The sequence below is a fragment of the Gallinula chloropus genome (genome assembly GCF_964237585.1).
Source record: "Gallinula chloropus genome assembly, chromosome: 1".
Lineage (NCBI taxonomy): Eukaryota > Metazoa > Chordata > Aves > Gruiformes > Rallidae > Gallinula > Gallinula chloropus.
Genome location: NC_140085.1, coordinates 10,320,111 through 10,896,826, shown reverse-complemented (window position 1 = coordinate 10,896,826; position 576,716 = coordinate 10,320,111). Strand labels below are relative to the sequence as shown.

The 576,716-nt window shown below is 37.7% G+C and overlaps 1 protein-coding gene across 1 annotated transcript; it reads right to left on the bottom strand.

Annotated features, from left to right (window-relative positions):
- Positions 1-121,951: 121,951 nt before the first annotated feature.
- PCLO (piccolo presynaptic cytomatrix protein) lies at positions 121,952-479,855 on the bottom strand (the record flags this gene model as incomplete). Its single annotated transcript, XM_084279271.1, has 26 exons — positions 121,952-122,092; positions 127,354-127,499; positions 128,047-128,181; positions 165,350-165,417; positions 168,804-168,945; positions 180,866-181,048; positions 182,296-182,490; positions 183,672-183,852; positions 186,454-186,525; positions 192,022-192,115; positions 193,922-193,948; positions 195,573-195,703; positions 196,560-196,610; positions 201,636-201,847; positions 205,087-205,154; positions 205,779-205,887; positions 240,134-240,259; positions 257,452-257,533; positions 264,607-264,755; positions 269,795-271,991; positions 297,942-299,956; positions 300,333-305,388; positions 312,122-313,342; positions 459,848-461,248; positions 472,542-473,784; positions 479,614-479,855. 26 exons carry the CDS (start codon positions 479,853-479,855, stop codon positions 121,952-121,954), a joined length of 15,687 nt encoding a protein of 5,228 aa, XP_084135397.1.
- Between the last annotated feature and the right edge of the window lie 96,861 nt (positions 479,856-576,716).

Genomic DNA, 576,716 nt, shown 5'->3' with positions numbered 1-576,716 from the left:
AATTAGGGAGATTACTGAAATAGGTGTCTTGCTTCCTGAGTTTTTCGTTCTTATGATGCTGCTATGTAGATGACAGAAATCATTACCACTGTGGCTGAATTAACGAGAAACTTCATTACCATCAGAGTGCATCAGTCCATATGTAAACACTCACTATATGGAACGTCAGATAGGCAGAACTGATTAATCTGCAACCACAATTGTGGCAGCAGTCCTACTGCAAAACTCAAAGTCCTACTGAAATTCAATTCCTAAGCTCTACAGAGAGCCAGACAGGAGACAGGATTGTCAGTGCTTCCCACTATGAAGTGCTCGAAAGTTTTCTGGGAAGAGAAGTGTCAAATATCCGTTTGGATATGACCAGTTTTGGTGTATTTTTCATGGAGCAAGGAGATTTAAGATTTCAGACACCCTGAACTGTACTTTGAAGACAAAGGCATCATTTGCACATAAACTACATGAGCTCAGCTTGGGATCTCCAAGAGAGTCTAGCAGGACAACATACCAGCCTGTTTAGGCATTACTGTTTCTAAATTAAATCAAAATTTACAGTGAAGAATACAGAAAACAGCTGTTAAAGCTGTTCAAAGAGAACTTCTGTACTATTTTGGAAGTGTAAATTTGCTTCCCATCACCATTAAGGCTCTGGGTAACATGCTCAGACCATAGGGAGATGCAAACTTAAGTATCAGGCTCTTTCATTAAATTTGGTATGGAGCGTTTTTTATGGCTAGTTGTGGGTTTGGTATAAGAGACATTAAGACAAATCCTCTACAGGTTACTAAATCTTCTCGGGTCAGGTAGCTTACTGGAAGGTTCCTGACATACATAAAATTATCTCACTTTTTTATATTTGTAAGAAAACATTTGAAGAAGACCAATAATAATCAGTTGTAACTTTCATCAATGAGAAAACATTGTTTATATTGAAGTAAAAATAAACAATACAAAAAGTAATTAAGATCACATTAGCTAATTAACTATTTAGTCTCAGTAACTGGAATGGTGCTTAAGCAAAAATAATTTATACAAAAATAAATCTTTATGAGTGCTGAAAAGAATAGTATTCATTTGATTATAAATCAAACTAAATTACTTTTCTTGTTAATTAGGCATTTTACCTAAACATTTTTAATTCTATTACTGAAGCTGTACTATTTCTTAATGACTAAATTGCTAATTAGAACCTTCTTTTTTAGACCTTTGTTTTTACCCAGTAGCTTTTTCCCCACTTCCTTGAACCAAGACACAGGTTTTAGAGGAGATAATTATCAATAAATGTCCCAGTTAACTTGTTCTCTGTTCAAAGCTATAGATGGTAGTTTAAAATATCTTGTAAAGAATATATTTTGATTTATACTTTAATGAACCTGCTGGAATCAGGGAATATATCTTTCATAACTTTCCCTGCAGTGGTTCTTAAAGTCACAGAAGGCAGCGCATAGCCATATTTTCACACCTTAAAATGAAAAGACTAAAGTGTCTCTTGGTTAGCAAGATAAAGAAGAAAACCTGGAATATAAAATATTGGGTATTTATGACATTTTCAAAATGTTTTCTGCTGTTACAGTTTCTCTGGGCACTAAAGAGAAGTTGTGCAAACAGAAATTAGCTTGTTTTCTTAACAGGTGTCTTCCATGGGCTGGAAAAGACTGGTGACGTTCCGGAATGGCAGCAATGAGTATGGGGGTTTTGGTTGTTTTTTTTTATTTGGTTTTGTTTTGGTTTAAGTTATTATTATTTTCTTTAGTGAGGACTTAGGGTTCTTGGTTTCAGATTGTTGTTTTAACTAAAAATAGATTCCTTCTTGGTCTTTGGTTTTGTAGTTCATAGACATTTATTTAAGTATGACATGATATTATTCTGCAAAGGTGTAAAGTCCTCTAAATGACATTAATTAGTGTTGTGTGTTTGAATCAGCATTAGTAAGCAACATTTTAAAGTTTTCTTTAAATCTGCAAGGTGCAAAAAAAATTAGGTTGCAATGTATGTACAAGGTCTTCGGTTAAATTGTCTCCCTAGTCTATGGAAAGGCAGAATAAACTAAACATAGCTTACTGGGGCAGGCCAGGAGAAGAGGGGAACTTTGTGGCAAGGATCTATTCTATCATTAAAAGATTAAAAATAGGTTTAACTTACTGACAAATTTCTTCGGCTTCAATTTTTTGTGGAATAATAAAACAGGTTCAAATGCAATCTGTAAAGCAAGCCTTTTTTTTCTGAAGTCTGTTTAATATAAACATTCCAGTTACATTGTAATCCTTGTTGGTATCAACAGAAAAGCAATTTTTCTGATTCTTGCCTTGTCAGCAATGAATCAGGTGGCCAATGTGCAGCGAGAATTCCCCATTTGAAATCTTTGCCTTGTTTTCTCCTGTTCAGGAGTAACAAATTGCTGGAACTGCCTACATAAATCCATACATATAATTTCTGTATACACTATGACAAACCAAAGAAATTTTTGAAATTTTCTTATGAGAAAAGAGTCCACATCACTTCTTTTAAAATGTAGATATTATAATAGATAAGACTAGAATAACTGAATTGTGCGAACAAGTCAGAAATTTTCAATTCAAAATTTTGTGAAGTTTATGAAACTATAAAGAATAAGAGGTTATGGGCCTGTTATGCAAAGTGAGACACAATTTTAGTTACATGTGGTTTAACTGGAAGTGTAGAATAGCAATATATAGAAAAAATATGTTTTAAAAGAATTATTGGTTCAGCTAGATGATAAAAATGCAGACTGTCATGCATTGCCAATGGCCAAATTACTGTGGCATGTGAGATGGCTGAAGTCATATATTACTTATGCTGACTTATGGATGTGAAATAAGAAAAGATGATTATTAGAAAATACCCAAATAGCTGAGAGAGGCAAAATAGACAGCTTGTCATATCAACAGAGCTTAATGAGTTTATAGTTGAATAGGATCACAATAATAATGAGAGGAGAATGCAGAGTGCATAAAACTAGGCAGAAAGATAATGACTGCTATAACAGCACATGGGCTTATACCATATATTGTCCATCTTCCACTTTGCAGATGTCTGCTGACAAAGCAGTTTGGCCTTAAAAGAAAAAACCTTTCTTGTTTTCCAATGCATTAGAGCTTGGAGTTAGGAACTGTATTCTTTTCATAAGAGACACAATTTTCCTATTTCAATGCATATAAATATAATTGTGTTACTGCAACTGAGTGAATTAAGATAGTTGTGCTGTAGTAGCTGACTGGCTGAGCACTTAGCCTCCTAGAAATGCAATGTCACACTCTACTTTAAACCACTTCCATGGCAGAAGAGTGTTCAAATAGTTATGCAGAAAGTTTAAAAGGTTCTTCCTTGCGCTTCATGTGCATTAAATTATCTTTCCAGACTGTCAGCATCATATATCCATATATTGCCATATGTTATAAAGTTATCAAGTCTTTATTATTTCCCCAGTTAATTTTTCATTTTCTATAGTTACTTAGTTACTTGTTGCTTACATAGGGATGTTCGGCTGCCTAAGGGGAACAAGCAGAATTTAGCAGCAGTATTTTAAGATAACCTATTTTAAAGGATGGGGGAATGCTAAAAGCAAGTTCTAGGTATCGTATGGCACACAAAAATGTTTCTCATCTCGATATATCTGTGTATATATCTGGTAACTACAGAAAGAGAAGACAAGAAAAATATCATCTCTTGAGGCTGAAATGCCAAAAAGTCTTTAATGAACAGTATGTTGGCCACATCAGGCTATATCATATGTAGGTAACTCAATTGGATAGAAAAATGGAAGTTATATAACTGATAAATGTCTGAATGGAATAGAAAAGATAAATGTCTTAGGTTTCTACCTAAAAAGGGAAATTAAGCACCCTTGAGCTTTCTGCCTTTTAGAAGACTACTGAATATCTCTGTCTTTTCAGATGGAATCAACTTTTCTGACTCCTATATCTGCATGTAAAATTCTTCATTCTCTCTCTTCTTTGCAGAGGATTTTCTGGAGGGGGTATTTCAGACAAAAGTAGTTGTAGCAGAAGTGATGGAATTAACTGTCAAAATGAAGAGCAACAACCTGCTAGGAGCTGAGAAGTTTATTTAGCGGTTCCAGAGAAAACCAGATCTGTCCTTTCATTTAAAACTGCTTTACTGAAGATGGGGGGTGGGGTGGGTGGGCAGGGCAATCATAACACCAGTTTAAAAAAAAATAAAAAAAATATATATATATATATGGGGAACATTTGCAGAGCTGCCAGCAGGTAAATCTGCTGCCTACAATGGGAAAATGAGGAGAAACTGTTATTAGGAATGGAATTTGTTTACATGTGGATAGATGTACTTTCCTTTGGAAAAGTCAACATGGCTTTTTCAAAGGGAGCTACTTTCCTGAAAATTTATTTGAGAACTTTGAAAGGGTCAGCAGTCATATGGATAAAGCTGATCTGATTACTATAATCTATTTGGATTTAGATATTAATCAGCCATTCATAAGAGATAAAAATGTCATAACTTAGATAAATGATTGGTTACAAGACAGGCAACAGAGAGTGGGAGTAAATAGTCAGTCGTCCTGGTGAAAGGAGGTCAGCAATAAGATTCTATATGGAAATGTGCAAGGGATTGTTCTGCTTAATATGTTTATCAGTGTTATGTATAATAGGGTGAGCAGTGATGTAAGAAGGCTGGATGATACTAAGCTATTTAGGGTTGCATGAGATCTGACCGCACAAAAATGTAGAAGGCTTTCATGAGATAAGTGAAAGAAAAAAAAAAAGAAAAAAAGGAGGCTAAATGGAAAATGTTGAGAAGAAGAAAAGACAATCCTAGTTTCATACACATAGGATATGCACTGAGATACCCATTGCCACTCATCAGAAAGTTTTTGTTGCTGAGAAAGATTTCCACTGAAATATCAGCTGGTGTTCAGTAGCCATCACAAAGTAAATGTTAGGAATTATTAAGTAATAGAGAGCAAAAGACAGATCACTGTTCCACTATATAAAGTTATGGGTTCACCTATATCCTAGAATATTCTATGCAGTCCTGAGTTTGTCATCTCAAATGTATGAAGTAGAACTAGAAAAAGTTCAGAGAAAAGTGACAAGAATAACCAAAGGTCTGCAACAGCTTTTGTACTGGGAACCCTTGTGTAAGTAGGAGTCATCTGTCTGGAAAAAAAGATGACATGGGGGAAGGATGTGCTAGAAATTTCAAAAAGTTTGATACGAAGACAGTAGGTGGAGATTAAATTGGTCATAGTGTCTTCCAGTTGAAAGTCGAATGAAACTCACACAAAGCACCTTTTTTTCTTCAAGACAAGTGAGAGACCATAGTTGCCTATACAAGACAGGAGACGTGATCAAGTTCTGGTTGAAGTCTATTTTGAATGCTGAAAATTTTCATGGTCTCAAAGGGAGACTGGCCAAGTTTGTGCAGAAGAAATCTATTGAGATTTACCAAACACATAAGTCCAACATCTGGCTCAACAGATACAGGTTCTTACCCTTCTAGTTTGTATTGTATTCTCCAAACACGTGCCTGTTGTTAGAATCAGGTTTTTGGAGTGCACCCCAGCTGGTCTGACCTAGCATGGATATTCTTACACCAATGCATTCCCTTTCAACCAAGTTTCCTTATCAGGATACCAATTGTCACATTCCAAAGCTGAATTTCAGTGCATGTCAAAATGCAGGCAGTGTCGTGAATTCGGGAGCCAGACCTAAGCATGAATTAAAGAATAGACTAATATACATCCAGTGTCATACCCACTGAAGCTGGATCAAATGCATACAGAGATGTAGAACATCTTTTTATTTCATCCCACACTTCTGTTCTCCTATTTATAAAAGCTTGCTATGGGCTTAAAAAAGGACAAACATGCACTTGAAGAGACAGTCCGCAGATGGAGGGAGGATGATCAGTGGTATGCAGCAAGAGTAAAACTATGTAGACACATATACAAAGAATTATCCATCTGCCTGTTTGGCTCCTGGTAAACCCCAAGCACTTGTGACTGTACGTAGGCAGTTATTATGAGCTGTGATGATGACAACTACATATGTGCTTTGGAGAACATGAATGTCAAACTTCATTGCAACTATGTTTTCCTGAGGTTTCACGTATTTAGACTCCTTACCATTACAACCCCCCAAATGAAAATAAGCCCCCCTAAATATGCATGGCTTAAAATATCTCAAGAAATGTCAAAATACCTTAAAACATAAAATGAACTTGGTGATATTTTTTCCTGTTTCATCCTTGGGCGATCTCTAACGGTTGGTATGTACTTTTGGCAGACTAGCACACGTGGTACTTTCTATACAAGATCAGCTTAGATTAAGTTACATTATCTAAAGGATATTGTGGAAAACATTCTTATTAATAATTTTTTACATTTCTTTATCACAGATTATTATTAATCACTGATATTGTCCTTCCCAGACAGTGCTCATATATCTATGTACCTTATAGAAGGTAGCTTGTAGTAAAAGCTGCAGTGTGACCTTAAACAAGAGAATTATTGCAACGTCAATTATTAAACACTCCAAGAATAGTCTTCAAGTTAAAGAATAGGGTTTAAGACACAAGTAGTGGGGTGTCTATTGCTAGATTTCCTACTGACATTGTAGCTATAAAATAAATTTTTTCCATTTATGTACAATCACGACAATAAAAATTTCTAAACCAAAGCAATGTAAGCAATTGTGGTTACTGATTTTTTGTGGATTCAAAAATCTTCTATGGAAGGAGATGTTCTTAACAAATTTCTTGATTAATGATGCATGGTTTCCTATCATAATTCATCCATATATTTTCAGCTAAAAGACTATGCATGAAAGTAGAGACTGTAATTTACGGCTGAAATTTTGGAATGTTGTGTAATATTTTTGTGTATGGAGCTGGTTTCTGCTAGTAGATTGACTGGGGACAAAGTGCACTATCCACGCCGTGGAGTTATCTTAAGAATAATAAGTACATAGAATAGGCAAAAGTTTTCATTCTGTTTGGTGTTGCAAGGAGGCACTTAAAGCAACCAGAAGAAAGGACTCCCTGAAGAAGAAAGTGCCACTGACAGCATGAAAGTGGTTTATGAGAGCTGTATCTAAGTAACTACCCAAGACTGTCCCCAAAGAAAGTTCAGAGAAGGTCTATGGTTGAAAAGAGTATTGAAGCTGATGCTTACAATAGAATGACTGAAATATGTCTAGCTCTAATTTATTTTTTAATATAGCCAGTGAATCAAACAGTAATATGAAGACAGAAGATTCCACTTCAGTTAACTGTACAGTAAGAACTTAGATGGTCAGGTTTCTAACCTGACCTTCAATGATAAAGTAGGATTCCAATGCTTTGGTTGATTTTTTTGTTTTGTATTATTTTCCTAATAAGAGGAATGGCTGTGCTGCCATTCAGCAATACCTGGTCAGAGAGGAGTGATTAGGACAGGTGAAGATGTACCTAATGAAATTCAACAAGGGCAATTGCAGACTCCTAGACCTAGGGATGAATAACCCTAAGCACTGTTACGGGTTAGGGGTTGACCTGCTGGGAAGCAGCTCTGCAGAACAAGTTACTCATGAGGCAGCAGTGTGCCCTTGTGGCCAAGAAGGCCAATGGTATCCTGGGATGCATTAAGAAGAGCATGGCCAGCAAGTCAGGGTAGCCTTGGTGACACAGAAAAAAAGAGACAAAGAAATGTCATGTTCTTTAAGATCTATAGTTATCTGTGTTTGGTGGTAATAGATAATTTGCAATGTCCATACTGTTACTGTAAACACAAGATGTAAAATTTATAGAGGATAACACACACACATCTATATCTTGCATATGTGCAAATACATACGCACATTTACTCACACAGCGAGGGCTCTCACCCTGCTGCGCAGAGATATGCTGGACACACCACAACACATTTGAAGTCTAGCAGGGATAAGCCAGGAGCTTCTGAGGTAGTAGAAACCAACAGGGAAATACTGGGAAAGTACATCAGAGGAATTCTAACCACTCCAGCCAGTCAGTTTCACTGGGGAGCAACTGAAATGCCCCTGTGGATTTATTGTGGGGAACAAACAGAGGAGTTAAAGATGTGTGCATACCTGCAGGGCTGTGAGCTTTTTGGCATCCTGGAGACATAGTGGGATGGCTCCTATGACTGGAGTGTTGGGATGGAAGGATAGAGGCTTTCTAGGAAGGACAGGCAGGGAAGAAAAGGAGGGGGACGTGTCTATGTCAGTGATCAGGTGGAGTGCATGGAGCTCCATCTGGGAATACATGAGGAATTCTCTGAGAGCTTATGGGTCAGGATTAAAGGAAGCACAGAGACACTACAGTGGGGGACTGCTACAGGCCTCCTGACCAGGGAGACCGAGGGGAGGAGACCCTCTAGAGAGAGATTGGAGTAGCCTCATGTTCACAAGCCCTAGTCCTCATGGTTTACTTCAACCACCTTGATATCTGTTGGAGGGACAACACAGCAGGGCACAATCCAGGAAGTTCCTGAAATGCATTGATGACAACTTCCTCCTCTAAGTGTTAGAGGAGCCACATGAAGTTCAACAAAGCCAAGGACAAGGTCATAGACATGGATTGGGATAATCCTAAATACAGCTACAGGCTGGGCAGAGAATGGATTGAGAGTAGCCCTGAGGAAAAGGACTTGAGCTTGCTGGGTAATGAAAGGCTCAATATGATCTGGCAACATGCGCTTGCATCCGAGAAAGCAAACTGTATCCTAGGCTGCATCAAAATCATTGTGCCCAGCAGGTGGAGGTAGGGGATTCTGCCCCTGAACTCTGCTCTGGTAAGACTCCACCTGTAATACTATGTGCAGCTCTGGGGTCCCAAGTACAAGAAGGACTTGCTGTTGGAGCAAGTTCACAGGAGGGCCACGAAGTTGATCAGAGGGCTAGAGCACCTCTGCTGTGAAGACAGGCAGAGAGAATTGGGCTTGTTCAGCCTGGAGAAGTTTTACTTGCAGGACGTACAGGGGCCTACAGGAAAGATGGAGAGGCACTCTTTATCGGGGATTGTAGAGATAGGACGGGAGGACTTGGATTTAAGATGAAGAAGGGAAGATTTGGATTAGATATTAGGAAGAAATTCCTTACTGTGAGGGTGTTGAGGTACTGGGAAAGGTTGCCCAGAGAAGCTATGGTTGCCTTCTCCCTGGAAGGAAGGCAGGTTGGATAGGGCTTTAGGCAATGTGGTCTAGTGAAGGTAGGTTGGAAATAGATGATCTTTGAGGTCCTTTCCAGCCCAAACCATTCTATGATTTTGTAATTATATATATTGCATTTATATATTTAGTTCATCATCCAAAGCTCCCTGGTGTGAATAGAAAAAAATATCTATACAGTTATTTATATGTTTGCATACATATATATATATTTGTTTGCTAATTAACATGCAAAAGGTAATGATGAGGAAAGAGAACTAAGAAAGCTTGGGAAAGTAAGAAGGAAAGGATTAAAATCTGTTCAACAATAACAACTAGAAATAGGATGGTTCAGTGGCTCTTGATTTAATACTTCTGGACATCTCCCCACTGGAGATCAAGAATTAGGAATCAGTGATATGTGCAATGTTCATCTCCTCATCAATGTGCTGAACATGAAAATCAGGTCTAATTTAATGAAACAAACTGCTCACCCTATGAGCCGATTATATGATGTGCATGCAGAGTACTTATTCTTATATTAACATAAGGGACTGAATATGAAAACAATGAAAACACATCTGTTACTTAACTTTGTCTTTTTAGTATGATTTTTACCTCCTTCTGGATTTCTGTCTTGTATTTTGTATTTCATAGTTGCAGCACGCATTTCCACTCAGTCCACAGCAGCACATAACAGTTCACTGCAATTTTTTCTAGTTCTATCACTCCAACTACAAAAGAGTTAGGTCCACTAAAGAGGGATATTTTTGCTCATTAGTTAAAAGACACATGAAAAAAATTTTTCTCATATGATGGAAGTAATATCGCAGAATGTATTCTATGATCATATATTTTAAACAATAACATTTCATCATGGGATAATAAAAATGGAGGGTATTTAATCAGATGGATTTCTTAGTTGACCATAAAGTAAGAATCAAGTGCCATTATAAAAGAAAATATCATAACTCTTGTTAAATAGTTGATATTTTTTAATTAGAAAAATTCTGTATGAAAAGGCAGTCAACAAGTAGATGGAAACTGTATGGAATGACAGTTGTGTGGCAATAAATGTTTTGTGTACCTGCCCAGTGCTAAGGTCAGGACTCCCTTATCTCTTCTCATCAGTGGTCCCCTTACATACTTTCACATCACGTGACAGCAGCAGATAAATAAAAAAATCCTAATAGCTTTTTACATAATTCTGCTACAGTTTTAGTGTCAGGGTCTAAAGTCATTATTTAAACTTATGTAGGCATCCTCTGGAGGGCAATGACAAAGAATAATGAGACAAGATATGCAGAATCAGCCTTCTGATGTGCTTTCATCATCACTTGGTCTAGCCTACTTTTTTTGTCATTGCAGGTTGGTGTAGGGTAGATGAAGTTCCATCTGTTCATCTAATGTGCATTTGTTCATCTAATTTCCCCTATACTTTCTATGGTATATTTTAGAAATCTTGAAAAGTTCATCAGTGTCACTTGAAAAAATGTGATGAATTCACCTGGCTAAGGATCTGGCCTGTGGAACACATGGGAGACACATCTATTTGCTGAAATTGCACACTGCCAGGTTGATCCAGCTCTTGGTATATTTATTTGCAAATGATGTAACTTATGTAATGCAACACTAAGCCTTGAGTGCTTGAGAGTGAGACTTTCTGTGGCTGGATATTAAACGTGTGTGTGTGTGTCTGCACTTAGATCCTGGCTATTTATACTTTGACAAAACATGTATTTTATAGATAAAGCCATCACCTATACAGAGTTAAACAACATGAAGACAACATACTTGCAGGTCCTCACTTTGCAAAACAGATAGCTCAGCTGGTTTAAAAATAGAGAGAAAGAGTCAGAAAAAGGGAAAGACTATTATAGCATGTGTGGGTAGATTGCTAACTTCATAGAAAAATCACTCCCCAATTTGATATGTTTGTTGTCATGCCCTTTAGATGACAAGTTCTCACTTGGCCTTGATGCTGTTCTGGAAAGCACAACACTAATTAAAAAACCCCACAAAACAAAACCCAAACCAATAACAAAGCAAACTCTCCCCAGAATCCCTATAAGGAAAAAAAAAGATGGGAAGGGGAAAGAGGTGATCTATCTTTCTTAGAATAAACCTCATCTTTATCAGTGAACCAAGAAATGCATGCACAGTTTCTTCTGTTTTCTGTTGCCTAGAAATAAAGAGCAGTGGTATAAAGCTTTAGATCCATTACAGTAAATTTACAATAGCCTGTTTACACCAGCTGAGGAACTGGCTCATAATGTTTAAATATGATGGCAGCCCAGAAAATTTTCAGATGAATGAGTCACCCAGTTGTGGAACCAAAATTCATTCTTGACCCACTATGGCTACTACATTTATATTATAAAGAAGGTCACGGTTGTTTTTATGTTGAATATGGTACCCTGAGGATTTAATTAAATGGGATTTAAAAATTATGAATACCAAAGCCAGACAGGTCATATTGGATAATCCAGTTTTATTTTACAGTAATTGGCTACACGAGTTATTATTATATTATTTAGAACATCCTGATTCTCAGTGGAAATCCTTGTGCATTTAGTTAACCAAATGACTTTAACAAACTGAAGCCATTAAGCCCTCCTTATATATTCTTTTCAAATGGAAAGATGAGATTTTCATTTAAATTCTTAGAATTCTGTAGTTTTTAAATGAAGCAGGAGAGTAAATACTGCTGACTTATTACTTATTTATTAGTTTTAATTACCAGTTTTAGGTGGATATTTAATATTTTGATTTTGATCTGAGGTTTTCATAACTTGTGTGTCACATGGTGACTTTATAGGTAACTTGTCCTTCACTTTGCAAAAATTTGCAGAGCTTTAAGTTTCTAATCACAAGAAATGCCTGCTTCTGTTTCCACGTCTTTGCTGAAGTCTACAGATTTTGATGCATTTATAAAAAAAATGTTAAAAAGGTGGAAGGCTGTGATAATGGTAAACTTTAAAGGAGAAGAGATTTAATCTTCACTTAACTGAAAGACCAGAAGATTATTAGTGTTTAGCTCGGGGAAGGACTCGGTAGCTTCTTCGGGACCAAGGCAATCTTTTTTCTTGCTTTTGCTTAGTTTTTTTGAGATGCTGCTGACTGGCTTGCAGTACCACTCCGGGAAAACAGGATATTCAGACTGTAGCATCAAGGCAGAGACCTGCCCAAGAGTACAGGATGGGTTAGTGACAAACCTGTGTCAAGAGTTCACTTCCCTGCCAGTCTGAGATCCTTATGGGTGTAGACAGCTGGTAGCAGTATCAGTAAGGAGTTTCTTTTCAGCAATTCTTTTCACTAGCTGTATTCTGCTTCAGCCTGTTTGATTTATCTGGGTTACCATCAAGAACGTGGTACAATGGAAGTGCTCTCTGGCACATCGTAATGCGCAATATTAACCAGTGTTTACTCACATGTTCATTCACGTTGCAGGTCTGAGCAATTGTGAAATACAAGCGTAGTCAAATCTAAATTCATTAGGGACCGTAAGAGACAGGTTGCTATTTGCACTGTTTGGTTAATTGTTCGATACGACTGAGAAATAGATGAAAATTTACCAGAGTCTTTTGATATTCAGTGTTGCTGTGTCAGAGTACATTGAGAGTAATGAATAGGACATTCTCTTTGGAGCGAAGAACATTCATTTTTGTACCCAGGAAACAGGGAAGCCAGCTGGAGAGGAGAAAATTGCCAGGTAGATTGTCGACATAAAGGCAAAGGTAACATGCTGATAATAACCAGGGGAAATATGAAGATAATAACAGAGGATGATAACAACCCAGCTGAGGAGAAGAGGGGGGTCTGGAAGATCAAGTGATCCCAAGCTGTGCACAGCTATTATGCAGATGGAGGGGCACCTCTGCGCATGCAGAAAGAAGCTGGTTTATTTCTCATGTAGCAGAATGTGTTAACTCCAGCCTTGTACAAAATAAGATCAGGTCTTGCTTTCTTCCTATTATCAGGAGTATGTATTTCTTGTCAGATTTCCACACTGCTGCCTTGTTATTGGGGATGTATCATTATTTATCCCACCTCATCCTCCTTCCCCCCTCCCCTTGGCTGTGGGGCTCTGCAAGTTGCAGGCAACTGTCATGTCAGGTTTATATGAATCTGTCAAGTGCTCAATGAGGAAAGATGGAGTGATCACTTCTCACTGCCGTGTTTATTCTGTTTTCTGTCTTCAGCAGGCCTGTTTGCAGAGAGATGCTTTCCAGAGCGCTTCTCATCAAGGACCCTGGGAGGAGTGAGGGTAGCTGCGGTAGCCGTACTGCTGCCCAGCAATGACAGAAACCTTGGATAAACTCCCTGCCTCCAGCAGCTCATCCTGGAATACCTTTCCTCGGTAACACACCTATTCCTCACAGCCTGTCCCAGCTCCTTGTAACCATCTGCCATCACCCGCAGGTGAGGAGCGAGGAAGAGGAACTGAGGAGGGGGAGGAGAGTAGGTTGGGGGGTGGCAGGGAAGAGCTCCCAGTGGTGATGAGATGGGGGAGAGCATTTTGTCCTGCCCTATTAAGCAGTTTGCTTTTAACAAGGGGTGTTTTCTATTTTTCTAATTCTTCAGCAGCAGTGGCTACACAAACATTTTTTGTCTGTATATTGTCCACAGTAATGTACTTAAACTCAGTTTTGAAATGGGAAATTTTCCAAACTGTATTATTTCTTCACCATCTTTTTTTTCTTTTTTTTTTTTCTTTTCCTGCTTTTACTCCTTTTCTTCCTTTCCTCCCTGTTTGTTTCTGCATTTTTTGAGGGTTTCTTTTTGTTTGGTTTGGTTTTTCATTACCTCACTGTGACTAGGGTTTTCACTCAAGGTATTTTCTGGGCGAGGTTTAGATCAGTGTCCTAACTTGAACTTGAGTGACTCATAACCTCTTGTGACTTATTAAAGCCTACCTTTTGATAGAGGAAAAAAATAGTAGTTCTTTGAAATGTGATAAAAGTCATTAGGGATTATACTGTATATTTATGAAGGTGACTCACACAATATTTTTAATTGCAGAAACAGCAGACGTATCATAGGATGCAGAAGCTGAAATAATCAAGTGCATTTACTTATTACTGCACTAAAAACCTGATGTCAGACCAGGGTCTTTTGTATGCACCATAAAGCTCATAAAGCTCTGCTTTTGCCAGCAACTACTCTGTTGTGTTTTTTTCCTCCAAACTGTAAGGAAGTCCTCCCAGACAAAATTTGCACTGGAGAAAGGATACAAGCATCCTCCCAGAGCAGTTTTCCATTGTTGGTTACTCACTAATGGTATAGAAAAGATGGTGAACTCTGAATAACTAGCCAAAGCTTTTCATTATCATGTTCTGTTTTTGCTAGAAGTCATGGGGAAATTCAGGTCATTGACTTTGTAATGGTAAGTCTATCTCCTCTCACACAACTCCTGCCTGTCAGGAAGGATGATTCAGGAGTGGTAGGCTCTGCTCAGAACCCCTGATATACTGAGAAAGATAACCAGGACTGCAGCAGCATGGAAATGCTCACAGAATAGAGACACTGTCAGTACTTTTGAACCAAACTCTTTGCTTATTCCCCTTCTAATAGTTTAACCACAGAAATTAAGGGTATGAAATAATTTTTTGACTGCTACAATGGATCCTTTAGCTCAGGTAATGCAAGTGCTTAATATTGAATGCAGAGTTCTGTCCACAGCTCTCCCCACCAACCCATGTTATTTATGTAATCTGGTTATAGAAATCCTGTCAGCACGATGCCTTTCTGTCACGTTAAGCTCTCTAACAGTGAGAGCTTATTAACTGGTGTTTTATTAGATTCTGTGCCTTTACAACCAAGTCATTAGACACAACCATTATCCTAGTCTCCTTTCGTTTCTGTCTTAAGATCCATCTTCACCATGATACCTATGGTTAATGAGAGTGCTTAAGTAGACAGGCTGCAAGTGATTCATTTGTATCTCCTGTCCACTTGCTTTGTGGAATAAAGAGAGAAAAAAAAAAATCTTTAAAGCTTCCAGCTGGATGCTCAGCCAATAGTTTTCACAATCTTGTGTTCCAATTAGTTGCCCTCCGGTTCAGCATCCTTCTTCCACACCGCTTTCTTCAAGCTCCAATGTGCCTTGCTGTTGTCTTGATCGTAGTGATTTCCAGGCAAGGAATATTTCCTGTTTATGTTCCTACAATAAGCAGAACAGTGAGATCTCCAAACTAATTGGGGCCTCTGGCTGCTACTTGCCAACTACTAATAGACATTATATATGCATCTAAACAGGTTGGAGAGGTTACTGAGCAGATTCTGTTTTTAGCATTGTTGCTCAGTTTTGTCAGTACTGCACGCTTGTTCTATATTACCTTCAGGCAACTGCAACGCTCAGTTTGGGTTTAAGATGTGGCTAGTACTTACTTTTAAAGAAGAATTCCATATCCAGAGAGAGATAGTTCAGATGTTACTTAGAAAAGGTGACACAAGTGGGGACTCTGTATACATTGAAATTTTCTTTAGCAAAATCAATGGAAGGATTTCCTGGAAAATGGATTTTCTTTTTCTATTTCTTCACCTCCCCCTTCCCCTCCCCCCCCCCCCCCCCCCCCCCTTCTTCACTGTAACCTTCAAATGTAAGAATTTAAACCTATTTGTGCTAATGCTCTGATCTCACTCTGACATCACACTGAAAAGTTCATTAACTTGAATAGCTTTACAGGGGCTGTATTCTGACACAAGTAAAAAGAGGCAGCCTTAAAAATAGTTCTTGAATCGTTCTTACTCTGTTTCTGTGCTGCCTGGCAGACTTCACTGAGGAACTTCAATGAAACCCTTTCAGAAGGCAACGGAAAAAGGGTCTAATGTATGTCTAACAGCATGCTTTTCTGGTGATTTTGTTCACTTGGTCCTGATGATCATAGCAATGCTTCTGAAAATTAGTAAAATCTATTGGTACATGAAATTCTACTTCAGAAGTTGTGCCTTACAGATATTAAAAATGAATCTTGTCATAGAACCATGAGTAGACCTTTTTGCAAAGCATTTGTTTGATGTATAGTTGCTCCCTAGAGAGAAGAATATCCAAGAATCAGCTGAGTAAATGAGTGCACTTGGCACATCCAAGAATAATGTCGAGACTTCACTAACTCCAAGGGGGAGTTTTGCTTTGACAATCCTGGTTCCAGTGACTTTTCCTTACAATAGATTCAGGGAATTTGGAAATATATGAAAAGAATATATCAGTGCAATGATACCTACAATGAGTAGAAGGCATTCGTTAGCAGGCAATGGAAAAAGAACAAACAAGCTCTTGTTACAATTTTCTTAGAAATTTGGATTTCTTTTTCACATGGATATATCTATGCATCAATCTCTCCAGCAAAAAAAAAAAAAAAGAAAAATACTCTGGTTTAACTTTGTCAATACAGAATGATCCTGAAGTGTATTTTCAGAGATAACCGTGTTATACTAGTTGTGTGGGTGCAGGATACTCTGCCTAAGGTGCACTCCTGATGGGGAGAGACAGCTCTGACAGCTCACTGTTGAGTCCTGTAACTTCCAAGAGGAATCAGTCCATATTTTCCTCGGAGATACCTTCCATTACGTTAACTCAAGCAAACAGTGCTAGGGAGGTGTGTGTTTCCAGCTCATTGAAATACTAAATGGAAGCACCTGGTGGGTGGATTGTTTAATGCAGGCATAATCGATCGCTGGGAGTGACACATGGTCAAGCCTCATTGTACCAGAGCTGGATGGTAATTAAGCAGCCAGCCCGGGGGCTGTGGGTAGGTGTACGTGTGTACCTGACCTGCCTGCGGATTTATTTCTCTGGAGTTGCCTAGCGATGCAACGCAGACGTCTGTACTCCTGTGGCAGTGCCAGCCTCCCCACACCTCACAAGAAGCCACTGGGAAAAACTGATGACACTCTCAGAGTACCATACAGATCCACAGGGAGATAAATCAACAAATAGCCCCAAGAAAATTAACCCATTGTATCTGGTAGGATGCAACCGAAAATGAGCATCTAACTAGGACCCATTTCATTACCAGAAATCCAGTATGGGAAGATTAGTTCCAGAACTAGGATCCAAACAATAGGGAAGTGATGGTAGTCTTCATAGAGAGACAGTCTGATAAGTAAAGGTGCATGTGTGTTCCTGTGATTGTCTACTTTTTGTTTAATAACTATTTCTTCAAATAAAAATATATAAGTTCTCCTAGAAGAAAGAGGAACAGTTTTCTTTGCCTGCACATTTTATTGCTCTTCCACTGTTTTACAGGACACTGGAATGGCCTGAAAATTTTCTTCATATTAGCTAGTATGGGGCTGTGTTTTGTATTTGTGCTGAAAACAGCGTTAATAATACAGAGATGCTTTTGTTACATAGAGATGTTTTTGTTGTTGGTGAGCAGTGCTTACACAGAGCCAAGGCCTTTTCTGCCTCTCACCTCACCCCACCAGCAAGTAGGCAGAGGGTACACAAGGAGTTGGGAGTGGACACAGCCAGGGAAGCTGACTCCAAGCAACCACAGGAATATCTCATACCATATGACATCATGCTCAGCTCATAAGGAGCTTGGGTAAAAGGAAAGATAGGGGGGAGGGTGGCATTCAGAGCAATGGCATTTATCTTCCTAAGTAACTGTCACATATGATGGAGCCCTGCTTTCCTGGAGATGGTCAAACACCTGCCTGCAATGGGAGGTGGTGAATAAATTACTTGTCTTGCTGTACTTGCACACATGGCTTTAGCTTTACCTATTAAACTGTCTTTATGTCAACCCATGAATTTTCCCACTTTCACTCCTCTGGGAGTGCATGGTGCCTAGTTACCAGCTGTGGCTAAACCACACAGGGAACCTATGCAGAGCCCTGTGGCTCTAACTTAGAGGATCAGTTCCTCCAAAAGGTTAGGGCAAGTCCCTGCTCTGCACTGGAGAAAGCTTTGAAATCTGAATAGTTTGAAGAAAATCTGTCATTGCAGCCTTGTGAGGCTGAGAAAGGTGCACATGTTAACATGCATAGTCCTGCAGTTAGCTACCTACCTCCAGCCAGGTTTCTTTGTGAACAGAATTTCTGAAATACCTTTTTCAGCTGCTTACATATTGAGGTGAGCAGCCACACAAAATATGTACATTAAAGTCCCAAAGCTTTTCCAGTGCTTTAATAAAGCCAGTTCATATGGGAGTGTTACTTCAGTCCTGGTGGAGCCATTGGGGAATTCAAGGTCCAGCTGAGTAGCTGGATATTGCAGAACATGTCATATTGATGGAATTTGTTTTTGTGGAAAGGTTACACAGGAACAGAATTAGCACATGGAGTTTGCTTATACTGCACCTAAGATTACAATGGAGGGATCCTAAATCTACCTGTGGCAGAAGCAGTCATAATATATTTTATTTTTTTGATCACTGCAAAAGCATCTGTGATTTTTTCAGAGCTAAAAAATATATCCACTCTTCTTTTTCAGCTATGGTGCTTAAAGAGGATAACACTTGTGTATTTTTTACTTTATTGCACTTAAGTGAACTACTCGACCAAATTAAAAACATTGGAAAGAGTAGCTGATTTCTGCCACTCAAAGATAAACCTCAAGTGGACTATTCAGAAGTGCATGATATGCAAAGTCCTAACACATATAGCTGAACTTCCTCCAATATTTTGTTTTGCAGAATCTATTTTATTTGCAGTATTAACACTTCAGAAACCATTTAGAAATAAGTTTGTATTTGCAAATTAGATGGGATTCCCCGTCCCTGGAGGTGTTCAAGGCCAGGTTGGATGGGGCCCTGGGCAGCCTTGTGTAGATCCAGGCCTGGAGGTTGGTGTCCCTGCCTGTGGCAGGGGGGTTGGAGTTCTATGAACCTTGGGGTCCCTTCCAACCCAGACCATTCTATGATTCTATGATTCGATGATACCGGTGTTATTCTGTAAAATACTTGGGTAGTATTCACAAGTGATTAAAGAATTGGAACTTGTGAAGAAAGAGCCTGCTTACTTTAAGGGAAGAAAACTGATCTTGTAAAACACCTTTTAAGAGAAAGTTGTTTTTCTTAGATGCAAAATGAATATAGGAATCTGCTATAAATGATAAACTGCAGATAATAAATACAGCAGATTTGTCCAGATGCCAAATTCTAAATTACAGCCCTTGGAGCCCTGCTAAGTAGCCACTTAGGTGCTGTGGACCTCTTACATTTTATTCTCAAAATTTTCATAAAAACAGGATGAAAATTTGGCATGAAAATGAGAGTTATACATCACTTGGGAGGTTGTCTGCTACAGAAGAAATCAGCATAATTACATTTACTAAAGATATCTGAGTTTCAATAGGTTTCTTTCTGCATGTTGTATCTACTTCTAAAATTATTCTTCACAAATATTTTATTACAGTATCTGTCTTTGCATGAGCACTTTCCCATTCTAACCTGCACGTAAACATGAGAAAGATGTTTATAATGCTCTACACTGATAATGTCACGTGATGTTAATTTATTCCTGAAACATTTCCGGTCAAAAAGCTTATGCACATATTTTCATCCTCACTCATCGTTATTAAGTTTAGTTTGCTTATTATGGTTGGGATAAGAAATGTACATTGTAATACCAAAATAAGCTTTTTCTGAGTGTCTGAAACAAAGTGTTCATTTCTGCATGAAGCCTCTGCACACATCACTTAAAGACTGCAATGTTGCTGAAGCACTGTATATATCTGTATTTCCTTGCTTCATTCTCCTTGAACCTGATATAAAGTTTGATGAATGCAGTGTTAGTTCTGACTTTGGATGAGGTCAATTTTTTCTTTTAGTTTTCTCTTTTTACTCCTTAAATTTTAAAGTTTTACCATTTTTCACCAGTTTCCCCTGGCTGAGCAGGTGCTGAAATGTTTGATTCCTGTAGCTGCTGCTATTCCTCCTGTTAATTAGAACACAGTGAAAGGTTTTTTATTTTTTTTTAATAGGAATGGGGCGGAATGATGCATTTGTTCCCATGGGATATGGCCATTTCCCCCTGCATCCCATACTCAAGATATCTATAAACATTAATAAGGTCCCCCCTTAGTCTTCTTTTCTCTAGGCTGAACAGTCCCAGCTCACTCAGCCTTTCCTCATAGGGGAGATGCTCCAGGCCCTTAATCATCTTCGTAGCCCTTCTCTGGACTCTCTCCAGGAGATCCCTGTCTTTTTTATCCCAGGGAGCCCAGAACTGGACACAATACTCCAGGTGGGGCCTGATCAGGGCAGAGTAGAGTGGGAGGATCACCTCCTTCGACCTGCTGGCTACACTCCTCCTGATGCACCCCAGGATCCCATTGGATCTCTTAGCCACCAGGGCACACTGCTGGCTCATGGCCAATCTGTCAACTCCAGCAAGTCATCCCCCAGCCTATACTGATACAAGCAGTTATTCCTTCCCAGGTGCAAGACTCTACACTTGCTTTTGTTGAATTTCATCTGGTTTCTCCCTGCCCAGCTTTCCAGCCTGTCCAGGTCTCGCTGAATGGCAAATATGTACAAAAGTATATATGTACAGAAGTTATATGTACAGAAGTATTTGCAGTATCAAGCCAATAGATTATGCAGTATTTTCACCTTTGGCAATCTGAAAATATAGTAGTAGTCGTTTCTGAAAACATTGAGAATATCACAGTGCATTTATCAATTAAAAAAAAAAAAATTATTCAATTCCAAGGTTCCTGGTCATCTTTTTATCTGTGGCATTTCCACTATGAAAAGCCATCTTTGCTGATAAATGGGGATTCATAATTTGGACGCATTGTTCTGTCAGTGGAGAATCCTAAGAGCAAAGTCTCCTTCCTCTAATGTTTGGTGGTTATTGCAATATTGTGCTGGGTTGATCTGGATTAGAGTCTAATATCTGGGAGAAAATATATAAAAGTCCTAAGAAAAGTTAGGTGCACCCAGTAATGCCATCACATCAAATTCATGTCCTTTTAGAAGTCTGAAATGTTAACGTAGAGAAGTGACTCTCCACCAATTTAATTCTGCTAGTACTAGGAAAATAGATATATATAAGTTCTCAAATTTGTAGGTAGCAGGGAGATTTTTACTTTAATGTTGCTTCAGGGAATAGTTATATATAAGCACCACATGATGTGTTCATGTTTGCTGCTGAAACTCAGATTGCTGACATCAGTAGTTGTTGGAATTGAAGCTTAGGCAGCAAAGGCTGCACTGCAACAGTGCAAAAGCACTGCAGCAGCAAGAAGGAGGGATGAAGCGAGGAAAATGTGAAGCACTCACTATGATACACTGACAAGAAGTGATCACAAGTGAGTGCTGGATCAGGGTCTGAGAAAAAGATTTCAGTATAAGGAGCGGGAGGTAAGAAGAGAGAGAAAGTGTCAAGCCACTGGGGTAAGGGTGTGAGCTCAGAACCCTCTTTGTTTCCAGTGGCTTACTTGTGTTGTTACGTGTGCGAGACTTAAAAAGTAGGGGTTTATTCAGTTTTATAAATATTAGCTGATATTTGCATGTTTGAGTACAGGCAGGATTTTTCACAGGTTGTATTTCGTATTCAGTACATTCACTGCACATGCAGACCTCTATATTTTGATTTCATTTGTCCATTCTTACTTTAGAATAAAAGTAATAATGTCTAACTTTTTATTAGCTTCTGATTATATTAGATAAGTAACAGATAGCTTCTTTTCTCTCAATGAACATTAGAAAAAGTAAAAACTCTGGATTCTAAGCCCAGGTTGGGGATAGCTGCTGAGCAGGATGGGTTCTTTTCTCCATAGGGGAAGCAGGCTAGTAAAGAATCTAATTCTGGGAGCTGTGTGAATTATTTATGTCCTCCAGCATATTTTATGCAGTTCCTGAAGTAGATGACTCAGTTTTAAGTCTGCTTGGAGACAGGGGTTTAATGTAGATGGCTCTTTGCTTCGTTAAGCAGCCTGTGATCCTACCTACCCTTGCACAGGGGAGAGCTGGGAGAGGGTCTTTGGTGTGTTTGCATCTGAGAAGCTGTGTGAGACTGGGATAATATACATAGAAGGCAGCTGGAGAGCTAGTTCCACATCTTGATGTTTCCACATGAATTGCACCCAAGAAAGCTTTGATGTTGAAGAAACCATGGGAAAAGATTATTTCCTAAAGGTTTAAGAACACTTAAATTCCTAGATTAGTGCACTGGAGGGTTAATAAGTCACTTAGACATTGGTAGCATAGCCTTAATTTTTTGCTGGGTGTTGTGTAGCATGTGGTGTATTCTAGGTGAAGCTGAAGAAACAGCTCTCTACAGAAGATCCTTGACCCCATAAGCAAAAATCTGGGAAAATTAGCTGTCAGTGCCCCTTGGGAATTCAAAAAAAAAACCAACAAAAAACTATGACAAGAGAAGAAGTCTCAGGAAAATATTAGTTTTCTCAAAAAAACAAACCCTGAGTACTGAAAAATGTTTTCTGGAAATGGTAATATTTTGATGCAATATGTCAGGTGTTCATTTATCTAAAGAAAAATAACATTCATTTGTGAAAAGTGTTTTTCACAGCTATGACAATAAAGCAGAAATCTCTCAGATAAGCATTAAAAATTGGGCTGATCAAAAGTTTTTACATATTCTATGCCCTTAAAAGAAAACCAAACAAGTGATTTTATTTCTGTTTGTAAAGGATTTTTATCTTCCTTTGAAACTGCCTAGCATACTGGTTTCAATTTGACTGTTTTGTTTGGTTTCCTAGAAAATACAGACGATGAAACATAAAAATAGTGAGTTTAACTTGAAAATTATGTTGAGTTCACTGGGGTTTTTTTATGCCTACCACACATTTGAGAAAATGTTTCCTTGTCTCTTTGGTTTACTAGGTTTTATCACATATTGCAGTTCAAGTTCCAATAAGCAAACCTTTAACTGTTTTGAAGTCAGAGAGACCTTCAATGTACTTTGAAGAGTTCATGATCAGTTGAGAGACGGCAAAGTGGTCTTGTTGCTGATACTTTGAGAACATAACCTCACTTTCCATTTTTTCTAGATGGAAAAAGATTGCTAGAGACACTGTAAGAAGGGTACATGCTGGTGATGAGCATTTGAGTATAAGTTGAGCCTTAATCTTTATTACTACAGTTATTAACATAGAATGACTACAATTATTATTTCTGAAAAGGTTCAGTTCACTTAATGAAATCCAGGAATAGGGTTCCCAGCAATGCTCTAGGAGTACTTTAAAATGATAGTTGTGCCACAAATGCATTATTCTTAAAGAAAAAATATCTCCAGGTATTTGTTTTATATTTGGTGCAAATGAAGCACTTACAGAATAAATTACAGCTGCTCATTTTTCCTAGCATAGTTAGGATTCCTTTCACCAATAAAGCTGAGTTCTAATAAATGTAGCTTCTGAAAAAACGATGAAAGGACACATGTTCAAAATGCAAAATGTTCTACTTTTTAATAATATTGTCCAAAAGCAGATCTTCAATTAAAGAACAAAAAACTTTGTTTTGTCAGAAGGCAAACGAAAAGCTTCAGAAACTTCAGCATGGTGTTCACTAAAACTGCTATTCAAATGGCTGGACCGTTAGACAAAGGATGCCATGGGAGGCTGCACCACTGTTATCTTTTAGCAGACTAAACTCATCTAGGAGCATCAGATATGAGGAAAGCAGAAGAAAGGCTGCTTATTCTGTTGACTCGGTCTAGGAATTAATTTAGTATTTAGGCTACCCAACACCATGAACACAGACACTGACAAATCTAGGCATCTTGGCTGATACGAATATACAAAGCTAGAGCAGTTAGGTTCCTCTCTCATTAGGGATCACCTAAATTAGAGGTTCATATAGAGTACCTTTATTTCCAGTCAGGCAGTGTTTAGATGTCCAAGAGGACTGGGACCAAAACAGAATAAAAACTTTTCTGATTAATAGTGTGCTTATAGAAAGATGAAGTACTAAAATCCAAGTTTTACAGCCTGAAGTCTTCTTTTGGTATTGTCTCTTGTGAAAGGTGAGGCAAGAGGGCTGAGAGGTGACATAACAAGATGCATCCACACCAAGGCAGGAGTTACATAGCATAAACCTTGTAATCTCTGCTCAAGTTGGCATGCCAGAAATGGGCAGAATGATAGCACTTTTTGTCTTACAGAGAGTAGTGTGAGAACTAAGAAAGTATATCTGCTGAAGATTAAAAGGAGCTCATATACTAAGTTAATAGAGAGAATTTATAGCTGCTCCAAAATAACAATTGCGTCTTTTGGCAGATATGAGCTGGTGAGGTGTCTGAGGGAGCAGCAGGACCAGATTATGCTCCCAGTGGCCAGGTCACATGGATAACACTAACTCTAAGGGTGGAATTAGGCATTTTATTTGTTAAAGTATAAACATCCATGGTTAACCTAAAATAACCTGAGTGGTTCCTCTCAGTTTTCTTTTTCTTAAACTCCAATGCCCTGTCCTCACTGCCATCCTGTATGGGTGGATTTAGATTTGATTTTGTTATAGAGGTTACATTTTGTTTTCCAGCATCTGATGGTCCTGAAAGGGAAAATGGAGAGTTGATCCAGAAGGAAGAACTGAAACACAAAAAAGAAAGTCAAAGAGAAATGCTCCTGCTGGAAAATAATATTTCTTGATTGTCTAGAGATGGTGATAATAAACTCCATATAAAGTCCCAGTGCAGTCAAGATTGGCCTTAGTAGTGAACCATACAAATACAAGCTTTGGGAAAGGGGCTGCCCAACCAAGCTTGTGCCTGTCTCTATGGCTAACATTCCTGTCACCTACTCTTAAAGTGTTTATGTGTGACCCCTCGTAGGCTATCTTTGCAATCAAAAGGGAAAAACTGAAGCCTTGAGATGGGATATAGCCAGTTGCTTATGACTAGAGGCATTATATTTTGGAGTGCAAATTTTTTGTAAAGGGAGTCAGGGTTCACTAAATCCATTTGGCCAGATGTGACCCATCACACGAGTGCTTAATTATCTTTGGCTTTTACATACAGGTAGCAAAAAATCAATCTCTGTCTGACAGAACTGTCTGTCTAATTAGATAAAGAAGGAAAAGAATAGTTTGGTTCCTTTCAATGTATTCAAAACTTTTGCTAAAAGAACAAGACTTGGAAGTATTGTGGGGTTTATTTCAATCACATTCTTCATAGACATTTTTTTCATCCAACATCTTCTGTTGATATTGTCATGGAGACCAAGGCTGTTAATGTTATGCAATCCTGTAATGTATACAGAATAAGTATTTCATCTCAGAACTCATAAAGCCAAGTTCATACAATGTCACAATCCTCACTTTAAAAAGCAGAATTAGAGCTCTACCTTTGTTGCCAGCTTTGAACTTTGGACATTTACTGGGTATGTCACTGAAAAAACTGAGCAAAAAGACTCAATGCTTAAGGTTACTAATGCATGTTCAATATTCATTTGTTCAGTAGAGGAAAAAACAATCCACTGCAGTGGGTCTATTTTAGTTGTAATAAAGAATACAGTCCAAATAATCTCTGCACAGAACAGCAATGCTAATTGACAGCTACACGATCAGTCTACAGTGTGCTTGCTGGGATGGGTCAGATTCCTTTGGGAATCCAGATTCTCCACTCAGTGTTTTACTACTTTGCATCGTAGAACCTGACATGGATGTTTTACAGGAAGAGGGAAATGACCTGTAGCTAGGGTCTGTCTGTGAAATGTAACACAGATTTATACTTTTAATTAAAGCAAGAAAACAGAGTTTTGCAAGTCCAGCACTCACAAGCACTTACACATATAGAAGAGGTTGCTTTTGTGAGTAGCCCCTGCAATTTCAATCAGACTGAACACAGCCAAATTCTAATAAGGGTGAGCAATAGATAGTTGTGTAACAGGAACTGGAGCTCTGGGCATGAATAGTGTGATCTTGCATGTCGTCTTGCAATGATTTATGGCAGCACTACCTCAAGCTGGTCACTTAAATTTGCAAAGTAAAGCCACATTTACTATTTCCTGGGAATATTGCTCATCTTCAATGAAATGTCCACTCATATTTTAAAAAAAGCCACCTTTGCTGGTGACTCAGACTAAGCCATATGACTTTGAACTGAAAATGCACTAACTCAAGCCGTTGGCTTGGCTCAGGTATAGAGCTGGTATTCTCGGGAAAGAGACGGTAAGACTGAATCTCAGACAAAAACCTAAACCACTATAACTACAGAAGACGTCATTTAGAGATTCTATGTCACACCATATGTATTTCAAGACTGTATTCTCTTTAGTAATGCAGATACAAGAGGAACACATTGCTTGATTTCCTCTTTTATCTAAGATGTACACATCAGGAAAAAAAATCCAGCAACCCCTTTGCTACTCTACCACAAAAAGAGAAGATCCAAATTTCCTATCACAGGATTTAAGACTTAGAGTACACTATACAGCTAGGAACACTGTCCAGCACTATTTTGATGCCTAGATACCTGATCTAGTTGAAGATGTCTCTGCTCATTACAGGGGAGGGTGGACTAGATGACCTTTAAAGGTCCCTTCCAACCTAACCTATTTTATTATTCTAAGGTTCTATAGGTATCACCTGAATGAAGTCATGCCTTAGAAAAGATGGAAAACAAACTACTCTCTCCCCGGAGAATGCAGGAACATTACTTAGGATGTGCCAGATAAACCCAGATGAGCAAGAAACAACCATTCACTGTCTCTAACCCTGCTTTTAATTCACTCAGCTGAAATACATTAAATATGTGAGTTAAAGGGCATGAGGTGTAAAGAGAATAAACAACGAGCATTTGCATTTGCAGACATGTCTATCATTAAAAAAGCGCAGATTGATTTTTCTTATATTGAAAAGACTCTGCCAAATGACGTAGGTTCTGTGGACAGAATGAACTGAAAATCTAAGGAGATAATTAATAATAGTATAAACATAAAAAAAATCACTGCTAATTCATTTCTGAAAAGGAGGTGCATATACTAGGGATGAATAGATGCAATTATATTAACACTTCCCAGACTTTTTTAAAACACTATCACTACTCACACTGTCAGAATGCCATTGTTATATTTCTAACTTGGCAGTCTTACAAACCTTGTGCAATAGTTTCACACAATATTTATCCTTTCTTAGTGATTCATCTTGATTCAACCTCAGCTAAATATCGTTCTTACCATACTTACACACTGGAGAGTGCATTTTCACTGCAAACAAATTAGGAATGCTCTCTCTCACTTTATGATTAAATTGCATAGGGTTCTCAAACTGTCATAGGGAAGTCCCAAACCCCATTTTTTTAACGGATTCTTTTATAGAAGGCATTAAAAACCAGTATACCAGCATTACCAGCTCCTTGGCTGATACTGACGTGTGAACTCTGATGGCTTTAATAGATCTCTGTACCCTAAAGCCAGCTGAGGCCTTGTTGAATACTTTTGCAAGTGGATGACTATCAATTAGAGTTAGGAGTGCTCGGCCCATTTACACAGGCTTTAAAACCTAGCTATTTCATTTAGTTGCCTAAAGGTAGGGATATTTATTTTGGCTGAGTGATCTAGGGTTATAAAAAAGGAGATTAAGTAAGATCATATTGTCCATACAGTGTTATGACCAAACTGAGAAAAATATACTTCACTCAGCAACATCAGAGAGAGTGTAAATTCCTATGTGAATTGCTGTGGTTTATGGTGTTCAATCCAAGTAACTCGCTGCAGTGTCAGAAAGATTGCTTTGGTGATGACAGCCCTATAAAGTTAATTCTGTAAACAAATATTAAGTAAAAACTACTGTCAGAAATCCATTAAGTGCTTTTTCCCCTCTACTTCTCCTGGAAAATCTGTCCTTTGGCAGGCAGCTATGCACATTGTACAATTCATCTGCCTGAAAGGACAGCTGATGTCACCTCCTGGCCAGCTGGCAAGGTGTTACTATGCACACAGACGCCAGCACATTCCTCTGAGAGGGAATAAATCAGACAACTGGCACCTGTGACACTGATGTCCGTTCAAACATTTCTCCGTTCATGTAATTTGAACTGTAGTGGAAGGGCAGAGTTAGGAGCTCCTTAGCTGCAACCCCTTTGCCTGAAGAAATTTCTTTTAAAAGCTGTGGCACATTGAGGCAACCTGGTGTGGAAAGTAGGTTCTTCCCATACATAATCAACAGGGACTAGAAACTCCTTCTTGGAAAAAGGAGGTAAATCGTGTCTTCCTTAGGAATTGACCTGCTTGAACATAGGAACTATATTAGGCAATAGGGTTTATGTATATCATGTAAGCTATGATATATTTTCTTCTTTCATCAGAGTATACTTGAAACACCTATATGAGGAGACACCTATATGAGGAGAGCCTTTCCTACCTTAACATAAAATTAATAGCACAGAGGGAAATAGGGTTGTCAGCATCAGTGGTTCAGTTTAAAATGCATTATCGCTCCATATTTTTTGACTTCTTCCAACTTTAATGTCCTCTGTACAGATGCATTAGACTTGAATGAAATAAATCCAAGTACACCTGTCTCCCAGAGCCCTTCATATATATCTCATACATAATAGCTTGAAGCTGGCAAATGAAAGACAGTGCCCGAGGCTTCTGAAGCTTGAACTAAGCCCAGTTTTCATTCCACTTATATGAGAAATCCTAATAATTATCACGTACAGGTTGAAAAGAGTTATACCAGGCAAAAAAACCCATGAGAGTGCCTAACAACTTCAACCAAGGACTGTAGCTTGAAATCACAACTACCTATAGCCTTTTATACCCATTATTGAGTATTTTAGATTACATAAATTTTAATATGGATAAAATATATCAATAGCTACTCTAAGTTTTTAAGGGATCATTTTATTTCTACAGAGACATACACAATTCATGACATCTGAAATCTGAAGTAGTTTTATGTTTTTGACAGACGTTCTAGAGGCTTCTGTGCACTTTTCTGTTAACCAAGGTAAGTTACTGTGGTAATACTAGTCTTTTACTGTGTGAACACTTGAATTAATGGCATTGTATCTTCGGCCATGATATACACTCTCCTGATGTTTCTCCTTCTCCTGTCCTTCTATTTTGCCGTAGACATGATATATTTCCAGTTATAAGCTAACAGAAATGGTAAGTCCTCTTTCAATTCATTCCATTTGCCTCACATTTTCTCAAGGCTAAGAACATGCACAGGGATGGTTAACAAAAGATGTGCCAATGTGTGTGAGCTGCCGCACTTTCTTCTAGAGGTGTAAGGATAAGAATGGTTGTGGGAAATTCTAGTTATTGCAGACAATCCTGGTCTCAGGTGGTAGCTCTGGTTTGAAAATGGGTTTGTCCTTTCCCACAGTGGTACTCTAAACATGACATTATGGTTATACACATTCTGTCTGGTCTAATGAATACTCAGTTATTCATCTCAAAGTTACCCTGCTAAGGGCGCAGGATATTCAAATGTAAGACACCTGCACAATGGGGAAATTGAGTTGGAGCCCCAATGCCCACATGGACTGGGTTGGTCATTACAGCCCTGAGAAATAAGAGAACACTGCCTCCTGGTCTGCTTGCTGCATGGGGCATTTTTAATGCATGACCCAATCTAACAAAAACATGCAGACATATCAATGTGAAATACAGATTATTTGCATGTAACATGATTTTTATTAGTGATTTGGTAAAGTTTAAGACATAGCACTGGTGTGTTATCAACACAAACCCAAAGCACAGCACTATCAAGGCTGCTATCATGGAAGTTAACTCCATCCCAGCCATGCCCAATACAGCCACAGAGATACCAGACATTTCTAGGGCACTTGGGAGTGACTGGCTGATTCACAACAGGTCTTCCAACATGCTTTGTCCTTCTGGATTCCATAGGTAGTATACAATTTTGCATTTTGTTTAAAAACCTCTTCCCTGATATACTGATCTGGCCTGGACCTCTGTGGCTTCAGCTCTTTTCAGGGCTGGCCTGGAACTCTGTGGCTTCATTAACAGTAACCTGACTTCAGCTTATTAGGGAAAGAAATATCACGACACCTAAATGGACTTTTAAATCTTATTCCTTGCTTCTTTGCCAACTTAGGGTGGCCCAGGTGTGCCCAGAAACAGATGATTTGTTTCCTAAGGAACTGTTCTGGAGGAAATTTAGGTTTAATGGGCAACAAGGTTTATTTTAAGTGTCATTCAAGTTTCATTGGGACCTACAAAGGCAGGTTTAATTCATAATTTGGTATGTCTAACTTTTCCCCACCTACAGGGACTAAAGGAACATTTTGGATTATATAGTCCTTTGTTTTTGTCAGTCTGACAATCCACAAATCTCTGTCTTAATACTGAAGATTAATTTTTTGGGGGGGTCCATTCCATGATTTCAGGACTTTGCCATTACAATTTTAAGAAGTTTTACCCTGAATTTATTCTTGGACAATGTATATGTTTATCCCTGTATAGGAATTGGTTAGAATGTGAAGCTTTTCTTCCTTGATGATATTTATTCTCCTTTTCTCACTTCTCTCGCTCTGCCTGTGTTTTTTTTTAGAAAACAATCAAAACTCCTCTCTGCTTTTTCTTCACTATACTAAATAAGCCATGCTTTCATTCTGTCCTCTCACATGGCAGTCTTTCCACCATAGTGTTGCTAACTGTAGCTGTTTTCTACTCTCATTTGATGAGGTTTTCTCTATCCCAATCTCATTTTTCATTCACCACTTTCCTAGGTCATTAAGGCTCAAGTGATGACCCATCACATTCTGCGCTGGACTTCTGCCTCCACGGGGTGGGCCTGCAAAACCAGTAATTAACAGTAATATTCTCTATTGCTGTAGAGTTTTCATTTGCTTTGAAAATCTATATTAAACAGAAAGGAATAGGATACAGGCACAATACAGACAAGGTTTTCAGTTCAGTAACCTGTACATGAGGATCAATAAGTAGGATTAATTTTACTAAGCACAGATAAAAGGCAGGAACAGAAAATACTGAAAAGATTTTGTATTCTTCTCCTTCTCTCCACACTCTCCTCCTCCCATCTAAATAATAATTTGAATTTCCAGCTTCTAGGAAGAAAGATTTTCAACGTGCTTATAAATATATATATAAGCTATTGCACATCTGGTTTATGTACTGGGTGAAAGGAAGGTTTCTACCTCTTTCCTCTTCTTGAGGTCCTTGAGTAAATTAAAAGGAATGATCTCCAACAGTCTCTTTTTCCTTCCACCTCTGGACAGCAGAGAGATGCACCATGTTCTTCTGCACTGTCCTAAAACTAGCCCCAAGGCTGATGCCAAGATGAAAATCATGTATTGTGCAGACAATGAATTTACAAATCCAGCCTTGTGAGAAACCAGGACACATCCTCCAGAGTGGAAAAAAAACATGGCTTTCAACAAGCTAATATATTCCTATACATGGAGTACACAATCTATAGGCATGCATCTATATGGATGGGCAAGGAGCTAGGAAAGAAAAATACACGGGCTCCTTTTTGGAGTCCCTCCACCTTTGGAGGGCATGAAGGTACAGCAACTGAGACATTTTGTGAATGTCTTCTTTGTCTGCCTGTGTTTCTGCTACACATTCCTTGAGAAGTAGCAGCAGTATATAACTCTCATAATTTTTGATTGTTTCTCTTCTGCCTACATGATCTGTAACTAACTGAAGTTGAAAAATCTTGCTAAATTCCTTTCTGGGGGTTCTCGGCAAAATGAGGAGCTCTGGGATTTCTGTGCAGAACCTTAAAACTACCATGAATTTGGTTTACACTGGTTCATATTGAGAATCATCAGTTAAAAACAACATTTTAACAAATTGCCAATGGAAGTTTAATATCTGGAAAAAAGATGGATGCTATTAGTCCTGGTGCTTGCCAAGGGAAATTTCTGAATTACCAATAGAAGAGAGTGTCAGGGATTTTTAAGTTCTGCCTTTGCTATATGAATACATATCAATTGATGCCTACAGGGTCTTCATGTAAACACCCACTAACCTGTTAAAAAAAGGAATATGGATGATCCTGCTCACTAAGAGGAATTTCCTCAGGGACTTCAATGAAAGTTGTATTAGGCAATAAATGCTTAGAGGTTCTTTAGTTAAACTGCAGCACAGACTTTTTTGTGGGGGATGGTACATTTCTACCAGTAATATCAAGTCAATGCCTTAGGTTTGATAAAGCTTTTCTTTTCCCAGTAAGTATCAAAACATAATGAGATTGTGGGAGGGTTGGTTTGTTTTGTTGTTGGGGTTTTTTTTTGCCAGATTTTCAAATGACTATTTCTATCCTCCTTCAATGTGAAATGTTGGCAGATTTCACAAGGTCTTTGCATGATCTTTCCTCACTAAAATCCATTAGGACTTCAGATATTTATTTCTATGTGCCTGTGCAGAAAAAGTTTTACAAGACCTCTGCTTTAAACATTCAGCAGTGAATTTTGACATTCTGAACCACATCAAGGTAGATCTCAAAAAGATTGACTTTAAAACCTCTGAATTGTAGGAATTTCTGCTTTCACATTTGTAGCTAGAATGTTGGAGTGTCATGGAGAAAAAGACCAGGACTGTGATTCTGGGGTCTGCTATTTTTTATTGGTTAAAAAGTGATTTTTGCATGCCTAGAAGTTGTGAGAAGTGTGAAGGCTTTTTTTCTTCTGAGGTGGATTTGAATAGCAAGCTGAAGTCTTGAACTCAATAGATTAGAGTGGCTACCAGGCTTGGGGGCTGAGAGGGTCTATGTGTTGTTTATGAAGTGAGTTGTCTTGGAACGTGTAACTGGGAATGTGAAGGCAAAAAATGTGATTAGGGTGAGCATGGATTTACTAAAGGTAAAAACTGCCTTACCAACCTGATTGCTTTCTACAGCGAAATTACCCAACCTGTGGATGAGGGAACAGCAGTGCGTGTGTCCTGATTTTGGCTAGGATAGTGTTAATTTTCACCAGGAGCTGGGATGAGACACAGCTGGGACAGGTGACACAAACTAGCCAAAGGGTTATCCCATACCATATGATGTCATGGTCATTATAAAAGGGGGCTAGTTGGGGCGGGGCAGCACTGCTCCAGTATGTGTGTCTCAGGGACCATCTGGCTGTGGGATAGGTCTGAGTCTGAGGTCTGAATTGTGCAGTCGATGGTGGAGAAACTGCATGTGATTAACCTGGACTTTAGCAATACTTTTGACACCATCTTCCAGAATGTACTTTTATGCAAGACAGGATATTAACAACTGTGTGGCAGGTAAAATATTGTTTGGATGATTGTGCTCAGAGGAGAGTAGCTAATGGTTCTTTCTCTACCTGGATGTTGGTAAGAAAGGGCGTACTACAGGCGTCTATTCTAAGACAAATCCTGTTCAAAATCTTTGTCAGCCACCTGACACCTCTGTGAGACAGCTCTGCCCTGCCCTGAAAACCTTCTACAAGCTGACCTCCTTGAGGTCTGAAGGTGTACTCAGCACCCTTGCACAAGGGCTGGTGACCCCCAGAGGTCCCTTCCAACCCATACTGTCAGATGATCCTACCCTACACACAATGTCAGATTTTTACATGGAAAGATGACAGTTGTTCCCATCTACCAGTGAGCTCTTCAGTGCCTATGCATGATGGGTATTCATAGTGGAAGCCATAAAGAACAGGGAGAGGAGACTGAGCAAGTTAAGAAGACACCTTCCTTGCTGACAAATAAAAAAATAAGTAAAAGAGTAACATTTTGAAAGAGAATGTTTGCACCCTGTGATTTTAAGGTACTTTCACAATATTAGTTGGTCTTACTCACAATGATCCCTCAAAGAAGTATTGCCATATCTCTTATAGGGATGGGAGAATACAGATGCAGGAATCGTGACGCAGACCTGTGAAGATGATATGGCAATATGGGGCTGGAACACAAAGCAAAAGGGCCCTCAACTTCCTGATCCCACTCAAATGCATCCTTTCTCCAGTAAGGCCCTACTGTTACATCAGGAGTTTAAAGTATGTGCAGAATTTCACTGCACCATGGGAAAAAAAAAGGGGAAAAATAAATAGCAACATGTTTTCTTCCAGTTTTACTGTTAACATGATGTAAGAAAAAATCAGTTGCCTTTATGTGAGATTAGAAAAAATAGGTAATTTGGAGAATTTAATCCTGTCAGCTACACTTTGTCAAAACACGTCTAAGTGACTCATGAAATCACTGCCTTGACCAAGAAGGAAATGAGGAAACCTGACCAGTGCATGAACAAAAGGAACAGTTGGTACTTGGCCTGTTCTGTTCTATTTTGCTATTTGCTGTGAGAGCAAGTTTAGAAAAAAAAACTGCCTGCCTTTCATTTAATCCATTTACCAGGACATATCTGCACAAAGCTTTCACTACCCGGACAGATTTTACATTTTTTTTCCAGACTCAGTCTTTATGGTGGCCTGGCTGGTTGGATATATTTAGCCCTGAACAGAGACTCTAAAAGGTAAATAATGATGCTATCCGACTTTGAGAGAATAGATTATTGAAACTCAGTGGTGAATAGAGCATTAATCTGAGGCTCTTGTATCAGCTCAAACGTACTCAGAAAACTCCACAGACAGACACCATTTAAAAAAAAAAAAGTTGAAAGGAGCATCTTTGGTTCTCAACTGTACATGAAACAAGAACAGAATAAAAAGAAGGTGGTCATCTTTCTCCAGTTCTGGGACCTGTGCAAATCCTGTATTGTGTTTTCATGGCAAGGTTTTGGTAGCAGAGGAGCTACAGTGGTACCTTTAGTGAGAAGCTGCCAGAAGCTTCCTCCATGTACAATAGTGCCAATATCAGACATCTCCAAGATAGACCTTCTGCTGGCCAAGGCTGAGCCCATCAGCTATGGTGTTAGTGCCTCTGGCATAACAGTTAAGAAGGAAGAGGGGAGGTAAACCATCTGTCACAGAGAGAGGAGTGAGAAGGTGAGAGGAACAACTCTGCAGACATCCAGGTCAGCATAGAAGGAGAGGCAGGAGGTGCTCCAGGCACCAGAGCACAGATTCCCCTGTAGCCCATGGAGAAAACTGTGATGAGGCAGGCTGCCCAACCTGCAACTTATGGAGGTCCATGGTGGAGCAGATATCCACCTGGAGCCTGTGGGAGACCCCGAGCAGGTGGATGCACCCAAGGAATGCTGTGACCCTGTGGGGGACCAACACTGAAGCAGTCTGCCCATGAAGGACTGCTCTCTGTGGAAAGGACCCATGCTGAAGCAGTTGGTGAGGAAGGACTCATCATGGGAAGGATGAATTAGATAAGTTCATGAAGGACTGTCTCCTGTGGGAGGGACTACATGCTGGAGAGGGGAAGAATGTGAGGATTTCTCCCCTGAAGAGGAAGGAGCAGCAGAAGCATATGATGAATTGACTACAACCCCATTTCCTGTCCCCTTGTGCCGCTTAGGGAGAGGAGGTAGAGACGTGTGGAGTAACAGTGAGCCTGGGAAGAAGGGAGTGGTGGGGGAGGTGTTCTAAGATTTTGTTTTATTTTGTATTACTCAACTCTGGTTTGCTTGGTAATAAATTAATTTCCCCATGTTGAGTCTGTTTTTTCCATGATGATAATTGGTGAATGATCTCTCCCTGTTCTTATGCTGACCCACAAGCCTTCTGTTATATATTTCCTGTTCCTTGTCCAGCTGAGGAGAGTGACAGAACGACTTAGGTGGGCATCTGGCCTCCAGCCAGGCTCAGCCCACCACAGATCACCACTACAATTTATGGTGAACATCTCTACTTCACACTTAAAATTTCACTTCCCAGAAAGAAGCCCAAATAATATTGAAAGTTTAAGGAATAAGACTATTCTTATTTTTGATGCATTAGATTGAGGAAATTAAATTTTTTTGGAGGTTGTGCTGTGCTGAGGAACTCCTCTATTAAGTTAGCTTTGTAACTGCTAACTTTGCTTGATTTTAGTTTTCAAAAAGCAAAGTTTACTCTCAAATTGTTTACTCTCAAATAAAAAAATTGTTTACTCTCAAATAAAAAAAATTAAATTTTTCCTACCAGAATTTTGAGGATGTGAGTCTGTATTGTTATCCAGAAGTTTAAATTTAAATTTAGAAAGTCTTTCCATGTTAGGTATAAATGCAGGATGAACTGGACCTTTGAGATGTGCAGATTCTAGGTCTAAAGTGCACTTTATTCCCTGGGCTCTCTTGCTCATATAACAGAAAACAGATGACTAACTGGAGCTCTATTTATAAGAGTATGGTATTGCTTTGAGCTACTCTCAAGGAATCAAGTCTTTAGATAAGAGTCTGGGGAGATCCAGTGCTCAGAGTGAAACAGCAAATAAGTAAAGCAGATGTTGAAGGTGCTTGGGAAGAAATGGGGGTGGGGGTGGTGTGGGGGAAGAAAGAGAAAAGCAGGAAATAATCTTTAAAGATAGACTGAAGAAAAAACACTTGAAATCCAGTGGAGAAGTCCAGACTGTCAGCAGATATTGTAGCACATGAACAGGGCAGTCTTGAAGTTAAGCCAGAGTAATGTCAGCAGTTATGATAAAAGGGCTGAAAGTACTTGACTTCCTCAAGTCAGCTGTGGGAACAGTTTTGCCAGAAGGGAAAAGATGTATCCACACAAGAAATGGCTGAAAAGCTGTTTTTGTACTTTATTCATACTTCTCTTATTGTAAGAAATGTTACCATCTACATTCTGAGGGTGACCTGGAAAAAGTGCTCAGTCTACAAATACCATGAAACCATGACAAAGTTCCATCTTTCTACTGGCCCTTTTCTTGCTTTCTGTGGCCTTTCTCTTTTGTATGCTTGCCTCTTGTAGCATCCCAACCAATTAAAAATTGTTCCATCTTTTACTCCTCAAAAGTGTGTTTAGCCCCATAATCAAGGTTTTCACTCCTGGATTAATCACTTGCATGCTTATATTAACTGCAATTGTAAATAGCAAGTAGCAAAGCAATAATGATTAAAGTAGTTTTATCAATGTTGTGTCTTCAATTCACGCATTCAAGCAAGTAATGCACTATGCCTGACTTGGATGTGTCCCATCTGCATGTGCTGTTGTGCTACTGCAAGTCAGACCACTGATTATGAGACTAGCTGCTAATTAGCGTTGTGTCGGCACACAGTCATCCTGTTGTGAATAGCCTGTGATCCCCTGACCACAGCCATCACCCACATAAATAACCATTACCTACTTACAAGCAGTTACCCAGACACATCAGGGCTCTTTTTTTGAGTGGCCTGTATCTAACTATTGGTTCAATCATAATTAGATCATGGCTGACTTAGACAGGCTTCCCATTTTTTTAAAAAAACCCTGTAGCTCATGTAATGTTTTACAAAGAGCTTTTACCTTCATAGTGTTGTTGCTCTCGGCCTCATATCATCATTTTTGCCTACAGCCAATTGCTGAGTTGTAAGAGGCTGACATATGTCATCCTGTACGTCCCTCACATATAAACTTTGGCAGTTGCCTTCAACAGTAAGAGCTGTACCTTTGCTGGAACTTAAAATCTTTCCTTGTTTTTCTGTTTTTTGGTGTTTTTCCCCCAGATAAACAGCCTTCTGTTTATGATTTGAACACTCTTTTAGCTTGCAAGCTGATATTTTACATTGCAAATGGAAGTATTAACAGAAATAAAGACATAAAAAGAGGAACAGACATACATGTTGAAATTGTCCAAGGAAAAACAAGACTAAATGTTTCAAGAGAAATTCGGTTTTCTTGAACAAACATGCAGTTCTTTCAGATCTTACATTTTCTTTGTACCAACATTCTTGATTCTTTCCATCCCTCTTAAATTACCAGGTGAAGAAAAATCCTGTGCATAATCTCAATGCTTTCATTACCTGGTTCACCTCCTACAGACATAGGATATTAAATCTCTTTTTTAGTATTGTCCCAATATTTGACATTTACCATTGCAGTATTTATCTTTCAGAAGCTACATCTTTGTTGACTTCCCTTCTAGACCAAATATTTATTGTACAGCCTTTACTGTACTTATATCTAATCCTGTCAACCTTTCCAACTACAGCAGCCAGATATTATTTTTCAAAAACCTATTAACCTAACAATAATAAATAAGGACCTAGTGAGTTCACTCTTTTCCTGCCACTGGTGCTATCCCTGAGAGTCCACACAGCTTTGATTAAAGCACCTTTATAAGCTATAAATGAGTAGCAGCTGTTCCTGACATCTCTAGGAAACTTGGCAAATTAGACCACCTCACATTTGTGGAAGCTGCAGGTGGGAGATGACAAGTTTCGTTTGTGGTCTTCAAATCAGTTCCCTCAAATTAATGTTCTGCACCAAAGCCAATCCTATTTTTAACTTTTTGATGAAGAGAGAAAAGGAGAGGAAAAGATGAATGCTTCTCAGATAACAGTTACCTGGATAACCAATATACCTGCAATGTTAAATATGATGCTGAACCACTATAAACAATGCTTGTGTATATACTGAACCTTCTGTTGCCTGGAACATATTGAATGATGGGCTGCATCAAAAGCTTGATGAAATATCAGTATATCACACACAGAGTAAGAGAAAATAAATCATGTTACGAGGAGCAATGAATGAATCAAAATGAGCAAGTGTTGAGTTATGGGGGAGAGGAACCATCCATACATTCTGCCCCCATCTCTGGGACAGATATCAGCAGAAACAACAGAGATTTATTTGAAATTTGAACATAAATTTGAAATTTTGACACTAAAAAAATGCATCTTATCATTTTTGCAAACCTACTTTTGCTTTATTTTTAATGTAATTCATGCAAACTCTGGATATTTGGAATTCTGTTTTGTTTTATTTTATGTTCTATATTAAAGTGATGTAATTTAAATGGCTTCATTTTGGTCATTTCTATACAGTGTATATATTTGCTTATGTTCTAATCTAAATCAGGCCTGCAGAAATATTCTCCACTGAATATTTTCCTGCTTAGAAACTAAGATTCAGATTATATTGGATGAAATTTATGTATTAAAACTTGAAAACTTGTATAAAATATTTTGAGATCCAGAAAACTTTGTCAAAAATTCAACCCAGGCTTCCAATTGTTATAGTTCAGAAAATCAGAATAGTTTATTCAATGACTATCGAGTAACATATCTGTGACTTTAAAAGGTAAATTAAGAAATAATTGGCAGTGATTGTAGCCCTCACTGGCAGTTCAAAATAAAATCTGAGAGCTGAATGTAAAAAAAATTACTTTTGAAACCCGAATGTGAAATTTAAACAAACTGATGCTATGGAATTACAATTATATTTCTAAAATGTGTTCTAACTACTTTTTGCTAGAAAGATTGGCAACTGAATTATCTTTGGTCACTTAACTAAAATCACAGAAAGATTAACATTTTGTTACTTATTATGAGACACCATACCTAATACTTTACAGAATGTTGTCATATCTCAGTGTCAGTGGGCATTTCTAACCCTGCAAATTAAAGGAGATAATAAAATATAGTCAAATTTTCAGTCCTAGTTTAAATGTTAGTCCAATCAATAGAAAAATTCCCGTTGACTGGAGTGGTTTGTTTTATCAAAGGAGACTCACACAGGCCTAAAACCGTAATCTTGTAGTTAATAGCACATGGGTTATCTTTGCCCCCACTTGACTCTCTGTGAGGGCCAGTGTTGCAAACCCTAAATTGCATAAGCCATTTGTTCCCTTGGAACATTCCCAAGGGGATCATATTGTGGTCTTTTAAAAATTGCTATTCATTTCTTTTTAAACAATCTGCCTTAAAATTTCATTTGTCTATTTTGTTGTGTATACTCCAACAGTCCCTTGTGAAGCATATTTCACAGGGAAGGACTGAAAAAATGGTACAGCAATGAGGCTTGGTAAACCCATTAAAAGAAATGTATTGTTTTGTGTTGATTTTGAGTGGTATTTTTTTTTTGTCTAGCTCTCCCTCTGGAGCCCTTTTGCCCTCCAATACACAGTACCCTTGCTACGTTCGCCCAACAGCAGAATGACTTTGAAAGTTTACTTTCTATGAGAGGCATTAAAATGGGAGTTGCAAGAAACCTCCAAGCTAGGGGAGCTGCTAACAGCTGCTTCTTAGTGCTACACAAGGCAGAGTGACTCCCTTTGCCCACAGTACTGTGGACCTTTTTTACATTTTACCTTTCGTTGGAAGAGCAAAAAATGGAAAGAATGAACAATGACACATTGTTTTAAAGTTTGCAACATCACAACAGCCAGTAGTATCCTGATGAAGGGTGGTCAAGCACTAAGCTCTTACAAAGCTTTTCAAACTAACCAGAATTTTGGCTTACTCTAAGTTTCCTCCATAATTTGCATTTCTTAGTGTTTTAAAATATTCATTTTTCCGAATAACTTGTGAGTTCTGTCTTGGGGTGACAAGAAGGACATCTTTTCCTTTATTAAGATGTTGTGCCCTGCCTCAGTGTGTTGCATCAACTAGTTGCTCTTAGAGAGAGTGGTCAGAAAGAGAGTACAATCGAAGGAGCTCAGCTGTATGTGTTAGGCAGGCATCTTGTCTAGATCATGTTTCCACCGAAATTAAAACCTGTGTGGAGAAAAACCTGGAAATCACTGTTTGTAAAATATACTTACATGGTGTCAAATCTTTTGCGGACACGATAGTAGTTTGTGTGTATAGCACAGTCTCTGTTGCAAATCCCTCTCTCCCACCCCCATTTGGAATGTCTTTGGCATTGGTAGCACAACATTACGAGTTCTTTTTAATGTATCTGATGGATATATTTTAATTGATTGATTCCACTTCCAAAGTATCCATGTCTCACAAGCATCACAGCAGAGCAATAGGAAAATGTGGTTTTCTCTATTTCAGCAAGGAGAAACTGCATGTCTGTGGCCAGGTTCTTCTGAGGGACCTGGGAACACTTAAGTGCTGTCCTCAACTGTAGGCATTTTTTCCCTGTATCAAGGAAATCTGGATATTTGAGTCCAAAGGGAGTTGTGGAACATTGTCTGGAAGATGGGATGCCAGGACATGTCATGGTGTACCACTGCCATGCCTAAGGAGTCTGAGAGACCAGCTTGTCTTGTCACAAATCAAATGAGAAAATGTGATCACAGAAAGGAACTTTGGGCTTACTTTTAACCACCAGAGTACAAACCAGGGCTCCTGCAACAGCATGGAGGTGGCTATAGTTATGACCTGAAATCAGTATGGGATTCTTTGTTCAAAGGAGATAGGAATAGGCTGCAAGTTCCAGTCTCTGAAATATCTGATTCAATTTTTTTAAAAATTTATTTTCCTATATTTGAAAAGTGCAACAGTAAATAGAAGTGGGGAAACCTACTTCTCTACTTACGAGAGTGTTAGGAGGCTGTTACCAGCTGTTGCAGTTACCAAACTTAATACTATCTTGCCCCACAAGCATGCCTCAGTTGTCAGCTTCCAGGAATTTCCATGTTTCCAGCAAAGGGGCTTATCCAGTTGGACTTCTGTCCCACACACCATAGTCCATCAGAAAAATGAACTGCGAAACCTGTTGAAAAAAACATTCAATAATGTTATTAATATATGACTGCTATCAACCTGGGGACAATCCAAATCCCAGCCATAAAGTTTTAGAGGTGGAAGACTTCATATAGCTCTTTCTGTAACATCTTATTTCTAAGCAAAAGAAGCAAAACCCATTAAGAATATAATCTAAAACAATTCACAAGTCTGACTTCAGAAAAACAAACAAGTCAAAGACCTCACACACAATTATGTAATTAGGATTCTGTCTGAAACTGGCATTATTCATTTCCATAAGAGAATTAGGCATTCATTACTTTCATTATGCTCCATTCGGCTAATATGATTCATCATATATATTTAAAAATGAAGTAATTTAACTACTATTGGCCATAAACCATACTTCTAATAAGTAAGAAGCCGTTTAACTACTGTTGGCCATGAACCATACTTCTAATTACTCACTTCACTAATGTTCATTTGTCATCGAATTCTTTGATTTTTCTGCATTGGTCTATAACAAGCATAAAAAAAGAGCCCTTACCCCTGTGCCAAAGGATATTTAGCTTTGATCACTATAATCCATCAAATGGCCTAGCGAGTCAAAAAGGAATCTGCAATCCACTTAACAATTGTTATTGATTTGAAAATGGTGATATTTTGGGTAAGCCTCTGAGAAATATCATTCTTCTCTTGTGTAAATACGGAGAATGATCAAATACATGCATCTGTACTCTCTCATAACGAATGATGTAACAGTGGGAATAGATAGAGCACACAATTAACCCAGGGCAGGCCATAACACAGGAAGATACAATGCTGTATGGAACACTTATCCCCTGTTAGCAAAAAACACGCTGATAAAATCATTGCCTTGAATCAAATCTTAGCTCTCCTGACCAATTACAACCCTGGCTGCAATGTGCAGTAAATGAATAGGACATAATAAATCTTTCAATGGTACCAAACATATCAAGATACAAATATGCTTGTCTGCGTACTATTATCTTACAGCTGAGTCTCATGACACTTCATATCTCATTCTGTAGAAAGATTTCAAGCAAGCATATGCTAAATGTTTTAATACAAGTTTAGGTGGTGACAAATAACCCCCTTTTGCCAAACACATTTCCAGTAAACTGCTGGTCACATGTGATGTGTTACTGGAGTCTGCAAAAGCAGAATAGAATGAGTAGACTCGTCAACTATCGCTGGAACCCACATCATGGACTGCACACTTTACTGTGCGATTTTATTTTGAAAACAAAGAGATAAACCTGATTATTTTGAGTTTCTCAGATAATAGCTAAGTGGTTTTTTGGCCAGTGAACAGTAACAGAGAAATCCAAATGAAATCTTTTAATTCTCTCTACTTTCATGCAACTACCATTCTCCAGTGACTATTCTGACAGCTTGAGCCAAAGCTATTGCCATTTGCTGTAATGAGTGATTTGTATTGGAAATGTGAAAATGTGACATATTTTCTAGTTTAGCAAAGTGATATAAACCTGTATAAATGTGTATTATCATATGCTGTCATTGCAGATACAGTATTAGGCACTGCTCTGAAGAGAAGCCTCAGTTAAAATTAACAGGCTGAATTTGTGGCTGTGGAAGTTGACACCATGTCATTGCCTTAAAACCAGCTTTATAATCATGACAGACTTTTTAATTAACTAGGACCAACAGTAAAAGGTCAATTATAGTCAAGAAGGTGCTTTTAATGTCCCTTAGAATTGTAGAATGCCCTCACTCCGTTGGAATATAGCCTCACCAGGATGCTCATATACAGCTATCAGCCATTTGTTTCTTGAGAAGTCCTTTTTAGGCTGAGTTAGTCTGATTTCTCCTGGTTTTGCCTCTTGGCAATACAGCAAGCAAATTTCTGCTTTCTCAGAGACTGTTAGCCAATTAAAGTGGTGGTCTGGCAAATGTACAGTGCAAAACTCAGAGCCACATTCTAATTATGTAGATCTTTCTAATATTGCTATAAATCCCCTATTATTTCAGGTTTCTTATCAGTTAGGTATACCTTGACACCATGGTTGCCTCAACATTGGCACCATCCCTTCTCTTTCTCCACTGGGTAACAGATGTTAAATAGATTTTAGTGGAAAAACAACTGGCATACAGACGTTAAGTGCACTACACCAGACGAAGTGGGAATGCAGGCAAAGTTGTCAGAAAAGCTGCATCATATCTGAGGTGCCAGCAATGGGAAGGGACAAAATTGCGATGTCTGTGTGGATATACTTTAATAGAAAAGGGGAGGATATGGCCAAATGCAACTGGAGCAAATTCAAGAAGCATCTGACTGATAAGAATTTGAGCATGTGTAATGTTATTTTTATGATAAACATTCTGGCCAAACAAGCTCTTGGCAGGTTTTCTCTGAGGCTGTTTTTTAATGTTGCTGTTGGCCTCAGTTTCATTAGCCTAAAACTAGTGTTGGTGGTTCTGTAAAAAAGCAATCGCTGTAAATTACTCTTGTATCATAGTTGTCACGATGATAAATGAAGAGAAATTAATTAAACGTATATTCAAATGAACTCCATTGACTTTAAAGGTTTTTGCTGGGCTGGGATTTCACTGAGGCTTGGAAGTGGATATGGTGAGAGGAAACTTTTGTCTGGAAACTTCTGAAGTTTGTGTCTGGAAATACAGGAGGGTGCTGGAGGATTATGATTTTAAACACAGCATCTGTGTGCCCCTTTGTGGGCTGTGGTGTTATTGCACTGCTGAGGACTCAAAAGGTACCTGCAGGGTTTCATTACCTATGATTGCTGGTATGTGTCTGATGTTTATACACTTTGCAAAAACATGTCATTTTGAAATTACGCTTTTGCTCCTTCAGTATCTTTGCTGTCTCATTATGTGGTATAAACTATCCACCCAATATTCCAGTGCAGCATAGTACTGTATTAAATTACAAGGCAGATTAATGTTATGAGTCATTTATTATCCACATTTGAGGCAAAACACAGCCACAAAAGTAGAAATATTACCATGAGTATGAGGAAATGCAAGCAGAGACTAGAGAAGCAAGTACAGTTATCAGCAGACATAAGAGGAGTAATTTTCCATCCAAGAAAAAAACCCTAAACCCCAAACAGAATCTTGGTGCTATTCATACCAGTATGAGAGAAATAATAGATCAGAAAAAGGTCTACCCAGTGAATCTGTGCTTATAAATACTTCTGAATTATAATGGCTACAAGAAATTTATTTATCACAGAATTACAGAGTGGATGAGCTTGCAAGAGACTTCTAGAGGTCATCTGGGCCAATCTAGAGTTTGACAGTAGATATTGCATAGAGGGGCATCTCTAAAACCCTTCTTACCTCCATAGTCCTGGTTCTGAATGCATGCATAGGAGACAAACGCCTTCCTTATGTTATTAAATAATTGTTCAGTGTGCAATACATAGAATCTATTGCAGAAATGAACCCCAAAATCTAAGACTAATTGTCCCAGATGAGTGCTGACACAGTACATCACAGATTCATTGAATCATAGAATCATTTAGGTTGGAAAAGACCTTTAAGATCATCAAATCCATTACATTTTCAACTGAGGAAGTGCAGATGCTTACAATACAACTTCTAGACTCAAAAGCCTAGATTAAAAATTCAACATTGCCAGTTCCACCAGGCAGAAAGGTACCTCGCATACTGAGCTACAGAAACTGTTTTCTGGAATCTGCCTGCAATAAACAAGAATAGGCACAAAAGACATCTGGAGATTGAGGCCAGTGAAATTATATCACACCTTTATGATGGTGGTGTCTGGACGTTGAAAGAAACTGCTTCAAATAAACTCCTGTTCTCCCATGCCCAACTCCAGACTACTCTTTGTCCTGTGTATGAATTCCCTTTATCTCAGATCCTGGCTGAATGTGGGCGTGCTGTACTGTGTCTTTCAGCTGGCTAGTCCTTGGCCTTGCTCTGAGCCTCCCTCTGTTAGACTAGTTCCACTGCCTGCTTCATTTCTTCCACTTAACTTTCTCAAGCAATGACGGAAATTCTTGCCAGGTCCCCACAGGTCCTTAATAGCAGTGTTATCTTTTGACTTGGTTCCCACTTTAAATGTTGCCGCAACAATAGCAGCAAGAATTGCTTATTTTTTAATGGAAACTGTATTTATGTGGACAATGCTGGTTTTCCTATAGTTCATGGCTGAGAGTGTAAATGAAATTTTCAAGTTTCTACGCATTGTGTAAAATTACTCAGAGCCTTGTTTATCCTCTTTCCACCGAAACAGATATAACTGAAAGAACAAGGGTTCAAAGTCAACGAGTTCCACTTGCACGAATCTCCAGCAGCACAGCTGTGTACTTAGCTTTATAGAGATCACTGTCAATGCAATTAGATAAAGAGGTCCATCATAAATCCGATTCTCAAAATGTTCTGGACACAATGTCCATTGGATATAACATCTCTAGAGAGAGCAGCATATTTGCCTTTATTACAGAATAAACCTTGGATCACAGTCATTACTGCAGTATACCTGAAACAACTTTCAAAAATAAAGTGGAATTTTTATCTGGAAGTAAAGTTGCCCATGGTGGACTGAGGAGAGATAGAACAGGAAAATGAATTCTTAGGCTGATTACTGACTCTATGCTTATCTTTAGTTCTCCCTTTATAAAAGGGGGATAACATTGATAAGTCCTGATCTAGTAGGAGTGCTAGTATTCTATATTCATAAAATGATAAAGAATAAAATTCCTAAGAAATATTTATTTGTTCCACCTTAATTCTTCCTTTATATAGTGTGACATATTTTAAGCTTGAGAGGTGGGCTCATGTGAACTTCATAAAGTTCAACAAAGACTACTGCAAGGTCCTACACAATGGTTGGAACAATCCCTGGTATCAATACAGGCTGGGGGATGAATGGATTGAGAGGATCCCTGCTGAGAAAGACTTGGGGTATTTGTGGATGAAAGGCTGGACGTGAGCTGGTAACATGCATTCGCAGCAGAGAATTTGGGCTTGTTCAGCCTGGAGAAAAGTTCTGAGGACACCATATTGTGGCCTTCTACTACTTAAAAGAGACTTATAAGAAAGATCACAGAATCACAGAATCAGAGGGGTTGGAAGGGACCTCGAGAGATCATCGAGTCCAACCCCCAAAAGACAGAGAAAAAGTTTTAAGTAGGGTCTGTTGCGATACAGCAAAGGGTAATGTTTTTTAACTAAAAGAAGGTAGATTCATACTAGACATAAGGAAGAAATTTTTCTAAGATGAGGGTGGTGAAGCACTGGAACAAGTTGCCCAGAGAGGTGGTAGATGCCCCATCCATTGAAATATTCGAAGTCAGGTTGGATGGAGCTCTGAGAAACCTGATCTAGTTGAAGATGTTTGTGGTCATTGAAAGGGGGTTGGATATGACCTTTATAGGTCTCTTCCAACACAAATTATTGCATAAATCAAAAGTTATATAACACTTTTTTTTTCTTTCTTTTTTTTTATTACATCTAGACTCTCAGAGCTTGAAACTCAGCAGAAGTCCTGCCTGTTTTTTATGACTAACTTAGGTGTTGCTTCATATAAGTGTTAGATATGGACTCTCAGGCAGCAAACCCCACTCAGATTAATGTATACAAACATCTGAATGCCCTACTCAGCTGTCTCAGCAGGAGATCTAGACCTCTTAATTTACTACCTCTCTCCTTCTTCACAAGAAGACCCAATTTAATTGGATTTTGGCAGTTCAGGAAAGTGCAGAAATGTCTGGCATCTCCACCCTCTTGGGAGAAAATATAGCTAACACTTATCAAGAGCATGTTTAATGGTGTGGTGGATGCCAATATTGCGTTGTGTTTACATAATTGTCCAGAAGCCAAATCACTCACGCGGGAAGTGTGACCATTCTACACACCCACAGGGACTGAGCTCAAGCTGTAAAAGGAGGATCCAGCCATGAATTGTTCTGATGAAAGCACTCCCCCCACATATGTTGAAGGAGATGCAAGATTTTAAACCTGTGTTTCAGCATTGTGTGTTTTTCATTAGAGCCTTGCTGGCTTTATTAAAATAACCCTCTAGGGAAGGGACCAGGAGCCTTTTGCTCTCTCCCTAACTGTTGAACACCTAACTCCACAGGGGCTGGCCTTCATCATGAGAGGTGAAGGAATGTTTACTTAGGGAAGTTCATGGTGCTTAGGGAGCTCCACTAGGATAGGGATAGAAAGGGTAACTTGCTCAGGATAGTAAGAATTGAAGAAGACCTGGGTGACTTGGTGCATATGCAAAAACTGAGCAAAGCTGCCACTTCATCAGATGCAGGTAATTGTAGCCTTGACCCTCTCTGTCTCTTTGCACATCTCCAGGGAACAGAAACAGCTGTCTTTCTAACCTTGATTGCATTAGATCTCCTGTCTTGGCAGAGCAGGTGATTTAGAACAGTCATGGGTGACTGAGCTGACAAGACCTATGGTTGCTGAGGTTGCGGGGATATTCAAGCAAAGTAGGAAAGCACACAAAAAGCAGACACCTATATGGTTAGGCAAGGTGAGATTGCTGTCTTGCAACTCTTTGGGTCTAGTCTTAATCGAGAAGATTCTTCTGCATTGCTTTGTGAAGTAATGCTGTATTTAGCCTGTATTTATTATATTTTTTTAAAAAAACAAGACTCTCTGCTCCCTATCATGACAACTACTTCAACTGTTCACTTACTTTATGCAACACGTGAACAATAATAAATACAGCTCTTGACGGTATATTGCTATCCAAAATCTGTTCTCATATTGTGGTGCCTTGACCTTGACTGGACACTAGGTGTTCAAGAAGCTGCTATATCACTGTTTCTCAGCAAGATGTGTCGTGAAACCCATAAAATGGAAAACCCCAGACGGATCAGGATAAAAGCAGTTTAAAAAAGCAAAAGCAAAGGCCATGCATGGAAGTAAAGGCAAAGAAAAGATTTCATCTCCACTTCCCATCAGCAGGCAATGTCTGGCCACTTCCTGGGAAGCAGGGCTTCAGTACCTGTAGCTGTTGCTCTAGAAGACAAATGTTGTAATAGTGAATCTCCCTCCTTCCTCTGGCTTTCTCTCAGGTTTTATTGCTGAGCAGATGTCATATGGTACAGAATATCCCTTCGTTCAGTTTAGGACAGGTGTCCTGGCTGTGACCCCTCCAAAGATCCTGCCTACCCCTAACCTGCTGCTGAGGGGGCGAATGTTGTAGAGAAAGCCCTGATGTGTGCCAGCACTGCTCAGTAACAGCCAAACCCCCATGTGTTATTAACACCTTGCTGGCTACCAATGCCCAGCACAGCACTGAGAGGCTGCTGTGGGGAACATTAACTGCATTCCAGTGCGAGCCAACACATACTGGCATTATTGAATCAGCTGAAGGTGCAGTTGAGAGCCAGACCCAGTTCATAAAAGATTTGTACACAAACTCTAGTTTGAGAATCTAGTTGGCTTTGTGTTTTGTTTTTTCCTCCTCAGTTTTGGTTTTTTCCTAATGTGCTAACGCTAACAAATTCCCAGGTGCTTAAAACTTAATCATCAGTAGAAGACTGAAGGACAATTGTAGCAGAGCTGTTTATCTGCTTGGATAGGATTCATTTCCTCAGCCATTATTTGACACAAAAACAGATGTACCTCTGTCATTCCTCTGACCTCTGTGGCAAGATGAACAGCTAGGCTGATACATTTATTGATCAGAGAAAGAAGCACTCCATGGGAAATAAGCTATAGATGCCTTGCTGTGAAATTGAAGATTTAACATCTGTCCCATGCAGATGGTAATTAATCTTGAATCTGTAATGCCCACAATTGGTTGGTTGACAACATTACTTTCTTAATCTGGGAGCACGGATAAACAAATGTATTGGATTGCTCTGTGGGTAACATTTTATGAATGTGTTATAATTGCATATGCAGCCCATAAATCAGATAGATTTCTCATCTACATTGCTAATTGTGTTTATTATTGGAAATGCTTCTCATGTTGCTTGGTATTCACTACTGGTTGATTTCCCAGTGTTGCAATCCCACACCCATGTAGGAATTGAAACCTTTACTGCTGCAAATATTTTAGGAACTATTAAATATTCTCCTAATTCTAATTACCTAGTAGCTAGGTGCATGCACGTAAAGGTAGCTTGAGTATTAATTTTTATTTTATTTTATAAGATCTCAAATTATGAAATAGATTTTCTTATCTAGATAATAGAGGGGTTATGTTAACAGCTGGTTTTATATCCCTTTCTGCTCCGATACAGCTTTACTCATTGTGCATCTACACTGCTACTTTACCTTCTGAAACTGAATTCCTTCCCTGTATCTTCCTCTAAGGATTTATTCAGTGGATTTCTGTAGATATATATACCTTCCAGATCTTAATTTCTTAGTTATGCTCGTGCATGTAGTTTACTGTAATTAGAACAGCTACTGTGGAACAAAATGTTGAAGTTGCTGAAATAAGCTGGTAGTCTGCAGTAAAAAAGTCTTCCAGAATCAAGGGTGTTTGCAGTTACTGAATTGTGTCCCAAAGTATTACCCCAAAAATGGAAATTTTGAATATATTACCTAAGCCTGGTTAGACTCAAAGGTTTCAAGACATAACTCTCTGATATGAATTACATGCCAGTTTAGTGATGTAATAATTCATGTGTGTATTTAGAATTTGTGGTTACTTCTCTGATATATGTCAGTAACCTAGGGGAAACGGATAGCTTGTGTGGAGTAAATGCTTAGAGTCATGATGGAACATCATGGTATTTGAATTAAATCACAACTGTCACACTCAAAGGTAGGCTGCTTGACATTGGTGTGTAAGGGGAAGAACTAAAGAAGGAGCTGTCTTTTGAGCTGTATAGGCAGTGGTTCTTCTTCCAGTGTTTTCTCCTCTGTACTGGCACTGGAAGAGCTTTACCTCATATTTCTGCCTGCATCACAAGCAGCATCAACACAGTCCAACAACAATAATTAATTTCATCTTGGCCTCTGCACAGACACTAGCAGATGTCTGAAGCTTTTGATTTTCAGTTCTAATCTAAAACTCTTTGAAGTCAACGGAAAGACTGCCATTTACTTTAATGGGCTCTGAATCAAGCTTTTAGTCACTTACCAATGAAGGCTTGATTTAAACTGGCTGCTTGTTAATGGAAGAGCTTGTATTTGTTACAGTACTTTGAATGAAGCTGTTCCCTGAAACGCTTGCCTCTGTTTTCTTAAGAGGAGATGTAGATTCTAGAAACTGATGTTAAATCTGGTTTGACACAGAATTTGCTGTGTCTCCACATTTGTATTATTCTTGATTTAAAGGGTAAGTTATTGATAGAAATTAGGAGCTTGTGGCTTTTGTTGTGAGCATTTCCAAGCATAAAGACTGTACTTAGATGGTTTTGAAACATTTTGAATTGAGTCATCAATCTTTTGAGTGAATCTTGAACTAAAGTTTGCCCTGGATTCTAATAGACTAGAACTTTCTTAATGTATGTTGCAGCTGTAGCAATCATCATTAAACTAATCTGTACATTTTCTAGATGACTTTTTTTTTTTGTAGAGTAGAAAAAACATCAGCATGAACTCTTAAATGAAATCAGCCCCATTATTCAGTGTTCTCTAGTCTTGTATTTCAACTCATGGAGAGCTTCTATAGGGTTTGTGGAAACAAGTCATGTCACTACCTAATTCTTATAACAAAAAGTCAGGAAAAAAATTCTAATACTATAAAAAAACCAAACCAAACCAAACCCCAAAAAAGAGAAGAAAAAAGCTACAACAGCTGGTAAATCACTGTAGCAACAGAAATAGTTATCATATTTGTAGAATTATTCTTAAGCAAAGAAGCTGAAATTCCTCAGTAGAAATTCCAGCTCTGTTACTTTCATAACAAAACTATTACTGTATTTTGGTTTTGATTACTCTGTATGTTGTTATTTCCTGTTAAAATTTATTGCATGAAAACCAAAGTGTTTTTCTTTCCCCAAGTTGCCTGAATATCCTTTTGAAAAGAGCTGAACACACAAAATTAAGCAAACAAAATCCCTTGATTTTTCATGGCAGGATCAGACTAATTTTTTTTGTTATTTACTATCTCTGAACATTTCTGCCATTAACACTCAATAGTGCAAAAGTTTGAAGGGTGTAAGCATGAAAAGAGGTATGCATATAACCAAAGTGATTTTTTTCTAGTGTTAGAATGAAAACTGCTGAGCCAGAAATCCTAGATGTATCGAGCTTTACAAAGTAAAACACCTGGAACTGCTATTTTAGAGGATGGCTGTTCAAATTGCTATGAGGAAGGCAGTGTGCAGATTTGAAGGTAATTAACTACTCTGCAACAGTTGTCTATGTGCAAAACTTTAATTAGGAAATTTAGTGGGTGTCGGTACATAGGGCCTTGGTTTCTTTGCAAAGGTTAAGATTTACCCTGGGCATTTTACTATGGAAAATGTAGCATCTTGGAAATCCAAAGCATCACTTGCTTGTGGCAAGTTGTTTCTGTGTCCATACTATCATAACCATTATCTACCTGCAAAAAGACACTGGAATTTATAATATTCATGTCTGGTCACGAGAATCGAATCATCAGTAAATATCCAAAGTATTAATATATTAATTATTTCACTAGTTTTACCTACAACTGTATGTCTCTCTGTCTTTTCCTTATTGCTATAGGTTGCTTATGGTAGCTAATTTAGAAACAAGATCCTTAGGGTAGAAATCTGTCTTTTTTTGTTTGTCTGTAAAGTGCTGTCAAGCCATGGTAATAATTTCACAGTAACTGACCAGGTCAGATGAATGTTAAAAACCTCCATAATATGCCAATGCCGGGATCCTAGACCTGACAATTACTAATTTAGAGGTTATTCATCTCCAGCAGCACAGTGAATTGGCTCGGAAACAAGCACAGAAGTTGGAAAACTCTAACTTCCTCATCTCTGTCCATATGTAAACTAGGATGGTAGTTCTGAAGACCAATGCCATTTTTCATTATGTGCAAACAGTGCAAGCCCTTCCCCAAAATCTGTATCAGTAATCCCACTGGTTTTTATTCTGTTTATTTATACAATATAATTTGATCATTCTGGATCCAGAGAGAGCTGGCCTATTAGTAAAACAGACCTTAGCTTTGTTTTCTCTGGCCACATCCAAACAATGTAAATATCACAGAAGCAGCCAGCATGATTTCTGGATAACAGAGGGAAAAATCAGCAGGACTGAGGAGAGAATGCTTTAGGGTATTAATTAAAGAATGGATATAGTCATGCTGCTTTGCTTCCCATTTTTTGGTGTATGTTTTCCAGTTTTAGAAATCTCAAAAATGCTGAGCTCCAGCTAGTCTGACGTATTTGCCTGGGTGTAGACACTGGATTCAATCTAGGCTTACCTACCAGGAACACAGTTCACCCTGTAGGACATCTTCAGACACTGGTTTCACCTGAGCTCTGGAGCACCTTTGATCACTGCTTTAGCATTAGCGCTGTCAGTCTTTTAGAGTCTAGAAAGATAGAAACTATAATATAGTTCACAAACAGTTTCCAAGCTAATGTGAACATTTGCACAACATTGATCTTTTCAGTAAAAAATGAAGTCAGACTGAAGGGCAGTAGTATGGCTATCCATGGCGAGAAGATATGGGGACAGCTGTTCCTGGAGCCCAGCTATTTCATCTATCAGAAAATGCAAAAATAGATTTAATTTCTGAAATATTGAAGGGAAGGTGATACATAAGGAACACTCCCATCTGTCTTTTCCAAATGTATATGTTCAAAGAGATCTAGGGTTTCTCTCTGGAGATTTCTGGGTTATAAAGAAAGTAGCAATACTCAAAGCATCATAGTATGTATTTTTTCCCTGAAGACAGAGTGAAAATGTACTTATTATCTACAACGTAAGCACCACAAGGAAGGGCCTTGATGAGGTTAAACGGTCATTATGACAGTGAGTCGAACAGAGTTTTTCAATTTACAACACTATGTCTTAAAATTGACAAGTCTCTGAAATACTTATTTCACCTATTACAGGAATAAACACTTACATAGTGTTTCCCATTTGTTCTGATTTTTCTTTCTGAGTCTGGACTATTCATGTATAGATTAGCAGAGGTATATAAGGTAATACAATTTATTCTAGAGAATTGATTTCCCTATTTCCTTTAAATTTGGTCTCATTATCTCATTGAGACGAGATTCTTCCTAGCATTTACTTGAACCAAGAAGAATCTATTGGCAGCGTTTTTGCCAACAGAATCCTCTTAACAATCATTTTACAGTTTTATGTGAAACTCACACTCTCCTCTGTGATCCTTTATGTAGAGAGTTTCTTCAGTGGCAAGATCAGTCCTTGCACATAGGAAAAACTGAGGCATAAGCCAGAAGCAGCAGAGTCTAGAAGAGTAGTTAATACTTCGTGAATCATGGAAATATGGACTACAATGACATTATCCTATGTATTTAACAAGCATAGACATTTATTTCGGGAACCAACAACATCCTAAATTTGATTTTACCTTCAATACAGATAAATAGGTACCTGTGAAATTAAGAGGTCCTGTTTGTTAAGGTTCCTAAAAATAGGTGGATTGGATCATAAGTAGCCTGCACTGAGATTCATCTTTTTGTATTTTTTTTTCATCCAAGAAATCTGCAACCACTGTGATGGCTATTTCAATGCATTAAAACAGTATGTGTAGGAATTTCCATTTATTGTCAGCACTTTGTGTTTTCATTGTTTGCTTGGTTGCTTGTATATATGTGTTTTGTTTTATAACCCTTAAGGAAAAAAATGCTTGTGGATTATAAAGCTCTGGTCTTGTATTACACTATTATTACTGGAACATATTGTTTCATATTATTCTTTCAAGATGAATCATGCGTGTTGGTTAATGAAAACAAGACTTTGCTGATGTTATTTAATCTTTAAGTGGGTGTTGATGAGAACTGACAAGAAGCACTTTGAAAAGTCTTGTGAAGACCGGTATTTATGCAGTTTTCCATTGTGTTCCTCTCATACTGTGTTCAAGCAATGATGCTTCGTACAGCAACCCTGATTAAATATTGTTACAGAAAGGTGGAGACAGGTTAGGATAAGTAGTGGAACAGGGTCACTAAAGCCTTGCAGAGTTAACCTCACTTTTATAATACAATTACTCTTTCTTGCAAAAATTCATAAACCAGGGAGACCAAGTTTCTATTTACTCCCTCTCCCTCCCACAGCAAAAAACCACCCACCTTTTTCTCCTGCTTCCAGAGTTGAGAGAATTCCACTGACCTCAATGTGCTGAACTGTGTATTTCATATTGCTGAAGTGCCCAGAAACAGAAGGCTCTTCTGTAAACAAATACAAAGCAACTTCCATGAGACCGCTGCCCTCCTCAGAAGGAAAGCAGATGTGCTCTAATGAGCACTCTTTCAGTGCATCTTTCTGTGTATTCTCAGTATTTCAGATGCTGATTTTCAAATGAGGCACCCAAGGCAATATGCTCAAAAATAAATCAGCATTACAATGTTTTTGCGTATTGAAGTTGTTATGGAAGATCCGATGGGTGTAAGTCTTGTACTGTAAATGGCTTGATTTAACAGTTGTGTTAATAATGCTAATAATACTGAATCATAACACTTCACCATATAAATAAGGCCTATACAACAATGCTCACAGTCATGGCAATTCCACCTCAGTCAACGAAAAAGATATCAAAATGAAATCTGAAGCTGGTCAGTGCATGGCCTATAATTCAGGAAACAAATGTGCAGGATGCATGAAGCTATTCATGGCAGAGTACTGCATGGGGTTTGACCAGAAGCAATAGAAATGCTTGCTGGAAGCCATTCCACATGAGAAAAGGTTCCATGACATGACAACCTGACATTACCAATATATCAGAAGCTCGGTGGAAGTAAAGGACTTTGCCCTGCAAGAAGTGCTAGGCTGTCCATTCGTGAAGTGTTTTGGTGTTTCAGGCAGTGTGAATAATATAAAAAAGCTTTGCTGTTTTGCATTAATGAGCAATTTGCTGCCAATGTTGAAGAATTCCATCTTGTTCTGGGAATGTACACTTAGAAGGAAAAAAGACCCAAAAAACAACTCTAGCAAAAAAAAGTGTCTATAAACATGGATCAGAGTGTAGCCTCTTTAAATGCACAGTCTGTATATAGTTGTGTGTAGGCCATTGTTTGTTTTGTCCACTTTTTTAAGACAAGTAAATATTTCATTAAGTGTCTAGTGAATACAACTGGCTTTATAAGCAAAGGAATACTCTCTTTTGCTCATTATAAAGGAAGAAGTGCAGTTGGAAGACTGGATAATTCAAATAAGAAATAGGAGCTGATTTCAATTCATCCCAGCACAGTGACTGGGAATGTTTACTGCTTGGTAGCTATTCAATTTATAAAGAGAAAAATATTCAATGGTTGTTTTGAGTGCATTTACTATATATATGCACATGCATGTGTAAAATGTACGTATCTCAATAATCATACAAAATTAAAATTCAGTGATCTAAGTGTGTCAGATCTGAGGCATAGTTGTGGATTAACTAAGGATGCCCAATGGACTGACATCATATTATATAGCATCACTTTCATATTCCAAGCTGGTGAAACACTTCTAGGAGGAACGAACAATGCTAAACGGATTGTGGGAAAACCATTTGAACTTGTCATCAGGACCAGAATGTCACAGAATTTAGGACTGGAGCTGCCACTGCACCACAGAAATAATTTGCCATAGCCAGGGTAATTAAATTTTACATATCTTACTCTCTGTACATTTCCAATAACCTTACTTCAAATCATATCAATAACCATAGAATAAACTTGTTTACAGTACTGTAAGAAGTTATTTTTGACGTATAAAAAATGTCCCTTCCTTTTAGATATTCCATTGCAGTTTCAACAAAAAGTATCTTAGCTCAGTACTTTCTGCTAGAATGAAAAAAGTCTAAAAATTAAATGATTATGGTCTACTGCAGAGCCCCTCAAAATCAGCAAAAAGATTCTTATTGATTGTAAGATTTTTGGATCAGGATTTTGTATGGTATCAAGAACTTAAATATATTTCTTTATCCATGTCTATTTGAACCAATATGAATGAGAACAGTTACTGTTTATTTCTGTCAATATAGCATTGATGTAAGGGTTTACTTCACAGAATCACAGAATCACAAGGTTGGAAAAGACCTTTGAAGATCATCACGTCCAACCATTCCCATCCTACGCTAAACCATATCCCTATGTACCTCATCTAACCTTTTTAAACACATCCAGGGAAGGTGACTCAACCACATCCCTGGGCAGCTGAGGCCCTGACAACTCTTTCAGTAAAAAATTTTTTTCTAATGTTATTGTTTTCTAATGTTTTTAATGTTTTTTCTACTTCTCACATAGAACAAGATTCTTGTCCATATTTGTGGCATATAAGCTGATTACATTGGGTTTTTTATATACGTGGATTTCTTCTTAAAGGTAGAATTGGTAGAAGAGAAAGATCTGATGTGATTTTGCTATTCTTAAAATGCAAGAAGGCGTTTAAGAGAGAGGTTTACCTGTAAAAGTTTGAATTATTCCATTTCAAACAAGTACTATAGAAGGGCAATGCACATCCAGTCCTGAAACTGAGATTATGGTCAAAATGAAATGGCTGGATAGAGATGAAATAACAAAATCACTATACCAAAGCCAAACTCAATTCTGGCATATGGGTTATATCAGGTAAAAAGGAGGTTTGGTAGAGGAGGTTGATGATTTAGTAATTTCTGGTCACTGGAATACTCTTCAAGCTTATTTGAATGCAATTTGGCACACAGCTAAAGATGACCTACCTTCCTTTAGTGACTACAGTGGCTTCCTGCTAAGCATAACAGCATGAAGTAGCAAAGATGAAACAAGGCAATTTTTTGGATCCTAATCAGAGCACAGCATGATGATCAGAGAACTGGCATCCAAGTCTTTTGCCCTGAATAATCTAATTTCTTCCTTTTTCTTGTTTTTTTCTGTCTAATTCAAAGTATACCTCTGCCATAAGTTTTCTTGTTTGTTTTAGCCAACAGTGCACTATCCAGTTCATTACAAGATGTTCTTTCTACTGCAATATACTTTATTGATCAAACAATTTAATTTCATTTTCTTTTGAAAAAAATTAGAACGAATACTTTTTGGTCCTTTGCCAATATAAGGTATGAATTGAATTAAGAAATTAACAGTTTTGAATATAGAACAAGTTGCATTCCAATTTTTCTGTGCATCAGACCAAACAAATAAAAAGCATATTAAAGATACATCATTTTTAGTTATTAAAACAGCTAGAAGAATTTAAGGACTAATGTTTTCTCAGATTAAGCTTTTCTGCTTGGTTTTCTTTTTATATATATAAGTGTATTTCTTTGATGTTAAGATATTACAATGTTGGGCTGATCCTGTATTGTTGGAGCAAGACAATTGTGAGAAACCCACAACAGTGCACTTTCAATCAGCCTGGGAATTTTACCTTTTCACTTTAAAGGAAGCATACTGGCAGGGCTTGAACAGCCCGTTTTGTGTTCATTCAGCCAAAAATAATTTTACAACATGCAGTGATGAGAAGATTAAGTCATTCGTCCTAGTTAGTGTGTGTTGCACTACATTCTAGAGGAGAAAAATCCTCAACAAGCAAAGCAACACGATTTCTTTAGCAAACTGCTTTTCTGCTCTTATCAGAGATTGTAAACATGTCAGGGCAGAAACATTCATGCTTCTACAAACATTTAGCTACATATTGGAATTTTTTGTATATTATTTGTTTAGTGAAACTGCTGGACATATACATAAATGCAAATCTGATGATTTTGTTACATACTCTGTTGCCACCAGTCAATATAAATGATGCATTCTTTGCTACCCTATATCCATTAAAGAAATACTAGTGGCAAAGATACAAACCTGGCTGGTAAAGCCAAGTTGTATGGATGGTATCTTTAAGTAAAATCCATTTCAATCTAAATGGGAGTCAAAATCCATGTCAGCCAAGATGGAAGATATTCTGTTCACAGAGGTAAATAGAGAGGTAGTTGGGGTGTTGAGGAAGAGGCTGTGTAGTAGTTGTAGAATGATTCAGTGATGTAGCTTAAGAGACAATAAATTAATACAGCTTTGAGTTTTGATTCCGGCTTCAAGAATTTCCCACTCAGTGACTTGCAATGCAAGCCCCTTGCCTCATGAGACATCCTGTGTATCACTCTCCAAACAGTATAGACTCCAAAAGTGCAATTTGGGAATTGAAGCCAACTAAAGAAAAGAAGAATTGAGAGATTGAATCTTTTTAGGTAGGGATGGAGCACAACCCTCTCTTGCGCATTTTCTGAGTTACAAAGCTGTTGTCATGGAACACTTCAGTTGTTAAAATAGAACTTAAATAACTGTTTGGATTTGTGCTGTCCAGGATCACAAGAAGGAGAGTGTTAATGGGTGATATAATTATAACAATTTAAAAATCCAAGTGTTCCCTTAGATTTCAGAAATACTTTAAAGTAGATTCGACTGAATGTACTTCTCAGCCTTCTCTGTTTTGTTTCTACCATGTTATTAAGGTTTTTAGGGGGGTTGGGGGGATATTTTTTTTCCCTTTTAAATTATTATTATCACATGGCCATGAGTCTAAACAGTAAGAAATTTTGGGAGTTATTGTGACACTGCTCTTGTGCACTGGTCAGGCTCCTTGGGCAGCGTGGATCTAAATATAACTGGGTTGGCAAGGTTTTAGCTATTGAAGCAGCTTGCAGATTCAGTGGCAGGGATAAACCAGTGCAGGATTTCTGAGTGTGGAAGTTCACAGGGGAGCCTGCGAGGTTACTAGCACAAGTCAGTCGGGGATGCAGTGTTTGCTCATGCCATCTTCTTCATGAAAGGGTGAATGCTTTTCAAGTCAACTTTGCAAATTACTTCCCTTGTCTGTCCATGTGGCTCCTGACTGCATGAAGTTTTTGACAAATAACTCTTAGAGGTCAGTGAGGCAGACCAGATATAGTGTACATGAGCAGTGTCCGCAACTCTTCCAGCTACGCTTTTTCCTCTTTTGTAAAATGTTGATAAATGAAAGACCATATATGGAATTTAAATTGCTATGACTCTTTCTGTTCCTCTTTAAAATTAACATTTAAAAACTCTTAGCCAATAAAATATTGGCAGGATGTTGGAGCCGTTTAGTTCCACAAACATCAGTAAAATATCGTTTTTAATAAACTCTGTATTTACTGCTAAAAGTCCTGTAAAAATTATCTGCAGATTTGTCTGCCTTCTACAGAATGCATTAACGTCTACCACTTTGTTTGTACCCATTAAAATTTTATAGAATAGCTAGTGCAAAAAGCTCTTTAAATCATTGCAAGATGTTGTCTGGTTATTTTATGTTGATACACTAAATATAATTGTAGTGAAGAAAGAATGCAACTCATGGTTGAATAATTAAGTCAAAGTAGCAGATCTATAAAACCCACTTCTTTGAGATAGCAAAAATTATCAATCTAATCAAATGTTCCTTTAAATATGAGTAATTGTTTGGTATATGCAGCAAATGCTGTTTTTTGTTGTGCATTAGAGGTCTTATCATAGTGGCTGTCTGGGTTCTGGCTGATGATAATGAACGAACTGTAAAATAATAGTAAATAGTCAAAAAGTATGAAAAAGACATAGAAAAAATTGTAGGATTCAACTACGTTGAGTTCTTAATTGCAAGCACTCATCTTTTATATCAATGATTAAATGTCACATAGTAAATTAGAGGTAAACCAAAAATTTCCTGCTAGAAATGGCCCAGCTCTCTTTGACTTTGAATCTGGCCACAGATTTTTGAATGTTTCACTAATTCACAGCTCATAGTTCAGAGTTTATTTGGTTCAGGTTTTATTCTTTCCCTTTATTTTGTTTCAGGTCTTGATTTTGTGTGGGTTACATAATTTCTAGAGAATAGTTTTTGTCTCAGAAAAGGGATTTGGTGATGAAGAAAATGAAATAAAAGTCTTGGAAATCTACACATTTTCCAATTCTACCCATTCTTCCATAAAATCCTCTCCTTTCTTCCTCACACTGCCCTCTCTTTGCCTTGTAACCTGGGTAGACTACATAGGTTGTTCTGGATGTGTTTCTTCACACACCTACAACACTACTACATGGGGAAAGAAATTTGAGCTAAATCTTCAAAAAAGACTTAGACTTCAGTGTTCCAGTACAGATGTTTTTGTTGCACTTTTTTTTCTGAGAATTTAATGATGAAGTGTTTGGTGCATTTAACATAAGAATAAATAGAGCTTCCTAAGAATTGTCCCATGAGTGAGAAGATACTTAAATTTGCCACAATTTAAAAGGGTAATACTGAAGATCTATCCCTCAAAATATATAATTACACTGGAGCCAGTTCCTCCTTCCTTTTAAATCTGACAATATGGACCCTTTCTGAACTGAGGCAATGATACCGGATCAGTCCTGGATGATAAATATATAATAAAAAATAAAAATGAAGGAATGGAACTGCTGGTAACAGTTATATCTGAGTCTTCAGGTGAGTTTCATGTACTTAGTCCTCTGCAGTAGATAGAGAAAATGAGGGTTTTTTTACACCCAGTGCGACCATTTTTTACACAACAAAATAAAATAGAAGGAATACTATGAATAGAAAGCATGTCACAATTCATGTATATGTGGTGCCATTAGGAAGCCTGCTTTCCTTACTTAGGTTAAAATGGCACTTCAAGCTGTGATCTGTTACCAAGGCACAGAAAATACAAATTGATAGCTCCCAAAAGCAGGGCATTCATATACACTGTGCATCCATCAATAACAAGAAATTTTTCCATTGCAGAGCCACTGACACTTGCTTTTTACTTTTGTTAGAAACACTGGTATTAGTTATCTCAACACTTACTAATACAGGATGTGGCACATTTTCACTCTGTAAATCTCTGCCTTAGCTTGTGTTTTGTATACTGCTTCAGTCTTGAAATATAAGTTCAAATATCTCATCTAAAAGTATAATATTTAGTTTCTACAAAAGGCATAGACTATATGCATCCCCTCTTCAGTACTGGTAGAAGAGCACTGGAGTGCAAGTTCGCAGAAAACTGCTCGGAAAGCCTAGCTTTGCTTTATCGCCTCCTCTCAAGCTTCCCAACAACCCACAATTATTTTTTCTCTATTAAAAGCCAAATCACACTTTCAGTCTAGTATGTTGGGACTGGTTCTAGGATAGTTTGCTTCTTATAAAGTTTTTCTATTGCCTGGCTGTGAATGAATGTGGCAGTTCAGAGATAACACTATTCCCTATCCCATTCCCATTGTGTATCTGTTGTATCTCAGACTGAGAAGTGTGAGTCTTATCTCTGTGACATGCTAGGGAAAAAGCCTTTTTTATCCTCTCTTTGCTTTAGTAGAATCAGTGTACAAAAAAACTGAAAAAAGTTTTGAAATTCTGTTTTTGTCTACTCCAAAAAAATTATTCCATTCCACTAAAAATGCTTAAACAGGTCACTACCCATAATCTAATGAGTCTAATCAATAATTTTTGACAAAGTAACAAAGAAAGTAGACTTCTACTACAGGGTTTCTATCCATACCTCAGAATCAGGTATGCATAACATTTTCAGACAGGTGTAAGAAGTAGAGATGTGGAGAGGTTTCTGAAAAGCAGTTTAGTTCTAGATATAAACCACTTCAATTCTTAGTGGATATTTCAAATTTTAACCCAGTTTTACATAGGTGAACATTAATTAGAAAATTAACAACACAATCCAAACTTCACCAGCTGTCAGCTAGGTCACATCTGAACTATTGATTAGATATCTTTCTCAATGTAAAATAAAATCAGATTTTCTCTGAGGACAGCAGAGCACATCAGACATATGTGTGAGCAACATCTTGTTTATTTGCATGATAATGGGAAATACCATTCATTATAATTAAGTTCCAAAATAAGAATATGCTAAAGAAATCTGTATGCAGTGCATTTCCTCTGTGAATTCTGTAGGGTGATGAATAATTATTCTTACATTTTTTCTCCCTCTCTTGAGATTTCTAATTCCTTTCTCTGAAACCATAGGAGGGTAGGATAAAATGCACAGCTCATTTTTCATGGCATTTTCCAATGGGAACATGATATTCATGGACTTTTGCTCTCTGACTTGGTATTCAATTCCCATTTTTAACTGCCAATGTTCAACTAAGGGAATAAAACCCCAATATCTTATTTTAGTATAACCCTAAGAGAAATGTCAAATGTTGCTACCATGAGACTTTAACAAGTATCTTAAAATTGACATAACAGTCAAATCATTATCATTATTTTATATAGAGGATGCCATACTGTACACACAGCAAAACACCTAGAAGTCAAAGAGTACCATGAAAGCAAGCTACCTTTTGAAGTTCATGGAGTTCATTATCCTTTCTAGATATGGCCAGTGCATATATATTGACTTAAGCTACTGGTATAAGAACTTGGCAATATTGGCATCACAGAAATCTTAACTCCTCAGCTAATTCTAGCCTTTAAAATGCAGGAGAAGATATGTCTGCTGCCCCTTGTGATCTGAATTAATCTGCATTAGGCACATGCTGATTAGCATCCTGAACATTTGGCATAACCAGCCAAATGTCATGCAATAAAGCTTTATCTGACTGTGGAATACTTAAATATTCTTAAATTAAATATAATGGAAAACTTCAAAAGTAAACAAGATCACTAATAAAGATCCAAATCCATGTGTTTGAAACACCACTGTTAAAATATTAAATACATTAAACACTATTAATAAATATAAATATATTAATATTAAATACATTTTAACTTTTTTATATTGAAGCCAGTCACATAAAGTTAAAAGGAGGAAGGGAACATCACAAGCTCTATGTCCTAACAGTTTGAAAAAGACTTATGAAACAGGAGGTCTGAGTTATGTTGCACAAATCATTTGCTAAGGAGCACATGAAGTAGAAGGACACAGCAGAAGGGAAACCCCTATCACAGAATCATAGAATAGTTTAAGTTGGAAGGGAACTTTAAAGGTTATATACTCCAACCTCCCTGCAATGACCACAAACATCTTCAACTAGGTTAGGTTGCTCAGAGCTCCATCCAACGTAGCCTTGAATATTTCTGGGTATGGGGCATCTACCACCTCTCTGAGCAACTTGTTCCAGTGCTTCAGCATCCTCATCTTAAAAAAATTTCTTCCTTATATCTAGTATGAATCTACCCTCTTTTAATTTAAAATGATTATGCCTTGTCCTATTACACAGACCCTACTTAAACTTTTATCCCCATCTTTCTGATAAGTCCCTTTTAAGCAGTGAAAGTCCATAATCAGGTCTCCAAAGAACCTTCCCTTCTCCAGGCTGAACAATTAAAAATCTCTCAGACTGCCTTTCTCAGCAAAGGTGCTCCAGCCCTCTGATAATTTTGTGGCCCTTCTCTGGACCCACTCCAAGAGGTCCATTTCTTTCTTGTGCTGGGGACTCCAGAGCAGGACATAGTACTCCAGGAAGGGTTTCACAAACGGGGAGAGTCATGTCCTGCTACCTGCTGTCCAAGCCAAATTTGGAAGAAACATATGTGTTTGGTATGCAGATATGACTATTAGTCAATCATCTTACCCCTATGAACAGTGAGCAGACCAAGCCCTTTGAGCAACATTCACAGGAGCAAGCTGCATACCAGGATTTCCCCTTGATCATGAACACCTCTCAAGGTTACTCCTTGATATTAAGAGAGTCTTTATAGTGTCAGATATTTGGTATGTGAATTGAGAATAAGCATGCTGAAACCTTGACAATCTTAGTTAAGTGATATGAAGAGTTGATTATGTGCATATAATACTTTAGACATGAACCATTGACCAAGTCTGAGACCAAGACTGGATCCAGAGATACCTAGACTTCTCTGAGAAGTTTAGAAATTAAGGGAGTCCTTTCTGAACCTCATGGCTCAATGAGAGAGTCTCCCTGAAAGTTTTATCTGGTCCTGTCCTCTGTGCCTAAATAATCAAGTTTATCTTGCCATTGAATTCTGTTAATCCACTGTCACATTAACCACTGCACTTTGTTAAATCAGTCTTATATCAATAAAATATATTGATGGTTCTCTCTTGTGGGTGAAGCGCATCACTCCACCAAGTTCTCCACAGATCTGCTCTCAATCCCTCATCTCTCAGCCTGTATTGATTCAAGGGCCTGTCCCGACCAAGAGGTTCACATGGGCTGGATTCTTGAGCTTATCTAGATCCTTCAGTCATGTCATGTGCACCAAACAGCTGGGTGTCATCTGCAAACTTGCTGGGGGTGCACTCAGTCCCACCATGTTACTGATAAATATAGTATATTGTATGGGTCCTAGTATAGACCCCTGAGAGACATCTCCTGTCAGCAATCTCCCTCCAGACATTAAGCCATTGACCATGACCCTCTGGATGTGTCCATCAAGCAAAAAGTCCATCCATCAAATCTCTCTCTCTCAAATTTAGAGATAAGAATGTTTTGGGGAACCATGTCAAAAGCCTTAGAAAAGTCCAGATAGATATCACCCATAGCTCTACCAATAATAATGTTTCAATATGAAGTAATACAGAAAAAAAAATCTGACTTTGGCCTATCAGTATAGGAAATAAAAATGCTCCTTCTTTCTGAATGCCTTCATTTGATGTTGCTCACAGTCTGTAGGTCCCTTTGTGGATGTTAATGGACAAGTAAATAATAAAAATTAATATTACACATGGTCTTCAGATATACCTGGACCACAGGAACATAGGCTTAAAGGAAGTCAAGCCAAATGAATCTGTGTTCAGTTTTCCTGGTTTCAGCTAGGACACAGTTAATTTTCTCTCTAGCAGATGACGGAATGCCGTGTTTGGGAGTTAGGATGAGAGCAGTGCTGATAACACACTGAAGCAGTCAAGGACTTTTCAGTTATTCATATTGTTCTGCCCAGGAAAATGGGAGGGGACACAGCCAGGTCAGGTGACCCAAACTGGCCAAAGATGGTATTCCATGCATTATACTCAGCATGAAAGGGGGCCTAGTACGGGGAAGGACACGTGCCTCCAGGGCGCACAGTTTTATGGGGATGGTCTGGTTTCGGGATGGCTCTGAGCTGTACAGCCTGAGTTGTGCGGTTTGGTGAGAAACTGCATTGTGTATCACCAGTTTTGTATATTTTTGCAATAAAGTCCTATTGTTAAATCTCTCTTTCTCTGTTGTCCCAGCAAACTATTCTTATCCCAGCCTGTGTGGTTTAAGGTTGTGTCTTTTTCAGCTTCATTTTCCTTCCCTTCCCCTTACCCCCTACTCTCCCTAGTTCCCCACACACCCCGTCTTAAAGAGCAAGTGGCTGCATGGTGCCCAGGTCTTGGCTGGGCAAAAACACGACACCAGTATCTCTATGTATTATGTATCTACACAAGCATCCAGAGCTGTGAAATCCCATTAGATCACACATTCTTTCAAGCCTGTATCTGATTCATGCCTAACTATCCTTTGATGGAGCGAGACCCACTAATTTATGACAAAATAATTTTATCTTGAAATAAATTATTCTAACAATGCTCCAGTTCAGTATTAGAAATACTGTAATTAGAAAAAATGTTTGAACTGTTCATTATTTTTGTAATATTGCATAAAAAAGAATATTTGAAATGGACTGTTATGTTTTTTTCAGCTGCTGTCTGTAAAGGAATAGCATCATAATATTATCTCAGCTAGTATAAGAGAGGTGAGGTTTTCATTCCTTTACCCATCAAATAGAAGAGATTCAATTTGACCTGAAGAACTTCTTTACCCTGCTGTCAGTTGTTGAGTTACTACTCTTTTTTTTTTCCTTTCTACCCCTTCTAAAGTTGCTTTTACTACTTTGATGAACCTTCGTTGTATTATGGAGGTGAGATGAAGGTCTCATGATTTCAAAAAAGTGACTTCTCATCCTTGTCAGTCTGAAATCCACCTGGGAAATACACAGAAGAGTAACCCTAGCATTCAATGTGACAGCTGTGAAGTTGTAGCTTGATAACTTATTTTTAGTTTGACCTGAAAAAATAAAATAGAGAGCAAAATAATATATGGAAATTTCAACAACGCCATTGGATTCATTCCCCTCTTGATTGAAAGATGTCATCTTGATTACAGAATTAATGTTTAGTTGTAAGTATGACAGTCTATGTGAGGTGTTTAAACAGTTTTTTTCAGTGGTTTAGAAAGAATTAGGTACCAGGGATTGTCATATTAAATCAGAAAACAGGAATATGGAATCTTAGGGTAAATATGCTAAATACCACCCCACACCCCCATGTTTCAGTTTTCAAAAATTCTAATGCATTGCTTTTTATTTATTGTAGTTGATGAGCTAATACTGAAACTTACTATTAATAATTACACTATCAGTTTCTGCTATTTCTTCTTTACAATATATATAACAAGTATTTAGTTTTGTCCACATCCATTCTATATTGGCAAATTCCATCCCATTAATTTATATTCTGATCTCCATTAAGGAGATTCTTCTGGGAAAAGAGCAAAACACAAACATAAGATAAAAGATCTCTGGTTTTTTCTAAGGCTCCCCTACCTCGTACAGCTGTCTGAGCTCCCTCCTGTAGCAATTTCTAGCTATTTGCTGCCAGTTTCAGGCTTGTGTTTTGTTTCTCGGCACTCACACTCCTCCCTGCTAATTCACCCAAGCAGACTCACTAGTATCAGTTGTGTTAGCACCAGCATACTCAGCAAAATGACCAGTTGCCCAAATCCAGACATTGCAGCATTCCACCACATCAGTTCACTTTTCAGCTGAACAAACAACTGAAGACACAGAAGCCAGGTATTTCATTCAGCTATGATAGTATTGGCTGCTCATTTGTCTGCTCTTCATATCAACTCATCACGCAAACCACCCAGAACAGACAGTTCTGGCAAGAATCTCCCCCAGATGCAGCTGAAAGCCAATTACTCAACCTCCCAGCAAAACTAGCATTTGCCTCTGGCAGGAAGCTGAACCAGTGTCTTTTTATCACGACTATTGTACCAAAATACATAAGTTCAGTGCACCTTCCTGTTTTACCTGGTTGACTACTTCTGGGTTGGCCAATTGTCTGTTGTTCTTTGTAAGAAAATTACATTTCAATTGCTCAGGAAAATGACCCATATGAGAGATAGTGGAGAGGCAACTGGAAGAAAACAGAAGGTGTTAACTGCAGGTGTGGGGAAATTATGGACTCTGGTTTCTGGAGGAAACTCTAAAGAAAGCCAACTGATAGGAGAAATGAGAAAAGCAGAATTTTCTCCAGAATGCCTCCTGATCTACATTTCTCCTTTAAGAAAATTTGTTTAATTAAACTGCACAAACTTCAATCTAGAAGCTCCTTGCAACTGGATGTTCATGATACAGACTTCCCTTTACTGCATTTTTGTCTGGTGTGTTATCCTCTAATGCAAACTCCAGGTAGACAGTAAATCTCTGGAGTAAAGGCTACTTCTTCTGTTCCATGGGTTTTTTTACCATAGATTCTCATTTCAGTGGGGATTTGGCACAGGGATAAGTTTGGGTTTGCAGTTAGGAGTTTATTAATTCATTCAAGAGACTAGAAATTTTTACTACCTCTGAATCATGTTTGGAGTGCTGGGTCTAGGGAGTGGACTGATGGACCTATTCTACTGTCATTGTTGACACCTGTGGGCTATTTGTGGGATCCTGTCCACACACCATAAAGGCAACTTCAATTGTTCGTCTGCATGCCCTTTCACCTTTTGGACAAGGGACATTAAGGCTCTTATAGAAAAATAAGAACTAAATTGCTTCTACCCTTAAATGTTGGATATTGAAAGGTGCATAGCTTTTTCTTGAAACACGTCACCTTTGAACCAGTCTAGCAGAATGAGTTTCATTGATTTACAGAATCCAAAAAGAATAAACAGGACTATTTGTTTGACTCCTACAAATCAATGGGGCCAGATGGGATCCACCTGAGGGTACTGAGAGAGCTGGCAGATGTGCTTGCCAAGCCCCTTTCCATGATCTATCAGCAATCCTGGCAGACTGGGGAAGTTCTACTAGACTGGAGGCTGGCAGATGTTACTCCCATATAGAAGAAGGATCGGAAGCAGGATCTGGGGAACTACAGGCCTGTCATTTTGACCTCAGTTTCAGGGAAGTTCATGGAAAAGGTCATCTTGGGTGCTATCATTCAGCATATGCATGATGGCCAGGGGATCAGGCCTAGTCAACATGGGTTTACAAAAGGTAGATCCTGTCAAACTAATCTGATCACCTTCTATGACAAGGTGACCCGCTTAATGGACAAGGGGAAGGCTGTGGATGTAGTCTACCTGGACTTCAGTAAAGCCTTTGACACAGTTTCTCACAGCATTCTGACTGAGAAACCGGCTGCCACTGGCCTAGACTGGTGGACCCTCAGCTGGGTCAAAAACTGGCTGGATGGCTGGGCTGAAAGGGTGGTGGTGAATGGAACCAAATCCAGCTGGAGGCCGGTCATGAGTGGCATCCGCCAGGGCTCAGTTCTGGGTCCAGTTTTGTTCAATATCTTTATCAATGACCTCGATGAAGGGATTGAATGCTCCCTCAGTAAGTTTGCAAATGACACTAAACTAGGAGGAAGTGTTGATCTTCCTGAGGGTAGGAAGGCTCTTCAGAGGGATCTGAACAGACTGGACCGATGGGCTGAGACCACTGGGTTGAAGTTTTACATGGCCAAGTGTAGAGTGCTGTACATGGGACATAACAACCCCATGCAGCGCCACAGGCTTGGGGGAGACTGTCTGGAGAGCTGTCAGGCAGAGAAGGACCTGGGGGTGTTGGTTGACTGCAGGCTGAATATGAGCCAGCAGTGTGCCCAGGCAGCCAAGAAGGCCAATGGCATCTTGGCTTGTATCAAACACATTGTGGCCAGTAGGTCTAGGGAGGTGATTGTGCCCCTGTATTCGATATAGGTGAGACCACACCTCGAGTACTGTGTCTACAAGTACCTGAAGGGAGGTTGTAGAGAGGTGGGCGATGGTCTCTTCAGCCAGATGACAGGAGACAGGACAAGGGGAAATGGCTCCAGGGCAGGTTTAGATTAGATGTTAGAAAAAAAAAAAAAAATACTGAAAGAGTTGTCGGGGCCTGGAACAGGCTGCCCAGGGAGGGGCTTGAGTCACCATCCCTGGATGTGTTTAAAAAAACTGTAGATGAGGTACTTAAGAATATGGTTTAAGAGGAACGATTGGACTTGATGATTGTAAAGGTCTTTTCCAACCTTGTGATTCTTTGATTTTGTGACTATGCCACCCTCTTTCTGTAAGTACAACATGCCTATTAGGGCCCACACTGGAAATAAGACATCTTAAGCATGGTCTAAGAGGTAGCGTGGACTTGATTTTTTTTCCCCTTTCAGGTATTTTAAAATTTGTCTCAAGTTGCCATCAGCTTCTATCTGTATAATGTAGATCATCATCAGTGCTAGACACGGGTCTTCACTCGAACCGCTGACCAACCAGTCCCTTGTGCACACACTGGATTGAACACTGCACAAGCAACAGAAACTTCTACATAAGAATTTAATGAGTTCCCAATTAAATCTAAATTTTAAGTTTTGTTTATCCTGGGTATGCTCAGAGACTTAACAAAGCAGTTAATATCATAATTCCTTAAGTAAACACATTATTTAATTTGTGTTGCTGCTCTCATGCTTTTGAATACTTAATTGAGCCCATTACACTTCAAAAACTCCTTTTTCACTTTCATCTCTTTCTCTCTCATTACATTTTTAACACTTCATTTGTCATCATTTTTTAATCACAAGGTGGGAACACGAAGTCATGGCTTATATATTTCTCAACAGTTGTGTTGATATCACCCCAAATGCTCCCAGACTCTCCTATGCTTTCAACTTGATATGTTTAAATAACTGATTACCAGTTTTGATTTTATACTGCTGGAACTCATCCACACTTAGTCCTCATCACAGTTTTCCCCAGTATGACACTGCAAATTTATTTAAGATTCAGACAGGATTCTTAAAACTCTTAAATTTACATAGCTATTTAGCTTGCAACTCAACCCCTACTTAGCTGTAAAATACCATATAAATAGATGGGTTTTCATGCTAGCTGGAAGTTCTACCTTGCTATTAAGGTAGCTACTGCTGAATACTAATAATCACAGAAATCACAGTGTTAATTTCCTCTTCACTTTGTTTGCAGACTTGGTTGGTATGGCAGATTTTTCTTCCAGTTTCTTTAACTGAATTTCTTAGGCAGAACAGCATTTATTAAGTAGAAATGCTCTGGATGCAATAGAGATTAGACCTTGTCCTTATACATAGAAAAGAGCCCAAGAGACTGGGTTTTTTTTCGTTTTTTTAAAAGCTCAGGTCTGCCACATCTGAGTTTAACCAAGCCACCTCAGGTCTGTATGCTTCATTGAACTACATGATTTTGTATCTAGCCACTGAACTATGATTCAGTTTACCTGAAATTATATTTATGAAACTTACATTGAGTATGACGTGACTTCTAATGCAATAATAAAAAATGCTACAAATCTTTAAGAATATATATAATGACATTAATTGGGTCAGAATTTTTGCTCAATTGTGTGTTTTCTGGTTTTATAGTTATTATTGCTTGAAAAGTCTGAAATAACATTGCACTATGCTTAGCTTCATAAGCAATTTTTTCTGCTGAAGATGGAAAGATGTTTCCTTTCCTCATTATCATAAGCTACTGGAAACAGTTCAGGAAAATTCTGATTGTGTCAAGAATTCAAGTCTATTTCCCACTGATATTGAAGCAGGCAGAGTACAGCAGACTGCCAACCTCCCTGCAACATCACAGTCAACTGTAATTTCAGCACGGCAGGTCTGGATTTGTCCTGTGTAATACAATCCCCTAATTGAGATCTCTAAATGAAACACCACTTTTCTCAGTGGTAAAAAGACAAACCTGGGTATTTCGACTATAGATGTAATGTGGCCTTTCTATGTCAGGCCCATGTAAATTCTTAATATTACCTAGAATTAATCTGGCTTAGTGTTGGGTTTTGGTTTTTTTTTTTTCTTTTTCCTGTTATTGCCATCAATAGGAATAAAGGATACCTAGCCATTCTCTGTAGAACTGGCAGTGCTAAGTGTAATAGGGGAATCACAGAACAAAGTTTTATCAGCAATGATCTTACATCAATTTAAAGTTGACAGCCTATTGATTTCAATAACTTGTTCCAATAGAGTTTGCTTGTTTAATGCTCTCTTTTTGCCAGTAATCACACTATTTAATATTTCATATAATTGTCTGTGAGTAATAGAGCAGAAAGCCACAAGGCACAGTTTTGCTTCCTCTCCCCTTTTTTCTTTTCTGCCTTTCCTTTCCTTGTGATTCCTTGTTCCATGTCAAACAACTGATTTATGAGCAGACTCTGAGTCATGTCTGGCCTGTTGATATATTACTGAGCAGTGCTGAAAGGAGGCCATCTATTTTGCATTTTCATCTTTCTGAATGACAAGCAGCTCCTGATTTCATATTACAAATTCTGATTTTCTGTAAGTCTACAGGTCACAATTATCTCCAAGTTCCTACCACAATTTCCATATCTCTACATCACATCACCTTTTCTTCTCAAATATAGTAAACATATCTTACATAATTTTCCTAAAGAGCTATGAGATCAGCAGTAAAAGTAAAGACTGAAAGAGTTATAACTGTTAAAAATCTTATTATGAAAACCCAGGTTTTAGCTGTATTCTCTTGGTGTCAGTCTGCAGACTGTGCCCTGTCCTGCTGCTACACCAGCACAAGACAACACTTGTGAACACACATAAGGTGTTCCCAGGTGGAGGAACTTCTCTGCTCCATAGCAGAGCTCAGGGGAAGGGGGTGGTTTGAGGAGTATCTGGGAGTGCAAGAGAGAGACAGACTACTGGAATCACACCCTAACTGCTCTGAGACAGCCAAACAGGCAGGCAGCATGTATGATATTGAGGATTCCCTATTCATTCTATGTTTTGATGAACATTATGACTTAGGAATGGGGGAAATAGTGATAAACTCCTGTCTGGCACATCAGACGTCTCCTTGGTGACTCCCCCACCTTGCCAGGTGTCCTTGCATAACAGGTATGAGATTTGTCAAGTAGAACAAACAATAGCCAGGATAATGGTATTGCTGAGGTCAAGTCAGCATATGCCCTGCATCAAAACAGCTTCCTTAAAGAAAGAAAGATGTTGTTATCATAGGAGACTGTCCCAAGTGGTACAGAAAGCCCAATGCACAGACCACATCTGCTTCTTTAGGAAGTCTTCTGCCTCCCTGGGTTCCAGTTTAAACATGTGAAAAGAAAACTTCCTACCCTGGTAATGGCCCTCAGATTACCATCCATTATTAATTTTTTTCAGGTAGCAAGAAGAATTCCAAGGGCAATGAAGATAGACTTCAGAGCCTTGGGACTGGTTAAAGGATCTGGAGCACAAGTAGTGTTGTCCACTGTCCTCCCAGTCATAGGGAAGAAAAGCCAAGGGAAGAAACAGGAAGAGCCAGCAGATCAATACTTGGCTCTGAGCCTGGAGTCATTGTTGGAATTTTGGGGTTTTTGATCATGGTCCAATTTATAGAACACCAGGTATGCTGGTGACAGACAGGATACACCTGTCTCAAAAGAGAAAAGGATCTTTGCACAGGAATTATCTGGGCTCACTGAAATAGCTTTAAACTAGATTTGACATGGGAAAGGGATAAAACCAGGCTTACTAGAGACAAACCTGGAGGGGACAAGCCAGTGTTTGAGAGACAGTGTGCTAGCAAGGACTTTCTGACTGCTGTCTCAGGTCGGGCATAGAGATACATATAGCAGAAAATACACAATGGTTGTCAATGTGTTAGAAAACAAGGAAGCACCCAAGAATGGTCTTCTAGGAATAAATGTTTCTTCCCAAAACCAGTGATCATCGTGCAGCAGGAAAACTGTGATATTGGTGCAATCATAAAACATGGGAAAAAACTTGCAAAATTAGGGGGCTGCAATGGATGCCTATAAACTCTGTAGAAAGGTTGAGCAAGGAAAGAAGGTGGAGTAACCCTATTAGGGACTGTTTTGGCTGTCTAGAACTTTATGATGGTGACAATAGCATTGAGTGTTTATGGGTAAGTATCAGGGGGAAGACCAACAAGGCAAATATCACGGTGGGAGTCTGTTGCAGACCAACCAATGACAATGAGGATAAAGAGGCAGAAGGAATAGTCTGTAAGTGGCTGTAAGAAGTCTCACAATTCTTAGCTCTTGTTCTCATGGGAGACTTTGACATGAGCTGTCAAAAGTGTTTTTCCCCTGGACTCAGTACTGGGGGCCAGTTTTGTTTAGTCAATGATGTGGATGAGACAACTGAGTGTACCCTCAGTAGGTTTGCAGATGAGACCAAACTGGGCAAGAGTGTTGATCTACTTGAGGATAGGGAAGCTGTACAGTGGGATCTAGACAGGCTAGACTGCTTGGCAGAGGCCAAAGCTATAACATTCAACAAGATTCAGACATGAATCTTATGAGGACCAGATGATGATGGAACTGGAGTTGTTTAGCCTGAAGAAAAGGAGGCTCAGGGTAGATCATATCTCTCTCTACAACTACCTAGAAGGAGCTTGTAGTGAGGTGGGTGTAAAAATCTATAGGAGGAAAGATACTCAAATTGCTCCAGGGCAGGTTTAGATTGGATATTAGGAAAAAAATTATTACTAAACGGGTTGTCAAGCGCTGGAACAGGCTGCCCAGACAAATGGCTGAGTAACCATCCCTGGAGGTATTTAAAAGGTGAACCGATACGGTGCTTAAGGACATGGTTAAGTGCTGGACTCAGCAGTGCTAGAGTAACAGTTGGAACTGATGATCTTAAAGGTCTTTTCTAACCCAAATGATTCTATGAATGAAAGTTGAGATGAAATGTGCTATTTCTGTTGTTATGTAAGCTTGTGTTACCTTTTATGCTTTTTATAGGTGCACATTGTATGTACACAGGCAATTTTAATTTAAGCTGATGCTCTGTGTTCCATGAACATTGAATTAGAGCAACAGGCATTTAAAAACAATTCTTGCAATGCAGTCATGAATGACAGGCCTTTTCCTAGCCTCAGAAACAAACAGATGCTACAATTTCTATGTTCAGATCAGTAAAACACCTTCAGACAGAAAAATGTCATGTAGGAAAGGGTTGTGATGTCTAAGTGTCCTTTGTATTGGCTGTGGTTCCAGTGTGGGTGTGGATCCATTCTCAGGAAGCATTACATATATGAAAAGATGTAACTTAACTCTTCCTCCTCACATTAATTTAGCAAAGCACTTAAATACTTACTCAACATTAAATGAAATCAAAATGTCTACACTGTGCATATAGACACATGGATCTGAGGGTGGATGGTTAGCTAAATTTTCTTTCTCCTTTCCATCTACAAGTTTGTAAGGACATGATGTATTCGTGAAGAAGAGGCAAGCTTAGGATGCCATCTCTGGACTGCCCAATGTTATATATTAATTATCAGGTCCAGTTTCTCTAGACTACATAATAAAGATCTGGAATTCCCAAGAAGCCACCAAACAAGCTTAGTCTTCCTGTCTTACTAGTACCTTACACTCTGGTTTAGTTTTATGCTTGATTTTTGTTAATAATACATAAAAATATGATTATTCACAACAAAATGAATCCTCCTATTCTGAATATTTGATTTTAATAATCTCTAGACATATTTTAAATTCCACTACCATAACCTTAAATTGTAAAAAAGAGTGCATAAAAATTAAAACTGTTTTCCCATGGAAGGGTGGGAAGTCTATGCTTGGATATATTCAAACCTTAACTGGAGAAAGATTCTGAGCAGTCTACCTGTGAAATAAACTCTACTTTTAACAAGCACTTGGACTAGATAATCTTCAGATATTTTTCCCAAGTTACTCTTCACTAGTCTCTTTCAATGTTCACCTTATGTACTGCTTTCTATCCTTTGTTTTTTCCTCACCAAGAAAAGATAAACACCCTACAGTTTGCATAAAATATATGCATGACTCCTCTATTAGGTCATGGAATCAGGATTGCTACTGACCTCACCACTTTTTTGACCCTTTCACTTGCTCCACAAAACTTGCCAGGGATGAAAGGGTATTCCAGAGGAGAAAGAATCATCATTTCATGTAAACTTGTAGCTTTCATGTTTACTGCATATTAATGTCCTGTAGCCTGATATGCCATCTGCCCCCCACACCATCTGGGATCAGTGTCTCCTTAATGATTTTATCAATGTGTCTAACCCCTCAGGAAAAAAGAAAGATAATAATAAAAAAGAAATTTCCACTCTATTTTCTATTCTTTTTTCTCCTCATTTTATAGAGATCTCAGGGACTTCTTAATGATAACATTACTTTCACAACATTACTTGTATTACCATAGTACCTTTGAAGTAGTTACTAGAGATTTTCAGGAATAAGGCCAAATTCAGATTACTAGACTGAATATAGTTTAATATTCTACTCAACATGAGTGAAATTTACAATTTACTGTTAAAGCTAGACAGTAAATCATAATTTTTCTTATTAGACTACACATTTTACTACTATTTCAGTAGTGAACTACCTAATAAACAGATGCATACAATTTGTGATAGCCTGTTAATGTATGTTATTTTCCCACTTTGCCTTGAAGATTTGTATATATGCAGAAGAAAGAGAATAACCACCAGGTCTTTAATATTTTTAGCTTACAGAAACTTCTCATGGTTGCTGTCCCTCAGACTCTACGAGTTATTACAAGCAGTTAAATGAACAGTTAGGTTACCTTCGTTCTTCACACAACTGACCACTGTTTTTAAATTTAAATTAAAAAGAAAATTTCAGTGCAACTGCTATTTTTCAATAAAGCTATTTCTATTTAACACTGTTTAACACTAATATGAAAGCAATACTGAATATTTGTTGGTCACTTTCATTATGTAGACAAAAGAATCCATGTGCATGATGCTTTACCTTGAACCTATACTAGGGTTTCCAAATTAATACAGAAAATAGAGTCACCACATAGGATCACAATCTAAAACATGCATAAAGTGGGGCAGAATTAGAGTACACCATTATGTGAAAAAGGTTGATTCTTTTTTATGGAGAAAAAAGGAAAGAACAAGATTGAGTGAAGAACAAAAAAGCAGATTGTCAATGTGATGAGACAGTAAAATACTGAAGATTAGGGGAAAATATTTTAATATTTTGATTTATGTAGCTTATACATGTATTATCAAATAATAGAACTGTGAGAAACGAAAAAGGAGAAATTATACTACAGAGAATTAGGAGGTTGGATGGGGGGCAGTTTTGCTTGTCAGCTTCAGAGGGAAACGAAGAATGTGTTTTGAGCCATTATAAGCCTCTCTGGGATTCTGCCTGTCCTTAGCAGGAGACTGAATGACTGAAAGGAAGTCACTTACTTATATAATACTGCATTCAAGACATATAATGAATAGACTAAACATATATGCATTAGATACAAGGATTGAACAAAAATTAGTGGAAATACCTACTGTGATATCCCACATGACAGAACTTTTACATATTAGAAATTGCCTAAAATTTTATGTACAAGACATTTCTATTTCTGATCTATGAAAGAGGAATTTTTATGTTTTTAATAGCTACAGCCTATTAAAAACATTGGGACCCTTTACACTAGAGTGTAAATATGGTTCTTAGGGTGCTTACCTTTCAGAATTATACCCATTGACACAGAATTCAGTAACATTGTTTTAGATCTGGACTACAGTAAGAGAGGAAGTGTTTCAGATTAATTTAATAAACGTGGTTCTATCTAGTCACACATTCTGTGAAATTTTCTTGATAAAGATGTAATTACTGTTTACTTCTTATGTGTTGTTCAGGTTTTTGCCTTCTATTTTTACTGCTGTAGGAACCCCTTGAATTTAGGAAAGAATTTTTTTTTTTTTTACAGATTTACTGGCAGAAAAAATAAAGCCAAAAGAATATTTTTTCTTAGTGCTCTTCTAGCTCTATTACCTGATTTGGTGCAATTGTATACAGTTTATAAATGTAATGAACAATAAAAACAACCAGTAAAAACAGCTGCTCATGGTTATTTCAAGCACCCCTTCTGATCAGGGTCAGCAGGACAAGATCAAGACAGGTGGTTCAAAATGCACCTGCCACTTGAGCTTTTTATAGATTGTTAATATATTTGGATACTGCACTTGCAACTTTATCAATATACATTTTCTCTGCAAACATGTACTTTTTAAACTAATTAGGTTTTTATGAAAGAAGCAGTCATTTTCTACAGGAAGTCAGTAACCGTAAATCACTGGAGCTGCATATTAAGCATCAGTTCTTCCCACTTGCTCAGTCACCATATGGCACCACACACTGTGCTGAAAGATAATCACTTTATTGTTGGCTGGGTTTTTAATCAGATACATCTCATACTGTTTTGTTAAACATTGCCTTGCAAATAAACCAGCCCTACAATACATTTTTTGCCTTGGAAGAAAACATAAATAAGACCTAGTGAAATACAGGAAGGTCTGGTCAAACTTGAAACTCGTAATTCAATAAAATGATCAGGCAGGAAAGAATCTATAGCATTATTTGGAGTACCACAAAGATGCACCAAGAGTAATGGGGTTGGGAGCTGGGGAATCCACTGTGCAAGGTGTCTGTTTCCTAGCAGTAGTTTGCTGGCTGCATTAGGCTTGACAGCTGTTGTGCTTGGTGGCTATCAGACTGTAATCTGCACTGCATCTAGCAGCTCGTGGGCTGCTGTGATCCACCCGCATTGGAAAGGCGCATGGGCAGGGATTTTATACAGTGATCAGTCCTGTGGTTCTCTCCTGCTTTGTCTCCACAAAAAGAAACTCCCGTGGAACGTTGTTCCTGGGTATTCCACACATATAGGTAATTGATTTTAATTTTACATTGTGCTGACCCCAGCAAAGGTTCTCAGACAACTCTGGGTCATGTGCTCTGTAAAGGAAAAGGAACAGAAAATTTGACAAATGAAGAAAGAAAAAATAAAAATATGCATAGCAAAGGAAAACAACAACAACAACAAAACCCACCCTACCTAAAACAAGGTTTCTCAGTTTATGGCAATGTTTCCTAGGAGAAAGAATCTGAAGATGAATCATAGAGTCATAGAATCATAGGGGTTGGAAGGGACCTCGAGAGATCATTGGATCCAACCCCCTGCCAAAGCAGCTCCCTAGCTTGTATTGCACAGATAGGCATTGAAACAGGTCTTGAATATCTCCAGAGATGGAGACTCCACAACCTCCCTCCAGTGCTCTTTCACCCTCACTGTGTAAAAGTCCTTCCGCATGTTGGTGTGGAGCTTCCTATTAACTTGCAGTCATTGCCCCAGGAAAATGTCTGAAAGCATCACAAATACATAACAGGATCAGCCTGAGCTGAAAAGGAGAAAACTTAGTAGTTCTCCATATTTCTGATTTACATGACATTGCATATAATTAACATAATGCTACTGTTATACAGTCAAATACGGAGGAGTGTCCAATACACCAGAAAGCTGCGCTGACATTCAGTGAGATCTGGACAGGCTAGAGGGTCAGGTGGAGAGGAACCTAAGGAAATTCAACAACGGCAACTGTAAGGTCCTGCACCTAGGAAGAAATGATCCCAAGCCCCAGTGCAGGTTAGGGGTTGGCCTACTAGGAAGCAGTTCTGTGAGGAAAGAGGAACCTGGGGCTCCTGGTGGACAAGTTATCTATTAGCCAATAATGTGCCCTTGTGGCCAAGGTGGCCAATAGTATCCTGCGATTCATTAAGAGGAATGTGTCCAGCAGGTCAGGGAAGGTTATCCTCCCCCTCTACTCTGCCCTGGTGAGACCAGTTTCAGAAGTACTGTGTTTAGTTATGGGCTCCCCGGTTCAAGCAAGACTGTAGAGAGTCCAGCAGAGGGCTACAAAGATGGTGAGGGGAATTGAGCATCTCTCCTATAAGGTCAATAGAGCAAAGTGTTTAGTCTGAAGAAGACCAGGAGGGGAATTTATCAATACTTCCATATCAAATCTTAGTAAATCTAAAGAATGGTTATCAAGAGGGTGAGGTCAGACTCTTTTCAGTGGTGCCCAGTGACAGGACAAGGAGCAATGGGTGCAGACAGGAATACGGGAGGTGTTTTTCTCTTTGAGGGTGACAGAGCACTGGGACAGGCTGCCCAGATAGGTTGCGGAATCTCCATCTCTGGAGATATTCAAAACCTACCTGGACACCATCCTGTGCAACCTGATGTAGGCAGTACTCTCCCATGTGTTTTGCTTGTTTCCCAGACATTGGAGGTGCATGAACTCTCAAAACTTTACATGTTTCTTCATATGACCAAAACCAATATCTTTGCTCATCTGCAGAAAGTTTGGACTGATTTTGCAGAAATATTCACTCTGAAATTTATTCTTATAGACTCAAGGAATTAAAAATTTTAGAATGAATACTTAATGGTAAACTAAGTTGTGAAGTACTAAAACTACAATCTGTATTTGTCATACAACCACAATCACTTTATGACTAACTTGTGTTTTTGGAGAAATGATCATAGACAGTGCTGAGAAATCTCAGGATATCAAAAATATGACACTGATATCATCTACCTCTTGAGTTCTTCTGACAAGATGACAGATGGAGGACAAAAAAGACTCAGGAGTTTTCTTTATAAAGCTTCCTTTCCAAGGCAATGCCAGAAAAATATCTCAGTAAATGCTTAAGTGTGCCTTTAAAAACCCCAAACTGATGTAAATTCCATTATCATTCTAGGTAGGGCTTACAGTATTGAAAAAGCTCCCACTGTTATCATTTGATGTTGATTCAGGTTTGTACCTCATAGTGATTTGAGGGGTTGGATATGAATTCAATCTCTGAGTGTTAGGTATCTTAAAAAAAGTGGTGTTCCTTATTTTTCTAGCTTATGGATAGTTCTCCATTTTAAGTCTTTTATTAATTAGTGTACTTAACTAACTTTTGTTTGCATGCTCTGTTATTACTTTACATCATCAGTTTATAAATAAAGAGGAAATGTGTCATCCTGATATAGTAATCCAGGTAGAAAGACAATTGCTAGAAAATGTTTTTTCTTCTTTGGATATTTGTTCTTAAGACTCACGATAACTGTAGAACAGAATAAAGCAGACTTCTTCAATTCATTATTCCCAAACATAACATTTACTGAAGGTTTGCTGCAATGTTGATATGTAAATAACAGTTCTAGTTCCATAAACATGTATGTTTTGATTTTGGGAGAGAATGTTCTTCTGTATCCTCTATTTGTTTATTTCATTGTTGGACAAATTTGTTTTACTCCATAATTTGTTTGAATATTTTTTTTCTGGGTAATCTATAAGGGAAAGAATAGCAGGGCAAGGCAGAAATTTGCACATTAATATTGATCTTTTTTCACTCATGGTTTCAGCTCCTGTCTAAAGCATTCTGGAGTCCTTGGATTTTGTACCAGTTATGTACCAGGGTTTATGATGTTGGCTTGAGTAGCTCTAGTTAATAAAGAAAAAACAACAATTTTCAAGTTCTATGTTAACAAACTTATTCAGTGTTTGTTTGGTACTTTTCTGTGGTCTTTCCATTTCTCTATGGTTTGATGGTCAGAAAAGGAGTTTCTATTCTTGTGGGGTTTTTTCATTCTACCAAGACATTTTATGTAGTTAAATTTCCAGTTGGTTTGTTCCTAGTTCCCTGGCCTGTAGCTAGGCCATCTATGAAATAATTCCTGATGTGCATATTATATAGACAATACAAATGCGTCTATTAGGAGCTGACATTTGTATGCTCATACACAGAAGATGGGGTAGCCCACAGTATGCTGGTGGCTGCCAAACCCATGGAATGGATGTGATGTGTTGTTTTGGTTTGACAAGCAGAGATTCTAGCATTATGGAATGGGTAGCATGCCTTAGAGTTTAAAGAGCCTGAGGAACATGTGGATTAAGAAATAGCATAGGAAAAGAGAGGAATATAAATACTCCCAAGCATGAGCATTTTGTCTCATAAGTCCTGAGGTTCTGGCACTGCTCATAGGCTTAACCGAAACTGCTTGTGATTATCACAGTGTTTTCTCTGACATCTAGATATGCCTGGTCATTATAAAATGTTTTCCCAAACAGATGTTTCTGTATACCAATTTGATTAGTCACTTATTCAAGAAAGTTCTGTGTCAGCTGCCAGGAGATAGGAACAAAGTTTCTCTTTGGAAAAGTTCTCTTGCCATCATCTCTATTTGAAAGGACTCCCAGGCAGATTGAACCTAACCATCACTGTTGCTAATAGCACTGGACAGAGGGGCTCCTGGTGATGCTCTGACCCATAAAAAATGTTGCTCTCAACCCTGTAGATGATGGAGGTTTATGGCTAGGTCTTCAGTTGTCTGCATTCTGTATGATGTATATGTTTGGGGGGAAAAAGTAGTGAGAGAACAGCTGATGAGAGTGATGTTTTTTTTAAGTATTCACTGATGCATTGCAAGCTTTAATTAAAATGATCAGAGCAATGTCTCTTCCTCATGCAAATTTTTGCTTCACAGGGAACTTAGTGAACAAAGGCAACACAAACTGATTCTTGCTCTTTAACTGTGCATCTCAAAAGTGTGCCTGCCTCACTGCAAAAATGCTGCCATGTTTCCAGCTGCTCATATAAAATATTATCTAAAATAACATTTTAAAAAAAAATCTGTCTTCTTTCTGTAGACTCTAACATGGGCCTGTTTATATCTGCACATACCTCATGCTGGGAAACTGTTTGGAATTGGTGTGGATTGAGAGCACCCCTGAGGAGAAGGACTTGGGGGTGCTGGATGATTGATGTAAAGCTCAAATTGATCTGGCAATGTGTTCTTGCAGCCCAGAAAGCCAACTGCATCCTAGGCTGCATCACAAGAAGCATGATCAGCAAGGTCAAGGTAGGAGATTCTGTCTTTCTGCTCTCATGAGACCCCACCCGCAGAACTGTGTCCATCTCTGTGTTCTTCAGCACAGGAAAGATGGGTAGCTGTTGGAGCAAATCCAGACAAGAACCATGAAGATGGGTGGAGGGCTGCACCATCTCTGCTATGAAAATAGACTGAGAAAGTTAAGCTTGCTCAGCCTAGAGAAATGAAGGCTCCAGAGGGACCTTATAGCAGCCTTCCAATAGCTAAAGGGATGTACAGGAAAGCTGGATAGGGAATGTTTACAAGGGCATGGAAGAACATTGCAAGCAGTAATGGCCTTAAAATAAAAGAGGGGAGATTTAGATTAGAGATTAGGAAGAAATTCTTCTTCTGTAGGAGTGATGAGGCACTGAAACAGGTTTCTCCATCCATGGAAGTGTTCAAGAACAGGTTGTACAGGGCTTTCGACAACCTGGTCTAGTGGTTCCCTGCCCATGGTGTAGGGGTTAGAACTGGGTGATTTTTAAGGTCCTTTCCAACCCAAAGCATTCTATGATCTATGGGGGTTTCTGTTTGTTTGTTTTAATTGAAAACTGGTGCTGAGAACTGTTTTGCATCTGTAAAATATATTTCTGTTTCCTCCTTGAATTCACCTCAGCAGTCCATCGACTCCTTGACTCCTTAACAATGCTCCCTGCATGGGAATTAATTGTTGGCAGTTAAGTACAGACACTGAAGCATAAACATGTTCTTTTGCAGCAGCAAAGAGCTCAGAAAGGCTGAAAGGAGAAGCAGGGAGAGAGTGGTGGGATGGCATGAGAAATGTGCCAGGGTGAGTGGGTCTTCCTGGGCTATAAAGTTTCAGTGAGCATCAGATTATAGGGTTGTTTTTATAAGGGGCAGATTTGCCCAGGAAAAAAGAATGACATTTCAAAAAAACAGTGAGAAGCACAAATAAATTTATACCACTGATCCTCATTGTCCAGGGTGGATTTACATAGTGTTAGTCATATAGAGGTGAGTAATTATGTGAGTAATGCCGTTGACTTCTGTGAATTTAGTCAGTGAGTAGGAGAATTACACTGTTGTCTGAATCATGAGCAGCTGCTCACAGTTCTCCCTACCTTTCCTTCTCTACTTCAGCACATAGAATGAAAAACTGATTTGCTGGACTCATCTCTTCCTCTTCTGTTTATTTTATTATGAGATTTTTGAAGGTGAAGTCCGCAATTTCCATTGGACACTTAACAGCAGTACATCCATCTTGTCTGGTGATATTTTCCATTTTCTGATTTCTGATTTTTTTTTTTTAATGTTTTGTTAAAAACATATCTCAGAGAGAATTGCCACTGAGTTACTATGTCCCAAATAACATTCTTATCACAGAAGAATAAAGTTAAGAATCTTCAGGAAAAGTGATTCATATCATTCTTCATAATTTTATTTTTGTTACTTTATACAAGAACATCCAAAATATTGCATCTGCTGTTCTTCTCTTTAGGAGTTTAGCTCATCTTTGAAACATTGTTGACGTTTTTGACTTACCAAGAGAGAACATCTGACTAAGTATTTAAGAAGTATTTATTGTAGCAGGATTATTGCCTTGTTGGTCTATGCCATAGTCCAAAACAGAAGTAGACAAAATCTCCATCAGGCATCTTGGTTGTATCTGGTTTCCTGTTCAGCTAAACTGAAGTTCACTTTAAAAGCTCTTCAGATTGACTAGTGAGAGTTTCTTTCCCAAGAAACACATCTGAGATCACAGGTAGTTGGTTGCAGATTCCCTCTCCTGTTTCATTTCTGAAATGCTAAGCACTTCACTTAGTGTAGTGCTTTCCTGTCTTTGCTTGATTCTACTTGATTTTTTAATTTCTTGTAGAAAAGGCAGGCTCTTTAAATTTCTTCCTTAGACTGGCTTCCATCTTTTCAGTAGACTTTTTGAGTATTAGAACACAAGACTTCTCTCCTTTTTGACCTGACCTTACCCCTACTGAACCTTGCTTCTAGCCCACCCTTGTATCAGTGGGCATAGCTAATGGCTAATATCTACTGGTTAATATCCCTTTACTAGATGCCTACAGGTAGCAGCCTATTCTGACAGATACAGGTCTTTTTTACAGTGATATATATGCTTTTCCTATCTTTGAGTTATCTTATTCATAGCTATGGAGTCATGTCCCCTTTTTGTTTGGGTTGGGTTTTTTGGTTGGGTTTTTAGTGTTTATATTTTTTGGGGCAGGGTGGTGGTGGTGGTGTTTGTTTGGGGTTTCTTTTCCCTTAAAGTTATGGCTATTTCTTGTTCTTCTACAGGTAAATTCTACTATAGAAGAACGGCAGATTTCTGTGCTGAGTTAAGCCTGTTTCTTTAAAGAGATTTATCTTTAACAGAAAATATGAGCTAAAATAAGAGGAATTGATTTGCTCAAGGGCACCTGTAACTCATGAACACAGCTGAAGTAGAAATTAAATCTCAGTTCTTCAGTGCCAGTTCTTTTACAGAAATGTTTGTTCAGACAACTTGAATAGAATCCATTTCTCCCGTCTTAAGCATCTAAGAATTATATTTAAAGCTCAGCTTCTTACTTGAAACTTTCTTAACAATCATTGAAGAGACTAACTCTGGAGTGGATGACTTGTCTTACCCAAAGAAAGCTTTTTTAGGGCAGATCAATGGCCTGTCCCTGTCAAGGAACATATTGCCTGTGTAGGGAGCCATTGGTATGGTAGACTAACTAGAAATGACTAACCTCTTGATACCTGTTGTTGATCAGAAGAATTCAATCCTTGGAGTGCAAAGCAGATGCCAAATGTAATTTTTTTTTTTTTTTTTTTTGTGAGTAGGAATCACTATACTGAACAAAAGTAAGAGAGCATCAGTTTCTCTCTGCCTGGTTTTAAACCATGAGATAAGCCACTGTATAGGATTGTCTCACAGTAAAGAAAGGCACATGCAATCTGTAGCCCCAAAGTAAAGAGAACTACCTTGAATTGAGACAATATTTGAGAATTCTCCATTGAGAATCAAAAAGGTAACCTGGTCTTTATGTGATGAACAAAGGGATGTAAAGAGAACATAGCAGCTAAACAGTAATAGTCTTATATCTCAGATGATAGAGTGCACTTAACAGCTCAGTGGTGGTAACACATGACTCCCTTTTACCTTAATGATTAATGAACAAATACTTTTACCCTGACTTTTTTACTTCATTTATCACATTTGGATGTGACATATCACCATGCAAAATGGGAAGAATCTTAAAGCTGCCACTTAGAAAATGAATAAAACATACATTGATATTAATATTTATAACTGATAGCACAAAGAAGACCAGTAGCAACTAATTAATGCTCAATGGTATGAAAAGGTCTGTATGTTATCCCCACTGGACAGCAGTCAATGAAGTCAGATTCTAAGCTGACTAATGTAACGTCTCTCAGATGTCATGTTGTTTACTCCTGTCATGCTGGCTTATCACCTGCATATGATATATACTCTCAATGTATCAGTTTTCAAAAGGTCTGATCTTTTCCTAGATGATAGCTGTCCTGATAGGCATCTGTGGTATGTTGAGACACGTGTATTTGAATGAATCAAGCCATGCTAATGTAAACTCTTAAGCACACTTGATCAGTCAATGGTATGTTACTTTTTGAAAAGAATTATGGTTGTCCTTTAAGTGCTTTTTGAAGAACTCTGACAGTCTACAAAGATCTGTATTTAATTTTAATTTGATATCATGCTGTGAATGCAAATATTCTGTGGAGACTAACACCACTTAGAAATTATGTTAACCATGGAAATATCTCATTCTTCCTTGCAAATTTCAGGTGAGAGAGGAATACAAAAGATATAGGTAGCAAAATTAACCTAGCTAATGATATATAACACTACAGTTATTAAATTTGTCCAGTTGTGAAATTGAAGTGATGTAATTCTTAAGAATACTGTGATTGGTAAAGTGCTTTGATTGACTCTATAACTGTTATTTAAAGAAATGAAGTCATTAGAAAAGACATAAAAGACAACACAATTTATAACCAGGAGGCTCCTTTCATTCCAAAAATGCCTGCTTGGCTAGGACATAAGGAAATGAAAATGGGACCACTACACATACTAAAAAAAAGAAACCACAAGAATGTGAAAGTTAGCTAACACCCTCTTTCCTATTATTAAATCTATCCTTTGTAATTCTTTTTTTTTCCCTTGCTCCTTGACATATAAGTTACTCTCACTCAACCTCCCACATTCATTATACAGCAGATCTGAGTAGGCTTAAGGGAATAATTTAAAATATGTTTCCAAAGATTCTTCAAAGTATTTTTATGGCCATTATGGAATAAAACAGCAAGGATTCAATTTATCATAGACATGAAGATCTGAAACCATCTCTGCTTTTATTCTATACTTAATTTCATTAAACCCTCATTTCAAATATGGGTAATTTATTAGAATACATTTATGGGTAGGAAAGAAAAAACTAGCACGTATTTTATGTTCAATTTAGGTTTCTGTGTGATGATCTGCTCATGAAAGTGTGAGGTGTGGAGTATCTTGCTGTAGGGCCAGAACGTTGTGCCTCTGGAAGTTCTGATTGCCATTGATATGATTACTCTTCTGAAGATTAAATGTATTTCAGTGGAGAGTTAAGGAGTGGAAATCAGAAACACAGAGTTCTTTCCTAACTCTGCCACTAACCAACTCAGTCATCTTGATCATATTAGCCTGAAATAAATAAAAAAGAAATACATATGAATGAAATAGAATTGAAATATTTATATTCCATGCAGTCCTGTAAATGCTTAAATTTTATACTTGGTTTTCTACCCTATCTTCCACATTTTTATATAGAAAGTGGAGCTCTGCTTTTTCACATGCTTAAATCTTAGCAGCGATCAAGGAATTGTGGTATTGCTGAAGTACATCTAGAGCCCTCTGATTAGGTAATCACATCCAGAACAGACAATATCCTGCTGGTTGAACTAAGTTCAAAGCAGTCAGACTTGGCTTTTCCCATCTTGAAATGGGAGGAAAATGAATTTCAATTAGCACTGAATAGTTTGGTAAAACATAAATGTAACAGGTTCACAGAGGGTTGCGAGGGCTGTTTTGATACTTGAAACCTTATGAGTTTAGCCCTACATTTTCTGTGATACTGTACTGAAATTCAAATTAGACTTTCAAGTCCCAGTATAATGTCTGTAAAAACTAATATTCTTTTTATTTTTATGTAATAGTGTTAAAGGGCCCTACATCCATTTTCATCTCATAATTTTCTGTGGTTTTCTCCTCACTTGTGTCTTTATAACCTGATTTTATTCATCTTAATTCTTTGTAAATTCAAAATGAATTATTGTGGGAAGTTTGTTAAACTGACAAGAAATTACAGTTCTTTATATATGGATTTTACCTTCTGTCTCCCAAAATACTAACTTGAGAAATTGAATAGCATGTTCTGAAATATCACTTCCCCAGTAGCATCATGCCCAGAAGTGTCATCCTACAGAGGCACTGCAATTGGGTGCAACATTAAGTGCAGCAGGCACAAAGAAAAAAGAAGACACTTCAATATGACTGGGATCAGAAAGAGGTCATTTAATTTATACAAGTCTGGGTAGGTAAAAAGAGGAAGACGTAGGAAAAGAATGTAAGAAGAATGGGTCACAGTGTTCAAACTGCTCGGTGAAAGCTCTGTCACTTCCAGAAGGAGGAATATATTGTATGCCTGCCCATCATTGTTTTTTCAGGGGGTGCCCTGAAGGACACAGAACTATTTTCTGGAGTCAGGAAGCCTCCTGTGCATCACTGCATGGTGTGTTAGAATGACACTGCTTTCTTAGCGCTGCCACAGCCCATGTTGTTGCATTGCACATATGTATCCCTTTTTTTTCTTCCCTCCCATTGTAAGCTATGATTCAGTTGCAGCCCCATATCTTTGCTTTTCCATTTTAAAGTTTAACTGGTTGCAAAGACTAGAGCAGTGTTATGTCTCTAAGAACATAAGAATTGTCATATTCTGTCAGACAAGTCCATCAAGCCCACTATCCTGTCTCAAGATGCTGCCAGCAGCTGGTGCTTAGAGAAAGGATGTAAGAAACGTTAAGGAAAATGCTTTGGTCTCCCCGCCTCATTTCATTCCATTATGACACTTAGATTCAAATATTAACAATAATATTCTGTCATATTTACATGTATGACAATTCATAGACACGCAATGCCAAAAGAAATCTGCTATGATGCAAAAGGTTTCTATTAATAATTTGTAGTGACAGCAAATTAAGGAAAGAAAATGCTTGCACTGCCTTTCGAACCTTAGAATGATCAGGCTTTAATGTTTTCTATGGGATAGTGTATCACAGATCTCATGGGTTCTCTGATATGTATAAACAAATACAGGTTTATTATTTGATTTGTTTGTTACAGAAACTGCAACCTTCATCACACTTTCATGTGTATGCGCTGCAAAAAATTCCTTTATGGAGAAATACGTTGGGAATGTATACCAAGGTTACTTTTGAAATAGGAAGTGGGAATAAAAAACACATGTAGATGAATTTAAAAGCTATTTGAAATCTAAATAAAATAGTGCAAATAGTTCCTGGCATTCAGTGTTTTAAGTAACTTCTTTTAGATGTTTTTGCTTTTGATTTTGGTATGGATGGATTCATATAATTAAATGTAAATAAGTGTATAAATTCTCTTGATGAGTGCACTTGGTGTCTGTCAAAGGAGGTTTTGCATTGAATATGAACACAGCAAGCTGAAGTTAAATGAACTTTCTCTTCTATTGAATTCTTTCACTCATTTATTTTTTTTCCCCTTTCTGCTTTTACAGTTGCCACTGGATATTTGTAATTGTCAATGACATTCAGTAGTTTTCATGAACAAAGAACATTGTAATGGGGCTTGAACTGTTGTGTCAGTGCTGCAATTTTCTTTCTCAATTTTTAACAAAACAGAGAAAGTAAAACCTTAGTCACTAACAGTCACTAGTAAACTAGCACCACAGCTCAGTCAGGATGTTTTACTCATACCTTGCATAACATGTATAATATTTAAAGCTAAAAAAGCCCTATTGCTTTCCATCAGTTTTAATAAAAACACCTCACATCTGTTATTTTTGTTTTAATAAAAAGACTTTCATTTGTAGTGTGTGTGAATGGAAATTAAGAATTAACTTTTTCAGCACATGCATTATAAATGGCAATTAAATAATTGGATTTATTCATTGTTTTCTCTAAGTGTTTCATTAGAATTCATATTCTTCCTAGAGAGAACTGGAAATTATTAGGACAGGAAAGGGTGGCAAAACTTAAAGTTTCAAGAACTGATTAATAAAGGAATGCATATATTCATGGTATAACATCTTTGTAATTATTACATTACATTTTTCATTATATAACTGAGGGCCATTTCTATTTCTTTTATTTCTTGTATACAATGGAAATATTTTTGTTAGCAAAGTGGGTCACCTGTCCTGGCTGTGCCCCTTCCCAGCTTCCTGCGTGCCCCTGCCTTCTCATTGGCAGAGAAGTATGAGAAGCTGAAAAGACCTTGACTGCTTGGCAGCAAGTGAAAACATCAGTACATTATCAAATTTTCCCTCATCCTAAATACAAAACACAGCACTACACTGATTACTAGAAAGAAATTTAATCTCTGCTGAAACCAGGGAGTTTTTTTCCTTCTTAACTCTGTTATCCCAGAGGCACTACCACTGTTGCTGATGGGCTTGGCCTTGGCCAGAGGCAAATCCATCTTGGAGTCAGCTGGCATTGGCTCTGTTGAACTGAGGGGAAGCTTCTGGCACCTTCTCACAGAAGCCACCCCTGCAGTCTCCCATTACCCCCACCAGAATCTTGCCACATAAACCAAAAAGAGCAAGGTAGTGGGAACAGCTTATGATGAACAGTGTTATACAGAATAACATTTGGTGCTAGCAGGATTCTTAGTATCAGATGCTAATGATGCTCTATCTTAAGGGCACATATTTAATAGTTGGCATATTTAAATGCATTCAGCAAGCCAGATTTCTGAGTCACATCCTTGCATTCTTTGCTGGTTTATTCCCATACCTATGTATTAAAGTGTCTGTACAGGAGAACTGCACATTTATGTGGAACAGAACATCAAAATTTAAAACAGAACTTTGTAATGGACTTTTATGAAAGGACCACAGGTTGGTGATTTTCTCTGTTGTCTTCTGTGTGATGTTATTGCATGTTGTGCAGCTGGTAAAAAAGTGGCTGACCTGAATATGAATGAGATTGATTACTTGGTCATGGCAACTGTCAGGAGCAAAGTTTTGGCTACCACTAGCAGAGATTGTTGATTGGTCAGTGTTTTCTGATACCATCTCTCAAGAATACAAGCCTTGGAGGAGAGATGTGAGATGTATGTGAACGTGGCAGAACAGCTTACAGGTGAGGCCCTCATAGTCACTGATGCCTAAAATATTTGAAATTCAGCATGTAGAGAGAATTACTACTTAACCATCTTATAAACTTGGCATAAATCTCTTGTCTCAACAGCAGATTAATATATATGATAATTTTGTAATCCTTCATGTTATAGCTCTCTCTTTGTCTTTAAAAAAAAATAATCTTGAGCACCTTTTTCTAACAAAACCCAAAATATGCATCCATAATAAAGCCTGGAGGAGACAATTCAATAAAAGAATACATATGCATCAGGAATTCATTGAATATTCTTGATTTCCCTTGGTTCCCTTTAGATTTCCCTTCAAGCTTTAAACTCCTTGGACTAAATTCATCCCCAAAAGTATACTGAGATTTCCTACAGTCAAAAGAATTATGTTGCAGGTGTGTTTGAAGCTATGAACACTTTCAAAATGTTCTGTATTTAGTCATAATATGTATATAGTTTATACTGAACTGCTGACAGAAACTTCCTCCTTAGGTCTCTAAAGAACAGCATTATGTTTTTCAGTTTAAAGGGAAATAGAGTCAAGTAGAAAGTAATTAATGTACCTGACTGGATGTTTATTACCATGGGCAGGTGATTTGTTACATTTTTCATTAAGTGTCTTGTTTTTTTTTAATAATCAACCATTCTTTGTGCCCCTGGCCCCCAAAGTATCTGAAAGTAATTAGTATTGCTGTGGAAAACTGGGAATAGTGCTACAATTCAGTTACAGACATACCCAACTTTAAAGTAGGTGATGGTGGTGCTAAAAGCTTGCAATACTTCTAGAATTCTCAGAGGTAGATCTTAAATATGAAAAATGATCCTTGCTGGGTTTGAGAGGTTTAAAGTTTAGCAACATCCTTCATGATGCTGGATTCATGAGTCAAATATTCAGCAGCTTCAGTTCACAAGTGCTTGTGAAAAGCTTGTATACTTTTCTGGTTTAGTGGTTTTGTATTCCGGAGGCAAATGAATCCTTTGCCATAAGAAATATACAACTCCAAGTAATTCCCTCAATGAAAGAACAGAGGGAAAAAATTATTAAAAATCAAACTTAATGAGAAAAGAAGGGTAATTCAGCACAGACAGTCCCATTGGTTTGATATTTAGAAATCATAAGGGGTATTGTAGTGTAATGGGAACAAAAGTTTTCTCCCCAAAGCTCTAAGTTCTCTTTTAGAAGCATCTCTACTTCAGAAAGAACTCTATTCCCCACTCTGGAAAAGCTTGCCTGCTTTTTCTATTTCCTTTTTTTTTTCCTTTTCTGTCCATAATGAATCATATTCTTATTTTTGGACATAAATTTTAATACAAACTACAACAGAATCAAATACCATTCAAGCTTTCTGATACCTTGAAAAATAATGTATCTCATTATATAGCTGGATGTTCATATGGCTTCCTCTTTTCAGCCAGGAATGAGTATATCCTGAAATAGATATGTGCGTCAAATAAAGGAATAGCACACCTATAGCCTATAATGCTAAAAAAAGTTATTGTTTTTAACCAACCTTATTTAAAACATAAAAAGAAACTGATGGGAGTATGAATCTATCTCCAAGGAGTCCAAATCCAGGGCACTGATGTCTGGGTTTGGCTTTTAAAATACTCCCAGATGCCCAAGAAAAAATATAACAAAAAACAGGCTGAAAAACTGAAATTGCACAGGGTACTTCTCTGACATATAAGTCAGCTGGCATGGTGTCAGTCATATGAGTAACCTGGCTCTTGAAAAAGTGGCCACAATGAAACTGCTTCATCTCTGCATGTATCATTTGTCCAGACTGACTCCTGAAATGTGCCAGCAGATATTTCAGAAAAGTTTTAAGTGGCAACAAACAAAACCACATCAGTAATTAGCCTAAAAATTTAAAAATGAGTAGCAGAAAGCATTTGTATCTTGTTAAATTTACTCTGTAAATAAGCATTGGAGTCTTGAAGCCACTGGTCTTGTAGCTAAACACACCAGAATTAACTCTGAAAATGACCTGAAAGTCACCATAATTCCCAGCAGAAAGAAATGGATGAGTCTTTCAGAGTTTCACATAATAATCACAGTTCAAAAAAGATAAATAATCTCTATAATCTTTATAATCAGGAGCATGCACATCAACACAGAATACATATATTAATATATATCTATTAAAATATATATGTGCATATATATGAAAAATTCCCACCTTGCAATATATTACAGCATTCTTAATGCTTGCTCTGCCACAGGCTGCTGCCCTTGCCTTGCTTGAGAGAGCCCTTGCCTTGCCCTTGTGAAAAAGGGGAGGGGGGGAATCCATGTTTCAGTCTGTTTTTCAAAATTTCTCTCAGAGGAACTTCTTCAGTCAACTGATGTCAGACACAGAGCTTTCAGAGTACATCGTGGTCATGACAGCAGTGCCTTTGTTTGCCAAGCAACCTTGCCTCAAGGTTTCAAAATACAAGGCCTGCACTGGTTTATGATATTACAGAAATTTTATGGCATCTTCTATCTTAAACCATTCTCTCTTCCTTCCAAAATTGAAAGAGTCCTCCCAGTCTTCCAACACTTCCGTGAAGATAAGTATGTAAACATATGTCCTGTGTTTTCTGTCCTGATTCTCAAAAATTCCCACTAAGATACAATATATATATATATATGTAATGGATAAAGAAAAAATGTAATAGAATTACTTTTTTTAGGGTTATATAAACATATATATATAAACTTATGTAGAAGCCAACACATCCTAGTAGTCACATAATTAAGCACTGGAAATGTTTTCATGGAAAGATTATGGATTCTCCATATTTTTATTTACCTAAAAGCCTACTTCACATGCAGACATATATTTTTAATTACTTGGTAAGAATAGCTTGCCTTAAATGGACCAATTGACTCTGTCAGTTTCTCTAAAAATACAGTAATTATGAAAAAATAGGCCATTGTTAGCTGCACTGCAGTAAAAGCCCCAGTTATATTGCCTGACTGTTTAAGGTAGGAGCCGATTTACCTCACCTAATTGCTCAAACTTAAACAGACTAAATCTCTCTTTAAAGACTTCAGAAATGCCTCCCACTCTTCCTCTACACAACTTATTTCGGAGGATTAATTCTAATCTTAAGGATCAGATATTCAGGATGTTTAAGTTAGATGAACAATAGTCCCACTATTCCTTGCTTTCATTTTAGCATTACTTTTATGCAAATTTCAAGTTAAGATATTATGATTCATAAAAATTAAAAATTGCAGAGCTACACAGAACTTAGGCCTGCTGTGCTTTTAGTCTTAAAATAACTTACATTTACTACGTATCTTATTACAACTGTGAAATTTGTGTAGGGCAGTAATGAAACTGTCATGCTAAGCATATAATGAGCTATTTTGCTTTGTTGCTAACTGCCTCTTTGTATTATATTTTATAAGTGTACTGTATCTTCATAAATATGATTGAATACAATAATAACTTTAAGGGAACAAAAGCAACTGCTTTGTTTTGAGAAAGGCAGTATTTTTGTGTCTTGCCATTTGTGTTGGACTTTTGCTGAATATGAGTGTTTGTAAAATTATAACATTTTTTAAAATGAGAAATAGTTTAAAGTAAAATATGGCACTAATTAAAAGGAAGCCTACAACTGTGCTGAATGGTATAAACCTTTGCTATACATAAATGCAACCTGACTGAACTATAACATTAAGCAAATTTAACTAAAAGTCCTGCCTTATTTTCCAAAGGAGGTAAACAGATGATATCCTATGGATTTCATTAGAAACTATCAGGCATTCAGTGCTTGAAAATAGAAGGAAATGAGTAAAGACCTCTTCATCTGCAAAAAAATCCGTCAGGTAAGCATGCTGATGTAGTTAAAGTACTTCAGACCGTGATAATTGTTTTCCTGGAATAAATAAGCTTGTAAAAGCTTGGGTTGATAACATGAGGTGCAGTCATAGAGATGGATATTAGGTGAAAATCACACTCTAACTCAGATAGATTAATTTCTGTGAAATTCTCTCACCTGTGTATTGATGAGGCCTAATTGTGAACTTCAAGATTTGACTTGATGCAAGCATTGTTTAAACGCATGTTGGTGTTGTAAGCCCTACCCAACATACCAGTCCCTGCTTCTAGGAAATATTTCTCAACTGAGCACCTTAAAAGCATTCTTTTCCAACCTTGTGATTCTGTGATTCTGTAATGTAAGATCAATTGGAGAACTGGCAACTGAGAGCCTGATTCAAGCACTTGTGTTTGAGTCAGGCTCTTGTAGAAAGCAAAATGCTTTGTACTTGGCTCATTGAAGTAGGTTTGAGTATCTTCATCAGGTTGAAAAAGCTAATGCAGATTCTGGGAGCAGGGATTGAACGCCTCATCCACTCAGCCAAATGTGCCAAGGTCATTGTTAACCTCAGGATCCTATTTTTCTGCTCTTCTTGTCACTCCATAACCACCACCATAGTGCCATGTTCCTTCAGCAATATAGCTTAAGAAACCAGACTCCAGGTCAATCAAAGTGTCTGACTTGTCCTGTTGATTCCCTGTATTTGGGAAAAGGAGTAGACATTTAACCACTGCTCAAACCCATGAATTGAGCAAAACTGCAGGGTAATTACACATAGGAAAATGCATTTGTGCATAGGAACAGCTTAAATATTAAAAGATTGTCATCTATGAGTAGATAAATTTCTGACATACACTAGTGTAAGAAGAAACTATGATAATACTGAAAAAAACCCCAAACTGAAGATAAATTACTCTCTTGTATTGATTACTTCTTATGTACTATTGCTCAATCATTTTGCTTCACAAATCACACTCTTATTCTGAAGTGGATCTACCTACAGAACTTCCAAATTGTGGCCAGCCAAGTGGCCTGTTGATTAACTCTGCAGGAACCTTTGTATGTTCTGTGTTACAAATTAAGTTCCTTCAGTACACAACTGCCCATTGTAACTGAAAGTTCGCATTAAAGGCCTGGAAATAATCTAAATTAACTAAAAGGAGTGGCTATTATATGACTGCAATGTAACAGAAGGTATTATAGCTTTTTATATATGATGAAATTTGTTGGGAATCTGCTATTTTCTAGTAGCATGTTTAGCATGAATAACTACATCCAGAAACATTCTACATGTAGAGTCAGAGATCTGCACTTAGACTTGTAAACAATGAAAAACTGGAGACTTCCTCATAAGACTCATTTTGATCTACTGTGGATTGTTCAATTTAGATAAAGAAAATTTATCCTCCTGGGAAAAGCTCTCTTCTTTGGGAAAAAAGAAAAAAAAAATAGATTGTCTACCACCTGAATAGACTATTATTGAAAGAAAAAATGTTAATTAAAGCAAAAAATGTGACACCAAATTTGTGATGGCTTCCTGATGAGATTCAGACCAAGATTCCCAATAGTATCTCCACTGGAAGTCTTAGGTTTAAAAAGATACTAAATCAAATTTTTAGAAACATTTCATGGAAGTCTGATGAGAAGCATTTGTTAATCCAGCAAACTGAAATAAACCAAGCTGAGGTTATTATGCATTGAATTTATTCTTCAGTAGAATTAAATTCTAAACTTATTTGAAAATAAACAGATGTTTGATACACCTCAATTATCTTTTAAGACTCTATGCTGTGAAGTTGCAGGGACAAGGCAAGCATTTTTCTGTCATGCTTTCACCAGATCACTGTAACATTTGTCAAATTTATTGTTATTCTTGAAGTACAGACAGGTAAGATTTAAGACCTACAGCAGCAGCTTTTGTGTACTGGGTCACCTTACCCAAGCTGTCTCCTCTAAAAATGAGTCTTCAGTGGTATAGATTAGGTACTTAACTACAATTACTTCAGATGAAAGCAACCTAAAACCTCCATAACATCTTCATTGTGTGAACAAAAAAAAGAGAGGAAAAAACCCCATAAAAAGCCAAACCAAAACAAAAATCCCCACCCAGAATAGATATGCAGTCTACATGTTAGTGACTGTTCTGCAAAAGTGTTCCAGCCACATTGAGAAGGTACACACCAAAGGGAAATCAGCATTGTGCATAATGTACATTCTGAGCTGTGATTTGTACTGGAATTTGCGTAGGCAGGAGTTTCCTCAACATATAAACAGTGTTTGAATAATATCTTCAGGCTTGGTAATTGTCTTCTGTGTGGGCCTATTGTAAAAGAAGAAAGAACGAAATATCTATTCCTCTCCTTACTGCTGACAGCATAAAAGTAACTCATGGGCATATCATTGAACTATTCACTTTACTAGCTTCAGTGAACTGCTATGCCTGTCTCCTCATCTTAAAACTGACCTTTTCTCTCACTGTCTATTCCTCTTCCAGTCAAGGACTACCATACCAATATAACCAGATCACCCACCGCAAGTGAAGTCCCTTATTAGTATTTACCTGTGTGTGAAGGGATTATAGTCTTTCTATCCCTGAAATGTCTTTCCATCACTAGATCAGGGATTAACATTCCCACATGTATCAGGAAGAAACCAATAACAAGTGTCTGCACATCTGTTGTTTGTTTACATGCAGTCTATGTTAGCCAATCTTTCCGCAGGGTTTTTCGTCCAGTTTTTGTGTAGACACTTTCAAGCTGCTAGCCTCAAGGAAGTTTGTACTTAGTCCTGCCTCTAAAATGCTGGCCTGAACTTTGAATTCCACTCTGTTAATTGTAATACCTTCCCTTTGGGCTCATTGAGAATTGATATTCCTGAAACAACACCATGGATCATCTTATCTATAAATGAGATATTGATGAATGACTTAAGATCATATTATTTGTCTGTTACAAATCTTGGAAGTTCTAACCTTCAAGAATTTTTGAAGTCAGTAACAATATCAGGTCTGAAGTGGTGGGAATTTTAGTGCAATAGAAGACACTCTTGAAAATGAATTGATAACTTGAATTGTGGTTTTGTAGATTCCTTTCAAAATGCTTCACATTGTTCTCATGACTGTGCAGCACAGACTAGATGATATCTTTGATCCCATCTCAGAGTTTGCTACAAAAAGGTTTATTGTGTCTGTTACTATAGGTATAAAAGTTATCTCTGACTTGAGTGGTTGGAGTCTTAGCAGGCACATAGGATGTAGTAGCTTGTGATGACTGATGGTGATTAAAGAGAACACTCAAAACTAAGCCTTAGATGGGTGCCAGAGACATGGTGGTTATCTGAAGGACAGGGAGAGAAGCCAAGAGCAGTGCTCTGATGTGATACCAGCTTCTAAAACCCTGCCAGTGCCACAGCTGCTTGGTACTTTAGGTGGATAATTTTTCTGCTTTTACGTGACTTTTATTATTCTTGAAAAATTTCATAGGGATTTGCTCCTTGTGTGACTTTATCACAGTTTGGGAGATAATAGGAACTGGACTTGGCTGCATCCCCAGGCTTACTGTGCTTGGGAAAGAACATGATTATGTATGAAAGGAGAAACACATAATCCAAGAGGAAAAGGAAAAAAGGAGCATAAGAAATGCTCCTGTTAACTCTGTGCATTCCTGCTTTACTGCAAATTGTGTCCTGATCACAGGACACAGTCTGATTGCAGACTGGAGTTTTCTGCACTGAACTCTGATTTGTAGTTCAGCCCTTCCCTTCCTGGCTTAACCCTTCAGAATGAAACATTCCATGAAAATGTTTTCATCACAGTTCCTTTGGTTTTCCATTTTTCTCACTTGGCAGAAGCTCACCGGCTTTCCCTGAATGTCAGTGAGAGTTTTGGGGTCTATGAATTTCAATATAAATTTAGGAGATTTTTAATTTTTATTCTTATTATTTCTTCTTAAGATTTAACTTTTCATTCCTACTATTCACCAGGGTGTTTAGAACTTAAGGTCTTCTAAGCTTTTCTAAAATACTGGTCTCCAAAGCAATATAAGGCAAGGAATCTCTACGTGCATTTCTATAACACCAAGAGCAGCATCACCATCTTCATTCTGAACAAAATATTCAAAGGGCACTCAGAACATCTGGGAAGGATGGCCGCTATTATCTAATTTGCTGCAGTAAGCACATTGTATCTTAACTGGATGTAAACAAGGCCTTCTCAACATTTCATTCTGCTACAAGCATAATTGGAAAGTTACCAATTTCTATTACTGTCTTTAGCAGTTTCAACAATTTAAGCTGAAGGTATCAAGAAGCTCAGTAATTGTTCCACTGTTCACTAGAACTTCTCTTCTGAATATTCAGTAATAAGCATTGAGTGCCATCTAGTGTATGCATCAGTGCATAGACAAAAGCAACCTATGAAAGTCTAAAGAATTTCAGGATTAGAGTTCCTAGCAAAAAAGTGTGTAAAAAAGGTTGGTATGTCTGAAAAATAAATTAGATTGCCTCATTAAAAAAATAAAATAACTAAGAACGTACCTCAGGCTAGAGGTAGACATATATGGACATAAAGCTGTTGGGGGATCATTGTGGTGTAACCACAGCAGGTAACCAAGTACCACACAGATGCTCACACACCCCTCCCTAATCAAGGGTGTGGGGAGGAGAATGGGAAAAAGAAAAAAAACAAGACTTCTGTGTTGAGATTTATGTTTAATAGGAAATTATGATAATGATGATGATGATAGCAGTAATTATGATGTTGATAGCAATAACAATGATGATGATGTAGTATATAAAACAAGTGATTCACAAATACAATTGCTCACCACATCCAGAAAAAAATCACACCTGTCCGTTTATAAGAAGTGATCCCACTTCCTGACTAGCTTTTCCAGTTATATTCACAGCGTGACATAGAAAAAATATCCCTTGGAGCAGTCTGGGTCAGCTGCCCTGGCTGAGCTCTCCCAGCTTCTTGTGCACCTGGGAGAGTGTGAAAAGCTGAGAAGTCCTCGACTTAATGTAGACAAAACAACTACCTAGCAACAACTAACATTAGTGTGTTATCAACAGTGTTCTCACACTAAATCCAAAGCACAGCATTATACTAGCTACTAGAAAGAAGCTAACTCTATACCAGCTGAAAACATGACAGTTATGCTTCTGTAGGCTGAAACCATTAAACACATCAGGAGTTCCTTGTGTCCTTTTATTCCCCACATGATTTTCCAGTGTACCACCTTCTCATCCCACATTATTTTTTAGAACAGTTAAGCCATTTACAAGTTGTAATTCACTAAATTACTTCTGTTCTTTCCATTTGGGAGAAAAGTAAATCATAACTGAGATATTTGGCAGGGTTAAAAGCTATTATATTGCTCCAGCTCTTTTATCTATAGACAATTATAATCCCATTAGGTGACAACTTGACTCATCAATTGCCATAGCTTGGCTGGTCCCACATTTCCATCTCCAGCTTTCAGTTTTCAACAAAATCAATAGGAGCCTTTCCCCTGATATCTGAGACTGTATTCTGAAAGAATGATTGCACTGTGGCCAGGCAAACAGAGAGCTTGCAGAAAAATTCCACTACTATTAATGTAAAAGTCCTTGCTTCACTTCAAACAGTACAGCCTGAAGAATTAAAACACATAAAGGTTAGATTTAACCCTCTAAAGGGTTAAAGGTAATAAATATCTATGGAAAGCAATACCCACTATGTTATGAAATGTCAAAAATGTAACTTAACAGCCTGGTTTTACATGAAAAATATCTCATAAGAGGTTTTTCCAATGGAAGCTGGATGTTAACAATTTCCATATTTTTATACATTAGTCTTGGTTTTGTTTACCCAATTCAATAGATATAATTTCTTATTTCACTTTACAGATGTAAAATCTTATCTAATGACCAGCATGAGACATCAATAGATGCATTTCCAAACTTAGTATCACTTCATTTAACATTTAGTTCAGCTTTCTTTAGAAAGTTGCTTAGGTCTCTATCTCTAGGTGCTGCAAAAGCCTATATGAGATTAAATGTTATTAGACATTCCATGACGTTTTTGATTACAAAAACTTCTGTCATTGTGTTAAAAGAAGAAAGTAAAAGCTCAAAGGGAAATTTCTATAAAGCCACTGAGAAGGTCTCCAAGTGGATCAACAAAATATGAAAATTGTTCTTTTAGAAGAAAAATAACCACTTGAAAGGAAAAATGTCTCATGAAGTGCTTGTTAAGTGCTGTATACTACTTACAGCTATATGGGTATGAAGGTAGAGAGAGAACAAAAAAGCTACCTGCTACTGTCAATAGCAAAACTAATTATCCATGAAGCTGTTGCTGTTTGTACACCTGAAGTTTCAAGGACAGAAGGAACTACTGCATCCAAGTTTACCTACTCTTGGTTGCAATACCAATCACCTTACTACACAGGGAGGTTGGAGGAGCAGAAAACACACACACACATGCCCACACACCTGCTTAAAATTCTGATACGCTTAACCTAGTTACACAGGAAAAGATAACATGTTAGAGATGATAGTGGAGTTACCGCAGCAAAATGTGGCAAAAGGCAAATACAAGAGGTTTGCTCTTTCTCTACCAAAGGAGATGGAGGACTTGCAGGGTCTGAGCCTGCCCTTTTTATCTTCTTGTTATCTTCTCTGTGCTTCGGTGTGTCATGGAGCGTTTTACGTGTAAGATGCATGTATTTCATTTGTTGTCTCTTTTGTGTCCAAGCCAGGTTCTGCCCAGCTCTCAGGACTGCATTGCTGTCATGAGCAATAATACAGCAGTTGTGATTTCTGCTATTCCCCAAGAACAAATTGTGTTACCCTGTGCTTGTACTCTCAGTTCTGCTATCAACCTAGGCTTGAGGGTTTGGTATTGATTAAGTCAAGGATTGAGAGCTGATAAGCAGGCATTATTTTACAGTAACAGAACTGTTTATGCTCACTCAAAGTATCCTTTTTATTTTCCAAGTGGTGGTAAAAAATTCCAACTTTACAGATTATTTTCGTCAATTAAATAGATTTGAGAATGATCTAAGAAACACACCTGTCAGAAATCAAGCAAATATTTTAGAGGAATATTATATACTAGACTTTGTCATAAGAGGTGATTTGTTATATATTTGTTTATTTGAGGGACAACTTACTAAAAGTGGTAGAAACAGGCTTAGCAGCCACATCCAAATCAACATGGAACTAAGTTTGGAGTGGAAGAGATTTATTGTTGAGACATCAAAATACCAGGTGTGAATGAGTCACGATCTCCTCAAATCTCAGGACTGAATCATGGCTCAATAAATAACATGTTCCACTTTCACACAAATAGAACAGTAAGAATCCTTCAGCTTATGAGCCAAAGCAGAACAATTGATAAACTCCTTTTATGATAGCTTGGTTTTTATAGAGATGAAGTATTTAATCAAGATAGCTCTTTCTGCTATTTATTATCAAACACAGGGGTTCTTTTTTTTTTCCTGTGAAATATGTTTCAATGAAGTAGTAGGTTTTGTTGGAAAAACATTTGAGCATCAAAGATCTTATCTTCTTAATTTTGAAGACAGGGTTAATAAATGTTAAAGCTGAGCAGATATTAAAAATGTTTTAGGGCCTAGCTGGTCAGGTATCCATAAGGTCATCCCTGAGAGAACAGATGTTTAATGCTGTTGTAGTTTTTCATGGCAAGGTTCTGGTGGAGAAGGGGGCACCTGCAGGGGTGGCTTCTGCAAGAAGTAGCTAGACACTTTCCCTAGACCAAACAGAATAAACACCATCTGACTGAAGGACGGACCTGGCTCTGTCCAAGGCCAAACTCATCAGTGATGGTCATCAAGAAGGCGGCAGGAGGAGGTGCCCAGGCGCCAGAGAGAAAGATGACCTGAAGCCTACGGAGAAGACCATGGTGGAGTGAGGGCCCATGGAAGATGATGGGGAGCAGAGACCACACCTGAAGCCTGTGGAGATACCCACACTGTATTGGGAGGAGATGTATGGAAGATGCTATGACTTGCATTGGAGCAAGCCTCTGCCAGCGCTTGAAGCCCATGGAGAGAGACACAGAGATGAGAGAGAGAGAGAGAGAGAGAGACCCACACTGGAGCAGGTTTGCTAGGCGGGCTTGTGACTCCATGGGGGACCAGGCTGGAGGAGTCTGGGCTTGAGAGACTGAGAGACATTCTATGATTTATGACTGCACCCCATAGAAGTGACCCATGCTGGGGCAGCAGGTGGAAAAGGACTCACATTGGAGAAGTTCATGAAGGACTGATTCTCGTGGGTGTGACCCCACACTGGAACAGGGGAAGAGTGTGAGGAATGGTCCCCCAGCTAAGAAAGAAAACATGTCATGAGGAACTGACCAAAACCCCATTCCACCATTCCCTGCCCCTCCCCAAGACACAATAGGGGGGAAGAAGGGAGCAAAATGATAACTCAAGTTCAGTCTGCTAAGAAGGGAAGGGTAGGAGGGGGAGGTGCTTTAAGATCTGGTCACATTTCTCATTACCCAACTCTAGTGTCACTGGGTGTGCAGTGCAGTGTCACAAATTAGAGAGTTTTCTTTCCTTGATTCTGTGTTGAGTCTGTTTTGTACATGGCACTAGTTGCGGAATGATCTCTCTCTGTCCTTGTCTTGACTCTGAAGCCTCTCAATATATATTTTCTCCCCTGTCCAGCTGAAAAAGGGAGTGATAGAGAGGCTTTGGTGGGCATCTGGCCCCCAGCCAGGTCCAAACCACCACAGGTCCCAAGCCTCCCAAAGGAGTCATGTTTCCTTTGGGTATTTTCAAGAATCAAATTAAACCTGAAATCGTGTGCTACTTATGTATCCAAAATATCTGTCTGATTCTTTTATTGTGAGTTAATAACAGCTATCAGCATTTGGATCCACCTTCTATCTATAGAGGAGTCATGCAATTTTCAGTACATGAATTAAAAATTAAACCAAATTACACTTACTGAGGAAAATAGGTAAAGTACAAACCAAGCCAAGGAAACCAAACTCTGGATTACGTACTGAATTTAGTTATTCATACAAGTAGTTTCCTATACAGAATACAAACAACCAATCAAGCAAATTCCCAAAACCAGATAAATTTAAGAATTCCCCCACTGAAACAATCTTGGGGCTAATACTGTATGGGCCATTGTACCCACATGTATACCTTATGCTACATGTATCAGGTTTTGTCTTCGTTTTATGTGTTTAAGGTTTAAAAGGTTTGGAGTGTTAAAAAGAAAATCTCAATTTTTCAGTTTTCCTGTTCAGCAAACCACAAATTCACTTTTTCTGGAGTTAGGGCACCATCTCCTGGCAAGATGGAGTGTCTGCTCATAACAGATACAAAGCCTTGTGAATCAAATCACAAAGAATATCTAGGTGCTTTCTCTGAAGTTTCCATCACCAACTCATTTCAATTACCAGAAATCCAAACTGCTTCTGGTACATAAATTGGGGTTGGGGAAGTAAGTCCATACTATATTCACCTTTTTACCCAATGAAAAATTAAGATAGAAATGGAAATATCCATGAATCTTTGCAGATTCAGAAAGCAGTTGGACTTTGGCACGTGTGCAGATGCATCTTCTTTCTGGTAGTGGAACATCACTGTGAAGAAGAACAGACTTTTTCTCTTTGCTTCCTTCGTCAGGTCTTTTCCCTTCACAGTAACATGGGAGACTCAAATCCACAGCTGATAGCCGATGACTAGGTACAGAAAACAAGTTTTGAGGTTATCAAGTGTGTGCTACTACGTGGACAGGATGTCATAAATTTTCTCACAATACTTAGTGTTTTGCTTCTGGCTCAACAGAGCTGTCAAAATACACTAGACGGGTGAGGTCTCTTCTGGCAGAAATTACATTCTGATCCCATGGATTCTTCAATGGTATGATTCTACCAACATTTATTAAAGGCATTTATGAACTAATTTAGTTCCTGATGAGTTTCTGGTTTCTGATTAAAAACTTCTTTGGACATCAAAATAGCTGGCAATGTTATCTCACATTTTCATAGCCATAAGTGGTCTGTTAATGTAATAGCAGAGCACCACGTTGAGCACTCAAATGGTAAAACCTATTAAAAAGCAGTTTTTTAAAATAGTTGACCACCTAATCACTTGTGTATTTACAAGTGAAAAAAAAAAAGCTGTTGTTGTTGTTGTTGCTTCTCTCTGTACCTATGCATTTTAAAAGCTGCACTGAGCAGCAAGATCATACCAAGACCTCTTCCAACCTTTTTGCATTACCTGAGATTTAAAGAGTATTGCTCAGCTGTTTGAATTGCTCCTTCTCTCCAGATATTATAAGGCATGAGCGGTTTTCGTAACATACAATTCAGTTTGTAAACTTTCTTGGCTAGGTCCCCTCCATTTCTACTGTTTGTTGTAGTCGTGATCCATGATAGAAGTTGATAGAAGTTAACATCATTAAAAAAAAAGAAAACAAAATAAATTGGTTTTGATTGAAAATAAAAATGTCTGGTTAGGCTTATAAGATAATATTTAAACTTCTAATTGTTTCTGAAATTAATTCTGACATAAAATGAGCTTCTAAGACAGTAAACTGGTTGACGAGATTTAATTTTTTGTTCAGCAAGTGATGATCAAAGTTTTCAAAAGCATCAATCTATGTTGAGTTATAATGCAAATAGTTCTTTGTCTGAAATCAGCTGGAAACATCAGAAAGCAGTGTTGAAAAACATGTCCTTAAGAAAGTTGTTTGTTCTTCAACAATAGGTTTTCAGTGACAACTTTTTGTCTGCATTACTGGTATTAAAATAGTGATATACAGAAAATTGCAATTTAAAATATTTAATGGCCCAATTCCTGTAGCTTAAATGTAGTGTCTGATTCTGAACTTCACTCACATTACTTTTGGCATAGATGGAGTATGGGAAAGGTGGCAGATGGAGAGGCAACTTTAATTAAGTTTTAATTCCTCTGGCTCTGCTCTGAACAAGAAATTGCACACACCAGGCATTCAGTCTCTTCTGGCCAACACCCAGATGAAAGAGCATCCTGTTCTAGCAAAGAAGTCCTCATACTATTCTTTAACATACTTATATCCAAGTAACATAATAAAAAATATTAAAAACATTGTAAAAATTTTACTTGCAAAAGTGTTTATTACTGTGAGAGCATTAGTAATTAGCCACTGTTGTAATGTTAATTTTTTAAATGTATGTTTTTCCTATGAGTTTCTAAAGCCTCTTGCTAGTCTAGCCAAAAATGACACTTTACATGCAAATTTCTCATTAAGAAATAATAATTAAAAAAAGAATTATCAGTGGTACTTCAGCAGGACTCATGGTTAGTTTTGGCATCATTATTTTCTGCTGTACAGCCAGGGACTTCTAAAGGAGATGCCTGCATACCCCATAAGTCTGAAATTTCACACTGTCCTGCTTTCAGCTGAGACAGAGTTAATTTTCCTTCTAGTACCAGGCATAATGCTGTGTTTTGGTTTAAATATGTGAATAATGTTTATAACGCATTGATGTTTCGTTTCTTGCTATGCAGTGCTTATGTCAAGGACTTTTCAGCATCTCACACTGCCCTACCAGCTGGTGCACAAGAAGGGGAGGGGACACAGCCAGGCCAGCCAGCTGACCCCACCTGGCCGAAGGTATTCTATGACCTCATGCTCAGTATATAAACTGTGGGGAAACTGGACAGGGGTTTGGACTGTGGCTTGGGCAATAGCTGGGGTGATCTGTGGATGGTGAGCAACTGTGTTGCGTATCATCTTTGTATATTATTATCATTACTGTTTCTTATTGTTGTTGTAGTTATTACTGGCATTGCTATTATTATTTTCTGTCACGTTAAACTGTCTTTATCTCAACTTGCTTGCTGGCACAGAACCTCAGAAATACATTCAAGATGAGTGTGTATTGATTGTATCTTATTTCTTTTAAGTTCATTTCTCAGAATTCTTGCTTGAAATAATTTCCCATTAATTTTAAATGAAAAAAAAAAAAACCTGCTTGGAATTTTCAAACTATTGTAACCACTCACAGACTTTGCTGCTTTCTAAAGCCTAGTCTTTCTCTGCACTGCCGTGGCATTTGTGAAGATGTGCTCCTACATAGTATTTTATTCAGGAAAAAATACCATTTCACACTTTTCTTTAATTTTTGTCTTAGATTTAGGCCTAGACTCATCAGATGGGGTAGCTTCCCCTCTGAAGTCTACTGGAAATTACAAAACTTGCTATCTGTATGTGTCGAGCTTAAATACTCATAATAAACCTGAGGGCAGTGGTGCTGTCACTGCTGCCATCTGCTGTTTACTTTAAAATTAACAGCCTTTAAAAAAAAATCCAAGGCAAAGCTCGGAAGTAAATTTCTGAGTTTCACAAATCCTAATAGAAGAAGTGAGAATTTCAACTTACAAATGGTCTTTATACTACATAAAAAATATAAATTGTTTAACTTAGCTCTTCCAAGTAGTTACAGCTCTGTTAACAGCATTTAAAATGCGTGGAAATTAATGTAAGCACCTGAATACGGTATTTTCCTATAAAGTTATTATAAATGGTCATTTTTAATTTTTCATTTTATAAAAGATTTTTTTTTTCTGTTTTTTTTCACCACTTTTATGTCACCGTCAATTCAACTGATGACCTCTAAATAGAAATGAGAGCATATATTAGTGGGGAGTGCTTCGGATATATGTAGCTCCTGAGTTGTCTTCCTCGGAGAGTTTACTCATTTATTCCTTATTCTTATATCTCCAGGCTGTTGCCTAGTCAGCATTCCTCATACTCTTTTGAAGTTTGCATCAAAGTTTTCAAAGACTGGCTGAAATGTATCTGATACTGGAAGTGTATCACAGATCCAAGACCATCATTAAAAAACAATATTAACATTCAGAACGCAGAGTATGCTGGCAATATTTCATGCCTTTTCCACAAAGAAAAATAGGCTGCGTAAAATCATTATTAATGCAATTCTGATTATCACAGAAAGAAATCACCAACTTCTGCATGAAACCTGAAGTTTCTCACTCACACTTTCATCCATAAACATGTGGGAAAGTATATTCTTCAAAAATATATTCTTATAAACCATTTAAGTATTTTTGAAAAGCTTGTACTGTATCTGTATGTGGTTCCTTGCAAGGATAACCTCTTAACAGTGTGGATAAACATGAATAAACATGAGCATTGATGAAGGCTTGAACGTATCGCTTTTCCAAGCACCTTTCTGGGTGACTAATACTTCCTAACACATGAGATCAGTAGGGCTGGACTGATGGGAGTGAATTTAATGAGAACTTTTAACTTTTTCTCTTAACAAGTAAGATTCAATTATTTTCTTTTAAAATTCAATTAATCTACTTTTTGCTCTTTTACATCAGGGTTAACTTCTGATTCTAACAAAAAAAAATATTAAACTTTGAAGAAGATTAGTTTCAAATACCACTCTGGATATCAAGCAATGCCTTGAATATCATAGCCTCTGCCATCATGTGAGGTTTAAAATAAATGGCATAGCTCAGGAGCCTAGTTCTAGTGACTGGTGAGGAGATGGGTGCTACACCTTTGGATTAACCATACCAAGGCACATTAGTGCATAATCAGAAAGATAAAATGCCTCCCTCCAGCCTGAAGTTTAGTGCCTAAATCTTTGAAACATATTAACTGATCTTTGATAATACAGACCTATAGGGTTAAGAAACAGTTGTAGTTGTTTCTTTTAAATAGAAAACCAGCCCACCAGTTTGGGGGGTAGGGTGTGTGTTTAGGTTTTAACGTATTTATTTTACACCCATATATAAGAAGGGACAGAAGGAGGATCCGGGGAACTACAGGTCTGTCAGCCTGACCTCAGTCCCAGGGAAGATCACGGAGAGGGTCATCTTGGGAGCAATCACGCAACACATGCATGTTGGCTGAGACCAATGGGATGCTTAACATGGCCAAGTGTAGAGTGCTGCACATGGGACATAACAACCCCATGTGGGGCTGCAGGCTTGGGGGAGACTGGCTGGAGAGCTGTCAGGCCGAGAAGGACCTGGGGGTATGGTTGACTGCAGGCTGAATATGAGCCAGCAGTGTGCCCAGGTGGCCAAGGCAGCCAATGGCATCCTGGCTTGTACCAAAAACAGTGTGGCCAGTAGGTCTAGGGAGGTGACTGCCCCTGTACTCCGCATTGGTGAGGCCACACCTCGAGTACTGTGTCCAGTTCTGGGCTCCTCACCATAAGTACGACACTGAGGTCCTCAAGAAAATCCAGAGAAGGGCAACGAGGCTGGTGAAGGGGCTGGAGGGCAAATCATATGAGGAGCGGTTGAGGGAGCTGGGAATGTTTAGCTTGGAGAAGAGAAGGCTGAGGGGAGACCTTATCACCACCTACAACTACCTGAAGGGAGGTTGTAGAGAGGTGGGCAATGGTCTCTTCAGCCAGGTGACAGGAGATAGGACAAGGGGAAATGGCATGAAGCTGTGCCAGGGCAGGTTTAGATTAGACATTAGAAAAAAATTTTTTACTGAAAGAGTTGTCAGGGGCTGGAACAGGCTGCCCAGGGAAATGGTTGAGTCATATTCCCTAGATGTGTTTAAAAAAAGTGTATATGAGGTACTTAGGGATATGGTTTAGCTTAGGATGGGATTGGTTGGACTTGATGATCTTCAAAGGTCTTTTCCAACCTTGTGATTCTGTGATTTTTCCTTAATCTATCTTCATACTGACCCACACATAGCTTGAATGCCCTTTAGATTTCTCTTTTGTCTGCTTGCAGACATAAAATGTATCACAGCCATTAAAATAAAAAAAATTTTTTTGTGTAATTGGAAAATGGCCTGAATCCACTAGAGCCTTGTAATTACTGACTATATTTAATTTCAATGCAAATTGGTCACTGGTACTGTTTTTTTTCCGGTCTGTAAGCAGAGGCCTAAAGAGTATAAATGTGGTATGACATCAGGGGTCTTAAAGGCATGAATACAAATCTCAGCTGCTATAGTGCTATGGCAATGCAGTCCTGTGAGCTGGGCAGAACCTGGCTCAGGCACAGCAGAGACAACAAAGAAGATGAAAGTATTCCACATAAAACACCCCATGTGGCATGAAAGCACACAAGAGATAACAAGACACTATATAAGGGACAGCCTCACCCTCTGCAAGAACAGGAGCAGAAGAGAAAGAGCAGGATTGCTCCAGCCCTGTGTCCCTGGGTAAGGGTGCTGGCCTTGGGTAGTGCTGTCAGGCATCTCAGCAGGTCCTCCACCTCCTTGGTAGAGAAAATGCATGTCTATTTGATTTGTCATTCACCATATTTTGCTGCTGCATCTCAGCAGTCATCTCTAACATTCGTTTTTCCTATGCAACTAGGTTAAGTACATCAGAATTTTAAGCAGATATGTGGGCATGTGTGTGTGTGTGTTTTCTGCTCCAACCTCCCCACACAGTGAGGTGACTGATAGCACAGTGCTGAATCAGAGCAAACTTGCATATACCTCATCTTAAAGTAAGTCAGGTGGCATTGGCAAAGCGCTTGACATTGTTCCTTGGTGTTGCTGTAGCAGGAGTGGGTTTGAGAGCTTCAGAAAAAAAAAAAATATTTCAGTGGATTATTTTCACTTGCTGCATTATCACCCTTCAGTGATGATAAGTACTGAAGTGATGATAGGACTGAAAGCACCAATTTAAACTTTTTACCTCTTGATGCTCATTTCCCGAATGCTAACTGCTTTAAAAATATATATATGGAAAATATTTTACAGAGACTCTTTGTTTCTTTTTTTTTTTTTTTTGGAACATCAAAGATTTACCCATATAAAAAAATAAGATAACTCAGTGCTAAAGGAAACATTTTTTCCCACAGGCATCAAACTTCATAATATTGTTGCATTGTTCCTTCATTAACATGAGTCAAATAGTTTTTTTCTGTTTCTCTTTGCTTTTTTGCTGACCTATATACTAACAAGTACATCATTATTTAATTGATGATATGTGATTAAACTTTGCCCTTGAGAGCTTATTATAATGATTAATATTACCCTTTGTAGTTTCTGTGTAGGCAGATCATTTTACTGTGCCTTCAACATTTACTCTTTATGCTGATCATACTAAGATGTAGAAACTAAGGTTGATAATTTCACCCTCACTCATACTTTTGAGAAGCCTCTTGGCATCAGAACAACATGGTCTGTAAATCCATGTTCAGCCTGAAGAACTTGATGTACATCAAGGTAGGAATGAGAAAAGTTCCCTGCCCTGATTTCAGCTAGGATAGAGTTAATTTTCACAAGGAGCCAGGACAGGTGTTGACATCATGCTCACCATAAAAGGGGGCTAGTTGAGGAGAAGTTGGTCCAGGTAGCTCTGGGACCCTCCTAGGGTGGTAGGGTCAGTAAATTGCCTTGTTTTGTCACCCATTGTATATATTCTGCTATAAGTCCTGTTGTTGTCTCCCTCTTCCTTTGCTGTCCCAGGAAACTGTCCTTGTCCCAACCCACAGTTTTCCTTGTCCATTTTATGCATCCTTATTAATGTTTAAAAATATGTAAAGGGAGAGAGTCAAGAAGATGGAGCCGGGCTTGTCTCAGTAATGGTCAGTGATAGGACAAGGGGCAATGGATGCAAGCTGGAGCATAGGAAGTTCCATGTGAATATAAGGATAAACTTTTTCACTGTGAGGGTGAGAGAGCGCTGGAACAGACTGCCCAGAGAGGATGTGGAGTCTCCTTTTCTGGAGGTATTCAAAACCTACCTGGATGTGTTCCTGTGTGATTTAGTCTAGGTGATCCTGTTCTGGCAGGGGGGTTGGACTAGATGATCTTTCAAGGTCCCTTCCAACTCCTAACATTGTGTGATTCTGTGATCCTGCTGGGGGAGGGCTGATCGAGCAGCACACGCTGCTCAGCTTCCTGATGGGGCTGAACCCCAAAAGTCCTTTTTGGCATCCCATATGGGGCATGAAGGGTTGTGATAACAACAGGTCCAGAAAGAGCACATTAAAACAAAGTTGTGATAAGCATTTATCATGTTATTTAGACAGTCACTGGGCACAATGGTGCTTTATTAGTCACATAGATGTGGCCACTGGGAAAGGTGTCTGGTTTCTCGTTTTGTTGTACTGTGTGATATCAGTTTATATGATAACATCAGTGGTCATGAACCTAAGCTGGTATTTGTATGTGGCATTGCTGTCACACCTGTACTTTCGGTAACATCTCTCAGAATGGATTAATAATGATATCCAATCTATAAGGAAGACAGGGGAATCTTTCTCCCTCTCTTTCAGCTCCCCTTTTCCCTTCAGGCTGGTTACAGCAGTTTTTGAGAATTTTGAATACCCTTGGGATGTTTAGACTAGCATGTACCTATTGTTATGTTTCCTGAATGTGTTCCAAGTCCTGTCCAGGGTTACAAAAATATTGTTATAAGAATACCACCCAGAAATCTTCCCCAAGGCTAAACAGTCAGAGATGGTATGGCATGTGCAAGAATATGGCTCGGTGCCAGGCAACCTTCTCACTGCCAAAGATTTGAAACCACTCCTAAACAGCTACAGGACCCAGATAAAGTGACAGAATATTTGAAAAGAAAGTGCTGTAGCTGTTCCAAGGAAGCAGAACTCACTGCATTGTGCTGGGCTCTGGCCACTATTTACCAAACACTGCTGGAAGGTAGGCAGAACCATCAGGGGGAAAGGAAGGAAAAAAGACCCACAGGCACTGCGTGTCCTCCAACCTCCACAACAGACACTGTGGCTACTCAGCCCTCAGTGACAGGCACTGTAGCTGAACCAAAACCCAAGCCATAGCAGTATAAGCCACTCCTATACACAAGAAGAAATACACAAGGACATCGGTTCACTTAGTGAAGGATGATGAAGACCATCACAAGAACAGGAGGAAGAGGCAGAACTGGAGGTCATACACAATCACTGTCCCTGAGCGAGCTGTGAGACGTGTGAAAAGATTTCATCTGACTTCCAGGAGAGCACATTATCACCTGGTGGCTCCAATGCTGAGATAACAGGAATTAGAGGGAAGGGAAGCCAAAAAGCTGGGACCCCTGTCTAGGAAGGACATCAACAAGGCATTTGGGAAGAAGACACAAGCTCCCAACCTCTGGAGGCAACTTCCATCAAGCATGAGGCAATAGTATCCCTTCAGTGAAGATGATGTATGTTGGACAGGCAAGTGGACCGCCGTGGAGAGAGCTATCTGCTACCTGAGGGAATTAGCCATGTGGGGGATAGTTTACTATGATCCAGACAATGCAGTTACCCACTGACCCTGATGAAGTCCAATGTACCTGAGCCATGTGGCAGAAGTTTGTACAGAGCACAACATCATCTTACACCAACTCACTGGTAGGTGAAGGACCATTGATGTTGGATGAAGTGGTTGGCTGGCTCTGGCAACAAAAAGAAAGTCTATCTTTCTCCCTCATCTCAGCTGTGGAGAAACCGTCCCGGGCGGTCTGGCAACTCAAAGAGGATATGTCCTGTTGCTCAACTGTACGGACCAGTATCTCAGCTATTAGGAACAAACATTCCTTTGCTCATGAGAGAGGATAATGGAGTGTACAGACCACAAGGCAACCTGTGGTTTTACCCGTGTGACCATGGAGAGGACTGTAGGAAGTGGGATGGAAAACCTACCTCAACCCTACGGACGCAAGTATTTGAGCTGCAAGGCAAGACAGTCATAAAAGGGGATTTTTCCAGGAAAAATAATGAGCAAGCAGCTGTGTGGTGTTCAGCTGCCAGCTGGGGCTAAACCTCAACAAGCTCTGAGCCCAAAGACAAGTTTTTACTTAAGAAAATCTTGTCTTATCTAATTTTGAAACCTTTTTATTGATTTCAACAAGCTTTTAATGCTTGTTTCCCTAGCACATCATTATGGAGACACAGACCTGCTGTTCTATTCTCAGGTTATCTGTATGCAAATGTTGCTGTGCTGCACATCACCAGACACTGCTCTTTCAAATCTTTAAGCCATTTCCTTGGCATGCATGCGTTGCTTATGCTTTAGAAAAAAATCTTAGCAATTCTGCCATATACTTCTTGGTAATAAGTATTGTCAATATTCATCCGACCATCTCAAAAGGCAATTTTTCTTTTTTTTTTCATTTTAAAAGCCATACTTAAAAAGTTAAAATTGTTAAAAGAATTTGGTTTCGTGTTCCTGAGGTTTTACAGCGTGTGCTGCACATGTTTTTTGTCTCTTTACTACACTATGTGATTTGAAATATGCTAAAATGACTGAAAGCATAGAGGAATGCTTATGAGAGAGAGCCTGGCCTTCCAGTAAAACAACAAAAAAGAGATTAATTTCAGGTAGATTTAAATGTTATCCCAATGCTTTTAATAGCTCAGATGAATCCATTTTGTGTGAGTGTTGGTAAGCAGAATCTGAAGCTCTAGATTCTTTCCTATGGCAGCATCATACATATCATATGATGTCAATTAGTCTGTCTGTCCTGAACAAAGTATCTCAAACTATGCACAGGATTTATTTCATTAAACCACATGACTCTTTTCTATTTAGCAAGCAGAACTGTTGCTCCTAAAATCACGATTTTGTGATGATAGTTAAGACTTCCAGAGTGGGGTTCATTTTACCTAAAATCAAATGCCTACAATGCAGGCCAAATCTGCTTCAAAGACAATGTGCAAGCTCTAGGCATTTGATGTCAGTATGAATGCTTACTGCTTTTTAGTTGGAGTTTCCTTTCTGACCTCCTCTCTTTAAACACAAAAAAATATTCCAGGTTTTATTGATTTGATTTTCAGGGCACAGTGTTGAAATGAAATTTTCTTTTATTTCATTTCCTCTTAGAGGAAAGGACTGAGTCAAGCCTATCATTTACAAGGAAAAGACGAGAAAGTCATGGTAACTTGGAGACCTTTGGAAAGAGACTTGTAGTTTTCTTGTCTATCAGCTCCTCCTCCTGTGAAAGAAAAGGAATAACACTTCCCTATGCTCTGTAGGTTGCCTGGATGAAAAAGCTTGCAAATATTTATAACTGTCTTTATTGTTCTTGGTAAGTCTTGAAATGTAACTGGCTGAAAAATCGCTAATTCTCTTGTATTCTCTCCAGGATGCAGACATTTCTTGGCATTACCAGGACTTATTTTCAGATGGCCTGTTTCATGAGTATGAAAAAGTCTAAAAGTATCACATTTTGATTCCTATATATATTGAAACGCCAGTCATAGAAAATTATTTTTGAGTTAGATATGGAAATACTGATTGGGTATGCACTTCCAATGCCTGTTCTCTAATACCTTTATCTCCACAATACGTGTTGTTTTGGAAAGAGCTTTAAATACATCCCATTGAAGATATCTTATTATTTCCTGCTTTATATTTATTGCATTCCTTTTAGCTATTCTTTATAGAATATAATAAGTCATTAATTCATATTTAGAGCTTTATATCTTTCTGTATTAACTTTACTCTGTAATTTTCTGATGCCGAGTGGGAGAAGTTGGGAGTCATTACAGCTCCTATTTGTAGGATTAACAGTAAATGTTTGTTCAGAATTCTCCGTGAATCCCTTAAATCCTCAATTTAATAGAATTTTTCATGTTCATATCATGAATTGGCATTCCAAATTATTAAATGCTAGTGGGTTTTAGTTTTAAGCATTTACACATGCAATAAAGTCAAACATAGTTTAATAATGAATACTGCCGATAATTAATACTAAAAAATTGATCAATGACTCACTAGAGTCCCTGAGAGTTTGGCTTTCTTAAGAAAGCAAGTAATTAAAAAATTTACAGAATTTTGGTGGGCTGGACACTCTTGTTAAAGTTGGCATAGATGGAGAGCACAAACTTCTGATAGACCTGAAGGGCTTAGTCCTGGAAAGAAGCCTTTCTGGAGATACGCGCACAGGGATTCACAGGCAGGACAATATGCCTGGAGACCTGTGCTCCTGGGGCACAGCTTTAACAATTTAAGAGTACAGGTTCTTATGCCCACACATGCTTGAATTACTAATATAAGAGAAATCATAGTGTGTTAGGTTGACAAATCTGTAAAAATCCGTAAGAAGTGTGGGCCTGTGAACAAAGTCCTGGGGGGAGTACACTGAAAAGAGGATGGAACAGAGAAGCAGTTGTCCCTGATATATTATTTCACTGGAAGGGATAGGAGTAAGTCAGACTTACTTTTATTATTATTAAAATAATATTATTTTATATATTTATATACATATGTGTGTAAATACATACGCAGAAAATTGCTGTTCAAGCACTTCTTGATCTGTAGCTGCAGTGCTGGATGATGCTACAAGGGGGCAGCACGGCCCCTCAATTGCAGCAGTTTTGAAGGCCGCAGCTATTCCCACGCTGAATTTAGTGACTTTGGTGTTTGATTTCAGCACCTGAAAATTGAGGCGCCGGTCCTCAGAGCCAGAACGCTGAGATGAATCTCTGTGTATCTTTTTTCACTGACTTCTCTCTATATGAGCTTTAATGTCAGCCTATATTTTGAAAATACTCCAGGAACTGTTTCCTGGAGCTAGATTCACATAAACCTACAGCTTCCATGGCTGCTAATTCCAGACAGCTTTCTGTACTGTGAAGCTTTAAACACTTCTGGAATACTTTCCAGCCATTTCAGGAGGCCTGTTCCCAGTGCCCGACCACCCTCTCAGTAAAGAACCTCTTCCCAACATCCAACCTAAACCTCCCCTGTCACAGCTCCATGCAGTTCCTTCGGGGTCTCTCCCTGGTCACCAAAGAGAGGAGATTGGTGCCTGCCCCTTCGCTCACCCTTGTCAGGAAGAGGAAACCACAGACCATGATAAGGTGTCCCCTCAGTCTCCTCCAGGCTCAACAAACCAAGGGACTTCAGCCTCTCCTCCTAAGACTTACCCTCCAGACCCTTCCCCGTTCTTGTTGCCCTAATGTTCTTACAAATCAGGTACAAATCAGTAAGACAATCATGACTGCTTAAGAGACTGATTTCTTGTTTATAATAAAGATATTGTTCCTGGAAAACTTTCTGTTGTAGAAAAGAGCTAGAAAATATCATTGGGGTTTATCAGATGCTTTCTTATTCTGCCTTCATCAGGAACTTAAATAGGTACAGAGTTAGGCTAACTATTCAATTCATCTTCTCTCTTCAGCGAGGAGACAAAACCCTGTACATTCCTAAACTGCACTGACATATGCAAATGATTTGTTGTCTGTACAGGATGCAAGAGAAGAATCTGTGCGAAGATATCAACAAGCTGCACATGGATTCTGGTTCTGACTTGTCAGAAGAAAAGTTTCAATGAAGTAACCATTTCTTATTTCAAAATGACACTTGGGACATTAGCAACACCCTAGGAGGTGAGGCAATGCTGAAATAGAAGAGATAAGGATGGGCTGTGCGTACATCGGTAAAATCACCAAGGTCAACAAACGGGAAATTTGAACCAGCAAAATAGATTTTCATTATACTTAGGGAAAAGAAATCGAACCAAACCAGATATTTTAAATATTTATTTGTTAGACTGGGATAACAGCCTTTATACAGCACAATTTGCATAAGTTCTCAAGATACATCCTGTATACAATCACAAAACCATGACATGGATTTATACATAAAGTGAAAACTGAGACAGATTTACAAGCATTTTTATACAATTCTCATACCGCTTTTGTTTCCATTTTTACAACTTTTAGAACAAGTCTGTACTTTTTTTTCCTGATGAATCTGGAAATAAAATGAAAACTAAAAGAAATTAAAACCAAAATGAGTATCAACAAACCACCACCTATGCATGCAACATTCACTGTGGAAACATTATATTTCTCCAAGGACTAATCTTTTTTTTGTTTGTTTGTTTTTCTGAGTTTTTCTGGTGTTTTTGGATTTTTTTAAACATTGGGTATGCTGTACACTTTGTCTGTAGCATGACAGCACACACGCTAGTCAGCCATTGTTGAGCACCTGAGCACGTCACTGAACATCTATAAGATACAATCAAATAAGGACACATTCACATGCTTGAATGTCAGATGGAGTTAATATTTTAAACTTAGTTTCTTTTACAAAAATGTATACTTATTTACAGGGTAACAAATTAAGAAAACATCTTTCACTCAAATAATCTATTTTGAGTTATGGATATCTTTATTATAACTTTTGAGTTCATCGATATATTTGTTTATTATTTTTTTCAAAGAATAAAACAGAACATATAGAAAACATTAAAATGCTTCTGATTTAAAGAGAGAGTATCCGGATTCACTTATTCCCTCTATATTCCTTCTAAAGGCAACATATATTCATAAAGAGCAACTGATCCTACATGCCAGGTGTACCAAAAATTCACAAGACATGTAGAGCTAGGGTTTAAATGTAATGTAGGTGGATACTTACACTGAATTTCCTCTCTGTTTCATTACCTTTATAAGTTACACTCACACAAATGCAAATTTTCTCCATTATTCACATAGGTATGTACATATCTAGATATATACTCGTGGAATCTGGGACATTGTAGCAATGAAAATAAAGTACTAAAAATAGCGTCAGTTATGATTCAAATAATAATTTAAAAAAATACTATTAACATCTTTATGATATCTCCATGAAACTAAATCCTAATTAAATAATCTCTATTGGGCACACACTAGCTTACAATATAATAGGTGTCTTCTTTTTCTTCATCATCATCCTCAAAGTAAGAATCAATATCAGCTGGTTACCAGCTACCATATCTCACAGCCTAACCATGTGAACACCCAGCATCCAGAAAAATAAAACAAATATTTCCTATGTCTTGATTTAAAGCCAGTTTAAGTCAACAGATTGGTGTTTATTGACTTCAGCTGGTTTGGATTGGGGTTTTGTTTCTTCCACACGGGATCCATGTATATGTAAAAGCATGGGTAATAATAAAGAAGCAGCACTCATTGCCCCTGGATACTATCCCTTTAAAGTGTAATGATAAAGAACTAGCTCAACATTCATTATAGAAACTCTCATGTCTAGTTTTAACTTGGAAAAAAAAAAGAAAAGTGGCTGTTTGCTGCTCATAATATTAATAATGATAGCATTAGAAATCCCTGTCATTTGTAAACACACACACTGTGCTTTTGCTCATTTTTCAGCTTGTTTCCACTATACAAGGCCTTGAACAAAGAAACAGCCTCAGTTTCTGTTGACTCAGCAGATTTATGAATAAAAACAGTTAAAATGCCTCTGCTATTGCCTCCCTGCAATATGTGTCTTCAAAGCAATTGTAGAAATGTGTGAACTCATTAATAATCAATCACTCAGAAATGATAAAAGCTGTTGCCACATCTAAGCACTTTTGGCCAGATCAAAGAAACAAAACTTAATGAGAAAAAAGTGAAAAAAATATACTGAGATATATACAAAAAAGTAAAAAAATACTAATAGTCCTTGTTTGATTATTTTTTTAAAAAACATTGTCACAAGAGAGTTTTTCCTGACTTCATTCAAAAAACAAGAAAAATAAAAGAAAAAAAATGCATTCAAACATGAATCTGTGTTGCATAGAGTGATTCCAGTACAACCTAGAAATTTGGTCAAAAAAAGGAACTTGGCACACTTTGAAAGCATCCTCTGACCTCTGAGTGACGCTGCCTCGTAGAAGAGAGAGCGCATGGGCCCAGGTCTGTCACTAGCCCATCCTGGGTGGCACCGAAGGAGCCCTGTCCTTCCTGCAGCTGGCCAAGGCAGTGCTGCGTTCCTGACAAACACTACTCTGCGTTTCATGATGGGAGTCCGAAACTGCCATTTCATCATGCAGAAACATTTTGTGTGTTGTTCAGAGAATCAAAGATGTTGGAATTACACCAGTTGTCGACAGCTGATGCACCAACAAAGGTAGCTGTTCCATCCAGCGGCCGCTATACCCCAGAACGCAACCGTTCTATAAAAATATTGGCCACATTTGTATGTGTGTGAGAGCAAAGCACGCCCGTCCGCTTTCTCAATTAGGAGTGATGATTACAGGCTTCCCAGTAAGGCAGCCGAACAGTGCTCGTTCCTGCTGGAAATCTCCATAGCAACTACCAGCACGACTCGCTGTCTTTATAATAAATCTTAGCAAGAACAAAATAACCAGCAGTTTGCACAAAATTGCACACCTCGTGGCTTGTACTTCACACAATAATTGGAACTGGACATTTATTTATTTATTTAGTCTCCTCCTCTCCCCCCCCAAAATGCATTATAGCCATCAGGAATGCAAAATAACCCACCAAAAGAACAACACTAATGTCAAATATATCCACATAGGATTTTTTGGTTCAGTTGGGCTTTTTTTTTTGTCTTTGACTTATTTATCTTCTTATAAAAACATACACAACATCAAAACATATAGGATGTTTACAATAACTCCAGAGGACTGTTTTGAAAATATATGAGAGGTAGGGCATACATATACCGGTGAAAGCATAAAATTCAACATTAAAGCACACGTCCTACTTCCACTGTCAGTGATGTGTTTTTAAGATAGCTGATAAAATTTTGGTAAGATTGCTCTGCTTCCATGTTAAGCAGGCTACCAGCAGGTCATCAACAACAGGAGTTACCTTGGTGTGTGTAGTGTTAGTATCTTCTGCATGTTTCTTCTCATATACCTTTAACACACTGTTATTTTAAGTTGACAAAGATAAATTGAAAACTCTATGTGAGAAGTGTCACCAGATTAAATGGTGTAGCTTTTCCACAGTCAGCCCAACGCCTGAATAAGCTGGGCTTTATTTTTCCTTTTTTTAAAGTATATGCTATTTTCCAAAATACTTTTTGGTTGGTCTTGCACAACCTGTGGAAGTGTACTGCATATATTCATAAAGTGTGAGAAGATGTACATTAAATAATTTGTGAAAAGCCCTTATAGGGCAAGAAAAATAAATGTCTGAAGTGCAGAGGTTTGGTCATTTTCTTTTTAAATATGCAAAGGTCACGAGGTAATATTTCAAGGGAAACTACTTCTTAATGAAGCTGTAAAATATTAAACAACTTTTGAGTAACAGGGGCATTAGTACCATATCAATTCTTTTTTTTTTTTATAAACTTTTATACTTTTAGGAATGGCAGAAAAATTCTCTCCTTCAAAAATGGTACAAGGGAAAATAGAACCACCAGCCTAAACCTTCCCAGGCAGTAGCTTCATCCCAAAGTGAGGTGACCGCTCCATTTCAAGCTCCTGAAAGTAGGACTTCAAGCTTGGAACTGCTGATAGTCTTAAATGTTGCAATTTACCTTCCTATTTACTTCTTTCCCAACTGAGAAACCATGCTGTTGAGACAGCAAGAGGATATTCTTAATTTTCTCTAATGCAACAGCAACTGCCCTCCTCTCCCTCGGCCTTAGGTTTCAAGTGATACTGATACAGAGCCCTGCCCCGAGCAGGTTAGTGTTAGCACAGTGAGTTTACTGCTCCAAAGTGCCCACAAAGTAACCTAGAATTCATTGTCTCTGTAGAGCTTCAGAATAAGACTGGTTGCTGAAAAATGGAAGGATTAGTTGAAATAATTGCGTTAGTCCCGGTGTTTTAAGTTTCTTCAATTCCAATCTTTTTTTAAAACTGCTGATTCAAAGGGTAGGGTGAAGTACACTTCACTGACATCAAAGCAGCATTTTTTTCTTCCTGATGTAGTGCAGTTTATATCCTGTCCTTTCTCTTTAAAACCACATCCCAAAGTATAAACCATTAATATAATTTTGTCCGTTACATTGTAGGACAGTGGTTTATATTCATCATTAACACACAGAAACAAATGAAACAATCAGATCTGATTCTCCACAGCATAATTTCTGAAGGAAAAAGAAAGGAAAAAAGGAATGTAAAGTAACATTGCCACTCTTGCAAACACCTTGCTTGCCGTTTGTGTCAAGTGGCATAATCTCACTACAGCAAATTATCAGAGATCCTAAGGTGCAGAGGAACAAGTTTTGCACTTCTGATAAGTGAGATTTGGAAAGTCAGTCACCCTAGGTGCTTTTGCATAAAATGATCTCCTTCTGGTTGCACAGAAAACCAGACTGCTCTTTCCATCACACTACCTCCAGCTGCAGCCGAACTCTGCATTAACACCTGCCTTCCAGCTTTCGTTATTTCCTCCACAGTTACTCTCTTCACAAAGAGTCCAACAACATGGAGCCCTCATATCAGTCTTTGTTTCAAACAGCCCCACTTTAACTTCTGGGCCCGGGGTTTCTTTTACTTTGCTGTCTTTTGCAGCAAAACAAGTGTACTAGCCCTCATTTAAGTGTGCTGTGTAGCCCAGAGACTGCTCTTTTCTACTTTGTATTCTGAAAGACTAGCTAAACACAATGATATCAAACTATAGTCTTGGAGTGATGCTGTTTATAGCAGACTCTGCAGGTTTTGTGCCCTAAGCAGTCAGCTCTGCTCAGTGTGTTTGTGTGGAGCTGACCAACAGTTTGTGCCAGTTTACTATTCTTTTCCTTAGATCCACTTTGTCAAGCCAGACATAAGCTTCCCCAATCAGTGTCTTTTTCATAAACTTCCCTCCATTGGAAACAAGCAGAATCTGGGAAAATAAAAAGAATAAATAATTATCAATGTGCATATTAACACTGCTAAGCAAACATGGAAGAATCAGAAATGTTGAGCTCTGAATCAGTACCCACAGAACAGAAACAGAACAGTCACCTTCCCAATAGAAAGCAAGCCCTGTGAAAACTGAACCTTCCCCCTCTTCTGTTTTTTTGGGGTTTTGTTTTGGTTTGTTTGTTTGTGTTTTTTTTAATGGGAGGTAGCAACTAGAAGATGACAATCCTGAACTTTAGTAAGCAATTTCTTCACCTGCTATTTACCAAAGACAAATACAAAGTCAAATTTTAAGTTACAGAGTAAAGCTTATGCAGGCAATGTAACAGCCCCTTTCTGAGTGTACGGAAGCTGTAGGGTGCCTTGCATATTGGTGCCTTGCCAACCAGTGTGTGAGAAAGTACAGAGTTCTGCTTTCAGCAAACAGTAATCTAACCTAAAATGTTTAGCCTGAACTCTCACTCCTGCGACACCTCTCTTGAGAGCCACAGTACAAGATCTGGTCTTATGGCTCTTACTTGCTCAGCCACTAAGAGCGGGCTGGGCAAGGAATAACCCTGGTGCTTATGTGAGCTACGCAGGCTCGGTGTCCCAGACTCTCCGTGTATATATCACACAGGCACATTTTCCAGCTAAGCAGGTTCATGTCATACAAGAAACAGTCTTCCCTGGTGGACCTGGTTCATTCTGTAGATATATAGGTTCATTCTGTTTTTTTCTGTATGAAATATATTTGATAATATGCATACTTCAGGGGTGAGCTATAGTTACAGAATCAGATATATTCTAGCATTCATTAATTATTTTCTAACTTAATTAACAAGTTCAGTGTTTGTGGTTGGTTGGGGTTTGTTTAATGAATTCCTTTTTTTTTTTTTTTTTCTAAAGAGAAAAAGAACTCATGAAACATTGCAGTTCCATAATAGAAGTAGCAGCAGGTTATAATATTCACAGTCACTGAGCAGACCTGCCAATGAGCAAGGGAGGTAGCTGGTAACAGTAGGAAGCTGTCACCCTCTGTGTGAATCAGCAGGAGAGAAAATAAGGAATTTTGTTACTTGGTTTTGTAGATATAAGCTAACAGAAGAATGGCAGGACTCAAGGATTTTGTACTCTACTGGAATAAATATGTAGATATTCTGAATTCTCTCTAATGAAACAGCAGTAGATATGTAACAGAACTGTAGAACCAAAGTTTCCAGTACTCAAGAACTTCAACATTTAAAAAAAGTTCATTCTGATTTGGGAAACAGAGTAAAAAATGCAAATGTTGCAGGAATTTAAATAAATAAATAAATGGCGATGGAAGGTAGGGCAGAAATTACCAATCATTTTCCTGGATGACCTCCCTAGTTCCTTGGTCAATTTTTATATCAGTTGGAAAATAAGGTATGTACCCTGACAGCTTAGACATCTACAGGCCTATTGGTCAACATGTTTGAGGAAGGAAGACCAAACAACCCTTAAGCATCCACCTTCCCTGGATGTGTTCAAAAAAAGGGTTGATGAGGTATTTAGGGATATGGTTTAGCATAGGGTGGGAATGGTTGGACTTGATGATCTTCAAAGGTCTCTTCCAACCTTGTGTGTGATTCTGTGATTCTGTGATTAACCTGTTAGGGAACTCCACTTTACTTTTCCATCAGAAAGCTCATCCTTGGGAAAAATAGGCAGCATGCCTGCACACTTGGTGGCTTCTAGGTTGCTCGGTTCAGTGTTTACTGATGAATGGGCAAGCCCAGAATCTAGCAAGCCTAACCAGAATATCTGTGAAAAAGATTCTTCCGGGTTGCTCTGGTTACCCTCATGTAGGTCATTATGCATTTCTAGTTACAGCCAGCAAGGCAGCCAGGACCCAGCTAGGGAATAAGGCAAATGGGTCTGGAGCTTAGTGCTTTCCAGAAGGGTCCCAGGTGGGCTGCCATGAAACAGAGAAATCATGGAAGTGAGCAATAAAGCTTCCAGGGACTGAGGCAAGGGCCTGTCTGAAACCTGTCAAAATGTTTCTGCAGAATGTTTTCTTTCTGACACATCAACAGTTTTGGGTCAGAAAAAAAATTCTAACAGAAATTTTTCCATCACTTCTGTCCTTGAACCCTTTCTCCAGTCCTCCCAGCTGGATGGAGGATTGGAGCCTCTACAGTGTCTGTCTTCTGTAGCCTGTCTGTCTCTCACCCTTGTTACTTCCCTGCTTCAGGCTTTAAATTCCAGCCTTGTTATCCTCAAACAGCTAGTCTTATTTTCTAATCCTATCCTCACCTCTCCTCTTCTTTCTCAATATCCCATGGCTCCATTTTAATAGATAATATTCATATTCAAGAAGTTAACTCCATCCTGACCGAAACCAGGACACACATAAAAACATGCATTGAGTCAGACCAAATATTTTTCCAGTCAACTATTCTGCTTCCGAAAGTGTCTAGGGCAGTGCCAGAATATAAGAACAGGACAGTCAGTAGTGATATTTTCCCAAAATGCCTGCTATGATTTGTGGACCATTGTCTTCCTGACTCAGAAATGTTATGCTTGTACTTAACATACCATGAGGTATGTTGTCCGTGAAAGCGTGTATTCATTATCTCCAGTTATTTTTTTCCATAAAAACATTTAGCATCCACAGAATCTTATGTAAAATAGGTTTTATATGTCAAATTCCAAGTTGGGTGAAGAACAAAGACCTTTTGTTTGTTTTAATCTTGCTCCTTGCTACTTTCACAGTCTTTGTTCTCTTAGGTTTGGTGTACAGCACCAGAATGCATCACAGAGTTTCTGAGGAAATGTTGGAAAGTGTGTACCTATGGCTACCTCCCTCACTACCTCCCTCCTTAACAACTTGATGCCTTTTTTTCCCATAGGACTCTGCGGTTTCTTCTGTACTGGTCTGCTCAATCCTTACAAGTTCCTCTTCAAACCACCACTGGATGCAAGGTTTTTACAGGAATTTTTGGTCTTAAACTTCAGCAAGACTTTATTGACTACTCCATATTCTCCAAGGTAATATAACATCTTAAATAGTCTTTTATTGAGTCTGTTGAATCAATAAGGATGTTAGGACACCTTAACACAGGGAAAACAGTATCTATTTTTGTTTACTTTGCTTTGTAAGCAACATCCATTTTGGCTTTAATTTTAATGATGCTACCAATAAGCCTAACATAAGCACTTAGATAATTCAGTCTAACTTGAGTCACCAAAATGTAGCTAGCTTGTTTATGTTCATGTCCCAGATTTAAGGGTACATTAGGTAGATGCTGGAATGCACAACAATTTCTCCCATTCGCATTTAAGATTAGAATCATAGAATCATAGAATCACCTGTATTGGAAGACACTCAAGTTCAACCACATCAAGTGGATCAAGGATCATCGAATCCAACCATATCCTAACCCTGACTAGTCCACCTCTAGATCATGGCCTTAAGCACTTCATCTACACACCTTTTCAATACCTCCAAGGATGGTGACTCTACCACCCCCCTGGGCAGCCTATTCTAATGCCTGACAACATTTTCTGGAAATAAATTCTTCCTGATATCTAACCTAAATCTCCCATGGTGCAATGGTATCCTGGGCTCCATCAGGAGAGGGGTGGCCAGCAGGGACAGGGAGGTGATTGTCCCTCTACTCTGCCCTCGTGAGGCTCCATCTGGAGTACTGTGTCCAGGTCTGGGGCCCGCAATACAAGAAAGATGTAGAACTCTTGGAGAGGGTTCAGGGGAGTGCCACGAAGATGATTAGAGGTCTGGAGCACCTCCCCTATGAAGAGAGGCTGAGGGAGCTGGGTTTGTTCAGCCTAGAGAACTGGTGAGGTGCTGGAACAGGCTGCCCAGAGAGGTGGTGGATGCCCCATCCCTGGAGGCGTTCAAGGCCAGGATGGATGGGGCCCTGAGCAACCTTGTGTAGAACCATGCCTAGAGGATGGTGGTCCTGTCTGTGGCAGGGGGGTTAGAACTCTGTGATCCTTGGGGTCCCTTCCAACCCAGATCATTCTCTGATTCTATGATTTCCTCTTGTCCTATTGTTTGTCACCCGAGAGAATGACCAACCCTGACATCTCTGCAACTGCCTTGCAGGTAGTTGTAGAGAATGATAAGGTCTCCCCTGAGCCTCATTTTACCTCTAAAAAGCCCAAGGTCCCTCAGCCATTCCTCATAGGACTTCTGCTCCAGACCGTTTGTTGCCATCCTCTGGATGTGCTCCAGCATCTCAACATACCCCTGGAACTGTCCATCCCTTTCTATCAACCATAGGAAACCTAAATATCTGGCTCATATTAGTTATCCACACATGTGAAAGTAAATTAAGGTAGATGAAGTTGATGATCTCAAAGGTCTTTTCCAACCTATTGATTCTGTGATTCTGTGAAAGTGAATCCTACCTTTCTAAAAAAGCATATCTGACAAAATGATCGAGTCTGTCTAAGCAACTAAAACACAGGAGAAGGACCATTCCTGAATCAGTTACATACATTGTTTGAAATGCCACAGACTGAAGATAGCATCATCTCCTTTGCAATGTACACCGGGAAAATTCAATTTGGCATAATTGGTTATTCTGAAAGGCCTGAGATTACACCTACTGTGTCTAATTCCAGGCATCAAAACTTTTAAAGAAGTTAAAGAGCAGGAGAGAATGAGAAATGATTAGGCATTTAGGTAACAGGACAAATCAAAGATATTTGGTTTACTTAGCCTGGAAAAATAGAGTGGAGAGATACGATAGAAATCTTTCAGTGAGTAAACTTTTTTTACAAAGAGCAAGCAGATCAGTTTTCCTCCACGCTTTGGGCAGATACTTAAGGATGAGTTAACTTAATATAAACCATGGCATATTTAATTTATATATTACACTAAATCTTCTAAATATATAGCAAGTTATTTTTGGATGGCTTGAAAAACTTCCTTCTGTGGGGGATATTAAGAACAAATCAAGTCTAAAATATTCAGGTGTGGTCTAAAAATATCCTTCCTCAGTGTGGGATGATGGATTGCACCATCTTTTAAAATTTTGTCCAGCCTGATATTTCGATTATTACATACTTGTGTTATTTCCTTTGTAATTTTCTCTTTTCTGAAAAACAAAACAAAATAAAACAAACCAACCAACCAACCAAAAAAAAAACCTGTCAAAAAACCACAAACACTCCAAAAAGCCCATCCAAAAATTGGGATAGCACATTGACCTCAAATGCCCATGGCACAGCAACAGCAGCCAAAATTAAGTTTTTAATAAAATCAATTACCTGGAGAGAATGCCCAGCAGGACTCAAGCTAAATCTAAACGTTTCATTGAATGAAGGCTCTCGGTCATGCCTGCATACCCTGGTTTTCTTCTTAATTACTCTCTTTTGGGTAGAGATATTGACAACGTAGAGCTTCACATACAAGTCTAGGGAAGAACAGTTCAACAAGTTAAATACAGAAGCTTTGAAATAATTGTTGCTAGTAATTTCAACAGTGGGCAAGTGTTGTGAAGAAACAGAGCATGGTACTTTACAGAGCTATATTCTCTTCTCGATCATGGTGTAGAAACAGAACCATACCACCAAATTCAAAAGAAATACTTTGAGTTTACAGTTGTGCCATTAAAACAAGAAATTCCTTGACATCATTACATATGTACGAAAATACAGTTTTTTAATACCTTAGGGAGTTATCATTTTTGTTAAAGTTAAAAAATATTTTTTTTTAAGAATAAAAAGTAAATTAAAAAACAGGATTAACCTGTGAGAGTTAATTTGCTCCTACAAAGTATTTTTACTTTCTTTAATGTTGCTCACAGGAGAAAAAAAACCCACTTTAAAAAGAATCCTATAGAATATGTAATTTTGATTAAGAAGTAATTTTCTTTCTTATTTTAATGGTGATGTTAAATGACTTAAGTAACATCCTGTTAATGTTTTCAAAATATCATGAAGCTGTTATTTGTGTGATACCTGGCAGATGATCTGGAGATTTGAACTTGTATGTGATATTTCTGCACTGAAGTATTTCTACTATGAGCTGTTCTCCATCTGTCTTCATTTCCTTCTTTAATGCAATCTTTATTTCACCCATAACCTGTGTTTTACCTGGAAAAGCAGAAAAAGCAACTCATTAATATAAAAGGAAAATGAATAATCTTTCTAACAGAAAAAAACCCCAAGAGTTTTCTGGTTTGTGTTTTGAGTTAGGGTTTGGGTTTTTTTCAGTTTTGGATTACTTTTTTAAATCTTTTTTTTATCAGGACAATTTGTAGTTTTCAGTCAGATATAAGGTTAATGTATTGCTTGAATGACCCTTCAGTACACATGTATAACTAGATCGTATGCTTCACAATGCATTTGCTTCAGAGGAGCTGTGTTCTCAAGAACAGAAATTTCACTAGGAGTCATTACAAGTCGTATAATGGCCACTAAAATTTACCTTTTTAGAAACCTTTACTACAAGACTCTGAAATTATCTAATTTGAAAAAAAATAGAGGGGGGAAAAAGGAACTGTTCAAGAGAGTGTTAGAAAGTAAGATTCTGAAAGGAAAAAAATAAAGGCTTTGGTGAAGTTAGCATTTCTTTTCACCTTTATATACAGAGAGAGCCATATCATTCACAAAATTTGAAGAGAAGTTCTCACTGTGACCTTTAAAAGTAAAAGTGATTTCCTATCTTATGTGGCAGAAATACAGGCCTATTATTCCTCCCTTGTATGGATTTCTCTCTAAATCAGTCCAGAGATGGAGATAAGGCACAGATTGAAATGTAGGCAAAGCTTTTTCACCTTTCCCTTGCCTGTCCTCCCACAAGGCCTTACTGAACCCTAGAAAACTAGAACAGGGCTATGTCTTTTAAATGAAAACAGTGGTGTAATAAAGGCCCATGTTTATATATCTATTGTCCTGCTACTATAAAATATTATTTCATCTTCCTCTCTCTTTTGATATTAGTTTAAAAAAAAACAAACCTCAAGACCATTAAGCCCTTGGTCAAATCTAGTTTCTGGTGCCAGCAGGCTGGAGCTTTAATACATTACCAGGAAATTCTAGAAGCTGGTGCCAAGATATAAGGAGGAAAGCGATTCCGCAGAAAGTAAAAGGTTGTGATACATCTGGAGTATCTTCTCTCTTAAAGAGTAGAAATCTATCAAGTGACATTTAGAGACTATTTACTTGTATCACAAATTTGTATTATCCCCACTAAAATTGCCCACTTGTGTCCATCATACAGTCTATTGTTTTTCCCATTTAAAATATTTTTTTGATCATGAGTGAAAATTTAGTAACAAATGACCACAGCTACAACCTTGTCCCTCAACTCTCCTTGCAAGCTGAATTTGGAAACTGTCTTAGTTACAGTCAGTAAGAAATCTGAAAATTCAATGAGGTCAGGTGTCACCCACAGTTTGTAAGGTGCTTGAAGACCTGTTAGGAGACAGACAAATGATTCTTTCACAATATCTAGTCATCAGAAAACCCTACCCATTTTTACATGCAATGATAGCATATTGATTTCTCCTATGTATTTGTGCAAAGAGAATGGAGCACTCATGATGATAGCAGAAAAGATCATTGGGTAGTTGGGATCAGAGAAGGAAAGGCCACTAGTGTCCCTGTTGTTATTCATTAATCTGCTGCATCATATGTCTTCAAGCTTTATATGATGGGTATAATGACCCTTTTCTAGAAAGTGTGGTGGGTTGACCTTGGCTGGATGCCAGGTGTCCACCAAGTTGCTCTACCACTCCCCTCCTCAGAAGGATGCAGGAGAGGTTTTTTGTTTGGTTTTTGTTTGTTTTATTTTATTTTATCATGAAAGGCAGTTTAATAAAGCAAAAATCTTTCAATAGAAGCAAAGAGAAAACAAAAGATTTATTCTCCACTTCCCATCAGGAGGCAATGTCTGGCCACTTCCTGGGGAGCAGAGCTTCAGTGCCTGTAGCTTCAGAAGACAAATGCTGTAAATAATGAATGTCCCTCCTTCCTCCTCCTTTCTCTCAGGCTTTATTGCTGAGCAGATACCATATGGTACGGAATATCCCTTCGGTCATTTTGGGACAGGTGTCCTGGCTTTGTCCCCTTCCAGGATCTTACCCCTCCCAAGCCTACTGGTGATGGTAGACACAGCCCTGATGTGTGCCAGCACTGCTCAGTGATAGCCAAACCCCGGTATGTTATCAACACCTTGCTGGCTACTAATGCCCAGCACAGCACTGAGAGGCTGCAGTGGGGAATGTTAACTCCATCTCAGTCAGAGCCCAGGCATGTTGAGTATCCAGTGGTCTAGCTTGGCTAAACTGTGGATGTTGAATGAGTGGAAACAGATACAAGAATTATAATGCCTCCTCTGCTCTGTGAATAAACTACCAAAAGATAGTTTGATATACCTAAAAAGTTGTGTCATGAATCAGAGTTTTATCAGTATTGGTTCTTGCACTGAATCCAGTGCTTGAAAATGATAAAAGCCCAGCATGGACAGTTGTAGCACAAACCTAACATTAGTTTCAGATATTTTTAGTTAACGATAGCCCTTTTCAGGAATATACACTCAACTTACTGACCTTACTCCCTCTGTCCTTTAAAGTTTATTTGCAACAGCTGTTAAGTCCTCCTCTTCATTCATTGCCTTGGCATCCTTCCCCCCCTTCCTTAGATGTGCATTTAACCTAAACCAAAATCAGGTAGGTTGGATGCTGGGAGCCAGAAACAGGTATAAATGCTTCCAGTAAATTAGAGTGTGTTTGAAAATTCCAGCACTTTTTCTCAGTATGTGGAAATTTTCTGTGGACTATTCTGTATCCCCAGATACTCTACAACAATCTTGCTTCACAATTTAAGCCTCATAGGGAAAACAATGATCTCCAGCTGTGAGCACATGAAGCATGATAGCTCCCTCTTGTGCTTCCATACTAATTTCCATTTCTTCCACAGCATGCAGTGAAAAAGCTTTAAGACCAGTCTTATGAAATAAATCACCACTTCAAAACCTAGCAGAATTTGGAAGACTCAGAAGAGATTCCTATTCCTCACATCATTTAGCTTTTTTACCTCTTTCTTATAAATGTTCTCTACACCTGTCCTTTCTCAGGTGTATGAGAACACAGAATCATAGAATCACAGACTGATTCATCTAGTTCCAACCCCCCTGCCATCGGCAGCTCAAAAGTACATTGTTTTGTGGAACGGATTCGTTACATTTAGAAAACCAGACACACTGATGAGGGGGAGTGCTAATAATGAACGATCTGTGAGAAGTTGAGAGTTTACAATAGACTGAGCTGGACATGAATATTTGACTGATATGGCAGAAGTTGTCAGTGTCACGGGACTGAGTGACCTGAAGGATTGCATTGGTAGAAATAGCTCAAAATACAGTGATCAGTCACAAGCTTTTGGATTTCTATAAATTTAAAAATGGTTTTTAAACGATGTGTAAATAGAACTCGTGGGTATTTTGGTAACCATTGGATGATGACAAACAAATATTACAACTCAACTCAGAAAAAAGTAAATACAATGAAAAAGGAAGCTTTCTAGGAAAGTATTATTATGGCTTTCTGAGGCACTGGGAAATAATTCATAATTTGAATATTACTGTTTGCCTCAAGAGAGATGAAACAATTGCAAACCAAGATCACCACAGTGGCAAAGAAACATGTAATAAAGCACTAAAACCATATACTTTCCAATTTAGCCTAGGAAACAAGGACTAGAAAAAGATAATTCATTTCTACAAACATATGGTAGAGTAAATATTGAAAGTGATAAGAAATATTTGAGCTGAATTTGTGTAATATTTTACCTGCTACATATATAGCAAATGCAGACTTGCTAATGTACTGCAGGAGGACTACAGGCATGCACAGCAGCATTGTGTTCTCTTTGGCAACACATTAACAGTAGCTAATCGATTCTTCAAAATATATAGCTATGATTAAATACACAAGTGTTCTTTACATAGCAGTACCTCTCTTTTTAGGGGAGCAGATTTAGTAAAAATCCATTAACAGTTAAAAGGTGATGGTTTAAGTAAATTGCTGAAAGGTATTTGAGAAGTCAAGAGGTTTAAATTTGCTGTGGTGACGGCAACATAAACTGTTGCTCTTGTAGAATCATCACACTCTGTACTATGAAAGGTTAATTAGTTCTGTTATCAGCCTTAAATGACTGCTGTTGTAAATCACAGGATATGTCATTTGAACTGTTGTTGTCAGTTTCCAGGAATTGATAACTGTGGATTGTGCTCCCATCCCATTTTCATCAGATGCCTGCTGTCAAACAAAATTACCCAAGACAATCGTAAATAGTTGTCTCCCATCCTTCGGTGTCTTCAAGGCTAATCCAGCAATGCATTTCAATGAATAGGTAAATCTCACTGGACAACACCACCAATTTCATTCAGTTCAGTTGTCTAAATCTAAATTTCTGAGCCACTTTACACATTATCTTAGAATAAGTATAATAGCCTTCTGAGATTGACTATGTCTAGTTGCATAGATGGACCAAGTATGAGTAGGTTACACTTGGAAATTTAAATAACAGATGCCTAAATGCTGCCACCCAATGAACATCTACTAGAGCAATGTGCTGAATGAATGCCAGATGGCCAGAAAACAGAATTAAGAAAATACATAAAATGACATTTTGTTCCATGATTGTATATAAGTTACTATGGTCTCCTTCTGTTCCAGAAGAATGACTGAGAGTATTAGAGCAATGGAATTAGAAATAAAATAGAGGGAGGGAGGAGGAGGAATATATTGACAAGCACTTCTTAGAATTTTTCTTTTAAAATGAATTTTCTTTTAAAAAGTTTCTTTCAAAAATAGGTAGGAAAATGCTCTTCTGGAACATCAAGAGCCATACATTTTAGGTAAAGGATTTTAAATTACAGAAATATGCTTCAGAGCAGCATCCAGTGAGCCTGGCCTCCTGAGTGTGGTAATGTTAGCTTTAGGTTGTGGTGGTGGGCTTGTTTTTCTGGGGTGGTTTTGTTGTTGTTATTTTTGTTGTTGTTGTGTTTTGATTTTAATTCCTTTACAGCCCAGATCACCCTCTTACTACACAATCAAAGAACTCAGATTCTGGAAACAATAAGCAGGAAAAAACAAACAAAAAAACCCAAGCAAACAAAACCCCAGCAACCCCCCTCCCCCCCTCAGCTTTACTTTCCTATACTTTGTGGCTCCAGTCTCTAGGACTAGCATGCCTTATCCATGCATGTAGAATAGGAAGGAACATGGAGACATTGTTTATTTTAGCGGGATATCGCCTCCCATTTTTTCTTGTGCTGTGTTCAGACATAGCTGCATTTTAAGAATAAATAATAAGCCCTCTCTCAGGGCTTATTTCTACACTTTCTGATCATGTTACTTCCACTTTTCTGAAAGTCCTCATCCCAGATAGCAATCCTAGGTTTCCAAATGTCGGTGCAGAATAACAGCTTGCTCTAGTGCTGCAGACAAACCTTCTCGAGATAAGACCTGACACATCCACATTGTTTTTTTATTAGCCATGTATCTTCTGACCCCCACCTTGTTGCCTTGTGGCAAGAACACAAAAGTTAATTTCTTGTGATATTTTAGTGGAGAGAAAAGAATTCCCATGAGAAAATTAAAATCAATTGAAGTACCCATATCAGGGAGTCAACCAGGTGGAGAATTTATGTGACAGTGCAAATGTGCCAGTTATGAGATGATGAAACTCTATAAATATTCTCTTGAGGAAGGTTTGGAAATCGGAATCTCCACAGATTTTTGCATTGGTGGCTTCTGGTATTTGGTGGTAACATTTTGTATGAGTGCTCCCCACAAGCAAACTGAAGTGAATGAAAGCTGTCTCCCAACTTGTCCTAAAAGCATCCCAGTATAACATGAAGCATTGTTCCTTCTGAATCTGTCACATTTATAATTCTGAAAAAGTAAGTAATAAGCCTCAGAATTTCCATAATCTTTCAGACTAAGATGAAGCGATGAGTAATGATGAGCATAGTGTCATCATAAGCATATGATCAGAAATAAAGACTTTTTTTGTTAAAACTAATTTCATTTCCTTTGGTCTTTATCTGTTTTGATACCCTGAGAGATTAAATTAATGAACCTCTGAGAGCTCTCTGCACAGTTTTCATTGATAGAATACAAGCATTTCTTTGACGTACTTCACCACTCTCTATCTCTGAGGTGTCTAATGACCTGGACTTGGTGCAACTGCAGTTATGTCTAACACTATGTAAGGAGGCATAGTGTCTTCCAGGACTAGGCAACTCAAATGCTCCCTAAGTAGATATATTGTTTAAATAAACAAAATCTTTTTTTCAGTTATGCATATAATATTTAGAAGGTTAGAATATGTAGTAGCATGTCATAAATCTAAGTAATCCAAGGAGGTTCCTGAGAGCTTGTTTCAAAAAGGGTTCTGTCCCTAGATCCCTTAGTATATTTCTGTGATGTTAAACTTCATCTCTGCAGTGGAGATAACAACATCTACTTCTTTAACTAAGAGCTGTTTAGATTTAATAACTGGGATTTGGTATACTGTAAAGAAAGAGACTTTGATCACGTATGCATAAATGGGTCTTTGGCATGTGGTCCCTAACACCATGAGAAAACACAAAGGTTTAGAAAGGCTGATGAGGACATATACCACTGCTATGTTTCCTTCCATCATAATCCATGAAGCTCATGCAGGACATAATCATCTAATAGTGCTGTTGCAGCAAAAAATAAATTTCTGTTGGATTCCATCCACCAGCAGACAGCTGTGCTTCAGGAGAACAAGATAACATCCTCTTACTGCAATAAATAATTCAGTATTACTGCAAATGAAAGCCATTTATTATTTACGTTTCAGTACTGGAGTTAAACAACTCCAACTGAAAGTAAAGCAGAAGAGTATTCAATATTATATTAAAATTAAATGTATCAAGAAATCAAAATACCACCCAAAACCTTCCAAACATTTTTAGAAGCAAAGTCTTCTCTCTTTTATTTTATTTATTATTAAAAAAACCCAAAACCTTTTAATGTCACACCAGTTACTTGGAGTATCAGCTGTTTGTATTTATAACGCCTTTCATCCTCTTGCTGGGACATGAACTACTGCCAGAGCTGTTGTAAAATAATGATGGGTGAGCTTTATAAACAATGCCTCCCAATGTTTACAGGCTTTGACCTTTTCTGTCCTTTTGAGAGTTTTTTCATTATCTTTTTTTTTTTGTCTTTTCTCACACGTATTTCTTTCTCCCTGAAAACTTCCACAATTTTCTCTGTAGGCTTGTTTTCTCTTTGTGTTCCCTACTGGAGGAAAAATCAGACATCTAATACAGCCTTAAATACTACCTTCTTCTGCCTCACAGTTCTTTAAAATAGATGATGTTGGGTTTACTGGCGCAGGACTGTCTCAGTAAGTTTGCTCCCAAGCTCCACAGACAAGGCCAAATACATGCAGGTTCTGAAATTTGTTGCTCCTCTTGCAACTGGATACCCAGTCAGGCTCAGAGTAAGGCTGCCTCTTTTTCCCTGCTCTGAAGAGGAGCTGCAGCTGTTGAAGGTCCCTGGGATGTGTTTAGAGTCTTCTCTAGTCAGCTTGAGTGAGGGCTAGGTGCTGTTACATGTGAAGGGCTCAGGTGTTGTTACCATTTACTCCCTCCTGCACCTGATGTATTTAGGGACACTGTGTGCAGGCAGTCATGTAATGAGGGAGAGGAGCAGGATTAAGGAACTTTGCCCACAGCAAACACAATTTACAGCTCTGTGAGAAGTGAAGAGTGGTGGCTGGCTGTAAGGCTCAGACACATGAACAAGCTGCCAGTTTCATGCTATGAGTCTTAGAGCTAGCAGGCTCACTGCCTGCAAAATTTTGAATATCCCAGTGCAGAAATTTAGTCTGCATGCCCAGAATTCTTAGTAGGATTAAACGAAGAGTATTTGAAGGAAGATACCATTCAGCCTTTATTTTCAGATCAAACAAAACTGTTGTGCAAAATAAATTTTGAAATCAGAGAAAGCCTTTTGCCTGTTGAGATTCTGAGGTGTGGAATATTTCCCAGAAAAAAAAAAAAAACAAAACAAAACTCTATTCCATCTATTGATCACTCTGCGTGTGTGCCTCTTTCAGAGATTTTATTTTTTTAAAAGAAAAAAAAGAAGAGACAGAAAGTAATGCTGACTGTGGACTGATGCCATATGTAAAAGCTTTTGTTCTGAAGTGATTTGTGGGGAAAAAAACACTGGTACTTCATAAAGGCTCAAATATGAAAAACAAAAATCTTAGCCTTGTACTAATCTAGTTCCAGCTTGCTTTATTTCTGTTAGGTGGCATTCTAAAATGTTGTAGAAGAAGGTTAATGAAGCAGTAGGAAGAGGTTAATGAGGCACTAAATTTAGAGGAGATGAATTACAGGAGAAAGTTCTACTACTGGCAGAAGCTGCTCAAGTCAGTGACCTAAAGGACAGTACAGGGCATGAGAGAGATTTTTCCAGAAAGACTTTTTCCAGTTCTTTTAGTGAAACTGGTTTCTGCATCGTAGATACATTTGGCAAATCATGAGAACTATAAATATCACATTCAACCAAATTAGGTGATCAGAGATGACTACAGAAATTTCTTTTAATGATGAAGATGAACACAGAATACCTATATGTATTCCATGGCCATGATGGTGGTTAGGAGAGAGGAGTATCTCTTCTACGAAGAAAGGCTGAGAAAATTAGGTCTTTTTAGACTGGAGAAGACTAAGAGGGGAACTTATCATATTAAATATGAAGGATGGAAGGATGAGTGTCAAGAGGATGGAGCCAGACTCTTTTCAGTGGTGCCCCGTGACAGCACAAGGAGCAGCAGGCACAAACTGGAAAACAGAAAGTTCCACCTGAACATGACAAAAAAACTTCTCTTCGAGGGTGATGAAGCACTGGGACAGCCCAGAAGGTTGTGGAGTCTCCTTTTCTGGAGAGATTCAAAACCTGCTGGGATGTGAACCTTTGCCACATGCTGTAGGTGATCCTGCTTTCGCAGACATATCAGAACAGATGATCTTCAGCGGGTCCCTTCCAACACCTGCCATTGTGTGACCCTGTGACAGGTGATAGGAGGAGAATAAAAATGGGGTGAAGGAAGTCAAGAGAGGTATGGAATGAATTAATAGTACAGCCTACTAGAGATCTCTTGTTTATATTTATTTACACTTATTTACACTTCTGTGGAAGGGAAACCTTATGTTCTAAACTTATTATTCTATCAACACTCTCTCTGCAACTCATTAAAATACCAGAATTCCCCAAAATTCGGCTTTGGTTTCAAAAAATAAACTGACAGGGTTAATCAATAGGGATAGCACCTCCTTGAATTTATATGTTTGGATGGATAAATGCCTTCTGGAGATGCCTGTCTTTTTTTTTCAGTGAAAGTTGAGAGGCGAGGTGATGGCTTTTATTTAGAAACCTGATTTTTAAACAGTGAAATTGGGCTCTAAGTATCAAAATGAAAATCTACAGCTCTATCATTTTCCATAACTTCAATAGGAGAAAGCTAAAATGACAACTGAAATTATTCTTGCTATTTTAAATGAACTTCAAAGATAGATGCAGTCTGGATCTGAAAGGGGGAACTATGCAGCCCCATGTCTCAGAATGTGAAAATCTCCTTAATCACCTTTGCTCCCTTTCATCCTTACTATGAATCACTGCCTGAACCTAAATATACATTCAGAGTCTTCTTTTCACAATTTTAGTATCTTACATAAGGACACATATCAGATGCTGCGGATTCAGCTGTACAAAAGATGGCTTGCCACAGCACGCTGAAATTTTGATGATGAAAGGCAGACTTTGGCCTGGCTTTTGGATGAACAAAGGTTTGTGCAGGAAGAAGGAAAAAAAAAGTATATTTTATGTCATACATGCAGAGCAATTGGAATCTTAATTATTTTAGTTCATCCTGTTGCAGCTTTACCAAGGAGAAAGTGTGTTGCTAAAGGGAGAAGAAATAGCCATTAAAAGTCTGTATGTGACATAACCACAGTTCAGTACATTATTTTGCACACTACTACAATAATCTTTATGTAATCTAGTATAAACACTCTGCTAAAGTAGGACAAGTGAATCTGCAAGTTCTTTTTCCATGTCAGTATAACACAAAATGTGTTTTGCCTATAGAAAAACAGGAAGGATTTTGCTAGATTTTGCTTAGGTTCTCATTTAAATGCCAGATTTTAAGCTACTTTCCCTCACATGGCAAATACATTTTTAAGTCTTTTTAGTTTTGATATGCAATTTTTGAAAGTTTGACAATATAGACTGAAATGCCAAAATCCCTTCTGAGCCAACCTTCACTTTCTCTGCCAAAATAATGAAAAAGTTTACACCTCCTCACTCTGAGTATATATGGGAAGATAAGCATATCAAAACAGATTTAGTTATTTTTTTATCTGCTTGATGTCATGAAATTAGACATTCTGTCTTGACCCACTAGAAACACCAGGAAATAGATTAAAGTTCATTTGGTTTATATTAATAGATGATGAAAGTATAATGGTAATATTATGACCACTTCAAGATGAGTGAAATTACTTCCATGGATGGCAGTAAGAAATTATAGAAAATTTACCCAATGATATAATAAAGAAGATCAAATAATTACAAATATAATTCAGAAATAGTAGGTAGCACACTATCAGAAGGGGAAAAACTAGTTTTCCTAGTTGATTTATACATTATTTACTCTTTTGAAACCAAAGAGAAAATAATTCTTTCAACAGAATATTTTATACTTGGGATGTAAACAAACATCCCTCAACCTAAATTTAAATACACAATGTTTCAAAAATATTGTAAGATAAACATATTTCCTAAGAACTACAGTTAAAATGTAAGCAAAGAAACCAAAGTTTGCATTTCTGAAAAGTATTCTAGTAGAAAACCTGCTGATCACTTAAGGATCAGACTGACTTGCAAATGAAGTATTATATAATTTCCTCCAAATTTGTAGGTCAGACATAAGGAAAACCAGTCATATTGCATTTAAATGTAAACCAAAGAACATGTTGCATTACAGGAACACCTAGGAATTTCCCAATTTGCTTTGGCAAATAGCTGCCTAGGTGGTGATTTTCCATTCCTTTCAGTATTTTGGACATCTGTTCTGAAGAAAGAAAAAAAAAATTGAGTCTCAGAGAAAGATAGATAAAATTAGATGCAGGTCTTTAAAAATTGAGATCATTGGAAAGATACATAGAAAAACAGCTCAAGGATAAAGTGCAACTTCAGGTGTAGATGGTACCCACACACCTAATAGAGGTTTAATTTTACTAGGCATGCTAAGGATTTAAAAAATGGTAAAAAAAAAAATCAAAACCCCTCTGAAGGTTTCTGACTTAGCAGTGCAAATAATAAAATATTTTGGTACTTTCCCTTTTTCATAAAGCCATCCTATCATAGAGAGGTATACAGTGAATATGAATCCGTACAAAGAACTACATATGATGTGTTTTCATTCCAGTTACTTTGAAGAGTGGCTCATTGCACATTTCCTGCACAGACAATAAGCACTGAGCCTGCACTGTTAGTGCAGTGGAACAAGCTGTTTCATTTCACAGCTTGGACGAGTCATTTATAGCCCATAAAAAATTACTTAACACATGGTGGCATATGTAACTCTCTAAAGCTTTCTTTGAGAAGGAGGTGGAAGATGGCATTTGTATACACAAATATATCTATACACATACTCAAGCTAACGCAATATGTTATCACTCTTTTGTGCTATAAACCTAGTAGGCACACTATCATGGTAACTGAAGATGAAAATTTTTGGTAAGAACCTGCCTATTCATTCCTCACATCATGATTTCCAGATTCCCCCTCAGATTTCTACTGCAGCTCTGAGACTCTTCAGTGAAATATGCTTAAATTCTTGTTCATACCTCCCTGGAACTACACACTGGTGAGCACAGTCCTATGTGCTGCACAGCTTGGGTACCAGAGCAGATGCTTCTGCACTGACTGTTCATGTGGAAGACAGGTAATGCTATTATATTAATAGATTTTCTTTTGCATACTTACATTACCTGGTGCAGTGGTAGCAGCCCACTGTTGAGATGCTATTTCTTTATCATAAAATAAGAGAAATTACTGAAGTAATTGTTGCTAAGACTCTACATTTAAGAGTATGAGAAACTGCATATTCATTGTGATAGTATGAGATGTGATAATTCCAACAAAGCTCATTGTATCTAATCTGCTGAAGAAAGCCAAATTTGTCTTCAAGGACCGTCAGAGTGTTTTGTGGGTGGCTGTAGAGAACCTAGGAAATTTTAGCACAATAATGAATACTTGTAATTATTAATGGGATTCAACTACCTGTCCAACAAAGCAATGAGGGATGATCTTTTCCATTAATCGGGATAAACATGGAATCATCTCAGTCAAAACTGCAAAAATGTTTTAATCCAAATTTTTCTCAGGAGGGATGAACAGAAATGTTATGCAGGGCATTCCACAGTATTATACAGAATACAGAGTTCTACAGTCCCTGGAGGACTGATGCCTGGAAACATTGCTTACAGTAATTTGGGGATGGATCCTAAAGTTGTTACCAGTTTGGAGAAATATCAATTTGCCTTTCAGCTTCTGCCCAGAGACTTCTGTTAAATGCATATGTATTTATTTATTTATTTTTCAAATCTGCAAGTTTCCATTGGAAATCTTTACAGTCTAGAATACCTGCTTTTCATTGAAATACATTACATTTTCCCTCTCATTCAGCATTCAGCAGTGCCATTATTCTTCATTTCATGCAACACTGATTCCCTCAAACTGCTATAATAGACATACCCTAAAGCTGGTATTTCATTGCGCTGTTGAACTGACACGTGTGGTTGAAATCCAGAGAGATACATTTGAATAAAGAATATCATATAAAAACCTGGAACAGAATAAAAAGTACAGGAGTGGTATGGCACTTAGGTAAATGCACTCATAGGGCTTTCTTCTGAAGACTGAAATGATGGAAACAAAAAGAGAAAAGGAAAATGTGCTTCTATTTACGGTGTTCATGAACTGGGAAGAAACCTGAGAAGTAAATGGAATTATATATCACTTGAAAACTAATGGTGAAGGTCAAAATAATGAGTCCGTGTTCCAAATGGTCTAAATTACTTTAAAAGAGGTCTCAGTCATCTATGGGGGTGAAAAGGAGAAAAACAATGTTTCTAGGTTTCTGAACTTTCACGGTGGATTGGAGGAGTGGTGGAAGTCCTCTTAACAAAGGAAGGGGGAGCTGGGTATTATGGATTTTAGAAAATGAGAGGGGCCTGATATTCAGTAATGGAAGAATGTCATAGGTTTGTATCAGAGATGTATCAGAAAAAAAGTTTAGTGGTGCAAGACTGAAAATTTTCAGAATTATTTGTAACCTTTAAGAGTAAGAAAAAACTTCAGAGACTAATTCCTGGAAATTTCACATCTCAGATGCTGAGACCTCTGCCCAGTGCCACACAGAACAGAAGTAATCAATACCCTGTTCTGGCAGCTGAAAGTCTGTTCCAAGTAGGAGGTCTTGAGGGTATGATCAGCTGGTCTTCACCTAGATCTGACAGCAATTCCACCTGCAACTGGGAAACTTTTTGGATGAAAATTTTCTCATAACTATAATCCTTGAAAAGATGAATCAGAAAATGTACACATATTTCTATTTAAATATGGCTGGCTGGCTTAGAAACTCCCCATAAATTTTCTGAAGTCACTGAAACAACTACCATCTATTTGTAGGTCTAAAAAAGTCCTAACACTTTTGTAACTCATTAAAAATCTGTTTCTTCTCCTGGGCAGTAGGACTTGTATAATTAACCAAACCTTTTCAATAATAAATACAAAGGAGTATCTCATAGTGAGCTAATGCTCTGACAGCTCCTGTAGATTTATTTTCTGGCAACTGTCTCTAAACAGAAATGAAGCTTTCTCCTGTCTCCTGCCACAGTACAGTGAGACTGCTTTGAGAGTTAATGCCTCACAGACTTTATGCACCGAGGCCAACACATGATTTTATCAAGAATCTCTGAGATGTAGTACTTCTCTTTTGAAGAGAGTTGTTGAAGTCTTACTTGCAATTTATCTTCAAAAACTAAAGCTGTGCATTTGGGAATTGAAAATAGGGCTCTACAAGTCCTCACAAACTGAAAGTGCAGCATAGGCTGTTTGCATCCTGTACAAGGCAATTAGCTTCACATTCAGAAATAAAATTGATACAATATAGTCAGTTGAAAAACAGATACAGCCCTCTACATTAAATAGAAATAAAACCGTGGTGCCCATCATGCTGCCAGTTAATAGTCATGATTTCTGTCCAAATAATCAAAATTTCTGTCTCAGGAGGTTTGTGATACATACTCTCAGCTGCCTGCACAAACTGTTTCTTGTAAAATTTTGGGTTGCTTCCCTTAGTAACATCAGTGGTAATTAAGAGAAGACAAATTTTAAAAAGGATCACAGAATCATAGGGGTTGGAAGGGACGTTGAGAGATCATCGGGTCCAACCCCCATAATTATAATAATATAATTATTTTCAGTTTAGAGGGAATTGAGACGTAAACATTAAAAAAAACCCCATTATTCAACACAGCAGAAGAAATCATCATGTAATCCAATTTTCTTTTTTAATTCCAAGTCACGTGGGACAGAATACAGTATTTGCTCACCTATGTTTTAGAGTGGTGTTTACTGTATATTACATTTATTATTTGCACAAAAATTATAAGCAATTATAAGCAGGTCTTCTAATCAGAAGGGTCAGGCAACTGCATGCGTACAGTAATTGCAAGTAAATAAACTACCAATTGTATTGGTAATCTTCATTACTTTTCTAACCTATCTCAGAGAAGCACAAAGAGACAACATAATTAGGAGCTTTCAAGCTTTGTCCTGAATTTCTTTCCTTTCTCCATGTGACATATAAGCTGCAGCAAAGGAGCACATTTTTATCGAGAATGCTTCAAAAGACATAAGGCAAATATGCTACCCTGCTGAGCAGTGTACTTTCTGATTTTGAAAGCTGTTTGTCACGCTTTGAAAACAGGCACTGGTAACAGCAGAATTAACTCCTTAAACGCCAAAGACAGAACTGGTGTCACTGGGAACTACAAACACTGTTGCTGAGTCTACCTCACTGCTTTACTCATAAAACCATCATCTTACTGCTCAGGCAAAGAAAAAAAAAACAGAAATATGGTTTATTTTCTGTTAGCTAGCAAATTTATTTTTTTTTAATAACCTCTTATTTAAAAAGCCTGTGATGCAATATGCCAGGTCTTGCCAGAATATGTAGGATAGGACGAGAAAATATTGTTATCTGTATGCATTTGCAGTAGAGAACTTCAAACAATACAAATAATTACCTGGGAGGAATTTAGCCACCTCGGTGTTCATGAAAAATACTATGGAGTGTTTAATAAGCAGCTACAGCAGATTCCTGCTTTAAACACTTCCCGGTGAGATGTCCCCTTAAAGAAAATGCCATCCTCGGCACTGGTTTAACTGCCAAGAACACCTTTACCTGTAACTAATCACTGGTACTTACTCATCTTAAAATGGCAAAAAAACAGGCAGTGACGCTGAAAGAAATCTCGTCACACTCCTGCTTATTCCTTCCCACACAGTTTTCCTGACGCTATCTCCTTTTGCTGCAGATGTTTGTACAGCTGCCTAGTGAGCTAGTTGGCAGAAACGATTCTACAAACTGCAACCTCCCTGCACCAATGTACTGATTTTGGGTTAGTCACCCAACTTGATTCAGCACGCGCTTTTTGCCACCCTGAAGGATGAAAGAGGTTGAGAGAAGGAAACAGGGGCATTCTTCAGCAACAATGCTGGTTTATGGCATGGCACGTTTTAGGAAGCAATTGTAGACTGATAATTCAGAGAGGAAAGGAATGCTAGAGGTCTCCAGCACAACACTGCATTCACAGTAGTGTTAACTGCGAAATCCGATCAGGCTGGACAGAGCTTGTTTCTTGAGTTTTGGAAATCTCCAAGAGAGATACTGCAGCCTCTCTGGGCAAACCTACCCAGTGTTTAAGCACACTCATGGGGATTGTTTTTTATTTTCCCCTGTATTCAGTTGGAATTTCCCTTACTTCAGCTTGTGAATGTTGTCTATTTCTTGGGGTTTTTTCCAAGGTACACAGAAAGTAGCTCATTTCCTGAGGTTTAAAGAAACCCTCAGCCTCTCCTCAATTACACTTGCACTGGCCACTAACACTGGTCTCACAAGCACTCAGTGGAAGGGAATAACCCCTTCATATGACCTGCTTCCTGCACAGTTGCTTTTGCAGCCCAGCATGCAGCAATAGTGATCACAAAGCCGTTTTCCAAGTTAATACTGTTTAAAGAAAAGTTGTTGATGACATTGTACAAGTGACTTTCTCAGAGAAAATCTGATTTGAAGAGTGCTTTAAATCAGTTTGGTTGAGCAGAAGTGAGTGGACACCACATATTTTGAGACGAGGGCAGGTAAAACTCATTTGCTTTGTGGGAAAAGGACAATGTCTCCAATGCTAGCACTTTCAGTATTTTTTAAATTGCTTTGGGCATGATTTGTGTGTTTTTAGTTTTAATCATTTTAAAGAACTCTAAAGAATATTGAATCTGCTTTGTGGTCCCTGCATTATTCCCCAGCTGTTTGAAAACAAAATAGTGGCACAAAAATCTCTTTTCATAGACCATCCATTTTGCTGCCAATAATAAAGGAAAGCTGCCTCAGGAAAAGAGCTTTAAATATATCTGTGATGCTATCAACAAGTTCACCATCCTGCATGAAAGCAAGTCCTGTTGTTTGCTCCAGAGTTTTGCTGCAGGAGATAGAAATCAGTAGTGCTGTAGCATGAATGTAGCCCAAGTTCTTCATTGCTTAATTTTGCTTCAGGGAGCTAGAGAGATCAGACGCACTGGCCATGTATGACCATGGATGGTTGGATTTGCTCTTTGTATAAATGGAAGGTTGGATGTGATATCTAAAGGCTTCTGATGCTGGGAATGTATGTTCATGAACCGAGCTGGACTAAACTGAGTATGAAGAGTTTTTATAAAGACAACCTGACGGTTCTCAGAAGTGAGTAGGTTTGATTCTGTCTCTGGCCCAACTGTTTCACTGAAATCAAACAGGAAATGTTACAGCCTTTATAATTTTTGTCAGCTAGGCAAAAGAGGTGTGATTGTGGCATGGGCTGTGAGCCCATCTGTAACAGACCTCCTGGAGCTGCTGGAAGTTCAAAGATAGTCCATTCCATAGGAAAGTCTTGACTGTGAAATTCAGGCTTTGCCTGAATACAGACGTATGCTCAATTTCCTTGTGGGCTGCTTCACAAGTAAAGCTCCAAAGCTTTCAAGGTTTATGCTTCCAAACAGGCCCATGGTTGGATTAGGAGGATTATTTTATACCCTCAGAGTAGTTCCCACATCAACTTTGTCCCTTCTTCCCTGTTTCATCTTTGTTCCTCTTACAGCTCCCCAGGTTCTTTATCTTCCACCTTCTGAGCTGCTTAAGGAAATCCTGCTGTGATCCTTGTTTCATTCCCCTAACAGTTAACTAAATGTCTAAATATTTATGAGTTTTGAACCCAGAAGAAATCACTGAGGTATGAACTTGTCTGAACTGTTGAAGGTATTTCCATGCCCTTCCTAAAGCCTCCAGAGAGGTACAGAATTCAGAGAGAAAAAGGTCTCTTTAGACCCCTCAAGACTTCTTGCCAGGCTTGCCTCAGATCAACAAAGGAGACTGCTATCTGCTAGTGTGCTTTGAGGGTGCAATGCTTTCAGCAAACACAAGGCACCAACTCTTCTGAGAAACAAAACCAATTAAGAGGCAATCAGTAACTCCAGGAACAGTGAATCAGCAGTGTCTCTAGTTCTTTCTAATGAGCTTTTTGTCAATTACTGAATCTATAGAACAATATTACAGGTTGTCTGTACCATCTCTGCAGTGTCAGGGTGTTGTGTTTTGTCGTGCATTGTTTTGTTGGGTTTTGTTTTTACTCTTCCCAGTGATATATGAAAGATGGAGAAAAGAGAGGATTAGTTTGGATCTTTCCTCAAATAGAACTTATTTTATTGCTAAATTGATCACTATTCCTGGCAGAATTCCTGTTGCTTTGAGAAAAAAAAGAAATCAGCAACATTGCATTTTGAGAACTATGTTATATAAATGCAATGAAAACAGAATTAGTATTAGTAATCTAAAGATGAATAAAATTGGTCTGTAATTTAGATTTGTGACCTGCTTCAGCTTTCATTTTTAATTAGCTTTCTCTGCTATATGTCTGTGATTTCAAGATGGTTATGTTGTACCTGAGTAAACCTTTAGCACAAAATTTGTCCCCTATTTCATTTTTCACATCCTAATTAGAGCCTTTTCTAACAATAACAACAAAAAACCCCACAACCAACCAAATTGACACCATCTTGTGCTTCTTGTTAGTTCAAGATAATTATGGAACTTAACACTCCAAATGGTAATTACACTTGCTGTTGAGCACAGCAGCCGTTTTAGAACTGCAGACCAAATCAAATTAGCATTTTTGTCAAATAAAGTTTAAATCTGCTTAGAAGTTTCTTCTTGATGCATATAGAATAACATTTTACAGTGACTGTCACCTAACGTCTGTTTGAGATAGACCCTGCTGCTAGGATTCATCTCCCTGAACACTGATGTCTGTTTCTGAGCCAGATGTCTAGGCTCCTTTTATAGGAAGAGGAGAGCAATTGCCCTTCTAGAATGTGGTTTGTCTTATTTGCAAATAAAAGTCTGAAATAGCTCAGGTGAATTATACCTTAAAATTGGTTATTTCTTTCCACTGATTGCAAAAGTTTTCCTTAAGTGGCTGATAACTCCCATGATAAAATTTCTCATTGCCTTATCTATGTCAGAGGCCCCAGCTGTAGGATATTGGATTAGGTTTTTTTGGATATAATAGGCAAAACTATAGATTTTTAACTAGAAAATTAACATAAAAATAGAATAATTATGAGACTAAAATAAAACCTTTACTATTGAGAGAAATTCCTAGAGACCATAACCAGGTTTTGTTTACAAAATCTAAAGGAACAGATCAAAATTCTCCTTATCCTCTATTCAGATTGTCAGTGAAATCACCAGTGATTATGTTCTTGTAAATGTATTTAAATCAAAAGACCATTAAACTACTAGAACATGTGAACATCAGATGTAAAACTGAATGAGATTAATAGCATTCATTGCCATTCTGTGTGAGAGGCAGGGTGAAATACAGGTCTCAACTGTTTTTGGTATCCATTGCAGTCACAAGAAGTAACTTTTATTTTCTCTATTATAGAATCTTATGAAACAGAAGTGATATTTTGAATAATGGCAAATCCTGTAGACACAGATGGAGCATTTCATTCAGAACCCAGGGTTGATTTTTTTTTCCAAACTCATGTAGAACTATTATTAGGTCATAATATATAAAAGCATACATATATGTGTGTATATATACGTGTGTGATCCAATCATTTTTATACGTGCATATGTATGTATATGTACATGCACACATGTGTATGTATATATATGCATTTGTACAAAGGAACACTTATATGTCGTTGAAGTTGGCCTAATAATAGGAATCTCCATGTTTTAAACCTGTCCTGACTCAACATAAAGTATTAGCTTGATGAACTAAACAACACTAAACCCTTCAACTTGAATTTAGATTTACAAAGATATAGCTACCTAAATTAACTTCAAATTGTTGACTCCACTTTCACTCCTAACATGCAGTATTATCCAAATTTTTCACTTCAAATTCTTTATGTATCTTATCTTCATTTCACAATCTGACCACAATTAAGAAAAAAAATCAAAACCAACCACACTAGCAGCACTGACATCAGTATAGAAACAAACTAGAAGAGCAAAAAAAAAAAATTATGTGGTTTCCATACTTGTCTAAGGACAATACAGGTGACATGAATTCCAAGATGACTGTGCTGCAAAGGATTCCTTGCATCTCTAAGCAACTTTCTGGAATAAAGTGTTGATTCTTTAAAGTAAATACAGTACAGAAAATCAGTCCAGGCAAAACCTGGTGAGTTAAAGATCATAGGCAGAGTAGGACAAAAGTGTTGCTAAAGTAAATAATAGAGCAACAGCTGCAGCTCAGGGTTGCTCAGAGGACAGACTTCCCACCTTCAGGGATCATTTGCAGCCCTTTAGTTGGTCAGTCAGCTAAATGCTTTGATCCTAATTTTTCTGCACTCTCCAATTATTACTCCTATGTTTTTCACAGTACTTGAAAGTTTCTCACTGTGTGATACCTCTCTCTCATGCCAATTGTAGCCTGATGAAATTCCACTGACTTTCATGGAGTATGCCCTGGTCTAAATTGGCACACAGTATTAATCTATTCCACTGCATCTATTTGACTGTATATGTCACCTATGTCCATCATGACCATGTGTCCAACTTTATATTGTAGTGAAGCAGCATTTCCTATACAATAAAATATATTTGAGTAACTTATTTCACAATTTATCGCAGAACTCAAAAGCCACTATAGGGAATTCGGACTCCCAGTGACAAAACTCCCATTAACTCTTTATTAGAGAAATAAATGGTATCTTCATCACTGTTCACCTCTTTTGTGTTTGATTCCTTATACTATATGGCAGTTGACACATTAATCTCATTTATTTCATATGACTTAGGCACAAAAGGATTTTCTTACTCAAACTGACCCCAGGATGACAGTATAAAAAAGAGGTATGTATATTTAACTTTTTCATTACTTTTTTATATATACTAATTTTAAAGATCAACAGAATACTGGGTTCTAAAGTTATATAAGCTTATATTTAGATGTTTGCTTAATTATTCATTACTGTCTACACAGCACTAACCCGGTGCAATAGGGATAAATCAGTAGATCAAAGCAATAGTTTGAGGTGCCTACATCTAGGTTGTATAGAGTTGAGAGCTTTTCTTGAATATGGAATTGCTCAGGCCTGTGACATAAATGTTCCTTTCCTGCATTTGGTCCAGTTCTGTCCAAAGGACCCATCACTGACGATGACATATTTAAGGACAGGAGCACATTTAGTGGTCACTTGGAACTGTTTCCAGTGTAGTTTCTCGCAAAATGAACAAGACTTAGATGTATCAACAAAAAAAAAAGAAAAGAAAAAAATGTCAATATTACATTGAGCAAAGTAAAATTGCCGAATTTATTTCAAAGTTATGTTGCTGCTCTGAATAACAGTAAGGTAGATTAAGCCTTCATGAACACAATGATGCCAGAAAGGCTATTGCCAGAAGTAATGTAAAGCAAGGAAACACTCTTTTAGACTGTCACTGTAAAATTCTTAGCTGGCCCATGCTCATCTTACTTAGTGAGGTATTTTCTGTGATACCTGAGATTATATTTTAGTCTAATTTTTCCCAGGGAATCTTTTCTCCATATTTTTCCCCATTTCTTATGCCTAAGTTAGCTTTGAGGATCTTTGCCTGCCTACGAAGAGGTTAGATTTGATTCAAGATAGACTATAAAGTTATGGATTTTGATCTATATTTGTAAACTGACTACAGTTTTTCTGTGAGACTACACAAGAATAATTGTCTACTGACACATATCACAGTTATACTGAATTGATACTAATCATTATTTTATGTAATTCCAGAAAAACATGCTCAAGTAATTTTCTGAAGGCAAGATGTGTTGTTGTCTTCATATAATGTCGTTAATCTGGAGTATCCCTTTTAGTCAATGGAACAATTGACTAAACCAAGGTAAGGTGGTGTTGATAAGGTGAAGTGAAGACCAGTTTCTAGGCTCTGCTTCCCAAACTGTTTCCCTTTTGATGTGAAAGCTCTTTTTGTGCTTAAAGTGTTCAGCAACAGGACAAAACCATTCTCCTTTTATTTTTTTCTATTTGTTTCTAACACTTCTCAGATTCCTTTCTTTGAAAATGCCAGCTTTCACGTACATACACAATTATCACGGACTTAGAAACCTATTGTTACGCCATATAGTTCCCAAATTATAATAAGCCGCAGTGTCATTTTACAGGAATTTGGGTAATTTTGCTTTGTGGGAGGGTTTGAAAAGAAAGCACTGAGTATGAAAGAAGATAGTGTGGCTATTGAGTAGGATTCACTTTTTCAAACATGAAAAATACATCTCTATAAAGTCAGAGAATTTGCATACTGCATTAGAACATAAACAAAACACCAAATAGCCTTAAAGCCAACATACAAGCAAAAAAGCCAAATAATTGCATTCAAATCAGTAAGAATTCAATTCCCTCAAAAGTACAGCAGAGTATTCCATTAATATGAATGCATTTCTAAAACGCTCAACACAGCCAAGCACAGCCAAGGAGATGAGGACCTGGTGAATAAATGCTATAGGTATTAGGTAAGCAGCAGGAGGAAAGAGTAGAAATCCATAGTGTACTCAGCAGGCACTGATGCAAGTTACATATGAGGCTTTTTTGAGTAAATCACACAAAGTGACTAATTATTGTAGGCAGCATTCTGGAAAATATGCAAACTTCTAGGTACTACAGCAGTGTGAAAGAGGCAGGCGGTTCTATGTACTAGATGTTTGACCCAGCTTATCTCTAGAAGCTTTGTGCATATTTCCAAGGAATGGAATTCAGTCACATTATGTTATTATCACATCACAGTTAGTCACAGTGCAAAGCCAACACAGCAGACAAAAAAGAAACTTTAAAAAGAAAACAGCAAAAAGAAAGCACTTCAAAGGGTACTTCAGAAAAGAATGACCTGTGCAATGGATGACTTTACACACATGCAAACCTGGGGACCATGTGGTAGAACTAGTCTCATCTGATACCAGCCATGTATATTTTAGATGTGCAAGATGAAATTAATATTGTAAAATTTCCTTCTAATCTCTTGGTTCTAAACAAAATGGATTGGCACTCTGGGTAGCTGGCTGTGAAGGGAATCCAGAATACTGACTTGGCTGTAGGAACAAATCAGGTTTATTCCTATACACATGAGAATCTGTGGTCATTTAAGATGTGCTAGTGAAGCTGAAGTATCTCATCAGGAATGACAGATGTGATGAAGAACTTGTGGGATACCAATGACTTTCAGGAGCATCAATTGGATTAAAGAAGAAAAATACTTTATAGTACAGTGGGATACACGTTTACAGCGGGATACACCTATGTTTATCTACAAAGGTCTTTAGGGGCTTAAAAATACATAAAGCAGTACATAATTTTCTGCCACTAGATTTGACAGGTCTTCTGTCCATTCAGTTCTCTCTCAGTCCTGGTCTATTAGTAGGAGATCAAAGACTACACAAAAGGGAAGAGCAGCATATAATTGCCTAAAGTAATCACAAATGCCTACACAGGACAAATTGTTAGGAATTCTGTAAGAATAAACACACTGAAGCTTTTCCTGAACAGACAGATCATTACTCATATACAGTTGCAATGGATAACACATTAAAGCTGCAAGCCTGTACCACTGGTTTCACAGGGCAAAATAATAAACATGGAGCATTACAAAAACCATATTAATCTGAAAGTAAACTGGGGATAAAGCACAAGGTGCTAATTATAGACATGAAAGCAGGCTCTCTACCATGAGTGATCAGTGGAGCAGAATCTGACTGGAGACCTGTGACTAGCAGTGTTCCTCAGGGCTCACTGTTGGGTCCAGTCATGTTTAATATCTTCATTGATGACCTCGATGAGGGAACAGCATCCACCCTCAGCAAGTACACTGATGATACAAAGATGGGAGGAGTGGCTGACATGCAGGAACACTGCGCTGCCATCCAGAGAGACCTGGACAGGCTGGAGAGCTGGTCAGGGAGAAACCAAATGAGGTTCAACAAAAACAAGTGTAGAGTCTGGCACCTGGGAAGGAATAACCGCTTGTATCAGTATAGGCTGGGGGATGACCTGCTGGAGAAGAGCTCAGTGGAGAAGGACCTGGGGGTCCTGGTTGATCGCAGGTTGACCATGAGCCAGCAGTGTGCCCTGGTTGCTAAGAGAGCCAATGGGATCCTGGGGTGCATCAAAAGGAACATGGCCAGCAGGTCGAAGGAGGTGATCCACCCCCTCTACTCTGCCCTGGTCAGGCTCTACCTGGACTATTGTGTCCAGTTCTGGGCTCCCTGGTATAAAAAAGACAGGGATATCCTGGAGAAAGTCCAGAGAAGGGCTATGGAAGATGATTAAGGGCCTGGAGCATCTCCCCTATGAGGAAAGACTGAGTGAGCTGGGACTGTTCAGCCTAGAGAAAAGAAGACTAAGGGGGGACCTTATTAATATTTATAAATATCTTGAGTATGGAATGCAGGGGGAAATGGCCAGCCCTTTTTCAGTGGTCTGTGAGATAGGACAAGGGGCAATGGCTGCAAGTTGGAGCACAGGAAGTTCCGCACCAACATGCGGAAGAACTTTTTCACAGTGTAGGCGACAGAGCCCTGGGACAGGCTGCCCTGGGAGGTGGTGGACTCTCCATCTCTGGAGATATTCAAGACCCATCTGGACTCCTATCTGTGCAATATGAGCTAGGGAGCTGCTTTGGCAGGGCTGTTGGACCCAATGATCTCTTGAGGTCCCTTCCAACCCCTATGATTCTATAATGAGAATTAGAAACATCTAGGCAATTTCAGCATATGAAATCTTTATATTAATACTGATGCAGTGATTTTCAAAAACTCCTGTCTTGAAATGCAACATATATTCAGATAATTCTGAGCAGTCTCAAATCCTGACATAAACATTAGTTGAAATTTAATTTTAGCTTGCCACATGATCCCACCTGGAAATGCTCTAGCTCCATCTGTATTTACCCAGAATTCCAAGATAAGTGTTTGAACGTCAGTCTAAAAAAAGGTTTATACTACAAGAACATGTGAGGGAAAATAAACTATTATGCTGGGGATTCAGAAAGGAGTTTTTAAATTTCTAAGCAAGTTTTAAATTATGTAATGAAACAAGTTAGAATAAACAGCCTTGTAAACCATGCACATAGATTACCAGCTCCTTTTCTGTGAGTTACCAACATTAAGGAGTTAGAAATGGCTGTTAAGTATCTAAACAGTTTATGACATTCCTTTTTTTTTTTTTGACATTTTAAATAAATACAACAAAATCAGAATTCTAATACAGAACTGCTCAGTAGGAGCAGCTATACTACCATTTGTAGGCAAGCTCAGAAAAGCATGTTTATAGGAAATGCTTAATAAAGTTGTTATGTTTGTGAAGGGAAGAGCTTGGATTTTGGATTCTTAGTTCTCTCTTTGAGTTCTAATTTCAGCAAGGAAGATTAAACTACCAGTTAGGAAACATGTTTTAGTATCAAGGATAATCAAGCACTAGAATAGACTGTCTAATGGGGCTGTAAATTTTTGGTGCAGGTTAACAAATGCCTTTTAGGAAAATACGATGTTTTGAAGCAATAAAATGACCTCTTGAGGCCCCCTCAACCACATTCCTGCTGAGTAAAACTCACACGTGTCTGAACACTGAACAGTATTGACTTTATACCATATCTGGTTTATTTACTTTTTTTCCTGGAGTGTGCACAAAATTCTAGGTCCTAATTACACAGCTAAATGGAGGAGATCATCTGAATTATTCAGATAGATGACATTTAAAACCCTTCCTTGCTATCTCCTAGTTTCATTTTCATCACAGGCAGTCATTTATTTACAATTTACCAGTTCTTTTTCTATAATATTAATGCTTCAACCCAACTTTTACTGACCACAAAAAGTTATTTTAGATTACTTACTAGGTAAAGCAGCACTTCTTCAGACTTACACCACGCAAGGCTCAGGTCAAGTTATCATACATTCCATCATCTTCACCCTTGTTCCTGTTTTTGTTGTGGGAATCCCCCTGCTTGTTTTTCAGTGTTGAAGGTCTTTGTACTATATGTACCAGTTGATTCTAGATCAGATTTCGTCCATAACTATATCTAATAGAATTCTACGAATGCTCCTTTTTTTTTTTCCTCTCCCTTTTTCAGAAATGGAACTATTTTACTGTGTCAGATTTTTGATTGAATTACTAGCAATTCAATTCCCAGCAGAAACCATCTGACCGGATTACATCTCCAAGGACTCAGCAGAATAAACCTCCTGGAAGTCCCAAACAGCTTTATCTTACTAGAGATGCATTTATGAGCTAAGAAAATAAAAATGATTAACAACATTAGGCAAGCAAATTATCACTCCAGGTGATTACTGAAGCATCATAACAAAGGGTGATATTTTGGTCTCAAGATGCAAGACATATGCTTTCAGGTTTTTCTGCCTTTTTTTTTTTTTTGCTTGTTTGTCTTCTTTAAGAAGTTAATTTTCTATAGATCTCATGGGAAAATCAGAGGGTTTTTTAATGAATGCTTAAAAAAAAAAGATTTTTTAGAATCTTCTTGACAAATGACATAATGGCCAACAGCCATCCAATCACATTTATACAGGAGTGGCGTTAGCTGTTGGTCAGCCAACAGTTAATGACAGTCAGGCTCCCTGGATTCTTTGCTTCGCTTTTAATGACACTTTATAATAACAATTCAGGAACAGGATAATTTGTAACTATGTAAAGCAATCTTGTTTGTGATGTGGATACAAGAATATAGAAGATTATCTTGTCCTTTTTTTCCATTATGTCTCTATTCTGGCTGCAGTCTTTATTCTTATTCAAATTCTTTCTGTTTCTTTTCAGGAAAACCAGATGGATTATACTGGCAAATACCTCAGGAAGGCTAAATTGCTCCAATTACTACTGGAGAGCCAGGTGGGCAAATTAGAATACTGGGCCAATCAAGGATGTAGATAAGATATATTTCCCTGCAGTTTAGAGAAGCAGCTGATAATTTTAAGGTTTACAACACTCCTGTTGTTTATTTTGAATCACTTTGTCAAATTAGTGTGGTATTTAGGTATTAGTATGGCTACTCCTAACTTGAGGGAGCAGGTATAAAATATTATGCATATCTTAAAAAATATGAAAAAAAGAGAGAAAGCAAGGACTACTGTCAGTACATAAGCCTGATTCATTCCTAAGGATCCCTTGTGACAGAAAACATATCTAATCTTTTCAATTTATAAAATTTGCATTCCCAAAAATAAATAAGATGCAGCAGGAGGGATCAACACATGACAGGCTAGCTGCAAGTGCTATCTTTACTTACTATCTATTCCTTTGTGTCCTTTTCTTCTTCTGCACTGAAGCAGCTACTCATGTGAGAAATTACCCTTGCTGGTACTTCTTTCTGCTTTAAATTTTGTTGGCATTGATTAATCTTATGCTGTCATGAGTACTAGATAGTAGACCTTTGGTAGAACTTGATGGCAGAAAGCAAGGTTGTGATTTATATTAAAGGCAGTTTGAACAATGTCAGGTTGAATTATAGCCTTCTTATTTATAGAGATAGTAGAGAAGTCTGTCAGGACCTTATTCTTTCATTTAGATCTTTTCCTGGACAAGGATCAGATTTTATTCAGTAATAATTTATTTCACAAACTGACCTTGTCCACATGTAAATAAGAATGGCAATAAGACTATAAAAGCAGATATTACTGCTGCTAAAAATGTGGTTTAGAAAAAGAGATCACCAGGCTTATATTGCTCTGTGGGAAGGAAACTGAGAGTGTGCAGTGATTTCTGTGTCCTATTGGACATGAACTCAAAGCCTAAAAATGCAATTCAATGGCTGTTCAAGCAAGTGTTGGAAACATTTCAGATTGGCTGTATTTCTCTTTAAATCCTTCGATCGATATCTATTACAATCAAGTAATCAGTGACATACTTATTCAGTACAAGATTCTATTGATTTAGGAAAAGTACTTGAAAGTCCAGACTATTTTTTTGGGTTCTCTTATGTTTTGGTACATGCTAGGATTAAAGGTTCAGTACTCCTGAGCTACTTGAGTTATTGGGATGGTAGCAAACACCAAAGACAGTATTTGACATATGTGCACAAACAAAATAGATGGTGCTCCTTGTGGTTTTGACATACCAATCTAAAATCCCTTGAAAAGAATTGGATCAAGCCTTGGTGCAGAAATATGGAACTATTCCAGAATAACGTAAATGCTTTTCTATTGTGAAAGAGACAGGGTCTGACTTGGTCGTTTATTGCTGACCTATATACTGTTAGTGTGTTATGAGTTGGGGATTATGTTGTAGGAGACAAGAATTTTCTCTCTGGAAGATAAAGTTCAGTTTAACTGAATTTAAAAAAAGTAAACACAGTGTTAATATATGATTTGTAGGTTAATTAGAGACTACCCCTGCTAGTAACCTTAGGCATGTGAATTCACAATACATCTATCTATTCATTCACTTCTTGACATAAATATAGAAGTGACTGGTTGTATGATATAAAATTATAGTATTCCTTGGGAAAAACAGTTCTAAACCACTTAATACCAAATACTATGTGTATATTATTCTGATGTTACATCAGTAATTGAAACTCAATACGAAGATAAGAAACTGAGAAGAAAGTAGAATACTTCTGGCACAGAATTACTGTACCTGTTCCAGACAGAAAGCTGGGCAAAGCTGGGCAAAGTGAGATGTGTGTACCTGAAGTCCCATGTCAAGGAAAGAAGAAACTACTGTAAATGAATTAAAGTGTTTCTAGTTCTATAAATGCTTGTATCAGATACAGTGTGGCCAGCAGTTCCAAGGAAGAGATTATGTCCCTGTACTCAGCATTGGTGAGGCCACACCTTGAGTGCTGGGTTCAGTTTTGGGCCCCTCACTACAAGAAAGACATTGAGGACCCGGAGAGTGTCCAGAGAAGGGCAACCAGGCTGGTGAAGGGGCTGGAAAACAAACCTTATGACGAATGGCTGACGGAGCTGAGGTTGTTTAGCCTGGAGAAGAAGAGGCTGAGGGAAGACTTTATCAGTACCTACAATTACCTGAAAGGAGGTGGGTGTTGGTCTTTTCACCCAAGTGACAGGTGATAGGACGAGGGCGAATGGACTCAGGCTGTGCCAGGGAGGTTCAGATTAGACAGTAAGAAAAAATTCTTCACCAAAAGGGTTACTGGGCATTGGAACAGGCTGCTCAGGGAGGTGGTTGAGTTACCATCCCTGGATGTATTTAAAAGATGGCTAAACTGCTTAGGGATATGCTTTAGTAGAGGACAGGTACGGTTGGACTTGATCAACTCGAACGTCTTTTCCAAGCTTGTGATTCTTATTGTTACCTCTTTCATATCACAGAATCATAGAATGATTTGTGTTGAAAGGGACCTTTAATGATAATCTAGTCCAAGCCCTCCATGATAGTACAGGTGATACAGCTTTCGCTAGGTGAGGCTGCTCGACGCCCCATCCAACCTGCCTTTTAACTCATCTACAGCTAAAGCATCTATAACTTCTCTGGGAACTCTTTTTCAGTGTCCAACCACCCTCATCATGAAACATTTCTTCCTTATGTCAAATCAAAATTTTCTCTCCAGCTTAAAACAGTTGCTCTTTGCCATGAGACTACAGGCCTTGGTAAAAGTCTTTCTCATCTTACTTATAAGACACCTTTACATATTGGAAGGCTGTAATAAGGTCTCCCTAGACCCTTCTGTTCTCCAGGCTGAGCAACCTCACTCTCTCAGCCTATTTTCATAGGAGAGATTCCAGCCTTGTATCATCTTTGTGACACTTCTCTGGATTCACTCCAACAAGTCTATGCCCTTCTTGTACTGGGAAACCCAGAGCTGGATACAGTAATTCAGGTGGGGTCACGTGAGCGTGCAGTTGAGTGGCAGAAACATCTCCCTCAAACTGCTGATTACAAACATTAATATGTGAGGAGCAGAACTGAGCCCCCATAATCTGCATGATGTAGACACACACAAGTCTATGGGGATGGATGGGACCCACCACAGGTACTGAGGGAGCTTGTAGAAATGCTCACCAAGCCACTTTCCTTCATTTATCAGCTGCCCAGGCTAACTGGGAGGTCCCAGTTGATTGGAAGTTAGCCAATATGATGCCCATCCACAAGGACTGGAATGAGGATCTGGGGAACATCCTGACCGCAGTGCCAGGGAAAGATCATCTGGAGTACCATCACACAGCACATACAGGACAACCAGTAATCAGGCTGAGTGAGCATGGGATCATGAAAAGCAGGTCCTGCTTGACTAAACTGATCTCCTTCTGTGGAAAGGTTACCTGCTTAGTGGGTGAAGGAATGGCTGTAGATGTTTTCTACCTAGACTTTCATGAACTATTTGACACTGTTTCTGATAGCATTCTCCTGGAGAAAATGGCTGCTTATGGTTTGGATGGGTGTACTCTTTGCTAGGTAAAAGACTGGCTGGATGGACAGGCCCAAAGAGTTTTGGTGAAGAGTTAAGATCAGTTGGTTTTCAGTCGCAAGTGCTGTTCCCCACCACTGGCTCAGTACTTGGGAATATATTTTTATCAATGATCTAGATGAAGGAATCAAATGAAACCTCAGTAAGTTTGCAGACAACACCAACTTGGATAGGAGCGTTGGATCTGGACAGGCTGATAGGCTGAGGCCAATCAGAGTAGGCGCGGTCCCGCATTGTACCACAACAGCTCCATGCAATGCTTCAGGCTTGGTGAAGAGTGGCTGGAAAGCTGCCTGGCAGACAAGGACTTGGGGGTGTCAGTTGACAACCAGCTGAATATGAGCCAACAGTGTGCCCAGGTGTAAAATGAGGCCAAAAGCATCCTGGTCTGTAGTAAAAACAGTGTGGCCAGCAGGACTAGGGAAGTGATTTTCCTCTTGTACTCAGCACTGATGAGGCTGCACCTCAAACACTGGTTCAGTTTTCAGCCCCTCATTGCAAGAAAGGTGTTGAAGTGATGGAGCATGTCCAAAGAAGGGCAACAAAGCTGGTGAAGGATATAGAGAACAGTTCTTATGAGAAGCGTCTGAGGGAACTGGTGTTATTTAGCCTGAAGAAGAGGAGGCTAAGGGAAGACCTTATCATCACCAACAACTACCTGAGAGGAGATTGTAGAGAGGTGGGGGTCAGTCTCTTCTCCCAAGCAACAAACAATTGGACAAGATGAAACAGCTTCAGGTTGTGCCAGGAGAGGTTTATATTGTATACTATGGTAAATTTCTTCATCAAGGGATTTGTCAAGCACTGGAATATACTGCCCAGAGAAATGGTTGAGTAACCATCCCTGAAGGTATTTAAAACATGTAAATGTGGTGTTTATGGACATGGTTTGATGGTTGTCTTCACAGTACTAGGTTAATGGTTGAACTTGATGATAAGATCTTTTCCAACACAAATAATTCTGCTCTTTGGTATTTTTCAGATTGTGTTTTATTCTGTTCTATAGTTGAGCCTTCTGTAAGAAGTAATTAGCTACATTTTTTCTGATTATTTACTGGGAAAAGAAACAAAGGTTTAATCATTAGAAATAAATTGTTAGAGATTAGTAGAGATTTTCCTTCATACTAGAGGAAGTTAAGGGTATATTTTAATATCAAGAGATATTAATTTAGACTCATCATATAGTCCATGAAGAGACATAGATATATGCAGAGGCAAATTATATCACATAATCTAGGTGCTGATACACTTTGTGTCTCTGGCCTAAAGTGGTGGTGTACCAGTCTCCACAGAAAGTGAGGATGTACTCCCAAAATGTGGTGCTGCTGGGTCTAGAGATACACCAGAAACCATTTGCTGCCTGTAACTTGCAGCTATCAGGACAAAAACTAGTGTTTGTCTACTTTTTCATCAAAGTTGACTGTTGTCCTGTAGCCCCCTTGTATCCAAGGGCTGCCAAGGTGACAGAGGGGCACCTTTTTCTGTCTCTTTCCAAGATGGAGATCATCCAGCATGAGCCTCCTAAGACTTTCTCAAAATGGGAATTCTACAAATTTTGGCACCAAACCACCAGAAAATCTGCTTCCTTCCATAATTCATGCAAATCCCTCTTGTCCAAACCCAGAACATCTGTTTTAGAGTCCTTATCACGTTCTTTACATTTTCATTCCTAAATTACAGTGCTTCACCGTTAAATATCAAATTCAAATTACATGACCCAAGATGAGGTTATGTTTCACAGAAGTTACCTTCTACTAGATACAAAGACATAAGTTAAACTTGATTATGAAAGTAGGTAAGTCTCAGATGATCCCAAGGTTACATAAATTTAAGGTTTAACCTGATCTCTTTCCTACTTTTTTCCCAGTCTCTTTGTTTTCATTCAAAGTCACTATTGCTTGTGCAAGGGCAGTAAAATTCACCTTAATTTTAATCCAGCAAGAAGTTAAATTCTAATTATAACCTTCTTCATGAATATTAAGCGTCATATTTTAATCTGATCTCACAGTCCTCTTTTGTAAAATGATACTGAAAAGTTTCTCATCCTCAGTAAAACCCATATTTTTGGCCTGGTCAGCCAAGACATCAAAGTACAGATTTTACATAGGCAAAAAGCATTTGCAAATCTTAATAACTTTATTGTGATTAGCCTTTAATAATTTCCTTCATCTGTCTTTTTTTCTCCTCATACTTATAACTTTCTGGTTGAAGGTCCAAAATTAAGGTCATTATTCTCTGAACATCCTCATAAGGACTAAAATTATGGTTCTGGTATTTCAACCACTGAAGTTTAAAAAAAAAAATAAAATGGGAAATTTTTTAAGTATGGAGAGGCAGTAAGTTGATTTAAGCAACATCTAAACCCTTAGATGTTTCTCAGTTATACCACAGTGAGTCCTTTGGATTAAACAGAGTTACTTTAGTCTAACTAAAGAGGAAGTAAAAAGAGAATTAATTGTTTTTTCTGAGTTTTATCTACTTCAAAGAATGTGGCAATGTTTATTTGTGCCTGTGCTGTTAGTTTGTTTCATGTCTTGCTTTACAACACAGATCTAATCCACGTATTATTCCTGGGCACCCCTTCAAAAGAAAGCATGATACAGTTTGCAAAAATAATATGATCCAGGGTTTATTCCGCATAAACATGATGGATGGAAATTTCACCAGGAACATTCAGAAAGATTATAAAGGAAAATTTACAAGTCAAATTATTACCAGTTGCTTACTTATAGAGACCATGCACCTTTCCTCCAAAATGTTATTAGAATGACCTCCCAAACCTGTTTTAAGGTTTGTGTCGTATTTCAACCATTTTTCTCCTAAATAAATATTAGACTGAAATACAATGAAGTGATGAAACTGTTATAGACGAATAATTTATAATCCAGATTTATGAACTACCAAGCTCAAAAATTTAAAAAAAAAAAGGAGGGAGGGAAAGAAAAAATTAAATTGGATTTTAGCTTTAGATTACTCTGAATAGATCAAATAATAATGACAGTACTGTGAAATCTGCCTGTTAAAACATGATGTTACCACAAAACTTAAAAAAAAATAAATTAAAAATCTGTAAATCAGACAAATACACAGCACAGAAAAGGAAAACCCTGCAAGGGTTCATTAAAGGTTATATAAACAAAGAGTCAAAATCACTAGTATATCATCTTGCAAAAGTATGTATGCATCATCAGATGTTGAAGGAGTAAAAGTCTCCTCAGATGTGGAAATATATTTACAGAGGTTATGCTACAATATTCTGCAATTTTCTCTTCAGGTTCAGTCATTTATACATGCAGATATTTTCTTACTTACAGGACTTCATTTTACTGCACTCAAAAAATGATACTCAAAGGACCACTGGAAATGTCAGAAAGTGAGCCTCTGAGCCACTGTGTAACTGTTTAGAGATGGTTTTGGTATTCAGGACATGGCCTGGATGGGATTCATTGATTTTTTTAAATAAAAGAACAACTCTCACATGAGTGGGGAGCCATGTTGTTCTACACAAAGTTTACAATTTTGCTGTCTGAAAATCTTAAAAACTGTGAGGCCACGAACAGAGGATGACAAAAGCACTGTGAGTACTCATTCATTCAAAACAATACTGAGTGTGTGAACCCGGCCCAGGCTTAAGAACATATTCATCTTTTCTAAATGAGGCGTATTTTCAGATGAACCTCAATGTCTGTAATACTAGAGGAATGATATTTTGCATGTATATAACCACTTCAAATGAGAAAATTCAAAATTTTCTTGATATATAATGGTAGCTTGGGGTTACCTAGTAAATTCACACTATTGAAATATATGCAAATATTTTTCCCATATATTTCTTAATTGGATACATGACTGGTAGGTGGAAAATAGCATCTGGGATCTATTGGCTGAACAATCTCACGGGGCGGATAGACCAATCATGATCTACAACTGAATTAAGATGTTAATCATGTGCTTTTAATTGTTAGTTTCAATCCTTACATGGAAAGCAATGGGGGTTTTTTGTCTGTAATATCCTTAATATTCCAATGCACATTGTAAGAGAACTTTAAACAAAAGATACTGCACTTTCTGAAATGAATAGAGATCTTGGTTTGCATAACTCAGTAACGATCACAATATGTATCATAAGATTTACTGAAGTTTAAGAAGATAAAGGATTTCATCTCCTCAGGGCAGCATATCCACTGTAAGATAGCATGCAACAATGCATATCATAAAAATAACTGTAACACAGTGCCCAAGAACACAACTCTGAATTATTTTATATTATTAATTAGTATGAAAATACAGAATATGACAAGCCGATATGTTCAGGGAAACAAAAATTATCATAGCAATATTCATAGTTATTTGTAGTGACCATTTGTTTGTCAGCAAAATAAATAATACCGTTTTCCAATAATTACTTATAACTTGATACATCTTAATAGCACAAAAAACTGTTCCCAAAAAAACATTAGCACATTTTTCAAGTGGGTAAACAATTACAACAGGAGCATATTTTTTCCCAGTGATTCCACTTATGTACATGCCTAAATTTACGTATCATACCTTGTGAGCTGAATGTGAATGCTGTTGGTACAGTTTTAATTCAGCTGCCTAAAACCCAGTTGTGATTTCCATTCAAGAATCCTACCTTGCTTTGTCTCCAGCTACTGATTTAAAAGATTTTGTTCCTGTTAAGTCCCCTGCCATTTTTGCCAGGCATGTGTGAATGACTTGGTTGACTAAAATATTTTGAAGTAACAGTAGATCTGCATGTTTAAGCAATTGCACTTATTCTGCACAGTTTAAATAGAATAATTCACAGACTACTTTTATCAGAAGTTATCCATTAAGGACATTTAAAAATTTAAAAATATTACTAGTATTAAAAGTTTATACGTATAACACTAAATCCTTATTTACAAATGAAAATACAAATGTCAGCTATGGGACCTCTCTACAAATTAATGAGAAATGGGAATAACTATTTGCTCCCAGTTAACTGCAGAGCTTATCTGGTCCACAACACAGGTACAAGCAGTACAGAAAAGATATAATTTGGTTTTAAGACTTTAATATTTGCATTCACTTTTGTTGACCTATGAAAAGAATACCACAGTAATTCCATACTACTGAAGAAATTTTCAGTTAATCTTGTCTTCCTCTAAAGCCTGAACTATTTCCCCACAAGATAATTATGTTTACATGCTGAAAGTGAAATTCTTTTGAATTGTTTTCTAGCTTTTAGTTTTATTTATCATTTGAGGTTCATCTGTCCCGTCTAAGTCAGCTAGAGATAAGACAAGAGAAACTAGGCTGGCTGCCCCAGCTTTTCTCAATGGGGACATGCAACACCTAGTAAGAACCACTCATTTTATCAGACTTTGAGTTGTAATTGTTAGACTTTTCAAATTAGGACAGGTAAATTGTATCCTAAATTAAAATTAGGGAGTTGTTGAGTTATCTGACGATTTTGAAGATGAACAGAAACTTCCCTTTCACTGGAAAAGTAGTTTTAGTGATAAATGCTATATACACATCTTTTAGACTCTTTGAAAAGATGTTTTTTGGCTAGGTCTGTTTGGATGGCTTTTTTTATAGATACAAACATTAAATTAAAGCATTTTGTGTTTGGAGGTTCTGAAGTTAGTGTTCCAAAAGATATTTGTTTACAATTATCATTCTGTATAAAACACATCATGACAAAGTAAAAAATGGAAAATTCCTGATTTCCCATTTTCATCCCATCATTTCTCTTTTAAAAATAGTTTGGTTTCTTAATACTTAAAAATATTGTTGAATAAATTGAAGTTTGATAAGCAGCTGAATTTGGATTTTTGCATGATGAGAATTATGTATTGAAAGATTTAGTGGAATTCATATACACAATTAAGAATACTTGCTTTGGGAGTAACGGATTTACAGTTTTACCTTCAAATTCTAATTTGTTTTCTTCAAATCTGTGTAACATTAGACCACTTTTATCTCAAATATAGCATCAGCAATTATTTCCCCATGTATACAGATGGCAAAAAACTGAAAAATGTTGGCATTTTAAGGCTGAACTTAAAGTGAAGTTAATTTCAATTGCATATATGAATTTCAATTATGAATTGAATTGAAATGTATTAAAATGATAAAAATATTATCTTAATAATAAAATTAAGGTCATTATAATTAAATTTTATATTTGAGGTTAACAGAAACATAAACTTGAAAGAAAATGTCTTATATGCAAAGGGAAATGGAATTTTCCTAACATATCCTTCAATACAAAACACTCTTCATTTTCATGCAGTTCTCCATTATAATACACGAAAGAGATAATAACATTGCTCATGAAATTTTGACAAGCCATTCTGTCAGGCTCTTTTCAGCTCCAATGCTACAATGTCTCTCTCTTTGGCAACAACACATTCATACTGAAAAAGTTCACTCAGGATTTCCCAAGCAGGTAAGAGTTTCGCTGTAGTCTAACTGCAGCAGTAAAGCTTGACGGTCATCTAATATTTTTATTTAAACTTAATATTTTATGTATACACAAAAAGTAATAATTGCTTTATATATATTTATATTCTGAAATGTCATAAAAATAGAGCCTTATAGCCATTGGATATTTTCTTCTGATTTAATGGGTATTGACTCAGCCCCATGTATCATATTTTTTATTCCAATACTATGAAAAGCAGTGGACATTGAATGACAGATATTATTCATTGCAATCCAAATAAATACTTTAAATAAACAGGTAAGACACCGTTCTCATTTAAAGTGAAGACTCATTACATTGGTGCTATGTGTAAAGGGCCTTTAAAGTAAATGAAAGCCAGTATCTTGATCTATAATACAAAGAGAACATAGGCTAATCTTTCATAGTGTAACAAGTAAAAGAAATAAACATATCGGTTCTATAAACATGGGATACCACTGTAGTGCTGTTTGTATTTCTTTTTACCTTCTGCATCGGTCAATCCTACTCCCGACTGCTTTACTGGTTCTTGTCCATTCTGGCTCATCTTCCCTCTGTTAAAAGATAGTTGGTAGTTGTAAATAAGATCCTAAAGAGATGAGATCTAAGAAAATGATATGGCCAAGCCGGTAAGGCTTGGTTTGTACAGAAAGAAAAATACACAGGTATTTCTAAAAATAAAAAAAACCCAACCAAATACTTCAGCTGTGTGAGTGCATGTGAATCTTTTCAATTTCCAGAAAATAACATGTATGGTAGGTTTTTTTCCCATTGACATTTGAACAGATCACTTAAGAATGTTTTTTTTTCTCTTTTGGAGGCAACTACAACCATGTCTTCCTGAGCTTGTACATTCCTATAGAATAGGGCCATGAGGTGATGTCTACTACCTGCTCCCCATCAGCCTGGGGTTCCACAACCAGTCTACATGGTTCTTGTCCTCACTTTATCCTGTTATAGTGAACAGTGAAATATATAATAAGGAGTCACAGAGTTGATACTTGATCTACAATACTTTTCCTCAAAGGTAAGACATGTTTGTGGCAAGCATTTTCTTTTAATGATTGCTTTTATATTACAGTTTAGGTTTAACAACAGAAACAATTCAGGTCTGCGATTTACTAATCTTAAAAGAAGGTGAGTGGAATAAATCATGCTTTGGAGGTCCTATCTTTCTCCTCTGGATGTAGAAAGAACACAGATTACATTCTAGATGTCTATTTTTAGGCAATGAAAGTTGGGTAAAATGTAAGCTATCTTTAATTACATTTGTTGCAAGCTCTAAGGCATGATTACAATCACCCTCAAAAACATGTCTGCTACTATGAGATGTTTGTGCTTCTACTTGCCTTTCTCTCTTAAGACTGAAATGCTGAGGTAGAGAATATAAGGCATTATATGCATGTAAAGCATGTGATTCTTCTGGAGTTAAAGGGCCATCACTATTGTTTGCTATGAGCGAGCCACCTTCATGTTTCACAGCGGCAGTGGTATCCAAGTTCATTCAGAACTAAAACTTATTTAAAACACAGGCTTTGAAGTGATTTTCAATTCAGTTTTAACTGAAAGTTATTATTTTCTTCTTCTGTGAGGTAATGTTTTATTAAATGTATTACAAATATTATACAAGAATTATTTGCCCTTAGGGTTAGATTTCTTACACGCTGTTCAGTTGCTTTTCATCTTTGCATTCAAAATTAATATAATTTTACAAACATCGAACTAGTATAGATGGTTACACAATAGAAAGTTGTAGAGAATCTAGTCATCATTATCCATCATAACATGAATAGTTTTCAGAACTATTGCAACTGGATAAAAGAAAGAATGTACATGTTTTGTTCAGCTGTGTATAACTGTATATAATGATAAATTCCCTTTGATACTTAAAACAACATTTAATATTGGCAATTATTCTAATTAGTTACCTCATCAAACATTTCACATTATGTCACTATTTAATTATTTTATTTTGCTGCATGACCAGATAGATGTTTCTCTGGTTACAAGTGTTTGGACTAGAATTAAAAAGTTAAAAACCTGGCCTATACAACACCTTTTCTATTGATAGATAAGAACCTTGATCTGTACAGGAAGCTTATAAACAAAGATGCTTTTATATGCCAAGACACTTAGAATTATTTAGCTTACTTAACGCTTCACATCCAAATTGTGAACTGTGGTCTAATGGATATGCTGAATTAGTGTATAAGGTCAGGACCTCTAAATTCAAATGTTGACTAGAATTTCAATCTTACATATATTCAGATATGTAATAATTTTTATCCAGAATTCAAAATGCAAGCAGTTATCTAGTTTAAAACATTCTCCCTGCAGACGATCCCAAAGGTCTCTGATGGTAAACAGCAATTTTGTCATTAATTTTCATTACATTCCTATCTAAAGCCCTTGAGACTAACATGAAAATGTTGATGTAAATGTCCTGTCTTTTAAAGTCTCTAATGGCAGTATATAAACAATTTGCTTTTAAAGTGCCAAAATGATAATAATAATAAAAAGATACTCTAGCCCTTGACATAAAATAATATATTTTACATAATTAAGTAAAATTAATGGGAACAAATTATGATAAGAGAAAAGCTGAAGCTGTGGAGACTTCTTCCTGCTTTTCAGTAGAACTAGGGCTCATTTCAGGCTTAATAGTCAATTTTTCAGCCAAATACCAAGTAACTGCAGACACTGTCACATTGCTAGACAAGTAGTGATAGTATTTGGACTCAAATTTAGCATATGAGAACTACAGATTTCTATTGAGAGCTCCATCTTGTGTTTCTGCACACAAAGGTTTTATGCATTTTTGCTTTTTTCATTTTGAGATTGTAAAATCCAATTAAAGATCTTTTTGCCACTGAGTAGTAAACTCATTTTAACCTAGAACATGAGTGAAAGGTTCAATGGAAAGCACCCCACAATTGGAGCTCACATTGTTCTAGATTCTGAAAGTGAGACTGAAATATTAATGTCCATTTTCCTTTTAGCCACTAATTAAGTTTAGATAAATTTATTTTGGAAAATGATGAATACTGAGAACTGTCACAGTTCTGGAGAATTGTTTTTTTCTCCATTCAAGCTTTTTGGGGGGAATTATAGCAAACTCTTGTGACTAATAGTTCAAGACTACAGTAGCAAAGCAAAAATTTGTATCCCAGAGAAAAACATATAACAGCTATTGTAGACACAGAATCAGCAAAGATCACCAAGCAAGTTTTTGAGCAGGGAAAATCTACAAAAATTTTAGTCCAGAAACATTAAGTTGATAAGGAGAATTACTTTTTTCCTGCAAAGGATTATAAATAAAATTGCTAAATGCAAGTGCATGAGAGAAAAGTTAGGGGAAAAAAGTCCTGGTAAAACCAGTTGCTAACCAGGTAAAAGGACTAAAAATGAAAATGTTTTATAGGATCATTGTACTGATAGTAGCTTGATAATTCCTACATGGATTTCTTCCCAAAAATCTCTTTCTCATCAAGAACTTCAAGAAGTTCTACTCAACCTCTTGAAAACTTGGGGGAAGTTAGTTTATATCCAGAATTTAAATTTCAATTGCACTAGTAGCACCTCTTTCTAGAAGGTCTATCTGAAAATTTAAACTAAGCATTCTCAGGCCTATGAAAGTTGTGCTTTTAAATGCTAACCCGAAACCACCCCTCCACAGTTGCATTAAAAGCTAAGACTGGCACCTCTCCTGTCTGACAGCAATAAATTCGTGAGGCTGAGGTGGAGGTTTGGTTGCTTATTAATAATTCAGTATTCAACAGAGCAGAATAAAAACATAAGCTCTGAAAAATTCTAACCCTTTAGCTGAAATTCTACTAACTCAAGTCTGCAGAGGAGACTACTTAAGAAAATGACTGGCAAGTGAAAGGGCTATATATAGTGAGTACACAGAGGATACAGTGTATTAAAGGAGAAGCCTTACATTCTTGGGATGGGAAATAGATTATTCTCTCCTGTGGCACTGCTGCTGCCTTCGCTATCCATGCTGTATCCACTGCCAAAACTACTGGCTGACGAGCCAGTGGAGACAGAACTTTCTGCAGGTCGGTGATTAGTAGACCTTGCTGTACAGGGTGGGAACAGTGGGTTATAAAAAACCTTGTAAGACATAAGTATCATCCACATTAAGAAAAATTGTAATTTATCAAAATCAAATGCTGCAAACACTTTTAATTTTTACTTTGTGTTACAGTATTGTGTTACTATTGTATTTTGCAGATCATATTTACTTTCACATAGAATAAGGTGTTCTAAATCAAACTGTATACCACCATATTTTCTCTTCAGTCATATTAATAGTTCAAATCAACAGCCTGAAGGAAAAATAAAAAGGGTTAGATTGATTAACACTGATTTTCTGGTTAAAGCTACAGAAAACCAGTTATTCATCTGAGACATTTCATATGGTAATCTTGTAAAAATTAAAGTCCCAGTGGGCCTTCTTTGTATTCCTTATGAAACGTTCTTTGCATTTGGTGATTTTGAGAAGGAGAGGAAGCTGAAAGGAAATATAGGTACACCATCTACCCGCACAGAGACTGTATGGAGATCTCCACCCCTCTTCAGATGTAACACAGCTACTGCATTATATTTCTCAACTGCTCCTATCCATCTGGATCTCTCTTACTACATGGCTAGAATTTTAATGCATGTATTTTGATGGGAGCTGCCCTAATCTTTTTTAAGACCATTTGGTGAAGAAAGGTACACCAGCACATGATATTTTTAATTCAGATGCTTTATTTTCTGTTTTGGAAATTGTACTACATGAACAAATCTGATATTCAGCCTTTAGCAAGTTGAGAAATATAAACAAGAAAGGACACAGTGACATTACACATAATAATACAGGCAGTAGAGTAGCTATTCTCATACTGAATAGCACAATTGTCTGGGAATATTAATACAGCAGATTTGGGGAATTTTGTATTAAATGTCCTCTAACACATCTACTATTGTCATATTTCTTCCATTACAAATTATTGAGTGCATATACCGAAGATAAAAAAATACTGTCTTTAAAATTATTTTTCCGTAATGCCTTAATGAAATTTTATGTTATTTTAGTGAATTGTGAAACTCTAATACCAGCAGTTAAAAAAGATTCTTCTTTAAAATAAAAAACAAATAGCCAAATATCTACATGGAAATTTCTTCAAATAAGAGCCAGAACCCCAGTGGCATCTTGCCTTAAACTGGCAACCAATACTATTTATGTTTCACTGAATGAATATTGTTGATGAAGAGAGAGCTGCATGGTCTTTGATGTGGTACCAGGAACTGTGACATCTTAACCTTTAAGCATATAAAGATTAATACTTGAAACTAGAAGAGAGAAATTAAGCAATCCTGGGTCCAGACTGTGAGTGAAGATAGAACTCAAACTCTGCAAAATGATTCTTCACAGCTAAACCAGGCTGTCACATAAACCTTTTTCTAAAAATCTTCTATTAGCCTCCTCTGTTTCAGTATTGCCTATAGCTGCAGAAGGAATCAGTCTATATTATTTTCAGACAGAGATGTTCCTTAGCTCTATTTCATGATTTCTTATACTGATCATAAGCTATCTTCTTGGATATTAATATAAATTAATAAACTGTAACATAATAGTGTTATTAACAGATAGTCCTAGTATCTTATCTGCAGAGAAAGCCACCCATGTTTTCTGGCAGAGACAGAACCTGGCAGTGTGCCCTGCTCAGGCAGCTCTGAGCAGTGGTTGCTCCATCACTTCCAGTTTGGTGACGGGTCAGGAAACTGATGGTGGGAACTGTTGGGCAAGAGCAGGATTTCAGTGGATTCAAGCTCTCCTCTATAGCACATTTGCCAACTTCCCTGTATTCAACAGCCTGAACTGGGGCTACCTTGTGCCTGTCCCAAACTACCCCATAATCTCATTCTCATGGTGTTTGTGTGACCTATACAACTTCTGATGTTTGTCACTTGGGACTCTGAGTGTTCCTTAGGGTTGATTGAGGTCAGTTGTTTTTTGGTTGTTTTTTTTTTTGCAATGGCATGATAAAGGCCTCATAAATGGGGACAATCAGGAAAGCTACGCATCTTTAAAACCCATGGAAGCCAGCATCTTTAAAACCCATTGTGCCAGCACAAAAAAGCATCTTTAGTAATTCCCTTAGGCATGAGTTTTCTAAGTGTAGCATTTCCACCATAACATATGTGGCTGAAAGAGTGGTTCATATCTGGGCTCTTACTTTTACTGACTTTGCTGTAAAAGCTAGTGCTTGAAGTAATTTGTTGTATATTTACTACAGACTTTCTACAATTAGTAACAACCTAGAATTTAGTTTAAGCCAGACAAGGTAGAATTAAGTCTTTATAAATGGTTCAGAACCTTTTCTACATCTATTTATAATCAATATATAGTTGTTTCTTTTGAAGCACCATTTAATATGCTATAATTTTAGTTTCTCTACTGTTTTCACTAATTTACATATTTTTTCTATACTGAAGTTTTTTCCCCTAAGATGTCCCAGAAAATGGTTATAATGGATCCAAGTTTAGATTCATAACTAGAGTTTTGAAAATCCTAAAGTTCAATATGTGAAATCCACAAATATATTTACAGCTTGTTTTGTTGACCTCCCTTGATAATTCATGAGACACCCACATTATTTACTTAACTATATATTTACAGCTTAAGTTCTCGTGTTTGACATTAAAGTTCTTGGAGGTAGGTGTGTTAGTCTGTAGAATAGTTTTATACAGATAAATTTGGTTTTTGAGGTGCGGAGATTGGATGTTCTCTTCTGGTATCACAAAGGTGCCTGATACTTCACTTTCTTTGTGTAAATGTAAAACATATATTTGAATAGGAGCTTTGGCAAAAACAAATGCCATCATTTGAATATTAAATAAGGAGAGTATGGAAGAACTGTATTTTATTGATTCCTTTCACACTGTTTTTTTCAAATCACTTCAAATTATTTAGGAGAACACCCAACCCCAAAAAAAAACATTAAAAAACCCCACCAAAAACATTTTTAAGAAGAATGCTTAGAAAACTTTCAGAAACTATAAAATTCTCATATGTAAGGTTTAGCTGCCAATTACATATGATGCTGAAATATTTTCATTTTTAGAAGAAAGAAATATATTCATATTTCAGCAGATGGAAGAGACTGAGCTTCACTGAAGATCATTACCCAGCATGATCATTTGGCCTTTTATGGAGAGAGAGGAGATATATTCCGCACACCCTCTGCTCCAGTTTCTTCTCCATACACTCTTTATGTATTTTATCAGGTGTTTGGTAAATTTTAAGGATTTTAACTTCAAGAGTGTCTGGGCTTTCTAGACACCCTTGGACTATGAAGAATAGAAATAGGAAATGAAAGTTTAAAACTCTAACATGAGCTGCTTCCTCTAAAATAGTGCACAGAATTCCTTATTACACGAAGCTATTGTAGCTTTGATTTCATTTTAATCTGCTGATACTATTGTAGCTGGTAGTTCCCCAATGAGATGAACTGTTGTCTGTAGGTGTCTTCGTGGGTAGACATGCCAAACTTGGTAGCTAGCAATGTGGTATTTTTACTGCCTCTGAATGACACTGTTTTACTCTGTGCTGTACAGACTGGCATGAGTAAAACTTTCAGTTCAACCATTCTAGTGAATAATACATAAATGAGTAGAAAAGCTTTTGATTGCTTACAGTAATTCTTTCAGATTCTAAGAAAGTGGATCATAATGTTATCCCTGGTGTACAATCAGGATTTAAAAAAAAAAAAAAAACATGAAAAAAAGTGTTTGCCAGATCCCTTTTGTACTCTCTGTAATTTATATTGTTTACAGGAAGAAAAGAATTGCCTTCTTGGAAAAGAATTGCTGATTAAAAAACTTTTCAGTTCCATTTTTGTAAAATTTGTTTTTAAAAATTGTTTTAATTGTTAGTCTTAGCATGATATTAATTGAACTCATGTATGGTAAAAACATGGTTTTACTTATCCTTTGGCTTAGGGATACAATTAGAAAGTCCGCTTTTACAATAAAAGAAACCATGTAAGGCATGCCTTATGCAAAGATGTGTCATTAAAATCAGTAAGAAAAGAAAGACAGATGATTTTTCTTTCAGAAAAGTCTGCTTTTACAACGGAGATGATGCTTTTTAAAAACTTCACGTAAGGGAAATGATAGATAATTCACACAAGACCTATAGCCATGAACTGCCAAATCAAACAGCAACAAAATGGAATCAATACAGCACTATCAGCCACTCCAATCATTATTCTACAGTGAATGAACCTATTTTACAAAAAAAATCAAAAACCCAACAACAATAAAATTCCCCATAAATTTGTAAAACCAGTATGCTGTCCAGTATGTGGTTCCTGTGGATAAAAGAACAGACTCAAACAAAACTTTCTCCTGGGAATTAAATTGTGGATGTTCCCCTTTTCAGCTATCTATTTAGAAGCAGAAATGCAACTGTCAAAACACATGGGGAAAGACAGTTCTATTTGTAAACCAAACAGAAAGAGGGAAAATTGCTTATGAGTATGCATTCAAGACTAACTTTTGAGACTTTGCCTTTAATTGCTTTGAGGAAAAAAAATTCTTTATAACTGGAAGGCTTGTGAGAAACCCTAGGTAACAAAAGTGGCTGATAGCATCATGCTGGGTCTTCTCAAAGAGACACAAAGCCCACAGGAACAGATGAAATCACCTATCTGATTTGGATACTTATCTGTTGACCAACAGACTGGGCATGTCACACACAATGTCTTCCAGCAGAAGGTGGTTTACTCTTCACTCTCAGTCACCTCATGTTTCAACTACTCCAACCTTGTACTGTCTGTGAGGTGCACGTTCACCTGTTGCTATGTAGAGTTTACTAGTTTACTAATGGAAAGTGCTGGTAAAGCTTACTCCATAAGGTTCTTTTCCTCACCCTTGCTCATATTAAGCAGTGCTTTGGACCATGGTTTCAACCATTTCAGCCACATTTGTATCTTGGGCATGGCTTTGACTGCACACTGAGCAGTGACATTTTGTGAAAATTCAGCACAACTCTTCACAGAGCAAGTTGCCATTTGAAGTGAGTAATGGCAGAACAGCACTCATCTTAAACTCTGGTGATGGCATTTCTTTACCCAGAAAAGCAATTCTGATGAAATAATTTTTTTCCACATGCCCCATAGGGTTAGGCTACCATCTAATAGACCTGTGAAATAAGAGTTATCAAATGAAGAATCTGAGAAATTTCCTGAAATTACATGGCAGCTTAAAACGGTGGGAGAGTAAATAGCAGAAATAGCCAAAGCAAAATGTGCTAGCTATTAGAGTGAAACAAGACTCAAAGGACAGCCGCAGATTACTGCTATCTGCAGAGAGTGGGGACAAACCGTTCCTGTTTTGGTAATGATTTTTGGAAATGGGTTATTTGTAGCAATATGAAGGCCCATTTAACTTGGAAATTAAGAGACTAGTGAGGCTAGGCATAAGCCAGTTTTGGGCAGTACATTATTTCAAGTGCAAGGGAAACATCCTAAATTATTGTAGGAAATTAAAACATGGCATTGACTATTAAAAGTGTGAAAATATGCATAGACCTAAAGGAACCTCAAATCAACAGGTGTTATATTAAATCCGAAAGATTTATAGAACTTAAGAATCAATTTCCTTTCACGCTGCTTTGTTGCTAACACCAATAAATAGAAATTAGTGATAAGGAAATTTCATGTCAATTTTAATTTCATACAGATAAATGACTAGAAATTACACAGCACTGTCTTTGATCTGCATCATGGATTTTACAGTTCTAGCAGTATCTTGGTACATACATCACATCACATTTTTGTGTAGTTTTCTTCTGTTATGCTGACAAAGGTGAACTTCTGTCAAAGCTGTTGAACCAAGGGAGTTAAAAGCAGGTATCGTGCGTTTTGAACTAAACTGTATTTGTGCAGAGGTCTTTGAGAGGTGTAAATCGACAGGCTCATTTGGGTACCATTGTGAAAATGTTGATTCACAGTCTCCCTACTCTAGATATTCTAGCTAACAATATTAACTCTGGTAGTAGACCTCCCTCTAACTAGTAAAACCACTTGACACACAACTGTTTTGAAAATAGTTTAGTACATCACTGATTCACAGATTCACAAATTTACAGAACATAGGGGTTTGATAGGGACCTCTGGAATCATCTAGTCCAACCCTCCTTCTAAAGCAGGATCACCTAGAGCAGGATGGCATCCAGGCAGGTTTTGAATCTCTCCAGAGATGGAGACTCCACCACCTCTCTGAGCAGCCTGTGCCAGGGCTCTGTTGCTCTCAGAGTGAAGAATTTTTTATCACATGTTCAAATGGAACTTCCTGTGTTCCAGCTTGTGCCCATTGCCTCTTGTGCTGTTGCTGGGCACCGTTGAAAAGAGTCGTCCCACCTTCCTGACACCTGCCTTTTAGATGTTTATAAGCATTGAACCCTTCTCTGTCTCTTCCTCTTCAGGCTAAACAGTCACAGGTCTCTCAGCCTCTCCTCATATGAGAGGTGCTCCCATCCCCTCATCATATCTGTAGCCCTCTGCTGGACTCTGTCCACTAGTTCCCTGTCTGTCTTGAACTGGGGAGTCCATAACTGAACATGTGGCCTCATCAGGGCAGAGTAGAGGGTGAGGAGGCAGAATCACACAGAATCAAAGAATGACAGAGGTTGGAAGGGACGTCTGGAGATCATCCCATCCAACACCCCTGCCACAGCATGATCACTTAGAGCAGGCTGCACAGGACAGCATCCACTGCTGGCTCATCCTCAGTCTGATGTCCACCAGGACTCACAAGTCCTTCGCGACAAAAGAAAAAGCTTTTGTGTCATAATGAAAATTTTATAATGTAAAAATTGAAATGTTCTCTATGAAATAAGCAAGTTCTGGATACATGCATTAGATTTTCTGGTTTTCAGAAAATGTTGTGATATTAAATTCCCAAAGGTTTAGGGTTGAAAAAAACCCCAAAACGCATAGGAAAAGTAAGACAGAAATTGCTGTAGAACTGTATTGTTCATATTACCTTAAACGGTATTTTAACAGGTATGTTTGGACCTTTGACTGAACAACATTGTATTTTCCTTAGATCTTTAACATTTCCTGTGTTGATTTAGTGTAGTTGATCCTGCTCTGTCATGGGGTTGGACTAGATGATCTTTCAAGGTCCCTTCCAACTCCTAATGTTCTGTGATTCTGTAATGTTCTGTGACTTGCATTTTCTCTGTATCTTCAACATTTACTGTCTAATTCAGCTCAAGACTAAGGCACTGCATTTCTCCTGGAAGGTTGTCTGCTGGTTTGGTAATTGTAATGTGTGCCAAAAAAAAGAAGGTGCATATGGCATTCATCATCATCTAATGTTCAAACAACAGTGTTTCAACAGGTTTCCCAGAGAGGTAGTGCAGATATTCAAGGTCAGGCTTTATGGGGCTCTGAGCAACCTGATCTAGTGACGATGTCCCTTCTTCCTGCAGGGGGGTTGGACTAATGACCTTTAAAGGTCCCTTCCAACATAATGTATTCTATGATTCTATGTATTGCCTTGCAGCTTCTCTCTCACAAGTGTGAGAAAGGGCAGAAGAATGCATAGGACTATAATGATGTTCAGTCTTAAAATTATTTAATTTTGTATTTAAGTATTTACTTATAGTTTACTGCAAATAAGGACAAGCTTATTACCTTTAACCCATTAAGCAATGTAAACACCTATATAGAGACTATGGTTCCTTATAAACTCTGTTTTTTAAAAAATGACCACTTTGAAAATAAATTCTGACTGTATGCTGAATGCTATCTCTCTATCAGAACTTCTTGTTTCACTAGAAACTACAGCTTTTGTTCTAGTGAGGCAGCACTGGTGCAAGATTCTTCTTCGCGCAGATGCTGAAGGGAAATTTGGCTGTCCCTTGTCTTTCTTCTTCACTATTGGAAGTTATTAAAACTAACGTATGTAGTTTGTTCATTTAAAACTTTAAACTGGCTTTGAAAATAACTATACTGCAGATACACCTACTCTTTTATATGCATATAGCAAGAGAACTGGTAATTATCAGATTTCCAAGTGTTTAAATATCTGAAGAACTCTAAAATAATTTATTATGTTTAAAAAATGTGAGCTACCAAGTAAACTCCATATAATGGAAAGATACTTCTGTAAAATAAATGACTAACTTAAAAGGAGGTGGCCTGATTTATACTACCTTTCAAACTGACTCATCTGGTGGATAAACCCTTATACACAGACACTTGTTGAAAGGAATATACTTAATTTTATGTGAAAGTGTAATTGGCAATGATTCAGAGTTTTCACAAAAATGAAATCAAATTAGTTCAAATCTAGCCTCTCTCTCTCTGGCTTGGATCCCTTGCAACTTCTGCCTTCAAAGGATTGTCTCTGAAATTTTATTTTTCCTCTGTGAGGAGTGTGATGGGAATGTGCATTATGCATCTGGTTTCTTTACTGATCATACTCTTATCTCTCACAGGCAACAAGGAAATTACACTTCAGGGGTGATATTTAATTAAATGCTGTAGTTGAATATAGGATTTTACAAACGTGCTGACCAAAGGCCAGTGTTTTCTGTTGTAGCTTCACCTTTTAAAACAGCTTGATTAAAATATATTTTTTTACTGATTACAGTAAATACAGAAACAGTTTAGTACAATGTACTTAAACTGATGCAAGTCCTTTGCATTCATAAAATACAGTAAGTGTACTGTGGGTGCTGGTTTTGTTTCATGATTTCCTTTTTACTTCTCATCAGACACTGTTAATAACTAACAAAATGCACCCAATAGAAAAGGTCCTAGGAGTCAGAAATAGAGAAAGAGGGCATTCTATGACTGAGGGTTCCAAGAGAAAAAAAAAAAAAAAAAAAAAAATAGAAAGAAGAGAGGCTAGGTTAAAGGAGGAAATACTTTCTAAGTGTTCTTTTAGGTAGAGAAGGACTGATGATCACTCACAGCAAAGAATTTTTCCTATCACCCTTGTAGAAAACTCGGTAGTTTACTACCACTTTGTTTGGGCTAACAAACCCAGTTACTCTAAAAGGTGCTATTCTCTGACAAATTCACAGAGAAATAACGAAGATAAAAAATAATAGAAATGTTGTGGATTATCTGTAAAGACTTCTTTAATAGAAGCTTTGCAATGTAGTGACAAAAAGAGTCCACTTTTTATTTTAGTGTCAATAAGGTAGGCTGCAATGGGTATGGATACTACAGTCACGCAGCATCCCTGCAGGAATGGACTTGGAAACTGATGATGCCTCAATATTCACTGTCCACAATAGACAACTTAATCTTTGAAATACAGGGGAAACCTCTCCTTCCTTCATCTCCTCTTCCTTAGGCAAATAAGTCCATAGAATGAAAGCTGTTTTGAGTATCTTTGGTGTCTTTTATTCAAGGTCTTAGTCTCTCCTTGTTTTACTTACATGTTCTAAAAAACTGCAAATAACTAATCTTGCTTTTTGTTCCTGCTGAAATGCATGAGATCCATTGACCTTAAAATGGTAATTACTGGCCCACCCCATATGAATAAATTTGGACAAACTAGTTTTGTTACAAGAAGCTGAAACTTCTCAAAGATCGGAATTGAGTCTTGTAAACTTTGCGTAGGTAACCATGCATTCTGTATATTCATCAGAAGTAAAAAGGCAAAAGTACCATGTCTCTGAAGAGTAACTCAACTCCACTTACATGTTAATGATAGTAATATGGGATCTTATTCCCAGAACTCTTTATGATGCTCTTAATATTGCTGAGCCAAATGCATATCGATACATTTTCTTTTTTTCAATTTTAAAAATAAAGCCAGCACAATTGAGTGGCAAGCATACTTGAAGCCAAAAAGCCTAGCTATTTACTTATCAGAAAAGTATATGTGAACCCTCATTCAATTCCTGCCACAAGCAAAAGGTTTTAGCATTGCTTGTCTACGCCAAAAAGCATCACATGACAGGTATTTATGACAAATCTCTACAGACATGACAATTCAAAAAATCAGAAGAGGACTAGAGCAGAGCAGAGCAGAGCAGAGCAGAGCAGAGCAGGGTAGAGTAGAGTAGAATAGAGTAGAGTAGAGTAGAGTAGAGTAGAATAGAACAGGGGAGGGGAGGGAGAGGAGAGGAGAGGAGAGAAGAGGAGAGAAGAGGAGAGGAGAGGAGAGGAGAGGAGAGGAGAGGAGAGGAGAGGAGAGGAGAGGAGAGGAGAGGAGAGGAGAGGAGAGGAGAGGAGAGGAGAGGAGAGGAGAGGAGAGGAGAGGAGAGGAGAGGAGAGGAGAGGAGAGGAGAGGAGAGGAGAGGAGAGGAGAGGAGAGGAGAGGAGAGGAGAGGAGAGGAGAGGAGAGGAGAGGAGAGGAGAGGAGAGGAGAGGAGAGGAGAGGAGAAAGAGAAGAATATTTCTGTTGGAAGGGACCTACAGTGAACATCTAGTTCAACTGCCTGACCAGTTCAGGGTTGACAAAAAGTTACTAAGGGCATGTTTCTAAGGGCATTGTCCAAAGGCTTCTAAAACACTGACAGACTTGGGGCATCAACCACTTCTCTAGAAAGCCTATTTCAATGTTTGACCACCCCTCTACAGAAATGCTTCCTCATGTCCAGTCTAAACTCCCCTGGTGCAGCTTTGAACCATTCCCATTCATCCTATCACTGGATCCCAGGGAGAAAAAGCTCACCACCTCCCTCTCCACCTCCCCTCTCCAGGAAGGTGTAGAGAGTAATGAGTTCATCCCTCAGTCTCTTTTTTTCCAAACTAGATAAACCCAGAGGCCTTGGCCACTCCTCATAAGTCTTCATTCCAGAATATAGTTTTCAGTGATGTAGGAATAGAGGTCAGCCTTTCAGTCATGGTGGTTGAACTAGTACCATGATATCCTCTGGTCTGCGCCTTAACTGTCTGGATTTGAGCTGTAGAGTAAGACAATACATGTGTGGGTGGATGCATATATGTGTGTAGACATACATTTATGGAAGAATTCTCAAGGCTCTTGTGAGAAATAATTTATTTCTAAATACAATGTTTAAAATTATTTGCAAAATTTGTCCTTGTTAATTAGAATTTTTAACATCACGCTACTTCTTTTCATGACTTGATGCCTTTAGGGTATATGGTTTGAAGTATCGTTCTCTCTTTCTCTCCTACAACCTTGACAGCCAGACTGTATTGTCTGTCCATGGTGTGCAATTACGTTGACAGAAAAACCTTCAATGAATCATGAGAGCTTGGGAAGGAATTACAGCACAAGAGAAGATACGGGAGTCCAGTCAGTAAGTTTATTGGGATAATCCCGCAGATTCCATGGAAATAAGCAAAATCTTCCAGAAGTCAGAAGAACAGTGCCAATTTAAACCAACTGAGATTCTGGCTCTTTATTTGTGATGAGGGAATAAACTGATGATATGTGGTATTTAGGTTTAATGTACAGGTACCTACAGGTAAAAAATACTTTTTAAGAGGCTAATAGGAAATTTATCAAGAGATTGCACTATACAAGGATCAAAATTTCTTTCCTTTCCACTGGTGGTTTGAAAAATTATCTATGCTAATGACTTGATATAACAACTATGTTGGGAGATAAAACTGTTAACATCCCGATTAGAATTCCAGAAGCAAAAATGTGCAATTAAGCTTTTGTCACAGTACAAGAAATGTTCAATCATGCTTAAGTAGATCAACTTGGATTCATGCTTTTTATTAGGCAATGACATGAGCAAAGCTATACCATTTTTCAGCAGCAGTATAAGTCCTCCAGTGGAATGGATGTGCACAAATTTGTTGTTTTATAATATTTCTTAGCATAGTTTTTCATTATGGATTTATGCACTGATGTGGAAAAATCAAGCAGACTTCTTGATTCATGTTAACACAGCACTTAATGGAGGGGTAAAATAAATCATTAAATATCGCAATGAATTAGTAGACATGGCAAGAAGGATTTGGGATGTGGTTGGTTTCTTAACCATGTCTTTCTGCTCACCTCCTTCAGGCTTGACTGGTCCATCAGACATCACTTTCCTGAGGGCTAGTTGGCTTTGGTCTTTGTTGTCATTGGCTGGTGGAGGCAGATTGTCAGACTGAGTTCTTTGAATAGGGAGGACTCCTGCTATGCTGTGTCTGTGCTGCTTCCTGGCATGATTAGACTGACCGCTTTTATGTGCTGCTGTGGCAGTGTGGGTGAAATGGAAACCCAGAGTATGTATCCTCAGATGGAACCAGCTTAAATGTTATTCATGCAAACAGAAGTGTTTTTTTCTGTATTTAAATAAGTAGTGTTTTCAAACACCAAAGAGACACCACATGCACAGCATTAAAGAGTATTAAAACTGGCTGTTTCTTTATTAATGATGGCGAAGACAAGGGAAATAATTTTCCCCTGGTTTTTGCATTAGACCATGGTAAGTTTATGGCATATCAACAAATCCTGAAGACAAACACAATGATTCCACAGTCAGAGAATTTTAATTTGCCATCAGCAAAACTCTCAACTAGAAATAAGAAACTTGTCTGAAGTATACTCTGGAGAGAAATTCTTTTGAACGGAAAATTTAAAATTTATTAATCTATTTAAAGTTGTCAGATGAAACCTATCTTGACCCTTAATCAATTGATGGCACAAAAATTTCTAGAAAATTGAACTATAACACTTGACAGTTCTTAACTCTCTTTAACTTTGCTAACTTGATAACACTGTTGAAATCTGATTTTTTTAATGGTTTTGTGTGTTTAATGATATTGTGTTTAATGTGTTTAATGTATTTCTATATTGCTATTCTGCTCATAACTTAACATGATTTTATCAGAGATATTTAGAAGGTTGCCTTATATTTCCTTTCCAAAAAAAAAAATAATAGGTATTTACAGTCATGTTTCCAAAATATAAATCTCAGACATGTAGTTAAAATTCTTTTTCTTTAACATTAAATTTTCTTTTGTATATATAGTACTTCCCTTCCTGATTATTTTTAATAGATAGATCTTGTTAATGTGCTCTCAGTGGTTGTGTGCAACTTGAAGAGCTGGCAGCCGCATCTCCACAGGTTTTGATTATTTCATTGGTACCTATTTAGTGACATCAAAATAACACCACACAATGGAATTCTCTGTGAGTCATGCACAACCATGGAACATCATGGACCATAAGTGAAGGGACTGATGGAGAAACAGCCAGTTTCACTGCAGTCTATATAAATTAAAATAAATAAATAAATAAATAAATGTCTTATAAATACAAGAGTATATTGTAATTATATGTATTCACACACAGGCACACAAAGAAAGACATTGAACAGTGAGCACAGTGTGCCAAGAACAGAAAAAAAAAATAGCCAAAAAGGGAAGGACAGCAGGGAAAAAGGCAACAGATGAACATTAAGCTGCCATGCTGAGGAATTTATTTGCGTCTTTTACTTGGTTGAAGGCGAAGCTGTTGGACAGCTGCTTCAGCAGCGGCGATGGCTGCCCCAGCGTCTTCAAGGTGAGTTTGAGTGACGCTGGTTTTGCTTTGGCTGCGAGATGGACCGTGAGAGCGTAGATGTCCTTCAGAGGAAGATTTGGAGCTCCCTGGACTGCTGTGGGATTTCTCAATGGTGGGCACCTGCATGTCTACCAAGAAAACGAAGAAGCACAACTGTTGTGTTTATTAAAACCAAACAATTTAATTTTCTTACTTTTGACTGCCCTTTCTATCTGCATTCCAGAATAAGCTGTACAATGCCATTCAAAATCTCAGGATATATCATGATTAAAACACTCATTGGAAGCCATTTTCTACTTTCCCACTGTTTCCTGGCCCAGGGAATAATTAACTTACTACTGGGTTTCTATCACCTGTGAATTATGCCCCCTGTGATGATTCATAGTGGTGGAATGACAGGGTAGCCTAAAAACTAATTTGTTTTGCACTTTCTACTTCTCTAGAAAGTAGAGACTAGGTAGCATCACTTGAGTACTAAGTACCAAATATGTAATTAATGCAACCAGGTTTATTTTAATGAATGCCCTGGTCAAAACCATAGCCTGACTGAAATAGTTTCTATGCTAACCACTAATTTTGATATAGAACTTATATAGACACGAATCTCTAGCAAAATATTACACAGAGAAATAGAACAAGATGCAGCAGAGTACTATCACTTTGAGGGTCTCATCTAGATGCTCCTTTGGATGGCTGTTGCCTTGTTATGACATAAACTGTGCTTTAAGTGAGCAACTGGGCACTAACTACTTAATATAAAAATAAAATTAAAAAAAGAAGAAAAATTTACTGGAGCAGGAGATATTGAGATCAGTTCTGTTTTTGTAAACACTAGCATAATTTTACTATATCAGCTTCACTGATTTCCAATACAATTGAGACATGCTGTAGCCCGTTATCATTGACTGGAACTGCATATGCATTATTATAACATAATTTTTATTCTATAAAATATTAATGTGATATTTCCAGAAGGTAAAATGCCATAGAATATTTAACAAACATGAAAAATAGAAAGCTAAATATGTATTGAATTTTACCAAGGCTACCAGAAAAAAGGAAGAGGACACAGAATCTGTAGTATGTGTGCAAAGCAGGCAGAGCTTGTAAACTGCTGTTTTAAAGACACAATTACTCAGTAAGCTACCTGGCACTGATCAAATCAAATTAAGCTCTGGCTCCAATGAATTAATCATAGAGATAAATACGGTTTTAATAAAGGTGTATGCAAACTTCATAGCAGTAACTTTATTTTCCTATTAGAGGTTCCATATAGCATTTCATATCTGGTGGACCAAGTCATTCCTACCCTTGGAAGGGTCTGGGAAAATTCCATGACTTCTGCTCTTGATGACAGATGGTTTTGGAGACTGCTGACTACTCTGTCCAGAATGAGATTTCCCATGATCAATGTTTTCACTCTGTTCTTTCAGAGCATACCACCGAGGAGTGTTGTCGAACTGAGAGATGCTGGATAACTCGATCAATACCTACAAATAAATCAAAGTACAATATATGTCCTGTATCTGATCTATTAAAGCTTGCAGACACAGAAGAGTCTACAGTGGCGTTACCAGAAGTTGGAATCAAATATAAGAAGTTAAGGTGATGAGTTTGTGGACTGACAGATTCAGGACTCGGGCTATGCTCTGACCTCACCTGATATAAACCAGCTTTGACTTCAAACACACGTTGTTTAGAATATTCATGTGTTTGAACATATGCAAGTCTTCTCAACAGGACCTCAGCAAAGACTATGAGCTTAGACATATCTTCACCAAGATGGCTAGATAGTTTAAAGTTTGGTTTGTTGCAACTATCTTGAAAGCCAGACTAAAAAGTTATCTAGTCATTCTGCAACTGTAGAGACATATCCTAATAGAAGTATCAGGCAGTGTTGTTTTCTCCTTTATGTCACTGTTTGTAAAGGGGTAAATTGTTTTTCATAGTGGCTGGACTTGGCAGTGCTAGGTTAATGGTTGACCTTGATGATTTTAAAGGTCTTTTCCAACCAAACCGATTCTATGATTAGATTGGACTGGTGGTTGTTGATCCTGCACATACAGAATTTGTAACCAAAATAAAATAATAGGGGTACCTTTGCACTTCACTACAATAGAATTCAATATACCATTTACATCTCAAAACTTTGATGGGGAAAAAAAAAAAAAGCAGATGCAATGGTAAAGTGAAGAGAGTAACTTGGCTGCACTACCAGGAGGAGTGTTATGAAATTTCTTTTAAAAGAAAGAAAACAGAAAAATCAAGAAAAAAAGTCTTGCAGCTGGGAGGACCAAGAGATGTAAAGCACTGGAATCATGACAGTCTTGAATGAATGAAAGGACAAAATAAGCCTTGCGTTTGCCTTTAAGGTGAGAAGGTTAGAGTAATGTCAGGTAGAGAAGTTTTAGAAGTGTTAGACAAGTGAAGTGTGCAATTACCTCAGGGAACAGTGTCACCATCAGTTTTTTACAAGACTACGAATAAAAGCAAGCCCTTCAAGTTTAGGGATGAGGAAATTTCTTCACAACTGTTATTTTCCGGATTGTGAAAAGTCTTTTTCCATTCCTTTTTCCTTTCAGCTTCATACATTGTATATGACCTGGTTTGGTCTGTCTGGTTAGATCTATACTTCAGCTAAACAGATTAACTATTTAACATGCTCCCTGGTGTAGTTTGGGTCATGGCTTTGGGAATGACTCAGACAGCATGTCTGAGGATTGTTACCAATAGGCAATATAGATAGGCAAGGGGCTCGGCTTTGTAGGAGAGGGTTTACATTTAATGGATGTGAACCATGATGTGCCACTTGCAATCTGCGGCACACAAATGGTGCTGGACCTATTCAAGGAAGTCCTTAGGACACAATTTGGGTATCCTATATTTACTGTTATGGTGCAGGATTCCTCTGGACATCCTTGTCATGAAATACACTACATAGTCTTTTCCATTCCTTCTTTTCCATGAAGAATTGTTTTCATTTTTAGGTCAGAATAATTTAATAAAGAAGATAGTTCTAGAGGTTGAAAATATTTGAAGGCAAAAGTTTAAATTTTGCTATAAAAGCAGCTGCTGGAGCATCCATTTTCTAAATGTCATAAATAACAATGATATAAATATTCAGTAAAGCGCTGCATTTGGACAAACAAGCTGAACTCAACAAGAATATTGATGCAGTATGCAGGAAATAAGTAATCATGTAGCTGCTTCCTATACATTTATTTTAGTAATTGTTCAAATAGTGCCACTGATTGCTCAGTTTTGCAGTTACACAAAGGAGAACTGGAGCTGAACTGAGTGCCTTTTTTTACAAAATTAAAATGCAGAATGAGCAGAGATACTCTTGAGTTACTCTGTATGTAAGAGATTGATTTTCCTGGACTTCTGTTTCTAATTATAATCCACTCTTATAATATTTTTTAATTATTTTTTTACATCATAGTTACTGCTGGTAATTCTGTATTATACATGCATATGTTTGTTTATTTGCTTTTAAAAGAGAGAGCATACTTCTTTCCATGATTAGTCATCTCATTTATTATTAATTACAATATTTTACCTTCAGTCATACCTTGGTAATGATATTACTATTTTGTAGTGTTAAAAATAAACCTTGATCAACAAGACCAAATTAACCACACTTGCAGATACTTGTGCCTGCGCTAAATTACGGCTTGATGGCAGAATTTAATCCTTTCATCATTTACAAAGACTGATACCTCCTCAGCCTCCCAATATTATGTTAGAATCAAGGCAGACAACTTATCAGTCATTACAAGAATTCCCCTTTCAGTCACCATGAAGGCTGTTACTATCTCATGCCCAAAACTGCCTTAATTTTCAGTGAAGTAACACTGAGTCCTAAATGAACTTGTCCACGGTTTATCAAGATAAAGGGAAAGCGTCTTTCATGTGCAAATTAAAGAAAACATGATAACTTGCTACAAAATCAGGAGTAAAACTGTGATGTAACAAAAGTTTTACTTAACATGTAGACCATATCTTGGAAGCAAACAGTCTCCAAATACCAGCATGCAGTTAATCAGCTTTCCAGCTAGTCTGGGTTAGAGAGGAGGAAATAGGATACTCACTTCACCAAGGAAGTCATTTGAGGAAAATCTATCATAATCCCAGACAGTCACTTCCAGTGTTTTCTTTTTCAGCTGCAATTTAAATCAAAGGATAATTAACCTCACTGCTATCAGAAACTTCAGATCAAGCTTTTATGGTGGTTTCTGTTTGGTATCTCCTCCTTGTACCCTTTTTCATAGCGACAGCTAGGCAGCTTTTGTCCTCCCATCAACCTTGATCTCAGAAAAATAGATTGGAGCTATTATTTGTTATCAAGACAAATAGGCTTGTGCTTGGCCCTATTTTAGGAATTCCCATGAGTTGTTTTTGACAGAATTTGTGCCACTATGAGACCCAAACTGATTTTTAAAGCCCTGTTTTTATGTTTATGCAGCTTTTCTGATCATCAAATATGAGTTGTCTGAACTCAGACATTTGCCTGAAGCGTATCTGAGTGTGAATTTCAAAGGTATTATTTAAAATACCCTATTTAGACAACCTCATCTGCAAAGATCAGGTTTCAATACCCCTACAATTAAGTTTAGTCAATGGGACTCTACAAGTGATCCAGACATGCAGGAACATTTGTACTGTATTAATGACAGTTATCAAAACTCGTTATCTACCAATCTTGTTAAGCATGACAGCCTTGTCAAGCACTCTTTCTACCTGCTACAGTAAGAAACAAGTTAATCTTTTTATAGGACAAGATAGTACAAGACAGAGAAGCTGCTGACCAGAGAATATGACCTTATTGAAAGATTGACCTGCCTGTCATTCCAGGGGTCTTTGGGGAAGGGTGGGAAAAGGTTTTATTAGAGGTGGTGTATGCTGGGGCAAAAGGTTAGCAGGTGGCTGGAGAGGCAATGATAAATCCATGTGGCTTGAAAATTCTGGGGGTATGAGAAGTCTTCAAAGTCAGGCTGAGAAGTTGTAAGTGAAGAATTTATTGGACACTTCTGAATGCAACTAAGGAAAACAAAGTCTGTTTGCATACTTGAATAACAGAGGCCAGAACTAGTGATTTTATGTGATAACTGAGATCACCATCCTAATAGAAGTCACTCACTGTTCAGTTGGCTGCTTGAGACAAAGGGACAACAAAGTAATTGTTAAATATTATAAGCTATACCATATACTGTACATACTTCCAAGAAAAGCCACTGTTTGTTATTTACCTCCACTGCCCCTTGGTTTAGTCCAACACAAATTCAGATAGTTCTTAATAATTTTAAATTGCCTTTAAACAATAATTTCATCTCATTATTATGTATCTGGAATATCCTCTGCTCCCAGCTAACTTTAGAAATATGACCAACTATGCAAGGCCAGCATCACTGAAAAGGAAGTTTAAATCAGCATATCCTAGAAAACCCCCACAAAGGGGAACTGTATTATTTTTAGCATCAACAATGCACTCTTTAAGCATGCAACAACATGACTTGAAAGGTAAGATTAAAATAAAAATAAATACTTGGGACCAATTCTTTAATTTTTCGCTGGGTTATTCCTACACAGTTAGGCATCATTCTTAAACATTCTTTTTTCTTTTAAATATCCTGCAAAACTTATGAAAAAAATTGAATGAAAAGATTCTCTTTTGGACATCCGCTAGATATTATATGAAGTATAAGTAGGTTTACCTTAAAAAAAAATGCTTTTCAGAAATTTATTGTTTTAATTGTTGCTCTTTTGGGTAGGCATGTTGTCCTCTTGTTTGAAGTGATGCTTGTGCAAGGACAGACAAGAATATAGATCCAGGAAAGGAAAAAAAAAACCATGAAGACTGAAGGATTCTTGGTGGAAAGGGGAAAATAGAGAAGATTTTCAAGTAACTGCAACACTACTTTGCTAGCTTCTTTGCATTAGTATGATAATAAAACTGTGCTGAAAACTTGCAGTACTCTGTATTTCTTTGAGATACCCATTTTAAGCCTCTTAGTTTAATAAAGCTTTTGTAAAATGGTATAACAATGAAAATCCATCAAAAGAGCTTTATTAGGCAGATTGCATGAAATGAGTTTCAAAGAGGAGGAGAATTTGCTTTTCTGAAGATATATTTATGTACCACTGTTGAAGGCAAAGAACAGCCAATGGCTACTGATTTTAAAAGCAGCCATTATACCATCACAGCAACACAGGGTTCTGCCTAACATCATCCAGTTTTAGGTCATGAAGCCAGAAGTTCAGATCTCCATGAGGAATTTAAATGACTGTATCAAGAGGAAAATGAGAAAGTGCTCCTAAAAGGAGGAAAGCAGTTCACACATGTTGTGAGCCTTATCTGAGTTTCCAATTAAAAAAGTGTTTCTAAGCTGCAATTAATGTCAGGTTTTGCCTTTTGGAAAACTAAAAGAAAAAAAAAAAAAAAAACAAACCAAAACAAGCAACCAAAACCCAAACCAAAACTAAATAAAACCCCACCCAAAACTATAACATCAGTTAGCTTTCAGACACTCTGGACAGCCATGATTTAAAGAAAAAGAAGGAATATGCAGAAAGACCCAATGTGCCTAATATTTTATCTTATGGAAGGCACAACCAACATCACTCATACAGAAGTGTCTGTTTCTTTTTTAAATGTCTGGAGATTGCTGAGTGTTGTTGCGGGTAATGTGGGTCTGTGTAACTAAACCAGCAGTACTTGAAATGCTTAATACATATGTCTCGAAAATCTCATATAACTCATGACTGGAGGAAAAAAAGTAATTTTAATGCAATTTGTTTTTCTCCTATGGTGAAAGTAAATACCTATAATCACTGCAGAAGTAGTATAAAAGATTGCAGTCTCACTCAGGATATATGATGGGTAGAAATGAAAGTGTTGTAACATATCATGCATTACAATTATTTGAGTTTATGCTCATATTTAACATTTTATTGTACTCTTTACTATATTGCTGTACTTCAGTATGTGGGAGGACAAAAAAACTTTTGCTATGTGACTTAGAAACATCTTGTCCAAAATATTAAGTATGATTTAGATACCAACACCTTGCTTATTTATAAGAAAGCTTTTCTTACTTTGGGAAATAAGACATAGGCTCCTACATCACTCAAGGATTTTGAAAATATTACTCTTTTTAAATACATTACCTTTAACTTAAGGATATGAGCTATAGCAAAAGTTATTTGCTGTAATGAACTATATCCATCATTCAAGGAAATACTTTTATCTGTTTTCTGACAGGTAAGAAATTGAGGCAAACAAAGCCACACCTTATGTTGTGGTCATACATTATAACAACATTATAACAACAGCCTGACAAGCGACAGAACTTAGATATTTTACCACTTTCTTTAAATCATCCTAACACTTTCTTTTATTCTCTGAGTAGGTATTTGACTTGAGTTACCAATTATGACACAATATTTGTATTGTTTGTAGTAGGTATTCCTCTCAAACTGTGATTCTCTCCACTTTATTACTTAAAAAAACCCTGAAATTACTAAATATTCAGTCTAATTTATTTTTTCTAAAACTGTCAGAGTAGAATTTGCTACATGATAAAACTAATCATTCTGACCTTGAAAAAGTGCGTTTCATTTCAAAGAGTGATTTATTTCCCATAATTATTTTCACTTTAATTTCAGCTAGGTTATGAAAAAGAAAAGGAAAATGAAAAATTGTACAACCAGAGAAAGTCTAGACAGTGACGTTAAAAGGACTATATTAGGAAATATTTAATAATACTGGGTTTGTGTCAGCAAGCCACCCATGCTTTGACGGAGGGAGAGGAAATGCTTCTTTGAAAAAATAGTATTTATAAAGATTCATTAATTTGTGTTCAGGTGTGGCAACTAACTCTGCATAACTTGATGCAGTTTTGCTTGTTTGGTGATCAGAACAGTCATTCTCAGTCTATCATGATAATTGTCTTGTACTTCTTTTCATATTCCTAATTTGAATTATCCATTTGTGAGCACTATGAGTGCAAATAATATCCTGCTTCATGGTAATAGTTCTTCAAACTACAGAGGGTACTTATTATCATCGTATAATTATTTGCTGATTGTGAAACGTGCTTTACTATATATTCTCTAAGTCAGGGAACTGAATTTCATAGGAGAAGAATCACACAGAAACCCTACACCCTGTACACACAGGTGCATGACGAGAACAGAATATCCAGCATACTTGACAGTCAGACAATTCTTACACACTTAGAAGCATTGCATAACAGTCTCAGAGGAAGGGGAATGGAGGAGATTTGCAAATAGAAAGCAAGAATTACCCCTCTGTGAAAAGTAGGAGCGGAAGCTGAAAGCAATTTAGGTAAACTAAAAAGCCTTTTTAAAATGCAAAGCTCAGTTTGGAAATATTGCTAAGACTTACCAAACATTTTCACAAAACCCAGAAGCCCTAGGGTTTACAAACATTCCAGTTGGGTTTTTTCCTGATTCTTGCACTGTCAGTGAGCTAGCATTTATGCAAGCCTACACAAAACAGCATGCAAAACCCAGCAAACCATAATCACTGCATACAACCAGGTACCTCTGAAGTAAATCTGAGCTACTGTCTGTTAAGTTCAGATGTTTAGATTGCATAAGCAACTATTTAAGCCCTTCTGTGGGAAGGGTTTTGCTCCATGCAATGATGAGTATCTAAATCTATGTTCTTCTCAATGAACAAGAAGAATGAATAATGAAATTTTGAGTTAGGAAGATAAGATTGAGGCCTTGGTGTCATGGTGGAGGAGTGTATTAAACACACTGGGAAATCTATTCACCACAGAGTCTGGTTACTCTGGGCTTTTTCAAGAAGTATTGAAAGATTAAGTGGCCTTGAAAAATGAAATCAAAAGTATCAAGAAGAAAACACTAAAAAAGGTAAAAATAAATGCAGGACTGTGTACAGATCCATTATTCTATAAAATATTCTTAATAATTTAAACAAATAGACTGATCATAATTTTGCTTATTATGACTTTTTCAAATGGTAAACTGTGCCTTCAAGGGGAATACAGAAAAAATGAGGACTCAACTGCTTCATACTGTAGGTCAGTTAGAGATAGGAAGCCACCAAGAAACAGATAAGACTTCCACAGATCTCTTTTCCAGATGTGAGTTAAATCTTTCTATAACAAGGATATTAAATAGCTTCTAAATTTTTCAGGTGATTCATATTTCACATCCATTGCTGTACATTGCTGTAAAACCTAAGAATGTACCTCCATGTTTCATAATTATTTTTGAATAAGAAAATGGGAGGATTTGTGTTTTTTGTAAGCTTCAATGGCTTTTGGAAGAAAGAGTGACAGTGATTTCTGCATCTACTTCAGAAACTTATGTCTTAATTTATTCCTTCCCTGTATCCCATTTTCATTTCTTAAATTGCCACATCTGTACTTATGACATGATTATGAGTGTAATCCCCACAAATTCTTATTTTTATGAGTAGAAGGGACAAGAACTGAGTATTGATATAGTAAGCTCTATCAGTGGTAAGCACATTTCCCCTAAATTTGGCAAAATTTTACAGGGGTTCACAGAATCGCCAGTCACACTGCTCCCTTCACAGTAAGCGCTGCAGACCATACAAATAATAAAGCAGTAGATTGCACTGAACAGTACTACCGGTCACGCACCTGCTCCATGGAGATATTTTTATAAATGACTGTCTGATTCCACTCAGGATTCAAGCTTTTCTGTATGTACTTAGTTCTCCGCTTGTACTCAGCGCTGAATTTGAACAAAGGAAAGAAACATTACATTAGCAATCTTTTGTTTCTTTCAGTTCCAGTGAAAAAAGCCCCCACAAACCAAACAACCAGAACACGGACGGAACTGCATCCCTCATTTCTGCCACAACTCAGGGTTACAAGAGGACAATGACAGCCTTTGGGTTTTTTTCATTAGTATGCTTTCTTGAAACGGTCTTTTAAAACATCTTCTGACTCTTCAGCAGGCTAGCTTTGCCTACAACTGTTTAAACATAAAGCATCAGTCAGCATATCACATCTGCTTTGTTCTCTCATTGTAGGTGTTGGGATCTGATTATAAATGGAAGTAATATTGCATTGATTTCTTTCCCAGGACCATCCTCCTATTAGCACTTTAAAGCACCACAAATCCATTATATTTATAGGTTACAGTCTCTAATTACAGGAGTCCTATCTCACTAAGAACATTTAATGAATGCCATGGGGTAAATGATATCTTGTTAATGATAGAAACACTAATTTCTTATTGATCTTGTTCTCTGCCTATACCTCTAATTGTACTGCAAACATAAAAGTGCATCAAGCTCATGATTGTTTTTATCAATAGCCAGGAGTAAAACGTTTGGCTGCATAATATGTTTTTAAAAAGAATCGGTAGCAATTTCTATTATACTTTGCATTTCCTGAGTATGGAGAAAAAAGTACACTAACCTTTAACAGAATATGGATTTGCCTAGCTCTGTGAGCTTTGATGTGAGATTGGCTTCCATTCCAATTTTAATTTAATTTAAATTTTAATGGACATTTCAAAAGGACTACATAGGTGAACATGAGAAGCTTTTAATACTTTGAAAACCCAACAAGATGTACAGTAAAGAACCTCTTTTGCCACAATGCAAGTTGTTATTTTCTTCTGATCAAACCTCCTACAGATTAAAGGATTTAAATGCTATATGTAGTAATAAATATGTCCAGGATTGTTCCCCAGCACAAAGGCCAAATGACACGAAATGACCTGTCTCTGCCCTAACAAACTCTCTTATTGTTCTTCCACAGCAATTTTTGGGAGTGTGCTGTTCTGATTCTCACTTCTGACTTCTGTTGAACTGTGTTTTGATTCACACTGTGGCATGTGGTCTCAGAGCTAATGAACTAGATTCCTTTCATATGAGATTAACTCAGAGGATGCACTTCAGGGACCCATTTAATCAGTTAGTCACTAATGATGTAGCACACACATGGAACCAGATTTGAACACATCTGAGTTCATGTTTTGTGAAAGATGCATGTGTTTCACTGACACATATATGTCAAGATTGGGTCTTCAGCATCAGCAATTTCACTCTAAAACCTCAATTTTACTGTGCAATGTTCCTCTCTATTCTGGAGCACATAAGCCTTATTGTCTAGAATTATGCCTGACTTTAATGTCTGTGCACTGTGTAAGGTGTAGGGAGAAAAATTTCATTTCCAAGCGGCGCCTATTTCTCTTGGCACTAACACCATTCCAAATCTTGATACAAGGTTGCAGTTAATTATTGTGCAATTTTCAGTGGATGTTTTAGATAGCTTTGAACTAAACTCCTCCAGACTTTGAAAGAAATTTTTTTTGTAATCAGAGTTTGGCCGTAGAATATTACTGCATTGAGGAACATTTATTACTGGTTTCCAGTTCCTTCTGATCTGGAAATGGGGTTCATTAGAGAATGAACAGCAAAACCATGCTGCAATCGCGTGCCATCAAAACACAAGAGAATTCTATAGCTCAATGCACAGGCTTATCATACCATGCATGCATACAAAAATGAAAGAATGTACACTCTACCTTGCATTTTGGACAACCATGACTTGTCTGCATACCCAGCATTTATAGGGTTAGGAACACAGAGGAAGCAGTGTGAGAGAAAGTGAGAACAGAGATGAAAGAAAACGTGAATAATGGGTAGTTTCTATTGTCAGAATCAAAAGAAATAGAGGCATTAGGAAGAATAGGAAGTCTAGCCTGGACTGAACTACAGATAAAAGATATTTAATAGCAATTCAAGTTTCTGCTTTCAGATATAAGTTTGGCACTTTTGAGAAGATCATCACTTTTATTGTTCCCAAAGTCCAAAGTTGTATGCAAAACTGTAACATTGCCACATTTTAAATTAATGAAACCAAACAAAAGTGAAATCCAAATTCTTTATAACTTGGAAGCAAGTTTAAACCTGTGCTTGGAACTGGCTTAGACCTCTGCAGGGTGAACATCTCCCTAGTTCAATGTCTCATTTCTATGTCTGTAAATGTACCTGCAAAATTCCCTGTAAAATTGATTTCAAAAGTATTTTACAAGACTCTTAGGTGCATTAAACGACCACGCAAAATTTAGTACTTGTTCCCATTATATTCAGGAATAGTTTTGGGCCCACTGCCACTGAACAATATTGAATGCTTTATAGCCTGAATTAGCAAGCTACAAAAGAATATGCATGCCTTTAGTTGTACCATTCATGTGCTTTTAGCTGTGCTTGCCCATATGCCAAATGCTGAGCTGTAACTTGAGCATCCACTTTCCTATTACTCTGAATAGAACACAAATACAATTCTTAGTCGCATGCTCCTAGCCTAAGAGTCTTTTAGGCTAAGTGTGATTGCACAAGCAGAGAAGTTTGCAGGAATTTGTCTTTGGAGTTTCAGGTCTGATCCATCAGCTACGCTTTAGATATTGTCACCAAAGTCAGCAGGATTATTATAACCATGTATACTTATGCATGCCTATGACATTCTGCATCTTTAGGGCAATAAGGAGTTTTAATATTGCTGATACAGAAAGATAACTTTTAAATGAAACACTAATGAGTTATTTGTAACTACAGACCCTATAAAAGCAATGGTCTGTGAAAAAGTGGTTAATGATTTGTATAGTCATTAGATACAAAACTACCAGAATCTCTAAACTTGCAACTTAGCTTTTAAGAAAAAGGACATTGAAAAAATCACATGGAATAAATGTTTTCTCTTAAGTATTTCTCACCTTTGATATTATACTGCAACCTTAAACTTCTCTCAGATACTGTAATTCTGCCCATTTGCAAATCTGTACAGAATTCAGAATGTCTTGAACTGAAGCAACAATTCCATTTTAATCTCAACATGTAGCTTTTTATATTACAGGAAGCATTGCATATATTTAGGAAAGTTCAGTAGAGTTTGTTGTTCTTTCAATACATTTTTTTTTGCATGTATTAGGATTTTTCATTGGAAACATTAAAAAAAAATAAAATGTACAGGGGTAATCATGAAATCCCTGAGGTCACTAGCAAAGTATGTACATTCTCCTGGGAACAGGATATGGCTCTTTATTAAAAATCCAGAATTTTTCCGGGTGTTGTACCTGGATTCTTTATATCAATAGCTCTCAGTTCTGTTTATTAATGACAAGTAGTAAACACAAATTAAAATAAAGTTGAGGTTAAAAATCCTCCCACACTTACCCTCTCCCTGGAAGAAGATAAACTTTAACAAAGGGGTCAGAATAGCCATTGTTGTCTCTGGGAGCAAGGTTTCTTGCCTGGAGGATGTGGATGATAAGGTTGCCAAGGTGTTTGTCATAGTTGATTTGAAGCTAGAAAATGAAAAAACAGATTATAATTAGTTGCTTTTTTTAGTTCTTAAAGCATTCGATACGTATCCACAATTCTTAGAGAGTTTTAGACCTTTACTTCGGATGGAAATAAACAGATTTTACAAGCTTCTGTCTCTCTCTCCTGACTAGAATGTGATACTAGATGATTATGCTGGATCTTGAAACATATTTTACTTTTAAAGTATGTCAGTACCAGTTAAATAAATAAATAAATGAGAAAAAAAAATCCACTCTGGGAAAAGTAGATGAAATTTGAACCTTTATATTATTCTGATCATTAGACAGCTTATTGAGTAGGAATGACACAAATTCTAACTACCTGGAGCCAGAGATATGGAAGGATGTTATAATGCTATGGAAATACCTTTAGTACTAGTATAGGAGAGAGGGATAGATTAAGGAAACAAAAGACAAAAATCTATAAGCAATTAGACTTCATTTATTCTGCTGCTCCCAGTTCCACTGTTTAAAAAAAAAAAAAAACTTAAGTAAAGTCAGTTTACCTAATAGAGAGTCTTGGCATCATATGGAAATGAACCCACTGTACTACAAGAAACCCATAGAGGTCTTGGCTTAAGTATAGACAGTCTGGGTATTTTTAAGTAAACCACGGTAACTGTCCAAAGGTTAAAAATTAGAAAGAATTTCACTGTGTTTTTTGCTTATTTGAATTTCACAAGACGACATGAAAAACCTAAGTGAAAATTTAATACTAGCTTACAATAATGACAGTTCAAGAGTTTAATGGAAAAGTTACTGTCTGCAAATGTGTTCATCAGGAAAATGCAGCCAATAGCAACAGCATGTTTACAGCACATCAAAAATAAGTATTTACCTGAATTTCTCCAGTGATTGGGTGGGAAGCAGACTTTGTAGTTTCTGTAGGCTGCCAGATTAAAATACATAAATAAATACACAGGCACACACTCACAAATATATGCATATGCATATTGGAAATAATAGATTTTGAAAGTTAACCTTTTAGCAGGTGTGTTTATAGTGCTCTATTGCCAAACATTTATAAAAAAACCCTAACTATTCTATTGTCTCCAATATGTATGCTCAAAACTAATAGTTACAGTACTTCAACTGCAATTATGAGTCCAGCCCAGCAGTTTTAATCCAGATTCACACCAGTATAAAATCAGAAATCTTGAACACGAAAACCTGAGTCTGAACAGATAGGTCACACAGGGAGGTGTGGGTAGAAAAAGACATATATCATTAACCTTGTCTAATAAAGATGGTGTTGCAAAGAGAAACCAAATACAATGTCAAGTACAACCCAGACATATTTGTATTGAAAGGAGAAGGCTACATGTTTAAATTGAGTTAAAGTGGGGAGAGGAAATGGAAAGAATGGTACTAAAACTGAGTGATGTCTATAAGTGTATTTCATGATTGCAAGCCATCTTTTTCTTTATTCTGTGTTTTCTGATAAACAATTCACACTACTTCATCTTCAAATTCCTCCACACACTTTCCATGACAGGAAATTTTAATTTTCTCTCCTTCCTTTTATGACACTTTATCTTGCCTGTCCCTCTCTGTTCTTCATCTCCGAGCTTTTACAGGTTGCTGACAAAAGCAATAAAATCTTCAGTGTCTTCCCCCTGTCTTTTACTTCCCCGCTGTTTCTCAGTACTTGGAATACAATATCACCATTTGCTTCAAATCCTAGGTTCTCCAAAATAGGCTGTTCTGTTAAATGGTAGTGCCCTTGAGCCACCTGAGACCTACCTCTATTCCGCAAGCCATCAGTCAAGCAAGAAAGCTCTCTTTGGTTCAGTAACAGGATTTGAATATTTTTGCATTCTCTCCACATCTGCTTCCTTGGTTGATACAGCAGAAAACAAAGGGTCCAAAACAAGGACAAACTTAGTGTTCTCTGAACACTGACCTGGAAGTCATCTTTTCATATATTTCCAGATGTGGCCAGCAGCCTGACATATTATTCTATGTAATTAGGATTTCTTTCTCTTACTGAGAAGAATAAAACCCATGTGCCTGTTTTTTTTACCTCCCCAGCCTCCAAAAAACCCTTTGAGATTTTCTGCTGATGTTGGATATGAATTGTTTTAAATCAGGCCAACGCAGACCCTATGTCTCGTGCACCAAAGCATGAAGTTAAGGTGATACATCCCTCTTTTCAGGCTTGTGATGAAGAGACATTCCCTTGATCATTCAGATCTGCAGGCCACAGCTAATCCGAAACATCCCAGACAAACCCTAGCACAACAGAAAAAAGGGAGAAAACTAGCCCAAAACTGTCTGTTATATAGTTACATTCACTGCCTTCTGTTGCCCTATTTTTGTCTGTTTCACATAATTTACATTGCCTTCTAGATGTATTTCTTTATAAACACTAACTTTTTTCAGTTGTTGATTTTTCTGGAAATGCATGTGCCTCTCAAAAATAATTAAGAAAAAAAAGATAAGTTTTTCTTTATGCCTTACAGAGCTTTTAAAGAAGTGAAATAAGTTTTTCTTTATGCCTTACAGAGCTTTTAAAGAAGTGAAATTGCTCTAACAGCTACAATAGGTCATTAATAGTTTATAAAATGCTCTGATTCTTAAATTACTTCCTAGACTGATGGCAAACTACTCCTAAAACCTGTTTGGTCCTTGAAAGAATATTCAAAGAGAGAATTTTACTTCTTTTGCCAGAGACAGAGATATACCTAAGCATCATGCAAAGTTACAAAGTAGGGCTTACATGGCTTACATTTCTCTTACTTTACCTCTAAAGATGGATTGTAATATATTTCAATAGTTCTGACCTCAGTGGGTACTAGCACTGATGATACTGACAATCCTATGAAATAACGGAGTTAGCTGTGCTGCAGCTACAGAGCCACTGCCGGTTATTCTAAATGCTCTAGGTTTTGAATAGCAAAATTAACGAGTTTGCTTTCCCTAAATATCATGGAATGCAGAATGTATCAGTAGTGATGATTATGGAAGGAGTTCAAGAAAAGGAACTGAACATGCTGAAGTTGTGTGGGGGCTTCCAAAGGTGGGTAAAGCAGAGTTCCCTTTAGCCATGGAATTTCCTTTGCAGTTACTTTGCTTTCATCTACTTGTCTGTAAAAACAAATATGCAATTTAAAGTTTCTACAGCATTATATCTGTATTCATTTACAAGGCTGTGATTCAGCATATTAAATATTTTGTTTTCTCTCTGATCTCAGCTGCTTTAAAACTGACCATGAATGACTATCCAAATATTTCAAAGAAACATGAATAATTTAGGCTGAAAGTGATCTCTCAAGGTCACCTGATCGCAGCTCAGAGATGGTCCAACTTTGAAGATGGATCTGGATTGAAAACCAGAGATGCATTTGCATCTAAAAGTATCTTTCTTTATCAGAGCGTCAGTGAGGATTAATTTGAAAAGAAGGAAAAGTATTTCACTGCTGACTTCTCTGAGAGCTACAGGATCTGAGGATTTAGGAAAACAACCCATTCTTCAAGATACAAAGACAATTAAATGTTTTTATAGGGCATTTATATCCTGGATGTAACCTGCACCATGGAATGATCATGCATTTACAAGAAACAGGTCTGCACAGGATATAGTCTGCTCAAGACTCCCAATGGTTACATCTCTCCTGTGATGGCTAATCTAATTTCATTTGAATTTCTTCTGATACTCCCTGCATGAATTCATACACCCTGCGTAAGAGCTGGTGCTTTGTAATGCCATCACACCTGCTGGGGAAGGTTGTCATTGCCATTATGTTAAAGCCAGTAATGGGACAAAACATTAAATCTGTCAGAATAAGCACTGCAGAATATCAGAGTCTCCTACAACAGTTCGGAGTATGTATTCTACACAAAAAAACTTAAAAAAAAAAAGAAATAAAAAGAAAAAAGAAGATTTTAATTGCTAAAAATAAGAACAGTTGTGAACGCAAGATCTGGGCAGTTTGGATATTTTGTCTGTCATACTTTGGCTAGGCTGCAGGCTGCCTAGAAATGCTGTCAGCCCAAGGCAAAGAGCCATTCCAGGAAGGATGATCAGTAGCTTTTTCTAACAGAGCTCAACACCATTATAAACTTGGCCTGCAGTCAATGAACAGAAACTATACAAGTCAACAAGAGCTACTGTTGTTATGAACGAAATGCCTCTCAATGTGATTTTCAGAAACAAGCAAAGAATGTATTAATATTTACCTGATTAGTTTTGACTTTTGTATCCCCTACATAAAAGCATTAGTTTTAATAATTTTTGGTTTCATCTTTATAAGCCTCTAGCTGAATTTCAGAAAAGATTACTAAATCCTCTGTGAAGCAGAAAATGAAATTTATGCATCTATCTTGAGGTGACCTGCTACAGTGCCAAAGCTGGGAATTCAGTCCTCTTGTGTTGACAGAGAGAGGTGCCTCACCAGAATACCCTGCACATCAAGGATTTATGGATCTCCATACACTGTGCAGTGAATTTAGGAGTGAGATTTATCTAATAAAATGAAAGGGGTCACTGAGTTCTGCCCTCTCTTTTCCATGCAGTGCAGGTAGTTCAATTACAATTTCCTCCAGTCCCATGAACTGTGCTTCAAAAGTGCATTATTCTCACTGGTAAACATAAATCACATGATGAAATACTTCATATGTAGATGTTTACATTTTCTAGCCTAAGGTGTAATGAAACCAACTTGTAACTTAATGATCTTCAATTCCACTAGATCCCTGAAGTTGGGTGCACTAAAACTTGACATATAGATTCAACTTCTGCATCACAGACCTGAATTAGTTCATAAAAAGTCTATGGGAAATGTGATGAGACAGATTTACTATCCAAAACAAACCTGTCAATGAATACTTTCACAGTTTTTACTAAATTGCTGTAAAAAAGAGATTTTTGTATTTTTCAGAGCTGTCTGAAATCAGCAGGGACCATTTGCTTTTTGTGTGTGTGTATGTGTGTGGACGCGCCTAATGTACTTGTAGTTCAAATCACAGTCAAAGCTTCAGCAGTGCAAAAATTCAAATATAAAATTAATGTAGTAGGAACCTGACAGTCTTAAGAAGGAATAAACACACAAAGAAATAATTATCTAGAAAGAACCTTGTTTGCATTGTGAAGACTTTCTTCCCACAGTGAGCCAGTGAGGAGCTGAGCATTCAGGATAGTAATCACCTTTAGCTATCCTGCAAATTGTTCAAGTAAATTCAGTTTTCACAAGAATGATTTTCAGGTCAGCTGTGAACTTTTTTTGACAAAAAATGCAAGAATGCGACAGATGACTTCATGATCTAGTTTCTAGATTCAACTGTGAAGAAATGTCATTAACTTCCCACTCTGCCCTTTCCAGGTGTGCAGGTGAGTGTGCAGGGAGAAAGAATTCAGCAGAGAAATGGACAGGATGTGGCAAAGAAAAGGAGACATTTTGCTTAACAAACTGACAGGAATTTGATAGTGACAAAATAAAATTTGATGGTAAATTAATTTTTCTTTTTTTCCTCCTGGCTTTCAGAGAAATGCTTAATATTGCTGTGATTATTCATAGCTTGCAACACTTCAAACAGTAGCTTTGTACAGAGAGGTAAATTATGGTCTTGGTAAAATCAACTGCTTCTGTGCAACTAGAACCTCACTATCATGTAGGATGCACTCAAAAAGTAACAGCAATGAAGAATGAAAAGGTCAGTTATTAAGTTTAAAACCAATAATATTAACTTTGAGAAATCTATTTTCAGAGGGGGCTCAATTTTCTGTGACCTTGGATAAATCATATCATCTTTTTTCCTTGTGTCCAAATTCTGTATGCTAACAGTAACACTCATCATGTCACAGAAATAAATCCATCACTATGTGCTCTGATTTCTTGCTACACTAAAACAGATAAATAGGCAGTTTCTTCTTGTCATCAAAATGTTATTGCCTCATAACTGAGAAGTTTCTTACCTTGCTGCTGTGACGTTTTTTGCTCACTGAGGGAGAACCAGGCTGACCAGGGCTGGGAACAGCACTGGAGGTGGCAGAAGTGGTTCCAGAATGAACATGAGATCCCTTTTCCACTCCTGAGGAAGCAACCAGAGGTGACTGCTGTAGAGAAACCTTCTGGAGCTCTGCAGCCAGCTGCTTGGGATCAACCCCTGGAGACTTCGCTTTATCTACTGGATTAAAGAAAGATTTATGTTGATAATTGTGAGTACATTCAAATCCATCTCACCATGGTACAGAGACAGGATAACGATTTTTACAAATATTCCTATCATTTGCTTGAGAAGATGCAATAGGCAACCTATCAAAAATAAACATCTCCCCAACAACATCAACATACCGATTCCAACCTTTCTACTCAACATGCTGTCAACTAGTTTTACTCATTTATTAAGATTTCTGAGAGGTTACTGTCTAGCTAGAGGAAAACAGGCCTTGCTGACTATGCTGAATCATACTGGAGCAAATTAACATTTAAAACACCAGCCTGCGCTCTCTTGCACTGTTTGGGACTGGTTCAGTTTCACCAAATATCTAAACTTTGTTGAACAAGCTTTAATCTCAACTCTTTTTTTTTTTTTAAATCAACTGGACATTCAATAAAAATTATTTTGCTCTTGAGATAATTTATACAAAAATAAAGAAAAAATGAGCTTGAACCTTTAACACAACAAATTAATTAAAGCAGGATAAAACGAAAACAAATGAGGAGTAAAAGCCCTAATTCATCTTTCATTATTACGCACACCTATGTGAGACATCTGTGGTAAGAGTCTGATTGCTCTCTCTGCTGCCTAGGAGTGAGTGGGGAGAATTTAAGCTTTGTAGATGGCAATCCCCATTTAACAGAGAAATGAGGTCAGGTAAGTTTCATGTGGCTTAAAGTTAAAAGGATAAGTTACACTTGCTTCCCAGATTCTCAGAAGTATGAGAGGTTTAAGGTAATACATTAGCCTTGTCCTGCCTGCTAGTCTATATTAGGCTTTTCTTTCTAGAAGGAGTGGAGATTGCTCCTTTCCAAAGCATGAACATTCTGTAAAACCTCAGAGGTGATGGAAAGATTGACTGGGCTTGGGAGCCAGAAAAGGACTCTGCAGAGTTGCACCAACTCAGAAACCACTAGAAGACTGCTAGACTAGGTGGAAGCATGCTTGAAAGTATGGAGAAATTTATTTCTTTTCTTTCTTGTTTTGGGTTTTCTCTATTAATAAAAAATATTGTTAATTTTATCTGCTATCTTTTCAAAGCCCTATTTCAGTGTGTATAAATTCCTCTGGTGGTTTTGATTCGCTCACTAAAAAACCCAAAATTGTAGGTAACTGCTTCAAAGCTCTGTCAAACTCAGTGTTTACTTTCAATTAATATCAATAAGATCCACTTGCCAAAAAAAATAGCTTGATGGCAAGTATAATAATAGATGGGAAGAATTGTATGGTCACAAAACAGATGATTTAATCCAAGTAACTTCTGTAGTGATTGATAAAAGCAGGCATAAAACCACAGAACTCAAAACAGACCCATGAGATGCTGAGCGAAACACTCTCCTAATTTGCACTGAACTTGTTGAAGAGCTGCTTTACTAGTAAGTTTGTGGATTTTGGTTCAAAATTCAATTAGATGCAACTATTACCATGACTGGAAACTGCAATCATGCTGAACAGAAGGGAATCCCCCCAGAAGCACTGCCATCTTTGAAGTCACATAACAAACTTTGCAAAAAATTTAATAGAATCATAGAATACTAGTATGAAAGTGACTTCAGGGATGATTTGGTCCAACCTTTCTTGGCAAAAGCTCCATCTAAACAAAAGCACTGTCTAGACAAGATGGTCCAACACCTCATCCAGCTGAAGATTAAACGTGTCCAATTTAGGGGAATCCATCCCTTCCCAGGGAGATTCTTCCAATGGCTGATTGTTCTCATTGTGAAAAAAATGGAGTAACAGAACAAGGGGTAACAGTTTTAAATGGAAAGAGGGCAGATTTAGATTAGATGTGAGGAAGAAATTCTTCACTAAGACGGTGGTGAGGTACTGGAAAATGTTGCCCCGAGAAGCTGTGGCTGCCCCTTCCCTGGCAGTGTTCAAGACCAGGTTGGCTGGAGCTTTGGGCCATGTGATCTAGTGGAGAGTGTCCCTGCCCATGGCAGGGGGTTGGAACTAGATGATCTTTGAGGTCCTTTCCAACCTGTAACAGTGTGGGATTCTGTGATTCTGGGTTTTATTGTGTAGTGGGGAACAAAACTGAACACATTAGGGGCAAAATCTCAGCACAGAACAAAGTGCTTCCTATTGCATCCCTGTATCCTGGTAAATACTGTATTTTCATCACTAATAGCAGGCCACAAACCTTGTCTTAAGCTAATATAGGGCTTAGGACTTCTTTTTTGTTATTTGGACTTGCTCCAGTTCACTAGGAGTTTTGTTTTAGCTTGTCTGGCTGCAACAGCAATTGTCCAATAACCAGATGACTATGACCTTAATTTGTCAGAGTTACTCTTCACCTTGTATAATTTTGCAGCATAATGTCCACTCTTAATAATTTTGATCTATAAAGGCACACCAGTAATTGCACTGAAGTACTTCTGACTCCAGATTAATGATGCAGTTTATAGAAACACAGGCCTGGTATGACAACAGAGTGATGCTAGGTTTGGGCACAGGATGATAGCTGAGGCCCCAGGGATACCAGCAACTCACTGGTCAGTTACTGACACTAATGCAAACTTGTGAACCAGGCAAAATCAATTTTAGGGACAACCTAAGGAACAAAGAACAAGAATATATTGCATCCAAAGTGTACAATATCCTGCCAAGTCATAAGTAATGAAGAGTTGTTGACGGGTGAGGAAACAGCAAGGCATGCTAGAAAACATAAAAAAGGCCCCAAGCAGATCCTGAAGCAACGAGGAAGGAATCATCAAAATCATTCACCTCCCAGCAAGGAGGAGTCAAAAACTCTCACCACAAACATCACATTCCTCCCAGCAAATTCCTTGGGACACTGTCAACTTGCTGCATTGTCCCCTGAGTAAGAGTACTGCCCACAGGGTTAGGAGAAGCTGCTAAAGGGGGAGTATTATGTCACAGATTTTTTAGCATGCATAGATGAAGGGGTAGCTAGCAGGAGATTTCCCCTGGATAACAAATTTTGGCTGCTATACTATTACTGAGATTTCATTTGTAGTAATGAGATATGTAGACTGTGTCAGTACGGATTGAACTGGGCTAATAATAATAATAAAGGACAACAAATGCTTGGCTTTATATGCAAAGTGTGGTCCCCTTTCTTCCCATGGCAAAAGCTGGGATGTAACACCTGAGCTTACAATGCTAATACCCTAGCTTATTTCAAATCAAATTTTCAGCTGCTATCAAGTCCCCCAATATCAAAGCAACAACTTATCACCTACCCGCCTTTACTGGCTCATGCAGCTCCAGGTGCTGGGGATTCTCAGAGTCTGAGAGCATGTTCAAGTCCCTAAAGAAACCAATGAGAAGCCTGAGACAAAAGAAACTCTTTCCTCATACCCTCATTACTGTATCAAGTAGATAAATGAATAGTGGTTCATGACAGAAAGCAGCTCCCAAGCATGGCCCCTTCTTAGCTGATAGATATTTGCAATGCTGCTAAAGAGCTGAGAAGAAAAGGTTCTTTTAAGGTGAAATCTTTAATGATTGAATGCAAGTTCATGCATTTCTCATGATGCCTACATGACGCTCATCTAAAGGATACAGATTTCAATAAAAGCCAGGTTAGTGCTAAATTACCATCTTTTTCTAACCCCAGTAAATTCAGTGAATTGTATGTGTATTAATGAGACGAGATTGTGGCCTGACAATGGAGACATCATTGTTTATAAAAGCATAATTACTAACATCTGCCTTAGCTTATCAGTTTATCTCTCCTTATGACTTTAAAAGGAAAAAAAAGAACAAACAGACCTCCCACACTCACAGTGAACTCTTGCTAATTATTACATTGACACTTCATGCTAACAAAGGTTCCACCTTAACAACTGTAGATTTAAAAAGAAAAAAAAAAAAAAAGAAAAGCCATGAAAAGCCAAAAAAAATGGAAACAGAAAGATGGGGAAAAACTCACAGTCTTACACATATTTCTGCTTCCCCACTCTGTTGAATTATAATGCTCTGGACTTCTTCATAAGTTTTCCCAGTCAAGGGGATGCCATTCCATTCCAGCACCTGCATTCCTAAGAAGGCAAAAGAGGATCAGGTCAAGTGCTCAGATTTTGACAAAGGCATCAGATAGACCGCTTTGACAAGAAGATTCAAATTGAATATTGTTTAAATGACACAATATTAACAAAGCCTTTTCACTTCATGCATATTGGACTGTTGAATGTTACTGTCCCATCAGCTGTAACTTACCTGTTGAAACAGGGTCGGGAATGAATTTCTGATTCAAAATACGCATGCACTCTCTATAGTCTGGGTCATATGATATTGAAAATCCAACATAGCAACAAACCAAACCAGTTTATATATCAGATATTTCCTGGCCAGCCATGGTCTTGGAAGATAACTGTTTCCTACAGTGTGGCACATTCCTGTGAAGAACCTAATGGGTCTAAATTTGTGAATGTAATTTGGTAATTCAAATACTTTTTCTCTACTTTTTCACCTAAGAAAATACAACAGGACTAAGGCAGTTGGGCAAGTTCATTTTAAATGAAAAATGTACCACCACAAATACCAGCTTTGAAATATTCAGGTGAAAATTTTTCTTCCATATCTTTTCTAATAAAATAGTGACAAAACAGATGACCATAATTCATTGAGGATGACAGGAACAAAGCTATGATCAACAGGTAGAAGTATATTGTATGCTGATCTAATCTGTTGTCTTCCAAGTATCCCAGGACTGAGCCAGGAGACTCAGTATGGAGCAAGGTATTGCTATAATGAAGTTTTACGCTCAGATTTTGCACTCAATTCCTCTATAATTCATTGAGGTATATTCTGGTAAGATGAGAAATATTTTGGTTGCAGTAAAATGCATACAAAAAGCAAACTGTAAATGCATATCTGGGAGTTACAACTCAGGTTCTGAGAGCTACATTTGTATTTTGGAGTAGTCATAAGGATGACGTCAAAGAGATTAACTTCTCACTAATGTACAAATGTCAAAATCCAAGCCTCAGGCTCTAGAAGAAAAAACTGCTTGATGGGACAAGATACTGAATTCTTAATAGTCCACTAAAAACAATGTATTACAAAACATCTGAAAACCACATCATCCACACAGCAAGGAAAGCCACACTTCGTTTGTAACCACTTACACAGATAAAACCAAGTCTTCACCTGGGTCATATTTTTGTTTCGAAATCCTGCGCTGTTGCATATAACAAAGGGGAAAAATAATGAAGTGAAATGTGGACATAAACTCATAGGAAAACAAGCAGCTAAATAAAATATGATGAGAATAGTTCATGGAACAAAGCAGGCAAAACTCTTTGACAGTGAATTATTATGAGACATACTGAAACTTTATATTAGAAAATTTTCCATAGGATTTCATGTATTAGGATTTGAAATACCAGATTTGGTCATAACTTTACTCAGTAAGAATATATCACTTTGTTTGCAGCAGTTTACGGAAATACAGACTGTGCAGAGTGACTAAAAAGTGACGCTTATAAGGCAGTAAAGCCAGCTGCTTACGCCAAAATAGATTTGTCTTTTCCTAAAATTTAGCCCCTTTCATTTACCAGCCATCATTCAAAAGCATGATCTTGCTTTTGCTTGTTAGAGCAGATCTGGTTTTAAGCTCAGTTCCTCTGGAATAAAGCAGCAGTAATTACGAATAAATGTAGCTCCCCCCTGATTGTCTGTCATACAAATATAACAGCATATGCACTCTGTCTTTAGAAGGCTTCTCGAAAGGAAGGAACTGAAGTTATTTTTGTTTTCCCATCAACGTCTGTCTTCATAATGCTATTGTGGCATAGGATGTTGAGTATGACAGGATGAACCTCTTGAGCAAAACAAACCAAGCCACCACTTTTATGTATTGGCAATGAACAATGATAAAAGTGTAAAGTTTTAGATGTTAGAGACAGTGGTTAACATCCTTTTGTAAAAATAAAATAGAATTACATTGACAAAATGCATCCAGCTACCTTCCTAGGTTTATCACAGCCTGCTTGCATGGCTTCAGAAGAAAATTCGCCATGGGAGATGCAAGGCTATCATCAACAACTTGCTTTAATTTAGAAGACCAGCAGGGAGAGCCTAGCTGAGTACTGCTGCAGCCCCTGGATTTGGAAATCAAGTCTAATTTCCACTGGTGGAAGTTTCACTACTGAGAGCAACGGCACTGCAGTCACTCACTTGGTCAGTAAGGCCAAGCACAAGTGAACAAAGCAGCAAACTGAAATGAAATTGAATCTCACACAGAGATCCATTTAGGCTGTCAGTTTATGGGTATTTTTTTTTTATTGGTTGCCTTGTACATTCATGAATGTTTAAAATCAAAGCAATTCAAATGTAACTTTAATTAATCTGACTGATAGCCCTGGGAAGGAAAAAAAAGCCAGCCAAGAAGATGATTTTATTTTTCTAAAGGAGTAACTGCTAAATACCTTTTTGTGGAAAACAATAGCTTTACAAAGAAATCCTCTAGGAGGAATGCAAGTCTAAACAACAAAGAGAAAAAAGCTATGGAGAAGTCACAGGAGACTGGTGACAATAAAGTTTTTTGCCTAAAAACCTGTCATGTTCTTTAACTAGTGTTTGGTATTTAGAACGTGTTATTCACATTTACAAAGCTTTGTGTGCTTCAAACTACCAGTTTAATGGACAAAAAAAATGAACAGGAAGATGATAAAGCCAACAGATCAGCTTTATACATCAAGATCCCCCTCCCTGCTCTACTAAGTGTGCTGACAAATTATTTTCTGTCTTTTTCACATCTAATTTGCAAACCAAATACAGGCTAGGTGGAGAATGGATTGAGAACAGTCCCGAGGAGAAGGTCTTAGGGGTGTTGGTGGATGAGAAGCTTGACATGAGCCATGTCAGCCAACTGTATCCTGGGCTGCATGAAAGAAGTGTGACCTGCAGCTCAAGGGAAAGGATTCTGTCCATCTACTCTGCTCTGATGAGACCCCGTCTGCATTACTGCATCCAGCTCTGGGGTCCCCAGTACAAGAATGACATAGAGCTGTTGGAGCAAGTCCACAGGATGGTCAGAAAGATGATCAAAGAGCTGGAGCACCTCTCCTATGAAGACAGGCGGAGAGAGTTGGGCTTATTCAGCCTGGAGAAGAGAAGGCTCTGGCTAGCACTTATTGCAGCCTTTCACTACCTAAAGGGGCTACAGGAAAGCTGGAGATTTAGTTTAAACTAAAAGAAGGTAGTTTTAGATGAGATATTTGGAAGAAATTCTTCATTTTGAGCATGGTGAGGCACTGGAAGAGGTTGCCCAGAGAAGCTGTGGCTGCCCCCTCCCTGGCAGTGTTCAAGGCCAGGTTGGCTGGAGCTTTGGGCAACCTGGGCTAGCGGAGGGTGTCCCTGCCCATGGCAGGGGGTTAGAACTAGATGATCTTTGAGGTCCATTAAAACCCAAATCAGTCTGTGATTCTGTGATTATATGACTTTTGATTCTATGATACTTTATGGGGACATTTAGAACCTAGAATCAGAAGTTTATGATACAAAATTACACTGTTACAAATGTCCTACTGTATTGAAAGAGGGAAAGAAGCCTGTTGTGTTCATACATTTTCTTGCATTTCCATCTGTTACTGGACACAGCTGGAAACATTATAAAAATTTTAATTCAATTTAACTCTAAACATTATAAAAATTTTAATTCACAGTATAGCCACTGCGTTCTTCCTTGTAAGTACCAAATAAATATCTCAAAGGCTCCTCTATTTTTTATAGTTGCTGCTTTCAGTGCTGAAAGTAAAGAGCTTGCTCCTGGAAGGAAGGTCAGTGCTTACGCTGTAGAAATGAAGAGCCCACATTTCACCAAAACCCTCACAGGAAGGAGAGGGTGGAATTTTGTTGTATTGCATTATATTGCCATACTTAACACATCTAGTTTAATGCTATTTAAGATTGCCAGTCTCTTTTTAGCAACTGGCAAAATGTTAACTTTTATTATTTCTGTTTAAGCATGAATATGCCAATTATCCGCTAACTGATAACAATAAAACCTGAGAATTCTGCAGAAATTTCCTTTTCCTGACATTTTGACTAGTCATTTGACAGCTTGTGAAATGAAAGTTAAGTACTGGTGAAACTTGAAATCTGCTTTGAACAATAGGGAGTCAGGGGCTATTGAGATGTAGATTGCCCAAGGATACAAGTACTAAAATAAATACCTGGGGTTCCCTGAGGAGTATCCAGTATGCTTTATTGATCCTGGAAGATCTCTAAAATTTTGGGGAAGAGAACTTTGGGGCATAAAGTTTTAACAGTGTAGAAAAAAGTTGAGTTAGGTCTAAAGCCTATGGTCATGCTTGAGCTTTCAACACTATACAGGATCCTGAGTAAACCTGTGTCCAAATATGAGGAGCTGGTCTACTGAAACTTGCATTTGAACTTGGAGTCTTCTGCTGATGTTTTTCATTGCTCATACTGAACAACTAAGCCCTCTAACTGCTGACTATTTAGATTTATAAACATTATCTGTGTATTAGCTGTTAGAAAAAAGTGCTTGCAGAGTAGCAAGGACTATGTTGGTATTGCTGCCTGTTCAGTGTTGTGAAACATTAAGCAAGAAGTACAAAATGCATCTCACTACTATTGTTCCACTGCCCGTATAAAATAAGGCACTTTTTAATCTTAAATGTTTCCATATATTTACTAGTATTGTAAAATTGCAGGCTATGCAGAGAGGTTGTAGAGTCTCTGTCCTTGGAGGTATTCAAAGCCCAACAGGACACAGCCCTGGGCAACTAGCTCTCACTGACCTTGCTTTGAACAGGGAAATTGAACTATGTGCTCTCCAGAGGTGCATTTCATCCTCAACCATTTTGTGATTCTGTGCAAAATACCCTACATTTTTTCTTTATCAGTTCTGCTAAGGTTTTATCCATATGTGCTGTAGCCCTGTGTATCAAAGAAAGCAGAAATAGCCTATTCTACGGATATAAGTTCTGCACAGTGATGTCCATAAATAGTTCAGAGCGTAATTCCATGAATTAACTGATTTGGTCTAATTGAGGAATAATAAACAATTGTACTTTTTGGTACAGGTACTTTGATTTAGTTCCTTTGGGTAAATTCTGCCTTCATTAAGCAATGATTCATTTAACTAATCGACTATCATCGTATTTAAAATGAAACTGTAAAAAGGTCTGAGAGCTGGTAAAATGAATCATTGTTTTACCGCCTCATTTAGGAGTTATTAAAAAAAAAGATAAAAAAAAAGATATTTAAGACAGACTTACAAAATACTCAAAAATACTACCAGCTATGGTCTTGATGCAATAAAATAACAAAACACCCTCAGTTTTCAAAGTATTTCCAATTGAAATTTGTTATACTATGGTAATACATAACACTTGACACTGAACTTGTTAGCTTTTAATGGTTAACAGTGAAGATTAGATTATATCATCACAGAATCACAGAACATTAGGAGCTGGAAGGGACCTCAAAAGATCATCCAGTCCAACCCCCCTGTCAGAGTAGGATCACCTAGACTAAATCACATAGGAACGCATCCAGGCGGGTTTTGAATGTCTCAAGAGAAGGAGACTCTACAATGTCTCTGTGGAGTCTGTTCCAGTGCTCTGTCACCATAAAGTGAAAACGTTCCTCCTTAGCTCCTCATGGAACTTCCTCTGCTCCAGCTTGTACCCATTGCCCCTTGTCTTATTGCTGGCTATCACTGAAAAAAGCCAGGCTCCATCCTCCTGACTCACCCTTTACATACTTATATGTTTATATTTATGACATTAATAAGGTCATCCCTCAGTCTCCTCTTCTTCAAGCTGAAGAGGCCCAGGTCCCTCAGCCTCTCCTCATAAGGAAGGTGTTCCACTCCCTTAATCATCTTGGTGGCCCTGAACTGGACTCTTTCAAGGAGTTATATGACCTTCTTGAACTGAAGGTCCCAGAACCAAACACAATGCTCCAGGTATAGTCTCACCAGGACAGAGTAGAGGGGGAGAAGGACCTCTCTTGACCTACTAACCACACCCCTTCTAATACACCCCAGGACGCCATTGGCCTTCATGGCAAAGAGGGCACATTGCTGGCTCATGGTCATCCTGCTTGTCCACCAGGACCCCCAGGTCCCTTTCACCTATGCTGCTCTCCAACAGACCAGTCTCCAGTCTATACTGGTACCTGGGGTTCTTCTTCCCCAGATGCTCTTGTTAAATCTCATTAAACTTCTCCCTGCCCATCTCTCCAGCCTAAGTCTCACTGAATGGCAGCACAACCTTCTGGTGTGTCAGCCACCCCCTCCCAGTTTTGTGTCATCAGCAAAGTTGCTGACTATACACTCTATTCCCTCATCCAGGTCAGCAATAAATACATTGAATATTACAGGTCCCAGTATGTGGGGATGTCTATGTCAAATGTAGTAACCTGAAAGCCTTTCAGGAGTGGATATTTTTAGTGCATATACGATCTGTGCCCATGGCCAGAGGTTTGAGGACAGTTTCTTTGGAGATATTCAAGGACTGTGGCTGTGAAAGTTCCTTGCTATCAACTCAGACAGTGGTTCTCTGTCTACTTACAATACTTTATGAATTCTCCTCTTTCTCCTGACTTGCACTATTGCAAATGCTCTTTTAAAAAATCAAATTATTAGATACTGGCTGTACAATAGCAAACTTTGATCTGAATTTATGTATAGCAGGAGTGACACAGGGTTTAGAAATTTTATAGAAATGAATGCTTCCCTCAAATGCCAGTAATAGGAGGGATTCAGAGCCACAACCTTGGACTATTTATAATATGTTTTCGTATTCAGAAGAGTTTTCAGAAACACATGCTTCAGGAGAATGCCAGATAAATGACTACTTTTTCTCTGAAGTGAATTTTATACCAGGGAAGCTGTTAGACTTGAAAACCTGAATGCTTTATTTATCCACAGAAACAATATAGCAAAGTTGCAAATACCCTATACCGGTGCTTCACAATATCTTGTTTTAGATCCTGAAGTGCTACTTCTAAGCTTCATTCTCTGTAACTGGTGAGCCCTTGGCTTTGGATTAGGATCTTGAACACTGTTATTTGGAATCATGCATCTATCAGTTATTTAGAAGCCATGGTTTCATAAAGAGCTGGTTGGAGAAGGTTTTTTCTTTTCTCCTGCAGCCTTGAAAGAGAAGCTGACCTTATGGTATAAAAAAGACAACAAAAGAAGGGGCAACAGAGGAAAATAACTGAAGTAGCGATGACGTCCTTAGGGGTTAGACATGGCCTGGGTTTGGAAAGGCTGTAGTATCTGTTCCCACATCTGTCTCAGATGTAGTGTCCAACAAGGATAATGTGGATATTGCAAGGATATACATATGTGTGTGTGCATGTCTACATATATAAATAAATAAATAAATAAATACATACATATTTGAAGAACTCCTATACTACTTGGGTGTCTGCTTTCAATAAATACATCCATCCTTCTTTCTGCCACCTGGGCAATAAATCTGTGCTGTTTAACTGAATGTGGTTGCATATATAACATTCCTATTAATAAAAAAGCATTATATAAATTATAAAATATGAAGAAAGAATGGGTCTTGGTATTAGAGTGTCTAATGGTCAACTGGAAGACAAAATATATATCTCAGTCTCCACCTATCTTCCCTTATTTTCTGCATTTTATGTCCTCTTCAGATTCATTTTTAGGACATGAGCTGGTTTCATGATTAAAGTTGCAACTCAAAGTAATCTGAAAATCATCAAAGGATTTTTTTTTTTCTCTGAATGAGTCCCAACATAGTCCAAATTCAGAAATACTAAACTGAGCCACTGAATATCTCTTAAATTTAATTTCCATTCATAACACAATGTACACTATCGTTAAGTTAATCTTAACCATTTTGCATACTGCAGTCTTCTATTTAGTATACCCAAAGTATCTGAGAAGTGGAAGTACTGTTGCTTGCTGTGTCACTAAAAGTATGTAATTCCTTCTGAAAGTCAGAGTACACATGTATAAAGCATTTTTTCCCACTTTTTAGACTCTCAGAGATGGTTTCCCACCGGAATTTAAAAAGATCTAGACATTACAATATTAGAATATAGCCTCTAGTTTTGGTTATACTGTGGTTATACACACAAATTGCTGGGGTTTATTCTCTGCTGCTTCATAGTTTGCATTGTTTATCTTTATGCATAATAAACATGTCAGTTTGAGATGCATTTTTTATTGGTCCAATGCCCATAGAGGAAAAGAAAATTAGACTCTCTGGACTAGCAGTTTCAATCAGTAGAATGTGAATGTTAGCATCTTTCTATTTCATAGAAGAATTAAAATTCAGAAACATCACTTTGAAATCCCAGAAAGTGTTATAAAAGTTAAATGTGCACTCAAAACAAAGAGAAACAATATCAACTTCCATTCTGACATTGAACGCTAAATTACTTTATGGTCTGTGTTCCCCAGTTATTTTTCTTTTATTTCTAAACCTTTCTGATGGGTAAAAATAGGCTGATGAAAGTCAATGTGTTAATGTATTTCCCTGTACTGCTGGGCATGAATCACACCAAAACTCATTATTTTTTGTAGACACCTTAACTTCCTCTCCTATTCATCATTCACACCCAGGCTGAATATTTTCCATTATTACAATAATTATTATATAGACAAGACTCACAATTCTTAAAAATGGATATGTTGTTCATCAAAGAGAAAGCATATAATGGACCTGCCTATGCCTCATGGCTGCTATGCTACTGTGAAATGGCATTTATAAAAGTACAGACAGAGCAAATCAACTTTGTATTTGGGGTGCACTTGGCATTTACAGGCAGCTATACACCACACCACTGACTGGTACAGCTGCAATTATCAACTCAGTACTAAACACCTCTCTAATTTAGTCTGCCTTCAGATTTCTATATATATTGGCACACAATTTTCTTGATCACCCTTCAGTTTAAACTTTGATAGGGCAAAAAGTGATGATCTGGATGTATCTGTACAACCTGAATTGAAGGTCTTGGCAAGTTAAATGAAGCTTAGAGTTATTGTTTATGAAAATAACTATGATATAAATGATAAATTTGTAATGCTTTCATCACTACTCTATCCTTAAACATTATATTACATTAGAGTTGCAGACAGATGATCATTTACATCACGCAGAACAAAATACCATGGTGCATTGCAATTATTCAGTGTTTCAGAAAAAGAAATGTTTTTCAAAACATACTGTTCACTGAATCCACAGACCATAGTGTATTTACTTTGCTTTCAGTAACATCATATGAAAGATCAGAATGATTTTGCCAGAGAGATGAGCTTCCTGTAGAGAGCTCTAATTTAACTGAAAGTCTTAAACTTTTCTTTAATGGGTTGTGCTCACAAAAAAAAAAGCCCAACAAACAAAAAACCCCCACCCAAACAAAACAAAAGAAAACCCCACTTTTAAAACCAGTTTACAACATCACTTTTTTTTTTTTTTCCCCAAAAAACTTGTAGTAATATATATATGGTAGAATGAAATAGTCTGACTAATTCAAATCACCTAAAGATTCACCTAAAGATCAGTAAACAATGAGGCTGCAGGAATTTCTCTTTGCTGTGTACTTCATGAGTGGCAAATACGTAAAAAACATTATTTTCCTGGGGGGTTAATGTTAGATTAGTATAATCCTGTCTGCATTCTATATTTGTCAATATTGGTGTATAAAGAACTCAGTGGGGTTTTCTTCAATTTCCATTTTTGAGGAAGAAAACATTTTTCATTTACACAAATGCAGTTGTCTTAGTCCAGCTTCTGTCAGTAAAACCTGGAAAGTAATTTACTCCAGCGGTATTTGGTTTTGAAATTTCCTTTTGGAAGGGCAAGAGGGACATGTCATGATATACAAGATACCATTCTTGTGGAAGTTACAATGTGTGTCTGAAGAGTTACTCTGTTTCTAGTCTCCTTAAGACTATAAATTACTACAGCAAACTTGTCAAATGAAGTCTGTATAAAACACTGTTCTATTGTCAAAACAATTAGACTCTAAGCACAACTTTTAATGTAGGTTAAAAGAAAACTGACATGACTTCTTAAAGTTAAAATTTCTTTTGTACTTTCAAGTAATAATAAAAAAAATCTTTAATCCCCATCCGTATCTCATGCAAAATGAAGCCCATCAGCTGCTGCTAATATGCCCATGGCCTGGTCTTCCCTTTAATGAGGTAACTACCAAGATCAACCTTAATAGAATGGATCCAAGACAGACCCAGACTCTCCAGCCCCAGATGCATTTGTGTCTTTATGTATCAATGGAGTATTTATATATGACTTTCTTTTCTGCCTACAACCTTTTCTCCATCACTTCTTTCCTCAAAATATCCCCCATTAATGGAAGAACACAAGACACATTAGGTTCACGCCAGTTACTGTTGCTACATCAAAGAAACAGAAATACAGTGCCACTCAAGTAGCAAGAAAAAACAGAATCAAGAGAGAGAAACTCATCAAGATTAGGGTCTCATCTCTGTCAAGCAGAGTTACATAATAGAAACCTGAAGACTAGTATGACTGAAATACTAGTGGGAATTTATGCATGTCGAAGTCCCAGAAGGAATGGTGGATGAAGGAAAAGGAGATTCATGGCACATATTTTAACAAGTCATCAAGATCCCAGTACATTTACATATGGCTTCTCAAGACATTCAGCTCAGGAAAGGGAAAGCAGCCTGTAAAAGAGCCACACTATAGCAAATGAGTGCCAAAACAGAACTGCAATCCTAAACCACAAAGAGAAAATGGCAGGGAGGTAAAGAATGAAACTGAGGCTGTAAGACCACAAGACAAGTCAGAGAGTCAGCTAGCAACATTTTTGAGTGACTCACAGATGTACAGGGTAGAGAAACAAAAGGTCGCGGTCACTATCAGCTTCTAAAAGTGTGCAAAAGGCAACTCTGAGACCATCATATGCTTGCCAACTTAAGAACGCAGAGGAGAAGAAGACTCAACAGCCATCATCACTTGTTTTCTGGCTATACCACTTGGATGCACACATCCTGGTGCTTAGGAGAAGGTGGATATGAAGGAATGGGTTTATTTAGAAAGGACAACAGAGAAAGAACATTAAGCCAAAATAAAAATTACTCTTCACTGAAGACCCCTAACCTGATGCCTCTGTTGGGGCTTCTGGAAGAGGGTCTTCTGATACAGATCTACATTGCCCTGGGGGTCTACCCTTGCTTGATGAAGCTCTGGCTTCAGCAGCAATGTCACCATTTGGGGACTAGAGTCTGATTCAGAAAATAATGAAATTATTGTGATAATTTAAACACTGGAAGCATGCTAGGAATGAGCAAAGGCCATGGTAATACATTGGATAGCAATGCTACTTAAGGTCATGTTCAATGAGAATGGAAAGTTTTTGTGACTCACGCTGAGAGAACTTCACTGTTAAAAAAGTGAAGCCTTCTTAACGAGAATGAAGACTTTGAAATACCACTCTGTCATATAGGATAGAGTGAGATCTTTATATGATGCATTCTAATAGGAGTCGCTCTGTTAGATAATCATCTTCTATACCCTGGGGGTAATTTTATAGTTTTGAATCTATGTGATTATTCAAATATAAAGTAGAATTACTCACTATTACCTCATTTGTGAGAGCCACACAAACTGAAAACGAAAAAAAAAGCCTGAATACAAACTGCTGGCCAGTGCTATTCAGTTCTCATATCCTGCGTGCATCTACTTTTCAACTATACATGTAAAATACACCTTTTAAGACAAGTTTTGGGAAATTATACTCCTAATGAAATCATCGGGTAAGAAAAAATCATTATATAATTTTTAACCAACATGTTCATGTTCTAAATCAAGAAGAGATAAATTTCTTCAGTCGTTAAGGTTTCAAACACACAGATTCCCAAGCCCTGAAATTATTTTAAAAATCATTTACAATTGCTGGCATTGCTTTAGCTAGGAAAAATTAAGTGCTTTCTTCCCCCAAAATAAATAGTTTTTCAATACAAAAGAGTTCTTCAATCCAATATTTTCTAATACGATATAATGCTTAATTTGAAAATGAAGCAATTTTATCCACCATTTTTCAGGAGGAAAAGTTTATCTCATAAGAAATTTATTATTATGCTAACATACACATACACATGGATAAAAGAGTGGAGCCATTACAAAAAATGGTAGTGATTACAATTAGCTACCTTTTTTCCTTAAAATTAAAGAAAAAAAAAGAATAGGTGTGTTTTGTTGGTTTGGGGTTTTCTTTTCTTGTTTCTCCTATCTTCATGGACACCAATGACAGTAATTGGGTATCTCAGAAGTACTAAGGTAGAACAACCTACATTAGATTACAGTATAAATAGATCACAAAATCACAGAATCATAGAATTGTAGGGGTTGGAAGGGACCTCAAGAGGTCATCAAGTCCAACCCACCTGCTTAATGGTATCTTCTGACATGGAAATAGATGCTTTAACATTTAAACAAATAAATAAAAATACCTCTGGGAAAACTTAACTAGATGTGCCAGCTAATTAATTTAGGAAAAAATATTTTATACAAAAGCTTCTAAGCAGGAGGTATTGGTTTTGCTACAGGAAATACTAACCTATTCACTGAGATTAAGAAACACTTGATTTCTTAGGAGACACCAAAAAGTTTTCCTTTCATAGTGTTATCAGAACTATAGAGTTGGAGTTATTTCATTTCAAGCAATATTTTCTAGGCTCCACTTGTAGAGGTAAACTTGATATTTGTAAAAATTCCTAACACATACCACGTTCACAGCTATAGGATCACAGTATGTGGAACAGTTTTATTTGATCATTGGCTTGTTTCAACAATCAGCAATCTGAATTACATGTGAAAACACACAAAATCACATTTTTTCTCCATCATATTTAAAACAATTAAGAAAAGAGCATGGATAGCAGTACGCATGCCTGCAGGGAAGTGCTCTCACGCACACAAACAAGATCTCCTTTTTGGTTTTCCCTTGCTTTGGACTTGAAGACAATATGGCAATTTTTAGTTGTTTAAAGGTAAGCTCTTGCCTCGGTAGCTCTCTAGGAACTCTGAGTAGTTAATGAATTAAGATGAGATGAATCATATCCCTTAGGGTAACTTTTTTCATTTGTGGTTAGAAAAGGATAACACAAGCTTAGGTAAGACATTTACTTTTCAGATACCTAAAAATATGTGCACTGATTCCCCCATTTTTTCATCTAAAATGATAAATCTATTCTAGAAATAGAAATGAGCTCTTTTTTTTGGTCAGTTTAGTGAATTGACAGGTGTACCTTATCACCAATGAGAAGAATTAGTGTACCTTAAATGAAGAGGTTTAACGGGGTGACCTCAGAGACTGAGCTGTAGTTCTGGTATTGTACATTAACTTTGAGATTTGCCAGTCACAAGTGCTAGTAGTAAAGCTAAGCATGTTTGTGTATCAGAAATCTTGTTAACATTAATAGCGTTGTAGGACACAGGATTGTGAAGTAGCAAGGGCTGAGTATTAATTCTTAAACTGTCACATCCCTATAAATCATTCCTAAAGGATTTTAGTGAAAAATCTTAGGATTATTCAACCTAAGCAGTACGGGTTACCGATCTGCTAGATGAAGGAGAAATATAAAGAGTAACTGGGTAACATTTTTAACAGAAAAGCTGGAAAAAATGCAGGATTTCTATTTTCAATAAATACCTATTTATTAATTTCCATGACCAAATCAGGTAAAAACACCATCTTCAGTAAAATGTGCTGAGTGACATTGATGGTAGTAGTTTAATTTCACTGCTGAGTTCACAGAGCAAGTAGGCTACCTCGTATGATGCTAAAGCTGCCCAGAGCAGTTTCTAGTTCCCAGAGCAGCCTTTCTTGGGAGCTCAAGCACTGTCTTGGCACAACCTGAGCTAGGAATGAATCAGAAAAATCTGGCAGGTTTCTACCCATGATTTTATGAGTGGCATTAGAGAGATCACACAGAGATGGAACTTGTGCACAGTTGTATTTAAGAGTACAGTTTGACTTGCTGTACTGGTTTTGGCTGTTTCACTGGAGGCGAGTGAGTGAGCAGGTGTGTGGGGTCTAGCTGCCTACCAGGATTAAACCACACTTGCAAATCTGCAACATGAATCAGAGAAAGGGAAGAGAGTGCCAGTAAGAACTGCCATACATCTCAATGAGAATGGCCCATGATATGCAACTAAAATTGCCTTTAAAAATATAAATTTAATTAAATATTTTTTAAAAAATTAATACTCTTCTCACTACCTTAAAATGTAATTCCGCTGATGCTTACACATCTTCAACATACTTGTAACTGCCACATGAACCTTTTTTTATTAACACCTCTATATACTGATCTGACCTGCAATACTTTACCAAGGAAGCAGTGTTATTCTCATAAATACATCCAGTGCAATAAACATATAATTTGTGCATGAAGAAAGAAATAGTCTTGTAAACAAATTGTGTAGGATGAGGCCCGCGGCTGTGTTGTTCTTTTTAAGGTTCTCTAAAAGAAACTCAAATACAACGTTATGGAAACTATACTGTATGTTCAAGATGTTAAGGATGTTTATCTGGCAGCTACATAGCTCTTCAACTCACATGAATACTCACATAAGAAGTTAAAACCAAGCTCGATTTCTTTTACTCTAACTGTTATTTATATTCTAGCAAGATTTTTTTGTAACTGAAGTCATAGCTGAAGAACTCAATACGAGAAACAGCAACCAGGCAAAAATAGAAAAAAACAATCTGTGAAGTAATATTAAACTCTGTGGCAGACATATTATGAGGGACGGTACAGGAGAGGAGAAAATTAGTAAAATAGTAACTCAAATATGTTCCGATTTGAACGTTCCATACTTTCTATTGAGGTCAAATTCTGATTCAAACATTATTCCCAAGAGAAATAAGGAACAGTTTTTTGACATGTGCATGAGTTCCTTCTTCATGACAGAGCTGCAATAATACTTTCTATAGCAAATCTCTCACAGCTGCATGATAAATGTTTGGGTTTCATTGGTTTTAATAGAACTAGAAAAGCTATGTAGGCAAAAATAGCTTAAACTGTGAATGCCAGCAGGACACAGATAATTGTGGTTTTGTGACTGTACAAATGTTTGAAATCTAAGTTTTGAACTCTCAAGGCAGAAGTGGCTACTTGTTAACTGAAATAAGTATGATCTGGTTTGAAATTTTAGTAACACTTGGACTAAATGAAAGTGACCCTTCCAGAGTCTTCCAGTTAATAATGAGAAATGGGACAGAACTGCCAGTTAGCAGACTGATCATGCAATGTGCTTCTACACATAGACAGTTTTGATTGAGTAAACTGGGGGACTAGTTGGGTCCAGAAAGAAGAGGAGGTGCTTAAAAGAAGTGATCAAAAGAAGTGTCCTTGGAAATGAGAATGGGGTCTGAAAAAAAGGAAAGGGGGATCTGGAAAGAAGGTGGTGAAGATCTTGGCTCGGGGAGAGATGTGTGAGGTGGGTAAGGCCTTGGAGATCCATGACATCAATAGAGATGAGTGCCAGAGGCCAGCCAGGAACCATGGCAAGTGATGTCTGAGATGGGACACTTGTGAGCAGTGGCTTAGTACCAAGAAGACATCCCTCCCAATCATCCCAGGTATCAGATACTGGAAGGGAAGGTGGAGCCTTCTGAATGTACCACTGGGCTGGAAGCAAGTACGCATGAGAGAACTGGGCAAGACAAGGCCTCTGCTCTCCTTTGGTATCAAAGGTCAGTACCCAGGTCCCCTGCAGGCAGGCATTTATGGTCTCACCTGTGACAAGTAGAGGGCACCTAAGAATAAACCAGTCAGAATAAAACTATCATGTTGCATGCATTACCTGCTGGCTTTAGTAATCCAATGTATTTATTCATTTATTTAAAATCCTTGAAGATAAGGGCAAAATTGCTTTGGCATGTGTACTGATTAGCAGCAGCTTCTATTTCTTCTTGCTATGTACCCAAAGACAAATGATCTTTTACCATTCAGTCCCCGTATGCCTGTGTTTTTCTTATGATCACCATCAACATACTGAATTCACTGTTTGAGCATCAGGAAGACAAAAAAAAACAAGTGTATGATACCACAATCCTTTACTGATAACTATATATCTAGATATATTATTCATAGCCCTGCAGGGAAAGCTATTTCTCCAGGGGAGAAGCCGCTGCTACCCCAAGGGTGACAACAGCCACAGGAAGGTCCTGCTTGCAGTTGATGACATGCAAAAGCAGGACTGAAGGCACTTTGGAGCTTCTCTGCTGAAATAATGGAGTGCACCAAAACTCACACAGAATAATACAGATGATAAGATCAGGTTTAAGACTTCTTGGGTGAAAGGAAAATGTTTTGGGCTTGATGAAACTGTGGATAGGTAGAAGCAGGGAAGGTGCTGCATGCCAATGGTGCAAGGCAAGCACCCAACTTGTTGCTTCTGCTGCTGCACAGCAATCAGTAACTGCTGCCTACAGAGAGAACCTCTTGTCCAGTAGGAACAGTAATAAACCTGTCTTTTTGACCCTCTCATAGTCTCAATTTAGCAACCACATGATCTCCCTCGAACAACCTCTGCTCATATTTCTTAAAACTTGTGTGCCTTAATTATACATCAAAACCATATTTAAACACCAAACTGCTACTGAATTTTCAGCACTGCATCATCATTTTAGCTTTGCTGGGTATTGCAATGGCCTGTTCTCATTCAAAAGCATGCCACAAGTGAGATATCAAACATTATTTTTAAACTGTCAAATTTAAGTATTAAACTGACATTTCAACTCTGTAGACTCAAGCTGAAATGAGTATTATGGATCAGCAAAGACAAAGGAGTCTGATCATTTCACTATTTAATCTTTAAAGATTACTTTAATTTCACCAAATCTACTGTATAGGTCAAAATCTTTTTTCCAGGACCGATATATTAAAATTGTTAGTGTCAAACAATGTAAGAGAGTAAAACAATCATCTCTGCTTCTTTACATCAAACCACTAAGTATTTTTTTCCCAGGCAAAAGGAGGAAAAGTAGGTCTTGCATTTAACTGAATTAAATTAATTTTCTTTCTTCTAGAGAAAGTTTAAGCAAAAGCATGCTCCCCTCAAAGCTGAGCAACTACATCTGTGAAATATTGTGAGAGATTTATGTAAAGTAGGTGTAAATAAGGTAAAAATACACAAAAGCAATACAGACACATGCATATATCTCTATATATGCATATATATACAGATACATGTTTATTGTTTCTGGGACATGCTCAATGGTTCAAACAGAGATACTCATGGTTTTTTACCTGTTTTGCTTTCTAAAATACATGAATCAGCTCATCACTAACAGCTTTTGCAGGAATAACAATTGTTTGCAGTATTGTTTATTAGGATAGTCATTGTATTATTGCCGATTGTGCAGTTCCATCTACTTTTTGCTAACATACTTCGTAAGTGTACACATGCTGATATAAACCCCATGGGCTAAAGCAATACTTTGTTGACATAGTCATGATTTCTACTAAGACAGATACTATGTCCGTGGGACTATAGCAGTAAATTTGGCTAAGGATAGTCTAGAATAATCTATTCTCACTTTGATAAAATAGCTAGTTAAATTTCAGCTTTAAACTCATCAGTGCACTTAGGTGCAATAATTTAGTTTCATGTATTACATGACTGAAATCAAGGAACTCATGTGATGACCCCAGTTCATAAATCTAAAGCCAGAAAACACAGAAATCCTTGTATTACCCATGGAGTTTAGCAAGTCTTTGCCTCTAAACAATGCATATTTCATCATGAGGTATATGATTAGCATACTGCATTAGAAATTCTTAGTGTGAATTATTGACAAATACAGGTAGCGAGCCCTAATAGATCCTGTGCGAAAACATTTCTGTAGAGTTTACCAGATTCGAAATTTGGGATGTGGGGCGTTGTCCATTAGGTGGCACCAAATTTTTCCATATGTAGGGAAAATGTAGGCAGCAGAAGAGTTTATCTGCTAGCAGCTCTCAGGTGCTCTTCTAGCCAGTCTCCTTTCAGAGACAGAGCCTCCAAGATGGCATTGCACCCAGTCAGTGTGCATGACTGACAGGTATTCGTCTCGATGGGGGAACATGTGCTTCAGCCAGGGTTTAACTAACCATTCCTCTGGTGTAAAGCTTTTTTTATTGTATCTATCAGTCTGTCTGCACCATACTCAACAAGGGTCACTGTGGCACTTGAAGATATTTTCAAATCTTTCTTTGGATCTTCACTCTTTCCTAAACAAGTGGGAAGTGTTTTTCTTGTCTGATGTTTCTCTACAGCTACTCTATCAGAAGAAAGCCCCTACTTTTCAACTCTTCTGTCAGCTTCCACTGTGTGAAATGCAGAGCTATTACTATCACTAAGATATGGTGATACCTCTAAGAATAGTACATGGTCTGTGAATAAGAAAGTGAAAGACTGTCTTTTCTTTCTTTAGTACTGAGACTAAAACTGTTTCTACTTCCCAATTAGCACTACTCATGAAAGTCCTTTCCCAGAATTTTACTTCCTTTTATCTTTTCTTTCACACACACCTCAGGAACTCTGAGTTCTCTCTAATCAGCTATTTAAGGCCAATTTGGAAAGTATAATCAGTAAACATAATACAAACCTTTGCTTTATTTAGTCATAACTCAATGCTTATTTCTAAATAGAAGTCCCAAAACTGTAGGAGCAGCAAATGCATGAATGACATAGATTGATTCTACTTCACCCACACTACGACAGAACTAATTCAGCAAGTTTGCTGCTCACAGTGATGCACATTGCCTGGAATGACTCATTTCCTTTTACTGTGTCATCTTAAAGGTTAATTTCATGGGGTTCTGTTCAGCACATTATCTAATAACTATGGAATAATCAAACCTTCCAGTCATGTTTGATGTGACTGGTCAGCACTGCTAAATGGCAGTGCCATTGCATTTGGGCAGGGAAGTATGTCTCATCTTTCCATGCAAACAGATTCCAGCAATGAATAGAAGTAGACAAGAGTTTTCACCACTTTGTTTTCCACACAGTTGTAGAAATCCTTTGCTCTAACACTAACCAGATCACCCTTTTTAACTCCTGTCTGCTCTTCTTTATCTTGTGCCTGCCATAACGTAGCTAGCCCACCAGCATAGGACTGCCCCGAGTTACTCTTCATTTGCAGTTTGGTCAAACTGCATATGAACAGTGTATAAGCTCAAGGCCTGGGCCAAGGCTACCTTGGTGCTTTTGTAGAAAACAGCAGCTGTTAGGAGGCTTCTCCTGGCATTGATGAGAAATGCTCAGAAGGAGGGATTACCTGAGACACCATGGTAGTTCTGACAACTGAACCCTCAGAGAACAGCCTGGCCTGTGTGCAGTTATCATACCCAACCATGCTTCCCTGGGTATCTTTAAAGGATATTCCAGGTATGCTTATTCCTGAGCTGAGCTGGTCTGGAAGGGGAAAGGAGCAGAAATGTAGCACATGGGCAAGTGAGAAGAATCCAAACCTCTTCCCCATATTCTTAAGTGACACTTTCTTTTTATAGATGTACTTCTCTGCCTCTATTCTATCCCTGCTGGCCTTTGAGGAATTAAAAAAAAAAAAAAAAAAAACAAACCAGAAAATCTTTTAGTCTTACACAGACTAAGGAACAACCATAGTACAAGCAGTACCACTGGACAGTCATACAGCTCTTCCTCATCAGGCAAATTATCTGTATCATTTTTAGGAATTCATCCCAAAGGAAAGGTTTCTTACAGTCACAACTGATAGGTCTATGCATAGCATTACATGGGTAGGTGGATAAAGCTAAGTTTAGATCAAAGAACATTATTATTAAATAAAATTATTAAAATTATTCTGTGGGATTCTTCGTGACATTCAGAAGTAGACCTAGAGGTGCAGACTCATTACTCTGCATCTTTGTTTATCATTAGCAAACTTCATCACTGACAATGCACAGTATTTTCTCTGTATTTCTTTAATATGAGAAGGCAGGCAGGTTTTTTCATCCCTTTTTCATGTGAGTTATTATTATTACTCAAATTGTTCCAAATCATTTTGAGACCTAAATGAAAATGTAGAGTCATTCTGCATGTTTTATTTGGACTGACACTGCCCAGAAGAAGAAGAATTAACATGTTATAAACACATGAATAATCTACTTTTTAATTGTTAAATATATTTCATAGAGTAATGAACTAATGAACAAAACCTTTTGTGAGAGTCAATATAAGACGCAAACTTTAAAGGAAATTCAGATGGAGTGAGCTTAATATATAATGGCTGGAATGTTTTACAATTTAATTGGAAATAATTTTTAAGAATGTTACTGTTTCATAACTGGGTGCTTTGGGGAATAACAGGAACGTGCAATAATGCTGGGAAAAAAAAGGTACAATAGCATCATCAATCAAGAAACCGAACTTCTGCAATTCCTATTCATGTCAGATGGGGAAGAAACTGCTCAGCACCTTTGACTCTTTGCCCTTTGCAACATAACATTGTTCAGATCTAGATAATTCAACTTAAAACATGTCAATTGGCAGTGTTTTGTTGGTTTTTCACGCAAGATGCATATTTAGAGAAAATAAGAATGTTATTGTTTCCAAGGGCATCCACTGGAAAGAACAGTAGACATATAACCTGTTCATGTTTTTAGCCAGCAATTAATTTACTGTACATCTAGTATCATCAAAATAACTGAACAATGGAATAAATAGCAGGAAATTTTGTGCAGATATACTGGGAAACATGCAAGAATTTTGGCCTTAACAATAAGATTTGAATGGTTTTTAATCTGTCAGCATAATCATACTTTCAATGAAATCTATGTTACCTTTTAGATTTTAAAAATACACTAGGTATCCTTTCATGCTACATCCCATGAAGGAATTAAAAATAGTTGGACTGTGTTCAAATTAATATTGTGCCATGGATAAACAATAGTGGATGCTAAATTCTGCACTAAGGGTTTTTAAATCCAAAGGTTTTCATGGTATTTACTGAGGACATGGCTGCAGAATTTTCCTCTCATCCACCTCAGTGCAAGTCTGAAATAAGTACAGCTACTCCCTAGTTATATCAGAATTAGGAGGCAGAAACATACTGCAGTTCTGTATAAATTATCTTTCTTTTTTTTCTGGAAGTAAAGAACTCCTCAAGTGAAAGAAAACAATCTTGCCCGTTTTTTTTCTCAATAGCAAAATCCCCCAAATATAGTTTTAAGACATGAATTATAGCACATGGCAGTCTCTCCCTATTCTGTTATTAGATTCTATCCCAGTGATATAAACTGTTTGCAAAGCAAGCAGAATTTGAATCGTTTTCGGTTCATCATATGAAATAACTTCTGGAATGTTTTTATACATAATGACTATTATAACATAATTTTTTTAGGGTTTTTCCTTTCAGTAGATTCCTAAAAAGACCATTGGTTTTGACAACTAATTTGCAATTTCATTGCAGCCATGTTGTTCGCGGGTTTTATTTGGCTTAAAACATTCATTAGTACTGAGAGGGTGGTCAGGCACGGGAACAGGCTCCCTAGGGAAGGGGTCACAGCACTGAGCTTGACTGAGTTCATGAAATGCCTGGATGATGCACTCAGTGACATGCTGTGACTTGGCTGGCCCTGTGTGGAGCCTGGAGTTGGACTTGATGATCCACATGGGTCCCTTCCAACTCAGGATATTCTTTTTTATGATTCTATTCTAAATACTGTGTACAACAAGAAACCTTCTCACAGGAATGTAACATACTAGTTAAAGGCAAGCTGACAGTCATTGAGGAACAAGTCAACATTTTCCTATTGAGTTTTTATTATTTGCTTTTATTTATTTATTGTCTATGTAGTTTATTAAGACTGGAATGGAATTCTACATATCACATTATTTCTAAAGTGTTCATAAAGACCACTAGTGTAACAAGATGACCCAGACTTTATCTTTCATCTCCAATTCTTGCTCCTGAGGCATTTAATCTTATGCACATATCATCATAATTAATTTAAAGAGGGCCTTCCTTTACTGAAAAACATACAACTGAGGATCTAGACACTGTAATTTTATGGCTCAGGTTGAACTGACCAGTATGTGCCTGTGGGGATCTGGCCTCATAACAGTTGCAAATTATGCATAAATGATGATGGGGCTAATTATTATTTAAAACTGATGCTTTAAAAATCCTTTTACGTGCAATAAAAATCAAGACAAAAAGGTAGAACTTTCTCAGAAAGTGCCTGACCTATCACACTAAATAACAGCTTAGGCTTTACCATTTGGAGACAGACCAGCTGCAAAATGGAAAGGAAGATCCAGCTCAAAATAACATGTTCCCAGGGGCCCATTTTTAGTGGATTTTAATAGTAAGCAGCTCCGTTTCAAACATATCTGTCCTCAGAAGCAGAAGTAACTGAGCAGCTGAACATCATCTGTGTTAGGAAAGGGCCAGAATCAAGGTTTCTTGTTCCCTTGGCATGTACTGAACCACTATGCTTTCACATAAGAGCAGTCAGGATCAGCTACACCAGATATGTGATGACTTGGAAATAATCTTAAAATCTACATGTTTCAAATGCAGTGTGAACCACCTCACATACTGTGTCCTTTCAGAGACATAAACAGAGCTCAGACCCTGGAGAACTTAGGTGCGATCTACCCACGTCTGCCAGACACCCAGATCAGTAGTCTGAAATCTTTTTCTTCAGGTTTTTTACATTTTTTATTCTAGTTTGCTTCTGCTGCTACACCCGACAAAAGGAAATGTCAGTACACACTGACCTAAAAATGCTCATTCTACCATGTGATGTTCAAGAAATCTGATCTCCAATATCCAAAGTATTCTTACCACTGCATTACTGGGTTGAATATAACTGTCTGCAAAGCCTTGTATTTTGTAATTGGTTAGTACTCTTCCCCACACCAATACAAATCAAGACAAATTATATTTTTCTGGAAATGATAAGATTTATGTACCTAACAAAAAGAGTTAACTAGAACATATTAATGTACCTACAGGGTTATTTCATAAGTTTTCAAACAGAGCGTAAAACCCAAAGATCTTAATAGAATTCTGAATGCTACAGTATTTGGAGAGATATGAAACATGTTTTTGTCCATTTTGGCTTTGAGACACTCCCATTGCAAACAAGGAGAAATAATACAGATTTCAGTGAGTTCTGGCTCAAACATTTTAGGATCTGTACAGGAAAAAGCATAGTATATATATCTATATATATATCATATTCTTCAGGCAACACTTCAGGCAACAAATGCTTTTTTAATTAGGAACAGTTCAAAGTTGGAAAATGTCTGTTCTCATGTGCTTGCACCAATGTTTTTTGTTTTTGTTTTTTTTTTTTAAATCCAGGATACGTTTCTACTCATTAATAGTGGGATTTTTCTAAAGTCTATTGTTGGGGGTTTTTTGGGTTGTTTGATGGGGGTTTTTTTTTATTAATTATGGAACAAAAATAGGATTTGATACTCAATTTCTACTACATAAAATGATTTTAAACTTTACTAATAATTTACATAATTTGCAATTTAATATCTTCAATTTCAGTACATTTTAAGTTGTATTATTACAAGTATAATTTAAATGGGTTTTTATTCACCCTTTACATATAGAAATGCGAAGTTAAAACTATATAATTTTATATGGTAATTCTCAAATATATACTCCAGTAAAAAAGATAAATCTGGATAAATAATTTTTAATCAACATTTGCTCTGTTTTCTGTCAAATGATATAATCACCTGCTCCTTTCGTTCTCAAAGAAACCTGAAGATTGCCATACAAGATTTTCTCAGCCATATATTATTGAGGATCCAATTACATTTTGGGAAAGAATATGCTTCAAGAAATTTGAAATAAAGTCTTAATGCAGTTTTTTGAGAGTGCTCATAGGATGTTTCTTTCCTTAAGATGACTTCTAAAATTTTCTTTATCAATTTGCATAATATTTCTAAGTCGTAATGTGCTATATTGCAAAACTGATTGCAGAAAATTACTCTTTTGTTCTTCAAATTCATTTACTCTTTCAATTGAGTAAGAAAATCATTGTAAGATCAGATTAGGTCAGAGTACAGTACAGCCCAGTTCAGCATCTCCTCTGGAAACAGAAGGACCTTGGGAAATTCTTGAATAACTTGATCACACAATTATTGTTTTTTCCCCAGTACTTCCAGAGGTTGGTTGATTTAATTTAATTAACTTAGGAAAGACATTGTTTTTTTTCACCCTCTGCATTACCTGGCATTTATAGAAAACACAGGCTTCATCTGTGTTGCCATGTCACTTTTAAGAACACTGAAGAGAAGCTCTGTGACCATTAATTCCAAATTTATGTTCAACCCTTATAAATTACTCCAAGCAAAGTCCATCTAAAGGACAGATTATGTTCTACTCTGAGACAATCTACTTTCTGCAGTCCTTTTTTTTCACTGTAAGTTGTTAATTGTTAATAAGGTTCCTTATAGTCTTGAAGAATCAAGTGTGCATACATCTATCTAGGGAATACTTTGGAAAAAAACCCCAATCAGTTAAAGAAAGTCATTGACAGGAAAATGTGCTGTTTGTAAGCCTCTTTACTTCTGGGAAGAGTGTCTTGCAAATCGCTAACACTGCCTCTGAGATATTTAGCAATAGTGACTATTTGGTCACCCAACTTGCTGCAGAACAAACCCTGACTGTGGACACTTCAGGTCAGGCATCAAATCTTTGCTATAATTTACATTAAGACAGCACTCTAGGATAGAGTGGCAGGGCTGGCCTGATATTCCCAGAAATCCAGATTTCAGGAATGGTATTGAAGGATAAAATTGCTATGTGTGGATGCAAAATGTTTTAATGTAATTTTTGGAATCCAAGCGCAGAGGAAATTTTCCATCACAACATTTAACATGTACTTCAAGATGCCCCTCGCTTTGCTGTCACTGGACTTTTTCCCACTAAAATCACATCAAGCTGCTAGTATGAAAATTTCAGCACACAATAGACTGTACCACTGGAAACAGAATTATGGTATTTTTAGCTTCCCAGTTCACTGTGAAGTCAATACCAAAAAACACTGCTCCAGGAATACCAAAAAAAACCCTTTTTTCATGTCTTAGTAAGATTTTTCTTTTCAGAATGCCCCTATATGTGAGCCTACCAAGATACTGTTCATTAAAATAAAAAAAGAAAAAAATCTTGGTTTTGTTTTCTTAGGTATGCTCCAGAATGCCTAATACAGGCACTTTGCATCTGAATTTTAGGTTTTTAGTGACCCAGTTCACCTAAAATAAACATCTAAACTCCCTATACAGTCAACGGAGACATGAGAGTGCTTTTGATGACTTTTGATGACTTTGAAGACAAACCGGCTCTAACTTAGGTACCAAAGGATTTAAGTTTTTCTGGCTTCTTTGTAAACCCACTACATGGAAGCTTGTCCTTGAAGACAGAAGACAAGAAGCAGAGCAATACAGGCATGATTTTTTGATGCTCCAATTCAACTCCCTTTTAGCACCCACAGCCAACAGCTGCTATGCAAAGGGGCACACACAATTTCTGCGTATCTTCCTGCTTTTCTTTTTTGCTTGTGGATCAGGTATATCATGTTCTGGAGACTGTATCTCCTAGCCTATCTCTTACAACCTATCTCTTTGTTTTATGCCATCTTAGGACCAGTAACTAAACCCATGGGTACAGGTGAGATTTACCCACAGAGCTGGCACTCTATGAACCTTAACAGTACTCACAGTGTCAGAACATAGCAAGAAGTATATTCTGGAAGAGTAAGAGGGGACAACTGGGACCGCATGGATGGGTGGTAGCTGTCACTATCAGAGGCAGGAAGTCAAAGCACTCATGATGTGCATGATCCCAGCAGAGAGCAAAGAGCTGTATGGTCCTAGTGGGAGCTGAGAGGGAAGCTTTGTGGGGAGCCTGATGATAACCCTGTCTACTGATGTTCTGCTGTGCTCCAAGAAACCGGGCTCTGGGCACATTCTCTGGAAGTATTGAGGACTTTTTCCAAGAAGTACCTTGATATTCTTACTAACAGGAACAATCCCTCAAGTTCTTGAATAATAACAGCTATCAAAAGCAGTGTGTCTGTAATTCCTAATTGTATAGTTCCTCATAAGTACTTTAAAATAGCTAGTAGTGCTTTTTGATATGATCTTAGTGGAATGCTACTGCAAGCTAGTTGTACCACTCATGACATTTTTACCAGGGAGCTTCCACAATTTTTATTACAAAACATTTGATGAATGCTTCTGGTCTGATGTGTGATTGTTCTTCACTTCATTATCACTGGAATGTTTAGTGACTTTATTCACATCTACTCTGTTTGAAGCATTGAGGTTGTTTTGCTTCTCCACATAAATTAGACTTACCCATTTAAGAATAACCAGAAGCTCCCTAAAGAGATATTTTGATGAAATTATTTATTTCTTATTAAGAATCCAATTTCATGGTAAAATTTGTATGACAGGGCTTCTCCAGCAAATTGATTTTCAGTAATAATTAGTTGTTCAAGGCATTTTCAGAGTTCATAAGGAAGGTATAATCTATACTAGGTTATGTGGCAGATAGCAAGGCTAAATTCAGGAGTGAAAAATAAGTAACGTGTTATGCAAGAGGCCAGACCTCTATTGGTCCCAATATATCTTTATTTAATGCTTCTTTCTCCTAGATTTAAAAAAAAAAAAAGCCCACAAGTTTTTCCTGATCTTCTGCTTTAGATTACATTAAAGCTTGAAAGCTCTGTTTATACAGCTGCACAGCTACTTCCTAGATCCAAGGTATCTCTAATAACTGTTTTCATTGTTGATTTTCATCACAGGGAAACTAAATACAGAGCAATTACAATCCTAGGCAGAAAGATTAGAAACTCATATTACCTATTTTATCTCATTGAGACAAATATTTTAGGTATACAGTAAGTTTTCTAATGAAGTAGCCTTGCCAATCCCAGTTGCATCATTCTGACACCATAAAATTAAACTAATTCTCTGTAAACAAGATGCCCTATCTTGTGAAGCAGGGATTAATATTGTTTTCTAAGTGTGTCTCAACTACCACAAGACAAGTTTAGTAAATGAAGTTGTGGACAGTGTTACAGTAACCAACTCTCACAGATTTCCACTTCAAACATTCGTGGCACAAGTTTTTCTTCTGCCATTAACTTCTGTAAGCCCCACACAGGTGCAGATACAATTCTCTTTCCTTTTGGTGACTTTTATTTCCTTCTCATATCTTAGCAAATGGCCAAAGAAAACTCTCAGCACAACCCAACTCATACCACATTAATTATAGAATCAAGAGCGCTGGCACTGGGATTGTACATCAAATGGCTGAACCAGTGTGAGAAAGCTTTACTCATTCTTTTCTTCACTCTAAAAAATACAAGATCAATTGCAACTTTTAAGTGACATGCTTTGTTGGGGTGTCCTTTCTTGTAACTTTATTTTCAGAATAGACTTTCCCTTTAAAAAAAAAAAAATCTAAATATTTAAAGGCATTTTCTTATATGCTGAATGCCCACTACCACACTTAGCAAGAACAAGGGTGCAAAGCTGAAAGAAGTACAAGGTAGAACAAAATACATCAAAGACACAAGAACAGCTATGCAAGTGATGATTTACAGCTGATAGGGGCATTTAGGGGGTTGTTTAGATTAAGTCTTTTCTAAAGAGCTTTAGGGCAAAGCTTTCAAGCAAGCAACAGCACTGACTTATTTTGTGCACGTTTCCTTTGATAAAGTCAGTTTCTGCTGGTACAGATAAACCTGAGCCTGTAGCCCAGGGATATGTTGAGAGCAACTCTCCTCTCTTCTAACCCCACAGAATAAGTATGGACAGCACAATAAATCACCCTCGACTAATGCTCAGACAACAGGGTGAAGCTAATTCTTTGTTTTCTCCAATGCAGTAATAAATTAAAGCAGTCAAAATGGAAAATGGAAGTGCAGGATGGGAAGACTATTTCTGTTCACTTAAAAACTGATCCAAAGTTTTTTGAGCATTTTTCCTTCCCTTCCTGCATTGCTTTTAATTTCTTTTCATCATTTTCCAGCTTCATCATGCGATCTACTTTCTGCCAGAAGTATAATTATCTGCGGGATTCAAGAAGGGGTGCTGGCTCTTCACTAGTCCTAGCTTCCTGGGGACTGGAAAATCTCTTTTCACTGTGATGCCCTGATCAATGTTCCTAATTTTAGTTGGCTAAACAGCAAGCAGCACTCATTACAGTCTTCTAAAACTCAGGAAGATCTAGTGCCTATTGCACTCCCCACTGTTAAATAACCAAGATCAGTCAGTGTTACACTTGAGCTCATGTATAACTCAGGGATAAAAGGGAAGTATGGTAAGAGGAGATAGTGACCCACACCTTTTTTCTGTTTTTCCGACTATTTAGGACATGGTATTTTCAACTATCCATGACCATTACAGCCACACTGCATTTTCCAAGCAACATCCAAAGCATGTATATATGACAAAAGATAGTTTTGATAAGATGGACAGCTCTTACATTATTCAGACCTTCTGAAACTGAGCCTGGACTTGTTATTCAGCACTTGGTGCTATACAGACTAGTCCAAAGATATTTCAAGCAAGTTGTAGAAAAATTATTCTTAACACTTCCTTTATAATATTTTCATAGTCTGGTAAATAATACAGTTGCATGTTCAACTGATCTTCTGAGTGGACTTAAAATAAGTCATGTGTTTCCAGTGCTAGTAAACAATACACTTTAAGATGATGAAGACTTTAAAACTTGAAAAGTTATGACTGAAAACTCATGATCTGAAAAAACATGAAGGGAACATCCCTGGAGCATAACTGGGGTGAAAAAACTTCTGGAAGCTGGCTAGTTAGCACTTTTACCTGAAGGAGTGAGAAAGCTACTTGTATTCAAAGATATTATTGCGCAGAACCTAGGAAATACTTTTTAGATTAAACAGTGATGTTAATTTTCTAAGAGCCTCTATCCAACATTTCTTATGTCCAGATTTTTCTTACTTATACTATAGCATTGTAGGTAGTATAAATGCTCCATATTTTTCTCTAGGTAACACACACTTCACTAGGTAGGTAGGATTGCTCAGACACAATGAACCTGCTGGCTGTCTTCCAGCTTTTACTGGCAGGCTTACTTAGACTCAAACATTGCTATCTAGGGCTCTCATATTGCTAAGTCTGTCATATTTCAGTCACGTTTCTGGGTGGTGAAATCATTCTTGATTTTCTGGTAGTAGATTTTCACCCAATACGGCAACTTCCCTCTTTACCATCATATATGCCTCTTTATAGCTTTACCACTGCCTGTTCTAGAAATAACAGAGAGATGTAGTAATGACACTTGGACCCATATAGATGAGAGTGCCAATGAGCTCTTCCTTTTTCTTCTCTCTCTTCAAATAAATCTCTCAGGATACACTCATCTATTGTGAAGCCTGAGGCTATGGGATGCTTGAATTGGGCTAGGTCAGAAGCCACAGTCTACACCATGGGCTGCAGAACATTCTGCTTAAGGCAGACTTCTGACAGAACTTCCTGGGTTTGTCTTCCTCTTCAGAGAACTGAAGATGGGGAGCTTGGCTGCTCTCCAAAGTCCACAAAGTTCCACAATGTTGGTGTGAGACGCAGCTGAAGGAGGGAGTCTTACAGCAGTAGGATGGCCCTGTTTTGGCTAGAGACTGCATAATAAAGAGACAGTTTCTAGACAGAATTTTGAAAGCCATGATGCCTGAAGTGAGACATTTTGCTTCATTAACTGCAAAATTAACATTAAACTTGACATGACTAAATATGCTAATGAACAAAAAGAAGTATATGCTAAACATATATGTCTAGTACTCAACTCTCCACACAAATCATGTTAAACGTCACCCCTGAAAGGGAATAACTAAGATTAGGGTATAAAGGGTATTGATTATCCAGTTACCCAGGATGGGGAAGAGAAGAAAATTAAAGACCCCGAAGAGGTACTTGATGGGTTGTGTTCTTTCTCTTCCACCCAAGACAGGGAAAGCTTTTTGGTAAGCAATTACAATTTCTTCCTTTCTGGTGAGAACAACTGGGATAGTATTTTGTTAGCTTTTTATTTATAATCTTAGTCATATATTGCAGTAAGTGCATTTATCAACAGCAATCTTGAACTTATATCAGTCACTTTAACAAACTTCCTATTAGTTTCAACTTTTCAAAACTGCCTCACTGAAAGTCCTTCAGGGGTTCTGACAGGCAAACACTGACTCTGATATATGGCTATACAAAACTTTACACATAAACTGTTGACCAAATCTGGGTTTAAGACCAAGTCACACCTCGGCTCCTCTCTGAGGAGTTAAGAAAGCAAGGGAGTCCTTTCTGAACTTTGAGATGTAGTGTTTCGAGCAGCAATGTTTCTTGCATCCTAAGGGTACAAATTATTAACCTAGATCAAAGCAAATGTGTAGGGTTTGGATCGAGGGGCAGGGCACTGTTAACTATAACAGAATGCTCAAATGGCAGTGCATTTTCTCTTCTCAGAACTATTTAACAGATTTAAGAAGTGGCATTTTCTGTAAATGCATCGGGTAGTTTTTCTTATAATATTGGACCAGCTTCTGAATGGGGAAGCTTAAATTATCTGTATGATGAATATTTTTATTAAATTATAAAATGAAAAATTCAGCCGAATTCAATTGAATAGTGTATCTCTTTGCCTGCATGGATTGTTTATACATTAAAATTTTACAGTGAGGGTCTGTGACTCATAAGGTAGGTGGCATCCTTCCATGTTATGGTAGAAATGTTATTTTTTTGTTGTATTTTCTAAAAAATAGAAACTGGGAGCGCTCTTTCAGTATTTTTGATAAGAAGAGGGGGTTTTTCTTCACTATGTATGATTGTTCTATTTTTAAGTTTTGGAAGGCATTCTTTAAATGAGACGTACATATCAAACTAAACACGCACCCATACAGCCTTGGACATGTTAATAAAAATCCGATCAGTGTCATGGTTGTTGTTGAATGGAGTGTCAACAAAGGTAGTAAGATCACCAAAAATCAAGTTCACTGTCACCTTTTAGACCATGCAAGTTCCCCAGAATTGCCAGGATATTGGAAAGTCAGGGAATCTCTTCATCTTGGTGAAGGTCAAGTGGCTTAAGTTGTATGCAGGGCTGATTGAAAATGTGGAACAAAAAGACAACCATGGCTCACCAGTTCCCAGACTCTCCAGTCAGCCTGTTGAAATGGTCCAATAAGGAAACTTGAATGCTGAGACCATCCAGAAAAGTTGTAACACTTGGTGGCACACATTAATATTTGATTTCTGCTCTGCTCTAGGTTCTTCTGTTTCTGTAAAATGCTGGCAGAAATGCCATTCACCCAGTAGATTTACCAGGTGGAATATAACTGAACTGTTTCTGTCAACACGAGAGGGAGCACAGACACATCTATCAAATTGACACAGTCCCTGCACTTGATGAGCTCAGTGGAATGAGTCTTCCACCTCCAGTTTTTGTAAAGCCAATGAATGATGAATCAAGAGATATTTTTGACATCTGAAAGCAATTTGAGGTGAGAGAACCAAGATGACTGGTATTTGCCAGTCAGAACTATAAATACAATTTTTAGCACTAAGACTCCTCCAAAGCTATTTAAATAGCTTAAAAATTTATGGATTGCTATTCCCTAAGGAAAGGAATGCTATCTGTATTTTAAAGTGTGTCATTCATAGGTGCAGTCATGCAGACAGCAGGTAGGACCTTGGTTTCCTTCATAACCACAGTAAATCTATCCTGTTCCTTATGTTATTGAATAGAATATTCTGACCTGGCCCAGTGTTTTCTGGTTTTACAATTAGAGGAATTAATTTGGTCGATTTTTTTTTTCTCAGTGAATCATGTTCTTAGAAAGGCTAATGAGTCAAGATATTAGCTTGTAATCATTTACTTGATGACTAGGTATATATTCTACCTTGAAGTCACAGAGGATTTCAGCAGAAAAAGTGACTCATGGTTTCTATACAAATTACTAATAAGTAATGTAATTTACACATAATGACATATAAAATTTTCCATATGTGTTTTGAGACACAGAAAATAACTTGAAAAAGGAATGTAGGCTAACCTCTATTTTCAGACACAAGAATATCAGCAATATTGGTAACATTAGCAGTTTGGCTGTAGGGTTTAAAAGTACATTGGACATATTTCCACTAAAACAAAAACACCCAATAGTGAAGCAGACAAATATTCTTTTTTGATCTATGATAGCCATCACATAAAAAGTAAACTAGAAATAAAGGTAAGATTTAAAGGTAAATGACAGTAAAGGAAAGTGTTTGACTTGTATGCTGTATTAATGGTATGTTCTGCAGAAATCATTACTTCTCTCTGACAGGACATATAACGCGTCAATAGTAAAACACATTCTGGGACATAGTGTGGACAAATTCTACAGATTAAGTACAGTGGTTTTGATAGAGTTGATTTATGCCAACATACCCAAGTCTTGGATCCTTTTATAAAGGTCAGATCAGAAACATGACTGATCGTATGATGGGAGACTCAAAGAAAGGAATAAATATTTTACTGTCATATTCATCTTTCTATATAACACGAATAACCCTTCAAACTGCATTATGTGAAAAGACAGAAAGGCAAACTGACGCCTATGAACTTCTCCAGTTATTGTAAGTCCAAGATGTTTTTGATCACTGCTAAAATATACCTATACGGTGAGTGAATAACTTCTTTAAACCTCAATTTCCAGCAAAGTTCCTAACAAAAGAAATCAAAAGACTGGAGATAATTTCAAGCAGTAACTGCTCATCCTCTTTCTTAAAATGTCCAGTAGTAGGGAAATGTAATAACCACATTCTCCTTTTTACCTGCTTGGTACGGAAACAATATGTGCATCATCTAGCACATTATGAAAAACATATTCTTTTATATGGAGGGAGCCAAAACACACACTTGCTTCAAAATACATTAAATGAACGTCAATTCTTTCATCATTCATGTGCCATAAATAACACTATCATTTGATGAATGAGATATAACCCATTAAATATAAATAGCAGAATCAACTTTATAGGGGAAAAGGAAGATATTTTTGCTTATACATCATTTCATTGACATCAGTGGATGTGCACCTTTAGTATCTCTATCTTTAAAATATTTGGCAGAAGGGTGAGGGGATGTATTATACTGTTTTTAATACCCACAACATATTTAAACTATTATTTGTGAATACATTCTTTAAACAATTAACTCAGCTTTTCTATCTGCAAAGTAATTTTAATTGTTGCATATTTATTATTCAGATAACTGAACTATTATTTCTGCTTATTTTCTTTCTTTTATCATTTCCTCCTTCCCCCCAGATAACTGTCTTTATTAAATAAATAAAAATAATTAGTTGCATGAATTAGAAACAAATTTATTACATTTTTGTCCATGGTAAACTGACATTTCAGGTGCATATAGATATTCATATGAAAATAGGAACTAGAAAACAGTTGTATGGATCATCAATGTGATCACAGATAGAAACAAATTATTGGTTTTATTTATTATTTATAAGGAATTATCGCATTTGTAATAAACTTAGAAATTTTTATAACTAAGTTGAATTCTTTTGACCTGGTTTTTAGTTGCCTAAAGGAATACGTGTAGTCTAAGGCTTTCTTTTTAAGGTTATTTAAATGAGGAAGACACTCTCAGTTCTTGAAATGGAGGTCTATGGAGGATGAAATAATTGGCCATATGTATATGATTCTTTATCTCTCTTGCCTGTTGATCCAGGTTGGATGACTATCTTAAACTGGAAAACTGACTTTACATCAGATCATTCATGTCCGACTTCAGGGAATTCCAAAAAATGTTAGTGCGTGTAACTGAGAACTGGATCTGTGATCTATATTACCTGTGCACCTACGAAATGTAAGTAATCCCAAACACAGATAGCCAGATTATCAAATCAGGTTAAAGTTCTTCAAAATAGCACGTCCATGACATATGTTGGTTACATTCATGCATCATATATACCCCCCAGTACAGACAGCATATTGGCATATATTACTGAAGAGATACCATAATATTGCTTATCATGGCAATTTTCTTTGGCTATAGAAGACATGAAATGACCTTGTACCATACTTTTCTCCTTTAAGACTCATGGAGGTTTAGAGGGACTCTCAGGTGGCCCTCATTCCTAGCATAAGATGCCGTCTCTTGTGCATCAGGAAATGTAATTTCTAAAGTAATTCTAACAAGCTCTCAACTCTCCCATGGTTCCACTTATTGATAATGCATTTATCTTACCTTCTATCAGCTTCCCTGACTGCTCTGCATTGCCCCCAGGCAAGATCTTGGCAATGTAAGCTCCAGTTTCCCCACTGCTTCCTGGAATTTCTTTCCCACCTACAACTCGGATTCCCAATCCATTGCCTGTGATCAAAAGAAAGAGAAAATTTTAAACAAGGATGAAGCAATGAATAATTCGTGGGAAATAAAGGAAGAGAACAACTCATCAGAGGTTACTGAAGATAACAGAAGAATATCCTGCAGAATATACCAAAGAGGAACGTCTGCCTATGGTTGGAAGATTAAGGTTAACTGCAGTCCCATCTGCCACTCTCTCAAAGACTTAATTTTGGGTAGAAGCACTTTGGAGAAGGAAAAGATCTCCTTGAGTAACAATTGTATGAATGGAATAATACAAAAAACTTATTCACTAAAAATTATGTTAAAGACAATTCTGCCTTGTTCTGACAGCCTTTGACTGCAAATTGACAAATTCCATTGCAAACATTTCCAGCAAACCATAATTTGCTGTATTAATTAAAGTGCATTAAATTTACAGAAATCCAAGTGAAGTGTGTATTTAAAGGACAGCTTTATCATATGTCTAAAACATATGTGCTATTTAGCTGAAAAATTATAGTATCTGAGCATTTAGAATCACATAAATATGAAGATTGAAGTAATTGTGCTCCAGCAGCAAAGCATGGCCATTTAAACAAACCTACACTTGGCAGATGCTATTATTTTTCTTAAATATTTGCTTTTAATTGACAGGATTTACATACTATCAAAAAGGAAAAAGCCTACTATAGGTCTGTGTAAAGCATCGTGTTTTCTCCCTTTTAAAAAAATTACAAAGATGTAAACATTTTCATCACTGATTATTTTGGTTGGAGAGAAGCAGATCACTAATCTCCCTTATGTACAGAACAATGAGAATGAAAACAAAAACATTAAAAAAACTCTCACAAAGCTAATCTTATTTATTGCCAATTTTTCATGCTATCTTGCTTTTTAAAAAAAATACTCCCCATACAATAAAAATAAATTTCTTCTTTTAAGAAAAAAAAAATTGTACAAGATGATTCACACTTTGATCTGGCAATGTAAAGGCTGATTTTCCCACCTTTATTGTAACGGCTAAATAATTAATTTTCAATTTATTAATTTAATAAGCCAAACCTGCTGAGTGATTAGGCTGATCAGCTATAGGAAGCTCACCACACAATCTCTTTGCAAAGCTTTATCTTTTAAGATAAAGGTTTTTCCTCATAATGCTATTAGTGTTTGACAAATCAGCCCTGAGTTTGTTTCAGAAGCAAGATAGCCAGATAGCAAGATAGTTTCTGAAAAAGAGTTCCCATCAGTTTTTCTATCCCAGTTTAACTAAATCCTTTGCACTTCAGCTTTCCTCATAATTGCATATTAGACATTTTCCAAACAAGTAATTTCTCTTCCTTTCAAAGATGACTGGTGTTCAGATCCATACATGGATCCTGTACCACACCATATAAAGGTAAGCAAGCCAGAGTAGACTCAGGATGTAACAGGTTTAGCAGGAATTACTTAAAACAGAAAGAGCTCATCTCACCACTGCAAACTTAGACCAAAATTCCATGGAGTACCAATAAAACAGGTAGGTGAGATCAAACAACGGTAATCAATGGCAAGAAATTAAAAGGAAAGACATAAGTATTGTCCTTACAGCTATAACATAGCAATTAGTGTACATGAGTATATTTAATGCACTGAGATGAACGCACAGTTGCATAAATCAAGCAACATGCATTGATGGAGCATGCAAGAATTTGAACCACACAACTAGTGGTGCAGGCTGGTGGCACCACAGATGATGGGTACAGGTAAGTCTTGGGAAGATGTTATAGTCCCATTAGTTCTGTATTTTGTGACCTAACATAACACAGTTTGGGTAGGGATTCTGTGCTGGAATGACAACTGGTAATGTGCATCAGTATACTGAACTTTTCGTGAATGATTTCAGCATGGGCTGATGGCGAAGGATATATTTCAGGCGTGTTGTGGGAAAAAGCCATGGTATGTTTGAGGACTAATTGTATGAGAAATGGTATGCTACACCTTCAGTTTTTACAAAGGATGATCAAGAGTCTTTGCAGACTAGATCTTGTACCATTTTTCCAACACAGTGTGTAACAGAAGAAATTGATTTGGTATGGTTCTACTGGGAGTAGAGGTAGGAGCTTTGTATGTGTGTTGAACACAACTCACCTCTAGATTATATCAAAGTTTCAGATAAAGTTTAGATCTATCATAAAAACCCATTTCAGAGTCTCTATTTCTGTTTCACCTATGTGGTGATATTCAGTCTTCATACTTTCAGAACAGATAAGGTAATATGTAAAATCAACCCTATGACAACACAAACAATAATTCTGTAAGTTACAACTTTACAACTGTATAAAGATTTGACATGGCATGAATATCCTCAAATTTATCTTGGGTTTGTTGTTGGTTGGTTTGGTTTCTTTTTGGTCCAGTGCAACTTTACCAGTTCCAAAACCAACTATGAAAATCTATGCAGGCATGTCTTCAGTAGGAGTTCTGAAAACTCAAGATGATAGCAGGGAATTTGCTAGTAAGCTCCTTGAAATTTTTGCTAAAAAAAAAAAATTAGACAATTTGGCCCCTCTCTAAATGTTTGTTTTGGGGTTTTTTTGCAATTTGAAGACCTAGTGTCTTTATGAAATCAGCTTCTTGTAAAAGTTTCATCTAGAAATGTAAATAATGCAAATATAATGCAAAAGAATGTAATAATGAAAAATAATGTAAATCTTTTATTGTCTTTTTTTGGACAAGTGAACAGTTGTGTCTTTCTCTCTTTGTCCTGGTTTTGGTCAGGATGGAGTTAACTTCTTTTGTAGCAGCAGATGGAATGCTGTGTTTGAGTGTTAAAATGGAAGCAGTGCTGGTAACACCCTGATGTTTTTAGTTGAGTCAAGCAGTCAGGGACTTTCTCAGCTCTTCATATTTCTCTATTAATGAGAAAGGACGGGACGAAGCCAGGACAGGTGACCCAAACTGGCCAAAGAGAGTATCCCATGTCAATTACATCCTGCTTAGTATAAAGGGGGCTGATGGGAGGAGGAACGGATGGTTCCAGAACGCGCGGTTTTTGGGGGACAGTTGGGTTCCGGGACGGCTCTGGGTGGCACAGGCTGAGTTGTGTAGTTTGGTGAGAAACTGCATTGTGTATCAACAGTTTCATCGATTTTTTGCTCTAAAGTCCTGTTAGCATTGTTATAATTTATCTTTCTGCTATTTTAGTAAACTATCCTTATCCCAACCCATGGGCTTTTGGTTTCTGGGTTTTGGGGTTGTTATTTGCCCCTTCCTTTTCCCTTCCCTTGCCTCACACCACCCCACACCCCCACCCCGCACACACACACCTCTTCCCCTGCTCTTTTCCTTTAAAGAGCAGGCAGCTGTGTGGATCTCAGCTCTCAGCTGGGGTAAAACCACGACACTCTTTTAACGGCAAATTAAGAATGGGAAAAGTATAAATATTTCAGCCTGAGAGTGACCATCTAAAAAAAAAAGGGACCCATATAATAAACATAAAACAATACCACCTAAAGGCCCAAGCTAATTACAGGCATGGGTATATAATTAAATTTCTGCTACAAGATATATCCATCATAGCAGCTAATATTCCTTTAATTATAAACTTGGTATGGATGATAATTTATTAATTAAACATATTGCTGCTTGGCTGGTTTCTAACACAAGTGATTTGACACAGAACGATGCTGTGTTTTAAACAAGAGCCATATTGGCACACTGGGACTGTGCTATGGAAAATCCTAAGATTATTTTTGTTGAGAAGAGTCATTTTTCAGTGTAATTGGAACAAACTCTATACTTGGTTTAAATGAAGTACCTTATTTCGGTGCAAATTTGGAACTTAGCACTGGTAAACTTTATTTTCCTTGACACGACAGAGAAAGCAAACCCATCATTCTAAGGATGGGTCTTACGTCTTTTGCAAAAGTTGAAAAATACACTCTTTAAAAAAATAAGCAGCTTATTGCATGAAATTCATGCACATCCCAATAAAAACATTTATATGTTAGTCCATCCATTCATATGGGTTGCTCTGCACATTTATCAGAAATCTTCTGATCAAACATTACTGAAAGACTCATTAATATGGTACAGATATGACGCTCACAACTGGGACTATTCAAGTCAATGAAGAACTATTCTTAGTGTACAACACACAAAAACAACCAGACAGTAAATGAACCCTTAACCCATACAGTCAACATATGGAGTTTTCAACATATTAGTAGGACTGGAAATTTTTCATCACATAAGGGAGCAACTCTATAGGGTCAGCGTTTTCTCATGATGTCCTGGTATCTTCATCTATGACAGCTTAATTGTAACAGAATGGCAGAGGTGAGTAGTCGTATAAATAAGCGTACAAGACACTCGATTTCAGAAGCAATTTTATTGATTTCTACTCTAGAGAACTGGGGTTGTTTAAGCCTGGAGAAGAAGAGGCTGCGAGGAGACCTTATCACTGCCTACAATTACCTGAAGGGAGGGTGTAGAGAGATGGGTCTTGGTCTCTTCATCCAAGCAACAGGTGATAGGTTGAGGGGGAATGGACTCAAGCTGTGTCAGGGAAGGTGTGGATCAGATATTAGGAAAACATTCTTCACCAAAAGGGTTATCAGGCATTGGAACAGGCTGCCCAGGGAGGTGGTTGAGTCACCATCCCTGCATGTATTTAAAAGATGGGTAGATGAGGTGCTCAGGGATATGGTTTAGTAGAGGACACATATGGTTGGACTTGATCTCAAAGGTCTTTTGCAACCTAGTAACTCTGTGATTCTACTGTCTCCATTCCTTTCTAATTTTAATGAAGATTATAAATTTCTAATAAGTGAAGAGTTAACTTTGAGAGAAATACATAGAGAAAAATATTAATAAAACTGAATCACAAATAGCTTTTTTGCTTTTTGGCAATTGACCTTCTTTGTGACTTTCAAAAGAAAATTTCACTTGTCATTTCACATTTTTTCAGGCATCACAAACTGTTAATGATGCATATTCATTACACACACACAAAAATATAGATTTGATTAGTGACCAACAACTTGACACTAATAAACTCTGTCACTGGTGGCATGCCAAGCATCACTACAAAAGTATTTTTAAAATTCATCATTCTATTTCCTTTAATTCCACCATTAGATATTTTGTGTCCCATAGACTTACTCATTCTGAACTCGTGTAGCTCAGTTTATCTCAACCAGTATGAAATTATATCCCCTGGTATATTTTGTTGTATCACAGTAGTAACACAGCAGATAGATTATAATTTATTTTTCTGGAGTATGCTGACCATAACCTGAGCTCTGCAATTACAATTTGGTAATTTTTGTCCATTATGGAGATAATAAAAACCAGATTGCTGCCAATCTGTTGCTGTTGCTCTAGTCACAGGGAAGCTCATGAAATCTTATCTTTTCACTACTTTGAAAGCAGCTCCACTACAGCCATTAGAGTATGAACAGCCTAGATTTCCTGGAATTATTTCAGCATCTAGGCAATGATTAGACTCGCCTTTCCAAGCAAATGTCAATAACCCCTTACTTAAGTTACAGGCTGAAAAAGAACAGAGAAAAACTGAGTAAATCAAGGCACACCAGGCTTTTGCTGGTGTTTTTGGTCCAGCCTTTACACAAAGCTGAGAAGTAAGTTTCTGGGGTTGTTTTCCCCTACAAAAGTAAATAGAATTCCAGCACTAAATGCAGGTACTGATACTTTTTAATTAGATAAGTCCTATACAGCAGAAACAGTTTCAACATGGGCAGGAGAATGCAGGCACATGACTTAGAAGCTCTGTGCAAACATTGTCCATGTGCTAACTTGAACAAATATTTCCTCTGGGATAACTTTTCCAAGTATGAAACCATTTGTCTATCCAATTAGATGAGCAAAGAAAGTAAAGAAACAATTAGAATGTACAACAGATTTTCAGTAATCACACATGATTTCGTGCAGATTGGCACAGGAAGCTGTAGCATGAGCATCAGGAGCAATCTCACTCTGTCACAGAAAAAGAGCTATATAAAATTTTAATAGACTTTTAAGTGACTTAATTTTTAAGAAAGATATTTTAAAAACTCTACAGATTTGGATTTCTAAGAGCATAAAGGAATAACTTCCAAGATGGTAACTGAAAAATCACATTTTTTTTCTGTAAAACCATGGTCATTTTACCACCTATGGATATTATGTCCTTTGAAGATGAAACTATACCAAAAGGGGAAAAATTGAAATGGGCTTAACTGCAAAATGCAGATGAGGGCTACAACAGTATTGTCTGAGGAATTAAAAATGGAAAATCTCAAATTAAAGATTAAGCATTGTGTTTCACATCCATGAGTCAATGCAAAGCCATACCACTGAAGGAGAAAAAAAAAAAAAGCAAGTCCAAATACAGTTTTCATCACTTTCTAACAATGCCCAATGGTGACATTTTTTGGACAAGGTCTAATGTTAGCAATCAAAAAAATGCAGGAGAATAAATAATGAAAATGAGACATTAGGCGTGATTGATTTTGCAAGGTGTTACAGCACATTGTTACAGCAATGAGAACATAGCGATCAAATCAAACAATACAGTCTTCCAACTCTATTTGCCTGTGAACAGAGACAGAACATAGCTTCCTCCTTGTTGCTTTAGTAGACATTATCTTCCCATTCCTCCTCTAGCCTTATCTAGACCAGACATACATACGCTACGGTGCTGGTAGGCCCTTATCTGCTGGAACAATTTTACACCATGTTCCATTGTCTGGCTGGAACAGAATTGTCTGTCACAGAAAAAAAAATGATGGCTTCTCTTTGGAGAGTTCAGGCTTAAAAGCATCATGAAGAAATGTGAGCTATTTATTTAGATATCATAGTTGTGATAAAAGCAATCTGTAAAGTCTGGAGAACAGACGGAGAGGAAACATGACAAAGCAAACAAAACCAAGTCAGACTGGGGATTTAGAAAGCAGCAGAAAAAAATAATGTGTATAATACAATTCAGGCTAAATTTTTATTTGTGCTATTATTATTATGCATTTCTCTGGAATAAATAAGATGATGATCCATATCAGAATTTGGTAGTCTAGATAGGTAGAACATCTTCAAGAATGTGCTCGGGAGAATTTTTTTGTGCTTTCTAACGAAATTAGCTTAAATAAAGTTGTTTCCTACAAATGTGATTAAGCCTATTCAGTTATTGCACTTCTTGGCCATCGGCAACTAAAGCATAAAATATACATGAAGCCAAATCCTGAGCTGATGAAATTCAGATATATTCCAGTCATTTTAATAGCACAGCACTAATTTATATCAGCTGCAAATCTGCTTCATGCTGATTTGCACACTGGTTATCATCCTGAAGGGTCATAAAATGTTTTATGAGTTAACATCTTGGAGCACTTATATCTACTTGAAAACAAGATGCAGGTCTCTTTTTTTTTTTTTTTTTTTTTTTGGATGATCTGTCACGTCAGAATCTATGGTGTCACCTATGGTAGGTTGTAGCCTTAAATCTATAAAAGAACTGTAAGATCTGTAGGCACTGAGATTAATCTGTGTTTACTAATGGATACCAGTAGCTCAATAGATGACATTGACTGACAGCTGAACTTTAAAACCTTAGTTTTGAACTCTCCCATCCATATCAGCTTTGGTATTTAACAGCAAGAGAATTAATGTAAACACAATAGAAAGAATATTATACAGTATGTAAGATATATATATAGGTGTATATGCTAGCTAAAATATAATGCATGGACAAACAAAAGCCCTTAGGAGAAGAGTAGTTCCCCATTAAATGCAAAAAGCAACCACTGCTTCAGATGGTGGTTCAACCACAGACTATTTGAAGCTGTGAGAATATTGCACTGTGTTTATCCTGGTGTTATATTCTTAAACACCTTCTGTCAGAGCCATGATAAAGGGATAAGCAAGTCTGACTTAGTAAGACTGTTCTTATGTTTAATAAATTTAAGAAAAAATTGTGATCTTCAATAAACAGTGATTATTGCACATGCTAAAAATCTTGTCCAGTGTGTCATGTAGACTTGTCCAACATACAGTCATGCAAAGAATATTTTGTATTCCTTCTCCAGTCATCACAGTGCTGATATCTGGGGAGCTGTATCTATCATAAATTCTTTTTACGAGACTGGTAAACTGGGGAGGGGGTAAAGAGGAAACAGAAACATCGCTCCATACTGTTGCCTACTGGACAGTAGTTTGTGCTATCTACGTGGAGTGCTGATGGTACCCTAAGGTAAGATATGTCACTGGTGACACTGTTTTCTTAAACATACACATAAATGCAGATGTAGCAACCTTATTCACTGCAAACATACTCTGGAGCACATGGAGACTTTTTAGCAAAGGCTAAAAAGACCAATTCAGTCTTGGTCTTGTTGTCTGGGCTACATTAGTCAAAACATGATCTGCACCCATTCTCCATCTATTCGGAATTTTCTCTCCCCTCTTTTTCATCATCTTATTGCCCACAGAGCTTTGTTTAGTGAACAGGCCTGTATCTAACCACATACACTCCCGTTCACATTTGAAACTGAAGGACTTCTAAACAAGTCACAAAATTCCTTAGATTTGCACATCTTAGGTATCACAGTCAGTGACTTGCTTGTGTTGGGGGTGGTGGCAACACTGAACACAGTATCTAGATACAGTCTGACATGAGTTGAGTAGAAGTGAACATTCACTTCCCTTCATTTACTGGCATGGTCCTGGTAACACAGCTCAGGGTGCTGTTGGCTGCCTTTATAGAATCATAGAACGTGTAACATTGGAAGGGACCTATCCTCCTAGCCTGTATGGATAACGGGGATTGTCCTGACCGAGGTGCAGGACCCTGCCAAGGTGCATGAAGTGCAGATGGCTGTCTACTGACACCTCCTCCCAAGTGCATCTTCCACAGGCCTCCTCAGCCAGCTGCTTCCTCGCTTGCATCATTGCACAGGGCTCGCTCTCTCCAGGAATAGGATTTGTATTTGTTCTTCAACTTGACAAGGTTTCTGTTGGCCCATTCCTAAGGCCTGTCCTGGTCCCTCTGAATGGCAGCCTTGCCCTCAAGCTTATTCCACATCTGCAAAAGTCATAAGAGTGTACTCCCATCACCTCCCCCATGCCACTGATAAAGATATTAATGGTCCCATGATGGGGTCTTCTGTGGCACTCTGTTACCTGCCTCCAGGAAAAGCACGACCCATTAACCACTGCCTGAAAGCGTTCACAAAACTTTAAAGATTCTTATGAGGATGAATCTACCACAAAAGACAAGCTTTAATCTGTTCAGCCAGAATCTCCACCAATCATTCATGGCTTCACTGTAAAAAATTTGATCTTTGTGATATTTTTAATGTTACAGTGGTTGCTTTTAGCTCAAGCTTTTTATTACTCTTATAATAAGAGGATAAACTTGAATAGATTTTATTGATGTTTCCCACATAGTATCCCATAGGCATCCCTGTGATCAGAGGAAAAAGATTTACATAAAGGATGCTCTGCTGGCATATCATAAGTTGGCTGTTATGTTACAAATACAGCATATTAGTGATGTCTTAGCAACTGTTAGCATATAATAGTTCAGTCCTACGTGAATGCAGTGACCTTTGTTAATAGATATCTTAACATCATGGACCAAAGCTTTAAACAATTCCATTTTATATAACTATTTTGGAAGAGGATCTCCAGCTTTTGAAGCCATCTATATTTTGCTAAGAGAAAAAAAAAAAAAAAGAAAAGAAAAAAAGGCTTGAGGATCTAGTATGTAAATTCTCTCTACAACTTTGTGTGCTGATCTTGTGTTACAGACTTTGCATAATCCCTGGTATTACAGAATGCATACAAACGGTAGACTTGTGTTTAGGTAATTAATCAACTTTCCTTCTTAGAGCAGAGAAAATCTGCAAATGTGTGCTGGCAGTGGTTAAATAGATGCTACTCCACTCTACCACTTCCTTTGGACAGGAGACACCATAGGAAGTATACACACAGTGGGAAACAGTGACAGCTCTTGGTCAATGCTTCAAGGAATCTGTAGGAAAGATGTTACTACCTGTAATTAATGGCCACCCAGTAAAGCCTTGGCACACTGGATAATTCCTCTTGAAGGAAAACCAAAGGAATAACTCAGCCAAATGACACTCCTGCTCAAAGCCATCAAATGATGCAGTGTTGAATAGATATCTGTCATGAATGGGGAAGAATTTGTGGAACTTTATATTGTAAAAAACCATTATTCCAAAACAAGTAATACATGAAATCATTTAATTCTTTGGGGAAAAAAAAATCTGAACTTTCCTTCTTTTCTCAAAGAGAAAGACTGGGTTTTGTGTATAATTCATTAAAAACATTGTGATATTCATAGAAATTACACAAAATAAGCGAAGGAACTGTAGTTCCTCTGTGCTTAAACTTCAAATTAACTTTTGACTCACTGCTTGGAGAAGATCCAAAGCTGGCAACAGCAGAGACAGAAGCTTACAGTTTATTTTCATCAAGGTATCAGAGAGCAGCTGTTGAGACTGTCCCCAGGAAGGGTTGTATAGCCATTTGACAGTCCAGTTCTTAGAAACATTCAGTCTGTGGATGCAGGGTAGCTTTGTGTTTGGAAACGGGAAATTGTCCATTATGACACATGTCGAGACCTCCAGTTCATTGCACAGACTCCTTCCCTGATTCAGTCACTACTGAATGCGTTTGGCAACTGTATCAACTAATTTATCATCTAAGTTGGATTTAAACTCATGGCTTTAAGTAATGAAATGCCTTATTCTGTTGTACTGGTAATAAATAATATAATTTATTGCTATAATTTAATATTAGGCTAGTAGTAAAATAATAATTTTTAAAAAAAAAGAAAAAGAGAAGGAAGCAAAATAGAAAAAGTACTTTTCCACATTTTCAAGAGGGGGAGTTGACAAAATGATTTTTAGTTGTTTTTCTTTTTTTAAAGAATAGGCATAAATCCCATAAAGCCTGGTATGTCACATCTTATTTATGATATACACATTTGGTATCTCACACAAAATTAATGTTTCTTATAATAACTCCACTACTGCAAAAGAAAAACAGCATATGAATTAAGTTGATAATTTACTAGTCAGCTTGTTTTTTGTTGAAATTAACCCTTCAAAATGCAGGGGTTTTGTGACAGGGATAAAGGTAATTTATCTACCTGCATAGCTTGTTCTTTTAAACACTGCACTTCTGTATCAAGAGAATGCTATGATAATTTCTTTCTACCCACTAGAAGAAGCTGTCAAATGAGTGAAATTTTCAGCCTGTTCTGAGGAAATGGTATATTCTCAAGCCAGTGAGTAATGCTGTCCAAGACATCAACAACAAGCAAAATAAAAACATTTTTAAATAAAGGAAAAAGTCAATTTCTGATGTAACATGCAAATTAGCATTTTATTTGATCTATCTTGAACTTTTGCCTCCTTAAACTGTATATCTTTTTAGAAAAAAATGTATATTGTAGTGAATATGGGGGCTGATTGTGTGTGTGTGTGTGTGTGTATGTGTGTGAGTGTGTAGGAGATTAATGTAATTTTGGAGTCCCTATCCTCAGACAGCTTTGGCTTATCATCACTCTTGACTATTTAATGTCAGCTTCACTCCCATTCTTGATGAACAGATTTCTGGCACACTTTAGGTTATTTAAAGAAAATTTAGTTGACAACCCCCCTCCCCCAACTTCTTTTTACTGAAGTAAACCAGCAAATAAACATGCAGGCATTGAGTGCGTATTACCTGTAAACATTAATGGGGACAAAAACCAGAAGCACAGAGAATGAGGAACTAAAAAAATCACTTGACAAATGCTGTTCCTCTGTTATCTTGGTGCAATGAGGCTGCGAGACAATCAAAACCACAGAGTACCCTACCAAGGAGTAGGGTTCCATGAGAAATGTTTTCATTGCCTCAGTGACCTGCAGAACCAGAACATCTTAACTCTAGTCATCCTGCCTCCAGTTTGCCTGGGAGTGTACACCTTGGGCACTTCAAAGACCTGTACAAAGCTCTGATTAGGTAAATAGTGAATGGATGGCAATCATTCTCAAAATGTTCCAGCACCTTGCTCTGGAAAGTGCATCCAACATAAATAGGCATTTGTGTCTTGATGATGAGGAGCGATATCGTCCATCAGACAACCATATGGTCTGTATCTCTGCAAAATGTTTCTAACAAGTACAAAAATTTGTTTGTGGTCTTTTTTTGTCTTTTTTTTTCTTTTTTTTTTTAATTTAGAAAAACTGAATGGTATTGAGCTCTTCATAAGGCTGCTGTTAAGACACAAGCAGACAAATCCTCACTTACTGCCATATGACTTCAGTGGAAAATCTCTGACATTGCCTGGCTGTAGCAGCTCTGTCCCCTTCTGTTTATGGGGTTTTACCTCCTGTGCCATGTTTCTGATATGGAGAGTGTTGGAGGGAATGATGGCACTCAATTAGGGATTAAATCCTTCCCCAGTAACAAGTCAGCATTAGAAGAGAGTATAGGGTTTTCTGCAAAGTATTATCACAGTTTTCCACAACATTAAACCAAAGAAACAGGTTAAGTAATCCTCTAAGGAAGGAGTATGAGGACAAGAGGTGGGTTACACTTCTCACTCTCTGTCTTTGACTACTGTGTCCTATTCAACATAGACTGTGATAATATTCAATGTGGTTTTAATTAATTAGTACTCACATATTCACTGCACTTCAGGACTTTGCTGTGAGAAATGAATTTGATGAACCCTAAATATGTAGGGTTATTCATTCAGAGACTATCTATAATAGTAAGGAAAACTGAATTCTCTTCTCTCTCAGGCTTAAGTACCTCATGAGCTGGCATGTTGCAACAGTGTAGTGATGTGTGCAGTAATTAGTAATACTTATGGAGAGTATGAGGCATCTCTGACGTGTGTGCAGCACTACAGCTACCCTGTCATCTTCTTACCAGTTTCACTAACATCACTGCTGAAATGAACATTAGGGACGTAGTATTCTGCCCACAGTCTAATTCTCTTCTTTACTATAAGGTTCACAGGTTTTTTTCTGAATTGCCTCTCTGCCTGTTTTCTTTTATCAGAATTGACGAGGATGTTCCACAACATGGACAGTCTGACTGCTCAAAAGTACATTTTGCTCCCTGGAAACAAAGAATATCCTACCTTTGGAAAGGGAAGAATTACTTGTGACTCAGCCTAAGTGAGGCAAAACAGCAAAAATTACCTTTGAGTGAGTGTGCTCATTGCACCTATAGATCTACTGAAATGTGTCTGCGGCCTTGGTTTTTCATGCAATGTACCTAAACAGCTTTCTGATCAGGAATAACACATTCCAAATCTTTATCTTTGCAACATTTACGAGGGCAGTGCCAATGCTCTCATTACCTTCAGTAGCCATGTCCTCCCTTCACTTTTTCAAATATAACTATGACATGTTACACAACAGAAGAGAAAGTGCTGGCAGTACAAAACAGTGCCTATGTTGCTGTGCTAAAGGATCCAAAAGGAACATGGGATTCTCAGTGAAAACAAACAGTGAGCTTCTGGAGAATTAAATACTGCTATATTATCATTTGCTGATCACTGCTATCATTGTTTTGGCACCTCAGCATAACCATGATGCCAAGTTTTAGTATTAGGATTTTTTTTTTTAATTGCAAGTTATTAATACATATTTTCGGAGAAAATCCTTGGCAATTCCTTTACATTGATCAGTATTGCCTGAGGAGGGGACATTACATACCTAGAAAAAAAGAGCTGTGAGTTCTAGATGAAAGTATACGCTTGTGAAACAAGAACCCTCAGGAGAGAGGCCAGATAGCAAGTACACATTTGTTCTTCATTCAGAGCTACTACATTTTGGCCTGGTTACTCCTTTGTTAAACAGCTCATTCCCATGCTAAAATTTGCATTAAATGTTTTAGTGTGCAAACTTATGCCAGATTATGTATGAGGCATCAAAGGCATCTGTACCTCAGAGCCAGTTTTCATTAATCAAGAAAGTAAATAAACCAAATGCATGTGGACATAATATGCATGATACAGCATGAATTTTAAATTATTTGGTACTACCCATATTATCGATATTTTCAATGTGGCAATTTCTGGATCCATAACCTCTACTATGGTAAGTATGTGATGAGTTTTATGAAATTCAAATAATAATGGTGATGTTAGGATGAAATTCAAGCTTGCCCTATAGTTACAGCTGTGGTATAGCTAGTTACCCAGGCTGATCCAGCACAGTGAATCATTAATGCCCAGGCTGGCCCAGGAACTCCCCAGTGAGATGAGGGGATGGGCTGAACCACTGTTTAGCTTCACAGCAAAGTAGAAGATCAAGAAGTTACAGGAGTTCTAGAAGAGGGAACTGTGGACAGTTTGGGGGATTTCCACATGTAGCTTCTGCTGTGCACAAACCAGTTATGATACACAATTTGCATACTTAGGATGTACTTTTTATTCCCCCAATAGGAGAACCTGTCAGTCTCAGGCAGCCCCTGCTATTGAACAGACCAAACTGCATGCAGATCATTTAAATCAGTAGAAACTGTTCTTGCACGTGCTGAAACGATCATGTTGGCTTTTGTGCATAGCTGAGACAGAGGATGTTTTGTATGTACAGACAATCAGACACAATGGATGATGCATATACTGCTGTATTGACCCAGGACCACAGGCCAGCTGGCTTGTAAGAATCCAGCAACACAGCAGTTGAGGGAGTCTTGTCCAATAGAGCTGAAGATGGACCTGTAAGGATGTCTGCAACAGAGACTCCCAGCACCACCCAGACAGTGATTAGCTGCTCTCTTGGAGAAATCTGATTGCCCATGTGCACTTTATTGAGGGTTGTTGGTTCTCTCAACATAACACTCTTCCTGTGCCTATGCAACAAGTATAAAGCAGTTAACTAAAATGATTCAACATCTCATTTTGGTACTTTTTGATAAGAAAGAGGAGACAGTTAAAGGGATAACAGCAGAAGCAGAGGAAGAAAATAAAGAGAAAGAAAACTGACAGCCAACCAACCAACGAACCATTGCATCTAGATGAATATCCAATAATCTTGTAGTGAGGTAGCTATAACAGTATATATTGTTTAAATCTACCAATATTCTATGTAACCTTTGCTGTATAATCAATTTCTAAGTCTGCTTCTGGTTAATAGTCGTTATCTGGTTAATAGATACTTTCTATTAATTTGCACATAATGTTTAATCAAAATTGAATTTTCAAAAAAGTTAATAAAACCCGTGTGTGTGGCCCTGGGAAAGGTCATTTGCAAAGCTGAAGACGAAGCAGAAATCTTTGTACATTTAAAAAGAGTTGCCATGATTCTTCAGACTCTGAGAGAGGGGAAGGAAGGGACGTACAAAGCCAATAAGTTATGGTACTTAAAAGATGAAAAGATGTCAAAGGAGTGAAAAATATGACAATTTTTCTAGCTCAGGCACTCCCTGTCAGTACCCTATTCCATCTTTGGCTCTTTTCTGTACAATTTGCATTTAAACCTTTGATATTTGTAGGTATATCTATATGCACATCATATTTCAGTATGTCTGGCAGGTCTCCAAGACTGTATCTGGGCTAAGACCCAGAAGTATGACTCCAGCCTGTAGACATGTAGCCAGGCATGTTTAGCCCAGTCATAATTTAGGTACAATACAGCACAGCTACAGAAGCAAGCAGCCACAGTGTAGGCTACAAAATCTTAGCAGGGTCCTGAGGGAACTTTTGATCCTGTGTGATCTCATGCTGTTCAGGGCATTAGTAAAATGGGAAGTCAATATCTACACCTTGGTTTCCCTGTTGTTGCTTACAAGGCATTTACCCTGACGCACAGTTTGTTGCTGTGGTTGCCAGTGCCAGAGCTAGTCATGAACTTGGAATAGACATTTTACATTGCACGAGGGTAAGTAACTTTAGATAGGAGAAAAAGCCTTCAGCAGCCTCAAATCACGAGCTACACGCAGTTGTGTGGTTGCAATTCCACTTGTTCGTGAGTAAGGGAGCAGCCTGGATGAACTCACAGCTCATCACCCCGCAAGGCAAAGATCTGCAGTAGGATGTGAAGGAGGCCTGTGGAGTGAGAGGGCCCACGGCAGCTGAACCTGACACAACAGCAGACCCAGCGCTGCCTCCAGCCTGTGCTGTGTGGGTGGAGGGGTCTTTCTGTATCCTGAAATCATAACACAGAGGTTGTTATGCTGACTGGCAAGAAAATACCTCATAATATATACAGAAAATTCATTTAACACCCTAAATATGAGGTGGATACTGGGGGTGGAAGCGATCAGGATTTTACTGCCAGAAACCCTGTGAAAACAATTATTTAGCAATTCAAGTTAGTTCGTGCCACTTTCTACTTAATGCTCGAGGGAACGCCAGAGCTGGCAGTCAGTAATTACTTCTGCACAGAAACAGGGTTTGACACACACTTAGAATTTTTTAAGGGAGTTAAAAGAAAGTCTGCTGGTTTCACAACAGAAAAAAAAAATCCCTCTGAAAGAAGACAAACTGCATATTAAAAGACCTTTGAGGTCATTATCAGTATTAGATGTGAGAAAAAGCGCAATTCCAAAAGCTCAGACAGAGCTTACCTGCACCCAATCCTGCAACTGGAAGCCTTTTACAGTTTGATACATGAAAGCATCACACCGCATTCCTGCTCACAGTCCAGGACGTGAGTGAATATAACCTTTGCCACTTTTCATCTCCTTTGCAAGCAGACGCAGACTTACACGAACATTTGTGTTAGTGTTAGGGAAAAGGGAAAAAAATCTGAAGCCCTGTGATGACTGTCCCTATGTGAAGATGCTACTGAAAAATGGGATCTGACTGTTCTGCTCCCCCACTCTGTAGAACAGTTCCTGTATAAAAAGAATAAAATTCTTGGGTCTGTATATGTTGAACACCCACACAAGCCTATTTTATAGAAACTTCTCATACAGAGAATATAGAACTATATAAAAAGCAACAGCAAAACAGACTGCTCATATGTATAACACAATAGCATTTCCCTTTCTTTTTAATGTCTGTATAGCTTATGTATCTTGAACAGATGTTATGACCTTTTTTCCACGCTGCTGCTTTCTGTTATAACCAACCAGCAAGATTTACTATGACTGCTGAATTTCCTGCTGTGTATGACACAGGAACTATTTTGGATGCTTCAAATCTTGTGCATGATTCACGCTAATCAAATTAATTATCATGTCTCATAGAAGGTTGTGGGTTTTTTTACCTGAAACTGTGTGATCCTTTGTGTCTCTCAGTAGTTTGAGCCTTGCATGAGGGAAAATGTACTGCAGTGGCTTCCCGTTTATCTGAGGAACACAAATATGCATGTCATAAAAAGATAAACTGATATCAATTGCAAACATAATTTTAGACCACTGAAACAAGAAACTTATTTCATCCAGGAAAATATCACAACTTCCCAATTCAGAATTCATGTCCCTCCCTAAAAGTCAAGACATTTGTCCGATGGCAAAATTCTTCTGCAGGGGAAAGAGTATTTGCTTCTATAAAACCAGATTCTTGTTGAATATTGCTTTAGTTTTGATTTTGTTTCCTAATGATTAGAAGGTGGTCACTGTCTTCTGTAGCTTCTCTTAGCATTGTTTGCTTGTTCAAGCATTGTTCAAGGGAAGAACGATATTAAATCTAATTCCTGCAATTACTACAAAATCCTGTTCATAAAGACCTAAACAAAACGCTGGCTGAGTGTGTTACACAGCCACAAGTTCCTGCTTTAGTTTCAGCAAAAGCACATACTCCAGTTTGTCATCAAATTTCAAAAGCCTTTTGAAAGACTCAACCTACAACTTTTAGGATTATATTTTATACGAAATTGTGCAACTTGGGCTGAATCTGGAAGTGTCAAAGCTGAAAGAAATTCTTCTTTACAAGACTCCCAAAGTGTCAGGTTTCTATCTGGGGTAATCCCACAGGGACCGTCGTCCTGAGCCCAAAACCAGAGTGCCTTTGGAGAATGTGTTTGTTACAACACCCACACTCCTCACAGATCTCACACCCTCTGCATTGGTGTTTCAGAAGCAAAGCAGAATCCATCAGCTCATGGCCTCTGCCATGTTGGTGACAAGTCCGAGCACTGCACCCAGACCAAATGAGCTGCCGGTAACTAGTCCAGGTTGAGTGCCAATGGGACAGAACCTTGGGGGGTGCAGATTCAAGGAGCCAGTGGGACACCACTGAGCAGCATGGCTATACTGCTTCCAATAGTTTATTAGTATTTATATTTAAGCACCATTTAAAGGGATTAAACTCCCCCTGCACTAAGTACTTCAAACCCAGCTTCTGCCCTGGAGTGTTTACTGGACAGCACACATAAATGATGGGAGAGGAAACAGAGAAGTCAAGGGACTTGCTTAGCTCAATCCCACAGTGAGCAGAAGTGTTTATACATCTTTTACCATAATTCAGTTTCCTTTTCAGTGGATGACGTTGCATCTAGAAGGCTGCAATCCTCCTGTAACACAGAGTAGTACTGACTGCAATTAATCTCAGACTAAAAGGGGATTGTGGGTTTGGTAGTGAACAAGTACTCTAGAATAAACCAGAACTTGGGATCAGGCAGAATTTAGGATTTACCATGACATTTTCTGAGACATGGAGTCTAATACGAGCAGAACTGTATAAAGTCCCATGAGACTTCTGCACTTAATGGATATGGACATTGCTGTGGTATTAATGACATTATCAGGAATTCAGCCAGTGTAATCTAACAGAAAATGTTTTCACCAGATGTAGCTTACATAAAATTGTAAAAAATCGCAAATAATATTTCTAATTATTTTTAATTAAATGAAAAAGAATATAGAATAATGCAATTCAAAAGCAGCACCATGAAAACATTTTTGAATAGTTTCTTAGCTGGGATCATTTTGGAGGGAGCAATTGAATTTAACTGTGCAACACTGCAGCTCATGAACTTAAATTCATATTGTTTTTAATTGCTCTGTCTTATCTTTCTTTAGCAAGATTGCTTTTTTGCTTTTTTTGAATAAATAATAATCCAAGAATATTCAATGCCATATTGCACATGATTTGCTGACATATATATTAGAAAATATAGACTGTCACCTACTTTAGTCTATTACTTTCTCACTTCTTTCACTTCGAGAATTTTATGATAAGTATAAAACTTGGTGATTCATATACTTAGGAATAAAATCATTAAAGTTTATTAGCATTCAGAGTAGCATATTATTTTTTATTGTTGGTGGGAATTGAACATGTCATTAGGCATTTACCTTCAGACAGCATTTGTCTGAAAGTGGCAGAATAACTAGGAAAAAATGGTGTTATATTTGAAGCCTTGCAGAACACAAAGTATTTTGTGTTTCCAAGTGTTCACACCTAATTTCCACTAAAGATAATGTCCCTGCACCTGAATATGTGCTGGGGGGTTCTTCTAACAGGACCATTCCCCCAGTTACTCCAGTGAAGATACACCAGGACTTCACTGAACTTGCACAACTATGTCAGTATCAGTACGAGCTATGGTGCAGAACTGGCAGTCCCTCTGCTGCAAGGCTGCAAGAATGGAGGACATGTAAACCCCCAAGCCCAGATTTAGGTCACAGGGCAAAAGTTGACTTGATCCCACTTATTTGCTACAAAAGCCACATATTCCTGCCATCTGTCCTTGCCATGGAGATCCTTTCTGTGAGCATTCAGTACACTGGAGTAATGATCCTTGCAGTTCAGCACGGGCGATGCCATCGTCTTCTGGTCACACGCACATTTTGACTCTCTAGCATATCTTAGAACCACAGAATCACAGACTGGTTTGATTTGGAAGAAACCTCAAAGCCCATCCAGCTCCAACCCCCTGCCATGAGCAGGGGCACCCTTCACTAGCCCAGGTTGCCCAAAGCCCCATCCAACCTGGCTTTGAACACTGTCAGGGATCCAGAGACTGCCACAGCTTCTGTGGGCAACCTCCTCTCTCTCCTTCAACTTCAAGCCACTATCCCTTGTCCCATCATTCCATGCCCTTATAAACAGTCCCTCTCCAGCTTTCTTGTAGGACCCTCCTATTGTGCTCTTTGAGCTGACTTGAGACTCAGGTCACATTTTTCTTCACATTACTGAGTGGGTCTTTGGGGGTTCCATCCCAGAAAGTTAAATGAAAACTGGACTATAAAGCATTTCCTCAAGGAATTTAAGCTCTAGTCAGGTGTTTCATGTTATTAGTCAGATATACACCCCTCCAAAAAATAGAATGAATGGCAAATAAATGTCCTGAAGTTTTCTAAAAAAAGTCTTACAGAAAATCAGTTTAAAAATACACTTCATTTTCCTTTTTTTGTCATTGCATGATTTGTCTGATAAAGAAATTCTATGGAAGCCCCATAGAAAGGAATTTTATAAGGTAATGAGGGCAATTTAGAAGAACACATTTCTTTAGTGCTGTATTTAAGAAATAAAATGTGTTTTAGTATTCCAGGCAAAGCCCATAGCAACAGCTATAATGTATCATGTGGTCTTTGGATCCAGTCATGAAAGCTGTGGTAATTTCTGGTGGTTCTCCTTCCACCAGTATCTTAAGCAGGGCCAGATAAGGTGAATCTCAGCAGCTACACCTGGCCGTAGTCCTTCAGGAAATACAGTCTTCGAGGAAAACTTTACCTAAGTTAGGTATCCAGGAATGAGATGGTGGATGCTGAAGGTGATAGGTTAGACAGTATCCTAAGTTCCAAATACCACAGGTACTTGCATGAGCAGATAAGGCCTGTGAAAGCTGGCACCAAGAATTCCCTCAGCTAAGGTAATCCTGCCTCTTTGATCCGCTGCATCTTCTCTGTGCAGTGCACAAAGTTCATCTTCTCTAGAAATCCTAAAGATGGAAATTTCACTCTACTCATATCTCCTGATAATGGAGATGTTTTGCAAAAGAAATACTGAAGAAAAGTTTAACAATTACAATGTTCCTGCTCATAAATAAATTGCAGTGAGTGGTCTTGCAATCAGGTCAGTACAGAACTCTGACATTTGATTTAGGAGTCATTCTGACATGCAGCGAGAACATCACTTGTGAGTGACTAAAAAATGAGAAACTGCTTCCTAAATTCCATCTTGAATTACAGTGAGGGGGTGGCTAGCAAATCACTCATTAGATTAGATATTTTAACAATTACATTAAGTTTGGAAATGCTCAATTTCTCATTTTATGTCCGGAGAATCTGAATCATGAAATGCCTTCCCTGCCCAAGACTCCAACAGAGAAAGAAGTTTACTACCCCTTAAAATGAAATCTCCTTGCTAGTTGGAAAAGAATCAAAACTAAGCAACACGGACTTAAATAAATGTGGAACAAGTTTGCAGGTAGACTTCTGGATCCCTGTCACAAGCAGTGTTTTCTAATTCTAACCGCACTGCTCACCTTATGAACCATTTTTTCATAATTTCTAAATATTCAAGTGTCTCTAAAAAGGCATGATTTAAATTTCAGACCCATAAACAAAGAACAGCATATACTTTTTGAAGGCCTTTAGAAATGAGGGATTAATATACAAAAGGTTGCATCTCCACAGCTTTAGGCTTCTTTTTGTGATTATAAAACTGTTGCCAATGCAAACTGATGACAATAAACTGCTATTATGACAAGTTTGTGATTTTATTATTCATTTAGGGGTTAAAAAGGCCCACCTATGGTCACTAAAAATGCTGTATTTAAACCCCTCACTGAGAAGTTATTTACCTCTGTTGATATATTATCATGATCTCTTATTCCCTTGGCATTCCCTACTACTGTTTCTTCGCAATCTGTTGGAAATAGCCAGTTTATTTCAGGATATGCAAATAATTCTCACATAAAATTATCACAAAGAGCACCTCAATGTTAAGGAAGCTGCAGATCAACTGGCAGCAACTAAGAAAACTGCAAGGTCCACAGGGATCAGTGAGGAATATACAATAGAATATGTATTGGTTAGGTTTAAACCATATTTAGCCTCCTTAGGTAAGCAGTTCAGAATCACTATATTGGGAAACAGCTATTAAGATACTAAACCACATTGCAATTTAATGTGATTATACTGTATAGTACCTCGGAAGTTGCCATAGAAACAAATATATTTTAATATTAATAATACAGTAAGTGAACTTAATCCACTAGGCTATGACAAATCTGTGGAAGCCTAGAGGTTCAGGGAAGTCATTCTGTTGTGTTCTTGCTTCAAAAGCAGAGGGTTGTGCTTTATTTATTACCTTTAATTGTACGAGCTCTGCAGGCCCTATGTTCTGGTTTCATCTAGTAAGGAAATGGATGTTTCGCACGTAGGAAACAAAACCTTCTGGAAAACAAATGTCGTAGTGGGCAGTGAAATATTCAAATTCTTTTGCAAAAAAGGAAATACAAATTGAAAATTTAGAGTGGGTGAGAGTATTTGGAAACTCTGACTGAGCAGTGCTACTTATGTGGATATATATTGGTTTGCAGTCAGTACACGATATTGCAGAAGCTGCAATAGCTTAATTACTATGTTAACAAGGAAAGTGACATCCTAATTGATTTCTTGAAAACCTCTGCAACAAAGAAAAATCTGGGTGATGTTGGACCTGTTCAGATGGTCAAGAGAAAGTACTGTTTGCCATTTTTGGCTCCAGAGTATATTGTGCTTGGATGCTACAGCTCTCTGTGCAGATCTGAGTTCTGGATACAGCCTGGGACTAAGGAGCTCAGAAACTTTCTTGTTACAAAAGAGAACTGAAAAAGCCTTTAGAGACTGTTTAATTTGCCTCAGCACACTCATTGGCCTGAAAATTGTTTATTTTTCTTGATAGCTTAAAATAATAAATGAATGTTAAAAAATAAATATGTTAATATTGATTCATTTGCCTCTACTGCTAAGTGGTTTATTTCAGAATTCATTGTGGAACTAATGAAGTTTTTTTAAAATAGCTCTGACTCTTTTTATCTTGTCTTAAAGCAGTTTAATTTCTGGATGCATCTGAATAGATTTTTTTCTCTTAAACAGATGTTCACAGAAGACACTGAACAAACACAAGCTCTGTGTAACACTTGACAAGGTAGGTGATGCAGAGCTGGTGAGAAATGGCATTTCTCTCTGCAGACACATCGATAATATTTTGTATCAGTGGGTGAATGACAGTACTTAACCTGGATGGAAACAGATGAAGAGAGAACTGTTGCAAAGCTTCTCCTTCCATGTCACTTTTCTGCAGAGGCTTTACACGGCACCACAAAGAATCATTTAGAACATGTTCACTCTCCAATTTCCATCTCAGGTTTTTACAAAACCTTAAAGAAAATGCCTTTAGCAAGATTTTAAATGCAGTGTCTCCATTTCCATATAAATATGAGGATAGCACAACAACTTCACAGAGAGAAAAAAAAAAATATGTATATATATTTTCCTTCTGGAAATAATCCAAGACAGCAAGAACTCTTGAGCACCTTAACCTTCGTCTTGAAAAATGTTGATCACAGTCTTTCAACTGCTGTAGTGCCCTGCAAGTTAATGCCTTGGAGTACTACAAGTTAAATCTGCCTTACTGACCACCTCCATACCACAGAGCTCAGGATAACAGCAACCCACTCTTGGAGGAAGCTGAATTTTAAAGCAATTTTTTTCATTTTACATTGTCATTCTGTAGTGGTCAAATACAGTTATGTATGGTCAGAATAATGCATGTTACTCGTTGGGCATTATAGGGTTCAGAGAGACAGTTTTATCTATTTACAGAGATATTAAGAGCTGTGAAGACTCTAAATTATCCTGCAATAAAATTGGTTTAAAGAGTGAGTTATTTCAATAGATTCTCGGAAGACCTGATTCTTGTAAAACCCTCCTTCTCAATGAGAAACTGATAGGCTTAGTACAACCTAGGTTGTGTAAATCTCAATATATGCTAAACTAGAGATAGGAAAAGAGGTATATCTAGACTAGACATTAGGATGAAATTCTGTCCTGTGAGGGTGGTGAGGCCCTGGAACAGCTTTTCCAGAGAAGCCGTGGCTGCCTCCTCCCTGGCAATGTTGGATGTGGCTTTGAACAGCCTGGCATAGTGGATGGTGTCCCTGCCCATGGCTGGGGGTTGAAACTAGAAGATGCTTTGAGGTCCATTCCAACCCAAACCTTTCTATGATTCTGTGATTCCATGATTCTGGTTAGCAGATTGACTCCTTTCAAATATGTTTCAAAAATCAAAAGACAACCTGAAATATTAATATGGAATTTCAGATAAATCTTACTCTACATTAGTACATCATCATATACTGATGACAAATAGTTCAAAAGCACTTCTGTGGAATGTAGCTGGAAATTTGGTTAAATTTGTAGTCTCTAAATTATTGGACAGTATGATTAAATTGTCAAACATTTGTAAAACTAAACACACAGCTTACTTGACAGCTTAATTGATCTTGGTGTTGACTTGATGGTCGAGAGTGGGACAACTTCTCTGGCAGCCTTCTGTCGAGGCCATGTCCATTCTCCAAGCGAGATTCCCTGGGCTTGTCAAACCAATCTGTTTCTTCACGACGGAGATGATAGGCTTTGAAAACCAAGGACAGGTCAAATGTTCTGATCCAGTGCTCGGCAAAGGGCAATAATGTGCACTGTGCATAGCAAACATGCATAGTGGTTACTAATTGGCCATGCAGCTAAAGCAAAGTGACAGGTGAGATTTCAAACATCAAACTCAGGCATAAGTTAGCTGTAAGTGGTATAGCGAGGTGAGAAGATTTGGTTTATGTATATTAAATCTTGGAAGAAGCCTAATAACTAATGCTATAACCATTTCCTTCCTTCAGTCAGCTCAGAAAAAAACATTGCAGATCCCACACATTTCTAAAATGCTTGATTAAAAAAAAAAAGTTACATTGCAGGATGCTAAGAAAATAACCAAATGAAACCAAACACGAAAACTTAACCCACAAAAAGCAACCTTCACTAATTCCCAAGCTTCTGAATACTGTTCAAAATATTTTTCATCTAGAACTAGTTATAAGAAAACTGAGACACCTTTATGAAATCAGTATCATCCAAAAGCAAAGAAGATATGAAGCAATCTAAACTCTTTGTAATTCTAAGCAGAAACATTGCAACTGTTCTCATTTTGAATTCTGTTCCCAGATTTTGCAGTATGAGCCTTCTTTCTAAGTGGAAATTTAGTCAGAATGTTCTTTCTGCAATAATTTTGTAAGACTAATGTTCTTCTATTTGCAACAATTTAAAACAATATATAAAATCTGTTGTGTTAGATGTCATAGAGATCAAATAACATCATTTCACTGAAATCAGGCTTTAAATACATATGTTTATGCCTCCTGACTGCTGGGTCAACTGACTTGCATTTCATTCCATTTGAATCAGAATCAGCTGCTATATGTTTAATCATATTTCCACTATACAACATACAGATTTTCATCTATGTTACCCATCAAGTGTAAATCAAAAGAATGTGCAACTAATTAGAATGTAATGCAAATTTGAATTTTATGCTTTGATAAGATAAATTTCAAATTCAAAGAATGACAGTATTTGTTTCAGCAAAACCATCAGGAATCGCAAACCTTAAATAAGGTCAGCTGTTGCTATAGCAACAAGATTGAGTGCAATTATTCCATGACACAGAATAGAATTTAAAATTAAAACAGGTAGTAGTGTGCATGTTTTTCTCTATTGAGCTGTTAAGGTAAACATTATCTAGCAGGTTCAAAAAATAATGAAAAAAAAATTTGAGGTGAGGGAAAAATTTTTATCTTTTCATTACTATTTGTAGTATTTTTTTCCAAAATGAAGAATAATGTATATGCAGAATTTTTGAAAAATAGTATTTTTTACATAGTAAAAACATGCTATATTATATCAGGCCCTTGGACAACTCTTTACCTCGGTTAAGATATTTTGCAGTCCTAACTGTGCAAAAAATCAATCTAACATGAAATAGTCTGAAAATATTACTTAGATCAGCATATATGAATTAAATAGAAACATTATTAAAAGTTGATGCTTGTCTGGCTAGTGCCTACATGTAACAGACTGGTTCAAAAGGACAGAAATCCTTACTGAAGCTTACATAAAGAGCCTAATGCTTTTTTCTGATCCCAGATACTAATGCTGACTATCACAGTCTGTGTCAGCTGAACAGAAGAAAGAATGATCATTTTTCCCCTCCTTCTGTCTCAGCCGAAAGAACTTTTGTGGATATCTTGTATAGAAAAGTTATCATGTATGTAGAATCCCATTCTGCAGTTTAATTTAATCAGACTACAATGAATTAGTGTATTTTAATGAAATCAAAGTAAGTATGTATGTGTATATAGACACACACACGCTGCACTCATGCACATACGCACACGACTGGCTTTGATTACTGGGATTACTTTCATCCGGGCCCTGAGAACAGACAAGATGAATCACTCACAGTCTTAGAGGACACATCCTTTTTCCTAAGGCTAACATTATGCAGCCAGATGGTTTCCACCTGTGAAAAACTCCCGCTGGAGTCAATACGGTCCCATGCTGTTAACAGCACACACTTTAACAAGGTGAGATTGAACTCCAGGCTGCGGAGTCCCATAAGTTTCATCAAAAAACTAATAGTGATCACTCTAAATCTCAAGAGATGAAAAAAACTACTAGGTGTAAGTTTTGGTGATGTCTTGATGTCTTCATTCCTCAATTTTAAATTTCTAAACTCTATGGCAGAATTAGCAAATTAGCATATACAACACCACCACCACCACCACCAAAATCCTTTAGGTGAGAAAGGGTACATTTTGCGTACCAGCAGGGACTATTGACATTCACAAAATCGAGCACTAGCTTCAGCATCCTTAAAAATTAGTATCTTCAACATACTTCAAAGTTTGTGGAAACTGTGGCAGCTATGGATTTAATCAAGAGCTATTTGCTGGATCAGATCCTTCATGGTCTTGGGAAATACCAGGTGTTTCCAAGCTCAGAATGTTATATATTTTCAGTGGGAACCTCTGAATGTTGTGCTTTTCTGACTCCAAAGACTTTTTTTTTTAACCTGTTGGATGTTTGGAATCCTAGGATAAGTACTACTTATGTGCTGAAGCATATTTTTAAGATTCGTTATAGATGCATTGAGTGCAAAACAGAAGGTTTGGACTCAAAGATTTAGTTGTATCCTTGTCTGGTATTTGTTATGGCATGTGACAAGCACATCTCTCAATTTGAACGAAAGAAAAAGAATTTAAATTTAATATGTTGACTTCTATTCATTTTAAAAAATATCTAAAGATGAAAATTCAAGCTTTAGCATAGGAATTTTCCTAAGGTAGTGCTTAATACAGAGTTCTTTAAATGAAACCTCATTAACACCATTCAGCAGTTATTTAAGAAAAAAAAAGAAAACCAAAGTCTGGATTAGTTAAAAGGCTGGATGTAATAGACCAGAATAGCTATCCACTGTTGGAGTGCTGCAGAGAAAAGTGCAGTCCAGAGAAACGGCAGCCATAATGTTCTGAAGAACTGTTAATTGCTTCTTTGGAACATTTTCTATCTTATATCCAAAATATATTAATCATTTTAAATTCCAGTTCCTTGTTATTAGACAGCATATTTGAAAATAATGTCATAAAGCACTTTGCTTTCTGAAGACTTTGGATAAAATGGTTCTAAAAGAAGCTATTTGTGAGGAAACAAAAGCTTGATAGAAATTAGAAAAATATTGCTGAAAGGGGAAGCCCTGGTATTCATGGTCAAATCTATCTAGTAAGGAACATGTGAACTCAGTTAGAATACTCTGAATGAGAGCAACTATTCAAAGACTGATTTAAAATCAAAACACGTTCAACCTAAAATGTAACATGTATATCCTGTACAAATACGTAACAGAAACATAAGGTACTGTAGTGCAGTAATATCATTCCTTATGACCTGTTAATATTAGGTAGAATAGATTTTTTTGTGTGTGTGTCCAGTTTGGCTCTTCTTAGTTTTCAGGAGGAAAGCCCTGTGTCTTTCACAATGTGATCCTAGAACAATCTTAAAAGTTACAGGTCAAATTAAGACAAGATAGCATCTCCTTATTTAAGAAGAATGACATGAGTTGCAACTTGTGGAGTTCATCTCAACTGCCTTCAGATTTAATTATAGGACTCTGTGTGTTAAGGATGTAAGAATAGTGAAAACACGTAAACTTCTGATAGAAATCAAAAAAGCTGATGATCCTGAGCTTCCCCATCATACAGACTAAGTGAGGAGTTGTAAATATGTAAGAAATTAAAAGAAACTTACAGAACAAAACCCTTCAATATATTTTAGGACCAGGAAAGCAAATAGATTAAATTTTCTAGCGCTTATGAAAGATTCTGCTTATATAAAAAGCAATAATGCAATAATGAACATAGCGGTTAATATAAGCCTGAAAAATGAACCATACTGCTTCATAACCATGCAAATGTGATTTGAGACAATCATCGTCATTTACAGACAATATAGCGCATGCAAAGTCTTTTTTATTGTGCAGTAAATACACATAAGAAAAAGTTAAGGGAGCGCATACAATTTCAAACATATTAATTTCATTTTCTTTCAAACTGTCCTTATGATTTTTAAACAATTTAGAATATATGAAGTCTGAACTGACTCAAACAAAACTGGTACATAATTAGCAGTTATTTAGAACTTAACATCAGCTTTAACATTCTGCTGTTACTTATTCAGAAGAAACATTTTTAATTGTGCCATTTATAATACATCAGAAAGGTCCTTTTCATGAACCCAAGTGAGATAAACTCTTGTGCTTATTTGGCAGACATCATATCGGGTGCATATAAAACCAGCTACGCTGCATAATCCATCAATAGAAGTAAAATACTTTATGCAAGTTTATTGAAGGATGAGATTGTCTTGCATCAGCCAAATGACAAATTATCTTACATCATCACAATTCTAAAAGCACAGAAGTCCACATGACAGGGTGTTTTTGACAAACCATGTGTGGAATGTTATTTTGCTATCACATTAAGCTCTATAGGGTTCTAGCACACAATATGTTCTTACTGAGCATACTATTTCTATATAAATGCAGATCTAAAGAGGTGCATTGGGAGATGGAATTATCAGTTCTTGAATTCTACCATGGAATTTCATGCCAATAAAATTGCTAGAGATTTTTGGAGGATTTCGGAAATTATTTCCAAATCCCAACAAAATCTATGTCAAATAAGTTCAATGATTCACAGTCACTGGAGAAGGCTCCACATAAAGACTGATGGTAGGGTATGTACTGTACATGGAATATTTAACACAGTATCATTAGAAAAGTAGACATCAACAAATGAAAAGGAAAATGCACTAGCAAACAAAAAGGAAAGCAAATCAACAACACAGTGAGCATGCTTGCTTAACACCATCCAGAAACAGCTGTTAGGGTAAAATAAAAAATATCAAATAAAACACAAAAAATTAAACCCCCAAAATGCAGATACACAGAAGATGCTCCAAGAAACAGAAAAAAGAACAAGACTTTGCAGTATAACAAAAATTAGACACATGCATAGAAATGAGGATTTGCGTTGTGATAGTAAGATATCAGTCTGAGGCCTAATTTACCTTCACTGTCTGACATGGCATGCTGGAAGTCATCCATGATGAAGGCTATATCTCGATCATAGCCTCGAGTCCGTGACTCCTCCCTCATATGTTGCTGGACCTCAGGTAATGAATGGCTCGATCCAAACTGGTCCCTGGTATCTGCAGATATTGGTGGCAAGGGTCCAGCTGCTGCTCTTGCCATTCCCATTGGCTGGCCAACGGGACTTAGTGGGCTCTCTTCCTCTGAGTTCTGGGCTACTATTGGTATCCTTCCCCTGCTTTGGCTAATAGGTAGACTGGTGGGTTTAGTTCTTCCAGAAGGTGTTGCATGGCTAAAGGAAACATCTAGGGGTTCGGCTTCTTGGGCCTTCAGTCTTAAAGAAGAACTGGAAGAATCTCTTTTCAATGACAGGTCAAGCCCATAAACTGAGGAGGGTCTAGATGAGGGCCTAGACCTACTACCACTGCTGTAAGACTTGTCTGCTTCATCTTGTAATGTGGATCTCATTGTTGGACCTAGCGCAGTCCCAAGACCTGCTCCAATAGATGAAGTCAATGGTGGCCCCATGTATTTCTGTTGGTCAGTGATGTTTTTCCTAAGGCCAAAAGTGATATCATCCTGAAGAAGCCTTGCCCTAGTAGTAATTCCCCCAAGTGTTGAAGTGTAACTTGAATAGTCAGGCTCTAGGTCTCTACTTTCTTGGATAGGTGAAAACTTAGTTAGTTTGGGGTCTATCAAAGCTTTCTTGTGTTTCGACTGCTTCTGGTACAGGAGGGCTGCTGGGAGCTGCTTAGCAGCCTGTTTCTCAAGAGTAAGCCTGCCTATGCTATATTTCTCAGATTTTGGGAAATGCCTGTAGCTGCCCTCTGCGTGGTAATACTGTGACAGGCCAGCCAGATGATCAAGACTTTCTGCACCTCTACGGAACTCTTGTTTTATCTGGTGTTTCAGAAGTTTGAGCTCATAGGGGTCCTCCATTGGGTCTTCATCAGCTTTAACATAGGAATGTAGCCTAGAAGAAGTCTGCAGTGGTGCTAGGAAGTCTGACACTTCCTGTGCTCTCCTGGCCTCAGTTGTGCGAAGCAGCCGATCTGTTTTGGTCAGATCTTTCTCATGGAGGCTAAAACTAGAACCAAGTGCTCCTGTTCCTTTAGTGAGTTCTCCTATATCATCAATCAGCACATAATTTCGGGGTGTATGGTGGTGGTCTATATCTGCATAGAAGGAATCTGCAGATATGCTTGATATAGGGCTGCTTGCTATGCTGTTTCTCTCATCTAGCCCTATTCTTAAGTCCAAGGTTGAGTATTTACTGCCCAACTGGGAAACTGCATAATTATTGTCAGTTGAAACTGGTGCTATCATGAGAGGCTGATTGCGAATTACATCATAGTTTGTTGTTATCTTAGGCTCCAAATATAATGTAGTTTGCCTTGGCTTTGGCTGTATCACCATCATCTGTGATGGGAGTTGGTATGATGGCTGTTGAGATGGTGGAGGTTGAGCCTGTGGAGTAAAGGACATAGTAGCTCCGGTTTGGAAAGCTGTCTGGGTCTGGTAGGGTGAAACCTGCTGGTGATACAAAGGCTGCTGCTGTTGGTAATGTGATTGCTGTGTGAACTGAGTTGGTGCTTGAGTTGGTAGGGCAGGAGATGAATACTGATATTGAGCATATGGACTTGTAGCAGGGGCAAACTGTGTTTCTGGTTGGGTTTGTGGTGGCATAAACTGGTTAAATTCTGTCTGGGGTGCAGTACGTGGTCTTTCCAAGCCGTGCTGAGTTTCTATTCTGGTTGACCTGGTATTATTAACTTCGCTGTCTGACATATAATCACGTTCTTCTGCTACTCCTTGGAGATAGGCACGCTCTCTCTTTTCTCTTTCTTTTAGCAAGGCTTCTTTCCTCCTATTAATGCCCATTTCCAAGTACCTCAGCTTGGCATCTATTTCTTTTTCCTCCTCATCTAACTCTGCTTGCTTCTTCCTAAGCTTGGCTGATTCACGTTCAACTAGATCCAACTCCCTGTCTATATCCTGCAGAATTTTGGCTCTGGCCATAGTGGTGGTCCTACAAATCCTTCTGCGTGAAACTGATCCCACAGAAGTATATGGTGACTGAGTTCCTGCTGTTGCTTCCTCTGGAGGTGGGTTGGGCAGAGTCCTTTTCACCTTCTTTTGAGTGCCTGATGGAGTTATGCTTGAAGAACCTTTTGTCTGCAACAGAAGAAACAAGACCGAATCACTATTATAGAGACTTGATCCCAAATTAATCACATGTTTAAATTTTTTTCATGGTATGGCTTTATGTCCCAACAACATGCTTTCTCTGATGGAGAGTAAGCTTGCGGTATCTATGAATAATCAACAGAAAACAGCATGGAAAAATGCTGTTGGTCTGCTAAAGGTCAGGAGGATAAGCAACCTAATGCAAAATAAAGGTGACACTCACTAGAACTTTGTTTAGCCAAAAAATCTACTTGACATTCTTAAGATTGTATTGACTGTAATTTAAAAGGTTCTTTTATCTCCATATGCTTATACATAAACTTACACAGTACATGTGTGTGTGGGAAGGGAATATATATAGACATATTCACCTTCCTTTTATAACGTTCAATAGAAAAAATGTATGTATAACTATAAATGTACATATATACATTTTGGTGTATAAATTTATGTATAATCTGTACAATCAAATAGAATTTGCAGAGCCAGATGGTGAGAGCATACTGAGAAGCTATAACCTTGTGGTGAAATCCAGACACCAAAGCAGGTCTTCCTGGTGCCAACACACTTGGTACAACAGGTAGTTCTTAGACCACTTTGACATTTTTGTCTCCCCTCTGCTGCTACATATGTATTTTCAGGGAAGTTTCTTGTGCATTACAAAAGTGGTGTGAACTTTTTTTCAGTTCTTTGAAGATTTTCTTAAATGAAATATGTTCCAGTTGCAAAGCTACAGTTTAAATTCTTTTTTTAAAAGTTAAGTGGTATAAAAATATAGGAATCTAGTTCAGTACAGATGCTCAAACTTCCCCACAGTTAATGGCAGAGGGGTGATTCATCTTGATCTAGAAGTATCTACCTACCAAGTGAGTCATTTTTGGAGGTGCCTATCTGTCTTCATCAACTAGGAAAGTAGGCAATGCAACTGGTTACATGCAATCTAAATTGCACCCTAAATTACTAGGGGTTTTGAAAAATTCTTTGAAGTAAATTTAGACTCCCACACATTATAGATACATTAAGAAGCGGGACTTGAACAACTTTGAAATTGAATCCTGTCTCCCCACTCTCTTCTTACAAATTTTGCCTTAGCAAAGGAAAAGGGATTGGTCTAGACACAAACATTAAAAACAATCACCCCAGCCATTACAGAATGCAGCCATGTTAACAGCAAAATATGGAAACAATTTAGTACAGTTTAATAAGGGAAGTAAAAAGAATATTAACCAACTTGACTCTTCTGGCTCTGCAAGCAAGCACAGCACTTTAGCAACCATTAACTGTTATTAATTAAAAATGGAATTTCTTCTGAAATAAATGCTACTTCACTCAGACAAGAAGTCAACAAGATTAATTTTAATTAGGAGTTTAAAAATCACTATTTTCTCTGATTATTCTAATACATCATCAACAAATCATAAAAGTTTTTTAAAAGTGCCGACAATTCTCTTTTGCTGCCCCCCTGTTACCTAACCTTAGCAAATCACAATAATCAACACATCATTTGTCATGGATCTTTAAAGAAACATTCACTACCTTTTCAAGTGCCATTTAAGCTCTTTTCATCCTCTTCATCTAAATTCCATCAACTTTTTCATGTTTCAGATTTAAATAAATGCAATTTAATTTTGTTTGCAGCTTCCCGTGGCCATTTCCCAAACCCATGTTGTGCCAACAAATCAAAGAAACTAATTTTCTCTTGCTCAGTGTGTACTGACAATCAAAGACAAATTAATAATCTACAGTAGGTCTAGTTGGCTATTCATTTATATTGTAAATTCAGTGCAATACCACTGTTATTTCCCCCTCCCAAACTGAAATAGAAATCACAGATGGTGAAACAATCACAGATGGTCACTGGTATTGGGGAAGAGCTAATAATAACACATTCATTACAAGGTTTACAATATTTTATGGAATTATTATTTGCAGATGACACCTAAATTGCTGATGAATAAATCCCAGTGTCATCTCATAAGGCATTTTATATATAAAAGAAAATATATCTTGTTTTTACATCTTTATCTACACATAAGGAAGCTCAGACTAATACTACAGGAAGATGTACCACTTGCTTTTGAAAAAAAACACTGATAACCTCTGCTTCTCATCAGTTATTCTCACAAAAGGAAAATCTTAACTTTTTTACAGTGGGATGAAAAAAAATAAAAATAAAAATCATATTTTAGTACTGTGATAAAATGTATGCATTTTTTCTTCTTCCTGAATATTCCTCTGATCAGTTATGTTAGCATGACTGAGAACTGCATAATACATGTGAGGGAAGTTTAAGTGCGGTATTTTGGCAGATAAATTCAAAGTAGTTGTTAAAATTTGTTTTAAACTTTTTTTTTTAATTTCCTTTGAATTCGTTAACTAGCAAGGGGAAAAAATAGGCACCCCAGGGCTGATCTTCACCAAATTCTAAGTGGAAAGGAGTAAACGTGTTGCCTAGTACTATCCCTGTGATTTTGGTCCCTGTAACACATTTATAATGCTATGCTCATTTTTGGTTTAAAGCATCCATGGGGCAGAAACCTTCATGAGACTACTCTGGACCCAAATTAAAAAAAAAAACAAAACAGGCAGGCCTTGCAATTACTAGTTAAAGGTTAGGTTAGATGTCATATTGGTGATCTCAGAAAGCTCTGTGATTAAGTCATTTTTAATACCTTTTTCCATCTTCTTCATTCTAACCCATTTACTTTTAGCTACCTCCAATAACCCTCACTAATTTTTCAAAATCCTTCTGTGTTTTGCAAAAGATAACTACAAACACTGACTGTAAATACCAAGAACTAGAAGCAAAATACTGTGCTGCTTCTTTCACCATGAAAACTTATAAATGTTATTCCTATATTGCTGACCCTTGTCTGTGGAGAGAATTCCACAGTACTGTGGATTATCCCTTCAGGATGGACACAATGGTAATCAGATCTGCTTCTGAGGCAAAGCTGACCTTGCTAAAATAAATCCAAAGCTTGTACTTGAGATAAAGCTACAGATATGTTCTCCCCAATACTACAGATTAAAGAACTGAGGAAGAAACAATTTTTACCCTCCTCCACCATTTCTTAAGATTAACAATGTCTTGATAATAAAGATAGAAGAATCCACTCCTCAGTATTGCAGTGACAAGATAACATCACAGTGAAGAACTCAGAACACTGAGCTGAAGGTTGCGTGCAAATATATTTAGCAAAACCTTCCCCTTCTGCCTTGCCAATACACATTAGTCTTGACGTGCTTCACCGCCTGACTTTAAAATTTTAGAGGTCATCTGAACAAAGCCTTGTGAACCCTGTTAAATTGTGTGATGACCTTGAAATAATTCCTTTGAGATGACCATCATATCTTTGTGAAAATACTTTTTCCTACCTATTTTTGCCTCCTCTAACTTGATGGCATACTATTTTCTACCTATTTTTGACCTCTTCAAAAATGGCATTGCTGATGCAGCCAGGAAGACTCAGACCCACTACTAGAATCAGTGAGGCAGTAGGAAATATTCTTCTGTTCCACTGCTTTTTATCTCTTTTAAAGAGTTTACTTTGGGCAGCTGAATGGCTCAGGAGATCTGTGGTGAATTTCTACCTCTAAATAGTGTGTTTGGTTATCTTTACTCAATCTTTCTATACCTCTTCACAACTAAATTTGTTTGAATATTATATGGTGCTGTTTATGTATTCTCCTCTCTGTACATTAATCTACCCATGGCCAGATAGTAGCTTCATTTGCTCAAAGAACTCAGCTACTGCATTCAGGCACACAATTTTTATATACTTCCATATTCTGGAGTTTAGCGGCAAATATGTAACCCTCATTATTCCTTCTTCAACAATTTATGTGATCAAAACACACACAAACATAAACTAATTCTTCTATCCTCTTAGGAGCTGAAAAAATTTTAAGACCTGGGCTTTGTTCTTTGGGTTTTCTTTGTTTCTTTGTTCGGGTTTTTGATATAAGTAGGGAAACATCTTGCAAATAATATATGCAAATATATATACTTATATGCATATGCATAAATTACAATTGCAATGACAGACTCCTTACTAGAGTTTGCTACTACTAGATTGCCTATGTAATACACACAGTGATGCCAGACCACATACAGCATGTGATACTATGAAAAAGCACAGGTAAAGGCATAGCTAAGGTCACTTCTCTGCCACAATCTACTGAAGATTCAACATCATGGTGGAAAACCTGTTCTACACTCAAGAGGAACAAAACAATACCCTCTGCAGGGTAAAGTTACCTTAAGCATCTGATGTTGACTTGCAACTGACTTAAAGTGTCAGCACAAAGTTGGCTGTACCTTGATTACCAGAAAAACCAATGCAGATAATATTTTTCTCTTCAAAAAAGTTCTATGATATCAATAAGTATGCTCAGCAAACTCATGACTGTCATCAGTTCCAGACATGCATGCTATTGTAAATAAAATTAGTGGGAATAAATAATTTACATCTAGAAGAGGTGTTCAGAAATGCAGAGTTCCAGGGACACCTTACTGAGGCCTTCCAGTACCTAAAGAGGACCTAGAAGAAAGCCGGGGGGACACACGACTGTTTACAAGAACATGGAATGATTACAGTATGTGTTATTCCTTGTTAGAAATGTGCTAGCAAGAAGAGTTAGAAATTTTGTAGATTAATTATTTTAAACATTTAATTTATTTATGATAATCTGTGAAAAACAGTTTTCATTCACTAAGGACCTTTTGATAATTTAACAGTATCTTTAAAATTGCTTGTGAATGGAACCTAATTCCAAAAGATATTAACATAACACGGTGATCTTAGATAACTTGTAAGTATGGAATCCTTAAGTTCATCTTCTTGCAGGATGCAGAGAAATATAATGAACAATGTTTTATAGCTTGTCCTGTGCAAAGTCATGGTTTCTTGTGTAAGTACCTTGTATTTAATATTATGTGCTAACCACTGCCTAGAGGGGTCCAGCTTTGTTAACCCTTGGTAACAAACATTAGAGAAAGAATATTGAGATACTTCTCTCCACTGGCTAATGTTGACACAGTGCCACTTTTATGGCATGAAGAACCACAGAATGTGGGAACAAACCTTTGAAGCCACGGGGTAAAGGGAAGCAGATGAATTGTGCATGGTAAGGAAAAGATATTAAAATGTGAATTCATAAAGGTAGTTTTACCATCAGTGCTAAGAAGGGAGTAACATATGCTCTGAACAAACTCTAACAATCAATAAAACACTATCACCAACATGTACTGCCTTGCCTTGTGTGCCATTGCCAGCAAGGGGAGTGGAAGATGAATGTGATGAGCTGAATTTGGCCTTGTGTATGGGAGGGAAATACCCTGCTTCATGAGTAATATGCCAGAGCTTTCCTTTAATGTAATTCTTGTCTTTTTCTTTTCTGCAAGTATTTTGCTCTGGGGACTGAGCAGTCGGGCAGAAAACTAGTTTCTAAGTCACTAAACAGTAGCACTGAGATGCCAGTCAGTCTGATTTTCTCAAGGTTTTTCTTTTTTTTTTTTTTGCCTCCACTCTTTTGGAGGCTCTGTAAAGACAAATTTCTCTTCTGTTAAAGCCAATATAAGATTTTTAGTCTATTCCAAAACAATAAGCATTTTTCAGAGGTTTTCTGCTTTCATTTGTGTCAGAGTCACTTATTCCTCAGATGAGCACTTCTGTACTTTCCATCCTCTTGCTCCTTTTATTTTCTCTGTGAAATTGTTTCAAATTGCCATTTCTACTTCAAATGCACGGGGAACAGCACAGTGCACTTCCTAACAGCTGACGTGACATGAGATAGCAACTCCTTTTCTCAGTTAAACACATAAAAGGCCATATGCTTCTTTTGATCTTGGGGGAAAAAGGAGAAATTGAATGCAAATTTGATATGCAAACTACAGACAGATGTGGCCCTTGCACAGTGATTTTCAAAGGGATCTAAACCTACACTTCATCTACTTTATGTGAATATCTGTTCTCAGTCGTCTACCTAGACATGATAGTTTTACACAGACTAACTGATTTGTGACCCATCCGGAACAGGACAACTTCTGCCTATAAGGCCAGTGGGGTAATTGTCTCCTCAATTTATACTGGTGAAAACAGGAGCAGCAGTTTAAACCACCAGAAATACATCAGTGGAAAAATCAGACTGCAAGGAGAATGAAATCCAATGTTTTGAAACTGTTTTAAATATTGTAACTGGAACAATACTCCATATGTGTGCATTTAGCTGATTTTAGGCAACACACACATTATTCACAAGCTTGTGTTTTCATTTCCTCAGCTTATATCTACAAACAATATCTGGTTGCTTTTTTCTGCTCACTGAAGATACGTCAGTCTCTTTACCCATTCCCCTTCATACAATTCAACACTCTGTGTGTATTTTTTTTCTTCCATACTGTAAGCCTTATACAGAAGGGAAAATTTTCTGGCTACCTCATAGAGCAAGATTATCTTCAAAACTCACCTGAAAGCAATTATTTTATTATTTTCTTTGCCTCTGCTACTCTGCTATTTATTTTTGTAATCATATTACTTATCTTTGCAAAGTGTTCTGGAATGCAAGCATATATAAGCTGTATGTAAGAGATTTGCTTTCCAATTATATTAAATTTATACAGAATTCCATGTATCTTGGTTACTTTACAATGGAGAAAAAAGTCTCTGGCAGATTGATTCAGACAATGGTCATCTGTCAAGCTAACAGAAGTAGTCAAGTTGTTAGTTGCCCACTGCTTCTGCACTGAAATCTCCGTACCAAATGGTTTCTATATTTTCCCTACTATTCAATCTCTGAAAAAGGGGGATAAGGAAGGGGAAGGGAAAAGGAGAGGACAAAAGAAAACACCTGTCCTCAAAACAGGAGAGTATAGTCAGAATTTCATCTCTGAGTAACAAATAGAGATTTCATACTTGTATTGCTGCTTGAAAATGTTGCAGGAAATATATCTAGGTGCTATGTAGGCAATACCTACTCATGTCTACTAAATGTCTTTACATACTTTGTACTACAATATGTTAAATATTCTTAAGTATTTTATTTAGTTATCAGTACATTAAAAATATCAAGGAACTTCACAGAAAGAAAATAGTATTCTCCCACTGCTACTATACTGTGGATTCTGTACCTACTCCAGTTAGTACTCTGAGAGTCCCAGTCCAGGACTAAAGACTGAACCTGAAAAAAGAATCCAGAATAAATAATTTTGTCTATGAAGTAAAATATTTCCTCATTTATAAATAATGAAATTTTTGTTTAAATAAAAAAAAAAAATCCAAATGAATGGCTATATGTAGTTCCTATCCTTCTCAGGACTCATGAAAGTTCCAAAAGATTTCAGATTGCTGAATTATATTCTGTTTTGACAGCTCAAAAGATTATGAAATGAATGACAGAACAGAGGATAAGGTATATGGAACTCTGTGTGACATCTAACAGCAAGACAGATAAGAAAAAGATTCCCTATCAGGAGAACCACTAATGGCAAAGCCAGAATTGCTGAGGCAGGTGCTTAAAGAGACTAGACAAAATCCGTAGATTCACGGTGACTATGTGCTACAATATACTATGATATACTACACTCTAACATTTATATATTTTTTAATCAATCATCACTTCATTTTTCCCTTTATTGTTTCAATGACAATCTTAGAGGCTTTTTATGTAAACCTAGACCTGTCCATACTCAGAATTTCCCAGTCTAATCTGTGGAAATTTATCAAAAGTTCAACAAAGTGAATGGACTATTTGATGCCTGTGTTTGGTTAAGACACAAATATTGTCTGTACATTATGCACCTTGCCTCCAACACGGCCTGGTTTTGGATTTAACTATGTAATGACAGAGAACCATACCTCAGTAATGCGTTCTGATATAGACATGATGCAATTGTGCTTCTGGTAAATCAAAACATTTTATTAAGAGATACTGTATCAAAGTATTAACTGTTAACTTTGGGATTAGTTGATTATGAAGCTATTTGTGGCAGTAGAAGACGACATCAGTCATCTTCACCTTGAAAGTATTGGGATATATATCCTTGGGATAAATCTTTTGCACATGATGCAACATCCTTACCACGGGCTCATTCGCTCCAAGTAGTTAATAATATACTTCCTCATCGTTCAGTGCACAAATCATTTTATGTCATTCCCCTTACTCAGAATAAAGAATTTTATTTGAAACTCAAACGTTGTGTATGGAAAATTTTACTGAGTTATGAAGAGTCTTTTCTGAGTCAATGAGAACACACTTTAAATTCTCTTCTTTTGAGAATCCTGGCCAGAAAATACTGGTGAGAAAAATTCAGAACAGTTTATACTTATCAGTAGGATATGCATATGCTGAATTAACACCATCTGTTTTCAACTGATATCAGAATACTTTGCAAACTTTCAGCTACAATTAAAAAAGAAAAAAATCCATCAAAACACCACCACAACCCCGCCTCTATCTCTGAAAGAAAGAAAATATTAATCTTGTTCTACAGGGAAAAAAAAGAACAAACAAACAAAAAAGGTGTGAGAAAATCTTGGCTTTTCCTGCTTCTCCTTCACTACTGGCTTCCTCCAAAGAATGGTAGCTGACAAGACTCCACATGCTGCTCCACAGCCCTTGTTTATTCGCAAGAGTGAGAATTCATCTGCCCAAGCGCAGACACAATGTACGGAGCTAATCTGAGCTAGTCCTCCACACTACTGAACTGAAAGGAAGTGCAATTATTCTTCAGCTCACTCCATAATCACACCTGTTTCTCTTCCTGACTGTAGAAACAGCTGCATTTAACACAGATGTCACCTGTAAATGTCTCAAGACAGAGGAGGTCAGGCCTGCTCCTAGCAGCTGCAGGAGTTTTAATTCCTGCTTCTGACTCCCCATGTCGGGTCTGTTTTGCAGCAGAGTATTAACTCTTTTCTCCATGCAGGAATCTCACTACCTCTGCTGTTCTTTAGAAATGACACCTCTTGGCAGCAATCAAAGGCGCTACGTTCGGCTCAGTTTGATTGTTCAGGCAGTATTTGTTTCATTCTGCACTCAGGATGCTTTGCCTCCCCTGATCTAAGATTAAAGGTGGCAGAGTGAACAGAGCCCTGATTAATCACTTTCTCTGAAACGTGGCTCATGCTGGGGAACAATGACCATGTAACTCCTGCTGCAAGGCATGGATTAGACAAGCTCACCAAGTGCCTAACTGCCTAATTCAGGCCTTTCTGTAAGCAACACAGCTATGCCTTCTCTTTCTCTTTTCTGCTCAGCCCTGACTCCAGCCATACTGCTGTGCACCTGCAGAAAAGCCTGCATCCAATTTACTCCCCTCTTTTTCCAAAAATGCCCTAAAATTTACCAATGCAACCCCAATTTCTTTATCATAGAAAAACATACTTCTTACTCTGTCTTGGTATCACGTACAGCCCTGTAAGGCTTTTCAAGTTATGTAAGGACCAAGAGGCTTTCATGGTGGTTACACAGTTGTCAAAATCCCAACATTACACACTATTAGAATAGAAAAGGAGCAAAAGGCATAACAGAAACAAAAACTGGTTTGTGAAACCCTCCTTGGCAGCTGACACATGGCTTCCAGGCCTGACTCCATTCCCGCAACTCACCACCCTTCTGGTCTGCAGCAACTTCTGCGTAATCCCCTCAGACTCAGATGGACAAGCTGCTTTCTCCATCAGCTCCGGTTGTGAGCCCATTCCTCTCTCTTCTCGGCAGTTTCTCAGTATCTCCCTGAACTTCTGTTTGAAACTTTTCTGTTTTTCCCCTCCCTCCACCCCTCTTTTATTAAGAATGCCCCTTAAAAAATGCTCAGTATGTACAGGGCAGGAGCAACCTCTCTTGTCTCTTCAGAAGCTTCCAGCCAACCCAATCCCCTCCCTTTTTAAAGGAATGTAACTGAACCTGACAACAAACACACAGAATAGATCATCTGCCACAGATGGCGAAACTTATGAAGTGTGAAAACCACTCACAGTATGTCCAGATTTTCCATTACACTTTTTGTACAGAGAGAAAGTGTACTAGCCAGACCACACAAAACCCCATATCCCTACTCTTATTTTTGTATAAGAATGGCATTTCCAGTTTCATGTAAACCCATTTCCAAGGGACACAGATTAAATAAAACCAAATTAACTCCTTCTCCCATGCCACCACAAAACTCAAAAAAGCCAACTTTTCAAAGAAGGCTTTAATACTTGAACAAAAATCCATGGAAATTTGCTATTATGATACAGAACAGATAGTTCTCACCATATCATCTATTTAGATTGATACTTCTTTTTTTTCAAAGCATGAAACCATTATTTTCAAAATTTACTTCTCCTCTCCTCCCTGCCCTGTTTTCTTGCATATGCATGCTACAGTCTGTTGATATTGCACCAGAATTAATCCATGCAGCTGGAAAGAAAAGTGGCAAAAGTCTCAACATCTGAGAGTATTTAAAACCAGACTGAACATCAACAGCAGCTCTTCACAAAGAAATCCAGGCACGGCACTTGACTCAGTCTTGGTTAGCACAACTGTGAATAAAACTGGGAGAAAGTTCTGATTTTTAGAACAACTTCCATCTTTTCATCCTAAATATGAATTGGTATAATTTTTATACCTGATTGTTTAAGCAATTGTGAAACATGGTTTATATGACTAATGCTGAACCATTTTCCGAAGAGGAAGTGTTCCACTCCTGGATAAATTCAATCAGAGGACAGCCTAGCAGGCAACGTGATATTTAATCAAACTCTTAGAGTTGGGGAAGAAGAAAGCAGTAACCTTTAATGAATTTTCTTCCTACTATTTTAAAGGCAATTACACTATTTTAGAATCATGACCTTCCTCTTCCCATTTCTGCTCACCATGACAAGCAGGACAGGAAGATAGAAATTTGGCAAGCTTACTTTTAAACACTAATGAAGTTAGAATATAAAGAAAAGACAGCAGAAAAACAAAAGTTAGTGTGAAAGATGTGCCATGTACAGTTCCTAAATATATATTTATATTAAAAGGAAAAACAGAACTTAACTGCAATGTTTCAAGACACCACATAAAAATGTGGCTGACCTGGAATCCAGGACATACTTTAACTGTAGGTATAAAAGGAAAAAGATTCTTCTTTTTTTCCTTTCATTTTCAGAGTTCTATTATTCTTGTTCCAAACCATTCTTTATCCACCACTGATATAGGTCAAAATAAATCTAGATAAATGCTACTTGATTACATGCATATGGACCATTCTGATTACCCTAAACAAGCATTACACCATGACTTTTACTACAGAAATATAGGAAATTAACAGTAAAAGATGTTTATAAGATGAATACAATTTGTATTGGTTCCCTCTTCTGGTTTTGGGTTATTCTGACTATTTCTAAAATTTCTAGTGACATTGCTAAGTCTGAAGTTGATCTTACAGAATAAACCCAGAGTTTATAAAGAAAAGAAAATGAATGAAACCCTGAAATGTACATGAACATTCAAATGTGCATGTTACACCAGTGGAAGAGTAAGAGCTGAAAAATTGTCTAGACCATCCAAATTGAATGACTACTGTATATATTAGTGACATCTTAACTTCATGCAATACCAGGCTCTACAGAAATGTCACTCAGTGCTGTTTTGGTCCAGATATATTCATGGAGAGTCAAATGATTGCTTTCAAGTGTCAAACAGTCTGATGTTCACTGTGGCCTATAGCAGCCTAAGGCACAGTGTATGGATTTACCTTCTTACATGTATAAAATGGCAGTATTTATAGGTTGAAAGCAGAATTGTTGGGTGCAGTTTGTCAAAGATGTGCTCCCTAAATACTGAAAAAGGCAGAAGTGTGTAATGGTTTTTAGCTGACAAGGCTATGACAAGGTCTTGTAACGCATATCTCCAACGCAACAAAGTTTAAGAAAACAGCATTGCACAAATTAAGAATAGTGAAGGCTTTACAGTATCAGGATAAACAAGACAGGGCCATTTTTAAACTAATATTTATCTGGAAAATGGGAAAATATGTCTGAGCAGGAAAAGGGTTCTTCTAAACCTTCACTGCACAATGCTACCAATGCATGTAGTAGAAAGAACTTTAGCTGGGTTTATAAAACTCAGATGGGGATGCATCCTGGTTTCCCCAAAGTAAGAACCCCTCTGGAAAGAAGCCTTGGCTTTTCAGTAACAGCAAATCAAAGGATGTGAAAAGCAAGAAGAATGGACTTTAAGCAGCTGATTTCAGAAAGTCACTGTTCAGTAGCAGGCCATAATTGTATGTTTAATAGTACTGCATAGGTGAGGAATGCTACGTGAAACACTAAATAACTGGATGTTAAATAGTGTTTGATGGAGAACAAGTTTACTTATCAGTTCACCTATAAAAAAATCTAAGGGTGGCAGGGATTTTGTTTCAGTTTTTTCTCATTTTTAGATAAATCTGGTTTTGTTCAAGTGATGAGATTAATAGCTTTTAATATCTAAATTACAAACTTTGTAAATTTTTTTTTGTTTCATATTTTGAACATTCTTAATACTTTTGGCATTTAAGGCAACTGAAGCAACATCATTTAGCTGAAATATTTCAACTCTGCACCAAAGTTAAGGCTTAAAGGGTCTCAGGCTTAGCAACCACTAATTTATTTGCCTCTGAGCTAAGACTGAAAAAAGGTTATTGTTTACCATTAATCATGCACTGACTTTAAAGCCTTGGACAGACCAGGATGGAGATCATCAAGTTATATCCCATGATGAAGATTGCTATTATGTAATTTCTAAGTCATCGAGGCAGGAACCTAAATGGTTTTCAGATGACAGTATTTATAGATACTATTTATATATAGTATAGATCTTTGATAAGTCCATAAACAAATATAAAGAACCTTTCTCTAAGTATTACAGTATTTGTAATACTTACAGAACTAGGTGTTTGTATTTCAGCAGGAACCACGAAATCCTTTAATTTTCTGATCTTTCTTCTGGTATCTAAAGAACAGTAATCATTCTAGTATATTGCTGTGCATAGAGTAGACAGGCTGGCTGAATAGTAATGAAGATTATCTTGCCTGACAAATCATGGATGCCATTTACCTCAGCATGTATTACCTACAAGCTTGGTGTATTAATATTCAATTCCTTAATGTTGTGTTTGAACATCAGTTTACACATAAACACTAAGTACATTTGTCTTTATCTGATCTGCTCTTTTTCTGGAAAATAGCAAATGACTTTGTATCTGACCATAGCAAACATTTTTAATCTACATTGCTTTGCTGCCACAGTATTGATTCCTTCTTACACTATTTAAAAATATATTTTTTAATGGAATAAAATGTCAATGCTGTAATATAATGATAATTTCAGAGCTATAAGATGACAAGATTAGAAAATACACTACATATCTAATATACATGAGCTCAAAGTATCATAAGAAAAAGAATTTTTAATATTTTTTTCCAAGTTTTAGAACAATTACAACTCATGACCAAGTCAGGAGGAGTCACTGGCACATAGGTCTCCTCCAAAAAGCAAACCTTGAACTCTTTGTAAGACTTAAAAAGAAGGTTTTGAAGAAGAAAGAAAAGGAGATACCGTTACTTCCTAAGATGCTCAGAAATTTGGGTCAGAGCATAAGATCAGCCTGTTCCATTCAAGAGAAATTTTCGTTAAAAAAGTAGTAGGCTTTTGTGCATAATTCTCTAGCTCACCCCTGGAAAGGGAAGCACCCAGCGATCCAAGTGATTTGGAACGTGGTTATTTGGAAAGCCCTGGGACTGACATGTTGGAAACTGCTGTCTTCAGTAAACTGTGTTCCAATTGTTGAACTGCATGTGGAAAAAACCCCAAACAACCCAGACACCTGAAAACCTTCAAACTTGTTTTACCATCTGTTCTTTCTGTATGACCAATTCAGAAGAAACTATACATCATTGATTCCAATTTGCTCTTTCTCAGTTTGCCACTATGTTTTCAAACTATGTATAAACTCTTGAATATTCTGAAGGAACACTATTTCCAACACACTTAAGAAATCAATAGTAAATTATTAGTAATCCCATACCTATCATAAGAAAAGTCAGAAGTGATAACAATGACTTTAAGATAGATGATTGGAAATCTACTGTTATTGTAAAGTATTTGAATCACAGAATTGTAGGGGGTGGAAGGGGCCTCCAGAGACCACTGAGTCTGACACCCCTGCCAGAGCACGTTCCTTAGGACAGATTGTACAAATAGGCGATCAGTCAGGTCTTGAATGTCTCCAGAGAAGGAGACTCCACAAATCCCCTTGAGCAGCCTGTCCCAGAGCTCTGTCACCCTTATTGTGAAAAAATTCTTCTGCATATCGGTGTGGAACTTCCTGTGCTCCAACTTGAGGCCATTGCCCCTTGTCCTGTCCCCACAGACCACTGAAAAGAGTCTGTCTGTTTCCCCCTGTGTCCCACACTTAAGATATTTATAAACATTAATCAGATCCCTTCTCAGTCTTCTTTTCTCAAGGCTGAACAGCCCCAGTTCACGCAGTCTTTCCTCATAGGGGAGATGCTCCAGGCCTTTAATCATCTTTGTAACCCTCCACTGGACTCTCTCCCAGAGATCCCTGTCTTTTTTGTACTGGGGAGCCCAGAACTGGACACAATACTCCAGATGGGACCTGACCAGGGCAGAGTAGAGGGTGAGGACCACCTCCTTTGACCTGCTGACCACATGTTCGTCCCAAATATGTAAGTACCAGCAGTTTAGTATAATGAAATTAAAACACAGTTTATCTCAAATTTCTGTTCCTTGTGAACGGGACACCTTTCCTGTTCCACCCTGTTTCGCAATTTATTGCTCACTCCAGTGTCTGCGTAACATAACACATCAATACAGGCAAGATACATACATGTCAAAATATGTTACTAGAGACTGATAAAAAAAAAAAGAATCACAAATCAGATGCAAAATGAGACTTTGGCAGTTTCAGCTATTCTATTAATATCTCCAGTTCGATACACACATTCAGTGGTATTCTATATATCGAACCCCTTCTGGGCTTTGAAGCAAATGGAGCTGATTATCACCGTCTGCTGCTTCCCACCATTTACTTCATCGACTGTATTGCCAATACTTCCAGAAGAAGTCAGGCAGTTGGAAATTCTTCTCCATTAACAAAAACTTCCACACCCCCCCTCCAAATATTTCCAGTATGCTCAGAAATAGAGGAAAAAACAACCCATGCCTGGTTTTGTTCTTGATTGTTTGGGGTTTTATTAATCTGTATAGGAAAAAACATGTTTCAGGAGAATCACTGTCGATTTTCTTACCAGCTGCCATGGCCTCATTTTTACTTTCTCTCCACAGGCAGCTAGAAAACTATCACTTTCTTTTTCCCTCTGCAAACTTTCCCAATATACAATTCAGATTTAAAAGATGTTTTCTACTAGAACATTTCCAGTGCAACCACTTCAGTCATTTAAATGAACAGCCCTCCTGCCTGCTCCCCACTTTCCATCTATTTGGAGGGGAGTCTGTTATTTTATAATAATCAGAACAGAAATGACATAAAAAGAAGAAAAGTATGCAAACAATATATGATAGGGAGAAAGAATGAGGATGAGGACTAACAACAGTTTGAAGAATGGATAGAGAGTTTACACAGGCTGAACAAAACAGGAACGCATTCATACCCAGTATGAACTGCACGTGAATGACTGGGGAAATAGTAAGAAATCGAAACTGGTGTGAGATCATTTTCAACTTCATTTATTTTCTACCTTATACTTAACCTTCTATATTAAGCACACAAAGAGATAATTATAAAAGACCCCCCAAAATTATAAATTTTATTTTCTTTTCTTCCTTCTTTTATACCTTATAAATTTACCTTAAATTTTATCTGCCTTAAAATTCAGATATATTCTGATATATTTATTAGTAAAAAAATTAGGCTAATAAAAGAGGCATTTTCTACTCTATCAGTTAAAAATCTAGAATACAATTATAACAGATTTTCTGTATATAATGATGACAGACATTGAGATGCTAGTATATCAGATGTTATATATCACCTATGCATTATGTACCTATAAAAAAATACTAGCTTTTATTATGAAAGGACAATTTCTCAAAACTTCAGTGTATCAAAAAGATCTAGAAAAATGGGAGGATGTTATATCTGGAGGGAAAAAAAAAATCCAGCAATTTTCCAAATTACTCTAAGTTAATTATTTGGTTTGAGATCTTACTGGGGGGTAAAGACAAGTGTTTCCTGAACTGCACTGTGTATTTCTTTATAAAGCTGCATAGGAAGTGCTTGAGGGAACATAATTTGCTTCTGAAGTGAAGCAGTACAGCAGTTCCAGTGCCATGGCACTCAAGCTAATGAGAACAATGCTTACTAGAAGAGCAGGACTTAGATGGGAGAGGTTCCCATACTCTTCCTATCCTGTTTTATATCCACTCAAAGCATTGAAAACTTGGCTAGAGCCCAGTATAAGCCCAGTGACACGGACACTGTCATGGATGCTGTTCTGTGAAGGGAACTGAGTTTCTTTAGCTTCGAAAGAAGAGCTAATTTCTGTCTTCAACTCTCACATGCAGTACTACTGAAAAGCTGACTGTGAATCTTCTATAAAAAGCTCTGATACAGACAAAAGGCACAACCTGCACAAGGGAAATTAGGCAATCTTCACCATCAGAGCAGTAAAGTCCCAGAACAGGATCCCCTGAGACACGGTGAAATTTCCATTCTTGGAGATTTTCAAAATTCAACTGAACAAGCCCTCTAGTTATGTGGTCTAACTTTGACACTGGCCCAGCTCTGAGGTGGAGGTGGGACTACATGAACTATAGGTAACCTTCCCAATCTTAATTTGTTGGTGATCCTTTCCTCAGTCACCGTGATGGCTGAGGAGATCAGCTAGTTAATGTTTGCAAAACATAATACAGGCACCAACATCCCAACGGATTTACTGCCAAGATGCTGTGGAAGGTGTGAAAGACTAGGGACTGCAGTATTTATTTTTATTAAATAAAAGCTTCAATGTAGGCAAGAATGTTCCATAACTGCAGTGTTACTGAGATGAAAAATACTGTTAGTCATGTTTGCAAAATGCCCTCCAGGAAAGCTATTTGCTATTTAACATGTATTTCATATATATATATATATATAAAGAAAAAATGTTATTCTACAACATAGACACAAGTTTTTGTCTCTGCTGGCGAGCTCTTGACACAAATGATGAAGAAATGGAAAAAAGAGATAAAAATGGGTTCCTTGGATGGCCTTACGGTTCTTTGAAGCAAGCAATGTTCAAGCAGGCTGTAAGAACATAAGGACTTGGGGCAGCCTACACTACTGCTGTCAAAAGAACGACTTTTACTGCCCAAAGAAATAACTGGAGGCATTACTATAAAACCATACTACTACATCACTGACCAAATGAGCAAAGGACAAAATCTCTGATTCCATTATTCCCAGAAGGCCATGGTATTTCTGCTATGGATTGTAACTCAGGTATCATAAAAGGAGTATCAATATGATGTGATTAACCCTGAAGAAGACAGCTATTTGTCCCAACTCAAACTCAGACAAGAAGTACAATTTCACTTCACTGCTACCCTCTCACATCACAGATATACAGCAAAACCACATCAAAGAGGTTACTGAAACTCTGCTCCATGAGCTTATGAGTTACTTCCAAGCTGCCTTATGACTTCCTGAGGCTCACGTCACTATGCTTTACTAATGCTATCCTGCAACTGAAAATGAACTGTGAGCCTCAAATTCATCTTCTCTATATTATGCTTTATTTTAGGTGGGCAGCTCCCACCTAAATTGATTCACCCTGTCTATCACCCTTCCTGACTTATCATTTCACCTCTAGCAACTGCTGACTTGTCTAAATCAAGCAGTTACCCAAACTTAGAGAAACCAGGAGCATTAAACTCCTGATCTCACACAAACTGAGTAAATCCCCAGCAGTTAATCCTCCTTCACGCCTTCGTCCATCCTAGTTGTTTAACTCAAAACCCTGCCTTTATTTTCAGTAATGCCCATTTGACATTTCTGATCCTACACCCAGAAAGAGGCATGCCAGGCAGTGTAAGAGCACCAGCACACTTGATGCTTGAGCTGGATTCGGCATTAGCAAACAGCTTGCACAGTGAGTAAGGTGAGATAATAAAAGCTTTATTTTGATAGGAACCACTTAGATTGGATGAGAGAAGGTGTCAGAGAGAGAGAGAGACCGTCTGGGAAGCAGAAGTATGGTTTAGCAAGGAGATGAGAGAGAAGATATGGACAGATGGAGAATGTGAAAAGAAATTGAACCAAGACCCGAATTCAGTCTGTACAAAATGCAAGAAGTTCTGGAGGAAGACAGCCAAAAGGCAGGCATCCTCTGTAGTCTCATATGGATAGAGAGGAGGAAGATGAAGAGAGACATTTCCGGCTTTGCATCAGCTTGAGAGTGACTTGTGTGACTTATCCTGTGACAATGTTTCAGACTTACCCCTGCATTTGGAGTTTCTAAATGGTGAGTCAGACACCACAGCACTATCCAAACTGGCTTGTCTTAATTCCTGTCTCATACCTTCAGTCTAGATGCAGTCTGTAAGCACTTACCATGCCATTCCCCGTTACAGATCACACTCCCTGAGCTGAACATTGCAGCAGATAAATCACTTTTTTTAATTTCTGAAAAAGTTTACCAGTGTTCAACATCTTTTTCTAACGAAATTGGAAGTATCTAGAGAAACTGAACTGAGAAGATAAGCACAAATGAGAAACTATCTCGGTCTCACCAGGTCAGATTTGAGAACTGCTGACAGGATAGCTTCTGAAAGTCTGAATTGGTATCTAAAAAGCCAAAGTTTTTCTGTAAATAAGAGGTTTGTCTGCAATGTAATGTTTGTCTATCAGCAGCCATCCATCTCAAAAGTGTTCTAGAAGAAAATGGAAATATGGAACTGCTGTTTTTAAATGACATTTCAGTGAATTAAATGAACACTAATTTAAAATAAGTTTTTATTGACCTTTAGCACCTGTAAAACAATTTGTAATCCTAATTTTAACTGATTCATAAATTGTGCTGTGCAAAACTGATAAAAGGCAACTAGTACATGAACAAATAATCCAGTTTTTAGTGAGAGTTAAATGTAGAAGATCCTGAAGACAGACTTTTCGAGAGACCATGGGATTCATGTGACCAAAAGTAGTCCCAGTCACCCAGAATTTCATTGTAGTCAATGGAGAAATGGGTGATATTAATCCTATTTTAAAGTAAAAATAGAAAATTAGTAGATGAACTGATATTTCCCTGGAATACTCCTACCTGTAGACTATAACAGGAATCTACAGTAAGCAGCAGCTGTGGTTTTACACCACCAATACCTAAAATTAAACATGATTTTTCCAGCCCTTCATACCTTAAGTAGGTGGCCTATGTCCTTGTGTCAGTCAAGGAAAACATCAAACCTCTCTAGGCTTCTGAAGACAAATTTAAGAGAGGAAAGTAAAATAGGGAATAAATGACACTTCAGCTAAGGGACAGAAGGAACAAGACAGGTGACATTTAGGCTATTTGATTACAGACTTATTTTCTTTGTCTCAGCTTCTTATCTTTTAAATGAAATTGCAATTGAATTATTAAAGGGTCAAGCCTATGACAAACCCTTTTTTAAAACTGCCTTCCAGCTTGACACTGATCAGTTTGACCGAAGATATCTACTTCCAGCTGGCAAGTGAAAAGTAAAATTCCATTGAAAAACAGTAATTGCAAAAATTTTAGTTTATCTATATATAATGTTGTTCTGGAGTAAGAAAATAAATAAATACAGTAGAAAGGACTATTTTTTTCTGAATATTTCAATACTAAAATTTGGTTTTGCAGCATCAATATGTAAACCCATACACATACGATTTGATTAACTAAAAGATTCTGGCCTAGACAGTATCTGTAGAGATGAGAAGTGAAATTTCAGAGCCTGTTAGACAACTTACACAGCTAATAATGTAGTGATGACTATTAACAACACACATCTAGCCCAAATATTACTGGCTACCTTAATTGGAACACAAGAGTGAGGAACGGGAATTGTGGCTGGGGGTGTTTTTTTCATGTCTATGTGAGTGCAGGCTTAAGAGGAAGATGGATGAACTGACAGCAGGTGAGAAAAGGCCCAAGTGACAGAAAACCTAGGCTCTTTGTCATGTCTGCCATAAATCTTTATGCTTTATAAAAGATTGGTAAGGATCCCCTTTGAAAAGCAAGAGTGAATACCATAATGATTTTCTATTATGCACAAATGACCCTTGGCTGAATAGAGAGGGTGTGAAATCAACTAATTTAAAAGTATCCGACAAGACAGACTGACCCAGTTAAATGTGCTTCAGAAAATAATGTTTATATGACATGTTGACCAAATGTGGGGTAGTCTTTCTGTTTTGAAGATCTGACAGATAGAAAAAAAATGCCTCATTTGAGTCAGATAAATGTTATTCCAAAAGATTTCAAATACAGCACAGGAAGTGGCAACGTGAAATGTTAACAGGACTCGAAATTGTAAATAATTCAGATTGTAAGTGGAAAAAGGAATCCTAAATCTGGCTCAAACCACATACTTAAGAGAAGATAAAATCCTATTTTACTGTTTACATGGGGATAGGATTATCTAGAACTGTTTCTAGATCCAAGATCCTCTTTTTTCAACTCATTTTCCAGTAAAATTGCTTGAAACATACAAGAAAACACTGTGCAACTTGCTAGTCAAGCACAAAAGAAACTCAGTAGGTACATCTACACCTTCTCTGGATTGCTGGTCTGAGTTCAGCCTCAAAATAAGATCTCCCATCTCTAAGCAATGAACCAGCCTCACACATCACTGCAGGCGCCCTTCGGGGATGCAGGAACCTGTGTGCCTAACCCAACCTGCCGACTTTGCCTGTCGCTCGGTATGTTAACAGGTCACAGACTGCACACGCACAATCTATGAACCATGCAAATTAGGCTGCACACAGACTGTTCTTTAAGACCGGTGCATATATGGACAAAACAAAGGCCCACTTGTGCCTGAAGAAGAGTTTTGTTAAACCACAAATGTCACTTAAAAGCAATGAAATAAAATAACCCACCAAATTTTCACTTCAAATCTAGGTTGCTCTAACATACTATCAAAGATTGTTCCTCACTCAACACCCATCTGCACTTAAACCAAAATAGCAGCTATTTCTGCAAGATATAATGGCCCCATTACACTGAAATATAACTTTTCCAGAAGACAAAATGCTATTTATCCTTTCTGGATGGAATCATGTGACTAAAAGGGAAAATTAAAGTCAATGAATTAAGCCTTTTGCAGTTACAACCATGTGACCACGCATTTCTCAGACCACAAAACATTTCTATTTTATAGTAACCATAAGAACTGTAACAAGTACCAACTTCTTTTAGATGGAATTAATCCCAGATAGCAAGAAACCAAGGGAAACATCAATGTCCTGTGCTCCAACAATAGCAGAAATCTGTTGCCTGAAATTCTGGCATGGAACTAATAAATGAACCTACTCCCTCCTTCTGAGGAAGGTAAAAAACCCCACAAATACCTGATGCCAGGTAATTATACCTGCTCTTTCTCTCTGATCATTACCCAAACAGAACATTCCTCGCTGAAATATAAGTCTGGTGATTAATTTAGTCCTGAATAAAGAAGAAAATATCATGGACATGATATATGGAAGATTTTAATTCTTCTGGGAGCAACTGCCCCGTTTCCCTTCTTCACTGTCTGATGCAGAAAACAACAGCCCAAATCACTGAAGTCCTAACCTTCAATTTTAAAGCTTAAAACTTTAGAATACCATAGAAGACAATGTTTTTTTGTTTTAATTACTTTTAAATTTGTCATTTAAAAATATTTACATTTTTAAAATCAACATAAAATCATTTATTCTCTTACTACAGGAATAGAAGAATTCCTACAATTCTTACCTAAACAAAGACACAATCTTTTGGAATTTTGCTTGAAATCATTATTCCTTCTTACTATAGTACATAGACTTGAATTATATTTGCCTTACAAGTACAGTAACTGACTTCAGATAAAAATTTCAAGAAAAGTCTCTGTAAACTCTCTTAGCAAACAGATTGATAGAATTTGTTGAGTGTTGAAGTTTAAATGTCAAATTCCTACCCTGTAGCTGACAGGCTGTTGACAGATGTGTCTTTGCATTAGTTTCACTAATACAAACACTTCTGCTGAGTCTTCATGCACTGCTTAGCTATAGATGTTGTATGTGTGTGACAGTTCATGTGCAAGATCTTCTGCAATTTGCTTCAGTTTGTTGCCGCAGTCATTTTGCATCCAAAGGCAAAAGGAAGACAACTTCCATCTTTGATTACACATATGCAACATGTGTACGTGCTGGAGTAGACTGTGACTGGCATGTGACTTGATTCTGTGATGCAGTGCTATAAAGCTATTCCTTTATTAAACTAGACAGGTACTCACAATTTTTTGCTGCTGCTGAATGGATGAATTTTGATCTCCACTTCTGAACTCTCCTAACACTTTCTGGTGCCTTCATGGAGACCATGGCTATGGCTTTCCACATGCTTTTTTTTGGTGCTGACAACCTATAGCTCATGATTTTTCCTTGACACACCTACACTTGATTACTGCTGTATATCACATAAATGTTCCGTGTAGAACTGCCAAAAGGTACATAATGGAAGGGTATACTTTTATTTGGATTAATAGGGAGTCACCATCTATGTTCATCCAAGTGTTCACACAAAGGCAATGACTACAAATGAAAATGCAATGCAAACATATAACTTATTATCTGAAAATAAACTGCGCCAACACTGAAAGCAATATTATCTGGATGGTTATTATTATATAAATAGCTACAAAATTATTTTTCAGCCTTTTACATATATACTAGATGAGATAAAACATTGTAATAATTTCCTATAAAAGGTGCATTAAAGAATAAAATCATATTTAAAGCAGCAGTTCTAAAACACAGATGGATAATTTAATCATTTCAATCATAGTCTAAGTATTATTTTTTTCCTTGAAATGTTGTCATAAATATTTTTTTCAGGAAAGAAGGACATGGATTATGAAAGTGCACTGAGTGAAAGACAAGGTATTATTTAATTCTAAACCTTCGAAAGAGACCAATTTTATTCTTACCCTTTTAGTCACAGGGACCAACTTTTTGATAAAGTGTCATTAAAAAACACACTGTGTAAACATATAGATGAACACATGGATTCTCTTTCCACATACATTGCTTATGAAAGCAAAGACATAACCATGAAACAGAATTATTAAAAAAGTGATGGGATACTCATCCATGCAAAAAATATTCATATACACTATTTGCCTAAGGTAGTGAAAGATCAGTCTTTCATTCCTGTTTTATTCTTTTATGTTCAGGTCTAGAAACTTCTTTTTTCCAGAGTGAGCTGTTTCACAAGTTTTTCTGCACTGAACTTCACTGTCTTGAATGACATAACTGATACCTTCTACCTTTCCCAATTTATAATTAGGCAATTAGGAACTCTCAGTCAGAAGGCAAAAGAGTGCAGAGAATTAACACACAAAGATTTTAGCTCTTTTGGGTACTGTACTGAAAAAAAGAACAAACCCCCCCAAAAAAAACCCAGACAAAAATATTTTAAAATTGAGGAAACATCTTACTTCCACAGTTGGCAGGATAATCCAAAAGCAGTCCTGTATTTTAAACTCCAGTATACCAATGGTAAGTGCAGCCCCCTTTGCAACCATGGAAGTTTTTTACTTTCCTTCCACTTGTCTGCTTGCTCCCCATGTTACACAAAAACGTCCTCCTCATTTCTTTAGACTGCAAGTACTTTGAGACGTGAGCAATTCGCTGCTTGAAGGCTGCACACTAATAAGAGCAATATAGCTCATTACAGTTTGGGCTCAAGAAAAAATGGTAATGAACATGTGGGTAAAAAATAAAAAATGGTGTGTAAAGCATTCATTTCCATGTCTCATTAATACAGATTCACAGAACTGTAGGCATTGGAAGGGACCTCCAGAGATCATCAAGTCCAACCCCCCTGCCAAAGCAGGTTCCTTAGGACAGATCCCACAAATAGGCATCCAGACAGGTCTTGACTATCTCCAGAGAAGGAGACTCCACAAATCCCCTTGGGCAGCCTGTCCCAGAGCTCTGTCACCCTTACTGTGAAAAAGTTCTTCTGCGTATTGATATGGAACTTCCTATGCTCCAACTTGAGGCCATTGCTCCTTGTGCTGTCCCCACAGACAACTGAGAAGAGGCTGGCCATTTCCACTTGTTTCCCACACTTCAGATATTTATAAACATTAATCATATCCCCTCTCAGTCTTCTTTTCTCAAGGCTGAACAGCCCCAATTCATTCAGCCTTTCCTCATAGGGGAGATGCTCTAGGCCCTTAATCATCTCTGTGGCCCATATTGTATGTGTTTAAACTCTACTGTAAAGGGCTTTAAAAAAACCTGTTTGTAAAATTTATCATCCATCATACAAAGTATGCAATTCATATCAAATGTATACATAACCATGAAACAAGTGACCTAAATGATTTGTACTCAGGAATAGTTTCACTAGACTGACAGTTATTATACCTAATATCCACTATCTAGTAGAAAACAATGTTTCCGAACTTGTCAACAACATTCTTCAAGATGCTGTTCCAAACCCTCTACATGATGCTTTAGTGTTCATGCTACAGCTTTCCCACTGTGCTTATCCTGCATTAGGGAATATATAGAATGCCAACTCCATAACTACTGTTTTCCCTTCAAACTTCCAAACATTGTTTTACGAGCAGTAACAGTGCAGGAAGCATTAGATATCCACACAGATATGTGAAGCTGCAGAAACTACTTACAGTAGGAGCCTCAGAGGGTGTAACCAGATAATTCTGCATTTGAAAGCTGTCACAAAGTATCAAACATAGAGAACAAACCCTCTTTATTGTATCCCACCTGTACTAATCACTCATGTATTCACAGATAATGACATAAAAGTTAAAAATTGCTGAAGAACTTGAATGGCAACTATTCCAGAGCTCTGACAAGTAAGATACTGACCCTGCAACTGCAAGAAGACAATGGACTCAGGCAAAAGGACAGCCAAGAATATGTTAAATTATAAAGGGATTTTTCTTTTTTCTTTTTTTATAGCTAGGACTTCTTATTCACAAATATTGTACCAATTCCCAAATCAGAAATCTTACTTCTTAAGGAAAGGAATACTGTAGAAATGAAAAACTTTAATCCTGTTGTCAGCCGTATTCAAAATTACCTCCTCTGCCCCTGTAAGCAACACCCTCAATACCTGAAGAAGTTCTTGAGAAACCTCCTTATCCAAAACAAACAAAAAATGAATGTGTGATATGCGACCTTTTGGTCTGGGAGAGATAAAAGATGTACACACTGGGACACATGACCATCCACAGAATCACAAATGGCCACAAGGGTCAAAAACCCTAGCTAACTAAGGTAATTATAAATCTGATGTGAGCTGCCTCTCAGAAGGCACATGCAGTAATAATTTCAAAATAAATGGACTGCAGACTGTACCACAAGAGCTGAGTGGTATGATTAGAAAGAAAACACACTTCATTTTCTTGAAGAATTGGCAGTAACTACTTCATTGACAATTAATTGCCATGTAAAACATACAGTCAGTGCCTTCCAAACACCAAAGAACAATTTGTAGTATTTATTTTTCTGAATCTTAGTAACACTGTAATATGGATTCCTCTATTTTCAGGCAAAGCGATGTCTGCGACAGCAGACATTCCTCAAGACTGTTCATCAAGGTGTACAAAAAGATCACACAGACAGGGACTGCAAATGAGTGTGTCAGCCCTCATGCTGTACTGATTGCTGGCAAATTGCATATTTTTTAAAAGGGTTAAAAAAAAAAAAAGCAAGCAAATACTTCTTACCATGAAACCCTCAGTGTATTGAAACTGAGCTCTGGAACTGTCTTCTGCTGTGGGACTCAGGGGCTTAGGATCAGACATAGAGCGTTGCATCATCTTTGCTGCTTTTGGGCTCGATGGAGGAACTTTGGCAATGTCAGCATGCAGCATCTTCTGAGGGCTGATGTCATCAGTGATGGGTTTTTCATAGGGTACAAATGCTGAGTCTATAACTTTGCTTGGTGAAACAGGTGAAATGGGTGAATAGAGAACTTTGGGAGATTTGGGAGGGGAAGGGACTACCTGCAATGTGGAGTCTGGGCGAAGATGGGATGAATATCCTATCTCTAATGGTGTTGGGCGTTTTTTATCTTTCTGAGGAGATGAAGCTGACAGATATTGGGGACTTTGAGTATCTGACTCTGCCTCTGTTTGACATCCCAAACTTTCTCCTTTGTATGTCTTTTCTGGAGCTGAAATGTGTTTTATTATTTCAACCTTAGCATCCAATCGGGCCCTGATTGAAGGCGTTCTTATTGTTCCTACAGGTTCTGTTTGTACTGAAATCTCTGCCACTGTCTGAACTGCAATACTAGATACTTTTGAGAACTGTTTAGCTTTGTCTGCCTCAGTGGTACTCTCACTGTATTTTCCTACACGAGGCTTCCTTCTGGATCTGCTAGAAAGATCCCATTCATCTTGATCTTCATCATCTGTCTGAACACTTGTATCAACACTTTTCTTAGTTCTCCGCCTCCTGTTCGTGTAACCTCTCTCTGCTCCGTCTTCATCATCAGTTTGTACTCCACTGTCTACTATCTTTTTGAAGCAGCGGGGCTCTTCTTCCAGGGTCTCCTCAAGCTCCTCATACGGACCACGTAATTTTGGCATAGAGCTTCTCTTTTTTAATTGCTTATCCTCTCTAACATCAATATCCTTAAGAGACATTTCTGAGACAGAGCTTAGGATACCAGAACGAGGTATGTATTGGGTAATGCCATCAGACTGAACTGTATACCATGCTTGGCTTTGTGGAATTTCAATACCCAGCACTCCTGAAGCTGTAGTGGTTGCATCATCAGTAGGCCAAAATTGGCCATTTTCTGTGGTTGCATACTGTCCTTCCAAAAGTGTTTGATCTGTGGTGGTTTGTGGTGAGCCAGTTCCTGATGGGTCATATCCATACTGATATATTTGTCGAATTTTTTGCTCCTCTAACTGTTGGTGGAGTTGTTGTTGAAGTTGTTGGAATTGTTCAAGCTGCAACTGTTGCTGTGCTAATGTCTCTTGCCTCATCATCAACTGAGCTTGTCGTTCCTCCTCTTGCTGAAACAAGAGATGATGTTTCATGGATTGCAACTCCTCAAGCTTTTTTTGCACCATAAACTTTTCTTGTTCCCTAAATCTTTGAATTTCCTGACGCTCCCATTCCAGCTCTTCTGCAAAACGCTGCTGCTTAATTTTCTCAAGCTCAAGAAGTTCACGCTCCAAATCAAGCTGCTGCTGTTTGCCTTCTTCAGGGGCAATGAGAAGGGCAACCTCATCTTCAATTACATCTGCATAAACCTCAGATGCTGTAGTTAAAGTAGGTATCAAGTTTGTTGGCTCGGTGGTAATAGTTTCTATAGTAAGAGGTGGTAACCCTGTCTCCATATCAATGGCAGTAAGTGCACTATCTTTTTCAGCTGCCACAGTTGTCAAGAAACTGTATGATCTTGGGAGTGGTTGATTCTGTTGCAAAGTTGATAAAGTGGGCACGGAGTCAATTGTTTGGAGAGTAGGTAAATCTCTGACAGCTGTACTGAAAATAGAACCGGGTTGTGTAGTGATGGCAAATGTGGATGGGATTGGAGTAGCTACTGACGAATAAACAACACCATTGGATGATCTCAAAACACTTCCAACGCCAAACTGGGAACCCAGAGATGACACCATTCTTGCTTGGGAATACTGTGGTGTACTGAGCCCGATGCCAGAAATCACCTGACGAGTCTCTGGATAAGGACCAGTGGTCTTGCTTGAGTAATCCATAACCTCACCTGAAATTACAGGGCAAAGTTACAGTCCAGTCCCACAAAAGAATGCTGCTTTGCGGATTCTGAAAGTCATCCCATCCTGATGAATTAAATGGGAAGGGGAAACTGCATGCAAATCTTCAGGTTAATGATCTACTTTAGATGTGAAGGAAACAGCATTTCTGAACATGCAGGCACATGCAGGCACCTCTGTGCAAAACACATATGTAAAATGAAGAAATGAAAAGCACGTGTAATCCAGAATAATTTGTCACACTGTCCAAAAGAAAACAAACCAACAGAAGGAGGGGAAAAATAATTAAAAAAAATCATCCTGAAATGAGGTGAGGAACATCAAAATTATATTTCAAAGAAAGATCTGCTGCTGTGTCATACTGACCTGTCGTAACTCTTCCAGAAGTAAGATCTACTGCTGCATCAGTTGCCCCAACTCGATAATCAAAGCTATTCTTGCTTTTGTATGCAAACAGTCCAGCTTCTGATAAATTTGTGTCAGACATAGATGGTTTCATACCTCCCATTCCTCGGTAGCCATATGACCCTGAACGATCATACTGATAATGGTCATCTCTGTAACCAAAGCGATCTTCAGGAAGTGTAGTCGGCGGCTGCTGTGCTGTACAGCTCCTACCAAATGGCAATTTATAAACCATATCACAGCAGACAGCTCTTCTTCCTGCAGTCAGATCCACAGGCTTTTCATCATCTTCTATTACTGTTGTTACAATACCTGAAGAAGTTTCATCCATTGTTACTATTGTTCTGTGGGATTTTGTAGTGCTAAGGTCAACTGCTGCAATCTCCATTGGCTCCTGAGAAGCGGAGAGATCAGTCCAACCATTTGTAACACCAACAGGTGGTACGGTAACAGGCTTTGTAGTAGCCCATGTCACTGCGTGTGTTGAAGTACCTAGGGATAAATTTATTGGCACTTCATCTCTACCTGCAGAGAACGCCTGGCTGCCTGTTACTCTGTATGCGGGCTCAAAATGTTTTGAAGTTGTTAGCTGAAGCGGTGTTGTCATTGCATGTCCCAGATCCACAAGGCTGTCTGTACTGGCAGAGTAGTTTACAGTGGCGGTGCAAGTCATTACAGTTACTGCCTCAGTGACTATAGACAGAGAAGGATCCGCAACACAAGCAGTGCTAAGGTTTATTATAGCTGGCTGGACAGTACTTACTGGCCGCCCACATGTATCACTTGCTGGCGTTTGTCTTCTCACATCCATGGAAACAGCAGACAGATCCATACAGCTGTCTCTCATTTCGATATCCATCTTAGTTAAAGTGCGAAGATCTATGACATCACCCAAAGGATGGAATCTTCCATTCTCTCTATACCTGGGTTGATCTACTATATGTATTGGCTCAGGAGGTATAGTAATAGCGACACTACCCAAACCAAAACCAGGCACTGGACCCTTAACCACAGACACCGTGCTCTTGGTTACCTCTGTTGTTACTACTTCTGACTTTGTACTAGGTATTTTTTCGAAAGTTGATTGTGTTGTGACAGGAATAGTTTGCAAAGCACCTGAAATATACATACTTTGATCTGGCATACTTTGAATTTCCATAGTTTTCATGGATGGAGTAAAAACTGGTTGCACAGGCTGGGGAATCTGTTCTTTAGATGGTGCTTCTAAAGGCCAGCTTGTAACAGCCTGACTAGTTATAGCTTCTGTAGGAGTTCCAGGCTCAGATGGCAAGGTGATGACAACATAGGTTTCCTGTGAGGGTTTTGTCAACCTTGGTGAAGATTTGTTAGAGTGTGGAGACAAAGGGGAAGTGGGAGATGCTATCTTATATTCAGCTGCGGAGACCAAATTCAGAGTCATACTTGAAGTCAATGACAAACCTATTGGTTTGGGCTGTGTTTCTGCTGGCTTATGGACAGATATAGGGAGCGGAGGAACTGCTGGTTTAGGAGCAATTGGAGGTTTAGTTACTTCAGTGGGCCTGTGACTGAAAACAAGACCTGCTGGAATGGAGGATGGTTTGGGTGGCACTGGAGGTGGTGTTGGGGTGTATGGTTTTGTGATAGGTACCACATGATTCTTTAACACAGATGTGGACTCTAGTGTTGGAACACTTGTGACTGCAGGTACCACTGTGGGAGCTGTTGCTGCTGGAGTCTTAATCTGTGACTTCTTTTTGGGATAAATGGCTGGCTTGGGTAGAATAGGTGGAGGTAATGGTGGTGGAGGAGGTGGTGGAGGAGGAGGAGGTGGGGGTGGAGAAGGTTGTGCAGGAGAATCCAAAGAAGAGCTTCTAAAAAGCGAGAATACTTTGGATGCTACAGCAGGAGCTGAAGAAGGCACAGAGACCATGCTGGTCTTACTTACAAGACTGGGAGTAGGTACAGAAGATGTTTCTGATGCAGGCTCTGTAACTGGCACTGATACTATACATACAGGTGGTTGTTCAGATGAAGCACTAGTCAAATTAATCCTTGTCATATCAACACCCAATTCTCTGTGTGAATCTTCATGATGAATTTTGACAATGCCAGTCTCTATCGTACTTTTCATCTTTCTAGCTGCTTCCTTTTCTACTTTAGAGGCATCAAAGGTATCAGGTGCATATTGCTTGGGTTTTATAACTGTTGTTGCCACTGCTGAAGGTGCAGTTTGAGGCAAACTAACTGCAGTTTGATCCACACTTTCCATATCTGATGCTATAGATGGCTTTTTAGTGGTACCAGCAATAGATTCATAAGGCATGCTCACTTCAGAGTACTCTTTAGTAGATGTAAAGGGTATTTGGGTTATTATCCTGACACCTTCAGAATCTGCTAGTTTACTTACAGCATCAGTTGTATCTACATAACCTGTGGTTGCACTATCTATAGGTGATGAACTATCTGTGGTACAAACCGAAGATGTAGATGATGTTAAAGAAGCTGTATCAGAAGGTAAAACTGATGCAGCACTTTCCGATATCTCAGAGTATGTCAACATTGATGTTTCATGGGAAATTATTTCCTGAATTTCTCTTGCATAATCTGTTAAGTATTCATCTTCAATTTCCTCTGCTGTAAAATGCTGTGTTATTTTAACATCTGGAATAGAAAGTGCTGTGCTACTGACAGGTGATACATCTGAGATCGCTGAAGTAGTGCTTGACGTTAAAGATGTACTATCCACTATTTCTCCAACACTAGATACCTTTGCATCAGATGTGGGAACAAAATCTGAAGTTGGTTGTGTTGGACTGGACCCGGGGGTAAGCTGCATTCTCTGTCTTTTCATAAGCTCTTCATAAGCAGCTTCTGCATCTAGCAACTGCTTTTCCTCAGTGGCAGAACTTACTGTGTTGTCTAATACAACTATTTCATGACTTTCTGGGATAATGTAAGAACTAGAAACTATATCTTCTTGAGGCACAATAGAATGTAAAGTCTCAACACTATAGTAGTCTTTCGGCAGATCAGCAATTTTCTGTGTTTCTTCATAGATCTGTTCTGAAGCTCTTATTTTTTTCTCTTTTCCTTTCTGTTGTATATATTCATTGCTCTCATCTGGTCTCATTACAAGATTACTATCAATAGTTCCATTGTAAGTATCCTCTACTAAAGATTCATAAATATAATCCTCTATTAACATTCCACCATATAAAGATTCTTTTTCAAATACTTCATCTTTTTCATTGGTAATTTGAAATGGCTTGGACTTATGAGTCTTATGCATCATCTCCTCATATACCTCTTCTGCACTTTTCAATGTTTTTTGACCACTTTCTTCTTTTGGAAGTCCAATCAGTTGCTCATCTGTTGGCGAGTACAGAGAGACAGCTGTAGGCAATTTGTAAACTTTTTGTACTTCTATTATTTTTTCTGGACTGATTTCAAATCCTTCAGGATCTGACTCAATACTAGGTGAATATTCAGAACAGGAAGATCTGTGCAGCTCTTCCATTTCTGCTGCCTGTCGTAATTCTTCTGTTGGAGATGCATCTTCAATGGGAGAAAGATTACTTGGAGGAGTCTTTGGACGTTCCCTTCTTCTCTGAGCTCTCAGTTCATCCTTGTCTTTCTTAGATTTTTTGCTAGAACTTTTTCTTTGTTGCTGTTCTAATTCACGCTGTTTCTCTTGTTCCTTTAGCAGCTCTTCTTCTTCCCGTAGTTCTTCTTCTTCTGAAGAATCTTCAATAGTTGGAAGAAGAGGACCATGTGACCGATGCCTAGCTTTGCGCTGTTGTTTGCTCTCCCCTCCCAGTTTTTTGTGACTAGGACTGCTGTCACTATCTTCATCAAGTGATGATACTGAAGTAGGAGATGTACCTGGTGTGAAACTAGAAGCATGTAAACTAGAAGACCCTTCTCCTCTAGATCTATCTTCTGGTGAATCTGTAAGACTCTCCATCTCTAGCTCAGGCTCTTCGTCAAAATATAAAATACCTTTCTGTTGTTCAGCTGCTTCAGAATATTTGTTTGTTATTGTACTATTTAATTCTATTGTTTTGAAACGCCGAAGGCCTCCTCCTCCAGTTACTGCAAGTTCTTCACTGTCTTGACTTTTAGATTCCCTGTATTTTGGCTCTGGGCTTTCATCAAAAGTCTCATCATCGTCGTCATGCCACGAATGTCGTCTTGCTGCATCCTCATCAAAGCCTGCACTACTTTTCCGTGCCATTCTTCTATGTTTCCCAGTTGTTCCTTTGGCTTTGCTTTTCACTTCATCTTTCTTTTGGCTTTCAGTTACACTTATCTCTTTGAGTTGATTTCTTATGAATTCATCGTCTTCGGAACCTGAGGCATCTTCATCAGCACTCATCTCTATAATCTGTTTTCTAATAAAGTCTTCCTCATCACCAGATCCCTGACTATCATCTCGTTTATATTCATCACTGCTTGAAGAGCCAACACTAGCTCTTCTTTTTCTCCTTGGGACAGGCGAGTTTTCACTTTCACTGCTGTCTTCCACAGAGTCATAGCGTTGTCTTCTTGCTGATATGTCATCTCCTTCTTCCTTGTAGCCTGCCCGGGAGGAAGCACTTCCTTTGCCAGCTTCCACAATGGTTCCTTCACCTCCTTGTATAGCTTCTAAGTCTTCCTCATCTGAACTGTAAGATTCTGGAGTGACTGGCAAAGGCTTTGTTTTATATTGATCCTTTGTCTGTTCTCCAAACGTTTCATAAAGATCTTTGCTTTTCTCAGATTTTTCCTCAGAGAGTGTGGTGGCCTGAGCTTCCAAAATAGACAATACAGTACTTTCCAGTTTAGCTAGATCTGACGGGCTTGGTGGACTTTCTTGTGTAATAGTGTCTTTTTTACTAGATTCTCTGAGTAAATCCTTTTCATCACTGGGGATATGACTTGGAATTTCACCAAGTGAACTTGATATCCCATCAGAAGAATACCCGGTGTCACTCAGACCTTGTGGACTTTTCTGTTGCTGAGAGCTTGATGTGTCTGATTTGTCATCCTCCTTTTCCTAAAAAATAAATACATATGTGTGTGTATATATATATATAAATTCTTAATGTCTCCAGGCAATTAAATACATGTGATTTTTTTTTTCTAAAAGATGAATTAATGTCTCAGATCAACAACTGTGATGCCAAGAATAATTATGTTAAACCATAAAAGACTGAATACTAATTTTGTTGTTCAAAGCTATTACAATAATACAAAAAGTTCCACAGATTCTGAGTTTTTTAATTGAATCTAACTGTGCTTTGCATGGTTGTCCACACTGGCAACTAATTTTATTAGTTGTAAGATGATCTAGTTTTCAATATAAAAAACTATGGTAGTTAATGGCTTTCAGAACACTTACGAATTATTATCAGTTATTAACATATGCATGGGAGAAGGTGTTTGGGGGTTAATTTCAATGAGGCTATTAATTACCTATGTTTCAAAACTGCCTACATAGTTCTAGATACTAAGTAACATAGCTTGACAAACATCAGCCTGTAATATTTCTGGAATCTGCTCCTTGACCATTTAATCTTTTATAATTGCATAGTGATATGTCAATCTTCTCAAATTTTGAACCTACAGTTTCATTTTGTTAAGTGTTACATCTGTAACATGCAACAGAATGCATGGAGTATGGAAGCATGATTTAATGCAATTTCGAATGTCCCCCATATCTGCAGTACATCACTGTACAATCATTTTCTGAATAACTCATAAAAAAGAAGTTTCTCAGTAAATTTGCAATGCATAGGTAAGATGCTAGTAGGGAAGTGGAATAGCAGGGAGGAAAGAACAATGATCAGGTATTGATCAAAAGAAATAAGAAAGCAAACAAGGCAAGAGTACCTCACTGAGCATCATAACCAATGTTTTCTTACTCATCCCTAATTAAACACCTTTAGTCATTCTCCTACCTTCCAGATCCTTTCACACCATTCTGAATGACAACCACCTCTACCTCCTGCTTTGGATAACAAAAATACCAACAATATCCTACAAGTATTTCCACACCAGTTTCCTCCCTGCTTGTCTCAATGGTTAAATGCTCTGTACTTAGTGAAAGTTTCTCACTAACTAGCTGTTTCCAAATGACATCGTAGCTGTCATCTTAGATGACAACTTATGAAGTGTTCCTACCTCCACTAGAAAGATGACAATGAGCATCTCAAAGTCTCCTAATTTTAATAATATGATGTGATTTCCATATTTGTTATGGCACTCAGTAATACAAATAGGTGGCATTTCTCAACTTTGCTAACCACAGTCAATGATTTTTGAAGGACCGCAAACCATTTATTTAAAGCCTTAAGCTGTCAATTTCTTTGGCAATATGCTGAGTTAAAAAAAAAATGGAATAATTATATCAAGAAAATTATGGCAATGGTTAATTAATATTTAAAGGTATTTTTAGACTTATGTTAAATTGCTATCTGTTACAAGTATTTTCAAATGTATATTCACACATTTCATGAACCAAATATTTGATATTGTCAGTTATTTTCTTTCTAAACCCCATTTTTTGCATTATTGAAAATTTAATCCACAGTAATATAGGAAGCAATATTTTATTAAGTATCTCCATTTATTATATGCTTTGCAAAATCAGATACTTCCTTAAATGTAAAATACATCTGGTCTTACTGCTCTTGTGTCTACTGTGATAAACCCAAATATCTGATATCAGAGAAAAATCCATTGCAATTTAAAAAAAAACTAAAGACAATTATAATGATAAGGCTGTGATTAATACATAAATATGGACAAACCCACAGTACTCCAAACAACATTGGCAAGTCATCACCACTTAAACACTTCAGCGTTGTTATTCTGAAAGAAGTATTCTTGGATATTGTCCACCTCTTAATGACAGATTTATATATATTCTTCATAAAATTAATTATAGTTTAAAATTTTAGGGTTTGTATATTATATTTACATTTTTGTTCCCTTCAATAAAGAAGGAACTGTTTAAGGGGAATTTACTGGGCTACTTTTTTTAAAAAAAATACACATTTCATTAAAACCACAGAAAATTTTAATCTAGAAATATCAATCCCCTCACCAACTTTACAGATTTTACATTAAATTGCTATTTTTTATTTTATTTCCAGTATGTTCATACTTATATACTAAACAAAACAGACTGTGAGTAATTTAAATGAACTACCAGAAAATGCAAAATTGTGCAAGCTCAGGTGGTTAGGCATTGATGGACAGACTGTGTCCACCAGTGAAAGTGAATCTGTCAGATCTTGGTTCTCCATGGGGAGATGGAGTGATGCAGTGACTCGTAAAGCAACCACTGAAGGAGTCAACTAACCAGTCAAGCTCAGAAATAGGTAGACAATACCTGGTCATGGAACAACTTTAGCTATTGTCTTTGTTACTTGGAATGGTGCTATTATCTTGGGAGTTGAATATGTTGTATCTACTCAATTACCAAACCGGAGGAGATGACAATGAATGTCATCTATTGCATGCTCTCCTGTTTAACCCTGGTGTATGACATAACACCAGTACTATGAATTATAGGAAACTCAATATGGGAAAGACTTCTATTAGTACAGTAAGGAGAAGAAAAAGACCTACAATAAGGAGGGTCTTCTCTTATCATTAGAGATAAAAGTGATGAGAAAATTCAACATTCTTTTTCCGGTTACCACAATATGAAAATATTTTGTCCCTTTTATATGTAAAGTTGTCTGCCCTGTGATATATCACAAAAAAATCATCCTGTACATCACGCTTCCAGACCATACATGTGTAACTTACAATTAATAATAGCGGGTCTTCCAGCTTTTTACCCCATATTCCCTGAAACCCAAGAACTAGGATATTGCAATTGGCTATACCTATTCTTAAATGATGGTTAATTTCATTTTTATAGGGTTGGCCATCATATACACAAAGACAGCAACATTGACAATTTTTAAACTTACCATAAAGACAAGATTTGTTAGATTAGTAACAAAATATTGCAGAAACAAGGCTGCTGAGGGTCATGTATATATTCAAGAATTCTTGAAGAATGAAAAATGTATTTTAGACAATAAGAACTCCACACAGCCTTTTCTTTAAAAGTTGAAATTATTTTGATGCATGTTGAATTACTGGACCTTTTTGAGCAGTTGAATGACATTTTTCTAAAAGTTTGCCTACTGTGAGTTTATAACAATGGGTAAGTTTAGCTCATACAGACATTGATGGGAGGATCTCCTTGAGACACAAGGAACAAGGAGACTAATGAAAGGCTGATAAATCTGTTTAAAAAAAGAAAATGCAAGCTCTTTAACTAATGGCAAAAAATATCTACCAAAGGATGGGTTTTTTTTAATTATTCCAGTGGCATTTACATGGTGTCAATACATCATAAAACTCTTGCATTAGAAGTGTTTGTTTTAGAAGTATGATTTATTCTTACACTTCCTTGTATTCAATATTCTTAATTGAAATTATAAAACCTTTTGCTTTAAAAAGTCCAAATTGGTTATCAGGTTGAATCAGAACTCTATTAAAAGAAAGCTGTGATTTAAAAAAAAAAGTCTGTCAGTTTCTAAAATTATTCTTAGCTAGCAAGATTGCATTCTGTTGCACAGAACAGAAATTTTATTTTGCAAAGGAACTCATGATTTTTAAAAGGTCATTCTGTTTATAGAAGAAATAGAGATATGAAGACTACATATATATATATATGTATATATATAAAGTTCAGAGAGAGAAACGACTACTTTTGTTCACTAGATTGTTTAAACATTTTATTTGTGTCCAGAAAAAATGCTTACAGATAAGCCTTTTGCTCCCTAAACTGGCTCCCTGATCTATGTTTTGTCATTAATGGCATGTGTTAGAATAATGAAGTCAATATGCAATATATTAATATCTACCTGATTACTCAACTAAGAAAACATGATTAATCCTTAGTAAACATAAGAAAGTAGTAATAAAGGCATTTATATAATATACCTGATGTGTTGTAAATATCATAAATTTGCACCATGGCAATGTGTTAAAATAGATATGCTGAACTACTCAGAAGTTAATTCGTGAGTTCCAAGATGATTGTTTTATACTGACAAACTATATGTCATAACCACCCAAGATTTCTAGGAATAGTTAGAACAGCGAACTGCCACTGTGTACATGACAGAGTTACAAGACAGTTTCTCAGGAAAAGGAACTGTAAATCATGAGCAAAGTCATTTTATTCTTTAAAATCTTTTTGAAGAAATTATAGTTTAAATTATTATTACTGAAAAAATAATTATTTGAAGGGAAAAAATGGGTTTAGTATAACCTTAAATCATTGCTTGAGACCAAAATATTTTAAAATGCTTCCATATTTAAGTTACTTTTGTTTCTAAGTACATCAGATCTCAAAATTCAGTTGATATCTGACATTTTCAAAGTACTATTCTACTGATTGTACTAGATCAGAACGTTAGCATCTCCATGTATCAGGAATTAGCTGGAGTCTTTTTTTTTTAGTGAAAAAAGTGAGGATACTATTATTTACTTATCTCATTGGAATGCTACAAGACTTAGCAATTATTATGTACATGGATTTGAATATAAAATAGCATCAGCAGTTTTTCAAGTGCAGAAAGTATTAGGTTTTCCCTTGCATCTCTATTTAATAATATATCTGTCTGACATTCTCCATATGATTCTGTCCTTTTTCTATGTCTAGATATTTCCCTTTGCCCACTGAAATTTAATCAATGTGTGATACCAAAATTTTTATCTCCTCTTGCACTTCTGTCACATGCTCTCTTGGGAAGAACTGTATCTTGCAATGTTTGAAGTACAGCACAGAGAACATTAAATTACTTCAATAAATAAACTTTTAAAAAAACAAGTGTTATTTTTATGAGGTACAAGCTAGGTGAGGCATCAGGTTTATCTTTACTTCTATACAACTTGAGCTTCTGCTTATTATTTTTTAAGGATTTTTCCAAGGAGACAAAACAAAAAAAAACAAGGTGGGGGGAAGAGGGAATAAAAAAACCTATTCCTTTTTCATTCGATTCTGATTTGTATTTCATAGTGTTCTAAATTTAAAAAAAAAAATAAATAAAAGGAGATATTTATGAGGTTGATTTTTTTTAATGCATGAAACTTCTGCTTTACAAACTCTAAGTGTGCTTCAGTCTGATAAAAAGCGAAAGATAATTTCTATTTTGCTAAGTCAAAAAGCAGTCCATTAGAACTAACTGATTTTAATTACAAGGCAGTGGGAGGAAGTAAAATATAAGAGAAAAAACAGTGAAATATGTATGTGTGCCATTGTAGAAATCACTAACTAATCTACAATTAAAATCTATTGCTATCAGAGATGAAATACAATATATTTGCGCAGATAAAAATATGCTTTCACCGCCTCATAGAATATAAAAATGACCAGACAGGACTAAGACTAGTATGTGATAAAAATTTCCTTTACAAATGCTTTTCATCAGAAAAAAATCCCTCTAAATTTTAGACAACACTAACAAAATTCAAAATCTACTTCTTAGGCTTCTGATACGATTTTTAAAAAATCCCCAGAAGTGATATTTCAGTAACAAAATTAAGCTTATTCTTCTTGAAAAGTCCTACAATAACGACTAATGTTTGATATGAAATATCAAATTGATATAGGATTTTCTTAGATGTCCCTCTTCTTTCTTCCAGAAGGGATGATTTCTGGCCATGTTACTCTCAGCATAAATCAGAGGTTCCCTCAGTAAAATCAGGAGGAGGAAATACAACAGGTGATAAGAGATATACTTCAGACAGGAAACTTGGCTTATAAAAATAGTTGCAATTTCCACAGCACAATTTCTAAAGCAGACTATTTTTCTTTCCAAATATCTTGGTTATCACAAAAAAAAAACCCAACCAAACAACAAAACAAAGCAAAAAAATCCAAACAACCAAACAACCCAAAACAAACCAACCAAACAAACAAAAAAGAGCTTTTTGACTGGGAATATTTGAAAACATAATTTTGGCAAAGGATAAATACTTTTCCTAATCTTACTCCTACATTTATAATAGAATAATCAGCATCTAATTTGCAGTGCTAATACCAAAAACCCCACAAGTTTTCGTTTCTCAACAAACTGTGTATATTACTCACTTCACCTACTAAAGTGATTGGTGACTTCACATCCAGAAAATGGATTTAAAAAATGCAGCCCTCTAGTACATGCTGTCATAAACTCATCCATTCTTCTGAGTTTAGAGCCCACCAAAAACCCTACCTAAAAGTACAAATTAAATTGTAAAATGATATGAAGATTGAATACTTGAACATACAGTGTTCAGTCATCACCTGTTCCTCAAATGTTTATTATATTTTTGGTACTGTAAAACACTGCACACCTTGCCATCACAGAGTATTCCCTTTGGGGATTAGGAAGTATGAAAATACTCCAATGTCAACAATTAAACTCCCAAATTCTGAAAGTCTACGGAGGCAGGTAAATCAATCAGAAATATTTGAAAAAATATTAAACAGGAACGTTGCCTTAGTTTCAAATGAGTAACTGCATGAACCTTTAAATCATGCAAGAAGTACTGAAACGTTGCATTTAGAGCATGGACTAACTAGAGAAACTTTCACCCAATGGGCGTCAGTGATATATATAATTTAGAATCATCCCATATAGAGAGTATCAATAAAGAGCAGGAAGACATAAAGGGGGTCTGTCAGGATCAGACTCAAAATTGTAGCAATGGAGAAAGAAAAAAAAAATACTTACTGTTTTTTCTTTCACTGCTTCCACATGGTCAGTTCTTGGCAAGGGTGGTGTTTTAACAGGAATTTCTTCCTGAGCTTTTTCAGCTTTCAAAACCACCTGTGAAATCCCAGTTGCCAAACCCTCTTTCTTAACATCCTCTTGCTTTTTAGCTTGCAGTTCCTTATAAGGTGTTTCAACTTCTGCTTTCTCTTTGGCAACATGGTCTTTAGCCTCAGCTGTAACTTGTTCCTGTTTGTCCTCTGGAAGTGGTGTGCTCTTTTCTGGGACGACAGGTTTTTTATCTTCTTCCAGTGTGCTTAGGAGTTTCTTTTGATCTGAACCTACTGTTGCAGTAACTTTATCTGCTGAAAGTGTCTTTGACAATTTCCCTTGCTGAAGTTTTGACTCTTCCTTTTGAGTTTCATGTTGGATTTTCTCCAGTGATGAAGCTTTCATGATTTTCTCATGTTGAAGTTTTATATCTTCTTTTTGAATTCCATGCTGGATTTTATCAACTGAAACTGCCTTTGACAATTTGACCTCCTGAAGTTGTGCATCTTCTTTCTGAGCTGCAGGTTGGATTTTGTCAGCTGATAATGCCTTTGCCATTTTCATTTGTTGGAGTTTTGGGTCTTCTTTCTGAATTCCGTGTAAAATTCTGTCAGCTGAAGGTATCTTTGCCAATTTTGTTTCTTGAAGTTTTATGTCTTCCTTCTGTATTCCATGCAAAATTTTATCAGCTGAGGATGTTTTTGCCAGTTTTGCCTCCTGCAATTTTGTATCCTCCTTCTGGACTCCATGCAAAATTTTATCAGATGAGGATGTCTTTGACAGTCTTGTTTGCTGGAGTCTTGGGTCTTCCTTCTGAGAAACACGTTGGATTTTATCAGCCGAGGGTGTCTTGACAAGTTTCCCCTGTTTAAGTTTTGCATCTTCTTTTTGAATTCCTTGTTGGATTTTATCAGCTGACAATGTTTTCTCCAGTCTCCCCTGTTGAAGTTTTGGAACTTCCTTCTGAACGCCTGGTTCTTCTTTCGGTTTTGCTGCTGCTGGAGTAGGCGGTGTGGAAGTCTTCTGAGGGGAATGTGAGACAGCAGGCACAGGCTGTTTTTGAGGAGTAGCAGGTGGTTTGGATACTGGTTGTGAAGGGCCTGGTTTTGGAAGTGGCATCTTGCCCATATCCCCAAGCTGTCCTGACATTGCCCTTTGGGTCTGGCAGTTTAAGCACAGCCATTCCTGTACCTGTGATACAACAAACATGAAGTTACTACTTGAAAACATTAAATCATATGGTGTTTTCAAGTGATACAGTTGAATACTTTTAATCTAAATGCTATGCATACGGAAAAGTGATTTTCTTTGTTTGCTGCTCTTAAAGGAAGATCCATAACACCTTTCCAACAGAAATGAAGCATTAAAGGTTCCAGAAAGCCAAGCAGAACAAATATAAAAATGCACTGTGAAAACTAACACCAATTACATTGTTCCAAAGTATTGATGACCTTTATATAAAAACTTTGCTTATATATTCCTAACACCTATTGGTTTTTAAAGCCTTTTTAATGTATCTAAATCTAATCCAGCTCACTCTAAAACTGAGTAAAAGGAGATGAATTAGGACTCATGGCTCTGGGTTTCTCCTCAGAAGTTACCTTCCCCTCATGAATTTGTGTATATGTATCAGTGCATAATTTTAATATGGCTCTAAACCAAAAGGAAGATCACCTGTTTTCTTTACTGCTAAATCTCTGCTGCCACTTTTTCCCTTTACTCTTCTTCCCAGAAAATATATTTTTAAAAAAGGACAAATGCGTGTATCTGTGCAAAAGAGCTTGTTGCCAGTTGCCTAGCTACTACATGAAAGGAGTAATCATACTGTTTCCAGTGGGATTTGGCGTATAGGTTGTTTGGGTTTTTTTTGTTAGGGTTTTTTTTAGAGTAGCAAAAGGAAATTTTAAACACAGAAAAGTAAAAAAAATGAAAGAATGTTCTGGAACTAGCTGAGATAACAAAGCTCTACTTCACTAGTGCAAAATGAGCTTCACTGGAGGATGAGAGATCTAGGCTGTCCTTAAAAATCTTTGTATGCTTGGTTTTAACTTCTTTTGCTGTGGCAATGGAAGGTCCAAGAAATTCAGTTCTTGCATTTCTCTGATTTAGAGAACTTAGTGACCTACTGAATATGAAGCAAATGAAACACAGAGCAAAATTGTTCTATTAGTCATTGGAAAGGTAATACTGCTGGTAATATTAGGACAATATCGATGTCTTATCAGTAACATACCAATATTATAGAACCAGTTGTGCAGAAGATGTGGCAATTAGTCAGAAGAAGTGGGGGGCTGGCAAAAGTGTGCAACCCCAGAAACATTTATGCAGTTTATATTAACAAGTAATAGAGCAATAAATGAGGTAACACCTAAAAAAGAGACTGGAACTTCAGCTCTGTCCCTGCCAGCAAAGAATGCCTCAATGACATGAGTGTATCACTCAGACTCCTTGCTGTCCTGATTCCATGTAGCTTACCTTTCTCAGTGCAACTTCAACAAATGCGCTGGCAGGTGTTCCTACCAAGAGTACTTAGCACTCTGTGATGCCAGCATAGGATTGGTCATGATAGGACTACAAATGGCTTTTTGAGACCATCAACCAGAAATGAGGCATGTATCTATTCATATCTAATGATGGAACTCATGTGCTTGGCTCTCACATGCCGACAAGGATATTTCTGAGCACGTTGGTGCTTAGTAGTTTCTGCATACATAGGTATGCACAGGATACTGTCATTTTTTTTGTATCTAGAAATTAAGGCATATTGAAATTATCTAGACACTCTCTGGAATTACCTAAAATCTACCAAAAGCCCAAGCTGTGAAGGCTATCTGCATACTTCAGATCCAAATCCTATTGTCATACAGGTTTACAATTATCTTGGGTTTTTGTTGTTTTTTTTTTTTTTTAATATTGCATCACTTCTTTGATGCTGCACTTTTGAAAAAAATAGCTTATTAAGCTATTAAGTGAAATATAAATTACAAGAATTGGATGAAATGAGAATTGCATGTGGTTGGAAAAAAAAGCTCATGTGGGCTGATTTTGTTGAAATGCAACTAAGGAGAATCTATCTAATGCATAAATAATTTTGCCTGACAAATTTTGTGTCAGGCACAAGAAATGCAAAAATGCATATATTATCATTGAGGTACTCTAACAATTACCTTGCATCTTCATCATTTTGCTTTTATAGGAATCGACCAAACTAGTGAGTCCCAGTAATTGACACAAATTAATATGAAAAGTGTTTGGCAACATTATCTCAATAAATGGAGTTTATCAGCTGAATCAGCAGTTTCCAAGTGCAGTGAAATCCCTAATAGTTACTGAACCTTTTGGAACTCCAAATTTAACAGGGCTCTGTATGGAACTATTAAATATAATTTAGGTTTGGGTCTTCTGTGGGAGAAAAAAAAACCTATCAAAGCATAATCATCCAGGGAAAATTATCTTCCCTCATAAAACTTAAAGTTTTCCAAATACATTTTTGTTTGTCTTGAAAGCACTAATTAAGAAATAAATAATAATATTTTTTTTAAATCCCGTATTTTTTAAAGAATGTGTAAAATATAACCCTTTTTTAAAAAAATATCTGTTAGAGATTTATCTGGAATTTTTACTATAGTTTCCTCCCTTTTTATAAGTACGTTTTGAAGTGTCTTTCATAAACTTAAAATAGTAGTAATACACCAGGAAACAAATTTGGCCCACAGAAGATCATGATGTAACTATCATTAGGAATCTGTAAGTAACTAAAAATAATAGATAACATTTAACATACATAGAATACAGAAATTTCAGAGTATCCTTGACTTTTCTCATAAAGGTTGTAAAGACCACTAAAGAAAGTTGGCTAGGTAATTATAATAGATAATATTTATATTAAATTTATTTATTTTATATTTATTATATTTATTGGAGGGTCCAAAAGCTTTTAAACTCACTAGAAAAGGGCAGGTTTTGCCTTCTCCAATCAGCCTGGCAAATACTCATTTCACAATGTAAGCAGAAATAATACCATTATTATTTGTGCTAATATGGCTTCTGTCAGCAAAAGGCATGGGAATAGGATAATATTTAAATGTTATTAAACTTCTCAGAATCTAGCCTTAACCAACTTTAATTTCCTAAAATCATAATTAAGTTTATTCTACCATGGAATAATCCATGGCTCAAGAGTTTGCTGAATTACATATACATGATGTGTAGATATTCTTAAAGAACATGCTACTTTATACATTAAATGCATGCATTCTTCTCACTGTAGCCATATGTTTGTGACATAATGTCCATTAATTTCCTTATAGCATATTCATATATGGTTTCTAGGGTTTCTAAGTTTGTTTCTTTTCTAATACATCTACATATGGCTCTTATTACTTCTTCTAGCTCTGCTGGTTATGTAGTTTAGTACTTCTTCAGCTGCAGCCTACTCACTGCTCACACACTTCTTTCTTGGATTTATCCAGTCACTTTCCCTCATTTAAATCCTTCACAGACTCAATTCTTTGAGCTTCCTATAATAACTTCAGTGACTTTTGTAATAGTATGAAGTATTTAAAATCCAAAACAGTTACCCAAAGACTGTCCCTTCTCAATTTTTGCTCACCTACTCAGTTTCTTTTCCTGGAGTTCCAACTCAAAGACTCTGCTTTGTGCTGAACACATACTATAAGAAGCCTCTTAAAAAGGAAGATAATGACAATTACATGATCAAGTGAAGGTGACGGCAAGCAAATTTGCAAACTGCACTAAAACTTATCAAGAGTCTTGTCCCAGTCTTGCCTTCCTGCCACACTGACGCAAGTGATGCTAGTGAAATGACCTGGAACTGTCCACATTCACAATGATTTATTGAATGTTGCCATTGTCCTCTTGGACTTTCGTTATCTCTGTGTCTATTTAGCACTTTCTTTTTTACTGTTACTATATAGGCATAGCAAATACTTCTCCCAAGCTATGTGTTTTAAATTCCAATCCAAGTTTGTATAATCATAAGGATATTTGATCACAAAAGAACCTAAAAAATCTTCTTATACCACCAGTCCTCGAGCTCCTGACTCTGTGTCAGAATGGTTCTCTGTAAAATCAAATTTTGTACCATGAAGTAATATGCCTCAGTTTTAAACTTGTCTTTTCCTTAGTTAACCTCATGCCCTGAATGCAAGCTTTTCCCTAAGGCTATCTTTTCAGTTAGCCTGTCAACCCAAATTTATTAGGACTTGTGAAATGGACATCATCTTCTTTCAGCAGCCTTCACTAGATAAATCTTCTTAGTTCTTTACAGAATTCTTCACACCCTTTGGTTCCTGACTTGGCATTATTGAACTATTAATGGCATTAAACAGGATACTAGTGTGCTTTAACGTTCTCAGTCCATGGTTCTCTGCCTGTGTTTTCAGCAGTCCTTATAGCCTCATATCGCTGGACAGAACTAAGTAGCTGTGCCACAATGCTCTCTCTCTCTTCACTCAGTTTCATAATAAAAAAACGTAATCTTGAAAAGGGCATACATCTAACATTCATTGTGAATGTCTGTTTTTCAGCTGTCATGCAAGAGGTCTGGCATTTCAGTTCCTTTTCTTTCGTGTTCACATACCACTACCTTAGATTATTTCAATTTGAAAATAGTAGGTCAATCCTTCCATCTGCCTGCCAGTCCAGGATTTTTTATTGCAGTATGCTAATAAATTCATTACCCACTCTTGCAAACACTAATGGGATAAACTAGAGGTTTTCTCTAACTAAAAGTAACTCAAAATACTTAACATATTTGTGAGGGTGAAAACAAATGCTTCGTCCCGTAAAAGATCTCTAAGTTACTTCAGAAGGCAAATGCTTTAGTTTCATTTAGATCCCACTCCCTTTGTCATGGTTAGATCATATCTTTATACCTTCCTAATTCTTCCTCCTCATTGCTCATTAAATCAACATAGGAATACAAAAGCTTTCAGAAATCAATCTCTGAAAAATGAAGAAACATCTGATTTCACTGTCTAAAATAATCATATTGAAAAACAGGATCTTTATCAAAAAATATGCTCATTATTGAAAACCATGAACTTATCTATGACAAGAAAACCATGATTTTTCTCTGCAACTACCTCAAAAACAACACAGGGAGAGGAGTAATGCAGGAAGTCACTAAAACATTTTTCTTATTGATCAAATTTGCCATCTTCTTTTTTATTAAGCATAGATTTGAACATACTTCTTAGAAAGCAGAATAAACATAAATGAGTTTATCTGAGGTTCTAAAACAGCTTTACCTTGGATATTTATTTTTAACTGATTTGGTTCTTAATTTCACAAACCTGAACAGCATATTTCCAAGATCTCATATGCCTAAGCCACTTAATAGAAAAAGCAACCAAAGAGCCCACCCTGAGAGGAAAAGTAATCTGACGAACATAGCTAACTCCATCTTGAAGATCAGATAAAAGATTAGGAAACAATTTTTAAAAACTGAACTAAGTCAAATTCTGCAAAGGAAATTTAAACAAGCAACAAAACATGTGGTATCCTTGTAGATAAAATGAAAAGACTTTGAGGTGCTGGAGTATGTCCAGAGAAGGGCGATGAGGCTGGTGAGGGGAGTGGAGATAAATATTACACGGAGCAGATGAGGGAATTGGGGTTGTTTAGTCTGGAGAAGAGGAGGTTGAGAGGAGATCTAATTGCTCCCTACCTGAAAGGAGGTTGTGGAAAGGCGCGGGCTGACCTTTTCTCACTAGTGACAAGTGATAGTAGAAGAGGAAATAGCATCAGGTTATGCCAGGGATGGTTGAGATTGGATATTAGGGAAAACTTCAGAGAGAGGGTTGCTAGGCATTGGAGCAGGCTGTCAATGACACCAACTCAGCAACAGTGATGCTTGTTTGGTCTGTTCCAAGGAGCAGAAGTTGATGCTTCCCAACCTGACTGATGATTGCCTGACCAACAGAGAGCATTCAAGGGCCTCACTGAAGTGTTGAGTATATTAAATATAATACAAAACTTCTATACCCTTCTCTATCCAAAGAGTCTTAGGCAAGAGGTAAGCCAGTTTAGCAGAGGCAGGATCCAGAGTTGAGCTTTTATGCTGTGGAGAATTAGGAAAATATAAAAAGGTTTTCATAGCTACTGTGGGCCTGTGGAGGTCACAGGGAGTTTTCCAGGGTCATTCTCTTGAATTTAAACACATAAATTTTGTCTAAAATGTCACATAGGGTCTTAAATGTGGATTTGGATTTCAACTCAAGTGGAGAAAGGATGTATAAATAAATGCTTAGTCAGGTGGCCGATTTTTGGAGGTTAGAAGAATATGGCTAATTTAACCTAGGGAAATGAATTCCACAAATACTATATATAGGTGGAAAGATACTGGCTGCAAACCAGATGTCAAAAGATAAATTTGCATCAATAGACATATTTCCTGCATTCATCCCAGATGTTGCTTCACATGGCTATTGCAATGATTGTTATCCAGGCTTATACAGGTCACTTATAGTATATACCCAAAACTCTCAAAAGACTTTAGTCAGTGTTTAGAAGGTACAACTAATATTAAATTAAAAATATAATCAAGCTTACTTCCCTTTATGCCAACTTTGAATAGAAACCTAGAACAAATAAATGCCAAAAAAATGTTACTTAACCTTTCCCTGTTAATAGGCATTGCCACTGACAGTTCTGGCATTTGTTCTGAACTGTGATACTTTAGCATACAGTCTGCTTGATGGGTTGCCATTTCTGCATGCTGCTGTAAGGCACTTCACTTTTTTACTTTGTGTCTGATGGGCAGCAATAAAAGTAAAATCTATTTTATTCTATTGCTGCAGCCAACAGTCTTCTGGGATTTCTAATCATTTTTGAAGGAAATAAAGAGGTTCTAATAAAAGAAATCTTAAATTTCTGACGGCCATTTTAGCTTGCCGTCTTTAGAACAAAATGTTTTGGAGTAAAACTGTCATTAAATCCCTTAAAAATTACATCTTGGGTTTTTTTTCCCCCTTCAGTTGCTTTAAGCATCTTCTAGCATCTTGTAAAGGCGATGTATTTCATGTTTTTAGAAGGAGAAAGAAACATTCCAGAATATTAGAAGACGTGTTCAAATCACATAAATTCAACTTTAGTGGAATTGCTGTAAAGTTATTCAGTGCAGTCTAACTGAACACTTATTCTTTAGGCTGTTAAATTTTATTTGTAGCTTGTTCAAAACACTGGGGCAAGCACTTCCTAAGCAGGCGAAAAAGCAGGATTTCCACTGAACTGTGGATGTGTACTGTGTAGGTATTTATAATTGCAGGTGGTAACTTTTACCTTGAATGGAGAAAATCAAGAACACCTAGAAGGCAGTTCATCTCACCTATTGTAGGATATTAGACAAAAGGAAAGGTACTTCAAAATTGCCTGCTTGTGCCCACTGACTAAAGGGCAAGAGTGTGGCTGATTAAACCAGTTACTCATGTCTATATCTGATCTAGTGACTATCATCTTGATCTTTGACCTGGAAGAAACTGCAAGAAATAAGAAAAGAGTAAAGATCTGGGAGAAGAGATGGCAATGAGATACAGTTGACCAGTTCACTGAGTGAACAGTTAGCCCCAAAATCTTCTCTGGAGCCTTTATCTTGAATGTGGTGACGACATACAACCACAGTTTGGATTTTCCCCTCCTTTTTCTATTCCTCCCTCCTTAATGCCTTCCACTCAAGTTTGCGTTTGCTCACTAACAGAAATTTTCAGATACTCTGAATTTCTCAATGAACACATCTTGGATGTCAGACTGATCAAAACAGTGTAAGAGGTACCAAATAGTCCATCTCTGTACATCCCAAGAAATTCTTCTCTGTCTTGTCATTCTGTCAAAGAAAGTCTAATGACCTCAACAGGATCCTTTAAACTGCAACCATTACGTGATTCTGTGAATACGCTAAAAACAAATACAATATCATGGCACCAGAATTTGTAATATTTTATTCTGTCAGAAGGTTTCAAAATCTAAAATCTTAAATAAAAAGTTCTACTTTATAGAGTGGTAGAACAACCAGTAAGTTATTCCTAACGTCCTGTATCTTTCTACAATTCTGTTCCCCAGTACAAGGCACGAGCCTGTTGGAGAGAGTCCACAGGAGGCCACGTAGATAATCAGAGGGCTGGAGCACCTCTGCTATCATGGCAGGCTAAATTGGGCTTGTTCAGACTGGAGAAGGCTCTGTGGAGCCTTACAGCAGCCTTCCAGTACTTAAGAGGGCCTACAGGAAGGCTGGAGAGAGACTGTTTACAAGGTCACAGTATGACAGGACAACGGGTAATGGCCTTAAACTGAAGGAGGGCAAATTTAGAAGGGCAAAATCCTTCCCTGTGAGGGTGGTGAGGCCCTGGCAAGATTGCCCAGAGAAGCTGTGGCTGTCCCCACCCTGGCAATGTTCAAGGCCAGTTTGGATGGAGCTCTGGGCAACCTGGGCTAATGAGGGTGTCCCTGCCCATGGCATGGGTTGGAACTAGATGATCTTTGAGGTCCATTAAAACCCAAATCAGTCAGTGATTCTATGATTTTGCTTTGGCTCCAGGGGACAAAAAAAAAAAAAAAAAAAAAACAACCAAAAAAAAAACCAACAAAAACCACTTCTGGAAATCTGTCAGCTGGTTTGTTTTCACTAATAATCTCTTATTGTTCTCCCACACCAAGTGTTAAAGAGAGCTGTAAATAGTGCCACAGATTACCAGAAAAGTAGAGGAATCAGTGTTTCTCCCATGTGTCAGGAATTATCTGCTCCTTAATTTTAATAGGGTTGGGGCTGCTGAATATTCCATTCAATTACCAGCAGATGAAATACAGCGTATGACAACAAAAGGATGACCTACTTCCTCCAGTGATTACAGTTCTGAAATGCATATGTCCTTACCTTACTTCAAGATATATCTCAGCGCCTTCAGAAAAGGCTCACATTTTGCGTCAATTTAGCAACTGCTCTTTTGTTTCGGAATTTTTATTTTAGTCATTACATTTTATAAATAATGGGATTTCATGTTTATAAAGTCTGTGTATACTTTAATTTCCTTTAGTTTTCTTGCTGAAGGCCCTTAGAGGCTTAGCATTATGCTGACAATGTACAAAAATGTATCTTTAGTGTGTATGTCATCATAGATGCAAAGGAAGCAAAGGTCTAAAACTTTTTTTTTTTTAATTGTAGAGAGGGTACATTACTGTATTTTGGTTTACTCTGCATCGATCTGCACTATCGTGTTTGTTGGGTTTTTTTCATGCACTGTCACAACAAGATGACTAGTAATCCTCCTTTGTGTGGACAGGTTTAGCTTAGGGATGTCATTGCCCAAAGCAAAGGAATGAGCCTTCCTCCTCAGTCTTACTCCAACAGAGAAATCCCCATGAAGCATTTTACTGCCTCTGGTGACTGTATCTTTTTTACCAACCTAAAAAAAAAAAAAAAAAAAAAAAAAAAAAACAAAAAAAACAGCAACAAAAAAAACAAACTCAAAATGTGTATGGGCATCATCCAAAGGCAAAAGAAGAGCCTCAATACTTCAGAGGACTTGGGATGATTAAGATCTGTCTATACTTTGAGAAGTTCTGTATTACAATGAAAATCCACAAACCTTATCTAAAACAGAATAAATCTTTTTTTACAACTGTGCACGGAAAAGTTTCGGAGACTGTAGCTTATTTAGACAATTACATATCACACTTGCAATGTCCATCATGATCCCATTGAAAGATCTCCAGGAGTTACAACAATATAAATTTAATCTCTAATTCATATAGAATAATACCCTGTAAGCATATGGGTTGAATGTTTTAATTAGTGAATCTATAAAATTAAATTTGGGAATGTCTGTTAATATTTTATCACAGGAGGGTTAAAAAAATCTCTCACATAATAAATATTCTCTTGATTTTCCACCTCTACTCAACTATCATCTCTACTCATTCTCTCTCTATTTCTATTCATTAAAATATATATCCTACTCTATACTGCTAAAGTATAGCACTCTAAATTTTTTTCAGAGTCCTTCAGTTACCTGCTGTCCTCTAATCAAAGAAAGAACCTATCGCTATAACCTCAAATCAGTGTACCCTTCTTTCAATGTTACAAACGTCATAAAAATTAAGAGGATTGACAGAGGTAACAGATCTATTCTTACACCAGTTTCCTCGTCTTGAAGAAAAACATACATGTTCAATAATCCAAGCTATATTAGTAGTCACAGGTATTCACAGTATTGCTTAAAAAAACCCACAATTTTTGGAAACCAAGAAGCCAATCAAACTAGCATGAACTAGATTTATTTTTTATTTTCTTTTTAAATATTTAAAATATTTGTTATTATTGACTTTTACAACAAAATATGCATGAAAATCATATGTGAAAAGTTTTTCTTTCATTATATATTAACAAAAATACCATCTTTATATTAAGCAGTCTGCCAATCCACAAAGTACATCCCAGCATCTTCCAATTATTTTGGTATCTCGCTTTCCACTCACAAAAGACACTGGAGATTCAGTATTTGCTTCCAGGATAAGAAGATAATAATTACAATCATAATCATATTTCAGCTCATATCTGACATAGTCAGACGGCAGCTGTTGCAATGATATTCTCTTTCACAGATTCTTTTAAGGAGATTCCCAATTAGATGACTAAATAAAAAATTCAATTTACTTGCACCCATCACAAATGAATACGCTGTTGTGGACTAATTAAATAGCAGTGTATTACCTCTATTCACATTTTTTTTTAACTTGCTTTGACAGTATTACTGTAATTATTCTGTTTAGGTTATATAGATAGAAGAAATCTGAGGTTGTGTCAGTGTCTGAAGTAATAATTGTATTATAAGACAGTTTGCTAATAACTGTTTGTTTACAAACTGGTTTATCAGCTTTAAACATGCTAGGTCATTGTAATGCTTCTTGGCTCTGTGTTGATGTTGAGTAGTCCTAGTATGCTCCTTTGTGCCTTTTATTGTAACAGTCTGTAAGAATTACTGTTTCCCATGCCTTCTAGCAGCTGAATCACTCACTATTCCCCACACAACTGGTCAGCAGAGAGTGTGAGTATGCCGATCCCATCACTGCTATTATTTGTTCTGAACTGACAGAATGTCCAGTGTCACGTATAGCACTTAAACAACAAACGATTCCATTCCCTGAAGACTTTGTGAGCTTTTCAGTCCTGTGTTCAATGTTGACATTTTATGGAGAGTTTAGAGAAAAATCGTTTTTGTTCTCAAACTGGGACTTAGCCATGGAACTAGGTGAAGTGAATTCTGTACAAAAAAAGGAGAAATATTCTTAATTTTTCAGGGTGCCCTGGTCTCATTATATCTTTCACATCTCAGTCAATACATCTGATGATAAATACAACCTTTTCAGCTGAACCTTAGTGGTTTATATTAATAACAGCTCAACCATTCTCTTTAAAATCTTTTTTATTTTGATCATCCCCAATAGCAATACAGAGATGACCAATATACATAATTTGCTCTTGCAAACCAGATAATACCAAAACCAGCATGTGTAGTTAATTTCAACAATATGCTTTGCAAAACCAAAAGTCTTTGCTAAAACAGATTGAAATCTGTGTGCCTTTTTCTCCTGTTTAGTCTATCAGTGCATGAATAGTCCTATGTATGAAGAGGGACCTGCATGCAATGTAATGTAAGTGGAAGTGGCTAATCTACACATGTGAAATGCTTTGGAGGATGAAAATACTTAAAAGAATAGAAGGTTTGGTTCTTCTGGGGTTTTTTACCCCTAGGTCCATCCACTCTCATTTCATTTAATTTTTAATCCTTAACTGAGGAACTACAGTTTTGACCTTGGCTAGTCAAATTCACTCAGCAGGCTATGGAACATAATCTCCAGATAAGAAGACCATTGGTAGGCTGACTACAGTGTCTATTCTTGATTAGGGAGAAAGCCTGTAGAAAACTATGCTCCAGAGAAACCTCACTTGAAGGATGAATTTGAGATGTGCTGAAAGCCTACCCGAAGTCCAAAGACAAACCTTTCTTAAAATGATAGCCTGAAGTAAGCTTCTAAATCTGCAGTCTGATACCTAAAGAAATGGTCTGATTTTTGAAAGCTCTGAAGACATTTCTACCAACTCCCATTTTTTAGTTAATCTGACTCTTATTTTAGTCAGAAGCATAGCATGCAGATCTGCTGCATCACTTATATTTATTGTAACTTAGCTTCATCATTTGAGTTTATGATAACTTAGTAGTGATTTATGCATAATGTTTGCTCTCCCTGTTACGTTATTACAGGAATCCTTAAAGTGCCTGAAAATGAGGGTGAAAGGCAAAGAAACAGACAAAAAAACAGGGGAAAAAATCATAGTCAGGAAAAAACTCTTCTGAAGGAAGAGCGTACAGGTCCATCTGAAAGTGAAGGACAATCATTTACCTGGCTTTGAAAAATTATATTAATCATTAACTACAAGTATAGTAAGAAGGTTACATATAACCATTTCCTGATACACCAGCAGCTGCCGTGGTAGTACAGAGATGATAAAGCAAACAAAATCAATAGATATTTTACTATTACATGTGTATGGAGTGACTATGACTTTGTGCAATACAATACATGATGAGAGAGACATACACCTTCCAGCAGTTTCTGGAACTTTTCCCAGAGAACATCTCTCCTGAACACCCCAAATGACGAGGTGAACGCCATAAGGACCTCTCTGTTTAAGATCATGTTAGGGGCAATGTGAAGAGCACAGGAACACAGAAATAGAGTCACAGCTGCCATCTCATACAAAACCACTGTCTGTTTTTGCAATATATGAGTCAAAATAACACTTTGGCATTAGGTGTGGCCATTTTCATTAATAAGAGGCAAATTTCCAAGCTCTGAGTTAATACAGTCCAAAATCCAAGGAAAGGCAAGGGGAGAGATGAAATGCAGGTGCAAAAGAGGAAAACCATGGTTTTTAGTGTCTTGGCTTCTACCTCTTTTCAGATTTATGCTGATTATGACTCAAGAGGACAGTGGTAGACACATTTTAACTAATACTAACCTTTCCTGCATGTCCTGCTTATTCATCTCACCTTGCACTTTCCTGCCTACAATTCTGCCCTTGTATAAAGCCTCACAATAGGAATTACTGGTAAAAGTAACATGCCATTTAGTTAGCAAGATAATCCCGTCAAACACTGTAAATGAAGAGAAGGGAGCATGCCATGCTGTGTACTTCCATAATTTGGCAAATAAATTCATGAAGGATTAAAAATAAAACATTTTTCTTTGAAAACTTCAGACCAATATTCATTACAATTTCTACTCAATATTTCTTACAGAAACATGCTTGCAATCTGTTTAAAAGCATAACATATTGTGACGCTGCAGTATGACTTAAAGCAGATGTTTTCTCACCATTTAAATGTGCAAATAAATCCTATATACTCTAGCAATCATACATAATAAGCTTGAGTTTACTTTCAAGAGACACCATGAGTGCAATTATGCAAAGAAAATGCCAAATAATCTAAACCCATGCATGTCTGCTGAAAACAAAAGTACTGCTAACTCTCAATACAAATATTAGATGAAATATCATATGACAAGTTTTAACTGTAATAAAAAAAAAAAAAAAACAAAACAACAACAAAAATCCCAAAATAAACCAAACCAGTGAGATGACTTAATTTTTCTGTCTCACTAGTGTTATTGATCACTGGTAGCTACGTACGGGTAACTATCTAAAATATGGAGTTAACTATGGCAAGAGTACTCAAGTTTCCCAAGGAACTTGCAATACTTGGTAGTAGAGACCTGCATTATGCTGTTACTTCATTCCAAAGTTTTGTAGTTCAGAACACGTTCATAAAATTTAGCATTTTAAAATACTATCCTTATTTTCAGGTTTGATGAAATCTTTATTTCTGTAAGACTTTATAAGTTCTAATCAAGACACCACCATTATTTCTAAACAAAAATAGCAAATGTTTCCAATCTCCAGGAATGCCACATTAAGTACTTGAAGATTATTTGTTTTAACCTTGTCAAATTCAGTTTTTCACATTTCACACACTGCTTTCATGATTAAGAAGTAGGGGGAAAACAATCTACATAAACAGATAGCAAAAAATAAAGTGCCCATGAAGTAGTCTCCCTGAAGTCCTTAGTTACTCTTTCACTAATTGTTGCTAGTGCCAGAAGAATAAAGAATTCTCCCAAAGCAACTATATTAGCTCAGCTATAATACTAATTGCACAATTACTTAGCTAGTTAAGACGATTCAGAATTTATCCTGGTGAGAAGACAGACGAACCTTCCTCACAACTTCAGCCAGTTGCTCTAAGATACTACATTTTCCATGAAAGGGGAAAATCAATAATCTTACATACATACGTGTGCGAGCAATACACAGAACATTCACACACGCACACATCTGCAGAACAGTGTAGGAAGCCAAACACACTCACTACATATATCCATAGATTCTGACAACCAGAAGGGTCCGTTACTCTGAATAGTGTTGACCCTCTAATGCCAAAATCCATCTAGTTTCACCAAGAGGATTCTATTCTCAAACTTTCAGCATTTCTTTTAGAAAGACATGAAAAATCTTTGGGGAAAAACTTCTTCATCTGCATAGTTAATTGATCCAATAACTACTCTATCTGAAGAGAAAAAAAAAGACACATAGACCCTTAAGTGAAACAAAAAATACCAAAAAAGCTAATGAAAATATTATTTAATTAGATTTGACTTTCTAAAGAATCGAATTAAAACTTCAAAAAGTTAAAAGTATTGCAAGTCCAAAATTGATGTGATATAATTTCGTACACCGTATACCCATATTATAAATGTATATCACACTCACAGGCTTTTCACAAACACCATCACGGTTATTAGTCATGAAAATAGCTTCTATTTTAAACTAGATAAAACTGTGTAACAGTAACCTAGTACACAGAAGAAATAAGTCTTTAGTTACATTGAAATCTCACAAGTTCCACTTTTATTTTGAATCATGCTTATTGGTTTTGTGCCTTACGTGAGCTTTAACAAACCTTGTTCTTGTGATAAACTTCACATCTGTACCATTCTCACATTGTCAGAAACTGCATGGGAGCTTAAGTTTTATCTTGAGAGCACAGTCTGTCTTCAAACATGTTTTAAAAGGGTATGCAATGCTAAAATGTCCTTAGTAAAACTTTTAGATATATTGCAAATTGCAGAAAACTTTTAGAAATATTTTTAAATGCTTTTAATAAAAAATGCCACTGGGTTCCAAGGTTAGATGCTCTTTTTACTCTACTGAGAAGAACCCACCTGTCCTTTCAAAACTAAGCAGTTCTCCTACTTTAGTTCTACACCTAAAATATTAACAGCTGTCACAAAAGCAAACCAATGTTTTAATTCTCCAAACTTTGGACTGAATTATCTTTTTTATCCTTTATTAAAAACAAAACCAAAAACAAACAAACAAACCCCATAAAATCAACAAAACAAACAAACCAACCAACCAACAAAACCCAAATGCCAAACAAAATAAATAGCAAATAAGTAAATTAGAGCAATATTAATTTGAATTTTTACATCGTCAGCTTTTGTTTCTTCATGATTCCCTATGTGGACTACAATTTGCCATCTATCAAATGTGTTGCTGCTATTTAGAATAGTTGATCTTATTTTCTCATTGGAAATCAATTTTCAAGTCTTAATTAATCTTGAAGCATTTCCTCAACCCTTGAAACAATCTTTTAAAGAACCTGTTTACATCATCGATAATATAACATGATGCGGTATTCCAGGATAAGTGATACTAATGTCTGCTTCTAATTAATTTAATTGTAGGTTCCACGGTAAGTCAAGAACAAACATCTGGAGATAAAAATGACAAAGAAGTCAATAGCTCTCAGTTGTTTGATGAAAAGTCAAAAGTAAAAAAAAAAAAACCAAACAAAAAAACCCCAATATAAACAAAACCAAAAAACAAACCAAAGCCAAAAACTTTCTTTTTCATAAGTTTTATATTACTTTCATTGCCCTTTCTCTTTCCTCTCTTACTAGACATGGTGGAGGATGGGGGGAGGGGAAGGGGAAAAAAAAAAAGAAGAGAAAAAAAAAGAAGTAGAAGGAAACTGGAAAGTTGAAGAAGAAAATAGCAGGCTGGCTTAGATATGTCATTAAAAAAACCCACAAAAATGCCTTTTTTTCTTGAACAGGGTGTTACTGAAAAAAAAAGTGTCCATCTATGTTCTAAGGTAATTTAGGCAATTAAATAAAACCAAGGGTTTTTACACACCCAAACTTCTGTGTAAAACTCCTGAGCAAAAATTTTACATGCATTTCCATGGTATTTTTATTCTTCTCAAGACAGAGCTCCACAGTTTTCTCTATTTATGTTTTTAACTTTACCCCTCTCCTCAGGATATTCATATAAGAAATGGACTGAAAATAATGAAACAGCTACATTTAGAAAAAGAAACAAAAGAAACAACAAAAAAAAACCCAAAAAAAAGTGGAACAGATTGGTCTGGTTATCTCTAAATCTCCTTATTTTTGTAAAATTACTACAATTTTCAGGAAAAAAACAACCAAACAAACAAACAAAAACCAAAAAAACCCACCCAGACTTTCAGTAAAACAATGCAAAAAATAATTTTTTAGTTTGTAGCTTCATGGCTCCCAAACAGTTTAGCTATTTTATTGGTACCTTAATTCACAATTTATAAAATGAGGATTTTTTTTTTTTTAACTACATTGGTCTGTTTGGCTTTTTGAAAAAGATACTTCTGGAATAGAAACTTACTCATATTTTTATGCCCTTATGTAGTTCAAATGAGGAATACTCATTTCCATTTTAATTATTTTTGAAATCATATATATCATATAAGCCATTTAAAAAAAAAAAAAATATAGCTGCCTGAATTTGAGCAGAAAAAACCCACACACAAACCAAATAAAACAAAAACCACAATTATTACATGTGTTGGAAATACAAAGATCCTAACTCCAGATGTATGGCAATTCAAATTTCATTCTAAAACATAACAGAAATTATCATATCTCTATTATACTCTATGTAATCAATTTCCAAGCCTTTGACATTAGAATAATATAAAGTGTGCTTGTAAAATGAACCATTTATGGAGCTCTCTTCAAAAAAACATCTCTAGGCAATGAAGTGGAAAGTTCACATCTGTCTTCAAGGGCAGAACTGGAAGCAGTTTCCAGTGTGCAGAAGTGAATTTTTGTACATCAAAGCAGCTACAATTATGTCCTCCAATAATCTGCATTTAATATGCATCTAGTACTTCAGGAATAATCTTTTTTATTTAAATATGGCACTTGAATGCAATCATTCCAATTATTCTGCAAAAATAACTAAGGACATTTTTTTAAAAAGCTTGAATTTTTACTACTGTGTTTTCAGATATTTTGACGTACAAACTTTTTTTGTTCTATTTCAAATGCAATTAAAATATAGTAAAAGCAGTAATTACAACACTAAAATGCTTAAATTGCATTGGTATCTGTAAAAAAAAAAAAAAAAAAACCACAACTATTTTTGTGAAAATAATTATTTCAACTGGCTGATAATTCCCTAGCCACGTTTGGAAAGTTAAACCATAACCCAGAACGCTCAGCAAGGCTCACAAAATTCACCATTTACGAGTTTGCTTGGGAGATCTTTCTGGTAGTTTAGTGAGACATGGCACTAAAATATAAAGAAAGCATGTAAAGATGTTGCTACTTTTCCCTTTACTAATCTTGTCGAAGTTCAAGAACAGAGTGCTAGAACATAAAAATCTGAAATTTAAAGCAAGGGCAAAATTTCAGGAAAGTACTAAGAAATTTGAGGGGAAAAAAACCCTCCAAATATGTATTATCTCTATTCTATAAAAACAATATTGTTATAGTGTTTAGTGCAAAATGTACAAAATGATAATCAAAATAAAGAAAAAAAAAACATAGCATTGGTATTCAAGTAACCAAAACACAGCAACAAAAAAGAACACAGAAACAATCCTTTATTTTACTCCTGGGTCCTACTAGCCAAGTTGTTAAACAGGTAGTGTATTTTAGAGAAACAGCAGGATAGAAAATACAATATTCATCAGTTTGCCAGTCTTCACACAAATGTGTGAAGTGCAAAACAGACCTTAAATCTCATGATTTTCTACTTTAAACTGTGTTTTAGTTCAACCACCTGTGTGGCTGAACTAAACTGACAGATTCATATTATGGTTGTATTTCATAGAATCAGAATACTTTGGGTTAGCAGGGCCCTCAAAGATTATCTAGTTCCAATCCCTCTGTCATGGGCCAAAACATCCTCACTAGGCCACGTTTTCACAGTTCCATCTAACCTGGCCTTAAATGCCTCCAGATATGGGGCTTCCACAACCTCTGTGGGTCACCTGTTCCAGTGCCTCACCACCCTTACAGGAAAGAATTTCTTCCTAACATCTAATCTAAACTTGCCCTCTTTCAGCTTGAAGTCATTGCCCTTGTTGTATCACTACACTCCCCGGTGAACAGTCCCTCTCCCACTTTCCTGCAGGACCCCTTTAAGTATTGGTATGCCACAATTAGGTCACCCTGGATCCTTCTCCACACTGAACAAGCCCAACTCTCACAGCTTGTTTTCATAGGAGAGGTGCTCCAACACCATGAACATCATTGTGGCCCTATTGATCATTCATAATGCCCCACTGATCCTTAGACAAAACCCAAATCATTATACTTTAATTGTTCATTAGCTACGTTTGCATCATAGTTAAAAAGTGTACATTGCAACTGAAATGTATTGCAGTTAAACTGTAGATAGCTCAGAAATTACTGGCTCCTTTCAGTTCTCTCTAATTGACTACTTGACCAATAGTTCTTCATTGAGTATATTTCAGTAAGTACACTGTATAATATTACCAAAACATTCCACAGAAATTACTTATAGAAAAAGCATTTCTATCAACAATCATTAATGAATTTCATTGGCGATGCTGATCATGCCAGTAGGAAAATGAAGCCATATCTGCAACAGTTTTGAGCCTTTTTGGACAAAATATTTATCTATGTGATTATAGAATAAATTGTGCTGAACAGAAGAGGCCAAAGAATGAAGTCTGGTTTTGTCTGGCGTTACATTAAAGGATTCATTGATTTAAATCAACAAACCAAACAACTAACGGGATTTACCAAGCACACGCACAAACAAAAGCAGGAACTTTTGTTTAAGAGTTTAAAAGAAATCTGAACAGAACAGCAAAACTCAACAATTGCAAAATTTGGAGAAAAGAGACTGTACCACAGTGCAATGCTGGAGGGGGTGAATGCTGACAGAGAGACATCACTGAAAAGAACTGGGAAACCTGAGTGCTTGATGACAAACCACAGCAAAACCCAGAGCTCCAAGTTAACAAAGAACCCCTTCACTCTCATGCTATCAATAAAGACCCTTCTCAGAAAAATGCTGATTGAAAAAAGGTGGAGAGTACTGCTCTGTCTGCTAGGCCTTCTGCTTCAAGAAATAATTTGTGTTATGTAACATCAGTAACGGTAACAATATGAAGTAAAAATACCCTTCAACCAAAATTTGTATCTGTAGGACTGGCTAATCTGCTTTTAGACTTTTCTCTCTAAAACCCCACAAACCCTCTAAGAAGCTGTATGCTTGCTACTTGGATCTGAAAAACATGCAATTGTGAATCTGCTGAAAAAGTTTACTGTCAAAGTGTGGGGTTGAAACTGATGTCCAAATGTCTTTAAAAAAAAACAAAAAACCCCTCTTTTTGATAGGAAACATTTTTAATCAGTATGTCAGAAAATTAATCCATTTTGTCAAAGGGACTATCCAAAGCAGCTATGCTTGACAGAGCTTTTTGTGCTCCCAATTAGGAAATAAACTCCCTAAATTTCCAAAGTTATTTGAGATAAGGAAATATCTCCCACCCAGTCTGCATAAAGAGACTATAAGCGAGATTTGACTGAAACTCCAGAAAGTTTTAACATTTGCATTGAGTATTACGCAGTACTTCAAACTCAGGCTACTTGTCTTAAATGTCACTCAACAATGAATGCAGTTTATACTTGCTGCCCAAACCCACCCACAATCCTTCTCAAGCCCACACAAATTTGTTTCTATTTGTTTTAAGCTCTCCATGTTTAGCTAGATAGTGTCATCCTCTTACATTATCCTTACCATGATGAAAGGCATGGAAGATTTCTAAAATGTCTTCTTGTGAACAAACTGCACGATCACATCCTGGTTTTATATAGTCTGCATACTTCTAATGAGACACTAAGAGACAGCTAAATGAATAAAGAACCACTGTACAATGGAGAAGACCTAGGGAATCTGGAAAATGTTATTGGGGGGCAATAGTGAGATTGCATTTTAGAAAGCTCAGAGAGTTGGTAGATTTTTAGTGCTATCTTCTGTTCTCATTACAGTTTGACAATTTTTACAGAAAAAATGAAGTTTGTGGTACCTTCTATTCTCATTACAATCTATGTGACAGGAGCGCATTATATATTTGCCATTTTCTATTCCTTTTGCAATCATTGCTACAAGAATAAACTCTATCGGAATTTATGGTTGATAGTTTATCACTCTGTGCTCAGATTCACTAGATAGATAAGCAGTACCCGACTTTAATCTCACATTTACCTGGTGAGATTTACAAGTGTCATCAGTAAAACTGAGACCTTTGCAAATTTATGCAAATGTCACATCAGACACAAGTAAACATAAGGCTAATCGACAGAGTTCGGATGCAAAAAAAAGGTCCAGAGAATCTGGTGCTGCAACAGATGAGGTGAGAATAAAAAATATTTGTTTCCTTTCTTTAGTCATTCCTTCTGATCTAGGCCATTTATTATAAATCCTACTCAGATTCTGCAGACCGAAGTTCTGTTTTCTAAAAGATCACTCTGTCTCGAGACTCCACCATTCTTTCTCCTGTCCTATGCGGATGATGATGATGTGATACATTAAGACAATTTGCTCATTCCGGGACCATCCAGTGAACTAGACATAAGCCCATAAATTGACCTTCACTTCAGTGTCTGTATTTCCTTTTCCTCCCTATTCTCATTTATTTATTTTCAGGGAATCCAATGTTACGTCTTGATAGAAAAGATAAACAAAGGAAAAGGAAATGCACCAATAATTTACTGATAAATTTTATAAGCTCCTGTTTTCTATGATTTACCGAAAGTGTCAGATAAGAATACATAGATCATTTCTCATACAGGAATCTCTTATTAAGGCCTTTTTTTAATTGTATATAGGTAGAGTGTGGCCATTCTAATAACAGGGTTAGAGAAAGAATTCACACAAATTCCAGTTAGTTTTCTAAAAATATAGTACTAAAATTACTATTTCCATGCAAAAAGGTTTATAGATGCTAAACAGTATCCATCTTGATGTGGTAAGAGCATTTGCTGACATGCAATACACATCTGGAACAGAAGTGTCATGGTGACTAGTCACATTAAAAAACTGCTGATGTGTTTCAATGCACACCAGTACATTGCCAGTGGAAAAACGTCAATAAATCATGACAAGCATACTGAAGTTATGCGTTTCCTATAAAACTCATCTGCACAGATAAAGAATCATTCTAATTTAAGGTAGTCTGCTGAAGTTCATCCAAAGCAGACCACTTAAAATTAATATTCAGGACATTGTAATAAAATTGTTTCCTGTGCAGTACCTGTGAATGGTAAGATTATTTAAACTTTGGAAGGGTCAATAACTATTCTGCAAATATAGAATGCTTTAACTGAAGTCAATTAGATCTGTTCTACCCATGGTGCTTGAAGAGAACATCTGAAATGCTTTGTGTGTGTATAGGTACGTTGACATGTGAATTTTAAGTTTCTAGGTCTGTAAGCTACTACTAGTCACTGCAAAAGCCACCCAACCTTGATAGAAAAATTTAAATATTCTACTTTTATATTTGGAGTTGCCACAATCTTAACTGGAATCAGCTCAATTTGTAGTTATTTCTGCAAATCCCAGTTGATTATTGAATGGAAAAGATGAAGTAAACAATTAATGTGAAAGTCCAAGAAAGACCACCTTTGAAGTCTGTCAATCTAATCTCTCTTCTGGAAAATCCAAGAAAGAATGCAGAAACACTGAACCATAAATCTGTCTCCCCCTCTTCAAGTGGTTAACACCCATCTCAGACAAATGAGTTGAAATAGGACATTAATTTCACTTGAAACACCTAACAGAATGTATCCATTATCTAAACTAATTTTTCAGTATATGAAAAGCAGCACGTATCTTCACAACACAAGTCATTGTCCCATTTCTCTCTCCTAAAATTAGAGACTGCACAGGACTAAAACATTTTAAGGGAGAAAATTAGACATCAAATCTGTACCCTGCTGAGCCATTACACCGTTTTATCTCAAGAGAGGGACAAGTCCTGCTGTCTTGTGCCATCAGTCTCCCTTACGGGCAGGTCTCCATGGCCACATCTACAAATAAATGGGTCGGAGACCATTCTCTATCACTGAAGTCAAGTGGTGCAGCAGAGCTCCTGTCTATATGACTTTACTCCTCCTTCCCCAAACATTTCAGCCAAAAACCAGAATTACTTCATCCAGACTATCTTTTGGGAATATTCTACCTGCTATTATGCAAACTTCTGACCAAAAATTGCCTGAATTTTGATAAATTGGTACATGCTAAAAACATGCCAGTGCTAAAAGCATACTAATCATCAATGATATAGACAGCTCATAACTAGTTTACTAATAGTTTGTATTGCTTATCGTTTAATTATATCCACTATGCTATGTAAAACTATTATTTCACTACACCTAGCAACACTGCCTTGTATTATTTCATTAAATATTTACATGTATTTGGAAGAAACTCATGTTTTAAAGCAGACTTTCACTGAAGGAAACTGTGACTTCTAACCAGAAAATAAGACCAGAAGGATTCTCCCTTCTAATTAAGGAATAGAGTTTACTTCTGAACAAACACTATGAATGGATTCACTCAATAATTAATTTGTCACCAATTAATGATAAGCTCTAAAACAGCACAAGGTAGATGATTTGCATCACAGAGCAACTCTTTAAGTCTAGTTTGGTCATTAACCACAATTTGAAAATTATCCCACATAACAGAAAGCAATTAATGTTATGAAATTACATGAATAGAATCACAGATGAGCAGAGTCAAGTTGATGGAAGAACAGAAATGGAAAGATAGGGAAAATAAATTATTAGAAAAAAAGTTTCTTGCAAGTCCTATATAGGTTTTTACTATCAAAATAATTTTTTGTAATAGACAGGCTACAGATACCTTCAAACTTCCCTATAGAAACTGAAAAATATTATTTTTGTAGAGCACAGAGGGAGGCATGTGTGTTTGAAAAGGTATATGTATACATAAACATGTGACACAACTGCTAAATCAGCAAAAGGCCCAACTAAACACATAATAGATCCTCAGTTTTCAAGAAAGATAAACAACAAGGTAGAAGTGGACAAAATGTCACTGTTGTACCAGTTTGGTTTTGTTTGTTGGGTTTTTTTTTTCAGAGAATGTATAATTTCCCTTGAAGTTAACTTACACTTATTCAAAGCACTGCTGTTAAGCCCATTTTTAATCTTAAAAGAGAATGAAGTCTGAAGTTTCTATAAGCAACATATACATTGAAATAATTTAAACTTTTTTTTACTTGATCTATTAAACAAAAATCTTATTCATTGTTTCTGTTTTTTACTTAACCTAAAGTCATAGAGCCTTCAGTTAGTTTTATCAGTGCCCTCTCAGTAATGAGATGAATTGCAAAAAATATTTTTTACTTTCCTGATTAAAAAAATCATTAAAAATAAGGAAAGAGAGAGTATATAGTTCAGGGCAGGCCTGAAAATACTGATTTCGCTATGAAACTGACTATCTTGATGAAAAACTTCATGGAAAATTATGAAACACATTGTTGTGAATCTTTTTTGAAGGAATGCTGTCAGTGATGATAGAGGCCAAACTTGCATTTCTAAATTTCTGATTCAAGTCAACAAGTCTTTTACAGTCTCTTACATAGTTACACCCAGATTCCAAAACTTATGGATATACTCTAAAATCTGAAATATTTTATTACAAGATCCAATAATATTTTCCCAGAACAACTTCAATAGCTTGCAATTCTAACAGAACGCTACCTTATTTAAACCTCATAGATTAATTTTGAACATACACTTCTCAAATAAAACCATTAATGCGTTTATAGAACAGTGAGGAGGGCCTCATTCAGAAAGGTGTCAAGGCATCCTAAGAGCCTTCCAAACCTGTATCAGAGCAGCCAGTAAAACTTCTTAACTAAAATTAATTTTAGGCTATGTTATTTCCAGACAAAGCTTATGGGTTGCTTCTCATGGTATTTCGTCTGACAGTAAGAAATATTATTTATCAGATTTTGTCTCTCTTTTTTTTTTTTTTGGTAATTATTGTAAGTTCTTAAACTTCCTTGCTCTTCAACCTTTTAAAATTTTACAATTTAATCTTACAAACAACTTTTTAGGAATTAATTACATAGACTAATTTCATGTTTTTGAGAGGCTATTTCCATTAATTTTGACATTTTGGTCATTTTGATACTAAAGATTTTCCATGATTCTCTGTTTCTAATTCCATGTAAGATCTGGAAGTTAGGATCATTGCTAAGTACATTATTTTAAATATTTATCTGCATGGAAATGGATACAAATCTTGTAATTGTATCTTACATTTATAACTACTAATTGAAATCAGGATTTTGTAGATATAATTCATATTCAGAATGTGTAAATTTAAGCCAGATTCAGCAATGCATCTTTAATGACTCAATGAGAGAAGTATCTAATGGGAAAGACAAATTATGTTCCTTTGTTTATCTCTGTTATGCATGATAGTAGAGAAGAAAATCAACACTTAGGCTGTACAATTAAAAGTTCTACCAGAAGTAAATTCTGCTATGCAGAAAAAAAACCCAACACAAAAATAAAACCAAAGGAAAAAACAACCACAATGAGGAAAAATAAAGATGATGACCTTGGCCACCTGCCTGCATGAAAATACCACATGGAAGTCCCCAGTGACAGCTACACACAATGCGGAAACCCTGTTGACTATGAGCAATGAAGAATTCAATAGGCTGAGTGAATTAATACCTGACAGTGTCAACTACCATCTATGAGAGTTTACAAACACAGAAAAATATAGATCAGAACAAGCAAATCAAACATTTCTGAATTTCCAAATGTAGATGATTTTTAAAATTTATTTTTCATTCTCCAATGATTAATTTAGTACCTCAAATTATACTTCATAATAAAGAGGTAATATTGGAAATATTTCAGATTCTGTTTCTGAGAAATGTTTATATATTATTGCAAGTCATCAAAGCTTCAACCCCAGAGTAGCATAGGCCATTTCTGTAGATGGAAATTTATTTTATTCTTTCTTTTTTATTCCCTCTTCTAGGGCAGCAGCCTTCTTGACAACATGCTGGTTTGTCAAGTTAGACATGGCTCCTTGAAATGAAGTTCATTGAGAAGTTCAGATGTCATTGAATTTCATAGAATCAACCATGTATTTTTTAAGAGAATTGATTTTGACAAGGTAAAGATCAGCTTTACAAGTTCAATCAGAGACATGCAGGTATCAGCTTGTGTTTTATGTGTTATTGCATGAGATGTAACTATGGTCACGAGTATGCATAATAAAGTGAGTTAGAAATTATAATAGAAATGGCCAAATTTGCTGTTCTAAATCACCTAATTCCCTTTTAGACTATACTTAAAGTGCCACTAGTTTCCTACATAGGACAATAAGTACTGAAAACATAAACCTTTTTTTACCAGTCTCTTATACAAGTTACTGTCAATGTAAATGTTCAAATTCCATTACAAATCAGTGATGAACTAATATATTTTCATAACCCAAAACCTGCAGAATTCTGTAGCACTCAACATTCCTAATCAAAGGTGCATCTAAATGAACAGAGAGTTTGATTATTCATCTTTGAAATGAGTTTGGTACCCAAACTGCATAGTGTCTTACTGATAGAGTGTACTACAGGGGTATATTTTATGCATGACATCCCACAAAATGCATTTTCCCAGTAATTAATAGGAACAGAACCCTTGGCTTCAACAGGAAACACTCCAAAGAACTGACTGGATTCTAGGGAGAGATTAATGTTTATCACCTCCTTTGTTATCGCTAAGATAAGGGTTTTGCTTTTTCTTGCCCCTGTGGAAGGTGGCTGACTGAAGCAGGATTTCAGTTTTAGCCATCTGCTGAAATGCATTTAATGAAGCTTGAAAGAACAGTTCAAGCAATTTTTCTTGTGATTGAGATAGGGTCAGAGGGAATCACTTCAGCCTGGAGAAACCCCCTTGTGCACTTCTACATGAGGTAAATCAGATCTAAGGTTTGTCTGAAGTGTATCAGAACTGGAATCGATGTCCTATTAATGGATGTGCACATGGCTTGAATCACTCTATGACACATTCCCTGAATCATTTAAATGTTTCATCATAAAGGGTTTACTCATTGACAGGAACACAATCCTAAATGAGTATATCTAGTTCCTATGGTCCAAAAGAGACAAACTTTCCGTATGATAGTTTTTCTGTAAGTAATACTAGCTATTAGCTCTTGTATTAAATGATTGAGAAATGACTACATATTAATACAGACTCATGTTGTAGGAGATACTACTTAATGAAATTGCTACAGTAATTTCTTACTATTAGAGGACACAATGTATTATCTCAAAGCCTCTCTTGCAGACACAGATTTAAAACCTCCATGCACACAGAAATAAATTTATGAATAATAACTTTAGCCTCAGTTTATTATTTCTTTAAAAATTTCTTATTGAAAAATCAGAAATTTACATGTTTTAAAAAAAAAAAAAAGAAAAAGCAATCCACTCCACAACATGTGGAGAATACAGATTTGCATGAATCAGGTGGAGAAGAAATATGAAACTGTGTCTTCTAAAATGTTCCAGAATCTCTGATCTGGGACTAGTTATTAAGTAAATGTCAAGAGATTAAGGCAGTAAAGAAAAAAAACGTCCTGCCCAGTTCCAACATGAACCTTTCTCCAATGTTTTTAGTCATGTCTGAAGCCTGAAATCTTTTTGTTCCTTTGGAGTAGGTTTTATAATTACTGCCAAAAAGTAATCTTACTTTCTTGTTCAGCCAGCATTCAGAAAATGTGAACTCACTTCCACTCTAGAGAACTTACTTGATGTTTATTTAAGCAGTTAATTTAATTCAGCAACAGTTCCATTAAAGATAAAGTCCTTAGACAGTCACTAACATGCACAGAAAGCAAGAGGAGGAAAACAGTGAGAGGAAGAGATAAATGTACTGAGAATTTCCATTTCCAGAAGGGTGTTACGAAACACACTGATTAATCTCACGTGTCTGAAGTGACAGGAAATGTGCAAAGACATGATTGCTGAACATTGATAGAAACTGTCAACCAGTAGGACACTTAAGAGATCTATCTCTGGTGCTCAGATATTAACTGAAAAACTGCTGCATGAGGATGGAACATGTGTACATTCCTATAAAGAAACACAGATAGATTCATGTGGATTATTTTTTTTTTTTTTGGGGGGGTGGAATGCCTTGAAATAAATAATAGTGTAATTTCTTTATATTGCCAGAATGTAAACAAACCACAAATATAGAGGTACAAGACACTACCTACCACTGGAGAAAAGTCTTTTTTCTTTAAAGCATACATAAACACAGAATCTGAAGACCCTGCTATGAATATGAGCCTGACCCTGTACTCAGGAGCGGACAGAGAGATTGTGACACTTATATTTTGCTTTCATGTGTTAAGGGTGGCATTCAACTGCTTGAGACTGGGGGTCATTTTAGATGCCTGACTGTATCCTGCCTCATTAAGACCAGCCTTTTTATATACAGGGCATATACAGGGCAATACCAGAGACAGAAAAGGCAGCTGGGAGATGGGACTCACTATGTATAGGAAACCTATGCTGTGTGGATTGCTATCAACAAGTAAACAACAGTACTCTAACATGCTTGAAAAGGTTTAGCCACCTGAATCCTGATCTAGTTTTTGAGTTCACATGAAAAAGATGTCACATTAAAACAGAACCTTAGTGGCATTTCTCTAGGCTACCTAGCTCTCTCCGTAGGCTCCATTAGGTGGAGTGACTGCACCTTCACTTTGTGTAATAGGAGGCTGGATGACTACTTGTAGGCAAATCAATTTAGAGGTAGTAATCTTTAACTGAATCCCAAGCAGTCTCAAGAGCCATAGTGAGCTCCAAGAAAAGAACAAGAAGACTTAAAAGCTGATCCAACATCCTAAGTTCCTGTCATTTCTTCATTGAATTCTGCATTACAAAATGTACATGCATTGTAGTATAACCTATGATTTAAAATTCTTTTTAAATATTAAATAAAAATCATAATAATGCTAAGAAGTTAAAAGATTCAAATGTTAGTTAAAAGAAGCATAAAAAATAACATTCGTACAAATGATGGCATGAAATATATAGCAGATCTAAAATGCAAGCTGACACATCATACTTTGGTCTGAAAAGTAGTTACATTTCCTTTCAATTTGTTTATTAAAAAGTAGTTTAAAAACTTGTTTGAACCATTGCAACATATAGAAGAAAACTCCTGTAAATATTTATATACAAGGATTCACACACATCAGCGAACACAATCACTACATGGTGCTTAACAAACGAGCTCTCATTAGATAAGCTTATGTAACTATCAGTGTGTGCACTTTCAGCCCATTCCATTGCAAATTAAAACACGATAGTTTATTGTGATTGCACCACTTCTAGCGATACTTAGTCTAATGCCTTCTAATACAAAATGAGGATAAACTGAGAATACCGTTCTTAGAAAACAAGGCCAGGCAGGATGGGTTTTTGATCAACATGGTCTAGCGGAGGGTGTCCCTGCCCATGGCAGGGGGTGGGAACTAGGTGGGCTTTGAAGTCCCTTCCAACCCAAACCAGTCAATGACTCTATAATTCTACGATACTGCAACTTAGCTTCTAATGTTGCCACAGCATCTGACTAAATGTTCATTTCCACTCTGCCTTAATTTTAAAAAGTGGTACATTCATATTTTATGTCACATTTTTAACAATTCAAGTTGTCTTATCATCAGTTCATGCTGCTCAGATGACAGTCTGTAACTCATTACAAAGTGATACAGATTTCTTTGTGGCTGTTTAACAGTGGGCATTTAATATGGGTAGGTAACACAGCTCAGCTTAACAGTAGTTTGTCAAGCTGCTGCAATTAAACTCATATCTGATCATGTGTTTGAACATACTTTAGAACTTATTCTACAATAACGTAACCCTTTACCAAGCAGTTAGCTTAAATAAATTGCTCAAATAAAAGAATTGGCCAAGTAAAAAAATAAAATTAAATATGGGAAATATAGTTTGCTGCATCAAAAACACTGTTCTGTGATGAAATCATAATCAAACAATTTCATGCTGATGAGCTGTAGCAACAACCCTTAGTTATAAAGCTCCTTGAGGTACATATAGCTTAATTATTATAGCTATAGGCCTAGGTGACTTAGAATCAGTACAAACTTTCCTGTACAGGTATAGTTACTGGCTGAAATTATAGGTCATAAAACTGCTTTAAAAACAATAGCAAGGGGATTCAGTATTTGGAAAAGTATCTGTTCTCATTAAGCATCTCAGTTAAGCAGTGGCAATACAATTTGTCAACATATACATGCAGCAGAGAGATCCATTTTATATGTACACAGGTATTTTTTTTTGGCATTTCAGCATCAACAGATGTCATGAGGTAAGGAAGCATGTGGCGTCAATGTGGCAATTCTACCTTAGAGCAGAGATAGCCTGCAGAAGAGCTTTTGTAGCTCCCTAAACCCACATTCACTTGGCACCTGCAATCTAGTGTAATGGTCCAACCAACTTCTAAGTAGGAATAGTGCCATGGTAACAGATGGATAAAAGTGTAGGCAGCAATAGGAGCATGTACCAGCATCCAGTGTATTTACTGAGACTTCGAAAAGCTAGCCAGGAATGACTCAAATGACTGAAATTAAAGTCTATGGCCAAAATGACTTGCCAATGGTACTTCAGCTCTTGCCTCAGTTAGTGTTTCGAAGTACATACATTCTCCCATTTCTAAGTTAGGGATATCAAAGTAGGAGAACAGGCCCTACAGTAAATATAGGAGACCTGGGGTTTTCAGCCTTATCTGACATGAATGTGTCTGTGCACATCTGCATAGGCATTAACCAAGAAACTCCTGATTCTGATGGCAGATCTGGGACTATTGCTGCTGCTACCCCATGGAAGACTGGGACAGCCTTATAGATCTTTATTTACAAGATTCCTTAGGGCGAGTAGTGCTGTTTTAACAGCACTTTAGTCATCATGAACATAATTGCTGAGCTTGCCTCTACTGTGCTACAGATGAGGAAGGCAGGTTGCTATTTTCAGAATTCTATGAGGAGATATTAGTGCCCCTTCACAAAGTGGTGTTCCACCCCATTATGTAAAGGCTTTTGAGCCTAGCAGGAGGAAGCCTGTAATAGCCCTTGTGAGCCACAATTGGCTAGGATGTCAATAACGCAAAGGGTTTTCTACTCACATTTTCACAGTCTGGTCACAGGAAACTGTTACAGGAAGTTTTCTTGACTCTAGCATTCAGGTTTTCAACATTAAATTAAACAGAAATGTATTCAGACAAGGATAAATCGATTAAGCCAAAAAGGAACCCAAGCAAAAGAAAACACCTCCTCAGCAATGTCTGCTCAGAGGGCAGGCAGCTGTGAGGTTATCTTTGTACAGAGAAAGTGTTTGCTTTTTTCCTGCCAAATGCAGATCACTGTTCCATTATATGAAGGAGGCCAGGAAGCTGGTCTCCCACCATAGTTATCCATAGTGAGGATAACATAGTGTGGATAACTATTCCATAGTGTGACAGCAGTTTATGAAAAAAATAGGGAATGAACTCTGCCCTTAGAAGTAGGATTTGCAGAAATTAAGTTTGGGTACACCTTAGCATATAGTACAGCTGGAAGTAAGTTTCTAATAGATCATGACAGAACTCTGCAACACAATAAAGTGGAGAGGCATGGGACAGAGGAAGGAAGAGCAGAAGAGTTATTAAAACTCTTGTACCAAGTAATGCCCTCAAAGAGCACACAGGACATTTATTAAACAAAATTGCCTTCCAGAAAGTTGTTAAGCCACAGCACAAGCTCAGCAATTATTGTAAGAATAAAGATATGACACTTGACATGATACAACCAAGTAACACATTTGAGTGTCAAGCCTTGAAATACCCTGCAGCAAACTTGGAAAAAGCTCCTGCCTTCTACTACTTGAAACAAGAGTCTTTATATTGCTCCTGTCTGCTAGTACAGAAATGGTAAACTTCATCTAAGACTAGGCTCACACTCCCACTATGATTAAAAGCTGTATTCTCTGACATAGGAAAACATGTATAGAAAACAAATTTAATATATGTGTGCTATTTACTACCTAGACTACAAAACAGGCTGTTTCCAAAATAATATTATGCTTTTGGTATTGTTCCAAGGATTAGACTGACTTAAGTTCAAGAAGAAAGTAGTATTGGTGATGTGTTCAGTTAATGGTTGGACTCGATGATATAAAATTATTCAACACATTAGTAAAATTCAGTAAAATCTGGTTAGATTACTTGAGTATCACAATGCAGAGCTTGTAAGAGCTGCTACCTGTTAAGTATTATTATAACAATACATCATTAAAGAGACACAGAACAATAACACGGGACCCCAGCAGACAAACCAGGTATCAAGCCTTGCAGCTTTCTAGAAAGCCTATGTTTTATGCCATAGCCTGGAAAGGAGATAAGGGACAGACAAGACAGAGTTTCTGTGTGAAAACTAACAATGCTTCTGCTTTACAGAGAGCCTAAAAGATGCCTGGCAAATTCTGGTTGATTTAACCGAAGTTCCTTCAATCTATGGAAAAAAGAGTATAGATCAGCCAAGAATGTTTGCCATGGGTAGCTTGGTGATGCTTGGGTATTTCATCTGTGTCTGCAGGGTAGTAGCACCCACCAAACATTACAAGTCCATCTATTAGCTGAAAGATTGCTGCGATATATAGGAGGAGTCCTCAACATCAGGTTAGGTGCAAAGGGTGATTTGGCAGTGAAAGATTGCAACGAGGCTTTTGCATGGCATGCAGGGCTGTGGGTCCAGAGGAAGCTGCTGGAGAAACACATGCAGAATGGTGACCTTGGGATCTCTTAAGAAGCAGGATTGTTTGTGAAAAGGTATTCTATCACTTGAATAAAGACAGACATTAATACGATCAACAGTATCTTGAAATACTCTTTTCTTTCTAGAAATTACAGTATGGAGCAGTAAATTGAAAACCAAAGACATTTGTTTTGAGTACAATACATGGGCATAATGCCAAAAAGCAGAAAAACCTTGTCAAATGTTGGCATTGTTTCACTTTCATAACTCTGGGATCCTTCCCTGGATATTTTATCTGATAATGGCTCAGCAAACGCTTTCTCCTATGCACCTGATGACAGCTTTAGAAAGCTAGTGCCTATGTCCTGCAGAGAATGGAAAAAGATGCTCTGAGGACACAGACAATGCCTAAGCTCTGCACCTAGGTTCAGGCTGATTCTAGGATATGCAAAGGCAAGCAGCCCAGCAAGCACCTTCACAGTCTGCAATCATGTCATAGGACACAGTGTATGAGAGAGGCCCGGTCACATGTGGCATGATTAGCAAATCTCTCTCCTAATGAACTTCACATCCTGAGGCACAGAAATGGTTGATGCATCAAAATCAAATCTATCTGATTTTGAAATATCCATTCAGAGCCTCGAGGAATAGGTTACATCACCAGTAGCAAACAACTTAAAAATTTTGTTTCACGTGTTCCATGTGAAGGAAGAAACTTTCTCACTGTGAGGGTGACAGAGCACTAGGAGAGGCTGTCCAGAGAGGTTGTGGAGTCTCCTTCTCTGAAGACATTCAGACACCACCTGGATGTGTTCCTGTGCGATTTAGTCTAGGTGATCCTGCTGTGGCAGAGGGGTTGGACTAGATGATCTTTTGATGTCCCTTCCAACTCCTAACGTTCTGTGATTCTGTGATTCCAGATGCTTGATTAGTTGATTTAGAATGCTTTATCACAGTATCACAGGATCATGCAGGCTGGAAGGTCATCTAGATCATCTAGTCCAACCAAAGTTTTCCAGACCTTTATCATTCATGTTGTTCACAGAGCTTCAACTCACAAAAAAGTCATCTTGGCTGCTTGGCCACAGTCACCAGGCCACTACACAATTGCTGTAACAAACATCCTGGTGGCCTTCACTGCCATGTGAGCCACAAAAATATGGCATTTTACCAGTTACAGCAAAAATAATATTTACTAGGAGACAAGGTATTGCTCTCCTGACTTCTATTTGAGTTCTGAAATGATAACAATTTAATCCCTTAGGCATGCCCTTTGCTCTACTGTATATTTTATCCAGGTAGAAGACTTTTTGAAAGGTATCTCATTGTTCATTTTACTACTTGTCTTGTCCCAGAGATGCATAGGTTGAAGCAGATCTCCAAGGTGGATCTGCAAGGGAGTGGAGGGAGAAAGCAAGCTCTGGACTGATCATGTATTGGTGTTCAGTACTATCACAAAAGGCAATACTCAAGGACTGTCTTGAAAAAAAAGATGGACTGACACAGAATGTTGTCTCCTCCCCTTCTTAAACATGACCCTGATTGACTGAAAAGCATTTCTTGGACTAAGAAAGAAGTAGGCTCAGGCTTCTATCTTTATGCATTGAATGTAGATTACTTATGCAAGTGAAGTTGAGCCCTACTGTTTACTGTGCACTTGTCTTTACATCACCCCTTCACATGATGTCAGAGTCAATACTGAAATGCCAGCAGAGGTCTATCACTAGCACTCATCTTAAGATCAACAAGAAAATCTACTGTGTGACCTGCTACACATTTGAAGCCACAGAGCAGGGTCACTAATATTCTTTATCACACATTCTCCTCCTGCTTTCCAATTTGTGAAGAACCAACCTCCCAGGGTCAACACAATCCCCTCTGCTGCAGAATTTATTCTAAGAATTGAGAACATGTGTAAAGCTTTGACAATCCTTCCCAGATGACACTCAGACAAGGTGGGGCTAATTGGTGTATATACTTTAATAACCATAGCTAGGCTATAAATAGCAGAGTACTGGCATAGTCTTCTCTAATTCATTTACAGGCAGTGTAATAAACACATGCATGAAGCTTTGAAGTCTCATACTAGATGTCTCAGGAGTGCACCAAGCATTATTTCTGATTAAATCAACCATGGTATAAACACAGGTTTTGGAGGGAGGTAAAAGTGGGGAGAATGGAAAAGTGGGGACTATTTTTTATAAGAACTCCCTACTTTATTTTAAAATAAAGATTACCATTAGATGGGAATACATGCTAATCTGTAACTGAAGGACCAAGGAAATACCTTTCACTGTCTGTAATGATACAAAATACCCTCTTTTGTTTTGTTCATATATTTATAAATTACCAGTTAGTTATTCAATATTCATTGCCTGTAATGTTTCTACTAAAACGGTTGTAGACATGAAGTTCAATGTTCCCACAGGAATTTTTCAGTGAGGAGCACTTTCTTTGCATGAAAAAAGAAGGAGAAAATTGGATAAATTAAATAAAATGGCTATTAGAGATCAGATGACTGGAATTGCTTGTTTATATATTTTTCCATATTTAAAAAGCAATTAAAAAACACACCCAAAACGAAACAGTGAAATAAAAGAAATACTAAATCCAGCAACACTCAGTGTCAGATAATCTTATTAACTTGAATAGCAAACCAAGGTTGAAGAAACTCAGTAGTATCTATGGTTACACTGCCTACAAACCACTTGGTTACAGCTGGCAATTGTAATATAATAAAGCAAGAAATTATGGTGGCAAGTCATCAGGGAGAACTCTAAATTTTTGGTTGGCTTATGTTTGGCTCTTTCCTAACAGCAGATGGGATTATGATCGCTTTGTTGCTGTGACTTTGATTTGCTCTTAAGAGGCAATTTCTGTATCCTTAAATTTAGCCTTCTGTATACTGAAGCATATGCTGCACTGCCCACAAGACATAATTAATCTAAAATATACACAGCTCCTAATCAGTGCTCACTTAGTCTTTCACTAGACATAAATCATTATTGGATATTACATACAATTTTGAGGAAAATACTGCTTCTGAAGAGGGCCAGATGTTCTTTTCTACAGCTACAGCTTGAGTTTAACTGCATACAAATACCGCATGCTCCGAAGTAAACATTTTAAAGCTTAGTAAGGAAGGGTTACATAAATATACATGTATATGTCAGAGGTAGGGGAAAGAGAGGAAAACTCCCTCGTAACCTCCTCTGGAACCTGTGTAATAAATTTATTTCTGCCTAACTCCAAGACAAGAAAAGGTAAAAGCATCTCATGCTCAAGCAACACCTTTTCTTGTGCTCAAACAAAAAGCCAAATTCTTAGAAATCAGAACTGTTCCTCGTATTTTCCATAAATATGAGGATTATCTAGAATTACTATGGCAGATCAGAAATACATGTGTTACTCAATGCAAAGAGAGGGGAAAAAATAGAAGGCCATAATATCTGCTGGGTTTTTTCCCAGGTTCTACCAATAAAAATGAAAAAAATAAACATCTCATTTGTGTATACCAAATGAATACATCTATATATAGGCAAAGAAACACATATATATACATACCTACATATGCATATGAATACAAAAGCCAACATATAGCATTATTATTTTGTTAGGCATGATGGGAATTACAAATTAAGCATAGTATATATCTTATTTATATTTCTTGAATTACAAAAGCATGGAGCAAATTTGCCTCTGAAGCTAAGAAAATGTGAGATCAGAGAAGCTTTTTGCCAAGTTGCAGCTTTTACAAAGAATTTCCCCAAGTGGTTTCTGTGAAGCCTTCTCTTATTGCTTTTGAGACCTGGTCAGAAATTGCCCCAATATTTAGAAGTTACCGAGGTCTGAGGTTTTCTTATTCCATTACAAAGAAGTGTTCAAGCCCTGAATGCCACTTGGGCTTTTTTCCAAACCTGTATAAACCATTCATGTTTTTTCTTTAATTCTACAATACATATGTTGACAGGGAAACTGAACAAAGAAGAAAGTTGGGTTTCTACTACAGTGTAAATCAAAATACTGGATTATATTGCAAACTAATAGTTCATATTCTGAAACAGTCACAGTTTGTGTTTTCCTGTTTATTTTGAATAATTTGTTGTCCAATTCATTGCTTTAAGTTCAATGCGATTTCACTGCATTTATCAGATACATTTGTAGCACTATTAGATAAAATGCCTTAGAATGTTATGTTGCTTGTTTCTTGGGTCTTTTCAAATCTGTAGATAGATGTGTGAACTATAGTGGATCCACTTGTAACCTTTACTTACCAGTGAATGGGTTTACAGAAGGTCTCAAACCTCTGCATTTGACATTTTGCACTGATTGTGCTGTATCTGCAATCCTTATTGTAAAAACCTTGGCCTTTCTCTTTGACATCATAATGTTGAGTATATTCAGCCACAGCCTCCAGATGATCACACGTGTAATTTAATTTTCCTTCTCTGCCAAAATCTCTGCCGGTTAACACCTTTTTAATAATTGTGAATTATACTGGCATCCTAGCTCTAATTCAAACTCATAACCTGGCCACTGCTGTCAACTCAGACCTTCCTCTAGATCTTTAAATTCAAATCATGCTCCATAGAAACAGCATCCTCTCATCAAACTACACTATAAGGCAGGATACAAACCTATTTGAGCCTAATACAACTCCTTATGCAGTTTTAAATATATATATATATATCCTTTTAAAACATTGGCAAAATTGTTAGGTGAAGAAATTTGATAGCCTTCAAAACTCTGTTTTCCCATTATTTTAATATCTTTATGCAAGATGATTTCTCCCCCCCCTAATATTCAAATGAGAAAATGTAGCAGGTCCCTTATTATCCTTTCCTATGGCAATAGATTGGCTTTCTCCAGAATGTTCTTATACATATTAGATGGCAGCTCTATGTCTCCCTACAATCTTCTCTATTCCTGATCAACCAAGACTAATTATTTTAATCGTTTTTCATAAGCTATTCTTGGTATTCACAACTGCACTATCTCTCACTGGTCTATACCTTATCTCAAAGCAGATGTGCTCAAAAGAGGGACAGAATATTCTAGCTGAGATCTTAATAGCAGTGAATACAGATGAAATAATAGCCTCCTTACAGTGTCTCTGTTAATTCAGCAAAGAGTTAGATTTGTCCCCTTTGAAACCAAATCACACTGTTAATTCCTATGGAATTCATGATGAATTATAACCTTCAGACGTTTTTCTGCTTTACTGATGCCCAGTGATTTTTTTTCCATGTATTTTTTATGTTATATTTCTTCCTACTAAAAGCAGAGCTTTGTTCTTTACTGGATTTATCTTGTTGGTTTTAGACATTATCCCATTTGTAGCTGTATTAGGAATTCTAACCCTGCTCTTCACAGTATTTGCAATTCTTCTTAGCCGTACTTCATCTTCAGTTTCATAGCTGTACCCTCTCTATCATGATCAGTAATGAAAATACTGGGATCTCACTGAAAGTATCCCAGACTATAAATTATGCTGCTGCTTCTTCAGTCCTGTGGGACTTTTTGTGTCCTCTGTAGAGTCTCAAATTAAACACATACAGGTCAAAGACCATTTTGGATGGATCTTTAAGTACTCTCATCAAATGTTTCATCATGACCTACTAAATGAAAATATTAATCTTTTCCTAATAGTGTCTAGCCTAGTCTAGCCTTATTCATACTGCAATCTAGTGCTCTCTTTTATTTTTTTAAATTAATGTAATGAAGCCTCTGTTTACTGTGCTTGTAAAAAGGACAATGAGACTTAACGTGCCAACACTGCACAATAAACGTCAGGCAACCATGCAAGGACTTTTCAGTAGTTATCAAAACCAACACAACCTAACATAACTGGATGACATGTTAGAGCACATGACGGATGAATGCATCATCTGAGAAATCCAGCATGACTTCACCAAGGTCATGCCTTACCAATCTGATGACTTTCTATGATGTAATGACAGCATCAGTGGATAAAGGGAAGGTGACCGATGTCACCTACCCAGGCTTGTGCAAGGTCTTTGACATGGTCCCCCACCACATCCTTATCTCTGAATTGGAGAGATGTGGATTTGATGGGTGGACAATCCCGTAGATAAGAAACTGGTTAAAAGGACACAGGCAAGGGTTGGTGGTCAATGGGTCTATGTCCATGTGGAGGCTGGAAACTAGCAGTGTCCCCCAGGGGTCTGTCTTGGGACCAGTGCTCTTTAACATCTTTATCAATGTCATTGGTGGTGGAATTCAGTCCATTCTCAACAAGTTTGCAGATGACATCAAGCTGACTGGTGTGGCTGACACAATAGAAGGAAAGGAAGCCATCCAGAGGGATCTTGACAGGCTGGAAAGGTGGGCCCGAGTGAACCTAATGAGGTTCAACACTGTGAAGTGTAAGGTGTTGCACTTGGACTGGAGGAATCCCAGACATATATATAGACTGGGAGAAGAGCTCCTTGAGAGTAGCCCTGCTGAGAAAGACCTGGATGTCATGGTAGATGAGAAACTTAACATGAGCCAGCAGTGTGCTCTTGCTCCATCAGAAGGGGAGTAGCCAGCAGGAAAAGGTAGATTGACTGTCCCTCCCTATTCTGCCCTCATGAGGCCCCTTCTGGACTACTGTGTCCAGATCTGGGCAAGTTCAAGAAAGATGTAGAACTGTTGGAGAGAGTTCAGAGGAGGGTCACAAAGATGATTAGAGGGCTGGAGCACCCCTCCTACGAAGAGAGGCTGGGGGAGCTGGGCTTGTTCAGCTTAGAGAAGAGAAGGCTACAGGGGGACCTCATTACAGCCTTCCAGTACCTGAAGGGAGCATACAAACAGGAGGGGAATCAACTTTTTAAAAGTGTAGACAATGGCAGGACAGGGGTGATGGATTAAAGCTAAAGGAGGGAAATTGTAGATTAGATATTAGGGGGAAGTTCTTTGCAGAAAGAGTGGTTAGGTGTTGGAACGGGCTGCCTCGAGAGGTGGTGGATGCCCCCTCCCTGGAGGTGTCCAAGGTCATGCTGGATGGGGCCCTGGGCAACCTTGTGTAGATCCAAGCCTAGAGGTTGGTGGCCCTGCCTGTGGTAGGGGGTTGGATCCTTGATGTCCCTTCCAAGCTAGACCATTCTATGATTCTATGATAAGTTAAGTGCAAAGTTCTGAAATTCATGGCTCTCCACTTTTGTGATTCTCGTGAAGTGTGACAGCTGCTTATTCCACAGAAGATTGCATAATTATATGCATCTTGATTGTGGGCTGTGGCTACATCTGTGTTTCTTTGCCAAAATCACCAGCCCAGAAAGCCTCTTGCCTTCTCATCCATTTACTTAAAAGTTTCTGAAAACAGATGTGAACTTGTCTATGGATCTAATATTGAAAAAAATTAAGTACTTCTGAGGTTTCATTTTTATTAGGATTAAGAAAACTTTCCGGGTCTTCTCATGACCATACTGCTAGTTGGACTAGTATATTTGAAAGGGTAGATATGGGACAGGAGTGAGCTAGAGTAAACAAACACCACTTAAATTACTGTAAACAACATTGCCATCAAATAGAAAACCCTTCCCTGTTTAGCAGTTCAGTATCCTAACCAGGACATGGACAAGAATTTCACTGGATTCAGCCAGGTTTCCTTCATAGCCAGTGGAGACAAGCAAGCATTTCTAGGTCACAATTTTAAACACTGATAAAGTGGCATACAGAGAGGGTCAGACTAATACATCTTAAAAGTACCTATTTCTTTCCATTCATACCATGATTGATCTGATCTAAAGTGGTTTTGCAGCAGACCTGCTCATGGTAGCGTGTCCACTAGCAAAGTACTTTCTCTGTCAGCTTGTATTGCAGTTCTGACTCTGAGCATCCAGGCAAAAAAATATACTCAAAAAAAAATTCTGCTGGTAATCATAAACTAGCATGAAATTCATAGGATATTCATATACATCTAGTTCTAGAACTTTTCAAGTTTATACATTTTACCTCATGTTTCGGTTTGGGTTTTTTTAAATTTTGTCTGGAGTTGAGTATCACCAAAACTTTCTTTGCTTCTTCAGATACTGGTAAAATTATTTCAAAATCTCACTGGTTTATACCATTATTCAGTTGTTAACAGTGCTTTAACTGAACAATTTACTATTTATATAATCATATTTGTGCCAAACTACTGAGTATAAACATAAGCCATTTAAGATAATTAAATTCCAAGCATTCAGTATGGTTCAGTTCAGTTCACTGGCCTCAGTGACTATTCAACTAATAGATTCCAATGCATATGAATTTTAAAAAATAAAATCATAGTTAATTAGAGAATAGAGCAGTGATTTTCAAATCTGCATCTATCTCAAAAGCCTCCTGCCAGATGCATAATAAATTTCACCTTCTCAGGATTGTATCCAAAACCACAGAGGGAATGAGACAAAATGGCTCTTTCACCCCAGACCCCTTCATAAAATATTCCTCATGTATTACTGAGAAGAAAATCCTGTAACTGCTATTGTAGGAAGTGTTAGAAAATAAATATGTAGCAACTAGCACAGATAGTAAAAAAAAAAATAAAACCAGGTAGGTACTGTCATCCAAAAAGCAACATTTTATGAAAGGAAATTTTAAATGACACTGCTTTATCATGGAAAGAAAAAGTAAACATTTTTTTTCCAAGTTAAATTATTGCATTTCTGTCCACTCAAATTACGTATTTTATTTCATATTAGTTCGTGAGTCAGAGCCTGTCTGACTTAATAAGAGTTGGGGGGGTTGGACCTGATGATCCCTTGAGGGCCTTTCCAACACCTACGATTCTGTGATTCTGTGAAATTTCAGTATCTTGATGCTTGAAGTTTTATTCCCTCTCCATCCAATTTGTAGAAGCTGATACAATTTTAATTCTTCACATATTATTTTTTAATTATTTTTTCTGTTATGTCAACAGTTTTATTTTTGACACTGAATTGTCAAAATGATCTAATGCAGCCTCTTGGATGAATTGAATTAATTCAGATGCCTCCTTCCTCACCTGTCAGCTAGCCTCATGGGCTGGACCGCCTTCACAATGACAGTACTTACCACACCTTCTCTTGAAGACAAAGCATAAAGGTCTCTTGGAGACCTTATTACTCTCTACAACTACCTGAAAGGAAGTTATCCTCTCACAGATAACTAGCAACAGGACAAGAGGGAATGGCTCCAAGTTGTGCCATGGAAGGTCCATGTTAGAAAATACGACAAATTTCTTTTCAGAAAGCGTGGTTAGGATTGGAACAGGTTGCCCAGGGAGCTGGAGGAGTCACCATCCTTCAGGGTGTTCAGGGAAATGTTGGATGAGGTACTTAGGGAATTGGTTTAATTAGTAATATAGGTGGTAGGGGGATGGTTGGACTGGATGATCTTGGAGGTTTTTTCCAACTATAGTGATTTTATGATTCTATGAAAGTCCCATGGCATGCACCTTATATGAAATATAGTCCTAGGGGAGATCAAACAACAGAGGTAATTTGCAAACCATTAGGAACTGCTGTGAAAACCCCATCTTTGACAAGGTTGTATGAAATCTGAGAGTAAAAGGAAAGCACTTACAATATGAATATCAAAACCAGAGACATTTGAAATATGACAGGATTCAGGAACCAAGCCATCTCTATCTCTAGTTTCTCTAGTTCTTAAATAATGATTGTGTGAGCTTCAGGTTTTACAATACGTTTATTCTTTGATATAAATAGCACTCATATCAATTTCTATTCTCCATCCTGGCACACCTCATTACGAAAAGCACCCAAGAAGTCTGAGATCTGCTCTTTGCTCTATGAATTTCAACACAGTAGAGTAACTACTGCATCACAGAAAATTGATTATTCAGTTTTCAGTGTCATTCTTGTATTACACACTTGAATTACTTTTCCATGTAATGTATATACTTTTCTATGTTCGGTACTTTATGTACCCTTTCATCACATACGATACACAGCCCAGCATGTCGATTTCAATAAAATACATAGTAGAAATGTGTTTACTAAATGTTACATAGATATCCATGTTGGATATAAATTCTGTTTTATAAATACCTGTTGTAACAGTATATGCTTCATATCTAAACCGACACTAATCCCCCCTAAAAATCAAGTTTTTCCTGGTTATTCCTAATGCATCTAATGCAATAAAAGGAATTTTCTAGAATCTAATGAATAGGGGGGAAAAATAAAACAAAAAAAACCAGAAAACAAAAAACAAATTGTATTCCTTTTCACTAACTCATTATGTCTTACTACAGGGAGGGAAAGGGTGAATAGTCATAACTGATTTTAAAACAATTCTGATCAGTACCATTATGGTAATAAACATTTCTCTGTACATCATTCACACTCAAATTTAAAACAAAGAGGTAAATACCTAGTTACTAATGCTGTGCAGTTACCCATACCCTATGCCCTGCCACATCTCACCATGCCACAGTGCCAAAGATGTTCAGTACTACCCCTAACTGCAGTGGGAAACCAAACTCAACTCAACCCAAAACCAGGCGAGATCCCACAATGTGATAAGCCAGCAGTTACCCAGGGCAGGGATTAAATAATCAGTGCTGCACCACCACTGCTCCAGGATGGCCACTTGTAAGGGTAGAACCTTATTGAACAGCTTTGGTATTGCAGACACTGATGCCATGGACCACCTTAGTGCAAAGTCTGCCTCCATCCTCCTCCTCATCTAGGTTTTGGACCCCTAATTTCTGATTAAGCTATAAAAATAACTTATGACCATTTGTGAAGCTACAAGTTAAATTGAATCCTGATGAAATAATAATTACTCAGTTCCCTTTTTCAGCTGTTGATAATGGGAACTCACTTTAATAATCAAAAGATACCTTATTTTAGGGTAAATTGCATTTTTCTGAAAAACAAAAACTACAGGGATGCAAGAATTTCTAATGAGCCTTAAATTAAATCACCTTGGAATAATTTTATTTTTAACTAACAGGTTCCAAAAAAAAAGGCCAAATTGTAAACACAAATAAGCACTGCATTCTCTGAAGAGCTTAGTGATGTTCTGCGTCACTGTAAAAACATGCGTTTTTAGAAGAATGTTTCTCTTTTCTCGAGATTTTTTAAATGCCAGGAATGTAATTTTCTCCTTGAACAAATAAGGCAAAATGAAGTTCAACAGAGTCTAAAATGGAATTTTAACATGTCCAATGGAAATTTGGTAAAATTACTCTAAACCAAAACAGATCACAGGTAGCAAACTAAAGAGCTGTGACATCAAAACAGGCTAAAGTGAAAACACTGAGAAGTATTAAATGAAGACAAAACTGTGTTACATTTAGTACTTACAAACAGAAAGCTAAAAATAGTGATTTTATGGTAGCCAGATATTCAGAAAGAAACATTAATTCAGATTTTTAAGAAGGACATTAAGGAAGCCAAAATTATACAGCAAATAGGTTAATAAATAAATAAATTAACAAATCCAATTGGAGCTATATGACTCAGCAACTTGGTCAAACAGGCTAACTCATAACATCCTACCAGCTAAACACATTGCATTTCCTAGTATTTGACCTGCTCCTGGTAATAAATTAGCTTGACTTCCATTATATTCACAAGAAAAAGAGCAGAAAGCAGTGTCAAAATGAAATCAAACTAAAAATCACAGTAACTGGAGAGTGTCAGTAGCTGTGATAATAGATAACGTTACCACTTAGACTCTAAGTTTTTTTAGGTTGCTTTGGAAAATGACACATAAATTATCTAGTTATCATTAATATATATTGTCTGTCTTAAACCCATTGAAATGCATCCATTCAGAAAATGGAAGCATACTTTTTTCCCCTTGGCATACGTAGTAGAAAAATACATGAAAACATCATGTATTGAAGGGGAGGGTTTGCATTACATGGTAAACACATTATGCCCCAAACAGATTAAGGAAAACAAACAGTAGTAAGAAAACACATTTACATTTTGTATTTGTGTGCTTATGAAAACTGCTAGAACTGGCAAGTAGCAACTAGCTGGAATACACCATGATGTTTTGGTAAGCTGCAATCAGAATAAATGTTATAAAGCTGCAACCTCCCTGTGCCATTCCTGGCTTAAAAGATTTTTATTAAGGCTTGTTTGGTTTTTTTCATGGTAGCTAAAGTTTGGACTAATGCTGCCAGATGAAGGGTCCCTTTGCAGTGAAGGAGCTAGATGAAAGTTTGGAAACCTGATTAGGGTTCATGAGTTTTCAAAAGTTTATGAATGGAACAGATTTGTCAAATATGCTTAAGTACATCCTAATGAAGTAACACAGGATATATTGCTAAATCCAAGTACTCCTGGACCTCTGGGAAGGAAAGGCAAAAGTGAGAGCAGCTATGAATAAGATCGCAGATAAGTGCAGATAAGCAGGGTCCACCTAAAGAGAAAACAATACAGAATTACTCTAATGAGGATTTTAGGAAAGCTTTTGCATATGCATTGATAAAAAACATTGTAGGAAACAAAAACATATTCCCTAAATAACTAAAAAGATGAAATATTAAAAAAGTGGTATAAACAAAGTGATATAAATAAAAGCTTCTAGCCCATTAATAACAGAATCATGTATTTCAGGGTAACAATAGAGGACTATAAGAAATTAAAAAATAGGGATCCATCTGCTTAACAGTTTTTACATTGCAGCTAAACTGAAATCATGAATGTTCTGATTTTAATCTGGGTTTACTCCTCATGTGCAGTTGGCAAATTGTCTTGGGTGATGTATAGAAAAAGCTGAAGCAGATTTTGGAACCTTTTTTTTTAATGAACGAGGCTATGCTGTGTACACCAACGGTTCTAGGATTTTACACTAACACTTTCACCTCTAAGCATTGTTTGTAAATCACATCTCCATGTCACATTTAAACACAGTGGCACAGACAATGCTTAGAAGGGAAAAGATACAGGTCCAAAGACCCATTCCAAGACATTTCCCAATGAAGACTGCTATCTATCATCAATCCAAGTGGTCTCTAGATTCAGACTGGAAGCATTGGTTCAGATCTCTGAAGCTGAGCAGTGCTTCATCTTTCACAGGCCACATCAGTTAGGCAGAGGGAATCATTGCTGGCAACTGTTTGTGCACAAAGTGCAAGGTCTAAGACACGGGTGGTGCCTGACCGCCTGTGCCTTCAGGACCTGGCCATATGGTTTGTGTATATCTGTTTTCACATAGTTTGGCTTACTGCTGTCTTCTAAGAAGGATGGTGCTAGCATCATATTGTTATGAATCACAGATAAGCACATGAGCATTTATTTTCCCATTGTTCATTTTTGGGTTTGTTGTTTTGGGTTTTTTCATGAATAGGCAGAAGAAGGAAATTTGGAGGCATTCTTCTCTGTACAAAAGGACACACACTAGGGAAGAATGCTCTGTATGCACACAAAGAATATCTTCATCGGTAGCTCATCGGGCAGAAGCCAATCAAAGCACTCAGCATTTTTTTAATATGCTACATGGAACAATAAAGAGCAGGCATTTGGAACTGGTAGCTTTTTTTTGCCTTTTTTTTTTTCCCCAGCAGATTTACAGCTGTTTAGAAAGTGTTTATGTGTTCTAGGGTGCAGAAGTGAAATGAATAATGAATTGTGTCCCATATCTGAAAAAATCCAGTTTCCAGCAGACATGGTGAAAGACATGAAAGTCACCTGAAGTATCTTATGAATAAAATATATGCTGCACTTTGTACTTTTTTCTGTTCTTTGCTACATGGAAGTGACAAGAAACTAATCCCCCACAGAAAGTTGACAAGCATGGTCCTAAGAAGTACAATGCAAGTGTCAGTTCCCCACAAGTCTCCCCCAACCACACAACACTGTCCGACTCTGGTAGGAGAGACACCTATTTGTAACCTCTATGGGGGACAGGGGAAACACAGAGCTCTTCATTAACTGAGCAAACAAAAGTTCTAGGTATGTCAACATGTACAGATTGCCCCATTCATTCATGTTTTTTTATGCTGCAACTTTTCTGTGTTACCAGGTCACAGCTCCCAACAGGAAGTTTTGTAGGACAGGCAAACCCACTCAGGCCTTACAGGACCCAAAGTTTATCCTTCATATGGCTCAGTCTACCAAATGGAAGAACAAGGGAGTTAGAGAAGTAATAAGACACTGCTATAGGATAACCTGCCTGACCCACCACCGTTGTCTCAGACAGCTGAAGATCTTCTGCAATCCAGAGTCACATCTGCCAGCCCAAAAATCTGCAGATAATTTGAATACCTAAAGAACCTCAAATAGCACAAGATGCCTTTGTTGGGAGATCCTCACCAGTGGAGTCTAGAGAACAAATTAGGTGATAGGATGGTAGGTATCTACCCCAGAACAAGCTGAAGAGCTTTCCAAAGTTTGCAGACCTGTGTTATCTAGATCTGTATTATCTATAACAAGAACTTAGAGATCTCTTCTAAGTATACGTAAAACAGTTCTACTTGTATATAAACACTCTAAACAAACATCTAACATTATACATCTGAACCTGGTCGTGTAACTGGAGCTCATCCTATGTACCACTGTGGTAAGTCATCTCACAAGAGGGAAATGATGCACCCAACCAGCTGTTTGGTGCTAGAGAAACTGGCTTGCTCCCTGCAGTTTTCACAGTATACAAGGAGGCACAAAGTATTAAAACTAAAACAAAACCACTGCATTCTAATGTCTAATGAGAATCAACAAATTTGAGTAATAAAAGCATAAAAGCTTTCAAAATGAAAAGCTCTCTGAAGCAAATTTTCCAGGGTACCCAGATGGAAAAATGCTCCCAGCTGTTTTCTTCCTTATTAATATTACTAGTCACAAGGTAGGTAAAAAGGGAAAACTATGTTACCATAAACCCATGCACACAACAATAAATTGCTAGGTTTTACAGAACATTTCTCTTAGATCAGCATGCCATAATAGAAGAACAGCATCAGTGACCATTCTCAGATTTAACAAAGGTTGGGCAAACCGACTTGGCTAAGAACATGGCATAAATTAGTGGCAAAGGTGGGAATAAAAAAATTCTGCTTTTGGGTTAGCAGTCCAACGAACAAGTCTATTATGCAGGATCCTCTGACACAGTTCAGTAGTGACCCATCCTATCACAAGAAATACTTGGGAGAAATAAATGAAAAAAAAAAAGAGACACCACTTCCTTTTCACCATTAATGCTAAACACATGAAGGTCAATGAAATGCTGAGCATCAACCAACTTTCATTTTTGGCTGGAAAATGTTTGTCCTGAAAATGGAAGTCAAAAACCTAATTAAATTTTCTTCACATTACTTCCCTAACAATAATGCACTGGAACACTCCTTTTCATTTTCAAATTGCTTTGCAAATATTAACTAGTTAGTAAAAGATGAAGAATGGCATTTCAAGTAACAAACATGGGATACAAATGAAACAAACAAAAAAAATATCTTTTACTGAAGTCACATCTGACATAGTGGTGAGTTTTAATTATACTGAATGCTTAATAATTACAAATTACCGTGTACCAGTGATCATACAGCTTTCTCCACTGGATCATGGCAGTTACTGGGAAAATATGTCGACTTATCAGATATAGTTTATATGTCCGCCATAAGATATTCCTGATTAACTCTTTCTTTACTTCTTTAATAACAATTATTCACATTTTTTTCATTCATAATGTAATCGGGTTTATATTTTAATGTATACTCACAAAGCCCAAACACAGATCACACCCACACAGAAGCAGGGGCTCACAGACGTATTTTATAGATAGCAAATCAAATTTTCATAGATATAAATATTAAATCACACATTGTAGGAAAAAGATACTATAATATATCTGAAATTGACTTTTAAATAAAAGGCTACAGAAACAATTTTTCGACATTTATTTTTCTCAGTGGGAAAAAAATGACTAATGCATTTTATTGATAAAGCCTTCCAGTGTCCTCAAGATCCAAATTACATAATTCTTATACTAATTAAGCTGGAAATAAAACTCAGTTAACAACTGCAGACTACATTTGTTATTAGCATCACGTAACACAAGGATTTCAAAGTCGTTTCAATAAATGATTCACATGTTGGATATATTTAGTTTGATCTCAGTGCTCCAATACAATACATACTATAATATATATTGTGTTCACAGGATCACTGAGAAATTTTGTGTATCGTCATCTGCTACACTTCAAGAAATTTCTAATTACTTATCAGCTTCCTGACAGAGTGTAATTTGATTGTTTTCCCATTTTAGCAACTGATCAGAACATTAGAGACACAGAACTGTGGATCAGAATTTATTGTGCCAAAACTATATTGAAAATGCTCGTCCTACTCATTAAGAAATGGACCATTTTCCTTATTTACCCCTAAAATTACTTCACCTCCATTCTACTTTTAATAACCATCTTGGTGCCCATTTTAAGCACATGAAAACCGAGTTTCTTGAGTTTATGCCTAATACACATTGCAATTTGGCACTGCCTCACTTGGCTGACCTATTAGCTTCTTATGACCACCTAGCACAATATGTGCCTTCTAAAAATGGTTGGTAGGAAAATGCAAAGAAAGGATATGAGAAAAGCGTTCTTAAAAGTGACACTTCTCTCTCATTGATATAGCTTTCCATTTTACTGAATCACAGTATGTTTTTTCCTCTTTTAGCAGCATCTCTCTTCCTGTATTTTTCAGGAATCAAAATATATTCTTGGGTACTAAAATAAGATAAAGACTGTCATGACTTTTTTTAATGAGTTTTGGAAATAAAAAAAAATCTATCTATTCCTTTCAATCTAGAACATTCTGCAGGGGATAGAGCGCACAGATTCCAGATTGTATAGTACTCTTCCACAGCACATTACTTTAGGAGCAAAAGAAGCAATTAACATACCAAGATGATGAATTACTGATTACTTTAGCATAGGCATAGAGGAGATGGGTGTTTCCTTTACTGAATTCCCATGATGCACTTCCCTGTATCATGAAGGGTCTAAACAGCACCTGAGTGAGGGGTTAGAGCAGTCACTCTGGAAGCACTTCACTGATCAGACTCCTACCAGCACTGGTGGCCAAGTTGCCACCAAGTTCAAGTTCAGAGAGTGCACATTCACACACAGCTGCAGAGCCAGATGTAAGCACCTTGGTCTCACAAAGCCTGAAATACAATCCTCACAAAACCCAAACTGATGGTTCTCCCAAACTTTGTTTAAGAGTTACTCTAGCTTGCTCAGTAAATACAGGTGGGACAGGAGGGACACAACAGTGACAGCCTTTATATGTCTTCAACCGCTCTGCCAAATTGAAAGGCTGAAACAGCAATGACTTCTGCACTAAGTGTAAAAGGCTTTTTTCCATCACATTCAATTTTGTGAAGGTTTTGAGGTGAGTCAGCAGAGGGACCAAAATGCTGAGGGGTGCAGTACACACTATAGACACAACCTAGACAAGCACTGGGACATTAAGGGAGCAGGGAGAATGGTTAACTCTGAGGGAAGACTGCTTCTTGATGCTCAATTTCTATCACATCCAGGGAATAAGGATTTCATACAATTTCTTTAAAGAAAGAAGACACCATCAGTGCTCCTGATTCATCCTCGGTTCCCCTTGAATTTAGTTAACATTTTAACGTGTAAGGGAAGCATTAGCTAATATGTATTATCAACAAACATTACCATTGTTGTTAATTGTATTAAAAAAAATTAATCTTGGTGCTATTAAGTGCAGAACAAAACCACTGAAGGACATTGTAAACTACAAATTATTTAACACCCAGAGCTGCTTTGCCACAACTTATTTGTCCATCCCAAGTATAAATTCATATATGCATTTGAATTAAAGGAAGGATAACCCCTCACTGTCACCTTCCCATTCACTTGTTTCTACATTGCAATTCAAGGAAGGGAAAGGTCAAAAATGTTCAGAGTGTCTGGGTATCTGTAATGCCAGGACCAGCTCCTTTAGGAGCAAGCGTCACCTATTAGCAAACTAGATTCCATCTTGAAAATAGCACTAACAGTCAGTTGTGGCACAAATAATGGAATGAACACTCATCCCAAAATTCAGAAGCTTTACAGGTTAGAAGAATATTCACAAATCCCTGATACATCAGATTTCTCACAATTCTAAACCCACATAAATCAAGATAAACTCAATTGAACTCGTTGCACTTACCTATTTTAAAATCTCTTAACTGGGGAGGGTGTTGCTCATTCAACTAGTTTCTTGTTACGTTTGTAATAAAGATATATTCATTTAAAAATGTTTTCTTCTTTTCTTCAGTGTCACACACTATTTTACCATTTTGCTGTCCAGAAAAGAAGCCTTTGGAATCTCTGCTATCGAACGTGAAATAAATGTACCAAAAATTATACTGGCACAACTGTGGTGATTACGAACTATAAAAATCATCACTGTAACTGGGCTTGTACCACATACCAGTGCCAGTGAAACTAAAGAGGTTTCTTCCCTCTCATAACAAGAAAATAAATTATTTTCTTATCATTTACCAAAGCAAGCCTTGAATTTCAGAATACAACTTCATAAACAAAGTGTTCTAAACCCGAATTTGTATTATTTTATGCTAATGTGCTTCTTACTATAAAAATACTAATTGTTGGACTAATCCATTTAGTCAGGATTTTTACCTCTTATGTTTTGTCCCTAAGTGCTTTTGGACCCTTGGTTAATGCTCCACAGCAGAGCTGTATGCAGAGCCCTACTTCTGGACACCACTACACCTAACAAACACAAAGATCTCTGCCACAGAGTCACAAATCTGAAGATAAACTTTTAAGGGTAATGATTTTGAGGGTAATTAGACTTACTGTCTAAGAAATTAAACCCCAAACCCCCTCTTTTAACTACTGGGTGAAACCTCAGTTACCACAGTCTCTGTTTCCCACTCTTCCTCTGCAATGCAATTTTTGAATCATGAGCATTTTAAATACCTTTAAAACGTGTTGTCATACTAAGAAGCAGCTGTAAAGTGTTGGAGTTCTGAGAATTTAACAGAGAAACAAAGAGTGATTGAAGTGCTGGGAAAGAAATAATCACACCTCTGTAGCACTTTTTGTTAAATTAGTAAAATCAGCCCCAAGCTCAGTAAGCACCATGGCCTTCAGCTGCAGATATTACACAGACAAAAAGTGGTCAGTATCTCATAAAGCTCCCCCCCAAAAATGAGTTATTGCCTATATAATCTTGCATTTATGACTTCATAGAATGCTACAAACGAAACAGATGCCTGTCACTATTCCAGGATGACTCCAAAGAGGGGAGTGGAAAAGAGGCAATGGCACAAAATTCAAGACAGGAAATTCCATGTAGTCATAAGGAGACCTCATTTGAATACTGGTACAAATAGTCCAGAGAGGCTCTGGAGTCTCCCTCCCTGGAGATAATCAAAACCCTAACGGACATGTTCCTGAGCAACCTGCTCCAATTACCCTGCTTGAGCATGGGGTTGGGCAAGGTGATGCCCAGAGGTGCCTTCCAGCCTCAGAAATTCTGTGATTCTATCTGAGAAGGTATCTAACATTCAGAGTGAATGACTGAGTCTAGCAAACTCTTTTGCAATTAACATTGGTTGGTTTTGGTAGGTTTTTTTTCTGCAAACACAAATGAACATGGGGAATTCAAAGAAAGCACTTACATGCAACCAATTACAGATGTTAATTTTTTGCAGGACAAGGATTGAGACTTCTACAGGGGAATTGAAAATAATGGGATATTGACTTACTCTCAGGACAACCTGCTGTTCCAGGCGCAGAACAAATTAATAAGATAACCATTCTGCAAAAACAAATTGTCCCCTTGTAGCAGTGTAAATAAGAAATAATTTCACACACATCAGTTAAGACACACAACTGTAAAACTGGGTTATTGTTAAGCATCTTTCTGCAGGGCAGAAGTTGTCTACTCGCCACCCAATTCAGTGCTCAATGTAACGTGTATCTTTTAAAGCCCTACCTAAATCTCTACCTATCTCTAAGCAAATGATACTTGGGCACTGTGATCAGCTCAGGGGCTCACTTCCCAGCTGGTGGATTTAAATATGTTTGCAGTCTACATGAAAGGGCAAAGGCTAAATGAGTGTCTCTAGGGACAGGATGCTTCCACAAGAGCAAGCCTTCCAGTATCTTTCTGTAGAGACAGCTGAATTACCATTGATACTGCCTCAGTGAAAGCAAGATAAAGATTTTTCTTCTGCTGTGGTCTGCTGCACAGAGGTGCCTGGCTCTTTTGCAAGATTTGAAATGAGAACTGATTGGAGATTCCACATTAGGGGCTGGCTCCACATGGAAGGACATTGGAAGCAAGACCAAGCTTCCACCAGCTTTCCCCCAGTGCTAATCCGTACTATGGGATCTCACTGACCACTCCAAAAGCAAAGAACTGTGGAAGGACAGTTATCCTGCTTGTTTCGTCAGCAATTTCTTGTATATACTGCAACAAAAAAGATATATTTTAGGGCAGAAACTAAGCTTTTATTTGCACAGTTCCAAAAGTATAACCCAAGGTCAGGTATGCCAAAATAAATAATAATTATGCATCAGGTTTATTTGCCAGCAGTAAGTGGGGATGGGGAAAAACATGGTCATTACAGATACGCAAGATGTTAAAAAATGAATACTGATGTAAATTATGTCACATCAGTGCTTGGGGAAAATGCTGCTAAAACCAAAACAGAGCAAAAACCAAAACAACATCAGTAACAAAGGCAGCAGACTTTTTCTGTGTAGAAAGAAAGAAATAAGGATCTCTTTGTCTTGCTTATGGTTTTAAGAATGGGAAAACCTTTCACCTTACTTAAAATCACAAGATGAATGGAAAAAAACCCAATAAAATCAATGTCAATTTATTTCATTTTGCACTTAAATATATCCTTTATCCAGTTCTTTAGGCAGCATTTGTTACAAGTTGCTTATCTCATCAATATGAAATGGAAGCAAGACTTATGCCATTCAGATAATAATAACAGTGCACACCTTAGTCCACCAGGGCAGTGATTTGGTCAGGATTAAAGAAATAGGATCAGAATTCATAAAGTATTGAGGGAAAAGCAGAGAACTCAGCTATGTGGTCATGTTTCCATGCAGATTTCAGTTTAGCTCTCAGTTATTTAGCACATAGAATCTTAAAAATAAAAAATAAATAAATAACACCCCCCCCCCCAAAAAAAACAAAAAAACCAAACCCAAACGCAAAACCATGGCATGTAACAGCTGTAGGGTCACTGAAATGCTGGGGGCTACATTACATAAAAATTGTCCATAACATGAAACAGCAGGTCCTCATGGCCCCCAAGTACTTTTTATGATTTATCTCTTGAGATTTTTAGACACCTGGACTCTTTCTCTGCCTTAGGTCACACAAATGACCCAATGTGTACAGAGCGTGAGCATCTCCTGACACAGACCAAAACTTCCAACTGTGATACTTTCACCAAGAAGCATCAGACTGGTTTCCATGACTGAGCAAAGGCATATGCCAACAGGTAGATCATCTGCTGTAGTTTTGTGGTGTTTTGTTGTTTTGGTTTCTTGTGGGTTTTGGTTTTTTTTCCTCTTTCCAATCCTTTTAAAGAAGCATTTGTCACAAATATGCAGCAAATTAATTTTCCATCTTAGATTATAGGATTAACCTAAAGCCATTATATCAGTGAGCCTCAGCAAATACAGCAGTTTGGACTAATATAATTGAATTGAGGTTTACACCTAATGCATGCTATTCACTGTTAAACTATTTTTCATTGTTTCTTGCACACTATTTGCAGGTGAGATGTGGAAGCGTGACAAGCAACTCTGCAGGGCTAAAAATACAACATCTTGGGAGAACTGACAGGATTCCATGCTGGAATCGATGATTTAATAAAATAGCTTGCACTTCCTTGTATTAATGTTCCAAGAGGAATACACTGCCATAATACAAATTCATTTTTCATATACGCAACATCACTCCCTACCAAGTGCATTTCTTCACTCAGGCTGACATCTTCTGTACTTAAGAACATCAAAAGGGACAGCAAAAAGCATTTGCAGGATCACATTTCTGCAACAAGCTTTCTACAGACTTCATTCTGAAGCACAAGTCTGCACCAAGTTCTTCTTCAATGCAGCTGAAAAGACTGTTTTACAGTGCTAACTCTGCTTATTTAGTTGCCTGACTCAGTCAGCAGCACCAGAAGATTTTGGACGGTACTGAAAAGAGATTCACCAAAGATTCTTTTTTATTTTTATTTTTGCCACTGCAAAACTAAAAGACACCCTTACTGTCAACAGTATCTTTACATTTTACCCACCAAAAAAGTAGTATTTCCCTGAGACTGGGATCACCTCTAAGTGTGACAGTCAATCAAGTGAGTGTCACCCTTACCAGAAACCCTTCCGCATGTTGGTGTGGAACTTCCTGTGCTCCAACTTGAGGCCACTGCCCCTTGTTCTGTCTCCACAGACCACTGAAAAGGGGCTGGCCATTTCCCCCTGCGTCCCACACTTCAGATATTGATAAACATTAATCAGATTGCCTCTCAGTCTTCTTTTCTCAATGTTGAACAGCCCAGTTCATTAAGCCTTTCCTCGTAGGGGAGATGCTCCAGGCCCTTAATCATCTTTGTAGCCCTTTGCTGGACTCTCTCCAGGAGATCCCTGTCTTTTTATACCAGGGAGCACAGAACCTGATACAATACTTCACGTGGGGCCTGACCAGAGGCTTCATAAAGATGATTAATGTAATTTCTATCACAGAGGTGAAGTTATATTCGAACATGAACATCTGGGTAAACTTCAGCTCCCCCACAATCTCTCCATATAAATTAGAAACTTTATCAAGGCTCCAGAAGCCTGGACCATACCAAGTTAAGCAGAACCGTGAGTGCCTGCAGGCAGTGCAATGCAAGTCCTGACGCCATTGAAATGTTAGATGGATCACTAGCCTTAGTTTCTGACCACGTAAATAGCATGAAACAGGTCATGATGGTCCAGTGCCGCAGAAAAAAAGTCTCATAAAAATGCAGGTTCCCCACAGGCAACCCAGCACTAAGGGTCCTCCCACACTCCTGGACTGAGGCCCAGGTGTGCTGGATCTGGCATCAATAATAGAGGTATGGCTTAGCTTTCAGCCCTGTCCCCTGGCCAGGTGAAACACCAGATTTTTGAAAGCTTGAAGGATCCACAGAGCTTTCTGGACTGTAAAACTAGGTGATGCACCATCACCCACCGTGATAATACACTGTGAAACCAAACTCAAGTTGTTTCCAAGACCTTCAGATGCTAAGTTCAGCAGCAGCGTCTAAGTCTTTACATAAATAAAGATAGTTTTGTCCAGTGCATAGAATGAAGCTACATGTCAACAATGCCAACAAAACTTCTTATGAACGACAAGATTTTGCAAATTAGAAAGGAATAAACTCCACTAAAACATGGCTCTCACAAATTGTACTGCATTTACTTGACAAGTTATAGCTCAGTAATCTAGGAGATATGCTGTAGTACATCTTGCAAATGCAATTAAGCCTTAGTAGTATGAGACCTCACTACACCATCAGCTATTATACCCTTACTGAGGGTTGTAAAAGAGAGACAAGGATTTCTTCCCCCCCATCTTCTTTTTGAGAGATTATAAAGTGAATTACTTAATGAAGTGCAGATTATCATTATTTTACTGAACATAGCCATGACACAATATTTGCATATAATTAATTTATCTTTGACTTTCCCAGCCACAAAGCAACTCAAAAGACAGGGGAAAAGGATAAGGAAAAAGAGAAAAAAAAAAGATCATTTGGATTTCTTTGCTATCTTTTAGGTCAAAAGGGAGAGAACCCTGAGGAAAAATACCATAAGCCTGTTGCCAGTTGCACAGTGATCACAGCAATGCTAAATACGGCTTCCAACAGCAGGCAGAGAAGTTAGAGCTGTGCAACAGATCTGTACCATGGTGCACGGGGGAAACCCAGCTGACAAGGAAGCAATGCAGCCAGGCCCTGGATCAGGCCACTATGCTCAGCTGGCCAGTTCCTTTATCACTCCAGTCCCTCCTCCTTGTTTCTGAAATTGTTAGTTTGAGAATATATCTGGCTTTTATCATGAAAGTACCTTCTGTTCTGTCCAACCCATTGGATAATCAACAAGCGACCTTATAAGCATCCCCAGCCCCACTTACCTCTGAAGAAATGCAGAAGTTGTAGTTCAACTTACAAATATCAAACCTGAAAATTAAATCAAACTATTATTTCTTTTGTTTACCTTCTGGATCTCCCATCACAAAAAAAGAAAAAAAAAAAGAAAAAGAAAAAAAAACAGGACTAGAAGCTGTATAAAAATATAACTAAGAAGATCACAGTCAGTCTCCTGATCTTGGAAGACCGACTTCCTCAGAACCTGCAAGGTATCTTTAGAAACTACAGAAACACTGTTGCCCCATATGGGTTTAATGACTATCATCCCTCATTCACTATTAAGAGCTAGTAGTGAACTGAAGTTATTTTTATCCTTTTCACTTTAAATACAGAGAGCATACTTACATCTGTATGTTTAACGAGCTTGGTTCTGAGAAAGAAACCTCACTCCATCAGATCTCACAATTTTTTTTTCATTTATAGCAGCCCATATCAAACTATAATTAGTTTAGTAAAAATTCTGTTAGGTGTTGAATTTGGCTTTCACAAAGAGGTTGCTCCAATTCTGTGTAATTCTCATTGCAAACCAAGTCTACTTGTCAGAGTAAAAAACACACTTCAGGTTTAAGTGTCAAATTTATGGTTTATAGGACAAAGTTATGGGAAGGGTGGATCTCTGATTGGATTGACAGGGAGTAAACTGATAAATAAAACATATTTGTAAAGGAATTATCATCATTTTTCAGGGTGGAGGTAATATCAGGTTAAAACTTGCTGATTTCTGAGTACCAGCTAACACTAGGCAAATATGCTGAGAGTTTTTTAGCTGAAAGAAACAGAGGCAGAGTCACATGAAGTTAAACTTGAGAACAGGTAATAATCAAGAGACAGTTGTGATTGTTGTTTATGTTTCAGCATCTGTCTCTAAAGATAGCAGCTCTCCTATTAATGCTATAAAAATAATGTATTTATGGAAGCATGAGCAGCAGTTTGAGAGAGGTGATCCTCCCAGTCTAGTCATCTCTGATGAGACCCCACCTGCAGTACTGAATTCAGCTCTGGGGTCCATAGTGCAAGAAAGACATAAAACTGTTGGAGCAAATGCAGAGGAAGGCCCCAAAGATGATGAAAGGGCTGGAGCACCTCTCCTATGAAGACAGGCTGAGAAAGTTGGGTTTGCTCTGCGTGGAGAAAAGAAGGCTTCAGGAAGACCTTACAGCAGCCTTCTAGTACCTAAAGGGTCTGCAGGAAAACTGGAGAGGTGCTCTTTACAAGGGTGACAGAAAAAGGAGTAATGTCCTTAAGCTGAAGGAGGGCAAATTTAGATTAGATATTAGGAAGAAATACTTTATTGTGAGGGCGGTGAGGCCCTGTTACAGGGTGCCCAGAGAAGCTGTGGTTGCCCTCTCCCTGGCAGTGTTCAAGGCCAGGTTGGATGGGGCTTTGGGCAACCTGGGCTAGTGGAGGGTGTCCCTGCCCATGGCAGGAGGTTGGAACTAGATGATCTTTGTGGTCCCTTCCAAATCAAACCACTCTATGATTCTTGGATTCTATGTTTTCAATAGAATATAATCCTTATGTTTGCCTTTAGTAAATGTGATTTCAGTACTGGAAAACTATAGCCCATCCATCAGTCTATCAATTCTAAACTAGGGGGGACTGGTCCACTCTAGGCTCTGAATACCACAAACACAAGAACAAAGGTCTCCAAGAAGCTGCAGTGTGCTCCTCCACTAATCTGCAAGGCACAGTTTAAAAGTCAGTAAAGTAGGGTATCAGTTTTGAAGCCACACATTCGAGAAACAAGCATTAAACAGTCTTCATTGCATTTAGCAGGGTAGCAGGAAGACCATCTGTATAGATAAGGAAAACTGCCTTCACAGCAACAATTCCTGTGCTTCATCTTACTGTCAAAACTCTCCTCCAGACTGCTTTGTTATTTTTCATCGCCTTCTAGTTTGCTTCACTTGGCCAGTTCTTTGTCCATCCTGTAGCTTGTAAACAGGGTAACATCACCAGCAGCAACACTGATCTCTAGCTGAACAGAGAAGGTCAGTGCCTCCACTCCTTGAATCATTCCCAATTGCATATGATGGAGAAGAGAGAAGGAAACTGAGAAGAAAACTCTCTTAAACCCTCAAGGGAAGTGAAAGTGAGAGGAGCTGCCATTGTGTTAATAGGCTATCAGCTCCCCCTGCTCCAGCTCTGAGAAAGTTTTAGGCTCACAGCTAGAAGGACTCAACACTAACTCCTGCACCTCCTGAAGCAGATGATTGACTGCTGTAAGCAACTGATTACCCAGGAAGACTGCTTCCTGCAAAGAGAAAAAAATCAATGGTCTTCAATTTCCTGAATTATCTTGTAAATGCTTTTATCCTAACAAACAAAGAAACATAAACCAGAACACAATCCTGTACAAAAAGGACTTTCTGATGAAAAAAGGCAAACTAGTTCTATCTCAGTTGATCTTCTGTAGCTCAACAGGAACATAATAGGGTTTTTTGTGGAGGCTTTTCTTGTTTGCTTTTCCACATGTGCACAGTGATTCATTTCTAGCTTTACATAGCTGAAGGTACAATTTTCACTATGTGAATTCCCTAGATTGTTCCAGGAGATAAAAGAGTAGGTCATCACAATACTAGTGCACAGACTACTTCATAGAGGACAAACTAAAGTATGGTAGGGAAAAAACAAAAACAAAAACTATGCAAACTGGGGTTTTTAATGTTTTCCTATGTATAGGCATGAAAATTGAATAGGAGGTTACAAACTATATATTTCTAGTTTCCATCTGATTCTTGAATTTTGCAGACATAAGCAGTATAATAACGGAGGAGGAGATGAGGAAATAATGTTAGCTTCTAAAAACCACATTGTTTTTTCTTGTCTTTAGATTTATACAGAAATCTAAACATAATAATGTATGGATTCCCTTAATTGCAATTAACAGGGCAGAGGTTGTGGTTCATAAGGGTATAATTACTGTATTTTTCCAGAGGAACACAAATGAGAATAACTTTGAAAGAACAGAAGGAAAAACTATCAAAAGCAAAACTGAATAGAAGGAATGTAGAGTACTATTGCAGCTCAACAAAAACTGAGAATGCTAATTATAAATCATGCAATTGCACAGGAAAGTCCAATTCACACTCATACTAATTAAGGGATGTCTTCATGAACAATCTAAAGAGCTAGCTGAAATTAAATTTTCTTAAAGGATTAAAGCTGCAAAAGCAATGAAATACTTAGACCAGAATAGCAAACTGCCAAAGGCACATGATGTTCCTGAGCCATACAGAAAAGAGAAACATGTCAGAAGCATTTATTTCTGAATTCCTTATAAACAAGCCAAATTGGAAGGGAAGATACCTTCAGTCTACCCTAGCACACAGTGTTCACAACTTCTTCACTTCTTTGAATTACTATATAGCATTAGTAATCAGTGAATTAGATCGTTTCAGATAAATTAGCAAAGAATACAGGTCTTAAAATCAGACCCACAGAAATAATTACCAGCTGCAAGACTGCAACTATACACCATAATGTGTTCTGTTAGCAGTATTTCACTTTTCGATAATTAAATATTCATTGGACTACAGATAGAGACAGACTGGCTCAGCAAGCCTAAGGGTTCTCAGATAGGAGATCAAAGCTCAAAATTTTGCTCCAAATAAGGCTTAAAAGAGATCTGAATGTGGGATTCCCTCTGTCCTGGGGAATGCCTAACAGCCTGATATTTAGGGCTATAAAGTGAGGCAACACTGTTATTGCAGCTCCTGAGAGAAAATCAGCAACTCCTCCGGAGGCACTGAATCTTTTAACAGTTGAACTTCTTATATCTATAATTTCTACACATTATTGACACTACTTCCAGTGCAGTAAAACTACCAAGGTCATGAAACAGACTCCTGCACTGGTCCATGACTATGCCTCCTGTTGTACTGCTAACATGCATCCTGATTTGATATTTCCTCCATCAAAAATTGGTCAGTTTGGGGGATGGTGCCAGGTAGACCCTCAGCCCTACATCCTCTTGCATGAGGATGGGGAAGTTTTAACTGTAGGGATGCAACCCTTGCCATGCAAGGCCAGCAAACAGGCTTCAGTGGAGATACAACTTGGGAGGCCATAGCACAAGGCTGATTTCTTGGAAGCACCAAAATGGGCAAATATCTGGATTCTACCCCACAACAGACAACATTTATAAGGAAAATGTCAAAGAGCACTAGAAAGATTGTGCTGTTAAAAGTTCCACCTGCACTGAAACCTGGGAAATTTGGAAGACATCAGTAACAGATTTGTCCAGAAAAGGCTCTAACTGAAAGCAGTCATCCTGAGCAGAAAGGAAGGCAATCAGGAGACCCTGATGATCGGTAACTGCCAGCTCTGAAGCACCTGGTGTGCACAAGAGTTTTCAGGTAAGTGAAGGAGAAAATAATTACTATGGCATCAACAGAGATGTAACATAAAACCAGGGAGGGAGTCAAAAATGGTACAAAAAAGAAAGCCAAAGGAGAATAATATGGCAAGTGACACCACAGATGGAACCTCAACTGAACTAAAAACGTGAGTCTTGCAATTTGCATAGACTAGATAAACTGCTAATAAAAATGAGATTGCAATTTGGATCAGTAAGAATACAAAACAGAGAAAGAGTAGTTACCATTATTAGAACGTTAACCTTTGATAAAGCAAACTAAGATTTACCAATCAAAAGACATTATCTAATTGAACAAAGCTTATCACAAATGACACCATTTTTGCATGAGATGGTATCCAAAATGCTAAAAAAAAGAAAAAAAGAGACCTGAGGCAGTAAGGCGAGAGAGAGTTCAAAGCAGTAGCACAGCAAAAACAACACACACGGTTGCATACACTGTCAAAATGTAAATAAGCCAAGAAAATGCCCAGGAGATACAAAAAATTTGCCAATACAGCCAGCACATACATAGCACAGATGGAAAAAACAGAGTCCTTTTTGATCAGCTATTTTGTAAGAGTAATACATGATGTTGTGAAGAAAGTGGGCAGAAAGAAGACAGAGTAGGCAACAAGGGGATCTCAGCTGATAGCTCAGACATTCAGATCTGCTGCAGTTTCTTAAATATTTGATAGTGTAAGTGTGTATGTTGGTAAGCTGCAGCAAACTCAGCTGTTGACACCGGCATTTAAGTTCAGCAAATTGGACAAAAAGGCATCCCCTCCTCTCCCGCTACCCCCCATAATCCCAAAAGAAATAGCATGGAGGCCCATTCAGCCTACAGCTTTCATTTGGAAACTAACAGAAGGCACTAACCAGAGCAGAATAAGAAAATGGAGGTGCTGGGCTAAGAGGATTCACAAGCTCTTAATATTTAATTTTCTAAAAAATGCATCAGGCCCAAGCAAGGATGCTTTAAAAATTAATCAAGCAACATTGTGAGCTGAAGTCATAAAGCTACTTGTATGCTTTTGAACTTGGGTGTTATATTCATTTGATCTTTTAGTTTTGTATTTTATGGATTGACCTCACTAGACAGAACCTGCAAGACTGTTTTGAGGCTCCTGTCAGCATATGCAGCCAGTGAAACAAGAAAAAAATACCATCCTTTTCTTAAAAGCAAAGAAGGAATCCTGAACAGTTCTGAGACAAAAGCAGCTTCAGAAGCCCCAGTAGTTCATACACAGACTGCAGGGGCTTGGGGCTTTCCTGGAGGGTGGGGAACAGTAATGGCAAGGGCCACCTACTAGCTGGTTCCTTGCGCTAGGAGTGTGATGCACTCTGTGTGGCTGCAAGAATGTTCTAAGGAAACTCTCTTTATCAGGAGCAATTCTTTAATAATAATAATAATAATAGCCCAGCCAGTACTCGGCAGCCACTTCAAAGTAGTTAAGCCATTACAGAGTAACGACTGCAACAAGGTAAATGTCCCTTGAGGATCAAAAAGGTTTGGAGTTTCATGAGAAGCGAGCATTTCTAAAGGGCCTTTCTTGCTTTCAGCCTCTCTCTAGACAGGAATTAAGGTTAAATTTGTAGCAGCAATGTCCTATAGGCTAATGGGTGCCTGGCCAGAAAAGTAAAACCTCTAGTCATTCTGATAATGGCTTCTGCTTATTCCATTATGACCTCTGTATTACAACGTACCTCAGAAGCTATTTTAGCATCAACCACATTTTTCAAACTGCCATTAGTAAAACATAAGGAGAAGAAATTTCCAGTGCATGAAATCCAGACACCTACATCCTGGAAAGCTCCAATAAGAGGGATATTCCTGGCTTTTCTTTTAGAAACAATAAACATTGCAATAAACACTTGTGGTTCCTACTGATAGGCAAGAATAGCTGTTACTGAACCACATTAGCAGCTAACTGAAACGATAATAAAGGTAAACCTGGGAAATTTTCAGTATTTGAGAGCGATTCATTCTTCAGTTTCTTTATTTACATAAGAAAGCCGCTTTTAGTTGTAAAATCTTAAAGCTATTTGAGGATGATGGAAGCAATTTCTGAATCAGTTGCAACAGATTATTTTTATAGGATATGATTTTTTTTTTTTTATAACGTTACACAATATGACACTGGCTATTTCCTTCTTCATTTTCTGCCCTGGAGTCCACTGGAGTCATGTATAGCTCACGCATCATATTAAGTGTGGTTGTACATTTATGCTAGAAAAGGTGGTGCAATGGGTGACAAGAATTTAACTACTGTGGACAATATATTCTGGGATTCAATCTATGCCTCTGAGAACGTGCAAGTTTGCACTCAGGCAGCATATATCTAATTATAGAAATAAATATTATATCAGAATAAAAGCCTGGACAAAAGATGTTTATCATCTCTGTCCTTCACTGATTACAACCATAGCTCCTGCAAGAATATGCTCCTGCAAGTACTTCACCTTGCATGGTTTTACTGTTTCTTCAAAGCGGGGTTATAGCAGTGTTTGTCAACAAAGAATACCAGGCACTACATTTTTGCCTTCTCAAAATATTGGCAGAATTCAGTGTAACGCAGCATGACTTCTACTAGCACCTTACCTAAGGAAATTATTTCCAAATTCAGCCTTTGGTAGCCTCTTGCATGCTAGTGAATTCCAAGATGAAGTGTTTCCCTTTTTCACAAGAGAAGTTTATACTAATGATACTATAGAATAGAATGTTAACCTATCATACATTTTAGCTCAGGAGATTATTTAAAAGGAAACTATTAAGCCACATTATGCATTTTAACCCCTCTCACCTTTTTTTATATTGGCTTAAAGTTTCTGATTTTTTTTTTTAATTTAAGATAACGTTTGATTTCTTATTACTAATGTTAGAACATGAATCATGAATCATCTGTTGATCTATATGTGCTAATGTCAGCATAGACCAAATTCTGGCTTCATTACCTTCCCTATATCTCAGAAATCTCATTCCACTATAGTGTTTTAAATTCACTGCTATAAATTTGGAGCAGAAAATGCAAATACAAAATTCAATGCCATACAGCAAAGACCATAATTCAGTCTTTCAGAAGGCAAGCCTTCAGTTTGTCATCGACCTTACCCACTAAACACAACTGGGGGGGGGGGGGGAAATAAAAAATCATGGAGTGGCTTTACCTGACCAAATGTAAAACATCAGAGCTGGTTACCTTTGAGTCCTCTATAGTAACTGAAGAGATGCAATTAATTCAACTGATTTTAGATGTCTACTTCAGGATAAACACCTCTCACTAGACCAGGCTGCTCAAAGCCAAAACGCATCCAGCCCTAAAGACTGCCAGGGAGGGGGCATCCACCACCTCCTTCAGCAACCTGTTACAGTGCCTCACCACCCTTGTAGTGAAGAATTTCTTCCTAATATTCAATCTAAATCTACCCCCTTCCAATTCAAAACCATTCCCCCTTGTCCTACCACTACATGTCCTAAAAAGTCCCTCCCCTGCTTGCTTGTAGGCCCCTTCAGGTACCGGAAGTCCACTAAAAGATCTCCCCAGAGCCTTCTCTTCATCAAGAATCCTGTCTTAGAGGAGAGATGCTCCAGCCCTCTAATCAATTTCATGGTCCTCCCCTGGACCTGTTCCAACAGTTCCATGTCCTTCTATGTTTGGGACTCCAGAACTAGAGTACTATGTCCAGTCCTGGACTCTGGGTGGGATCCCATGCGGGTAGAGTAGAGCAGGAGATAAACAGCACCCTTTTGTAAAGAGGCATGCTGTCCCAGTGAGGGTGTAGGTAGCCTCAAGTAACTAACTCCAGTACTGGTACTAGAGACTTCTAACATTGTGAGATGAGTTTCTCTTGCTCATACGCACCTTCTGGGGGGATGCAAGGAGAATCATTTAATAAGAGGCGTTACAAAGGGTACAGTCATCATCAAATCAAAGCACTACATAAACTTTAGTTGTGCCTTTGTTTGCTGGCCTTTTACCCCTGGGAAGTTGCCCATTTCTTCTGACTCTATTCACAGTCTATAAAAATGCAACGGTACCACATTCACTAAAGCAGTAAAAATCATGAATTTTTTGATAGCCTTAGTTTTAAAATCTCATGATATGAAAATTTTAATCCTAAAGCCATTATTTTCTAGCACCTGAAAAAGATAATGGATATTTTCTGTCTGCTTGGAAAATAGTTGGGAAATGAGAAGAAATGACTGCTCTCTCATCTGACAGCAAGCCAAAGGGCTTACTCACAGCAGAACCTGCCCTTCATATCCCACCAGGGCATTTCCAGAGTCAAAAGGCACTACCTACACATGCAGACTTCTGATACAAGGAAAACCTCTTCACACCCTGGGAGATGTCACCCAGAAAAGCTGTGGAATATCCATTAAACACTTCAATGGACAAAGTCCTGATCTAATTGTTGGGTGAAGAGCACTGGAGTTGAGGACCTCCAGAGCTCCCTTTTAACCTCCATGATTCTGTTGATGTACTGAGCAGTCATGCTGTGGAATGGTGACTTGACATTACAAAAAGAAAGCTCAAAAGTACCCCACAAGTACATTGCACTTCCTTAATGAAATAATTTGACAAATTAGTAGAAGTTCTGATTTATATTGTCATGCCAGAGTAGATTAAATGTATCAAACCTGATAATGATTTTATAACAGGTCATCTGTAAAACAGCATCATTTAACATGAGACCGTTCATAGTGGAAAGGGAAAGCACAGCCAAGCAGTGATAATCTGTGTTATCGAACGTGAAGAGTTCAACCTTGTATCTTTAGTGCTACTAGTAAGACCACAGAAACAAGATTTGACATAAGAGTCTAGTCTGCATAAAATTTTCACAGACCACAGCAAACTTTAGTAACACTTTGCAAAATTCAAACCTGCCATTCCAAAGAGTATTTATTTTGAGCAGAAATGAAAGGATGGCATTTTTATTATCCATGATTATTAACTATTTTTTTTTTAGCTTGCTATCCAAATAATTTTCAGTGGTGAAAAAAGTTTTTACTTCTGGAAGAAAGCACAGAGGCTTTAGAGTAGTGATTTGTATTTGATAGACTCTTTCTTTTAGTGCAGTCTATGGCATTATGGTTGGACTCGATGATCTCAAAGGTCTTTTCCAACCTAGTGATTCTGTGATTCTGTGATTTCCGTACACAGGGCCCTGACAGCACTTAACAAATTAAAAAATAAGGCTTGTGTTCCTTCTGTTTTTCTATTTGGTAATATAACTTTGTAAACCTTTGACTGGAAAAATAAATACACTGCTTAGTCAAACACTGCACCAATTTACATAATTTTCTTAGCATCATTAAAAGCAATCAAATTTCAAAATGCACAATTAAAAGACGTATACATCTTTGCAAAACATGGGCCTATACCTATACTAAAATATTGGATGGTCTTCATCCCAGGGAAATTCAACCTCACTGATTTTGTACAAGAATTTTTTCATATGGCAACATTGGATAGAACAAGCAGGATCCCCTTAATGACAATCAAAAATACTGGGCTGGTATGCAAATAAAGAGAACACAACAGTTTCTACTGAAAAAAAAAAAAGAAACATTTTCCACTTGCATCTTTCATATTACTTTAAAGGTTATGAGTTATAAATGATTTCTGCTTCTTCACATGTCCTTACTCCCATTGACATTTCTTTTTTGCTTTGTAGTTGTATTTTCACTGTATTTATTTACTGGAAAAGTATTTTCTGGTTTTTTAATCTTTCTTGCTTCTGGATGAAATATCTGTTCAAACTTTGAGGAAGACATTGAAAAAATTACTATTCAGAAAGAGAAATTGCTGTCAAATGCTTACAAAAGTGGATCAGCGTTCACCAAATTTGGGCTCAGAAGCACAAAACTCCTAACATTAGAGTAGAAGGTGCTCATGATCTGGGAAGTTAGAGTGGTTGAATCATCAGGAAAGAATAAAGATGACCACCTGGTAGGCTGGGAAATGAAAGATGTTCCAGGAATACATATTAAACAAACAAAAAAAACCCCAACCAAACAAAAAAAACCACACCAAAAAAAAAAACCACAAAAAAAAAAAAGACAGATAAAGAGAGAAGAAACACTAAAAGAAAAGACACTGAAATGTATGCTTGAAAATAATATGCATCCTATCTTTGGAAAGACCAGAAATACAATTTTATATGGGTTTTATGTCTCTTCTCTTACACATATATGTTGGGATATTTTCCCCTAAAATAAAGATATAAATCTGAGAATGTGAAGGTCAGGAAGTATTTTATATTTTGTTATCTATTCTGGAATCAGGTATTGGTTGGTATGAACTGGCTTATTAAACCAGTAGGGCTCACAATCTTCACACATTCTTACATGCTTTATGTGACTTTTATGCTGTTTTAATGCTTGCTTTATTTCCATCAATCCAAAAGGGAATAGAACGGGACTTTTTTAACCTTCAAGCCGAAACAATAAACCTTTCCAACTTACTGTGAAAAATTAGAGAGGTGATTTCAAAGTAGAATTCAAGTAATGAAATTTATTTTGAACTCTCTTCATTAAGCTTCAACAAGTAACAATTGCAACATCAACCTGCAAATATTTATTACAGTGATTTATTATGAGCTGAAAAACATCAGTCATATTTTTTAACCTCTTGCCAGAGACCGTTAAAGGGATCCATCACAGGTAATCTGTAGAACAGAGCATGAGAGGAAGGACAATTACTAAGAAAGGGAGAACCACTGGAGTAATTGAATGCTGTTTGACACATTAAAGTAGCAATAAACAATAAAGTTATTCCTCTGTCTTGTTTCATTGCTGAATGCATGCTTATGTAGATGTCACTTCCATGGGCAATCCCATTGGTTTTTGGAGGCTTGTAGCTATTTGACTGAAGACAGTATATAAATGTCCATGAAACAGCATCTCTTTTTCTTAACTCTTCTATGCAAATGTCTCATCTTCACTTGCAATGTTAAAAGAAACACACTGCTATGTGAAGCATGAGCAACTAACTTCAGTAGGCTTTGAAGCGTCTCTAAATTAACAAAAAATATGTTCACTGTCTTCAAAGGCAATTAAAAATGTAGTGTGCTGATCCAGTGAGGTAATGAGACATTCTTTGATTCTTCTTTGGAAAGGAAGGAAATCATAGTATTTGTTTTGGAAGTTGTAATTATATATGCAACAAAATGCCTATGAATCCCTGTATCTGATATAAGAGAAGCAAGAAACTCAATAAATTATCGTTGACAATTTTGGGATTTTATGCATTCGTCCATAATTTTTCTTTCCCCAAGGGATCAGCACTTGCTGATCTAAAATGTCTTGAAAACTAAAATGAGAATTTACTCACAAAACAACAATTCATGTTCTCATGCTGTGACTCTGAATGGTTCATCACCTTGACTGCTTAGGGGGAAATATGGGATCTACAAAAGTCTGGTGTCTGTTGATTTAATCACAAAAAAATCAATCCGAACAATTGAAATATGGGTCTTGAAGGAACTCCTTTCTGGATACACATGTGCATACCTTATTAATAAAAACATTCAGTGATGATGGTTTGATGCTGTGCAATGCCAGGAACCTACATCTGCTATGCTTAAAACGATCAAAGTGCAGAGTGCCTCAACTCATGGAACAGAAGCGGGGGGGATAAACTCTTCATCTAGATATTTTCTCTCTTCCTTTTTTTTTTAAAAAATTGTCTTTAATCTTCCCACATTTGACTGCTGCATTGGTCTTTCTTTGTGGTTTCTACATTACCTATCTGCTGTTTTTCTCACTATGATCATGCTAATTTTGATACTTTCCTTAACTTTTTGTTTGGTTTTCTGAACCTTTAGCCTCCATACCCTCTCCTCACTTAAAACAAAATTAGTCTTCAGTTATTTTATTATTTTTCCTTGATTTAAGAGTTTCTAATTTCATTTCTCTGCAGCATTTTGTTTTCTCTGTGTCTCCCTAAACACCATCTGCTCAACTAATTTGATTGAAAACAGGATCCTGGAGCCTGGGTCTCCTCTTGTACCTTTACCACTCTTTTACATCTCCCAGAATCAATGGAAATATTTTCATTTGCAATGGCATTATTGAGAGCACAACCCTAACAGATGAAACACTGATTTATTAATTCATCCTGTTTGAAGTTGTTCTACTTATGTATTCATGGGACTAAAGAATGACTCTCCAGCCTAGAAAGGCAGGAGTTAGTGGTTCCAATGAATATTCAAGCACTTTACATACAAGGTGAATGCTTTCAACAGGAAAGACAGAGCTTATGCCAACCAGTTAAATAACATAGGGAAAAGAAGTGAGCACAAGCTCTAATCTACAATGATTAATAATTTGTATTATCTTGCTGCATTTTTGGCAATTGCCAGATGTGTATCGGGGACTGACCACAGCATGGACCATTCCCCATAGGCGACTGAATAAGCAGTCACTGTCTCTGGCTACCTCCAACACATACCACCCTTGCACACTGTCCCAGTAACCTTAGTGGTCTTGAACCCCTCTATATCTTCTCATGCTACATCATACCATAATGTACAGAATATACACCTCAATTCTCCTGCCAGAAAAACCACTAACACAGTCCTCACACTATGTAAGGTACTGCGAAATAAATTCCTGGAAGATGAGAAATCATGGTTTGAAGCCCAACTTTGAATGAGGCAAAAGGATATAAAGATTTCTTGAACCAAGGTCTTTAAAGGTGCAGCACAGCACAGCAGAGAAAAACAGATTTCTTTTTGAAAGTTTGATTACTCTTCCAAAGGGTGTCAAGACAGTAGTAAAAGATGCTAATTAGTCATGTATTATACTTTCTGGAAGTAGAAAACATGCAGAATAACTTGCCAAAGCAATTATTTGCCATGTTTGGTTTTGTTTGGTTGTTTAGTTATTGTTTGGTTTGGGTTTTTTTTTTCAAATAGTCTTCAGTTACTCCTTTTAGAAACAGTATTTGTTTTTTATTTAAAGTCAACAAGCATTGGATAAAAAAATAAATACACTGCACCAGGTACCCGGAAATAAAATAACTGAGTTTTGTAAAACTGATTCACTATTTCTTTTTTTAATTTTATTTTATAAAGATATTCACATGCAGTGCATTAATGTGTTTTTATCCCAAAACCCTGAAGTTTTTATTTCCGCAAACCACATAAATTCAAGATGACAAAACCAAGAACTGCATGTATATTCAATTATTCACCTCCATTATGTCGTAAAATGGGAAGTTAGAGAGTAGAAGACTATTTTCCTTAAGGCAATCACTTAGTGTTTTGACATTTCTAAAATGGGACACTTAACAGCGAGTAATACCGCAGAAAATATCCTCACAGAATAACAATCAAATCAGAGGGAAAATGAGGTGAAGCATGAAGGTCTCAATGCCATGATTTGTTTAATTACATTTTTTCTGAGGCCTTTTTTTTTTTCTGCTCTCACAGAATATAATTTCTTCAGTAAATTTTACCTATCAAACCAAATGTACATTTTAGTCTGCCCACAATATCTTTCCTCTAAGAAGGTGTAACTTGGCTCTGTTCCTGTCCACCCTGAAATATGAAACGAGCATGGAAGAATAGAAGGAAACTCAGGCAGGGAAATAAACATGAATGAAAGATGAGAGAAAGAAAGATTGAGGAGACGCAAGAAAAGAGGGAGAAAAGCTCGGGTAGATGGATGTGCACAGACCAATTTAAGGGGTGCCATAAAACTTGCATCTTGCATTATGGTCCCTGATTAATAAGCATTTATTGATGTGTTTCACCTTTGATCTTGGAGGCCTAAAAATGTAGGGGAATAGTATGACTTTGTCACCAGCAGGTATGGATTGCAGTTCATTCCACCCCAGCATACACTTGCCAGATCTTCCCCTCTGAGTGACTGGATGGATATATACTCATGATGAGTGCTCCTGGTGCAATCAGCTCTTTGTGCAGTAACACGTGCAACAGAATACTGATTCTTAAATGTTCATCATCTTCAGAGGAGAGGATTTAAGGGCAATGAAAAAGGGTATGGTAAGTTGCAACATCACTAGGTAGGGCGAGAAGTAACATTTCACATATAGCATGTATAGTTGAAAAGTAGGACGCACAACTCTGTGGTTAGAAAAACGTGTATCAAGCTATCAAAGATGATCAACATTAAAGGAGCAAGAGCAAAACAAACAAACAAAAAATGAAGCTGGGATTAAATGAGCTTCCAATTGTATTGCAGAAAGGTTGACTTTCACTGATGAAAGCTTTTATGAGACACGTATCTTGGGCCATGAGGCAGCATCTGCAAATTTGCAGGGTATTTTGTAAGTACTTAACATTATTTTGCCTTAACAATTATTAATTATGTACAGTTTAATTTCTAAAAATATCCCTTATGAGATCCTCAAATAATTACATTCAAGAACTGCAGTTCCAAGAACCTACTCTGCCAAGATTTTAACTCCCCTGGACAGACAACTGTATGCTCGAGAATTTTAGTAATAAATACCACAGGATAGACCCTAGAAAAAACTAAGTAGGGGCATGTCCACCTTCCACTGCAGAACCTTATTCAGGAAGGATGGCATAAGTCCCCAGAGTTACAATTTTCTCCACTTTCATAGGTATAGCCACAGTTCTAATAAAAAATTCATTATGGCTTATTTTTCAGGTTTACAGTTCAGTTTTACCAGATCTAAACTTCATCTACTTTTGCTTCTTCCCTTATTTCTATGTTTCAGTTTGAACTCCCAAATTGACTATTTGGTCCTTTGAATCAGCTATCAATATAAATCCAAGCAGCATCAGAAATTCATAAAGTACCTTGAAAATTTATTATTTCTGCCACATCATAAATATGTGTCTGGTCACGTACAGATGCCAATCCTAATACCTTCTACGCACTGTATCTCATATATATATATATATTTGTATTTATAGATAGATAGGTCTGTCATACATATTTTCTTATTAGAGTCCAAGTTCTCTGCAGAAAATGTCAAAGCCCAACTGTGGAGTGTGTGTTTGAAGGCCAGGCTTGTCCTGCCATGGACTGTTTCATCTTACATGCCCTTTTCAGAGATTGACAATTTCATAATTTGCTTTCAGGCATTTTTGTCTCCAACATAAATTTCTTTTATGTTGTTGTAGAAAACAGACATTTTATAGGTTGGTATCTGTTGTAACCAGATTTTCCTAAGTGCCCAAAGCAGAATGGCAATGCCATGGATTTTGCTTACTGGGAGATTTAAATCACATTAAGTTTTGCATGACTTTGGGCACATTTCCTGTAATCCATGGCACTGTCTGAGTTCATAACTAGGAAGTGCTCTTGCAATATATCATTCTATTTTTCTGAGGGGGACAAAAAAAAAAAGAAAAAAAAAAGAAAAAAAAAGTCCACAACCAAAAAATAAGAGATATGCATTGTGTAAAGCATGATTAGTTCTGCTTGCTTGTTCAAAGCAGCCGTGATGATCAAGGGGAAAAATCCACTAAGTGAAGAACAGGTCGTTCAATTTACCTTGGCTCCTAGATTAGACAGGAGGAATGAAGGAAGAAAGAACAAAAGAAAAAAAGCCTCAAAACAAATCCATGCTGACAGGACTCCAATTATCAGAAATAACTTGATAGTGTCTAAACACAAATGCAGGGCTGTGTACAGAGAGCTCTGGCAGGGATGGGGGAAAAATGAGGAATGCAAAGAGAAAGGAGAACCCACAAGACCTGCATGTAAACATGCGAAGGAAACATTGATAAAATGTTTGCTATCTAGTTATTTCCCATGACAAGCATGTATGTGTCATATTTACATATATTATGTGCTAGAATAAAAGCTGTTACCTGTATGGCAAAGGTATACAGATATGGGTAGTAAGGGAAAAATAACTCTGGAGAACTTATCAAAACAAGAGTTGATGTTAGCAACATGATGCCAGTTGCTTAGAGTGCTGCAGTTAGTTCCACTCTCTAAAGACAACGAAGGTTTTCAGATATACATCAATAAGACTTTGATTGTAGTGATAAATATTCAAAGACTTCCTATAAATGCCCTAATGTAAATATTATTAACAACTATAAAATTCTTGTAATGTGAGGCTAAGACAAACTATCACAGGCACTTAGTGAGGTCCAGTAGAAGTAGTACATCATTTGGGACAAGAAAATATCCTGTATTACTGCTTTTTTCTTTTATATTTAATTGGTTTTGACTAATTCTGCTTTCTACAGTGTAAGTCCTGTTGGCATAACTGTATCCATCTCACACATTTTTCTATTATAAATACCACTTTCTTTACATGATTTGTCCATTCATGGGTGAAACACTGTTGGTTGTTTTTCCCCTTCTTCATTCTTCACCTTGACTAAAACAGTGCTACTAGCAACTCCTAGAGTTTTTTATTGGGAAAGTAAAACAAAATGATTGTATGTCCCAACCTTTACCAGTCATTACAAAACAAAGCTGTTTATATTAATATCTTATTTCTATTACATCTTGTCCTTTTTATCAAAATATGTTTTCAGAATCTATTAAGCCAAAGAAGAATTTAGTAGGAAAAGCCTTTAAATAAATATTTATATTGTCCATAAATAACACATGGAAACTCGACATCTAGACTAAAGCTTCTGCCTTTCAGAAAAGTTTTAAGAATTCTCTTGATATGAAGACTAAAGAAGGTCATAAAGAATTACTTCAGATTATCTAAAGATCAATAGTCTACAGATGAATTTGTCTGAAATTCTACATGGAGGCAGTTTGCAGAGAAGGAGTTAAATATTCACATATCCTCCAAAATTGATTTTTTTTTTTCTTATGAAAGACTAAAATGTGTGTGTGTGTGTGTACTGGGTTTTTTGGGTGATTTTGGTTTTGTTTTCTGTTGAACAGCACTGGGGTAAGGAAAGACGAGTAGACATTAATTGTGGTCAATGATATATGATACCTTCAATTGTTTATAGTGTCTCTCTAAAACTATAAACTAAGCAGAGCATCAGTAAAGAAAAGTCTTAAAAAACCCAAACGAGCCGAAACAGAACAGTATTATTCTTAGCTCCTACCTGTTTATAAGTAGATATGAGTAAAAATAAATGAAAAAAACTAGCCAATCTGCAACTGGCTTTGAGTAACACCACAAAAGAAGGATGCTTTTGAGAATTATGTCAGAATAATGTTCCGTCTGAATCTCAGATGTACAAAGATGTCAACTAAATCCCTGTTTAAACTGTTAGCAACCAAATTGAGTTAATGTATCTAAAACATCTTCCTTTAATTTTATTTTTAAATGTAAGATGGGGGAAAAAAAGAAAAAAACAAAGTAATATTAAGATCTGTTATGGGTAAGCAATGAATAGATCCATTAATTGATTTATTCAATTGGACAAATGGGCATATTGGTTATATGAGCCAGTTGGTACTTCTGTTATATACTATTAGCACAAAGTTTGTTTCTCCCACCTTCTTGAAAGGTGATATTGAATAAAAGTAGTGATATGCAAAAATAAAAGGCCAGTGGCTGCCAAACCACGTACCTTTTGAAAAGCCAAACCAGCACTCTGCTTCATCTTTTTTTCTGAGAAATTTCAATCTAAGCATATTCATTATACTCTGCAATATGAAATTTTGAGCTCTGTGGCTTTTAGGTGCTTAAAAATAAACTATGTTTCTGAAAACTCAAATTTAGATTTGTTAGAAGGTCACAGAAACACCAATACTTTATTTTCTCCCATGTACTGAAGAGCAATTGCTAATATTGTCCTCAATAACAAAATTTTATAAAGGGCAGTAAATTTGCGTAGGTTAGGAAATATATCTTTTACATAAGTGTTCATAGATAATAATTTTTTAGTAACGAAAAAAGGACTGAAACCTGTCCCACTGCTGTTACTCTAAAAACTCCTATAGTTTAGTGATGTCTACAAAATAATCACCAGGATGAAAGAACTAACCCATAATTACTACTGATGTTATCCATCAGCATTTTCAGGAAGAGATTCTGAGTTATGATCATTGTTAGTACCCTGTATTCCAGGTATGATCGATAATATCAGGGTACACAGTAACATCCACTTTTGAAATTAATTCCACACTGTTTTTTTAGCTGTGTACATTGATTTTGTAAGGTTGCTTAGGCTGCAATAAAGGATCCCCTCGAGGGGCTACTTCAGTCTAAGCCTGTTTACAAGTTTTCTCACCTGCTTTCTTTACCTATACACAAGATTTGAGGCAGCTAATATGACTTAGTTGGAGATTCAGCAATAAAATAAGTATATTTAGTATTTTTACTACAGTTCAAAGACAGGATTGATCGTTAAGGCATGTGGGTATACTACAATATACTATTCATATACATAAACACATGAAATCTCTTTAATAAATTCCTGGACCAGAGATGCTTTTACATATCAAGAATAATTATAGAGTCAATGCATAACCCAAAAAGGGCAGCAATACATGTAATTTAACAAACCATTTGTACACTTCATTTGTAAGAGGTTGTTTTTTCAGATACAGTCTTCAGTCTTCACTCTGAATCTTTTGGATTCAGTTCTCCATGTATTGGAAATAAAATTTCTGAGTTAAACTCCATCTCTATCTAGTCTTCTATATGGAAATATATCTGGATGGGCAATATACATAAAGCAAACATAAAAGAAACTAAAATAACAAATAAGATAAGAAAAACAAAGTCCTAGTCCTGGAGAGCTTGAAGTAATACAGACATTATGATTCCTTAAGAAGCTGTAAAAATATATTGTCCAGCTTTATGACTTATGCCAATAGGATTTTTATTAGTTTTAAAGCTTATGGTTTAAAAACAAAGCAAAGGAACAAAAGCATCATTTCATTTTGAGCATTGCATTATTCCCTACACCATTTTGCATCACAGTTTCTTTTTTGGAAACTAACAGAGAAGCCCACAAGTAAATAAGACTGTCAGAGTAAGCACAGGTTGGTTTGTACTTCCCTCAAGTTTGAAGTAGCAAAGAAGCTCAATTTCTTACTATTTTACATTAACAACATATTTAATATAGTGATGTCAGTAAGTCCGTCTGCCAAGAAGTCATTTTCACCTATCAATACTGAAGAATAACAATGTTTGGGATTTTTTCTACTACAAAAACCAGAAATGAACTTGAACTGGATGTATATTGAGACATATTTTACCTGCTCGTGAAGCACTGCAGCAACCATTCTTCCCTTATCTGTGACTACCAGAATCATAATTATTATTGGAAGGGAGCTAGTGTGAGAATAAACAGAGATTTTTAATTCATCGCTGTAATATTTATGCTTAACAAATACAGAAATGCACTATCCTTTACTCAAGACAAATGCTGGTTATCTACACTAATCTGCAATTCCAGGAACAGACATATCAGTAAATGGCAGCAGTTCAAAAAGTCTTCTAGGCAGTCATTTCTAAAATTGATGATCAAAAGAAAGAATTCAAGAAATGTCCATATTAAATTTGTTTAATGTATGCTAAATATCTTATTATCTTAGGAACCTTGTCAATATTTCTTTATCACTCAGTGAATTTTAGGTAACTCGATGGGCAGGGTATAAACTTAAATTTTAAATTTACTCCTAAGACTTTTCCAATTTATACACTGCCATAAAATTAAGCTGGATTTTAATTTGGATGTCAGAAGTATGTAATTTTCTACAAATTAAGCAGGTGAGCTCATCCTATCTTGCTATTCAGCATGCAATGGTAACCAATCCCAAAGCATGAAGTGAATCAGAATTCATCCAAAAAAAAAAAAAAAACCAGGAAATAAATCTCATCAGAGTCTTTCTCCAAGCAAATTTGAAAGAAAATTACAAGACTTTTAAATTTGTTGTAAAATTAAAACCTTTTTTATCTGTTCCCGTTGTAGCTTTTCAGTGCTGACACTCCAAAGTGAAATGAAACTTTATTACCTCATCTAACCACGCTCTCTCACACCAGAGACTATGTGTAAGAAAACCTAATGATTTTTTTGACCTTCCTGCCTGTCTGAAATTTCAGTCAAACTGACATTTTAAGTTTGACAGAACTGGGTTTTCCTATGGATCTTTTTTTTTCCAAAGCAGTTCTAAGGGAAATGTAGAGGAAAATACTGAACAGTTATGGGAGAGTATCTCTGCAGGGAGATGTTCTTCCAACATTATGATGAGAATAATGTGAATATCTAACCCCGAATATTTTAGTATACTACAGTTGTTTTAATGGTATTCTCTTTGACATCTCAAATCTAATCTCAGGATCTGCAGAAGAAAAGCTCTGAGGATGAGTCTAGAAGGTGTGTTTCTTCTACTTTATTTTAGATTTTCACATTACCGTTTTACCAAATTTTTGTCAGTCTTGAACTTGATGATGAACACAAATAGAAACCTTTGCTACCACCCAGCTAAGTGGTGCCATTCCTTCCATTTTGTTTTATGCTGAAGGAGGCTTCAATGACCAGATTGATCAATATTTGAGATATGTGTATATTTCCCACTGACAGACCTTTATCCTGATAAGATGGAGAGGGAAACAGGATGAGGGCAGTGGTGCCATTGGTGTGAGTGCTTTGTTTCCATGGGCAGCGAGCTGTGAGTCCAGCTGTTCATGTTTCCCTAGGTATTGCATACAGGTGTTTGTCTAAGTACCTGTTAGGAACAGATATTGAGCATCGCTGCTGGCTGAACCTGGGGACAGAGAACTCTGCCAGGCTCATTTCTGTGGAATTCCTGGGCTTAGCAGCCCCTAAAAATCTCCAGATTTTTCCTATCATTTCATTGAATAGCAGAAAGCACTACAGTTTTTCAAACCAAAATACTTAACAGATTTACATATTAAAATTGCTACAGACCATTTTTTTTTAATAGTTTTTCTTATCAGATCAAAGGTACATGTGTATACCAGGCCAAAATTTTCATTCAGCTCTCTGTTATGACATCTACAGCTTTCCTCCTCTGGCTGCAGAGAGCACGTACGCACAGACACAGACATACAAGCAAAGAGCAATGAAAAGGGAAACAAAACCACTACCATGTAATTCAAATCTAGAAAGTACCAATACATACCATAACACAAGTTTTAACTAGTATATGAGTATTGATATCAATTATGTAAATCCTGTAATTGAGTTGGCCCTATACCTATCATTAACTATTTAAGAAATATCTTCCATGTTTCTTTCTATTAATGCATTTTGAAAACTGGGACTTTTATAAACTCCAAATACAGAAGGAGCTATTAGATAATAATGTAGAGAAGCAGAAATTAGAAGAACAAACATTTTAAAGTAGGAAAAAATCCTAGCAGGTTATTATCTTGAATCCTACTTTTATTTTTAGTGGTGATACGCTGGTGAAAGAATAGATGAATATAAAAATATAAATAAATAAATATAAATGAATATAGAAAAAAATCCTTTTGCATCTGGACTTCTGTGTCTCACTAGACTTCAAAGGTAGGATGTATCTTTTTATAGTTTAAGAAGAACAATCTCAGAATTCATTATGAAAGTAAAAAAATAAGTATTTCATTTAGTCACAAGTAATCTAACACTTTAATATCAAACTCCTTTCTGAATGCATGTCGTCTTCAACACTTAATTTGAATGTTATATAGAAACATCACTTGCAAAAGCAATTCCATCACACATTTTATATAAAGTTAACACACAGAAAATTATATAAAATGTGAATGTGTTGGTGCATTCAAAATCAGAAAACTAAAAACCAAATCCTCGATCTTTTAAGTTGCATTAAGAAAAAATATCGGTGGTGAGTGAAACCAAATTACAGTTTAATCTCACATGTCACTGAGCCCTCAAAGGATTCACTGTTGCTGGAAACATGCAAAGGCCACTACTCCACAGCTCAAGGCATAACGTATTTGTCTTGGAACAAGGATGGGCAACAATGTTTTCTTGATCAGAATGTCTAAATGTCAAGTACAGGCTATGACACAGTTATTGAGAAGCAACATGGTGGAATCAATGCTAGAAGCCAATTTTTACATCTTGGTCAAGGAGCAATAACCTTCATAATAAAGTCCATGTTCTGTAATTAGTGGTGTGCAGCTACTAACGTCTCCTGGACTGCAACTGAGAGCCTTCACTAGCAGATTCTGATTCTGGTTTTGCACTAGCATCACTACCTGAAAATCTGTCAATGAAATTATTGATATTATTTCCCCTTCCAGTACCTGATACAACTGAAAGTTTACAAATACTGACTATATTACTGTTCTGGGTATTTCCAGGCAAATTTCTACAAAGGGAATAACAAAATAAACCCATAGGTAATTAATCTTTTTTCCTACACAATAGTACTCATATATTTATTATTTTTGGGACAAGCTAATCACAACAGCAATTAGGCTGAATTTGCCTTCAAGCATGTGTTTGTAATGTGAATATGTAAATATCTAGACTGCCATCCTGATAGAAGATAGTTATATATTCTTTGTATTGCTCCTTACTTCTTTATCTTACTAATAATTAGAAACAAGATTTGCTTTCTGTATTATCAGGATTCTGGACAAGTGCAGTTGTATCAACTTTTTATTGCATAGAATGAGAAATTTGAGCAGCCAAGTGAGAAAAGTCATGAAGGAGTATTTGAAAGCTTTATTTACCAATAGAAATAATACTCAGGATGATACAAATTAGACTGACAGAAACACTTCTTTTCCTTCCCAATTTTATTTTTAAAAGCATATGTTAATGGCACTAATTTATATTAATTTAATATTAAAAACTACAATAATTTCCAACTCCGGATATCAATGAGTAGCATGTGAACACACACACATGCAGTAAGATGGCTGTGCATGCAACCCATAGATGGAGAGATAACAAAATTAAAGAAATGGTTTAAACCTTTCAATTTTAAAGCATTTACTGAAAGTCACACTAACAATACTGCATCGGATTTTAATTTTCAGGCTTCAACTTTCCACTACTTCTCAAATCCGAAATGCCACAGTTAAAAGAGTTTGGGAAGGCATCGTGCGCATCAGATGACTCTTACTGTGCAGTAATGGCTCCACAAACTTACAAAATGCCCCCCTTGTGTGAAAGTGTAACCTCAAAACACTAGCCCTGCAAAATAGGGAAGAAAAGTATCAGGTCAGTTCTTAATTACTTGCTAACTATCTCTGTAACATATAGTAGAGTAAATCCACTCTTTTGACGCCTTTGTCAGGAGGGTCACCAGGAAAGAAACAAAACTTCCCTTGAGTACAGCTGAACATGGTACAGCACAAACTGTAATTCTTCCCAGTTTCCTCTGTAGTGGAACTACACCAGCAAAGAAGATGCTTTCACTGCCACTCTCATTTACATTCCTTTGTGTGAAAATACTAGTGATTTTAATTCTTCTTAGCTACAGCTCTTAAAGCTGTAGCATAATTTCACTCTTGGATATCTTCCACATTAGTTATTTCATGGGTTACATCAAACACCTTATTCAAGACCACTTCAGTCCAGTGAAGATCAACTAAGTACCTTTGAATCAGCTTGGCAAGTATTCAGCAAACCACATATTTGGGTCTGTCCCAAGGGGACAGTTCTTTCTTGGAAAAAACCAATTTTGAGGTATCTGTAAGCATAAAGCTAAGGGGAAAGAGCAGGTTGGTGGGAAGGGGAGGAAGGTTATTTCTGAATTCTAACACATCTAGCCTTTGTTCCTTTGTAGCACTTCTTAATATAAAGACATTTTCAAATATTCATGTTTTCTTATGAAACTCAAAACAGTAAGAAACTACCTTCTGTAGAGGATTTCACAGCAAAACCTGAATTCAGCTGCATTTGTTAAAGGCAGACATAAAAATTGCTTAACTGAAAGGCTAACTCAAGTAATCTGGGTCACCATCCTGTTTCATTTGAAAGTGTTACCATACTGCAAAATCCACTGTGAACTCATGTAAAACTGAGAGATCTGGGCTGTGGTTTCAGATAGAGTTTAGAGTTTATTTAGTGAACTTCATGTTCATGAGTCAAAGGCTCATCCTATGAGATGTCTCTTTGCTGAGCTATCAGTATAATAGTATTGATTCTGCACACAGCCTGCTTTGTCTGGGAATAGGATGCCTGAGCACTGGACATTAGAGCTGGAGGGAAAATATCCTGCATGAAATATCAGAATATTCCACAATTTAAAAAATAAATAAAATTAAAATACCCCTTTCGTAAGAGACTTCTTAATGATCTTATTCAGATAACATTGCAAAGCCATGAAAATGCTACAAGGCTTTTTTACTAGATTAACCTTTTCTTTATCTCAGAAATTGTGTTTCTCTGGAATATATTTCACTAGATTAATCTTCTGGGTTATGCTCTTTAAAGTGCTCACAGGATCATCAATCTCATTCTCAGGCTGCTATAGCTGAGTAATTCACATCAGCGCTGCAGCGTCTGCCAATCCCATGTTCCTCTCTACTGCTAATATAACAGTTTAAAGGTCAGTAGCACAACCTGAACAAAATCTCACTAGAAGAAAGTGTAAATCTACCAGGAAAAAAGCATGGAAACTTGCAGTCTCTGTATTATATACCACATGCAGGAATCTTTCTTTACATTGCTTCCAGACGCTGGTCACTTTCATGCTGAGTTGATGAACTTCAGCTGTTTCCTTCAGAGGAAGATCAAATTTGCTCTAATTTACTATGTTCCATCAGGCACTACCTCTATTCCATGTGTAAATCCAAATAGGATGGGGCCCACCACTTTAAATAGTGCATTCCAGGCATAAGTTAACATGACAGCATATTTTACCCAGAAGTGTAATTACAGAATCTCAGAGATGCTAACTAAGAGGAAAAAAGCTGCATAGCTAAACAGATGTTCGTGCATCTTGCTAAAAAATTTCCTCACGCTTGCAGAATCAAACAAGAGGAAAAGAAAGACAAATCAAAGGAAAGCAGGTCATGTGCATGCAAATACGTGCTTCCTCTGTACCACAGGACTTTATCGTGCTGCTCAGGCAGCACCCTGAGACAAACAAAAACCTGTGGAGTATGGGAGAGCCTTTAGCCTCCAGTGAACAATACACTAAAATCTTCTCAGCGCTCTGTCTTGGAAGGCTCCAGTATCTGCCAGAACACTAACCTCATTTGTCCATGCACTGAAACGGAAAGTTAATGCTACACCACGTTTGGTCCCTGTGCTAAGATCTGCAGGATGGCAATGAAGCACCTATCAAGATAGGATAGTGTCATCCTTACTATCACCTAACCAAAATTGCTTTCTGACCAAGCTAAACCACAAGTTTAAAACTAAAATAAAACACAAATCAAGACAGCATGTCCAACAATTACTGATTTACACCACTCTTGCGGTTATTTGCCAAACTGCACATCAGTGCACATGTAACCTACAACTCTGAGGGACCCAAGTGAAAATCCTGACCTCGACTCCACTCTTAGAGTGTCGGTGATCTATATGAAAGTAAAAATGTTCATTAAAACCACAGAAGCACTTACTCACCTGGTGCTGTTACCATGGCATCCGCCTTACCCACAGGACTGAGCTACTCCGTTACTTAGTGATGTTGTCTGGTGGGGAAAGGAGTTTGAAAAATGTCTCTGGGGAGGGTTGAGACACACTCTTATATTTGCATAAAGCAATTTATCTTCTTGCTCTCCTTATTCTTCGTCTTAAACTGAAGGACTATCCACTTCACCCAAATCGTAATTTTGTTTCCAGAGGTGATATGTATTAATAGATTGATTTTGACAGATAGGAAGTTAGTCTTTTCACCTCCTTGTGAAGTAAAGGGCAAGACATTAGTGACTCCACAGGGTGACAGAGTGGAGGAGCTTACTTTTCATACACTTCCTGTGTTAGATCCCTAAAGTCAAGTAGTCTTAATATCCTGTAGATGGGTTCTTCAAATACTCAAGAGAGCTCTGATCTCATGCAATGGTGCAGATGGGTATGTTAGAGAGCATGAACCAGAAATACACCATCCTTAAGCCTGTGACCCCCAGGATGCAGTCCGAATGGGGTGCATCACTTTGGTCACGGAATATATCAATGCTCCACACTGTGACCCTAGATAACAAGTACTGATATATTCCTCACAGTTGGACATAAATACGTTTTGAAAAAATTCAATGTTTTTTTTCCTCACATAAGGCTCACTTAAATATTTTTCCACCTTCATATTCAGGTGGGCCTCAGCCAGAAAACTTAAGGAGGCTCAACCAGAAAACTTTGACAAAATGCCAGTTTCAGCAAGATTATTTTATTATAATGACAAATATATGTACAAACACAGGACATAAAGCAACAGTAAGAAAATAAAAGGACTGTGAGTGCCTCTGGTAGCAGCCCTCGAAACCTGCCTGTTACTACCCTCAGTAAGCCTTAAAAGGGGAAGGAGAAGACCTGCAGCATGTAAATATACCTATGCAGGTAGAATATGAGTGTGTAAACACCACATCAAAAAACTTTGTAATACACAACTGACATCTCATGTAAACAATGTGGCCATCTAAATTTGGCTGCATGCACAAATCAATGCAAATCATTAATGCACCAATGCTTCAGAAAGAATTATGAAAAATTACAGAAATATATTAAGTAGAAGTCATCTGCTTAAGGTTACTTAATGATTTCCCTTTCAGTAATAGGGAGAAAAATGATGTCTGAAGCTAAACAGTTGCACCTAAGAAGTAACTGGTTTTCATCAACGATGCCAGCATCTTTCTGTATCTCTGTCCTCAGTGAATGTGAACTCATCTCATGGGTAGCCGATTTAAAATTGAAACACCATTCTGATTCAATAGCTCTGCTCTTCATATAGACTATCTGGCAGCAGTTCTACTGCCAGCAAAATATTTAACTCTTAGCAATAGCACCTATGAAGCAACAGAACAATTGTTATACTATCTGGACTTCAGCAAGATCTTTGACACATTCCCCTACAACATCCTGCTCTCTAAATTGGAAAGAAATGGATTTGATAGGTGGACTATTCAATGGACGAAAAATTTGTTGGATGGTCACATCCAGAGAGTAGTGGTCAACAGCTCAATGTCCAGATGGAGATCAGTGACAAGTGGGCTCCCTCGGGTGCCATACTGGGAAAGGTAGTGTTTAATATCTTCATCAATGACATAGACAGTGGGACTGAGTACACCTTTGGCAAATTTGCAGAACACACCAAGCTATGTGGTGTGGTTGACTCACCTGAGCAAAAGGATGCCATTCAGAGGGACCTTAACAAGCTCAAGAACAGGGTCCATGGGAACTTAAGTTCAACAGGCAAGGTGCAAGGTCCTGTACATGGGTTGCGGCAATCCCCAATATCACTACAGGTTGGGGGGTGAAAAGATTGAAAGCAGCTCTGTGGGGAAGACTTAAGACTACTGGATATGACCTGGCCCTCACAGCCCAGAAGCCAACTGTATCCTGGGCTGCATTAAAAGAAGCATGAACAGTAGGTCAAGCGAGGTGATTCTGCCCCTCTACTCCGCTCTCCTGAGAAGCCAGCTGGAGTACGGTGTCCAGCTATGGGGTCCTCAACACAGGAAAGGTGTGGACCTGTTGGAGTGGGATCCAGAGAAGGGACACAAAAACTGATCAGAGGGCTGGCGCACTTTTCCTATGAAAACAGACTGAAAGAAATAGGGTTGTTCAGACTGAAGAAAAAGATAAGGCTTCAGGGAAACCTTACTGCAATTTTTCAATACTTGAAAGGGGCTTACAGGAAAGATGAGGAAGACATTACAACAGAATAAGAAGAAATGAAAGGAGTTCTTTATGATGAGAGTGCTAAAACAATGGAACAGGTTACACAGAGAGTTGGTAGGTGCCCCATCTCAGGAAACATTCAAGGTCAGGTTTGATGGGACTTTAAGCAACCTGTTGTAATTGAAGATGTATGTGCTTATTGAAGAGGAACTGGACTGGATGACCTTTAAAGGTCTCTTCCAGTCCAACCTGTTCTATGATCCTATGATTCTCAATACTTCAACCCATTGTTGAATGGCAAAACTTTCTATATGGCTACAACAGCAGGGTTTGTGGGTAAGGTCATACCTATGCCATGAAAACAAAGAAACACCAGCTGACTCCTTATGAAACAACCTTCAAACTGGTATTTGAGTGAGCTTCATGCAAATTATGCCTAGAACTATGATCAAACAGGTATTTTACCATAATACTTTCAGAGTTGATCTAATCCTGCTGTATACTGCTGCACTCTTTGATAGTTGCTCATTTAGGGGTTTGAATGTATTGCCCCTTACTGTGGTGTAGTCATGCCTTGAAGTGTTCATCGATGCTGGCTGACACTACAGGATTTACATTGCCTGTTTCAGTTTTCAAGGTAGCAATCTAGCCTGGTGAACCAGCCTTTGATAACCAGAGAATGTATTTTCATTCAGAGTCCTGCTTAAAGAAAAGATCTCATATAGCCAAGGTACTTGATTCAAGCTATTCTGAAGATTTCACTGTTACAAAGCTAGTGCTATTCCAGTATTGTCATGGGGATTTTGTAAGCATTTCACAGCTCCTATAAGACCCATGTTGAGTGTTGTCCCATATTTTAGTGGAACTGAATATTTATTGCTTCCTTTTAAAAGTATTTTTTGTTTCCATTGTTCCACAATATAGATGATGCAACAACACAAACAAGAACATATTTTTGTCCTCAACATCACTGCCATCTTAATATTTACGTATACCTTCAGACATGCATCAAATAACTTTCACAGTGATATGAATATGAGGACTAATAGTGACATGATCACAGTATCCACCAATACAACCAGGTTTTACTGGCTTCCACAGCACTATTCCTACCCCGCAGCAGTTAATTTTGGACAATCTATCCTACTAAAAAGGCAGTGACAGAACAGGGTGAAAAGCAACTCAACCCACACCTCATCTAGTGTCTCCAACCCTGTACATGTCTTCCAGTGCTTTGACTTTCTTGGTATTTTAACTGGTTTCCTGAAAATTCCCTCTTTGGTTATCTTCTAAGTGAAATGTTCGGAAGAGTTTGTCCTTGGGCAGCAGATGTTTCTGTTCCACCCTGAGCACCACAGTGACTAAGGCTTAGGTGGATAACCATTTACCTCCCAGAGGAGGATGCAGTGATAGACATAGTGGTATTTTGCACATCAAAGGGACTAAAGCACTTAGCAAAGGATTAGAAACCTGATTCTGGACCCTCCTGAGTCTACTATCTCCCAAATCCAGCAGAATGTGCCAGCCACAGCCATACAAGAGAAGAAAATTCCTCTAGGCATTTCAGATTGCCTTTCTTACTGATTTATTTGGCTTCTCCCAGATGATTGTCCCGTGACTGTTCAGCACATTACTTTCCCTTGCCCTTTGCTGAAAATCATAAAAATGGAACATAGCATTATGTTCAAAATCTCATTATGGAAAAAAGGAAGGACGCTATGTATAACGAGATAGGAATTTATTGTTAGTCGAATTAATGTTAAAACCCCATTAATAATAGTTATACCAAACTCTCCTAGGATCCACTCATTTCATTTGACGTGTTTGTTCATCCAGTATCCCTGCTGTTCCTAGGGCTGACAGATACAGTCTGCCTTAATTAGGAAGAGGGGGAACTACAAGTTGGGAGCAACCTGAGACCCTTGCTGCAAGTATGATGTTCACAGTTGTGGGAGTTTCTTCCTTTTCTATCCTGCAGTATACTTGGAGCTATATTCTTATCATGCTCAGCCTCCTTCTCACTGGTTCCTTGCTGAAGTCTGAACTTTGCCTCCCCCACCCTCAATTGACATCAAGGGCTGTTACCTGCCAGGCAGTGCTCCCTGGGTTGGACATCCGTGGTGTTCACTGAGCTTCTGCTCACACAATGGAGAGGCAATAGGCACTTCCCCACTTGGCTATCATTAAAGCAATCTGAAGCAGTGCCAACACAAACCCACATATGTCCTCATACCCTCCACTATCAACTCAATCCAATGCCTTTGGATCTTTACCATTAATGGAAAATTCACGCTCTCCAAGCTGCAGCAGCAAAATTTCTGTCCTTCTTCCCTTCCCTTTCCTCCTCCCTTTTTACTTAAAGGATAACCTCCATTTATAAAAAAGATCTATTTAAAAGATGTATTTAAGAGATCTATTTAAAAAGATCTATTTATGCTATGCTGCTCCTCCTCATGATTTATAAATCCAAAAAATTTGGTGAAGACAGCAAGGAGTCTAGCAGGGAACCTTTGTAAATGTCAAGGAAACATAACATGTAATTCTGTAAGCTCTGTATCTTTTATAACACCCTTTCTGACTTAAATCTTTAAATTCAGTGTTGTCTTTCTTTTCTCCTGTTGAGATCTCTGATGAAAGAGTGCTGAAGCAATCTCTTCTTTAGCATACATTTTTTGATAATGCATTACCAGATTACGCTCTTTATGGAAAGTAGATGATACCTTCAAGCAGGTTGTACATATCCTACAAAGACCTTTCCACAATCTAGCAAGTACTAAGCAATGCAAATGGAATTGCTCTTGGATTAAAAATTAATCACAAAATGTGATTAATTTAAGAGTTGCTATTCATTTGTCATCTGCATTCTTTTTAAAGATAACAATTTTTGCAACATTTTGATGCACAAAATGCTCTATTTTATCTTAATTCTTTGAAGTGTAGAAACGTAGATCTACAACTACTAGCCAGTCTCATAAAAAATGGTGCTATTAAGAGAAATATAATGTTGAAATGGTTCAGTGAATTAGCAAAAAACCAGTTGTGTTACCTTTAAATTAATACAGGCTTGAGGAAACAAGTTTATAAATAGAACAGAAAGAGAATTCTTTCTAAACAACAGTTTAAGATTTTTTTCATTTTTTTAAAACTAAGTAGAATTTACAAAAATAGTTTATTCCAGAGATACTTGATATTTTAACATTTGGAATTTCAGAAGAGCTCAATAAAAATATTATATTAGACTCATAAGGATCTCATCAAATTAAGGTGTTCTTAGAACAACTAACTAAATAACTAGCTAGCTTGTCAGAAAATTTTCCCATAGACCTGTTTCCACCAAACATGACAGAATAATTGACCACCCTCAGATCTTAAAAAAATATCAAATGCACTTTGAAGAAAGGCTAACAAACTGAAAATCATCCCTGAAAGATCAACAAAACTCCAGTCTTCCTAAATGAGACATTTGTCAGCTGTTGCCACTTTTCTCTGCTTAATTTAGCATGAATTGTTATTTCAGGATGTCATAATTGCTGTAGAGTGGTTTATTATTTTAATCGCTATGGTGTTTGAATAAAATACTCAAAATCTGGAGACCGTATATTCACTGGATGCATGCATGGTGTCAGATGTTCGTGAATCACAATTAAGCAACAGAGACTGACACTGACTTGTGAACAGATTATGAATCCCTGAATAAACTGCTGAATATCTTCAAAACCCAAATTAAGATCTTACTGGTGAATTTTCTGTAATATTTCTTGTAGCACCCAGTAAAATATGCCATCAAGGTTTTTTTGGTGGTTTTTTTTCTGATTAAAACTGTGGCTTCAGGTCAAGGGTAGGGAAAAAAACCCTGACACCCTTCTGAAATACAACCACAGGAGCCGGAACATTCCTCCAACATTTTTTCTTCCTGTTATTTTCATAAAGTTCAACAGTAAAACTTAACATTTAAATGAAAAAATAAGAATATTCAAGGAAAATTTGGAAGTTACCGTGGCTTTGGGCAGTGAAATATTAAACACAAAAACCCATGCCAGTTGAAAACTGTTGGGTTTTTTGTTTTGGGTTTTTTTTGTTTGTTTGTTTATTAGTTTGGGTTTTTTTATTCTTCTGTTCCGTTGCAGAGAAAAATTTGCATTCTAATTGTCTTTCCTTCAGTGGTGTTATAAAATTGTAACTGGCTATTCATCCTTCCCCCAAGAAATAAATGACTTTTGATCATTCCTTAAAGAATTCATCCAGTACTCCACATCTTAGAATTTTATATATACAGCATTTCTATTTATAGTCCAGAGGTTTTCTAGTTGATTTCTCACGGGGATACACCATACTTAGAGCTATCTCAGATCCCAGGAACAAAGGTAACCCTCCAGGGCATGGTCACAGCAGAGCTGTTTTTCTGCATATCATCTTCCCCCATATGTTTTCATGTGCTGAGACTGAGCAAGCTCACCAGATCAAACAGACCCCACTCTTCACCACTGTTTATGGGTCTCTCTGCTAAATAGTGGGGGCAAAACAGGGCTGGATGTTAAAGCAGCCAGGCCCTTCTACCTATGATTGAGCCAAGGAACTTGTACAGTCCTGCTTCTGGCTGCCTCTGAGCCAGGCATAACACTTCAGACATTTATTTCAGATGAGACATCTCTCTTGCATAAGGCCAATATTTTTTTTTAAACTCTAAGGCACTACCTACTTTTGTCATGCCAATAACTGACCCTTCTGTCAGCCCAAAGCATTGTCAAAAGCATAATAACAAGGTCTCGTTAATGGCTGGGACTATTTCTGTCTCAAATTTATTCTAAATTCTGAACTGGGAGCTCTGAAAGTCTGTGCTGTGTGATTAGACTTAACACATTTCCATGCCCATGGAGCAGTACCTTACACTTTTCAAAATTAGATTCTGAAGCGCAATGGAGCAATAGCATCACCAGATGTGGTTATTAATATACTCAGACATTGGCTATCACGTGAAGTAAATAACATGCCAATGTTTTTCAATGGAGAAGAAGAAATAACTGATCTGATATAATTTCTCACACATGTACACATTTTTTTAAAGAAAACTTACTTGATTTATGTTATTCATACTGAATCTACAGTAATGGAAAATACATCTGAAATCAGCCCTAACCTCTAACATTAGATTATTAACTTCCAGTTTGTTAAAAATATATTTTGTAATAAACCCTACACTCAATTCCTCAAAATGATTTAAGCATGGGAACCTTAAGTCATCTTGAAATCTCCTGGCTTTTACCTCTACGTTATCTCTCCCAGAGAAAAATATTTTCTGATTGCATATGTCTAAAAGAACAAATATTTCAGTAAAATATAATTTTGTTTTCATAAATATGATTTTTTTTCTGTCTTGAGAAGCTCTGCCCTGAGAGCTTTTATTAAACATTAACTGCAATGTTATAAAGTATTTTTCAGGTTATTCCTTCATAAAACATGTTACTTTGTTTATACCCTGACTAGGATTTATTAAGCTCTATCACCACATTTTGGAATTTGAAGAATGGTTAGCCTAATTCTGATTTATAATTTCTTCTGAAATAGAATGAGAAAAAAACAAAACAAAACAGAATAGAACCTGACAACATATTGCATATAATGTCTTGATTTGTCTAATACTTCCATTTAGAAAAATGAATTAACCAAACATATCAAGAATAAAATAACACAGAATCCCTAGCAGAATTCTGACTTCATAATAGTAAGATTATGACTAGAACAGAATTACAATTCTGTGGATGCCAAATTTTGTTCATTATATACGTGAAGTAATGTTGTTGCATTTCTATTACATAAATCCCCCTCTTATCCACAAAGGCACTCTGAGCTGTACGGCCAGCATGAAGGACCCCAAGTCATCTTCAGGAGAGAACTGCACCTGTTCTGAGACCGCCCTCTTTTCAAACACTGGATATTGTAAGTCTAGCTTGGTCATCACTGTAGGAAGTTATCTCTTGCCCCCAACGTTCCATACACAAACCCCAAATGACGAAAAGTTGATGTATGACTGACATTGTGCTCCTTTACTCTAATGTGGATCGTAATTCCTACATCATACATGACTTCAATTCCAAAGCCAAGGTAACAGCCTTCACATTTTTAAACAAAAAGTATGCATGTATCCTAACAGTTCAGATGTTACTAGTTTTATTCAAATTTACCAATAATATATTTTGGTTCTTTCTTTGCAGGACTTCAACTAGCTGAAATAAGCAGAGACTAATCTTGTGTGTATGTTTTTTTGCTGAACAAACCAGCTTGATACATGCAAGAACTAGAGGACTGTCTTTATCTCATCTAGCTGCAGATGGACACAAAAGCAAGAAACTATACCTCAGACGGCTATTTCTACTACAATAACTGGAGATCTGACTTCAGTGGCCTAAACCAGATGTCAGCTGAGGACCATCAGTGTTAAGACAGAGCCATCAGAAATGCTCTGAGACATCTGCATGGTGGCAGATGATAAAATCTGCAAGACTCTGGATGGGTCTAGAAGCTAGGCAAAATGCCCACAGGCATCTCAACAAGTACTAGATGTCACTGCTTGGGCAACTGAACCATGCCCCTAGTCAATACAGTCAATAAAATTTAGAGCACTATCTGTCTCACCAAATATGGGTGTCTACTTGAGGAAGAGATTGACCGTTGGATTCCATACTGAGTGCACTGAACAGCTCTTCCCTGACTGCAAAGGGAACTGTAAAGGGTCTCTTACAGACACCATTATGACACAGCTGAATTCACCCAGAATTCTCTCTTTTGGAAATTACATACAACAAAATACCTATGAAAGTGATAAAATTAAAAGCTTACTTGTTTTGGCATTGCTAACAACACAACTGGTTTTTTATCCTAAAACCCTGAAAAACCTAACTATAAATGCCTCTGTGCATTTTCTTAGCATTGTAGCCAAATTATACATATGTTTTGTACAAAAGGACACTTCATATGGGTTAACTGCCAGTTAGAGTCTCCTTCAGAAATCTTTGATTTCACCTATTCTGACTCCATAGATTCTGATATTTAATATCAGAAAGATATTTCCTTCCTTGTAAGGAAGGAAAGACCCCACCAGGGGTCACAAAATAAACTATTATTGGTGTCTAGGAAATATATTTTGGCACTGATTCCCTCCCTGCCTCATGACTTTTACACAGCATTACAGTATCTGTTTAAATTTCCTTTCCTCTAACAACTAAACTATGGGCCCAGCATATTTTCTTGACAGCAGTGTATAATTCGGAATGAATAACAAGAATAGTGATATTTGGATTAAAAAAATAATTAGGGAAGAAGTCAACATGTCATGCAAACAGACCAGCAAATTCCAAATGGATCAAATTTTGCATTACTATGTTATTACTTTTTGAAATACTATTATTTCTTTTGAAATAAGAACTCCAAAGCTATGATAATAGAGTCAACACAGAAATTTCATTAGTGAAATGGTATACAGGAGGGAATTATTATTTTTAAGGCATAAGCTCTTTCTACCAGCCTTATAAAATCCAGAAAAAAAATGAACTCTAGGTTAAATGTCTCAGCTGTAATGACAGGAGAACAAAGCTTGCGAGGGAGGAACAAAGGAAGGAATTCAGGAAATACTATATATTAAAATAGATTTTTTTTAATTAGTTTTGTGGCAACTTGTAGCATTATGGGCTATTTTGTAATGTAACTGTGATCTTTTTTTAAGGCTGTTCATGGATCCCAGTGAGAAATCAGAATTTTGCATGTTCCCATAGTCATCTGTCCTGAATTTCTGTCTCTGAGTAAATTTGAAAGATTTTGAACAAGCAGAGTACAGCAGCAACCTCTTTAAACTTGTTCTAAGTGTTAACATTTGATATAATAGAAATACAGTTGGTTTGAAGTATTTACAGGGTGGACTAAGACCAACATCTGGTGGTTTCCTCCATCCCCTATGACAAATTCCAAATGTGTATTTCTGTTATTTTGGACTTCCACTGGTAAGTCAGTTTCATGTGAAATGAAGGAGATGTATTGAAGTACCTCTCGGAATAAATGGGATGGCTGTGGTTGACTGTGCTATCCCTCAAAACCAATAAAAAAGTGGTTATCTTTATTTCTGGGAGAAAAAAAATAATTATCTGGTTGTTACCTAATGTCCATTTATCCAATATCTTATGGAAAAGTAAAGATCATGTTCCAAGAAATAAAGAAAATTAGGATCTGACAAGATGCATTAGAACTGTCCTCCATTCTCCCAGAACAAAGGGGGAGTGCCATGAATGATGAGCACTCTACTTTGCAAAGGATAAATCCATTGATCACTTGGAACATGATTTAATAAGTTTTCAGAGCTTGATAATAATACAATGCAGAAATGTCACATCAAATTACTGTTATGCAGCAAAAGGGAGTTTAACATTTTGCTTAGACTATTATCTTTTAGTAGAAAACTACTTTGGAGAAGGAGAAGCTAGTAGCTTTTAAAGAAAGCTATTATTGTTTCTAAAGAGAACCTTTTGGAGGACCTCTGAAGAGAGGATTTGCTATTTTTTTGTAAGAAATATGAGGGAAGTTTTGGGGAAAATAAACAACCTCCCCCACCCCACCCCCAAAACCCCCAAAAATGGGTAAAGATTACAGAAGACAGTTCAACAGCTACTGTGGAAATATTTTCAAAGCAGTAGTATAAACAAATAATAATAAGCTCAAGTTGCAGTACATATATATATATGTGTGTGTATATATATGTGTGTGTATATATATATGTACTGCAACTGTATATTTTTGCCTGGTCATTTTTATATATATATATGCTTATATATATATATATAATATATGCTTTTATATCTCTATATATAGATATAAATATTATATATATAAATATTTTATATTATATTATTTATATATAATATAATATTATATGTTATATTATTTTTATATATTATATATATTATATATATTATATATATTATATATATAAATGACCAGGCAAAAATATAACTGACATTGCTAATGGAAACCTCATAAAATTATTTAACTCATCTTCAGAACACAAAAAAATCTCCCAGAAGACTGGGTTTTAAAAGGCTAGGGTTTTTTGCTCTGGTTGGGATGTCTTATTAATAATTTTGAAAACTTTCACTGAAGTTTACAGAGTACACACAGGAAGCCCAAACTGTATTCCATTGTTCCTCAGCCACTAATAGCCTTTCTTTTTTTACCCTGACCCAAGATCCCCACTCATTACTATTCATGCAATCACCTTAAGTTCATCATCTATGCATTCATTAAGATAAAGTTTAGAATGGCATCTTCTTCTGCCTTCCTTTCAGTATGGTCTATAAGCAAATCAGTGCTGGCCACAGGTAAAAATTGCAGCTACCTAAGCTTAGACTCTATGAGGTCTGTACCTGGCACCTACAAGCATCCCTGAGCTCCACTGTAGTCTGTGGTAAAAACAGGTACTTTAAAGGCTAAATTTAATCCTGCCAATGTCACTGTTTACTCTGGGATGAGGCAGAATACTAGAGGTTGTTTCTGGTTTGTGTTTTTTTTATTTTCCCCCCACTGCCTGTAAAGGGAATTCTAGGGAAAGAGGTGAGATGGAGACAGATACAATGGATAATATGAATCTCACTCAATACTTTATTTTATACTCCATAACTTTATGAAGTAAATGAAGAATATTCTTTGGTTTCCAAAAAAAAATATCAGCCTAAATTTTATGGTGGGATCTGTACATGGAAGATTTTGTCTTTCAATCCAAATCATCCTAAGATTTTAAGTGGTAGGTTTTCATTGTGACCAGCCTAACACAGATATTCCTGGATTCATACATCTGAAGAAGACAACCATCTAATAAAAACAGTCAGTAAAGTCTTAGGCAGGATGTGTGTTTCTGAACCAGGCATTTTGATGCACAACATTTTGACATGTAAGCCCAGAAATAGCTGAGCCATCCTCGTGTATTTACAACACACTAACACAGACCCACATGCTGAAACACAGCAAAAAATGTAAGAATCAGCTTTGACTTTTTTGTCTATATATATGCACAGCATGAGAATCTTCTAGAGAGTGAATTTTGTTCTTTCTGTATTTTAGAAAGGTCTGTGACGGCTTGTGGATTCAAGACCAACTGGCTCCTTATATAAGGTTAGTTGTATAAGAAACTGTTACAGAGCCTCTGATTTACTTTGTAATACATCAAGATTTCATAAAATTATTTAAAAAAAAAAAAGAAAAAAACCCACTTAAATTGTCACATATTGTAGCATACTCATAGCAATTACAAGAGCCGGTCACTATCACTGGTGTAGACACTTCAACTTGCGCAGTGGATTACAGCATATTCAGGATTTACAGATTCTCTTGTAGTAAATCCTCTTTCTTGATGCAGGGATGAGAGATTAGCCCATTAATTACAACCTTAAAAATAATGCTACTGTAAATCTCTTCTTTTGCAAATATCTACGATTATACATATTACTAACTTGATTCAGGTAAGTATTATGAAAGCCTCTGCATGATGTGAATTAAATGAATGACCCATACAAGAAGAATGCACACACTGTAACATCACTTTCAGCAAACAGACATAAAAATTCATATGCAAATATGTTAACAAAAATAAACCCAGCAAACTTTGATAGAAGACTCGTCCCTTCACTGCTTTATGCTATGCACAAACTGGAAGGACATTTGGGAAAACACCTTAATTTGGCAGCACTTAACATCTACTTTGCATTCAGCTCATACAGGTTTAACTGATCAAACAGAGAGCAAGTGAACAGGCTACAGCAGCATTCCAGTTTTCGTTTCTACAGTATATGTGAACAAGATGCAAGAGGACCAACTTCCCAGAAAGCAATGCTAACTTAACTCCAGCTGTTTCAAAGATCGATATTAAATAAAGATTAAATGGTCAAAGAAAGATTCAGCTGCTTAATAAATAAAATAATTTAGAAAATTTTAAACACAAAGATAATTTACACAGTTGTGGATCTTTTTACCTTCCAAAATGACTGTTATAAACACCTACAAACCCAAAAGGCTAACTTTAAATTGCCTATATCAATGCTACTCCAGGATGAGGCAAAATACTAGATGTGCTTATTTTTCTTTTCCCACTGACTGACTTTTACATCCCAAGCTTCTGTAAGAGCAAAAATCCTCACAGGAAATTACATGCAGGTTTGTTTCACTCTGGGCAAGGCAGCACTCAGTATTTACAACTGATAGGAAGATACACTGGTAATACCATTTATTTCAATGAGAACATACATAAGTAAAGAATTTGCAATTTAGTGTTTTGTGGAGGCCAAATCATTTCCATTTTACGGATCTCTTATTTTTTCCAGCTGCGACATCCATAAGGACTACAGTCTCACTGTGCCAGACACTCTTTCCAAACAAATACATACACTAAAGCTTATTCAGAATGGTGACTGTCAAAGACATGAGATATAACAAGAGAATATAATGTCACAACAACAAAACTTAAAATTTAGCATTTCTCATAAACTATGTTCTGTATTTTTTCCCAGAGATGTATTTCCAAATGTAACATTTTTTTTTTTTAATGAAGAAAACCTTAAAATAGACAGAAATGTTGACTCTAATGGGAAAAGAGGAATCTCCAGCAGTAGAAATCTCAGTAAAGATGCATTCCTATCAGCAGTGGTAAGAATGAAGAAGACTCACCCTCTTCAGATACAGCCCTGATAAAACAAAGCAGAGCTCTCCAAATTGTAATCTGGTAAGTCTGATTTTCAAAAGTGAATAATTCCAAGATTAAGGCTCCTAAAATTTGCTACGTATTTAAATATCCCATTTCTTTCAGAGGAAAACAAGGACTTCATCCACAAACTAATTGGGGTTTTTTTTTAGAACTTATTTACATAATGGATGAATACAGCATTTTCTGCCGTGTTAGAGTTTCATTATCAAATGAAACAAAGGAAAAACCTCTTAATTTTAAACTTCTTTCCTAATGATTTACTTTATTGCTCCTAGGTTCTGAGTAAAATCACTGCTTTGTCCATGTTCTTACATCATTTGTGATTTTACATAACTAGCAACAGTTATGAATAGTCTCTTTTCCAAGATGAAACATCCTACTGGATTTAATCTTGCCTTGTACAGAAATAGCCCCATATTTTTGAGACACCAGGTCACCCTTTGCATTTCCTTACAGGTTCTAGAACACACTTTCTTTGAGATTGGAAATAATTGTAGAAGAATTCAAGGTAGTGATGTTAAACACATTTATGCAGAAGCATAATTGACTTTGTTTTGTTCTTCACTCCTCAGAACTTGTATTTAAACTTTTCACTCTTGAACACAGAATTTACTTTTTCAAAGATCTCATGATGAAAGATCCCATGACAATGACTAGTAGAAAATTTTTCATCCAATGATAAAATCTAAGACAATGATTACCAGTTCTTGGGTGTGAGAATGGATGGGGAAATCCACAGGCACATGCACAGCCTTAGTACATCAGTTGACTGAGGTGATTTAATTTGTTTGAAAAAAAAAAATTGTCTCTGATTTTACCTCCCACTCAATCTCCATTCTCATACCCTTCAACTACTCTTCTTTAATTTTAAAAAAGTCTGCTGCAATGTTCTGTAGTGCCTGCAAACTTTAGCAACTCGTTCACACCATACACAAGCATTTGTGCATGGACATAAGCTCAAATCTCGGGCAAACCAACTGGCAGCTTCTCTGAACTGTGAAAGCACACTATTTATTTCAGCATTTTTATTTTTCCTGTCACCTAACTTACTTCTTCTCCAGCAGCAGCAATATTACATTGAGCGATGTATCATGGGTCACATTTAGAGGAAAAACAAAACCTCAATTCCATTTTTATATGGTCTGTTGTGGCATTAAATTACATGCAAGTATACACTTGGTGACTCATGCTTATAAGCAGAACACGATGGCTTTGATACTTAAGTCAGTGAAAGGGGTATTTTCTTTATTTTATTTGTCTGCTCAGTGCTGACTGTGCTAAAACAGTCTTAGCTAAAAGCTCTTCTTGCCTGTGATATTACCGACTTTTGTACAGTAAAAAACCTATCCTGAAGCTGAAAACATGGCATACAGAAGCATTTACTTCTTCAGAATGTGGGCCAATTAAATAATTAAAACAAATATTTATTGTGGTCTTTTAACTGTATCTGCCCTTATATACTTTCCCCTCATGAATAAAAAATTCTTACAACCTGGAGTACTATAATTTACCATTTTACTTGCTCCTCTTGAACTGCTTAAACTTCAATAAAATAAAGATAAATTTACATTTTTCAAAATGTAAATTCCCATTTTTAATTCCATTTCAGTAAAGAGTTTTGAAGAATCAGGTGCAATTTGGAAAAAAGTCCACACAAAGACTGAAGACCTTAATCTGCTTTTGTGACTAGAGGTACAGAAGGTAATAAATGAGCTAGGTACAAAAGCATGTCCAGAGCTGCTTTTTTAAAGTATCAGTCCACTTTCAAAGAGGGTTAAATCTAAGTGGTAGAGTCAAAGAAGTTTTGGTTGACAGGGACCTCTTGAGTTGACCTAGTCCAATCCCCCTGCTCAAGCAAGGTCAGCTACAGCAGGTTACCCTGGACTGCATCTAGTGGAGTTTTGAGTATGTGCAAGGAGGGAAGCTCCACAACCTCTCTGGGCAACCTGTGCCAGTGCCTGACCATCCTCACAGTGGGGGTGGGGGAATTAAAAAAAAAAAAAAAAAAAGATAGAATCTTTTGTGCCCACTGCCCCTTGTCTTGTCAGTAGGCACCACTCAGAACATCTTCTCCATCTTCTTTACACATTCCAATTCGGTATTAATACACACTGGTAAGAATCCCCCTGAGCCTTCTCCAGTCTGAACAAATCCAAGCTCTCTCAGCCTCTCCTCACATATTAGCTCTTTCATGGTTTCATACCTTTTCTCACCTTTTTAAAAAAAAAAAAGTCACTCTCCTGTAGGCTTTTCTCTCTACTATCTGGTTTCCTAGGCATGTACTTCAATTTCCCACTGACAAGAATGCTTTTTCCTCACCTAAATATTCTGACCATAGCATCACTAAGACTCATACTGCACTGAGATGATGAGGCAGACTCTGCATCCTTCTCCTCACTGACAGCAATTGGGAAAAATGGAGCTCCCTATATGAAGAGACTGACCAGCATCTATAGCTAATCACTTTCTTAAACTAATCAGATTTGTAAGGCCCCTGCTACAGAAGTTAATTTTATTTTCTTTACTTCCACTATGAAAAATAATGGTCCTAAATATCCCGTTGATAGCTGGCATTTTCATCTGTATAAATAAGGATGCTTCAGTACCATGTTTTGCATGTTTGAATGCACAAAAATATTTTAAAGATAAACTTATACTTAGTGTCAGGTCCTCCCAGCTATACCTCAGTGCATTTTAAACAGGTTGTCTGCAAGGCTCTAAACAAAAACCTTTGAGTAAACTTTAACCTTTAACCTCTGTCAGAGTTTGAGCTGAATAGTCAAATGTTTAATTAATTCTCAGATGCTTCGTCATAACACAGTCTCAACATGAATTTAAATCTCATTGCAAGGAGGAATTACAACACCAAGAAGCACATCTGACTTGAAAGGTATAAAATGCTCCCTTTCAGTACACCCCTAAAAGTACGACTATACCAGCAACATCAGAGATGTTTGCACAGAATGTTAATGCCAGCACGAAAAGCTGTTTAATGACAGAATTCATTAAATATTCCAATAACCAAGCATCACACTTTCAAATCCTTGTTTTGCCAGACCAGTCCCAGCAAAAGAAGACCCTCTAACACAGACACATTTTCCTTGCATTACATAGGGAAAATATTGTCAGAGAATAATCCTGAAGTTACTCTTTATTAAATATTTTTAAATGTTAAAAAAAAAAATAGTATGTATTGGCTACCAAGCTTTATGGAGTTAGCTGAGCATCAATTTTATGAAGATCTCTCTTTTTAATTCATGCACAGTAATACCATCTTTCACACTAAGATAAGTAAATAAATTACAGATTTTTGTCCTTGATCATTTCTCAAAGAAGCATCTCTGATTCTCCAAGAGAAATTAAACCAAGCTTTCTGACTTTTTAGCTTTTAGGATGGGCAATTTATATTTGCAATTATGATCAAAGACTCCATTTCCTTTCCAATGAAGAGCAGACAATTGCTCTCCCACGACTCAAGCTCATCATTAACACTTCCCCAGAACTCAGAGCCGGTCTGTGGAACTGATGCATGGATAATAGTGTAGCTCAAGAGGAAAGTGCTCATCTGAAGGGTGTATATGGCTTAGTGGTATGACTTCCAAGCATCTCTCAGTCTGGGTTCTGAATCAGGGAAGTGCCAATTTTCACATTTTCCCTGGATGCTACTGGAGCAGACTGAGATTATATAAGAATGCATTGATAAGGACTGGTGGAAGAGAAAAGCTGAGATGAGACCATGTCTAATCGGACTGCACAAAATAACATCGGCAGGTAGGTACGCTCCACTTTGCCCTCTCACCAGGAAAGCAGATGACATAACTTTGTTCACTGATTTGCAGCTTCCCAAGGCCAGTAAACAGGCAATTAATTTTACCCAATGCAATTTTACCTTACATGCTTCCTAACATCTCCTCAGAACATAAGCTGTGTCCATTAGTGCACTCTAAACATTGCAGGAGAAGAAGTAGACTGAAGTAGTTACAAAGTGAATATAAACCAATGTGTAAAAAGGCATCTGATTTACAAGATCTATCTGCTTCATCAAGTTTCTTTAATTTGTGAATGTATTTTCATCCTCTTTTAGTCTCTGGCATTTCTCTTTTTAAGGCGAAATCAGCTCCAGACAGAGGTTATGCAGAGGTTATACAGGCCTTGGAGGCTTTCCAGACAGGTCTGGGTAAAGCCCTTAATTACCTGGCCCGACCTCAGAGCTGATCCTGCTCTGAGCAGGAGATTGGACAATGTAACTTGTTGAGGTGTCTCCCAACCGGACGCTTTCACATTAAAATGAATGCAGCACTTTATAAGAAACATTGTTCCTGACTCTACCGAGAAAAACATCATTAAATCCAGTCTTCATTACTGCTGTTTGGGTGAGACAGCTATTTATTGGATCAAGTTTAACATATAAACCAAACTGTGATTCTGAAGAAGGCAGAGCTTTAAACACACTTTCAAAGAAATCATTATCCAGCTGCAGCACGAGTGAAAGCAGCGTTTATCACCAGAGGAAAAAGTGATAGCGGTGTTCAAAGCCGAAGTTATTTTATCTACTTACTGAATGGAAGATATTAATAAAAATGAAGCATTAATTACTGAAAGACTTCTGAAAAATGGAGTTCCAAGGTGCGGACTCCAGGATACTGCCACACAGGACTGCATGCATGCGACAGCAGAATATTCAGAGTAAGATTCACATCAGCCCATGTGAAAAGATAAAGCTGCTTAAAGGCAGCACCAGATCAAGCTAGGTTTTCCTCAAATCCTACAGTCAAATACCTAATTCCAGGCTTTAGGGAAGCTGGACCAGTTTGCCAGAAGCAGCAGCAGAATAAGAGTAATATATATTAGCTCTAAATAAATGTAGCAGGATTTTAGATAACATGACAAGGGGCTAACAGATTTATGCTTGTGCTGCCTGTGCTATGAGCGTGAGATAGCTTTAGTTGTGATGCTACAAAGCCATGTCATTATCACAGTATGTCCCAGCAGGGAAATAGGTCAAACTTCCTCAAGCAAGGAGCAGCACTTAAAATGAATATGTGGCTTCATGTCTGGAGATGTCTTATCTCTGGACAGACAGCTCAGGGAATGCGATCGCCCAGCTGGTATCTAGTTGTATATGTTCCTATAGCTACGTCCTTCGTGGTCTAGCGACTAGGACATACACTGCTTCGACAATACAGAGGGACATCTCGGGGGGGTAGGTTGTCATGCAGTGATTGCTGGCAAATTATTGGAAAATAGTAAATCTCTGGTACCTTTTTAACAGGTATCTAGCAATATCTAGGACCAAATACTTCTATCTCTACATATAAGAGAAGCATTGGGTCAGGTCAAAATTTCAGTTTAACTTCCCTATGTGACTATAAGCAGAGGACTGAGGAATACTATGTTCTAAATGATTGGGTGAAGGCCCCTTCCCACCTGTAACATACTATGGTACTATGAAGAGAGCTGAGGGATACAGCCCTCCCCACAGAAGGCAAGGCAATCTCTGTGATAGTCGTGAGAGCTGTGCCCATCCGCAGATTATCTCAAGTGTGACACAGTAAATCTTGTCTCTTGACCCAAGCCACATTTTGCTATGCCGTATGAGGTCTCGGCTGTGACACAGAACCACACAATCCAGAAATTCTCCCCTCTACACAGAGAAGCTCATCATTCATAGACCCTGGCAAAGCTACTTGAAAGCTTAATACTAAACTTTTCAAAACGATTCCTGGGATCTGGGTGCCAAATAGAAGCAAAAGTCTGACTCCAGAGTAATACACGGAGTCCTCCCCTGGAAATGTCCTTAGATGAATTAAGACAACACAGTGAATTTCAATGCTCCTACTGTCAAGTCAAAAATAGGCAGTGCTGATGTACTTCAGAATGCACTTACATGATTGCCAAAACACAACATACTACACAACATACTAACAGCTGTTATGATCCTCTGGAGCACAGTTACCATCAAAACCCATAATCTATGCCAGAACTTCAGTGTCAGAAGTTGTAATGAGACAACTAGGAGCCTCCAATTCCTCTTAGTGAGCAGAGTTTAATCCAATACTCAGGTCACATCCCTTTCTTCCAACCAGAACATCAAACTCACCCCTCTGTAGTCCTGTCCAACATCTGGAGTGCTAAGCCTCCTTCTTGTTACCCCCCTTCTTGTACAACATCCATTATGTTCTTCATTAGCACTTCTTGACAGCAGTGACACCTTCTCGCCCTGCCTAACCATCAACTCATACTTCAATTCTGTAACACATTCTGGGTACAAAGCATTTAATTCCTTTAACTGCTATGAATCCATTTTCTTTGTGCATTCAGTTGGGAATCAATTTAAAATTACATTAAAGTGGCTTCATCCTCTCTCCCTGAAACAGAGGCATGTTGCCCTATTCTAATTCCTTTTTAGTCAGCTCCACATACATTGCTTAGGAAGCTTTCACAACACTGAGTAATTGTTAAGCAAAACAGAGTGTAAAGCACACCAAGTTGAGAAGAAGCTAATTACAGCATCACATCTGAAAAAAACAGGATGTGTTCATTTGTGAGATGACCTGTACATATGTCCTCTCCAAGCCCCTCACAATGCTTTTTGCATAGTAAGTGGGAAGAGACAGAAAGTGAAGACAAAATGATAAATCAGTGAATCTGATCCAGAAAGTAGCCAGCTGGTTTACACCTTTGAGAAAGCAAAGAAAAGGCATCAGCAGAGGTGACAGAATCTAAGACAATGAATGTAGCATGGGTAGTACAGATTGGAAGGTGCTGGACTCAACTCATTTGTTGTGTGTATGAATCAGAACAATTGAAAGCAGACACCATTTCATAGAATCACAGAATAGCTTGGGTTGGAAGGCAGCTTTAAAGGTCATATAGTCTCCCTGCAATGACCACGGACATCTTCAACTAGATAATGTTGCTCAGAGCTCCATCCAACCTGGCTTTGAATGTTTCCTGGGATGAGGTCCCTCTCTGGGCACTTATTTCAGCATTTCAGCATCCTCAAACAAACAAACAAAAAATTCTTCATTGTATCTAGTCTGAATCTACCCTCTTTTAGTTTAAAACCATTGTGCCTTGTCCTTTCAGCCTACTAAAAAGTCTGTCCCTATCTTTTTTTAAGTCTCCTTTAAGTATTGAGAGGCTGCCCTAAGGTCTCCCTGAAGCCTTCTTTTTTCCAGGCTAAAAAAGCCCATTTCTCTCTGTCTGTTTTCATAGAAGTGCTCCAGCTCTCCAATCAGCTTCATGGACCTTCTCTGGATGTACTCCAACAACTCCATGTTGGATGGAGTACATCCAGAGTACATCCTCTGCTGAAGGTTCCAGAGTTGGACACAGTACTGCAACCAGAGTCTCACCAGATCAGACGCAGAATTACCTCCCTCGACCTCCTGGTCACACTTCTAGTGATGCAACACAGGATACAGTTGGCTTTCTGGGCTGTGAGAGCATATTGCCAGGTCATATCCAGGTTTTAATCCACGAATATCTGAGTCCTTCTCTGCAGAGCTGCTCTCAAACCCTCTTTCACTCAGCTGGTATTGATATCTGGGGTTGTCCTGACTTTTGTGCAGGACCTCGTACTTGGTCTGTTGACCCTCATGAGGTTCCCATGGGTCCACTTGTTGAGCTTGTCCAGGTCCCTTCTAGATGACATCACATTCTCAGGTGTGTCAACTGCACCACACAGCTTGGTGTCCTCTGCAAATCTGCTGGGACTTAGTCGGCAAATTTGTCACAATAGTGACACTTAGTCCTACTGCTTATGTCATTGATGAAGACACAGGTCCCAGTATGGACCCCTAAGGGACCTCACTTGTCAGCAATCTTCATCTGGATATCAAGCCATTGGCCCCTACTCCCTGGATATGACCACCCAGCCAATTCTTCATCCACTGAACAGTCCATGAAGATACGTTTCTGAAGAAAATGGGATCCCAACTCTCTCTTTCCCTTATTTGCTGCTTTTTTATATTCATAAACCATTTCTGTTTGTTTGTTTGTTTTTCCATGTTGTTTTTTTAAGAGTATCTCTCTTTGTTCCCTTGTTTGACATGCTTCAATGTAAGTAAGGAGCATCCACTTTTCACCTACAGCAGGGCTCCGGGGCTCTGCAGTTCAAACAATCTGTCACAGGTTATTGTATTAAAGCCCTGAGATGCCTGGCAAGCAAATAAAGGTCACACTTCACCATGAAATATTTATAAGAAACATACCTGCAGCATTTGCACTGAATATGCAATCGAGAAATAGGACGTGGCTTCCCCTTATAGGCTGCAGTGTAATGATTATAGGTCACTCCTATCAGGTTGCTTGCTTACAAACAAAAGCAAAGCCACCTCAGAACTTATATTTAAAGGGACTTTACAGAGAAACAACCATAAATGGTGACTCATGCATAAATTAAACCTGACACAAAAGCACAGTCCCTGGACCATACTTGTCCACCCTGTGAAACTGTTTGAGAAGTTTCTGGAGTGGGTTTGACCTGGGCCACTCTTGAACCATTCCTAGGCAAAGCGAGGGATCACTCTCAGTGCACACTGCAAATTTAACCACTGCATTTTGGAGGATAAAAGAGTTTTAATGCCAAGGACAGAAGCTCCTCTGTGGATTATCTCAGCTGCACAACGCAGGTATAGGCACAGTTAATTGCAGCACAGCATAAGCTATCAACCGCCTCACACCAATTCGTTTTCCCACATTAAACATTTTGGAGTTATCTAAGCAGGTGCTCAGGAATATCAGTTCACAGACCTTGGAAGGTTGCTGAAGGACAGGGTCTAAAGCTGTAGTGGCATGACACAAATGTGACTTACATCCCTTTATCACTTTGGGAGCTCTAAAGTGGTATCATATACTAAATACACTGAATAAGCAGGTGTGATATTTCTCTAATAAACTTAGTAGATTTTTTTGCTTTAATCTTTATGTCATGCTGCAAGAATAAAGGAATAACTTTGTATTCGCTTTTGCAATATACAGTAAATAATGAACAGGGTCAAATATTCAAACTTAAAAAGAAAATAATACTCAATATAGATTTATTTTTTTTAAAGGGGAAGGAAGGAAGGAAGGAGGGAAGGAAGGAAATCCAATATTTTAAATGCATGAATTTGTATTTTTCAATATTATTTCAATGAACTTTTTATTTTCCAGTTTTACAAACAGACAAAAATCTTATAAACAAGGGTAAGATCTAGAGGAAAAAAAAGTATTTCAAAGTAATAATTTCTGGATTAAGTTCTCCTATAAATGAGGAAAAAAAATCAGGAAAAAATGTTTGATTTTAGGAAAGTTCTAACTATAGAAAATGAAGGGCTTACCTGATGGGTCTGAAAACCTATACTAAACAAAGGAAGCCACATGGTAAAAATCAACGGAAAAGATGTAGAGAAGCAACAGACCATGAAGACTGACAACACTGGCAGAAAGCAGGTACAAATGCAAAGGCCAGAAAAAACTCAAGGGATTTTGAGAAAGAGAACTTTAAGCTGGACACAAGGGAGACTGGGAGAGTCTAAACATGTCTGAATAAAGGACCTCTGCTTACAGAAGTGGATGCTTGGAGAGTATCAGGGGAACTGTAAGTGTTCCCTGTTCTTGCTCTTCCTTTGGCAAGTGATGCAGACGGAAGTTTTTGTGCTGTGTAACTTGGTATGACTACACACCATCACCCATATGCTCATATAATCTCCCTACATGCAGGCTGAAAGTCAAAAAGGAATACTTTATATGATATGGATGATTATGGCCTACTCTGAAACCACAAACAAAGCAGCCTGACATTGCCTTATCCAATTCTTCAGAAAATGAATTATTAAAATAATTTTTCAAACCTCCACCATTTCCTGTGAGTTCCTTAACTGCTACCCCCATTACATATATTTGTGCACATATATATATATATATGCGTCTGTGCATGCTTAAATAAAATTAGGTATTTATAGACTTGTTGAAAATTATTCTCAAAAGTTAGAGGCCTAAAAGCATGTGAATGGATTTCTTGAAATTAGAGACTCAGCAGCAGTGAAGTGGGTGTTGTCAACAGCTGTTCCAAGCACAGGTTCCTACCGTTAAACAGACAAGCACTTGCTTAATAACAGGTCAGTTATCATGGTTATTGCTGTAGTCAACAGGGAAATTCGCCTTCATTGGACAGATACTAATGTTCTAGGCAGATGGACTGACTTTCTGCAAAAATGACATCTCTCTGTTAAATATACAGGGAGAACCCTAATGAATAATTTAAAAAAGATGCTTAACTTTTTGATGTCTAGAGGCAAAAGATTAATCTGAGCTTCAGACAATAAGAGAGGTCAGAGTTTCACATGGTATGAAGCTAGTTACTGAATGGCTGCTGTACCCATGGGTAAAGATTCCTCTTTTTAGCATCTTAAATGATAGGTTTATGCTGCAGGCTTTTACTCTTTCATTTACAATATTTTTTTTTGGCCTGTTTAATAAATTGTCAAACTTCATCACAATGATGTACAATTTGAAGGAGTAATTCCAACACCTGGAGAAATGAACTTTTTCATGTACACTTCTTTGAGTAAGAGTGAAGCTAAATAAGGGGAACATACCAGGTACTTCTCAGGTGTGAAACACACATATTTTAGTTCTAATAGGACAGCAGAGGTAGGACAAGCAGATCAAAGTTTAAATCACGGAACCTGTGGCTAGAAGAACGAACATCCGTGTCTCTAACCTTATCTATCTAGTTTACAATATCTTGTATTAACCTGTTATTCATAGCTGTTACATTGGATGCCATTTTCTTACTGCTGTGATGAAAATGGAACAAGAAAGAGTCTGTTTCTTTCCAGAAGAGCCCCTGCACATGATTTTAAACACCGTGTTTGCTTAAGCTGAACAACCAAAAGGAAGGACACCCGCAGGTGGAAGTGACTGCCAGAATGTCATGCAGAGAAATGACATTCAAAAGGCAACTTGTCAACAGTTCTAGATGGCAGACAAGCACAGTACTTTAGGGCATCAATAACATTGCCCATCTCCCATGTAGGCATCATTGCCAGATCATTACCTAATTTTAAAACAAGAAATATTCACCTCAGATGAGTGACAAACCGGAAAGTCTCTGGATCTAATCCAGAGTTTTCATGACTATGAAGGCCCAAATCAATACAAAAATACCCAGTTCCATGGGTCCATGATTAAAGCATGTGTGAATGTTCTCACAACTTAATAAATACTTAAATTGCCTTACCTAGTTGAAAATAATAACAATTAAAAAAAAATCTGATTTATGATAGCAGAAGAAAAGTTCTGCCTAGTTCCTGACCGAATGATGCAGGTTTGTATGTCTGTAAAACAGTAAATTATTAGACTAGTAATTTGCTGATGCACCAAGAATCTACTAAGAGTTGTAATATTACACTGATGCTAAGACTGAGAGCAGAAATAACACACTGGGCACTGTACCTCAGCAGACACGTGTGTTAACATGTGTCATACCAGCACTGAAAATATATAGAGAAGCTTAACTAACATGATCACCCACCCAGTGCAAAAGTGAAACTTAAAATCCATCCATCCAATTGGAAAAAATGTGAAGATATAGTATGACTGTTTTTTTAAAGGATATCGCTTATGTTAAAATAAAAGCTCTTCCCCTTTCAAGAGGGAAAGATTTCCAATTGACTAACCACTAATAATGTGCACATTTAAAATGAAATCATCAAACCTTGCACGTCCAGGAAATGTCACTGTTTTCACATTACAAATGCAACATTTACAGCTATGTACTTATTAGTGTTCTATTTTTTGTCTGAGATCACTGTGTGTTTTGGGAGAGCTAAGAGGGAGGACTAGGATAAAGGAACAACTGCTTCATTCCTGCCTGGCAGTTCCTATGCTCTTATGAAACTATCATCTGTGATTATCAGGCTGTTTTTAAATATAATCTACTGAGGGCAGAATGTGATTTGCAATATTAAATGCCATCAATGCAATCACGTAGCTCAATTCCCATGTGCCCCTTTGAAAATCTGCTCACTTTTGTACTTAAACTCCTCTTCCCCTACAGAACAGAGCATTGATTCCTCTTCTTTAGCGAGATGAATCCCTTCCCACATGATTTCACATGTCAGTCTATTCTAATCACTTCCAGCTGCCTCTGCTCATCCAAGCACAGCATTCAAAAGGGCTAGGAGATGCTTTCCTTAGGAACTCCACTGGATAGGGAACAGATTACTTTGATGACTCTGAGATGTGAATAAGGAGAAGACATTTCCGGTATACTAACCTGCTGCTGACAGGAATAATACCGAAAACATAAACACCTGTTACACTGCCTGTCCTTCTATATGCTGTGTGCTTTCCAAACTCTTTATTCTGGGACTGATTTACTGCCACACTAAATAGCTTGTCAGAGGAAAGCCAGTATTGTCTCCTACTGCCTTAACTTTGCTGAAGAAGGTTAGGATACAAACCAAACAAGGGGGAGGGGGAAGGGGGGGAGAAGAAATCCCTCTGACTACAGGGGAGCATGCAAACCCTGATTTTGTGTCTGCAGGAGGTGGTGGGAGTGTGGGGGTGGTTTTCCTCATACACGATGCTAATTTGATTTTTTTTTTCCAAAGTATTTTGCCAAACCTGTACATAATAGAGAACACATCAAATACGTCTGTACATTATTTACATATATACCCATATTCACATTACATATATACACATTTAGTTGGTTTGAACTTCTCTGATATCTGTTGTGTGGCATTAACTTTCAATTTACAATCATTTGTGAATGTTACTTAGATATTCACCTTCTTCCCTAGTTCACCACTGAGACTATTAAAATACAACCTGTCCTTAGACTAAAACCAAGCAGATGTATTTTTCATAATAGAACACGTATTATTACCTTTAAAAATATTGGTATTTTTTGCTATTTCTACAAATCAATAGGGCAAGAAATCAGTTTTGCCACCAAAAACCCTCATTTAAACTCTTAGTTGTAAATCCTGCTTTTCTAAATAGTGTACTTTATGTACACTAAAGAGTATATATACATCATGGGTTTGCATCTTTCACTGGAACACCTTCTTTTAAGACTAGACACAACAGTGCAAATATTCAAGTTTATTTTAACGCCACATGCAAGTATCCATATTCACAATCTTTTACTGTGAAAATAATCAGAGAGAAATTAAATTAATATCTAAAATTAGTGGATATATCCATACTATCCCTCTTTCATATATAGGCCTAAATGTATATATTATCTAATTGAATACAGACATACAGCTTTACTTTTTTTTTCCTTCTTCACTTTGAAGAATTTGAAAAAATAAAAAGATCCACAATTTTTATATAGTCATCAGTTTCTTTTTTACACTAAAATATGGTAAAGTGAGAATTTTTATCCATATATATAACTATTCCAGGAAGCAAGAAAAATGTACTTCAAAAAAGCAGCCAGACTGCTTTCGAAAAGGTGTCCAATATTAAACTGAATCAATTTGCCAGATTTCTACATTTTTCTTTTACTGTTCATCTCCATTTCTGAGATTTAACCATAAAGCAGCTGCTTTCAGGATTACTTCCTACTGGTTTGATTAAGAATTTCGCTGATTCTGCTCTCTTCTACGATTTAACATCTGAGCTTTTCTTTTCCTTCAGTCTCCCAAAGGGATAAAAAACAAGGTATTATGGAAAATGGGTTTGTTTCCTCCACACAGATTCTACGCTTGCATATTCTTTATTTCTCCACTAGAACATGAAAAACACTATGAATGTAATAATTCTATGTATACATTGCTATGTAATAATTCTATGTATACATTGCTATATATTATGTAATATATACGTACATGTATGTGTACATATTGCATGTACATGTATATACATTTGTGTGTATATAGGCATAAACACACAGTAGCATTACTACAACATTACATTTAACTTCTTTGCCTTCATGGGTTTTCCTCAGATAAGAGGAAAACATCACTACAATATTCCCCTAACTGTTTTTTAAATGCACAAGCATTCTGGGCACAGGCTAGACAAGCAATGAGAACACAGCAGGGAAACTTCATCTTGGATGCTCAACATGTTTTAAACAGCAAGGGGAAAAAAAGAGATCCTCGTTTGATGTTCAGCTCCAAGAAAATTGTGGAGTGACGCCAGCTGAGGGCCTAGAACATTCACACTGATAGAAAAGAAACCGCTTCAGTTCTGATATTCTTTACATAAAATCATTGATTAAATATATGTTAAACTTAACTACAACTGAGAATTAGGTCAAAAGCATTAATTCAGCTTAAGAAAGTTTTTCTACATACAGCTGCTCACATAGTAACTTGTAGCTTATTTTGAATCTCCAATGGCCCAACTTCTTATTTCCCAAAAGCAAAATAACTAAAATGTACCTGCACAGCTATCATGTCACAGTTACATAAACTTACACAGTCAGCTTTGAAACTCCTATGGAAAGCAATAGTTTATCAAACTATCTAAATATGTCAAAGTCTATAATTTATGTTCCAAACATTCCCCTTGAAGGACATGCCATAATCCCATATTTTAGGAAGCAGTACTCAGACATCAAGAGTCTTGGTTATAATAATACTGGCATATAAATCTGCACAACTAATTCATATTTAAATCACATATGGAAACAGAAAGTGGTCAGTCCTCCATCTAAACTCATGAAGGGCTTGAACCAGTATGCCTCTCAGAGCACCTGGAAAACTCAAAGCAAATTACAGTGGCATCTTGTGTGTTCTTACATAAGTCCACAAGAGGAGGGAAAAAAAAAAAAAAAAAGAAAGAAAATCTGTAGCCTCCATTTTTATGTAATAACTTGCTGGCTAAAACACTTGTTACACTTGATAGGGGTGACCCAGATTCAATTCTGTACTCTGCACAAGGAGATTCAAACCCACACTTCCAGAAATTCTCTCACCAAGTTGAGTGACTGTGTTGGGTTAGATCATCTACAGTCTGTCCAATGAAGAAGAGTGTAATTTCAGGAGTCAGCATCCAATCATGACATGGCGCCACTTGCTTACAGGATGCTTAAATGAGAAGGGGTGTGTGGGCTTGTCTCATTTTTCTACTGACTGAATGATACACAATCATACTGGATAGGTTGATATAGATGTAGCTTAAGAGACAATTAATTAATATAGCTTTAATATAAAGAAAATTTGCGTGTTTTGAGAAAGTATTTGTGCGTTTTGGATGTTAGTGGAGTATGGCTATAGCCATTTGAGCTGTTTTGTTAGAGTAGCTACAAAATGTAACCATAACAGTGGAACAGCCTTGAAGATAAAGGAAGTGAAGATAGGGGAGTAAAAAATAATGAGACCAATGACCAATTAAGAGACAGAGTATATCTTGTTTTCAGCTAAAAGTGGTTCCTAACCAGTTTGTGCAGGAAGATGTTTTTGAGAGCGGGAGTGTGGTTTTGAGACTATGGAGAAAACTGCAAAGAGCATGTGCTGAAGAAAAAGGTAACAGGTTCACCGGGAGGGAGACGTTCAGCCTTCACCCTTGAAGACCACCAGAAGACCCCCTTGCGCATGCTCTCTCTGGGATGAGTTAATGTAAATGACTTCCTGGAAATAATTTTTAAAACCCTGCCTTCTCTGAGAAACTATAATGAATATGTATAGTTAATCTGTATAAATATAAGAAATTTTGCTTTAAAAGGCGTGCACATTATGAGGAGCGATCCCCTGTGCACCCAGCGCTGCAATAAAGGATACCTGCTTCATAATCACCAAGGCTGGTGAGTTTTGATTCCAGCTTTTCAAAGCTTCACTACTACACATGCCAAACTCACTTTTAAATCTTAAATAACCTGCCCAAGACCACAGCTTCAGGCTATGGGAAGTGCTCCCTAAATGCAGCTGTGGCAAGATGTGATACAGTAAATCATGTAACAATCCTTCTTTGTCCTCTCATATTGATTGTAACATCAGAGTAACACCAGTGACACAGAAAAAAGTACTTGTAGCTTAGATGTGTAAACACATGAAACAACACAGATAATACATACCTGACATCCTTAATATCAGATGTTGTGGTCATTATACTATGACCACATCTTAACCTAGACACTACAATGATAATATAAAGAATATATCGTCGATTAATTCAACACTGCCAACAGATTAGGGGATCCAAAGAAACAACAGCTTCCACTTGCTCTGTTAAACCTGCAGCAATATTCTTGGAAGAATTACTCATTTTTAGATCACAAAAGTAGTAAACCAGTCATACCGTGCCTTGCCCAGGCACCTGAGCCAGATACAGATGTCAACCTAACTGCTTAAATCCTACATATCCCAAATTACAGAGCCCAAATCCAAATTCATGTTCCTGAAAACTCAACAACCATTTAACTGCAGAATAATCTGATTGTTCACACAATCTCTGGAGAGAGAGGATTTGAAATCCCCCAAAACTGAGAAAGGTGGAATGCAGACTCTTTGGCATCTCCAAGCCTGAGTATATGTTGTAAAGAGGAGGCCAGCATGATTTCTATACCAAGACAAGAGAATACTATAAAACAAAACAAAGCAAAACAAACAAAAAACCTCAAACAAACAAACAAAAGCTCAAACCAACCACCTGGTGATGGTTTTCTGTCAACTGTAGATTTCCTTACCCTGTGCCTTTAGGCAGCACAAAAAATAAACAGCCTATTTTATGGGACCAAACACTGACACATATTTTCCTGAGATGTCTCTTCTTTTGGCAAAATGTTTGTGCTGATCATCATTTAGTTAGGTAAATGCTAACTGCTTTGTCAATTAAGTTGTGAAGAATTTCTTCCTAGTATCTAATTTAAATCTGTGCTCCCTCAGCTTAATGCCATTTCTCCTTGTCCTATCAGTCCATGCCCTTGTAAACAGTCCCTTCCCAGCATTCCTATAGGCCCATACAGGTACTGGAAGGGGCTCTAAGGTCTCCCCAGAGCCTTCTCCAGGCTGAACAAGCCTGTCTTCATAGGAGAGGTGCTCCAGCCCTCTGATCATCTTGTGGCACTCCTCTAAACTCACTCCACAGCTCTGCATCTTTCTTATGTTGGGGGCCACACAGCTGGACACAGTACTCCAGGTGGAAGAGAACAACCTTTGCAAGCTAACACAGAACCTCAGAAAGAGTTGGCACACCTGAACTAACTTGCTTTCCTCACTTGACTTTTCCAACCGGCATGCAGATTTTGCCATTTCCAGCTCTTTTTTCATTATGGACCAGAAGTCCAGCGTGACAATTAGGATCAGCAATTCCTCATGAGCAGCTGGAGTTGGTAAACCAGCTACATGAAAATAGCAACAAGTCACTCATCATAGAATCTGAGACAAAGCTTCTGATATATGCTTTCATGAAGTATTCATAGAATCATAGAATGGTATGGATTGGAAGGGACCCCTAGGACCATAGAGTTCCAATCCCCTCCCACAGGCAGGGCCACCAACCTCCAGGCCTGCACCTACACAAGGTTGCCCAGGGCCATATCCAACCTGACCTTGAACACCTCCAGGGAGGGGGCATCCACCACCTCTCTGGGCAGCCTGTTCCAGCCCCTCACCACACTGTAAAAAACTTCCCCCTAATAGCTAATCTAAATCTTCAACCCTTTGAGCTTCAATCCATTCTCCCTTGTCCTGCCATTATCTACCCTTTTAAACAGTTGATTCCCCTCTTGTTTATATGCTCTCTTCAGGTATTGGAAGGCTGCAATGAGATCCCCCTACAGCCTTCTCTTCTCTAGACTGAACAAGCCCAGCTCCCTCAGCCTGTCTTCCTAGGGGAGGTGCTCCAGCTCTCTAACCATCCCTCCCAACAGTTCCCCATCTTTCTTGTACTGGGGGCCCCAGATCCAGACATAGTAATCTAGATGGGGCCTCAGGAGGGCAGAGTAGAGAGGGACAATCACCTCCCTGTCCGAGCTGCCAGAGCACACTGCTGGCTCATGTTAAATTTCTCATCCACTATGACACCCAGGCCCTTCTCAGCAGGGCTACTCTCAAGGAGCTCTTCTCCCAGTCTGTATATATATATGTGTATATATATATGTATATGTATATATATATGTATATATATATATAGGATTATATATATAGGATTATATATGTGTGTGTGTGTGTGTGTGTGTGTATGTATGTGTATATATATATGTATGTATGTATGTGTGTATATATATGTATGTATATATATATATAGGATTCCTCCAGCTCAAGTGCAAGCCTCTACATTTTGCTGTGTTGAACCTCACTAGGTTGAAAAAGGAGAGCAAGTGACTACTTGGGATAATCTTTCATTTACAATAAATCTAAATCAAGAAAAAAAGCCTTTAAATTGAACTGTAAAGCATCTTTTTTTTTTTTTTTGCTAAAACACAGCTTCTTCTTCTGCATGTCACATTAGATACACCATTACATTTAGCCTAAGAGATTTTACAGCTCTTTATGTAACTGCCTACCAGTTCACTAGATATTCTGTCAACCATACTGACAATCAAAAAACACCCAAACTGTTTTTCAACAATGTACTACCAAAACCTTCAAATTCACAGTCTGCTTTATAATTTCCTGTGTATTTATGTACTACTGTAATGGCTACAACATGCTACTACAAATGCTATAGGGAACTAAACCCCAAAACATTTAAAATCACACTGAACTTAATAGTCTTCCAAAAATGCCAACAATCTCTTAGTGAGGGTGGAGAACTGACTCAGGATCTTTTAATGTCCCAAATTCTCAAGTGACACCAAGTAGTAATTTCTTTTACCTTCTTTATAAGTAACTCCAATCAGCAAATCAATGTTGCAGTAGTCAGGATGTATTACAATAAGTGTACAGGTTACAGATACACAGCTTTCACTTGCATTTAAATTCTTTTTAAGACATATTAGCAGATTAAAGTACGTATTTTCACCCTGCATTGAAAACTGAAAATCCATCTCATGAAAAGTAGCTTTTGAAACACAAGGGAGGGAAAATGGTTTGTTCTGGAAAAAAAACAATGTTGAGGAGGGAAAAAATACTTAAGTATATTTAACATTTTCACTACAGTACTGCCTAAAAACCTTTCCACTTCAGAGAATCCCCATTTAGAGAATCTAAAGGCACCACGGAAGCACTTTGAAGCAAGACAGAAAACCTGCCATTAAATGTTGATATAATACTTTTCATGGGAGAAGTACTCATCTTGATAGACCAATTAAGAGAAGTTTTCATTAAAGCCCTCTCAGTAATCACCACTGGGCATTTTTAACAATAACCTTTTGCCTAACTGGATTAGGGTAAAACCTGAAATCATTCCATAGTGCTAAGCAATCTGATCGCTTACCATTGTATCTGAAGTTTGACGACTATTTTACTATGGAATGCCTGCTTCTGCATTTATCTGCTGTTAAAAGGCGGGCAGTGCTGGTGGGTGAATATGCTAATTCATAGTGCTTATCAGCCATTTATATCAGATTTGTCTTGAAGTTTCATTACATTATGTGACAGAGGATGAAGATATTCTAATCTCATTATCTTGTTTAACATGACAGTTATAGTTTGAGCAAAATCATTCAGAAATTAATTTTATTCTTAATTCACAAAATCTCATAAGTAGATCTCTCCTACATATATACTTATTCTTTACCTTCCTCAATAAGCACAAACAGTTATTAAAGTATGCTTCCACTAACATAATGTATCAACACTAATTCATACTCTTTATGCTACAAGTGTTTACCAATTTCACTTGATAAACTGTTGGTTTGTTTTGGTTTTTTTTTCTGGATTTTGTCATATTTTATATACAAAGAGGTTATTGATTGAAGAGATAACAATTCTGCTGCCAGGGGAAAAAAGTTCGTCTTCCTCAACTAAGCTTCTACATACTGAAGAAAAATAGTATTAAATAAATAAAAGCTAATACCAGATTAGAACACTAGTTTATATTCAGCATCCTGTATATTGTTCGGATCAAGATGTACTTCTTTCTAATTTAAACCCAAAAATTTCTACTGCAATTTTATTTTTAAATTGACCTCTGAATTATAGAGATTTAAGTGAATAAACATTCCCTCTGTTCGTGAAAAACAAAATTATCTAATCATTTCAGAAATCCATCCAAAGATGCCTAGTAGATTGGCATGAAATGCAGTTCTTTTGCTGGTTTGTAAGTATTCCTATAGTTCTTTCTGGGTGGAGTGACACTCTCCCTAAACTGTGTTCGTACATAATCGTGATGAAGATACTGATTTGATCTTCCTTTTTAAATTTGCTGAAGAATCTTCTCTTAGATTAAGGTCTTAATCTGTTCTCAGTGTTATCATGCTCATTGTCAGATGCAGAATTAAATAACTTCATTAGTACTTCATACACTGAACAGCAGGAAAAGATACTGATCGGGTTTTGTCTAGATATTTTCTCCTTTGTAGAAACTCATTCTTAAAGAGCCAAACTCACTGCCACAGCAAAGTTACTGCCCTCATAGAGAGGAGAAGCAGCCTACCTCATTCAGTTTTGTAGAACCAGAACCACTATCCCCAGAGCTGGTAGCGGTAAGGAAAGAGGAAAAAGCCAGAGACTAGGCCATGGCAACTCCACAAGCTTTTGATGTCATGCTGAAGTTCAGCTAATTCTTTACTTGACACAAGCACAACAGGCAGCAATCTCTGCGACCGCTACTCTTTCCACACCTTCTTGTCTTTTTTAAACAACCTGTACATTTCATTGAATTTTAGCTATATATAACAATTTTATACTAATTGCATCAATCTAGGCTTTTGATATCTGCCTGATGAGATTTCAAATTTCTTTTTATCATTCAATAGAAGCTGATTTAGTTATCAAACTGCTTAAAACCAATCTATTAAGTGAAATCTAGAAAGTCAGTCTGCAATCAAGGCAGCTCTTATCACACACAGGGAAATTATTCATACGGGTAGTTTCCAGCACTGAAACTGTTTTCTTTGCACTAGGTATGTACAGAAACATCCAGACCTAGACTGAATTTTGCCTTTTTTTTTTTATCTAAATTGTATTCCTTTGAATTACAGAAAAAAAACATTTCTAACAATATCCCAAATTTCTACCTTCACCTTCCATTTGATCTCCTGTGGTTTTTTTTTTGTTTGTTTGAGGTTTTTTGTTTGGGGTTTGTTGGGTTGGTTTGGGGTATTCTTGAGATTCATTAAAAGCAATAGCAAAAAACTATGAATACTTAACAAAAAGGACAGCAGCAACATTTTAATGGTGGGACAAAGTTCTACCAAATGTTTGGCAATTTACAAAACTGATCAAAGAGTAGGAAACCTCTACTGTTCCTTCCTTGTCCATGTGATTTCTAGCAAAATCAGTGACACCGTATTTCATCATCTTTCCTTTTCTTTGATGTTGTATTCAAGAATAAGCACTAAGTGCCTAGTTCTAGCCAGCTAAAACACCAGATTTCAGCTCTTCCTGTTCTTGAATGCTTTATTTATGCAACAGTTTGCACAGTCCACAGGAAAGACATCTCCCTTCACTTTGCTCTGTCTAGTAGGGTCTCTGTTTCCAAGTCAGGGGCTTTAGCTATCACTGCACTAACATCACCCCACTGAATTAATTCAGAATTGTAATTCAGAGGCAGTTATGTGTTTTTTTTCTTGAATGACAAAACTCACTGGTTAAAACATTCTCTTTTTTCAAAGTCTCCAATACTGACAGAAATTTATTCAACAAGTAGTGTTCCAGTACTTAAAGTGTGGATGTAAAGAAGACAGAGACTCTCTTTTTACAAGAAGTCACACAGAAAAGACAAGGAGTAATTGGTACATGTTACTCTTAACTAGATTCTGATTGGACTCAAGAGGAAAATTTTTCACAATGAGAACAAACAGTGAGTGGAATAATCTCCCCAGGGAAAAGGAGGATGCCTCAACATTGGACACTTCCAAGATTCAGCTGGATGAGGTGCTGGGCCATCTTGACTAGACAGAGCTTTTCCCAAGATGGCCCAGATGATCCTTGAGGTCCCTTCCAACCTGATACTTTATGACTATATGTGATTTTGGGGAAGACTAGAATCTACACCAGGCACAGTTTGAAAATTGAGTAGGAAGCACGTAACTATTTCCACAGCTCAACTTGTATTACTATTACTGCCACTTCAGTTAAGAAAAAAACACAGGGTTTGGGTTTTTTTACCATTAACTTGCACAACAATGTATAGATATCTAGTAATAAATGACAACTTATTTTAATTCCAGTAGTAACATCACTGTAATTGCTCACAAGTGTCTCATAACAAACAACTTTGCAACAACTACAAAATATATGACATGGCTTCCCTCACCCTCTCTAGGACTGGTGTGACCCATATCAAACATTCCTTTAGGTAAATTTCTAGATTTACGCTGTATCTGCTGAACAGTACCAAAAGATAACGACATCTAATAGATTTAGAATCTCATTTGCCACAGGTTTATGGAGAAATGTCAGCTCTAAGTACCACAGCAAACACAAATTCTGTCTCATTTCTGAGAGCAAACTTTGTAAAAAGATTAAGTGTAAAGAAAAAAAATGATAGAAGTATGTTTATGGATAAAAGAGCAAGGCATAAAATAGCTTGGACAGAAAAATAACATTTTAATAAACCTTGAATATAATGTGTAACTGGGGTCTCAAGTCACTGAATATTTATTATTCCTGTACTTTGTAAACTGTTGCATTCACAAGCATATACAATTTCAATCTGCCAGCTACAATCCTAGCTTAGTGTAGATGATCTCACTTTCCTGATCTATTTTGCAAGCACTACCAATGATTTACTTGATAAATCCTTCCAATTAAAAACTGTAACATTTATTTTTATTTATTTAACAGAAGAACTTCTATCGCCAGTTGTACAGTTCAGATTGAGAGAAATCAAGAAGAGCAAAATGCAGCAGCATAACACCTTGGCTACTTCCTCGCCAATAGAATATCCTTGAAGGTGGCGAAAAATAAAAATTAAAAAAAAAAACCCAGAAAAACCCCAACCTGTTATAAGTTTCTTAATTATTTTTTAATTTTTAAACACCCAGGAAATGAACCTCAGAATTAATAAGGACATCTCAGCAATCACTCACCACCAGCACCTTGCTGAAATAAGCAAAACCAATAGGCTGATACTGCAGCTACTGTGAAGCTCAATATAGTACAGTTTTAATTTTAAACCCAAGGAAGCTCATCACCTGAAAACTCCCCTCAGCAATCTGGGTTCAAGCACAGGGAACTAACACACCAAAATAGTCCAGAAATGGGTAATAAAAAAATGTTGCAGGGTTGTAAAGACTCCCACACATGGAGCTTTGAACAGACTGGGATTGCTTAAGGAGGAGCTGAATATCGCTGTGTTCACAAATGACACAAAATGATCAACCAGTCAGAGGCAAACCAAAACCTGGCTCCAGAGGCAAAACAAACAGTTGCCCTTGGCAACAGGCAACCAGAAGCTGCAAATGGGCTATGGTCCTGCCCCCAGGACTTCTGCCGCAGCCCAGGAAAGTCCTGGCTGCTGCTGGTGTTCCCCTCCTTCTCCTCCTCTTTTTTCTCCTCCTTTTCCTCCTGCTGCCCCATCATCCGGGGACAGCTCACCAGGGCTGCAGCACTGATCTGATCTCACTCTTCCCTCCTTCTTTTGTCTTCTTTTGGCATCCTTTTCTTAGAAAAGCAAAAAGCATTTGTAACCATACTACAAACCTTGCTGGAGCTTATTCTGGAGGGGAGAGGAAAGCCATGCACTCTAACCCCCACTTCCTTTAAAAAACAAAACAAAACACAACGAGATATAAAAGGCTACCCCATGAAATTCAGAAAAATACCTAGCCTTGGTAAAAAAAACATATCAGTAGATTTTGAAGAGATAGTCCACATAAATCAGTAATAGATTATATTCTCAATCATAGAAAGAGACCTTGGAAGTAGTTCACAACAAGTAGTTGAGGATAGGAAGATGAGGAATTACTGGAGACAGTCCCACAGAGGGCTACAAGGATGATGAGGGGCTGAAGCATCTTTTGTATGAGGAAAGGTTGAGAGAGATGGGTCTGTTTAATCTGGAGACTAGAGGGGACCTTATCAATACTTACAGATATCTAAAGGGCAGATCTCAAGAAGATGGGGGGCTGACTCTTCTCAGTGGTTTCCAGTGACAGGACAAGAGGAAATGGGCACAAACTGGAACACAGGAAGTTCCATCTCATCATGGGGAAGAACATCTTCATTCTGAGAGTGATGGAGCATTGGGACAGACTGACCAGAGAGGTTGTGGAGTCTCCTTCTCTGAAGAGACTCAAAATCTGCCTGAACACCATCCTGTGCAACCCGTTTCAGATGATCTTGCTTGAGCATGGGGGTTGGACTAGACGATCTCCAGAGGTGCCTTCCACCCCATGAATCTGTGATTCTGCTGTAGAATCATAGCATCACAGACGGGTTAGGATTGGAAGGGACCTTAAAGATCATCTGGTTCCAACCCCGGGGCCATGGTCAGCTAATCCCCATCAGCTTTCCACAGGCTAGATTCCTCCTTTCACTTCCCTTTGTACTCTTGCCCATTTTGGTTCTGCAATGTTGTAGCACTGAAAGGGAACTAATTGGGAGAAATATGTACACACATAGTGAGAAAAATGGCACAAGTACAGAGGGAAAGCACAAATTATTTTCCAATCCCAGTTATGTATTGTATGATTATCTGCATATCGTCCCTACCACAGCTGACGTGTCTCTAGGCGATTAGTAGCTTTCTGAAACTCTAGGTACATCCAAGAATTGTGAAGACATTAAACAAAATTAAGGAGGTTCTCAGATATTCAAGGGCCAGCCAGCACCAACAGACTCTACCCTCAGGCTGTTAGCAATGAGCCTGAGAGATGCTTCAAATCACAGTTTTTGTTAGGAACTGTGGCTGATTTGCTGGATCTGACCAAAGATGATAGCTTCTCACAAACACACAGATGGTCATATATACACACTGAAGTTCAAAACATTTCTCTCTGTCATCAAAACAGGCTAGCAATAGGATTTTATTTTAGTTTAGATAAGATTTGTATACTACTGTCCATTTAGCCTCAAGCATCTTCCCATCTTTTATTCAAAACATTGCACCCTGCAGTCTGTATGCAACAGCCTACCAAGCACATCAGTGGTCCTTCCATGTGTTTTTTCAGTCTTCAGAAATGCATACAAACTAATGACATTTTAGGAAGACCATCCTCTTCCTTTATGCACATGTATACATAAACACATATTAGCCAATCTGCATCTACAGATCTTTTCCTGTGTCAATCTCAAAATCAATCCCAGGTGGTATTAGTTATTTAAATGCCACTGACATCTTCGTGAGAAATTCACAACGGTGCTCACAGTGAAGGAGGCTCATGAGTCACACAATGCCTGGGTTTCGAAGAGATGCTGTAATCAGGGATAGGGAGCTTCTGCAACACTTTGCCACAAGGAAAATAAGGCAGATTACTTTCCACTATGAAAGGACAAGTTTGATGAAAGACTTTAGAACTTGACCTTAGAGAAACACACAAAAATGGAGTGAAATAGCACTGAAGTTTACTCAGTGCATATCTTCATGAATTAAAATCATTAGTAGCACAAAATTAAAATATATTTCCATTATATTGTTCATAAAGAAGAAACATGTCCCCACCCCCCTCATTTCAGTGAATCCATTATCTTGGAAAAGGAATAAAAATAATACAATGTAAACCACTATAAAGTTAATACAACCACACTGCATAGCTAAAAGACACAACATCATGCTAAATAAATATATAATTGCCAAGTATAAATATAAAAATTAGTGTTAAGTGAACTTCCAACTCACACAAGTTTGCTAGTTATATTTTATTAATACTAAGAACTTTTACACCTGTGTCCTTTAAGGCTACAGTAAAGTGAGCATTACTTACTAAACAATGATATTAAAAGGTTATGTATTGCCTCTGTTAAAGAAAAAAGCCTAAAATTATAGAAAAATACATCTAGATGCATTTTGTCATTACCAGCAACCACCTTTCCAGCTAAAAAATAAATTTAAGCTTTAGATGTCCAAGCCTATGTCCTTCATGCATCTTCATGAGCAACACACAATGCTTTGGATACTCAGTCTTTCCACCATGAATGATTTTAAGAGAATGTATTTACTCCAGCAATGGTGAGATACTGCTGTTAGTATCAAATAAGAAAAGACACACACAGGACTTACTGTGTTCTAAGTTGAAGACCAAGGATAACAGGTAGGAGAATGTGTGCTTTACCAGAGCCTAGGCAGGCTCATAAAAGTTATATTTCCAGATGTAAAAGCCATGCATTTGGATAATACAAAGGGTAATTCACCCCAGAGCCACATCTTGAAGTTGCACAATATCATAGAAAACCTCAAGGTTGGGGTGAAATAGAGCTAAGATGGGGAGAAGGACCAGGCATCCCGCCATTACTCCTGCAAAAGGTCACAACAATAGAACTATGAAATTTAAGGAAGTTGCACTGACTTTGCTGAGGCAGCTCTCAGCAGCGCTGGCTTAGCTCATCTGCCTATGTCACAGTACAAACCACTGGGAATAGAAGGCAAATCTCTGGTTTGATTTCAGTATCACAAAGCATATGATGAGACACTGTAAATGGAAAAGGCACCGATGTAGAACTTCAGGGCATCTTTGTTTTGCTTTACTCTTTCCTCAATTCAGACCAAAATGGGGTTTACACTTTTGAGTTTGTCTGTGACTTATTCCCATGTTGATAAATTATAATTATCACTGAAACAGCTGGATACAGCAGTAAGAACAGATGGAGAATTTACCCATCTGCTACACATTAATAACTATAAATAGGGTAGTGCAAAAGCAATTAAGTTTAAGTTCATAGTACATTTTAGCTATAAGTGTACAAAATGCTGTATAAAGTCTGGCAACAGCAGCAATTACCAGCCCTCCCTATACATACCTAGAAGAATGCAATTTGGCAATTTAGTACTGATTCATAGAGACAGACTGCGTAGAACAATTCAGGAAGAGAAAGAATTGAGATAGATTTAAAAATAAGAGCAGTCAAAGAGTGAAAAGAAGTGAGAATGTTTGAGTGGAGACTATAAAAATAGAGTTCAAGAAACTGGGGGAAAGTATAGGAAACTATTTTTAAGGTGTGATTGACACTTGCTGTTTCAAGTGAGAATGAAGCAAAAATTAACTGCCCCAAAATAAAAGCTTGCATTGAATAATTCATTGAAAGTTTACTTTCCTGAGAGAAGTGGCACCTTCATGTTTTTCTAGATCCTTGATCTACACTCAAGAAAGAAGGTGGTCATTATGTTTCAGATGATTAAAGGAAGGGGAGGGAAGGTAGAGAACCAACCAACGAACCACAGAACCCTCACCCATGAGTGAAACCACACTGCTACCATGAACACGATGACAGCTTGTCCACTTGTCAGAACTTCAGCTGCATGAAAAAACACCTTTATAGATGTTCCGTGCTCTCTAAATGTAAGTCTTGCCTCACGTTCACCATTATCTAATCAGTAATGAAGCTGTATTAGCATAGGGCTAAGTTAAAATGACGATTAGTCACGCTGACAATGCTGAAGCATCTGTCAAAAGATCTAATTTCACAGTGTTTTTCTTGGACCGAAGCCACACTTGCCACATTGGCCAAAAACATGGCTGAATTTAAAGACTGCAATTCCATTGCAATTCAGTTGCAATGAAAGAGGTATTTTACAACTGCACTGTTAAAACTAGGTATAGTTATCATTGTCCCATCCTACAGCACCTCAGGAGTATCACAAAAATAAAGATGTTTTGTAAACACTGTTTGGTAACCTGAGTACAAATTCCAGTCCTAGAGCCCAGGCAGACACTCAGAGGCACATGCAGTTGATATGGTTTGGGTCTCTCACAGAATCACAGAATTACAAGGTTGGAAAAGACCTTTAAGATCATTGAGTCCAACAATTCCTGTCCTATTCTAAACCGTATCTCTAAGTACCTCATCTACCTGTCTTTTAAACACATCCAGGGATGGTGACTCAAGCCCCTCCCTGGGCAGCCTGTTCCACATCCTGATGACTCTTTCAGTGAATTTCTTTTTTCCTAACATCTAATCTGAACCTGCCCTGGCACTGCTTAATGCCAGTTCCCCTTGTCCTGTCACCTGGCTGAAGAGATCATCGCCCACCTCTCTACAACCTCCTTTCAGATAATTGTAGGCACTGATAAAGTCTCCCCTCAGCCTCCACTTCTCAAGGCTAAACAGCCCCAGCTCCCTCAGCCCCTCCTTATAGGATTTGCCCTCCAGCCCCTTCACCAGACTCGTTGCCCTTCTCTGGACTCGCTCGAGGACCTCAATGTCCTTCTTATGGTGAGGAGCCCAGAACTGGACACAGTACTCGAGGTGTGGTCTCACCACTACCAAGTACGGGGGCACAATCACCTCCCTAGACCTACTGGCCACACTATTTTTGATACAAGCCAGGATGTCATCGGCCTTCCTGGCCACCTGGGCACACTGCTGACTCATACTCAGTTGGCAGTCAACCAACACCCCCAGGTCCTTCTCTTCCTGACAGCTCTCCTCAGAAAAGAAAAGAAATGACAGGGTGAAACAAGTATCCGTTCCCACACTTACCCTTCCACCCTTCCTACAGCTAAGACCCATGTTCAGAGCAGCAAGTGGGGAAGAAACTATTACTACACCTGACCCGTCCCTGAGATACCGAGTGTAGCCCCATTCACGTACACAGATGAAAGCAAGTGTGTATGAAGTAACAGTCCTGTAAACTGCCAATGGCTGTAACAGAAATAAGCAGCAAATTAATGCATGCAGAAGGAAAAAAAAAAAACCCTAACCTTAGAAAAACGCTAACACGAAATTTAGATCTGACAAGATGGAAGAGTAGCTACAAGAAATATGATAGAATGAACTGAATATATTCCATGCTGGAATATAGTAGCAGTACAGTGACAGACGTAGCAGAGAAAGTTATTCAGAGAACTTCCTTCTGAGACTGTCTTTGGTTTTGCTACTGATCCAGAAGTTAAAGTTCCTTAGGTGGATATATAAATTGGCAAGCAGAAACAATAGTATAACACACAGAAATAAGTTTTAAAGTAGGTAAGTGATTATCAAAACCTCACTTTATACTTCAACATAAATGAAACTAGACAAATGAGAACAGATGTTTTCTTGGGGCAATTATTTACCATTGCTAATGTATAAAAGTGCAATAAATGTAGCTATTAGCATAGGAATGCTTTCATTTAGCTGTAATCTCAACATTCACTGAATTAAAAAGGAAAGAAATAAACCTAAAGATACCTCTTCCTTTTCCACATTAGACAAACATAATATACACCATGAAGACTGAAGTCTAGAGAAAGAGAGCTTTGTAATGACTATAAAGTCCATTTAAAAAAAATGCCAACCACAAAGTTTACATCTAGCTGTACGTGTGAACTTTATAAAAAAGGCAGAACAGTTCAAATCTAGTGATCCAGCTAAAGACCATCTCCCCAGTTGATTCATTTTGATTGATCTTCACATCCAGAGCTGCAAAATCCCTTCTTCTTCAGCCTAGTCTTGTCATATTTTGTGGAAAAAAGAAAGACAAAGACTCAGTGGAACCTCTAGAAGACCTAAATATTAGGATGGGGAAGCTTTCCAAGTCATTCTTCATCTGCTGACTCAATAAAAATCAGTTCTGTATCCCAAGCTGTTTTAGTTAATATGGTACCAGGATGAGTGCTATACATGGTAGTCAAAATGATCAGTGGATGGCTGCAGCAACTTTGAGTTAACTTTTTTCAAAGTTGTTGGTTTATTTTTTCTTCTCCATTCCCAGATCACTTTGAAGTTAGACTAAACTGTAATCATAATAGATCTTTAAGAAGAAAAAGTTGTATTTCACTATGTGATGATTAGTGGGTAAGAGAATGGCAATAAATGAACACTTTGCCTACTACTAATGGGGAAAAAAAAGTGTCATCAATCAAAATTAGGTGGCATATAAGTCTTTGGAACAGTAAAATGCAGTCCTTTGCTCATGAATCCAACAATCTTTGCTCTACAGATGATGGCACCTTCCTGCTCTTTGCTCAGCCCTATGTCAGAGGAAATTTAAATTATCTGAGACCTCATCTTCAATTACACCATCCATAGGCAGAAGAAATAACTTTTTTCAATTAATCTTATTGTTTGGTGTTTAACAAAAACTTATACTGAAAGAATCTACTGAATAAAAGGGGTGTGGTTAGTAGGTCAAGAGAGGTTCTCCTCCCCCTCTACTCTGCCCTGGTGAGACCATATCTGGAATATTGTGTCCAGTTCTGGGCCCCTCAGTTGAAGAAGGACAGGAGTTGAGCGCAGGTCCACCAAGATGATTAAGGGAGTGTAACATCTTCCATGAGGACAGGCTGAGGGACCTGGGTCTCTTTTGAATTGGAGGAGACTAAGGGGTGACCTCATCAATGTCTATAAATATGTAGACTGTCAGAAGGCCGGATCCAGGCTTTTCTCAGTGATGTCCAGTTATAGGATGATGGGGAATAGGTGTAAGCTCAAGCATAGGAGGTTCCATGTAAAGATAAGGAAACACTTTTTCAGTATGAGAGTGACAGAGCACTGGGACAGGCTGCCCAGAGAGATTGTGGAGTCTCCTTCTCCAGAGACATTCAAAACCCGCCTGGACATGCTCTTGTGTGACCTACTCTAGATGATCCTGCTCTGGCAGGAAGGCTGAACTAGATGATCTTTAGAAGTCCCTTCCAACCCCTAACATTCTGTGATTCTGTGTAATACATCTATTTTTTTCTCAATTTCCATGGCATTTCTGGTACTAGCACCTCATGTCATGCAATAGAAAAATAGTTTATTATAACTGCCAGTCCTGTACCTTTTCCAATTGCCTAAAAATAACTACATTTGGTTTGCAATTAGAATTGTTTACCCCTGAGAGCTGAATACCATCAAACAATGTTCATCAGTACTTGAAGAATCTTACCTAATATTTTCTTCATCAAAATAGACTGAGAATGCATGTTTCTCTCCTTCTGGAGGTCATTTGTTTATTTACATAGAAAGTAAATGTTATAGCTTTGTGGGTGCCCTTCGAAAACATTAGTATGTTGAACCACAGTCATAAAAAAACATACGCTTTACAGACAGAGTAAGAATAAATTGTCCAATAACTCTTGGTCTTTAAGTCCAGCACCAGAGCATTACAGCACACAACCAGTCTTGCTGACTCAGCATTCATAGGATCAGTACTTCATACCCCATAGCGTGCACTAGAATTTATGTCTACAGTGCAGTCGATGATTAACTAATTTGAATTACTCTTTTTACTTTAACCGTAAGATTATTCTTTTCCTTTGCCAGCAGTCTATTACACAGCATCTCTTTCTAATGCAAAAACATTATAATATGCTACAACAGAAACAAACAAAAGCAGATTTGCATATTTATTTTAGATAAACACAGATAATGAAATGCTAAAGGGAACCTTTCTGAAAATCCACAGACCTCTTGGCTCTGCAAAATGTAGGTAGTAATCTCACAAGGACAGGCTTCCTAATGATTTCTGATGAGTTACACTCCTACTTGGATCAGAGCACGGTGTATGGAGACAATAAAAAATCTCCACATAGAACACAGTGCAAACTGAGCAGCAAATATTCTGTATGCTGATATACAAGCAGATGGAGACTTTCTAGAGTTTAAAAATTCCCATTTTGAAGGCTCTTGTCACCATTTATATTTCAGTAGCATTTAAAAACCATGGCTAAAATTGCGCTGAGCAAAATGGAAAGCAAACAGAACTGGCAGACGGGACAGTCAAGTCAATGACTGGAAAGGGAAATGCAAAACATTGCCCACGGATGGTCAGTTTTAAAATCAAGAGCTCTGAATATCCTATTCAAGTCCACCTACAGCAACTGTTATGAGTTCCTATGGGCACAGGCAGCCACTTGGATAAAAAAGATGGTTCGCCTTCAGAAGTCATAAAGCCGAATCCCACTCTAGAGTACACTGGTGCAGATGAGGGAAATTCTACTGTGTCAGTGAAGCTACTTCAGATTTATACTGATTTAAAACAGAGCAGATGATAGGCTGTAATCTACTGTCTGGTTTACAACAGCTCAGAGGTTCACGTGGAAATGCTATATATCTTTACTAGAACTCTAATGAACATCCTCTTGCATAAAGAAAAAATCAGCTGATAACATTAATCCCAAGAGCACACAGTGAATGACTGCAACAAGCCAACCTGCCAGCTGGTATAAACACAACAAACAGGAAAAATGACCAAATGGACACAGATTTTGAGCTACCTGGCCTGTGGCTTCTCAATGTCTGCTATTCGTATGTATTCAGAGTGATCTTACCTTTTACAAATGACAATTGTCAAAGGCAATGTGCAATTCTAAGCCTGTGACCAGGCCTTCAGCTCCTGCCCTTCCACCAGAACAGCTGTGCTGTAGCAGAAAGTGGCTTTATGGTGCTTGGCTTTGTCCTGGTGCAGGGGAAGGCACTCAGTTTTTGAGCCTAACCAAACATTTCCTTCCTATTCACAAGTCAATAGCTTCAGCCAGGTGGAGCTGGGCCAGTCACAGATTTCTACAAAGACAATGGATATCCTTGCTTCTGGTTATTATCCATAATTAGACCCTCAAGAACAATTCTAATATAGGATTTGAATCTCAAATTAAACATACATGCTTAATACACATAGAAATAACAACTTCTAATGAAACTACACCTACAGACTAATAATATATAGACCCTTTATTCTTCAGTTAACATGACAATTAAATCCTCAGTAATTGTCAAGATATTTAGGGAGGGGTTGGGTTGGTTTTTTTGTTTGTTTAGGGTTTTTTGCTGTTGGTGGTGGTGGTGGTGGTTGTTTGGTTTTGGTTTTTTTTCCCCAAAAATTGAGGTGAATAGCGTTAAATATTATGGAGTCTTTCTTTGGCCTGTCATTGTAATTTTGTGTTTACCACATTGAAACTGGCTCTTTCTCAACACTGGTTTAACCTAGTTTTTTTTCCCCACTATGCTATGTCACTGTCTATTAGAGATAATGAAAGAACAATTACAAATATGCAGCCATTTAAAATGGTAATGTATAGCAATGCCTTTTTCAACAACCTCAGAACATCTGTCAATTTAAATCAGATATTATAATAGAAAAATAAGTATTGCTATGAATAATGATAAACACAGTAACTCATACTTAATGTTGAAGGACAAGATCTTTGCTATGGTAAACCAACCTGATCTCAAACCAGTGATACAATTTGATGTGTTGATATTTTAAGTCTGACAATTTCTACATAAAGTTGAAGAGAAATATATTTTTATTAAATGTGACAGATACAATGGTGTCAAATAGCTCAGTGCAGAAAACCGAGACATTATCATAAAGTTTAGATGGACAACTGCATTAACATTCAAATAAATTTGTCTTACAGAGGCATCAGCTTTCTCTTTAGAACAGAAATGGCTTCTTATAGCTATCAGAAATAAAAACTGCCCTAATAGGCACAGCCTATGCCTGGACTAGGAGGTTGTCAAAAAAGGTTGATGATAGTATATGCTACTTCAAAACCCAACACCACTCTGAAGTGTATGTTTCTATATAGCTTTGCATTTGCTAACTTTCTTCCAAATTATTCCCACATATTTACATATACAGTAATTTGCATATCCTGTCTGCAGTAAGATCTATGGCATTAAAGCAACCAGCTATATACACAGGACAGGATGTCTGCGTCTCTGAACCCAGCTTCTACTCCAGAATTAGCACTCTAATTAAACAGGCTACAAAGAAGGAATTTGGAAACACTGCAGAGCCATGTGTCTAGGAAAAGCAAAGCTTAACTAGGATTGAAACTGGCAAGGGACACCAAGGGCAACAAGAATAGCGTCTACACTAAATTAGCAAGAAAAAGCTGGAACAAGAAAAATAAGGGCCCACTAATAAACATGGTGAATGTAGCACACCCTGGCTACAAAGAAGGCCTGCAGTATCTCTGGTTGCTCTGAAAGGACCACAGCCAGCAGCTGAAAGTGAGTGTTTTTACCCAGTACTCATTAGACCATGTCTAGCACATTGCAACCAGCATGGTGCTCCCAGTACAAGAAAAATAGTAACAAACTAGAGCAAATTCAGTAAAGGGCAACCAAGACTTGATAGAGGCTACAGCAACTGCTTTGAGAGGAGATGAGGGAAAGAATTTTGTTTAGCCTGGAGATGACTACTTCAGGGCACCCTAACAAAAGCTTAATGTACAAGAATGTCATCAAGAAGACAGAGACAGGCACTTCCTGGTGGGAGGATAAGATATCGCAGACATAAATGTAAATTGAAAATGTTCACCATGAGGACTTTCAAGCATTGGAACAGGTTCCCCATAGAAGTCTACATCCTTGGAGACTTTCAGGACTAAATGGGATAAAATCCCAATCAACCTCGTTTGCCTGGTCCACTGACTCTATTTTGAACAGAAGGTTGGACTAGAAAACTGATATTCCTTCTAACCTGAATCATCCTGTGTCTGCAATCTAAATGTCTGCATTAGAGCTATTTGTCTGAGATCCCCTTATAGTCAGTGGTATCTAGTCAATACCATCAATGGAATTCAGTCAATAATTCATATGACCAACAGTTGATGAATCACATCACTAACTGCATTGATTAGCTTACTGTTGAGTAAAGTTAACCTTCATGGAGTTGACCAGCTGCAACTGTCTACATCATACATACAGTCACATGAGCTCCACCCATTAGGTTTAAAATACCAGTTACCAAACACAACTTTTCCCACTCTGAAACGAACTTGTTCTTTGAGGTGTCAGAACCCTGAAAGTGCAAATTTTATTTCAGCAGAAAAAACCCAGCCAGCTCTGGGAACGATTTTTGCTATGGATTTATTTAGAAGAATCAGCTGTTACTTTGTAACAGACAGCAACACTGCCTGTTACAATGTGTCTGATAAAGATCACTTGCAAAAAGGGCAGCTCAAAGGGCAGTCTCCCATCCCTTTTGACCCATCTTCCATGTCCCCAGCTATCAGTGACACTGACTGGAAATGTCAGGACCTTAAGTACACCAAAAGGCTCCAGTTGCCCTGACCATCTTTCCCTGGAAACCTCCTCTTCCCTTGCCCACAGGTTTAGGCAGTTGGGTTAAAAGTCTGCTCTGATGGGGCATAGATGTGTAACCTGAATGAGATTTCCACAAAAAGAGCTAAACTGCGGGAAAACTGCTGTGAGAAGCTCCAGCTGGGGCTTCTACCCCTATAGCCTCCACCCACGGGTTTGGGTGCTGCCTTGAAACCTCTGCCCTGCTGTAGATATGCTGTGTTCCAGTAGTACCTTGTTGATGTTGATCCTGCCTTGATGGCTTGACTTTTTGGCTCAACCTCAAATCTGCCTTATTACTACAGACTTCACTGGCAGTCACTAACCTGGCTGTTGGCTGAACTTTGTCACTGTCACCTGTGCTGTTCTGGTGACCTGTCACTGTCACTAAATCTGCTCTGCTTGTCCTGTTCAGGTACTGTGGGACTGCACACCTCATCAATGAGGTCACTCTTGCTGTCACCCTCAACTCTGTTGCTGAAGAGCCCAGTCATGTTGACTGCTAACAGCGGTTGACAACAAAGAACTCAGTGCCATCATCACTAATACAAAACAAAGCATAAATCATAAATATGTATTAGGACTGACTCGGACTCTTGGACATTTTGTTGATCTATTCAGATTTAGCAATCCATGGAGTCAGAGCTGAAGTGCTACTTCAAAATTTATGCCTTCAGAATGCTCTTTAATAATTCCATTGCTTCAAGATGCCATTCCTTCAAATTCCTCCTCCAAATTCTATTTTTTTTCCTCCTTGCCATAATATGCATAGACTAAATCTACTTTAATGTATTTGCTTATAAGAAACATGCTGCAATGTCTTCAAATACAACTCCCCTTCTCCCTAAATATATTTTTTTCCATCTAATTGCATATTTACGAAAGCTTAAAACAAGCACTGAGCAGACATCCAAAAGTTCCTATGAAATACATTCTTTTTATACTTTAGCAATTATGGGTATGTAACTAAAGTTTCTAATTATAAACAAATACACACTTGCAAAAGTTCTCCATCTATGTGCTAAATCATTGCACATAGAAATAAAGCAGCACCATGAGAAACCAGCATGGATCACTTCAAGTCACTGTACAATGTTAGTCACCTCCTTAAAAGATTTCATCCACCTTAATGTTCTTTACTCAGGAAGAATGAAATTTGTCACCTACGGTCCTAATAAGCTTTCTCTTTCTTCTTGAATAGCTCAATCAGGCAGACTGAGCTCCTTACAGGGTAAGGCACTCCTCCTAGGGAGTGAAACATAGCAACACCCTACCCATAAGGAGAAGGCTGAAGTAGATCAGATTACTCATGAGAAAGTTTATTACTTGCAAAACTGAGGCTTGAACTGTTAGTTTCCAAAATTTCCTGAAAGTCGTTGTGATTTTGGGAGTGTAACATTCAGACTTCTAGTGCCATACTTTTGAATGTATCTGAAAATAACTAACAACAAGAGCCAAAGTTTCTCACTTACCTAATCAGTTGAGAGGATGAAGCTCTGAAATCCTAAATACGACTGTGAAAGTATATCCCCAGAGACGGAACTCAAGCACTTAAATCAGTATTTAGATCTACTTCTGTTAGTTTTGAAGGCTCACTTGTTTCAGTCACAGGCTGCCTGGCTCTACTAAAACCAAGAAACATATTTGTACTGACTTAAACAGTTGCTACATGATGCTGATTGACCAGTGCTAGCCTCTCTGAAATCAGACTCACTTCCAGCAACTCCTAAGAAGCAGGAAAATGCCATTTGTATTACCTATTTGATCAATTTTGAAACTCCTTTCTTCTAAAAGACTTTACTGAGACTTTCAAAATTTAATAGACACCTCTCAAATAAACATGAGGAAAACACTTCAGAGCCTGATAATCTTCAGCCGCACGGCAATGCAAGATACATTCTTTCTGGTAGTGATGTCTACAAATGTGTTGCTCTTTTGCCACATTTCAGCTGACTAACAGTTCATCTTATACTATTCTGTAATCATCCTTTTTTTCCTAATTTAGAGCTTCAATGTCTCTACTGATGTAAACTCCTCTTAGAGACATTAAAGCTCTAAAGTGTGGGTCTCCTGCATGGGCACAGTGCATTGCTTCTTCCTGGGCGAACAAAGAGAGAAGATCGTACTTGCTCTGTTCCTTTCCTTTCTTACACACCTCATAATAAACACATCTGTCTAGCTTAGAAGTTGTTGGTGCCATGGCTTTTCCACCTTAAACAAAGACTGAAGGCCACTGCAAGTTGAGTAAAACAGTGTTTTCTTGGTGAGCACCCTCCATATAGGACTTACAGATCAACATTTCCCTTGTAGTAGATTCTTGTGGGAAGGAGTTTTAAAAACCGGGTAGTGTGAGGAAAGACCATCCTCAAGAACTGACTGCAGGAACTTCATAATCTGTAAACTCCATGGACCCCAAGGAAAAATCTTGATTAACTGAATTGATCATTTGGTGTCTGATCATTGAAAACTATGCCTGCGACTGATAATCTTCAAGTCTTTCTGTCTTTATCTTTGTAGGTCATGCATAATTCAAGCATACACTGTTTTCGCTCTCCTCACTGGAAAGTATATTAGAACACTCACTTGGGCTCTGAATCAAAACCTAATAAAAATGGACCTCCTGTATTCTTTCCTTCTATGCACTGCAAGGTGTTATTCGATTTTATTCTGCTTATATATAGATAAAGCCTTCAACATCAGGCATCCAAGCATTTAATAGATCAGACTCCTGGCATTTTTGACTGAACAAGGAAACAATTTCACCAAAATTAGAAAGAACTAGCAATAAGGTAAGGCAATGATTTAGAGTCTCCATGGGAAACTAAATGGCTTACAAAATGTGCATATAAATCTTTGAATGAATCATTTGCACTGAATCTTTGCAGTGCCCTACATTACCCCATCAAATACAAGAGTCTGCAATGTATTCTTACCACCATAAAATCCAACCTTTAAAAGAGAGTATGTAAAAATACACACCATCTTCAGATAAATAAGAAAGCGATATACAGTATGAATCTATGCATTTCAATCTCTGTATACATACATTATTTTTTGAGGTGCCGGAACAGAGAGCATAGAGACTAGAAGCCCAAATTAAATCAGGATACAGACTTTAAGAGCCCTTCTTTTTAATACTTCCATAGAAATATTTCCATCTACTGCACTCTACTATGCTGAAGAACTGGCTTCAGGTTTGGCACATTCAGGAGACAAAAAGAATATAACTGCAAGGAAATACACTTATGTTAACAACTGATCTTACTATTTTTTATTATACTAACTTGCAAATAATCATATATCTGTTAGCACCTTCTTCTTTCCGATTGTCTAGTTTCATTTCTCTTAATGTTTTAAAAAATGGATCTTACTTTCTGGTAATTAAATGAAATGAGATGTTCACACGTTTAACTTTACTATCAAGTGGAAAATAGGCAATAAGAATAACTGCTTTGGAATGGTTGAAAATAAAAGGTGGAGAGAAGAGAATGATACTATAGAGTAGTAGTGCTTTGAACACAAAATTCAAGATCTATCTCTTCTCAGACAGATTCAGTGCACCAGACTTGAAGTCAAGTGCAGAGAAGTAAGTGATGCCAAGGAAACAACAGATGAGATCTGTCAACAGAAATAAATATTTTTATCTGAACCAAAACTGTACATGAAAGGTATGTTCAAAAATGTGAAAGGACTTAGAAGGCATACCAGGGAAATGACTAGTTTCTAACAACTCATACCTGACCCTACTTTAACAGCAAATACATACTTTGTACTTAGAAATTCAAAGCATGACCTTCTCAAAACAGTAGCACTCTACTGGCATTCCTTCTCCTTTTTACTGAAGGAATTGCATAAATAAGATTCTAACACGTGAAGAGAGGATCCTGTGTAGAGGAAACTGATGTGCCACGGCAAGGACACCTCAAGCTCTCCTGTTTTCTTTTATAGGCATATAAAGTTTAGTATTGAAAGGAATTAAAAGCTTTTCAATGCATTCTTCAATGATTCCTCACACATAATGAAGCCATTTTTTTGTACAATGTATGTAAACAACAGGAAACTAAAAGGGCTACTAATACCCTGCAATACACAGAGAATTAATCCAAGTCATAAGGACAGCACTAATCAATTGGAATAAATCAAACTGAGGGGTAAAACCCATCCAAGTGTTGCAATCACCAAGACAGTTTCAGAGACTGTAAAAAAAACTAGCCAGATTTTTCCTGCGTGCTGATGAAGACCCAAACATCCCACCTTGATTCCTGTTACAAAAGAGAAACAACTATATGTTACTGATTATGACAAACATACAGAAAAAGTGGAATTTATAATATCTGTTCTAGTGAAATTTCACTCTAGTAATGATACATCAATTCTGATGTCATATCACAGAATCACAGGTAGGGTTTGGAAGGGACCCCTGGGGATCATCTAGTTCAAACCCTCTCCCAGAACAGGATCACCTAGAGCAGGCTACCCAGGACAGCATACCCTGGATTTAAAATGCAAATTACTATTTTCTTTTTGAATAGCAAGTTTAGAACAAAAATACAGACTGCTTTGGTCATGGCAATCTCTTCCATGGTTTGTACGTGGAAGGAGCTTCAACCTGCCTGACACAGATACTAAAGACAGCTACAACATCAAGTGATTCTGCATTTCTTCCTGGAAAGACAGCCAGAAGCAAACTCAAATGTGCCCAAGGAAACCCCCAGGGACAGTGCATCATGCCTCAGACCAACACCTGGAACAAGCCAATTCACCCTGTGTTAAAGCTGAACCATGCTTGATTCCTGTTACCAACAGCATACAGAAGAACGGAGGGGGATGGGAAACCACGAATTTCACTGAAGCCTCCAGTTATGACTGTTAACTAATTAGAACACATTATGGATTCAAACAAACGTTCCTTTAGCTTCACTGCACATTATGCCTTGTGAAAAAGCATTGACCAGATTTGTCATTTGTAGGAGCATTAACACAGTCCTTACAGGTTTGGAGAAAAAGCAGCACAGATAAAATATTTAAAAGGATGGCAAATCAAATGAGACATTAAGTTTTGATCAGGAGATCCTTCTGCTGATAGGTGATATAGAAGAAAAATAGCTGCGTTGTTTCCCTTTAGAGGTCTGAGGATAATAGTGTAATTGAGTCCCAGCTATACTGGGCACACGACTTTAAAAATTCACTACGCAGCACAATACAAGTGTTCTTGGCTCAGACACGATTCAGGACAAAACAGAAGTGCATTGTAGGTCAGCACAAAGGTGTATGTACAGAAGCCTGTGAAAGAGGTAGTTCTGTTTTACCCATACTGTAATAAGTACGGAGCCTACACTTTCAGTCTTAGAAACATCACACCATGACATCAACCTTGAGCTCCCTTAAGTAGATTCAAATTCGCATATCCTTTAAAAAAAAACGAACAACAAAAACCAAACTAAACCAAAAGTTTGCTTTCAGCAGAACTCTCGCCTTTCTAGAGTTAAAGTAAAACATTACAAAAACACAAATAATTTTAGAGATAGTGCTGGAACTTTAATCCAATGTCTCTTTCTGACTATAAAAGTAGAAATAAAGATCTATTGTGAGACACTAAAAACACTAGCCAGAAAACAGAGCATGATGAAATGCTATTGTTTTAGCCATTTTTCAGTATAAAATAGACTTCAGATCAAACACAATATTGCAATACAAAACTACTTAAGAAATATCAAGTATTTCAAATATTCCTCTTTTTTCCTACTATAATTCAAAAGCAAGAAGAGGAAATCTTAAATTGGGTACGTGCTCAGATTGTTTTGATGTAATAGGTCAGAGTTCAGCATTTCAGTGAAAATTCTGGTTTAATATTTTGGAAAATCAATATTGATACAGAAATTCAAGGGCTGGTGGGTTGGTTTGGGAGGATCAGGGAGGGTGGGGAATCCGAACAGGTCTATCTGACAGCTTTTCCAGACAGTAAAGGACTCAGCATCATGTGCTAAATGTACAGAGAGAGAGTCACTAACCCGTGTCTTGATCAAAGAGCTTGTCATCACTCAGAAAGAAACATGTATCTTCACATTCTCTTCTTACACAGAAGAAACAAATAAAAGATCAATTACAAAAATGACCCCAAAAAATCAAAAATTTGTATTGCAACTACTAATGAGGTTCAGTTCTGTAATTATCATCAATGTACTCCTGCATTTTCAAATGTGTGTAATTGAGTGAATGCTACTGTAAAACAAAACAAACAAAAAGATCAGATGGGAAAATGTTCAGAAATACAAGAAAAAAAGAAAAAAATGAAATATAAATACATCTGCAGGTTTTAGCTCAATTATTCAGGTAAGTGCTAGAAGAAAAACTCTCCTAAAAAAAAGTGGCTACATTCATTTAAAAAATAAATTTAAGGATAGGATTTCTTAATGTGCACATATTAATTTCTTAATATGTTCAATTTCTGATCTCTGTGTGACAACTGGATCATCTCCAATGTGAAGGCTGTTTGCTAAGGGAAAAAAAAAAAAAAAGCTGAAAAACAAACAAACAAAACCAAAAGATTACTAACCCAGGCATACTAAAAACAGAAGACCACCATATGGTCTTTCCAGTCTTGTCCTTAGAAGCCTAGGTTACCTCACTGTCTGAGTAATTTCATTAACCTCCAAAACACAGATGGAAAAATAACATACCTCATCGTTCTTCTCAGTGAGTGTTCTGGTTTGATACAGCCTAGTGGCTGTTACATGTTCTTCTCTAGAGACTTTAAAAATATGTTCATTCCCCCACCCCGACTCAACAGTATTTTGTACAAAATTCGGTCAGAATACTTTAGAGGCATCTAATCCCTTTCTTCAGCATCAGTCCATGACCTCCTTCTTCAAATGCTGCTAGACAGCACCTCAAATAGCTTACTGGCATGAATCTAATCTCCTTTCCACAACTACATAATGGCTTAGGTTCCATATACCATCTAAAGGTGGGTTTGTTCTCCTTCTGGTCTACTGAGCCAGATGCATTTCAGAAATTCAAAAATAATTACTGGCCACTGTGATTTGAAAGGGCACATTCTTTCCGTTACTCTCCGAGAAGTACTATTACACAGCACACAGAACAGGAATCAGAGAAGTGCCTCATCTTGCTCACTTCTTCTTTTCCTTCACAGCTCAATGTTTAATTAATTATTTTTACTGCTTGTCACACTGCATAAGAGAAGTTAAAATTAATTGCAAAATGCATTTGACTGCCCTTGTGCAATCCCATTAAGGATAAGTCGCCACAGAGAAGTAGCAAAAAAGCTGGGTTTAGACCTGCTTTGCACAAAATGCTGGCTAAGATTTCTTTACCAACATATTGTCACGGTGTGGCAAACATTAGCCTTTTGGTCAGCAGGAGCATAACACAAAATTGTAAATATCAGCAGCAACTGGAACTTATTAACTGCTACAACAGCACCAAGAATTTAATTCGGCAAGAAATAAGATCAGAAAAGGCATGCAAATGTCTAAATTTACAGTATACTGTTATTTCAGAATTTTATTAAACACTCAACTATCTATCTCTCCTAGTAATCTAATGATTTCATTAATTAAAATCCCATTAGAAATATTCTGTGGTTAGATATATAAAATGCTCAGAAATATTTTTTAAAGCTGCTATTCCGGCATTTGTTCCTAGAAAGAGCCCCCAGCCCTTCACAGAGCTGGAATAGTGCATTGGGTTTGCATGGCAAGGTTTTGGTGGTGGAGGGGCAGCAGGGGTGGCTTCTGTGAGAAGCTGCCAGAAGTTTCCCCCATGTCCAATAGAGCCAATGCCAGCCAGCTCCACAACAGACCTGCTGCCGGTCAACCGATGAGTCCATCATTGGCGGTGGTGGTGCCTCTGGGGTTACAGAATTAAAGAGGGGAAAAAAAGCTGTTGTGGCAACAGCAGCCAAAGACAGGAGTGAGAAGGTGTGACAGAAACAGCTCTGCAGACACCCAGGTCAGTACAGAAGGAAGAGGCAGGAGGTGCTCCAGGCAGCAGAGCAGAGATTCCGCTGCAGCCCATACAGAAGACCATGGTGAAGCAGTCTGTGCCCCTGCAGCCCATGGATGTCCATGGTGGAGCAAAAATACACCTGAAGCCTGTGGAGGACCCCATGCCAGAGCAGATGGATGCAGTCAAAGGAGGCTGTGACCCCATGGGAAGCCTGAGCTAGAGTGGGCTCCTGGCAAGACCTGTGGCCCCATGGGAAGAGGACCCCAGGTTGGAGCAGGTCTTCTAGGGGAAATCTGACCCCATTGAGGTCTCACAACCCCATAGGGGACCCATGCTGGAGCAGTTGAAGAACTGCATCCCATGGGAAGGACACACACTGGAGAAGTTCATGAAGCAGTTTCTCCAATGGGAAGGAGCCCATGTCAGAGCAGGGGCAGAGTGTGAGGAGTCCTCCCCCTGAGGAGGAAGGAGCAGCAGAGACACTGTGTGATGAACTAACCACAACCCCCATCCCCCTGTGCTGCTGTGGGGGAGGAGGGAGATAACCAGGAATAAAGTTGAGCCTGGAATGAAGGGATGGGTGGGGGGAAGGAATTTCTTTTCATTTGGGATTATTTCTCCTTACCTTATTCAGATTTGATTGGTAATAAATTAAATTATCTTCCCAAGTTGAGTCCGTTTTGCCCATGATGGCAATTAGTGAACAGTCTCTCCCTGTCCTTATCTTGACCCATGAGCCTTTCTTTGTATTTTTCTCTCCCCTGTCCAGATGAGGAAGGCAGTGATGGAGCAGCTTTGGTAGGCATCTGGCTTCCAGCCAGGGTCAGTGCACCACAAACAGAATTTAATTTGAAGCTCCCACTGGAGTGAATTTATCAAAAGCCCATTACAATGTAAGGGTTCTGATAAAATGGTATATGCTTTCTAGTCTTATGATCACAAAAGTTTTGTCAATGTCTGCACATATCACTAACGTGCTCAGATGGTAACTAATGTCTTACTACGATAATTCAGCAGGGCACTGACAAAAAAAAAAATGAGGCACCATTACATATTGTCTGTTTGCTTAACCAAATCTGCAAGTAAGTTAAAAAGTTTTAGATTCCTTTGGTCTTACCTTGACATTACCTAAATCTCATACCCACATTTGAAGTCTGTAAATTAAACATTTTTGTTTCTCAATGAAACATGAACACAAATGTATTATTCTGCAATGTAAAAGAAGAAATAAAATATCTCTATCTCAATAATATGAAGTGTCTTTAAAATATTATTATAAAGTTGACCAGAAATTTTCAAACTTAGACGCAATTAATCCAGCTTTCAGAAGACTTCTTCCTCATTTAATAATGGGACACGAACCAAATTTCTAATGAAACAGCAGAGAACAAAATCACCTGGCACAAGGCCAGGTCAGTAATTTTCCTGATTATCTGTTTTAGATTTGTGACTCCTGCTTGAACCTCACTAATACACAAGTCTATAAACTTGAACCTCATTAAAACACGAGTCTGATTTCCTAATGGCCCCAGAAAAAAAGTAAACCACATACAAGAATCAACCCTGAAAGCTCTACATTAATCATTTATCCAGGTATTTCTTGTTTAAGAGTTACAAAGACACCTAGAGATAGAATAAAAGTGGATATAGGTAAAGAAATCATTGCATGCAAGTTCCAACTGGGTGAGGAAAATAGCCAGCTAGACAGGAACTATGCATGTCAAGAACAGTGCTGGAGCAAGCATCCCTTTGGATTTCACACCATCAGTGGCTATTTAATAAAAAACATTTGGACTTCCATAGCTTTATTAACTCATTGTTTGTTGCAATGTTTTTTATCCATCCCTGGAGTTCTTCATTCTGAAAGGTAATTTGGAAACTTTTAGAGGCCTGAACAAAGAAAACAAATGGCAGGCAATTAATCATCCAAAGGTCACGCCATTACTTTGCGCAGTGATACCAATCTTTTTCACTCGTATTTAATTGGGGGGGGGAATCCCTAATTTTACGGTCATAACTACTGGAAAGAAAAATTTAAAATAATTCAGTCTTGTAGCTAAGGCAGTGACTATTAACTCTGGAGATCTAAGAAGCCTTGCTTTCAAACAATGTCCCAAGATCATCACATTCAGAAGTAACCATCAAACCCTGACTGGCCAAAAAATGAAACTGCATTAGTGTATAACTTGACTTGGACCAAGTAGCCCTACTGAAATGCAAGGCATCTCTTCAGAAAAACTTATGAGAAAGTAAGGATGTTTTCATTTCCCTCTACAGTGCCAAGGAATCCAAACAAAACCATCACAGGGCATCTATTATTTAGCTTATCTTGATGTAGTGGATTACTCTTGGCTTTGACCCCTCTGTCACAACTCAAAGAATCTAAACTCATGGGATTCGGGAGAACGCTGGGAGCCAAGGAGCTTGGCTGTAGCATCCCAGTAACAGTTCTGAGCTGAGGCTGGAAGTGCTGAATTGACACATCTATTTCCAGATCTGTATTTTCCATATTATTGAAGAATGTTGAGTTCATCCAAACCACCACTACATCATACTTGACCATGAGCAGGCTTTATTATTACACAAATAAAATAGCCGTAGCTGATATATTTAATCCTAAACAGTACTGCCTCTGGGTGAACTATTCTCAAAGACATGCCAAATCAGATCCCAAAAGGGGTTTCAACTAATATCTGGACTCCAAAGGGATTTAAACAGAAGCTAGACGCTGCTCAAAAGGAATGGCCCAAGCCATGTGCAAAACAGAAGTGCAGGACTCTGGAGAATTGTCAGGTCAAAGCAGGGTTTTTGGCACACAGCATCATCTGAGGCATCAGAGGACAGACACTCCTAAGTCATGCAAGTACTGTGAACAAGTCTCTGTCCTTAAGCATTTAAATACTTCTGCAAATATGAAAACGAGAAGTCTAATGCTGTTGATGAAGCTTAATTTCTTCAGCCTTATTTCAAAGGTCAATTCACACACTAAACTTTTTTTTTAATATTTGTCTGTGTGTGTGTGTGTGTTCAATTTTGACTTTATCATCCATCAAAGGGCCATTCCATATTCACCATTCCATTTTGTATATACACAATCTATGTGGTTTGCAGGAAAAATGGAAGAGGTGGGTTGTTTTGTTATTTAAAATATTTCCATTTTAATGTTGTTTCTGCTATGCATATTGAATTAGTTAAACAGAAGAAGTTTGGAGTTAAATTAATTTGCAGTTAAAATAATTTCATTCTGACAGTCAAGAAATAGTGGGGTTTTTTCATCTGACATACATTGTTTTTCAATGCCAGATTTTATCTTTCAAAATAATAATTAGCGGTTTTAATATTTTCTCAATTATGAACACTTATCATTTAATAGATAAAATTTCCATGAAAGGTAGTGAATACATTGTGTTAGCCTATTAGGTTCTGTATTACTTGGCTACTGTCATTAAACAATAATAGCATTCAGTTTCTTACAATCAAAATTTTAAAAGGAGCTTTAAATATAAAGGGAGAGCAAAGAGGCAGAGAAAATAAATTATGCAACAGAAAGGAGTGGTTGTTTTTCTCTTTGTATCTTAAGTGCAAATTCTTCTTCAGTGTGTTTCCCAGACACCATCTGTTTCCAAAACAACTCATCACCACACATAACAAGAGGAGATAGGAACTTCTAATAGGAGTTAAACCTGCCAACTTGCAGATTGGCCTGAGCTTTCTCAAATAGGAAAAACATAGTACACAGTTGTTAATAAATTAAAGAGAGGCAATGGGTGTCACCTCAGGTGAAGCAGTAGCTGGGGATTTTCATTAAAATCATAGGTGGCTCATTACTTCACAATGTTCCTGCACATTTGCCTTAAGAAATCCAAACCTCATTTGGGCATTTAATAGCAGGGTGCGTTACACTTAGGTTTGGAGGGGTTTTAATCATTTTTTAAAGCATAATATTAAAGCCTGAATAATGGGCCACACCTGCTGAGGGCATCACTTCATTTGCAATTAGATACCAGTGAAAGTTTGGAAAAAAAGAAAGTGACGAAATTTTTTACATCAGGGACCCACCTGTGCCAGTACCCTTTCCGAAGGATTTCAGGAGGAGGTACAAGAACCCAAGATATATTCAGGTATACAACAGCAGGCCATGACAAGAGAGCTCTTTTGATCTCCACAGAGGCTTACATCAGTTCTAAACTGCTATTTATTGTGACTGCTAGAAGTTCTTATTGGAAGAGCAATACACCATTTTTAACCTGGTTATACTAGTGAGTTTAATGACAGCACTGTGCTTGCTTACCAAACAAGTTTATCTTTCTGCTTTTCCCTCTTTCCATAGCATCTAAGGATAAGGAAAAATATTTTGCTTGGTAAATTCTCAGAAAACTATCTATGTTCTTTTGGTGGCTACACATCTATTTTTTAAAAAGTTCTTTGATATAAGATAATGGATTGGACAGGAACCATCAAGGTCATTGTTTATAGACTCCTGCTTATAGATTTCTGCCATTGTATCCACCCATTTCATACAATTTTCTCCATAATACATTAACATCACTATCTATATGAAGTTTTTCTATTACCTATTCTAATTACATCACTAACAGATTACATCTTTTCAAGTAAGAAATACTCACAAAATCTGAGATATGATGTCTTTTCTGCCCTTACCCAGTCCTCCCTGTCCTTCTTCATTCAAAACAATTCTTTCCATAGCCCCAATATAATTTATTTTGCACAGGGAACATTTTTTACTTCTAAGTACCTTACCAGATAATTTTATAGCTACCAGTAGACTAAAAAGTACTTCTATTGTCCCCTTGGAAGTTCTATTAGATTAAATCCATTAGCACACTTACATTTTGAGCTCTTTCTGCTACAATATGTTACTCTATTAAGATGTTATTCTTTCTTGTTGTCCATACAGATTCTACAAATCTGTATATCTTAGTTTTTAATTTTTTTTTTATTTTATTTTACATTAATTCATCACAGATTCTATATTCCTGACCCTGCTGCCTCAACACACTTAATTACATCATAGTCAACCATCTCCACTCCTGTTCAATATTCTGAAGAGCTTCACTGAGTTTTAAATGCACAAAATGGTCGTTGCCACACACTTCATTTCTGGCTTCTGCAGTTGCGATCTTGTGCTTTGTTACTAAAAATAGAGCTGCTTCTAACTACCTGAGCTGGAAAGCTAATTACAGAGCTGGTAAACAGTGCTCCTCCCTATTAAGCAAATGGAGGAATAAGGAGCCTGCTAATGCACTAGGGTGCCCGTGGTCCTGTGGGTCTTTGAAATCTATCAAGTGTCATTTATTTAATCATTTGTGGCTGTTTGCTTCGTGGATAAATTACTATTTAGGTAAATAACTGCTTGACTGTTGGATCAACAAATCAGGAAGAAAACGAACAATCAGGCCGTTTTAGGAATAAAGCATTCTACCCTAATTCTCAGCGTGCACAAATCGGAATAATTTCACTGAAGCAAAGATCATATTGTTGATTTAGACTAGGTAAGACTCTCGTTCTCTTATCCTCTCGTTTCCTGCAGAAGAGGACCAACTGCAGCAGCTTAAAGACTTTTTTGAAAGTTCTTTCTTTCACACACACACACACACACACACACACACACACACACACACACAAGAGCAAACTGCTGCTATAAGAAAGCACCTTCTTCCATTAAAAGCAGTTTTGGTCACATCTGTACATCAGTGTCTTGCTGGGAAGACATTCCCAGCTGAAAGATCTGAAGGTAGACATGCCCATGGAGTTTAGCTGCTCCTCTGTATTTGTCAATGAAGCATGGGTTTCCCTGCTCTGTGGGATTGAATCTTACCATCATCTCAGTCAATAAAACCCAACTGAATTTTCAGCCATTACTGAGGCAACAACAAATAGATAATACATAAGCAACCAATAGAATCACTGTGATACAGCTGCAGCCTCCAAGAAAAACTGTAAAAGACCCTTTTTGTTTATCCAAAACACTTTCTGGGGCCAATAGGGAATATTCTTCTGAAATTATATTTCTTTCTTTGAATGCAGAATACAGGAAGAAAATAATTAGGTAGAAAACAGCCATAAATACATAATTTTAAAAGTAGTTATATTTCTCCTTACTAACTCCCCCTACGAATAAAGAAAGATGTAAAAAAACCCTCCAAGACTGTACTCAACACATAGGAACAGTTTGGTGGAGGAAAAAAGTATGTTAGCGAGCAGAAACTATCTGCTCACCATCCTGTTTGTGTCATGTAATGGGTATATACTCATATAGTGCATGCGGGGACCAAATTGCTACCTGAGGTTTAACATCATTTATCCAGCTCATTTGGGAGAGGAGAGGATGAGCTCCCTCTTCTGTCTCCCATCTTCACGAAAATGAAAGTCAGGCTGTCCTCAGCCAAGCAGACTACCCCCTGTTGTCAAAGAAAAGGAATTTGACAACTTTTAACAAAAATGATTGGAAAAAAGGAAGATGGAAAGCCATGGACAGGGATGGAAATGTGTAGTTACATGGAAGAAGAAAATGCAAGAAGGCGGCAAAAAAAAAAAGGGCAAAGAAAGTCAAGAGGAAGTCAGACTGCTGAAAATCAGTAACATTTCAAGTTCTGCATATTCCAAAGAGTAGAAACAGAGAGAATGGTCTGGCAGTAACAGCGATGTGGAAAAAGAAACTGAGGAACGGCCTTCTCATCTTAAAGAGAAGAAATACAAAGAGCTTATGTCCACACAGCACAAAGATAACTACAGACAGCTTATGTCCCCCACCCTCACACCTCAATAAACTCTGAAGTCAATGGGTGCACCAGGCCTCGTGCAGCTGCCATTTCAGCTCAGCACTTCACCACAACGGACACTTCTTCCTTAAAAAAATCACATACTTGACCACACAGGTATCACCCAAACTTTAACCTTCCTAATGAGTACATCAGCATGCCCAATGACTCCAGAGCCAGAATGAGATTCATGGAATAAATTTAGGGATATATTAAACAGTAGGGAAGGGGAATAACTAAGCATTAACACGTTCCTTCATTCGATAATTCTCTGAATCAGAAGCATCAAAGTACCACACGTTAACATGAAGCACACAAAAAAGAACTTTATCCCTTGGTGGACTGAAAGAACAGCAGTTTGCTGTATCATAGCACCAATTTCAAAAGAGTTCATAACCACAATGAACTACCTGCTTATGCCTCAAAAACGTAGCAACCAGCTACACCAGACTCCCTTTATCTGTAGAAGTCACTGGAAGTACTTTCTAACTACTGAACGGGGTTCATACAATACTGATACTTAATTTTAATAGCACTCAGATGATGAAACATTCCAATTTTTCCAACAATTCAATAGTTAAAAATCAGCTACAGACTGGTCTCCTCAGCACAGGGTGCCCGCAGGTAAGAACACAGGGTAAATACAGATTCCACGGCCTTACCTCAGCTATGTGGGGCATTGGGTTAAATCCACAGAGATTGCACACAACTTTCTTGCACTCTGTACATGTATTAAAGTTGGGAGGATCCACAGAACCAATGTTTAGTCCAGTTTTACAAAGGGGACAAGTCGTTTTAGGCTGGCTGGCTTTCTCTGGTTCCAAAAGGTCAGCAGGTTTCTTAGCTTCCGCAGCCTGAAGCTTGCTATCTTTAGCCAAACCAGGTTTCTTTTCTAAATCAGATCCTTTAGTCATTAAAGTACTATCCGCTTTTGAAGGCTCCGATTTTTCAGTTGTAGGAGGCTTGGCCTCTTTCTTCACAGGACCAGCTTTCGGGAGAGGCTGAGTCTGACCAGGCTCTTTGGGGGCTGCCTGAGAGGCTGGAGGCTGTGATGACGCCTGAGGCTGCTTTGCTGCAGGACCAGATGGAGGGGGGGCTGATGTCTGAGACCCTGGCTGACCAGCTGTGGAAATTAAATTCGAGGCTTGGCTGAAGATTGAAGCTCCAAATCCGAAGAGCTTCCCAGTAACTGTTTCTTGCGGGGTTGTAGGCTGAGGCTTAGGGGTATCAGTGATGCCTCCCAGGTTAAGGCTGAAACGCCGTGATTGCTCAGGAGTTTTCTGAGGTGGCTGGGGCTGAGGTGCCAGCTGTGCTGGCTTGGGACCTGCCCCTGCTTGTGGACCCCTGGGAGCTGGTTTGGTATCAGGCTTTGGGGCTGGTTTTGTTTGTAACTTCTTCGGATCATCTTTTGTTTGTGTTGGCTCAGCAGGCTTTTGAGTTTTAGCCTCTGGTCTAGCCCCAGGCTGAGACGCAAGCTTGGGATCTGACTTCTGCCGAGACACTTGTGGAAGGGGTTTGGAATCTGGTTTGTCCCCAGCTGGATGTGTGTCCTGTGATGGCTTAGCAAGCTCTGGTTTTGGGGAGTCTGTCACTTTCTGTTGAGTTGGTGGAGGTCTGGGACCAGCAGAATCCTGTTTCAGCCCTGGTGCTGCAGAGGTAGGCACAGTGTCTGTTGTAGGCTTCTCTATACTGGGTTGTTTCTGCTTGTCTTCACCCTGACTTGGCTTGGCCTGTTCAGACTTTGGAGCAGGATCTGTTGGTTGGGAGATCTCAGTAGGCTCAGCACGGGGTTGCTTGGATTTTACAGGAGGAGACCCAGGCAACGACGGTTGCTTTTTCTGTGCCGGGGCTTTTTTCGATTCCGGTAGCTGTGAGGGATCAGGTTTTGGAGAAGCATCTTTCTTTTGAGCTGGCTGTGGCTGGGGAGATGGTTTAGCTGTTGAAGGCGGAATGGGTGTCTTCTGCTTGGGTGGAAGTGGCTGTGGCCCGGGACCATGACCTGGCGCCAGGTCACCACCTAATGCTCTTTGCATCTGGCAGTTTAAACAGAGCCATTCCTTAATCTGCAGAAAGAAATAATTTTAAAGGTGTTGTAATTAAGGCAAATACAATCAAAATAATAATAAGCTATTCTAGTGCATGGCTTTTCACAATATTTCATTCTCCTCCACATTGCTGTGATGTTATTGCTAAGCCCATGCTTCTAATGACTTCACATTCAGTATACACAAAGCTCAGTATCAGAGGATAAAAATCCAGCAGAATGAACAAAATTCACTGGAATTTTGTGGAACCCAGCAGTGATTCATTTATAGCAATGATTTGCCAGAATAGAGGGAAAAAAAAAGACAAAATACTGCTAAAATAGTTTGACACATCAAGTCTGCTGACAGAAAACAATAATCAGAATTAAAACACAGTAAATGCATAATTACCTTTAAGCATACATCTATAAAGATTCTCATACAGCTGATGTTTTTGGTAATGGTTTTAATTACAGAGCACCAGCATTGGCAGTATACATGTATCCAATGAATTAGGCACAGAGGTGTGTTAATGGACACTGTAATTACACAGACTCACACTTTACCACCAATTTGAGGGCAAGTTTTCATCTGGAATCAGAGAGAAGCTTTGCCCAGACCCTGGTGGTATTTTAAGGGCCATAATTAGGCTTCCCAAAGTTCCTTTTTTATTAAAAGAAGCTCCCAGGGTAATCACTGTAGGCCTGTATATAACGGGCCCCTCTTTTCAACAGAGAGAAGAAATAAGACAAATAATGTATTTACCCATGTTTCTCATCAATTGTAGTACCTTGCAACTTTAAAACGTTTTTTTTCCTTCCCAAGAAATATGAAGAGAACGGGAAATTTTCCCTTCAGACAGAAAACCTCATAATCCTGAGTGGTCAGACCTACTTTGCTTTTGTAAAGCTTCATAATCTGAGAAAGGATCAAATAGACTAAAGCAACAAGTGGTAAGGAAGCATCACGTGCTACTTTCCACATTTTACATTGCTACCAAAAACATTATAGGCAGTAAAATGCCATTCAATATGGCACAGTGTCCCGTGGGCCAACACCTTCAAGTAGATGCTCAAGCAGGTTACCTGCAGCTCTACTTCTGCTCTTTAGCCTGTGTGTGAAATGTGTAGTGCCAGCGATGGCATCTGCCCACACCACCACAACAGAGGGAAGCTGCAATTAGGAGGACACAGAACATGACTCAGATCTTTTTCCTTAAGGGTGAAGAGTTCTGGATCCTGTTTCTCACTCGGGTCTAAAATCTCTACCATATGGCATGGGATGAATCTGGAGGTACTACATGCAAATAAAGATTCTGCCTGCGTAGTATCAGAGCTCCTTGTAATGAAAGAGCTGTGATGTCAGGAACTGAGGCAATGAATTCATTATTTTGGTGAGCTTTGCCAGCCTTGTATTTTTCCAGCAGCACAAATTAAAAAGAACAGTTGGATGCAGTTCCCTAAAACAGGGTTTATTCCAATTTTTCTGATAAACACGGCATATACACACACTCTGTAATGAGCTTGCTATTACTAACAGCTTTACAAAGGCATGCCCAATTCTGGCCCCAGCTGTAAGTTCACAGTAATCGAGTTACCATTCATAATAATGTCGGGTTTATCTTCCATTTTCAGGGTAATTTTTTTTAGCTTGTTTAAACAATTCTGTGATCTACTTGCAACCCATATAGCAAACGACTGTTAAAAAGCGAAACTGACCGAAACAAAACTGGATCACGTGTTTGAGCTCTGCTTTGAATTATTAAAGGAATTAAATCCACAACTGCACAGAGGACCTGAGCAAAGATCACATTTAGCTTAATGCCATATTATTTAGTTGCTGAGTAGTTCCCCTGCAAGGCCTCTGTCCAAGGGACACTTACTTGCAATAAGTAAACTTTAATTATGGCACCTGATTTTGGGTATTAGTGATCTAACTTAATTAGATACATATTAATATCATTTCTGGATGAATTCCTAAGGGTTTTCTGGAAGGTTTAAGTTTAATCAAAGACCAGACTTAGGCCACATACTCTGAACATCCACCTCAGCTGCCTGGCTTTGGCAAAGCCATTAAGATTTCTTATATTAGGGAGGTGAGCTCTCCTCTGCAGTGGAGAAAGAGGATCCTGTGAGGAGGTTTTTAATGGGCTGAGGTGAGGATTGTCTTTTCCCACTAACCACAGAATTTTTACAGAGATTTGGACAATGCACTTTTCATCATGATTCCTTGCTCCTGCTGCTTTTTGACACCTCCACATGTCTTTTAAAAAGCATTGTACTCTAAAGTAAGATGATCAGATGAAACCATCACAGTGAGTGCTTACTTGCACTCACACAGCTTCTGTGAAATCTAATTCTAAATCACTATGATTCATTTAAGGCCCCAAACAAAGTAGTTACAGAGTTGGGTGGGGCTACAGAGTAAGCTGTCTGAATAATTCTTATGGTTGAGGTGTCCAGATTCCAATGGCATTTATAAGCCTTTAGGTTTGTCTTCAACATGCAGCTAGTCCAGTTTGACTCTTACCTAACTGGAGTCCAAACACAAGTTAATTCTACACTACAGTTTGCAAAACTATCTCATGCAGAAAGCAAAACCTTAAGTCTCAACTGTCATTTTTTCCTTATCTTAAAAAAAATATATATATACACACACGTACTCTTGGTATTCGACTGAAGCCTTCATAACTAAAAATTAATTTGCTACTCCTACAGCTGAACTTCAAAATGGAAAACGTAGGAAGTTTTACTTCACTGTATTATTTTTTAAATCTTTCTGGTTAAAATCTTTCTGGGTAAAATTCCTCCCATGCATTTTAGTGGGAGGAATCAAGTACCACAACCCTCAAGTTATTACAGCTTACACACATCACCTTCAAACAAATACAAAACTGCACAAACTGTAGCTGTGTGATTGGAACTGCAGGAGTTCAAAGTGAAGTGTGCTACATGATGCAGTTTGTATCAAACACTGGCCTGTTCTTCTGCAGCAATTACAGAGATTTTCCACAAGCTTTAATAGGAGTAGGCTTCTGTTACAAACAGATGCTTTTTACATGTTACTACAAATGAAGTAAAACTTACTGGTGCTGTAGATACCTAAAATACTAATGTTTGTCTATCATCAAAGGTCTTCCTGGACAGTAGTTCTGTGACCCAAGTTTCTTTCTCCGTATCTCTCGTATCTCTATCTGGAATTAAAAGGCAAAAATTTCCAGGGCAACACCTGGGCCTTTGTAGTTCCTGTCTACTAGCAAAGGAGACACTTCTTTGATGCCTAGGATCCCAAGCTGTCTATTTTTACACTGATAGATAGGGGCAGGAGCTGTGTCTTTTTGACTAGAAGAAATCCATGTGATTTTCTTCACCCTGAGACCCATGCTGTTAAGTGTCGTGACTAGGACTGTAAATTTGACAGATTTCATGCAGCACTTTGGTTCAGATTTCAAATACTGAATATAGAAAGTGCTACCTTGTTTTTACTCACTGATGTAGACACTATATGCCAACGTAACAACAAGCAATTAAAATGTATTTTATGTATTCATCAGCCATAATCTTTTAAAGGCTTCAAAAAGACTCTATTAGTTGGGAGCACCAAATCAATTTATTCAGTGTTTACTAACATTAGTGGAGAATTACATTTAAGAAGATCACAGCCCAAAAGTTGACTCCAAACAAATGTGAGCTACACTTCAGTTCTCCTTATCCCAAACAAAACCCTATCGAAGGCAATCCTCTTCCTTTAGGCATAAGAGTTCAGATTTTTTCTGATTATGCAAAACAATCAAATGCAACAGGAAAACCGTCAGAGAGTAAGTGCATCAGCTGGCATGTTCAATTTCTATTCCTGCAGATTATGTAGGGGAGGAAGAGAATCCACTTTGATTCTAAGATTCCAGATGTTCTGTGAGAAAAAAAACTGAACATATTTCATGTGAAAATTACTGGCACACAACATCGATGTGACTCTTGGAAGGCATTTTAACAGCCCTATTGCAGAATACAGCCACATTCTAAGGCAGTAGGTCTCATTCTCATTTAGACCAGTCATTTGGCAGTATATAAAGAAACATTAAGATATGGAAAAAACATTAACATCCCTATACATCGCAAGAGAAATGTAAAGATTTTTAGAGCTTTATGTTGCCACAGATATGAAAATGGACTTTGCTGACATTGTTCAGCCCCAAAGATTTGTCAGTATCACTTTCTAGTCTGAAAACACATCAGCTTATTTGGTTCCTGACAATTTTAGTGAGGAGTGAGGAATACATACTTGGCTCTTAGCAGACATTTCTGCCAAGATGATGAGAGAAACAAGAAAAAGAAAAGAAACTTGAGCCCATGCTTTTATGCAGCTTCTTGTAGGGTGGGAGAATACCATAAGAAACAATAAAACTAGATCAGAAAAGCCTGTTATGAACAAAAAAAATTCTGTCACAGGACAAACTGAGTTAGTATGTTGACATACCACTGTTAACAGTCTTCAGGTCTTCTAAGCAAGCTTGGGCAATACCAGAGACAGTTTTCCTTCTACACCATCTTTCCATGAATAAGATCTGAGCTATTTGAAGTAATTACACTGAAGCAAACATTTAACTCTTGTACACAGTATGCAACTGATTCTCATTTGAGGCAACTAGATTATCACTGCAAAATAAATATTTGCCTTTTATATGTGATATCTGAAAGGAAGGTAACTGGAAAGTTTAACAGGAAACTGCCTCAAGATGCTGAAAAAAAATGATGCTGGGTTCTAGGCAGCAGCATGTTCCCCCAGAATCCATTCCACTCACCACAGCAATGGCTACAGGAATTGTAGCTTGATGCTTAACCAATGGTTGAGCAAACTTTTTAATAAAGCTGTTTTTAAAAAATACTTGGTTTTAAATGTTACTTAACAATTATAGAACTACTAACTATGGAGTTATCAGAATCTTAAAGCATACTCCACTACTGTGCTTGAATTACTAATACAAAAACCTATCATCACATGCATAGGAACTGTGAGTGTTTGGGAACTCATTTTACAGCTTATATAATTAGAATCATAAAGTAAAATAGTAAACATATAATCTGTTGACTTTTTTGGGTTTGAATGCCAGTAATTCAGAATATCTAAGAATTGGTTGCTACAGCCAAATGTGCTTAAGCTTCCTCATGCACAGGACAAGGAAAAAAGACTTAAACACAGCCGAGTGCTTCATCATGCATCACTGCAACAAGTGCTGATCACTTTCATTAACTGCATTGAGGTTTAATATACCAGAAACATGGGAATGATTAGCAAAAAAAAAAAAAAAAAAAAAAAAGATACAATTGCAAAATCAAGAAAGCAGCAAAGAGAAGGTTAAAAAAATTCATCTGTGCTGCACCGAGTGCATCCGAGTGAATATAGCTGGGATTTGAAAACGGATTAGGCTGTCTGGTTGGAACAGGGCTGGGCCATGCTTCCTGCCTAGTGATTACCCAGCAAACAGCATCCCCACATCACATGGCCTAACGTAGTAGTAAATTACAGTTGCTGAGCAACAGCAATACTGGCGCAGATGGTTGCTGCAGTTGACATCTTTAGCTATGCAGATTAATTTATTATTTACTTGTGTTAAAAACTGGACAGGACAGTTTTCTGAGCTAATGAGTAAACACTCCAACATATTGTAGAATATTGCCCAATTAAAATATCAAGAAACTGCCTGCCATGAATAGGTGTTTGCTTCTTTCCGTGTTCTCCTCTTTGTTGAAAGAAAAAAAAAAAAAAAAGAAAAATCCACAGGGCATCAATAATTTTAATACATCTAATCCTAAATGTAAAGCAGAAATGTGGGCACAAAGTCTTCCTCTGAGAAACAGTGTGGGAGTGTGTTTAAGAATATTCCACAGAGAGAAACAATATCCTGCACTTTCATAACCCTTCTATTTGAAGGTCTTCACAATTTTCCCAAATACCCATGTGGCATTTCTAGGCAGAGACAGAACTGAAGAAGCTATACTAACTTAATTTCATCCCCAAAAAAATGTGAATAATCTCCACTTCCATAAAAATTGCAGTGTTAGTAACACTGGAACACCCCAAGTAGTGTTTGGGCCAAAAAAAAAAAACCCAAACTATTTCACAGAGAAATATTTCAAACTGTTCTTTTCTCAGACAGCTAAACAAGGCTTGTTTGAATCTGCTCTCGGATCAGTTTGAACCCAGACTAAACTCCATCCTCTTTTACAGACCACCTCTAGCTTTCCCTCAGTACTATTAAGGGTTGATATCTACATTAATATTTTGAGAGAGTTAAAAAAAAACCACACCAAACTTTGTTGTGTTTTAACTCCTTTATGACTGTAACAGCTGATGGTCAGATTCATGTCCTTAATTCTTTTCTCTTTTGTTTTGCATTAATTATAACAACCTGAAAATCCTCCCAAGCCTTTTCAAAGCCATTTTTCCGAGCCTTATAAAACTTCAACTTTGTGCCCTGTCACTATCTACAGTTATTTTTGTTTATATGTCATTTGCAATCCATATTGCATTCTGGTTTTTATACATTACTGCAACGCAACAGAGTCCAGTCTGTAAACCACAGGGAGTATTGCAATTCAATCAATAGCTTCTTTTACTGTCACATAAGCAACAAAGATTTAATAGAGTAATCTTTATTCATTTTATTGCAAGTTTAAGCAAAGGTTACCTGGATTCATCATTAGAATTCGTCATCTTCCTTATATAAATAGTATTTTACATTCCCTTCTGTGTACAAGATCATACTAATAAAAATAACTTTTGAAAAAAGTAATTAATTCCTAACTGCTTAAGTTTTCTTCAGTTATTGAAAATACTTCATGCCCAAGTATATGCTGTTGTTTAGGATACTTGGCGATGCAGGATGTCAATAAAAATAAATGCTAAAAATTATGAGGATTTGAGCCAAACTGTGATGATTGTATATAAAAGTGGAAGAGAGAGCAAAAATTCAAGGCTGTAGTACCTTGAGCAACTGATAGAGAAAATTCCTGGCCTTACCAAAGGGGAAAAAGACATTCCAACAACAAAAATCAAGAAAATATTTTCAGACTGGATAAAAAAAACCCTCCCTTTTCCTTTTGAATTTAAAAATAAAGGTGTAGATCCAGTAAAATGTTCTACTTGATCTGAAATTATACACTCCACTTTGAAGGCTCAATCATTCTCCCCTCTCTTTCCCCCAGTTTTCCATTAGGATTAAGTCAACTTGGTTGCAGACATGTTTTTTCAAAAACAGTCAGAACCAATAAAATCTTTTATAGAACTCCCTTTGCCTCCATCCAGAAGAGCTTTTGGCAAGTAAACAAACCCTACATCAATATACACATCTTCACATTGTCTGAATGTGCAATTTTCTGTAAGTACCTAAGTAAAAAATTGTGTCTGGCTCCAAGACTCATTTTAAATGGTCCTTCAAAAGCATACTGAAACCGTGGATGAAATGCAGACTGACGTAGACAAAAACACAGGAAAAATAATCTATCTTAAAAACTCCCTAGGAGACAGGCTTTCACATATCCACACATACTCATCAAGGGTAGGCTCACTGACCAGAGCTCACACACAGCAAAATTTCCAAGATGAACAGCTCTGACACTCCACTTGATCATCAGCTTTACAGATGCCAATCATAAAGAATGCCATGATATATTTTTAGAGTTTAGCCCATCGTTCACTCCATGTTGGGTGTATCTTCCAATAAGCAGTTCACAGGGGATGAAAATTTACTCCAGCTATTGAGCATACGAACTGACCATTCAGGTTCACCTGTTGGAGTTAATGCTTTTTGCCCAGCTTTATCAAAACCTATACAGAAGCTTTTAACAAAACAGTCCTTCAGATGCCTGTGCTTATCTTCAGCAAGCCTACTCCTATTCTCATGATCTAGAAGGGTGAATCTTTTTTTGGGCAGGGCTGCTTTCTGTTGCTGATGGTTTATGGGAGTAAGATACTAATTCTTTTTTAAATTTTTTTCAGTGAGAAAAACAAATCACCATGTCATAAAATAAATACACACCAGCTACAAGGTTCTGATGTATGTGAAAGGAAAACGAAATAGAGTACCAGCCAAACCTGTTTATATAATTTTTCCATTACTTTATGCAACTGTTGCTAGGCAGTCATGTGCCATGGTGATGAGTGGAGTGTGAATACCTAGACAGATCAGAGAGACATATGTTACCGAACACATTATGTATGGTGTTTTCTCTCTAGACTGCTGTACAAAACCATCCATCCCTTTTCCCCAAGAGGACTCCAGTGTCAGATGGTTCACAGAAATAGTTCATGGGGTCTGACCTTGTGGCAATACAGGTATCACTTTCTGCTCTTAGTTACACTGTTCTCTCTAGTGAGTTAAAACAGACAAAGTGCATGTGCTACTGCATTTTAAGCAGGGGCTTAAACTAAAAGAATGAATAAAAATTTTGAAAATATCAGTACTTTTTATAATGGTTTTACAATCCATGCAATCTACTTCCTGAGCCAGTTTGTAAAGCCTCCTATATTCTTTCCATAATCAGCTAGAAATAGAGACTACAGAAATTTAGAAAGATCTATATTGGAAAAGTAATTTACACTGTTAGGTATGAAGATTGTACTATCCTGTAAGAAAATTGTAAGAAGAATATCTTAAGATACTTCAAGCAGCTGTACAGGGAAAAATGTTCGAAAACAAAAATAATATAAATTATTTCCTGAGTAAATGCCTTCCACTCACCCCATACATAATTTGAAATTAGTTCCTTCAAATTAGTAATGTGTTTTAACACAAGCAATAAAAACAGTGGCTATAAACAACCACAAAAAACAACAAACTTCCACCATAATGAAGAAAACTGACAGCACAAACCATGGGTTTCATGCTAGATAGCAAGAAATGTTTAAACTATTGTAAAAGGAGAATCAGCAACTTTTGTAATAATCTAAATATTGAAAGGAAAGGGAAACTTGAAGGAAAGTTCGAGATTAACTCAAGTGGGAACCTTTGCTGCTGAAATAAGTAAAATTTTTATATGTGCCAGGGCAGGTTCTATTACTTTGCTCCAACTGATCAGTAATAAAGTCAGATGTGATTTTTGTCACACTTCACTGCAGATTGGAGCAGGACACCCACAATGAAGGTTCAGCAAGACAGCTGGTGGTGCAAAGCTGAGCAAATGAGAAAAAGTCTGAGTGGGAGTCGGGAGATTGGAACTAATAACTGAATAAATTAGATGTCCAATACCTTCATTTACTGAAATTATTTCATCATGAAATAAATGCATATCCTGTGTTTATTTCAATGTGTAATATGAAATTCAAATCTGCTTTTACATATGTATGCAATCAGTCTTAAACGCAGCTGTATTTATTGTCTTAAAGTCCTGAATTTCACACTTACAGAGTACCCGCTTCAAAAACTAGTAGTTATTCACAGAGACCTTCTTATATAAACCTTCTTCCTCAAAATCCACTTCATTTGAACATACCAAAGTCATTGATCACTTCCATGGGAAATCTTACATTTTTAAAGAAGGACAAGCTTAAAGCTTCAAAAGACTCCAGGAACACACCACAGAAATAGCCATCCTAGCACCCACAAAGAAATCTAGAGGAATTTTGGTCTGAAAGAAGTTTATGCCAGAACTTGAAGGTAAGGTTTTCTTAAAAAAGTTCCTCTGACTTGAACATCAATGCATCATGTTTCTTGTCTATTATAGATAAATAGATTTTTTTTTTATGCCAAACTGTCCACAATGACACACTTTATGACCTTTCCTCAATATAGCAACTGATAATGCAATCTTTGAGCACCTGGTTAGTTGCAGGTGCACTGAAGTTTCTGTACACAAAAGTTTCACTCACTTTTCCAGTTCAAGCACTAATGCCAGTTATCTCACTCTTGAATTTCCCCAAAGTGAAACTAGAAAGCTCACTCCTAAATGATGCAATGTGCTACCAATGGTTATTGCAATTAGTCTTTTGGGTTTAAACCTGAAATTTTAACAACAAATTGGTAAATAATACACTAGTTGGATGCAAAACCTTTTTACCAGGTATCCACCTAAACATGTACACTAGAAAGAAATCTATCTGCTACCAATGTTTTTATATCATTGTGGTATTGAACAAATGGGTTGCCCAGAGAGGCTGTGGAGTCTCCATCGTTGGAGACAATCAAAAATGTCTATGAGGAACCTGCTTTAGGTGCAGAGGTTTGGACTGGATGATCTCCATAGGACCCTTTATGATTCAGTGATTCTTTGATTCAATTTTACACCTTGGGGAATTATTTGTCAGATTCAAGATACGGAAGCAGTCTGTATTTCTTCCCATCAGCATTTCTGATCAGCCACACTATACCAAAACAAGACAAAAATAAGCTTCCTAAAAACCCCTTCTGGCTATTTATCACTAGTTAGTCTTTGGTGCCAGGTCTGCTATACTTGAATTTCTATAAATTGATAGAAGTGTTGGTACTGAAAACAAACCCAAACTACGTTGCAAATTTAAAATTAGTATACCAGGATGTATGAGAAGCTGTTGAAGCAGTAAGAAGAGATCAGACATTAATATGAAGCCTTATTCCCACACAGAGCAAGTAAAGAGCAAGGATATCTGTAAGCACATAGATCAAACTACCACAAACAACAGGTTAAAATAAGTTCACTCTATGTTCTAATATTGCTTTCTGTGCCATTTCTATATATATATAATTACAACAAGAATGGTGATCAAGATTAGAAATAGTCCTCAGAGATCTCTTTCTTAGCATCCCACAAGAATGAAATATCCTGAGTATCACCAAGTCAAAACTCATGACTCAGTCTTTCAGCTAATGAACACTCACACACATTTACAAAGCAAATCCACCCCACAGCCTTTTCCAAGACACATGCTGGGGTTATGAAGAGTCTTTTTTTTTTTTTTTCACTTAAATGAAAAGTAAATATTTTTAGTAGAGCAGCAATTTTTGTTTACAAACCTATTAACACATGACTATTGTGGTCATATTATAAATGTAACCAGTGAGTGCTTAAAACCAAGCAAAATGGCAAAAAAAGTCACACTGGGGTTTCTTCTCACATGAAGAAATGAGAACACACTTCTAAACTGTACAAAGAGAACCACTGCTGCCTTTCTTCTCCAGTTTCACCCCCTTTTACTCATAAGCTGTTTTCCTAAATTACATGATTTTTTTCACTGAACTTGTTAAGGCCTTAAGTGGTCATGATGGAACATTGTAACACATCTGATGTTTCAGCATAACGAAGGTAAACGTAATTTTATGCTCTGGTAGCAAACATCAGTTTAACAAACAACTACTCACCTCTGTTATATGAGGATTAGGATTGAATCCGCACAGGCTGCAGACAACTGTATGACACTGTGTGCAGGTGTTGTAGTTGGCCTGTTCTGGCGCATGCAGCAGCAGCTCAGTGGTGGTGCAAAGAGGACAGAAGGTTTTCTTTGGAGCAGACTCAGTGGGTTGGCTCGTACTGGCTTGCTTTTGCTGCAGGGGTTTATCAGGTCCTGGTTGCTGGCCTGGTGGTTTTGTAAGTCCTTGTTGTTGTGCCGGGGGCTTTGTGGCCCCTGAAGTCTGAGAAGGTGGTTTTGTAGACCCTGCCTGTGGTGGCACTTGTTTTACAAGCCCTGCTTGCTGCGGAGGTGGCTTCCCAGGTGCAGGCTGAGATGTTTGTTTCCCAGGTCCTGTTTGCAGAGCAGATGGCTTTTCAGGTCCAGGTTGCTGAGGCGGCTGTTTTGGAGGTCCTGGTTGTTGGGAAGATGGCTTCACAGGACCTCCTTGCCGTGCAGGTTGTTGAGATGGTTGTTTTACAGGTCCTGGCTGCTGTGAAGATGGTTTTGTGGGAGGTGGTGCTTGGGATGATGTCCTAGCATTATCTGTTTGCTGTGGTGATGGTTTTGTTGGGCCTGGTGAAGGTTTTGCCGAAGTCTGTTGTTGAACAGGCTTCGCTGGTTCTGACTGTGGTTTTTGTGGTCCTCGCGGCTGGGCTGGTTGTTTCACTTGTTCTAACTTAGAGTCCACTGGGTGACCAGGGGCCGGTTTTTGAACTTGCTTTGGTTCCCCAGGCTGCTGCTGCTGAGGCACTGGTTTGGAAGACTCAGTTTGCTGAGGGGTAGGTCTGGCAGGTCCTTGTTGAACAGCTGGCTTCGGAGACTGTTGTTGAGCTGGATGTTTTGCAGTGCCCCGCTGCTCCTCAGGTTTCCCTTGCTCTTTCTGGGTAACCTTTTGTTTCTTTCCAGCTTCTTCATGGGATGCATCTGACTCTGATATCAAATCAAAAGGATTGAATTTGTTCACAACTGAAGTGACTGCACTCAATGGATTGGCTTCTGAGAGAAAACTGGGCATCATGCTTGGCTTCTGATCTTCTTTAAAATCAGTCCTGGATTTTGATTCCCTTAGACTAATAGAAGAAGGACTCCGTCCAGGTGCCCGTTGTTCTGTCTTCAGCACATCTACTGTTCTGCTTTTACTTAAACTTGGTGGTCCCGGATCTGGAGGCTTGCCTGGTTGCCTGGGATGGTGGCTTGTATCAAGCTCAGGATGTCTGCAGACAGAAAAGGTAATAAAATTAAAATAATGCAGAGTACTAGAGAAATGAGATAAAATAAGTATCTGTCTGGGGCAACACTCTGAAGTTCCTCAGGTGCTTAAGTGTTTGCAAGACCAACGCTTGTAACAAGACACATGTAAAAAGTATTTAAACAACAAAACAGAACAAAACCATTGTTCTATTATATAAGTATCTAATCATAAACTGATTTATTATTTAGAAAATAATCTAATACAACAACAGTGTTTAACCAGATAATTGTCTCTTCAGAAATCTCAGGAACTCAAAGCTACAGCTTCCTATTTTACCTAAGTCCAAATAACTAACTCTCCCTCTATCCCTTGGGATACAAACATTAGGACACAGAGAAGACAGGTAAAAACCCCAAACAAACAGGGGTGTCAGAAAATTAGCAACTCAAAACACAGCTGTACAAGAAAAACACAGCACAACACAAAATGTTTATGTACTTGTGTTTAGGCCACTTATCCAAAATTCGGATATGTTTACAATTCAGTATACAGTAGGAATTTAAACTCCTAAAATCCATGTACATTAAGAAGTATATGCTTCTCTCTAAAGTATTTACTTTGCCACCCATCCACTCGCAAAGCAGAATTTTCAATTGGATAAAACAGATGTCAGTTTGCAGAATTAGTCCTGAAGCTTTTTCTTTTTCAGATAGCACTACTACAGATCTTCCTCCCAGCACCATCCCAACAATTCACACTGACCAGAAATAAAAATCTCTTACTACTCAGGGTTTTTTTCCCAACTCTCTAACAGTAACATTTTACTGTGTTTTCCTACAGGAGAAAATAAAACTAAGAATTTGGGAATGAAAATGAAGATCGTGACTTCATATGCGACAGTTTTCAATTTGTTGCTATACTGAGCTGCAGCTGGAGGAAATGATATTGTATTCAATGATACTGCTAAAGAACAGATTATTCTATTCAGTGCTATCACCATGTTTTTGCTGGAAGATAAAAGTATTCTCTTTGGTGCCACTACAAGTGTTGCAAATATAAAATTTTCAGCTTTTACTTTGAGAGATCCAGTTAACTTGGATCTTGTTTTTCCAGACATGACATTTCTTCTTGGGCACTCACAAGCAAAATAAACAATCGCTCATTAAACTATATTCCTTAACTTTATTATTTTAATTTTAAAAAATAAAAAATTGCACAACTCCGAGTTTTATCAGAAGCCTGCAGAATCATATATAGTAGATTCACCAAAAAATATATTTTACACTGTTAATGTTACCATGGGTTTACTATTCTTTCTGGTTTAAATATAGTTTTCATTGCATACCTAACAATGGCAATATAAAAGGACAGAGCTAAGTGGTAATCGTTTCTGTGCTCTTAATTTTTATATTTTCCTCACAATTTTATATCTGATGTTTTTGTAAATTAAAAATTTCCACATGAAATGCTTGCTAAGGACAAACTATTTCCAGCCTTCCCCATTCTTGTAAAATTATTGGCCATAATACTGGGAAGTTTACAACCTTAATGTGCAACCCACTGAAGTGAGTAGGTGCGTTTCCACTGGCATCATTGAACACTGATTAACTCGTTATTCATAAAAAGGATAATTCATAAAATATCATTCCTCCAAATATTTGGCATCTTTGCTTGTTAAAATAACAATTTTATACTCTATTTAGCTACCAGGTAGGTCTACCTGCTGTTCTGTTTCTCGCTATTTAGATAAGCACTCTCAGTTTATCTGAAGAGGTACTGCTTAGAAAGTGAAATCATTTCAACCATTCTGCTAGTGGCAGTCTGATACGCTTCCAGCATTAATGTTTGCAAGTGTTCAAAACGTTGGAAGGCTTTGTTCAACAATGCTAAGAGTGGTAGGGGAAGAAGAGAAAAGGATTGATCAAGGGTACTTTGAAACTCATGTCAAGAAACACAGTACCATGGCCAAAGCTTACAGTGTGAAGGTGGAAGAAAAAAACCCCAACTGATTTTAGAAATTGAAATTGGACATTAAGAAGGGGTAACCACAGAACGCTACTCCACCAGGTTTCATTTTTATCAAAATAATGTGCTTCATAGAGTCCTATCAGATCGGGAGTCAGGACTTGAAATGAGATTAAACACCATGAATCTAGGAAAGAAAAACGCAGGTGATTCTGCAAGGCTGCTGGTGTATTCTGGAGACCAGACTTGTCTTGCCTTTATACATAACAATGTTTCTAAGCAAGAGAGACAGAGTGTGGTTAGCTAACAGAAGAAAAAGCCTTGAAAAGACAAATTTCTTCAGAAATGTTACTTCTGTCAAAAGCCAGGACTTGCTCAATGCACTTTTAGGTAGCCAGAAGTTAAATCCTCCTTTTCTAGAATTATTTTACAATCAGCTTCAGACTGACATTGAACAATTTAAATAAATCTGGAGAATCAGAAATCCTAAAAAAAGTGTTGTCTTTATTTGACAAGAATTTTCTTATTTTAAAACCTTCTGAATCATAAAAAGCTCATGATTTTTTTTTTCAAGTCTCCAATCCAGATACAACAAGCAAATTCATTTAGTCCTCCCTTTCCTAATTCTTTCCTTTGTGCTGCTATGTTTCTCTCCACTTTGGCCTCGACTCACAGAGCTCATCTTTATTCATTTACATGAATATTACAGCCAAATCAAAGCTTACTTTGGAGTCAAGACGAGATTTAGTGAAGAGACTATTGGTCTAGTTCTTGAATGCCATAACTATAAAAACCTATTTAAATAAGGCATGACTTTTCCCTACTCATCAGTATAAACAGGTTTAAAGGGAAACACAGTAACTATGTAACTCAAATACAATTAGATCTTTTAGTATCTACAGACAAGAAATGCATAAACTTAGGCATGCCACTGGTGGCTAACTTTTAAGTGAATAAAGCCATGGCATTAAAAAAAATAAGTATCTCTTCTAGAAAATACAACATAAGCATATTTTGGAAGTGTGACTATCACTAAGGCTTCTTAGCATTTCTTCTCAAAATGCAGCATTTTTTTCTTTATTAAAGTCTATTGCTAACAGCTAACTAAGAAAAAAAAGAACCAAAACCCAAACAAAAACCCAACAAAACCTCCATAAAACCCACCAAAACCCAGCTGCATTAGATGGCTCGTTTTCAGTTTGGTCATCTAATCCTTTCAGTTGACGTGGAACAATTCCTCCGCAAGTGGACACTGACACAGTTACAGAGTCATTCAATGAATCTAGAACAACTGGAACTTGCTTACAAATGGACTGTGAATGTTTCGGCTAAGCTTCCTAACCATGAGTTTTTTGAAGACAGGTAATTGAAATAAGATGGAATGATTTTCATAGGTGCTAAGCAACCCAAACTCCAACTGAAACCTAGAGAATAAAACACTGAAAGGGGAGGAAAAAAAAACAAAACAAAAACCCAAACAAACAAAAGGTAAATTTGATTTAAGGAGTTCACTTCAGTTGCTCTAGATCTAAATGCTTATATTAAAATGCCGTATAAATACTAATTGCATTTATTTATCTCTTGCATTTTTGAAGACCTAAAAGCTGGAAGCCTATAGAAGCCCTGGAAGCTACAGTGTGTAATTTATGGTGGTAAAGGTGCAACTATGTTTCCTGGTACATAGGTTACTTACTATTAGAATGTCTGTACTTGCAAAAATTGTTACTTCAGGAGATCATCAATCATGACAAATTTGTACACTGTAAGACTTGGATTACTTTGGGAGAGGAATGTAAGCATTCAAAATAGGAAATAATGATTAAGTTGCTCAGATAAGGCTGAATAACAGCTAATATAACGTAAATCACAGAGGAAAAATACAGCTAATAATTAAGAGGTATTTTCCACACCTGATTTCTTTGGCCACTCAGACTAAAAAAAAGCTTGAAGCTAAGGAATCCCAAGTTTCAGCAGGCTAGTTCTTTATTTAGGCTTAAGCCTGGAAAAGGCTGATCCTTAATCCAGAGAAAATTCTTATTCCAAGGGTTTGGATCTGGTTCTTAATAATTACTCCCATCATTCTCCGTTGATCTCAGCAGCAAAGATGTGGGCAAGAGGAGCAAGTAAAGCCACCACACAAGAGCGCAGACAAGTAGTCTCATTACAGTGTGACAGCCACAATGATGCTACGATGGGAACTGCTACAGCCCCACAAGAGAAGCTAGATGATAGCTTACAGCACTGAATGTTAAAATGTCAACTTTGAATAAAAGTTAAAAGGCTGTAATTCACAAAGATAGAACATCTTTAAATGGAAAGTGAAAGTATGGCACGCTAACAAGATCAAAGTAGTTTCTGGTATAAATATGTTTGTGGGAAAGCAGCCATTTATAAATGCAGAAATATTAACATTGCAACATATTTAGCTTATTCTAAAATCTTACAAGGACATTTATCTTACTTTTCACTGGAACATTAGCATGAAACCATAAACTTGTAAAGTCTTTTGTGTCTTTTCCCATAGACTGTTATACAAAAGTAAATTATGAGTGTAGTTTCATAGAACTAAGTAATATGGGCTTTTTTTCCCCTTTAACATCTACAGTAGAGCTCTGACCTGAATGGAAAATTATATTCTACATGCATTGTTAATACCTGTTTAATAATCATGCAAGACATAAAACAGGAAAATCTGGTTTCCAGTTTTAAAAAATGGAGACCACCACCTCCAGTAGAATCCCAGTGATTTCAGTAGTTTGCCCAAGGATGAATTTGGTTCCACCCTCCTCACTTTTCTTCTAGAATTCACTTACACAAACCTAACATCATATAAATCCAATACGCCTTTATCTAAGGTGAAGCCAACCCATAAGAACCGCGTTGAACAGACGGGGAGGCTCCTTCCAGCATCCTCCTTCAAGACAAACAACACACCCAAACCCGCGGACCGAGAGCAACAGACGCGCCGGCCCCGGATGACGGGCGGGGGAAGCCGGAGAGCTCAGGACCACGGACAGGGGCACGGGCGGCGACGCCGGGCACCGAGCGGCAAGGCCGGCACCGGCACCGCGGGGAGACCCGGCCCCCCGCCGGAGAGGGGCAACGAGCTTGTTGCACGTCGGGCAGTGGATTTACAGGGGGGGCAGGGAAAGAAAAGGGAAGGGAGCTACCCTAGGCTTCACAGATGCACAACGAGGTAAAGCCATGGCCAGCCAGAACATTCAATCTGTTATTTCGCCTCCCTTTTTCCTTTCAACAAAAAGGAAAAGGGTGGAAAAAATGGAGAAGAAAAAAAAAAGCAGGAAAAAAACAGACTGAAACAGACCTCCTCAGTCCATGATTATTTAATGAAGCCAAATGATAGTTGTAGAGGTTAAGAACTGGCAGAGTAATGGCTAGCAAATACATTACGCCCCGAAGATCTGAAAGGTTCAACAAGAACATCTTTCCCCAGAAAGAGAAGCTTGCGGAGCTCATCAGCCCCGGGGAGAGCTCCTATCTCAGCTGTGGGGCACTCCAGCCCCGTAAGCACACACACACACACACACAGAAAACCGAAACGCTGCCTGCAAATCTCTCTCCTCCCTAGACACAGCAACTGCCCGTGCTCCGGATCGGTGCGAAGGGAGGGACGGGGAGAGGCGCAGCCCACTGGAACCGAGGGCCGTCGTTATTATTAGAAACCACCGGAGTGGGAAAAGCTGGAGAGTGCGGGCTCCATCCTTGTGCCCGTGCTCGTGCAGCCGCCCCCTTCCCTCCCTCAGCCAGCGAAATGCACGCGACACAGCGGGCCCGGATCGTACTGCGCCTCGCCCCCCGCCCCACCGCGATAAGACGGAGAAGGGGGGAAGGGAGAAGCGGGAGAAGGGAGATTTTCCGTGCATGCCTTTGCATGGGAGGCGGCTCCGCGCCGGCGAGGTTCCCTCTGGGCAGCCCCTGCGCCCTTGACATGACAGCGGCGATCTGCCTCCTCTCCTCCTCGCTCAGCTGGCTCAGGTCCGCCTCCACCCCGGCCGGGACCAGGCGCTGCAAGGGGGCCGCGGGGCCGCCGCCATCCCCGGCTGCCGCCGCCCCTTCGGGGAAGGCGCCCAGCCCTTCGCCTCCTTCCAGGCTCGCTTCGTTGCCCATGGCCGCCGCGGCTCCCCGCTCGCCTCCTCTCCCCTCCGGCGCAGACCAGGCAGGGGGCGGGCGGCTCGCCGGCGCGTAGCCCCGCTCCCCAGCGGGCGGAGCGGCGGGCGCTCAGAGCTCTGCGGCCGCCACCACGGCCCCGCGCGGCGGCAGCGTCGAGGCCGGACTCGCTGGCCGCCGCCGCGGCTGCCGGGGAAGTGCGGCGCCGCCAACCGCCCGCCACCCCGCGCTCCACCGCCCCGCACCGCGCATGCTCCGGCGGGAGGGCGGATCCACCGGGCGCACCACTACTCCGCGCCCCGCCCGCGCCCCGCCCCTTAAAGGCACCGCGCCACCGGCGCAGGTGACGGGAGAGGCCGGGCCGCGGACGGGGCGGTCTCTCGGCCAGCCCTCCTGGCAGGTGGTGGGGCTCGAACACCCGCCTGAGGGGGTGCCGCCTCCTGGTCCCTTTCTCTGCGCACACAAGGGCGTGCTCGCAGGTGACCGCAGCCCTGCGGAGCCAGGTAAGGGAGGGTGGAAGGCACTCCCGGAGGAGATCCACCTAAGCTGCCCCCCCCCCCCCCCCCAGAGCAGGGCCGCCAAGGTCGGGTTGCTCAGCGCAGCGTGCCGCTGAGGTTCGCATGTCTCTAGGGATGCAGGTGGCACGGCCTCTCTGGGCCCTATCCAAGGTCTAACCACACCCGGGATGGCCGGATCCAGTATGTCAGTGTCATTCCGGGGCTGGTGAGCCTTAAATGGCCACAGAACTCCGAATGCAGCCTCAAGAGCTGAGCATTTTGAGAGGAATCACCCTTCTTAACCTGCTGGGCACACCTGAGGTAGTACAGCCCAGTCTGCTAGGGGTACTGCTGAAACGTGCACCTTCTCACCAAGACAAAGCTGCTTCTGGGCCAGCCTGTGGAGTTATTCCTTCCCAGACAATGGACTGTGCACTTGCCTTTGTTGGCTTTCATGAGGGTCCTGCTAGTCCATCCTGCTGCCTGTCCAGGGCCCTGCAAGCAGCTGCCCTGCCTTTCAGTGTATCTACTGTTCCCCAAGCTGGCATCATTGACAGACCTGCTGAGGGTGTATTCCATGCCTTCGTCTACATAATTAACAGGTTTGTTGAATTTTATTAGTCAGAAAGTTACAACTAGTAACATGCCACCAGTTGGACTTGAAACAACTAACGACAACCCATTTAGGCCTGGCAGTTTCAGCCTGTTTTTCACCTACAGTAACTGTACAGGTCTCACTAATTAGGCTAGAAGGACATTATAGTTGATTGTGCTGAAAGTCCGATGGAGTGTGATTTGCCTGTGGGAAATATATGCTGTTTCCAGTAACCTTCCTGTCCTTTGTCTGCTCAGCCTTGGCTTCCTGGAGCGTTTACTCTGCAACCTTCCCAGAACGGATACCGGTCACATCAGCCTAACAACTGCCCTGTAGCTCTCTTGTGGATCCCCATTCTTGAGTAAAGGTGCAGTGCTTGCCTTTTTCTGGTCATTAGGGGACTTTCTCAGTGACCCTTCGAAGATGATAGAGTGACTTTGCAATAGCATCAGCCAACTCCTTCAGCACCCTTTGATCCACCTCACCTAGTCCTCACCAGAACCTTCTATATATATTGACCTTCACAGTCAATTCACTTCTGTATATTCAACTGGTGTAAGTGCTCCCTTTCTCCGCTACAGGTTATGTTCCACCCCAGAAACTCTGATGCTCAGCTCAGGAACCTGCGAGACTAAAGGATAAACCTTACCCATAAAAGCCATGGCAAAGAGCCACAAAGTATCTTGGTCTTTTAATGTCCTTTGCCATTAGTTTTCCCATCTCATTGATCAGGGCCCAATTTTTTCCCAAATCATTCCTAGACAACTTGCTAGATTGAGGCTGTATTTTGAACTTTCCAATGTAAACAGCTAGATATCAGTCATTTTAGCTCCAGGGGTGTGACAGCATTTGATGCTCTTGCTTGTCTCCTCCTCCAGCACCATTACCATTTTTCTCCAGACATGGCTGTATGCAGATCAGCCCCCAAAATGACCTACATAAGGATGTCGTCCAAATATTTATAGCACACTTGTACTGTAACAACCAGAGACCATTTTTTTCCAATGCTGGTTCACAATAGATGATGAAACTCATAGCAGCTGGGAGCTTTTCTCTCAAGTGACTTTAAGTTACACATCAAAAGAACATCTCAGCAGAGAACATGAAAGAGCGCAGAGGGAAGACCCTCTGAATGGAGTGGCATGACATCTGTGTGAGTGGATGCCTATTCACAGTGTTCTAGGTAAAGATAGCAGAGGAGGGCCCTGAGGAAGAGGCTGAATTTAAATATTCTATGGAGGGTGGTATTCCTGGCCTTTAGCTGGGTACTTCACAAGGTTATTAACTTCCCAAATGCATTTTTTCTACACAAAAAAACCCCAACACTATGCTTCTTTATTTAAAGCCAAATATGTAAGTAGACCTTTTGACTCAGACCTGGAAGTCATCTTATCTTTAAAAACAGATGGCATATGTCCAATAAAGAAGCAGACAAAACAAGTGAGATCAAAACACAGTCAGTTCACTCAATAAAACAATTAAAACTGGAGAAATAGCAGTTCTGTTAGTGCTTACTGATCAAAACTTCTATGCACTGTTCTTATTTCACAGTTAACATGCCCTGAGATAGAAGATAGCAGGAAAGAGACATATAATGCCTAAGGAAGTAAGCTGAGCCCAGATGGAGGCACAGGATGAGAACTGACCTTCAGTGGGAAGTTCACTGTTGGCTTCATTGGAGGCAGGGATGTCACCTTAAAATGATTATGATTTCAAATATCTTAGGGATTTCTGTGGAAACTGTCTCTTCTCACAGTTCTGTGACATTTACTTTTGCTTATGAAAAGCATGAAATCAATAGTTATCTGTCCCAGAAGTCCCACAGCGGGCCTGTTTTCCCTACATCACATCATTTCCACATCTTTCTCCCTATATACTTCACAGTCTGTCCAAAAGTGGTACCAGCTCTCTCATTTTGGTGTTACTGATGAAACTCATGAACTAATGAGGCATAACATTCAGTTGCAGCAATGAAAGAACAGTTATCAAATGAAACAGGTTTTTTCTCAAAAGTTATAATGTCTAGTTTGGAAAAAAACCCCAGCGTAGTGATGTCATTATTTTTTTTTAAAGTGTTTTCTTAATCACAAGCACTGAAAAATATGATTAAAACCTTTCAGAGATAAAATAGTCTTTTAAAAAGTGCATGCAAATTAGAAATCTGTGTGTAAATTTAGAGGCAGAGATATAGAAGCAAGTTGCCATCCCTTAGTTACTAGGTAATATAAAAAGGATAATCATGAGCAGCAGCAAATCCAAGTACCCTTTGAGGGTTCACCTACAGGTTTTGTAGAATTTTCATTGTATCTGTTTGAATCCAAAATAGATCAGCACAATCCATGAAACATTTTTTTTTATTTTACAACATTTAAGTCCATGCATGGTACTATTATCCAGGCAAAACACAGGCACAGTATATTTGAAATGATGTAACTTCCTCCAGACTAAGGACTGTGCTGTACCAGTAACATGGTACTTTCATCTGTGCCTGACCAGTTTGGTATGCAAACTAGATGCGTCAGGTCTCCAGAGAAGCCAGTCCAAGTTAGAGCTGAGTAGGCAGAAGCAGCACAAGGACACCAGTTCATCTTCTGCCAGTGCTGAATCTGATCTTGGGCAAGTGAATCTCAGTTGAGTGTGTATCTTCAGCGCTAAAATGAGTGCTTGAAGTTAATTTACTGATTAACAACACTGAAGACATCCAATCTTCTCATCAGTAGGCTACTTAGTATAGATGTACTCCTTACATTTTAAAGGGGAGAAAAAAGCCATTCAGTGCGTAGAATTTGAAGGAGTAATGCTAGGATCATCAGAAGAAAGGAATAGGAGGTCAGCAACACCTTGGCATGAGCTGGCAAAAAGGGAGGGGAAGGAAAACTCTTATATCTTAATAATATGCCTGGCATTATGCCCAGATAAAAGTGAAGGAGGAAGAAGGTGCGTTAATCATTAACGATTAACAGAAGCTGTACTGATCTGTACCACAAAGAAGGTAAAGTTAAAGAGGAGCTAGAATTTGCATAAACATATTTAAAATGCTTTAGACATTAATGTTTTCATATTCTAATTTCTATGAAAACCTAGCTAAGTGCTACAGTGCCCCTATCACATTTACCTACCATTTCAGGAATACAGACTGTGGAGGCTACTTTGAGTTTAAAAGTACATGGCTAAGATGCATCCAGCAGTTCAGTCCATTTGCTCTGCAGAATGAACAATACCTCTTAATGACAGCTCTTTCTAGACAGTTAACACAATAAATTTGATAGTTAAGTGTGTCAAACTAAAGGAAAAGCCATGTTTACCATCCACTCCTATTCACCATCTCAGAATGCAATGAGCACACTGCACCAGAGATTAAACAGGGGGACACACGACAATCATGTTGAATCAATACACTGAACAGAATATTTCTAGTACAAATTAAAAAAAAATAAGTTTTTTAAAGATAAAAAGAGTATGAATCTGTTTTCTGGAAAAACATTGTGTTGCATCTAGGAAGTAATAATTTCAAATATGACATAAGTTATGTCTATGTGAGCACATAAGCCAAGAGCACATGATGCTTTAAACTACACATTCCACATTGATATGCACAGCTGTATGTCCCACTGGTGCAGTAATGTACCAGGAAGCAAACTGATGCAGGTTATGCTAAATACCTATTAAGAAGTGGAAACAAATGCATACACAGTCTGCACTGATGGCTGAATGCTCTAAAACAAGAACGCAGGAGGGTAAGGCTTCTTGTCTCATAAGTACAATTGTTGTATCAAATCCACTCTTATGTACATACCAACCAAAGTTTGGCTAAGGACTGCACAGCAAATGTTCTGCAAGATCATAATGAATCTTGTCTCACTTGACTTATTAGTCACCAAAATGGCCAGTAAACGTGCCTTGCAAAGTCGTGTGTTGCTCTTCTATCCAAATACATTTTGCTCTTCTCTTGCTGATCAGTGCTCACACAGAGCCAAGGCCTTCCCAGCTCCTTACACCACCCTCACATGCATGGTAGGCTGGAGGTGTACAAGGAGTCAGAAGGGGACACAGCTGGAACAGCTGACCTCAGTGACCAAAGGGAAATCCCATACCATACAATGTCATTCTCAGTGTCATGAAGGAACAGGGGGACATTGGGAATGACAGCGTTTGTCTTCCAAGTAACCATTACACAAGATGAAGCTCTGCTTTTCTGGAGATGGCTGAACACTTTCCTGCCCATGGGAAGCAGGGAATGAATTCCTCATTTTGCTTTCCTTGCATGCATGGCACCTGCTTTACTTGTTAAACTGTCTTTATCTCAGCACAAAAGTTTTCTCACTTTTACCCATCCAATTCTCTCCCCCATCCTGCTGCAGGGGAAGTGAGTGAGCAGCTGCATGGTGCTTAGGTGCTGGCAGGGGCAAAACCACAACACCCTGTTCCAAATACCCTGAAGAAAACACCTACTTAAGGAAAAATTAAAAAAAAAGGAAAAGACTGAATATAGCATAAAACTTCCCAGGTAAGAAAAAACTCCCTTGGCAGAATTATTCACAGTATTTGAAAGTTCCTGAATGTCTGGAGGGGACTGGAACACCGTGCACTCTGACACAATACCATTAATGCTACAGAATCATGATTATTATTAAACAAATACATTTTTAACAGCCACTGTCGATATTTTCACCTTGTTACCATCAGTTCAATTGAAACAGCATTACCAGATGCACTTTATTCCGGTGTATAGCCAGTGCAAACACCTAAGCTATCCTAGCGATCCCACTAACAGATTTGCTTGTTTAAACAAAGCAAAAAGGTCTGCCAACTGTCGGCAGCACAGCAATGCTGAAATGCTCACAATATGAACTCCCACAGTATAGATTAGTCACAATGTTAGAAATCTTAGGTTTATTTGCAATCAGTGCTTCTAATACACAAATAGTGATTTGCTTCTTAAACCAAAAAATGAGACAAAAAAAGCCCTTAATCTCAAAACCTGTATCCTACACCACCTGCAACAGCGGTATGTAGTTTTTTTGTCCTGTCATCCTCCAGTTGCTTTCTCTAATTCGAGTTTATCCACCTGCGGCAGTTGAATACAACTGACAGTGGTACAGACATCACAGAGAGCTTAATTTTTATTTGCTTGTATGGTGGAACAGTTGTGGCTGGGATTATTACATTTCAAGAGCAAAAATAGTCAATTAGGAAGAATTTAAGGAAAGATTTAACCATCTCTAGCATCAAATGTTGTTAAATCACATTAGAAAAATGTAACTGCTCAGTTCATTCAAATGCATTTGTATGAGTAACAGTGAGATTCTCAGGATCTGTCCCTTAGAATTGTTACTGGTAAACTAAGAGTGTTGAAAGAAAAGGTTTAAAAAGTCCCCTAGCACTTACACCTTTTGTGTAGGTACTTAAACAGAGTAAAGTCTCATTAATGAAGCATGTATTTACATTATGTGTTCAGGTCCCACTCATGCAACAGAGCACAGGCTTTTACTTTAAACAGAATTTTTTACTTTTGCTTTTTTTTTTCCTTTCTAAATTAGCTGAAGAGTGGGGAGAGGGGAGTGGATATTAAGATTAATTAGAACTATCAAAAATAATGCACTTGATTTACAAGGATTTCTGTATAGAAAGCTTACTTAGAATAGGATTTTCAAGATGAAACCTGCCTTATTGTAAGCATCATATATAACTAAATACTGGCCAAAGCCACCGTTTCCAAGGGCAAGAGATTAAAGTTAAGCACCTGAGTCATCCTTTAGGTCACAAGTAGAATGATAAACAGGGATGCAGAGCACACAGTTCCAGTGCGTACTGCTTGCTGCTTTCCCTGTATTGAGTGATGCCTTGTAGAGCGTGTTAAATACACATTAACTGGCTTTTCTGGCATGCCCTACCATTTTGGTCTGTTATAGCATTAAAGAGAAAGAAAAGAATAAGTTAATCTCTGATCTATAAATTCTTTCTTAGAATGAGTTCTGGATACTGCTTATTTCATGAAAAATAAACAGCAGCCTTTATCCCAGAAAGGGTGTCTTATCTATTCAGGACCAAGAAACTTTACCCTTCTCTTCAGGTATGTACTTAGAGGCTTCATACTCTTGAAATAGCTCCTGGCTCATAAGGAAATGTAAAAAACAAAAAAAAACAAACAAACAAACAAAAAAAAACCCAAAACAAAACAAAAAAAAAACGGAGATACATCCCAAATGTCTTGACTTTCTTTTTACTCCAAAAGCAATCATAGAATGGGTGGCAAGAAACTTCTGGAGGTAACCTGGTCCAACACCTCTCATAAAACAGGGCCAGTATAATTGTGTTGCTCAGCATCACTTTCAGTCAAATTCAGTCCTTCCAAAGATAGAGATTCCAGTCATTCTGGGCAACCTTGTATCTGATCAGAATTTATTTTGTTGCAACTTGAGTTAGTTACCTGCTTTCACTCTGCATCTCAGGGATGAGTAAGGCTCTACTTACTCTGTCTCCTCCCATTAGGAACCTGAAGACAGCAACTGCATTCACCCTTAGCCTTCTCTTAATATGGCTGAATGAACCTGTTTCTCTCAGCCTCTCCTCAGGTGCTCTGGTCTGCTAACAGTATGGACAAGCCCCCACACTACTCATCACTTTCTAGTCCCATGTATCTGTATATACTGAGATTACTCGAGAGATCACTGACTTGATCCTCTTCTGCTGTTTGGCTTACCTAACACCATCCCTATATACCCAAGCAATGTTTCTAAATTCTTCCTTCACAGACTACCCTCACTTTCGCTTCTATAAATGTCTTTAAACTGGACCCCAGTCAGGTCCTTCTTTATCCAAGATGGACTCCTGATACATCTATTAATTTTTGTGACTAGTAGGATGTGTCATTCCTTTTTTGGAGGAGACTGTCCATAAAGTTCTGCTAACTCCCTTGAGTTCCTTTGCCCTTCAGTACTGCTTTTCACCTGATTACACTTTCCAGATCTCTGAATAAGCTGAAGCCTGTGTTGTGATTTTTTTTTTTTTTTAAATTTGGGACCTCTGTTCTGTTCCTTCCCTTCCTCATTCTCATTGGGATCTTGAGCTCTGCCATTTGTCATCTGATGACAAACCCTGTAGTAAGGGAGTGTATGAGTACTGGTGACACATGCTCAGTCTCACTACTGGGTGGTCTTCAAACAGGGAACCACAGTAGCTTTAGCTCTAGTGATCTGGAAGAAAAACTCCCTTGGGTCCTGAAGTCCATTTCCCTTACAAGTTTTTAATTTTTTTCTGTAAATGAGCATTCAGATTATCAGTGTCCTTATCAGCATTTTTCCACTAAGCAATTAGATTCTAGGGTAGGATTTAACTAAATTAGGATGCCTGCATTTAAGTACCTACATACAGACTCTACATGTGAGCAAAGTGTTCAGACTCCCATTGTAGTTGGAGAAGAGCCAGTTCATAAAACTTAAAGGGGGAGTCAGGTGAACAACAGATGGGATTCAGTTGCATAAAAATATTACATGCTGCTTATTCTTCAGCTGGCAATGCAGAAAAAAACCAGAAATATAAGATATAAAATTTATTTTACAAATTCTCAGTCATATCTGTCAGCCCAATGGTAAGATTTATTAATGCCATATTGAAGAGCGTTACATACCTACCTGTGGGCACATCATTCAAGGGAACAGTGTATACCTCGGAAAGTTAACCAGCTTGTTGTAAGCTTCCTTTAGCTACATGGGAAGCCAGACAGCTGGCTTGCTTAAAACTTAGATGTCCCCATGCCTTCAGCTGAATCTCAGTTGAAGTGTTGTCTTGAAAGGCAAAGTTTATAAACCTTTCTTATTATTATTTCCCTTACAGTATAAGCCCCATGCTGATACAGCCAGTGCAAACACCTGCAGGTAAGATCAAGAACACATTCTAAACTTCACAGAAAAGTGTTTGTAACAGCTTGAGGCATGGAGGAAAAGGACTGTGAGCTGTTTCAAATGCTGCTTCTGAAAAATGATCAAGCTATTCATGGGCCAGGTGGCAGAAGGATATATTTTACAGATTTGTTGTAGATATTACATAATCACAGAACAACAGACTGGCTGTGGGTGGAAGGGACCTCTGAACCCCACTGTCCAACCCCCCTGCTTAATAAGGGCCAGACAGAGCTGGTTGTCCAGGATCATGTCCAGATGGCCTCCAAGGGTGGAGACTCCACTGTGTTCCAGTAGTCCCATGGAATATCATTAAAAAATCTCAATGTGTCAATAAAGCACCAACATCTAAAGTGTACCTATGATCTAATTCAGCTACAGGGTTTTACAAAGCAGCAACAACAACAAAAAAAAATACAATCACTTCAGCGATTAGACTATAGCACAGTAACACACTATGAATAATAATATCCATCTCATTTCTACTACCAGCCTGACTCTTACATAAAGAGGAGTATCAAAGCCATAACTAACTCATAAGAGTTTTAAATTCCTATTATAAACTAATCCAGTGAAAAATAAACCTTACCCATTTGGGATTAACTGTTTTTTCTATTGCCTCCATTTGTACGAGCCTCTCAGATAGGCTCTCACCAGCTGAAACAGAATTTCCACTGTAACAGAATTCACTCATATAGCACAGATATGCTTAGAGTGATAGCAGTTTTACTGATGTTTCTTAACAGTTTCTAAAGTCTTGTACTAATTCACACAAAGAAATTCTGGGGTTATGAAGACAGATGTATCTACAATTTCAGCTAGAACAAGCAAATATTCCCTCCCACACAGATCCTCTCCCCCCTTTCATCTCATCCCTCACCATACCCTGCCCTGGAGTTATCAGCAAGTCATCATTCCATCTATCTGTAATTCCCTTAACACCCATACTACATTTACAAAAATACAAGTAAAAATAATCAGCCATGACTCAGAAGCCACAGACAAGAGAATCACAGAGTAGCAGAGCATTCCCATCATGGTCTGGTTAGGCAGGGTATGACCCTCCTGAGTTCTCAACTTTGCCCATTACCACAGCATCTTTGACAGTCCTATGGTTATAAAGAAGACTAAAATATTTTGTTATGGAAATAATGGATTTATGCAAAAATTTAGAGAAAATATGAACCTACAGGGTCTATGCTAAATAAACTGATAATCTCTCCTTTGCTCTATATTTGTCCTGTTGACTTGGAGAAGGGATTTTTAAATCCAGGATTCATCTTTGTGAAATGTGACCTAGATGGTTTTAGGCCTTCCAGTAGGATACCTTTTGAGTTTGCCTGCAGCAAAAATGTAATAGAAGAAGAGTTGTATAAATTTAACTGTTTTCTTCTGTGTTAAAGGGGTAACTGTTTCATTTACGTACCAAGGTTTCATACACAAATTACAATGCAGCCATGTTTGCTGTGCACCTCAGATCTAAAACCTCATGAAATAAAGTAAGATTAAGGACATTTACTACCAAGATTCTATATTCATTAAGATACCTCCTTGCAGAAACAACTCCAGAGCAGCAAATCAAAACTCTTAGGAGACCAAGCTTTGAGAACTGGCAGCAGTCTCAGGTTTAAATCGCCAGCCATTCATATAAGTTCTTAGCTTCCCATGATCCTGAGTAAGTGCTTCCATAAGGACTAGTTAAATTTTAAAATTTCTTTTTATTTTTTCAAATCCCTTCCCAGCTAGGTCCCTCTCTAACTGCTCAGCAGAAGTTCCTGACTCACTCGCCTTTGGTAAAGCCATGGATGTGTTAAATTCTTCCACTGATGTAAGAAATGTTTTCTCTGCTACCACAGGGATCACACAAATATAAGAGGACAACCACCTTGCCTTATTTTTTTACATTTTTGCAAAATCCTGACTAGGATATCAACTGAGCAGTTATCCTTTGTTATCAATTTTCATATAGGCACCAAGGAAAAACACAGGAACCTTGGGCAGAAAGAAAGAAAAGGGGGGGGGGGGGGGGGAGGGGATGGCTTGTACAGAAATAAAAGCTAATGTTCTAGGCCAAAATATTTGGGACATAAGGATGAGATTTCCCTTACACGGTCATCAGGCTTGCGTCTTGTATATAGCATTAAAATACAAGTTTTAATGGCCATTTTAATTCCAAACTCCTACTCCTGTCAATCATGTATTCTATTTAAGAGCTCCCATTTTATATTTGCATCTAAGAATATTTTCTGTAAATTAATTATAAGTAGTATAAGATTTTTTTTAATAAAAATGTGATTGTGGCAAAAATTTAGCACTCAGTGATACAATAAATTGTAAACTATTTTTTCACCAGATGTTTTGAAAACCCTAGACATTTCTGGGGATACTAAGTATTTTCAGCAATGAGACTCACAATACTTCCTGTAAGACTGAAATACCTTACTTGACAGTACTTGTAACACCACTTTCCCTATGGACATGAAACTTCAGCAATGCAAACCAGTAGCATTTAGTAGTAGGCTAATGGTATAGCCCCCCCTCTTGTATGCTTACAGAGAATATTACACAACACTTAAGACTGCAAAAGTAGGGTTAAAGTAGATCTTTTTCTTCATTCATAATTCTCATCCATGTTTCTCCTGATAATTGTTTCTTCCTTCTCCTTCCTCTTTCTCAAGTAACAATTTCAAAGACCATTATTTCACTGTTCATGAACACCTCTGAGCAATATCACTCTCTTCTAGTGTGAAGTTGCGTTTCAGCTGTTTGTGCAGCTAGTATACATGGTGCTCTAAAACCCCTCAAAGAGCTGCTTACCCTGCTGTTAGCAAACACAGGCAGAAAAAGGTAATCTGCACAAGAAAGAAATTACGGAATAATCCTAAAAAATTAGTATATATTTCAGAAACATTAAGAAAGTAACGTAGGTGATCACATCTCCCAGTGAGATAAGCAAAAAAAGCCATAAAAGTGGTGTTTAATTATAAGATATTATCTACTATTAACCTATTTTATAAAACAATTAATTATAATGAGAGATTATGTTATATAAGACTAGAATGCCTTTTGATGCATAATATGCTGCTATGAAGATAAAGAAGTATTTGTATTGCTTATCTCTTTTCTAGCATGTGATTTTTATGCACCCCCATGAGTACTTATTTTCAAGGAATAAGCAACCACACACAATACATTAATTTTTACCTCTTTGCTATCTTTCTTACCATAATTTAAATTATGTTGGAATCAAAAGTACTATCTCTTAGGAATACAGCTAAGATAATGTAAAACAAAAGGTGACTTAATTGCTATTAGTAACTGCTCAGGTCCTGAGATTATTTTCCTATTTTTTTTTTTAATTATGAATGGTACTATCATTCTCAATTCAATATGGAAAATGTGTTTAACGTGAAAAATTAGAACTCATGAAAGAATTTCTTACCTTAAACTTCATCTTTCCTTCTAATCTTGATTTTTTTTTGTCTTCATATCTAGGGGTTCCAGGTAGCACAGCAGAATGAGAATTGCCTGTGTCTCTGTGAATGTCCAGAGCAAAGAGGTTACTCTGTGATATATTGGTCTCTCTAATCTCTTCATATCCTCCCTGGCACAACTGAGTATTTTGTCTAGCTCTTAATACTGAACACAGATTGCAAAATCAGTGATTCCAACTCAGCATAGCAGGAGAGTAATTTGATTCCACATACTGTTTTATAACGTAACTGTCTTATATAATATTTAGCCTATTCAAGATATATTTTACAAAGGAAGCCATTATTTTCAGGGCAGGAACATACTATAGTCTTATACCTTTGAGTGTGTCCTTGCCTACTCTATTATGTAATGTTTCAAACAATCCTTTTTAATTTAGAAAACTAGCAGTAATATTCTTAATGTAGCTACAGGCAGCATATGAACAAAAAAGATTTAGAACATAGCTGGCCGTGATCCGAAACCCTTTTGCCACGTGCCCTACTCTCACACACACAAACCCAGCTCTGGGCACCTGCCAGCCCACACTTACCTTCCTGTCTGAGTCGTTGTCTATTGCTCTCTTATAACTGATAATCACGGTGCCTCAAGCAAACTAGGGCAATGATCTGAGAGGGCAGGTGGAATTTCTCATTTAGTTAGCAGAATATTTATATGAACTGTTTCAATCAGTGTCATACATTAAAGGAAAGTTTAACAGATCTACAACTAGCAAAACATGTTTGTTTTCTTCACAATAATAGCTTTCCCAAATTATTTGACAACTTCTGCAAACTCTTAAATTCCTTGAAGGGGGAAAGATTTTTTAATAGTCTAATCACTTTTACTTACTACCCTCCTCCAATTCTCAGTTAGTATAACTGAAAAGAACAAACCCAAACCATAGCTGGAATGAGCTATCCTAGCATGATTGCTTCCGATAGACCAAAGCAGATTACCTCACATGAGGATTATAGATTAAGATTGCTGTGCTGATTGTGCAAATGCCTTACAAGGACTTCAGATTATTGTGTTTTCTTTTTCTTAACTGTAACTGTAGCATTTGGGTGGGCTTACCATCTGTGGTTTTGAGTGTATAGTTTGATCCATGCATTTATTATGTCATGTTTCAAGTGGAATGAAAATTAGTGTGACAGGTTTTTTATTTCTCCCAACTGTTCTCATACAAATCCATCATAGGCATTGCACATTCTAGGTGGGTCTTAAGAAGCTCCTATAGTCAGAAAACAGATAGTGCTGGAGTGACAGTTCCCAAGCTGAGATTCAGATGAGATGGCCTCTGTTTTCACTGCGACACAAAGTTGGCTGCATGACCAGTACCTAATCCTTTAGAGACAGATATCCTATTGCTAAAATACCTTTACAATCTGACCCTGCTACAGACTGTGCTCAGATATACCCATGTATATGTATACCTGTAGAAAAAAACACCTCATACTACCCACATGTGCAACGAAATTATCCATTAATTTATAAAAAGCATTTAAATACTGTGAAAATTCCTATAAAACATTACAGTATTTTCCCTGATCACATAACCACATGGTTGATGTTTATCTTAGACTACTACGATGTAAAGGTATTTACTTTTGTTTTGCTTTACATGTCAGCAACCTTTCAATGTATTCCACAGCCGTGTGCAAAATAACTGATGCTAAAACTGCAGTACATTAGGCAAGGCAGATATCCTTGCTCTCTGCAAGGAAGAGCTCTCCAAACTATTCCAACTGCATTCATTAGCAATGTCACATTTTAAAGTAGTTCAGAGGCTCAGGAGTAGTTCAAAGAAAGTTTTTGATAGTCCACCTTTACACAAGCCGGATCATTGATTAGCTGTCTCCATTGACTGAAGCTATCAACATTGGCTTGGAAACCTGCAACTTTAAGTGATGTAGTTTTGTCCTAACATTTTCCTGGCCAGTTACTTAAGTTTGTGTAAACTAATGTTGTGGTTTTGCTTGGCTAGGTTCTTGGGGGAAAGGGGAGGGCTGCAGGGGCGGCTTCTTCAAGAAACAGCTGGAAGCTCTCTGCAGGCCCAACAGAGCAAACACCAGCTGACTCAAGGCCTGGAGTCATTGCTAATGAAGGCTGAGCCCATTAGCGATGGTCACAGCACCTCTGGGAATCACAGGACCTGCAACTCATGGACAGAGAGACCACATTGGAGCAGGTTTGCTGCGGGGGATGACGTGGGACTCTGTGGAGGACCAGGCTGTAGCAGTCTGGGGCTGAGAGACAGAGACATTCTATGATTTATGACTGCACCCCATAGAAGTGACCCACGCCAGGGCAGCTGGTGAAGAGCTGAAGCCCTGTGGGAAAGGACTCACATTCAGAAGTTCGTGAAGGAATGTCTCCCATGGGTGGGACCCCACACTGTAGGCGGGGGAGGGTGTGAGGAATGCCCTCCCCCCCCCACAGCTAAGAAGGAAAACAACTCTGATTTTGGACCTGACCTAAACCCCCATCTCCCCAGTCCCTGCCCCTCCCTGTGTCACAATGGTGGGGAAGATGGGAGAGAAATCATGACTGAAGTCTGCAAAGAAGTGAGGGGTGGGGGAGGTGCTTTAAGATCTGTTCACTCTTCTCATTACCTAACTCTGGTGTCACTGGGTGTGCAGTAAATTAGAGAGTTTTCTTTCCTTGATTCTGTGTTGAGTCTGTTCTGCCTGTGACACTGATTGCAGGATGGTCTCTCCCTATCCTTATCTCGACTCCTAAGCCTCTCAGTATATATTTTCTCCCCTGTCCAGCTGAAAAGGGGAGTGATTGAGTGGTTTTGGTGTGTGTCTGGCCTCCAGCCAGGGCCAAACCACCACACCTAGTAACTTCAAATTGGTTTTCAGGTTCTGCTGATTCTCATCTCTGGAGTTTGTTGAAGTGTTTTTATGCATTTTCCTGGACTCAAGTCTGGATCAATCTGACAGTTCAGTGCAAGGGAAATGGCTGCCGCCTTGACATGTTCAGATTCGTTGTGGTTAGCTATCAAGTCTGTCACACATTGCAGAATCAAAGCAATTTTCTTCAGGTTTGTATCTTCCCTGCAATGGCTGTAACAGAGCACTAAGACAAGTGGTAGGAACAAAAAGCCAAACAAGCTATAGAATCAAGAACTGCAAGCATAAGTTTCTGTTTTCAGCTCAGAAATTTTGTTTAAAACTTTGACTTCCTATGTGTTTCTATTGTATATACTCAGTAGAAACATGCCATACAGAAATAATGTTAAGTTTGCAAATTGAACATATCCAGTATCTCCAACATCCTGAAGATTTTGTGTTAGCAAGAGTGGAACAGAGTCTCCATACATTCTGTGTAACTTCTGTCCAAGAAATTTAACTTCAAAAGTAACATGTCTGTCTATTAAGACATAACACGGAAGTCTAGAAAGAAAATACTGAATTCTCTTACTATGAAGTTTATTGTGACACTTGAGTAAATCATACTCATAGCTCTATCATCCCTGTACACTTTTCAGAGTATTTCCATCAATTCCAAAAGGTCAGCTTCACCTCCAGCACCTTATTGACACCTATTTTCCTTAAACAATTTATCTAAATTGTTATTGTTTAATTTTCTTTCAATGCCATACATACTTGTTTGGGGAATGCCAAGATCAGAGGAGGAGAAAGGGAAGGAGGTGCACCATGGAGCTATTCCCTCCAGCCCATGGAGGGAGCAGTTATGCACACTGCAGTCCACAGAGAGGACCATGCAGAGGCGATACAGAGGACTTGACCCTGGAGTGGGTGAATATTCCCTGAAGGAACCGTGGCCTGTGAGAAGGACATATAACAGAGAAGGGTCCTGACAGGAACTGCAGCTGGTGCTGTTGTATCCACTCCCACACTGAAGGAAGTTATTCCTGAAGGACAGCAGCCTGTGGAGAGGACGCATGTTGAAGCAGGGGAAAAGTGTGAGGGGGAAGGAGTGGCAGACACGAGCTGTTATGGACTGACCATATTCCCCTTCCCCCATCATCCTGCACCAGTCAAGGTGGGGGAGAGGTAGAAGAGTTAGAATCAGGGGGTGAAGTTGGTGAAAAAAAGGGTAGGGGTTAGTGTTTTCATTTTTGCCTTCATTTATCACCATCCAACTCAATTTTAATTGTCAATAAATTAAATTAATCTAGTTGGGTTTGATTATGATGGTGACTGGTAAGTGATCTCTCTGTCTTTATGTTGACACACAAGACTTGTGTGTTTTTCTCCCCTGTCTTGTTGAGGAGGGGGAAGACAGTGACTGGATTGGTGTCTAGCAGCCAGATCAGATCAATAGACTGCAGTGCTCTAGGACAAAGAATGAATGGAATCAGTTTTCACATGTTTGGTTTTGGATACCTCTTGTAACCTAACAAAAACAGCACTATGTTAATTTATAGCATGTCTTCTTTGGATAAATGACAGGGCTAACATTCATGCTTAATTCTAAACTTCAGTATTTTACTACTTTTTAAGTATATAGGAAATGTTTCAGTCTTCGTTATGTGACAATTAATGTTTATCTAAACATTTACTGTGGAAGCCAAAGCGTAGGCATCCAAGGTTGCAAGACTTGTATCTGAAATACTTGTATTAAAGCAGATCTCCATGTTCACACATCAAATTTAGCCTGCTGGACTAATGGGAAGATATTTTGTGCTGTTTACAATTAACTTGTGGGATGCACAAAAAATAGAACTGAATAAAATGCTTCCTGGCCCTGGTGTCTATTGGCACAGCAGGGCTTATTTCCACCCATGTAAACTCTTTTCTGCTCCAAAGCTAGGTGGCCCTCCCATACTGCTTACTGTGAGCAGTCCATGACTGGGAGGTTACTAGACTACCTATTTTATAATTAGATGTATATTATCTTTAAGCTGAAATATATCCAGTGAAAGCAAATGGGAAGATCCTTCAAGTTTCTGGCATCTAAACATAAGATTTATGTTACTGAGCAGAAATTTTGTGTATGCAAACATTGTTGTACGTTATCTTCAGCATTTGTCCTATCCTTCCCACAAAGTAATCTGTCTTGATACAGGTGGCCAGAATACGAGGTCAGAGGCAAATGCTACATTTCTGCCTCCGAATTTTAAAAACATCCTTTCCCATGCAAAGTAACTATTGCTTCACCTTCAAAAGGAACAGTGATTATTTTACTGTCTCCTTGCACTTCAACTACAGAAAATCTCAGCGCCAACTTCATTTTCATCTCCTGCATGTGCCCTCCTAAGACAATTTCCCGTCCTTGTCTACTGGAGTGATCTTCTCATGCCTCAGGAGGAGGTGTTTTTTCAGAAAAAGTGGGGGGGTCACTTGGCAGAAACAGATTTCTAGAGTCACTTTTAATGTTTTAGCATTACTTCTGATAAAATTTGGATTACTCCTACAGGAAACTACATAAACCAAATATAAAGTCTGTTTTGCAGGCCTCTGAGTATCAGAGGCTATTATTTATTTTAGTTATATGCATAAAACCAAACCAAGTACCTCTTTCCACTAATGGGTATCTCTCCTGAACCATTTATCTTTCCCACAATGTTCCAAATATATTAATTTTTAAAAGTTAAACAAAAAAAAAAATCAATATTCATTGATAATCCCTTCCAAAGATATCTCAGCTAAGAATGTAGCTGTAACCTTTAAAGTGTGGTATCTCCTTGCCAAGATAAGAAGTGATAAACCTGGTTGAAATATTTCAGAATTTTGATGATCACAACGTGTAATGAAATTTCACACTTCAACTACTTTAATATCTTTTAAGTGCTATATATTTTTAATCTAAACACCAATTTACCATTTTTATTCTTTATTCAGCAAAGACTTAATCACAAACACCCACTGAAGCTAGAAAGCATAGTGAATTCAATTACTATCCTATTGAAGTGGGTATTTTTTTGTTATTAACTTGTATGAGTCCAGGATTTTTTTCATCATTTTCTCAAATTAATTTAGTCTTCCTTCTGCTTATTTAGGTTAGGAAGTATGTAATCTGCATAAGTGCAGTATACTGGTGATTACTCTAAATTTTGAAGAAGTTGAGGAAAAAAAGGATCATAATTTCTGCTTTTTTTAATTTGCTATTTCTGTATCTCAAGCACCCATTCAGTCTCTAGATGTAATGTTGGGAAATAATTCAAAATTTTAAAGAAATGAATATTTATTTTTAATAATCCATTTTAGTTTTATTCTTCTAGTATGTCTCAAAACTTGAGCTTAATAATGAGAAAAATGCCAGCTGACATTGCTGCACATTTGAATGGTGCACTTACTTGCATACCCTGTATCACCAAACCATTCCTAATTAACTGTAAAAGTAGAAAACACGGACACTACATGTATTCTCAAAATAAAGCTGATTAAACGCGTCCATGTCTCAAGAGCTGCACCTTTAACAGTTAATTGGATTGACATCTTCCCGAAAGGGATACAGCAGCAGGTGGCTTTTGAATTTGATAGAAGCTTACAACTGCAAATCCTTGATCAGTGGCAAGATCCCACTGACTCTTTTTAGTGCTGGATCAAGAGTTATGCTGTATGAACATGATTACAACTTGGGAGCCACGGCGTACAGCTCAGTGGCCATGGTCTTTCCCCGTGTGCTCAGTTTATAGAAGGAGTTATAATTTTTACAGTGATAAAACATCGGATAATTCAGATTCAGAAGAAACTTATTTTTTAGTCAGAGACACATGAGGTTATATTCAGCAGCCTTATAGCCTCAGCATTAAAGGAAATCACACGATTTGCAGGAACCAGTTGCGAGGTGACTTCCACCATAGATTCACTGATGCCAATAGGACTGCACGAGAAGAAATGAAGCACGAATTGTGAAGTACATTTGTGCTCAGCCACAATCCTATTTCCTCCCCTCAAGCTTGAAGGTAGAACTTTGCCTTTTATAGCTATTATAAATCATGTTTCTTTCCATTGCCTGCAAGCTTGCTAGACATTTCCAGAGGCATAAACAGAATCACACCAAGATAACTGCTTGTGCTGTTAGTACAAATGCTTTTCCTTTCTCGAAACATTTTAACTCTTTGTCGACAACCTCTTAAAAAATTCCCCTTTTCTCTTTCAAAAGTAAGAACATAGTTGTTGTAGCTTTGATTGAAATTTTCCTGTAATGGGAAAACTTTTTGTAAATGCAGTTTATTTACTTGTTTCTAAGATTTTAGGCAAGTTCTTTTGCCACTTCACTCAAATGCACTTATCACTTCTGTAAAAGTATATAGTGAATTAATGTCAGTCAGGATTGGCTCCTTTTTTTTGCATGACTATCCTAATTTTATTATGCTATCAGAAGCAATAAATCAATGGTTTTGTTTGCCCCAAACTGGGGTAAAAAATACCCAATATTCCTAGACATTACTCAGAGATTCATCTGGCAACTTCTGGAGAAAATATATTACTTTCTCCAGCTATGGAGATAGAATGTTCCCAAACTCAGTACTGTTAATTGTCTTGTAGTTATAAATGACATGAAAAATAATTCCATTTCTAGGGCTGTGCGGTCATCTGTAAGAACAGTATGTTCAGTTCCTTAACAGTGATGAAAGAAATTACATAATGTCAAACTTTAAGAGAAAAGAAAAAAAAAGTTCCTTAGAGCTCTACCCTTAAGAAAAGAGCATTGATTTGATCAGGTCTGAAAAGTTCTCTGTGTCCAGAAGACTTATTTTTGTTTGATTATTTGTTTTTCAGTTGCCTTTGATATACACTTCATCATCTTCTACCTTTCATCCATCTCAACCATAATCAGTGGAAACACTGCCTATAGTTATACAGCTTTCTAAAAAGTCATTTAATGTAGTCCTGTTTTTGTGAAACATCAATCTACCACAAAATGAATACTGTTACATTCTAAAAGAAAGAAAATGGAGTCTGCAAGGAGCATCAGGAAGAGTAAAAAAATTTTGAAAGTAGATTTAACCTGGCTATTCCAAACTCTGTTTAAAGGTCATAAGTATTTAGCTTCTATAATCTAATAATGCAAGTGTAAAATGCAGACAGAAGGAAAAATTTGTAAAGAACAGGACCTTCTTATATCTTAAAAAGGGGTTTTCTTGTAGGTACTTTCCAGCTGTAATTAATTATTTACCTCGTCCTTCACAGTGCAGGAAAAACAACCTCTTGCCATTTTCATTATCTAAAGAAATGACCGAAATGACACAGTTACCTTGTGCCAGGGCTTCTCTTTCCCTAAGGAAGCCAATATTGCCATGCTTTTTCCCCAGAGCTGCATTGAAAAACAGGGCACAGAAATGCTAACCACAGACAGAGGTCATGACAGCTGCATTAGATGGAAAGTTCATGTGGAAGTTTTCACTAAAACTATTTCTTTATCTAAGTTTACACTGTTAAGGTGTTGCATAGAGTAAATGGACTGTTATGCTAAATTTCTCCAGAAAGCTTTCTAAAATCTCCTACTGCTTATTCACAGGTAGCCAAATATCTTAACTCAGTGTTCAGAGAAAACTCTTGAAGTGTACAGGTGTCTATTTCAGTGAAAAAACACATTTAGTACTGCAGATAAAGTAATTTCTTCAACACACAAACAGCCCAAATGATTGTGAATACCACGTAAAAAAATCTAATGTAGGAGTTGATTTCTTCCTAGACCTATTCCTGTTATTTATGGTAATTCATGGAACAAGAACGATAGAACATTAGCCTGTTTTACCAAGAAACAGCCTCTTCTCTCTGAAAGCTCTCAGGGGAATGGGTTAACCTATTGTGCTGTGCACTAGAGCCCTTGGAGAAAAATATAGGAGGAAGCTCAGTAAGTTGAACATCCTATAATTTATGCATTTCCTCAGGAACTTTCCTTTCTATTTGAAGTGCTGAATTATCTGTGCTCTAATGATAAAATTCATCTGAAAAAGGTTCTTGTTAGTTGGTAAATTACTTAGTAAGCAAGAGAGTTCAGCTGGCCTTTCATTTGTTGATTTTGCCAGTTGCTGGTTAATACCAGGTCAGGCAGTGTCCTCAGGTAGCTGGTACCTAGAAACAACTGGAATTAAACCCAACAGCACATTCTGTTTAAGTTCACCTTAACAAATACTTTTCTCCTTCGGTTTTACCATTGATGTCCAGGATTTTGTCAACCTCTATAGTTTATTTCATGTGTGCATCATATGAACAGACTTATCTTTAAAGCAAGCTCACGTTTATCATTTTGTTTTATGTTGATGGTATACAGAAAAATTCCATTGCAACTTTTTTTTATTTTTCACCCTCAACAACATCCAATGCTGTTTTTGTCCTTGGGTTGTTAAAAGAGGATTTGAAATGCTTTAAATAATACAAGGGAAAAAAATCAACCAAGTCTTCAGAAAGAAGTACAAAGTTTCTGTGCAGAGAAAATGATGTGGTATGCAAGGAGCAGGAATAAAAAATAGCAAACAATGTGATTCTGGTTCAGATGCCTTGGCTTCAGAATAAAAGCACTACCTTTGCTTTTTGGACTTCAATACACAACTATGACAAGGTGATCCACTCAATGGAAGAAGGGAAGGCTGTGAATGTTATCTACCTGCACTTCATTAAAGCCTTTGACACCATTTCCCACAGCATCTTCCAAAAGAAAGTGGCTGCTCGTAGCTTGGTCAGGTGTACGTTTTACTGAGTAAAAAACTGGATGCCCAGGCCCAGTGAGTTGTGGTGAATGAATTTACATCCAGTGGGTGACTTGACTGAGTGGTGTTCCCCAGGGCTCAATGCTGAGGATCCAGTAAGTTTGCAGATGACCCCAAACTGGGCAGGAGTGTTTATCTGCTGGAGGGTAGGAAGGCCCTACAGAGGCACCTGGACAGGCTGGATCAATGGACCAAGTTCAACTGTATGAGATTCAGCCAGGTTCCATCACGAACTCATGCAATGAGGATTCGGAAAGAATGTCTGGAAAGTATCAATGTATCAAAGACTTTTCTTTAAATTTAGGATTAAGAAGAGAAGAAGAGAAGATACCCACCTGTGTAAAGTACACAGAATGTAATCCTGGCTATCTTATTTCAGGTTCCAAACAGGAGACCTTTCCTGCAGGTCATTAGTTTCTACCTCTTAATACACAAGTAAAAACTTACAGCCCACACATGTCACTGTCAATTCACCTTTAAATGTTCATACTGAAAAAAAAAGTGTTTCTAATAAGATACTGATGTAAAAGCAAATAGGAAAGAATTGATTTACCAGTCTAGATTAACCTAGATTTTCCACTGATAAGATACTACATTTTGATTTTCCATCAAGGTTGGTTGCATCTTAGCTATCTGGCTATCAGTTGAGTATCTGAGATAATGCCACACTCGTGCAAATTGGGTAAGGTTGAGATGTTTGGTTTTATGGAGAACGGGAAAGTGAGAAATGTGAAAAAAGCACATTGAAGAGCAGAGGAACAAGCTTGGGGATGGTTTAGAAGTAGATCTTTTCTAGAACTAGTCATGAGGTTAATCTTTTTAATACACTTTCTGATGTCCTTGGCACAAAGTTGAGGAATGGGTTAATGAGATTCTCTGATTAAAAAAAGTTGTCATCTTTACAGAAAAAAATTGGAAATTCTTTTCCATATAGGAAAAATTGGATGAGCTTGATAATGGTAATAATAGAAATGAAGTGAAATTCAATAGCTTCTGAACTTAAGGCTAAACAACAGGAATTGATGCTACAATCCAGAGGGTGAGTCTGAAATAGCAAAGGAAAAGAACATGGTAAATATATCTGTTACAGTATGACTAGAAACCATTGATGTGATAAAGTTCTGAAAAACAACAAAGACAATCTAAAAATGATTCAGGCTTTATATTTCAGAGAAAAAAAATAGGGTTTTTTATGTCACTATAAAGACCTTACAATCTTACTCGCATCCACAATCCTCTTTCTATCAACTATGTCTATTCTAGTTTAAGAGAAGTTAACTACAAGTAACAGATAAGGAATTCAACCAAGAGTACTACAAAGTCTGTTTTAGGAGTAGGTATTAAAGAAGCCTAGGCCTTTTTAGCTATGAGGTCTGAGAAAGGGATGTGATTGTGCTCTATAAATACATCAGAAAAATAAACATACAGAAAGCGAGAAGCTACAGGACAATGTTGAGCCAGCAATAAATGCATATATTAGTCACTAATAAGTTTAACCCACCTCTCTCTTCTTCCCAGGCTCAAATTCACTCCCCATTTCTCTACTTCTCTCTGCAGCAGCACAAGGAGATGGGGTCAGTCCATCACACATTGTCTCTGCTGCTCCTTCATCCTCAGGGGAGGACTCCTCACACTCCCACGGCAGACAGTCCTCCATGAACTTGTCCAACATGAGTCCTTTTCTTGGGCTGCAGTTCACCAACTCCCCCAGAGTAGGTCCCTCCCACGGGGTGCAGGAGCTTCAGGCCCAGACTGCTCCAGCGTGGGTCCCCCATAGGGTCACAAGTCCTGCCAGCAGCATGGGTTCCTCCATGTGGAATCTCTACTCCGCCACTATCCTCCATGGGCTGCAGGGGAATCTCTGCTCTGGCTCCTGGAACACTTCTTCCCCCTTCCTCTGCACTGACATGGGTTTCTGCAGAGCAGTTTCTCTCCAGTATTCTCAATCTTCTTTCTGGCTACTGTTGCACAGCTACATTTTCCCCTTCTTAACTCTGCTATCCCAGAGACATCGCCATCATCACTGATGGGCTCAGCTTTGGCCAGTGATGGGTCTGTCTTAGAGCTGTCTGGCATTAGCTCTATCTGACATGGAGGAAGCTTTTGGCAACTTCTTACTGAAACCACCACCTGTAGCATTCCTGCTACAAAGCCCATGGTTATAAAACTAAATACAGGTATATTCATATTTTCATATCTAATTGTTGGAAGATAATTCTTACTAAACATAGACATGCATGTATTTTCTGATATGAACATGCATCAATTAAAGATACAGGCATTGCAATGGAAACACATGTAGCATGAATTTCTGCTTAAAACTTACAATTGTTTATGTCGTGACAGTCAAAGTAGAAATGCTATGCAATAGGTGGCATGAAAACTGATCAGGCAGCTTCAGAGAAAGTCTTCGCTGGATTTTACCAAATGCGTAATCAGAAGGACATCAATAGTAAGATATGCAGCACCTTCCAATTTTCACAGGAATAACTACAACCTAGGAGCTGTATTTCATCATCTGTGACAAACAGTAAATTTTCCATTAATAATTAAGATGACATTTAAGGGTTCAGAATTAGCGTTTAAGTTAATCTTCTCTGAGACGTACCCATGTATCTCTGTTGTAATTATAGCACATTTGCCTCATTTAATTGATGCTTTTAATCTCAAAGGTTATGTTTTAAAACACATTCTCCTAAAACACATACCAGGATTGAATTATTGGCAAGACAGCAAAATTGTTCTGAGGACCATAAATCAACAGAACATTAAAGATACCTGGCACTGATATTTATTTTAACACAAAGGAACTAAAAGGTACCTCTGATGATATGTCTGAGGTCTCTAACAAGTGATCTGTTTTCAAAAACTACGTGCATGTAGGTGCCACAGATGACTACTAAGGAAAATCAGCACACTTTGAATAAAAAAATCGTGCCAGATACTTACTTTACTCAGATACAATTGTATCTAACTCTAGTCAAAACCAACTGTAAATGCCTTTCACTGTTTATTCAGTCTTTCTTAGTTTAGACACTGACGCATAAGAGAGTGATTTTCATCAGGCTTGTTGTAATCCTTATTCATATTCAGTGGGATATGAGTCCCAAACCAAGACTCAGTCAAAAATATATATTTTTAAAACACTGTATTGATAAAACCAGCTCAAAATAGTGCTTTACAGAATCACAGGCTGGTAAGGGGAGATCTGAAATCATCTAGTCCAATCTCCCTGCTGACAAAGGGTCAACTCATCCAGTGAGACCTGGACAGGCTGGAGAGCTGGGCAGTAAGAAATCGGATGAAGTTCAACAAAAGCAAGTGTAAAGTCTTGCACCTGGGAAGGAACAGCTATTTGTATCATTACAGGCTGGGGGATGACCTGCTGGAGAAGACCTCAGTGGAGAAGGACCTGGGGGTTCTGGTTGATGACAGGTTGACCATGAGCCAGTAGTGTGCCTCGGTGGCTAAGAGAGCCAATGGGATCCTGGGGTGCATCAGGAGGAGTGTGGCCAGCAGGTCAAAGGAGGTGATCCTCCCCCTCTACTCTGCCCTGGTCAGGCCCCACCTGGAATATTGTGTCCAGTTCTGGGCTCCCTGGGATAAAAAAAGACAGGGGTCTCCTGGAGAGAGTCCAAAGAAGGGCTACAAAGATGATTAAGGGCCTGGAGCACCTCCCCTATGAGGTAAGGCTGAGTAAGTTGGGACTGTTCAGCCTTGAGAAGAGAAGACTAAGGGGGGACCTAATTAAAGTTTATAATTATCTTAAGCAGGGGATGCAGGGGGAATCAGCCAGCCCCTTTTCAGTGGTCTGTGGAGATAGGACAAGGGGCAATGGCTGCAAGTTGGAGCACAGGAAGTTCCGTACCAACATGCGGAAAAACTTTTTCACAGTGAGGATGACAGAGCCCTGGGACAGGCTGCCCAGGGAGGTGGTGGAGTCTCCTTCTCTGGAGATATTCAAGACCCATCTGGACGCCTATCTGAGTGATATGTCCTAGGGAGCTGCTTTGGCAGGGGGGTTGGACCCGATGATCTCTCGAGGTCCCTTCCAACCCTTACAATTCTATGATTCTATGATTCTATGAACTAGAGCCAGTTGCCCAGGACCATGTCAGCTTTTGGATATCTCCAGGGTAGGAGACTCCACAACCTCCTGAAGCAACCTGTTCCAGAGCTTGGTCACCCTCACAGTGTTTCCTGATGTTCTGAAGGAGCCTTCAGTGTTTCAGTTTGTGCCCATTGACTCTTGTCCTGCCACTGTCTCTTTGCACCCTCCCTTCAGATATTTGTCTAGATTGGTGAGATTTCCCTGAGCCTTCTCTTCCCTAGGCTGAACAACCCCAGCTCACTCAACCTTTCTTATAGAAGAAATGCTCTTAACCATCTTTGTGGCACCTCACTGGATTCTCTTCAACATGTCCATGTCTCTCTAGTACTGGGGAGCATAGAACTGCACACAGTACTCCAGATGTAGCCTCAGTATCAGTGAATAAAGGGGAAGGATCATTTGCCCCATTATGCTGGCAACACTCTTCTAGTACTCCAGGATACCATTTTCCTTCTTTGCTGCAAGGACACAGCACTGGCTCTTGTTCAACTTGGTGTCCACCAGGACCCCCAGGTCCCTTTTCTGCAAAGCGCCTTTCCAGCTGATCAGTCCCGAGCATACACTGATGCCCAAGGTGGTTGTTAATCCCAGGTGCAGGACTTTGCACTTCCCCTTATTGAACTGCATGATTGATTCTACTAATGTGCCTCAGTTGTGTGTTTGTTAGATTATATATGAGATCAGTTCAGGGTAAAGGCACGGTTATGTCTCTTGGATCAGAATGAGAGACTCCAATTTCAGTGATAGAATAAAGAATAAGATACTTACATTGCCAGTTTAGAAATGAACAGGGTACCAAAATCAAATATTATACTAATAAACAGAGAAAGATTGTAGAGATTAGAAAGCCCTTTCACATGCAGAGGACAAGGTAGATGAATCTTACTCCCCACTATGCTGGGCTGAATTTTTAACTTCAGTTCAGCAATAAGAATCTATTTTTCTCTGTCCTTGGGCATTCTTAGCCCTTTACAATTAAGATGAATACAGATACCATACTGTGAATTAAAAAGAAAACCACATTCAGCCTTGTCTACCTAAACTGTGGTACCCTCTATATGATATTAAATGCTGCACATTTTCCTCTCTACAAAGATTTAGCACTGCTCATGAGTAGCCCCTCCTGCTGCTCGCCAGCCTGGCAGGTCTCTATACTTTTCACTCTTGAACACATGCTAGGTATTTCCATCTTCTTCTCTAGATAGCTTCATTGATAAGGGGATACAGAAGTACAAAACGTCTTAGTAGGTGTGAAATGAGGATTTTATGCAGAGCAAAAGACTTGAAGAAAGCAACACATACACACACAAAAAAGAAAAAATAATCCTTTTTACAAAGAATACTGAACATCATTATAAAAAATAATATATAGGGTTTTCTTTTTTTTTAAAAAAAATATTTAGAACCATTTAATCAAATTATAGCACTGTGCTAAGTAAAAAGTTGATTATCTTTCTGAAAGGGGGTCAGCTATCTGAATGGGAACCTGAACATACTGGCAGAAAGATTTTGACAGATAAGTGTTAGAAACTGAATTGAATAAAATGAATGAACATTCTATATTTAACTATACTGTCAAAGCCAGACACTCAAAAAATCACAAGCCAGGCACAATAAATCATGAGACTGGTGTAAAAAAAAAAAAAGGGGGAGAGAGAGAACTCATGAATTTTAAGACACTTTATGTATTGGATTATTTTTATTTCCCATGTGATCTGAACATGTAAGAATGATGATCTTGTTTTTTTCTCCAGAACCCAAAGGGCAAAGGACTAGATAAAATCTTGAGAATTGGTAACGTTGTGAATCTCTTTACATGCAATGTTTTATTTAAAACCTTAATTCCCATGAACAAGCTAAGAATTTTGCCCAACAAATTTATTCCAAGAGATGGAGCTTTAACTGAAACCCTGAAAAACATGAGACTCGGGCTAAAATCATAACAAAGGGCATGACAACACAACAGCACTGATTATAAAACCTTGAACTTTTATTTTTTGTGCTCAAAAGCATTATTGCAGTATTTAAAGGTTCTCTGAAATCCTGTAAAGAATTTACAGATTTTTTAATTGTTATTAACATAATGTGAAAACAAATATTTTGATGAAAATGAAATGTTTTGTAGGAAACATGTTACAAGAGTGATCTAGCAGATAGATCATATGCAGTTTTTATTGTCCTCAAGTGGGGTTGGGAGAAAGAGTGCAAGTTTTCTAGGAAAGCTGCAATATTTAAAAAGGATGTGAGAAACTTTTGCTGAAAAATAAAGCAGGCTGTTTTACTATGGTCTTGACATCCCACCTTCCTTTTCATTTTTCTGAATAACCTAGCTCATTAAAGGGGCTGAAGTGCCTTTCCACCTTAGTCAACTCTTCTGGAAATAAAAGTCAGTGTGCAAAAAGCCTAGAGTCCAAAATGATTTTTTTTTTCTTCACTAGGAAGAGGATAGATCTATTGTCAGATGAACATTTTTCTGTTCCTGCTTTGTGAAGATTTCAATTTATTAATTAGATAAAACTGCAATGGAGATAATTTATTGAGCGGTGCAATTCTTTGGAAACAAGATACAGATAACATTTAAAAAATAGATAGGAAAAATCTAGTCTGTGGAAGACTAATGCCCTTTTCTTGCTAATTGTGATTGTAATTGAATTTTTTTGCTTCATGATTGTTTAGAAGAACCTCTATGTACACAAATCCCAAAGAAACTGTTTTACATGCAGATCAGTGGTCTGCATTTGACAAGTGAAAGAAATTGTTATAAACTCAAGAGGCATTTTTCAAGTATCCCAAAGAGGACTCTATAGAGCCTGCTTCTCTATACTGAAATTGTAGCCAGTAATTTAGAACTCCGAAAAGCAGATGTGCTCTCCTCATGTCATAGGTTGTCCTTTCACTACCTGCTTTTTGCTGAATCTGTTCATAAATACAGGAGTAGGCTTCACACACTCTGCTCTGGCAGGGGGGTTGGACTAGATGATATGCCGAGGACACTTCCAACTCCTAATGTTCTGTGATTCTGTGATCCCATTGTATAGATAAAAGTGTGCTATTTACCTGAATCCACTTTAAGTATCAGCCAAGCTTAAAATGAAAATGAGACATTTTATTTTAGAAAGTTGTCAACTTCTTGATTATAAAACTGGATAGGGTGTTACAGAATAAAAGTATAAAAGAAGAAAATATGTTGTCATTTAATCCTAATATCCAACACCTCATTTTAGATGTCATTTGTAATTTCTTGTAGTTTAATAACAGCTGTAGAAACCAAGATAATGAGCTAGGTTGACTCTACCTCTAGGTTGTGCCTGTCAGATACAACCTTCAAGTTTCAAGGCCAGCGGGCGTGCCCACCTCCTCTGAGACTGCCTATGAGAAGGGTATGTTACCTCACTTTGTTCCATATCAAACATCTTCCCTTTCCCCTCAAATTTTTACACTTAAGTTGAAGTGGCATCGCTATGCAACACAAATGCAGACATTTCTATTCCCCTTCCCTAGACCTCTCAGTTTACAAACCTTATTTGTTCTTTACTCAGCATATCCTCCCAGATTAAATGGTTTCCCTTCCAGACCTGATCTTTTCAAGGTAGCCACCACATTTCAAACGCATATTATTGAACAGTAGTCAATCTACCTTCCTTTTTATCACACTTGCAATCTTTGGTGAGCTCACCATAGAGATCACACCGCGTTATGCTAATGGTCACAGAGTTTGTTAGTTATTTTAACTAATTCAAACACAAACATCTGCTAAATTTAAGTGAAATGAACTCCAGTAAGGAACCAGATGTTCCTAATACTTCTTAAACACACGTTATAACTTTCCAAGTTTTAGGGGGAGGGAAAATTCAGGAATGGCATAAAACCCAGCTGTCATTCCTGAGGCACTAATTATCCATTACTGGATAGCTGTGGGGGATTTTATTTAGGAGAGGCTACCAGTCCACTGATAAAAGCAAAGGAAATAGGACACGGTAAGAAAATAAAAGGGCTAAAAACAAACCCCAAAAAACCCCCAAATACAGCTGATGTGAAGAGTCTAAATAAGGAGGAAGAACAAGGTGGAAGCAAACCACATGTGACAAGAACAGTTCAATTAGAGCTGTGGAAAGTTTTTAGAATGGTGAAATATGCCTTTACTGTTGAGGTCTGGAATATAACTAACACACTTCTTTTTTTTTTTCTTTTTTTTTTTCTTTTTTTTCACTCCTGGAAGCAACGTATAGAGGTGGCATAAAGGGGAGGAGGAAGTATTATCCATCACCTGGTTCCTATAATTCCATGACCTGTAGAAGTGGGCTTTCCCTATTTTCCATATTATGCCTTACTTGACTTCATACATAAACTTTTTAAACTAAAACCAGATGTTTATCATATGAAAAAGGTATCAATGCACAGTGTTGCAAAATTTAAGAGTTAAGTAATTTTTGCTAAGTAGAGTTGTGTGCTTATTAATTTTAGTATGCCTCCACAATATTAGAAAATTAATTAGCAAGCTGTCCCTTGAAAATATTGAGTTAATGCTGCCAGGAATTAACAGCCTTTAAGAAAATGAGAGCATATTTCTAAGTACATAGTGATAATTTAGAACATCTACCAATGAAGACTCTCAAAGGCTTTACAAGCAGTACTAAATTTAGAATCTCCAAAGCCTTTTAGATTACTGAAATATAATTATTCCTGGGTTTAAAACAATTAAAAAAAAAAAAAAAAGATTAATTGACATACCAAAGTCCTGAAAAAATGTCAGGATGTTATGGGGAAACTTAGGTCTCTTTTTCTCTAACTTCTTGATTCTTTCTTAAGAGTATGCAATTCCCACACTCACATCTCTTATCTTCCTGAATAAATTAAATGTCAACCAATTAGTGACACAAAAAGCCCCAACAATGTAAGAATTTTCTAGATTGCCTAAAACTAGAATATAAGAGCTTCCTAGAAAATGAGACCTGAATAACTTAAAAGCCAAATGAGCTATACAGTCTTCACCACTTCTTCCAGTTAAGCTCATAAGTAGCTGAGTTTTTGATTTTAGATTTTATTTTCATCAATTTCAGTTTATGTGACAAAACAGCCATTAGATAGTAGGAACACAACAAAAAAATGCTGGTATTCCTACCAATCTTGATCTCACTGGTCTTCACAAAATAGGCAGTTGCCATAGCTGTTCCTATTAAAATAGCTTTAATGATGGCAAATTACTAGATCTGATACATTTGATGGCTTAGCTGATGGCTCAATGTGGAAAACTATGTTCCTAAAATTTCTCTCAACTTTGGATCAATTGGAAGCCATCCAGTGGCATGGGCAACTGAAGACTGGCAACTGATTCAGCAATCGAGAAAAATAATAAATGAATAAAAGACTAGTGACAAATAAAACATTATTTTATATAAGTTGTGATGATGTCTAATTAAGAGTAAGATCTCTTCTGCAAAATTGCTGGTCTTCAGATTTGGGTATCATGGCTTTCAAGAATGCTAATGCATTTTAGTGGCAGTTTTTACATTCGTACTTTGTAGCATAGCAGCCTTCATGCACTTACTCAACACTTCTTGAGAATGATACACTTTGATATTTTGTTTGGAATTCTATTAAGAATTTTATATTGAAGACATAGCCTTTTACTTGCACCAAACACTCTTTCTGCAATTATATATTCATAGGAAGATGTATTTATTCATACCAGTGAATCCTTAATTCACTAGATTTTGTAAATAAGCTAAAATAATAATGGAAGTACTGAATCTTTGGCTTGTTGTGAGGTGACAAAGGCCTGGCTGGGTATTTTTTTACTGACAGTAGCATGTGTATGGTACATTCATTTATTTATTTTCCCCACACTCCTGTTTATTCAGAAAGGTTTTCTTACTGATAGCTTTCCACTGGAGGAGATGAACAGTGGGAACTCAATTCTTCAAAGTTCTCCAGGTCTCTATACACTAGAACCTGAATGCAGATGTCAAGACTTATTGACCAAGGTCTCCCAATTGTGGACAAGAAGAGGTCAGGAAAGCTTTTTCAGAATAGGTCAAGCTTTCTACATGGGAACTGAAAGATTTACAAACCTGGACATAAATACAAGTTGAACACACAAATAATACACTAAAATTTATTTTAAAGGAGAACATATACTTGACAGCACAAAGAAAAAATTCATGGCTATATGTTTTACTCTATATTAGTAGAATTAATTAATTAAACCAGAAACTATCAATAACGTTTTCCAGAATTCTGGTACCTAAGGCACATGATTTTTTTTTTAAGTTCATGGCATATGATAGATCTCCCTGAGCAGTCCTGACTATCCAATATAGCTATGACCAGCTGTTGGACCTGTCATGCATGATATTCCACTCCCAGGGGGCTCTCACTCTTGCCAGACTATTTAGACTGGTTTCAGGGCAGAATGTACTGGCCATCACAGTACACCTGTTGGGAATTTTTACTGTAAGGTACAATAACTAGCAAAAAAATTTAAAAACACTTTAACTTTTGTATTTTATTCACAAATTCAGGGAGAAATTCTAGCCATGCTGAAAATAGCATTTACTTTGACCTCTATTCTTTACAGTCTTTGTTACACCTATTGCATGAGCTGAAGCCCAGAGATGACAAGCAAGCATATTATCCAAGTAAAAGAGAAGGGAGAAACCGTGGTGTGTGAATACACAGCATGAAGTCCAAGAAGTATTGTTGCTTACATATTCCTCCTTTCTCTCCAAGGGAAGGAGCCCTTGGATTCTGTTTTCTATGCCTGAAGCTGTTCTGATGTTTTCCATGTCAGCAATTTTACCAAGTCATCCTCCCTTCCAGCCAGTTCTCTAAATACTAAGTAAAATCATAGAATCATAGAATGGTCTTGGTTGGAAGGGACTCCAAGGATCACAGAGTTCCAACCCCCTGCCACAGGCAGGGACATCAACATCCAGTCCTGGATCTACACAAGGTTTCCCAGGGCCCCATCCAACCTGGCCTTGAATACCTCAAGGAATGGGGCATTCACCACCTGTCTGGGCAGCCTATTCCAGCACCTAACCACACTCCATAAAGAACTTCCCCCTAATATCTAATCTAAACCTTGTCTCTTTTATCTTCAAAATATTTGGTCTCTTTCTTAATAAACCATTGTATTTGTAATATTGAATTATTATCTGTCCATCAATATGGTTTCAATAGAGGAGTGGAGTAGAATGAACCTACCTTAGTGTTAGATAACCCCTGTGGTTAAAGGAATCTTGGAAAAGAAATGTGGGTTTGTATTCCTCTGAACAGAGTTAAGAACCAGGTCCAATCATATACTTCCTGACCAAATTCTCTACCACCAAAATATTTTGCATGTTCCTCTCTTCCTCAAGAGAGATTTCTAAATCTTTTCATTCAAGGGGTAGTATAATTTCTCAAAAGCTGAGTCAGATGTACCCTGAGAAGCCATTTTAGATCAAGCTGCTTGTGAAACAGATGTCTAGCTCTGGATACTGATCAGACTGAGACATGAGCTATTCACAGAGCTGATCAACACTGTCAAGAATGAAGAACAGTTTATATTTAGAGGAAGAAATGTAGGCACTGGGGAACATGGAAATCTTAGATGTCTGTAAGATCTGGGACTACTTTGGAACATGATAATTGAGGAATGAGCTTGAAGATCATCAAGGTGAGCTTTTACACTTGAACTACACAAATCCCACTTCAAGTATTTTGTTCCTATTTGTAACCTTCTAGTTAAAAGTTTTGGGTTTTTTTAATGGCAGTTAAGCTTATTCTGTGGGATTTTATAAACAACATATCAAATGGACACTGTAATGGACAGTGAACACAAACCAAAACTCAGGAGTTTTCATCTGAATATGGAGAAGCATTTCTCTACTGTAAGGGTGACTGCATACTGGCACAGGTTGCCCAGGGAGGTTTGGAGTTTCCTATCCTGTCAGAATTCAGAATCCATTTGGACATGGTCTTGTGTAATGCCACAAAACAATGTATCTGTACTCCAAGGCTGCAAAATCTTACAAAGACATGAACTAAAATACCCATCTACGAAAATAGAAATCTGATGGATGGTGGAATAATTTCCATGTATATTCTTCTCCTACAGTTGTTAGAAAAAAGAAACAGAAACAGCCTTTCAGTTATTATAGTTTCCATATTGGAAGGGATTCTAGTTCGTATGAACTACAGAGAAAGCAATGTCAAGGTACCATTAGTTACTTTCAAAGGACAGTGTGCCAAGACTCTCTAACATTATTAAAAAAAAAAAATAATGGGCTGCAGATTTGTTCAAAAGCAAGAAGGGGAACTACTGTAAAATTGATGAAATTTGTGGGTAAAATGACACTATCTTGATATCTCTTTTGTAAACAGTGTTAAGAAATACCTTTGTTAAAGTACTGAGCAGGCATGTTTCTTGTGATCCTTTATGAAATTAATACTTTAAGGACCACAAAATAAACACAGTATCATATAACCCAGAATTATCCAGAGCAGTTCCCTGAAAGTCAAATATTACAGTTGGGGCTTTTTGTTTGAAAGGTGGTCACTAAATGTTACATTACACATGGTACAGGTGACTTTGACTTAAATGTATCTTTGAAAATCAGATAATTATTGAATGTTTTTTAATGGCTGCTGTCCTTTGAATTACAGTAATTGCTGCTAAGAAAAAGGGGCTTGGTGGGGGGAAATTCTCAGTCCATGGTCTAACTTGGTGTTAAAAACATATCACGAGGAATTTGCAAGAGCATAACCAGAGAAATCCTGGTATCTGCAGTATAGCAGTATAGCTTTGTAACCCTACCTGAAAATCTGAATTCTGGACCAGAGTCTGATAGGATCTCACCAGCAAAAACAGGGGCAAAACTAAATTCTCATAGCTGCTACTCTGCAGTCTTAATAGATAACAGACAATTCATGGAATAGCAGTACTGCAGGAACCTAAAGGTTTTGCACGTCTCAGCTAATCAGGGTTCACAAAGTACCATGTAGACAGCAAACATTTACTTTTTTTGCGAAGACTTAGCATTCCTCCTGTGCAGTTATTAATCCACCTAAATGAAGAAAATTATATATGTAAAGAAACACGACAGCAATAGAAAAGGGTCACTTTATTTAGATTTTATAAGCAAGGTGCATCTCAGATATATATTAGTGCCATAGCAATAATGTGAAATTGTTTATCAGACTTTTGAAAGACAGTAGTTGGAGTTTTGAAGGGACTGTTTTAGTTGGTGATTAAATGATCAAGTTGGACAGTGGATTAATCAAAATCATCAGTCAGGTATGAAGCAGCACAACTTCTAGGAGTTTTCTTACACAAAATAAGAAAAAAAACCCAAAACATACCCCAAGCCTTACAGTCTCTGAAGAGTTCAAAAATGTTCACTATATTTTTCACATCTCTGGAATTATATGATTCAGCTAGGAAAACTACTCTACCCAGTCCTGCCAGTGTATTATAGTCAAAGAATGTCTACATATAGACAGTGTGCAGACACCTTGGGGCTGACTGTAGCAATAAAAGAAAATGATGAAAGATGTTGAATTAAAGAAAAATATAGAGAAGGATGGGTAGAAAAGGGTAGAAATAGAAGAGATCCTGAAAAAGATAAAATAATAATATTACTATTATAATAATTGAATAAAAATTAAACAAAAAAAACCCACAACGAAACGTGCACCCTCAAAAAAAAAACCTACCCTGGTTTCCCATCTGGGTGTTCTAGGATAATAAGGAACTTATTAGGAACTTCTCAATGTGGTAGTTACATTTTTTTTTTTTTTATTGAGGGAATGAAAAGAAGAAAAAAACCCAACCAAACAAACCTTAATCCCATCTCTCTGCTCTAGCAAAGACACCTGTTCTGCACTGAGCTAAATATAGACTGCTAAAACATGCACTTTGGCCCATGAATCCATTAGAAACTGAGGTTGGTACTGTTGGCTTATTTAGAGAGCACAAGGTAAGGTTTCAGGCTTTTGGAGTGATGACAACTACTTAACAATGTGATAATGCAGACACAGTCAGTTTGCTTGCAAATACTCACTTAGGATGAGTGTTGAAGAAATAAAACCACAACAAACCCAGCTCAATTCCTTTGCCTCACTTACATACAGGGCTATTTAAAATAAAAAATAAAAAATCCCCAAGTCCTGGACCCGGGTTGCCTTCTTTCTGTGATACAAAGCAAAGATAAACAGTGAATACTCACCAGCAGCAAAAATACAACAGGATTCTGTATCACTAAAAGAATGAATATACCCTTTTCCTATATTATTCTAACATAAATATATTTTGCTACGTGGATATGGTAAAGAGTATGAGGAAACTGAATGGAGAATTTTTGCCATGTCATTCTAGTTCAGACAATTCTTTGGCAATGAGTTTGCTTTACTGTTTCTTGTCAATGCACTGACAAAGGGACTCTGCACATAAATTGGTGGCAGTAGTTTAGTTATATTATACTAAACATATTGATTTATGCTTCTCTTTGAAATCCTTGGAACCTTCTGAACCTGCTTTTGAAAGCTCAGCTGTACACAATGTGTTTGTTGCCAAAAAATGGTTAAAAGTACTTCCTCAGGCACCTAAGTGGAGTCAAAAATTAAAGAGAGAGTAATCTGGATTTCAAAACTAATTTAATTTATGGAGAAGTTGAATTTTTCCCTACAGATGCCTGAAGTCAGGGGAGGACTCTGTCAAAATACATGTCATATAGCTACATAGCTACAGAATGTGAATCCTATTAATTTTAATTTTTGTTTTTATTTTATTTTGAGTCTACATACAAGCTATCTGCTTAACACCACAGATACTATCTGGAGGTCTGACTCTCTTCCTCCATTCAGCCTCCACAGTGTCTTGGTCCATTCTGGAAGCTTGACAGCTTATCTCCAGCAATGAAGAGGAATGGACAGAGGCCTCACCATCCTTCCACCTCCCTAGCAAGGGGTCATCTTCCCTCTTTTTAAGGAAATGACTCAGAAGTGTTCATGTCCACATTAAAATTGATGAAGACCCCACATTGGTACCTTTGCTGCATCATACAGGAGAAGTATAGGTTTTTTCCTTCCAAAGCTCCAGCATCACCTTGTCTAAGATTTAATAACAGTTTAATAGTAGGTAATATTGTAATGTTTTGGGGTTATCAGCATGATGAAAGGTTGAAATTATATTGCCCATCACCAGTCTGTTAACTTACATGGGATTATATATGAAAATACAAATATATATATATACACACATATACATATACAGGAGTTTTATTCTGGTATAAGTCGGGGATTAGTGTAAGTGGCTGTTAAGACTCTTTGGTAAATAAAATCACTCATACATGGTTTCTGGTCTTCCTTGCTGTGCTATATTTTGCTAGTTTTACATTATTATTTTTTGTAACTGGGTTGTGGTGGTCAGCTTCCATATTGCCTTTGTACTCTCTTCTAACAGCACTTTGTATGGTTAACTTTAGATGAATATTTTTTCTATTCATGAAGTTTTATTTCATGCTTGTCTGATCTGAAGGTTAGTCTAAGCAATCCAGCCAAAATGGCACTGAAAATGTTCCTATTTATTAAACTAACACCTGAGAATTCAGTAGTAAAACTATGGAAAACTTCAGTGCTATTTTTTGTGAAAACCACTGCAATAATATTGTTTTATATCAATATATTAATGATTCACACACAGACTTCTTATTCATTGCTTAACACAATGTAACAATCTTTCATTAAAGTCTTTATTGAACATTATATCTTTATTTTACATAAAAATAGTGTTTTAATGTTGTTTTTTTATGATATCAAGATTAATTTTAAAATATATTTGCTTTTTTAATTAGTATTAATAATTCATTTATTTAGATTAAATTATTTTTTAAAGTATTTTCTTGAATACAAAGTACAGACAGAGAACTTGCAATATTTCAGTTTTGGTTTTGCAACTGCCTCATTTTGATACCTTGCAATCAACATTTATTATTTCCATGACTTCACAGCATTGTTTGTATAACAAAGATAATACACATCAAGCTAGAGAGAGAAGCATTAAAAGCTACTTAAGTGCCTGCTCTAAAGAGTTGTTAAATGAATGGATACATTTCCATCTATTTAAATGACTTTTAGATCAAGCTGTTAATTCAGAGGATTACATTTTCATTGAATTTAAAAAGAAAAAAAAAATCAATAATGGAAACCTTTTGTTTGAGGCAGAGTTCCTCATAATATTTGTATTCTAAACAATGCATCATTGTGATAATGCCTGACGGCTAGGTGATACTGCTTAAAAACAGGAGTCCACCCACTTGACTTTCTTCTTTTAGATTTGGAACTGTAAACATTATTTATGGAATAAATTGATAAATAATTATAAAATCTGAGTGTTCCTTTTAATGCAAAATGTATAGTAACTTTGGTGGGTATTACCTGCTAACGTGAAAATGTGTCATTATGCCTTTTAATTTCATCAACTGGTAAAAATAAAATTTCTAAATTCTCAACTAGTTGCAATTTTGATTAGCTGTGCATGCAAACAAATTCTAGAAATGTAAGTACATTGAAATAAAACCAGTATGCAGCTTAACACCAGTGTTCAAGTCAGCCTCAACTATACAAGTATCCTAAGGGACACTAAAAAAAAGTTTAAACGTGTTGGATATAATTGAATTTTAAAATACGTTGGATAATGGAAATAATATTCAGTGTGATATTCAGTGTTATGCCTCAGGACATGACTCCATTTAGAATATGAGTGTGTTTCATACATCAGAGGGTAAAGTAGGTGAGACTGGGAAATTAATGGTCATTAATTTTAGAACCTATGTTTCTTCTGTATTAGCTGAATTAATTTGCTTGAAATAAGTCACTGTCTTGTGAGGAAGAGGCTAAAAACAAGTCAGAAGAGGCAGAAAGTATCAGGCTGAAGAACTGACTGAATCTCAAAACTAAAAGCTTTTAAGACTGAATTAGGCTAAAAGGTCTTTTGACTTCCTAGATATTTTACAGCTTTTGTATTCATTCCTCTTTCCTCTTTTCTGGTTCAGATCAAGCTGTGGGAACCAAACCAACCAACCAACCAACCAGAAAACCAAACCAACCAACCAACCAAAACCCCAAACCAACCAAAACAAAACAAAAAACCCACAGATTTTTACATGTCCCCAAAATCATTTTGCTTTTATAGCTGAAAAAAGGAACAAACAACATATTAAAAAAATTTTCTTAAGAAAGTTTTTCTTACAGTCTTTTTATTTAAATTTCCCTGATAATCTAGTGTTATAAAATATTTTTTTCACACAGATAGAAGAAGCAAATTGATCTGATTTGTAAGTTACCTGCTCAGCTATTGTTGATTCTGCATATTGAGGAATTTAGATCCATAATCATTCTTAACAGAAAAAGGCCTTTGTGAAAAGACATTTCCAGAAGGAAAAAGTAATACCTTGCAAAGCTCTCAGACATTTCACAACTTGGTAATGAATCACTGAAGTATCTGACATGAATTTAAGCACTTTTGAACCATTTATACAGTGGTAACGTTGATACACACTTTGTTTATGGAGAAGAGGATATTAATACATTCATTGCTGCCTATGATGAGGAATAGGGAATGGAGCTATCACAGGCAAATAAAAAAACAAACAAACAAACAACCCGAAACCATGAGCAACAGGCAAAATGAACACAAATGCTACATTAATTTTTAGGAGTACAGCATGTGATAGCTTTTCCAAGGTGATTGATAACATTTTTGAAAAAGGTTGAATTTGAAGCAGACAACAGATGCCTGAAGGAATTACTATTACACTCACCTAATTGTTAGTTTCCAAACTGCACTGATCTGACAATAATAGCTTAGAGGCAAAGTTGAACCCATTGTCTGTGCTTAGCATGTCTAAAGCACAAGGAGAGCAGTCTCATCATGACACAAAGATAACCTGAATTAACAAGTTTTTGGTCACATTTTCAGAAGCTACCCGTAACATGCATTTGGGAAGACAGGGTTATCAGAATTACCGGCAAAGCAACATTTTGCCTGCAGCTCCCCTCACTCTCACAAGATCTCTCACCCTTCTCCAAAGCAATCTCACTATTTTCACTAAATTCATCTGTACATATGAATCATAGCATGGTCTGAGTTGAAAGGGACCCCAAGGATCATAGAGTTCCAACTCCACTGCCACAGGCAAGGCCACCAACCTCTAGTCCTGGATCTACACAAGGTTGCCCAGGGCTCCATCCAACCTGGTCTTGAACACCTCCAGGTATGGGGCATCCACAGCCTCTCTGGGCAGTCTGTTCCAACACCTCACCACTCTCTCTGTAAAAAAGTAATATCTAATATAAATTCTAACATAAACCTTCCCTTCTTTAGGTTTAATCCTTTCCCCCTTGTCCTGCCATTGTCTACACTTTTATAAAGTTGTTTCCCCTCTTGTTTATATGCTCTCTTCAGGTATTGGAAGGCTGCAATGAGGTCCCCCCACAGCCTTCTCTTCTCCAGACTGACCCAGCCCAGCTCCCTCAGCCTCTCTTCACAGGGGAGCTGCTCCAGCCCTCTGATCAACTCTGTGGCTCCTCTGACCCCTTTCCAACAGTCCCACATCTTTCTTGTACTGGGGACCCCAGATCTGGACACAGTACTCCAGCTGGGGCCTCACAAGGGCAGAGTAGAGAGGGACAATCACCTCTCTGTCCCTGCTGGCCACCCCTCTATGAAGGAGAGTCTGTACTTAGTAAAAGAGAAAATTAGTTATAAAAATTTTAAAAATCCATTATAAAGTAAAAACAGGAGAACCACCAATAAATAACTTTAAAAAACTTGGATCTTTCTTATTTTAATTTACAGTAATTTGTGGTAAGAGCATACACAATACAAGGCTAAAGGGAATTCTGTGGTCCTTGATGATGACAGCATAGACCTAATTTTTAATATGTTTTTCTCTGTTTACATCAAGAAAGTTCTGCTGAAGTATTGATAGAAATAAATCCAGGTTCAAATCCATTATCTGGTTTTGGCACCAAGGACTCTCTGAGGAAAACCTTTTCACACTACAGTGCTTCATGTCTGACTTGTCTACTTAGAAAATTTAGGTGGTTGAACAGAGTTCTTGAACCCTTTTGAATACCTCAACAATCAAATGTATTCAGTTAAGACTTCTGCAAATTACACCAAGTATTACCTTCTTTCCTATAACTTAAGTTGTGGTAACTTTTTTACCAGCCAGAGAAACATTGGAATGTTAAAATACTGAAGTATTTTAATTACCTGGGAAATAACTAGGTAGGAATAGCAGGTAGAGTCTGGCATGTACCAGGACAAGGTAATTGTCTTCTAGAACAAGGCCTTGCAGATGGGGAGAAGCAGTAGGTTTTTTATCTTAAGTCTATTAATACTTGCAAATGGGAAGGAAAACAACATGAAGAAAAATGCTACAGATTGGATGCAAAACTAGATAGATAGCTAGACTTACTGAACCGTTATCTGTAATTCATTGGCAAATAATGAAAAACACACCAAGTTAGACTGCACAGGGACCTGTCTGGGGATAATGATAAAATCTTGTTGCCTTCTATTATTTTTTATTACAATTTCAGTGATGCTGATCTGGAGAAGATTATGAATATACTGGAGGATAATACTGAAGTTTTACTGAAGTTTGTGGAGGACCCCACTCAGGAGCAGGGGCAGAGTTTGAGGAGTCCTCTCCTGAGGAGGAAGGAGCGGCAGAGACAACATGTGATGGCCTGACCACAACACCCATTCCCCGTTCTCCTGTACTGCTCAGGGGAGGAGGGAGAGAAATCATGAGAGAAGATGAGCCGGGGAAGAAGGGACGAGTAGGTGGAGGTGGTTTAAGGTTGGTTTTATTTTTCACTACCCTATTCTGATTTTGATTGGTAATAAATTAATATTTCCCCTAGTCAAGTCCATTTTGCCCATGATTGTAATTTGTGATCAATCTCTTCCTGTCTTTATCTTGATCCATCTAATTTTTGTGGATCCCATGTCCAGCTGAGGATGAGAGTAATAGAGCAGCTCTGGTGGGATCCTGGATTCCAGATAGGGTCAACCCACCACAACAGGACACCTCCCAAAATGTACACTGTACCTTCTGCTCAGTGTAGTTCAGGGAAGAGCAACACAAAATTAGGCATGTGGGAAATTATATGTTAGACAGTGGGAGTAAATCTTGAAACAAAAGAGAGACAGAAGAGTAGCAGGATAATTTTCAGTTACATAAAAGCACTTTAAAGGAAAAAGGAATAATGCCCTTTCCATCTGCTGTGGCTGGGTTTTAATTATTAGACTTCATACATATCATTAAAACTATCCCATTAAACATGCTATGCTAAAAAAATGCAAAAATATTCAAAGCAATGTCAAAATATTAACATTGCAAAACCTTTTCTGGTATGGGTTTTGTAATGGTTGAAGCAACCAGACAAGAAGCCAAATTGACCCAAGAAGTGACTGCCCATTATGAGGAATGTACATGATTCTGTTAAAAGAAGACATTTCTGAAACAAGGTTGCACCAAATGGAACACAGATTCTCAAATTTTAAAAGCTGCATTTTCATTCTTTTATTCCTTTCCTTTTGGAACTGAAGCATATCTCCAAAAGAGAAAAAGCAGTGAGACAGTGGTGACTCCTAGTCTGGTTTCTACAGAGTATTTTTGTCTCTCCAAAGGAATAAGCACAGCTCAGAATATGAATCTATTGAACAGGAAAAAAAAGGTCATCTATCTTTTATTGTAGAAATACAGAAGAATCTTGTGTGCTGCTTTTACATTCCAACATGGAAGAAACATGCACTCTTTAAAAATGAAAAAATAAAATTAAATAAAAGCCACTGGAATTTGTTGGACTTGAAAGCGCTGGCTGGGAAATACTAGTTCATGAGAGTTTCTGTGCCAAGTTCAGCCTTCTGGGAGGATCCTAAGTAAATGGCTGTGGTTAGCAGTAAATTCTTCAGAAGTAGATAAATATTTTAGTGAAATAAAAACAAATGATGGCACAATATACTGGGTAATCTTGGCCCTAGCATTACTGAGTGAACCACACCAGTTCTGTGACTCCAAGTTCTTATGGGACATCCCACTTCAGGAACAAGTTCAAAGGTGTTAAATCATACATATTTTAGTCACTTAAATACAGAATTATGCTACCAAAACCAACACAGCAAGCTAATTACTTTTTAGATTAAGCAGATTCAAAGAAATAAATTAGGATGAATAAATAAATCTTAGGAGAAGCTTTTCCAGTATCAAAGAAAAATGGTACGTCTTTTATCAGTGTAATGAATGGGAATATGCAACTCTCTGAATTTCTGCTCTGTCTTTTAGTCATGAGAAAAATTCAGGATCGTTCTACTCAGGAGTTCACATTACTGCTGGAATCGGCACTTTGATCAGCTGGCAAGTAGTCCTGGAGAACATAATCAATCAAAAGCCTACTGCTACCCTTGAGGTTTTTATAGCCCATATAAACACATTTGGTTGCATTAAAAATTAAGGAATCATAATAGTCAGTTATTTCTTTTGATGGATGAAAAAATTAAGTATACTAAGAGGAACTATAATGAGTGGCTTGTATAATAGCTAAGTAAACTTAATGTCACAGTAAGTAGTTTGTGATCTACATATTAATGTTATATCCTAATAGAACAGTACATATTGGCTTTTGTTCCCTTATGTTTTAATATTTATCAAAAAAAGGGCAACAATATCAGGCTTTAAGTAGCATGTTAAATTACAGCCTGAGAAATGTTCACATTGAAGCATTTAATCTTTCTGAGAAATTCTCAGCCATCTGTTTGCCTAAGGTTCAGAATGCTGCCCGAAAAGAACTAGAGAATCCACCTGAGAGTAATTTGTTCTGCTGTCCTGTGCTGTCAGATTCTCTCATGACACGGACGGTTTCCACCAAACATTAAGATATAGTCCAAATGCTTATGCTTGCTTTAGTCCAAAGGAAAACAGGCCCTTAAAAGGAAAACATTATAATTTGCCCTAAAGACAAAACCAAACCACCATATCTGTGTAGAATCAAAACATGAAATGAGAAGATAACTGGTCTCTCAACATGTAGTTTTCCTGTAGCAGATCCTTTTCTCCACAGTCCTTACCTATTTCTTAAGGAATACAACAGAGTACTGAGTAACTGTCTAATACCAAACCTCAGTAGAGTCTTTTTTACCTCCACCTGCACGCAGAGAAACAGAATCCATCACATACTCTTCTCATACACCAGCACCACAGTTTCTGTAGCTCTGGAATTTCAGGCTTCATTTACTTCTCCTTTGAGGATGAAACCACATAGTTCACTGGAGCGCTAAGTGAGAAAACCTAAATTTACCCCCAAATAAACAGGTAAATGTAAGAGATACATCACTGTACCCAGGCCCAGGCTATCCTCTATATTCCACTGCAGATAATATATGCCCTAATTTTGCTCAAACGTTTGCCAAATATTTCTTCTTGCACGAAAAAATGTTCATCCTTAATAACAAAAAAAAACGTCAGCCTCTTAGAGTTCAAACACGCTTACAAATGAGGCACTGGCAGTTCACGTATTAACCCCATCAACACTGAAATCCATAAAAAGGGAGATGAAAACTAAGAGAAAAATATATAAGTTTATAAATAGGATAAAATGCTAGGTGGTCTTTTAGTATTTTATTTAATACTTTTGTGCTAAAAAGTATTAATAACCCGAAAGCATTTTAACGGAAGGGTTTTACAGAAATGCCTAGACCCCAAGTCTGATTTCCCATTTAAAGAATGCACCCATCTGCATTTTTCTGTCTCTAACATTCCAAGTCTGATCCTTACACTAGGTTTTTGTTATATTGTGCCCATCATAAACATGGTTAAACGTTGGTTTCTACTCTGAAGACATTAACTGTAATACTTCTGGAAGGCTGAAGTAAAGAGGAGGAAACGTAATATGTATCATTCATATATGATTTGGGCAGAGTTATTTGTAAAGCCAATTGTTGGAGGCTTAACAATTAAAAGATAGAGAATTTCTGTACAGTTCATAGAATAATAGAAACATTAAGGTTGGAAAAGACCTTCAAGATCATCAAGTCCAACCATCAGGCCTACACTACCATAACCTCTAAAACACTGAAGGCAGAAGATATAAGAAAGCTTCCCAGCATAGATGATTTGATAGATTTGCGGATCCTAACATTTTTTCCAAGGTGTACAACAGATATATCTACCTAATAAGGTACATCAATAAATGATCTATTTCACAAAGCTTGATAAACTTAGGAAGAAGTAGCTAATAGAACTGTGTCAAGGCTTGTGCAGAGAGACATTTCAAATTTCAAATTTTTCAGACTTAAAATCTTGCCATCAGCCAGCTCCTTCCCAATGCTAACACCTTCTGTCAGTAATTCCTGACAATATCTTCTAGATAAAGTAACATGGGTACCTTAGAAGATATGTTTTTAAAGTTATTTTTTAAAAAAAGTTATTTAAAAAACAATTGTGAGACTAAGTTCTCCCTTCTCCCTTGAAAATTATAGCAAACTTAAATTTTCAGGGTCTTGTAGTGTTTTGCTTATGCAAATCAGGTTGTGATAGATTTTAACATCTTTTGCTTTAGCAGATATGGGTCCAGAAGAGACATGAAGATCTTTTTTTGTATATTCACAGTCTTTCTTGCCTTAAATAAAATCTTTTTCTTCTTTTTTTTTTTTCCCCGAACACACTATCAATGATGTGGCATGCAGACTGATTTTGTCATATTATTAATATAGTATTCTACTCATCAGAGGCAAGTAAAGAAATGAGAAGGGACTGTATGGTGATGTAGTTTGTTTCTCTGTGCTGCACAAACCAACAAAACTTCTTGATTTCTAAATTGAATTCAACAGCATCTACTTAATATGCAAATGTTTTAGAGGACAAACCTTTTTACCTAAAGATAACAATAACCTATGATAGTGATCTCAAATTATTTAATTGTTCTGGTATTTAAAATGTAAATGTTTAAATGATGTTTAAATGAAAGTAATTCTCAGATGGTTTCAGAATTAGCTATGACCTTTATGTTAAGCTGCCAATTCCAGTCACTCTCAACCTGAGCTGAATCTGAAATGCCTCATACTCTGGTAGCTAAATGAAGGCTTCTTTGAAATTAATAAATGCTTTTACCTATTCCTTCACAGAAAAAGGTCTTAATTATATTTTTGTTTGGTTTTATGCTACAATTGGCACTTTTTTGTGAATCAAAATCAAGGAAAAAAGACTGACCAGGACAAACCCAGGCAAAAAAATCCTGTAGTTCCAGACTGTTCCTCCCAACTCAGAGTAATGCTTAGTTACAAACTGATATATGGAGAGAGTTGCACTGTCACCAGGCTATATTTGTTCTCTCCGTATAGCTTCATTATGAAATTACTAAAGTATACTTCATTATTCTTTTAGTGCTTCATTTAAACAGGAAAATAATTTTTATAAGACCTGAAAAGAAATCTCCAAAGATTTATTAGCTGTCATAATTGTCTTTCATAGATCTTGGATCCTGGTTTGTGTGTAGAAGACTTTAGATCCACTTAAAAATGCCTTGAAGTAATAAACAATAAATGATTAAAAAATTCTTATGAGAATGCCTTCATTCCCAGAAAAAAACCAAAAGAAAATACTCAAGGTTATGGTAAGGACAGAAGTTAGATATTACAATTTGAATTACAATTTACAATGCTGGAATTACATTTATTTCTATATTGTTCAGTAAAAGATAGGTCAATAATAAAATATTTTAAAAGATAAAGCCAAAATAAGCACTTATTATATTTAATAGGAAATTCACCAAGTGTTACGGATTATTTTCTAAATTCCCCTGCTGTTGATTTTACCTAGATAGGACTTCAAGTGTATGTAACAGCAAGAAGAACCACACTGAAATTTACACAGACAACACAGAAGTTAAACTGAAAAGTCAAATCAAAGGTGAGTCAACTTTAAATTCTCCTTCAAACTCATGGAAACCCCCCAAAACGAAGGAGAGGAAAATGTGCATGCAGCATGGGTGCTGGAACATTATGACTTCGGTACAGTGATATATTTGGCTTTGCTAAACAACAAAACAGTTTGAGAATGATACCTTGTTAGATTTTCTAGGCAAGTAAATCCTTGGCTGTATCACTGAGATGGTGATTCTGAGTAAAAACGTGAGCTGCCAGTAAGAGTGAAACTAATTTGAAATAATAATATGGCATAAATAATAATTTAAAAAATAGAACTCTTATTTCAGGTTGAAAATCAAGGGACTTAAGGCCAGGATTCATCAGGTCAAATTCAGCAACACACAGCATAAAGATCTCCTTATGATTTAGTTGTTTGAACTCTTGTTGCAGTCAGTGGAGAGCATAAAACTTCTCTAGAACTTCATCTCCTTATTTCATGTCCTGAGGTAGCTGTCTAAAATAGGTTAGATGAATCATGCCCTAGATGTTTGTTTTTCTTAACCAATTCTAAAGGGCATCTAGACAACTAGCTCAGCAGTAGCCAGATGACATAAAACTGTGGGCTGCGTCTCTCAACAAGTATGCCCTGTAAAAAAGAATTTTTCTGGCCTATGAAGGTCAAAGCAAAACATCAGCATCAAATTTTGTTAAAAATAGAGACACTGCCTACAAAATAGTTAAGGAGCTCACCAGTCTGCTCTTGACATCAGCTTGGAAGTATTACTGGAAATAATAGAGTAATACAGAATTATTTTTTCGACCCTATCATAATACTCTCCATAAATAACATCATTAAAGAATGCAACTGCTCAATGTGGAACTTCAAGATGCACCCACAGTTCTGAGAGGTGACATACCCACTACGGCAGTGGCGTGACTTACAAGTTCACTGTTGTGAGTTTAAATCCTTTTCAAAAGAATGTAAGTGTATTGCTTTTGGTTTCTGGTGTTCACTCCCTAATGGTTTTGAGTGAAATGTTAAAAGCATTGAAAGGACATTTCCAAAAAGCTGAAGAGTCAGTTCTCTGCTTGGCATTACTACATTATAGATCAGCACTCTGGCATAGAAATCGCTGAAATATTGCTTGATTAAAATCTTGGATGCAGGTTTATCTGATTACATAGAAGTAAATGGTAAAAGTGGTTTGTTGTAAAATCATATTAGAAAAACATAAAAACATCTAATCAAGTGTACTAGCTCATCGGAGCTAAACCATTTGCAGTGATCAAACATGTAAGATACCAGTGCCTAAAAAGACTGCACTTGCAAATGTATTCCTGACCCTGCGGAGATGCTATGAAATCAGGACAGCCATATAGATGAAACATACGGAGGTCCCAGCTTTATACACAAACAAGGGAACAAACAAATAAACAAGCAAACACACACCGAAAGCTGGAATCTGCCTCATCATTAAAACCTAAAATAACATATGAGTTGTGGAGGAGCCAAAAGATCTGACAGCACAATGGGCAAAACAATTCAAGAGAAAGACTAAAACACATGGAAAGCCTCTAAGATCTGCAAAACAAAGATCAAGCCAGAGACTGCATGAGAGATATTGGTACATGTTACATCTTTCCTACACAGCAAAAAATATGTGTTGATAATGCAAAGATAACATCCTTTCTAGATATGTGTTAACCAATAAGATACTCTTCTACCACAAGCTAAAGTCTAAAACATCATTTTTGTATCAGACTTATTGCTTCTTTATTCAAGGAATGAAGAAAATTGTAGTCTGAACACAGTACTTAAGGTATGGCCTCACCAGTGCTGACTACAGAAGGACAATCACTTGTTAGGACCTCCCTAGTCCTATCACTTGTTACTGGAGAGAAGAAACTGACACCCACCTTGCTACAACCTCCTTTCAGGTAGTTGTAGAGACCGATAAGATGTCCAGAGGAATTTTCCATGACAGTCATGGTCATGTAACGATGTTTTGAAAAAGTAGGTGTTCCTTCTTTTTATGCCAAGATTATTTTTTTTTTTTCTGGAAGTTGTCAAGAAGACTAAAGAGCTGAAATTAAGGAGATATGCTACATATTTACTACACACATATTCTACCTGCCTAAATCTACCCTGCATTTCAAATGGGTAACAAATGAATTATACTACCTGCATCTCTCCTGGAGACTATCCTCAGTAAATTTTTGTAAAGTTGGAGAAATGGTGGACAGTAAGATTATGGGAGCATACATTCTGTAGCTTTAGAGTCACTTTGGTGTAAAGTAACTTACTCTCTGTTGAGAGACTTACTCATTATACCAGGGCAACTACTAAGGAATAAATATGCAAGTTAAAAGCAAGTCTTGGATACAAGATCTAAAAAAAAAGCCTAGCAGTATGGTGACATTCATTTATTTTTTTGGCTGCGTGGGATAGAATGCACCTTGCATACTTTAACAGATACTTATGATCTCAGGATTGAATCCAAATAATAAGTGACATCAAAGACTTTATCATCAGTTAAAGGAAGTCATGCATCTGGATAATATCTCCTGAGGCCTCGTAAGTCTGCTAGAAAAGGAATGTACTATGCAGATCAGGTCCCTGTTCAGTAATGGGGCTTTACATTCTATTTTTATTTACTCAAACATAGAAGAAAGGGAGGAATAAAATACAGATTTTTTTGAAGTGGAGCAGGGGAAGCTTATCTATGCCACATCTCTGATGGCAAAGAAACAGTTTCCATCTAAGGGCCCTAGTCTTACCAAGTCAGAGGCATAGTTTATAATAGGAGTTTCCTAGCTTCAACCCTGCATTAAAATCATCTACTCTACACAAGCCACCTGACCTACCACACCAAACCTCAGAAACTGCCCTGCCTCTAATTGTCTTTCGTATTTTTACAGGGTTTTTTGTTTGTTTGGTTGGTTTTGTTTTGTTTTTTTTTTTTAAAGTATCTTAAAGGTACCGGTAAGAACAAGACACTCTCTGGAAGGAACAAGAGCAGATTAAAAGCAACTAGAAGACAGACATGTTCCCCCATTGTCCACACCCATGTTTCTTATTATTCCATCTTCTTTATTACTTACTGCTCTCTATGGCTAGTCATTGCTAGATGCCTTGCAGAGAAATTTATTCTCAGAACACTTTTTGAAATCTGTAGCATAATCTGATCCTCCTGTGATTAGCAGCATCAGGACATGTCTATTCTCGCATCTAATAGGTGTCAATCAAACTTTAGAAAATGTTCTTTGGCAGCAGGTTTGAGCAATCCCTTGTCTCTGACATACTCATAATGCTAATAACCCTTTCTAAGCATGAGAGTTTAATCATGTAGATCTCATCCATGCAAGGAAGGAGTCTGTCACAACTCCATAGAGATGACCAAGTACTTTATTACCACTGCTGAACATATGTAGAAAAGAAAGAAATGCTACATGATGCATGACAGTAGTTTCACAATTCACTTGAATTATACATACTTCCATTTTAATGTATCGGTTATATCAATTAATATAGCAGTAAAATATCAGTTTCCCAGTAGGTTTCTTTGCATTTCCAATAGGGGGGTTTGCCTTATTGTATATACTTTTAACACAAGCTGTGGTCTTTTGGCCCTGGCTGGAGGCCAGACACCCACCAAAGCTGTTCTATCACTTCACTTTCAGCTGGACAGGGGAGAAAATATATATTAAGAGGCTTAGGAGTTGAGATAAGGACACGGAGAGATCACTCTGCCATCAGTGTCACCGGCAAAACAGACTCAACACAGAATCAAGGAAAGAAAACTCTCTAATTTATGACGCTGCACCACACACCCAGTGACACCAGACTTCACTTCAGTCATGATTTCTCTCCCATCTTCCCCACCATTGTGACACAGGGAGGGGCAGGGACTGGGGGAATTGGGGTTTTGTGCAGCTCCAAAGTCAGAGTTGTTTTCCTTCTTAGCTGGGGCAGTGGTGGGCAGAAAAGGGGATGGCATTCCTCATACCCTTCCCCTGCTGCAGTATGGGGTCCCAACCACATGAGACAGTCCTTCACAAACTTCTCCAATGTGAGTCCTTTCCCATGGGGCTTCAGCTCTTCACCAGCTGCCCTGGTGTGGGTGACTTCTATGGGGTGCAGTCATAAATCATAGAATGTCTCTCAGTCTCAGACTTCTCCAACCTGGTCCCTCATGGAGTCACAAGACGTCCCCTCCCAGCAAACCTGCTCCAGTGTGGGTCTCTCTCTCATCTCTGTGTCTCTATCTCTCTCCATGGGCTGCAGGTTCTGCCAGGAGCTTGCTCCAACGCAGGTCAAAGGATCTTCCACATGTTTGTACCCACTCCAGCCTGAGGTGTCTCCACAGGCTGCAGGTGTGGTCTCTGTTCCCCATCCTCTTCCATGGGCTGCAGTGGGACACCTGCTCCACCATGGGTTTCTCCATGGCCCGCAGGGGCATCTTTCTCTCCTGCACCTTGGGCATCTCCTCCCCCTCTTCCCTGGCCTTGGTGCCTGCACAGTTTCTTACACCTTCTCACTCCCTTCTCTGGTGGCAAAATGTGGCTGCTTGTGGGTTTTTTCTTCTAAATGTGATTCCCAGAGGTGCTGTGATTGTTGCTGATAGGCTTGGCCTTGGTCCGTGGCAACACTGGCCTTGAGTCAGCTGGTGTTTGCTCTGTGGGGCCTCCAGAGAGGTTCTTGCTGCTTCTTGCAGAAGCTGCCCCTGCAGCCACACCCCCGCCACCCCAAACATTGCCATGCAAAACCACACCACCAGCCCTACTTGACCAGTATATCACTTGCAATTATGTATCCTACAAGTAACATTCTAGGATACTTATCCTGCATTGTGGTGGGTTTTGAGTAAAAAATGTAAGTTCATGCTTCAGCTGAAAGAAATTAAAAGACAAAAGACACATCTGCAAAGGTTAAAGCTACAGAACTGATTTTTCACAGTTTTCATGAAGTTGAATGGTTACAAAAGTAAAGGTTAAGATTGCCAGCTGCTGTAAATGAGCACAGCATCATCACTGAGGGAACTATACTGTTTTTTACCACTTGTTCGGTCTATAGTTGAATGCATGCAACAGGTTTTATTCCTGCCCTTTAGTTTCATTACTTTGTTTGTGCTAATCTGATGGAGACAACTATGGAAACAATATCAGTTTGTATTCAAAGAGTCACTTCTATATTTTCTCAAGTATTTATTGCCTTATCACAGACCCAGCTGTACTGGAGAGTGAAGGAGTATTTGTGACAAGCTTGGTATTCATTAAGCAAAGGAAAAATATCACTGGTTTTCAACTCAGAATAACACTAAGATTTGGAAACCCCAGGGAGATACAGTCAGAAGCACAGGAAGCTGGCAGACTTGTCTACCGCTTATAAAATCAATCATAAATTATCCAGAAAGATGAATGCACACTAAGAATGGAAATATGAAAATGGAGTTGTGCAGAAATGCAATCTCAAAGTTTTATAGGAACTGTATAACATCAATTGTACTTAGAAACAACCACACAAGTACAAATTACAATTCTGCTTCCCTCTACCAAAGCCTGCCTCAGTGTACACCTGTCTGTCTCCACCAGCTGACCTTAAACACATAGCAAGCTTGTCCTACAGCCCATCGTGTTAAGGACCTGTTCTGCAGAGTATCAACATCACATTAGTTATGTGTTATCCTATGTTATCCTATGTATTACTATTTCAGTCAGGCAAGAGGCAGAAACACACATCTGTTTAAGAACCTGCTGTTGGGTTTGTAAAGGAACACTTAACATTTGCACTGTGTTGTGCACAAGCTCATCAGGTTTAGTGTGAGGTACTGGGGCATGCAGCTCAAATGTTCTGTGTCTATATACAAAATTTAGTCACAAAGAAGTAATCTGGAGGATGAGACACTGCCACGGTGGGAAGCCCAGGGGGCAGAAGGGCTGCTGACGCTGCTGGTGGTACCATCCAGAAGGCACAGGGTAGGGGTGGTGGGGCTGCAGGGCAGAGGGGGTGGGGAAGTCATCTAGCATCACCCACCCTGGGATGGTTCATAGCTGGTTCTACTTCCTAAACTGCAGTGAAACAGGCTGTAAATATTGGTGCTCAGGGGCAGTTGGAGGAGTGGCAGCCTCTGGGACAGAGACACCCTTGAGGTACCATGGGCAGCCCACATCAGGGCAGGCACCATCTGATGGACCGTGGTGACACTGGTGTGAAACATTGTGTTGTCCCTGGCCCAGGGTGTGTTGTGGTCTGCAGTTCAGCACAGACAGTTTTTGCAGGTGTCTCAGGTGCAGACATTGTTGAGGTGGAAGTGGTAAACCAGAGATATGGTCTGCAAGGGGCACAGCTAGCAGGGTGAAAACTACACATGAGAACTGATCATGAGGATCAAAGTATTATGAAGATGATCAGTTTGTCACTCAAAGAAGAACCAGGAATAAACAGTGTTGAAGTAATTAATGGCCACGTGGAGAAAAATGGATCAGAACAGCAAGAGACAGTATTAAAGATAGAAAGGGGAACATTGATACAACTGCAAGAAGCTATTTATTATCAGATGCAAAAGCTGCTTTTAAATGACTGGGATGATCTGAAAACCCACACCACTGCGCCTATTTCAGCTGCACATGAGTCATTTTTCCAAAGCTCTTTTGCTCACCATTTTAATGCCAGCTGCTGCGATGCGAGATGCTCCATGCTTGCAGACCCAGCTCGAGAGGTGTCTCGGCGGTGGGCGGCTGCGGTTCCCAGCCTGTGCCAGGCACCATCTAATAAGCCTCATCTCTGAGCCGACAGCTTCTCTCTTCACATGAAGAGGTAAAATGAGAGCACTAAAAGCAATATTTGGTAAGATTCAACCCACAGAAACATGTGGGGAGCTGTGCAGGGTCCTCAGAACCTTGAATTCAGTAGCAGCAGGAAGTCCTGTTCCAGGCGACTTCTGAGGATGCAGGCCTTCCCTTCTTCCAAACATATGTCTGGTCTGGGATGAGAAGCAGGGCAGGTGTTAAAACAGCAGCGTGGTTATCGAGATGTTCCTTAGACATTGTTAAGATCCTTGCTTAATTCTAATAAGCTAGCTTGAGTGATTCTTCTGTTATTATTATTGGTTAATTAGATTGCCTATTAGAAAAAAATAATATTTCGTCTGTTATTACAGCAACTTTTTTTCCTTTTACTCCTTAGAAATTAATGTATATTCTTCTTTCCAATCAAGATAAAGACTAGTTTATTAATAGTTGGATAGTAACTGTAATCAACATTTCCCTGGCAAGTGTAAATTATTTTGCTTCTTAGGCAGTTATTGCCTAAGAGCAGCATCAGAAAAGACTATATTATTATAGCAATAATTATCAGTACAATTAGAACGTACTTCAGTTTACTGCATTTTATGAAGCTAGGTGCACATGAGCCACATTCCACTAGGAAACAAGTTGACTTAGAGAAAAGCTCATTAGTCAGTTTCAGACCAGAAAACAACTTTTGGATCTTTCAACTCTTCACTCTGGACTTTTGATAAATTTCTAACAATAAAAGTCAAAGTCAAAAAGAGTAAATGTAAAAATCAGCAAAGGCAGAATGCAGTATTTTTTTAATGAGATCCATTAATGGGAGGATAGCCAGGGGAAAATTATTGGTATTACTGGGGTTCTACCTTTCTTTGTTGCTTTCTGATAATAAACTTGTTCTTAATTTCCAGTTCTTTCTGTTTTCCATTCCTTCCTGTCCTCTTTCAAACATCACACATTCAGTAGAAAATGTGAAGACCTCAGAGGCACCTGGAATTTTGCATGAATAATCCATCTTCTTTGAGAATTAAGTGAAAAATGAAAAAATGGGCAAAGCAATCCACTCACTATTTCTGCACAAACTCACACTGATGAAATAAATCATGCACAGAAACCCTTTACTGTGCTCCTTAGAAAAAGATCTCGGGTGAGCCCTCATCCCCAAAGTCCTTACGGGTGTTGTTAGGACACCTCAGTTATGATCTTTTTTTCAGCTTAAGAGGGAAAGAAAAAAGATCCCTGGATTTATGTTGTGCTTCTAAAACAAAAAGAGCTAACAATCTCTGTATTGTTCACATATTTGTATTCTAGAATAATTTAAGCTTTCTTGACAAAGAAGGAAATGTTTCAGAAAAGCACTACAAAGGCTGCATTTAATCTCAAATTCCTCAACTTGTACCAGTATGGGTACTTTAAAAAGCAGTTTGAAAGGGAACATATTATAGTGACAAACTAGAAATGGCATAATAAAATGGTATTTCAAAGACTCATGTCAGATTTCACATTGGTGTTTTCAAGAAATAGGTGGCTGTGGTGCATCTTTATGAGGCACTTTTTGTAGATACTGGAATCGGATGTTTACGAAGGCAGGAGACTGGGTGCTATCAAAGCCACAGAACATGGACCCTGAATAATCTTCCTCAAAGAGTTTGCCTTTCCAGTCCCTGTCACTGATTGAAGAAAAATTTCTGCACTGTTCTGCTGGCATTTTCATTTGTATTTATATTTCATTACAATCAAAACTGATTTTGCTTTCTTTTCACATTCATTCTTATGAGCAGTATTGATTCGTAAGAATGACTATTGAACAGACGTTTTCAGAATGTAACAGTGATTCATTTAATTAAGGAAAATAAACTAATTTTATGATTACATTAATTTCAGGTTGAAAAAATTAGTCGTCCTTCTAGCTGGGTTTATGTACTATGTTCATGCTGCCAATCTGCCTTTAGTATTTTCTTTCAGGGAAGCAGTGGTGTAATAAAATTATTTTAAAATTCAGTTTTGCAAATGTCTAAAGTAGTATTCAGTACTAAGAGATCAGTAATAACCTATAGGTAAAATTTGATGGTTTGTGGGTAAATGTACATAAACGATACGATATTAATGAAGTCCTTACCATTCGCTAAGGGAAAATAAAGCTAATTTAAAGAGATCTGTCTCTTTCAAATAAATTCTCCAGTCACTTATGTTTGTGGGTGTCCTGTTCATTAATTTCTTAACATAGTCTGACTACATAAATTTTGGTGAAGAAAAATTAAATAGAAAATTTGTCCCCAAGGAAATCAACTGGAGTATGCAATGGACTTCAGGGAAGACAGGGTTTAATTTAAAAGCTACAAGACATAGTTTTATCGAAGTGATATGTAGAATTTTAACGTTCTCTTTCATGCAGGCCCCATTCTGCCAGTTTTTCCTTGCAAATGCCCATGTTTCCCCTGAAGGAAAATGTTAATGGCTGCCACCAGACCTGTCCCTCATGCAGTTTTCTCCACCAAAAAGTGGAGTAAACTGTGTATTAAAATAATTCAGCTCTGCCTAACAGGAAGGTTTCTTCCAGTTAAGAACCAATTACCTGCTAAGACCCTTAAGGCTCTCTGGAATTGTAAAGAGATTTATGTGTTGAATCATAACTTACAAATTTTCTATGGGTGCTTCCTATTTTCTTCAATTTAAGAATTTTTTGGTGAGATTTTTTGGTTTAGGTTTTTTTTTTTTTTTAAAGAAATATCAGATGCCACATTAAGCAAGGTTAAGTCATTTAAAGGCTACTTGCTGAACACCCAAGTTTAGGCAACTAACCTTGAGTAAAATCTGTAGAACTAGCTAAGAGTTTTCACATGCTGGAATTTTAATTTTTTGTCTGTTTACTTTCTTTTAAATATAGTTTCAGTTCCACAGAACCTGTTTTTCCCTCCCAGAAACAAAGGAATCTGAAAAAAATATGCTTCATCCTACATTTCTGAGAGTATGCGTACTTTATACAGTTTCCAGCTTTCCTTACCAAGAGTAGTCCTGTTGAGAACTCGTGACTACCATGAATCTTGTCAACAAGACAGCCCATTTGAAGTGGTGTTGAACAAAACTGTAAGAAAACTTTCAAGTTAACTTTGATTTAACTCTGAGTTAAATACCTGACATTCCTTAATCAGTGGCCGGTGGGGATTAATACCACAAAACCGAATTCACTGTAATTTCCTCAGTAAGTAGAATGAAGTCTAAAATAGCCACTGGAACAATCTGTGAAGAGTGGAGCTAAAACCAAGCCCTTTGATGGTGGCATGGCAACTAATTGGAGATTACAGGGGAATTCCTATGTTAGATCAGAATCACAGCTACAGCCACTCTCTGACTCCCAGGAGACAATAGCACAACTTTTCAATAAATAGAGCAGAAGTTTGCATTTAAAATGTAAGGTGTTTAAAGCATAAAACCTGGAAGTTAACATATTTAATCCACTTAGTCAGAATTTTAAGCTCTCACGAACATGTGGGTTTTTGTTTTTTTTTCTCAATAGCTGTGTATATATATTTAATTCACTCTTTGAGAAGACGTTAGGATTTTCTTAGTTCCCTGCTCATGACCTAAGAGACTGCATGAAAAATATACGTATCTTCTTTCCCCGAATTAAGGGATATTCTTTTTTTTGGTACACAAAACCAGCCTCACCAAACAGGTTGAAAGCTTTTCCTTAGGACAAGATGATTTCCTGAGGATGAGAATAGTCTAGAGAAGAACAGAGGTAACCTATTTTTCTTTCTTCAACTCTGAAGTTTTTGAATTAAGAGATGGAGAACAAACATTATCCATATGATTATCATTTGAATAGAAGTTGTTTTGTGTAGAAATGAAAAGAATCAGAGAGTTAAGTGAACTTTCAGGACTTCTAATGTGTTCATCCCCTTAGCAAACAGATAAGCATCCTGTTTAATGGTCTTGAACAAGGTGAAACAAGTTTCAAGATGCTCAGCCCTACAAAGAAAACACAACTTCTAACCACATACAGAAGCAAAACTGTGGATATATTTATAAATTTAGTACAGAAAAACGGATTTATGTGGGGTTTTGACCATGGCTGGACTCCAGGTGTCCACCAAGTTGCTCTATCACTCCTCCGCTGGAGAGAGGTGGGGGGGAAATGTTGGAGAGACAGCCTTGATGCTGTGCCAGCCCATTTCAGCAGTAGCCAAAACACTGGTGTGTTATCGACACCTTGTTGGCTACCAACACGCAGTACAGCACTATGAGGCCGACGAGGGAAAATTAACTCCATCTCAGCCAGAACCAATACAGTTAAATTCATAGGATTTAATCTGTAAAAATTTAAAATTCCCTCTTGAGTGGCTGGAGAGTTTAGTGTGTTGAGTCCTTATAATGGTCCATTTGTCATGACATCTGACTGATCTTCAAAGATATTTAAACAAATGTATAATTGTCTCCATGGAAATAATGAACTCTGAAAACAGACCTTAATCTTGAAGAGTAAAATGAATGCTTATGGCTTCCAAGAGTCGGACTTATAAAAGGACAAGAGAACATCTATCTAGAGTAAACATGACAGAGAAATATAATTGCTGTATTACAACATAAGTCCTGCAAAATAAAGACAGATGGATAAATGGTCTAACCCACTCAGTCATCCCACCCTATTTCCCATCCTCAGTATGAGTAAAAAGGCAAGTGCTACCGACTCACTTCCTTATTCCTCATGGTATTGTATTTATCAAGTGTACTTTAAATGTACATGTGGGTGTTCTCTACGTATGTTAGGGACAAGAAAACTGACTGAGTAATAGGCCAACCTAGCAGAAATATGTTAGCTATGAGCATCGGCATTTAAAAATATATTTATGAGAGCTGAATTTCAATATCATATAAACAAATACAGCTATGTTCTGTAGCCATATCTCAGCTTGCTTCTGAGGCTGGATTTTTAAGGTACAATTTGTGCCATATAAAATATTGTTATGGATATGTTCCTATCTATTGCTTTCCTAATTATTATACTCATCCTGAATAGCAGGTAAAATATCAAAACTGGAAACAGATGAGCTGCCTGTCTGTTATTTCTTCAAATTTCTACTGCTATTGTATTTGTAGTAAGAAAGTTATTGAGAAGTTATCATTTGTACTTTTCCGTGAGCTTTCTCTAACCTTCTTGAATTGAAAAAGTGAATTTTAATTCCATTTGACTACTCAGATCCCATCTCTCCATGCTTCAAAGGCAAAGCCAAGATTTCCAACAAATCTGGCAGGGTGCTGGGAGAGCCAGCAGAGCTCCATGGGCTTGGGGTCTGCTGTGTCAGGGGCACCAGGGCAGGGTTGACAGCCAGGACCTGTCCCTCCTCCTGTTAGAAATGCCAATGGTCCTAAGAAAGGACTTGCAGTAGACGTACTAGTGAAGCAGCAATTTATTATACGTTCTTGCAAGAGCAGGTGTCCTAATGAAGTAGGGACACCTATGGCCAGAGGGTCCCCATTTGGCTTCAATGGGCCCAGAGATACGAAGTTCGTAGAATCATAGAATCATAGAATGGTCTGGGTTGGAAGGGACCCCAAGGATCATAGAGCTCCAACCCCCCTGCCACAGGCAGGGACACCAACCTTCAGGCCTGGATCTACACAAGGCTGCCCAGGGCCCCATCCAACCTGGCCTTGAACACCTCCAGGGACAGGGAATCTACTACCTCTCTGGGCAGCCTGTTCCAGCAGTTATGCAACAATTAAGGGCTATGTAAGATGAGGCGGCCTGGGTCCCCCACTCCCCAAGTCAGCATAGAAAAATACCATACCCATTCCAGTTTGCAAAAGCAACATTCCCCAGCAATTCCCATGCTCCTAGCCTTGGGCACCGGGTACTTTGCTGGGGATGGGCAGGGTCTGCAATTCCAGACATTGGGTGGGGATCAGGATCCAGAGCTGTGGGTGCAGGGTTTATATGGCTGTGGCACTGCAGGACCCAGAGCTCAGGTGAGAGCCAGAGAGCAGAGGCTGTGAGCTGGCCCTGAGCCCTCTGCCCAGGTTTGGGGAGGGGACACACTGTGAGGCCTGGCACTCTCTCTTTTGTTAATAATCCTTCTTTGTAATTGCCATGCTGGTGTTGTCCTCACAGTTCATAGAGGGGGACAGGGACAAGGGAAAAAGAAGACAGTAAAACTCCCAACTGTTTGAAACATCAGTTCGAGACTCTCTGGCAGTGCTTCACAGCTGAGATGAACTCCCACTGCAGAGCTTCACAGAGGCAGCATTTGGTCACTGATGTTTCCAGCTCACGTAAACTGTACTCAAAGACTGCAGAGCTCCCAACAGCTTCCTTCACTTATATCAGTAAACTGCTCAGACCAACCCAAACAACTAATCTGTCCGTATGCATCTGAATTAGCATTCACAGGACTCTGGCCAGAGCGTGGCAATAATTCTCATCCTGTAAGTGGAACCGTTACAAGTAGCTGCTCATAAATAATACGTTTCAATTTTCAAGCTGTGTCAATTGGACACAGACCACAAAGCACGTCTTTCTTTTGCCCATTTAGCTGCCAAATGGAGTGTGACTATTTGCAGATATAGTATACACTTTTCACCCATCCACAACACACAGTAAAAGTAGGATAATTGTACAAACTTACCTGCTAGCAAAATCAGAATGTAAAATACAGTGAGGAGGAGAATTAATTTGAGGGAATCATTTAAAAGTATCACTGAAAGATTATTTGCACATTGTACCTTGCCTCTCCATTTCTAGGAATGTGTTAGTAAGCTCTTTTTTTGTATTGTTCATGCTCAAGTCCTGTATCCTCAGAATCTTACAAAATTAAAGAGGCAATTATCTTGCAAGAAAAGGTAACTCAATAGCATATTCACTAAGAGTACTTTAATAAATAGTCACACCTTGGACTTAGTTCAGCATGAACTTAGTTCAGCATGAACTTGAATTGTATTAATTTTAAACAGGTTCAAGGAACCCACAAAAAAAATGCCTTGAAGAAATTCAAACCAAATGTGTTAGTTTGAACCCCCACCACAAAATTCAGAGAGAATTTAAAAGAGAATATTTTTAATCTGACTTCAAACATGTAGCAGTGTCAAGTGATATAATTTTCTATGGGCACATTTAGAAGATGGTAAGGCAAATAGGAAATTGTAGCAGTCCAAAGCTTTGGAAAAGAATAGCCAGCAGCAATCAAGCCAAAAAATGGCAGATGAAGGTATTCAAAAGCTTTAAAAGGACTCTGTATTGACAGCCAGTTCTACAGTTCTGGTGTAAATATTACATTACATGCTTGCACAGAGAGGTTGTGGAGTCTTGGAGATGGAGCCAACATTTCCCAACTAAACACACTTTAAGGATAAGAAACACTTTCTTAGACACTGTTAGAAATGCCAATGGTCCTAAGAAATGACTTTCAGTAGACACATGAGTGAAGTAATTTATTATATGTTCTTGCAAGAGTGGGTGACCCAGAAAGTGCGCACACTTTTGGTCAGAGCCTGCAGCATTTTTATACCATATCCCTGTCCGAAATCATTAGGTTACCTCATACAGCTATATATATTCATCACCTGTCCGGCTTATACATACACCTCTAAGAGGTGGTTTCCATGAACTCCTCCCAATTGCATCTGCGCATTGTCCCAAGGCAGTGGTCGTAGTGGGTCTCAGTGATGAAGGCTCAAAGTCTTCCTCAGGTTGAACTTTTCACCTCCTTCCCCTATTTAACTATGGATTTTCCAGGCTCAACCAAGGCGCCTTATTCACAATAGTACATAATATAATACACATTGCATGTCTGGCAGATTCCTGCTTCCCATTGGTGAAGAAAATTAAAATGTATGAGCTTAAATATTCCTTTTGTCTGGGACAAATGCTTAGTGGCAAGTACTTGCCTTTATCTTAACTTTCCGGCAACTGACATGGGCTTAGGGCTGAAGGAAGTCTAAGGTCGATACAGGTTTCAGACGGCGCATGTTAATTTTGTAGCCTCAGAAAAGGTTTATTATCTTTTCTAATGGGCGATTCCACCCCTGGCAGCTACAGTGTCATTGACTATATTTTCCCCAGAGCATTCAAAATGATTAGATTTCTTAGATGGCACCGAGACCCCACATCGTTTTGCCTATTTGCCTAGATGTGGCAATTTGTGCCCCAGAATCAATCAGCACTGCCGAAGCCTGTTGGCTGAGCTTTATTTCCTTCAGTCACATTTTAACCCTCATTTGAGAGAGGGATTTTGCCATAACACAACCAACAGCAAAACTATATTAACAGCATTCCCTCTTAATTTATGTGCTATCCTAAATTCTCTACAAAGGATTTCTGGTGAGGCAACCTGATTCCTCCACTTCCCAAGTCAGCATAAAAAAAATATGACAACCCATTTCAGTTTGCAAAAGCAACATTTCCCAGCATTTGCCACAACACCGACCTCCATCTTTAAACAGAGTTGAAATTAATATATGCTATATTTTACCTGTCCAATCTCTGTACACAACTTTTATTTCTTAATTCCTACTTTCCTTAATTTTCTTCAAATTTTCTTAGGCTTAGTGCAATAAAATTTTTCCTTTCATTTCCATTGTTTTCTTACTGCATTCACTTAAATTGAGGAAGCCCAACAGGTTGCAGTGACTCCCCACCTTCATCAGATACTGTGCTCCCCTGCAAATGTAGTTTATAATTAAAAATAACCCAAAGAAAATTAAATCATCCCTGTGGTGGTCTGTCAGTCTGCATTTCTCAAACTGAGTATCTCTGAGGCTAATACTGACTTTTAACTACTGAATACCAACAAGCATATTCACTATTGTGGGAAATTTAAAATAAATAAATAAATAAATGGAGAGAAGTGCTACAAAATATACACAGTAACTCTTGGTACCTTAGCTTACAGTCTTAAAGCTGCAAGAACCCAAGGAAGTTAATTTAGGCTGAAAATGCTGTCCTTAAGTCACCTGGCATTTCCCCACCACCACCACTAGCTATGACTTAAGAACAGATGGGCAGCCTCAATCCAAAATCTCTTTCTTTCCTGAGTTTGATTCAGACCCACAGTACAATTTGGAAGTCATTTTTCCTGATTAATTTTAAATATTCTGCAATGGAAGAATGAGCTTTGATCTGCTTTCAGGACATTTACATCTTTTGTATGGTCGCTCTTACACAAAATGTAAATTGATGTTATGCAAGATAGGCTATGGTAATTATGATTATTGTAATTAGTTACAAAATGTGAAAAGAGGAAAGTGGGAGTGGGAATTAGAAACTAGAGCAAGATGGAGAATCTCAGCTTCTAATGTTATAGGATACAGAATGTGCACTTGGCTTGCAGAAACCTCCAGATGCTTGTCAATGAAAAGTGAAAACAGGAAACAGAAAATCTGGGAAATCTTAAAGACAGATGCAAAGGGAGTCAATTTTGAAGACCGAAAAGATCAAAAGTAAATCATTCTGAAAATTTGGGCCAGCATGTCCAAAGTTCCTGAAGAGAACATGAGGAGGTATATATCCTATAAGTAAAAGTAAGGAAGTTTTCAGAATGTTTAAGAAAAGCAAATTGTATTCAGGCCTGGAAATTCAATCAAAATGTAAGGAGTAGCCTCTTGTTCCTCAAAACACTTTTCATAGATAGATATCTATGAAATTAGAGAGACTCATTAAATCATTCTGCCTTACACGCCCTTGTAGAGTAAGTCATAAACTTTCAAGTAGACTTACTTGACCTACCCCAGGCTTTAAACCAGTATGCTTTAAAAGTAGCCTGAAAATATTTACACTTGAAGCAAACACATAGTGTTATTTTCTGCATTAGGGAAGAGAAGGGGAGCTATTTTTACCCTTTTAGTTGAGAAGCAGCTCTGGAGTTTAAATTGGAAGCTTTGTCATCTTACATCCTCTACAGAACCTCTGGAGAGAAAAGACTTCACCATTAATAGTGCTGGAGGTAAGTGAAATAATATGTCCATCTTAGCTTCCAGCCAGGGGATGAATTAAGGTCTTCACTTCCCATCATAGAATCACAGACTGGTTTGGGTTGGAAGGGACCTCAAAGCCCGTCTAGTTCCACACGCTCTGCCATGGGCAGGAACAACCTCCACTAGACCGGGTTGCCCAAAGACCCATCCAACCTGGCCTTGAACACTGACAGGGATCCAGGGATATGCACTGCTTCTTTGGGCACCCTGTGCCACTGTGTCACCTCACTCTCACTGAAGACTTTTTTCCTAGTGATTAATCTAAATCAACTCTTTTTTAGATTGAAGCCATTACCCCTTGTCCTATCACTACACTCCCTGAAAAGAGTCCCTCTCCAGCTTCTTTGTAGGCCCCCTTTAGGTCCCCTTTAGCTGGATTAATGGTGGATCCCCTTTAATGTGGATTAACTTTGAAAATGGAAATACCAGAAAACTTAGAATGAATACCTATTTGTTTATTTAGAAAACCTTGTCTCCCAGAGTTTAATTCTTGGTCAAGGTGATGTATCTGCATGGAGTAGAAGAGTTGCAAGCTCAGCTCAAGGCATAAATGTTGTGAAAGCAGTGAAAATCCTTCAGAGTTAGATTGAATACTGCAATTCAGAAGACACAGTGAATGTAAATCACATTCATTGCCAATCTAAATGTTTTCTTGGTTAGCTAGATTTACAGCAAATTTTATTTAACAAAAACTGTAACTTAACTGAACTTCCACTATGAGAATAGGAATTTGTAAACTATAATATATGAATAGAAAAACCCACCCTAGGAATTTTCAGCAAGAAAGTTAAGGAGTGGGTTTGCCAAATTTTCTTGAGTATATCTTTTTTTGTTCAAAGAACTGCATGAATTTATGTCTGGTGTATAAGATTTACTTGATCTCCACCTCACTGATACTCCCTGGGTAGATTCAATCATTTAGAAGATTGCTGGAGGGCCAACATGAACCAGTTTCTATCACTGCTGACACTGCAACCTCTTAAAGAACCCAAAACAAAGCAAGCTGCCATCATGAGTTCCTTGAGTGCCATACAATTATGTCACCTTTCCCATATATAATGCTATTTTTTATTATTGCTGAGTGCCAAATTACATTTCAGAAACATCACATAACCATCATAAATATCAGAATTATAAAGATATAAAAGGGTTATTTAAAATGTACTAATGGATGTTATTAGATGAATGTCAGTTAAGAGATCACAAGGTCAAACTAACATTGCATATTTAGGACTTGTTCAAGTAAATACCTCTGTGTCAATTAGAAGATGGAGCCTAATGGACCTTTGTATTTAGTTGCTTTTGCTGTCTTGTTGCTGTTTCTCCATGCCACATACGGAGTTTCCCAGGCAACTTTTCACCTGGCCCTGACATGAAGTCCCTGACAAAGGTACTTTGTGTCCAGATTCGCTACCAGACAGGTGGTGGCATTTTGTCATCCCAAATTCCATCATCTTTAGTAGCATACAAGCACGAACTTACACTTTCTTTGTGAATCAGGTTGCTTTCGTGTTCAGGAACTTTAAGAATAATTTAATTCATATTTCTCAATGTGGATTAAATAGCAGTTCTGGGGGAGGAAGCAAAACCCTCATGCACTTCTTTGAAAATGGAGTCTGTTAAAGAAGACTCTAAATCAAAGTGTCTGACACTTCCTGCCATACATGTGACATAATCATCTGTCAGAATGCATTAGTGAGATGATGAATTATGTACCAGTGCTTTCACTGCAACTAACATTAAAGTCTGATTCTTTAGTATCATGTATTTTTTTGTTACTTCCAGAAAAGAAACAAAGCCCCTGCTTTCCCATTCCCTCCAAAACCCCACAAAACCAACCAAATAAGATGATTTTCCACCTGAGTCTGTTTTTTCACATTTCTTTTAGGAGTTTTCATTTCAATCCTAGATTGGTGTTTTGATTTTGGATACTAAAACAACTTTTAATTGTAGCTGTTATCTGTACTGAAAGCATTAATTAGTTAGAACAGTGTAGGAAAATGTGTGAAGGCAGTAGAAGTGCCTTTATTTTAAAAATAAATACAGATGAACACATTTGTATTTCGGCTTGTTTCCTTCTCTAAAAGCCCTGGGTTTTTATAGTGAAAGAACTGTGAAACAATTCCATCAAATGGATTTCACAAAAGGCTTCTTAATGGAGAGGCAAGTAAATATGTTCATTACAGGTCTTGGTTCAATAGCAGAGCTTAAAGGCTGAAACTGAGGGCAGGGCCCCTCTTAGACTGTCCACTGTGTAAACAAGTAGAAAGGGAAAGTGCTTCCCCAAAAGGCTAATGAAACAAGTTATGAAAGGAGATAGCGAGAAATGCCCAAAGCCACATGGAAAATTGGTAGTAGGCTAAGAGTTTTGAAGCCCATTTTCCTCACTGTCCCTGTTAGACTTTTTCTAGTCTCATAAAGAGAAGACAGTATGGCCATAGAGGTGACCTCAGTGGCCTGACATTGGCACTGTGCTTTCCAAAGTGGAAAACGGACACCCCTTCAAGTCACCCCGTTGTCTTGGAAAAGAGCTTATACCACATGCAGACTTACACACATACATTTAAGGAGAAACTTTCTCACTGTGAGGGTGATGGAGTGCTGGAACAGGGTGCCCAGAGACGTTATGGAGTCTCCTTCTCTGGAGACATTCAAAACCCACCTGGATGAGTTCCTGTGTTATGTAGTCTAGGTGATCCTGCTATGGCAGGGGGCTTGGACTAGATGATCTTTCAAGGTCCCTTCCAAATCCTAATGTTCTGTGATTCTGTGAACTCCCACCATACACCTTACTTGCCACATGAAAAAATAAAAAGTGGATGCAAATGCGTACAGAAACACTTTATTATAAGTGGGAGTTCCAGCTCCCTTCGCCCCAGCAACACAAATAATGCATCTTTCTCCTCACTTTTATTCCACAGACACGTATCATGCAGGCATACAGAAAAGTGAATAATCTCTTTATTGCTGCTGAGTCACTGTTGGTGTAACACTTGCCTACAGATTCCATGAATCACAATAATGTGGCACAACGGCAGAGCTAGTAGGGGAGTAGAATGCAATGGGGATGACTGGAGGTGTCTGTGTGGAAATAATGCTCCTGGGCGCATTCTTGAAGTGAGCGTTTCAACTCTGAGTTACATAGGAAAGGATAGTTTGTCAGACCAAGAGAAGTCATCCCTCTAGTCATGTGGGGACTGTTATGGGCAGGAATGCAGAAAGAATTTTGGGATAAAAACTTGTGATCCAAACTTCAGCTTACACCTGTCTTTGGCAGCATGGAAGAGGGAAGGAGTGAGAGGGAAAACAAGGCAGAACATCAAAGCCATGATGTTGAATTAAACATTGCTGGAGAACCCAGCCCAGGAGAGATTGCCTGGTTATGAAACAGGCTGAGTGACCTGACCATTCTTTGCAGTCTCTAATTTTCGCAAAATGTATGTTATACAGACTTCTGCAATGAACAGGAAAAGGACATGCTCAGATGGCTGGCTTGCCTTCCAAACTTACTGGGCATGTTGCAGTGAACTGGCTGTTTCTGTCAGTTTGTATCAGGCTAGTGAGAGGGTCTGCATGGGCTTCTTGGGTAAGAAGGGCCTGTCACCATCATGCGCTGTGACTTATTTGATCTGTTCTGCTAAAACAGACTGTTTTCTTTTCAGCTTCTAAGATATACAATAGCATTGAAATGCAGAAGAAAATATTTAAGAAGTTATTATCAGAAAAAAATGCCTGTATATTCTGCTTTTGCTAGTCTCAGTAAGAATAACAGACTGTTTTCAAAATCAACTGGCCAGTTTTCACTAGTTTTCCAAAAAGGTTGACATCTTTCATATTTGATATTTTCCTTTAATTCCAAGCATCCAGAGTCAGAGTATAAGGTGAAATTGTAGCTTATAAAAGCCAAACTTGAACTCATAAACTAGAGTAACATGAAAGTCTCATAGCCAAAGTTGTATACATAAAATCTCATGACATCATTGTTTTCAGATAACTGTGTATGATACTATTCCAGTGCTCAAACATGGCTGCTTCATAATATTTATTTGACCTAAAGAAGGAAAAATGTGGAAGCATTCTGCTGGGATGTCATTGAGACAGTCCTAGATTCTGAACTGAAATTGCAACTCTGTCCTGTATGTGTCATTTTACAATTATGTAAAATGGGAATGAGAAAAATACCCAGCTGAACTGTGGGTTTCTGATGTTGCAGTGACCACCTATCTAGTGTAATTTTTCCCAATTGGTCTTGTAAAGTTTATTGGCTAAGCTGCATTAACATGTAAATCAAGAAATACTTAGTGTTAGTAAGTGAAATGTGGTGGAGATGTGAGTGCATAATTTCCTTGTGAAGCAAACTGTTCATTATGGCAGGTATAAAGTCTGAAAATGCTAAAATGGGACATACATTTTGTTCTGACATTCTTGGATTAGTGGAATAACATTCACAACAAGGACATTTGTACTGCTGAACATAAACCTCATAGATTTTGTTGTTTGCAGTAAGGCTTTTTTTAAACAAAACAAAACATAACAGCAAACAAGTCTGTAACTTGGATGCTGTACCAACCAGAGAGTACACTAGAGGGGAAAGAGAGCAGCCAGATGGAGTGTAAAGGAGAGTTAACCTGTTAAGAGAATTAACCTGCATTTATAGACCTTGCCTAGAATTATTAATAACAAGACAAGGGAATGAATAATTTTGCTCTACAATATATCTCTTTACTTCACCGACATCCATATCCCATATCTGCTATTGGCACTGCCAAATCAACAGCTTATTAGCACAGTTTATTAGGACAGTGCCTTGCTCCATTTAAATAATAAAACCCACATTCCTCTCCACCATCCCCCAGTAATTCTAAATTTATAGCTTGGAAATATTCCTCTTTCTGCATTGTCTTAACCCTTTGTAGCACGTCTCACTTTCTCAGCCTATATTTCTGAACCTGACTTTTCTTTTTAAATGTAATATTTTAACACTACAATTCTTAAATGCCTTGACTTGAGGCATCAAAAGAGCACTGTGTACTAATACAAGTTTTTCAAAACCACAGCCCTGGGTACAATGATGCTTCAGAGCTGTCCTCTGCTCAGGAGGTCTAGGCTCATTTTCTTTTCAGACAACAGATGTTCCAAAGCTCAGTCCTAGTAGGCTGCCATTGTAGACAGACAGACTGACAAGAAGACAATAAATCATAGGGCACCACAGAGCGTTTTAAATTAACAGTAATGGCAGCTCCAACCAGAGGTGACAAGTGTCCCAAGCCTGCCTACACACTACAAACTTCACTTGTGAAGTGAAGATAGTTAAAGCTTAGCTAGCTTCAGGATCTAACAGTTCAACCTTAGTTTGACATTTGCTATCAGGTAGTTATACACAAAAGGATTGTCACATCAAATTGATCTTATGTCTTGCCTTGCTGACAGTCCCCTACCCCAAATGCTTCTTCAAATTTCAGTGTAAGCAGTTGTGAAAGCTCACACGTGGGGAGCAGACTCATGGTGCCAGGTTTGTGGTTCGCTTGATAAGCACTAGGAGAGGAGAAGAGAGTTTAATTATCTATTAAAGCTAGAATTTAACTTGCTCTGTACTCTGAGAGTAAGTCTGCTGGCTACCAAATTGGCAGGCATTTTCACCCAATTAAAGCCATTTCAGCCTATTATTAAGCAGAGAAGACCATCTCCATCTGCCCCAGTTACTGGCTATTAGTCATTCTTGTTCTACAGAAATACAGGCCACTTAGGTGATTTGTTTTCTTTTACAGGGAACAGTGTAATTCCGAGGTTCGACAAAAATATACACTTTTGGAGGAAATCTGAGGGTCTTCTCTTCTGAGAAACTTCTGAGAGTTCTGAAACAGGAGCATGATAAAGTTAGAAGATTATAAGAAGTTTATTAGTTCTTGATGAAGGAAAGTTTTTTGGCAAAATAGGCACCAGTTGAAATATATAAAAAAAAAATTGTACTTTTACTGTATGTGACCCCAGAAAACAAACAAAAAAAATTAATCCCCAACCTGTCTTAGAAGTTTCTGGACATTAAGATGTGCAAGAAAAAAAGTTCTTCCTTTTTACTAAAATATAATTTTAAATATATTGAGGACACAAACCCTTTTCCTTCCTAAATTGCTTTCAAATCTAATTATACAAGCTGCAGGTCAAAGAAGGCATTTGAGGTAAACAAAATATCATGTCTAGCTCTAGTGTAAAGAAACAAAATTAATTGATAGCTAATAGGAGAACCTGCAAACACAGTTATTTGAAATGGGCAGTGGCTGGTAATGTTTTCTTTGTGATTCATTTTATGACCCTGCTGTGGCTGGTATTGCTTTTTTACATTTTACCTAATCAGGTAATACTGAATAGTTTTGTGCAATTGCAGTAACTGAAGGATTAAATGGGGGACTCTGCTACAAATTCTAGATAAGAAGACAGTGAAATTAATATGAATTATTTAACAATCAAAAGCTTGGGATTGACCTTCTACTGTCAGAAGAAAGGTAGATAATTTACAAAGCTATATAGTGTGTGCCTGTAATGGGTTTATCTAAATATGTTACTAACTGCTTGTATAGCTGCTTGAAAGAAAAGCTACTATAATCCTCTGCACATGGAGTTAGACAAAACAACATATACTGGATCCTAACATCTCACCTGTGTTGGGAAGTCTCAATCATAACTCATATACCAATTTAGGAGGCAATGGTGAAGGGGACTGCTTCAAGGTTTGCTGAAATTAGTGAAAAAAGATTCACTGGCTTCATGGGATTTCATTTCAAATGACTGATTCAAAGAGCAGATTTTGGAATGAGTAGAAGAAATTATAAATCATCACAATATGATATATAATAATTGTAGGATTATGGTCAGTCCTCTAATCATTATATACATACTATGGTGATCAACGCTAATTTGTGTCTCTCCATCTACTGATATTTGTCACATTAAAATTCCAGAGCATCTATACCTCATACCAAAAAACCCGGTTAACCCAAGAGTGCATTACAGCACTGTAAAGTATGAAAACCCAAAGCTGTGTAAAGATGCATTTGAGTACAGCAGGCAATGCTCGTGTTTGCTCTCAGTCATCTGAGTGACACAAAAACCTGTTTGAAATACAGCGTTCTAGCCCACCACCAAGGTTAATGTGTACACTCACGCCTCACCAGATTTCAGTGTGACGGCCTCTACATACTAAATGATAGGTCCTCTGCATTTTCCAGGCACTACAATAAATCACTTCCAGCTCTGCATCTGGCCTCTGTTTGGCAAGCCTGGTCATTCTTGACTATTAGCTGTACCGTGGCTTTATTAATCATACTGGCTATTAACTTCTTAGGTCAAAATCTCATTGATAACTATGGCGACAAATTATGATTACTGCCCAGACCCAAGAGAGAAAAGCCCATCTCAGAAATGTTGTAAGCTAAAATTAATCAAATTTAAATAATCTTTATATTCAGTTGTTACCATTTTATTGTGGTAGTACCTTACTCTTTTACCAAATTTCTTCTTGCTACTCACACACTTTCAACCTTTATGTTTTTTTTTCCATCTTTCATGGTGGAAAAACCCCCATAACTTCTTTATTACAAGGTTAGTTTGATGGTTTTCTGACCCTTACTAGTTGTCTTGAGTGAAGTGATTTTAAAGGATCACATTACAATCACAGCAGCTGTTTTCTGTGCCTTGGTTAAGTCCTTTTTTATAATTTGTTCACAGTGGCTCTAAATTGGTTCCTGCCTCTGCCATATTCAGAGAAGGTGTAACTGGTTTTGATCTGGCACCACTATTCACACAGATAAATATTTTTTCCCTGAGAACCGAATAATTTGAAAATGAATATGAAATGAACAGATTCCAAACAAATTCAGATTTATTTGGGGAGAATATTGTTGGCCACCAGAGATATTTTCTGACTTGCAATCGTAGTGGAATGTAGGCTTTCACAAGTCATACCTCCGTGAAATTTTCTAGTTAGGAAAATCAGACAAGAATATAGCTGAATTGTCACTGTAATATCTGTGGACATGGAGAAGGTTTGAACAATATAATTCTGTCTGTTATTGTTTAGGTAAATTTTGTTTAACACAAGCTTGTTTAACATAAGATGAGTGTGATCTTAAAGTCCGTGTACAGGCCAGGAACCAGAAAGTTCTGTGTGCCAGTTCTGATTCTAACTCTTGGCAGGTAAATTGTCTGTGATTGAGTTAATGGTCGCTAATTCTAAAGAGTTATTTCCTCATTTCCCTGGGGTAAATCAGTTAAGAAGAGTGATTAGTCTGTATTTTGTGTGAAGAGTGCTTTGAGTACAGAAATATTCTGAAAGTGATAGGATTGTTTAATATGAAAGGAATCACAAGCAGATTTGAATAAATTTGACTCTACATGTAATCAAACTTTTGGTGTCTAAGAAGTGTAAGCCCCAGAAAATATGAAAAAAGATTTTTTCTGTACTTGGGGAGTTGCAAAATGGAGTACTGAGGGAAAAAAAAAACGTGATGACATGACTAGTCAAGGAAAAGTTAGGAAATGAAAGACAGGAAGTAAAAGTATCAAAGATACCGTATCATTTAGACACAATCACAAACCAAGAAATTATTGGAGAGATTATAGGCCTACAGATATTTTGATTTCTGAACAGATTTTTGGATACATATGTGATATAAAACCTGTTCAGATGCTTTTGATAGTGCACATTCCATCATGATCAAAATCGCCCTAAAGTCAGTTTAGAGGCAATTTCAGGTTTTGTGGGTTTTACTTTTCCACTAGGTGTGATTTTTGCATTTCTTAGCTGAAAACCGTCTCATCGGTTTCCAGTTAATTTCACTCTCCATTTCTCCAGCACCATTCACATCGACATGGTTTCTGGTTGGCAAACACTGCAATGAAGTATCAATTTTTAAGCTATTATTGCAGAATATTCACAGAAAGCACATTTTGAATTAATAAGCACTAGCATTTCTTTTAGACATGTGATTCTAGAAGTTATATTACAATATGCAATCAAGGAAAATAAAACCAGGCATTCAGATAATATAAAGTACCAGGAAATCATGGGTTTATCCTTGAAGTAATGAATTGTTTGAAACACATCAACATTTAAATATTGGTTACCTATATTTGCCTCTTACTGTCAAAAAAATACTTGAGTTCCACATTGTCATACAGTTGCAGAGTCATAGAATCACAGAATCGCTTGGGTTGGAAGTGACTTTTAAGATCATCGAGTCCAACCAAAGTCTAACCCTGCCTAGTCCATGTCTAGACCATGTCTTTAAGCACATCATCTTTACGCCTTTTAAATACCTCCAGGGATGGTGACTCCACACCCTCCCTGGGCAGCCTGTTCCAATGACTAACAACCTTTTCAGGAAAGAAAATCTTCCTGATATCTAACCTAAATCTCCCCTGGTGCAATTTCAAGCCATTTCCTCTTGTCCTATCACTTGTCATCCAAGAGACCAACCCTGACATCTCTGCAACCTCCTTGCAGGTAGCTGTAGAGAGCGATAAGGTCTCCCATCAGCCTCATTTTCTCAAGACTAAAAAGCCCCAGCTCCTTCAGCTGTTCCTCATTGGACTTATGCTCCAGACCCCTCACCAGCTTTGTTGCCATCCTCTGGCTCCGCTCCAGCATCTCAACTTCCTGTAGCGAAGGGCTCAAAACTGAATACAGCACTCAAGGTGCAGCCTCACCAGAGCTGAATACAAAGGAAAAATCACTCCCCTACTCCTGCTGGTCACACTATTCCTGATACAGGCCAGGATGCCGTTGGCCTTCTTGGCCGCCTGAGCACACTGCCAGCTCATGCTCAGTTGGCTGTCCACTAACACCCCCAGCTCCTTCTCCTACAGGGAGCTCTCCAGCCACTCTGCCCCAAGCCTGTAACACTGCCTGGGGTTATTGTGACCAAAGCACAGGACTTGGCACTTGGCTTTGTCAAACCCCATAAAGCTGACCTCTGCCAATCGATCCAGCCTGTCCAGGTCCCTCTGCAGAGCTATCCTGCCTTACAGCATACGGCCTTACAGCATATGGCTTTCCAGCATATGGCCTATAAACACGCATTTTTAAAAGAATATTAAAAAGTTTCAGTCTAAAATAATAAGTAGTTCTCTGAAATTATTTTTTTTTAAATGGCAAATGGTGATCCTTACAACATTTAACAGGTCACACTGTATAGTTTTAAAGGATCTCTGAGCTTTTCCCAAACAGAACAGATCAAGAATTATTCTGTAACTAATTCACTATATTTTTATACATTTATGAATAGACCCAAAGCTTCTCAGGCCTGTTCTTACTGCTGAACTAAGTATAAGAAACTGCCTCTAATTCCCTTCTGACCTATGAATTATTGGATACTTTCTCCCCATAGCAGCATTAATACATCTCAATTTGTGTCGCTGCCTACCATCTATGTAACCATGTCTGTAGCTTTTTTTTTTTAAGTACAAGGCTTATTCCCCACTGAAAAGTAAAGCCTCGTAACTCAGCTATAATAAAACTGAAGAAACCCAGATGATTACAAAGAATGCCCAATTCACTCTTTTAGATAAAATCTTGAGTTATTTCTCTTTCAGTGCAGTATTTTCTTTGTAGACATATTTCAACCAATGCTATCCATGTCTTTCCTTGGAAAAAATAAAAAAAAGTCTGACAGCCAATGAATAAAGACAGAAAAAAAAGGGAGCCGTTAAGATATAAGGACAAAAGGGAAAGATTTCAGAAGCCTTTACTAAAGGAACTAAAGCAAAGTTAGAAAATTTAGAGCCTCACCCCTTTCTTCTCTTGTACCTCATTAAATCTGTGACTCTGTGAATTCTACCAGATACACAAGCACTATATCCATCCCTTCTTAAAGGCAAGACGATTGAAAAGAGCTTTCAGATGCTAAACATTTCTGATGCAAAATTTTGCAGACGCATTATATCTAAAAATCTAATAAATAGTGCATGTTTGAGTCTAACTGTAGCTAAAGTAATTGGAATAGTCATGGCAAGTTTGGTGGTATGGATTCCAGGAAAAATCAACATGGGATGGTGATATTTCCCCTAATACCCTTTCATTCTCCAACCTTCTAAGTCTGTAAGAACTTCCTCAGCTAGATGTGCATTTTTTATCATGCAATAAAATATATCATCTGCCTTGAACTCATGGAATTTCCTTTTGGGACCTGTAAGGATTGTCTGGCTCAGAGTTCCACAAACAGGTTTTGGCAATGTTTAGCCCACCAGACAACTCATGGGGGGTTGTAAAGCGACTTAGCCTTGGATTGCCTTGAGGCCTCGTCTCAGTGGAGACAGCCCATGGGGAGCTGTGTAGATAGATCAGTTTTGAGTTGTCCTGCAAAATGAGACTAAATGGGCAGTGCTGTATAATTCAATGAACCTGAAACCTGTGTTGAGCCTTGGAAATCCTTCAACAAACAATATGCCCTGAGTCCCAATCAAGCCACTATTCAGCTGTCTAGCAGTAAGATAAAGGCAAGCCAAAGGGTCTCCATTTGGCCTTAATGGGCCCAGACAATGCAAAGAGATGCAACAGATAGGGCATAAGATAAAGGGGATCACTGCTAATGGCAAACATGGAAGGTGGCAAAGCCCTGCCCACTGTCACCTACATCAGACAAAAAAATCAAATAAACCCCCTTGGATTTATTCTGACAAGGGGGAGCCACTTCTCCAACTCTGTGAGGAGACTCTTCCCCCTTAGTCAGTGCTGAGGTAACATACCGAGAACCCTTACCCGAGAGATGGGTAAGTGAATGTTTGCTATGCTTTAACTTTGTAATCTCGTGTAGTATTTAGTGCGTTTGTGATAATGTGTTCTGTGAACCTGCTGTGGTTGTAGTATTGAACCTTGTGAATGGCTTGCGGGCGGTATCAGTGAGTGATGTGACTCTCTTGCAGGCGATAATACTGAATTCCGTGACTGTTGTGTTGGCAGTAGTGTATTTTGTGAATCTCTTGTGATTGTAATAAGTCTCGTCATACTTCTAAACAGCAACAGTGCATTTCTCCATTATATTCATGAAACCTGCAGTAGTGACGCATTGAATACACGTGGCTCAAAAATAAATTATTAGTTTTTATTTTGGAAACCCTGCATTCGAGTGTCTTTCCGTCACAGGACTGTGTAAATTTTCACAGGTATTCAGGCACCTGTTGCATGACAAATCACCTCCTTTGGTTTGTTTTGAAGCAAGATCTTACTAGTATCGTTTGATTCCTCACCAGATTTTGTGTTGGTAGCGACAGTGACTAATTACCTCCTACCCACCTTCTCCATGCCACTCATAATTCTTAGTTCTTCATTATACACCCCACCCCTCAGCTATTTACCTGGCTGAAGAGGTTTTATTCACTGATTCCTTCTTCCCGCTATGGAAGCCATTCCATACAGTTTGCCTGTCTCTTTAGGTTACATGCTTCTGGACCACCCTTCTTTAAAAAGATACAGTTGAAAAGGTAGAAAGAATATTTAAGGTGTGAATTAACCTTGTATTTGTATAACAGCAAAATGTGCAGACACTGTCATTTGATACATAAAATTAATTTTTTTTCTCCTGTTCACTACTTCGCACTGACTTCCAGTGGATTTTTTTTTTTTCCAATTTTACCAGTCCCTTAGTCTCGTATTGTTTTCAGCCTGTCCTTGGTCGTTTTACCTTGAATAGTTTACTGATACTGGGAAACTCCCTTATCCCTTACTTTTTCCAGTTGTTTTTAGGATTTTGTTGAGCTGCACAGGCCATAGTAGAGATCCTTAAGGAACTCCACTGCTGATTTCTTTCCATTATGAAAGCCCAGTATTTATTTCTTCCTTTAGATTTCAAGAAAATAGTGATTACTCCAATTAAATCCCATAACCAGGAGCTTGGGTAAGCGCGTATGATTCAGATTGCCTATTTAGGGCACTTTTGACTTGCAGAAACTAACTTCACAACTCACGAAGAGTTATAAAGCAGGTATGTTTATTGCAGTGCTGGGTGCAAGGGGGCTAGCGCCTCCTAGCTTGTACGCCTTTTCAACAAGCAGTATAATATTTATTACACAAAGTCATGCATATATATAAGAATCCCGAGAAAAGGTTGGGTTATTTGAAGCAGTTCCGAGAAAATATTTCCATAGTCTCCGCCTTTAGCTGTGCAAGTGCAGTGCATACTGGTGGTCTCAGGGATAAAGGCTGTATGTCTTCCTCGCTGTGCTCTTTTCACCTTTTTCCCAAAACTTGCTTAGATCGGCTTCTTTAACAGGGTCAGCATGTCTGTTCCATCTTCTCAGCAAGTTCTTTCCGCTGGGTTCCTGTTTTTCCATCTTACTCAATGGTTAAAGTTATAGATGGTTTAGCAAGGGCATTGTGCTTTTCATCTTGCGCAATGGCTAAAGTTGTATATGGTTGAAGCTAAATAATTGCTTTGTTGTTAACCCTGAAGTGTTAGTTCCCTCTATCACTTTAATGAATTCTTGTAGCCCTTTCTAGCTGACCACACGCACATTCACCGTCGGCCACATAGTCTTTCCTTCCTTCATTAGTTTCATTTGTAATTTTATTTCCTGTAGACAGAATCACTAGGTTGGAAAAGACCTTTAAAATCATCGAGTTCAAGACAGCACCGTCAGGAAAGTGCACATCCTCTGCCATAGCCAGCAAAAGCCTGCAAAATAAACTTTGAAAGATGCTTTCATGTAAGCTACATCAGGCAACATAATATGAACAACGTCAGCTTTTTTGTGGCAAGCTGTCTGGCAGTGGTGGGAATAAGCGAATGCCAGGCTATCACTGCTGTAAATAAGCAGCAGGTAAACGCTACAAAATCGTGCTGTGTTTTTCAGCATTCTGTTGATGATTGTTCTTTCTCCATGTAGCTGTCCAGTCCTTATTAAGCAAATCATAAATGTAATTGTAGTTCTGTTTTTCATACAATCTTATTCTTAACTTTGAAAAAAATAAACAAAACTAAAATACATTCTTATCCTGCTGGAATGCAATTTTCTGTTGCTACGGGCAACGAAGCTGTGTTTACCTAATGGGTTGTTTTGCTACAAAGGGGAAAAATATCCCCTGGGGATCAATACAGATTGTACCCTGTACCATCACGTGTCTTATGACTAAGAGGAGCAGAGAAGCTTCTAGAGGGTAATGAACTTCAATTACCAGAAAGTGTTAATTTCTTCTCCGTTCTCTTCTTCCCATCTTCCATTTCCCCAAAACAAGTACATACATGTTACTTGTACCGCATCACATTTTCTCACAATGCTGAGCTGTCACAGAAGGCTTCACTGACTGGTATATTTTCCTATTATACTGTTTCTCTAAGAAGGGTCATAATGAGAAAAGAGAATGGCACAACATTAATTCATTTGCATTGTAAGAATGGGAATGAGAACAGAAAAACACATTGTCTTCCTATTGTCTTGACAATGTGGTGGGTAGAAGGAGGTGAAAATAACCTGAAATGCCCCATGACAATCAGATGAGCAGAAAGAGCAACAAGAAATTATGCATTATACTCTGTACTGCTCCTGAGAGCCAGCAACCGCAGTGTTATGAAGAGGTGACATACCAATCATTTGCTCTTAGGCTACGGTTATGTGACTGAGTGTGACTTATAGCAGCTTAGCGACTTATCTCTTCACAGCTGTGCTGCCTTTCTGGCCTTTTGTGCATACTTTTAGCTTCCTCATTTATGAAGCAGGATGCGTTTAGAGTTTCTGACAGCTGCATAAACTAACCTGTTTTGCCCCCTGACTAGCAGAAACCAGGAGCAAGCACTGAGTCAGCTGTGGCATTTCAGCTGATAAGGGGGGCAACATCTTCAATAATAAAGATTTCCTTTCCTTGGCTACCAGAAAAATTACAGCTAATATTAACAATTGTATTTAACTTTTACAGTCACTGAAACAGACACAAAGGTATATCTACAAAAGGGGCTTGCTCCCATTTAGTAACCCAATAGGTAAATCTAGATCTTCATAGTAACTTGGTTTTGGGAGCTATAGCCTGTGGTCTGTAATTCCAGGTGAATGTTCCCAGCTGTGAGTAGAGGACAGGTGTGGAAAGGTATAGAAGTGGTTTCTGGCACATCTGAGGGATCTTTCAAACCAGGTAATTATAGCTTAGGCCACACCGACTCATATCTTAATGCAGAACCATAAACATCTGTTGTCCTGTTAGCTCTATAGTCTATGCAGCCAAATAAAATAAACTGTAACATTCTATGGACTGATGTATTATTTTGATTTTATAATTTGGCGTTTTTTTTTTTTTTCCAGGACAAAAATATTATTTTTTTAGTGTGCTGCTGTGATTTTTGTAAGCTTTCTGGAAGAATTTTCATTTTTTTACCCCCACTTCACTCAGCATTCCCATATGCCTTGTTTTCTGAGGATTATTAAAACAATAATCCATTTGTTTTTCACAGTAGTCGTGTATTAGAATTCTATTTATTTTTGTTGTATGTATAATTGTTAATACTTCTCTACACAGAGTTAATGATTAACTGAGTAGTACAGAAAACAGAATGGAGGAAATCAATATTAAATCAGAGGAGTAAAAGAACCTGAGTGGCTCACAAAACCTGCAAGGGAAAGCAAACAAAAACTCAGATGACATGATGATGAATGCAGTGTAATAGTAGAGAATAGAATAAATGGCTTATAGCTCTCTCTCCCCATCCACTTCTATTTGGAGTATTAAAATGCTCTGGCATTGCCTCCTGAAACTAGAGCACGCTGCTGCTGCAAAGGACAGTGTTCTCGGTGCTAGACCGAAATAGATACTTGGTGGTTAGTTAGCTGAAAACCAAGCAGTTCCTCTAACCTCTTCAAAGGAATGGTAATTTCTGTCCTGTATGTGTCTTCAGACCAGGCAAGTTCCTAAAATATATACACACAGGTCTGATTCTGTTCAAATTGGCCTCAAAAGGGTGGAACTCAAGAAACTGGAAGCACAGATAATCCAGGTCTGCACAAGCCAAATCTTTCCTCTTGTCTTGCTCCCCTGTCCCAAAATCAGGGTCTGCAAGGAGTACAACCACCAGCAGGCTACAGGAATGCCACACCATCATTTTTCTCAGTGATGGAAGTATTCACAAACAACTGCATGTTTTCAGATGTATAGAGGAACAAAGCAGGGTAGCACATGCCAACAATTAAAAATGCTCTCCTTTTCTAGAACCAAAAATACATCAATTCATGCTTACATCACATTTTTCCAACAACTTGGACAAAAATACTCCATCATACTATAATTAAAACAACTGCAAACCTTTTAACAAGCTGAAGTGCAAGCAGTATGAGTCCACAAGCAGATGTTATTTAAAAAAAATAAATTAAAAAAATCAGACTTTCAGGGCAGAAAGTGACACCCATAGGAGAGTTTTCAGCAAAATCAGTATATATATTAAAAGCTTCCCATAGGGTTTCCACCTGTGACAAAATGTTTCATCCTAGCTTTGAAGTTACTTTTTAGCAATTTAGGTTTGTTGTAGCTGTTGATAAAGCCAGAAAGATCACAATTCCATAGACTTTCAAAAGTCTCTGTGATAGCTAGGGATTACAGCTTAATTTACAATACAGTAAACTTGGATGTTCCAATTATAGAATCACAGACTGGTTTAGGTGGGAGAGGACCTCAAAGATCATCTAGTTTCAACCCCCTGCCTTGGGCAGGGACACCCTCCACTAACCCAGATAGCCCAAAGCCCTATCCAACCTGGCCTTGAACCCCGCCAGGGATCCAGGGGCAGCCACAGCTTCTCTGGGCACCCTGTGCCAGGGCCTCACCATCGTCACAGGGAAGAGAGTCTTCCTAATGTCTAATCTAAATCTACCCTTCTTCAGCTCAAGGTCATTAGCACCTTGTCCTATCACTACACTCAGTGATCACTCCCTATCACCACAGTCCCTCTCTAGCTTTCCTGTAGCCCCTTTAGGTACTGGAAGAGGCTCTAAGGTCTCCCCTGAGCCTTCTCCAAGCTGAGCAAGCCCAACTCTCACATGTGGCTTGTCTTCATGGGAGAGATGCTCTAGCCCTCTGATCATTTTCCTGGCCCTTCTCTGGACTCACTCCAGCAGTTCAGTATATTTCTTGTACTGGAAACCCCAGAGCTGCACACAGTACTGCAGGTTGGGGTCTCATCAGAGCAGAGTAAAGGGACAGAATCACCTCTCTTGACCTGCTGGTCAGGCTGTTCTTGATGTAGCACAGGATCAATAACAGAAGTGATTTCCTACCACAGAAAACTACACTCATTGATTTTCACCAAGGCTGAATTGAGAATCAAGGCCTCTTTTGAAAGGAAACAGTAAGATTAAATTACATGGACTCCTTAAAACAGACAGAAGAGTGCTTTCTTCTATTAGACTTAACGTTATGCACGGGCCTTTACAATGATATAAGCAGAAGATGCCCATAAGTATCCAGCAATGTCAGACCATGCTACTTGGTATCTGTTTTTTTTTTTAATTCCTATTTGTGTCGTGATACCAGCAGCACAAAACTGATCTTTGAAATACTCCCCTTAAACTTTCCAGTTGCCACAATACAAGAAAAGATAAACACACGTATCAAACAATAACCATCAGGAATGATGGGATATTGTATGTTTTGTTGTTTTGGTTTATTTTCCCCAAATGATGCATTTTGTTATATCTTGCTGTCTCAGAAGTAACAAAATGACTTAACAGCCTGAATCTCTTTGCTTCCAGTGCCTGAAGCCTGCGTAGTCAGCACACTGCTGCCCACTGTCAACCGCAGCAGGTACAGAACTGTGCTCCAGGGACTCGTTGCCAATACAGAGTTGTTGGATTTTCCTCTTAGCTCTGCCCCACAGCACTACCAACTCCAGGAGTGCTGTATGAATGTAGGAACTTTCTGTAGGTCCTCACTGATTCTTTAGTACATCCCAAATTTAGGGCTTTTGCTCAGGAAGAATTCAAAGTTAATTTCACTTTATGCATTAAATATGAGACTTCTGATTCTTGCTTCACAAAAAAAATCCCTAAGACTTGCTGAGGTTTTGACAATTCTGCTGCATACTGTCTGCTCCTTATGTTCCTGTGTGTGCATCTTACACCTTTAGCACTGAGGATGACTCACCACCCAAACGCAGATGGAGCGTGAAAAATGGCTACAGCCAGGGGACAAAACCCAAATTTTCACCCTGCCCAGCTGCAGGGCTGTTCTGTGCTCACATGGTGTGCAGAGTTACTTGGCAGGGCTTTTAATGTGGCACCTGAGTGCAGAGGCCATCTCTGCACCCTCTCCCCCGGCCAGAGGTTTGGCTGCTGGTGTTGTAGTTCATCCCTGATACAGTGCAGCCATGTAGCCTTGCTGACTTGTTTAAGAAAAAACACCTTTTGTTCTTCACTCCGTAGCTGCATTTAAGCTCAGGCCCTTCCTCAGTCCTTGCCTGAGCTATACTGCAACCACTGCTGATGATGCTGTGAAAGGCCAGAATCAAAACTCAACAGCCTTGGCAAGTGTCAGGCAGGTATTCCTTATTGCAGGGCTGGGTGCAAAGGGGATCGATCACTCCTCTTAATGTACACACCACAAAGGGTCAGTTACACTGCTTTTATACAAGAGATATATGCATGTTCATGATATATGCATACTCACAGGGCTTTCAAGGAATAGTTAATTTTCCATTAGGATTGCTCATTATTACCCACACTGCTATCCCAACCCGATAATCTCTTGGTAGGCTTCAAAGACATTTACTTCATTTACTCCTCTTCATTACATGTCCTTTGGGTGAGCTTTAGCTTTGCCTTGCTAACAAAGCTACAGAGCTGATCCTGCAGCCTTGAGGCACCCTCCTGTCCTTTCTCCCTCTTCTTCTTTCTTACTCTTTCTCAGAGATCAGTTGTTTCTCTTGAGGTATCACAATGCACACAATGTGCTAACACTGTAGGCCTTTAGGCAGAATTTAGCACATCCTTTACAGAGTTTGTTGCTGGCTAACAAATATTTAGCACATTCCCAGCTTCACTTAGGCTTGCTGAGCTCGACCCTGGTCCACAGGCTTGACTTCACAGCCAGACTTGACTTGATTCATTGCTATGGACTTGTCTGATCAGCTGGACCCTGGGCTGAACCCGGCTGCTATTCTCAGCCTGCCCCTCTCACCTTGCTCAGGGGCAGTGGGACTGGATTTGGTCGGTGAGGCCACTGCCCCCCCAGCAAAGGCAGCACATCCCCACGCTTTGATGCTCCTTGGCAATCTGTCCCGTTCCACTTTCTCTTCAAATCTGCCAGGAAAAAAAGATTAAAAAACACCCCCAAAATACCCTAGGAAAACCCCAAGCTTTTACATTTACACACTGAACTATCTATATTGGAGACAAGAGAGACCTAAAATTAAGACTGAGGTCCTGCTGTGCTATACTATTTGTCCAAGGCAGCAAATAACTGCATAAAAATCCTCTTCAGTTTTTATCTTATCTTTTCCTGCCTTATGATGACTTACTAGTTAATGATTGGAGGTCATGGGGAATGTTTGAGATAAAGTGACACCTTCTGGAAAATGTTCCCAAATTATCAAGAAGAGCTAAAAATATATATTTAAGCTTTTCATTAAGATTTTTATATTTTTTTTAGAAGGGCAGGATAACTTTGCCATTTCCTCTGTGTCTTAACAGTATTAATGACATGTCAGAAGTCTTGCTATGAAGTGATAAAATGAAATTATCACTTTAAATACTTGAATAATGAATGTTATGATAATCAGGATACATGAGTGTACACGTGTGTGGATAAGAACTTTTCCTCATTAAGAAGTGGTCATATATTTTATATATTTATTCATTTGTGCTATTTTTTGTTGTAAAACTTAACGCTTACATAACTGGTTTGTTATAATTATTTATCCCATCATGAACTTGATGCTGAGGATGATAATGTATTTCCCAAGATCAGTGAGACGACTTGTTCTCTTCAACAAGAGAAATTTTCATTTCTTTGATGTTCTGGCCTCTGAATGTATAGTAAATGCTAAGTGATTCATTTCACCCTATTTTTCAAGAAAAAAAAATCAAGTACTGACATATTTTTATTTTACGTTTTTTTCAATTAATCTAGTTTACATACAGGTATGTGAGGAGTGATCTCTACCACACTGTATCAGACTATTAACATTTAATTTCACTGGTTCACATATATGCCACAGCAACATCCCATCTTTGTATGGCAGAGCACCCACCAAGCCTGTGCAACGCCTTTGAAGTAGAAGTTTGTACAGGTCCCACATGGAAACAGTGGGTGCTCACTGTATCAAAACTTCAGGTCATGCATAGATTGAGGTAGCTAAGTGCTAGTCTTGCCAAAGAGATCTAAGTCCTACAAGGGCCATGCCACAGCTCTCGATGAGATGGCCAGGCTCAGTAGTTTGCTCCTGCAGAAGGTTGGGTGCCTGAGCAAATGAAGTCAGAGATCAATTGGGCAGAAATGCACCTTAAGCAGCATGTGGGAAATGGAAAAGAGAAGGGAGAAGCCAAAGACTCGACCCCAAAGGCAGATGCATTCTTATTCAAGTCAAGAAGTCACTATCTATTCCATTTTTTGATTATAATAAAATGCCCACTGGGGACCTGAGTCAGCAAACGGACCTTGTTCAAGGGTTATATAAGGCATTTGTAAAACAGAATAACTTTCCCTCTTTTACTACCTACCTGGTACAGCAGACAGCTCTTATTCTCACCTGGGGAATTGACAAACTCATACGAAAAGGGACCAACCTGCTCATTAGTATAATAAGGAATGTCATCACAGATTCTTCATGTGTCTTTTTTCTTTTTTTTCTTTTTTTTTTTTTTTTACCTTGACCTGGATGGAGAAAGTTCAAGGACTTGTTTGGCAAAATCCTCCAGCCCAGTTAAGCTCATCCAGGTGCAGAAGTAAGTGAACTGAGGAACAAGTTTATTACTATGGTCAGTGGTGCAGTGATTTCCAATTCAAGGATTAAGTATGCCTCCCTGCAGTTTGTATGGAGAGTACAGAGTCTGTCTGTCTGATGAGAAGTTTGGCATTTTCAAGAACTCAGGCTGAGATGGATTCCTTTTTAATTGCTGAGAGAGATGGCAATAAATATTTATGCTTTGTTGCAGTGTGACTGCAATTGATGTTAATTCTTTGACCCAAAGATCTGCTAGGACAGGAGCTGTGAACACAGCATTATACACCAAAAATGTGCATCTCTGTGCCTCAGGTAGACTATACTTTCCTTCTATTTTTTTTTTTTTTTTTTTGGTTCTCTCTGAAATGGATGGGTTTGGCTTTCTGGTTTCTCAGAACAGTACCATTTGGATACTTGAATTTGGACCACTTATAGGTACCCATCCCTAAAAATTTAGAGATGCAGAAGTAGTATGATAAAAGCAGCATCTTTCCATGATCCACGTGCTCTTTGAGAGATGATCAGAGGGAGGCCACATGATCTGCAGAACACGTATGCCATTATTCCTCATCCACAAGACAGGGACTTCCCCACGGAATGGGGGATTTCATCCTTCATTTAGGGAAGCTATGGTCTTCTTATCTAACCACATCCTGGCACACAGATCTTGGCATTTCCATTCAATAATGATTCCAAGTAGCTGTGCCTCAGCAGTTGGACACTGTGGATCACTACATGCATATATCATCCAGCCAGAGTTTGGAGTAGATATCCTACCTTCCACCTTAATTCTGAGAAGATGTAACAACATCATTAGGTTGATTTTTGCTAGTAAGCTATCAAGTTTCCATGGTTCTTGCTACTGTTTGTATTTGATGGTAGATTTTATTTTACATGCTGTTTAAAACTATCAATGCAGAGAGTGTTGGAGTTTTTTAAACTAAAAAAATACTAGAATTGTCATTTCTCATAATCATGGATTTCATATAAAAGAACTACCCTCAGCAAAGAAGATTCAACCTAATACATGTTTTTCTTATTAAGATTAATTTAAACTACTGTCAGTTCTGTTCATTAATTTACTTTTTGTGTAACAGCTGATACGAATAATATATATTCTAGATTTGTCCATAAAAATTACCGTCATTCTTCAGATACATTGGTGACATTTACTAGGATCCCTCACTAAAATGTTTTTTTCTCTCTCATATATTTATATATGCATGTATTCACATGTAACTATATATAAAGCAATATTTATTTTTATATTTATATACACATATACAAATATAAGTCTGTGTGCATATAAGGTTTTCATTGAATATTCTCCTTCAAACTGTGCAAACATACAGTCCATGTATATTTCTTTTCCTTTGAGAAAGGAAGTATGTGATACTCTTTAGGCTGAGTAGAATGAGGGAAAACTGTGTGGCATCTTTTCTGGTGGCTGCTGTTCACCTCTTTTTTGAAAAATTGTTGAGGTGATGATTATAGCATGAATGTAGCTCCCTCCCCTTCCACCTTCATAGGCTGCTACAGTGCTAATAACTCAAGAGCATATTCTTTCACATTAAGGTTAGTGATTATTTTTAAATCCCCCAATGTAGGTCAAAACCCCGTAAGAAGAGTAACTTGATTTTGCTTACTTCATCTTCCCAAAATCTATTTGACTGGACTACTGTACAAAAAGGAAAAAGACTCTTTGCCCCTAGATGCCTTCAGCTTTGACTTCTGGTAGCTTTGCCACTTAAGAAGGGATAAACTATTGTGTTTCAGAATGTTAGAAATTTTTCAACCTATAGAAGACAGGAAATAAGCAGACTTTTTGTATCTCCTTTATTTACCAAGCAATGTCTATTCCTATGGAGCAAGTATAGTTCATTGATGGGCAGGTGCTTTGACCTTGCATAGGTATTGCTACTTACCAAGCTTCTTTTATGGTTATCATCTATCAGCTATGCAAATTCTCTTGCAGGTTTCCTTCTTCTGATGTACTTGAAAATTTTCATTATTAGTGTTCATGCCTGTAGTAAGTTTCTCCTTAATTTTTTTTTTCTTTTTTTTTTCCCTAGTCTATCTTATCTCATTGCAGTTTTATATCTAACATAGACATTTTATCTTCTGTGCTTTTGTTTTACAAAGCCTCCTTCTTTGGAAAGATGACTCTTTGTTTCTAATACTTTTTTAAATTATTTTTTTTTGCCATTTAGTCATAACTTCTTTTTGTGCGCGTGTGTGTTCCATGTAAATTTTGTTTCTTTCCTTCTGATTAGTGGTATATTTTTAAATTTAAGCATCTAATAAGGCAATTTTAACTAATCTTTGCTTGGAAGTACTTTATACTGTCAGCAGCTTTTTTTTATTTTATTCTAACATTCTTCATCCTGTATGTACGATTTTCCCTTTTAAAGAAGGTATATCCTTCACAAGGATGTCAGATTTCACTGCCATGTGGCTCCCATTACTCAAATATGAAATTGCTTAGTATGTTATTTCCACTTCAGTCTTCTGTCGCTAACAGGGATGCTACTGATGTAAAAGTCAGTTGGTCCCCTTGCGAGTGCACTAGCTGCTCTAATAAATATTATCAAAGTGTTTTAAAGTGTAGCTTACACACCATACTCCACATGCTCACATTGATTTACACTATTCTTGTTTTCATTCATCTTTCCAATGCTTTTCATCATTTCAAGAGCATAGAACTCCTGTTATAGTTTGTTCCATTCTTTCTAATTCAACAGGGAATTTCAATACATGAAGATTATGTGACATAATGTGACAGAGATGGCTTAATTGACTCTTTTTTTTCTAACATAAATGTCCCTCTAAAAACAGTCTTTCCTAAATAATTGGATTATAATAATAAATAGTCTATTTTTTCTGTCAAGTTTCCAACTTGATATTAAAATTTAAAATAGGAACTATTTATATTAAATATATAATTATGTGTTATAAATATATCCTTTATTGTAAATATTTGTGATTCTAAACTGGGTATTTTAATCTTCTAGAATTCTATAAATTCATAATTACATAGAATTATTATATAAAATGTAAGTTATATAATGTAAAATTATCAGAACAGATAGGGACAATCTAACAGCTTATTTTTATTTTCCCATTTAACTGAACTTTTTATGTCTACTTTTACTTCCCTTCTAGCTTAAATTTTATTTGCTGAGGTTATATCCTTTTTTCTAACTGTCCTTTTGAGGAATGATTAATTTCAAACTTTTTTCCCTTTTTTTCTTTATTTTTTTCTTCCCTTCTTTATGGATGTTCAGTTCTAAATTTTTTTCCAAAATATTAAGTGCCAGAAAACATGTTTTTCATCAGATTTTATATTTCTTGAAGAGATTTCACTTTCCTCTAACTGAAACTACTTCTGTCTATGTGTGTGGATTCAGTCGTTCTGTAGGTATCCCCCCATGCTTAGAACTAGAGGTATTTCTGAAAGCACTCTCCAAAAAATTCTGATCCAAAGCCTCCAGCCAAAAGTCTACATCCATTATCAAGATCCTCTCTCCCATTTCTACATGCCTTGTTGGTATCCTCATGAACTGCAGACCACTGGATCCTCTATAGCACTCTTTAGAAGGCTGCTTCACTACCTTATGGCTACTTGGCATTCAAAGGACTCTAGAATGAGAATTCAACTGTGTGTATTTTGCAACTTTTATATTGGCTCTCCATCTTATCTTTTCTTAATCATGAGACTCTTAAACACAGATCCAACAGACACAACAGGAACACATCTATAGCTTGCTTTTTGCCATCTTTATTTCACAATTCTCCCCCTAAATATGAATGCCAGCTGGGGCCTTGTGTACCTTCCCAAAACTCATCCACACAGTTTAAGCACCACAAAACATATCTGCTTGTACATGTTTGGATTGGTTATGAAAATAGAGAGCAAACAGTACTTAATGTGAAATCACCTATGGATTCCAGCTGGTTTTGGAGTTTGCCAGCTGCAAGTACCATTTTTCATGCCCTAGCAACAGATTGTAAATAACTGTAAGACAATAAATTATTTCACTGGGAAAATGAGATGGCTGCAGGCCAATAAAATATTTTGGAGCACACTGTAAAAATCAGGTCAGAGGACCTTGAACTTCAGTAAGAGGAGGTGAAAACTGGCAGAAGAAGTGTCCCTTCTGACCAGTTGTATCTGTTGTTGAACTTCCTGCTCTGGTCCCCCTTGCTAATCCTACAAACCCTTGTTCACATACAGCTGAGAGAATAGGGGAAGTAATGAGAGGCCAGGGCTAGTATACTTGGAAGGCAATAATTACTCAACCTAAGACCATGATTATAGAGTCAAATGGGGACTAAATTAATTTTCAAATTAAAATATCACACAATAAATTATGCCATTCGTTTGCCTGCTATTCCTGCTGTGTGTTCCTGGTGCAAGAGTATTAGGTGTTACAGCTGTCCTGGTCTGCAATGTCAGGTAGAAAAAGTGACATTCTTGGTTCTTTTCGGGAAGTAGGACATATGGTACTTATTTGCTGAGCAACACAATTGATTCTCCACTGGTTATCTCAGGTGCATCCAAAGGAATTAAGCTGTGCTTCAGAAATGAGACTCTGGAGAAACTACATAGTAAAAGAAAATTTCTGCATGGATTTGTCCACATTCCTTTTCTCTATAGTTCTACAGATATCTAAATATTGGTGGGATTTTTTTTTTAACCCTGAAATCTAATTAAATACCAAATGAGCCTTTTAGCATGCAGTGTCATTTAATGAAGATGACTTAGGCATAAGAATCCACAATGAGTTTTTCCTAAAACTGATTCATAGTTTGTATTTGCACATGTCCAGACAAATTGGTGTGTAAATCTATTCAACTGCTGATATTTCTCTTTTAAAGAATGCTACCCATACTAAGTGTGCTAAAAGATCAGTTTCAAGTTCCTCAAGCTAAACCCCTAATCTGAAGAAGAGACTCGGCTAAGAAGTCTGTGGCTGATTTCTGTGAAGTGCCTAGTATGGTGTTTGCATCTAAATTATGTTTTTAAATACAGTAATTCAGAAAATATTCACTGGAGAAATAAGGGGAACTCAAGAGGCTGCTGATGCAAAAGCCTCACAGACATAATAAGTGATTTGAGAATATGGTCATAGCAGAGATAGAAGATTCTAAGCAGAAAACTTCTAGTGTAAAATCCTCATTTTCTGGGAACAAAATTCAGGCTTTTGCTCTGAAAACCCAAATTATTATAGACTATAGTTTTACAGATAGTTTTAAAAATATTTAAAACCGATGATATCAACAGAAATGTCAGGAGTCTTAAAATGGGACTAATAAAAATAGCAGAAGATGTCTAAAGGAAAAGTTAGTGTACCATGCGTAGTACTTAGTTAATTCAGCAGTTTCCAGGGAGGTCATATGTATAATTGCAACTTTTGACTGTACCTTCATTAGAACTGGATAGGCAACCTCTAACTCTAAAAGCTTGACCTCATACTGTCTGAAGCAGATGCATGTCATCTTTGTTACGAGCATGACCCATATATGTGGCTCACACATACAGTATGACTATGAATCTTAGAATCAGAGAATGATTTGGCTTGGTAGGACCTTTAAAGGTTATCCAGTCCAACTGCCCTGCGGTGAGCGGGGACAACATATTAAACAAAATTGGGTTACCCAAAGCCCCATCCAACCTGCCACTAACTGTTTCTCATTAATAAGGATATTGAAATGTACCAGTCACAGTCCCCTAAGGGAGACCACTTGATACTGGTCTCCATCTAGACACAGAGCCATTGACTGCAGCACTTCGGATGCAGCCTTCCAGCCATTTCCTTGTCTGTCAAATAGTTCATCCATGAATCCCATATCTCTCCTGTTTAGCAATAAGGATGTTCTGTAGGGTCTTTTCAAAGGCCTTGCAGAAGTCAAGATAAATGGCATCAGTTGCTCTTCCCTTTTATTCCACTGATGCAGTCACTCCATCATAGAAGGCCACCAGATTACTCAAAGAATTATGAACTTTATGATTTTAAGCAGAAATTATGTCATTCTTTGGAAAAAAATAAAATTAAGAAAACCAGGACGGGGCTAAGACTGGATCAGAGTTGCACGGGAAGAACTTTCTTTTTGATCCCTTACATGAAAACCTGTGAGCCTTCAGCATACCTCATGGGCATCAGCTAATCTGAACATCGAATTTCCATTTCACCCGTTTGGTGAACTTCACTTAATTGCATTACATGTTAAACAGCAGGTATTCTGGACTCGGAGTGATGCTCTTCTTTAATGATCAAATTCTGCCTTGTTCATATTATTCTTGGGCAGAGCCATTGGATATTTGATGTCTGGGAAGCCCTGATAATTGGAGTAGCTACAGGGCTTGCTTTCAAGTCTGGTAGCATGTGCCAGGCCTATCAGCTGTATTGTCTTTTCATCATTGTGATTCAGGTCTACCAGGAGATTTTTTTTCTACTTTCGACATCTTCTGAACTCAAAAGAATTTTCAGTGAAGCTAATAAGTCAGGAGTAGCTTTCCAATTAAATCCCACAGAGGGCTGGGAAAGTGATACATGACTAAGGCCTAGGTGGATCATGTGTATATCTCAACATCTGTCATTGCTGTTAGTAACCTGTGTGAAGTATTTCCTTCTAACTCCATCTTTTTGAAGGCCAGACCTTCATTCAGCCAACAAGTAAATCTATATGCAGGTTTTTTGTCCCAGAACTCAGTTTTGTAGTGAGGTAAAAATCTGGAGAAATAGGTTACTAAACATGAAAAAAACATACACCAGGGCTGTCATCTTCAATTTTTACCTGGATGTTAAGGGACACCAAAGATCACATTTTCACGTAGTACATTTTCTTACAGATACTTGTCCCTGTTGATGCATGACAGACATCTTTCTTTCGGGAAACATTAATACAAAGATTTTATAAATGACTGGCACATAAATCTGAAGCCAGAGACATAAGTAGCTTTACATTGTGTTCAACACGTGCTAAATGTGGTGCGATTATTTGAACTGTGATTTTCAGACTCTCAAAATCAGCCCAGGTTGGAGGTGACCTGGAAAGATCATCTGATCCAACCTTTCATGGGAAAAGAAGTCTAGATGATGTTATGTTATTTGCATGTGGTAGAAAGTCCCAAAGAATTCTTGGCAGGATGGGAACCAAAACGTTCCTTGTAGTGGTGAAGATGTTCAGTCTCTATCAGATCCTGCTTCTGATCCAAGCCCAGTACTTTTTTCAACAGAAAACTGATCTTTGGAGTTGCCTAAATCAAAATATGGAGACACTGCTTAGCATGACTATCTGTGTAATAGCTTTCTGCTCCTGCCATTAGAAAGGATGCTGGCATGCTGGAAATAAGTTGTTACTTTGCATGCTATTGTTGATTAGCTTGAAGGCTTTGCTTCAAGGATCTAGCTCAATTGGCTGAATGAAAGCTCTGTGCAGCATATGGCATCTGCTGGCCAGCGGTGCCATTTGCTTATTTTTAATTCTGTGAAACCAGCTTTCCAAGAAGGTAAATGCAAAATACTTAAGTTACTAACAAATACTTTTTTTTTTTTCCTACGTCCTTCTTCTGCATTATAAAATATCATATCTAATGAATTGCAAGTAGCCATTGTGAATGAGAAAGGGTTTACCACATCTGCTATCCTATTCCCTACAGATCATTCTGCATCCAACCCTCTTCCACCTAAGTATCTTCTAATCTGGCACCCTTTGCTCTTGCCATAAAGCTTTTGCAATGTCCCCCACTAGACTTCACAATCTCCTGGATCAGAGCACTGAAATCATCTAGGAAGGGAAAAGGATGCATGGGATGGAAAATTTTCTTTTTAAAAAAACCCCACAAACAAACAAACAAACAAACAAAAATGCACACATGCACACAAAAAAACCCACACCCAAAAATGTATTTCTAGCTTTCTGGAGTATGTTATCTATGGAATGAAAAAGTCCCCAAAATTCATAACTCAGGAACTGTCAAATCACAATTCAAATCACAGGAACAAATCACAATTCAAGGTCTTTTCTAAAAGCTTCTGTGAGTAACTAGTTATCAAATCACTCATAGACACTAACCCTACAACAATATAAATAACTCGCAGCTGAATATTCATCTGCCACCTCACATTTCTCTTTGCCTGGAGTAACTTTTAAGGAAATTCACAAAACAATGTCACAGAAGTGTGGAAAACAGTCAAAAAGTTGGAGTGCAGAACACAAACGGTAATGTTCTCAGCTGGAACATTCATAATTTTATGTTCGGGAGGTTAAATGAATTTTTACTGTGTTCACACTCTTGAAAGGTCAGTGCACATAAAAAGATGCTATATTTTTTAGATGTTAGAAAAAATCCATCTTTGCTCTTTTTCAAGACGATTAAAGGCCGGAAGGTAGAAAGGCAAGTATTCTTTGGAAGTTATATTTCAGGTTTAGGACTAATTTTTTCACAGAAAAGTGATATAAAAGTGAGCAAGCACCTAATTACTCGTCATTTCCAAACAAATTAAATAATATTGATTTCTTATTAAAACAAGTCTCTGATGAAGTATGACCTCCAGATAAATGAGTGTACATCATTTAATGGTTTCTACTGTTCAAAATATGAAACAAACAACAAAAAATCCCTCCGTCCAAACCATTCCCCAGTATGTATTTTCTTGTTTAACACTGTCCATTTAATCCTCCCCACTGGCTTTATCTGCTAGGTCTCTACAACAAAACTGCTCAGAAGTAGTTCCCATATTTTCAGCTGTATTGGTAGCTCTGATGTTTTGTATTACTTTGAGAAAAAAAGACCATCATGGTAGAATTAATCTGATGAATCATCTCACCCTAATGAACACATCTAGGAAGAAGCTAATAGATTGCAGTCTAAAAAAGGATGTTTTTCTTTAACAATTACAAGGGGAAAAAAAACAACATGCTTAAAGTGAAAAGCCCCAACACCTTCTTTCCTCCACCCCCAAAAAGCAAAACCACACCCTTAACATCCATAGGCTCTTGTGGTTTAAATATTAATATGGACTGTACCTTGGAGTCAGTCTGACAAGATCATGAATGGACATCACCGTACAGAGGCTTTATATTCCTTGATAAATGTACTAACCTCTGATTTTTCACTTTGACCCACCTCCCTAAGTTTCCACCATCGAGCAGGAATGGCTGAGGAGAATGTGCAAGCCTATACTACCAGAAACAGAAACTACCTGGCAAAAAAGTTGATTGATACAAACATGCCCTTACACACGGCATTTGGAGCACAAGCTAGGGTCTCTGTGTGGTCTCTGTGTTAATTTAACTGCAGCGCAATGCTGCACTGCATCACAGGGGAGCTTTGTCTGGCCACCGGCCTTACCTGCTCCTGCAAACCACAGAGTTAAGGGAGGCTAAAATGTATTTTCATCCCTCTGGTGGCTGTTGTGAAAATCTGCAAAGTTTGAACATAAAAAGCACTGACAAATGTTCATTATCTTTAATGATTGTGAAATAACAATGTGTAACTAACACATTTAAGTAGAAGAAAATGCAGTAAATTAAATACTGATGATCTTTATGCCTGAATTAAAGCTACAGGTGGAACATTACTTCAGTTTTGGCAAGGTTTACTGTGTATTTGTGAAATTCTGATTACTAAAAGCACCATTTAATTCATCGAGAAAATTCAAATGCAGAAAATTCTTCTGGTGCATTAATTATGCTCCTTTGCAAATTTCATCTCTTTTTATTGGGAAGAGGAGAAGACAGTCATTTATTGCTGTTGCAGCTTATGATGATGTGCCTTCGCAGACATGCTTGAAACCATTGTTGAGGGCACTGGGTGAGTGATTCTTCAGAGTGAGAAAAACCCATCATGGGCTACACGTGTCATTTTGTTGGGTATGCTGAATTTCAAACTGACTAAAGACATTCTGAGTCTTCATAATTTATATCCGAATTCACCCACACTAAAAGTAATCCTAGACTATACTTCTTCAAAACAGCTTTTCAAAGATGTGCAAAAACATTCTCAAAGGCACGAAATTCTGCTGTTGAATTAATTAACATCCCAAGTGATGAAGAGATGTTTTGTTTCAGTGGAGATTGCCGAGCATTGCAATTGGGGAACTCTACGGAAACAAGTTATTCACAATGGCTCTTTAGCCCACAGATGTTCTGAAAAGGCTTCTGTGAGTCACCAAACCATTCATGGATCCAGGCTTCTCCTCCTGCAATTAAATCTGGTCTTTCTAGATATGGATAAGAATCTCAGGAAATCCAGGAATTAGGCAGCTAAAGCCCTTGAACTGCACCTGCTTTCATCCACGCTTAGTCCTGCATCTCCTACTTCAGCCACTTATGTGTAGATGTACACAAAGGCTTAGCAGTATGCATGTTGGTTCAACATTACATGATAGTTGCATCCCAAAGGGGCACAGTTGTTTTGTGAAATGGGATTATGGTGTTGGATTAAGTTGATATTTAGTAAATTCATTCAGAAATGTGTGCATCACTGTAAAGTGTTGATTAACTCATAGTGACCAGTAGCTTTACTTGGCATTGCTAGCTTTGCCAGATTTTTATCTATAGTTCTAGCCAGATAACTTATTCCCCCCCGCAAAAAAAAAGAAAATCACCCATTACTAGTGGAGAAAGTAAATATCACCTGAAAGCAAGATTTGTCAATCATGACTTCATTTACGATAAATACTCGTGTTAACAGGACATGAATTTCCCTTTAAAAGTGGTAATTTGGTGAACTGAACAGGACTCGGGCTGATAGGAACTGCAGACATCTTGCTAGGTTACAAGCTCACTTTCAGTGACTGTTATCTGGACAGTGCAGCTTTCAGAGGCATTTGTGCCTTCTGAACCCAGAGACATAAAGTTACATAAATAACTTCAGCCAGACTGCTCTGAGGTAGACTAAAGGAGATTAAAGGACTTTTAAAAAGGGAAACTGACTTTTTTTTTTGAGGGGGGAAAAGAAAATAGTTTTTCCCTACCAAATTAAAAGAAAATAAATGAATGAGAGGAACACTAACTACACTAGTTATATTACTTCAAACACTTCTTCAAATATGACGGTTAACTCTGCTATTTAGGTACCTGGATAGAGACCAATTATTGTATTTTTTTTCCTCTTGCCTACACTAAGAGATCTGTTTTTTGCTACAGAAAAGTTGTGTAGATCCTAAAAGCCTATTTTGAGATATACAAACCAGGAATTTTACAGCAGGCTAGCACTCTCCTGGCTTGATGTCCCAAAATAATCTGAGAGCACAGTGGTTTGTACAAGGTGATGATATTCTCATTGACAAAAAAGAAGCAAAAGCAAAGTAAGTGTTTAGTCCAAGCAACCTGGCTTGTCCCTCATTAGGCAGACCACCAGAGTTCGAAGTTTTATCCAAATTGCTGTTTCTCAGTGAATTTCCATCAGTTAGAATCTTTTGGGTCTAAGTGACCATACTCCACTCTCAATATACATACATGAAGCAGATGTTGCTCTAACCACAGCTTTCCCAAATCTACCTGGCATTAGCAGACTAAATCTACTCATTCACCCCAAGCCAGAGTTTCCCACCTGGCAAATGTGAGATCCCTCTGCCCTGACCCAAGACTGCTCCCAAAATGAATTTTGAAGGGCATCTGTAAGTTACAACGTGTGACTGCTGATCTGCATGTAATCATATTGTCTGGTGAAAATAAATTATGAGAAAAAATACAGATTATTTCAGCCAAATATGGTTCTTAATTATATTTATAATTTGACCACTTCATGCACATACAAAATACAGCAAACTCATAATGAAAAGAAGCAGACAATGCCCCCCAAATATACAAAGAAGCATTTCAAATGACATTGTCTGTGTACAAGCACATTTGTGCGTATCCTTCCAAAGTACATTGTCACTCTCTCTCTTCTCCCGTAAATGTCATAGCACTCTTTGAACAAGACCTTGTAGTTCAGTATTCTCACAGGCATTGCAACTGTGAAAGTAGCAAGGTGTGAGATAGAAATTTAAATTTTAGAAAGGTAAATAAAAATTTAATGCAATTCTCCACATGTAACCACTAAAGAG